General features: G+C 36.3%; 14 protein-coding genes and 7 long non-coding RNA genes across 27 annotated transcripts; 9 read left to right on the top strand and 12 right to left on the bottom strand.

Annotated features, from left to right (window-relative positions):
* Positions 1-36,331: 36,331 nt before the first annotated feature.
* On the bottom strand, positions 36,332-40,861 carry LOC123872074. The gene is made up of 3 exons (XM_045916205.1): positions 38,525-40,861; positions 36,471-38,483; positions 36,332-36,403 (listed from the first exon to the last, which is right to left on the bottom strand). Exons 1-3 carry the CDS (start codon positions 40,859-40,861, stop codon positions 36,332-36,334), a joined length of 4,422 nt encoding a protein of 1,473 aa, XP_045772161.1.
* A 63,113-nt stretch (positions 40,862-103,974) lies between these two features.
* On the top strand, positions 103,975-121,059 carry LOC123872188 (endo-1,4-beta-xylanase C). Its single transcript, XM_045916360.1, has 6 exons — positions 103,975-104,206; positions 112,151-112,218; positions 116,611-116,745; positions 117,325-118,008; positions 118,135-118,246; positions 120,883-121,059. Exons 2-6 carry the CDS (start codon positions 112,158-112,160, stop codon positions 120,941-120,943), a joined length of 1,053 nt encoding a protein of 350 aa, XP_045772316.1. The 5' UTR covers positions 103,975-104,206; positions 112,151-112,157; the 3' UTR covers positions 120,944-121,059.
* A 596-nt stretch (positions 121,060-121,655) lies between these two features.
* LOC123872187 (lysophospholipid acyltransferase 7-like) lies at positions 121,656-129,099 on the bottom strand. Its single transcript, XM_045916358.1, has 7 exons — positions 128,769-129,099; positions 127,765-128,081; positions 126,970-127,121; positions 126,377-126,588; positions 125,935-126,108; positions 125,358-125,496; positions 121,656-124,915 (listed from the first exon to the last, which is right to left on the bottom strand). Exons 1-7 carry the CDS (start codon positions 128,996-128,998, stop codon positions 124,673-124,675), a joined length of 1,467 nt encoding a protein of 488 aa, XP_045772314.1. The 5' UTR covers positions 128,999-129,099; the 3' UTR covers positions 121,656-124,672.
* Positions 129,100-129,735: 636 nt separating this feature from the next.
* Positions 129,736-139,071, top strand: LOC123871663 (RAD50-interacting protein 1). Its single transcript, XM_045915573.1, has 14 exons — positions 129,736-130,068; positions 130,503-130,744; positions 131,119-131,274; positions 131,869-132,041; positions 132,571-132,785; positions 133,185-133,431; positions 134,007-134,184; positions 134,599-134,788; positions 135,051-135,216; positions 135,476-135,597; positions 135,987-136,168; positions 136,850-137,024; positions 137,831-137,958; positions 138,589-139,071. Exons 1-14 carry the CDS (start codon positions 129,913-129,915, stop codon positions 138,797-138,799), a joined length of 2,541 nt encoding a protein of 846 aa, XP_045771529.1. The 5' UTR covers positions 129,736-129,912; the 3' UTR covers positions 138,800-139,071.
* A 10,828-nt stretch (positions 139,072-149,899) lies between these two features.
* On the bottom strand, positions 149,900-201,487 carry LOC123871745 (putative inorganic phosphate cotransporter). Of its 2 annotated transcripts, none has more exons than XM_045915684.1 (8): positions 201,015-201,487; positions 157,301-157,485; positions 154,703-154,942; positions 154,169-154,378; positions 153,809-153,973; positions 152,958-153,174; positions 151,464-151,702; positions 149,900-151,032 (listed from the first exon to the last, which is right to left on the bottom strand). In XM_045915684.1, the coding sequence occupies exons 1-8, from the start codon at positions 201,148-201,150 to the stop codon at positions 150,847-150,849; spliced, it is 1,578 nt and encodes a 525-aa protein (XP_045771640.1). In that variant the 5' UTR covers positions 201,151-201,487; the 3' UTR covers positions 149,900-150,846. The 2 variants fall into 2 exon arrangements, with proteins under 2 accessions (XP_045771640.1, XP_045771641.1); XM_045915685.1 differs by lacking the exon at positions 201,015-201,487 and adding an exon at positions 183,318-183,571.
* A 5,344-nt stretch (positions 201,488-206,831) lies between these two features.
* On the top strand, positions 206,832-225,650 carry LOC123872073. Its single transcript, XM_045916204.1, has 21 exons — positions 206,832-207,219; positions 207,297-207,463; positions 209,161-209,323; positions 209,413-209,605; positions 210,140-210,312; positions 210,888-211,126; positions 211,504-211,603; positions 211,969-212,156; positions 212,683-212,790; positions 214,274-214,440; positions 214,781-215,028; positions 216,272-216,432; positions 216,776-216,938; positions 217,656-217,854; positions 220,112-220,290; positions 221,722-221,960; positions 222,491-222,584; positions 223,189-223,376; positions 223,625-223,732; positions 224,481-224,647; positions 225,275-225,650. Exons 1-21 carry the CDS (start codon positions 207,072-207,074, stop codon positions 225,501-225,503), a joined length of 3,621 nt encoding a protein of 1,206 aa, XP_045772160.1. The 5' UTR covers positions 206,832-207,071; the 3' UTR covers positions 225,504-225,650.
* Positions 223,959-262,511, bottom strand: LOC123871747 (26S proteasome non-ATPase regulatory subunit 12). 4 transcript variants are annotated; one of them, XR_006797333.1, is made up of 13 exons: positions 262,368-262,511; positions 262,186-262,259; positions 261,989-262,105; positions 261,311-261,423; positions 260,459-260,646; positions 259,933-260,123; positions 259,266-259,489; positions 258,466-258,622; positions 257,495-257,658; positions 255,620-255,815; positions 249,705-249,711; positions 239,129-239,135; positions 223,959-223,971 (listed from the first exon to the last, which is right to left on the bottom strand). XR_006797333.1 is itself a non-coding variant. In XM_045915689.1 (10 exons), exons 2-10 carry the CDS (start codon positions 262,243-262,245, stop codon positions 255,677-255,679), a joined length of 1,353 nt encoding a protein of 450 aa, XP_045771645.1. In that variant the 5' UTR covers positions 262,246-262,279; positions 262,364-262,511; the 3' UTR covers positions 255,170-255,676. The 4 variants fall into 4 exon arrangements, 3 of the variants coding, with proteins under 3 accessions (XP_045771645.1, XP_045771644.1, XP_045771643.1); XM_045915689.1 differs by lacking the exons at positions 223,959-223,971; positions 239,129-239,135; positions 249,705-249,711 and having other exon boundaries at positions 255,170-255,815; positions 262,186-262,279; positions 262,364-262,511; XM_045915688.1 differs by lacking the exons at positions 223,959-223,971; positions 239,129-239,135; positions 249,705-249,711 and having other exon boundaries at positions 255,170-255,815; positions 262,364-262,511.
* On the top strand, positions 228,446-245,992 carry LOC123871757 (inositol polyphosphate 5-phosphatase E-like). Its single transcript, XM_045915705.1, has 14 exons — positions 228,446-228,601; positions 229,535-229,665; positions 230,971-231,100; positions 231,699-231,837; positions 232,538-233,200; positions 233,511-233,630; positions 234,002-234,130; positions 234,602-234,759; positions 235,529-235,801; positions 236,344-236,444; positions 237,055-237,180; positions 238,129-238,246; positions 238,608-238,746; positions 239,210-245,992. The coding sequence occupies exons 1-14, from the start codon at positions 228,547-228,549 to the stop codon at positions 239,322-239,324; spliced, it is 2,397 nt and encodes a 798-aa protein (XP_045771661.1). The 5' UTR covers positions 228,446-228,546; the 3' UTR covers positions 239,325-245,992.
* Positions 246,766-253,735, bottom strand: LOC123871748. The gene is made up of 9 exons (XM_045915691.1): positions 253,323-253,735; positions 252,605-252,727; positions 251,454-251,561; positions 250,589-250,743; positions 249,443-249,604; positions 248,632-248,738; positions 247,707-247,818; positions 247,245-247,375; positions 246,766-246,943 (listed from the first exon to the last, which is right to left on the bottom strand). The coding sequence occupies exons 1-9, from the start codon at positions 253,464-253,466 to the stop codon at positions 246,768-246,770; spliced, it is 1,218 nt and encodes a 405-aa protein (XP_045771647.1). The 5' UTR covers positions 253,467-253,735; the 3' UTR covers positions 246,766-246,767.
* A 2,587-nt stretch (positions 262,512-265,098) lies between the features above and the next one.
* Positions 265,099-283,310, top strand: LOC123871740 (meiosis regulator and mRNA stability factor 1). Of its 2 annotated transcripts, XM_045915677.1 has the most exons (17): positions 265,099-265,492; positions 265,874-266,034; positions 266,398-266,541; positions 266,956-267,116; positions 268,384-268,501; positions 270,292-270,479; positions 275,436-275,592; positions 276,322-276,469; positions 277,388-277,581; positions 278,411-278,994; positions 279,332-279,501; positions 280,077-280,212; positions 280,731-280,836; positions 281,032-282,061; positions 282,382-282,554; positions 282,659-282,755; positions 283,060-283,310. In XM_045915677.1, exons 1-17 carry the CDS (start codon positions 265,345-265,347, stop codon positions 283,095-283,097), a joined length of 3,753 nt encoding a protein of 1,250 aa, XP_045771633.1. In that variant the 5' UTR covers positions 265,099-265,344; the 3' UTR covers positions 283,098-283,310. The 2 variants fall into 2 exon arrangements, with proteins under 2 accessions (XP_045771633.1, XP_045771634.1); XM_045915678.1 differs by lacking the exons at positions 265,099-265,492; positions 265,874-266,034; positions 266,398-266,541; positions 266,956-267,116 and adding an exon at positions 269,545-269,571 and having other exon boundaries at positions 268,397-268,501.
* A 455-nt stretch (positions 283,311-283,765) lies between these two features.
* Positions 283,766-288,454, bottom strand: LOC123871765. Its single transcript, XR_006797341.1, has 3 exons — positions 288,443-288,454; positions 283,854-287,966; positions 283,766-283,821 (listed from the first exon to the last, which is right to left on the bottom strand). It is a non-coding gene; the product is annotated as an uncharacterized LOC123871765 (long non-coding RNA).
* LOC123871763 lies at positions 286,397-290,944 on the top strand. Its single transcript, XR_006797339.1, has 3 exons — positions 286,397-286,481; positions 286,805-286,807; positions 290,933-290,944. It is a non-coding gene; the product is annotated as an uncharacterized LOC123871763 (long non-coding RNA).
* On the bottom strand, positions 289,154-291,713 carry LOC123871754 (NADH dehydrogenase [ubiquinone] 1 beta subcomplex subunit 10). Its single transcript, XM_045915702.1, has 4 exons — positions 291,522-291,713; positions 291,315-291,450; positions 290,769-290,908; positions 289,154-289,348 (listed from the first exon to the last, which is right to left on the bottom strand). The coding sequence occupies exons 1-4, from the start codon at positions 291,613-291,615 to the stop codon at positions 289,242-289,244; spliced, it is 477 nt and encodes a 158-aa protein (XP_045771658.1). The 5' UTR covers positions 291,616-291,713; the 3' UTR covers positions 289,154-289,241.
* A 1,153-nt stretch (positions 291,714-292,866) lies between these two features.
* Positions 292,867-294,500, bottom strand: LOC123871760. The gene is made up of 3 exons (XR_006797336.1): positions 294,337-294,500; positions 294,019-294,087; positions 292,867-293,160 (listed from the first exon to the last, which is right to left on the bottom strand). It is a non-coding gene; the product is annotated as an uncharacterized LOC123871760 (long non-coding RNA).
* A 2,432-nt stretch (positions 294,501-296,932) lies between these two features.
* LOC123871746 (galactan beta-1,4-galactosyltransferase GALS1-like) lies at positions 296,933-386,143 on the top strand. Its single transcript, XM_045915686.1, has 8 exons — positions 296,933-297,733; positions 311,066-311,166; positions 361,332-361,485; positions 374,286-374,471; positions 376,643-376,866; positions 377,791-378,007; positions 378,962-379,165; positions 379,747-386,143. The coding sequence occupies exons 1-8, from the start codon at positions 297,560-297,562 to the stop codon at positions 379,882-379,884; spliced, it is 1,398 nt and encodes a 465-aa protein (XP_045771642.1). The 5' UTR covers positions 296,933-297,559; the 3' UTR covers positions 379,885-386,143.
* Positions 386,144-464,099: 77,956 nt separating this feature from the next.
* LOC123871762 lies at positions 464,100-466,101 on the top strand. The gene is made up of 3 exons (XR_006797338.1): positions 464,100-464,861; positions 465,356-465,569; positions 465,826-466,101. It is a non-coding gene; the product is annotated as an uncharacterized LOC123871762 (long non-coding RNA).
* A 3,748-nt stretch (positions 466,102-469,849) lies between these two features.
* Positions 469,850-475,811, bottom strand: LOC123871764. Its single transcript, XR_006797340.1, has 2 exons — positions 475,782-475,811; positions 469,850-469,911 (listed from the first exon to the last, which is right to left on the bottom strand). It is a non-coding gene; the product is annotated as an uncharacterized LOC123871764 (long non-coding RNA).
* A 40,094-nt stretch (positions 475,812-515,905) lies between these two features.
* On the bottom strand, positions 515,906-517,146 carry LOC123871759. The gene is made up of 2 exons (XR_006797335.1): positions 516,866-517,146; positions 515,906-516,175 (listed from the first exon to the last, which is right to left on the bottom strand). It is a non-coding gene; the product is annotated as an uncharacterized LOC123871759 (long non-coding RNA).
* A 5,773-nt stretch (positions 517,147-522,919) lies between these two features.
* Positions 522,920-531,632, top strand: LOC123871749 (aldo-keto reductase AKR2E4-like). Of its 2 annotated transcripts, XM_045915692.1 has the most exons (7): positions 522,920-523,052; positions 523,334-523,429; positions 523,975-524,157; positions 526,089-526,205; positions 528,187-528,354; positions 529,456-529,653; positions 531,214-531,632. In XM_045915692.1, the coding sequence occupies exons 1-7, from the start codon at positions 522,993-522,995 to the stop codon at positions 531,451-531,453; spliced, it is 1,062 nt and encodes a 353-aa protein (XP_045771648.1). In that variant the 5' UTR covers positions 522,920-522,992; the 3' UTR covers positions 531,454-531,632. The 2 variants fall into 2 exon arrangements, with proteins under 2 accessions (XP_045771648.1, XP_045771649.1); XM_045915693.1 differs by lacking the exon at positions 522,920-523,052 and having other exon boundaries at positions 523,350-523,437.
* Positions 531,633-555,163: 23,531 nt separating this feature from the next.
* Positions 555,164-571,469, bottom strand: LOC123871766. Its single transcript, XR_006797342.1, has 3 exons — positions 571,374-571,469; positions 564,780-564,782; positions 555,164-555,173 (listed from the first exon to the last, which is right to left on the bottom strand). It is a non-coding gene; the product is annotated as an uncharacterized LOC123871766 (long non-coding RNA).
* On the bottom strand, positions 555,387-557,928 carry LOC123871755 (kunitz-type serine protease inhibitor-like). The gene is made up of 3 exons (XM_045915703.1): positions 557,723-557,928; positions 556,611-556,677; positions 555,387-555,575 (listed from the first exon to the last, which is right to left on the bottom strand). Exons 1-3 carry the CDS (start codon positions 557,847-557,849, stop codon positions 555,464-555,466), a joined length of 306 nt encoding a protein of 101 aa, XP_045771659.1. The 5' UTR covers positions 557,850-557,928; the 3' UTR covers positions 555,387-555,463.
* Positions 571,470-576,716: the final 5,247 nt, after the last annotated feature.

The following is a 576,716-nucleotide window of genomic DNA, read 5'->3' as shown; positions in this document are numbered from 1 at the left end:
CCAGTGTGCTGGACCTCTCATTCTGAATAGAGACTCGTGCTCAGTAGAAGGCTAGGTAGGGTAATGGGTTTAATAATTATGATAATAGCGATGACACTTCACTAGTCATCTTCAGGGTGATAAACTCACGCTCATTTTTTAGCACTTCTAGTTTGTTGTTATTTTTATTAATTTCCATATTTATATTTATAAGGAAAATCTGACTATATGCAGCTAATAGCTGAGATTTTGCATGTAGGTTTTTTCCACTGTTTTCTCTATTATCTACATTATAATTCGAGGTAGATAATTCAAAAATTCCATTCAAACGAAGCGGGAGGCAAGTCAGTTAGTTAATAAAGAATCAAAGAGGAAATCCCGTTTGTTTTTCGTATAACCAAATGTTAACGATTCCCACAAACAACCGTCGATCATGGTTAGCTTGAATATGTCGCGTCGATCCACCGATCAGTCTAAATGTGGAGGCGTTTTGTGTTTGCCTCGTAAATAATTCAACAGTATCAACGCAGTGGTGGGTGGTATCGCTCTCATATTTTACCAGATTTTGTTGTGCCGAATTCATAAATTGCTTTGCATATGTGTCTACTCTCTATTAGAGATACAATAGCTTGCTTGTACTGCAGAAAATTCTCGAATAATAATCAATGAAAAGTTAAGCGGGGTCTCTCCGTCACTTGCTCCATACAAACGTAGTTCCAATTTCATTTGAATATGAAGCAACCAAAGCTCATGAAATTTTTCAGACATATTCTTGAAACTAATATATATCTATGCCTGTGGTTTTCCAGATTTCTGTCAAAATATTCGGTTTCAAAGTTACGCGGTCTTAAAAATTCTCATACAAATCTTCGAGCCCCTGTAATTTTAAAACTAAGTACATATTTTTAGAAAAATTTAAAACACCACAGGCACAGTTATTAGTTTCTAGAATATGTTTGCAAAATTTCATGGACTTGGAACTACGATTGTATAAAGTAAGTGACGGAGAGAGCCCTGTTTTAAGCCGTAACGACACGTGGGGTGAGCATTCAAAGTTAAGCTCCACTCGCTTGGTCAAGCTTTCAAGGGGCAGTTTGATGAATGATATTTCGCAAGTAGCACACCATTAAAAATAAATTTACTCCTCTTATACTTGACCCAGGAAAACTCAGCAAATCACGCAGTATTATCGATGAAATAATATAAAGGCATATCACAGCTACAACAATATACTCGTAGGTAGGTTGGTTGACCAAGATTATAATATTGAATGACAATGTGATGGTACGTGAATCGTCTCTGTTTAATATTTGGTGATTGGCTATAATGAGGAAATTATTATAAATAAAACGGCTAAACTCAGGGACACCTTTAGCATTTGGAGTTATATGTTAATACACGTAATGCCAAGTATATGGCAGGCACAATACGTCGGGTGGACAATGTAGACGTCCCCAATCAAACTACCAGACTTTCGCGGTTTAAAAGAAGAACTTTATCTTATAGAATTATTATTTTGACTCATTCTACTCTCTCAAGAGAAAAACCTGAGGAGGAAAAAAAAAGTTTAATTTATACGTTCTGGCTTGAATGAAAGGTCGGTTGATACATGTATATGCCGATTCGGCCATCTTCTACTGACCAGAGCTCCTTCTAGCACGGGGGGATCCCTGCGCCGGTATTCGGCATTTAAACATTTTTATTGGGGCTGCAGTCAACTTCCCTTGTTTCGCTGCGAAGCGTTTTCAATTGCCTAGGTACGGAAACCTAGGTTCTTTTCAATGAGCTCTGGGCTCGCCCCTTACCATGGTATATTTTGGTATATATATTCATTTGTTATATTATGTCTAAATTGGCCAATTTAGAGGTCGGGAAGTCGCTGCTTATAAGACATGGCGTGTATTGGTGTGCCGGAACTCTGCCGCCAGGAGCCACCTAATCGACCGTGTGCCTTTTTTTTAATTAAATCCGACTTTATAAGTCATGGATATCAAATTAATAATTCTCCCGAATTATGCTTTCGAATGTCCCTAGGTTTTACCAGAATACAGTGTCGTCGCTCGATCTCCCAAAACCTCGGCGTAACAATGACACACAAAAAAAAAGGTTTATACCTGCCCTTTTTTTTTTTGTCCGCTCGCAGCCATCGATGCTCGCTGCCTCTCGTACATTTCTTGAAATGATTATTAACCGCGATGGCACCGTGGTTAAGTCATTTCTCTATCTACTAGAAGGTCAGGGTTCGAAACTTTGGCAACTATTCCTAAATCTTTCGTAGTTGTATACATTACAATTAATTTAAAACATCACTTGTTTAGTGCAGAGAATAACATCGTGAGGAAAACTACAAGTCTGAGAGTTCTCTATGAAGTCCGCGCTCAGTAGTGAGCCGGTGAAAGCTGTCCATGTTGATGAAGACTATGTTGATACCGCGGTAGCTAGTAGTTTATTAGTACACCACCTTATTTTAGCTATTGAGTGATTTTTCTACCAAATCAATAATTGTAACGACAAGAGTCATTCCATCAGACTGCATTAGACTGCTAATTCAATTCTAATCCCTATTTAATGCTGAATAAGAGCTAGTATTATAAATAGGTGCACTGCTGAAAAAAAACCTAACCTAATTTTTACTTAATAATAGGAAATTGTGATTGGTAAATAGGTCATATGAGAAAATCTTAATATTGGAGCTCAAGTTAGTTCGATACATGGTTTCTTTGTATCTTTGGCTTTGTTAATATTACAATACGATAGTCTAGCCTCCAAACAAATTGAATCTCCATTATTAAATGTCTAGGAAAATGTATCTAAATATAGCAAATAAAAGATGATAGTTATACCCAAGTGCATTTATTTCTGGTAAATAATTGTTTATTTACTCATACAGTTGAGTATTTAGAAAAAAAGAAGAGAAACTGAATTTATTATTTAGACTGGAAATTAAGTAACTTTATTACATTAATTAATTCCCGGCCGAATATTTGCTTCCTAAGCCATACTAATTATTGAAAGGGAAAAGCAAATATTCAAACAAAAAAACCCTTTCGGCTTTATATAATATTATGTACATCATTTTATCTAAAATACACACATGCCCACATAATCAATAGAGATATTATCTATAATTCTTACTTCTATAATAAAGTAAATTTTAAGAACACACATTACACAGTTTTATACAATCAATCTAGATATATTCAGATCCCAGCTCCGCAGTTAGTTATTTCGTCTCAATTAAACACTTTGGTTTAAGAAGTTTAATTTTATGTTCAAACGTGGAGTTAACTCATTGTGCGGTCTAGAGTATAGATACGATTTTTATAGCCTCGTATTCATAATTTAAGGATTATGTAAATCATTACAAACAAAATTTCTAGAACCCACCTCTGCTAAAACCAAGTTGTGGATCCCCGATTTACGTCATATAAAATACAAAGTGTGTAATACATTATCTGGATTCATTTCTAATTAAATCAATCAATTAATTTAATTAACTAGGGTTGTGGAGCTGATTTCAAAATAATCTAGTCAAAATAATACAAAATATAATACGTCACCCAATATCAGCTTCTGTCGGCTCAAAACACACACTGATTAATTAAGATTTTACACTATCAAATTTTACTAGTTACTAATTTTAACAATACTAAAATTATTGTTTCAATTTTACAATTTTTCTTTTCTCAAAACTTTAATTTTGAAATATCGAAATTAATGTCGAAATAATCTCGAATAGAGTGATGAGTCTCGAAGGCTGAGGGCCCGAATGAATCCTTCTCGACGACTGTCCTTTTGCTAATATCGTCTCCCTTCTCTACCTTTCGACTTTCTCCCTCTTCCTGTAACAGAAAAACACACGAGAGCATCTGATTCGTCTTTTGATTGTCTCCTGCGCACCCCTGAATTTTTATTGGTGGACAGAAGAAATGGTGTTTCAAAGTTCCGCCTTTTGACACACCTCGGTGTTCCTGAATGGTCCGATTTTGGCTTCACAATTATTTCTCATGTTCCCATGGTGTTTTTTTTTACTTTCGCGCAATCTGGTTGCAATATATGGCATTGTTTATTACACTTACAAAGATTTCTAAGTTAAAATTGACGACTTTATCAAATTTATGACCGACCCTAACGCAATTTTAAAAACTTAAGCTAATTTATTGTTTGTTTATGGATAGGCTCAAAGAAATTTTGTTTTAAGACGTATTTCTCAGTATTTAATTTATTTCATTTCTTTATTTTTTTGTTCTACCATTCTTTTAACATTTAGAGTGATTTATCTCTCAAGCCGTTTGCTTTCTAAAAGCAAAACTTAAAGTAACGGCCATAAAAAAATCTATGATGAATAGGTATGACTATCTCAACAAGTGTAAATTAAAAATTTATAACACCCCCGACAAGTGAAGATTACAGTAACCAGAAAAGAGCTGATAACTTTCAAACGGCTGAACCGATTTTCTTGGATTATAGCTAAGAACACTCTCGATTAAGCCACCTTTCAAACAAAAAAAAACTAAATTAAAATCGGTTCATTCGTTTAGGCGCTACGATGCCACAGACAGATACACACGTCAAACTTATAACACCCCTCTTTTTGGGTCGGGGGTTTAAAGTATAAGTTAACATGCCTTTCAACGATAGTGTTAACTTAATTACTTACTGCACAGTGTAAAGTGGCTGTAAATAATTACAATTTTTTATTATTATAATACGTTTTCCATAATCTCTCTAGTTGAGCTTTTATGCAGTTTAAATAAAATATACTTATTAGTATGATTGCAAATAATGATCATCCTTTGCCAAGCGCTCCTTAGAATTCTATGTTCATAAATATGGAAAAATTTGTTAAATTATTACAAATTGTACAAGCAGGTGCAACTTATTTGCGAGTTACTTTGTCCCAAAGTATCAATAACTTAGGGTCGGACAAAAGCGCCCGGGATTCTGATAACGTTAGAAGGTTTATAACCCGCCTAAATAAAGTTAATAGCACCCTAGAACTTTTTCGTTGTACCCTTAGAGCCATTACGTAGTGTTAGGATACGATTTATTCTGCGTTTATAGAGTAACGTGTACGAGAAGGCTTCCGCTTTACAATGTCCCGGTATCAACTTGATGTAGGACAATTTACCGTCTTGATAGGAATCCGGAGGTACAGAGTTTATGGATTCGTGTTGAGAACTTAGATTGTTAAACTAAACCTCGAGAGAGGTTACATAACGGTTATTATAGTTTCTTATAATTACAGTGAATAAAAGGTTAATTTACTTAAGGCGATGGTGAACGCATGCTGAATTAAAAAACCGGCCAAGTGCGTATTTTTTCCGACATTTTGTACGATAAATCAAAAACTATTATGCATTAAATAAATAAAAATCTGTTTTAGAATGTACAAGTAAAGCCCTTTCATAATATTATGATACCCCATTCGGTATAGATAATATCTCACTTTGAAAATTAAAGACATTTTAATTTTTTTTTTAATGGTGTAACCATAAATTCACGGTTTTCAGATTTATTCCTCTACTTGTGCTATGAAAGATTTACCTACCTGCCAAATATCATGATTCTAGATCAACGGGAAGTACCCATAGGTTTTTTTGCAGTCAGTTTTCTGCAAGGTGCAATTTTTATACACATTCATGCTGTCGCAACTCCGCACCCTGAAGCCTTTGTATGTAACCTTTGACTTATTATCAATTAATGTATTCCACACAGAGTGTTGACGATTATCTTCCGCCTCCCGCTTTGTTGTGTTAGGCGTGGATTATAACAAAACAAACATTAATCTCGGTTTACTTTGCAGAATTTTTAATAATGCTTTGTTACAATAGGACCGAGTAATTTGATTATGTTATAATGTACTTTGTATTAACATAATATTTGTGCTCTTAATTTTAGCATAAATCCCCGGTTAAAGGGTGGAAAATCTGAATTTAATAAGTTTGTAAACTCATACCCCAGTCATTATTAGAGTTTATCTAAAAATTAAACTAAATTACTTTTTTTAAGTGAAAACTGTTTTGGGCGCACTAGGCAATTTTGGGATGGGTAAGAACTTCAAAGTCGCGTCATCACCAACATGCTAATGTTGCTAGTGCTCTGAGTGTCAACAGATGTACCTAAAAACTTTTTACTGATATTTACGAATTATGAAATTTTAATTTTTGATACTTACTACAGTAATTAATTTGAAATCCTAAAAAAGACCATTTTTATTTCGCCGTAGTTTTAAGTTTCCACTTATTTCGGCAGACCCCCTCTAATTACTTACAATTTTTTTTCTTATACTTTTATCTTCTAACTTTATACTTACTTATCTTTCTTTTTCTTATTTTTTTCTTTTCCTTTATTATTTTCAAACTATTGTATTTTCACTCTTTATGCCTTAAGTGCACGTAGTCAGCATTCCTTATAGCGTTAATAGCACAATGTGGCATTTTAGAAGAGGGGCTAATATATGAAGCACAATTCAGTTGGCAGCTTGCCCTTAATGAGAGTTTAACTTGCCAGCCTTAGTTGCCCATGCTTGTTCACCTCCTTGCACTTATGTAATTGGTCTTCATATACGTAAGTATATACCTACGAGCTACTCGATACAAACTAAGTAAAGGCATTAACAGACACCAATTTAACACAGGCTTATGCATGCAGTATAGGATAAAATAAAACTCATTATATGTTAATTAATTATTATTATTTATTACATTAACAAGTGCCTGTAGCAAAACAAACTTTACAACTAAGTAAATGTCGAATAGAAAAGTTTTCTCCACGAAAAATTATACCTATAAATAGTGCTGGTAAAAAAGAAAATAGTAATTGTTAAGTATATCTATTTTATAGCCAATTAATTTAAAACAAAACTAAGTAATAAATTATTGAGTTTTATGTTAAATTAGTTATTTATGGCCACAGACGGTGTTCCGTTTAATCGCCACAACGATGCCGGGTTAAAAAACAAACAACAAAAAAAAAACAACCACTTAAGTAATATAAAATTATTCTTGGTGAACATTCATTATTAAAGCTTAATACGCCTATTAATATTATAGTGAAAGACTGAAAGCACACGAGTCACGAGGTTCAATTTATAATTTTTAAACCAGTAATTTATTAATGGATTTTCCGCGATTATGGACGGATCATTGTTTAACTACGATATTATTCTACTCTTTACGTAATAATATTGAATTAAACTGAGAGCATTTATTATCATTATTTTATTAGCCTTTATTAGCAACCTTGTTTCTCTTCTTCCCGACCTTCTCCCACGCTACGTGGGGTGTTCATACATGTATGACTGCTTCCTCTAACTTCTGTCATCCGTCCAGACCTAAAAAAACCCCCACTTAACCCCCGACCTAAAAAAAGGAGTGTTATAAGATTGACGTGTGTATCTGTGTATCTATCTGTGGCATCGTAGTTCCTAAACGAATTAACCGATTTTAATTTAGTTTTTTGGTTTGAAAGGTGGCTTAATCAAGAGTGTTCTTAGCTATAATCGAAGAAAATCGGTTCAGCCGTTTGAAAGTTATCAGCTCTTTTCTATGTAGTTACTCATCAGCAAGAATATTACATTGTAAAATGGAGTCCCCTTACTGAGACGTGTTACATGGAAATTCATTCACGTCTTTAGATAACAAATTAAGCGTGGATTGTTAGTAATTGTGTGGGGAGCAGATTAAGCCGAGACCTATTAAGGCGTCATTCCACCGTAACTGTTCCATCTTCTAACCGAGTTTCTAATTTATTTTAATTAATATTTTATAATATTAATTCTCCTGGAATTCATTTGTGCGCTCCAGAAGGCATAATTAGAGTAAATATGTAATTACGGTTTAATCACGTGTGTACCTATTATATTCTAGTAAGTATTTATATTATATTTATATTCCTTGCATTCTTATAATTATGGCGCTAGAACTTTACCGTCTTTACTGTAGAGATGAGTTGACAAAATTGCAGGTTCTATACGTGATTATTTTTAACCCCTCCAAAAAGAGGGGTCTTATAAGTTACGTGTGTATCTGTCTGTGGCATCGTACTGAACCGATTTCAATTTTGTTTTTTTTTTATTTGAAAGGTGGCTTGATCGAGAGTGTTTTTAGCTATAATCCAAGAAAATCGGTTTAACCGTTTGAAAGTTATCGGCTCTTTTCTAGTTACTGTAACCTTCACTTGTCGGGGGTGTTATAAATTTTTAATTTACACTTGTTCTCAAGGAATTTACTCCGTAAAGCACCTTACCGAATTTGGATGATAAAATTAATAGACTAATGATTACAGGTAATCGTATACCATAAGACAAATTTCAAGAAGAACACGCAACCCAATTTTTATAATATTATGATATTTATAATTATTAACACATAATTTTTAAAATGTCTTTTCAAGAAAAAGATTCAGCAGCAATGGGCGCATCGAAGAAATCCTGATAACGACACTTACCTCTGTTTACGCGTTTTTCCACCCGATAATGACTTCACTCACATTTTTCATTAGGTACTAAAGTAGTATTCACCTCAATTTTTGGCTTCAGTGTTTCTTGCGCGTACGCAGGATGAGTCCGTAGTAGGCGAGGACCACTGCCAACTCTTCAAATGCCAAAGTTGGAGCTACTGGCTCGCCGCTAGTCACACTAATATTATAAAGGCGAAAGTTTGTATGTGTGTGTGTGTGTATGTTTGTTACTCCTTCACGCAAAAACTACTGGACGGATTTGGCTGAAATTCGGAATAGAGATAGATTATACCCTGGATTAGCACATAGGCTACTTTTTATCCCATAAAATCAAAGAGTTCCCACGGGAATTTAAAAAAAACCTACATCCACGCGAACGTAGTCGGAGGCATCAGCTAGTTTATAATATAAAATGTGGTGAGTGATAGGCTTGCGCAAGCTACAAGCCTGGAGTTATTATCAATTAATGTATTCCACTGAGAGCGTCGGCGATTATGTTGCGTCTACCCACTTTGTTGTATTAAGCAGGGATTTAGTGCGTAAATAATTATCGCGTTGTGATTCTGTTACAATTTAAATACTAGGTATAACTAAGCTTTAGGCGCTCAAGCTTCGCACCCATATTATAATGAATATGTTACACACATCCTTTCCCCTGAATTGTAGAGTAATTTATAGGTAGGTGAGTATTCTAATTAACCAAATTGAAATCCATTCAAATGTTTACAAGTATATAATGTTTACCTATATAATAATATAATGTATAGGTATACGAATAACACAGATACATGACCACTGACCAGACTCCAAAGTTTTTATTTTCGAAAAGAGTGTCTTTTGTTCTCTATTCATACATTTTGAAGTGTAATAAGAACTATTAAACTGGTAACTGGGGTTCCGAGATCCTTATGCATACAATTCGACTAAAAGAACGAGATTTCAACTCATAGATTTTTACAGTTATTATCAGAGTTTAATAACAATAACCGGGACCGACGCTCTAACATGCTCCCCGAGCCACAGAGGAAACGAAAAGGCCACATTCGTACCTCTAAAATCGGTGAGAAAGAAATTAAATCAGTGAAAAAGTGAGAAAGAAATAGATCACAAAAATACTTTTGCATAATACGGAATGATATTATAAATGCGAAAGTGTGTTTGTTTGTTGGTTTATTGGTTTGTCCTTCAATCACGCTGCAACGGAGCAACGGATCGGTATAATTTTTTGCATGGGTAGGTATAGTTAAAGACCTGGAGAGTGCATAGGCTACTTTTTATTCCGGAAAACCAAAGAGTTCTCGTGTGATTATAAAATACTAAATCCACGCGGACAAAGTTGCGGGCGTCAGCCGTCAGCTAGTCACATCACACTAATATTATAAAGGCGAAAGTTTGTATGTGTTGTGTGTGTGTGTTTATGTATGTTTGTTACTCCTTCACGCAAAAACTACTGAACGGATTTAGCTGAAATTTGGAATGAAGATAGATAATATCCTGGATTAGCACATAGGCTACTTTTTATCCCGGAAAATCAAAGAGTTCCCACGGGATTTCGAAAAACCTTAATCCACGCGGGCGAAGTCGCGGGCATCGGCTAGTATTTTATAAAGGCAAAAGAATAATTTCATCAAAACACGGAATCCATAGACTCGTAGCGGTCATGAATGAAAAATTACGCCCGAGGGGGAGACGGTGAAAGGTGAAACCCAAGCTCGACCGATCCGAATAATTTTACCTTTGTAATAAAAGGGCATTTCACTTTTTGTTGGATAAGTGATTTCAAAAGGTATTTTTCAGGATTGTCAATAAAGTAGCTTCTACTCGTGGGTTCGCCCATCATCATCATCATCAGCCTGTGGACGTCCACTTTTGGACATAGGCCTTCCCTATAGCCAACACCACACCCGGTCCTCAGCCTTCCTCATCCAACCACTTCCCGCCAGCCGCTTTATATCGTCGGTCCATCGTGCCGGAAGGCGTCCCACACTACGCTTGCTTAAACGCGGTCTCCACTCAAGGACTTTCCGGCTCCATCTTATCTGCCATCGGCTCACGTTTACGTAGGTATTTGTATTGAATTGTAACTTACGGGTACAGGTACCTACTTTACGGGTTGTAGAGAGTCAATTTTGATCACAATGGAATGTCTCTAATTTTCTAAATGAGGAAGTTTCATCTCCATCGGTATAGTAGCAAAAATAAGCTAACAGACAGGCAGACAGGCACACTTTAGCATTTTTGTGTATGGATTTTGGCAATCATCACAACACCCACAGCTAGACAGTCTCTCCACGGTCTTCCACCATGGCGCCTTGCAACTTGTTTTGGAAATATAATATTAAGATATTGCATTAATACGTATACCATTTTAGTCTGGCCTTAAAGAAAAGCCTCAGATTCTGTCAGGATAAGTTAAAGGCATCCATGCTATTACAGTAAAATGAATATGCCTCCATATTTTACTCCCCATAAAACTAGATAGGCGCTCGGGGTTATTTCATTCAGGCTCTACCTTAGAATGTACTGTCGACTATTACTCATGGTTGTGTTGCACAGTTTGAAATACAAACGTTTGGGAGTTTCTATTAGGCTGAGCCCTAAGTTTGACTAACAATTGCCAAGGTATTTTAAAAGAATAATAGCATGTTTTGTACCTCAACGAATGACTCAGAAACGGAACAACGAAATTAGTGCAAAATCGTAACCAAGAACGACGTTTCTGATCAGTAAAATCGCTCGTACAGTATCCGCTACGGTGTAGCATGAATCCCCTTTTCAACTAAGCAGTGTGTAAAACTTCTGAAAATTGAATCATACTAACATTATAAATGCGAAAGTGTTTTTTTTTTGTTGGTTTGTCCTTTAATCACGTCGCAACTGAACAACGGTAGAATACGAATTGACGTGATATTTGCACGGAAATAATAATACTTGAAGAGTGGCATAGGCTAGTTTTCATTCCGGACAATTAATAAATCCCAATCCCACGGGATTTTATGAGCCCCGCGAACAAAGTCGCTGACATCATCTAACACTCTATAAAGTCATATATTATTTTACAATGTTATTGCATCATAGCATAACAATAAATAATCCCAAGAAAGGATAAATAAGAAAGAGGATCCACCAACCAATTACTTAGTACCTAATATCTTTGAAGCGAAATAACACGGTAACAGTGGTCTATCGATCAACCGTCTGGACATACGCGGCTGTTCGTTAATTATGGTTCGTTACAATCCCGTGAAATATGAGCTCGTAGCGATATCATACACGTAGTTGATACGTGGTGCATTATTTACGAGCCCACACAAAGCAATCCTCTGATCACTTTTAATGCTAATCGCTGAATCAGTGCGACAGAACCTTGACTAGGTGATTTTTTAATGTTCGAATTAATAGGGCTCCGTCATTAGTGAAACAAGGAACCTTTTTGTCATGTTCGTCTGTCTGCCAGACCATCTGTCCGTCTGTCTGTATGTATTACAGCCATTTAAAAAATATATAAAAGCTATAAGGTTGAAATCATTGTATCTAGAGAGCCATATTTAATTCTAATATTGAAAAAAGGAATTTTAGCGGTACAGGGTTTCCTGAACAGGAAAACTTTAGTTTGACAAAAATTCATCTTAACCAGGCTCTGAAAAATTGAATTGCTTAAAAGCACATATTTGATATCTCCAAAAAGTTAGAAGTGCGTACCCGGCATCGAATCCCAATAGGAAGTCGAAGTCTTAGCCAGGCTCTGACCACTTAACAAGTACTTAAGGATTAAAAAATAATGAACCTTGTTAACAAAACGAAGCTTATAATGAGTCTCATGTTGCGACAAAATATAAGTTGAGTTAGTGAAAATAATATCCATGACGAATTTCTCTTTAGACAATTTAACGCGTGAAGTAACCTCAAGGTTGAGAACAAGCGATACCGTAAACAGCTATAATGAAGATGGCGTCAACAGGGAGCTTCAAAGAAAATTGGATAAAGGTGCCAACTGCCGGAAGTCCCTCGTTTCCTTGCATTTTGTTGTCGCCCACTCTTTAGACTTCAAATTTTCCTTCTACGTCTCATGACCGTCTTATCCGTATATGATATCCTTAATCCCGCGCCCTTTTCTATTACGGAAAAAGTAAATATGAATTTTCTCGACAACAACAATAGGTCCGTATAAAAACAAGCAGGTGTACTATACATAATATACATATAGTATTCTTACTGTTTTTGTATTGTATTCGTACTTCTTTAAAGATAAAACCAGGTGTCACTTTTGCCCTCTACATCTGCTAAGAAAGGATTTTTGAAAATTCAACCCTAAGGGGGTAAAATTATTGAATTAAAGTGATTAAAATATTGCACAACATTATGTCCTTCCTCACTGAAAGGCCAGCTTATTTGATCGCCCAGTGAATAGCGTGCTATAAGTCGGATGAAGACGTAGCCTTTCATAGTATAGCTTTCCCAGCATCCCCTCCGGTCACGCCGAGGTGTGAAAAATAATAACCAGGGAGCTGGTGATAGAAAATATTATCAAACTTTTACTTAAATTTGATAAAATTATGGTCCAAATGCATTAGCTCTGCGCTGCGCGACGCAGTGCGACGTGGCAGCGCCTTACTCCATATAAGCTCATTGCCATGCAGATTCACGCCGCGTCGCTCATGTGCGCTTTGCTCCATACAACTGATAAAACTATATTTGTAGCGCCGCGTCGCGTCGCGCAGCGCAGCTCAATCCGTTTGGACCTTAAATGTGAAATTTTATTTCCTTAAATGAATTTTTGGCATACCTACTGCTATTACTTCACTATTCTTAAATCATTTGCTCCGTCTGGTATGTTGCCATGACAGGGCTTCGAGAAATTTTCCAAAGATATATATTGATGCTAAATGTAGTTAACGAGTAGGTAGGTAGTTATTGTTTGATAGCTCAGCAATACATACTCTGGCTTAAAGAAAAAGATAAGAACTTGAAAACTTTACTCGTAGGTACCTATTCCTCAAAAATACGAGCTGATTATAATACTAAAAGAAAATTGCCACCAACTCCCTACCTATAATATTTCGCTGGTAATGCTCTATTGGAAATAAATTTTCCTCCTCCTTTTATACTGGATAGAGGAAGACTCAGAAATTCAACGGCAAAATAACGTGGTGGTACATTGACTTTATTTTTCCTGAAGATAACTTCAGGAAAACTTTAGAATGTTGAAATAAGTTTTACAGAGAAGCCAGTCAATTTTTATCTTTAGCTAATATTTTAACATTGAAATAATATGTTTTTAGATAAATTAAAATAAATTAAATTTTTAAATTGATTATTATTAAAAATATTACTTACAATAAAACTTAAAGTTAGCCTTACTGTACAAATCATGCCCGCATGGAATGGTGCCAAGAATATTAACTGCATTTCCATACTAGACAGCCAGGTTGATCCTTTGCGGGAAAAATGAGCCAGCCCTTCTATCACCAGATGAGCTATTAGGCGCGGTGAAATAATTAAATTAATTCAAAATCTTGCATGTTTCTGTCAAAGAAAGACAACAACAAATACATGAACAGTAACAGAACAAACTAACAAGCCAACAGTAATCATCTCTCACAATGAAAGGACTTTGGCCATAGTCCTTCGAGAACATAACAGAGAACTCTCAGGCGTGCGGGTTTCCTTACGATATTTTCCTTCACCGTTAAAGCAAGTCATATAATATTCTATATAATAGTCTATAATATTAGCCTATAATATAGATTTAAGAATCATTTTAGCTTATTCTGTGCCTTAAAACGCACATGATTCCCAAATATTAAAAGTGCAGGCTCGAGATTGAACCCCGGACACCCTGAAAATTAATAGTCTTATGTATTACTCACTAGGCTATCACCACTTACTACCGCAGCCGCTACCAACAGTAGTGCGAGATCCTTATTCTAAGATAGGTTAAAGGATGTACGCCATTTGTATAAACTTAGTTCCCACGTGCCACAACCAATAAAATGCAATAAGTGCACTGCATCGTACCGGAATGCGTCGTTTGACTTTATTGCTTCGCTAGTAACACATAAGAAATTGTAATAAAATATCAATGCATGAAAATAATATACTCCTCGTGGAAAGTTCTCAAAAGTTTTTGACGACCTTCCTGTGCTCAGTGGTAGGTGACCTTATCAGGGAAAGGTCCCGGGATCAATTCCCGGCAGGGAAAATTTGGAATTTTATAATTTCTGAATTGCCTCTGGTCTGGTCTGGTGGGACGCTACGACCCTACCGGCAAAGCCGTGCTGCCAAGCGATTTACTCTTCCGATACGATGCCAAATCGGTATGGGTTTAATAAAAACTGCTACTTATATACCCTTTCCAGGTTAGCCCGCTACCATCTTAGACTGCATCATCACTTACCATCAGGTGAGATTGCAGTCAAAGGCTAAATTTTATATGAATTAAAAAATAAGGTTCCTCATTATCATGCCAATTTTTCAACAGTCAAATTAGTCAACTAAGCTCATCTCCGCTTCGCTCCGCTTAGGTCTAGTATCCACTAGAGCGGAGATGGGTGGAGATGTATTTAACAGACCAATCAGATTATTGTTGATGACGAGATATTTTTTTCACGTCATCTAACAGTATCTTAATATGAGTAATCTTAATATTCTTAATATGATTGGTCTGCTAAACACATCTCCGCCCAACTTCGCTCTGGTGGATACCAGGCATTAGTTTACAGACACCCGAGCAGGTTTACAAATAATAATTTGAAAACCGCTTTATTCAAAACATGCTTTTGGCTTTTACGTACGAAAATAGAAAGCTTTTAATCAGGAAATCCGAGAACAGTATTTATCGAATAGTGTTTTGCAGGTATTTTGTAATATCAAGCCACCTACGCGTTTTTAGGTGTAATTATCTTTACAATCTACACCAAAATACAAGTTTACGGATAACCATGCTTATTTTACTGAATATTATGGTGGGCGTTAGTAAAATTTTCTATTGTTTGTGGGTATTATGGGAAAACAATAGGTACTTGATGCTTGGTCGATCTCGTAATTTTATATCTGTTGACTAACAATGTATCCGGGTAGTTATATGATAATATTTATATTATTTTAAAGTTTGAAGCTTTCAGATTTTTCAGTTTATAATAATTTTATGTTAATACAATTATTCCAAATGGAGTCTTCTACTTTAATTTTACCAAAAAAAAACAGATGTTCTGCTTGAAGACATTGGCATAAATACCGACTGCAATGGTTTCATAAATGCAGACTGTTTACCACATTTTTTTCCATAAAACCTACTTCCAAAATCTAAATCCGCTACAAAATATATAAATATTTTTTTGTTGCCACACGTATCTTGAAGCCGCCAAGAGTTAGGTAGTTTCTTTTTTAATATTCGAGCATAATGGGTTGCACAAATCAGTTAATAAAATTTTTACCCTCATCCTTAATCAATGAAGGTATGGATATTGGATAACAATTTATTTACACCACTTAGCACTTTATTGAAGGTTAAAATTTAACAATCACCGTTTACCTTAATTACCTGTTATACAACTGGACCTAAGTACAACCGAATTAGCACCAATATAAGCCCAATTTTTGAGAGCGAGAAACAAGTATTACAAAATGTTATCCTTCTATCACTTCAGTGGACTAAAAAGCTTTTAAGGCTTGTTGACTTGATTCGACATTGACGAAATGCCGCGAAAACTTATATCGCCTCAATCCATTTTAGTCCGACATTAGGGTAAGTCTCAAAAGCCCTATTAGGAAAATTGCCTTCTTTATCGCGTTGTGGTTCGTGAAGCTCATCTCTCGACCTTGGATTGATTTCCCGAAACATCGTTTTTTTTCACTATTTATAGTAGGTCTACTCATAAATGCGAAGAGAGACGTATGGCCTAGTTGAGACAACGCAATGTCGACCCAGGTCGGTAACTATAGTACGCGACAGGTCGAGATGGCAATCGATCGGGACATGAGGCGCACCAGCACGTCACCCGCACTGTCCCGCGCTGGGTTAGCGCGTAGGCTGTGCGTGGCGCAGATGAGTGACCGAATGCCATTTCGTTCTAGTCTCCGTGCCTTGGAGAGAACATCGAAACGTCGGTCCCGGTTATTATCTTTAAAATCTGAAAATAACTATAAACCTAAGTTTAAATTAACATTAGAGTACAAATCTCATTCTGTTAGTCCGAGAACCCACCTCACCGCAAGAGACCTACGTATAATAGTGGACGTCTATCGATTGATAATGATCATGATATTACATATAATTAAAGTGGTTTCAGCAAAAAATGTTCAACATAATATAACATTTACAGCCTATTATTATACCTACAGAAAACGGGGTAAATATCCGTAAAAGTAACACAAATCTCCATCAGCGTAAACAAGACAGCATCAAAAAAGTCGTTAATGTTGTTCACTCGATTTGACATCGAAGAGACATCGCGGAAACTCATATCGCTCACAAGTGGAGCATCCATTTGTGTCTGACGTTAGGATAATCCTTGCAAGTCCTTTTTAGGAAATTGCCTCCTTTATCGCGCTTGCGGTTGCCATGGCTTGCGGTCCGATTCATCTCGTTACGTTCGTCTTTTATGTGACTACCTTTTACAAAGCAATCATTTAGTAGAACTCTAAAAGATCTTTCTATCGCAGCGTTATAATACGAATATGTCATAATTGCTTGAAATTTCAAAAGCTTAAATCATTTGAATTATCGTGAGTGGTCGTTTTTCATGGATGTACTTATACTGAATTACACTCATACTAAAATTATTTAATGTCGTTGTCATTTATTAAGATCGTTGAAGGCATTGAAGGCCTATGATTAAGGCTCAAAGCACACTGTGTCAGACTTGTAGTGACGTGAAGCGTTATTAAATTTATCTAAAGCTTTATCGGCTTTCGGTAAATTGTGCTTTGTGGTCAGTGGCTTGATGAGCGCATCAGCCGCCTATCTTACACTCATGTAAAAAAGGTGTTCTGAGAAAGATACATTAAAATAGTATTTGTCAATAAGCATAGCCGTCTGAATTAAAAATTCTATTGTAAAGGTAAATTGAAATCATGAACAGATTCTACTTGTTCTTAACAATATTAAATAAGATTAATGATCCACAAAATAAGCCGTTTCACCGGCGTAGGGTCCATATTTCACGAACAATATTGTTCGGACATCCGCGCAGTGGCCCGTAATTTATATCGGCTATCTCTCCTCGGTTTAGTATATTTATTTTAAGAAAGAATACCTAAACTTAAACTAACTTTAGGCTGATATAAATCTGGATATATCGAGTACATGTACTCGTGATAAAGTTGATTTGTGTTGCACCGAGGTAGGTACAAATAAAGTATACCTATGTATCAAGTAAACATTGTGTTTAAAGTCCGGTTTAAGCTGACTTTGGTGCACATTGGCTTCTATTGACTAAGCATCTAGTGTATCAATGGCAGCCAAATGCATCTAAAGAAGCTCTATCTTCTCTATGGCAGCTATAAAATGTACAAATATTTCTCAACCGATAAAAGCCTGTTAAAAATTAGACAATCAGATACTGTACAAAAGCAATCGTTCAGGTGATACACGTCACCAAAAAATTTCACTATACTTTATTTCGTCTAAAATAACTAAGTATACTTTAGTACAGATAGATTTTAATAGACTTTGTTTCGGTCAGCATTATTTTCTGACTTCAAAAACAAGATAAACAAGATTATGCTCCGTCTGGCTACCGAGAGAGATAGATAAAGCAACACGGCACTAATCCTTTGCAACTTACAATTAATCCCGTTCAGAGACTTGGACTTACTCCGACTCAAGTTGTCAAAACACAGATTATTAGATCTGATGTCTCATAATAAAAGTTAAGTTCTTTTAAAAACGTTTTTTTTTGTATTTATCAAAGCAAACTAACTATCAACAAACGACTGGAAGTTATTTTTATCCGCATTCTGATTAAGCTGCCAAAAATAAGTCAGTCGTGTTGGGTAGCATCTCACTAATGTTATAAACGCGAAGTTTGCATGTATGGATGTTTGCTACTCTTTCACGCAAAAACTATCGGACGGATTTGGCTAAAAGGAATGGAGATAGATTATATCCTGGATTAACACTGGCTACTTTTTATCCCGAAAAATCAATGAGTTCCCACGAGATTTTAAAAAAAACCTATATCCGAACGAAGTCGCGGGCATCAGCTAGTTTAATCTAATTTTGCCGCACTGATAAAAACCATAACTGATTGCGTTGAGATGAAAATTCATTTTTAGTTAAGTTACGCTTGCCCATCTTTTTTTATGGTAGGTATAACTATTAGAAGCACAAAAGCAAAAAAAAAAAGTGTAAATTAAAATTTTATAACACCCCCGACAAATGAAGGTTAATAGTATCTAAAAAGCTGATAACTTTCAAACGGCTGAACCGGTTTTCTTGGATTATAGCTAAGAACATCGATCAAGCCACCTTTCAAACAAAAAAAAACTAAATTAAAATCGGTTCTTTAGTTTAGGAGCTAAGATGCCACAGACAGATACACAGATACACAGATAAACAGATACACAGATACACACGTCAAACTTAGAACACTCCTCTTTTTGGGTCGGGGGTTAAAAATGATTACAAATAGCTATGATGAATTTCTCTAGTTCCTCAAGCAAATTAACTTACGTATTCCGTTTCGCAAAACACCGAAAAAGAAAAGAAATACGCTTGACATAGATACATAGCGGTCACGGATGAAAAATCACACCCAAGGGACAGACTGTGAAAGGTGAAACCAACTCCGACTAGACCAATATTTTACCTTACGTTTTTAACAAGGTATTTCACTCAATCTTTTTCACACCTCGGGAGAAAGTAATATCTTAATAAACCTATCTCCTTGGGTACTTTAGAATTTTCAAAGAGAAAAATAACATTTTACGTGAAATATTTCAGCGTGGTTGTGTTTTAAAAGCCGAAATTGTACTTTTTATTAAATTACCTTCAATAAATAAATTAATAATTTTATATCATTTCTGATAATTTAAATTAATTTATAAAAATAAACTAACAATAGTTTAAGAAACCCGCCAATTTTTAGGGAGGAAAAATACGTGCGGAAATTTGACCAAGCATGATAAATTGAAATAGTGTTAGAAGAGCACTTATTTGCGCGAAAACGCCAAGGAATTTCGTGCGCACGTTATTCCGCTAGCGGAAATTCTCTTCCGCGTTTTGGCCAAGAAGATGTGTTGCTTTCTTATAATATTTCAATACTAGCTGATGCCCACATCTTATTCCACGTGGATTTAGGACTTCTAAAAATAGCGAGGGAATTCTGCGATTTAAATAATAATAACAGGATAAAACGTTTATGTTTCCGTCTCCAGGATATAAACTATCTATGTGCCAAATATCAAGATTAGTTCTGTGATTGTGCAATGAAAAGATAACAGTCAGACAGACACACTTTTGCATTTAAATATTAGTTTGGATGTCACATTGGTAAATTATTTGACGATTCAAAAGCACTTGTAAAAGTTTATTTGAAAAAAAATCTATTCTATTCTATTCTATTGCAGCTGAATTCCTTGCGTTGTTCCGCGATCGGATTCTACTAAGTACTAGAATTGAAGTTTAGGTACTTCATGGAACTGCACTTCTTTACTAACGCTACTGGACTGAAGCGAATTTTCGTTAGATTTGTCCCTAGTTTTAGCCAGATATATTAATAGAGTATTTGTAGAGTAGTAGTAGAGTCGGTACTCAATGAAAATGGACATCGAAATTGCTAGACTGAACAGCATTGTGTCCACTCAACGAATGTGGATGCCTTCGCGCTTCACAAATCCTTTGTCACGAGATTGTGCTAGCAAAATCAGCCAATGGAAAGGGACATCGAAAAAACGAGTTGGGGTCTACTAACCAGAAACTCGTTAGCTCGAAAATAGACAGTAGATATTTAGGTATTATTATTGCCCAGTTACATACAGCGTAACTAGCAAGTACAGATTCCTTCGAGACAGAGAATAAGGATAATGTTTATACTGTTTTCGCGGTATGCGAATATTTTGTCTGGCAACAAAAGATTCAAACATCACAATCCTGTTTTGGGCTGTCGTGTAAAAGTAAAAAATGTTTCTAAAAGCATCTACTCAACTTTCTCCTTACTTTTTCTACGACTTGCTGACGTTATTAGATACAAGTTACCCAGAAAGAAAGTTAAGAAAAGAACACTTTTGATCGAAAATCTTGTTCGTATCACGACTTCGGAAGTATGTACATTGCATTCACTACTTATTATTACGAAACGAAAATCTAAATAGTCTTAGATCCCATTGCAAAATATCTTGATTCTATACATGGTGTAGGCACTTACCTATATTCAAATGAAATGAGTTAATGAAATTATCATGCAGTGCTATCTTGGGCTGAAAATAGAAAATGCTAAAAAGAGAAAATACACCATAAAAATTGCAATAAACATATTATTATAAGTTGCCCAAAGCGATGGTTCTCGAGACATATTTTTCTAACATCACACAAGTGGGTGTCACATGCGGGGTCAACCCTTGTCATACAGACAACGTTCAATATAAAAGTAAGTGGGTTCTGCTTTTTATGTGTCCATTAAATGTTATCGGGGTCTCTATAACTTACAAAATGGGTTAGTTAATGTCATAATTTAATTGAGTTAAAATTCGTACCTACATCTTTTGCATGATTTAATTTTTAAATTGTATTTATCTATGAAAATCACCTAAAGGGATATTGCGATTCCGGGTAGATTACTTACCTACCCATTTCATAAATGTGAAATTGTGTTTGTTTGCTGGTTTGTCCTACAATCACAAACGAATCGACGTGTTTCTTTTTCATGGATATAGTTGAAGACGTGGAGATTGACATAGGCTAATTTCTATACTGGAAAATTAAAAGAGTTCCCACGGGGTTTTTATAAACCTTTTACGCGGATGATGCTCGGGCTAGTAAGACTAGCTACGGACTAGTGTCTTAAAATTTAAAGCGGCCTTTAAAACAAAGGAATAGAGAACTGATATTAAAATCATATCAGTTCGGCTATTATACTGTATAAACCACGGTCTCTTATAATATTAAAGATATATAGAAAGGTAGGTATTTTAGATAGATTTCTCCTTCATCAATCATACCTATATCTTGTGAAAAAATGCTAAGTTTCCTTTGTAGGAAGTAATGTTCGGCACTACCCAACCGATTTTGAATATTCCTTCACCAGTAGAAAACTACATTATTCCTGAATGAGATGCGTTATATTTTATTTTCAAAAAAATTAGGGGTCAGTTCGAAAATTTTAACAAGCTTTTGCTGCGAAGTACTAGTAGTGCGGGTCACTAGTAAAATGTTAAACTAAAGCTTATCTTGAAATTGATCAACTGTTCACGTATAAAACTTAACAAAGTCGATCCAAGGTCGAGTCGCAAACCGCGTTCACCGAGACCGCGATAAAGAGGGCAATTTTCCAAATAGGGTTTGTGAAGATTATCCTGATGTCAGACAAAAATGGATTGCCACTCACGAATGATATAAATTTCCGGAGAATTTTGTTTAATCACTACCCATTATTATAAATGTGAAACTGTTTATTTGTTTGTCCTTCAACGGTGGTGCAAGTGCTATACAGATCAGTGTGATTTTTGGCATGGTTATAATTAAAGGCCTAGAGTAATATAGCTACTTTTACCCCGAAAATCAAATAGTTTCCACGGAATCTTGAGAAACCTAAATCCACGAAGATGATAAAATCGTGGGCATCAGTTACTGATTAGATAAATGAGCATTATAAAAACATCAGCATCGTCTGATTAGTCTTTTGTACCTTATATTCGTGCCATTTTTCAAAATTCAAATCTTTCAGTATTTATCTTTTTGGAAAACCGTTCAACGAATAGGGTAACAGAGTCTATATAATAACAGGGTCTTGAGACATGACATGAGTACATAAAATTTCTTATGAATCTCGATTCGAAAAGAAAACGAAATAAGTGGAATAAATGCAATAAAAGTTAGTTAAAGCGGACGCGACTGCACTTTTAAGTTAGCGATGAGAGTTTAACTCGATTCTGGAGAGAATTTTCATAGTTTCATACGTTGAGATAAATGCCTTGGAGATGCAGACCTAAAATCTGGTGTCATAAAAGTCATACGACTTCTTATTCTTTAGGCTTTAGGTACCAACACACGCTGGCCAAGTGCAGCAATTTGTATGCAAAAAAGTGCATCCACCTCTACAAAGACGTAATGGGCCGAAGTAATGAATACCTACCTATAAGTGAAATTAATATATTAAGTTTTTCGCACGACTTTATGGACAAAGATTATGGTTTTTTAAAAGTGAACCTAAATGCAAAATCATATTTTGTAGTAGGTAATTTGCAAGATACCATAAAAATAACCATATTATTGACAAAAACAAAATAGGTACAGTGCCAATTGCTGATGAAAAAGCACGACTAGGTTCTTTGACATTAGTCTAGTTGAAGCACCTCCATGACATACATACATGACACCTCTATGGCTTCAAGACTTCACCCTCCTACAATTACGCTATCTGAATAGTTTGAATAAAAGTAATACAATTATACTACAGAAAAGTATGGCCATACTTGAATGTTCGGGAATTGTATTAACAGTTAAAACTTAACAGCATAGACATGCCAGAACCAAACTGGTTTGACCGCTACGCGTCTGTTACAATTGCAATTTGCATTTATTTTCTCTTCAAAAAAATCAAGAAAAAATTACTTCCACATCTATTTGAAATCCCAGCAACAATATTCGATACTTGCTATGATAATATACTTATCTCACTGTTTACTTATGAGTGCCCTTAATGAAATTGATCAATTTATTATTTTAACCAGGCATATCTGTGAAAACAGAGTCATATCTAAGTCTGTGCCACATCCTCGGAAGTTAAACGTGGTACGTGGTACTCTATATTAAAAGTTACAATTCCATTTCCTAAACGTTAAAAGGATTTTTAAAGCAAAATTACTACTGCCTGAATTTGATTGAAAATTGTTGTCAAAGGGAAATATCCTGAATACAACATGCTGAAACGCTGAAACATTTTTATAGGACCCGACTGGAGTCCGCCCTTATAGTCAAAAAGTTGCGCAAATACTCGAAACGTGATGGAACGAAAGACAAAACAAAGACTTCAACATTTTGGATTTCTATACTACTAATATAATACTATTGGTTTATTACTATACACATCTCCTCTCCTCTCCGTTTAGGTGGATACCGGGTCTAAGAATCAAGCGCTGAGTTTTCTTTCACTGTCAAAACCTTGTCAAAACTAACCAATTTAAACACTGTCAAAATAATAGGTAAACAAAAGAAAACTTACACATTGTTACCGGGCAATCTCCTAGGTGGCCAGACGACATCAAACGAGTCGCAAGGAGCCGCCGGATTCAGGTGATGTAAGACTGTGGCGTGACAAGAGGCAAGTGGGTGCCTATCGGTTGATAATGACAATGATGATGAATCTCCTAGCCTTTGGTTTGGTGCTTCTAAAAACCTAAAACTAAAGAAAAAACAATTTTCCATAGATATTTCATATGGTCAGTTTAACAGTGAAAGGCACTCCTAAATTAAAGCTTGGCTGGGAATGAAGTGAAAATGATTTGGAACAAAAAACAATTAACTCGGTCGTGACTTAAATAGCTAATTGTAAAAATCAAATCAAAAATCAAATCATCATTTATTTGCTCAAATGTAGGTAGCATAGATTTTACAATTTATTTTAGTGTCACTACACTTGCCATGTAATGGCGTGCAAATATTTTACATAAGCAATGTAAACTACACTAAATAGTTTAAATGTACATTGAATATGCTCAAAATACCTTACACCTTACAGTCATACTTAGGTAGGTATACATATACATAGTCATAAAAAGGTCTGATTTCACAACACCATCATTACTGTTAAATAAAATATAATTTAGAGCTCTTAAAATTAAAATGTAAATAATTTAATAAATCATGTATTATCTATGTAAAATGTCAACAAAAAAGTCACAAGAGTATACAATTAACATACTTAATAATTGATTAATAGACTAGTTCCTCATAATAAATCATTTAGTGTTGAAGAATTCATTTAAACTGTAGAAACACTCATTTAAATTAATTAAAGGAATTATGAGTTTATTTGGATACCTTGTGTTGAAAACCTTCTGGCTTTTTTTTGTGTAGAAATCAGACTTATTTTTTTGAACAAATAGGCTTATCTCATAAATGTATTATCATAATTATCCTAGTCATAACAATTTCTTTTTTGCATGGAGTTACAATATCATAATCATAAATCAATAATAATAAAAAATCATAAATCAATCAGTAACAATAAAAAATCATAAATCATAAATCAATAATAATAATATGTCAGATCTTACAGCTATCTAAAAAATCTTTAACGCTATAAAAACATTGGTCAATTAAATAATCAAATAACTTTATCCTAAACTTCGACATTGGTAAATTTTTTATGTTATCAGATAACTTATTATATAGGGTGACAGCCATACAATATGAATTACGAGAGCATATCGCTAGTCTTTGTCGTGGTATTTCCAATTTAAATTTTTGTCGCCGGCTTTCGTTGTCAGGCTTCCTATCAAATAGATGCTCATGTTTCTTTACAAATAGACATGTCTCAAATATATATAGACATGGCAAAGGTAATATCTTTTTCTTTTTAAATAAAGGCCGACATGGAGCTATTATATCCGCACCACACAGTGATCTGATACATTTTTTTTGTACTCTGAAAGCATTTATAATATCGACAGAGTTACCCCATAGTATTAGTCCGTAACGCAGTATAGATGCAACATAGCCATGGTATGCAGTTGTGGCTGCTTCTTCAGAGATTGTATTTCGTAGACGATATAGTGCAAATACGAACCTATTAAGTTTTTTACACGTAATATGTATATGTTCTTTCCAGTTACAATATTTATCTATTGTAATCCCCAGAAAAGTTGCCGACGGCACGACATTTATTTTTTCATTATTATAGTTGATGCTAAGGTTAAGGGATGAGCTATTATAGGTCTGGAATTCCACTACTTTTGTTTTATTTAAGTTAACGCAAAGGTTATTCATGTCAAGCCATTGAATAATTTTGTTTAGAGCAATATTGATGTCTTGTTCAAGTTCATTTTTTATTTTACTTTCAACTATTAAGGTAATATCGTCAGCAAAAAGGATTGTATCATTATTAACCGTGTCTGGTAAGTCATTGATATAGAGCAAAAACAGCAGTGGACCCAGGATACTACCCTGGGGAACTCCGGATTTAACCTCTTTATATAGTGATCTATGAGTAGATTTTTGTTTATTTTTTACTGTCGTAATCTCAACACATTGCTGACGACTATGGAGATAGCTCTTTAGCCAGTCGTAGCCTTTGCCTCGTATACCGTATTTAAATAGTTTTTCGAGAAGAATCTCATGGCTGACGCAGTCAAAAGCTTTGGACATATCCAATAGTATTGCGGCAACTGAACATTTTTTGTTGAAGGCACCATTTACCTTTTTAATTAAATCAAAGCATGCTAATGTAGTTGAGCGCTTTTTTTGGAATCCGTACTGGTTCGTTTTCAGAATATTATTTTTATCAATAAAGTTGTTTATTTTTATATGCATTACTTTTTCAAGAATTTTTGAAATAATTGGTATAAGGGTTATAGGTCGGTAATTATTCATTTCATTTTTAGCACCCTTTTTATGTATAGGTTTAACAATAGAATACTTTAATTTTTCAGGAAAGGTACCATCTTGAAAAGACATATTTATTATGTGGCATAATGGCCCTGTTATTGTTGCTGCACAAGCTTTTACAATCTTCGTTGTAATGTTATCATAGCCTGTAGAATTAGTATTTTTAAGATTTTTAATCACTTTATACAGGTCATATTCAATGATAGGCGTTAAGAACAAGGTATTAGTGTTAAGTGGTATGTTTTTTGTAGAATTGTAAATATTTGTGGCTTGTTTATACTTAGTTATATTAATAAAGTAATCGTTGAATTTTTCTGCAATGGTGTATGGATCATTATGGACGTCAGAGTTAATTCTTATTTCATTGATGTCATTTGATTTATTGTTGCAATTAAAGTTATTCTTAATTAATGTCCATGATGCTTTACATGTATTCTTAGCTCTTTTAATGTATCCTAAACTCTCTATTTTTTGTGACCTAAAAATACAGTGTTTTAATATTTTTGCATACCTGGTGTATTTTCTTAGATTTGATTGTTTATTAGTTTTTGAATATATGTAATTTAAATAGAGATTTCTTTTCTTAATACAACACTTTTTAATACCTTTTGTTAACCAACTTGTTCTTATTCCTTTTTTTACTGTTTTAACTAGAATATGTGGAAAACATAGATCATAGAATAGCGTGAAGATTTCATGAAACTTGTTAAATGCTGCATTAGTTTCCATCTCATCGTATACTTCGCTAAAGGATAGAGATGCAATGTATTTGCAAAATTTATCAATATTTTCGCGACTATAGTCTCTCTTGCTCTCAAACCAGAAGGTGTTATTTTTAAGTTTATTTGCTGTAAACTTACAACCAATGCTTTGCGCGGTGTCGTGATCCGAGAGAGCTAATTGGTGTGTCCGCGGGGTGATTTTACTATCTTCAATGTTACTTATGATAAGATCCAGGCAGCTATTTAGTCTAGTTGGTGTAGTGATGTGATTTTTCATGTTATAGTTATCCAGAATGGACGTTAATTCAATACTATATTGATTTGTTTTTAAAATATCAATGTTTAGGTCTCCACAAAGTATTACCTTCTTATTTTTTTGTTTAGTAATTTTTTGTAGCAAGATATTTAGGCTATTAAAGAAATTGTCTACTTTAGAATTAGGTGTTCTATATACACATATGACTATTAAATTATATATAGGGATATCAATACCACAACATTCAAACTCATGTTGTTTACACATATTGCACACAAAAGTTTCCAACAAATGAATAAAGTTTAAGATTCGTGGCTTTGTTTGAATTTACCTACTTATTTAACTTTTCACTAACAATAACCTTACTTTACTGGTTAAAATTGTGGAAATATATATTTTATACATTTAAAAAACAATGATTTCGACTACCTACCCGCAATAAGGTGATAGGTAAGGTGAAGGTCTTATAAGTTGGATTTCGAAGGTCCAGTTCGACCCTCAGCAATTGGTAGAGGTGCCTACCTATCAGTAAACCTACCTATTTACCTAAACCAGTAATATAATACATCATCATCATCATGATCAACCCATCACCGGCTCACTACAGAGCACGGGTCTGCTCTCAGAGTGAGAAGTGTTTTGGTCTTAATCTACCACGCTGGCCAAGTGCGGATATGTAGACTTCACATAACTTCGAGAACATTATGGAGAATCTCAGGCATATTGTAGTCATAGTCATAGTCATTTATTCTTGATAATATACATTATACGTCAATCCAGTAATTCAAAATATTTTTTATGATAAAATGTCACCATATTTTTTCTTAAAAATATAGAATAAAATACAATAATACATATTAATAATCAATTGTGTCTTCATGTACATGTTTACCTATATACCACCAGTATATTTTACCTACCAGCCTTTCAAATGCTGATTATTACCAGTATGGGTTTAATTAAATTTTAATACCAACCCTTTTAAAAAGCCTGCTTAAATAGCATTGTCACTAACCAGAAGTTAAGATTGCTGTTAAGGCAACGAACGTCACTTAAAAAGTCGTCATCTAATTAAAAAAATATTTCTAGATTACAAAAACAACCTATGAAATTGATACCAAAAATGCCGCGTTCGTTCTTCTAATACAGACTAAAAAGGCAGCTTCCAAGAAATTATCAGCTTAACTTTTGCAAGAAGGTTTTACAACATTCAAGCTAAAAATTTGTGCTTATTATGGAGCCTTGAGGCTAGATTATGATTTTAATGAAGTACCACTTTATAACACAAAACGAAGTACTTTATACTGACAAAAGTTTTACGGCTTTTATATTTTGTATGGCATCAATTTAAGCGCAAACATTTGCCCGAGACTGCGTTTGCTTGGATTAAGTTTCAAACAATCCCGTGAGAACTCTTTGTCTTCTCGGAATAAAAGTAGGTATATCCTATATCCGTTACCAGAGGCTCTTGTAGGAAAGAGGCGGAACAGCTATTTTTTCTCTATGGCATACATATAATACTTAATGAAAGATTTTGAAAAGAAATACGTTTAGTTACGCAAGTACGTGCCAAATTTTGTCAAACCGATGAACCGTAATATGAGAAACAAACAGACAACTTTAACATTTTTTATATTATTAAAAATAGGTACTTATCCCACGTAAAAATATTCCAATGGGCTGCTATTTTACATTTTCTTTTTTGGGGAAAATTTCAAATGTCCAATTCATACACAAAATGGTTCTCTCAACCATATAAACGCAACAGTCTGTTTTATAGTCATTCAATATGGGATTTTCGGTTGACGGCTCGTCTGTTCGTCACAGCTGACTGTTTGCGTTGTCACGTAGCTGGCATATTGAATTTATGGTGTGAATATTTATAATGGACAAGCAGGGGCTCTCAACTTCATTCGAATAAAACAGTGGTGAAATTGAGATGCTAGCAAGTTGATTTTTTGTACTCCAAGCTACAATAGCCCTTACGTACAACAGCTAATAAAAAAGTTCGCACAATAAGTGAAAAATAAAAAAACTTCCAATATTTTTTTATTTAATAACCATACTACATAATTATCTAATAATATAAAGGTTAATGAAAACCAAAATAAAAAGTTTTAAAGAAAAACAAAATTATGAATCAATCTATATACTAATAAATAAAATTGGAGTGTCTGTCTGTAATTTCGAAATAACTACCTCATATTAAGCTCATATGGTTATTTGAACGATACCAACACTGAATCACACGTTTTTAAAATTTTAGTCTGTCTGTCTGTCTGTCTGTCTGTCTGTCTATCTGTCTGTCTGTCTGTCTGTTTGAAAAGGCTAATCTTGGGAACGGCTGAACCGATTTTGACGGGATTTTCACAGACAAGTAGAGAATTGACCAGGGAGTAAAATAGGCTACTTTTTTAACCGACTTTCAAAAAGGGAGTTGTGTTTTTCTACCTATGTACACCGAAATCTCCGAGATTTCTGAACCAATTTGCGTCATTTCTTTTTTAATCGATAGAGGAACTTTGCGACATTGTTTCATAAAAAATTTGGAGTCCAACTCCTCAATCCTGATGCTGCAGGGGATCTGACCAATCCACGCGGGTGAAGCTGCGGGCATCAGCTAGTTTTAATAATAAAATTATAGATACTACCTTCATCTTACTATATGAGTAGGTATCTTTAAGTATACTTAATAAACATAAATGACTACTTAATTTGGAGAATATACGGGCAACAGTAAAACTTATACGTATGCAATAAAATTGGTGTAACTATCTAGAGTTGGCATTCGCTTAGAACTTCGAACTTCTGAACTTAAACAAGACTGCCTTCACCTACATAAGGTGAATTTGATTTGATGAAAACCTTGAGCTTATTATATAATATATACCTATATTTTTTTAAATAATTATCCATTCAATCCAAAAAAAAATATTTCATATACAGAATAGTTCTCTCATCCGTATAATTACAAAAGTCAGTTTTGTAGTTATTCAGTATGGGGTTTTTATAATTTTCCGTACGCAACAGTACCAAAAAATCTACGTCAAAACAAGGTCAAAACAAATCATCCATGCATATGCGTTCATTGTCTTGTGGTGCAGTTTCTGTCACGTGTTTTTTTCCCAGGCTTTTAACTGTCTTGGAATGTGATGGGAAAAATCGAAATGCATACTGTTTATCGAGGAAGGACTGTTGATTATGGTGAGAACCCTTGAAAACTAATCTAAGTCTAGAATTCCGGTCATTGAGACAAACTCAACAAATTTATCTCAATGAGCGTGATTCAATGTTTCTAGTTGTACTGGTTAGATATTATTCAAACTTAAATAATATACTACTACCTATATTATGCTCTTGCTTGGCATTACATTACATATTATTATCCCTGATTCCGGTTGTTTATAAACTTATTGAGGCTTTTGGTTGCGTTGGCAAGTTATCGACTCACAAAATGGTGGCAATCAATCTGCATACTCGAACATACTAGAGTACATGACCCACTTTTATTGTTTATGCTCCTTTTCTGTTTTCATAGAACAGCGAAAAAGCAATTCGGGTTTTCGGCAAAAATCCCATGTAATCAAATGAATGCTTTCCAACTGTTGCATTTGTATCCAAATGCGCTGTTTCAGGAACAAAGCCCCACTGTAAATGAGTGCTTGCAGACAAAAATGAAAACCCAAAATAATTCAGGCTGCGCAGAATTTAAAAACACGATGTTATAGAAAACTAGCTGACACCCGCGACTTCGTCCGCGTGAATTTAGGTTTTTCGAAATCCCGTGGGAACTCTGTGGTTTTCCGGGATAAAAAGTAGCCTATGTGCTAATTCAGGATATTATCTATCTCCACTCCGAATTTCAGCCAAATCCGTCCAGTAGTTTTTGCGTGAAGGAGTAACAAACATACACACACACACACACACACACACATACAAACTTTCGCCTTTATAATATTAGTGTGATATCTACAAATCTACAACCATATTTTTAAGGACCGTACTAATATGACACTGTAAAAGATCTAGTATAAAAAAGGTTGTATTCCACGTTTTCCTGTATATTCATTACTTTTGAACATCAAAGGTTTTCAGTATAGTGTTTATCTATCATTTAAAACGTTTTACGAGGAAGGTTTGCACTTAGTATTTGCAGGTAATGCTAACTGTTGTATAATCAACGAGTACGAAGTCGCGAGCAAGAACTTAATAAAAATGCAAGCTTCAATTCTTTTTGAAGTTAACTGGGACCACATCCTGCAGATGTAAGTAGGTACACAAGCCTTTGACTGTGACATAAAGATTGATGTTAAAATATAGTCTGCATTATTATAAGGGTGGATTTATTTTAGATAGGGAGCGTGTCCTATCCGGGAGCAAATATTTACGGATAATAACAGTCTTCTATATCTATGTACAAGAATTAAACTTGACTGACTGACTGACTAGTCTATCAACGCACAGCCTGAATCGCTGGGATGGAAGAAATTAATTTTTTTTTACAGTTGAATCTAATGATAACCTTTTATCATTAAGTTACGAGAAAGTGTTGTCGCACTGAAAAATAATGAATGTACTAGGGCTACAGCTGGCTACGGCACGACGTAGGCGGCGTAGCGGGCCTACGCTGAAACTACGCCGCCCGAGGCTCCAGCCGGGCTGTGCCTCCGACAGAATTTCCATCATTATCGCCTAGTTACACAGGCATGGTATAACTACCATAAGATGATAATAGATCCTACAGACAAAGTTAAAACTAAAACCCGACTGCGATCGTCTTAATAAACGCTGAAATATTATAGTAAAATAGTTTTTCTGTCGCTTGGTATATTTTAATGTTGTAGTAAATTTATATTTATGAACTCAGAATTTTCTCCTCTTTCATTTGACACCCCACTCGATACAATAGCAAAAAAAACTTTTTGGAGACCCCCACTTTTTTCATGTAGCATCCGTTAGGTCAATTTTTTATTACATACTAGCTGATACCCGCGACTTCGTTCGCGTGGATATAGGTTTTTTAAAATTCCCGTGGGAACTCTTTGATTTTCCGGGATAAAAAGTAGCCTATGTGCTAATCCAGGGTATAATCTATCTCCATTCTAAATTTCAGCCCAATCCGTCCAGTAGTTTTTGCGTGAAAGAGTAACAAACATACACACACACACACACACACACACACACATACAAACTTTCTCCTTTATAATATTAGTGTGATTACGACACTTTTACGACAAATCGATTGACACCTCATCCATCAAAATCGGTCCAGTAGTTCGGCGTAGGCGCTACGGTGGAACACATAGAATGTGGATACAAACATACACACATACATAGACTGCTAAAATCATAACCTTTTGGCTTTGTCGCAGTCGGGTAAAAAAGCAGTGATTACAGAAGCCTAGTAGTTAAGACGCTGGCCTTCTATTCGGCAGGTCGGGGTTCGATCCCGGGCACACACTTCTAGGTTTTAAGAGTTGTGTACGTTTTTTTAAGCTATTAAATATGACTTGGTTTAACGGTGAAGGAAAACATCCTGAGGAAACCTGCATGCCTGAGAACTCTCAATAATGTTCTCAAAGGCGTGTGAAGTCAGCCAATCAGCACTGAGCCAGCGTTATGGTCTAATGGCCTATGACCTAATCTCTTCTCATTCTGAAGTCTCAGTAGTGGGCCAGCGATGAGTTCATGATGACGATGACCAATATTTGACCTTCCTCGCTCAGGCACGGACCCGGTATAAAATTAATCCACCCTAAATCATGCCTTAATGTGCCAAGAATTGTTGAAAGTTGACGCTTTCATTTCCTAAAGATCCATTACCAAGCAATATCGAAGAAGCCAAAGTTTGCCTCATCAAAGTTGAATTAAATGTCCCGAATTATTTATGATGTTTTATTTATGACTTTTGTTGTTGGAACGTGAAGTTTTATGAGACTTTGTTGCGAAATGTTTCCAATGAAATATATTATGAATTTTCACCGAACTGTATTAAATATCAAATATCATTGGCTACATTATAAACTTTTTCTTTGTCCTAGTACATTCCCGGAATCAAAACAGAGCCTGCTTTATTATTCTTTTTTTATACTTAGTTTAGTTTTTTTATATTTAGCGATTTTCATTGAACTCCGCATCGTTTATGAGAACTCTAGCGCACTCCCAGCGCTATCATACAAACGTAATTTGATTCTCATATTTTGAATATTCGCCAATCATAATCAATAAAATTTTGTAGACATATTTTAAAAGCTACATAAGCTCAAAGATTTACATATAAATGTTTGAGCTGGTGAATTAGATAATGCCCGCGAAAAGTAACAGACAAATATATTATTTCTTTCGCGGCAGTTATAATATTAGTATGGATAAGTATGGATTTAATACAGTTTTACATTTCAATATTTTCCGTCTAGTAATTAAAATAATACTCTTATTCTCTAATCACACTAATATTATAAAGGAGAAAGTTTGTATGTGTGTGTGTGTGTGTGTGTGTGTATGTTTGTTACTCCTTCACGCAAAAACTACTGGACGGATTGGGCTGAAATTTAGAATGGAGATAGATTATACCCTGGATTAGCACATAGGCTACTCTTTATCCCGGAAAATCAAAGAGTTCCCACGGGAATTTTAAAAACCTACATCCACGCGAACGAAGTCGCGGGTATCAGCTAGTCTTTAATTAAAAGTGACGAAAGCTCGAAAAGAAAGCTTTGTTAAAAGCATTCCCTGAAACACAATACGCTGAAATATTTTTATGGGACAACAAAAGGTCGATCTAAGTGTTAAAACGTGTAATGGTCGCTCGTTTTAGTCTATTTTCTCTGAAATGTACTAAGACACTAATTCACATTTTCTGTCTAATTGTGTTCAATCTTCAATTTAATCAGTTCTTTATTTGCATAAACTCCACTTCAAATTAAAATGATTATTATTATTCGAAATTTTGAGCAAAATATGTAACAAAGTGACAGTATTCAAAGTGTAAATATTAGAATCCGGTACCTTATTAATTGTTAAAATCCAAAACGTCTCGTAGTCTATACTAATATTATAAAGAGGAAACCTTTGTATTTTTGTATGTTTGTATTGAATAGGCTCAAAAACTACTGGACCGATTTCAAAATTTCTTTTACCATTACTTAGAGGGATTCTTCCGAATCCGTATAGGCTATTTATCCCGGAAAATAGAAAAAATAAATGTCCACCCGTGCGAAGCCGGGGCGGGTCGCTAGTGATAATATAAAGTAGGTAAGTAACTATCACTAAGTAAGTTATAAAGAACTTATGAATAATGCTCTCACAAAAAAATATTTGAATGGTTCGGTTGGTCGATTAATATATTCTTGGGATAAATTAACTAATCCACAATTTTTAAAAATCATTTATAGTCGATAGTAAAGAATCTTTTAGCTAAGCAAGTTAAAACAAATTAGCAATCTGCATCTGTGTGTCAATTGTTTCCAACGTGATTTTCATTTAAAACATTTCACGAGGAAAACTATAATATAAATATACCAAAACCATATTATTTACATATGAAAATTAGTGTTTTTGTCTGATCGTTGCCTATACGTTCAGGATTGAGTTGAAACTTTGTTGTTAGGACTTCCAGAAAAGTTTCTGATATATCAACGTACCTACATTAAATGGTGCGTAAGTTCCATACCTATAGCAAGTTGCAATGCATGCCTGGCATAATATGTAGGGGTATTAGCTAGTCCTGATATAATAGGTGAGTTGAAAGCATGTCAGCTTGTCTTACAATTTAAAAAAACTTGATTAGCAAATGACCTTTTTCTATCTTTTTTTTTTTTTTTTTTTTTTTTTTTTTTTTTTTTTTTTTTTTTTTTTTTTTTTTTTTTTTTGTTGACGGGGGGGAAATCTTCACAAGATACCCGACCTCTTTGAGGAGAGATCGGGTTATGTGGGATTTGTACCCACTAAAACCCCCTCGATGGCCATCCTCAGCGCATATTAAGAGGCTCCGGGAACTCTTACGAACGTGCGCCGGTGCCTCCCCTGCGCGACGCCCAGTGGGCTCATCCTGAAAGATGCACTCCCCTGGCCTCGTGCACTTTGCATGTAGCCACGACAGCTTGCGCCATAGCAAGCGGTCGTCCTTCCAGGGTCGCCAGCCAGAGCTCCGCTCCAGCCACTAGCGGCCCGGTCCCAGCGCCTGGGACTACTGAATGGGACGATCAGGGCGTTGATCAGCGCCGCCCTGATGTCTCCGCCTCCGAGAAGGATCGGCTCGCTCGCGGTCCCGCTCTGCGGCCTCCTTCTTACACATTACTACTTCACAGAAGGAGACCACTGCCCTCCATGCTTCACTGTCCTCCAGCATTGCCGCTATGACAGCAGGTGGTGACAGGTCTCTCCCAACGTAGCTGACCAGGATGCGCCGCTCAGGTTCCCAGGCAGGGCACTCTTCGAGCGTGTGCTGTGCGGAGTCCCGGACCTCCCCACAGTGATGACACCGCGGTGTCTCCTCGCGACCGATCCGACACAGGTACTCGCCGAAACAACCATGTCCGGTAAGTACCTGTGTCAGTCTGAATGTTAAGCTGCCATGTTTTCTCCCCAGCCAGGCTTCGAAGTTTGGTAAAATAGCCCCGACAACGCGTTGACGTGCGTTCCTATCCTCTTCCAAGCGTATACGCCAATTTACTAAGGCTTGTCGGTGCGCTTGCCGTCGCAGGGTACCAGTGTCCGGCCCGTCTGCAGTCCTCTGTAAGACTGCGCGGGTCTGGGTGTACACCCTCGCATCCATGTCCGCCAGTATATCCAGAGGTGGAAAGCGAGCCAGTAGAGTAGCCGCCTCAAAGGATATGGTGCGGTATCCACGCGCAACCCTTATAGCCATCTTTCGCTGTACGCTATTAAGTTTCGCTCTGAGACGCTTTACACCAGAGAGCCTATGCGACCATACCGGCGCCCCATAGAGAGCTATCGATCGGACGACCTCAGCGTAAAGTCGGCGAACTCCTTCTTGTGGTCCCCCGAGATTAGGCAGCAGACCATGCATTGCTCCAGCTACTTTCTGAATTTTAGAGACTAAGCGCTCGAAATGTTCCTCAAATCCCCATCGGCCGTCCAAGGTAAGACCCAGATATTTGAGGTATTGCCCTACCTGGACATCTACGTCACCCACTCGAATCGATGAGCTGGGTGGTTCCAGTCGCCTAGGAAGCCCATGGAACCATAGTGCCTCTGTTTTATGAGGCGCTATCTTTAGTCCAAGCTCGTGGATTTTGGCCACTACGCAGGCCACGCCTACCTCTGCGAGCCTTGATGTCTCCTCGAATGTGTTGCCTTCAGCTAACACCATAGTGTCATCGGCGTAGCAGACTAGGGTGATACCAGAGGGGACAGTGACACGAAGAACTGCGTCGTAGGCCAGGTTCCACAGAAGTGGTCCTAATACGGAACCCTGTGGAACACCACAGTTTACTTCTCTCCTGTGCATGCGACCATTCCGCCCTGTGTAAGTGATTGATCTGTCGCTTAGGTACGCCCCAACTATGTTGCGCAGGTATACGGGAATGTTATGGTGAGTTAGCGCATTCCTTATAGTAGCCCAAGGAAGTGAGTTGAAGGCATTGACAATATCTAAGCTCACCGCTAATGCCACCCCACCCCTGCTAAGGGCCCGTTCCGAAGAGGCGCGTACGCAAAGGATCGCATCGACTGTTGATCGGCCCTGCCGGAAACCAAACTGACTTTCGGACAAGTCGGGGCCCACATGTGATAGATGATCGCTGAGACGGGCAGCTATAATCCGCTCGAACAGCTTACCTGCTTCGTCCAAGAGACATATGGGTCGGTAAGCTGATGGGGACTCCATGGGTCTACCTTCCTTTTTAAGGAGAACTAGCCGCGCTTCCTTCCACCCGGATGGGAATATGCCTGATTGAAGACAACTGTTGAATAGGTGTCTCAACCTATATTCTAAAACCTCCAAAGCTAACACCCAGGCGCGGCCTGGTATGCCATCTGGCCCAGGTGCGGTATTACAAGTTGCGAGACGCCTAACCGCTCGCTTTAGTTCCTCTTCCGAGACATCTAGTTCATCTGACCAGGCTTCTTGCGGTGCCGCGATGGTGGTGGGGCTGTTTTGGGATCTAGGAAAAAGAACATCGACTATTCGCTCTACCAAATTTGGCTCAAGAGTTTCGGTCAGTGGAGGGACCCATGGTCTGAGTTTGCCCAGTACCATTTTGTATGGGCGTCCCCATGGGTCCCTATCCAGCCCTTCGAGCAGCTCTCTCCAGCTCCGCGCTTTAGCGTTTGCAATTGCGATCTGGAGCAGTTTTGTAGCTTCCCGGTAAGTGGAGTAGGCAGTTGCGATTGCTTCAGCTGTAGATCTCCGTCTTCTTCTGGCCCTAGTATATTGGCGTCTGGACCTTAGACATGTCCTGCGCAGTTGTGCAATGTCTTCGGACCACCAATAAACCGCCCGATTTTTGGCCTGCCGACATCTTGGCATCGATGTATTGCATATCCGTGTCATAGTTTCCCGAAACCAGGACGCCTCCTCTTCCGGATCGGATAAGACACCATGAATTCGTTCTGGCCAGGCTTCGACGCAGGCAGCTGCAACTAATAAATCGCGGTCTAGCTTTTTAAGGGCCCAACGTTGCGATTGGCTGCTATTTTGTTGCTCGATGATGCCAGAAGTTCCCGCTGAGACTACAAAAACTATGTGTCGGTGATCTGACAGTGTGACCACTTCTTCTGCAACCCGCCATCCTGACACCATACGTGATGCAGGAGGGGTCGCCCATGTAAGATCCACGATCGACTCCCCCTGCCACCGCACACAAGTGCTTGTCGAGCCCTGATTTAAAAGACGAAGGTCAAGTTCCGCCGCCCACTCTTGGATGATATCACCCCTTCGATCATCACGCTTGTCCCCCCAGACCCTTGAGTGCGCGTTGAAGTCACCCAGTATTATCAAAGGGCGGGGCAAGCATCTGCGGATACAGGCAGCCAACTCGTCTAGGTATGCTTCATAGACGGTAATACCGGAGTTGGGAGAAATGTAGCAGCCCAGCACTGCCAGGGGACCCCATTCTACAGCGACGTAACCTGATCCTCTCTCCAGAATGGAACAAGGCGGATCGCTTTGCCTTCCCGCCCAGTATATCGCGACGGCGTCCCCAACGCTACCAAACCAGCGAGGATGGTTGGGGACTTTGTAGGGCTCAGCCACCACAGCTAAGGCAACAGACCACTCAGCCAGACTTTGCAACAACAAGTCCTGTGCAGCCCGGCAGTGGTTCAAGTTGCCCTGAAGGACCCTTAGCTGCGCGTATTTTGCGCTTTTTTAACCTTCTCTGCTGGCTCATTGGCCAGCTGATCAATTTCACTTGGTCTATGAGACACGAAAGGTTCTTTGAGTCTCCCTTTAGTTCTCGCCTTCTTAGGGGGGTTACATTTATCGCCCCCTAATCTATGGTCTGCTGGCCGACCAAGATCCGCACATACTGGGCATTTTGGCACTTTCGATTTACATTCGCGGGCCTTGTGTCCCGATTCCCCGCAACTATAGCAACACAGGCTTCTGTCCACGGTGTTCGAGCATTGCTTCCGGACATGCCCAAATTCTAGGCAACGAAAGCATTGTAACTGCCTAGGTGCCAAGACTCGCACTCTTGCACTGACCCATCCTATCCGCAGATGCTTTTCTATAGCAAGTTTGCGAACAACCGTCAGTGGGCATCGGACCCAGACTGTACCCAACCTGGAGGCGCTATACTGAATCTCACCCACCTTCACTTGCTCTTCAGGGCATTCTCCAGCCTCAGCTATAGCCACTGCAACGTCCTGTTTTGCGATGGATTCATCCAGGTCCATTACCCTTATCTCTCCCGTTTTGACTGGCCGTGCAATTCTAACACCCATGTCGGCGAGAGCCGTCCTAAGTTGTTCTGCTAGAGCGTCAGCCTTTTTGGCACTGTCGGGTCCGGGAATTTCAAGAACAAGACCCCCTGTAATAGCCTTTTTTTGACGTACCTGCAATATTCCGCACTCCGCTAAACTTACCCGCTGCTTGGCAGTTGCCATAGCAGTAGCGTAGTTGACTGTAGCACCTTCAGTCAGAGTGATAGTGACCGCCGCGGTTTTAGGGACAGGAGGTGTCTTTGCTGTCTTCTTCGCCTGCCCTGAAGCAGTAGCTGAACCTGCTGTGGCACCTGTGTCTTTCTTCGAAGCGGACGTTCTTGTTTTTCGCCCCACAACTTTAGCCCAAGTGGCAGTAGCTAGTTGCTCTGGCTCCAAACATCCTGGTGCGTCCAAAGTTGCCTCCGACCGAGTGTCGCTAACCAGTTGTGGTCTTTGAGTATCTTCCTTTTGCTTTTTCTTCGATCTCTTGCTTGTCTTACCTTTTGACTGTACCATCCCCGTTGTTTTTTCTAGCTTTTGTCCCAAAGTTGATCTAGCGTCTTGTTGAGGCATAATTTCTGCTCTAAACTCTGCCAGTTTTTCATCCATTAGAGCAGAAATACGTTGCACTAGTGGATCTTTGTCCTTCCTTGATTTCCCAGTTTGTTGGGCCCATCCTTCTGCCCCCGTGCCCCTTTGGCGGAGACAATTTACCTCCACTGTCAAACTTGTCAATTCAGCTTTAAGGCTGGCAAGTTCTGAGCGGAGCTCCCCATTTTCTTTCCTTAGCTTCTCCACGTCTAAGTTGGAGCTTCTTTGTGCCAGCTCTGATGCCGCCGCCATCGCAGAGCGAGCAGCCAGACGAATGTTTTGTGCATGAGCACCCCTCAAGTTGCGAGAACTATCTGCAACTTTTTCAATAGTTGAGATAGACTCAAAGATACGAGTCATTATGTCAACAGACGTGCAGTCCTTCAGCTCGTTCTGAATGCTCTCGACAGTAGGCAGATCTTTTTTTGTCTTCATACTTGGCGTAGCCTCATAGGGGTCAAGTGCATGATCATCCTCCACCGCAGTTTTCTTTGCCTTTCCCGGCTTACACAAGTAAGGCTGTCGCCTTTTTCGCGTTCCTGAAGCAGTTGATGCGGTCGACGCGAGTGAGCAGTCAGAAACGTCCGCTTCGCTCTCTTTTTCCGAGGGACGCGCAAAAACGCACGGTCGTTCAGTTTCCTTCCCTAAGGGACGCGCAAAAAAGCACGTCTCTGCCTTTCCGCGCAGGCCTTCTAAACTTCTCGTGTTATTTTCATTGGCTCCTAGTGAGCCTTTTCTTTCACGTCCTTCAGTTGGTTGCACCATTTTCCATGTGTTTGTGTCAGTCTGTTGGTCTTCTGTAGATGTTGTTTCTTTTGCTAGTATAGTGCTCATATCAGTGTCCTGGCTAGTGTTCTGGGTTGGTGGTGACCTCTGAACGGCTCCCCCCCGGGTGAAAGGATTTATCTTGTCGTTCTCTATAGAACAATTCTCTTCGGCTGCAGTATTCACACCACGATATGGTGAGGCTACTGCTGCTGTTGTAGGTGTGTGTGTAGGTTTGTATGTGTGCGTTTGAGTATATTTGACGCTAGGCGAACCGTTGCCCCCCCCAGAATACGAGGGGCGGCCTGAAGCCCTGATTATGGTCGGTTGCGACGGCATATCCAAAGCTCCAGGGAGGGATTCTCCAGCACTGCTTGCAGCGCTGGTACCCTCCTGGGGTAGTTTCTTTTTTTGATCCGCTTTATTCATGTTTTGCACTTTTCCTTTTAATCCCTCCTCCCCTCCAAGAGTGCGACCTTTTTCTATCTGACGTCAAAACACTTAGAAATGAAGAGTTGATAAAGTTTTCGTGAAGGGCAAAGGTAATTCTGGAAGGATCCATTGAGTTTGTTTACTTTGTATCTGAGGAGCTTACTCAACACAGTTAACTCGACGATAGATATTAATTAATGAATGGAGCTATTAAATACAAAGTTATAAGTTACCTTCAAAACTTATAACAACCAATTCGAGTAGGTTTGTGGCAATTTCAGTATTCGACTAGCTCGTCTTTGAGACTTCATAGAGTTTTGAAGATTGTGAACATTGTAAACAAAGTAGCAAGGTTAAAGACTCAATAATAGTATTAACAGACTAGCAACAATTTTAATTTAACTAATTATAAGTATTTCGATTAATATTAATAAGTAACACGTAGTTTAGAACAATTATGTATAATTAATTATTATACAAAATAGTAATTAAATGTATTTCAATGTTATAGAAGTCAAGTTATCAAGTAGGTACTTTGTAGTAGTGAAAGAGTGCCACAGAAATTTTTGTCCCGCGAAAGAGTTCGCACAGGATTATTGAACAACCTAAATCTAGGTGGATAAACTAGTGAAAATCGTCTACATAGTAATACCTTGCATCCCGGAAACGGACATTTTAAGCTACTTTTTATCTTGGAAATTATAAAAGTTCCCACAGGATTTACATAAAATCTAAATCCGTATGAAGTCGCGGACATCATTTATTGCTTTATATTACTTTTGCCATCAGCTCCTTATCAAAAAAATGAAAATGACTTAGTACGAAATTCGTAACTAGTTTCTGAATCTTAATGAAACCACTGTGTTCGATTCAAATAACCTTCACGAGCGAAATTGGAAAAAGATAAAAGTAATTTCCAAAGGCAGGAGAGTATTACTTTACAAATTTATTCAGAGCAATCTAAATTTTAAATGAGAGTTCATCAAAGTTCTCACATTAAAATACCACATACATAATGTGCTTACCTAAAACGTAAGCTTGTAACTTGAAGGCACTTGGGGGTATTGTACATTGTACATAATATAATTGACCCCAGTGCCATCAAATATCATAAAATGGTACTTGTAGATGGCTAATACTCCATAAAACATATTACACATATAGGTGAGGTGGGGTTTCTCCCTAGCGCTTACCAAACAAACCAGATTTGATTCTTAATCTTGGAATCTTTGAGCCCATGTATCCACCTAACTTTGAACACAAATGATGAAATAAAATAGATGATGCCCGCGATTTCTTCTGTGTGGATTTAGCTTTTTTCTATCTCCTTTTATTTTCATTTTTCAGGGAATTCTTTATTTTTCCAGGACATAAAGTTACGTAAATTTCTTTACGTTGAATGGGTCATGAAAAGCTAGCAAGGTATGGATTACAACAGATAAGAGTTAGATAATATGATTTCAATCTTTATTCTACTCATTTTCACAGCTATCTATCTTCGTTATTATACCAAAACATCCTATTTAAAGACGCTCGAATGAAAAAGGCGTCCCAAGATTTAGGTCTGCAATTGATGTTAGCCACAAGCGCGATAAGAGGGACAATTTCCTAAATAGGGATTGTGAGGATTTCTTTCAGTTCGACAAAAAATGGATTGCCACTCGTTGAGCATTATTACATTCCACGCCGCTTAGCATCCACAGTTTACTTTACAAATATTGTTGGTTATTGTTTGTTGACTATTCTCGTTTTCCAATAGATAGAGCGTGATAAAGTTTACTTTATAGCACACAGTGTAACAAGTGGTAAAGAATACTGGATTCGATTTTGAAATAAATGAAATGAAATATTTATTTCACCTAAGACTTCTGCATGTTATGATAATACCAGAATTACCCGCGACTTCATTTGCGTGGATTTAGTCGTTTCAAAAATTCCGTGGGAACTCTTTAACTTTCCGTGATAAAAAGTAGCCTATAACCGTCTCCAGATACAAGCTATCTACTCTCTACTCTTAACTCTACTTTCCAGGATAAAGTTCCAGGATAGGTGGATTGGAAATTATCCGGATCTAGTCAATAAAATTACGTTTAACTCATACAATATCTTTTGTTTTGATTTCATCACGGAGAATTTCATTTGGATAACTCTAAATGATTATCTAAATGAAGATTTACATGACCAAAAAGTTTTTCAAAATACAATTACGGAAGTTCTCCCAGGGGTAGCAGTAATCACATTGTGGGGGGAAGTGCAAGGGGAAAATTGTCTTTGCCGCTGTAACGAGGTCGAGATTTGGACCTTACCATTTTAAACATTATTACTTACTTACTACATTATTAAACTCAAACTCAAACTCAAAACCATTGATTCAGAGTAGGAACTATTGTACTCCTTTTAATGGTCAGAAATCAGAATTGTTAGATTTGTAAGATGATATAGTGGTGATGATTACGTAAACCTAAAACTAAAGCTACTAGGTTTCCAAACGCGGCCAGGTCTTACTTATTAGTTACTTAGCAACTTATTAAGCTTTAGTTTATTCTGTAGGAGAACCAAAGCCACCGACATAGCTCAACGACATATTAATAGATAACAGGTACATACCAAGAATAATATTAGAATTTAAATTGATTTTTATTTATTTAATAAATAATAAATAAGAAATGGATTGCCACTCTTATTATTATTAATTAATTATTAATTATTATTAGAATTAATTAATAATTAAAATTATTATTTGCTGATATTTCACATTTGTGGTCACAACGGAACCGCAGAGATGCGAGAGATGAAGTTCGAGCTGTCATGGGCAGTACCCATCTAACGACTTTCTTGTTCTTTTCGCTGAAACTTCACGAGCTGTCCGGCAAAAAACACTCACAACGTCAATATACTTTGGACGTCGTACGATGCTGTCCAGGTTAGCATAATAATTGTTGAGGTAGTCAACGAATTAGCCAGCTAAAGTGGCAGAATACTCTCGATCTAAACTTCGTGAATAGGTCCTTGCTGATTGTGAATTAATAAGTATTGTATGTTTCAAGTTTCTTATTTCCCGAGGAACGCAGGTTCGGTATAGACTTCGTGGTTCAACATTAGGTTACAACTTCACGAGTCTGATACTGCCGGGATATTATAATCGATTTACAGGCGTCATCCTCATAAACTGTGAGATCAATAGATCCATCAATTATTATTATAAGAGAGTGATATAGTGGGTAAAACAAAACTATATTGGTTCTTCTAACTGGAGTTCTTTTCATTTTCGAGAATAGAACACTAAAAATGTTAGGTAGAAATGGTAGGGGCTTCATCTGTATACGACGCGGCGGTACAGAACACCTGCAATTTCAGATAATAGCTTCTTTTTTGTTATTTATGCCATTCTTCGCTTTCAGGATTTCACGTCTGATGTTTACCGAGAATTTATCACCCACCCGTTTAACTTCAATCGGTTGCGAAAGTACTTGATCGAAAATCGGTAATCGTTTAGCTATTTTTTTCTTCGTATCTCATTTTTGTTCCCAAGATAAATCAAGTAGGTAATATATCAAGCCATCTTCTTCTGCACAGAGCAATGTGTAAAGGATGGCATTACTTTGGTTAAGACAATTAAAATTTTGGTGTACCTACATCAAGATAACCGTAAAGAGTGTTGAGAGTGGCGAGACTTGCGACAATGTAAGTACCTACTCCAAGCACTTTAAACAAAAGCGGTCACGGGATGAGTGACCAACTTATTATAACCAAAATTAATGTTTAACCTTAGAGTCAAAGTCGTATTCTTTGTCTAGTCACTGTAGAGTCTAAGAGCCCAGCGCAAATACTATCCCAAGATTTGATCATTGAAAGTGGGTTTTGGCAAACACATCTTTGAGGCATTCTTCTTTTAACATAGATTACACCCAATATTTGTTTAAAATATTTTGTTATATTGCGAGATAGGCAGGCGCTTGACCACTATCATCAATGATAAGGTCAAGGCTGGAGTTTGCCTAGAAGATTAGCCTAGCCTTTTCAGTATGTGCTTTACAATATTATGTGTAAATATAATCGGTCTAGCAGAAGTATTCAGTTCCAAAGGTGCGGATTACACTAGCACCCTACATACCTACCGCAACTCCCCTTTAAAAGGCTATTGAAATGCGCTGAACCAGATAAAAACCGGAGCCAGAGCAACGGCTATGTTCTCGGTTCGTATCCATTCTCATTAATATTTTGTTTTTAATTAACTGTATCTCTTTTTGTTTTTTTTTAACAGCTGTTGGTATTAATCAAGCTTTTAATGGCTCCAGTACACAATGACCTAATTCTTTCGGCAAGTGTTTAAATGTTCTTTCAGATATCATCAAGTTTAGGTATATGAAAACCCAACAAAGTTTCAAAGCCGACCAGCACTGACCACAAGAACCAACGTACGCGCCTCTTTATAAAAATGACTCTGTTGGTATACGTTCGCCGAATGCATTGGTCAAGTGGTTAGATTTTTTTATACTTACTTATCAAATAAAAATAAGAAAGAAACACATAATATAATACATTAAAAGGCCATCAGTTCCAATAGGAAATTATGAGACAAACTCAAAGTTGACCTCACAATATTATCCTAAATTAAATCTTTATGAGCAGCTAATGTTTCTATGATTACAAGCGCACGCAATCTTTAATTATTCTAAACATTAAAATAATTTGAATATTTTTTTGAATACTTGCCACGTTCTTAAAACGGACTAAAAATTATAAAATAATTGGAGTTAGCTATCAGAATTTTTGTAAGATTTAAAACAAAAAGCCTTGGAACTGAAAATTTTAACAGACGTACCCTTAATCACTTTATAAAGGGAACCTCTGTGCAAATTTTCGAACAATTACTTTGTAATACAATAATTGCATTATAATATAGAAAAGAATAAGGCTGGATTTTTCTTAATTCCTTGAGAATAAAGTCGCGGGTGGTCGCTAGTTTTAAAACATGATTATAAATTAGAATACTTAGATGTTTTCGTTTTCTGCACTTTGCCGTGTATACTGAGTATATTCAGCAATTCATTACTCTATTTAATTAGTGATCCATTGCTCTACCAATCCAGTAAAGTGCAATAGCAATCGCTCGGTCAGCTAAAGTACGCTAGTTTGATAAAGCCCTCGGTTACGTTCAATCAAGACCGATCTCTTATTCATGACTGCAAGAGAATGGATCTCAATTAAGATCACGATTTGCTGTACAAGATATCGTTTTCTGATAGATTTCCTACTTCATTTACTTATTTAGATAATTGATGTAAGTAATACTTACATATTCGTCAACCTAGCGTTAAGTTTGACTGGTAGGGATCGCTATTTAGCGATAAGACTGCCTTATTGTACCTACATTTTAAGTTTTATTTGGTATAACCTGTCATGTGTGTTTTGTGGTGCAATAAAGTAGGTATATACTTATACATACATACATACATATTCATCATCCTCATCACTAACCCATCGCTGCTCACTACTGCGAACTGGTCTCGTCTCAGGATGGGAAGGTTTTGGCTATGGAGGCAAGTTCGGAGTGCCAGACTTCACACATTTTGAGAACATTATGAAGAAATCTCAAGCATGCAGGTTTCCTCACGATGCAGATCTTTTCTTCACCAAAGAGTCTTCGTTAAAGCAAATACAACGCACGTAGCTCCGAAGAGTTAGAGGTGAGTAACTGAAATCGAACCCTGGAACCCTCATTACGATGCTAACGTCTCAACCAGTCTGTTATCATCGCCTTTTTCGCTAGTTATACCTACATTTTAATACTGAATGAAACCTGCGACTTAGTCCACGTACATTTAGATTTTTAAAAGTCTCGTGGGAACTCCTTGATTTTAAAAGCCTATGTCATTCTCCAGGTCTCTACTGTATGCATGTAAAATCACGTCGTTACGTTTGGTTCATTGCAGCGTGATTGAAAGTCAAACCAACAAACAAAAACACTTTCGCATGTTTAATATATCTACCTGTATAGTTTGATGGTCTATCTTTGAACGCGTGGATTAAGATTTTTATACCTTAACCCAGTAGGAAACCTTATCTGTAGTTGAGCCTAGTTAACAGATAGGCATAGAGACTTGCATTTATAATGTTATGTATAGTATGGATATATTCCATACCTTAGTCTGTTACATAATTCATTGGGATCTACGTCGTGGATTATGTTATGAATAATGTTATTTACTTTCTCTTTACGCGAAGCTGGTTTATCATCACATATTCCATACAGTGGGATAAATCCAAGCTATTGCTTTGATATATCGTAAAATATATTTCTTGTTCGAACAGTTATGATTTTCAAATACTTGCTAAACGTGAAGTTAGGTATTTGTAGGGTTCCATACCTTTTCCATACCTCAAAAAAAGAGACCCTAGGATCACTTCGTTGTCTATCTGTATACCTATCAGTTGTATCTGTCAATTTGGGGGAATCAAAGGCTACTTATGGGTACTTCTCGTTGACCTAAAATCATGAGGCACGTATAGCAATGTCTTATAGCATAAGTAAAGAAAATAATCCGAACACCGTATATTTGTGGTTACATCACAAAAAAATAAGTGTCCATCGTGGACAATATAATTAAGTAGTTTATTAAATTAAGATGGCGCTGTCCATCATTAACTTGTATAAATTTTTATTAAGTAGATAATATACCGAGTTGAGATTGTCGCACCCAAATTTTTCACAACGTATTTATACCATAATCACCAGGACAACATTATTAATTAATCATAGTATTGATATAATATAATGACGGTGTACCTTTCTAAAGTCTAAACACATTATATTATAAGTGCAACTGGGTACTCTGTCCCTCAGTGGGTAGGCGACGAAGTTTTCGAGAAATTACATTAGCAACAAAGGGACTGAAGCATTTTAGCTTAATGGCCGACCCGTGACGCGTCCCTTGCCACCACTTAACTGAATCGTCACTTTAAAAATCCTTCTAAATTTCGTTAGTATTAAACTAATTGCTGCTTTAATGATTTAAAAATACCGTAAATGTGTTTCTCTGCTTGTTTTAGGGACTTCACCATCTTCATCATGTCAACCCATCGCCGGGCCACTACTGAGCACCAAACCCCCTCTTAGAATGAGAAAAATTTAGGCTAAAATTTGCTACGTCAAGCTGTTGCTTGGCCAAGGGCGAATAGGCAGACTTCACACATCTCTGGGAGCATTCCTCACGCTTTCTCACGCACGTTTCCTCACGCTGTTATTCTTCACGATTAGAGCAAGTAATATTGCGTGGCTTTAATGAAATTGCCATACCCTTTCCAAGCTATCCCGCTTCCATCATAGACTGCATCATCACATACCATCAGGTGGGATTGCAATCTAGAGTTAACTTAAATCAGAATTTAAAAAAATACTAGTTTTTCCTAACCTAGTATATTATTTATTTGTTCAAAAATAAAACAGCAATACTTACAGAGAAAAAAGCAAGATACGAACGCCAGCCTTTATCGCTTAGTAGCGATTTCTGCTAGGCAACCATAGAAAAATTCTTCTTTCCTTCATTAAGAAAGGTCTTCTTCGACAAAAATACAACTCGAGCCTCTAAATTTCAACGTGCTGTTGTATTATTTATCGTGTAAACAACGTTTCTGGCTAATTTTTTATGCTTACTTCAAACACGGACCAAGAAATAAATAAGAAAAGGCAAATCTTGACAAATTGTGGCAGCCGCAAAAAAGCGAAACCATTTAAGATGAAAAAGGCTTTGCGGAAGAGATATGTTTGCGTTTCATTATGAGACGTAGGATAGCATCAATTTCTGCTGTACCATTAATCTTTGAGCCCATGACATCTGTTAACGAAGTGTGAAAAGCAAATGAAGACAAGTTTGCGTATACTTTCCATCGTGCTACCACAATTTTAGGATATCATTTGTTATGCTGTGGTATTACTCTAGAACCAAAATGGATTTCAATAAAATTATATTAACAGATTGTTTAATAGGTGACCTATTTCGCGTAAACGCATTCATGCATTCTAAGGCTACCAAGCATGTACAAAATTATAATTCATTGCTTTCTCTAAAATGATGAAAGCTGCCAATGAATGAATTATACTTTAAGTTCAGCATAAGCTAAGCTATAAAAATGAAGTATTCCTTTTGGCAGGTTTCATACAAACTCCTTAGTAGGTAGGTACGCATCCTGACATCTGTATCCTTGCTGATGGAAATGTGAATTACAACAAAAGTAGACATACCTACTTTGAATCAGAATGTTCTGGCTAGAAATTTCTATTCGCATACATTTTTCTCTTCAATTTATTATTACTGCCTAAGATCAAAACTGCGATAGGTACTTTTTTCCGACGCAACCATGCTGTGTTTGCGTGGTGAGAATAGTGCCCGAATGAACCATCTTCCGAAGCGAATTGCTTTGCCAGTAGGTATTATTATATTTTGTCGATGCGACGTCTCGCCGCAGTTATGTTTTGTCCCCTAAGTAAGTATATAACATCCTGAAAAAACAAATAAGCAACTTGTACAAAGCAAGTCGATAATTTTATTCATGCAAAACAGCAGCCACTGGCTCGAATTTGAATTCTTCACTTCACTTGACACAGCACAGAGCTCGACGACACCGACTTACTTGTTTATTGGCTCGCTTGAGGACTGTCCTGCATCGGGGAGTTTTCTCAAAAACCGATTGGAAGAGAAAATAGAATTCCTAGAAGAGCTGTAGTCCCTCTGCTAGTTGCTAACAGTACGTGACTAGAATGTTGGCAAAGTCTTAGAACTATTTTTTGTTACCTGCTATAGAACTGCGATTGCTATGTCTTAATAGTTTGGTTTAAAGAATACCGTACTATTTACATCCACCAGCTTTACTAAAATCTTTGCCGAGATGGTAATTGTTTTCAGATTCCGATTGTCGTGCCGTAATACTCTTATTCCAAGTCCACAACACGGTAAGTAGTATAAGTAAGTCTTAGCATAATACCGGCTGCATAAGCCACCAATTTAATTTTTTTTAAGTTAATGTTTCATTTGTAGCAGGTTGCATTGTCGCATGTTGTTGCTTTGCCTTAAAATCACCTTAAGGAATGTACATATGCCGGTAGGGTGGTAATTAGTTACTACACTTTACAAATTATTATTAACAAAAGGATGCCCGCGACTTCGTCCGCATGGATTTAGATTTTTATAGATCCCGTGGAAACTGTTTGATTTTCCGGGATAAAAAGTTTCCTATTTCGATTACAGGGACGCAAGCTACTTCGGTACCAAATTTCATACAAATCGGTTAAGTGGATGGGTCTTTAAGCATTCCGCGTGAACTTTTTGATTTTCCGGGATAAAAAGTAGCCTATGTCAGAATCGGTTACACTGTTGGGCCGTGAAAAGGTGGCAGACAGACAGACAGACTTATTATAGGGGCAAAGCGTACACTACTGATTTAAAGAAGTTTAAATAAAAAGTTTTGGACGATGTAAAATCTGGAGAGCGTATTACTGAAGAACAGATAGAAACGAAACTTTATGCAAATAAAGTGCAACTAACTCAAAGCAAATAGGAGAGCAGCGGAAACAAGCGTAGTGTTCAATTAGATTACTTTATATTCTTATTCGGTGCAGTACTTTGCCGAAATTTCATATGTCTGTTTATTATTCCAACCAAGTCTTCACAGACTAGCAGCACCTACCAGTATCAATTTACACTCACGCCTTTGTCACTTAACCTCCAGACATGCACTTAACCTTCACAACCCTTTAAGGTTAACTAATAACATCTGGCAAGCTTGTGTAATGAGCTAAGGGTTCTAGTGAGCGAGTCCGAAAATTATAGACGAAGTAGTAACCAACGAACTAAATAATAACATTATATTGCCTACATTCTGGTTATTTCTTGTAGAGTAATAATTATATATATTAGTTTAGTTTAGCAATTAATTAGAGATAAGTGAATTAAATTGATAGATCTAAATACAATGGTTCTTTTTCTACAGAAAGCATTATGAAGGGATCACTATACCTATGTACCTACATATTTTAGACCAGTTATTTTAGCTGCGGCCGAAGCCTCCCACCAATCCAGACATGGAAAAACTTTTTTTTTAATCTTTATTTTTAGCCAGGGTTTTACCACGTCACTGGCATGAAATTCATCTACATATTTCAAAGTTTCGTCACTTCGAACCAGGGATATATTTTATAAGTGGTAAGTTCTGGGTTCGGCCCCAAGTTCCGGTGCACGCTACTGTGCCTGGGAGGTCTTTAATAAAGAAAAAATGTTCGTCATGTTTGTCACCTGTCCCAGATCTTATATAGATTCAAGGTAAACATGAGGTACTTTTTGAATTTATTAAGTCCAGCCCATAGAGACATACAATTTTCGCTCCGCTCAAAGACTGACAAAACGTTGGAGCGAGAGGTAGTCAGATTAGACCCACTGCCGCGAGCGAAAGCGAGATAGCGAAACAAGATGCCAATAAGTCATTGTTTACGTGAGAAACGGGCCGTAAGAGTTCAGCCTGTTCCAAGTCGAGGTGTTTTTTTGCATTTACTAAATAATTTTAAGATTAAAACGTAAAATCTATGTCTTGCCACCATGGTGTCTTGTTCAGTGAGCGAATGTGACGTTACAAGACGTTATAATCCGCGTAAATACACGTTTCACAGGTAATTACTGATTATTTATACTAATTGTTTATAATCATTATTTCATCATTTGTTGTTTGAAAATTAGGCAAAATAGCTATTGGAAGATTAGATGATTGGTTTCCCTTAAGACTTATCATCAAATTACATTGCTAAATGAAGAATTTTTGGATACTTTGTGTAAAATTTAAAAACGTTTGTTTACGATAGGGATTGACAAAGTAATGACGTCACAAGTATCGATAGTCGATAATCGTGTCTACCGGTAGGTTTGATGTGATAGGTTTCATGTGATGTATGTAAAATACAATATAAAACACTAGGTACTTTCCAATAAAAGAAAAGAACGAAATAAATATTTTCACTAATTTTTATTTTATTTAGCGTGACTTAGATTTCATATACAGGGTTAAGGGTAACCCGTACATTACTGTATTTAAGTGCTTATCGGGGAGGTCATTAGCTATGAATTGAGCGCCATATATACTATTCATTTTTATTAACTTGTCACTTAGACATTATATCAGAGTGTTATTGTAATTAATCAAATTAAATTCACTTGCACCCTTTAAAAAAATAAAGGTGGAAAACCAACAAATTCCGGTAATTTATATGAAAATCCCAAAAATTGCTCTATTTCTCAAAAAAAGATTTTTTTAAAACGTCTTTTAATAGTTTTCTATCGAAAAAATGTTATATGGGGTTAAAATAACTATAAATATCTCAGAATTCATTAATAAATTATTTATATAAAATATTAAAGTCATTTCATTAATAAATAATAATCTGTTACCTAGCTTTAGCTTTGTTACTATTTGTGTATTTGAAATGTATTTGATTTTTTAAGATTATAAGATGCTTTTTACTTCACTTCGTTAAACTAACTCATTAGTGTCCTATGATTTCGCCAGTAAGACTATCGATAATACAAATGCTAAAGTCAGGACATCTCTATTTCACGCACACATTTACGTTTCATTTTTTGTAACACCGTTAATCTGTCACTGTTGGTCTTGTAAGTCTTTGGTCCAGCCGCACACCAAACATATATTACTGATAATTATTGTTACGCCCAATTTAACCATTGCTTTTTGAGATTTTTGTTGTATGATTTTAAAAAGCGAATAGAGTTAAGGGTTTGAATGAAACACAGCCAACGATCTCTATGTTCTAACCATAGTTTGTTATAATTTTTCTTCTTGTTTAGATCTCTCCTAAAAAGTATGTCTGAGTCCTGGGTTTTCAAGCTTTAAACCGTGACACTTTAGGTACGCTAATGTGCCAAAGTTGTATGGAGAGTCTCCATACAATTTTGTCACGATTAGCGTCTCCATTGGAGAGTCGCCGAACCAAACCAAATAATATGCCTTCTATACATTTACCTACTATAGAACTAAATCAACTACGTGCCATAGTGTGCCGAGTCGAATGCTTGTCATACAAAATATATCAGTCGATGCGTTTCGGCTCGATACGGTGCATCTTAGATGGACGTCAGGCTTTAGATTTAGGTACGCCAACGCAAATGTCACCCATACTTAACTTAAAAAAGGCCTCTGGTGTGCGGCTCCCCTTATAGAATGCTCCCTAAGCATACGAGTTTTCCATTTCTTGTTTGCACAGTACTCTGTATCTGATCTGTAAAGGGAATTCACGCGTTCTCAGCATATTTACCCTCGTCTTTGCCTTTTTCTTTTGAGAATCTCAGCTTTCTAAAGACAATGCCTTATCTATTGGTGCCTAGAGAGTCTTTGAAGTGTTGCCATTTTATTCTTGTTTTACAAATATTCTTTTGTTTACTTTTGCTTTTAAGAAAAGTCTCATCGCATAATCTTTATAGGATTTCTTAACTTTTTGTTGTTTGCTTGTTTTATATTATTTTTAACTGACTTCTTGTTTTGCTAATTTTGTTACTCAACCTACTTTTATCAGTTTTAAAAAGTCTTGCCATGTAAAGTAAAATTTAGGTTAAAAAAACCCCATATAGTTTTTTATATTTATTTTCAACGGTTACCTTACAGACTTCACCCTCTGATAACCAATTGGCAATTTCTCGTACCTACTTATAATATAAAGCAATACCGCGACTGACTGACTGACAGACCACGCTAAGTTTACACCAGCGGAACTAAAATTGGGATGACATATGTATCTTGAGTAGGGTGCTGATATCTATGGGTGGAAAGGAAAGATTTTGAGAAACAATTACGGGTCCTTTAAAAAACGTAAATCCACACGGACGAAGTCGCAACAATAAGCAAGTCTACCAAGTGTAAGATCTCGTCTCGGGTTGCAATTACACATCTCTAACCAAAAATATTATCAGCAAAATTGATTTTCGTGTTGTTTTTAAATAAACAAGTAGGTAACATAGAGAAGACAACAATGATAAACTTTTTTACATAAACTGTAACATTATAACCTTGTTTACCTATTCCATCATCGAAGCAAAGAAAATTGCCTTGCTTTTAGAAAATAAGCACTTAAGACGTATTCAATTACATTGCATTATCGACGCGAGGTATATAAACACAGGTTAACACACCCTTTTGCTTTTAAATATTTTCTGAGGGTGCGTCCAGATGATTAAAACACTAGAAGATGCCCGCGGCTTCGCCCGCGTGGATTTCGGTTTTTTTAAAATCCCGTAAGAACTCTTTGAATTTCCGGGATAAAAAGTAGCCTGTGCTAATCCAGGATATTATCTATCTCCATTCCAAATTTCAGCCAAATTCATTCAGTAGTTATTGCGTGAAAGAATAACAAACAAACACACACACACACACACACACACACACACACACACAAACTTTCGTCTTTATAATATTAGTGTGATGTTATATAACTTTTATTGTATACCTTACATGTCCACAATCTACCACTTATCAAACTGGGTAATACGAGTATAAACACGGGTAAACACACGTCGCGTGCAGAGGCCCTTGAATAAGAACTCCGGACGGATCTCAAACTACTCTAGCATACTACCTATGACAAATAAGTGAATTTTAGCTAGTCATCCATTTAAGTATATTTATAAAGGCTAAACACAACCCTTTTTTTGTTGTAAGGCTAACTTTTTCTAAATATATAATCCAATAACGTAACATTTTATAAAATGTAACGTAATAGCGCATAATATTGGCTAACATTGTAATATAACACGACGTCTGCACTTCTAAATGTACCTAATGTTATATAGTCTGGAATTATACTTGGGGGACTCATACAAACGCAATCTCAGCACATGAGTAGATCAGCAGCTACGCGTGATGCAACTAAACGGAAGGACATCACGGGTCACCCAAAACGCAAGTAGGTACTACTCGGTGAAGCTAAGTTTGCACTTCGCGTCGATAACGTCACCCTGACGCTTAGGTACGGTATGCGAACCGTACTGACGGGATAAGACGACCGCGGGGAGGTGAGCGGGGAAGTGGGAGACGCACCACATTCCAGCGAGGTGCAAACTTAGCGCGACGCTTTGTCAAGATATACAAGGATTTGAGCAAGTCATACTGCGCCTGGAAAAACGCAGTGCCTACGCTACGTTCATCATTTAAAGTGGTGTAAACAGCGAAAGCCATCATATTTATGAGGGTTCCGTAGTCGGAGGGTGCCAACCGGACCTATTTCTAAGCCTCCGCTGTCCGTCCATCCATCCATCCGTCTGTGTGTCTGTCTGCCTGTCTGCCTGTCTGTCAGCGGGCTGTATACCATGAACCATAATAGGTAGAGAGTTGAAATAAACAAAAAATAATAAAAATTACTAAATAGCCACATAAGTATACATAATATTGTAAGATGGTATTCGTGTACGAGTTTGACTCGCACTTGACCGGTTTTATTTTCTTATATTACAATTTCTCAGCGCATCGCTACCGCGTCGTGTGTATTGAAGCCTTTAGTATCAAGTGTCAGGACATTGTAAGCCACTTGCAGCCTTTGCTGTGCACTTAGTTGGAATAAAATAGCTCTTTAGACGCAGTGCACACCGGCTGAGTGGAGTGCAGCCGAGGCACGACGTCTTTCTTGATAACAACTCAAACTAAGCTTTATTTACTTTGGCATTACGGTGGCGACGCGCGACGCTTCTTTTGAATCTCATCCGTCTTGTAGTATAGACCGTACCAATTATTAACCTCCGGCCCAAAAAGAGGGGTGTTATAAGTTTGACGTGTGTATCTGTGTGTCTGTGCATCTGTCTGTGGCATTGTAGCTCCTATTCTAAGTTCTTAGCTATAATCCAAGAAAACCGATTCAGCCGTTTGAAAGTTATCAGCTCTTTTCTAGTTACTATAACCTTCACTTGTTGGGGGTGTAATAAATTTTTAATTTACACTTGCAACCGTAAGTCAATGCAGTTAAAGCGAGTTTTAAGTTATTATCAAAACGACTTGACTCCACTTCACTCTATCTGTATACGTTGGGCCTTAGTAGGTATTTTAATATTGAAGTTATTTCTTTATAATATTTTTCTTTAGTAAACATAATAAAAAAGGTATGAGCTTTGTTTACGTACTGCTTTATTAGTTTTTAATTTCTATAGATTGAATATAATTTTGTTGAGTAAGAGCAAACATACATATTACTTTTTTAGAGGTCAGGGGATTTAAAATAAAATAAATTAGGTAATGTATATTTTCTGAGGCCTGCTAGACCCGGTCCAATCATGTTTAAGGCAATAAAAATTCCTAACAGTATACAAATGGTCGGAAAATGTAGTTAATGGTGTAAGTAATTAAGGAAAAATCGACACGACTGAGTAAAAGTCCCGGAAGTAGGGTGGGGGAAGTATTTTAGGGTGGATATTCGTTTTTTGCGATTTGCGTTACACTATTCATACCATCGAAATTTAACATAAAAGTTATACCTAGATAATAAAAAAATCTAAAACTTTTTATGAGACTGAACTTAAACCTGTGCAGTGGGTAATTTATCGATGTGTTTATCACAGTGAGGGACCGGGATGTCTTGTCTGGCCAGAGTTCTAGGTATCAGTCCATATTTCAATTTGATTTCTTTTCCTAAAAAAAATATACCTGATAGATTTCTAGTTTAACGAATAGTTTCGCTTTCTAGGTTTCGAAAACTCTAGATAAACCATAAGGAAGCTTCCATCTAGGTATTCTATACTAATAAATAAAGGCTATTTATTCTACTGCTATACATACACTATAAATTATTTTAATCATACCTGAGTTAAATAGTTATGTTTTATGATTAAAACCCATGATATACACTCTAATGATCCTGCTTTTGAACAAAAGAAAAGCTAATTAAATTTCCCATCGGATACACGTTTACATATTTCCAACATCCTCATTACGAGCGGTCAAGGAGCGACTCGGAACACGTGTGAAAATAGAAATTAATTCAAAACGAACGTGCAACTCGAGCTCGTCTAGAGCTGATCTTGAAATACACTAGCGACTTGTCTCATGACAAAAAGTTTTGAAAATTTTTGTATGAGCACACACACATTTTTGACCAGACACAATACAACTCAGAATCAAAAAAATTCTTTATTTAAACTTTGTACTATTTTTTTTATGAAAAGTTGATTAGTAATGCATTTTAGCGTAAACTAAAGGCATCACTTCGTGAAGACTACTACCACGTAGTATTTCACGCAAGACAACTTGTGCGAATTATTACTTAATTTTATATGTCAGGACTCTGCCCAGGCGGTTTGAAAGTAGATCCTATTGAGAATCAGCAGTTTTCAGTTTAAAAAGCAAAATTTTTCATGTACAAAATATATGTAGCTACAATGTGACTATTACACTACTTTTGGGCTGCTGTTTATTCATTTAATCAATAAATCAAATCAAGACAATAAATCAAAGGTGCTTGCTTTTAATTTCGTTGCAATTTTGTCACTAAGAAAGTCTTTACCTATACTTACAGTAATAACCTTGACTTAACAATAACACTAGAATTCATAGTCAAGATATGGGCTTCCTTAAAGGACAATTCAAAAGACATGTGTCATGGTGTCATATTCAACCTTGATGCAATGCATTAAGGTTGTGTATGACACTATACAATGTCGTCTGAATCGTGCTCTAAAGATATCTTGACTATGAATTCCGGTGTTAAGTTGCCTTCAAACTACGGAAATATAATATAATATATAAATATCGCTCACCCTACTTTTAAATGTCACTGTAATATAATATTACATCTAAGTGTGAACAGTGACATTTAAAAGTAGGGTGAGCGATATTTATATATTATATTATATTTCCGTAGTTTGAAATCAACTTCAATGTTGATTAGCCAAGTAAATTAGTCAAGAGAGATATAAAACAAAAGAATTATGCTGTAGCAGCAATAAGCATATTATGTGTGCGGAATCGTGGTATGAGGTACAAGTTATGAAACAAGTCCCCAGTGTGATCTTACACTTTGTAAATTAGCACTCGCAACACGTCCCTCGCCGTCGCCGAACAAAACGCCGCAAACCTTCTAATTGCAGTCATTATGGATCTCTTCCCTCTTTAATAACAGTCATTATATAGTAGCTTGGGATATTTGATGCTGTCTATTGGCAGAAGGTATATTGTTTCGCAACTTTCCATGTCTTAAAATTATATTAAAAACTCAACTTAAAGCCTTACAGCTTAACTCAGCTTCAATTTTTCCATACAAACCTTTCAAGCTTAGAACACTTCTTTAGTGATTTTTTCTTTCATCTTGTGTTGCTCTTATCATTACCTTCGTCATCAAACCACAACTGAATCACTACTGAGAACGGACCTATCCTCTCCGAATCTGAAGAGCTTGACTATGGTTTGACCATAATCTCTCACGCTGGCCAAGTGACTTTACACAGCTTTGAGAACATTATAGAGAACTCTCAAGCATGCAACTTTCATAACGATGTTTCCTTTGCCGTTAAAGCAAATAGGTACATATTTTTGTTTAAAATAATGCTGTGTTTTAACTTATAACTTCAAAATGACTAGGTTCGTTTCTAATCTCTCTGCGTAATAATCTTCATTGCTAAGGGTACCCTTCGAATAATGATAAGGTTTTCTTTATTAATATGGTGACCTCACAAATCGTTCCCCAAACTATTTATAAACTTTAATACCTAGATAGTACTATTTATAGTAACAATTTAAAGACATTATCGGTAAAATTAACTACCGAATTCGTACCATTAAACTAACGTTTGAGTTTTGTTGGTCTGGCTAAAACAGTGTCTAAAATTTAAGCACCTGGACAATGAATATTCATAGAATCCACCCCGCAATCGGGTTTCCGATCGCTCCTTAACACACCCTGTTATTGTGGCCAACAAAGTGCGTTTGTTAGTTTGGGGAAAACTGCCGGATAATTTGTACACAATTAGCCTCATCAAGATAGACCTCATTGCTGCTCAACCTTAATAAAGAATATTAAGTAGATGTAATCTATGTCCATTATTTATTGTACCTATTGAGATTTTATCATATAGATACTACTTTAGGTAAGGTGTAGCATAGAGTCACAATCGACGGAAGTCGCAGACCGTATCAGTAAAAAATATTAAGTAGGTATCCCGGGCAACATAGCATAATTTTAAACGAAAAAAATATGTATTTGCTTTAACGGCGAGGGAAAACATCGTGACGAAACCTGTATGTCTGAGAGTTCTCCATAATGTCCTCAAAGATAGGTATGCGAAGTCTGCCAATCCACACTTAGCCAGCGTGGTAGTCTATGGTCAACCCCTTCTCAATCTAAAAGGCGACCTGCGTTCAGTAGTGAGCTGGCTATGGGTTGATCATGATGATTATGGATTTTTGAAATTCTGGACACCATTAAGATCTATTCTACTCGCACGTATCGTATTATCAGCATCTCCTTAGTTCTATGTAACCTTAGTGAACATTATTTATACAGTTATTTAATTAGGGGTACCAACAATTTGATAGTACTCTCACCTACCTAAGTACTAACTATTATTTATGTTAACGATGTAGTATGTACTGCTCCTTCATAAATTCATTTCGTGTAAGTATAACATTTAATTTAGAATTTCTCACAGGGATTCACGGGCATAGAACACGTTATTCGTGTGATGAAAATATAGCGTTAAAATTATTATTATAGCTCTGGAACAAAAGATTTATGAACACTTTTCTCTAAATATGTTTTCAAGATATTTTATTTATCTTCTATTTGATTACTGGACTTTTAAATCGTATTTACCTACCTAGTAGGTACCTACATTCTAAACTACAATTTATGATTTCAAATCAAACAAAGTGCTAAAATTGACATTGATAAATTAATTGTTATCTACGTCTGTCGGCTAGCTCTTCACGACCCATCCGTTTAACCGATTTCGGCTTAATTTGGTAGGTAGGTACAGCATTGCATACATCCCGGATACGAACAAAATCGAGGTACTTTTCATTCCGAACAATTAAAGAGTTCCCGCGAGGTTTTAACAATCAAAATCCACGCGAACGAAGTCGCGGGTACCAAATAGTATGTATACCATAATTTATTACTGAAAAAATCTAAAAAATATCTACCCATACTTCAATAATTCTAGTCGTGTGCGTCGTGCGTGTCCTCCTTAATTTAATTATTTCATTATTATTAAATAATAATAATTTCAGACTAAATTCGTCGCGCTACAACTACAGTATAAGTTTACGTAGGTAACAATAAACAGAAGAGGAAGGAAAACCGATTCAAAACTGCAACTTCTTAGCCTTCTTAGTTGAAAACTGGTTGAAAACAAAATAATAAAAATCTCTTTTGAGCTGAATCGTTTGATACAATAAAGTGAATCCAATAATTCAGCTCTTCACCGCCCCTTAGAGAGAGGAAGGAGGAAGCTCTGGATGGGTAAAAACGTCTATAATTCAGTTTGCTCCGTTGATCGTACTTTGTGACTGCGGTTGCACGTTAAATCGATTTAGAAGAAAGTAATATCTGTGGATGAGATTCTACACTTTGGTACGGTATAACTTTTACTTCTTACACTATCCACTCCACACTTACAATATAAAAATGCGAAAGAATGTTTGATTGTTATCTATCCTTTCAAGGATGATATAAAAGCTTAATTTGCTATAATCCGCCAAACCAAATTTATTTTGCGGAAAAATTGGTTTGGCGGATTATAGCAAATTAAGCTTTTATATCATCCTTGTATATCATGGACTTCTACAAAATATCCTTTCTTCAATATGAGCTGATCGACCGATCGATCTCGGAAAAATTGGATTAATAGGTTCAACACATTATAATCTAAAACGTAGAGAAAGAGAAAACTAATATCAACAATACATTTAAGTATAAAGATTAGCTGTTTATTTAAGTTTAAGTTTGATGCCCCAACTACTGAACTGATTTCATGAAAAGGCAATAATTAAATATCTAATAAATCATAATATAATGATTATTACTTAATAAATGATGGCTGCTACTTCGTCTGTCTGAGGTTACGTTTTTATAAATCCCGTGGACCGTGAAAAGGTAGCAGACAGACAGATACATAGTATTGTCATTGTCATAATATTTTGTCAATAAGTAATTACTTTGAATAGATAGATAGATCACAATTACACCTGTAAGTTTTACTCACGTAAGTAAGTAGCTTACATAATTGACAACAAAACTAAGGTAAATGACACATTTAAGTCGTAATTTCAATTAATCATGAAAGCTAAGAGTAAAACTTACAGGTGTAATTGCAGCCTTATGCCATAAAGTCTACATAAAGTAAAATAACAATATTTTGTGTATCAATTAATAGAAATACTCTCTTATAAAGTTATTAAAATTCAGCTACATAGCCCCTAGCATTGGAATTCATTAAGTGAGAGCCTGCTGTATCCATGTGTTACGCAGTCGGCAACCGGATGAAAGCCACTAATCCATTTAGCTTTCATACGAGCATGGAAACAGGAAATGTAATAGAAAAATGTAAAAGAAACAGTATCAAAGCCGTAGTTATGTAATTTTAAAATATTTGGAAGTGATACTGAATAGGGGTTGAACGCCGTGGTTCAAAATACGTTTTCCAACTATAAAAGATTATGTATTTAGCAAAATATTGTGTACGTGTTTTCAGTTATTAAACCCCGACCCAAAAAGAGGGGTGTTACAAGTTTGACGTGTGTATCTGTGTATCTGTCTGTGGCATCGTAGCTTCTAAACTTATGAACCGATTTAAATTTAGTTTTTTTTTGTTTGAAAGGTGGCTTGATCGAGAGTGTTCTTAGCTATAATCCAAGAAAATCGGTTCAGCCTTTTGAAAGTTATCAGCTCTTTTCTAGTTACTATAACCTTCACTTGTCGGGGGTGTTATAAATTTTTAATTTACATTTGTTTTTTATAATTGATTTTATAAGATGATCCCCACAACTTCATACGCGTGGAAGAATCCCGTGGGAACTTTTATATTTTCCGGGATAAATAGTAGCCAGTGACCTTGCCCGGGCTGCAAGCTATCTTTGTGCTGAATTTTATCAAAATTCGGTTAAACGGATGGTCCGTAAACAGACAGACAACCAGATGCACTTTTGAATACGATAATGGATATTATGCGAAAAAATTTAACAGTTTTTAAGGATAATAGTCGGATTTCATTTTAAAATAGGTAGGTATCTAGTCAGTAGGTAACTATGTAGGATCTTAGAGATAAATAGAAAAATGAATGCAATAGGTAATTTCATTCATTTGAAATGCAGCAAACTCTGAATTTGCGCTGCTCTCATGTGTTAGTGTAAAGTTTCTGATATGCCCTAACATGCTCGCTCGCTTATTCAAAGGCGAAGCGTTTTCCTCAAAAACCGACACCAAAGGGGAAATAAAAGTCTTCTCAAGTTCTTGTAGCGTTATATTTCCACTTTGTAACTCCGGTTTTCCGTTACCGTGGCTGTGAAGGTAACGTGCCTTGAGAGTTGCTTTAGTTTTGGAGTCATATTGTATAAATTCTGTTGCCTAGTTTATTCCTTAGTGATATTAAAAGACAGCAGTTAAATATTTAAAAACATACATGCAATATCTGTGTTAGTATTTTTTAAGAGTGATTGATACTCTTAAACTAATAAGATACATTTTAAGTAATAAGATAAATAGATAATATTTGTAAGTGTGGCCGTTCTAGGCACAGAGGAATGTAATAGGTAGGTACAACGAGAGGTAAATCTCCGAAACTACTTATTCGATTTCAAAAAATTCTGGTACTGATTGATAGTTTCATTATTCCAGAGTACAATATTTTATATATGCTTTAGATAAATTAAATCAAACGGAGTCATTGGCAAGTGCTAGTAGGTAATATTATAAAGAGGTTTTTGTTAGTCTGATGTAGGAGATAATCTTCAAAATTAAAGTTCCAATTCTAGAAATTCTTTCAGTATTATAGACAGCTCATCCACATTATCGCTGGGATATATTATGTGCACTAATTCCCGGGTAAAAGCTAGTTTAAAATATATGAAGAGAATTTTATATTCTTTTAATACCTTGTACATTCGCTTCATCAGCTGATGAAGCGAATGTACAATCTATATCTAAGTATGTATACCTATTACATATAAAAGTGTAAATTAAAAATTTATGACACCCCCGTAACAACAACACAAGTAAAGGTTACAGTAACTAGAAAAGAGCTGATAACTTTCAAACGGCTAAACCGATTTTCTTGGATTATAGCTAAGAACACTGTCGATCAAGCCACCTTTCAAAGAAAAAAAACTAAATTAGTTAACGTTAGTTTAGGAGCTACGATGCCACAGATACACACGTCAAACTTATAACACCTCTCTTTTTGGGTCGGGGGTTAAAAAGGAGACACTGACTGATTGGCATCTCAACGCGTATAGCACTTGATTTACACGTTCAATAAATACACTCAGGGATCAGATCGTATTTTAAAATTATTATCTGCTACATTCAAAATAGTCATTATAATGTAGTACAAAATCTAGTACAAGTCAAAACACTAATCCGAGTGCAATGTAAATAAAGCTGCAAGCCGTGCGCTGTGAAATTGGTGAACAAAGTTCAGAACCGGTGCGCGGTGTTAAGCTCTATCCTCATGAGAAATTAACTGTTCCATTAGTTTTAATTCACTCGACGCCCGCGCGGTATGGTTCATTATTTTCGCTATTTACGGAAAAAGTAAGTAAAATATTGCCACGAGGACACTCCCCATTACAGCAAACATTTATTTTGATAGAGCAGTTTACATTAGCACCATTTTATACTGTGAGAAGTCCCTGGTTGTATTCTCGATTGATAGGAATTTATAATTGCTGGTCAGGTGGGCGGCCATGGCTGTTGTAAGTTACCTGGCACTCTCGGAAATATCGTGTTGTCAAGTGATTTGACGTTCCGGAACGATGCTACCTAGAAACCGACCGAGTTTATGAGGGGTCTCTCCGTCACTCACTCCATACAAACGTAGTTCGTCTCTCATTGGAATACTAACCAATCATACTCACTGGAATTTTGTAGAAACGTTCCGGGAACTAATTATCTAACGCGGTCTTAAAATTTAACATACAAATCTTTGAGCCCCTGTAATTTTAAAACTATAACATATTTTTAGAAAAATCTAAAACACCACAGCACAGATATTAGTTTCTAGAATATGTCTGCAAAATTTCATGGACTTTGGTTGCCTAATATTCAAATGAAATTGGGACTACGATTGTATGGAGTAAGTGACGCAGAGAGCCCTGTTAATAAATATCCTTGGGGATTTTATTTTTTTCTTGTCATCACAAGTAAAAGTAACAGTTATTAGTTTAGGTAATTGTTAATTTTTGCAATAAAAGGGAACGAAATAGCTGCCACCGGCATGTTTTACTCTCTAAAGCAAATATTTAAGATTTTCTAGTTTTAATACGTCATTTTGAATGCGGCATTCACTAAGCTAGTCACTGCATTCATTTAAATTCAACGGGTACCTACAGTTCTCTACGGTAATAATGATTTCAATTCGTCTTGTATTCAAAGTTTCAGAACCAGCTCTGAGCTCTCAGCAAAGTCGCTCTGTGAAAAACGTTTTGATCAAGACGTGCTATGTAATCGTTTTCTATTACGAATCTGAACGTTCTATTGGGAGTTTTAAGCTGTTCCCCTCTCTGTTATGTAAGTTTTATTTTAAGGGAAGTGCTTGCTGTAATTTTTGAGGACGAAGCGTGGCAAACGTCACACTGAATGCGCGCGTATCCGTGTAGGATTCGTAATATAAAAATCGTTTTACGCCAGAGCAACACAGTCCGACATTGAGGCATACCACAAAGCTGCATTCTATAGTAATTTAAAATTTAGCAAGAATCGTCGGCCGACTATTGCACCTAAAATTTCAATTCAACAAAACGATGTTGCCTTGGCATTTTTATGCCACTACTACTATTTAGACTACTGCATTTAAGTTTTGATTCATACGTTCATACGTTGCTACTCTAGTGTAAAATGGTTGTATACTTATTGAAAATCCTATATACATACGTGCACATTCCATATGACGCTTTGTCCCTCGCAAAGTTTGGCAAGCATTGCATTCAACGTTTGGAAATCAATATTTTGCAAATTCTATTTTCCAGCCAATTCAATTCTTGGCTGGTATGGATTAAAAACACCACACCGATAACATTTACCCAGTACCCGCGTTGACAGCTGTTTTTCCACCAGAGATGTGCAAGGTAACTAAGTGCTGTGCGAGCAATGTGGACACCTTCGTGCCTATTCACCCATCAGAACTTTTAGGAACCGCGCTGGACACGTTTTGTCGCGCGTTGTGTATGTTTCAAGCCTAAACCATTCAAATACAATCACATAATATCACACAGTCTGCGTAATAATAAGGTACCTAATCAAAAAGTAATGGAAGGAAAATAAGTTATTTCCTTGTGTTAACATTTTGTTCCAGCCTCATTACCAAAGAGCTGAGAATCTTAACTAGTCGTACGCCGATATACACGAGTGCTGCCTCGCCTTGTTTATGAGCCAGGCTTATTGTGCGTAGGAACTTAATGAAAAGGAAACACTGGCAAAATTACACAGTACACGCCAGAATGAGCTGCCGGTCTGCCATCAACTGTGCAACATTGGTTGCTAAGATTGTCGAATATACCTATTGGCGATGTCGGACCAAAAGCTCAGGAGTTTATTTTGTACGTCGCAAAGCCGTAGGTATGGATTTTTTATATTTACTACTCTGGATTCCAACCTTTTTGAGCTTCTTGATATCTTAATTTTGTCTTTATTTTGTTTATAGCGCACAAGTGTATGCGCAAACAGAGGTGTAAACTGCAAACTCTATTCCCTTACTCTCATAGCCTAATGAGATGGTAATCCGATACCAATGGAGAGAGATGAGACGCAAAACCCACGGCAAATTACTACTATAAATTTGTTAATTAAAAGACTATTTAGCTAAGAAAAACTTAAAAGTATTTCTGTCCGCAGAAATTAATTTGAATGCACATACATAATTCCCGAAAGTAATTTCACATAATAAACAAGAAAAATTACTGCTTGTTTCCTTCGTACCTTTTTCTGAATTAACATGTTATAAGTGCCGTAATATGTTAATTCGCAAGTGGAAGGGTCCACGTGACATGAAATAACTCGTGTTTGTAGAGGCTGTGGAAAAACATTGTGAAAAGTCGACTCGGTTTATTTTAGAGCACATAATATTTGTTAAAAAGACAAATTTTTGAGTGAACATTACTGGCTTACCTTTAAAAATGAAAGAAATATATTTTTCATAATAAAGTATGTCAACACTTTCCATAGAAGATCACTTGCTAAGAAAAATATCTAAACGCCATATAACAATACATTGTAGCCTGATTTTTCAATCGCCAGTTAAATGACGAATAGAAATATTCCTAGCCTTGTGCTTGGTTGCAATCAAAATTGCTAGCAAGTGATGTTGCAGCCTAAAATGGAGCGCGCTTGCTTATAAGATGCCTATTCTTGACTTGAAGGTACTCCATATCGTATCATACTACATTTTGATAACTAATTTTAAGCACCATAACCAGAATTCTGTTTATTTCATAATTATTTTGCAAAATCAGGACAAACATAAACAAATCACGACATTATGATCTCCTCCCTCGCTTTCACACATGCGGTATTGTTCTGTTTAGTCGTCTGCGTCGACCGACTGTTATAAGTTTCTCTTACTGTCTATGAAGTTTCTCATACTGTGGTAAAAAATATAGATACACTTTACTTCACGGTTGTGTTTTCACAGACTATCTACTACAAAATTGAACTACCACTGCGCCTAATGGAAAAGCCTCCGCAGGTAGTGCACATCAAAATGAAAATGTATCGCCTTTTAGCGTCACACGGATTTTCGGATAAAAGCGCCTTTTTCCCGCCCTCGACTATACACGTAACCTAATTAGAACCGAACCAAGCTGTTGCCATTCGTGTTTTTCAGTTTTCACTGCAGGTTAGAGTAATGTAGGGTAATTGCACGGTTTATGATTCTTAGGCTGCCATTCCACTAGGCATGTGTGATGTGCAATACGTAGAGGTATTTGAAGCCTAACCATTTCGCTTCTTTTCACAGCATTTTTTTAAATAATCAGTTACAAATTAGCCCTTGACTGCAATCTCATCTGGTGGTAAGTGATGATGCAGTCTAGATGGGAGCGGGCTAACCTGGAAGGGGAATGGCAGTTTTTATTTTATATTATTTTAAATGAAATATGATTTTATTATTTTAAATGAAATATGGGAAAAAGAGATCAAAGCTATTGAATTGCTTAATAAGTAATCATGCACTATAGCTAATTCTGTTGTACATAATCTCTACACTTAACTAAATTAACTGCTATAATAAATAGCATTATCGTTCTCCACGGCAAGTATTCTAAAAGGGGTAACGGTAAAATAAATTACCTATAGTAAAAGATTGTTTAAATTGTGGCTAATTGTTATACACAATATCTAAATTGAACTTAATTGTCAGTTATTTTATTGCCATCCCTTTTATATTGCTCCCTGCCGAAAAGATTGGCATTAGATTTAGACCTGTGAATTTAATTTTGTTTAGAGATTTTGTACAACAGAATTAGCCTCATTACCGTTTTCTTTTATTTTACTAGACAAATCCTTTTTTTTTTTTTCATTTTCCAAAACGATTAGGTAACGAAAGGTATTTCGATAATACTGCTTTCTTTAGTTTTGAAATAAAAGAAATGGAATGGGCGTAGTCAAAGACAAGTATGATAATAAAATAGCAGGGAATACAGATGTAATAAATAACATTATTCATAACATAAACCGAACGATGGATCACAATGAATTATGTAGTAGTCCCACAATATAAGTTGTTTGCCAAATATTGCTTGACGTATTACTTCGTATTAACATACGTGAGAAATTGAAAAGGAAAAAATTAACATCGATATGGGTTTCTTTTGGATTGAATTATGAAGGTCATTCAAAACTTTGTAAATAACTTTTCACTGAAGGGTATCCGTGGGAACTAAGATTTTCATCAAAGTATTCATTGTTAAAGTTACTCAGTGTAGCTAATTAATAAAAAAAGATTTGCGTGTAAATCATTGAACTCCGTTTAACTTTAAAACTACATATTTTTACAGGAATCCGGTAAGCTACAAACACAAAAATATGAGCTTCTAAAGCATATCTGCAAATTTCATTGAATTTATAAGAATCAAACTTCGTTTACATGGGACGCGTACGGAAGGGCTCGAGGTGAACTCCTCGTACTTACATCACACTAATATTATAAAGGCGAAAGTTTGTATGTGTGTGTGTGTATGTGTGTGTGTGTGTGTGTGTATGTTTGTTACTCCTTCACGCAAAAACCACTGGACGGATTTGGCTGAAATTTGGAATGGAGATAGATAATATCCTGGATTAGCACATAGGCTACTTTTTATCCCGAAAAATCAAAGAGTTCCCACGGGATTTCGAAAAAACCTAAATCCACGCGGACGAAGTCGTGGGCGTCAGCTAGTCTCCAATGAATACGATTGCAGTGAAATAACGAGAACTCTAAATTGCTGGCCAAATGAAGCAAGCACTCGTAACACAATTACGACCAGTAAAATTATACATGAGCAAACGAACATCGCTTCCAGCTACATAATGAAATGTAAGGAAAGCCTTTGGGGAATCCAAAATTTAAACAATAGGTACTGTAGCATAAATACTTACTAAATGGACTCAGTTCTGATCTGGTGGAAGGTTTCGGCAGTAGCTAATTACTGCAAATATGTCTCGCCAATCGGTTCAGAGTTCTAATACAGTGCCACGCAAAACCAGAATAAGAACATACCAAACCTTTTTAACCCCCGACCCAAAAAGAGGGGTGTTATAAGTTTGATGTGTGTATCTGTGTATCTGTCTGTGGCATCGTAGCTCCTAAACTAATAAACCGATTTTAAATTAGTTTTTTTTTTGTTTGACAGGTGGCTTGATCGAGAGTGTTCTTACTCGTATAATCCAAGAAAATCGGTTCAGCCGTCTGAAAGTTATCAGCTCTTTTCCAGTTACTGTAACCTTCACTTGTCGGGGGTGTTATAAATTTTTAATTTACACTTGTTCCATTAAGTAGCTCGCTTCCATCTGTTAAAAATGGTGCATCTTTACAGTTACTACACAACCGCAGTCAGTACAGGTAAACTTGTTGCCAACATCCTTTTCTTTGTAGGAACAGTTTTTCTTCGTAGATTTCCTTTAAATAGTGGACGTATTTGAATAATAACGTTCATCCGAGAATCCTGTTTAGTGATCCAGCAATAAACCAATCTCGTCTTCTTAAAAGAAGAAAGATCCAGTCATATTGGTACATAATATTTCAATATGTATTCACACGAGCGTCCCGTTTTTGAGGTTAGGGCGCGTACACTCTATCCCATGAAAACCAGGGTACAAAATGCTGTATTTGAACACAAGTTTTGCCGGAACCAGTAAAAAGTCTGTCCTACAAAACTGGACTGCCTTGACAACGGCTCCTGAATCATAATCCAACAAGTGTAAATTAAATATTTATAACACCCCCGACAAGTGAAGGTGACAGTAACTAGAAAAGAGCTGATAACTTTTAAACGGCTGAACCGATTTTCTTGGATTATAGCTAAGAACACTTTCGATAAAGCCGCCTTTCAAACAAAAAAACTAAATTAAAATCGGTTCATTAGTTTAGGAGCCACGATGCCACAGACAGATACACAGATACACACGTCAAGCTTATAACACCCCTCGGGTCGGGGGTTAAAATTATTAGCTTCTAGAGCATGTCAACTTTCATCGAATTTATAAGAATCAAACTTCGTTTACATGGGACGCGAGGTTAACTTCTCGTACTTAAATCTCCAATGAATATGATTGCAGTGAAATAACGAGAACTCTAAATTGCTGGCCAAATGAAGCAAGCACTCGTAACACAATTACGACCAGTAAAATTATACATGAGCAAACGAACATCGCTTCCGGCTACATAATGAAATGTAAGGAAAGCCTTTGGGGAATCCAAAATTTAAACAATACTGTAGCATAAATATTTACTAAATGGACTCAGTTCTGATCTGGTGGAAGGCTTCGGCAGTAGCTAATTACCTACTGCAAATATGTCTCGCCAATCGGTTCAGAGTTCTAATAGAGTGCCACGCAAAACCAGAATAAGAATATACCAAACCTTTTTAACCCCCGACCCAAAAAGAGGGGTGTTATAAGCTTGATGTGTATATCTGTGTATCTGTGTATCTGTCTGTGGCATCGTAGCTCCTAAACTAATAAACTGATTTTAAATTAGTTTTTTTTGTTTGACAGGTGGCTTGATCGAGTGTGTTCTTAGCTATAATCCAAGAAAATTGGTTCAGCCGTCTGAAAGTTATCAGCTCTTTTCCAGTTACTGTAACCTTCACTTGTCGGGGGTGTTATAAATTTTTAATTTACACTTGTTCCATTAAGTAGCTCACTTTCATCTGTTAAAAATGGATGCATCTTTACAGTTACTACACAACCGCAGTCAGTACAGGTAAACTTGTTACTATGCCAACATCCTCTTCTTTGCAGGAACAGTTTTTCTTCGATTTTCTTTAAGTAGTGGACGTATTTGAATACTAACGTTCATCCGAGAATCCTATTTAGTGATCCAGCAATAAACCAATCTCGTCGTCCCACAAGAAGAAAGATCCAGTCATAGTAGTACATAATATCTCAATATGTATTCACACGAGCGTCCCGTTTTTGAGGTTAGGGCGCGTACACTCTATCCCGTGAAAACCAGGGTACAAAATACTGTATTTGAACACAAGTTTTGCCGGAACCAGTAAAAAGTCTGTCCTACAAAACTGGGCTGCCTTGACAACGGCTCCTAAATCATAATCGAACAAGTGTAAATTAAATATTTATAACACCCCCGACAAGTGAACGTGACAGTAACTAGAAAAGAGCTGATAACTTTTAAACGGCTGAACTGATTTTCTTGGATTATAGCTAAGAACACTCTCGATAAAGCCGCCTTTCAAACAAAAAAAAACTAAATTAATATCGGTTCATTACTTTAGGAGCCACGATGCCACAGATAGATACACAGATACACACGTTCAACTTATAACACCCCTCTTTTTGGGTCGGGGGTTAATAAAACAAGCTTAGAATCAGAATCTATTTGAAAAACAGTGCTGGCAATCTCTGTTTACTTAATTCACTACACATCAGCATACAATAGGGCACTGATCAAACTGTATCACTTCTTGTTGCCAACATTAACAGATCCGGTTAGGGAAGCAATCGGAAACCCGACGATAGAGCGGTTGTATGAATATTCATTGTCCAGATGTTCAAATCCCGGAACGAGGCGATCTCGTATCAAGTCCCATAGAAGTGCTCTGATACCTGCAAATCATTAAACTGGATAAGATAAGGTACCTATTTTAATATCTATTGGATTGGAATGTTCCATTCAGGCTAACCATCTAGTAAGTGATTTACTCCATATTTATTCACTGCTCTTTCATTGAAAAACGTTCACGCTTGCATATTATACCTAAGCTGCTCTTTAGAAACATAGAAAATTCCGGAAAATCGAATGATTCCCCGGGATTTTTAAAAAACTAAAGCCACACGGACAAAGTCGCGAGCATCAGCTAGTAATAAATAAAAATGTGTAGATATCATTAGGAAAGATTTTTATTTGAAGTCGAATAAAGACGTTTTTTTTCTGTTCGATGTTGTAGCGATCAGAATGCCTGTGAGTGTATGCACGTCTGATAGAGTTAAATACAAGTTGGAGCAAGTTCCTCATTTGAAATCTCCTAGAGCTTTTGGGTCTTAGTTCAAAGTAATCCTTAACTGCATCATGTAGAGTGGCGCTCAAAGACAGCCAATGAACTCTATTTGTGTACCTACCTACGAACTTTTAGTAAATAGCATTAGTAGATGCAAGTTTTTTCCTTACTATGTACCTACGTTTTTCTGAAAACGTATAAACGTTTTTCTGAAAAATTCTTTTTTCTAAAATTATTATTTATTAGACTTATTTACTAGATTAGATTTATTTACTACTTCGCCCGCGTGGAGTTTGGTTTTTTTAAATCCCGTAGGAACTCTTCAATTTTCCGGGATAAAAAGTGGCCTATGTCCTTCCCCAGGATGTATCCCAAGTCTGTACCAAATTTCATTAAAATCGGTTCAGTGGTTGGGCCGTGAAAGCGTAGCAGACAGACAGACAGACAGACAGACAGAAAGACAGATAGACAGACAGACAGACAGACAGACAGAAAGACAGACAGACAGACACACTTTTGCATTTATAATATTAATATATGGAATATATATGGATATATGGAAGTATGGATAGTACTAGGTAGTTAGATTTGCTCTTAGCAGCGATCATGCCTGAGGAAAAAATGAAATAGTTTTTTTAAAACTACAGTGTTGTTAAGTACTTATACCTACTTACGAAAGTTTTGTTTTGTAATAATTTAGCAAAATTAACATAATCTATATTAAAATAAATACGAAAATTCGTCTGTTTGTCTGTTACCATTCAAGGCCCATCTGTTTAACAGATTTGCATCTCGAAAGCGAGCATAGCTACTTTTTGTCCCGCAAAATCCAAGAGTTTCCATGGAATTCCCAAAAACCTAAATCCACACGGATGAAGCCACCGGCGTCATCCAGTGAAATAATATTGTAGTGACCAATTTTGTAAATCCTTTGAAACTTAATTGTTTTTTTTTGGTCAAAGTCCCACTTGATTATGAAAAAATGTTTTTCCTTCGTTAAAACTTAACTAAGTAGATAACTACTAGGTAGATAAGCGCTAAATTCTTTTACCACGTTTTTCATCTTTAACTAGACACGGTGTAAAAGCAGTGAGCTAGTAATACCTGCATAATGGTATTTTGTTCCTCAATAATGCAACATAATTGGATTCGGTTTATGCGCTTACTTCCCCGGGAAAGTGTAGGATGCAATTTTCTTACGGGAAAACTTTAACACCGTGTTCAGTTAAGGAAACGTTTATTGCTATATTTACGGACTTAGTCAAAGTTTTTTTTAAAGAATAGCTATTGGTAGATAGAATATTGTAGCTAATACCTATAAAGAGACATTGGCGAAGTGCATTGTGCTGGGTTGGCACTACAAAAAGCCACCAATCAAGTGAAGAAGAAAAAGAGACAGAAAATATTAAAGCTAATATATCCGAACCAGTGCTGCGTGGTGGCAGATTAATTTCATAGTACACTGGGAAAAGTTTATTCTAATAAAAATCTATCTATTTCTTTTTATATTGAAGTACTCATTTTATAAACTTGATTAAAAAGTACTCTAGCTGACAACAGAACCACGCTAATCGGTACCTACCTACCTACAGAAGTTTGTGAGAAAACAGTAAGAAGATTAAAAAAAAATTGCAATTAAAATACTATTATGGTGTAAATCGTCGTCTTAGAGTGAAAACCTCGGGAATGCATTTTTGCTCAAATTTATTTTATTGCGTTTCTAGAAAGAAAACCTCGCAACGCACATCCTGATCTGACTAATTTGTTCATTCGATACTCGTAACGCCATCTATGACATTAAATGAGAAACTCGTAAATACTCGCTTCTAACTAAGAGTCTACGGAGCCTACGTCCGTTCCCGCCTGACGTACGCGGCCCCAGCCTGGTATGGCCTCTGCCCCGCATACCAGAAGAAGAGACTCCAGGTCCAGCAGAACAGATGCCTGCGCCTTATCGTAGGAGCTCCGAGGTACGTCCGTAATGACGTAATTCACAGGGACACCCGGACACCGACCGTGGAGGAGTATGTCCACCATCTCGCAACCGCTATGTTCGCTCGCGCGGATACAAGTGCATGCCAACACCTCCACGGAATAGCCCCACTACAAACAAGACCACCGGGCGGGCGTCCACTGCCCCGTGAGCTTCTACGTCCCGTATCAATGGTGCCTCCCAACGTAGGCATCGGTGGCGACGAAGACGAAGACGCATCGGACACGACACCCCAACCACCGGACATGATAACCCACCCACCGGATATGGCACTACCAAGAGAGAGAGCCGATAGAGAGAATTCAGATGCCTCAAGGCCGACGCCGAATTCAGGCGCGACCTCAGCCCTTTAGAAAGGGCTGAAATTAATAATCCAGGTAGCAAAGAACCTGTGAGGACACGCCCGGGCAAGGAGGCTCGGCCTCGAGGCCCGTACCCCGATAAACGTTAGTTTATCGAGAAGACACCACACACACTGTCAGTTTGGCGTGAAAACCTTGGAACGAACGTTTCGTTTCATATTTAAAAATTGCTTACTTGAGTTTATCTTGCTGTTGCTGTATAATTTAGTGTTTTAATTAATAAAAAAACATAATAGATGCCATACGAAAATTTTACAGCACGCAGTTTTTTCTTCCTCCTGAAAAGTTACTTCTTTTACACTTACGAGGTTTTTACTCTAAGCCGTCGAAATGTAGCCACCTATTTAGGTAGGTTCCTACCTGTTAACAAAATATGCTTTGAAATCTTTAAACAAAGCTGAGGACAGTTCATCCAAAATAGATTAAGACAAAAAGGAGAAAGGCGTCTTTAGGTAAATATGCAAAGGGCACACTTGAACTCCCTTTACGGATCAGAATTACATAGAGCACAAACATGACACAGAAAACTTGGGACCTCTCTGAGAGCTCTTTTAAAATACCCCATGTGGATCTTAAGCAAACATAATGTTGAGTATGAGTACATTTCGTTTACTTAGGATCTTCTCGGGGTTAGTGTCATGAAATTGAAGTACGTACCTATATTATAACATATTGTGTATTCATATATAATATTGTATAATAAATACAATTATTTGACTCGCAGTGCGACAGCGCCTTGCCGTAAGCGATAGGAGTAGAAAAAGTTAAAATATTGAAAGGTTTCAATAAAAGTTCATAACAAGCGAAGTATCTTGAAATGATTTTATTAAATGTATTACAAAGCAAAATGCCGTGGAGCGCGAAGTACAAGCTACAACAACGTATTGTGTCGCCCGTCTGCTTCGACGATTCGCCTAGATTGCGCCGTTTACAATAGCAGCGACGCGGAAGAATTTAACCCGATCTTATTTGTTATCCTCTATTGTGTCCATTCAGCTTCTGGAAGCTACAATTTGAAGAATATTTTTATATACCTACCTACCTTTTAAAGTAAAATTTTAAACCGTTAGTTCAAAATTTGAGTCAAGGACCCACCTACGACGCGGCATTGACTCCAAGTGGCCTTCTTACGCAACGTTCGTTGACCTCTAGCTTCAGTCAGATGTTTTAATTGCAATATATATTACAGTGTGAAATTTTAAAAAATACAGGATTTTTTCATTTATTTTCTTCGCTTTTTTTTGTGGTATCATAATATCAGTAATCATCAGTACTATCACCTGTCTTCGTTTTTGCTAGCGTTTTCTGGTTACATGTATAACTTTAGAGTCCTACTTACTTTCTTTAGAGTAGGTAAGTTCAACTAATTTATACTACACTAGCTGACGCCCACGACTTCGTCCGCGTGGATTTAGGTTTTTCGAAATCCCGTGAGAACTCTTTGATTTTCCGGGATAAAAAGTAGCCTATGTGCTAATCCAGGATACTATCTATCCCGATTCCGAATTTCAGCCAAATCCGTCCAGTGGTGTTTGGGTGAAGGAGTAACAAACATACACACACACACACACACATACAAACTTTCGCTTTTATAATATTAGTGTGATACTCTCATTCAGAATGGCACCCTCGTACACACGTCAAGTTTTGAAGCGGATAAAGTTACAAGGCAATGCAGTAATTTTATTTGTGCGCAGCGCAGTCGAGGAACAGAATTTGAATTCGTCACTCTGCTTGACATGCCACGAGACACGCCTGCAGGTCTAACTTGCTGACAAGTTCATTCAAAGAGGGCTTTAGCTCTTCATGCAAAAGGAACTCTATCCGAATTGCACCTTTTTTCTTTCGTTTCAGTAGATTTTAGAGTTCCGTGCTTTAAAATAAAAATACCTTATAGAATCTTTATAGAACCACTTCGTTATCTGTCGGTCTGTGTGTCAAGACTGTCGGAATGCGTGTAGGTATCAATTTGAAATCAGTAGGTATCTTATGCAAATTAGTAGGTATGCATCTTTCGCATGATAAGTGTGGATGCACCTATCTAATATGTACGGCATGTTTAGTTGGTATAATATTACTTACTATCATGTACCAATATTAATTACTAGGTACATATTATTAGTAATAGGTCTCATGTAATTTTGCTACAAGTTTAGCAAACTTTGACCTCGCCCAGTCCCATATTAGAGACTGCTCAAGGAACGGTCGCAACAGCGGAAATGGCCAGCGAGCCCCGCAAATATGCTTCTTGTCGTGAGCAGTTTGTTGTTTAAACTCTACAGTCTACATCTATAGAGATAAGCGTTGTAACACTATAGATCTGTACAAAGTACCACTGTAACAATACAGAGCGCGTATACCTACTGTAGCCCTAGAGCCTAGGGTCAAGGGCCTAAGGCAATATGGCAGACCGTAACCAGCAGTGGTGCCAGATTCTATGAACAAGATCCCGAAAAGGTACAAAAAGCTTTAAAAAGACACAACGCTGCTACGACGCTGACGTAAAAAAAAACGTAAGAAAAAATCTTAACTATGCTCAGTATTCTATGATATCACTAGATTTGCTTAGTGAAATGGTCTAATTTTTCAATGCAGCTATACATACGTAGGTATATACATATAATAATTCTTATGCTCTTCAAAGTTACTGCAAACTTACCTACATAATTACTGGATTATTTTAAGTATGTGCAAATCTAACAAGATCGCAGTCTCAAGTTAGGTAGGTACGATGCAGTATATTGACATTCTGTTCGCACGGCTGCACCCCGCATAATACCGAGCGTATGACCTGGAGCAATCTCGTATATTACACGAAGCGAAGCTTTGCACCTTCACAGAATGTTCATATCGGGATTTTTATCTTTTTTTTTACGATTCAGGTGACAGTTATCACGATCGCAAATATCTGCACTTGTTACTAAATTCGAAAACTGTTTGTTTCTTACTTCTTTACAACTCAACTACATCTGATTTAACACGCTTTATTCTTACTTTCCTTAGAAGAATATTGGATACGTTTTTTTGTGCTGAAAAAAAAATGGGTTTTCAAAAATTAATTCCCAAGCCAAAGCTAATTTTTGATACACCGTAGGTATCCCAGAGGAAACTATGATGGATTTTTAGAAGGCATTATAATATCAGTGTATAAGCTGTGATAGCCTAGTGGTTAGAATGTCCGCCTCCTAATCGGAGGTCGGGGGTTGTAACTCTAACTTTTCAGTTATGTGCGTTTTAAGCAATTAACGGTGAAGGAAAACATCGTGAGGAAACCTGCATGACTGAGAGTTCTCCATGTTCTCAAAAATGTGTGAAGTCTGCCAATCCGCATTAGGCCAGCGTGGCAGACTATGGCCTAAACCCTTCTCATTCTGAAATGAGACCCGTACTCAGTAGTGGGCGGAAATGGGTTGATTACGATGATGATGATGATAATATCAGTAGTTCCTCAAATTATTTATGACCCTGTATTGTTTTTAAATTATTTTGGACTATACACGTTTATAAAACCTTACTTAGTTGTCTAGCTTGTGCTAGTTCTTTCTCAATCACAATTTGTTATTTTCTATGTGCCTATGCATTAGTAAATCGTTCTTCCGATTGAATTGAATATAAATAATAATTGTTATTGGGCCTTAGGAGCTGACTTAAAAAGTAGATACAGGCTATTTCAACTGAATTTAAAACTAGCATGTTTTAGGGTATTTTCAAATAACATTTTCATCTTGCATCAGACGAATCGCAAATTGCAATGTGAAATCGGATATCCGGTTGAAATTTGATAAGCAAAATATTATGATAGTATCTACCTTTGCAAGTGACATTCGATTTATTATGTGATTTAAGGAATATTTAATATGCATTTAATATGTGGATATTTTGAACTTTTATTATGGGCGGATGCATTTTCTGATAAAATTACGTTTTATGACTATTAGCTTGGTTTGACGACCTAGCATTTACGGGAGGATAATGAGACATACAACCGGGTCTCACCATCACTTTCTGCTTACGAGATCGTAGTTAAGAGTTATAACTTGTCATCTAAAAAAAATCTCTTATTGTAGTAAACTATGTTGCTTACGGTACGAATAATATGTCACCTAGAGTCTAATTGAAACTTTTTGTTCTAAACCATTGATTTATAATTGCCCTCTCTACCAAGAGAATCACAAATATGGACATATACAAGTACATTAGATAAGGTGTGCCATACAAAATGACAGTAATTTATGTCGCGATTCAAAGCGTCCCGTTGAGCGTACCCAAAAATTAAATTGTCATTTTTGTCAAATCGTCTTCGTGTTGACACCATGCAGACAAATGTCTCATCGCTAATATTTAGTTCTAAGTTCGCATGACGCTGACTGACTTGATTATCGCCATTTTGACGTTGATAGCAGCCTATCAATGTCAAAATGGCGATAATCAAGTTCGTGTGCCTCAGACACAGGTTGACAATAGCAAGTCCAGCGTACCTACTTCTAGTAGTTGAGGTACATCCTTGTAATACATCTACTCATGTGGTTGAGGTCACTGTAGAGAGTACATAAATAGTCCGTAAAGATGAAAGAGGTCAAAGATAAGGGCGATAATTTACAACTCGAGTGGTTTATAGAGGAAGGCAATAATATGATGATATTAGGCAGGCTTCAAATCTACCTTATTATCTTAAATATTTTTTGTTGACGTATGTAAATAAACAGGGTAAAATTAACTGCCCCTTTTATAATAATATGTTAATTTGCACGAGAAAGGGTCTGCGTGACACATAAAATAACTGGTGTTTGCTGTTCATGTAAGAAGTACGGTCTGGCAAAAACACTTCGTAAGCATTTTACAGTTTATGTATAACAAAGTCATATTTCAAGCTAAAAATTATAGGCAGTTAAGTACTTATAAAATATTTTAGTGTGTGTTAATTTCTTCTACTTTCTTCTTCTCATTTCACTCTGGGCAAAGTAGTGTGAAGAGTCTCTTTTTATCTTTTACTGCCGCTCCAGCGATCTCGAGCTAGAGTCTTTTACTGACGGGATAAAGTGAGCTCTCGGAGATACTTAGATATACGTTCACCTTTACGTCCACATCTACTTACCATGCTCCAACATCTATATTTTCTGTCAAGCAATCAAAGAAAAAGATCCTATAAGGGTTCCGTTTTTCCTTTTGAGGTACGGAACCTTGAAAATGTAGAACAAGGAGAACTGAAGCAGCGGAAAATAATTATTATTTCCAAATATTTTTTTTCTTTTTAACCGACTTCTTTTTTACAATTATTATTCAAAAGTTCCTACTAACGATCGTTAAACTCTACTTCGATAAAATTTACAATATATTCTTGATTAAAGTAAAGAAAACATAAGTGAAACAAAAAACTTTGTTTTGTTTTAATAAAAAACAGTTCGGCCTCCACAACATAAGTATTTTACAACTTTCTTTGGAACGGCTAAACTTTTCTAGAAAATTCCCAGACCGAAGCACTCGTAGTTACAACTACAAGTCTAGCAAGTTTCATTATGTTGGCCATTCTAGGTAGTTCAATTTAAAGTAATGATCAAGTTAGGTAACTTGAAAAAACAAGGTCAGAATAAACTAACAAGAAAATCTTCGAAGGAAGAGTGAACAGGCAGGTACCTTTTAGGCAGGCGCATGCCACCTTAGGCTGCATCATCACCTACCATCTGATTTAGTGTAAGGAATTTAGTCTATAAAACCTGTGTGTGTTCAAAGCTATTAGAAAATAATTTTAAACATCGAGTAAGAAATCATTAAGTAAGTATCATTGTAAGAGTCCGTCCGTCCGTCCGTCCGTCGTGTCTGTCAAGAAACCTATAGGGTACTTCTTAGGTAGGTAGGTCTTGTATATAGCACAAGTACAGACATAAATCTGAAAACCGCGAATTTGTGGTTACATCATTAAATAAAAAATGTGTTTCAATTTTCAAAATAAGATAACTATTCCAAGTGGGGTATCATATGAAAGGGCTTTACCTAAATCAGATTTTTATTTATTTTTATGTAAAATAGTTTTTGATTTATCGTGCAAAATGTTGAAAAAATACCCGAGCACGGAACCCTCAGTGCGCGAGTCTGACTCGCACTTGGCCCCTTTTTTTGTAAAAAAAAATCTATCTTGTATAATTTAAAATTAAAATTTGTAAAATATAAAATGATCAATCGCTAAAATAATAAATCGCTATTTTGTCAATAGAAAATTAAAGAAAATCTCCAGTTTGGTTGCAATAATAATAATTTATTTCAAGTCCAAAAACTATCATTTCAGGATTTATCATTTTACTTAACGCCTACTCTATATAAAGTTCTTAAAGTACTATAAAAATGCAATATTGCTGTTATTTGTGCTCAGCTCTGTATAAGGTTCGAAAATACCACGTTTTTTGGCTGGCAAAAGTTTGAGTCCTCTTAAACCCCATGTTTCCCAAACCCAATCCTTTCATCCTCTGTTGTCTTTTAAGTGATTTAAATCACAGTTTACTGGATCAGAAACCTACGATAGTGCTACGAACATTAAAAGCATTGATTTATATCCTAACTCAGAACATTGTCGCCATCTGTTGCTGGTGTAACCTTCCAAAGCAGTTAATTATAAAAGTGGACCGGTCTCGCTACGATTTATTACAATAGAAATATAACACTTCCACAGCGTGTTCAGTTAGAATTTATTCCTCTTTGTACATTTTGGACCGTGGCAACAATTTCTGTTGTAACCAAACTAAAGTAGACTGAAAGTAGTAGATTTCTTGTGATATAATATCTATTGTACAGAAATAAACTTTATTTTAGTTGTTTTTATAAGTTCATATCGTATTATTATATTGAGTTTATTAGTTTTACCAACAGCACATAACTTCTACATCTATTACCTACAATTTCAAAAAAATACTTAGACAACATGATAAGCTAACTACATAATATATCTAGGTAAACACCGCAAACCAGGTAAGAATGTATTCGAATTAGGTAAAAACTTGTCAAGGTACACAAGGAACAAATTATTTTGTTGTAATCTATTAAACTAGACAATCTGTAGGTACTTGGTACAACATGCAGCTTCAATAAGCACCGCCCGCCCTTCCGGTACTACTCAATAGCTGCAGGAAGAGCAAGCAACCAAGCAAGCAATGCCTACCTACCTATTTTTTAATGTTTATTTACATTTCTATTGTGTAATAAGTAATAATAATTTTATGCATCACAATTTTATAGTTCACGAACAAGGAGAAATATCTTACAGGAATTTCTGAAACATGTTAGGACCGTCATTGTAAATATGTAGAATAAAGGACTTCAAGAATATCCCGTCTCAAGCCATAAAGCTCCTTTGCATGAGGTATAAAGTTCGCAATATTTGATCATCTTGGACATTATACGTTACATTATATTCAAAAATTTAACTATAATATAGCCTAATACTTATTCGTAGCTAAGTAAAAGTAGATAAGACCTTATCTAATTTTAGAAAGCTTTTACGATTTTATTATTAAATTAGACTAAAGTCCAAAGCGGCCAGCCATCGAGATAGCCACGTTTGGACGTCTTATATTTTTGTTTTCATGGGTACGTTTCCACTCTTTTGCTTTGACTTTAAAATGTTTAATATATTTTTAAATTATTAGTTACTAGTTCATGCCAGCAACATCGTTCCCGTGGATATAGGTTTTGAAAAATCCCGTGGGAACTCATTGATTTTCTGGGATGAAAAGTATCCTATGTGACAATCCAGGGTGTAATCTATCTCCAATTCAAACAGCCAAATCTGTCAAGTAGTTTTTCCATGAAAGAGTAACAAACATCCATATATACATACAAACTTTCGCGATTATAATATCTATAGTAGGATTAAGTAAAGCCTTAGTATAGCACTGTTTACAGAATATAACTATGAAGTCTAAATGACTTAGAATTATTAGACGTTTTCTCGTGCAGTTAATCGAGATAAAGCAGAGAGCAATTCCCAAGCAGGCTTGAATAAGTGATTGCAGTTGATTGAACGCTACCGAGAGCTTTGTCAAACACATAGTGCATTAGCTGATGGCCCTTTTGCTGCTCCACGCTGCTGATTGGAAGTGTTTTGAATTGCTTATTAAAGACTCATGTTATATATCTTATGGAGCACATACAGGTTGTAACAAGAACGCCTGCATAAACGAAGACAGATGATAGTACAGATACTTAAAAAAACTATTTAAATAATCCTGTATTTCTTAAAAGTTTACAATATATTGCAAATAAAACATCTGACTGACGCTAGAGGTCAGCGAGCGATCCGTAAATAGGTAACTCGAAGTCACTGCCGCGTCGTAGATGGGGCATAGACCCGAGATTTGCACGCTATACAATGCGGGTTTGCAAAATACAAAATTACTAAAACTACAAGATAAGGCAAATGTTTATTGGCATTGGATTGTGTTAAGGTAGTATAATAATAACACTAAGTTTTTGCTAGTATTTTGGTCACACCCTGTATAACGATAGATGATGATCAGGTAGATAGAGGAACTTGATGACTTATGACATGACAGTAGAATTTGGCTTCATGCGCTTTATCTTAACGAGTTCTTTAACAGGGCTCTCTCCGTCACTTGTTTCATACAATCGTAGTTCCAATTTCATTTGAATATTAAGCAACCAAAGTCCATGAAATTTTGCAGACATATTCTAGAAACTAATATCTGTGTCTGTGGTGTTTTAGATTTTTCTAAAAATATGTAGTTTTAAAATTACAGGGGCTCAAACATTTGTATGAAAATTTTTAAGACTGCGTAACTTTGAAACCGAATATTTTAACAGAAATCTGGAAAACCACAGACATAGATATTAGTTTCTAGAATATGTCTGCAAAATTTCATGGACTTTGGTTGCTTAATATTCAAATGAAATTGGAACTACGTTTGTATGAAACGAGTGACGGAGAGAGCCCTCTTAAAAACATAATGGGAAGAGCCTGATGATAGATATGAATGGTGGGAACCACAGATGAGGGAATCCCTTATCTGTGTTGGTAACGGAAACCTATTGAAAGAATAATCGACATCGAGAGGATAGCCATACTTACATTTTTTTTAATTACGTTTTTTACTTATTAAGTGACTTAGTTTCATTGATAAATAATAAATGGTCTTCACTAAGTGCAAACCAATCATTTATCTATGCTTAATTTATAAAATCAGTTAGGATACAAAAATGTCACTTGTACAGTTTTACGACGTAGATATTGGTTGTAGGTATAGCTACTATTGAGCTTACCTACTAGACTACAGGCCCATGTTCAAAAATGGATGGGTCATATGAACCACCAGGTGACGTATACAGCACGATATAAGAGCATAAAATAATAAGATTCAGCACTATGCCGTCACTTGTAAGCTGTCCAACAGAATGCTGGTGAGAATTCAAAAGTGAAGGTAGAGTGAGTACATTTTGGTCATAATATATTTTTGTACGGCATTTTTACCATCGATAGATCCATGAAAAATAATAAGAAAGCGCGCAGTGCCGTAAAAAAATGGTGCGCCACAAAGTCAGTAATTTTTTTGATTTTCTGACCTTTTCCGGGGTAAATTTGGTCATTTAATTCTGTACGGCACTAGTTTCATACTGTTTCAATACAGCCTCTAATCCATTATTCCGCAACGCCGTACAAAAATCATGCGACAAGGGGGAAAAATTGAGGGTAGCAACCCCCTCTCTTTCCGTGGTCCGGGGGATGATTTGAAACAACATAAAATTAATTTATTTTGAAAGTGTTTTATGCATAGATAATATTTTTTTACATGCCGTACATTTTCGTTGGTCCAAAGGTTTGTAGGGGATGTGGATATTATATACACACCCGTTCACTTCAGTTAGACGGCATAGTGATTTTATCATATTATCAATTGTTCTCTTCAAAAATATGTTAATGCCGTACAGTATCAGATGGCCATAAAGTACTACACCCTTAAAATGGTAGCGTCATTTTCATCAGCCTAAAAGATATGGTCTGCATTAAAATGTACGGCATATTTTTTTCCTAATTTATTTATCTTAATACTATTTAAAACAAGGGAAAAGCGTAGAAAATTGCTATATTTTATTAATCTATGAATATTTAAACTTTTGCAATAATTTGAAAAATTTCAGTTTTTGTATTTCTCTATAATTTTTTTTAGAACAGTTTCTTTTGAACGGCAATACTATACAACAATAGTATTTTACACTATCATGTTAAAAAAAAAGTTGCCGTACAGAGTCAAATGATTTTACAGCTTTAAAAATCAAGTATACCATGAAATTAAGATAATTATTGATACACATTCAAATGAACACTAATTTTTTTACGGCATTATTTTTAATAGTACTTTTGAGTGCTAGATAATGTTTTGGAACCAAAGCCGTACTTTTTCAAATCACCCCCCGGACCACGGAAAGAGAGGGGGTTGCTACCCTCAATTTTTTCCCCTTGTCACATGATTTTTGTACGGCGTTGCGGAATAATGGATTAGAGGCTGTATTGAAACAGTATGAAACTAGTGCCGTACAGAATTAAATGACCAAATTTACCCCGGAAAAGGTCAGAAAATCAAAAAATTTACTGACTTTGTGGCGCACCATTTTTTTACGGCACTGCGCGCTTTCTTATTATTTTTCATGGATCTATCGATGGTAAAAATGCCGTACAAAAATATATGACCAAAATGTACTCACTCTACCTGCACTTTTGAATTCTCACCAGCACTCTGTTGGACAGCTTACAAGTGACGGCATAGTGCTGAATCTTATTATTTTATGCTCTTATATCGTCCTGTATACGTCACCTGGTGGTTCATATGACCCACCCATTTTTGAACATGGGCCTGTAGTCTATACTCATCGTGCGCGGAAAATGGATTGAGTATAAGCTCCCAGCTTCAGTAATAAGGTACCTGAATAATCTAAGAAGCCAAAGCCATCTGGCCTATATTATTTCCAATATTAAATATCCCCCAGGCATCTCAAACTGAACTGTATTGCCCTGCCTGTATATGTATGCGAGTATTAAAACGCAAGAACTTTGATGAACTCCCATTTAAATTTTAGATTGCTCTGAATAAATTTGCAAAGTAATATCCCTTCCGCGTTTTAGAACTTCCTTTTATCTTTTTCCAACTGCAAAGGTTCTTTGGTTCGGTCACAGAGGTTTCATTAAGATTCTCAAACTAGTTTGAAACTTCGCACTTAAAGGCGTGTCTTTTATACCTTAGCCTAGCTTACCCACTACTTGAAATGTCATAATATTCTAAGAGGAAATCAACTCTACACCTACTTATTAAAAAAACTGATTAACTGACTAACATACTACTTATTATCAACATACACCTCAAAACATTGGGGTCTATAAACTTTAACCTCTATAAAGACCGTGGGGTCTCTATCGATTTTGGGAAATGCTAGCCTTTATCTGCGCAGATGAATTTGCACCGTCCACTGCTAACATGGCCTTTCTTAAAGAGCGCCGCCACATCTGGACTCCAACGTTCTTCATCAAGCTACGTCCCTCCACCCTCTTTATCCACTGCTAACATTGGCCTCTCCCAAAGAGCGCCACCACATCCGGTCCCCAGCATTCCTCATCCAGCTATTTCCCGGCATCCTCTTTATATCGTCAGTCCACCTTGCTGGAAAGCGCCCCACTATGCTTGCTAATGTTCGCAGTCTCCACTCATATAACTTTCCGGGTCCAATAGCGATCGCTCTTACTGCACACTACCACTTCAACGTGCTAATAGTTTGGGTTATTTCAGCTCAGCGCTCTTCATTCCGAATCCTTCAGAAAAACTCCTAACATAGCCCTGTCTCCATAGCTTACTGAGCGACTTTACATTGGTGGATCAAGCTCTTTGTCATAGTCTACATTACGGCGCCATAAGTAAGGAGGGGAAGAACACAGTGATTAAAGACTTTGATCTTCAGGCGCTGAGGTGTTGACGATAAGAAGACTGTCTAACTTAATATTTCCTATATTGCTCAACCCAAGAGTAATTAAACCTAAGCCGTATCATAGATAATACCTAGGATGAAATTCGACCCTATGTGTGGCTCGAGCTTGATAAATTACAATTCGCGACACGTTCCATGGCGTCCACGAACAAAACGTCTCTTAATTGCAGTCATTATGGAACTCTTTTACTCCTTAATAACTGCAATTATTCAGTAGACCAGTGATTATAGATTAGAGCAAAGTAGGGAGTCGTAATGCGACCTCTAAAAGTGTAAGGTCCTACTTTTGTCTCAGTTCTCAGTCTCTTTCATCATTGCTGAGGGCCGTGACTCCTATTTCCAAAAAATCTAAATTATTTGTTTCATGTAGGGCGTAGGTAGGTACTTACTCTCTTGGTCAAGAAACCCGAGGAATATTATGTAGGTACGGTGGCGCGCCACTTTGACGGCACTCACTTATCATAAATAAATAAAAGGAAAAGCTGACTGACTGACTGACTGATCTATCTATGATCAACGCACAGCTCAAACTAACGGACTGGACGGATTGGGCTGAAAGACATGCATATAGCTATTAGGTATAATATGACGTAGACATCCGCTAATGATCAAGGAAAAATAGGGCTACTTTAGCGCTATCTGCGTCAAAGCAACATTTGGCGCCTGCCAGTGACGTCGAAGCCTCAACGTTTTGTTGGAATCGCGAACTGCAAAAACGTCATTAGTTTAGTACGGAATTATGCTTGTGTACCTGGAAAAGAAAATATTAAGTACTATAGGATGCCCGCGACTTCGTCCGCGTGGATTTAGGTTTCTTAAGATCCCGTGGGAACTGTTTCATTTTCTGGGATAAAAAGTTGCCTATGTCAATTACAGGGAAGTAAGCTATCTGTCTGTCTGCTGAAAAGGTAGCAGACAGACAGACAGACACACTTTCGCATTTATAATATTAGTATGGATTCTATGTTTGTATACTATGCGTATTCGTACGTCTGTTCTATAATAATCGGTTTTCCGATCTCTAACAAGCTCTATTATTGTTAGCAATAATGAATGTTTTGTATTTCCAGGAAATCTCAAATTTTGTTACCAATTAAGAGGATTTAAACAGCCTTATTGATGACTCTGGCATTATATTACGCTTTTACAAAATTGAATTGAAATGTGCTTCGGAAATCAAAGATTTTCGCTTTTCCATAATAAGTATAATATTAAGTACATATATACATACAAAATTGTCTGTATTTCTGACTGAATATCTGTCTACGTGTCTTTAAGTCACCTTTTCGTGCTTCCTATAAGATTAAGTGTTCCTATAAGATAAGATGTTTGGCGCAGATAAATTTTTACTGCTGAAAAAAAAATTGTGACCCACGGGTAAAAAGAAAAAGCATTGCACACGGACGAAGTCGCGAGCAATGGGCTAATAATTTTTTTCAAAAAAACTAATATTGAAACTTTAATAACCCAATGAACCTTTTTGTTTATTTCGACTTCTAAGTGAAAAGACCCGACGGAGTTGGCAAAGTTCGCGAAGGGCAAAGGTAATTTCAAGAGGGCGATATTGAGTTAGTTTTCTTTGTCAGAGAAGTTTGTTTAGGACAGCCGAACCGACACTCGATAATATCCAGATATTAACTAAACACAAACTGAAGTGTGTGCTTAAATTACTTATCCATAATAGAAACCTACGTACTATCTACTTAATGTATTGAACTTTTTCTTCGTTCTAAGACTAGTAGGTATTATTACCTGTTTATTGCTAGCTTTTTTTGTACCATACTTCAAAAAGTATTCTAATTCCACCTCTGATAATTATGAATATTTAGAGAAAAGGAAAAACCAAAAGACCACGAAATCAGTCACAAACAGATGAAATAAATACTAATTAAATATACGTTTACTAAAAAGCAGAGATTTCGAGAGGTCGTGGGTTCGATCCCGGGCACGCAACTTTTCGGAGTAATGTGGCTTTTTTTATTTAAAATATACCACTTTCTTCATCGGTGACGGAAAATGTCGTGACGAAACCTACGGGTGCTTCATAATGTCCTAAAGTCTGCCAATCACTTGCCAGCGTGGTGGACTAAGGCCAAATACTTCTCTCTCTGAGCGGAGACCCGTGCTCAGTAGTGCGCTGGCAATGGATTGATGATGATCACGACACGTTTACTTTCTACGTTACTCGAAATAAGTAGGTATTTTTTTTGTAAATCAAGCTTTTTTGAGCTTATTTATAAAACCTACAGTACACGTGTATCGAGAGGAAAAAGAAAAACAGTGTTCGTTTCGTATCTTTACCTTTTACAAATCCGAGAGGAACTAAACTCTAGAGGACGGTATATTTTTATTTCGATGCGTTTCAAACAGTCTGGCGTATGTTTTTCCGATAGGCACCGCCCGCCCGGGCTTGTACTGTTTGTAGGTATGTACCTACGCCTAAAACAGTTGGGTAGAAAAATATATTTTTATCTTTTGTTATATCATTTTAGCAAAAGTTACCTCCGAAATAACTTACGCTATAGTGATGAGAATTGAGATATTGTTTTCAAATCCTATTACTTAAGCATATCAAATGAACCAGATTTAGTTATTTTTTCAATCCCGTGGGAACTCTTTGATTTTCCAGGATAAAAAGTAGCCTATATCACTCTCAGGTCTTTCACTACATCTACGCAAAAATTTTCACCGATCCATTGCGCCGTTGCGGTGTGATTGAAGGACAAACCAGCCAATCTTTCGCATATAAGAATTGATGGGTAGTGATAATAATTACTGATTTTCTGTTTGCTTTTACTATGAGTGGAAGCATTGTTTCTGTGAAATTAAAGACAAACCAGTCAAACAGGCGTAGGTATAATTGAATTAAGATCAACCAATCATCAAAAATCCACAGATTTCCTAAGAAAAAGATGACAAATGCTCATTTTTTTTTTCGTTTATTTATGGTCAGGAAACCTTATAGGCCCAGGGCGCCAAATCTTACAGAAGGTAGGTACCTAAGCCTCTGAGGGAACACAAGAACCGTAGTTGGGTTAAAATGAAAAGCCCAGGAGGCAACAGGACCACAAGCATAATAATTATACTTTCACTTAAAAAGAGTGGATCCTTACTTTTCATTGTTTCGAATAAGCTGATAATATTTTACCAGCTTTATTCAAGTTAAAATCATAATGTTGTAATCATTATCTTTACAAAAATTACAAACTTCATAAAAGAGAAGGTTAAAATAAAAATTCAATAAGGATTTTCTTCAAAGATTTTTATTTAATTTATTTACCAATGCCTCGTTTCCGTGGAACTCTCGGAAGTTAAATCTGATTACATTGTAACGACTTAGCATTAAAACTTTTTGAGGTTAAAAAGTAAATTATCGTTGGGCACAGTCTCGCTGAAAGTGCGAAGTTGATAATCTGATTTGTTGCCTAAAAGAGGGCTGAAAAATGGCCGCATCTCCAACTTACGTTATCTTCTTGTGTGACATATTATAGGTAGACATAGACGATTCAAAAGAAATAACTAAATTATTTATACAATTATTTATACACATAATTTCTTGAAGTTTATTAGATAATCTCATTAATTTAGTCTAACAGTCCTCTCTGATTTAGATTATACTTTTATTTAGTACATGAATGTATATTAAAATATTAGGTACCTACTTAAGTACCTATCACTCTTTAAATAGTCCGTGAATTATATATAGAGGAGATTTCTTCAAAGAGTTTATCTAAAACACTTTTTCCGTGGACAGATAAATGACTAAGCGAAATAAATGAGGATACTGGGTGCTAATGTAAGGAACCTTTGAAGAACGTGGTCTGCAAGGTTTCATATCAAATCGGAGTTTAAGATAACACTTAGTTTTAGATCGGATTGAAACTTCCTAGAGAAAAATGATGACCTTCGGTCGTAGCTAGCTAACATTCAACACTGCCACTCCATATAAATATGACATGAATAAACTAAAATTAGGTACTGATGGTTCATGTTTCATATTATGTCAACCGATAGACATGGCCCACTACTCGACATAGGTAATTAATTGTAGGGACTTTTACACGCCACGGTCTTGGGCCGCCTGAATACAGTGGCTCGCTTACCGGTGCCATTCTAACACATTAGGACCGAATTCTATCGGTTTTTCGAACTATGTGCCATACCCGTTGCCACATTAGCTTCGCAACCCGTTAAGCTATCGGTCATTCTGGTTCTCCTATGGATCTCTTCATTTCTGAGTACTGATTTTTCCGCGCCGCCTTTGCAGTAGAACTCTATTATTTATTAGAACTACGAAATAGCGGTGGTCGTCTCGGCTGAAATGCATGGAAAGCTCAGTAAGTTAAGTTTTAGGTAAATATTTAGGTATTTAAGTTTAATTTATTATAAATTAGTATTTATATTTCATCCGTATCCATCCTATGTACTGTGTTTGCGCCTAGCTTATAGTCCCAAATAAAAGTTTATTTATTTATTTTATTTAATAAGCGGTCAATCCTTTCTCAACGGAACAAATCCCTTCTCTTGCGGAAGATATTAAGGAATTCTAAAAGTATTCAAAACTGTATGACTATTTTCTACATTTTATTTCTGAGTGTTGTACTTATCTTCTGAATAGGTACTTATGTTAGCTGTACCTATTCATTTTTTCGCTGCGAATACTCATTTGGAATCGGGTTTTGTTCTCGAAACACCGCATTTGACTACAAATGCAACAGTTGGAAAGCGTTCATTTCTCTACGTGGGATTTTCGCAGGAACAACAGATTGGTTTTTTCGCTATTCTGTCGAATAGAAATAAAACACCTTTAGTACTGCACTGTAGCAAATTGTACATTGTACAACATTGATTTTGAAATTCGTTTTAGCATCGAGGATTTGTTTTTTCTTCTACGGGCAGTATTCCAACCGAACGTTCGATACGTACATTCTGCAGATATGACACTTAGATATTATTTATTTATTTAATGTATTAACATAATTCTTACAACTAGTTACATTATATTCTTAGCGTCCTTAAGTCTTGGCGACTTGTCTGGGCGCTGATTGAGAGGTCCCGGTTTTAATTCTCGGCAGATGCAACTAAGATGAATTCGAAATTAGCTCTGGTTTAGACCGTTGGAAGATATTGGTAGTAGCTAGTTACCACTGACAAAGACGCCAATCGATTATTATGCGTTCTAAGTACGATGCCCCTTGGAAACCAATCAGGGATATAAGTTCCTTCCAACTTAGGCCGCTTTCACCTTAATATCATTATTAAGGTGACAGCGGCCTAAGTTGGAAGGAACTTATTATCCTCCTGTAGGTACTTATATTGCAGTCCTCTTAGCCAGGTGAGGTCACAGTCAATGGCTATATATGATCATCAATTAAAGAAAAAAATATTTCTTTGTTCATCTTCTTACCGCTTTGGAGTCACACGACGCTAGGGCATTGGGTACCAAGATTTAAGTTAAGCAACACAAAATGAATTTATGTAGCAGCAACACCTGTTGTGAACGTAAACTACGAACAAGACTGTGTACAGCTTTAATGAAAACGAACAATCGAAGTATGAACTCATTTAATTCCCTGAATTTTGAAACAATGGCAAAATTCAAATTTACTTACACAGAAAACACACAATAGAAAATCTGGATGTTATTAACGCCACTAGAACTAGGATATTTCTTCAATTTACCTTCAACAACAATTTATCTACATTTACGTTCAGTGGGTTGTAACTCTAACCTAAAATGAAATACTAAAAAATGTGAAGCATCGTTTTCCTAATGTTTAGTGCAAAAAAGATAGCTAGCACCACACAAATTATAGTATGTACATAGTCCAGAGATTGTGTATAGCCATATTAGCACTATGTGTCCATTGGCTTCAGTTGCAAATCGAAAATCATACCACCAAGCGTTTTAGCGTTCCATTACGGTAAGTGGTCTCTGAAACCCGCTCGAAAACTAGGTTCTGAGGTCCAAGCAGTACTCCAATAAAAAATTGTTCGTAGTAGCTTAGGAAAAGGACAGTTTTCTGCCAAAACAAAGCACGAGAGGACTACACGACACATGTCCATTTCGTTGCATGCCTATCGTACCCAGCGAAGGCATGTTCCATTAGGTTCTGCGTTGCGCCGGTAGTTCAATTTAAAATAGCAAACGAGTTACGTGAGAATGTGAACAAGGGATACCGAAAAGTTTGCTATTTCCTCTTGCATCGTAAAAGAAATTGAAGTTTGAAGTTCAGGAGCAGTAATCGCTCCAGTTTAACAAGTATCTACCTACATTGTGTTTACTTAGAATCTTTCTGAATGGTAAGTAGATAGTCTACCGAGATACCTGAATAGATATCTGATATCTGTATATCTATACAAATACATCTATATGGATCTATACGGGATATTAGGTACCTGAAGAAAACCCCTAGCAATGGGTAATCAATCTTCAGCAATGAGGAAATACGATGCCAAACGATAGTCTTATTTTGATATCCCATACGAACAATCTATGGTTATCCTTATCGTATCTATAAGTACAACGCAACCTCACACGGCCATGCCAAGATTAATAGACTTTGCATTTTAACCTCTGCGCCACAAAAACTTTCACTTTTCAAAAAATTCGAACTTTTCCACAAAAGTAAACGTCGCGTCGGCTAGTTATGAAAATGTATGACAGCAAAAAGCGTCTAAGTTTGGCTTCAAAGCAATACTTCACTTAACTTTTTCACGGAAGTAGCAGAAATAATTAACGGTTGCGAGCGTCGAGTAAATTAAAAGTAATGGAACAGTTAGGTAATTTCTCATGAGGATAAAACTTCGCATCGCCTCTGAACTCTACCATACTGATTTTTTTGTGCATTTGTGTTCAACTTGGACACACATTATACTTATTTTGATTTTAGTACAGTCAAAGTGACCCTCGACTTAGCGGGACCCTGCAGTGTTATGCATGTTTGGAAGTAAGTAGGTAAATTATTTATTTCTTTATATGATGTATATACTCATAGTAGAATTTCTAGATGTGATGTGTATAATAGTAGTGTTGGAATAGGGCCTCCCTTTCTTCCTTCCATTTATTTCGCTCTATAGATAGTTGGGGCCAGACCTTCAATTCCATATCATTCAGTATTAGGTATCAGGTACGAATAGGTCCACCTAATTCTATATGAAGCCGGATTCAGTTATATAGTTTATGATTTTTTCAATAAGTTTGGTCTGGTGGACGGCTTGGGTGCCTACGTACCGCCGTGCGGTTTGGCGTACTGGTACGATGCCGCTAAGAAACCGTTAAAGAGTAGATAAGTATGGGTTTCGAAAACGTGTGCCATACGTCTTCTTATAGTTCAGCACGCTGTCGTTTAGACTGTATCGACATGGCATCGCCACTCACCATTAAATGTGAGATCGCATTCAAGCAATAACTTCACAATGGATATAAAAACATCTAAATGATGACAAAAATTTATATAAACAGTATCATAAAAGTGCAACCGCAAAGGCAGTAAACCTAGGTAAGTAGATATATTCTGCGAAGTAAGTAAACTGAATTATGGTCATCTAGGTATAGCTCAGTCTCCCTAGAGAAGCCGCAAAGTGTTTGAGTTATAGAACTAACTTATTTTATAGAACGATTTCATCTAAAGTAGATTTGTACTGATTTTCCCAGTAGATTTTTCTTGCGCTTCTTTGAGCCGTTTTAACTTTCAACATTTACTGTTACATTAATTGAACTAGTTGGGTTTTACACAACTTTAAATAGCTAAATCGTGCAATTACTTATTTCGTATTTCTTAAGTAAGTACTCGCAAGAATGTCGGTACCTCTTCAACTACTTGGTAAACGTTGAAAGCTTTATTTAAAATTCTGTACCGCAAATAAGAATATTCTGTGAGTTTTCTTTTATATATTTTACTTACTTACATAAGGTTTTTTAATAATATCTTTAAAGTTCTTTCTACTGTTTATCTTTAGTCCTCGACGTAACCAAGGGGCATAGAAGTCAAATAAAAAGACTTAAAAGCCTGGAGAGAACCGCCACTTTTTATCGCGAAAAATCAAAGAGTTCCCGAGGGATTTTTAGTAAGTAATCAAAATCCACTCGGAAGAAATCGCGGGCATCAGCTAGTCATAAAATAAAATACGATGTTTGGTGGAACATGATTTTTCTAATCCCAGTTTATTTTGTAGGCTGCCGGCAGCGAGGTTTTTGTACCGGGTAATTTGAGGGTGTTTCCTTTTCATTAAGTTGCTACGCACAATACTGCCAGTGCTGCCAGCCCATCGTAAACACGTCCGACTCTCACACGTCAATGGAGGCGAAAGAAGATAGGTGAAAATAAAACTCTTACCTAGCAGAATTTACATGAGGATATGCCCCATCAAATTGCTATAATTGTATGGTTGGTTAGGACTAATTAATGTAGTAGGTAGATAGGTACCTATAATAATAAAAGTAGTTAAAATAATACCCAAGCAATAATTATTTTTTGCTTAACAGGGCTCTCTCGGTCACTCGTTTCATACAATCGTAGTTCCAATTTCATTTGAATATTAAGCAACCAAAGTCCATGAAATTTTGCAGACATATTCTAGAAACTAATATCTGTGTCTGTGGTGTTTTAGATTTTTCTAAAAATATGTAGTTTTAAAATTACAGGGGCTCAAAGATTTGTATGAAAACTTTTAAGACGGCGTAACTTTGAAACCGAATATTTTAACAGAAATCTGGAAAACCAAAGACATATATATTAGTTTCTAGAATATGTCTGCAAAATTTCATGGACTTTGGTTGCTTAATATTCAAATGAAATTGGAACTACGATTGTATGAAACGAGTGACGGAGAGAGCCCTCTTAAGTAGATAAGTTTAAAAGTTAGTCATCACCTGTCAAGGATGTTCAATAAATTTCACTCATAATATTACCTTGCTTAATTATCTTTAAATTAAAAACAGGGCTTTTATGTTTTCTTTAGAAGAAAAGGTTAGTACTTTTGGAGCGAGCTTTTCATTTTGATGCAACCTGTCTGGCAGAGCCTGCTTCCATTAGGCGTCGCCGCCGGTAGTTCAATTTAAAAATAGTGCTGCTACTAAAGTGACAAAGAAAAAAATATTAACAGAAAACTTTAACTGAAACTAAAAAAAAACGCTGCAAATTTTTAACCGTCTGCGGCGAATCTAAAAAGGAACGTTAAGTTTTTAACCTGTGTGTATTTCTGTTCCTTTGTCTTCCTTTGTCCGGTTGTGGGTAATTGCTAAACGGCACAACCGATTTTGCTAAATGATTTGTCTTGATGGCGCGAGTGCCATGGGTAGGTACCTACTACAATTGTTGAAAAATCCAAATGGCGAATTTTATGTGCTGGCTGAAAAAAATGTTTTTCCAAGACTCTGGAGTGGAGTATCAAAATAAAGGGACAATTATTTTTAAGATTTAAATAAAATATAATCACAGAAGCGATACAACGCAGTGTCTGTGCCACTGTAGAAGTTACTGAGGCGCATAGAGAACACAATCCGCTCGCGGTTCGCGCTTAGTGAAATATCAATAGACATCATTCGAAAATGAATCTTACCCTGCTACACTAGAGTCTAAATTCGCACTGCCAAAGTTAAATTAGGTTTTGCTTGATCAGTATTTTCATCCAGATTGAATTCGTAAACGCACTTCAGAATGCTGACTGTCACATGAGTTGTTATGTACATTGCAACAAATTATTAAACTAATTTTTTTCAAATGTTTGTGATTTTGGTACTCCTTTTTTGGGTTCTTTCTTTACCAAATTATATAATTCTACTCCTAACTACGACTAAGTCCATACATCGCCGGAGGAGTAACAGGGTCCCTTTGCCATCCTGCGGGTACGGAAACCTAAATTAAATTAATTCATCGAATTAATTTAATTTAGGAATTAGTTCATCGATGTAAGCAATTGTCAACTATTACAGATAATCATACACAGTGATCACAAAACAAGCAGGATTGGAGCAGCAACTCTTGGAGGTTGGACAATAATTCAGCCAACGGTAGAAGTAATAATTATGATGGTCTTCTACCGTTGGTTGAAGGGCAATCGTGCTTTCGGGCCTCGAGGCGGTGCTGCCTCCTTACCCGAGTATGGGTTAGGCTATAAATGTGCATATAGTAGTCTAATCTGAAGTTACAGCATGACGATTTGCGCAGGATCATCACACTTAATATCAGTGAGGCGAAAGTTTGTATGTGTGTATGTTTGTTACTCTTTCACACAAAAACTACTGGACGGATTTGGCTGGGACCGGAGATAAGTTATATTTATCCCGGAAAATCAATGAGTTCCCACGGGATTTTTAGAACACCTACCTGTATATACACACGAACAAAGTCGCGGGCATCAGCTAGTGATTAAATACTTCCACAAGCTCAGTTGAAATCTGTTTTTGTACAATGCACAGTCATAATGCTTCGTGTTCAGATTGGACTGCCTACCTTGTTTTGTGCGCAAGTAACTTTTCACCGCAACGTGTCACACGCGGCTTTTTTTTCACCCACGCCTTTTTTTTCACCCGCGGCTTTTCTTCACCCGCGGGTTTTTTTCACCCGCTGTTTTTTCCACCCGCGGCTACTCGAAATTGTGACATGACGTACCTATTTCGTACAGTAGTACAAATAGTATGCAAGCGTATGCGCGCATTATGTGTGGAGTTTCCGTTGCACTCTAAGATGTCTACAAATATATACATATGAAGGTTATTGTTTCAAAAGCTACGAAGGTATTTTGTTACCTACTTATCTCGTTGAGCACGTGTAAACTTTACATAGTTTCCTTTGTACAAACGTGAAATGAAAAACTTTCATACACTAACGGAGAGCTTTGTAAATAAATATTCCATTCTATTTACTTACCTTCCTTGGATCTACATTCTACGTAAGCTAAGCATCACTCCAAGACAACAAACACTTTGTAAAGACACCTAAGTACCTACCTACTTGCTAACAGTTATGCTACGATATGCTATGATGCCATGTCATTCGCGAAAAAAATATAATTATTAATTATTATTATTAGCTAGGTATTTATCTTTGTACCTACCCACTATACTATTAACTATAGGCTTAAAATAAGAACAGTAGGTACTGTACTGTATAAGTTAATCTATGTAGGTACCTAATAAATAGACAAATTCCATTCCATCAGCCTGTAAGCGTCCACTGCTGGACATAGGCCTTTCCAAGAGCGCGCCACCAAACACGGTCCTCCGCCTTCCTCAACCTCATCCACCCTAAACACTGCTACCTATAATTATATCAATCCGGAACGAGGAAATTCGCAGGAGAACAAAAGCGATTGACATAGCTCAAAGGATTAGTAAGCTGAAGTGGCAATGGGCAGGCCATGCCATGTCTATCGCAGAACCGACGGCTGTTGGGGCAGACGTGTTCTGGAGTGGAGACCGCGTACCGGTAAGCGCAGTGTGGGACGACCTCCTGGATCGATGACCTGAATAGACAAATAGTATATGTGCAATATAGTTGGTGTTTTACAACAACATAAATGAATTCCTAGATACTGTAAAAAACCGCACTTGCAAATTAATTTTTAGAATAAAAAAAATATAAACCCAAAACATGATATTAGTTATATTTTTATTTTAAATAAATAAATTAAAGTGTACTCAATCCAGATCAGATCGAGAACAGCCCACTAACATCAATAATATTCTATTGTTTTCATGGTATTCATGTTCTGTTTTGTGGGAATGCATATCAAACGAATTAGTCTTCGTTTAATTTTTAATTTATTTTTGCAGGAGATTGATTTTTTACTAATTAATATTTGTGCAATTATTTTCATTGAAACGTCGATTCACAACATAATGATTGAGACGTTTCTAAAGTTACCCGTGTGGTTGCCCTACCCGTGGCTTCTGTACCTGGTGTGTACAGCACCTTATGTCATCATAATCCAATGTCAGCGTCAAATGTAAATGTCAATTGTCATTTGTCAACTTTTTGTTTTATCTTGTCAGAAAGTGTTGCCAGAAAGGTACGAAATGTACGAAATTCATACTTTTTGTTCATAATATTCGTGCCTTCGTATCTGTCTTCGATTTTTATCTTTTCCAAAGAGTCTTAAAATATGATTGTTTTGTCATTTATGTATGACTTTTTTATACTTACTTTAACTTGCTTGACAAAACAAATCTTACTTTAGATTCACAGTTCAAAATTCAGCAATCACAACCTTTTTCTTGATGTTTTTACGTTTTTATTATCTAGAAACGAAAATCGTCGCTAGATACGTGAGTCTTGTTTAAAAAAATCATACCTTTTCATAGACTTTTTATAGGATTTACGGTACATCATCTGGCAGCACTAGTGTCTTGTCAATGTCAACTCAAAAGTTGTCAGTTGTCACTCTACAAAGTTGTGGTTATGATTGCTTCTATTATGTACTTGTTATATTGAGGAACAAAATTATTGATAAAAGCTAGGTAGTGCAGTGGTTTCTTAGGCCACAAATCTGACCTTGTGAAAAACCATTAAACACAGAAGAAGGATACCTACAGTTTTGTTAAATCTTTGGCTATAAGGTGAGTAAATTTGCTTTCCCCTTTGATTTATCGTTCAGCTTTCAATATAATCCTTATAAGGATAAATAATTCTAAATTTCTGTTAGATAGGTACTCAAATTTTGCCAGTTTATTAACGTTTTTCTCATATAAAGTTCATACGAACTAGTACAGTATCAAAGCACTTTTAAACCTATTGGTACCTTAATGTAGGCAATATTTTATAGAGGTAGTTTATCCGTTTTCACAGAAAGATTATGACCTTAGAATGACGCATGTTGATGTAATTTTTTCCCTATAAATAACTAACTTCCTTTATGAATTGAAACAAACAATCACAGAAATTCTCACTTACATTATTAAATAAGTCACTAGGTATTTACTTACTTAAGTTTTTACTTCTTTAAACCAAGGAACAATATTATAAAGGTCATATTATTTAGTTGATTCAACACAAGGACGTTAGGTACAGTAACACCTTAAAAGTTAACTTGAGACAGAAATTAGTCACTAAAGAAGTGTGGATAATTCATAGATGTTATAAAATACATTTTCAACAAATAATATAACATATCAAGGTTTGAACTTCAAAACAGCTATTCATTGGGCTTGTTAAACAAAGTATTGTTTAACAATAAGGAGGAGGTTTTAATCTTGATTCCATTAATTTGGGATCTGTATTAACAACTTATTTACATGTTAAATTTGTGGCTGAAATTATGGTAGGTATATTCTCACATAAGTAGCGAAAAAAGTAAAAATTATTCAATTAAGTAACTTAAATACTTATATTTCTACAAGAATTTATACAATTAATTTATACAATTTTATTTATACTTATATTTCTACAAGAATTATTTGATGATTGTCAATTGTAATGTGTTTATCATTACTTTAATGTGTTTTCTGCAATTGCATGTTACCAACTAACGCATGGAAACTTTGATCTACAAAAATTTCAAATTCACCTTTATACCACCTAGACATCGGAACTTGAAAGTTCATGGTTCTTGTTTCCGCACCATTTCTCCATCAATTCTCACCTCAGTACACTTTCTTTCTTCTCTCTGGGCTGGTTTCTGAACTTAAACGTTTCCACCTGTTGTGTGTATTGTCCCTCCGCGTTGAAGTCTTCTCTCCACACATCCAAGCTCGCTCCAGAAGCCGAGTAGGCCACCCAGGTTGTCGAGGGCCTCATGAAGTGAGGTTGGGGATCCCAAATGGCGCTCTCGTTGGTCTGCCTCGCCCGTGCACTCTAGGAGCATGTGCGTCGGTGTTTCATCGACCTCCATGCAGGCTGTACACAGAGGACTGTTGGTGAAGCCTATAAGGAAAAGGTGTTTCTTTAGTGGGCTATGTCCTGTTATGGACCGAACACCTTCCTAAGTTTACCTCTGTCCCTCCTGTTACCTCTCGAGATTTCTGTCTAAACTCTATTCACAGAAAGAAGTTAGTATAGCTAATCTCTCTCTATTACGTAATCCCATACAAATGATAGAGGCAAAAATCTCGATGGGCGCTTGAGTCACCATTTTGACCACCCATTTTGAGTCACCAACCAACCAATCACAAAAAAAACTATGTTTTCTTATTGAATTTCGAATTTTTTTGAAAACAATTTTTAATGTTTTTTTGAAAAATATTTCGAATGTTTTTTGAAAACAATTTCGAATATTTTTTTAAAACAATTTCGAAATTTTTTGAAAACATGTATGTGATTGGTCGGCGACTTAAAATATTAGTTAATGCCTTCGGACTGTATGAAGTACATCAAGGCTGTACTAATAGCTTGCTGTTTCCTGAAATTTAGTTTTAAGAAAACTCAGAATAATTTGTCTCGTAATTTGCAAGCATTCTCATATAACTACAGAGCCACATTATGTATGTATGTAGTATGTACTCATATATCACAAAATACATCAGAGTACGCGGACGGCGTATTACCGGTGATAAAAACGTCTAGCTATGTGAGGGAATACTTCCTTTTCCAGTGTAGTTAAAGCCCAGTGCCTGATACAATTATGGCAGCACGCCAACAACAGCTTGCTAATATCGTCGTAGACGTGGAGTCAAATAAATATAAGTCACGTTTCACCAAAATGGTCAAAATACTCTACAGTCTACACAGTAGAACGAGACTACGTACGATATCTGAGGCAATGCGGATATGTTATGGAACGATGTACCTACTATTTACCTAATAGCGCAATCCAGTAAAAATTTTGCTACAATATCGACAGTTGTTGCGAGTATGATCATATGATCAATCCATTGCTGGCACACTCTCACGGAATACTGAGCAATGAGCATTGGCCCTCCTCTCAGAAATAAAAGGGCTTTGGTCATATTCCACCACGCTCGCCCAGCGCGGACTTCACATACCTTTGAGAACATTATGGAGAACTCTCAGGCACGCAAGTATTGAAATATTATTATTTATAATACGCGACCCAAAAAGAGGTGTGTTATAAGTTTGACGTGTGACTGTGTATCTGTCTGTGGCATCGTAGCTCCTAAACTAATGAACCGATTTTAATTTCGTTTTTTGTTTGAAAGGTGGCTAAATCGAGAGTGTTCTTAGCTATAATCCAAGAAAATCGGTTCAGCCGTTTGAAAGTTATCAGCTCTTTCCTAGTTACTGTAACCTTCACTTGTCGGGGGTGTTATAAATTTTTAATTTACACTTGTCTCTAATGTTTCTCTAATAAAGTGCTTATTGAGTCAAATTCATCACTGAAACAACCAAGTACAAAATCAACATTAACTAAACAGTAAATATCTCCCTAGTTCTTTTACTGACATTGTTTACACAGCATTTGTAGTCCACATATTTTGTGCTAAAGTTCAGCATTTTAAAAACCTTTGAAAACCGCGAGAATGTCAGTAAAAACTTCTCCACTGCAATAAATTTGCGGATAAAAATGGACGAAAAAGTTAAACCAGAAACTACTTTTTTATATAGTGTTGCCAACGTATCTTCCTCACTTCCCTCATATTTTATTCAAAATCCAATAGAAATAGTAGTAAACCGTATAATTTTTCTGTCTGAATCTCTTCCGCGCCGTTTTGTCAAGCTGTCTCAAAGTCTGAAACAAATTGAACGAGTATTTATCCGGTTTACTCATGGTTTACTCTATATCCTCCAAGGCTCTTTTTAACAGACTTCAAAAAAGGAGGTCATGTATTAGATTCGTATGAATGTATATGTGTGTCCGCTATTATCTCAAAGACCAATACACCGTTTTTGATAATGTTTTCACTATCATAATTTACATACTTACATTGAATTTTAGAAAAATATAAAAAAAAATATTCGACACCTTAATACTATAATATATTCGATACCTTAATTACCTTCGACAGTTAATTTAGAAATTAAAGTTTTATTGTTTACTAGAGGATGCCCGCGGCTTCGCCTGCCTGGATTTCGGTTTTTTAAATCCCGCAGGAACTCTTTAATTTTCTGGGATAAAAAGTAGCCTATGTCCTTCCCCGGGATGTACCCCATGTCTGTACCAAATTTCATCAAAATCGGTTCAGCGGTTGGGTCGTGAAAACGTAACAGACAGACAGACAGACACACTTTCGCATTTATAATATTATATTATGGATTATAAAATATACTCAGTTTTATAAAGTCCTGCTGCCTACTCTCCTAAAGTCCTAACATTATCCGAGACGACGACATTTCATGTGACGTGACCTCAATAAAATTATATCGCACTCAATTTTGTTCGCCAATAACAATATCAAAACAACAAACATGGGTCGAAAGTGGATAACTATAGTGTTCCGTGTCGTATTAAATCTGATAATGAGCCTCGATAGCTCAACGGTTGAGGAACGGACTGAATTTCGAAAAGTCGGAGGTTCAAATCCCACCCATTGCGCTATTGTCGTACATACTCCTAGTACAAGCTTTACGCTTAGTTGTCGAAGCTCATCGTCTGTCTGCTAGCTTTTCACGGCACATCCGTTCAGCCGATTTTGACTAAAGTTACAAAGATAATTTTAAACCAAACCAAACCAAACCGGAACTCGGAAAACCAAAGAGTTCCCATGGGATTATTAAAGTCCCATCCGTTTGACTAAGTTTGGTAGAGATAGTCGATCACAGAAAAGAACATAGGCAATTTTTTATCCTGGAAAATCTAAGAGTTCCTATGGGATTTTTAAAAAAAACCCTCTATCTACGCGGGCGAAGCCGAGGACGTCATCTGATGAAAATATAAATAGAAAAATTAAATAGTACTAATAAATTTCATGTACCTATGTCTAGGTCAATTTATTTCCCGAATAAATGTTTTCAACAAAAACTAGATCATTGAAATTTAGTTATAAGACCGAAATGGTACAAAATAAACAAGCAAACGACATAAAAGATGAACTGATTTCCTACAATAACGCTTTGTTTGGTTCATGGATGACCGTTTTCAAGGATGTTTACGTCAACATTCAGCAGAATGCCTCCAAGAACCGGTTTTTTGCGTTGTTTTATAATTGCGATAATAATATCTCGGAATTAGGTCTGTATTTATGTAAACAAACTGTATACGTTACTAGGTATATTCTTTGGGTCTTATAAAGTTCTGCTTTCCGAACGCGATGGTAGTCTTGTCGTACCTACCTAGCGTAATACTTATCACACTGATATTATAAAGGAGAAAGTTTGTATGTGTGTGTGTGTGTGTGTGTGTGTGTGTGTGTGTGTGTGTATGTTTGTTACTCCTTCACGCAAAAACTACTGGACGGATTGGGCTGAAATTCAGAATGAAGATAGATTATACCCTGGATTAGCACATAGGCTACTTTTTATCCCGGAAAATCAAAGAGTTCCGACGGAAATTTAAAAAAACCTACATCCACGCGAACGAAGTCGCAGGCATCAGCTAGCTGCTAGTGTATTATAAACGTCACAAATTGACCTAGGTAGGTACATGAAATAAAATAGGTGAGATATTAATTATTACCTATTTGAATTTGAATCCGAGGTGACGAGGAGCAAAGCAAAATGTAGGATCGTCTGATATGACTTGTGATTGCATATCTTAGGGGTTGAATTTTCAAAAATCCTTTCATAGCGGACGTCTACGTCATAATAGCTATTTGCATGCCGGGGATCTGTCCTGTGGTTTGAGCTGTACGTTGATAGATCAGTCAGTCAGTCAGTCAGTAAGCTTTTCCTTTTATATTTTTTATATATGGAAATACCAAATTAGATTCCGCAGCATTATTGTGCGTAATGAACTATTTCTTAAGTGTATGATCTCATTTGCAAATTAACCCGTGTACATATGAGCTTATCAACCAAGTCTTCGTAAACAGAGAATATCACAACTACAAGTTTCGCAGTAGTCATTAGTTAATCAAAAGTAAATAACTGCTGTTATCTATTATAGTTGTATAATAAATGACCAACATGTTTTAGTCTTGGGCTGGACGTCCTTCACTTTGAACGTAGCGATGTTAGTTTATTAACGTTCAAAAGCAAATTCAAGCAAATTAAACAGTTTTTCTACCGTGTGAATAGTGAAAACAAGTGCGTTCGTTGGTTCATTCTTATCCGTAAGGTAAGATAAAGCATCCTTCTTTATAGACCTAAATGTAACATGGCCATTGTCCAATTTAACTGTTATCACTTGCTCGTTTTTGATTTCTAAAATCTAAAGCTCATATGTATACAGTTTGGATGCATTAGACTCATTGGCGACTAGAGCTGGTCAATTCTAAACTCCAAAGCTTAGAGTATGGGCGTGGCCTGGCCTGTCTTATTTGCAAGAATAGGATATTATAGGTAGGTACTTTGGTTTGTGATATGGAACTATTTGATCTAGTTCCCCCTTGCCATTTTACTATCAGCATCGTAAAGGTATGCACCCCCGTAGGCCCTAGTACCTACATAGTTGAAATTCCACGAACTCACAAGAAGCGACTCGCTTCCTTGTTTCTAATATGCACTGCTAGAATATGAAATGACTTTGCCGCTTCGGTGGGGTATTAAATGAAATGGCTTTACGTGTACATTAAACAGATTTTTATTTATTTTCATGCATAGTAGTTTTTGAATGAATGAATGAATGAATATACTTTTATTATACACCACAAAATTAGTACAGAAAAACACATAAAAACCTCAACAAAATATAGGTACAATTTGGCGGCCTTATCGCTATCGCTACCTAGCGAATAGCGATCTCTTCCAGGCAACCAAAATGATTTTGATGATGTTTTTGATTTATTTATCGTACAAAATGTTGAAAAAACACAAATGTAGTACGGAACCCTCAATGCGCGAGTCTGACTCGCACTTAGCCGGTTTTATTTATAACACGAAAGACAAATACTAGTTTAATAGAAAAACTGCAGTCAGTTTTAATCGCCGGTATCATAGTTTTAAAGATTACAATCACGACGCACGTCTCGCTCGGGCTGTGGAAAAATGTAAGTCTAGTAGGTATAAAAAAAGTCTATATTTATCACCACACTAGCCCATGGTGTGTATTTAATCCAGTTAGCTATTTTTGTCGCAAACGTACTGTACGGATTTATGGCCCTATTGTAGCGGTGGAGAAAATCTCGATCGATACCTTTTATACAGACGTAAAAATTCACGTGATAAATCTCCAAACAATCCGCGGTAAATACAGGACATTGACACATCAAGAGGCATAGTGGATGCGAAATACGAGGGTGACAGATGGCCGTTAACAGGCCAGTTACTGCTTGAAGTGATATATGAGCTGCGAAGTGGCTCTGTGCCTCTGCCACTTCAGTTCTGTCGCACCGCGCCTGCAAAAAGATAAAAAGGATACCGAAATACGTTTCACAAGTGGTCTGTCGGAAATGGATAGAAATCCAGCCACCATAGCTTTTTATGTCGGGCAATATATCCGTTATCGATATCCAATTTCTGCTCTATGACGTGTAATGTCCTTCGGTTTAATTTTTGCCTCCCTGGGTCTGATTTGTTGAGCTCAGTGACTGGACTTCTGTAATGTTATTCGGAAATTACCTATATTTCAAAGTTCAAAATATTACGGTTGACTCATATAGAATTTTTCAAGCTCTTTTGTATCACAGATTAATTGGTAGTAGTTAGTAGTCATTACAAGGCACCTTCAAAGCAAGAGTGAAGCATTTTCTGTCGTAGCGCTTTGCATCTTACTTACTTTATGATTTAAATAGAGAGAAATCTATGAATATAATATATTCATAGATTTCTCTATTCATTATTATATTCATAGATAGAGAAATCTATGAATATAATATATTCATAGATTTCTCATTTTTATGTATATCATATTGTATTCATTATTTATTTTGTACTAGCTGAAGCCCGCGACTTCGTCCGCGTGGATTGAGGTTTTTCGATAACCCGTGGGAACTCTTTGATTTTCCGGGATAAAAAGTAGCTTATGTGCTAATCCAGGATATTATCTATCTCCATTCCAAATTTCAGCCAAATCCGCCCAGTAGTTTTTGCGTGAAGGAGTAACAAACATACGTACACACACACACACACAAACTATTAGTGTGATGCGATAGTGTGATAAATAATAATGATTAGGTATGCCTAATATAGACTCTCTAGACAATTATGTAGACACATGACTAGGCCTCAGTAGTTTTTAGGGTTCCGTACCTCAAAAGGAAAATAAGGAACCCTTGTAGGATCATTTTGTTGTCTGTGTATTGTCAAAAGGAGTACTTCACGTTGAGCTAGAATCATGTTTGACAGGAAGGTAGGTCTTTATGGCACTAATAAAGGGGGAAATCCGAAAACCGTGAATTCGAGCTTGCATCATCAAAATAGAATCTAGAATCAGTGAAGATCAGATGAATTCTAAACCCTAAGTCCTAACTCCTAACAAGCGCTACAGTAACACTGCTTCGCAGAAACTAGGTAAGGTAACTCTGTTTATGAACAGTATCAAGACTCAGCGACCTGTCTTATTTAGACTAAATTAAACAGAGCGTCCTTTGCTAATTAGCAGAGTGCGCCACGTTAATGAGGTTGAGTTGGCTTTTATTTAGTTACTTTAGTCAGTGAGAAGCTATTACTGTGTAAGTAAGTACTATCCCACAGAATGATCCCAACTTGACTGAGTTACGATCATAGAATTATTAATTACTAGAAGATGCCCGCGGCTTCGCCCGCGTGGATTTCGGTTTTTTAATATCCCGTAGGAACTCTTCGATTTTCCGGGATAAAAAGTAGCCTATGTGCTAATCCAGGATATTATCTATCTTCATTCCAAATTTCAGCCAAATCCATTCAGTAGTTATTGCGTGAAAGAGTAACAAACACACACACACACACACACACACACACACACACACACACACACACACACACACACACACACACACACACACACACACACACACACACACACACACACACACAAACTTTCATTTCACATTAGTGTGAAAAGTCTATGATTACGATATTTACGAGAGGCAACAGCTGGGATTTTTGTCATTCAGTAAATTGACTCTGAACCTGCTTTTCCTCTGTCTGTCAATATTAGTGCTATATTTACTATGTAACGCAAATCATGATTTATACAATCATTAAGTAATTATTACAAGAGTAAAAGAGATACTTAGATGAATGAATGAAATGAATTTTTATTTATCAGTTGATTCAACACAGCATACATTAAAACAAAAAGTGCTTATTAAAATCTATCTTTACTTAATCAGCGTCTAAAATGTGTTGTGTCGACCAACGAAAGAGCCCTTTGTCATCAAGAAGAACTCGCACGAATTTATTGGACTCCCTCGGTTGGTCTCACCATTTATTTTTCTGGTCATCAAAAAATTACTTAAAGGCCTCATATATACAAGAGCTTTTTAACATCCGTTAAATAAAGGTTCAAATAGAACAAATGCATTCCCAAGTACCTAAGTATCTGTTCACACGTCAACGCTTTTTTGACGTGCACTTTGTACCTATTTATTTTTAGCGCAACGCCGGGTTTTAACGCAACGCTTTTTTAACGCTTCTGCGGAATTAGGGCTTAATATTCACATCATATCCCAGTATGTATACCTACATATACCTACTTAGTTTCAGGAGAAAAATAAACATAATTTGTCTTCTTAAGTGTCACGTTATAAATGACTGCGGCGTGTAGTGGCTTAAGTTGCCAAGATTTTCACCGCTTGGCTGACGTTAACTTAATAGTTTGCGACTTTTCTGATTTATAATGATGTTCTTTGGGCATCGGACCCCAAAATATATCATCAGTGCTTCGTATTTACAAAAACTCCGAGTGACCTCTGGCATTATCTCACCCTCGCCGTCCCCAGCCTAGCCCTCTGAAACTGTTGTGATTTAGTTCCTATTTTAAGTAGCCAGCTAGTTTTAGGTGCAGTATTTTTCCTACTGATCTAGCCTAGGTGTAGTTACTTAGTGAACTACTACTATCAGATTTTTAGCAAAATATGCTGACTTGACCCGGTTGCCTACTAACAAACTAGTACCTGTACACAACCAATGCGCTTAACCGATTTTGATGATAATGAAGATAGCTTGTGCAGAGAGAAAGAGAGACAGACTGGCTACTTTTTATCCCGGAAAATCAAAAAATTCCCACGGGATTATTTGAAAAACCTAAATCCCTAAGTTACTTGCTACTAAATCTAAATATATAAAGAGTAGGTAAGCTGACTGACTGACTTACCTATCAAACTACTGGACAGATCGGGCTGTTTGGCTATTGTGACGTAGACAGACACCCCCTAAGAAAGGATTTTTGAAAATTTAATTTCTAAGGGGTAAAATAGGGGTTTTAAATTTGTGTAGTCCACGCGGACGAAGTCGTGGATATAAGCTAGTATAGGTATCATAAAGTTAAGAGACTAGTTTAAAGATGTACTAGCATCTAGATGAAATACGTAAGCACTCGTGCATGCGTCGAGTTGTTCCGTCTTTTGTATTCCGGTGTAACTTTGTTTGACAATTTCCCCATTGTTACACTCCTGCAGTACTCTCTAGCTTCTAAACATTCATCACGTGACAAAGGCGGTGCTTCTAAGACAGCTGCCTCGAGCACTATTTATTGTATTGCATAGAAAGCTTTTGTAATAGTTGATAATTAATATGCCGACCTAAACAAAGCCGCAAATAGACCTTTGCCCAATAGACGATCATTAATCATCATCACCAGAAACGATACGGTCTACGACACACTGAAGGGTAGACGCCTTATGCAACTTTCATTCTCAGACAAAGAATCAAGGTGGACTTGACATAAAAAAACCTTATCGATAAGTAAGTAAAGAATAGTGTCGAAAGTAGATACGGGCCTGTACATTTTTGCGTTCTAGCTAGTAAGTGCAGTGGAGAACCCTATCAAAACACTATTGATTGGCCAGAAGTCATAAGTCCAATATTGGCAAAAATGATGTTAATAAAATAGTAAAAAGTATTCGCAATAAACTATAAAAATACTCGCAAACAAATAATACTTGTAAACAGAAAAAAATATTTTACAAACAAAGAACTTTTCTGCCACGCGTTTGTTTTCGAAATCCAGTTCCCAATATTCGCTCTGCTGTATTGTTATGAACCGACTAAATAAATAAACAAAATAGGTATGAAGTTATCGGAAATAAAAAAATATTTGTTGAATTATAGCGGCAACAGAAATACAATCCGTGAAAATATCAATTCTCTACCTATTACGGTTCATGAGATACAGCCCGCTGACAGACTGATAGACGGGCAGTCGGATAGCGGAGGCTTAGTACTTAATAGGGTCCCTTTGGCAATCATAACGCACGGAACCATAAAATACCCCTAAAGGTTTTAACTCTATTTGGGGTTAACAAAATAGGAAATTAAATAGATAAATAAATTTTTAATCAATTAAACTTTTACAAGTAGGTACGTTTGAATCGTCAAATGCATCTACCACTGGTTCGGAATGCCTTTCTCTTTCAATTACTCTTGAGCATAAAATAAAAAACTTTTGTCATGGCAAAAAATCCTAATATTCCCTAAATAAGAGAAAATGTCAATAGTCGTAAACAAAATCCGAGTTTGTAAATATTCACCAAGTATCTAATAAAGAAAGTACCTACTTACAAACAAATGCTCGAATATATTAATTTTCCTCGAAATCCAAGTCTAATGTTTACTGACCCCAGGAAAATATGTCGCAAATCATTGATTAAACTACCTCTAGTAGTTTGTCGGAATTCAATAGAGAAAATAAGGGCCATAATCCACACAACATTTTACTTCTCGACCCCTAGTTAGTAACAAGGTTAAAGGGAATAGTTTCGAGGAGAATTGCTTTGGGAGTGTTGCTAGGTGTTCTAAAGTTTGGAGACGAAAGGTACTCATGGAAAATGTTGTACACCTTTAGTTGTCGAGTAAAGGTGATCGTATACCACGATACGACCCACAAGAGGCGACGAGGCGCACGCAAAGAATTTTTCAATTCTTAACATACTTGTGTTAGCAGTAAAATTCGGCCGCATTGGGTGCATCAAAGAAATGATGCATCCAATATATTTCAATTTTTTGACATAAAAAATATTTTCCCGCAGAAATTACTCTATTTTAATATTCAAAAATTCAAAAATATTTGTCGTTTACGCCTTGTGACTTAATCGCCTTCCGTACAGCGTTTATAATAATTAACCATATTAAAAATAAATAAAAATCTGGATTTTTATTTAATTACACTGAATTAATTAATTTAATTAATGAATTCTAGCCCCATACACTACCGCTATACTAAACGTCACATTTTATCACTACAGTCCAAGACTATTCTGAAAACTGTGCTTACGCCTTCTGAAGACCACTTGTAGTGAAGTCGCTCACATGTTCACTAAATATTATTTTTTTAATCCTTTATTTATAGGCTTTTACATTTATGCATGTCAGCCTAGTTGTACCCTATCTTATCCTACAATTCTATCTATATATACGATTCCATCTTATCCTACAAGCCTATCCTACATACAAATTCCACAAGTTACTTAGGTACCCTGTAACCATCTAAACAGATTGCAAGCTCCGTCAGAATTTGGATTAGCTAATAAGCTATTAAAGACACCAACTTGCAATCTGTTCAAATTTAACAATTCAACCAGTTGAAAACCTGCCTCTCATACACCTGCGATTCTTGCAGCGGTGTGCGATCTCCTTTATAAAGTACTTGTGTACTCAACTGGTGTAACTTTGTTTACTTCATTCGTCAATGTTACTCGTACTTTGAAGTACGGATATTAGCCAAGTTACAAAAGAACATTTGTTTCAACGCTGTCAGCTCTCTCTATTTGTTTCATTCCAATAAGGTACCTATTTAGAACGAAAATAAAATTAAGTAAAAAGTGCTGAAAAGACTTCACAAAACGCAACGCGAGAATCAAAAATAATACTTATTTTAAAAATAAGTCAATTTAAAATCTAAACGTTTTAATTAACGATAAATCAACTTTCTTACGCATAGTGGCGCCCAACGAGGTACATAATTAGGTATTTTGGAAAAAATGCAATAAACGATTAAGCAATACTGGATGAGAGACCAATGGGGTGTGGTTATAATAAAAACCGGCCAAGTGCGAGTCAGACTCGCGCACTGAGGGTTCCATACTCGGTATTTTTCCAACATTTTGCACAAAAAACCAAAAACTATATAAAAATAATACATAAAAATAAATAAATATCCCTTTTAGAATGTACAGGTAAAGCCCTTTCATATGATACCCCACTTAGTATAGTTATCTTACTTGAAATTGAAACACATTTTAATTTTTTTTAAATGATGTAACCACAAATTCGTGGTTTTTAGATTTATTCCTGTGCTTGTGCTATAAGACCTGCCTACCTACCAAATTTCATGATTCTAGGTCAACGCAAAGTACCCTATAAGGTTTCTTGACAGACACGACGAACGGACGGACGGACAGACAGACAGACAACAAAGTGATCCTATAAGGGTTCCGTTTTTCCTTTTGAGGTACGGAACCCTAAAAACTGTCATACCCCTCCCAGGTTAGCCCACTTTCATCGTAGACTGCATCATCACTTACCACCGGGTGAGATTTCAGTCAAGGGCTGACTTGTATCAGAATTAAAAACATCTGGACTAGGTGAATCGGACCGTAACATCTAGGGTTGGTGTTTTGAAAGTCGCGTAGGAACTCTTTTATTTTCTAGGATATACCTAAGTATGAAATATCCCATCTCCAGGATGTGAGTTATCTCTGTCCGTCAAAATCAGTTCAGCGTCTTAGCCGTAAAAAAAAGATTCTGACGAATTGAGAACCTCCTCCTTTTTTCGAAGTCGGTTAAAAATAGTAACATACGTACAGATAGAAAGATAGACTTTCGCACTTACTTTAGCAAGTATGGAATATGGCTTTTATAAAACCAAAAAAAAATATATATGAAGTGTGAACGAGTTACTCTTAACATAAGTCTGGAGAGCAAACATAATAAAAATACTTACTTAAAGTTGACATAGTTGTAAAGTGCACTTTATTTTCAGATTAAGTATGGACTGGAGGACAGCATTAGTGTTCATTGCGGTGCTGTTTCACGCTGACGGGTTCTCAAGTAAGTTTATATTTTTATGCTAAACATCAAACGTAAAGTTCATTTTGCTCGACTGTCAAAAAAATACCTTCAGGGTTCATGGAAGTATGTTTCTTTATTCCATCATAACTATAAATACCTGAACGCAGATTTGGATGCATGAGGTGTCGTTAGAATCCTCACATCATCCGGAGTGACACTGGCTATATTTTTTTAAAAGTCTATATGACTTTGTTATTGATTCAGTCTGCTATCTAGAAATTAAAAAAATATAGGTAAATATTCGTAGGCAATATGCATAACTTTTTTACCTAGCAGTAGTTACAGAAACGAATCCGTTTTTTTTTCTAAAAAAAAAACTAAACTATCAGTAAGTAACTCAAGAAACGGGCCATTTCCGCCCATAGGTGATATAAAAGGTAACATAGCATTGACCTTCTCTACAACCTCTCAATGGACTTGAAGAATCAGAATCGTGACGTTTTACCGAGCATCCTGTATAGTTGACACATTTTCTAAAAACTACAGCTAAAAGTTAAAAGTTGTTCTAAAGTTCCTATATGTAAAATAAAAAATAAACATAGATACTTTTACGGTAGTGAGACCTATTCCAAAAAAGGCGAGGCCCTGAGGTACAGCAAAACTATGTAGCCATAGATTTTGTTTGTTTTGAGTTTGCCAACAAAATATGGCTGGCTACATAATTATGGCTTAGGTAGTGTTATAAAATGAAAGAATACCTAGGTATATAAAGATCGCCTCAAATATTTCCTGTTATTAGATGTCTCGGTTTGCGGCGTAGAACGAGATGCTCGCATACGACCTCTGACTGTGACCTTCGCGTTTAAATAGACTAATGCTCCCACAATCAATCGAGTCTCCTATTCGTTGACAATAAAATAATAATCTTTCTTCATATTCTTTAGTAGAGCCAGTCTATAGAAAAACGTAATAACGTGAAAGAATTTTCGTATTTGTTACCAAATATTCCAGATACAGCAAATCCATTAAATAAGAACCACTAATTATACTATATATAGCTCGATTACCACTCACTCACTGACTCATTGACATAATTGTTCTCCTAGAAAGAGAAGGAAAATGATATAGTGATGTAGGGGAGTTGTGTTCGGTTTCGGGAACCCTCTGGGGAAAAATTATGACATTTCAGAAAAACAAGATGGCGGCCGACGTGATTTTTGCAGCTCCGTTGTTTTTCAACCGATTTCGTTGAATTTTGCAATCTTTGAAGAAAATAGTAAACGATTAATGGGAAATGTGGAAAAAGTTGGAAAAACAAGATGGCGGTTGAGCCGTAGCGTTTTAAAATTTTTGATTTTTCGACCCCGAACCGCGGCGCCACAGATCCGAAACGGGGTAATCGAGGATAACTATTTTTTCGTGTTTCGCCCACGATTATCCTGTATTTTGACAGAACGGGAGTGGTTTTACAAAATTCAAGATGGCGGCTGTCATGGCGGCCATTATGTTAGAGGTACGAAAAATCGCAATTTTAAAAGTTAAATATCTCAAAGTTGGCAACATTGGAGCGATTCGGCTTCTATGAAGCGATTGTACGTATAAGCTTGGGGTATAGATTGGTGGGAAAAAATTACCACATTTTTTAGGGAAATTTCAAGATTTTCGGGAAAATGTAAAAAATCGAAATACGCACTTTTAGCAAAATCCGAGTATGAGCGATTACGCGTTTTGCTTGTGCAAATGACATTTAGGTATTTTTGTCGCCAGAGACTGGCAACACTGGAATTTATCAAAGAAAATGTGATTTTCGACATGGTCTTTTTCAAGGAATCCTCTTTCGCGTGGGTGCGAGCGAGAGGAGAGATTGAAACGTCATCGGGAGTGGTATATCCTGTAGTTAATAGGAAAATTATGAAACCGTGTAAAATCTTTCTGTGAAAAGAGTTGGCGGCCATTTTGTATTTTTTTTAATTTTTCGAAATTTTGATCACGTTTTTGAGGCAGTTGGCAACATTTTGGAAAGTCAATATGTATGAATCGATTGTGTATCTCGGCTGGCAGTATCGAGATGTGCAACCGGTGTTGCCACTTTTGGGGAGATTTTCGAGATTTTCAACTAAGAAACTCCTGTAAAATTTTGTATGAAAAATTTTTTTTTCACTGATGGTGTCGTATAGAAAACAAAAACTTAGTAAGCCAAAATTATGGAGAGAGCTGATGATTGAGGGTTTCGGAGACGGGTGGAGGGCCTGCTTAAGGTGTTGAAGATAGGTGGGGGGTGCTCGAGCAAATGTCATTCATGACGTCATCCAATTGCCAAAAAGCCGGAAAAAAATTCAAAATGGCGAAAAAAAGATGGCCGCCATACAAATTTCGCCGGTGTCCAGCTCGGAGGGTATAAAAGATGGAAGTGTGGCTTCTTCGCAAAAGATGATCAAAATCCGAAGGTCTACTCGAAGAATAGAAAAAAAAATCAAAATGGCGGAATTTATTTTCCCATACATTTTGTATGGCGAATATTGAATGTCTCACTCTCCTAGAAAGAGACGGAAAACGATACGATAATGTAGGCGAGATGTGTTTGGGTGGGGGAGACGAGTAGGGAAAAATTATGACATTTCAGAAAAACAAGATGGCGACCGACGTGATTTTTGCAACTCTTTTGTTTTCCAACCGATTTCGTTGAAACTCGCAATCTTTGAAGAATGTAGTAAACGATTAATAGAAAAAGTGGAATTTTTTGGAAAAACAAGATGGCCGCCATACAAATTTCGGCGGTGTCTATCTCGGAGTCTATAAAAGATGGAAGAGTGGTTTCTTGGCAAACGATGATCAGGGTCCGAAGGTCTACTCGATGAAACAAACTTTGCATGCTCGCGGACCACTTTAGTGGTCCGCGCACCCACGCACCTACTAAATTATTATCCTAATTTACAAAAAATAATATGGATGTCGTGTTCAGGGTTTTCCAGGGTGCTGATTTTGATAATGACATTTATTTTCAAATCCAAGATGGCGGACTTACTTTTTCTACAAAAAATAGAAATGCCTGTCATTTTATGGGTTTTTTCGGGGTGAATTGTGTATCTTAATAAATCAATTTGGTTTTATATAATAAAGTTAACCTTACCACGTCACGCGAGCTGCTTTAGCAGCTCGCGCACCGACCAAAAACTAGTTAAATATAATATAGGTAACATAGGTAACGGAAAATCAGCTTTCGAACTGTGGTTATAGAAGACTGTTGAGAATTTCTTGGATACAACTATGAACAACGTGTCAAGAATGCAACTAAACTACAAAGCAAATCAAAGATCCTGAAATCCTTAAAAAACCGTAAAAGTGCGGAATTCGAGTATTTTGGGTTTACTACTATTGTGATGGGTTTCCGAGATCTTTCCGCATACAACTCGACTGAGAACGACTCTTAGGTTTTACAGTTATTATCAGGATAGATGTTAGTGGTAATAACTGGGACCTGCCGCTTAACGTGCTCTCCGAGGCAGGGAAGAAACGAAAAGGCCAAAGTCGGTCACCCATCCAGTTATCGTCTTGAGTCAACGTTGCTTAAGAATCGTAATCGATTGAATGCCAGTTGCCACAACTAGGCCACACGTCTGTCGTCGTCGTCACGCTATCTATCACAATATTATTATAACCGCTGAAGGAAAAAGCGCTTTAGATCCATTACGTAGCTCGGCACGTAGGAAGATTTCCGCAGGATAATCTTACCCGTCAAATCCATTACGTAATGTGTACATAAACCAACCATCATGCTCCTCCCGTACAACAAAACAATGAGTTATGATTCGACCTTATGGCGCTTTTTATATCCTTTTATTGCCCCTAAAGTTGCGCACGCCGAGTCGCAAATTCAGTTCGTACCCACATTTCCTACTTACGTTTCCTGCACTCTCTCTTAAAACATTTTCATGAGCGAAGCTTCTTATTTTTATTGATACAAATTTTATGGGCGGTAATAATTCTTTACACTACGTACTTACTCATATTTCAATTTTATTTCCGTAATTTTAGTAATTTACTTACTTATATAGATGAGTTCCTGAGAAAATGTACAATTTCAAGTCTCAGGTCCGTAAAAATACTTAAATAACATTAAATAAACTTTAAGTTCAGACTATTGAGCCCATATCTTTATAATTAATTAGCTATATTAGTCACATTCACACTAATATTATAAAGGCGAAAGTTTGTGTGTTTGTGTGTACGTTTGTTACTCTTTCACGCAATAACTACTGAGCTGGTTTTGCTGAAATTACGAATGGAGATAGATTATACCCTGGATTAGGCTACTTTTATCCCGGAAAATCAAAGAATTTTCACGGGATTTTTAGAAACCTATATCCACGCGAACGAAGTCGCGGGCATCAGCTAGTTATAAATATTCCTCATATAATTTTCTGTTTACAGAATATGGTCGAACATGCAAGGACATTGGGTGCCTCAATAGCGAAGTGTGCGTGCTAGCCGAGGACCAATGCTCATACGGGCAATCGTCGAACTGTGGCACTTATCCTACATGCAAGAAAAAGTCGCAAGTTCAAGGTACTATCACAGAATACTTAATTGTACCCTCTATGCAGTGTCGGCTTTAATCGATTACTTAAATCGATTCATTTTAGCCGGATCAAACTGATTTAACTTAAACTTAATCGCGATTAGGTTTAGCCACGATTAATTGAATCCGATTTAAATTAATCGAATTAACTAATCGAATAAAAACGTAATAATAACCTACCCTGACCTAACCGTTATCGCGATTAATAAATTTACCATTAAAACAAGAAAAAAATTACATGGTTGTCCTAGCGTAATTGCGTGATGCACAATGATAACGATTAAAATTAAAAATCTTAATCGTGAAAATGTCGATTACGATTAATTAATTTTACTTTTTTAACGGTAATCAGATTAGCTTTTTGCCAGCATTGCTCCCAGGTATCAGATATCAGGTGGATCATCCACGAAGACGTTTAAATAAATAGAGACTCTTATTATGTTGCAACAATAAAGTAAATTTCAGCTCGCCCAGCGCTGTGGCCTGAGCCTAAAGAAAACTTTTCTCGTGATTAAGACAGAAAAGGTCGATTATATCAAAACTAAATAATAAGTTGTCCTTTTCAGGGTCACACTCGGAACCAGCGCAACCATCCGTCCCTAAACCAATACCACAATCTCCCACCAGAAACTTTGATTCGCCACCAAACTACCCCGCACCTGCACCGCCATCAAATACCCATGGCTCTCCGTACGGCGGAAACTCACCATATGACAACTCGCCTTATGGTGGCGGTAGTTCATCCCATGGTGGCAACTCTCCTTATGGTGGGAACACTTACAATGGAGGCAGCTCCCCTTACGGCGGCAATTCTCCGTATGGCGGCAGCAACCCTGGAGGCTCACCTTATGGCGGCAGCAATCCTGGAGGTTCACCTTACGGCGGTAGCAATCATGGAGGTTCGCCTTATGGCGGTAGCAATCATGGAGGTTCACCGTACGGCGGTTCACCATACGGTGGTTCATCCCCTTACGGAGGGTCCTCCAACATAGGCTCAAATCCCTACAGCCCAAGCTCAGGCAGCGGTGGAAAAGGTGCCCTGGACAGCATACTCAACACTTTGGGCAAATACGCTGGTGGTGGTGGCTCAAACACAGGAGGCTCCAGTCCTTTCGGCTCAAGCTCAAACACCGGTGGAAAAGGCCCGTTGGACAGTATATTAGGAACGTTAAACAACTTTGGCGGCCAACCTGGCGGTAGTACGCAAGGCGGCGGCGCGGGATTGTCGAACATCTTTGGCAACATACTCGGTAATTTATCCAAAAATGGTGGAGGTTTGAGCGGATTATTTAACACTAGACCTATAATGGAGAATCCGAATTACAACTCCTACAGCTCTAATTCTAGGAGTTCTTATCACTAAATTTATCCATCAGGGAATCAGCCCACCGGTCAACAGCCAAACCAGAATAGAATTATAAGGCCGAATTATGCTCAGCATAATTTTGCCACTACGAGGCGGCCGGCGACCTATGGATGGAATGTTAGGTAAATGCCTTAACTAACATTTACGGCTGATACAAACACAACGTGCGACGGCAACTGCACTATAGGTTGTCGCACTAAATGCGCGAGTACGAGAGTATAAGTCTCGTGCCAATAAAGAAACGAATCGAAACGAAGCGCGTTAATCACTCCGTCTCACTCATACACTTACGCAGATATAGTGTGTAAGTAAGAGAGAATGATTAACTCCGCCATTATCCTTTCGTCTATTTATTTGTACAAGTTATACGATTTGGAATACAAGGAAATGTATGAAGCACGTCGCAATGCAGCGCATAACTAAAACGGCGCGCGTTCGCATTGTAACACCTTCGTACAGATCCTTGTATTAAATGTACGAGCCACAGTGTACGTATTTCGTCGCACGTTGTGTTTCAGGGTTATTGGTGTGGCTTGGTGTAATATGATTCTTCGCATGACCACTGCTGGTGTAAAAGGCACTTTATTTTTTATTTTATGATTGTATATAAAAATTGTATAGATTGTATAAATTAACAGATTTATGATTTGCTTTTAGGCAGAGGTTTCACAATATAGTTGATTCGCATTACAGGGCTTTAATCAGTGAATTATAATTTTATTGATTTTTAGCATATGGGTCCATGTTATGTGAATCAGTTCTAAGATTTATTATTTCTGGCTTCTATTGATTTATACTTGCATAAGCTTTGTTTTTATTTTCACATATAACTATTTTTAAGGAAAAATGTAATAAAAATACTAATTTTCAATTATTTAATCTAATGTTAAGTATAATAACTTCTAAACGACTAATAGAACTAATACTGGAAATACTCCATTCTATTATTTGCATAATATAACTATGTGAATAAACATCAAAATATTGTAACAGAACTATTTTTGATACATATTAATTATCCATTAAGGACTACTTTTTGCTTGTATGGTAAAACTTAGACGTCTTTTAAATTAGGTAATGCTTGCATGAATTTGTTTTAACGCAAGATTTAACGAGCGATTTCGGTTATTTTTTTTTAGTTTCAGAATCTCAGACACGAATAAAAAATGTTTTTAGATTTTTATGTAGGTATTGCTAATGCTTTATTTTTTCCAAAAAGTTGAGTTCCTTGTATGATATGCAACTAAAATTGCCAAATTTGATGCTATTGAAACTAATTATATTGATTAGTCATTAATGTTGTATTTCTATAAGTAATAAATATCTAATAATAACTAATTATTACTAGGTAATTAAGTACCTACGAGGCGTTTACAAGGAAACTTAAGAGGGGTCTCTCCGTCACTCGTTCCATACAAACGTAGTTCCAATTTCATTTGAATATCAAGCAACCAAAAACCATGCAGACATTCTAGAAACTAATATCTATGCCTGTGGTTTTCCAGATTTCTGTTAAAAAATCCGGTTTTAAAAGTTACGCAGTCTTAAAATTCACATACAAATCTTTGAGTCCCTGTAATTTTAAAACTATATATTTTTAGAAAAATCTAAAACACCACAGGCACAGATATTAGTTTCTAGAATATGTCTGCAAAATTTCATGGACTTTGGTTGCTTAATATTCAAATGAAATTGGAACTACGATTGTATGGAGTAAGTGACGGAGAGAGCCCTGTTAATTCCTAATGTAACTCTACTCAGTAAAATAATACTCACATTAGATTTTTCTACAATTTATTAAAAATACAGTTCAATCGCCAGTTCTTTTTTTTTTATAAATGTATACGGAATTGTTGATATTAGTGGTACCCGTGGGTGGGTTCAGACATTCAGTAAATTAAAGGAAATGTCTAGATAGCCACAAGCGGTCCTTTGCACAAGGACATTAATAATGATTATGTTAAATTAATGTTGTCACTTTTTAGCAATCACGCTATGCTCTTGCCAAAAAGTGACAGCATTAGAAAAACTAATTTTAATGCATTTAGAGCACAAGGCTCTTTTGGCACTTGAGTGAGGGCGCTGTTGTAGCTTTTTTTTTCTCTCTCTTCGGCTTTACAAAGATTAGCCAATGTCAAGTTTGTAGTTATTTGTAACACGTTAGTTAAAATATACAAGTATGGACCACGTCTGTGCCCGCACTCGCCGACATACGCACGGCACCCCTTTAGAGCGCTTTCCAGTCAGTTTTGACAAAAAAAAACATTCCAAAAAGGCAGAGCACGCCCGCCAGCTAACACCAACACAGACGAAGTCCTGTTGTAGCTTTATGTTTATGCCGAAATAGCGAACTATCAATAAGTGCACTTCTCAAGATGGCGGCTTAGTTCCGATTTTGGCCACGCGCCAGAAGAGCCTTGTCGGACTGTAAAGTTTGAATTATTTAACATAATTATGTCATCTAAAAGCAGCCCCTTTCTTGTCTATGAATTCCAGTGTAGGTAAATCAAGTCAGGTATAACGTAGTGATTACATACTCTTTGAATCAAGTAATTACTGTCCTTGGGCCTGAGCGTATTATTTAATAACGTTGTCGCATTTAAAAATCAGAAAGTAATTTTATCACGCATATTTCAATATTTACTGACCGTCTGACCCTTGCCTAGGCGATAATTTTCTGTGGGTTGAATAAAGCTAATTTTTTGCCATTTTATATTATCATAAGGCTTCGATACAAAGATAATGTTTCTCATTTCAGCGTCACAGTGATTTTGTCGTACCTGACTCACCTATACATCAAGAACGTGATAAATACATAACGAGATTAATGTAATTGTATTTCTTATAATAAGGTACGCTTTAACGTGGTTACTATTTTTGTTTGTTAACATTTAATATTCATTTTTATAATAAAATTATATGTTTATAAAGTTCATTGTGTTTTATTGTTTGATATTTTGTCGACTTGTCGATACTAAAACCACAGAATACTTTATAGTACCTTCCAGGTACAAAAAGATCGCCCTGCAAAGACGCTTAAATAAACGCGTTTTACCTACCAATAAAACACTTATTAATTTGTTTACCTTACTCGATGCTCAATAGGCATACAGTAGATACCTATTGGAGTCCGCCTTAATATATCTATCTCCCTTTATCATATAGCGCTGTTCCTTTCCGACCCCACAACCGGCCGAGGCGAGCGATCGTCTCGACGAGGGGGCCGCGCTTGCCATTTTATTCATTGGCGGATACTATTTACTAAAACCACAGAATACCTACTTTATAGTATCTTCCAGGTACAAGAAGTTTGTTGAGTGCAATTCAACTCGCACAGCGCTACGGTTTAAAATTTAATAAATCTCTATCCCGTTATCTCTTAACTTCTCTCAAGAGTTACGCAGAAGCGTTTCGCCGTAGGATTTCTCGGGTTACGTAACCAAGTGAACCCAGCCTGCTAAAACGAAATGTGAAAGAATAATGCAATTTCTCTAGGGGTCGGTCAGAGGTTATTCAAATAATACAGACACATGCCATTAAAAACATTTATTTTATCAGATCGTTACAAATCGAGTATCGACAATAATAATTAAGATTCAAAAACCGATTAGGTACACAATATTTTTAAGGGTCCTCGTAGGCACGTCAAATCTGGACGCACTGATCTAAATTAATAACAGCATGTTCCCTTTCCGACCTTTAATAAGGTGGAACCGATAACGCGATAATGAAACGTACGTCCAAATTGAGTGCCGTTTCTGGGTTGTTCCTGTCGTACATTTCAGCAGGTAGCTAAAATAGGTCTTAAAGATAACACTGGCAAATTTTTTTTGATGGAAACGCGACTAAGGGCTAATTCATACCGAACCGGCAGCGACGCGACGAGGGCGGCCGACTCTGCCGCGTGACCTTTTAGAGCTTGTCAAGCGATACTGGTCTTTAAACTATTTAGATAAAGTTTAAAACTCTTTCACATGAAAGTGCTCGCCGCGCCGCTGCCGTTCCAGTGTAAATCAGCCCTAAGTAATGAAATTGCGATGGATGTTCGTGAAACCTACCAATCATAGCTTTGCTTCTTAATACTTTTCTACCAGAGCTCGGTTAGAAAATGTAGCGTTACTATTGGTGGGTCTCACACACACTCCTCACTCTATGCCTCCCGATTCTCGAGATACCTATGTGAAAAGCTTTGAGTTATGAGGAATAAGTTAGACGTCTTCGTCTCAATCCTAAAAAATCAATCAATAAATGCGCAAATAGAATGTATATAAGAACTTCAATGAGTGCCAAAAATCTAAATAATTGGTCGCAACATAAGTCATAATAAAAAGGAATGAATACGAATTGTTTAGAACAATAATTACCTACCTCAACACTAATTTCCCATCATAGAATTACCCGTACAAATCTAAAATCTACAGTCCATTAGTCATATTGTTCTACTTACACTTAGTACATTTATTCTTCTTTTAATTTTGTCATAAATAGGTATAAATAAAATTCAGGCAAGGATTCAATGTCATATCAATAACGGTCGAAATGAATAATAATAAAATCAATCATATGTGTATTCCGTCGATAAGTTACTTAGAAACGTTGTTTTTGTCAAATCTTGTATAGTCCGTACTAAATGACTTCTCACATAATTATATGGCCTTTTGTCAGTTAACAACATAGCTAAGCAATTTATCGACAGATTACGGATAGATTGCCTATTAATTTCGGTAGTTAGAAATGAGCAAGTGCAATAACGCGCGATTATATTAAGATCGGTATATTACATGATACACCTGTAAGTTTTACTCTCGTAAGTACTCAAATTTACTAATGTAAACACTCGTATATTAATAAATTATTATTTCTATTAGTTTTGTAGTCAATTAATCAAGTAAGCTACTTAATAATTATAATATTCCCCTTTCCTCTCCAACTAAGCGTCAGGCTTGTGCTAGGAGTAGGTACGACAATAGTGCAACGGGCGGGGTTTGAACCGTCGACCTTTCGGTTTTCAGTCCGCTCCTTTACCGGTTGAGCTATTGAGGCTCTATGCAGGCTCTATAGTTGAAACAAGTATAAAATTAGATAATACATATATCAATTACATATTTATTTCATTTCATACATCATTATCAGTCCCATGTCCCGTAATGATAAAAAATAATTGAGCACACCAGCCTTTTCTTAGCAGTTTTTTTTCCTAATCTACCCTAATCCATTCGGGGCTAATTTTTCAATCGTTTTAAACCTATATCACTAATAACAAATATTGTCTATACTTTCCTTTTTGGTCGCTTTCTTTAGACTCACTACGCACGGTCGACCAGTCGCCCGGCAACTTGGTTGACGGTGACCGTTAGAATCTCTAATTTATATAGATTAGAGATTCTAACGGTGGCCGTCGACTGAGTTTCTGGGCGACTAGTCGACCGTGCGTAATGGGTTTTATAACTCAAGGTCGTGGCCAATCAATCAAACAGCCTGTTTGTGTCCACAGCTGGACATAGGCTTTCCCAAGAGCGCGCCACCACACACGATCCTCTGCCTTCCTCATCCACCCACTTCCCGCTATCCTCTTAGTATGTCCAGCGGGTCGGAGGTCGTCCCACGCTGCGCTTGCTGATACGCGGTCTCCACTCCAGAACACGTCTGCCCACTGCCACTTCAGGTCATGTCCATAAGAGCCTTATGCCTCCCGCGCACTGGGAGACTATGGTTTATAGCGGTCACTGCTCATCTCACTTGATCAAGAAAGCGAAGTAGCGTCGCAACTAAGTTTTAATTTAGTATCAATCGAAACTGAGTTAACTGTATTTGCTTGTTTACTCCTTTTTGAATTGCAAAAAAATATATGAATATACAACATTATGAAAAATAAGCCCTTATTTTTTTACTGTTCCCTTTCCCATTTAAATATCCGTCACCACAATCCTCTTAAATAATAGTACTCTTTCATTAATTTTAATATAATAGAAACTAAATAAAAAATTGTAAACCTAAAAAATAATTCATAAACGTTTTTACTATCGTACTTGTTATGTACCAACAAAAATGCCTATTAGCTTAGTTATAAAATAACCTAATTAATAAATATGTAAATAAATTAATCTTACGACTGATTTCAAATTGAATAAAAATTAGTTGTTGAACAAAATATGTTACATACAATACTTTTAAGTCACATCGAAAAATGGAGAAACTGGCGAACGAATTTTCTTGCTTATTTTGAGCTCTTAAAGTACACCAGAAATTGCATCACCGAAGTATTTTATGTAAAATAAAAAGAACAAAATACTTAAATACCTTTTCTTGTGTGGGTTGATGCTATTTCTAAGTTTTTAAATTTCTGCTAGTATTTATCCAAGTCTTCTTTCGATCGCCAGCTTCTGATATAACTGTACGGTTTTTGTAATTTTTTTAATTTACTGTTTTATAAAACATCTTAATTGACGAAGACTACCTTCTGTATTATTTACAATAATACAGTCAAAGGTTTTAAGATTATTTTTTAAAATCATCCAAAGGTCATGTAATTCTAAAAACTAGTTTTTTCACTGAGCTTTAACTTCAGTACTATCACCCGTTTTCGATATTCTAGGATTCAACATATTTCGTACCTTTTTCAGTATCAATCCAAGTATCAAAAACGCAAGCCAAACTCCGTACCAGTAGTGGTACATTGAGGAGTAGTAGATCCAAATACGGTCAAAGGTTAATAGAAGGAACGCCGCCGCTTGGTACGATTCCGAATGTGATCGTAGAAACCACATGATAAAGCCAATGATTTTCTTTTTCTGCAAAAGAAAAGAACAAAATGCTTAGAAAATATATTTCCCTTGACTAGGATCTTACCTTATGGAAAGTCTAACATGGAAACTTGGATTGCAGTTCTCATCCAATCTTAATCAGTTTCTACGCTGCAGCGTACCAGGACGCTAAATCGCTTTGCGACAATACTTACCTGCTCTCCTGATTTCTAGATTTAAATAAAAGCCTCGACCACTACCGACGAGACTCGCCAAAATCGGTTCTCATCATCATCAACTTAAGTGTCCTCAGAATAACCCTGATTGGGTTATGGTAATGTAAATAGCCAACTTAATAAAATAAAACTTTGAAATCGCAGACATAATTTCATCTTATATTTTATTTGTATAGATACATTTTTAGGGTTGAAATAAACTACCTTCAGCCGACCTCGACCTCACAATAATATGGAAACAAGTTAGAACTTACAATTCCTGTAGCATCCTTGTAGTAGAGCTTGAAGTAAATATCCTCGGCCATTAAGTAGAACGGGCAGAAGTAGATGCAGAAGAAATATCCGGCGTGGAAACCGTGCCATATGACTGATACAAACAATGCTGCATGGATTCTAGAATTAAAAGGAACAGTTTAAAATAACTTTGCACAAAAATCCCTAAATTTTATTTGGATTTTATGTGGCTGGTTTTAGTAGGTAAGGCATCACCTTTTCCCTATATCTCAAAGAGTTTGTTAAGTTGTCTGTCCTAACACTGAAATCTTAATCATCAGTTTGCGATAATCGCAATTGGCTTTTCGATTGTCAAATAGGAATCACAACTAATTAGTTTATTGATTTTTCTTTTAATCATGCGGAAATGGAGCAACAAATCAATCAAATTTTTTCGTGGACAAAAAAAAGGACTGCTACGGGTTTTTCAAAAACCTAAGTCCACGCGAATAAAGATGTGGGCATCATATTATTATCATGCAGTAAGTAATATATTAAAAGGACTCATCAAAATATCGTGAAAATGCTAAGGCAAAGAAAAATAAAGTGTGTACTAACTTCAAAGCAGTAACAGGGAATCTCTTGTACACCACCATAGCGACCCAATACTGCACAGCCTTGTTCCACACTTTCATGGAATCTCGCAATGTTACCACTGTTTCACATCCCCACACGTCCATACATTCAATGGTTTTGAAGTCATACTGTGCTGTTCTAGCCTCTTCTTCAGACCTGAAACCAGAGGTATTTGACTACATTAATATTGTATGAATACAGCTATATATAAACAAGAATACAGCAGGTGGACTAATAGTGACCGTGCATTGTCAATCCATTGCAATGGGTAAGCAATGGTGTAGAAACTAAAGGAGTATGGGTTTAAAGACAAACTACCATACCTCTTCCAAGTTAGCCCGCTTCAATCTTAGACTGCATCATCACTTACCACCAGGCAATATTGCAGTCAAGGGCTAACTTGTATCTGAATAAAAAAAATTACATCTGTTTCAACTTCAAATAGCCAACAGTGGGGCCATGTCCGGATCTATTCTTCCCCTGCACCGGGTAAGCGCCGAGGCCTGCGGACGTGCACACACTCTCTGCAAGCGTCATGCCTGAGTAGATACGTTGTCGAAAGGCGGCAAATAACACCCATGGATACATCATTCTGTACAGGAAATGTCGGTTGTTGTGATCTTCCGTAAGAATGTACTGAAAAGAGAAAAAAAAAATTATGGTCTGCTATCTATAGTTTTTAATGTATTACAATTTTACATTTACCTATAGCTGAAATCAATTCCAAGTGCAGGTTGAACTCCACTCAAGTGGAAAGGGTTCTTGAGAGAATTGAGAGATTTATATTATTTTAAGACCATGGACTATGGACTGCTTAGTCCAAAAGGTTTTCCTTTTATCTATATATAAATAACTATTCTATGTATTTTTTAGGTTCTCTAGTTTTGGATAGATTTAGTTTAATTATGTATATGTTGGGTAACAAAAATTCATATATATACTACGTACCTACCTTAATTGAGAAAATATCTAAAATATGATTATTAATTAAGTATGATGTCTAGAAAAAAAACTTACGTCAAGAGGCCATACATTTGAGAGAGCCAAATAAAGTGAAATATACAATGGCACAATTTTCAAAGTATTGATTGTAAAGCCAAAACAATCCACATATTTGCTGTATGGCAATCTGAAGTAATCATCAAAGGTACGATATCTGTAATATGGACCTGGAAAAATTAAGTTAGAAAAAAATAAGTTTCTTAATTTAAGTAAAGTTGTTTTTTTAACCAAGTTATATAGATATTACATAGTTTATAGAATATATATCATAAGGAGGTAAAATTTATGGTTTGTATGTAGGGAGTTATTTTTGGAACTAATGTTTCTGTTCCAAAAACTTCCAATACAATAAACCAGCTATAACTATATATTATAGGCTATAAATTATAGTGGAAAAATGTTGTTTCTATAGGTCATGCGGACGACGTCGCCGGCAATTTTTAGATCCACTTGAAGTTGCCAACATACAGTTTGATTTTCATGATAAAATTCTTGCAAAATCAGTTCAGTCAATTATTGTTTGTCCATGTCAATTATTGTTGTTTTGCAACTGTGGCCAAAATATAAATCCTCTTTACTCCCTACCCTACAGGAATTTCGAAAATCCAACCTTATTCTTTGTCTACATTATGAAGGATAAGTACCTCTGTGCAAATTTTCAGCTTTCTAGGTTATAGGGTTTGGGCTATTGAAAACCACTTGATTGATTTCAACAAAATTAAAATCACAAGCCAAGAATCCAGGTTGGTTATTCAATTGAAAATCTTTGTAACAGACTCTGTTTTATGCTCACAAGTTTAAATTAAGTACCTGTTAACAATCCTATGTAATTAAAGCAATAATGGAACAGGTCAATGAACTCAGGATTTATCAACTCCACAAAATCATCATCTTTGAGAGGTTTCTCTTCAGATTCCTTCTCTGCAACCTTCTGTTCCACTTTCTTGGCCTTCGCCATGGCTAACCAAGAGCCGTTCATTTCAAAAGCGACACCAACCACTCTTAAGACTATGATCATTTCAATAAGATTTGTTTGTCCAGATGAACCTTTTAAACCAAATTTATTGGATAATCGGAAGAAGAATAGATATCCAAACATGAAGAAGAATGTAAAGACATGGCATGATCTGCAAAAAAAGACAGAGTGTAATTTAATCACAAGACAGAATAAGGTCAAGCCTCCATGTGATTTTTATGAATGCACTGTTTTAAAAATTACAAAGAAGCTCTTAATTTAACATTTCTAAATTATGAAAACTATATGAGCATATTTTGATTTCATACAACTGCGGCTGTTATTTTACTTAACTCTGGTAGTATTTTACAATTTGAATACTTGCACTGTGAACTGAATTTATTCAAGTTTCTATCTTTCAATAGCAGAACCGATCCCTAGACTATACCTTTAAACTGAACTGATCTGGATGAAATTTGGCACAGAGATAGCTAACATACTACAATGTGGAAATGGACATAGGAAAATTTTTATCCTAAAAAATTGAAAATTTAAAAAACATAAAATTCATTGAGATTAAATCACTATCATTATCTAATTATTAGTACAACCCATGACTTAATAAAGCAAACATGCAAAGCTTAATGAAGCAAGCATAATCAGTAAAACAAACAAGTTTCTAATTATTAACATTGTCTGAGAAATACTATGACTACTACTACAATTATTTTCATCATGGTTCACATTATACTGACTGGTATATAGTGATCTGTGCTATGTACTCAAATAATTAGTTAGGTAGGTAACTAAATTAACTGTGCATGATCAATGATCAGCTTATGGATGTTTATGTACTTACTTAATCGGTGTCGACTTAATCGCAATTATACCAGACAGAGCCGATAATATGGGATGTGCTGCGCTGTATCCCGAGACGATAATTATTAAAACAATGCCCAAAATAGAGCCGGCCCATTTCTTTGAATCTACTGTGCTTAGCTTTCTGTAATAAGGTCCGATAAACACACTGAATAATAGCAAAGATAAGTATATGATGTCGTTTTTATTCTTTGCAATGAACGACCACATTTTAGATAAATTAAGTCGTTCTATTACTAACAATTTCGAATATTATTTGCTTCCAAAATATTGTTTTTTGTTTGGAGTGTTTATAAATATTTTGACATTTGTGTGATTGATGATTGAATTGATATGATTGATCATAGATAGAACTTTTTGTCTATGATTATTAATAGTATCCTCATGACGACAGGTTATTGCTTTAATGGCGGGTCCACATGCTTGCGAACTTGCGACAAACTTACAGCAAGCGTGTTCAGCAATCATTATTAACAAACTATGAACTTATTGTTTCATAAGGCAGTGTTTACAAAGCATGGTTATTAGTTACCTCTTTGATTAGATACTTCAGAATATAATATATCAAATCAATGAGTTACCTACCATCTACTCACTATCTCTTTAAGTATGCTCTGTATTATTAATAATGCGACTCATGCTATCCCAACCATAAAGTTTTTTTTTTTCTCGTCTGGCTTTCCAAAGATTAGCTAGGACTTCGTCTGCACTTCGTCTGTGTAGGTGTTAGCTGGCAGGCGTGCTCTGCCTTTTTGGAGTGTTTTTTTTGTTGTTAAAACCGACTGGAAAGCACTCTAAGGGGTGCCGTGCGTATGTCGGCGAGCGCGAGCGCCGGCACAGATGGGATCCATACTTGTATAGTTTAACTAACTTGTTACAAATAACTACAAACTTGACATTGGCTAATCTTTGTAAAGCCAGACGAGAGAGGAAAAAAAATTACTCTGACAACAGCTGGCTGCCTTGTGGATTTGTCATTTGATTGTGATTTGTTGATTTCTTTTCATAAAAATCTGAATAAATCATCCACAATTATTAAAGTGCATACTAGATTGAATTCTACCTTAATACTAAAATGACCTCACTGCTTTGAATTACACTCGCTAATTAAAAAAGATTCCAAGATGCATATAATGCACGAGTCTAATTTGAAAGATGAAATAAAGAAAGAAATAATCCAAAACCTTAACTTAAGAATCGGTAGTGATATTAACAATCTATCTGGTGCTTATGAATTAGAAACTGAACTGCTACGTAAGAGGAAGAAGTTACAAAGTATCGTAAGTTGTTACCTACTTCAATTTCATTAAGGACTTTTAGTGTGCAGTAGCTATAATAATTTTAAGCTAAAATTTAATACTGATAGAAGTGTAAGGCTGCGTTTTCACCAGAGATGTGCAAAGATGTGTAGCCTAATAGTTAAAGCGTCAGTCTTCAATTCAGGAGGTTGGGGGTCTGATCTCTGGAAATCTAATGTTCTTAAATGTGTGCGAAATCAACCATCTCCACTTCACCAGCGTGGTAGACTATGGCTAAATCTATCTCATTTTGAGAGGAGACCCATGCTCAGTAGTGGACTGTGGATGAGTAGGTCATGATGATTGTCTAAAATGAAAGTCGAAATTTCATTTAAACTCCCCTAATCAACAAAAAAATTGTGACTACTGCATGCAATCTTTTTTATATATACATTATACAATTATATTTCTTTTAGTTACATGCATCAAGTGATGAAGTACCAACAAAACTGTCCTCGGCAATTAAAAAAGCTGAGTTAAACTCTAAACAGATAGACAGCATCAGGGAGAAAAGGGCTGTGTTAAAGAAAAAAGTTGAAACCTTTCTAGCTAAAACAGAACCATTGACAAAAGAGCTGGATAAAAGGTTCAAAGCTATTGGTCGACTGGAAGAGGTGGTTGCATATTTTAAATTGTACACAAGGATAGAAGAATTAAGGTTTGTAAAATTAATATTTCACATATAATCTAAATTCATACTCATATTATAAATGCAAAAGTTTGTCTGTCTGTCTGCCAGCTTTTCACAGCCAATTGTTTTGACCATTATTGTCAAAATTTAGTCCAGAGATAGCTTGCATCTCAGAAACATCTTAAATTTGCACACATTGTTAAGCAAAACTATCTAAAACGATGCTTAAATTTAATCCAAAGTTTGTGATTTCAACACTTGCAAGTCATTTGCAAGCATAACTGCCTAATACTGTTCTAAAATTGAGTCATAGTTGTCAAATCATCATCATTCAGTCAGCTGAATTATTGAACCAATAGCTTGTTTTTCAATAATAAAATAATGTTGACCTGTTTTTCCAGTACTGAAATGAAACAATGCAAGGATGATGAGCCACTAGTGATATTGTATGGTGAGATGAAGGAAATGTGCAATAAGTATCAGAAAGCTCACCAGGGTGCTTACATAAAGGAGTATACACACTATTGGCACAATGTGCTAAAGGACCATCTTACAAAGTATGTGCTCTATTCTATTTAGTATTTTGATATTATTGATATTCTATTATATATAAAACACACTTCATAGTAAATCATGCTTTTAGGGTTCTGTACCCAAAGGTTGCTAATGTAACCCTATCACTAAGCCTCTGTAGTCCATCCATCCATCCATTTGTCTGTTAGTGGGCTGTATCTTGTGAACCATAATAGTTGAAATTTTCACAGAATGTGTATTTCTATTGCTGCTACAAGAGCTAACAATAAAAATTTCAAAATGGCTGCCATGAAAATAAAAAAAATTGAAAGTGCTTACTTGTATGATAGTATGGATGAGTGTGTGTACAAGTCCGACACACACCTGACAGATTTTTTAATTCTATGACAAGTTAGTTCTTGGTAGTACCTCACTTGATGGAAAGTGTTTAGTCTATGTTGGAAGTAGTACTAACCAGCATTATTTTATAAATATTAAAAGCTTTAGGCTTAAAATTTGGCTTTTTGAAAATATGGATAAATTTGTGGACACACTATACTTACGCTATGAATAACGACAGCATGGCATAGCATAGCAGCGCCACGCGTCACACACATTCAAATCATGCTTATTTGCAGACATTATGAAGATGTACTTAAACTAATAAAATGGCCATTGTCATCTGCTGCTGACAATTCGCAGTTGCCGAAGGAAGTATTAAATAAATTCTCTAATCTGACAAGATATCTGCTCCTCATACAAGAGCCAAGGGATTTAACGGCTGCTTCTGTCTCTGTAGACTTTATTCAAGGTATGAGAATTTAAATAGTAAGTTGGCTTGAAAGCTGTAACTATGGCCTAAACTCTTCTCTCAAGACAGGCAATGTAATGGTTGAAATGATGATGGTGTATCAGCTTTGCATTCTCGCAAGATAGTGATACATACATGATGATAGAAAATTGATATAGGTGCATAATATCGCTAATTCTATTGTACAAGTTCTCTACACTAAACTAAATTGACAGTTCAAAATCTAGTGTGATCCTTTTCCACAGAAAACATTATGAAAAGGAAGGCAATACATTAAGAACTGTAATTTTAGTTCAAAGATTGTATACAACAGAATTAGAAATATTGTATTATTTTACTTTTCGAAATTGAATAAGTGCATAAGCATTACAAAATTTATCTAAAACCAAATAATACTTGAAAACTAAATGAGTTTAACTGTTCTTATACATGTGGACCTAAGAATATTAGCGGTCATTTATTTAAGTATATAAAATGTATAACTCCATCAGTATTGTAGTTTGTTGCACCTTAAGCTTCGTATTTGTAGGACAAGACCCATGCCTCCCAGTGCGAGTTTTGTTAAGGCCTTTGAAAAAGCGATTCGCCTTTCACTTCACTGGACCACGTCAGACGGCAAGAATCGATCGCCCAGAGTGGTTCCTCACTCAAACCCTGACTTGGATAAAGGATCATCAGGAGTTTGTCAAGAACAATGTGCAACCAATCGCCGAAAAACTTCAAATTAAAGATGTCAATGCAGTGGTTAGTGTTCTTTGTAACCCCCAACCCAAAAAGAGGGGTGTTATAAGTTTGACGTGTGTATCTGTGTATCTATCTGTGGCATCGTATTTTCTAAACGAATGAACCGATTTTAATTTAGTTACTTTGTTTGAAAGGTGGCTTGATAGAGAGTGTTCTTAGCTATAATCCAAGAAAATGGGTTCAGCGGTTTGAAAGTTATCAGCTCTTTTCTAGTTACTGTAACCTTCACTTGTCGGGGGTGTTATAAATTTTTAATTTACACTTGTTAAACTATGAAATAATAATTAATTAGACTTATTATAATGGGTATGATGCCTATGGCAAAAATAAATTATTTTACAGAACAGTCCTAGGTCCGGAATTCTCGTTGCCAGTTTTTTAACGAATTATTATTTTTAGGATGAATTCAATGCTGGATTGATAGCATTAGCAGCTGAAAGGCTTCACACAGTATTAGCTATATACCATACACAAGGCGCAAAGGGGGAAATGGGTGATGTAGACGCGGCGTTTGCGCACGCCGTGGACGAAACCTTGGGTTTCCATAGAGAGTTGACGGCTATCAGTGGCACTGAAACCAACAGCGTCATATCTGTACTGACTAAAGCTGAGACCTTTGTTCGTTGGTTGGCTGTAGAAAAGAAATGTAAGTGAACCATAGTTTAGTGTTAACTTGATAATTTTTTTATTAAACTAAAAATTTCTTTAAGGGCGTTGGATGATATTGGGATGAGTAAAAACAGCAAGGTCGCGTCACCGACATGCTAATGTTTATACAAAATACAAAAAAAATACAAAAATATTTATTTCGGTAAAATAAATTTACATAGGACATAGAAATAATGCTCGGAGTGCCGATAAATGTGAAAATTAGAGGACTCGCGGACTATTCAGGGATCTTTTATGAGAGAGAGAGAAATAAGAGCGATAGAAAGAGGCGTTTATGAAATATTAGGCGGCACCGCTATGTGCACTTTATTGTGTCGTAATAAGAGTATTTATTTTTTGTGGAGTGATTGGACTTAATTATCAAGTATTAAATACCTAATAAAAGTATTAAATATTCGGTGCTGCTACCTCAAATATCATAACAGAAATTCTAATAGCTATTTTTTTTAACACTACCTGCAACTCTAAAACCTGGGACCTCACTATCCACAACTGAATAAACTATCTGGATCTATATCTACATGTATTTTATTTACCTCACGTATTTTCTAGATGCTCTAGCAAAAATGGACGAAACGCTAGGTAATGAGCAGTGGATCGAAGCGGTTGCGTCGGGGGTGGGTGCGGCCGTCGGCTCAGTGGTGTGGGTCCCGCGCGGAGCGGACTGGTTCATAGCCCTGCTCAAAACTATAGAGGACAGATATGCCATGTTACCACAACCTGGACATAGGTAAGTTTATTTATTAATTATTTGTACCAAAAAGTTAGAATAGAATAGATTTTTATTCAAATAAACTTATTACAAGTGCCTTTGAATCGTCAAAATAATCTACCACTGGTTCAGAAGGCCCTTCCTACCGAGAAGAACGAGCAAGAAACTCGGTGATTTCTTTTTTTAAGTGTTCACTTTACAATAATATACCATACTGCACTGTACTGTGCTATACAAGCAATTGCAGCCCCGCGCATTGCTGGAGCGAGTCAAATCCATGCTAATTTCTCATTTACATAATCTTCGATTGTCGATATGCTCGTAGAGTTGGAGTTCCACTCAAATTATTTTCTCCATTTCAAAACTCCCAAAATACAGTAAAGAATTGATTAAACTACACATAATTTTCTAAAAACTCTTTGTTTTCTGCAGGCTACAATTCCTAGAACTACAACTAGAACTCATAGAGGAATGGCGTATTCGTTTGACTCAGTTGCTGAACGCGGCTACATCAACGCTGAAAACCGAGTCATTCCTTGTGCCGGGGCCACATCCTCTCATCGCAATCATCAATGCGGGTCATCATACAAGAACTGTGCTGTTACAGTGGGCACATTCACTGGTAAGTGGTAAGGAGCCCTCGCCGCATTCTCAGTATCCACTGGTCTGCGAAAATTAATAGCATCAATATTTTGCAACATTGCAAGGAATTGTCAATAGTTGTTTATCAGAATCTGCTTTGGCTCAGTAGCTTTTATTTTCAGAAGAAATATAATAGATGGGACACTAATTGTTCAAAAATTCCAGGTTCTTTTGAGAGAAAGCTGTATCATTTCAATTTTCTTCCTGGTATAATTTTTCCTCTACTTCTCTGTTTGATAAAGCACTATCTCCAACTGCACTACTACCGGCGTCAATTCCAACACTTTACGCATCAGCAACACAAGGATGAGAGAAAGAATGGGATAGAAGAGGACGAAACCGAATCTTCCTCCAGCTCGGATAGTGATGACACCACGGAGGATACCACAAGACACGGATATAGAGAAGGTATATTCCACTTATTTCTTTTGTTCCATTTTTCTAATTAGTAATATGTGGGCTAGATACAGAATGGGATGCTTACATCCGCTTATAACGCTAACTGTACCTTCTGAAATATTTTGAAATCCCTTAATCAGTTCAAAAGTCAACATGTAAAAAAAATTTGAACCAAGTCAGTTTTTTTTTTAAATTATCGTCAGAAAAGGGAATGTTTAAGAAGTCTGCTTTTGACACATCGATTCAAGTATCTTGTATTATTTACCAGCCGAAGAGGATGTGGATGAAAGCATCTCCTTGAATGAAGTTGAAGAAAGTGCTAAGAAACTGGCCTTAAAAGAAGTGACGAAGAGAAATTCTATGGTGTTGGAGCTAAGCCAATTGGAAATTGTAAGTCAGAACCGTAACATTTGAAGCTGAAATTTTATGTAGATTTAGGGGATTTTTCTTAATTCTAAGGAAGCATCTTTAGAAACACGCACAGGATTAATTATTGTGGATCAAAGCAGTTTGACTTCTAAATCATACTTCTCTGATTAACTGGCTCAACATATGCCATTAAGCACACCAACTAAGCCAAATGGCATAACTCAATATTTGGCTTAGTCGGTGACGAATTTTCGACGCCTAAACGTAACGAAGCGACGTTTAGTTGAGAAAATTCTTGTGCTTTACTAGATTTAGATTTGTCAGACAACCCCAAATTTTGAGAGTGGACCATTGGTCAGTAGTAGGTTGGTTTAGTTAATGATTATGATCAGACTGTCCCTTTGTTCTAGTTAACCCCAATAGCAAACCTAGCGGTAGCAGAGCCTTTAGCAGAGGAAGATGCGGAGGAAGGAGGCGTATTCGGAGACGCACCGGCCTTGCAAGCGCACCTGAGAGACTCGGCCATCGCTGCGCTTGTGGAACACATTCTGCTCGAGTTCAAGGCCACTATACGCGATTATAAGAAGCAGAAGTGAGTTATTTAAAGCTATTAGATTACTCCTATCACTAGTCTGGAAGTAGCAGAGCCTTTAGTAAGCGAAGGAAGCATGTTCGAAGACTCGCCCGGCTTGCGCGCTTGAGGAACTTGGGTTTATCTGCGTTTATGAATCGCATTCTGCTCGAGTTCAAGGGCACTATACGCGAAGAAGCAGAAGTGAGTTATTTTAATCCATTAGATTACTCATATCACCAATCTAGCAGTAGAAGAGACCTTAGATGAGGAAGATGGCGTGTTTGGGGGCGAACGTGCCTTAGAGGTTATCCTATGCGACCTAAATAAATAGATCAGGTAACAAACGTGTAAAATTGAACTCTCTATTATTCATTAAATGTCTTCAAACTCTCGCACATACCTATTTTTGCTTGACTGAGATTTCACAAAACACTAGTGATAAATAACAATGTCGCGACTGTTTCTACAACAATCATAGAGGTTCTGGTATTTTAGGATTTAACTAATTTTTACAGCACATAATATAGAACCTCAAACATTAACATTTTTTGAAAAATATAGCATCAGCAAAATGTAGAGTAAGTTTTAATCATGAATAATGTTGCAAGATTTTATACAAACGTAGATATACCTAACTCCACAGAAATATTTAAAATGTGGCAAGGACTGCACAAGAACTTAAAATACATGTTTTTGCAGATGGCATTCTATGCCAACAATAGAACAAGTGGCATTAAGTGTCTCCTCGCCATTGTGTGGACCCCTGTCTTCCTTATGTGCAAGATTATCTTGCGCCTCCTCCACTCTGGCGCCGCGACTTGCCGTGAACCTTAGGACCAGACTCGCTGCTCACGTCGATGATTATATCTTTGAGGTAAGACATTCACTAAGCCGCGTAGAAAATTCTTCTTACAGGAAAGGTGACTGCGCTGGTCAATCCTGGGCATCAAAGTTTTGAAACATCGGCGCAAGTTTTAAAACATTGCCTGTCGTTAGTGTTCTACAAGATATATTTCAGAGAGTGTGTCTACATTGTCAAAATCCCACAGACTTACGAAGCGATTTGCTTCCTCGTTTCTAACACGCACTACAAGAATATAGAATGAATATTAGTACCTCTCAAAAGCAGGCGCACTCCACCTTGGGCAGCATTATCTCCTGTATGATGTGATTGCAATCAAGTGCAAGTTAAAAAAAACAGCCTCGTTGGTTAGCTCATTCGACCAGGCCAAAAAAACCATTAGGATTTCTGTCAAAAAATGTTAATTCGGGAGAGCCCGAATAAAGTTAGTTATTATATTCGAATAAAGTTATTCGAATAACCAAATATGAGTAAACAACCGTGTAATCTAGGCTGTTTTTGATCAAAATCAAAGGAGCAACTTTTGTGTCTGCAACTTCTGTACATAGTAGGTAGTGTCGAGGCGTCGACATCCCTGACAGGCGTCAAATGGTGGTCAAATGTTAGTGCATTTGACGCAGGTAGCCCTAATATAGTCCTATTTTTGTGTGAATTCATGTCACCAATAGCCCTAATATTTGTCATTATCGTCGATTCAGAATCAAACCGAGAGTTCCATCACTCTAGTTCACTCTGGTACTATTATGTGTTCTGTAGCGCGACAAACTTTTAATTTACTTCCCCAAATGATTCCTTTACAATGAATTGTATTACTTTAGGAAGTGGTACTAGAGAGCTGGTTCAACACGGGCGGCACTATACAGTTCACGCACGACGTGAGAAGGAACCTCGTGCCAGCATTCGCGCCGCCCAACAAATTCTCCTCGTCTCTCAACCAATTGCCCAAGTAAGTTATTTTTGACTAATACATTTTTTTTAACTTTGGAAAGCGAAGTGAGTGTAAGCTCTTTTTGCCTGACAGCATTGCTAGTACTAATGGTTAAAATATAGACAGATTTCCGAAGTCACTTAAAAATCGACTAAGTGCCACATAAATTCGATTATTATCGTAGCGATAACAGCAGGAATGTTATTTCTAGGGTTCCGTACCTCAAAAGGAAAAACGGAACCCTTATAGGATCACTTTGTTGTCCGTCTGTCCATCTGTCGTATCTGTAAAGAAAACCTATAGGGTACTTCCCGTTGACAAAGAATCATGAAATTTGCCAGGTAGATAGGTCTTATACAACAAGTACAGGAATAAATCTGAAAACCGCGAATTTGTGGTTACATCATTAAAAAAAAATGTGTTTCAATTTTCAAAGTAAGATAATTACTATACCAAGTGGGGTATCATATGAAAGGGCTTTATCTGTACATTCCAAAACAGATTTTTATTTATTTTTAGGCACAATTTAGTTATTGATTTATCGTGTAAAATATTGGAAAAAATACCCGAGTACGGAACCCTCAGTGCGCGAGTCTGACTCACACTTGGCCGGCTTTTTTTTATAATAGTCAATATTCGTGTCACCAGGCTACTCGAGGCGTGTAAACTCCTTAACATGGACTATGACGACGCGCGTCGCCTCCGCTCCTTATTAATCAAACAACCCAAGGACGCGGCGGGTGTTCTCAGCAACACCAACATAGACTACATCGAACCCAACCAAGCGATCAGGATCCTTAACCAAAGGACCGACCTCAGTGATGCGTCATCACCTTCATCCGTGATGGAGCTATTCTGAAGCTTCGAAGGGGGAGGCGTCTAAATGCGGAAAGACCATGGCACTTGAGCGTGTAGGCTGGACTATACCTAATCTGCTTTATTGGGAAGGAATAAGTTGTACTAAAAACTTGCTTGGTTTTATATTATTATATTAAAAAATTAAAAATCAATGTGTGAAGGTCCATTGGTCTAAATAAAACACAGAATTTTGGCCCATGAGTTTACATAGCCAATGATATAAAGGACAAGATATGGTCGTCCGAACAAAAAAAATTCACGGTTTAATCACTACTCCTTATTTATTTTAGCACCGAGGAATCGATGCCATTTTGTTTGTTCAATGACCGGGTTCATACGATGTCTATGCATAAAACATATTGCTTCGGCAGGAGTCCGATCCTGCAATACGCAGTCCGACATGTTTCATACAAAATCAAAGCCACAAGCAAAAACATCCCACGTTGTTTTTATTGTGGAGAACATGTTTTTGTTTGTTGAAAATGTGCACAGAACATGAACAATTTTTTGAAAAAACTTAATGTACCTAGATTTTAATGACTGCTAATCAATTTTTATCATTTATTTTGTCAAAAATATTTGTCATTGCTTTTTTAGCATTATTATTTAGCAAGCAAATTCATTTATTTTTTTAGGGATAAATCCTGCAAGCTTTTAATAAAACTTTATTCCTTTTACCATTCATACCTATAAATTTTGCGATGCCTAAAATAATATGATGAAAAAGCATTATTTTTTTCTTGTAACAGTATCGTAGTCTAGCTTTTGATCTTTTATTTTTATTAATGATTATCATGCACATGCTACATAGTAGATATTTCGCGTTTTCTCATTACTCACTCTTAAAAACCTGTAATGTCGGAATGTAAATTCTATAGGCTAGGTTTCTTGCAAAGACCTCCAAGAAAACCAGGGCCCTGGTTATAATTCGATTATAAAACTAATAGTCTAATACCACAGAGACTACGGTCCTTGTATTCCAATATTAATTCCAAAAATATTATTAAAGTTACAGTTCATGCATTTCATGAGTGCGCGTGGCTCATATCACGGTGCTTTCGCTTCGAACAAAACTATGGAAGTATGAACTGATATAGTTCGTACATCAACCGATAGGGAGCGCCAACAATATTTGTAGTGGCAATACCGAAGATTTTTTTATGCTGGCATCCCTTTTCTCTAGAGTCGTTACATGTTTCATTTCACGCAGCTTTGTCGTTAATAAAAGACAGAAAATGATATCTATTAAGTAGACAATTTTGACTGTAAAAATTATTACATTTAAAAATTATTAAATTTTTTAATAAATAAAGTTAGTTATTACTATTTTTAATAATTACCTTATAATTTGAATTTAATGCATGTTAACTTGTTACGTTTCGTTTCACTAGTGGTCATTGTTAAATGACACGTCTTGTCACTCGATTTAAAAAAAAAATCATTCGTTATTCGTCTGTTGGAGAAATTAGTGTGTTTTTAATGCGTTTATGTTTATTTTTATGTTGTTTATATGACCTGTTTTCTATTGTTGACCCACGCTATCTTTTTTGGACTCTGATTCTCATTTCGATTTGGTTACTTTCGACGATGCCGCTTGATAGAAAATGCTGTGTACCGAACTGCAGCAACACACGTAAGTAAAATATTTTTCACAACTATTACAATTTCATGTTATTTTACTAAGTATAATACGATTACATATGAAGTGAATGTTAGTGGTAGTTTATGGCAGAGACTTTAGGGACCGAAGTCGAAACAAGTATTCTAGAAATATTATAAGAAATGCATACAATTTGTGCCCATAAAATGTGAAGCATGACACGGGGGCCTATCGGCTAAAAATATATCAATCATTAAAGGACAGCATCAATGTTAAAACATGGTTTTTGACCAATCCCATTGGCTAAATACCATGTTTTGACATTGATGCTGTCCTTTAATGATTGATACATTTTTAGCCGATAGGCCCCCTGTTTATCAAACATTATAAACCTTGCATTACAAAAGTTCTGTCTCGTTTTGTACGAAAAAGCCATAAATGCCTTTGTAGCTTGTAACTTGTTACGAAAAAATTTAAGAGCTTCTGTTAACTAAATCTATGCAACATAAAAAGATTTATAACATTAGAGTTGTGTTTATTTTCTTATTTCTCGACAAAAACTTCGTGCAAGTAACAAAATCAATGAATGGCATGAATGATTCACTGCTATGTTCTTTTTCTCTAAAAGATCTCATATAAAACAGTACCATAGGTTAGGTATTAACATGGGTCTTCAATAAACCATCTATGTTTGCCAAATTATAGATCTGCAGAAAAGATGGTTAAATTTCTAATCATAATTCATAAAACTAATAAAATAGGTTTTACAAGAGGTTATTTAAATTTGCAATATGTCTTTGAAAAAAGTTTTATTTTTAAACATTGACTTAAATAACAAGTAATTCTACCATACCTTCTATTTTACCGACAGATAATGCGGTAGATTTAATTTGTGAGCTTGTAGACTTGTAACGTTTGATAAACAGGGCACTGGTGTAAGTTATGTTTTTTATATATTGGTATAAAATACTCAATAGTGGTAGTAGTAGTCATTGTTTGTTATAGGATTGGATGGAACAATATTACATCGTTTTCCTAATCCTGAAAAAGACCCCGACCGATTTCGTACTTGGCTGTATGCAATTGGTGGAGATATATTAGCACTGGACAACAAGACCATTCATAAATATGGAAGAATATGTCATCATCATTTTCAAGCTTGATTTCATACTGCTAGCAATAGACTATGTGCCAATGCAACACCAACCCTGAATCTACCAGGTTAGTATATTTTTGTAATTATTTACTGTTCCTTCAAATAAACTTTGTTTCTAAAAAACAACATTTGTGATTTCTATTGTGTAACATAATGTTTAAAAAAATTAAATAGCGTTATGATTTTTGGTAGTAACGGACTATTATCATACTTTGTTACAGGATTCTTAATTAAACGTAGGGAACCCCAACAAGAAGTTGGCAACATCAATGTTGAAATCATAAGTCAGTCGGACAAAGCTGAAGACATAAATCAGAGCAAACCATCAATTTCTAACAGTAAGCATCATATTAATGTAACATACAATTTTACATGGTGCACATATCAATGCATTAGCAGTTTACACTAATATTATAAATGTGAAAGTGTCTGTCTGTCTGTCTGTCTGCTAGCTTTTCACATCCTAACAGTTTAACAGATTTGAAGAAATGAATCAGAGTTAGCTAACATACCAGGGACTGACATTACTTTTTATCCTGGAAAATCAGAGTTCCCACATTATTCTTAATGGACCATCTGTTTAACCAGTTTATATAAAACTTTGCACAGAGATAGCTTGCGTCCCGGAAATTGTTAAAGGCAACTTTTTATCCCGGAAAATCAAAGAGTTCTAACAAGTTTTTTAAAAACCTAAATCCATGCAGACAAAGTTTGTTTACGACAAATTATTTGTAGCTATCAATTTGAAATAAATGTATTTATGACTATTTTTTATTATTCCAGTCGGTAGAAAGCCCCTGCAAGAAATTGGCAACATAAATGTTGAAATAGTTGGTCAATCGGATAAAGCTGAAGACATAAATCTGAGCAATCCATCATCTTCTGATAGTGAGTACATGTACATTGTGTTTTCTTTCTAGTACTCTTGCAATACTAGAGACTTAAGAGATATAGTTCTCGAACAGAACTCATTTATTAAAGTAAATTAGTATTCATTTTGCATAAGCTCACTGATATTGAAATGTAAAAAATACAGTTATTGACAAGTGCTATGATGTAAATCTTTAACTTTTCAAAGTTATGTAAGTACATGGGTTTTAAGTAATTAAATATTACTCGCTTTAGCGGTGGAGGAAAACATTGTGAGGAAACCTGCATGTCTGAGTTTTCTGTCATGTTTTCATGAGTGTGTGAAGTTTGACAATCTGCCCTTGGCCAGCGTGGTGGACTATTGCCTGAACCCTACTCATTTTGAGAGGAGAACTGCGCTCAGTAGTGGACTGGCTATGGGTTGATCATGACTAATATTACTAATTCGGAAATGTCTGCTTGTCTGTCTGTTACCTTTACATGGCTTAACTGCTGAACCAATCTTAACGAAAATTGACAAATAGATTGCTTTGAACTTGGAAATGGACACAGGCAGACTTACACATACTTTTATCTCTGAACATCATAGAGTTCCCACAAGATGTTGAAAAATCCAAACTTTGCAGTTGTAGGCATCAGCTAGTATAAATAATATTCTCACTTATACTCTTTTAAAAGTGACTTTTTTTCTGTTTCTTACAGATTTATTCACAAAGAAGAAATATGGTAAAGAAAAAATCCACCAGCCTGTCTTCAAAGGTACATTAATAGTTAAATTACAATATCACACTTCACACTAATATTATAAAGGCGAAAGTTTGTATGTGTGTTTGTGTGTGTGTGTATGTTTGTTACTCCTTCACTCAAAAACCACTGGACGGATTTGGCTGAAATTCAGAATGAAGATAGATAATATCTTGGATTAGCACATGGGCTACTTTTTATCCCGGAAAATCAAAGAGTTCCCACGGGATTTCGAAAAACCTAAATCCACGCGGACGAAGTCGCCGGCGTCAGCTAGTTAATAATATATTTTCTCTTACTAATACATCATCATCATCATCACCATGATCAACCCATAGCCAGCTAACTACAGAGCACGGGTCTGCTCTCAATTTGAGAAGGTTATGGCCAAAATCCACCACGCTGGCCAAGTGCAGATTGGCAGACTTCATATACATTTGAGAACATTATGGAGAAATCTTAGGCATGCAGGTTTCCTCACGATGTTTTCCTTAACCGTTAAAACGAGTGATATTTAATTTGTTACAATGCACATATCTCTGAAAGTTATAGGTGCATGCCCAGAATCGAATCCCCAACCTCTGATTAAGAGTCATCATAACCACTAGGCTGTGACAGCTTGGATACATATTGTGCATTAATTAATATTTATTCAATTTACAGGTTCTGTAAAACGTGGACTACCACAATGCAAAGAAATATCTTTCCTTAAGGAAAAAATTAAGAAAATGCAAAAAACCAAAGATAACTATGCAACAAAATTGAAGAAAGCACTTAAATTAACAGAAAATTCTACATTTTTAAAAGTTACGAGTAATTTTACAACTGCTGCCATGGTGTTTTTCATGATGCAGATTAATCTTGCTAATAAAGGAAAATTTGGAAGAAGATACACCAAAGAAGAAAAAATATTGTCATTAGCATTTTATAAAATGGGACCAAGAGCATACAGATGGTTTAGAAGCTTTTTAGTTTTACCTGCTCCTGTAACTTTAAGTCGCATGATTTCTAGTGCAAACTTGAAACCAGGCATAAATGAAAGCATATTTTCCCATTTAAAAAAACGAGCTTCAAAAATGTCAGAAACAGAAAAATTATGTGTGTTACTTTTTGATGAGATGGCACTCACACCTCATTTCGATTATAATAGAAAAAAAGATTTAATTAGAGGTTATGTAGATAATGGAATAAAAGCAGCAAACAAAATCGCGGACCATGCATTAGTTTTCATGATAAGAGGTATCCAAAAAAATTATAAGCAGCCACTGGCTTACACGTTTTGCAGCGGAAGCACATCTAAACTAGAATTAAAAAATCAAATCAAAGCTATTATAAGCAAAGTGCAATCTACTGGATTAAAAGTTGTAGCAACCATTTGTGATCAGGGATCCTCAAATGTTAGTGCCATCAAAGAACTTGTGAATGAAACAAAAAGTTTATATTTAAAAAATAACAGAGAACTAAAACAAAACATTTTTATAATCAATGATCAAGAAATTGTCCCTCTTTTTGATGTTCCACACATGCTCAAAGGTATCAGGAATAATATGCTGACTAAAAATGTTTTATATAAAATAAATAATACTCTATGTACTGGGAAATGGGATCACATTATAAGATTATATGAAGAAAATCCGGAATACAAAGGGTTGAAATTTTTGCCAAAACTTACAGATAACCATGTCATACCTGCTAAAATAAAAAAAATGAAGGTGAAATGTGCGACTCAGGTGTTTAGCGCATCTGTTGCCAAGTGTATGGGATATTTTGCAGGTGAGGAATGGTTAACTTCTTTTTGAACCATTCAACTAATTTGTTTAAAATTATGATTAATAACTGTTTATAATAATAGAGATTGATTGTATAGAACTTTACGTATAGCAAATTGCCTTTGCTTGCCTTCACTGCTCTATCTGTATGCGCCATAATAGAAACAAGTTTCATAGCCGGTGTCCCAGATATATTTCATTATTAGAATATTAATATTTGCAACATTTTACATAGATATTTTTATTTACTTTGTTACAGATAAAAAAATAATACCTGAAGAGAGTAGGGAAACTGCGGACTTAATTAAGTTTTTTGATGAACTTTTCGACTCGATGAATGGAAGTTTTGGAAACTCAGTAAAAAATCCAGGGAAACTATTGCTTGGGCCCGTGACTCATTCATCCAGTCATCAAGAAACTTGGACAAAAGCAAAAGAAGTCTTGAAATCTATGAAATTTGTAGATAGGAATGGGAAAAGTTGCAGTGTCCCATCTATAAATAATTGGATCTGGACAATCGAAAATGTTATTTATTTGAAAGAGAAGTTGCTCAAGGATCACTGTTTGAGGGCCTTTTGGATGAGGCATTTCAATCAAGATCCTTTGGAGAACTTTTTTGGCTCTATTCGAAGCCACGGCGTACGAAATATAAATCCGACGTGTGCTGGCTTCGAAATTGCCTTTGCTGCTGTGCTGATTAATAATCTATCCAGCCACTCCAAAGGGTCCAATTGTGAAGCAGATTCTGCCAAAAAAATGTTGTTCAACTCCTTAAAAAAAATCTTTTTTAGAGCCAAGGTAACCTCAAACAGTGATCCAGTTGAAATTGAATATGATGAAATAATAAACGACCATATCTTGATTGGCATACAAAAAAAAAAGGCGGATGATAAAATTTTCGATGTTTTAAAATATGTAACTGGGTATGTAATAAAAAAAGCTAGGACGAATGTGTTCAAAAATTGTAAAGTTTGTATGAATAATCTATACAGCAATGACCATAATAATTTTGAATTTATAAAAAGTAAAGAAAGAATTAAAGGCAAACATGTTCTTACATATCCAGCCATAAAAGCTGTAGAGATGTTTTCTAACATTCAGGATGTAGTTACGTATATATTTAAAAAAAAAAAGTAACATGTATAACATAAAAAATTATATCAAAACATTAATACTTGTCCAGTGCAATTTCGATTTTATAACAATATGTAAACAACATGGTACTCAATTGTCTGATTATATAATAGATGTATCTTGCAACTTATTCCTTTATAGCTGGTGTAAAAATACTAATCGCATTTTAAGTGGCGCGAAGAAGGATTTCAATGAAGATGATTATATCCAAAATTGTGCCTTACAATATTATAATAAAAGAAAAAAATGAATCATTTATATTTTATTTTCTATACCATACTGCTTTGACACATGTTTAACTCTTTCAGCTATGTTAGTTATAACAAGATACAAGTTAATTAATTATTATACATTTAGTATATTAAAATATATTAATATCTTGTAATTTAACTAACAATGAAAGAGTTAAACTTGTGTCAAAATATTCCCTGATTTTTTTAAATACAATGGGCAAGGGGCTATACCTATAGATATTGACAGTGATAGCTATAGGTATATATACGAGAAAATTAGTTCGTACATCAATCGCTTGGAGCGCTGACTTCCATACTACGCCTAATTCTTGGGAGCGATAACTCTATACCCTAATATAATCCTACTCTATGGCTCATATGCTTGTGTTTAAGAGGATCGTCTAGTTGTAAATTTTCATACATAGAGCGACAACGTTTTTTTCCCCGTAAATGTAGTTCAACTTTCATAATTTTTAGAAATGTAGATATAATGAAGAACCATGCTCATACGTTTTAATTTTAAAGAAATATTGCTTATGTTAAAAGGTACTACTATACTAAATTTGGAAAAATATATAACTAGACTATCCTCTTAAGTCGTATCGGTATAAGTAAACTAATGTGTGCGTTTGTGAGGGCTTGGTTGGTTGGTGCGACAGGCATGCACACTCACGCAATGCCCATCTATACGACATAACCATAAGTAAAGTTCACGCGCGCTCATGAATTGCAAGAACTATACCTAATTTTTCATCAAATATATAAACCAAATACTTTTCCTTTCAAAGTCTTATAAAAAATGAACGAGTAGTATCGCTCGTGTGCGTGGCATTTGAAGTGTACGCCTTCTCCTTAAGTAATAATATACTTATTTAGTGAAATATAATTTGTAGATACATAAATGTATAATTGTATAATTTATATTATTTATTGAATTCTGTATCGTTGGTGTCAGTAGTAATTAGTATGTTGTACAATTTTGTGTAATTGATGTTTCTGTGTGTATTCTTTTAATATTGTGAATTTTCAATGCTATAAATTTTTAAAACAATGTTCATTGTCAGTGTTTTATTAAATTCACTTAAACAGTGAAATAAGTATTCGTTAAAACATAGGGTTAACTATGTTTTTACCTTATGATTTGAAAGTACATAATAATAACGCGTGGTTTTTATAGAAATCATAATATCATCTTTTCAGAAGTTGTATTTTTTCCACAAGTCTATATATCAGTTTCATTAAGCCACTTATTAAATATCATGTTATATATGTTATTGTTATATTGAAATTTCAAAATGCATAATTTAGTCATACATTATTATTTATTGGATATTGTATAATTAATGCTGGTATAATATATAATATATATAATACAACAATGTATTTATTTAAGCGTCTGTTCTACTCAAGTGCTCAACTACGAATTTTTAAATATCTTAGAAACTTATGCTGTCTGAAAGTTGTGTTGATTTATTTATAGTAACATTTTTTTTTATTTAAAATATTTAAGGTACGCCACACTCAAATAATTATGTGTTGTGGCGGATTTTTTCCAAATTTTAGGCTGGGTCTGTTCTTAAACCACTGTTGCTAATTCTATGCTTAAAAATGTAAAATTATAATAGTATTATAAGATAACATAAAAATATTTGTTTTGCAGCATTGCAACGCTCTGTGAGCATATTATTTGGTTTGGTAATATGTTATTTTTATATCTACCTTCTAAAACTGAATTGATTTGATCGCTGAATTACCTGCACTTATATTTTTAAAAGCGCCTATGGATAATTAAAATGAAATACATAAATAAGTTTACTTCATATTTTTATTTAACAATTAAGTAATACCATTAATATTATTGTACAAAATTAACCTAATATCTCAGATGTTATACACACATATAAATAGCTTACAATTCAGATTCATAACGATTGAGAATAACAATACTTCAAAGTACCACTAATGAAGGAATTATAGTACGAGAGACCCACGGTAAAAAAAAACTACGGTAATGGCTTAATACTTTACTAAATAGTGATAAGTGAATCATGATCATTTGACTGGCTGCCTTTTCAAAAGCTGTACACCAAAAAATTATTAAACAAGTGTAAAGTAAAAATTTATAACACCCCCGACAAGTGAAGGTTACAGTAACTAGAAAAGAGCTGATAACTTTCAAACGGCTGAACCGATTTTCTTGAATTACAGCTAAGAACACTCTCGATCAAGCCACCTTTCAAACAAAAAAAAAAACTAAATTAAAATCGGTTCATTAGTTTAGGAGCTACGATGCCACAGACAGATACACATGTCAAACTTCTAACACCCCTCTTTTTGGGTCGGGGGTTAATAAAATACAATTTTTTGAACTTAAATATTATTTTTGACACCAAATGCTTCAGTTGAATCAGGGTTCAATAAAACTGAATAACATTTCTTACCTTCTTTTACCGTCGTCTCTAGGCCTAATTATTAAATAATGTTATAACTACACATATAGATCTACCGAATGGCACAAAATGCACATTATGAAACGTATCCAAAATAACACTTATTTACAGTTTGTTCACAGCCTTTCATTAATTTTTCACAATAAAATTCTATGTGAACAAATAAATATATGTTTTTTATTATATTATGTCCCGATGAAAAATGAAAAATACTGCAAGATATTTTCAGTTCGAATTTTTTTTCAGTTGGTGCCGGGAAAAAAGAGCTCAACGCGATCGAGGGACGGCGTTTGCGCATAATTTCAGTTTGCTTAGTATGAGATTTTACCAATATCGCTCGCCAAATCTCACTAACCTTTAATAGAATTAGAAAAAAGTCCTTGCATCAAAGTCAAAAATTAATACTACCAATTTAATTGCACATATAGTTTTCACACTACAGTCAGCGGCGTACATGTATGGATTTTGAGATTTAAAATAACGATCCGTTTTACTTTAAAGAAAATTCGACGCTCGAAATTTTATCAACGTTGATGAGATGTAAAATTTCATACTAAGGACGTTGTTATGTCATATCACAGGTTGACAGTTGAACCAATGTGCGGCATTATAGACATCTCTGCCGGCGCGCCTAGCTTCGTACCACCAAATAGATCGATAATAATTCATCCATCGCGAACTCTTTTTCGTGACTTCAATTGTATGAAAAAAGTTTTGAACAATTGTTCGCACTTTGTATGTCTAAAGCGTCTTTAAAGTAGGACTAACGCGTTCAGCGTATTGAAAGACATGATACACGCCCTTGAGATACAGTTTCTTAGGAGAGCGGTGCCGCTTCCTCTTTGTTTTGAAAACTCTTCAGCATCGAAGACTGCCATTAAGTATGCAAATGGCGCCACCGCTATTTGACGTTACGTTTTGAAACGCCACTCTCTCGACGGTAAATTACGGACGCTATGTCATATGTGGGCGGTAGGTACCGCCTGTCAAGAAAACCGTAGCTTTACCTACACTTCTGAGGCTGAGATCTATAGAGCGAACTTTGACTTTGCTTAGACTTAAGACACTGTTAAAACGAGACAGCGTTATACCGCTGGCATAAATTGTCTCGTTTTAACTGAATTGTCGTACCGTTGTCGTATTAGTTTACAAATTGCAAAACACCAAATTAATTATTTGAATTTCGCGGGCAGGCCGGTCTCATGACCCTTAAGTCAAAGTACGCTTTATAGATTTCAACCTTAGCGTAGGTATACGTACCAACGGCTTTTTTAATTTTATACTATACACTTTATATTTTACTCTACAACGTTTTATTATTCGTTTTTCTTATTACTACTCATAATCATATTCCTAGTATCGACAGGTCGTAGTCGTAAAACACCTGTCTAAATATTTTCTCTCTGTAACATTTGTTCTCTGACTCATTTGACACATCCTTCATTATTCTAAATATACAATACATTGTGATATGTACCTACGTGTGTATTTATCAATTTTCTTCGTCCATAACTCCTTATCATATCACCAGGATATGCTATTAAACTATTACTTATTATTATCACATTGCACTGGCTGAGGATTCAATGAATCGCCAATATTGGATTATATACTTCAGACTTAAATTAATTTAAATATTTCGAAATAATTCAATTTTTGTACTTTCTATTTCTACACAATTTTATTCGACATGCTTAGTCGAATCGGAATCAAAATTTTCCTCACAGTTTCACTTTTTTTTTAATCCGTTCTTGTTACATTAACTAGATACTTTCGTTAGATATTGTGGCTAATTTTGCTAAATCTAGTGCTATTCTTCTTATGCTTTCCGGAGTGAGCATTATGAAAGGGATAGCAATACGTCTAGACGTGGAGATTGTGTGCAACAGAATTAGCCACATTCTTTGCAATGGGTTCCTGCAGTTGGAACATTTCCGTAATCGTTTTCATCACTCAATTGACATAAGAAATCGATTGAATATCGATAACAGCGTCTGCTATCGTTTCACAACCTGTTCTTTTCAGCGTCAATGTTAGTCAATCCTGTTTCCCAATAACTGGTATTCGGATTGCATTCAACTAATTGTCTTTATTACAATTTAATTTCACTTTGCACTGTTTGGTTCGTCGCGGCTTCAATCTCTTGCTTCTTCGGGTCTTGCGCTGAGGAGTTCCACCACTGCTCGTCACCAGAAGCCCATGCGACAAATACTAAGTTGGTCACGATGAAAACGGCCAGCGTGATCCAGAACACCAATCGCCATTGTGTGAGTGTGCTCTGTGGGAAAGGAAATTTTATTACTCTCTCTCTCTCTCTCTTTCACTTATTTTTTTTCTTCTACCCTATGAATGTAGACCAGTCATGTATAGTGTTTCCACTAGCTATAGCTATATCACTATTAATAGTAGTGTCCGGGTTTTTTTTTTTAATTGTGAGTTTATTTCAGATTTTGTATTCAGTAAAGTAGAGGTACCTATTGTGAAAGAGAAACTTCAAAGAACTTTATCATCGCGTGATGGGGCTAAATAGAAATACTTACCTACTCGTCCAATATTAGGTACCTACTCGTAAATACCTCACCGGGTGGCCGGAAGTGGTTGGATAAGTAGGCTGATGACCTACCTACCGAGTCTGGTAGTACTTATTGGGAAAGAAAGATCTATGTCTAGCGGTGGAAATCCAAAGCCCTAATGATCATGATTACTTACATCAGGAGTCAGCAGTCCAACAAGATAGGGTGCGATGATGCCAGTGATCGCACCAATTCCGTTTACAATCGCCATAATCGTCCCCGCGTAGTTGCTGGTCAAATCCAAGGCGTTTACTTTCATGCCAGGGTAGAAAGCACCCATGAGTCCCATGGATGCCGTGAAGAGAATCACAACGGCTTCCGTATTACATCCTGAGTATGATGCTAGAATCATGCAGATGCCTGGTCCAACGGATGCTGAAAGTATAATTAAAAGTTAGATTTTCATTTGAGCATCTGATCTGTAGGTAGGTACCTAATATTGCTTTGCCTGATGTGTGAGTATGATGGGCTGATTAGGTCGCTCCCAAAGATCATTTTTTAAAATTATATACACTTGTTTTTTAACTATATAGGCTTGCGCACCAAACAGGACATAATGCAAAGGTGGAACAGAGCGCGCCTGCCCAAAAGTCTATTCACTCTTCTTTTGAAGGTACCTAGCTCTATAGGTGGGTAGGTGGTACAATTTGCTCTAAAGTAATGTCAATACACCGTGAAAGCAATCCAGAAAGAGTTGAAAGAATCAGTAAAATATATCCAAAAACGATCCCAAGGAGTTAGATTACCACACTCGATGACTTAGATGCTGATGGTAGGTCGGTACATCCGGTAAGTTAACTACGCTTTTGCAACGCTTAATAATGTGGTTAGCTAAAACCAGTCTCTATCGTGATCGTGTGTAAAATCTTTAAAGGTCTAAGTATTCGAGCTTGCAAAACCAAACGACATTTCACTTTTGCAAGCAACGGACGTGCATTCTAATTATCGACCTTGCAATGTCAATTAGCTCAATCTGCCGGAACACATCACAATACCTCGGCTTAAGTATTATGACACGCTTTCTCAAACGGCTAACGATTAGTATTCTTTGGGCCCTCGCGGATCTTAATCATATAACTACATGCCTACAGCTGCAGTGGTTAAGCGAAATCTGATGTCCTCATCAAGCGAGCTTTTACCGAATTCTATTATTCTATTCTTATGCAAATAAATTATATGAATGTTTCTAATATAAATCTTGGATTGACAGCGTTCTATCTTAAGTTCCTTTTCTTAGACAAGTCAATTCATTACGTTCGATCGAGATTAATCTTTTATATTTTCTAAACTTGCGAGCAAGGTTAGGATTCTGGGCCAGTTACAATAGTTTGTAGTACCTCTGCCGTCATAAGATGAAAGGCCGTAACTAATTAATATTTTTGTCAAAATTAAGTTAAGTATGAATAACCGGCCCGGATCCTTCCCTTGACTTGTCAAGCGCGAGTCGGACTCGTACATGAATCGTCTCAAAATTGTATTTGCCAGGTGTTGTTTCAGTGTAGTATTTAATCAGGATAATTATCTCTGGCTAAAACTACTCTTCAAAGTTTTCAATTTTCCCTCGCTTTCCTAGGCAATCGTTCACATTCACACATTATTGATTATAGCAATTAAGTAGGTAGATACTTACCGATAGTCGTAAATGTCTTCCTCGAATTGGTAACGGTCATCCATTTCCTTTTAACAATCTTGTCGCATAACCAACCGAAGATGATAGAGCTTATCCACATAACGGCGTAAGGCAACGCAGCAAGCGTACCAGTCCTGTGTATGTCGAATTTTAGCACACCAGTCATGTATTTCGGAAGATCTGTGACCATAGTGAAGTATCCGTAATCGTGACCGATCTGTGAAGAATATGTTTACCTGCTCAATTAAGTGAAAAATGATATATTTACAGACTAGGTAGGTAAGTATGTGAATTTTCAAGGAATCCTGACTAAAAATATCCGTAACATTGATTTGTGTGAGGTCCGCAATCTTGAACCGTAATTTATTGACAGTGTTCATGGATAAGTAATCACGCAAATATTGAAGTAGGTATTCAGTTGAAATTCGTTTTTCCTGTTGGTTACTATCTGCCGGATACATAAATTGAATAAAGTAAAATATTTCATAGGGCCTCGTTCTAATATGGTTACGCCTAATAGAATCGATGTTTGTACCTACTTAGTATATAATATTATTATTGTCACTATCATTTAACATCGGCTTGCCTACAATTGCCTAATTTAAGTATACTTATAAAGTCTTTCGAGTTTCAGTAATATTCCGATATTATATTTTTTTAATAAGTAAGTAGGTACTTAGTAGGCAGGCATTGCAATTCGCTCAATTTTGCAATTTTAGTCTGATTTCAAAACATTACTTAAAATCAACTTTCTATATGAATGTTTAAGGTAAACTTTACGATTTTAAGGTCTGCCTTTTTGGATCATTAAAACAGTTTTGGACTAAGATAATAGTTTCTTTTTTACATACCTGTGCGCAAACTAGAGCCCACAAGGGGACGGACATGAAAATTGCTTTCCATGGAATGGCTGAAGGTTGGCTGTTGTGATGCCTGCCGAGAGCTTCTTCCAAGTACTTCTTTTCTTTGTCCGAAATATAGGGATGTGATTCGGGGTCATTGTAACACAGCAACGCCTGGAAAATAAAAATGGATTTAACAGTCAATTTGCGATCGTCTAACTTAATTTTAATTGCATTTCACTGAAAGCAAAGTCAAAAAGTTTTACAATAGTGTAACATTTCTGCATGGCTTGGTAAAGCTCAGATTCTGAAAATCTTATTAGATATTATTGAGCGTAAAATACTGCGTATCTTAAAATACCTACTCACCCATAAAATAAACCACAGGATCCCGATGCTACCGAAGAGATAAAACACCGATTGCCATTCACCGGTCTCTTTGATAACAAGTCCTGAGAAATACGTCCCAGCAATGTTCCCAATTTGGGCACCTCCGAACACCAGCGATCCCATTCGTCCTCGCTCTGACACAGGGGCCCATCGAGCTAACATCGCGTTCAGGGCAGGAAATGTTGTACCCTAAAGAAATTTTAAGGACTTAGTTTAGTAATAAATTCGTCGTATTAACCAAGTTCGACTTAAATGATATTATGTTTAGCTATTGCCATTTTCTATCTGTACTCCACATACCAAAGGATAGATATAATCGCTTAAAATCAGTTTCCTTTGTCGATTTAGCGGACCTTAAGGGATTTTTTTCTTTTCCTTAAATAGGTGAACCTAATTAAATAATCACTGATGGTGGGCATCAATTTATGGAAGAAAGTTATCAATCGACATCATTTAAAGTAGTATTTGAATGGGCATTTGGAAAAATACGGAAAATGTATAATAATAATTTACCTCGCCCAAGCCTTCAAGAACTCGAAGTATGATAAGTCCTGTAGCGCCTCCCATGTTCACCGCCCATGGAGTCAGCAGCGTGAACACAGCAGTACTGAGCACGCCGAAGCCGAGGGAGTACTTCCCACCGAATCTTTCAGCCAACATGCCACCAGGCAAATGCGTTACTATGTAACCATAGTAAAATGCGCTGAGTATTATGCCTTGAGTTTCTTCGTCCCAATTGTATCCAGTTATTTCCTGTTAACAAATATATTTTTTTAACCACAATTTAAAACTAGACCCCTGCCTCATTTGAATGGTAGGTAAATATCAGATGGCTGGAAGTTAGATAACTTTTAAAAGGATGAAAACATTGACCATCAGGAGAGGTTTCCAGCAATAGTGGTGAGAGGGTATCGAAGTCGTCGACAATCTGTTCACAAAAATACATCATAGGATTCTACAGATAGGGTCTACCTGTGTTTTAAAATCATCATCTGCATCAATGTATGCCGTGTTACTTGCGCTGATTGCTATAAAATAACCCGAAGATAAAATCTGTGTAAATTTTGAAAAATTGATTGCAAAGTGGCACAGGTGCATCAGACGGAGGCATAACGGAGGTCTTCAAAAATTAGTTACCTACCTGGCAATTAATATTTTCGAGCTCGCATTAATATGATTGATGGTGCATTGTGATATCTGTATGGTTAGCTAAACTGTCTTGTCTATGATTCATCTTTTTATTCAATTTGGGTTCTATTGTCGATGTGCTACTACAATAAAACTGCCCATTAGATGGATGTGTTCAATTGTAGGTAGGTACATGATGGGCATCACATGTCAAGAATCTTGAAATTACTTACCCTTTTCTGTTTTTCCTAACTCCGTCAGAGCGAGGGTAGAGTGGAAGTCAATGGCAAGTTTTAGGCGTTTTCAATCTAAACTAATCTGAAGTGACCCACCACCTGCTCCAAACTCAATAGGTACAATCGAATAATAGGTATTTTTACTTACTTTAAAGGCTTTTCTGAAAGTGTACAGGTTAACCTCAATTAAGTAACCTTAAGGGCCTCAATAGCTCAACGGTTAGAGTGGACTGAATTCCGAAAGATCGGCGCGGGTGGTTCAAACCCCAGCCGTTGCACTAAATTGTCGTAGGTACCTACTTCTAGCACAAACTTTACGCTTAGATGAAGGGGAAAGGGGAATATCAATTGGCATGGCTAATATTTTTATTAAAAATAATACGAATTCCGGCCTACCTATTTCTGGATTTTGTTCTTCACCTTGCCTTTGTTTAATCAGGTATCTAGTATCTACATATTTAAAAAAGAACTTGTTAACTTCATGCTTAAAATAGATTGGCTCGCTGATCGTCTTTTTAATTAACTTTGAAATTAAAATAAAACAATTGAAACCGTGAAAGATTTTTAAATTGAACCGTTTTTATTATTCGCGTAAAGTGCGATTGATGATTGAGATTGCGATACTTTGTTTCGGTAAAGGATTAGTCACAGCGATCTTTTGCGGTCAAGGTCAAGTTGTGGCTTCCACTTTCAGATCAAATTGTTATTCGGCCGCATAGGTTTATGACCGCAAACTTGACCGCAAAACAAAGAGATCAAAACAAAACACGCGCTACATACGTACTCTAGATAGGTATATTGTGAAAGAGAACGTTTATATACTAAACGCAATAAAATTGCTTGCAGTTTTATTGCATTCTGACCTAACATTTTGATGTCTTAAAATCGTATCTAGATATCTACATGATATCCGTTCATTTGTACTATCTCTCGTAGAGTCTCGTAGTCTGGTGGCTGGTGCCCCGAACGTTTGTGTCCCACTGACATTTCGTCAAAGTAGAGGAAACATAAAATTTTATTCTGTCTTTAACCACAAGCAAAATCTTTTTTTTTTTAAATTAAGTAACACGATAACGAAGCAAGCTTTGCTAGTTTTGAAAATACTCTATGTCTAAGTTCATAGTGCATGAACGCCGTACTTATACCACTTACCTTCAACGTATTGCCGTAGTGTATCATCTTTAACCATGCCACCATCTTCGAGCCATGGTGACATGGATGAATCCATGTCACCATGGCTCGAACCATCTTCGTAGGTTTAAATGGCCGGTACCGCCTCACTATCTAGCTGTGTGGTATCTAGTTATATTCATAGAGTAAAGAATCATCTTGCTATGTATCTGTCTGCATGTGATATGTGCTATGTATCTTTAATTTCATCTACGTCACCAGGGTACGAGCCGTCTTCGTAGGCCGATGTCGCCGTGTGCTTCCTTATCATCTTTATGTTGGCTATGTTCATAGAGTATACCTACTTACCTAAGGAATTTTGCACACCTCGCTAACATCAGTCATTTCATCGATGTCACCAGGGTACGAACCGCCTTCGTATACCGATGTCTGTGCATGCCGCCTTATCATCTGTGTGTGATTCATAGAGAAAGAAATATAACACACCCTGCTGTCATCTACAACTTCATCAACGTCACCATGTCACGAGCCAATTTTGTAGGCCGATGTCACCGTGTGCTGCCTTATCATCTTTATGATGGCTATATGCATACAGTACCTAAGGAATTTTACACACCTTGCTTTCATCTGTCACTTCATCTACGTCACCAGGGCACGAGCCGACTTCGTAGGCCGAAGTCGCTGCGTGCCGCCTCACCATCTGTGTAATGGCTATGTTGAGGCACACACGCATCGTGTACGCGTTCGCTACGGCCAGGAAACCCATGATGGCCATCACCCATCGTTGCGGTATCACGAATACTGTTGAAAAAGAAAAAAAATATCACCAAGTAGTAAGTACTTTAGTACTTAAATATAATAAATACCAAGTAAGGTTGAGGTCGGTTAGGTAAGATTTCTCTCCCTGATAATTAGAATGAAAGTAAGATTTATTAATATTTCTTTTTAAATGATAGAAAATGCAACAGTCTAGCAACAGTATACTTTACGTAACTATATTATTAAAATAATTGCATCCTACATAATATTATGATTGCCAGCATTCGGCACTAAATAAAATCTAAAAGTGCAATTTTATAACACAGATACCTAGGTCCATTAATATTATTCCGTCAGAAGATCGATTGAAAATCTGTAATTATTACTATAATAATAATTACATAATATGTATTCAAATACCTACATCGGCGAAGCAACTACCCAGTTGGTTTAATGTGTTTTTACCTATCTAGTGATTTAAATTGAATTAAAAGATATCTTAATAATACCTATCTATAAAACAAATAGAACAATAATTAATTTTTATTATTTAGATAGAAGTTTGAAGACTTCTGGTTTTTATTTTTTATTCAGATACAAGTTAGCCCTTCAGTATTGAGGTGTAGACCGTGCGATACGGTCGCATCTGGTTGCATCGAGTGAGTTATTTCACTGTGATATTCGAAACCGGTTTGGCGGCTAGGTGCAGCGTGCTTTATGCACAAGCGGGTGTTCTAGCCGCCGTATTGAGTGAATGTAATATGCGTTACATTAAAAATGGCGAGCGCAGAATTGCATTCGGAAGCCGAAGCTGAGATGAACGACGAGTCGGAACGTATTAATGAAGACTTACCAGAGACGGACGGTTGGGAAGACTACAGGAGTTATGAGCAAAATAACGCGCGTAAGAAGAGACAACGGGAGACGGATGAAGAAGAATCGTGGACAGTGTATTCAAGGAATAAAAAACGAAATCGTAGACGAGTGTCGAAGGAAGAAGAAGAAGAAAAAGATAAAATTGAAGTATGTATAACTTGTAAAGATAAAATTCCCAAAAAAATAGAATTAGCGAGATGCCTTAAAGAAGAAAATATTACCAATATATATAAAGTCAAATATGTCTCACCTTACAAAATTTTTGTATTATTTGATGATGAAAACAGTGCTGAAAAATTAGTCACATCAAAGGTATTTCAAGAGAAGGGTTGGAAATGTTATAAATCGCAGGAGGTTTCTCTGTCATACGGCACCATAAGAGATATTGAAGTGGATGTTGATATAAAAGATATACAAACTAGTATTACGTCCGACATAGAAGTGGTCTCGATTAAAAGGCTGTTCCGAAGAGAAAGTGAAACATCTGATTGGGCTGAAAGTGAAACTATACGTCTTGGATTTAAAGGTTCCTCCTTACCACCATATATCTATATATATGGCATGAAAGTGAAGGTCGAACGCTACATATTTCAAGTCACGCAGTGTAGTAAGTGTTGGAGATATGGACACACTAAAAAATTCTGTCCGTCAAAAAAAATAGTCTGCCCTAAATGTACCGGCAATCATGATAACTGCGAGACTACCCATTTTAAATGTGTGAACTGCTTGGGGAGACATACAGCATTTTTGCGGACCTGTCCTGTGTATTGTAAAGAAAGACGTATAAGAGAGTTAATGGCCGAGTTCAATTGTACTTATAAACGAGCAAGTACTATTTATGTACCCCCTTCCTCAGTGCCATCCAAAATATCCATAGACGAGGATAATTTTCCTGCATTTACGACCCGAGAGGAACCAACCAAGCAACAAGAGACAAACCAACCAAAGCAGAATTCCAAAACATATGCAGAAGCTACGAAACCCACTTCAGGACCTAACAAATCCTCGAAATCTAATAGGCATAAAAGTGACAAAACCAATGCAAACACCGAATCGCGACAAAAGAAAAGATATCAGTCACGTAACACCATGGACTGGGATATGTCTTCAGATTCAGAGATATATACCCAAGAGATGCCCCACACTGCAAATACTACACAAGGAGATAGTCGCTCTAATAACAAAAGGAATGACCCGTCGCGATCATTTAAGCTATTAGTAGAAAAATTAAGAGACATCATATTTATGCGCAGTGTGACATTGAAAGACAAAATGATGCAGGCTTGTGAAGTAATATGGGAATGGACGGCTACATGGTTCAAGGATATAATTTCGGAATTACCAATACTAAAGAATATCTTCGCCTATGGGTAGAATAAAACTTAACATTATACAGTGGAATTGTAGAAGTTTGAAACCCAAATTGATTGAATTTGAACAACTGTTATTGCAAGAAAAAATACACATTGCCGTTCTCAGCGAAACATGGCTATCAACAAATATGGACATCAGGATAGCAGGCTACAATATCTATCGAAAAGACAGGGGTGATGGTTATGGAGGAGTTGCAATAATCACACATAAATCTATTAGTTCTCAGGTATGCCAGACTAGTTTAAATAATACAGAAATTGAATTTCTCCATGTCAAAATTCATAATTGTGAAAGTGTTGAAAATATTTGTGCCATATATTGTGCCCCATCAACAAGAACATCGCAAACCGATTGGGATGAACTGTTTTCATTAAATAGCCATAGAACTTTATTACTGGGTGACTTCAACGGACACCACTCGAACTGGTCAAACAAGATAGATTGTAGGGGAGCACAAATTTTTGAATCCCTTATTGAAAGTAGCTTTATAACACTTAACAATAGCAGTAAACCAACTAGAATAACATTAGTAAATGGGAATCTACAACAATCCTCCCCTGATCTATCCTTGTTATCGTCAGATATTGCGTTAAATTTCGAGTGGCAAACCACTAACGAATTACTAGGAAGTGATCATGTAGCTATTAAGTTGTCATTTAATTACTGTTTACCGGTTAATAATTTTATTAAAAAAAGGAATTTTAAAAATGCGAATTGGAAGTCTTATAGTTCAGAGTTAGAATCTTTATTAGCTGATTTAGTTATGCCATCAGAATTACAATATGCTTATAATCTATTTTTGGACTGTTTAAATAAAGCAGCTGATAAATACATCCCATATATTAAAATTAATCTGAGTCCAAATAATAATTTTGCGCCTAAGCCATACTGGAATATGATTGTCTCAAAATCTATTGCTGAACGTAGATTGGCGCTCGTAAATTTCAGAGCAAGCCCCACGCCAAATAATTTAGATACATTACAAAACAAAATTTCAACAGCCCAAAGAGTAATACGTAATTCTAAATCAAAATCATGGCAAAATTTTTGCGATTCAATTAGTGAAGTATCTTCAATAAATGAAATGTGGTTCCGCATGAAATGGTTAAAAGGACGATATTCAAAAAAAAATTTTATTGATAGAGACTGTGCTAATAATCTTCTTCGAAGTCTTACGCCTGACTATGTTGTAAACAAGCGTCCAAAGTTTTACTCGAACAACTCACATCTAGAAACCCCGATCTCTAGACAGGAGCTGGAGGTGGCCATAAAATCTAAAGATACTGCCCCGGGGTCAGATATGATTTCATATTCGATGATCAAAAACTTACCAGAACGTGGCAAAGACTGGTTGCTACGATTATATAATATGTGTCTAGAACATGGATCTGTTCCACAACAATGGCAAGAAATTAGTGTCCAACCAATCCCCAAACCAGGTCAAAATCAACAACCACAGGTAACATTACGACCTATTTCTTTAATATCTTGTATATGCAAAGTATTTCACTCGATTTTAAATACAAGACTTGAATGGTATTTTGAGAAATCTAACGTATTTTCTGCATACACGAGTGGCTTCAGGAAAGCGCGCTCGTGTCTAGATAACTTAAGTCAGCTAGTTATTGATATTGAAACCAATTTAGGCCGAAAGACTCCCACGGTTTGTTGCTTTATAGACATAGTGAGTGCATACAATAACGTAGATGTTGACAGCCTTCTGTACTCACTGGATTGCTACGGTATTGGATCGAAATTGTGTGGATATCTATGGAACTATTTGAATTATAGAACCATGAACGTAATAGGTGTAGACAAAATAAATGTAAGCAGACATTGTAGTCGTGGATTAGCCCAAGGAGACCCCCTATCTCCGTTATTGTTTAATGTAGTGACAGCACACATTTGTAAAAAAATTCATAATGTCTCGATTTCCCAATATGCTGATGACTTCGTGTTGTATGCGGCGAATAAAAATTTGGCTATGGCGGGAAATAAATTACAAGTTGCATTGGATTCATTTGGGATGTTAGTTCAAAATTTGGGCCTCGACGTTTCGCCGTATAAGAGTAAAATATGCATTTTTAACAGAAGTCATATTGGGAAATCGATCAATCTCAGAATTGGAAACCATCCTATGGAGGTTGTTGAGAATGTGAAATATCTAGGGCTGTGGTTGGATCGAAAACTAAAATGGAGTAAAAACATCAACGAAGTTAAACAAAAAGTTTTAAAGTTTTTAAATATATTTAAAGTGTTGGTTGGGCCTGGTTGGGGTATTCATCCTAAATGGTTGAGGAAAATATATATTTCTCTTATAAGGAGTAGACTTGACTATGCCAGTTTTTTATTTGATAACAGCGCACGATCACATTTGGCCAAATTAGACGTAATTCAAAACCAAGCTATGAGAGTTATTGGAGGATTTGTGAAAACCACCCCCATACATGTCATGGAAAGTGAATTATGCTTACCACCATTGACTGTACGTAGACAATATTTAGGTGGAAAGTTTTGGTTTAAAGCAGAGTCATCCAAAGAAAATAAAGTAATTGCCCTACTTAGCAGATGTGCAGCTGATTATCAAACTGCCTATTGGAGAAGTAAGAAAAAACCCCTATTAGTTTCAATACACTTAGAATATAAAGATATCTTCATACACTCCAGTACACAGTTAGAAATGTTTTCATTAAATACATGGATGTCTCAAATTAATGTTTCACAAAATGTAATTTCAATACTACCAGAAGTTCATAAAGCTAAACGTTTATATAACTCTGTTGACCTTAGGTTAAAGTGCGCTGAACATCTAAATTCTAAATACCCTGATTTTTATAAAATATTTACTGATGCATCAATTGATAATGACAGTATTGGCGTTGCTTTTTACGACCCACAGACAGAGACCAATATTAAATTAAAGATAAGCTCGAGAATATCCATTATGCACGCGGAACTGATTGGTATAGCCGAAGCTATGGCTTACATTCAGACGATAAATTATGATAAGTTTGTAATACTCTCGGATGCGAAAAGTGCATTGCAACATCTGGCTCGGTGTACCTCATCTATACGAGGAACACCGATAGCCTATACTATATTAGATCTCTTACAAAAATTAAAACAAAACCGAAATATAATATTACAATGGATTCCGTCACATATTGGTATTTCTGGCAACGAACGGGTTGACTCTTATGCAAAGCAAGCCTGTAATGACGGAATCGAAATGAGCATTGCGCCGTATTATACAGAATACATATACGTGGTCAAAAAACGTTGCAAACAGATTTGGCATGAATACTTTGATCAAAGGTCCAAACAAAAAGGAATTTGGTACAAGACGATCCAACCTCAGCCCTGTGATATATCTTGGATGTACGACTGTAATAAATTGTGCCGGCAGGACTTAGTAATCTCGTACAGACTTCGCTCCGGACACATTCCGTTAAACAAATTTGCATTTTTACTAAAAAAAGTATCTTCACCTTTTTGCCCAGACTGCCCAGGTGCAAGGGAAGACGTTTACCATATATTGACGGAATGTATCCGAAGTGAAGTGCCGGACAGGACGTTGGGACACGTCAATATTATTTTGACAAACCCAACGTCCGATGCAGCAAAAGATTTGTATAGGATGGTCCGTAAAAATTTAAGACGTAGAGTAAATAGATAATAGTATGTAGATATAGTTTTAAGTGTTAGAATAATATTAGTTAGAATAATGTTAGTTAGTGTTAGAATAAGATAATAGGGACCTACCAGAGCCACATGGTCACACTGGTGACCCAGCTCTCTAAATGGGAAAAAAAAAAAAAAAAAAAAAAAAAAAAAAGTTAGCCCTTGACTTCAAATCTCACCTGGTGGTAAGTGATGATGGAAGCGGGCAAACCTAGAAGGGGTATGGCAGGTTTATAATATACGGTATCGTACCGGAAGGCTAACTCGCTTGGTGGCACGGCTTTGCTGGTAGGGTGGTAACTAGCCTTGGCCGAAGCCTCCCACCATCGAGGTACCTAGTCGTTATAGGCAGGTATTATATTTTATTTATTGGAAATCTACTTGATGTTTTCTATCTACTCGTGAGTCGTGGGCTAAGAGGGCTTTCTTATTTATACATCTCAGTAAATATTTAAATAACTAGGTAACACATTAAGTAACTAAGCACATAGAGGAAAGCTAAAGGCATACAGGAACTGCTTTCACAGTTTTAGTAAAACCATAAAACACATATTAGTACCCGAAGTTAAATTCGTTATGTTATTAGGTATGCACTAGATGATGCCCGCTATTTCGTCTGCGTGGATTTAGATTTTTTTGGAATCTCAAGAGAACTCTTCGATTTTCCGGGATAAGCCTTAGGAACTATGTCCGTTTCCAAAATGCATCTCTTGTACCGAATTTTTTACGAATGTGCCTTTAAGAATCCCGTGGAATTTCCTTGAATACAGCCTAAGTCCGTCCCCGGGTGCAAGTTACCTATCTCTGTAGAACCAAACGTCAAAATCGGTGAAACGTATGGGGCGTGAAAGGTACCGGACAAAGACTGAGACTCACATCAACATATAATAAGTATTAGTATGGACGTGAGGATTCATCTCTGATATTCCTCAATGAATTGTGTTATCTTGACAGAAATCTAGAATATTAGCGCTTGCGCTGATACACGACGCACGTTCGCACCATTTGTGTAAAGAGCATTCGCAACATGCATATTTATTGTCGTACCTAATGTTAATACATTTATACGAACACGAGCTAAGTTCCGTCTTCCTCTTAAAACAAATACAAGACAAATCTAACGCATACCTATAAATTAACAACTTCCTTTGCCAGTTTGCGTATTAGTAGGTCCATGGCCAGTTCATCATTTTTAAGGTTTCATACTTCAAAAGGAAAAAGGAACATTTATAGGATCATTTCTGTCTGTCTGTCCGTCTGGTGTGCCTGTCAAGAAAAACTATAGGGTACCTACTTCCCGCTGACCTAGATTCTAGAATCATGAAATTTGGCAAGTAGGTAGACCTTATAGGTCTTATAGCACAAGTAAAAGGGAAAATCTGAAAACCGTGAATTTGTGGTTACATGATACATCACAATAAATATTAAAATGTGTTTATGAACCAATAAAATTAGTACCTAGGTACCTTATAGTTATTAGTTATGCATTGACTAACTAATTATATTATTATTTAGGTACAGGAAGTATTTATAGCTCCTTGGGTAAAATGGATGGGTTTATGGGTCCGTGGGGTAAATTAATGGAGTCCAATCAGCACTGACTCTACTGTATCAGCATTTCTTCAATGCGACCCTTCCAGCCCAATCTTGCTACAGACTTTATTTTAAAACACACGAGTATCAGATGGTAGAATTACCTATTGTTATGTAACAAGTTACAGCAGTTGTAACAGTTTGGAGCATTGCTATTGATTTTAGTTTCGTTGGCGAACTGAAACAATGGCTAATAATGGCATAAGTCTCTCTGTAACGTTTTATACTATGTAAGACGTAAGTATAACAAAATGTTCGTAAACTGAAAACGGTTAGGCTAATAAAGCTTAATTATCACCTGCCTGATCTTATAATGGTGTTAGGAAACAAATACCCACTTACAAGCGAGGTGTGTGAAATCCGCATTTGGCTAGTGTGCAGTGGACTACGACTAGCAGTGAGCTGGGGATTGGTTGTGATTGGGATGATGAGATGATACCCGCAACTTCGTCTACGTGGGTCGAGGTTTTTTTTAAATCTTGTGGGAACTCTTTAATTTTCCGGGATAAAAAATGAATAAAAAAAGGTAAATGTAGCCTATGTCCTAGTGCCCCGGGATATAGATTCTAGGTACCTAAGCCAACAGGTCTATATCTTCCATCAAAATCGGTTAATGGGTGAGCCGTGAAAATCTAGCACACAGACACAGATAGGTTTTTAAAAATCCTAAGGGATCTCTTTAATTTTCCGGGATAAAAGTACCCTATGTCCTATAGTGCCTCGGGATGTAGATTGTGGGTATGAACCTAAGCCAATAGCTCCATATCTTTCATCAAAATCGATTAGTGGATGAGCTGTGTAAATCTAGTACACAGATAGATAGACAGATATTCGCAAGATCTTAAATTCTCAATCACATAAAACAAGTAGGTAGGTAGATATGTATAATACCCGTAAGTAGGTTGATAGCTCCTCATCATAATAACTCGGTTTGTTATTATCTTCCGTTATATTCTAACAATAAAAGTTTATTATCAATTCGTAAGAGCAGTAACATAAAGGTTGCAAATTAACGAGATCGGATGCATCAGAGCTCACAGAAGGCCTAAGGAAAAGTACAAACTTTAGACATAGGTACCTACGCCGGAAAAAATAAGTACTTTATTAGCAAAGGGGCTGATGCGTGCTGATGCTTTTCTGGATATTTATTTATTTCACAACTTTGTAATTCTTCAATCACTGCGTTTTATTTCGAAAAAACAATGTATAACATCCAGTTTCCTTATTAAGTTTCCGGTTAATACGAAACCCATCACGAAGATAATAAGGAATTTAGCAAAGAAAAACCTCGTCCATGTCACAAATAATTACTGAGATCGGTTGGACAATAGCGAATAAGGCAGAGCGAAGGTACCTACTTACAGGGTGGCTATAAATTTTGTACTTAGTGATTTTTTTGTAAATCAAGTCTTCATCGTAGTCTCAAACGATGGACATCATCACTAGAAGTTTTTCGCAATCCATAGCTACATAATAAGATTTAATCTTTAAAAAAGAATATCTGTTTTAAAGCTTGTCTTAGGGGAAGTCTACTTATATAAGTAGGTAAGGTACCTATAGCAAAAAATGTACGTTTAAGACGGACCTTAGAAAAATCCTTGCTATTTCCGACATTACAAGGGCAGACATTCAAAAAATTATTAGTATTTTTATTAGATATAATATTTAGGAACAAACTCACTACTCGTAATTCATCAAATTAATAAAAATAACTTTTGTGGGAGTTGTTAAAAGGCAGTTTTGTAAACAACTGCAATTTCCTTTGATTAATTATATAATTATTTTCGGATCACCCTGTACAATTTAATTGTTAGCAAGTCCCCTATGACGTACGGTGTGCACTGTAGCATGTCAAGGCTGGGAGCGTTGCAGATATTGTCAAATCAATTGATCAAACACCCAATGGAATGACAGAGTTTTTATACATACTCATTGTAGTACAAAATTGTTGAAACACAATGTGAATGATCGGAGGTAACTAGTAACTACCGTAAAGCTCTCGAGGCTAGTAATAATTACCTATTCAAGTATTGTTGCTAATTATTATAATTACCTACTAAGAAGTTGCGTACATTACGTAAGTATGGATTGTATTGTGTATTGAATGGTACAGTCAAATCTTTTAGGATTAAAATTGTTGTTTGATTTCTTTATCGATCACAGTTTTGTTCTTGACCTGTCCGTATATTTGTTAATCGGATCTTGGCTGTTGGTACCTACCTATCCTACTTAACTATCGAACCGCAGCAAAAGTAATAAGCCGAAATCTGAATCATCATCATCATCAACCCATCGCCAGCTCACTACTGAGCACACCTCTCCTGTAAGAATGAGAAGGGCTTCGGCCAATATCTACCACGCTGGCTGACTAAATGAGGGTTAGGAACTTCACACAACTTTGAGAAAATCATGAAGAGTTCTCAGGCATTGCTTCACCGTTAAAGCAAGTAATTAATTTCCCGAAGAGTTAGAGGTCCGGAATCGAACCCTGATCCCCCGGATAGTAGACTGACGTTTTAACCTCTAGGTTTAATTAAGGATATCACCGCTTCTGAAGTCTTCATACAATATTGTTATGATTATTTAATTTGTAGGTAGGTCAAATAATATATGTAGACTTGTAGAGGGTAATCAGGAAGCAGGGATCGAGTGTGTGGAGTTTCTGCACATTCTAATTCCTCGGCACCTTCTTAATAGTCATCCTCGGATATTAGGGATCTCTTATTAAGAAAAGGAGGGCCTACATCGTTTTTTAGATTGACCATACCCATAGAGATAATTTATTACAAATCTTTGACCATACCGAAAATCGATCATAGCAACATAGGTATGTACTAATTCCTTTCACTCAAGAAAATAATGGTTTTAATCCGAACAATAGGCCTTTTATTTCACGGCCGTCATTTGTCATTGGAAGACCACAGAAATGGACGTAATATTTCCGTTTCATTAGGTACGTAGGTACTGCTTTGGAATATTAAGACAGTCGCGCCCGTTAAAATTCCCGTTGAGGAGAATCGAATTGTGGCTATGGTGTCTGAATGGTGGGGCAAAAGTTTAGGACACTCTGACTGGTTCCACTATCTTGTTTCATGTTTGGTTCTAGAAGTACCTACTTAACTGTCAGAAAAATCGTCGGTAGTGGAAGAAGTTGTGGTTGTCCGGGGCTATAGTAGTCCTTAGGTAGGATCCCTTTAAATTAAAAATCATTCTCAGTTTCCATCTAGGGGTTTCAGTCAAGCATCTCTCAGAAGTTAAAAACGCAATTTTTTTGCATCGCCATTGCGAACATAATATTTTGTACTTTCTAATTACTTGCTAGGTACATTTGAATTTGATATTTGGCTAACAGATATAAGAATTTAAATTGAAGAGAATTAAAAATTAAATAAGTTAAGTTAAATAAAATTCTCACCTAAGTAGATAATAGTTTAAAATAAATGAAAAATTAGAATTAGGTTCCTACATAATGCGTAAAATGTTACTATGTAGGTATAAAAATCTCAGTTTAAATAGTGAACAGTAGGTATGTGCTTTTAAGAAATAAACATCATTAAACCGAACTATAAGTTCATAATTTTAGGCTATAGGTACTTAATCGTCCATAACTCTACCACCACTGTTGCGGAATGCTGTTCCTTATATGAGTATCCCGACATTCCAAGAAGACGGGCTACCCTACACTCGGTCCGCCCGAATCATCAGTGTCGTTCGCCCATAATGATACACCACAAAAAAGTCGCAATGTGGAGAAACCGGGCACACTCCCGCCGACTTGATTACCTAAATTGGCATTGTTATTGAGAAACTCGTTAGAAGTGTTAGTTTTTGTCGATGTCCCCGCAGATTTCTATTGAACCGCGGTTGCATTCCGGCGTCGTACGATCCCGTCGGCCAATGGCGGTGCGGAACCAGTTGCCATCGGTAGACAGGCTGGCGTTCATTTTGCACCATTAAGCCTTGGACACATACAAAGCGCGACAGGGACTGCAAGCGGCAGGACATCACACTGGACTTCCACGTGCGTGATCCACGCGTAGATACGCGTGTACCTTTTTTTGTTAACCAGGGGAAAATTCCTTAAGATACTCGAAATCCTAGGCAAGACGTGCTTTGGCAGGATTTTTACCTACTAAAACCCTTTTAGGTGACCAAGCGACAACAATTTTTTTTTTATTCACAATCTACGCGAACTACAGTGTGAACATTTTCATACAGTTCTTTCAAGCTCTACCAGCCGTGTTGGATACGTACTTATTACGTGGACTCGCGCGGTGTGTGTGTTCACGTCTTTAGGAGTAAAAAATCTCACAAGTGACTAGCGGTATGTCGCTTGACAAAAAGTTGATATACGACATGTATGCACCTTCATGTTTCCCATACAAAATGTATGCGATTATTATGCAGAGATTAACGACGGTAGGCATCCGCGCAGTGTTCTTTTTGAGGGTTCTATGCCTCAAAAGTTAAAACGGAACCCTTATTGGATCACTTTGTTGTCTGTCTCTCTGTCCGTCTATCGTGTCTGTCAAGAAAACCTATAAGGTACCTAGGAAGGTACTTCTCGTTACTACCCGTACGAGAATCATGAAAGGCAGGTAGGTAGGTCAAGCACAAGTAAAAGAAAAATTCCGAAAACCGTGAACTTGTGGTTACATCAAAAAAAAATATTAAAATGTGTTCATGAGTAATTATTAGTATTTTCAATTTTTAAAGTCAGACAACTATACCAAGCGGGTATTACATGAAAGGGCTGTAGGTACACTCTAAAACAGATATTTATTTATTTTTATCCATAAAAGTTTTTGATTTATCGTGCAAAATGTCAGAAAAAATACTCGAGTACAAAACCCTCGATGCGCGAGTCTGACTATCACTCGGCCGGTTTTTTTTTTACTTATAGATATTATTCTGTGGATAGTTTTATTGAACTTTTTTCGAGCAAAATATACCTACTTACCTACTCAAATTTAAATCATCGAAATATAAATTTTTTGTAAGTAAATTAATTTATTGACTTCAGTAAAAATGTTAGCTCAGGTGTAGGCACACGGCGAACTCTATGAAGTTATGAATTTCAAGTTTGTTTGATCAGCCGTAGTGTAGAGAATAGAGCACGAAATGAGACCTTTTGTCGTTTTACAAATAAGTAAGTATTAAAATTAAAAGTACTTAGCAGTGTATTTATGCATTGCCGGCAATTGTGTAGGTACGTAGATGCTAGCAATTTAATAAGATGCAGAAAATAATTTAATTGAACCTACGTGGAAAAATTCAGTTTGCTAAAATCCCAGAAGTCTACGGTTTCGTACCTGGAGAAGCAAAATTTTACGCTATTTTTCATTTCGAATCTATAGTTTATATTTATTTTGTAACAAAATATATAGTATACATTACCTATTATTGTACTAATTTTAATGAAATATATAGTAAATTGCCTTACTTTATGTACTTTCTCCCTGGTCTACAATTAAAGAAATGCATGCCATCTACAGATGCCATCGTTACGTAGTAATGCGTAGATAGAATTAGAAATATTTACGTGGGAATCTAGCTTTTCCTTGTCATGTTGTATTAATTTATGGGTAATTTTCGCTATACATCGATGGTAATAGCCATAGTTCATAATATAATTATGTCTGTGGTAACTGATAATAGCGCGATGTATGATGAAACCAAACCACACCAAACTATGTAGACGATGTAGGCACGTGTGGATAATTAATGGACTTAACGCTGACTTCATTATGTAGGTACGTCAACGTGCGTAGATACGTCTACATAATTAGAACCTACAAGATTAACATAAGATACCTAAGTACCTACCCAACATAGAGTGGCCGGTAATGAGTGGCGGGAAGACGACGCGTGGCGTGGACTTATGATTCCTATCTAGAATATAGACCAAGTAACACAATTATGGCGTTATTTATGTCGCAGGTATATTGTCAAAGCCGTGATATTACAATCTCACTAGTGATATTATAACTAAACGGTAGATTGTCAATCGACTTCATTTCTTGCAATTTAAGGTTCTAATTTTAGTGTCATTATAATGTCACAGGGTCACTGCAGTGATATTGTAAGGCAATGATATTTTGACAATTTTGCTGGTCGTTAGATTATGAAGCCACCTCTGATTGGTCTGTTTCCGATATCGAAAACGATGGTTGAAAAGGAATTGACCAATCAGAACGCTTAACGTCTCCCACTGCCAACTTCACTCTTATACTTACCTAGATTTTTATAATGTCACTATAAAGACCCCGTGACATTAGGATGTCACAAAATCAGGCTGATAAAATGCAAGAAATGAAGTCGATTGACAATCTACCGTTTAATTACAATATCACTAGTGAGATTGTAATATCACGGCTTTAACAATATACCTGCGACATTTACTCAAACACTTCACAAGGCACATATAGCTACGAGGGCGCCATATCAGAAGTTAACGTGGTTAAACTTGTGGCTATATGGGATACCAACTTTACTTTTTAGTAGGTAGGTACACTGACGTATTCGCAAAAGCCATTGATGCCATTGATGTTTCGCTGCCACATGCGAAAACGTTGGTGAACTAACGCTGTTATTACACTGACGCATTTCTGTCCTTCCCGCTTCCATATAAATCTTGCCTCAAGACGTCACCAAATACCTAACCATTAGGCTAATTGTGTTGGTACTTAAATACCAGTACAGTTTGTAGGTAGGCATATACGTAGAACATAATTTTGGTAATATTGGGTATTGTTAAGCTAGTGCCCTTCACTGTAAGGCTTCGATTTGCCAAGCTATCATATAATTTTAAACCCATTTGAATCATGTGAGGCCTTCGCAAGTAAGCGGTGGGTAGGTAAACTTAAAACTAAAAATAAACAGAAGCAAGAGCAAAAGAAACCAAAAGTAGGACCTTATAACCAGTTCTAATAAGCTTAAGTGATAGGTATTGTGATTGTGGCAATGTGGAATGATGATCATAAAAATAATACCCGGCTGGAATAATGTTGTGACTTGTGGCCTATTTCTCAGACGCGTTTGAAACCCTACGAATATTTTAATTTTAAGAAATAATAATTACATAATAAAAACTAATTAATTAGATACGTAAAGCATCCAAGTAATCATCACTATTACATCATTATTTACAAATTTAAAATTATTTATTGATGATCAAAAAGTGTACAATGGTAACTACCCAATTAAAAACATTATTGAGTTTGAGTTCGAGTTAGAATGAAAAGAATGTCGGTGCAAACTTAGCTAACGTTTGCTGGAGACTGGATAGCCGTCGCGCGTCGAGCAGGCTGCCTGTCCCTTTCACCTTAATAATGCATTAAATCAGTTCGCGTCATGTTTATGACTGTGTAGGCGACACAAAATGATAGATTTTCCCAAAGACACTACGAGAGAGGAAAGTTAATCAATCCCTTTATTGCTGTCAGCGTGGCCAACTATGATAATAGGGATTATGTTCTGTGACAATGATTTAACAGTGGTGGTAAGTGATAATGCAGTTTAAGATGCAAGCGTCCCAACTTAGAAGAGTTATTATGTTTTCCCATATGTACCTCTAATCGGTTTCTACGTACATACGTAGATATACGTAGTTGCATGGAAATTGTTATAATTTTATTTCGTCAATATACTTCAGCATTGTGTTTATCAGATCAAAGTAGTATGGGTACGTGTCGTCAATCGTCATTATATACAAACACCCTGTATAGTGTATATTTTTACCTAAGTATGGTCTAGATCTAGACTCTAGAGGCTATAGAACCAACTAATCATAATAAATATCTGAATCTTCTCATTTTAATTGTGTTAACTTAAAATTATTTATTTTCGCGCACTGAACTCCAAGGCGCTTCAAAATATTTGACAAATCATGCTTTGAGTTTTTCAACGTTTTTCCGTTTTTTTTCTGCATATCGCACACCCAGAACAACACTGCACTAAGTCTAAATAGCTCATTTTTCAGAATCGACGAAAAACTGTTATCTCATGTTATGTGACAGTTATTGCGAATGTCCTGCACATTGCATGTAAGGAATCCAATGCGTATCAGCATTATCAAGTTCAGTTGATTGTAAACGCATTAATAATGCAAAACAATGCATTTTTTGACTTAATTCACTGTTGTGGAATGACTGAGCGAAATAAAACATAATTATTTTGAGTTACGTCCTTTTTACTGATTGATTCTGAAATAATGCACTATTATTCTACTGTTTATTTATTGAAATTCAATAAACAATAACGAACCATTTGTTTTGTTTTTAGGAATATACCAATTAATAATGATATAAAAGACAACATTTTACTAAAATCAGTAGGTACTTATATTTTGAACATAAACTAGTACTCGTTTTGGACCCTTATAACATGTAAATCACAAAAAAAACCAAAAAAAAAAAACCTTCAATAATCTTCTGTTAATCAAAAAATAAAAAATATTAATGGCAAAGTTGGTTGGATACAAAACAATTATAAGTAACACAAACTGTTATAAATTAAAAATAAATAAACAACAGATACATAAACCAAAAACTGTTTAAAATTTTATGAACAAAACAAAATTTATGAAATCAGTCACACTATTTTTTATTTCAGAGTCTATTTTGCGGTGATTACCATGCTTCCCACGTGCATCAGATTCCATAAAACCACCATCTGTTTTCTTTGAAAGGGCCGTCTTAATATACCTGTCACAAATGCTCAGCGTAGCCCTAAAAAACTCTTTACATACCTTAATCATGTGTTATCTTTTTCAAGATAGTAAGACAATTCAAAGCCCTCAATTTTTGAGAAGTGATGTACCTATATTTCGGTTTGATTTCTTGTGTATGCCTTACTATGAATTCTCTTTGCCTCTCCAATTCACCCAGCTGCCAAAACTGTTTGAAAATGTCTTGTCTTACCATCTCGTCTATTTTAGTTTTACAATTCAACCTGCATTTGTCGCCACAAGGTGGACGAATTTGACGCCCAGCGATCAGTTTTGCAGGATTTGTTAAAGAAACATACTCTTTTCCTGTATTCCGTAATGCCTTAGCACTCTTGGACTTCCAGCCAGCAGGGTTTCGTATTCTCTTTCTACTTATCTTGGGGTAGCTCACTGATGGAGCAGTGTCACTGGCAGAAAAAGTTGAGGGTGCGTTTATCGGAGTAGCATTGGAATTCCCTTGAATATTTGCTGTAGATGGACCCGGTCTATTGGATTCATTATCAGATGAACTACTTGAGCTGCTGGAGCTTTACGATGATGAGCTTGAGTCTGACAAGGAGCTCGAGGAAGAAGAAGAGGGATCTCCTAGGGATTACAAGAGGCCGAGATATTTCTTTAACAGGTACTACAAAAGTAGGATCCGTATCCGGATCATCTATAAAATCTTCTTCATCGCTATGATCAGATAAAATAGAAACGGGTACCTCCCTATCTGATGCTTTATCGGCTGATGCTGCCTTCGCTGACGTCCTCATCGGTTGATGCGGCAACGGTTGTATTTTCGACATCCTTTTCCACGCTGCTTTGTTGAACAGGTCCGGTTTCTTCTGTAGTTGCTTCCATTGCCATTTTAAGTAACAGGAGACCACGACCTCTCATCATTTGCCAAATAACAATAACAAATTTAATTAATTCAACAATAGTGCATTATCTCAAACAAAATTAATTATCTTTTTGTAAATAAAGAACAACACAAATTGTAAATATATTTCTTTTAATTTACAATGTAAGTAACAATTATAAGTATAAAAAAATATTTATAATGATTTTTTAACAAAATTAGGGCATAATTTATATCTACCATCAATAGTGCATTATTTAACTGATTTTCACCTTTTGCGAACAATACGCACGCTTAATAAAAAAGAGATGTAACTCAAAATTTGTGAGTTTGGAGATAATCTGATACAATGCGAGATCATTGCGTAAAGATTAGGTAGAATTTGACAGCCGTGCTGTTACGATTAAAATGAGCGAGATGCGAGATCGTCGCTCTCTTTTTTTTTAACAGGCACAAACAAGTCGGTTCTAAAACACTGTAAGAATCAGTGTTCCACCGAAAGTGATTCAAGCAGGAGCGGCTTTCGTTTGGTGTAATAATAAATATTTCTGTTTTTGAATAAAAGGTAGGCTATTTTTCATTTCATTATTTTATAATAGAGAGTGTTTTTTTGTGATAATTCTTTCTTCAAGAAAACAATTTCAATAATGGAGCGATATATTTCGAGTTCCTTTTGTTTTGTTTTAAAACTGAGCTACAATATACTGAGTTAACCTGTAAACATTCAGTTTAGTTTTAAAAATTACACCCTTGTGACTGAAGTAATATAGTTAGCATCACTTTACGATTAAAAATGATAAAATCTTTGAACTAGCGTTAAGGTTTACTTCTTTTTATTATTTAGAATGATGTTAAAATAACTGAAGACATTCACGTTAATTCTCTCTTTTAGTAAATTTCATAAGTATAATTGTGTGTTGTAAGTAAACATTATTTTTTGTAAATTTAGATAATGACGTCTTGGAGAGCAAGGAGAATCCTGGGCTTGATTACACCAACTGAAATTCAGTCTAAGAATGAAGAATTTGAGCGCGTTGAACGAAAGAATGAAGAAACCATGGTAAATACCCACTTTAAACTGCCTACAAAAACATCTCTATTAAACGTGGTGTGATATTATTTACTTAGTAGTTTAGGCCTTGCTATTTTCAATCAAATTGTAGTTAAAAGTTTATTTTGATATTTCAGACAAAAGAAGTTGAAAATAACCAAGAAAATATGTCACCACCAGAACCTAACATTCATGAAGTACAAAAATTGGCATCGACACAGGGTTTGCTGTCAGCTGTAAAAAAAACCGTAAGCCTTGTACCCGATTATAACAGCGATACTACCTTAAGTGAAAACGAAAATGCAGGTGAAAACGATCATACTCAGCTTAGTGATCTCGCCTCTAAAAATTTATCACCCTTGGAAAATCCAAACAAGCGATCATCATCCTCCAGTTCATCGTCTTCCAGATCATCGTCCACGAGTGCTGCTTCGAATTGTTCAAGCTCATCTTCATCAAGCTCTTCGGACTCGAATAGTTTGTTAAGACCTAAACACGATACTGGTCTTCAAAAAGATGCTTCAAAATGTGAGGAAAAACAGTCATCACTTCCCAGTTCACCAAACGAAACAGTACCTGAAGGCTATCTAAGAGAGACCAGAAGTAAGAAAAGTATTAATTACAATATTTCTCCTGTATACACCGATCAAAGTGACATTGATCTCAGTGATGATGATCCCACGGTAGATTTTAATAAGGTGCTAAATAAACCTACCAAAAAGAAAAACTTGCTATTTGAACAACCAAATTCTTTTTCTTGTTCTGACTCTGACTGTAGTACAGAAAAAAATCATCGTAGAGGCCGCAAGCGTACACGAAATATTAATAGATGGCAACAACAAAGATCAAAACGACTAAGAAATAAAGGTGAATCATACGTCTCGATGTCAAAAACTCGTAAAACGGTTCCTGCTCGCTTTATAAAAGATACATGCACCGACAAATGTAGATTGAAATGTGCAAAAAATATTGATGATGATGGTAGATACAAGTTATTTTCTGATTTTTGGAATCTAGGTAATTTAACCACACAGAGGGCTTATATTCGAACATGTATGGTGGATGTGACTCCAAAATACAAATACACAAATTCTGAGCATCCCAGGCGCCCAAACAAAGCCTTTTATTTTATTATAAATGATAAAAGAGTGAGAGTTTGTAAGACATTTTTTAAAAATACACTGGCTGTCTCCGAACGAATGATTTATACAGTACAACAAAAAATGAATGAAGGTTTCACGATGAATGAGTTACGAGGGAAACACAGTAACCATAAAAAATTAAATCCAGAATTATTAGAAGACATAAGAAAACATATTGATATGATTCCAAAAATTGAATCTCATTATGTAAGGGCTTCGACATCCAAACAGTACATTGGCGGAGATAAAACAATAAAAGATTTATATAATGACTTTGTAGTTCAGCAAACAGAAACTAATAGGGACATAGGTAATTATATAGCGTATTATAAAATTTTCACAAATGAATTTAATTTAGGATTTTTCGAACCCAAAAAAGATCAATGCGACTTATGCATATCGTATAATAATTCGAATGATGGGCTAAAACAAGATTTGGAAGAAAAATATCTGAAGCATTTGGAAGAGAAGACTTTGTGTCGTTCTGAAAAACAAACTGATCGTCAAAATATAACCAAAGATACTAAAGTCGTAATTTATGATTTAGAAGCTGTACTGCAATGTCCAAGAGGGAATTCATCAGCATTTTATTATAAGTCGAAGTTAAACAGCTACAATTTTACTTTAACAGAATTATTAGCAAGCGGAGAAAAAAAAGCATATGAAAACGTTCACTGTTATTTCTGGACTGAGGTTGATGCTAAGAGAGGCGCAAATGAAATAGGGTCGTGTATATGGGAATATTTAAAAAATGTATGTGCGAACGATGCAGAACCAAAAAATATTATATTTTACTCAGATAATTGCTGTGGGCAGAATAAAAATAAATATATCGCAACATTGTATATGTATGCTGTACATTATTTAAATATAGCCAGTATAACACATAAATTTCTAATAAGAGGCCATACACAAAATGAAGCGGACAGTGTTCATAGCTTAATAGAAAAAGAAATTAAGAAAAATTTGAAATCAGGTCCTATTTATAGTCCTGATCAATATGTAGCATTGATCAGAAATGCAAAAAAAAGTAAACCAGCATTAAATGTGCATGAATTAACATTTGAATCTTTTCTGGACTTAAAAGCTCTTCAAGAAAAATGGGGATACAATTTTAATATTGATAAAGATGGAAGAAATGTAAACTGGAATGAGATTAAGGTTTTAAAAATGGTGAAATCGGAACCATTGAGCTTCTATTATAAAACGTCATACACCGATACTACTCTTAAAGAAGTTAACATTAGAAATAAAAGGAAAAAAATGACTCCAATATCAGAGGTGTGCTTAAGTAACGCTTATAGTCAAAAACAACAACTAAGTAGTAATAAAAAAAAAGATTTAAAAGAGTTGATTACAAAGGGGTTGATTCCTTCCTTTTATGCTCATTTTTATAATTCAGTAATGTAATGGAATATAATATTTCCTTTTATTATGCATCTTATTTTAAAAATGTTTACTTTTGCTAAAGAAATTAACTTTTGCTAAAGAAGTTTATTCTGTATCCTTACCATCATTGATATTAGACAATAATTATTTTGTTTTTGTGAGACATAGAGGCTGATTTTGCTATAGTATTAGTAAAACACTGAAACTAAAAGATATTATTATAATTTTTATTTATGTTTATTTTTAATAAATAAGTATACTTTTTGTTTATGTTTCAGTTAGATTATTATTCTTGTTTTTTGATTATTAAGTGTTTCTATAGACTGATTATTCAAGTAAAAATAATAAATATGAATATCTCTTTAATTTTGACAAAAATTCTTTGTTTTTTAGATCCCATGACAATATTTTGTCTGTCTTTTGAAAAAAATTAAAATTGCAAATTAATAAAAAAATTGTTTTATTTTAAACAATGAGACGATTTTCATGTTCAGTTTTATCAAAATAATGATACATTATGACATAAAAATTACATCAACACAATTGAATAAAAATAAAACGAATTATTATGTAATATTTTCAAAACTATAATTTTGCTTTAAAACTAAAGGGAATTTTTGCAACTTACTACATACTAAATCCTTAAAAATGTTGTAAAAATTTTAGCATAAACAGACTGAACTCATTAAGTTTTTTTTTGACATCAAATTTATCTCACTATAAAAGGTTTTAGCATAATACTTTATATTATTTCTCAAAGCTCATAGTTTAACCTAAGAGTATCAGCAGTTAAAGTCATGGATATCTTAATAACTATTCGTAAATTATCAATCAAAGACTTCGAGAGAGTAGTGCAAAACTTTAATCGCTTATTCCCACAAGTTGTGATTTTTGAATTATATCTTTTTTTTATTAAGCGTGCGAATACAGAACCATTTTGAAATAATACAAAAAATCTAACATACCTTCGTCAACAACAGAGTACTATTTCGAAATAGTATCAAACACGTTGTATAAGCACAGTCACCAACACTGAATTAAAACTAAATGATTCGGAGTATTTTTTATAACACATTCAACAACACCGTATTATCACAAAATAATTCACTGTTGCGTAAAGGATCTGCGTGCTGTTCACTAGGCGGACAAGTTGCAACTCGAAATAGTTTTGTGTTCGCGGTAAGGCTCTGGCTGCGCGTCTTCACCAATAGAGAGTTAGCGTGCCATCTGTTGGACATTTTTGTAAATATAAATACGCCTGTCTTCGTGGTATACGCGGCAAATTTTCGGCTATTCAATTATATTTACAAGTCGATTTTGAGATTTTTCGACATAATACAGTGTTGTTCTGGGTGTGCGATATCTTGGAGTCACTAATGCATGCCGGCGGGTGGCGAACTCCTTGCTAATGGCAACAAAAAACGCCAAAATAAAATAAAAGTAGATATGTAGTACCTACCAACCGAACGAAAATACTATAAAAATTCGCAACAATGTGTAGAGCGTGTAAATTAATTGCTGGCTTGTTGTGAAACCGGTTTTCAGTATAGATTTTACCTATATACTTAATCTCCATCTTTTTAAAAAAAATATTACAATAAAACTTAAAGCTAGCCTTATCTAATTACTATCTTATCTTATATCTATCTCTATATTGATAATTTTTTTATATTTAAAATAAGGAATGCTTAGCAAGTCTGCTTTTGACAAAGCGAAAAACCTTAGTGTTTGGCTGAAACACTAAGTAACAAATTGTTACACCCTGAAAACAGTAGGTAGTAAGGTACGTACACTCATTTTTTCTGGCAGTCGTCGTGTAAAAAGATCGCGATTGATTGGTTTGGAATCCTTCACGCGGAGTTTATTTATATTTCATTCATTCTATTGCGAAAACAATGATTGCTGTGTCATAATATATCACATTTCTTATGCATATTACCTAGTTGTGAAGCGTGAACGATCTATTCTCATGCGGAAATTATAGAAACAGTGCATTCCAATACAATATTTCCATTGGCAGGTATGTTGCATTGTAGGTACTTTATAAAATAATCCTTCATAATTCAATAGGCAAGTACTTATTTCATTATATCTTAAATCATTTACTTACCAAGAATCATATTATAAGGTTCTAATCATTGATATAAGAGGCATCTATGTAGAAATTTTGCCTTCATTCAAATCATCCTATTTGATACCTTATAAAAATATTGGAGCTAAGTCTATAGGTACGTACTACGTAGAGAGCGGTACTCCACACTTTAAGACCAAGTGTCCACTAGCAATAAAAATTGCAAAAGTCCCATTTCGGAAGCTATTATTCAATGGAAAATCTTGCTGCGATTGACTTGCTGCGAGTGTTTAACAGGGCTCTCTCCGTCACTTACTCCATACAACCGTAGTCCCAATTTCATTTGAATATTAAGCAACCAAAGTTCATGAAATGCAGACATATTCTAGAAACTATAATACCTGTGCCTGTGGTGTTTTAGATTTTTCTAAAAATATATAGTTTTAAAATTACAGGGGCTCAAAGATCAGATAAAGAAGTATGTGAATTTTTAAGACCGCGTAACTTTGAAACCGAATATTTTAACGGAAATCTGGAAAACCACAGGCATAGAGATATTATTCCCGGAACGTTTCCACAAAATTTCAATAAGTATGATTGGTTAGTATTCCAATGAGAGACGAACTACGTTTGTATGAAGCGAGTGACGGAGAGACTCCTTTAAAAAAATTCAGATGACCTGCAAGTTAGTTTCATTGCTAAGTAGTAGACGCTTGGCATAACAGATTGGAAACAACTGAAGCCGACAACTTTCGCAACTTGGCCTTCCCGCGTTTTTATCTTCATGTTTTATTTTAATTTTATCTACTCACTTACTTAATAATATTGCCAAGTTTCAGCATGCGACCTCATTCACGATTCAGATAGATTTACCTACCTATTTCTAAATCTATTATTTACCTTGATTGATAAAAGCAAGAGTTACTTGCTTTGTGGGATTTCATGGGCAAACTATTCAAGCAAGCAACTGACGGTCTAATGACATCGATGGATAATTTAGGCATAATACTTGTTATGGCACAATATGATTAGTAAACTTTGAATGATACCTAAAACAAGACTCTTCTTATTTTAGGTCCTAGGTCAGTACATTCGCACTGTAGTTACTTAAATTCATAAAAACGCAATAAGCATACCGTATTATTATAGTTATTTTTTTCAATTTAAATTAAATTAATTTTCAACTTAAATTTCTTTTACTGGTCGCTTAAAAGATTACTGTTGTCTATTCCATGGTATTGTTAAGGAATTTACAATTAGACAAATGTAAATTAAAAATTTATAGCACCCTCGACAAGTGAAGGTTACAGTAACTAGAAAAGAGCTGATAACTTTCAAACGCCTGAACCGATTTTCTGGGATTATAGCTAAGAACACTCTTGATCAAGCCGCCTCTTAAACAAAAAACAAAACTAAATTAAAATCGGTTCATTAGTTTAGGAGCTACGATGCCACAGACAGATACATAGATACATACGTCAAACTTATAACACCCCTCTTTTTGGGTTGGGGGTTAAAAATGCACTTTGATGAGTAAGTAGGTTGGAAACCTGTTTGTCAAAGTAAAATTCTTCACTCGTAGGTACGATAATTTGAGTTAATTTAAAGTTTAAGTAGGTATAAGTATTTACTTATTTTAATAAATAATTTCAACAGGTTTATAAATTAGTTTCAAGTAAGTAATTATTTAATAACCATGTTCGTGAGTGCACATTCTTAAAACGATTTCGTTAGGAATGTTATTTAATTTATTTTATAAAAGGTAGAAAAAACAGTAATATTTTTATATTATTATGAATTATGCAAAAAACCATCAAAAAACTGAATTATGTAGAGCTGTTGTCTGCAAATTTTTAGGGTTCCGTACCTCAAAAGAAAAAACGGAACCCTTATAGGATCACTTTGTTGTCTATGTGTCTGTCTGTCTGTCCATCTGTCGTGTCTGTCAAGAAACCCTATAGGGTACTTCCTGATGATCTAGAATCATGAAATTTGGCAGGTAGGTAGGCCTTATTGCACAAGTAAAGGTAAAAAGTAAAGGTAAGGGTAAAGTATACATCACATTAAACAAATGTGTTACATGTGTTCATGAACAAATAACGGTAATATAACTATTAAGTAAGACAACTAAATACCAAGTGGATTATCATAATATGAAAGAGATTTATCTGTATACTTTTTGATTTATCGTGCAAAATGTCGGAAAAAACACCCAAGTAATGAACCCTCGGTGCGCGAGTCTGACTCGCGGTCCGGTTTTTTTATTTAAACGAATTTCAGTATAGTTATTTAGGTATGTATGTGAATGTTATGAATTATGATGATTCAGAAACGTAGATAGGTATACCTAATAAACCACTTAACGTATTTTATAATTATTATTTGTTTTCAGATAAGCTCTAGTTTGACATGAGCGGCTCCGGAACAGGTGTTAAAATACCAGTAAGAGATCTAAGGTCCAGCAATGGACGTCCATCAGTGGGTAAAAGACTATAGCGACAACGGCAACTATATTATCATAAACTGGATGATGTCCGCGACTTCGTCACCGTGGATTTGGGTTTTAAAATTCCCGTGGGAACTCTTTGATTTTCCGAGATAAAAAGTTGCCTATGTCAGTTTCCGGGATGCAAGCTACCTTAGTACCAAATTTCACATAAATCGGTTAAACGGATGGGCCTTTAAATATTTCGTGGGAAATCTTTGATTTTCCAGGATTAAAAGTAGCCTATGTCCTTCCCCGGGATGTAAGCTAACTCTGTACCAAACATCAAAATCGGTTAAACTGTTGGGCTGTGAAAAGCTAACAGACAGACAGACAGAGACATTTCATAATTTATAATATTATATTAAGTATGGATGGATAAACAACCGTTTAATCCAAGTAATATATGCACATTAACAATATTTGTGACCCACTAAACTGCTTGGATCCATCACCAGGTGAAACTCTTGGTACTGCAGCTTTTTACGTAGCAGCAGCAACCCTGATGCCTATCATGCGGCATTCCCTTCTATTCATTTTTCACTGGATAAGGACTCCGTTGGTGCCGGCCCAAACCCTAAAAACGTCTAGCAAAAATCACTCCGCATAATATCTCGTGCTAAAAATTCACTTAAGTACTCACATTTCGATAAAATTAACTGCCAGCCGGTCAACATTTTGAAAAACAATATTGTTCACCACCAAATGAAAATCACTAAAAGTCTGTAAAGTTCTCAACAACAATATTTATAATGTCCTATATTTATTTACGAATTTACGTACAAAAATCACAAGCTTTCATTTACATCAACTTTTCATCTGTTTCGATCGTAAAAACGTAAACTATAAAAGTTAGCGAAATGCGCGCCCGCATCGAACGCGCGAGTTTAAGCGGCGCGGCGCAGGCTTTGAATCAAGCGGCCGCGCGCTCTACTCGCCTCTATATAGCCTGCCTGCATTCTCAGACTGCATCAATTACCGGGATAACATTTTAAACGACTTCGTTTTAACTAGATAAAGTTCCAAATTAAAACCCGTCTCTACAAAAATCCGCACCACCCATCATCCTTGTAGAAAGCGAGTATCTGGGACTCACTGATCGCCAGGATACACGGCACAGGCTAAAACCGTCAAGTGCGAGTCGGGCCTCGCTTGTTTAGCGTTCCGTACATAATTATGAACATCGTATTTTGGGTGTATGAAACATTATTTATTTTCCGAGCTAGAACATTGCGATAAACCATGTTCTAAAACTGACAACTTTCACGGTCCCTCATTTCCTTGTTTTTAAGATTTAAAAAAAATCAAAAATATATTCGTACTCTACTCAAAGGGCTCTATACAATGATACCTCACATGCTAGGGTAAGAAAAAATATTTTTTCAGCTCCTTTTTCATATCGTATGGGAAAATCGCCCCCTCGAAAATAATTCAATTAAATTATTTTCGAGGGGGCCCTCGTCGAAAATAATTTAACTGAATTTTTAATTCAATATTTGGTTTTGGGTCAACGTTCTACACCAAATACCAAAATTTCAGGTTTTTAGGTTTGAAACTCATTTAGTCTACAAGCTAGAGACCTGTGACATGCTTTCGGACTGACAGAGAGCAGAGTGACATTAATAGGGCTCCGTTTTTACGCTTTGGGTACGGAACCCTAATAAAACCTCAGCGGCACAGTCCGCGTCATGAATGATGTAGGTTTAAGATCCTACATCGGATGCAACTGGGACGCCCCGGTGTTGAACCGGTACAGGTTTGCACCTGATAACTCAAGCGGTAAAAGGTGAACGTCTCCATCTTCTTCTTCTTCTGCTTCTTCTTCTTCTCTGGAGAGAGTGAGCGTCATAGCGTCCAGTTCTTCTTTCACTCCACAAACTCCTTGGTTATAACTTATACCTAATACACATGCAGACTGCGAAAATCATATAAGTACCTAAATTAAACATTACATTGCAATAAATACAAACTTATATGATTGTTATGTCACTGACACACTTCCGGGGCGGTTATTAATGGAACCAGTTTTATTTGTAACACGACGGTCAAGTTTAACATGCAGAACTACTTTTTTTGACAGCAAAGAAACTATTTTTAAACCCCCGACCCAAAAAAGAGGGGTGTTATAAGTTTGACGTGTGTATCTGTGGCATCGTAGCTCCTAAACTAATAAACCGATTTTAATTTAGGTTCTCAGCTATAATCCAAGAAAATCGGTTCAGCCGTTTGAAAGTTATCAGCTCTTTTCTAGTATGCTGAAAAGCCCCTGCATAGCCTTGATAGTTTCTACGTTAGCGCTTGTTTACTTCTGTGCTTTATACTTTTCTTCGTCAAAAATTCATAGTTACCTACCTACCAAGATTTTTGTATAACCGGTTTCATTATTTTCAGATTTGCTGGAGCGTATATTATTGAGAGGTCGTCACCAGGTCCGTCGTATGATCGACGCTAACCTATTGTTACATTGGAACTTATTGTTATTAAAAAATGCTATTGCTATGCTATTAAATGCTATTAAAAATGCACTTTTTTGTATGATGCGTTTTCTTTATTTACCCTGAACATCCTCAAATTGTTCATTTTCCCGCATAAAATCATAACATTTCCTTAATCCACAAGGAAGGACAGTTTCAGAATGAAAGACTACTGGTTCTGAATCACTTATACGTTTAGTTTAGCTATAAATTCTTATCTATTTAAAGAAAAAGAGGAAACTGGACTTGCAAAACCAACTTCTGTGCGTTTGTTCTGTCTAAAGTCACGACCCCGAAGATAGGTGGAACTTGGAGTCAAAAATTCCGCTCTAATCTATACATCTATACATATACATCTATACATATAATAATATTGTAGAAAAGTGGTGTCTGTAGAATGGAAATATATAAAAAAAAAGTAGCAGGGGTTGTTATTATATCGATGCCGAACCCGAAATTGTAATTAATTTTTTTTTTGTCTGTTTGTCTGTTTGTCTGTGTGTTTGTGCACGCTAATATCAGAAACGGCTTATTCCATTTAGATACGGTTTTCACTACTATATTATAGTAAGCTTCACTTAACATTTAGTGTTTATTTCATGTCAATCGGTTCATAAATAAAAAAGTTATGTCAATTTAAAGAATCACGGCGAACATTTTTAACGTACAGAGTATATGCTGCCCGAAAAGTCACTATTCCACGCGAACGAAGTCGCGGGTACAGCTAGTTACTAATATCATAATAGAGAGAGATTCGCAAGTCCTAGAATGGTGCTGCATGGAAATCGCCCTGGAAGTGGAATTTTGGAGCCATGGGACTTCAACACATATCTATAGGTATCTACTAACCTGATTAAATCATTCAAAAGATAACTTCCGACTTTTAGTCACCTATCGCTTATTTAATTTACTTACTAGTAAATGCACGATTAGTTTAGATTAGATTAGAGAGTTGTTCAAAATATGATTTAGCACCACTATGCAGTTTTGATTTGTGTGACAGCTGTCGAACTACGTCTAGTAGGTTACTAAGACTACATTGGACTAACTAAAACCAAGTAGGTGTAAGTAAGTACATATTATTACGTGTGAACCCTAAGATGACCACAGGTAAGGTCATAGAACCTACGTTAAAAATCTGTTACGCAGAAAATATTGAGTCTTTAGAAAAAAGCAAATGATTAAGTAACTTTAGCTCATAAGAAACGGAGAAAGACGGGAGACATAAAGAGGGCGTTAGGGGTTCAGGGAATATTCTGAGAAGTTGTTTGACTCCACCGTTCCTTTTCTATTACTGCACCGCACATCTTTGAAAGTAATTTCGTCCTCAATACCTAAATGTCTGGTGTACTTCCAACAGTCGTTGCTCATTGACATAATATGGTTATGGTAGATTTTTTGCCACGCGTATTCAAATTGTGAAACCAACTCCCTTCGGCGAGTTTCTTTAGATTTCAACATGGAGTTATTCAAGGGGTGGCTCAACAAATTTCTGAAAAGCTGGCAACAATGGGTTACTTGTCACGGCGGCTCCTCAGGGATTGCAAATGTTCGTGGGCGGCGGTGGCAGTTTACATCACGTAAACCGACTGCTCGTTTGCTCGCTGTAGATTTGTGGGCATTCCAATCACACTAATATTATAAAGGCGAAAGTTTGTATGTGTGTGTGTGTGTGTGTGTGTATGTTTGTTACTCCTTCACGCAAAAACTACTGCACGGATTTGGCTGAAATTTGAAACGGAGATAGATAATATTCTGGATTAGCACATAGGCTACTATTTATCCCGGAAAATCAAAGAGTTCCCGCGGGATTTCGAAAAACCTAAATCCACGCGGGCGAAGTCGCGGGCATCGGCTAGTTAAATATGAAATTAATTTAAATTTAATAGACTGATCTGAGTACCCCTGGTCAAAACAAATTAACCCTTACTCAATCGAAAATTAATTTAACGTAGACTAATGGTTAGTCCACCTTTTATTCGATCAATTAATAGGTACCTACCTCTTATTGGTTATTAATAGTTATAGATTCTGAACCCTTTCCGCAGTAACATGTACCTACCTACTTAGTTTATGACTTACTAGATGATGCCCGCGACTTCGTCCGCGTGGATTTAGGTTTTTAGAAACCCCGTGGGAACTCTTTGATTTTCCGGGATAAAAAGTAGCCTATGTGCTAATCCTGGATATTATCTATCTCCATTCCAATTTTCAGCCAAATTCGTCCAGTAGTTTTTGCGTGAAGGAGTAACAAACATACACACACACACACACACACACACACACACATACAAACTTTCGCCTTTATAATATTAGTGTGATGTGCGTCTCCAGAATGTAAACTGTATCTCTGTGCAAAGGTATAATATACGGACAGACAAATACTTCATTTACACTTTGAACATAATTACAGTACTTTGCTACTAAATTGAGCTATTTATGGACAAATTACAGAATAAGAAAATATGGAGAAATTGAAACATACGGGTGTATGAAGCTGGGTGATTTTAACCCCCGACCCAAAAAGAGGGATGTTATAAGTTTGACGTGTGTATCTGTGTATCTGGTTGTGGCATCGTAGCTCCTAAACTAATGAAACGATTTTAATTTAGTTTTTTTGTTTGAAAGGTGGCTTGATCGAGAGTGTTCTTAGCTATAATCCAAGAAAATCGGTTCAGCCGTTTGAAAGTTATCAGCTCTTTTCTAGTTACTGTAACCTTCACTTGTCGGGGGTGTTATAAATTTTTAATTTACACTTGTAATAAAAGAAACTAATAAATCAAAGCGCGAAGCTCGCCCGACTTCAACATTGCAGATACAAAATTTTTTTTTTTACTTTGTAGTTTGCGTAGTTTGTAGGTTTTGGAAGTCGGATTTTCGGTCATGTGGGTAATATTCCACTCGTTTATTATCGTCTGTGATCAGGTAAACGGTGAATCGGACGGGTGGCATTTATTATTTGTTATGTAAATGACTAAATATTATTGTTAAATTCGATAAAAGCAAAATACGAATAACTTACTTAAATACTTTACTTATTCTTTTATTTCTTTTATTGTCAAATGGAAATGACCCCTTGTGGATGTAAAAGAACAATACTATTGAGAAAATATCGCCAATTTATGTTTATGTTTGTAAGTGTAAGGGTAAAATGTAATACTTACCTATCTAATTATACCTACCTTACCTAGAGATCTCATTCTTCTCGCTAAAGTTTAGCGAGAATTCCCGAAGCCCCTCAGTATAAAGCTTTATGCTGATGGGCTTCGGGAATTCTAAAGAAAGTGCGATGGTGCCTCGCTTGAGAGATGCCCATTGGGTTTGAGGGTAAAAGATCTTACGAATATTTCTTTGAGGCTAGACAGCCTGTGCCACGGCAAACCATCATCTTCTCCCAGGGTAGCTGGAAGAAATACAAGAAGCAATGAAAAGTCAAAACTTCAGGGCTTTGATCTCTTGAGGAACAGCCCGCTCCTTAAATCCGTTAAAACGTAAGGATTCCTATAAAAGAATAAGGAAGGATATTGAGCTTATGTAGAGATTGCGGACCAATCGCAAGCAAGATAATATTTAATGTGCTCTACAGAAAAGGTGCCTAATAATATTTACTCCCGTCAAATTAGTTTCGTCTAAGCTTTTTTGTGTCAATTTCAATGTTCATTCATGGGTTTAATAGACACGTTTTGACTCAGGAAATCGTTACTTATAGTGGAAGGACGAATGTCTGGCGTTCTAAACGACGTTTATTTTGCCCTTTTGAGGAAATGAAGTTATTTAAAAAAAATAAGAAGTACAGATAAAAGCACGTTAATGCAGGTATACTAAATACTAGTCAAGTCATAAGTTCAATGTCCTCTTTTCTTAAATTCGGTTTTTAAATCAAGGTTATCGAGTTAGAGATCGTTGTTTGCATGGGACTTGTAAATTTTTTTACATGTGTAAATTAAAAATTTATAACACCCCCGACAACTGAAGGTTACAATAGCTAGAAAAGAGCTGATAACTTTCAAACGGCTGAACCAATTTTGTTGGATTATAGCTAAGAACTCTCTCGATCAAGCCACCTAACAAACAAAAAAAAAACCAAATTAAAATCGGTTCATTAATTAGTTTAGGAGCTACGATGCCACAAACAGATACACACGTCAAACTTATAACACCCCTCTTTTTGGGTCGGGGGTTAATAAAATAATAATAATCTATTTCAGTTCTTTTTCAGTTTCAGTAATCAATTGAAGGCAGTAACAAGTGTAAATTAAAAATTTATAACACCCCCGACAAGTGAAGGTTACAGTAACTAGAAAAGACCGAAAAGACCTGATAACTTTCAAACGGCTGAACCGATTTCCTTGGACTATTCCGCGCCTACGATCCAAAGTATCTGAGTTTTCCACATCATTTTCAAATAAATAATTATGTATGTAGGCAACGTCCATGTTGACAGCTTGACATTTGTCAATAGACATAATATTATGAACCTAACGGTTATCTAACCTTCTTTTCTACAAGAAAAGTATCTGTGTGTATTTGTGTATCTGTGTATCTGTCTGTGGCATCGTAGCGCCTAAACGAATGAACCGATTTTAATTTAGTTTTTTTTGTTTGAAAGGTGGCTTGATCGAGAGTGTTCTTAGCTATAATCTAAAAAAATTGGTTCAGCCGTTTAAGAGTTATCAGCTCTTTTCTAGTTTTCTTGTAGAAAAGAAGGTTAGATAACCGTTAGGTTCATAATATTACCTATGTCAATAGACAAATGTCAAGCTGTCAAGATGGACGTTGGCTAAATACATAATTATTTATTTGAAAATGATGTTTTGGAAAACTCAAATACTTTGGATCGTCGGGGGTGTTATAAATTTTTAATTTACACATGTTATTGATAACAGTCATATCCGCAGCCAATTTTATTGGCATGTTTTATTATACCTACTGTTTATAAGGAATATTCCTTGAAAAATAAAAAATACATTTTATTGCTAAATCCTTCTATTGACAGTTCGCCAATGATAAATACATAATATTAGGTAGATGTATCTGTACCTATTTACTGATTCGTAGAAATAAGATAATCGGTACTTGACCAGCTGGGACACTATGACCAAAAGCTTAGGTCATAGTCTACCATGCTGGCCAAGTACATGGGTGTCCTCTCAGAATGAGAAAGGCTTAGCCCTTCTAATTCTAAGAGCAGCCACCTACCCAGTAATGGACCTTTTAGAATTTTTTACTAAGTTAGTATTTATTTTCCAAGAATCTTTTCAATTTTTTTAATAAAATGAAAGAAAATGTTAAAGTAGGTACCTATTTATGGAAAAAAATTACCGTCGGTAATCTGAAAATTTAATTTCTAGGAGGTACTTCCTAGAAAATAAGGTCTCGTAAAGATCTTATTTGTACAAGAGATTGATTGTGCAAATTAGGATATTTTTTTCCATAAATAACATTTTCTGTCTGTTGTAAAATGGTATCGTGTCTTGACCTTGCTAAATACTGCGAATTCGTTAGCACTTAGTTATAGGTTCGAATTTTCTCACAATTCATTACGTCCTGTCTTAAATAAATAATCTGAACATAATATTTTGGGAAGCCATTAAGTGCCTACAAAATAAATATTAGTGAACCGGCCAAATAAGTAAGTAAAGACCGGTAGTTATAAGCTTTTACAAAAAAAAAAATCTTCTCTTGAAAAACCGGCCAAGTACGACTCGGACTCGCGCACCGAGGGTTCCGTACTCTGGTATTTTTTTCGACAAATCAAAAACTATTATGCATAAAAATAAATAATAATCAGTTTTAGAATGTATACATAAAGCCCTTTCATACATGATGCCCCATTTGCTATAGTTATCTTACTTTGAAAATTATTTTTTTAACACATCGCACACCCAGAACAACACTGCACTAAGTCTAAATAGCTCATTTTTCAGAATCGACGAAAAACCGTTATCTCATGTTATGTGACAGTTATTGCGAATGTCCTGCACATTGCATGTAAGGAATCCAATGCGTATCAGCATTATCAAGTTCAGTTGATTGTAAACGCATTAATAATGCAAAATAATGCATTTTTTGACTTAATTCACTGTTGTGGAATGACTGAGCGAAATAAAACAAAATTATTTTGAGTTACGTCCTTTTTACTGATTGATTCTGAAATAATGCACTATTATTCTACTGTTTATTTATTGAAATTCAATAAACAATAACGAACCATTTGTTTTGTTTTTAGGAATATACCAATTAATAATGAAATAAAAGACAATATTTTACTAAAATCAGTAGGTACTTATATTTTGAACATAAACTAGTACTCGTTTTGGACCCTTATAACATGTAAATCACAAAAAAAAACCAAAAAAAAAATCTTCAATAATCTTCTGTTAATCAAAAAATAAGAAATATTAATGGCAAAGTTGGTTGGATACAAAACAATCATAAGTAACACAAACTGTTATAAATTAAAAATAAATAAACAACAGTTACATAAAATAAAAACTGTTTAAAATTTTATGAACAAAACAAAATTTATGAAATCAGTCACACTATTTTTTATTTCAGAGTCTATTTTGCGGTGATTACCATGCTTCCCACGTGCATCAGATTCCATAAAACCACCATCTGTTTTCTTTGAAAGGGCCGTCTTAATATACCTGTCACAAATGCTCAGCGTAGCCCTAAAAAACTCTTTACATACCCTAATCCTGTGTTATCTTTTTCAAGATAGTAAGACGAATTCAAAGCCCTCAATTTTTGAGAAGTGATGTACCTATATTTCGGTTTGATTTCTTGTGTATGCCTTACTATGAATTCTCTTTGCCTCTCCAATTCACCCAGCTGCCAAAACTGTTTGAAAATGTCTTGTCTTACCATCTCATCTATTTTAGTTTTACAATTCAACCTGCATTTGTCGCCACAAGGTGGACGGATTTGACGCCCAGCGATCAGTTTTGCAGGATTTGTTAAAGAAACATACTCTTTTCCTGTATTCCGTAATGCCTTAGCAATCTTGGACTTCCAGCCAGCAGGGTTTCGTATTCTCTTTCTACTTATCTTGGGGTAGCTCACTGATGGAGCAAATGGTGTCACTGGCAGAAAAAGTTGAGGGTGCGTTTGTCGGAGTAGCATTGGAATTCCCTTGAATATTTGCTGTAGATGGACCCGGTCTATTGGATTCATTATCAGATGAACTACTTGAGCTGCTGGAGCTTGACGATGATGAGCTTGAGTCTGACGAGGAGCTCGAGGAAGAAGAAGAGGGATCTCCTAGGGATTACAAGAGGCCGAGATATTTCTTTAACAGGTACTACAAAAGTAGGATCCGTGTCCGAATCATCTATAAAATCTTCTTCATCGCTATGATCAGATAAAATAGAAACGGGTACCTCCCTATCTGATGCTTTATCGGCTGATGCTGCCTTCGCTGACGTCTCATCGGTTGATGCGGCAACGGTTGTATTTTCGATATCCTTTTCCACGCTGCTTTGTTGAACAGGTCCGGTTTCTTCTGTAGTTGCTTCCATTGCCATTTTAAGTAACAGGAGACCACGACCTCTCATCATTTGCCAAATAACAATAACAAATTTAATTAATTCAACAATAGTGCATTATCTCAAACAAAATTATTAATCTTTTTGTAAATAAAGAATAACACAAATTGTAAATATATTTCTTTTAATTTACAATGTAAGTAACAATCATAAGTATAAAAAAATATTTATAATGATTTTTTAACAAAATTAGAGCATAATTTATATCTACCATCAATAGTGCATTATTTAACTGATTTTCACCTTTTGCGAACAATACAGAACCATTTTGAAATAATACAAAAAATCTAACATACCTTCGTCAACAACAGAGTACTATTTCGAAATAGTATCAAACACGTTGTATAAGCACAATCACCAACACTGAATTAAAACTAAATGATTCGGAGTATTTTTTATAACACATTCAACAACACCGTATTATCACAAAATAATTCACTGTTGCGTAAAGGATCTGCGTGCTGTTCCCTAGACGGACAAGTTGCAACTCGAAATAGTTTTGTGTTCGCGGTAAGACTCTGGCTGCGCGTCTTCACCAATAGAGAGTTAGCGTGCCATCTGTTGGACATTTTTGTAAATATAAATACGCCTGTCTTCGTGGTATACGCGGCAAATTTTCGGCTATTCAATTATATTTACAAGTCGATTTTGAGATTTTTCGACATAATACAGTGTTGTTCTGGGTGTGCGACATTTTAATTATTTTTAATTATGTAAAAACAAATTTACGGTTTTCAGATTTATTCCTTTACTTGTGCTTGTGATTCTAGGTCAGCGGGAAATACCCTATAGGTTTTCTTGACAGACACGACGGACGGACGGACGGACAGAAAGACAGACAGACAACAAAGTGATCCTATAATGGTTCCGTTTTTCATTTTGACGTACGGAACCCTAAAAATCTCCATAACGTTATGTGTATAGTGCTTCGTCAGAAACTGAAATGAATTTGTTTCACGTAGGACCATCGATGTAAGTATACAAAAACATAATGAAAAACATGCAAAAACTGCATAGGCTTGTCACGTGTAAAAAATTGGGTTAATCTCTAAACGTAATTCACTCCAAACTCGGTATCTAGTTCCGTTTAGGGTTAGTCAACTGTCAATGAGAAACATTCTCGTTACGCCCAGCACATCGATGAATTTCAAGTATTTAGAACGAACCGATTAGTCTTAGTCGTTTAGCATTCCTGCTTATATGAGATTACATTATTCTTAATGTCTGTTTCAACTTTTAATAGAAAGTAACAAACAGGTGACGAAATAGGTAATTATTGACAATTGACGGTCGGTCCTCCGTAAGTAAAAACTCCAAGGAGTTAGGCGCAATGCACACCGGCATAGTGCATCGGAACCGCGGCGCTGTCTTTATTTTGATATTCAACTACTTGAATAAAATTATCATAATAATATTAGGTAGCACTTTGTTAAATGAGCACAATAAAACTACTACCTATATCTATATGATTATTATTGATGATATACCTTATTCCTAAGTATCTAGTAACAGTTCAGTCGTATGTTATCAATGTTAACCTACATTCGAACTAACCTATAGACTTCGAATGATAACTTTAGATAGGTAGACCGTACTACCTAATTACAACATAATTCCATTTATTAGTACCAGCATAAATGCAAATAATGACAAATCATGAAAAATATATTCTCTACAGCGAGTAAAGCCTCTCAGAAACCTATGATTTACCATTTTGAGTCATCAACCAATCACAATCGAAACTATGTTTTTATTGAATTTCAAATGTTTTGTGGTAAACCATTTAGAACTTAATTTCGAATGTTTTTTGATTAAGTTTTTTGTCTCTATCATTTGTATAGGATAACGTAACAGAGAGAGCGTTATACCAACTTCTTTCCGTGGATAGAGTATAGTACAGGCGCGGCGCACCATGCGGCGTCTCATCAGCTGGCTTCTCACACGTGTGTACGGTTACAGTATCCTGTGGTACCCTGCATTGTATGAGTACATCGACCTTTAGAAAGAGATAGCGGTTTCATAAAACCTTGTCTCTGTCGTTGAGACCGACAAAACGTCACATAGGAATGAGTGACAGAGACAACGCTCTACGAAGCCAAAAACTCTTTCTAAAGGTCGATGTTCAATATTTCTTGCCTACTACAGCTATACGGCCCGCACGCCTCACGAGGAGCCGCTAGGACGCGCCCACACTCCGCAAGACCCACGCGGCCGAGCCTCAAAGCCTATCAGGCTTTTAAAGATCGCGCGCTGGAAAGTCCCTTACTTAAAGTTTTAACCACGACGTCATTCCTCTCTGCCAGTGGGCGTTGCGCCTTACACTTAACAACTTATCGATAACAATCATAATAATTTATTACTATCGAAATCGGTTCAATGTTTTCATCTTGTAGCAAGTAGCAAGTGTAAGCTGCCATTACCTGCAACAAGTTAGTACCTACATACTACATTCCATCTTGACTATCTATCTCTCTATCTATTTATCTATCAAGTAAGTATCAAGTGAGATCGCAGTCTAGTACAAGCCTGTCAGCAATAAAAAAGGTACGTAGGTAATTGGTAGACACCCAATTACTATAATATCTAGTTCTACTACCGGTTGCATATAAAGGTGATCGCACATTTTATAGAGCCAAGTCATTGGAACCGTACGCGGCAGACGCGACACTTTTTAACCGACTTCGAAAAAAGGAGGAGGTTCTCAATACATCGGAATCTTTTTTTTTTAATGTATGTTCCCCGATTATTCAAAGACCCCTGGACCGATTTGGATTCTTTTTTTTTGTTTCAAAGGGTTATATTGTGCAGGTGGTCCCATATTTTGGTGAAGATCTGATGAATATCTACGGAGATGGAGAACAGAACTCCTCAATGGATAAGAGCAAATTGCTCGCGATCAGTGTAATAGCTTAGTAAACAGTAGGGTTTTTACTAGACATAGCATATTATAGTACAGTGGGGCCACTAAAGATTGTGAAATAAAAAAAAATTCAAAAGAAAAATAAAACCGACTTCAAAAACCATAAACACTAAAAAGTTAAAAATAATTTTTGTTTAGCTACACGTGTAATATACCCAGGTATGAAGTCGGGCGAGCTTCACACTTGGATTTCTAATTTTGTTTTATTATGCTCGCTCTTTTATGCTTTATCTTAAATAGAATATTTCATACACCCAAAATAATTATGTACGGAACCCTAAAAGAGCGAGGCCCGACTTGCACTTGGCCTATTTTTAAAATTTAATGGGTATTTTGACAAGATAAGAAAACTGATTAATTAACATATAAGTACACGTACAGGAACATACTTAATTACTTAATTCTATAACCTCCCGCGGCCAAAATATTTGCATTGTATTCCGTGCGTGCGCCTCATGCGGCGTAGACCGTATGCCTTGCTGCTGTTATCAGCGATCGCCTTAATGACGAGGTGCGGCAGACTATATGGCTACTTTGAAACTGTGTGCCTACTTAGGTAGATATATGGCAAGTTTCGACATAACTTAGGTATAACATATCACACTAATCACACTTCACACTAATATTTAAATTATAAAGGCAAGAAGTTTGAACTGCTAAACGGATTTGGCTGGAATTCTGAATGGGGATAGATTATACCCTGGATTAACACATAGGCTACTTTGTATCCCGGAAAAATCAAAGAGTTCCTACGGGATTTTGATAAACCTAAATCCACGCGGACGAAGTCGCGGGTGTTAACTAATATCCAATGTATCCTGTGACCTGAGACCGGAAAACGCCAGCTCTCGTTCAGGTCCTGAAACTCAAGAGCTGGCGCTTATTTAGCTTAGCTCAACGGCTAAGCCTGACAATACAGAGAAACGCCATTGTCTTGTGGACTAGGTCCAATAGGTAACAGTAGCTGATGAGACGATTAGACGAGTACAAAAATTCCAATTTCACGCAAGCCATTAAAACAGAGCAATCACGTTATATGTTATGGTTCCCGTTTTTACCTAGGCAATTAATGGTTCTCCTAGTTAAGATTTCCATAATCACTAGGCGCGGCAGACTGTCTGGCTACTTTACTGCTTACCAGTAGGACAGGTTCTTGACGACTAGGCTGTAATTTTCCGAGATGTGATCCAATGTATAATTGCCAAGTAAGTATCGCTCGCTGTGACAACTTGATGAACTTTACCTAAGACGTTATTTGACTTACTGCATATGAAAATATATGATTACGAAAGTAAATAAGTCAATAATTGTTTTTACATTCTTTTACAATAAGTAGGTAGGTTCTTATAACTAGGTAGATAGAATCAACTCTAGAAACTGTAGTGATCTTTTTAAAGCTAGTTGGTACTCGTAAGTACCTACTACGTATAGATATTGTTTTAGGGCTTTTAACTAAAAATTTAATTTTGAAAAAATGATGCAAAATATTTCGTCCAAATTGTAGGAAATGATTTTTTTTTTACAAATTGGTTGGGATTCCTAAGGCAATAAGTTGCATAACTTAATGTTCTAAATCTAACGTTACCATGGACCATGAAGATGAACAAAATATTGTTACATTGTGAGTACAAGCTGCTAATCTATTATGCAGTTTAATGTGCACAACTTGAATGCAGCTCACAAAAGAACACTAAAATATAAAAACACAATAACTTGCCTGACAATAGTTAAGACCTATTACCTATCCAGTTATTGTACCTGCGATTCCAAGTGAAAAACGAATTTTTCCGTGTTCTAAAATTATTAAATTAAATAAGAAAACCGTCGTCCCTCGCCATGGTCTGCATAAAATTGCAAAAAGGAGGCCACGATTATTTTATACTGATCCTTTTGTCAGGATTTTTTTCTAATAAATGATTTGTAGAAAAATATGCATTTTACTTGCACGTGAACTCATTGTCTTCAAGGGTACCGATTTAGCTAAATAAAATGCAACATAGTAATAAAATACCTAACAAGGCATTGTGTACTTACTAAATAATTATTATTATATGTAAGTATACTTAGTATACTTATTAGCATCTTCATTTTTTGATCTTTTCAACGAAAATTCATGTATATGCATACGGTGAAAGTATTCAGAATCTAAAGGGAAATAAATGGATGCCCACCAAAATCATAATAATTTTGACTAGACTTTCAATCTAAATAATCATGCAGACTAATAATATTAGGGCGATATTGTGGTGAATGTGTGCAGAGTCCTTTAATAAACTTTAATATAAAACCTATACCAATCATAAGTGTGTCTGTCTGCCTGCTTTATTTTCACGGACCATCCGTTTAACCCATTTTGATGGTAAGGTATAGAGATAGCTTGCATACCGGGCCGGATAGTAAGTTACTTTTTTCCCGGGAAATCGCATAGTTCCCACGGGATTTTTAACCTAAATTCACGCGGACAAAGTCGGGGGCATCATGTTGTAATTTTATTATTACTTTAGGCTCTACCCTACTATCATATGCGGAACTGCCATACATCACCGGAACTCATATTAACTCGTAAGTTTAAAAGACAAAAAGCAATACTAATCGATCATAATCTTAGACCAATTTTGATACAATCTGTGAGATTATGTCATTCTTGTATATTTCCATAGGAAAGGTCTTAGAAACTTTCAGTTGTCATTTTATCTCAAGCTACCGGTACCATTATGAAATTGCATTGATTAGCAATTATTAACATTTACATAGCGATTTACTTGTTCTATCTACAACTTGGCCCAAGTTAATTATTGTTATCAGACTCGTTAAAATTTGCTTGTTTAACCTTTAACTTTTCGATTAGGTTACCTATCTGTATGAAAAAATCTTCTTTATCGTTTTTAACTTAGTTAGAGATCCTGAGGCTATGGAGTCTTAATGCTAAAAAAATTGACGATACATTTCGGTTAGCGTCATCTAGTAACAGAAGGACTGGCTTATTTTTGCGCAAAGAAATTTATATTATTTACTTTTTATTAATATTTCATTAATTTTTTTTTAATTTTTATTATTTGTTGTTATACCCCACAGAACACTATAGTAGGAAAATTTCAATTTTCTCTAACCATTACGGTTCATGAGATACACCTAACCTGCTGACAGACGGATGGATGGGCGTACAGAGGAGGCTTGGTAATAGATCCAGTTGGCACCTTTCGGGTACGGAATCCTAACAATATACCTACCTGGTAAGTATGTGTTCTAGGTTGGAAAATAAATGAAAAGTTTAAACATACAAGTACGGGTCGTACCTACTCCGTGCAGTGGAAGTTTTGCGTGGCCTACTTTTCCTCAATATCATGCTAGTAAGTATGTATCTACTTGGTATTTAGTTAAAAGGTACACATCAGCGTCATAATATCATCATGGAGGTTAGGTAGGTACCTCCCTACCTTGTTTACGTTAATTCCTTGAAACAAATAATTTCGAATAAGTTATTAGTAAGGTACATTCTTTACTACTTGTTTACTACACATTAGTACGTGGAAGTACTTATCTAGTAGGTCTAGGTCCAGATAGGTTTCCATTCTATAAAACTTTTATTATTATGTACCTATCTATCCGGCTACGACGAAGCTAAGATAGAGTAGTAGGTTTATCAAACCTATTTAGGTTTAGACTTTATAGATTATCAACTGCAGCATCGGGCCCCGAGTTTTATAAAGGGGTCCTAGGTTTCGACTAAAGGGTTTAGCAAATCATAAGCTATGACGGCATGACAAATCCACTATAATGGCGGATATATTAAAAAAATACATCAAGAAAAAGATTTTTTTAAAAACCTTTTACCTTTAAGATACCTACTTAGCAGAGTTTCAGTTCTTGTACCTACTCTGTTGTGTAAAATTTTCAATTAGCCATCTGCGGCTGAAATCGAGAATCCCAGAGTATATTGTATAATATGGTAGAGCAGCATGCCCGGAATCTACCAACAGATTTCCTCACTATAACCCTCCCGACTAAAAAAATATGTGTGTCGATTTGTAAATAATACAGATCTACTACAAGATCTACTACTTATAAATTATTAATTCAATAAGCACAGCATAAGTTTTACATAAAATTCAATCGCAACTTTCATTTAGGAAGAACAAAACTAGCATAAACGCTTGTGTTAATTATATTTTATACAGTTAGGTATCATTATTTTTATTGTTGTTGTAAACATTAAAGATCAAATCCATTAGGATTAAGAAATAGCAATTACTTACTGATATCGATTTATGTAAGTACTACTAGATGATGCTCGCGGCTTCGTCCACGTGGGTTTCAAGAATTCAGTCCCACGGGATTTTTAAATAACCTAATTATTTAAAAATCCTGTGGGATTGAATTTTTAGAATTCAATCTCACGGGATTTTTAAATAACCTTATAATTTAAAAATCCCGTGGGATTGAATTCTTCGATTAGTGGAATGAATTCTATTTTATTCCACAAATCAAAGAGTTTTAGAAAATCTTTGAATGCAGTTTTGTTTCTTTTTAAAATAAGAGTATGTTTCAGATTTAACGTAGTTTCCTGCCAGGGCCCATAATTTTTTCCACCCTGTATATTCGTTGGTTTGTCTTGACGAGTTGACAAGGTGATCAATGGAGCCTTCAAGGTCTGATGTTAGAAGAGGAAGGGAGCCATCCATACATTTTACTTGTCCGGCTGATTTCTATTAGGAATTTACACTTTTACTTAGCTTTTACCTATCTAATTGGTGCCTAATTAGTAATTAGGTATTATGAAAAAGTGGAAAACAGTTAAGTACCTACAGCTATCTACTTACCTATTAACTATTGTTCAGCTTTTAATATTTACGCTGGACATAAAAGTCTGAAAAACTGTAAACAACAATAAACGTTTTTCAATCCACTTATGTGAATAAATACCTAGTTGTGAAAAATAAGGAAAAATATCAGACTTTCCTTATGTACCTGCGAAAAAATCTCAATCGTTATGATTCACATCATTCGTATTTCCAAAAGGTAAGCAGTTCGAAGATCCGTTTTAAGTGTAAATAAGTGCTTTGTGATCAAAATTCAGTCCAAATATTTGATTAGGTATGGCATATACAAGAAATGTTTTATGTTTAGTTTATTTACACGCAGATCTTGGCAGTAGGTAGGTATTACCATGGTCCTTGCTTAAATTAGCATCCTGCAATAAAATAATATATAAATCTAAAAAAAAAAACATTTGATATGTATAATATAAAATGCAGTGATTACATCCTTCTCATGATAGGTAAATAGGTAGGCAGTTATCAAGATTTAACTCTCTTCATTTTGAAATATCTTTGGCGGAAGCTTTGCGTGTAAATCATTAGTTATATCTAATAATTACAATATAGTAAGAGATTACTTACAAGATATCAAGTCCTCGGGAATGTTTTTGGGACGCCCCAGCAGCGGTGTCCATTCAGAAGTAGATGCACCATAATTTTTGCCATATGAACTTTCTATAGAACTACTAGCTAATATTATTCTTTCAATACAATTCATCGCAATCACAAAACGCGCACGGTTATCGTCGAAGTATAACACTCCACTTTTTAGTTAAAATCTAAGAATTATTTTTTCATACACTTAGATACTTAGATTAATAAAAGTAGCAAACTTAATTTTAATAATAAAATTAATTAAATAAAGTTACAATATCAACAGGTCCCACTATCAACTAGTGGTGAACCGAACTGGACAATATCAGGGACATTGTAATTAATTTATTAAATTAACGATGTACTAACTGATAAACTAAGGGACTTATTATTTAGGTTGCCAACAAGATATTTACAGTAGCTTCACGGAAAACTACCTTTGTTTGTACACAAAACATGACACAGTTACTTATGAAATTATCGAGTATTTTAACAGGACTCTCTCCGTCACTTACTCCATACAATCGTAGTTCCAATTTCATTTGAATATTAAGCAACCAAAGTTCATGAAATTTTGCAGACATATTCTAGAAACTAATAGGTATCTGTGCCTGTGGTGTTTTAGATTTTTCTAAAAATATGTAGTTTTAAAATTGTAGGGGCTTAAAGATTTGTATGTAAATTTTTGAGACCGCGTAACTTTGAAACCGAATATTTTAACAGAATTCTGGAAAACCACAGGCATAGATATTAGTTTCTAGAATATGTCTGCAAAATTTCATGGACTTTGGTTGCTTTATATTCAAATGAAATTGGAACTACGTTTGTATGGAGCGAGTGACGGAGAGACCCCTTTTAAATCATTAGTGACTAAAAACTATTTGCTTACGTCTAGTGTTATGTGTACTTTGAAGAGATTACTGAATGGAAATATTTCTTTGCTTTCTAATTACTTATAATTAGTTACTACAAAATAGGACTGTAACTCATTGCTATTCTTAATTCTTTTTACGTAAGTTTTATATCGATATTATTCCGTATTTACAAAGAAAATAGCTTTCTGAGGAAAGTTGCCAGGTAGCAATCCGTTCATATATAACAAATGTCTTTAACAGAGCTCTCTCCGTCACTTACTCCATACAATCGTAGTTCCCATTTCATTTGAATATTAAGCAACCAAAGTCCATGAAATTTTGCAGACATAGTCTAGAAACTAATATCTGTGTCTGTGGTATTTTAGATTTTTCTAAAAATATGTAGTTTTAAAATTACAGGGGCTCAAAGATTTGTATTTTTCTTTAAAAAAAGGCCCAACTTTGTGCTCGTTTTTCTAGACAACGAAGCAATTTAATGAAATTTGGAAAAACCACAGACCTAGAAAATTTAATGAATATTATGTAGTAAAAAAATTATCGTTATATATTTTATATTGTTATAATTATGTGGGAACTACGAAAACCAGAAATTACACCCAGAAATCTTGAAAATTTCGTGCTGTCTCGATTTGTGCAAGCGGGGTGGTGAAGTGCGGGGGACGACACGTGAAACTGACAGAAACTGACAGTCTAAACACACGGGCCACATTTAGACTGCACCCAACTCCAAACTTGTCGATAGGTCTAACTAAATACACTGGTACATTTCAACTTGCGTTAGACGTATGCGTTACCTACCGTTATGCGTAGACGTTGCCTGTAGATAAAAATATGTCTCATGTTTGCTGGCAATAGCGCATGCATCAAACCCTGCAAGTTGCAACTCTCTTGCAACCTATTCCTCACGCAATACGCACAGCTTTAATATTATAATTTTTGACAATGTATACTATATGTAATGCCATATCACAGGTCACTCTCTGATTTATTGCTAACAATTTACTTCCAAATGCAAAGAAATCTAAGTGTGTTGAATTCACACTGCCCAATACCAGGACCTTAAATGACATAAATTCATTGATAAATAATCATATGTTGAAAATAAAGGAGAACCCCGTGTTTCTCGGTATAATGTTAGATGCAAAGCTTCTATGGAACACCCACATATCAACACTTGATGGTAAACTCAGCTCTGCTGCTTACACTGTTAGAAAAATTCGACAGGTACTGACGTGGAAACTGCAAAAATTGTATATTTTGCTTATTTTCACTGTATTATGTCTTACGGACTCTTGCTATGAGATAAAGCGGTAGATATTGAGAAAAAAATGTATTACAGAAAAGGACAGGACGTGCAATTTATAATTTAAAACCGCGCGCTGCCATACAATAAAAATATAAGCAAATAAGTACCTTATCTATTATATTATAGTAGCTTCTAAATATATTTACAACTAGCTAATGCCCGCAGCTTCGCTCGCGTGGATTTAGGTTTTTAAAAATCCCGATCCTTTCATTTCCCAGAACAAAAGTTGCCTCTCCGTAATAGCCCGTCCCCGGGATGCAACTTGTTTCTGTATCACGTAAGAATATTTAAACGGATGATCCTTTTCAAATCCCGAGGGATCACCAGGATTTAGGAATGCAATTTCTTACAGCATCAGGGTTGAGGTCAACGACAAAGTGTTTACTTGGTATAGATACCTTCAATATCAATTAATAATCGACACTTTTTAAATCCCATTAGCTTTAGTAGTCAGGTCCCCTGCAACATCAGGGTTGAGGAGTTGGAATCCAAATTTTTTATTGAACAATGTCGCAAACTTTCTTTATCGATTAAAAAAACTACCCAAAATTACGCAGTTAGGTTACCTGCCAAATTTCATGGTTTTGAGTCAACCGGAAGTACCCTAGAGGTTTTCTTGACACACACGACAGACAGAGAGATAGACAACAAAGTGATCCTATAAGAGTTCCGTTTTTCATTTTGAGGTACGAAACCCTAGAAAACGTAGGATCGGCATTCCGAACCAGTGGTAAATTTTTCTGACCATCCAAAAACACTTTGAAGTTTACCTAAAAGTTTACAGGAATAAAAATTTATCATTGTATTCCATTCCATTTCATTCTATTCCATTCTGTTCAAAGATAAATAGATAATAAAAATATTTGTCACCGAAACAATAATTTACGATACATCGACCAATATCAATTTTACTGATGACAATCTGACTATTACCAAAGTGAACGACTACTATAATATCTATTATATATGACTAACATAATATGTATTATAAATTGTGTGCCGTTTGCATTCTCACTAGGTTCTCATTAAGTTTGTTTTATTTGGTTAAACTTTCTGGCATTTATATTGTTATGACGTTTAATTGGCAAACAGTCTGTTTATTGGCTGAAACTCAAAAATTCAGCCAATCACAACAAAGAAAATATTGTAATAATGATTGATGCAGCTTTCTGTAATTGAAAACAAAATATTTGACATTAACTTGAATGTGACAGTGTTTTCCGAATAGGGTTGCCAGAGGCCCCGTATTTTACTGGTTACCCCGTATTTCAGGATACAGAAACCTGTAATTATGAAAATAAAATACGGGGCAAATAAAACTAAATATTTTTAGGGTTCCGTAACTCAAAAGCAAAAAAGAACTCTTATAGGATCACTTCGTTGTCTGTCAGTCTATCAGTCTTTCCGTCTGTCCGTCTGTCCATCTGTCCTTCTATCCGTCTGTCATGTGTTCATGAACAAATATTAGTATTTTCAATTTTCAAAGTAAGATAACTACATATATCAAGTGGGTTATCATATGAAAGGGCTTTACCTGTTCATTCTAAAACAGATTTTTATTTATTTTTATGCATATTTTTTTAATGCATAACAGTTTTTGATTTCTCGAGTAAAATGTCGGAAAAAATACCCGAATACGGAACCCTCGGTGCGTGGGTCTGACTCGCACTTGGCCGGTTTTTTACAAATTCAGCAGGAGCTGGCTGGCGAAATCAAACACTGACGTTATGTCCAGTAGAAAGAATATTTTCCTTTTGCGGCAATGCGTAGCCGAAACCCACTCGATATTGATCATGGTCGTAGCCAAGGCGGCGGGGCTTGGTTTGAGGATGTAAGCCTTTTTTTATACAAGTTAGCCCGTGACTTTAATCTTTTCTAGTGGTAAGTGATGATGCAGTCTAATTTCTTGGCCGTTAGGGCCATACTAACCATATAACTAGCCATGACCGAAGCCTCCCACCAGACCAGAAATTTCGAAATGGCGACTGCGCCTGGGAAGCCGTCAAAAACCTAAGCCTAAAATAATACTTACACTATTTCTTGCATTTGCTTACCAATTTTTTTTTGGAAATATATCAAACATTTCGCGCTCACTTCACTCGCGCTTTGAATTTCTATTACTTGGTGTAAACCCCGCAATTTCGTTTGCATGAATTTAGATTTTTAAAAATTCCGTGGGGGATTTTCCGGGCTAAAAAGCCGCCTAAAAAAAATGTCTGGGATGCAAGTTTCCTCTGAATAGTAAGTACCAAAATTTTGGTAAAGAAGATGGGCCGTGAAAGGTTAACAAATAGATAGGCAAATAGATATACTGTCGTATTCGTAATATTAGTATGGATAGGAAGCTTTAAAAATAAAATCTTGCTATGGCTACACTCGTTTCCCTTTCATTTTAATTTTTTCTGTATTGAACCAAAAACACTTACGCTCACTGCGCTCGCGCTTTTTTATTGTTGTATTTTATCTCACTGTCAAATTGAAAGGCAAAATTCCACTAACCAGGTAATTAGCCCATAAAGTTGAGCGAATGTTTTTTTCCTCATGACAGGATTCAGTTCCGGCCCTAATAAAACCTCTCCCGCAATCGATTCCTGGCTACGGCCATAGTATTGATACTGTGAAGGTGGAATTACAAATTAAATGTAATTTTAAGTTGAAATGAGAAGATTGTATGCATGAAATGTATAACATTTTGCTTTACAACACTAAGAGTTTTTAAAAGCTATTTAAATAAATAAATCTTTTATTTAAAACCACATTGCAAACACAGTTCACCAATCAAGATACGGCAACATACAGAGAAAAAATACAAAACTTATAAATAAACTGAAATATCTAAATAGGCTTTCCATGCATTTCAGAGAGAAACACCGCCTATATATATATTCTTCAAATACTTCAAAATTTCAAATTTCTTCAAATCTAAACCCCGTATTTTTGATGGTGGTAGCCTGTAAATCAAAAAGAGCCAGGTGGCAACACTACTTCGACCTAGACAGAATGAAAAATTGTTTTCATTACTCGGTATGCCTACTGCCATAGTGTGACAGAAAGTGTGACGGTAGTTGTGACCTCTGATTGGCCGACTCTCTTTCACTATTTGCTAAAATTGATGATTGCAACAACAATTTTTTCTTTTTTGTAATCGAAAACAGAACACGGACGTCAAACAGGTTGACTAATTGCAATCATTTCTGACCGGCTAACATTGTTCCGCTAGTGGCTCAAACTCACTGTCGCAGCAAGAACATGGTAAATTCAGCCAATCACAGCAATTTGAAATTTGGTTATCACAAATGTACCGATCTAGGAACCGAGAATGCACGAACCAGGGCAGATAGAGATAAGAACAATAATATCATACGTAGGAAATCGACGGGGGATCGTTGGCAAGGATAGCCTTAACCTAGTGGAATTTTTCCGAATCATAAATATTGATAAGTCATTAACAAGTATTGATTTAGAATCTTTAACTAACTGTACAGTACAGTAGGTACAGATTACACACTTAGGTACGTACTTAAGATAATAAATTAGATAAAGATTGTTACTTTAACTATCAGTCTTGTTACATCCTATTTCTTCCATCATCTCTTGCTTCAATATTATTCTCAAAACATTGCTTGAGAACATTTTACATTTTTATTGCTAATAAAAAAGACAGAAAATTGCAAATCGAATCGAACGTGATCGACGCTGATACATAATGTAGTACCTGTCATTGAAACCTTCAAAAGAATGGCTTCCGAAAATTGGCCAATTTGCTGTTCAAACTTATTTTCACGAATAAAAGATGATTTATAGTCTTGTTACTTTGCCAATTTTGAATTTCATTTTCTCGTTAACCTGAATCCAGTTCTCGCAATGGAGAAAGCAGGTCTTGTTGCTTTTTTCTTATTTTTACGTGTCGTCTCTTCAGAGATTGCCATAGAAGCAAACTTGGCCGCAGAAATTATAAGATCTTTAGAAAAACTGTCGTCTGTTATTGTAGCTGTAACTTGCTGGTCATCCTGTAAGAAACATGATAGGGAATGGATAGTAAATCAATCACATTAGACATCGATTCTACTTTATTATTTTTCTTCGCAGACGAAAAAGTGCAACTGTATTCGGTCTTGGCAGGAAAAAATGTGTCTCAACAAAATGTAGTAGAGTTTGTAGATCCAGGCGATATGCCCCAAAATTTAAATGATAAACAGCACCTCATGTTTTTAGCTGACCTTAGCTGTCCTGATGCTTTAAATTCATTGCAAATGGTATTTATTTCAAATTAATTATTTTCAATTTTAATTAGGTACTTATAGACTACAGGCCCATGTTTAAAAATGGGTGGGTCATATGAACCACCAGGTGACGTATACAGGACGATATAAGAGCATAAAATAATAAGTTTCAGCACTATGCCGTCACTTGTAAGCTGTCCAACAGAGTGCTGGTGAGAATTGAAAAGTGCAGGTAGAGTGAGTACATTTTGGTCATATATTTTTGTACGGCATTTTTACCATCGATAGATCCATGAAAAATAATAAGAAAGCGCGCAGTGCCGTAAAAAAATGGTGCGCCACAAAGTCAGTAAATGTTTTGATTTTCTGACAATTTCCGGGGTAAGTTTGGTCATTTAATTCTGTACGGCACTAGTTTCATACTGTTTCAATACAACCTCTAATCCATTATTCCGCAACGCCGTACAAAAATCATGCGACAAGGGGAAAAAATTGAGGGTAGCAACCCCCTCTCTTTCCGTGGTCCGGGGGGTGATTTGAGAAAGTACGGCTTTGGTTCCAAAACATTATCTAGCACTCAAAAGTACTATTAAAAATAATGCCGTAAAAAAATTAGTGTTCATTTGAATGTGTATCAATAATTATCTTAATTTCATGGTATACTTAATTTTTAAAGCTGTAAAATCATTTGACTCTGTACGGCAACTTTTTTTTTAACATGATAGTGTAAAATACTATTGTTATATAGTATTGCCGTTCAAAAGAAACTGTTCTAAAAAAAATTATAGATAAATACAAAAACTGAAATTTTTCAAATTATTGCAAAAGTTTAAATATTCATAGATTAATAAAATATAGCAATTTTCTACGCTTTTCCCTTGTTTTAAATAGTATTAAGATAAATAAATTAGGAAAAAATTATGCCGTACATTTTAATGCAGACCATATCTTTTAGGCTGATGAAAATGACGCTACCATTTTAAGGGTAGTACTTTATGGCCATCTGATACTGTACGGCATTAACATATTTTTGAAGAGAACAATTGATAATATGATAAAATCACTATGCCGTCTAACTGAAGTGAACGGGTGTGTATATAATATCCACATCCCCTACAAACCTTTGGACCAACGAAAATGTACGGCATGTAAAAAAATATTATCTATGCATAAAACACTTTCAAAATAAATTAATTTTATGTTGTTTCAAATCACCCCCCGGACCACGGAAAGAGAGGGGGTTGCTACCCTCAATTTTTTCCCCTTGTCGCATGATTTTTGTACGGCGTTGCGGAATAATGGATTAGAGGCTGTATTGAAACAGTATGAAACTAGTGCCGTACAGAATTAAATGACCAAATTTACCCCGGAAATTGTCAGAAAATCAAAACATTTACTGACTTTGTGGCGCACCATTTTTTTACGGCACTGCGCGCTTTCTTATTATTTTTCATGGATCTATCGATGGTAAAAATGCCGTACAAAAATATATGACCAAAATGTACTCACTCTACCTGCACTTTTCAATTCTCACCAGCACTCTGTTGGACAGCTTACAAGTGACGGCATAGTGCTGAAACTTATTATTTTATGCTCTTATATCGTCCTGTATACGTCACCTGGTGGTTCATATGACCCACCCATTTTTAAACATGGGCCTGTAGTCTATTACCTATTTTTATTAAACACCTTATAAGTAGATATTGAATTTTTTCAAAACCAAATTACAGTACAGTGAAGAAAAAATGTTTGCAGCTCCTTTTCGTTGGATACTGATTGGTCTTAATGCAATCGATTCTGAAAAAAATGTACTGAAAAATGTTGATTTTTTAGTTGATTCACAAGTTCTTATCCTACAACAGTTGAATAATTTATCCTACGAATTGTATTATGGTAAGTTTGTTTAGTAAGTAGATAGTATAATTATGTAATGTGTATAAAGTTATGTTTTTCAAAGTTTAATTATTATTTATTACTTACAGTTTACAAAATCGGACCAGAAAGGTCTTTGAAAAAAGAGCTTTTCGGCGTCTGGAGCAAAAGCCATGGTTTCCAAAAATCAAAAAACTTGTCGAAAATTACCGCTCTTCGAAGAATTAATTTGGAAAGCTATGAAATCAAGATTTGTTACGTTTTAACCGATAACGATAGTATTAATCATTTGACTGATGAAGTGTAAGAATTTTTATTCAAACTAGTACCTACCTACTTAGCTATTTTAGCGATCCTTGCCTTCAGACTCTGGTCTCATGGTCAATAGACATGAATCTTTTTATAAATACCGTGTGAAAATTTATCCACATCGCACGCGTCAAGGCTAGGGTACCAACTAACTAGATAGCAAGAGCTGGCGCTTATTTGACCGAAAGTCTCAAGTGGAATAGGACACGAATGAAATTCATATTCTATTTTACTCATGTCAAATAGGTGCAGGTACGAGTGTCGTGTATATTTCCCTACTGTTTTTATTTTTTGTAATACCCAGATTATTTTTGTGATTATTCTATTTATTTGGCATTTTATTTATTACAAATGGAATAATTAAAACTGAACAATCACCGAAAATCCTGTAGACAAAATTAAAGTAGAGGACTTCAATTTATATTATAGTTTTAAGGTTTTTAGTTTTAGGTTCATTGTTTTAATAAAATAAATATTCAACGTCTCATTTAATTATTATTAATATTAATGAATAAGAGTTTTAAATAGGAATGATCACATAGACACAATAACAAAGGTAAACTTCCCAACTACGAATCAGCTGCTGGATTTCCTGAACGCTGGTAGAAAGTATCTCTACACAGAGACCTGGGGCTACCGTCGCAATAACTCCTGGAATGGCATGACTGGCTACTTGGTAAGAGAAGAAGTCGAGATCGGAGGTAAATAATGAAATATTACTGCATTAAACACTCTGCATTTCTATATTCAGAGGTCAGTGGTTCGGTGATTCGATCCCGGAACTTCAACCTTGTCAGAATTAGGTGCGGTTTTAGCAATTAAATATCCGGAGCCTTAGGTTAAAGGTCCGGACGAAGACATATTATAATTATGTTCTGAATCTGTGCCTAACAAGACACCTATGTCCAGATATAGGCAGATGTGGTCTGTTGATTGAGACAATAAAATCGCTGTTTCAATTGCGGCATTCAAAAAAAACCTATATTGTATTTCTGGAGGTCTACTTTCTTACATTGATCAACCCATTTCCGCCCCACTACTGAGTATTTGTCTCCTCTCAGAATGAGACGAGTTTAGGCCATAGTCTGCCACGCTGGCCCTTTTTTGACCCACACCTTTGAACATGGAGAACTCTCAGGCATGCAGGTTTCCTCACGATGTTTTCCTTCACCGTTAAAGCAAGTGATATTTAATTGCTTAACACTTACATTGATGCTTCTAAAAATACATAAGTAGTCTTGTAAATTATTAACGAAGTTGCGCGTTACTATTTCAGGATCACCAATGTTTCTTACCTTTGAACGGTTATCCGTAGTGGAATACATTTCAAGTCCGACACCTACTCGCTCTAAATTCGTATTTCAACAACCAAAACTTTCATATGAAAACAATTTATTCTTATTGTCTTTCAAAGTGTCCTTATGGGTCGGTTCTGGTGTTCTGTTACTATTGATTTATTTGGTACTCTGTATCGTTGCTTTTTGGGAATGGAGACGTACAAGGCGTTGTAATTCGGTAAGATTTTTTTGTTTACCAGCTCGTAATGTTCGTTATGTTCTGCTTGAATGTATTTTATGGATAATTCAAAATTCAAAGTATTTTTATTCAATTAAATTTTTACAAGTGCTTTTGAACCGTCAAAATAATCTACCACTGGTTCGGAATGCCATTCCTACCGAGAAGAACCAGCAAGAAACTCGGCGGTTGCTCTTTCCAAGTACCTATTCAATATACAATAATGTGCCATACTGTATATAATATTTACTAAATTTTATGTAGTCGCATTGCTTTTATTTAGTATATTTTATCGAAGATGTTCTTTTGTTCATATTTTGGTAGAAATATTATTAAATACCTCAATATTTAAACAAAGTAATTTATCATCTTTGCAGCGTATAGAAGATGCTGGCATTTTGAGACCTAACGTAATTGATGTGGGGTTGTTTGTGTTCGGAACAGCATGTCAACAAGGGAGCACTGTTGAACTTAAAGGTATACCTACTAAAACAAAAAATGCATGTCTTACTTCTGAAACTTTAACTTTACCGAAATGGGGGCCGAAGTTAAAATCAGCTTCGGGCTTCATTCTCAAACAAGATTTGTTGTTGTAATAAGATTTTAGTGAAATATTATAATATTAGAATATTATAATATCCGGGTGACAGAAGGGCTGGCTCATTTTTTGCGCAACGGATCAGCCTGGCTGTCCGACGCGGAAATGCGGCCAATATTCTTGGCACCATTCCACGCGGGCATGATTTGTATAGTAATTAGATAAGGCTAGCTCTAAGTTTTATTGTAATATTTTCATTAAAAAAAAAAACCATTTTTAACAATTTATCTTTCTTACTATCCAGGGTCCTTAGGACGCATGGTGCTAATCTTTCTGTTCGTGACGGTAACATTTTTATACACGTCATACGCTGCCAATATAGTAGCTCTTCTACAGTCAAGCTCGTCTCAAATCCGAACACTAGACGACTTGTTGCACTCCAGGATCAAGTTTGGAGTACACGATACTGTGTACAATAGATATTATTTTTCGGTAAATCTTTAACTTTTCATTTATTTTACTAGCAAGGGTCCTGGACCTACCTATGTCACATTTTCCCGTTGTTTTTACCCGACTACGGCAATGCCAAAAGGAAGGGTTATGATTTTAGCAGTCTATGTATGTATGTGTGTGTGTATATGTGTATGTTTGTATCCAGATTTTGTGTGTTCCACCGTAGCGCCTAAACTACTGGACCGATTTTGATGAATGAGGTGTCAATCGATTCGTCGTAAAGGTCCGGGTGACATAAGCTATATTTAATATGAAAAAAATTGACCTAACGTTACACCAAAAAAAGTGGGGGTCTCTAAAGTTTTTTTTTTGCTATATTATCGAGTGGGGTGTCAAATGAAAGAGGAGAAAAATCTGAGTTCATAAATATAAATGTATTAAAACATTAAAATATACCAAGAGACAGAAAAACTATTTTACTATAATATTTCAGCGTTTATTAAGACGATCGCAGTCGGGTTTTAGTTTTCAACTTCATCTTGTGAGAATAAATATTTGGTTTCAGACAGAAACGGAACCAGTGCGACGAGCTATTTATGAAACCAAAGTGGCTCCTCCTGGTACGACACCACGGTTCATGAGTATGGAAAGAGGAGTCCAGGAAATTAAAAAGGTTTACTATAAAAAAAGCATTTTTTACTCAATACTAGGTATATTATGTCCGACGATGTTATCAATTTTATCTAGATAACTATCGATCAATCTATGATACGCATTGATTGATAGCTAGGTATTTATATCACGAACATTTTATATTGAAGCTCGATTGAAGAGAATAGGTAAAACTTTTTTATACCTTTTTTCACTCTACTTCAACATGTTCTTTTTCGATGTCGTTTTGCTCTACGTGATCAAATAGAAAGGAGAAGATATGTAGAAGAGTCAGAATACCCGACACAGCTTATCGGCCTGAGAAGCAGATAGGCGGGGCATAGTTCTAAGAACCTATATTGGGATCACAAGGTGCTGAGATGGCGATCTTGTGGAAAACACAACGCTGGCAGACCCCCCCATTAGGTGGAAAACAAGTAACGACGTCAAACGAGTCGGAGGGAGCCGCTGCATCCTGGCGGCGCAACACCGCAGTGCATATGAAAGTTGTCATTCCTATTGTTGAATCGAAACAAGTCCCTACATTTTGAAGACGCTAAACAGTGCATGACGATGGTGACGGCAAGGACCACCTCCTGATACCTACCCATTATTAACTATTTGGCGCAATCAGCATAAATGTAGGCTTGTATATTTGTAACTTATGATTTTCCTGTCCAGTGAAGTACCATACCATAGATAATTTGACAAAGCAAGTAGGTGTTAACCTGTACAAACTGCCAGTTGGCCATTCCCAAAAACTTGTTTTGTAAATTATGATTTAATGTAAGAGGAATGTATTATAACGGTTTTCCTCAAGTAACTACCTTAGTACTTATTAATATGACCTAGTTTTTAGATTTGAAAGGATACCTACATAATTATGTAATTTTGTTCTCTATGCAATCTGAATTAGACATAATATTATTTTAGTTATTTATTTATCCGGTATTGCAAGACCACATTTACCTACCCCTCGGCTTGGCTAAAGTATAAGTTATTTATTTTAAGCGTAAACTTAAGTACCTACTAAGAATTAGAGTTGACAAAAAACCTTTTCTTTAAAAAACTATAACTAATTAATTAATTATAATTTAATTAATTAATTAGTGGCGTGTGGAAGGAAGGCCCTGCAAGAGACCTGTTCAGCAGTGGACGTCTATCGGTTGATAATGATGCTGATGATAATGAGATAATCTTCTAAGTACCTAGTTATTAGCTATACTTTATCCCAGAGGTGACTTAGGATTTCTTTAAATTGAACGCCTAAGAAAATTTTAATCTGGTAATGGGTATATTTTCGGTTATATTCAAATGCCATTACTTTTGCGATTTTGATCATTCTATGTATATTGTATATCCTATAGTTTAAAAAAAAGATATTTCAATCAATCAGCCTGCTTCCGTCAACTGCAGCTGGACACAAGATCCGCCGCAAACCCACTTCCACCCTCTTCCCGCTGCCTCAATAGCAATAGTTAATTTGCGTCATTTATTTTGTTCAGGGACTTTTCGCTTTTCACATGGAAACTGGCGTGGGGTACAAGTTTGTAGGAAAATATTTTGAAGAAGGGGAAAAGTGTGGCCTTAAAGAGATACAATATTTGCGTGTTATCGACCCATGGCTCGCTGTAAGGAAAAACACGCCCTTTATGGAAATGTTTAAAATTGGGTAAGTCTAGCACACTGTATAACCGACCTGACAAACTGCCGCTAGCCATATCCATACTATCCATATCCATACTAATATTATAAATGCGTAATTGTGTCTGTCTGTCTGTCCATCTGCTAGTTTTTCACGGCCCAACAGTTTAACCGATTCCCTGTCCTGTGGGAATTTCGAAAAATCGGGGCTTATTCCTAGTCTACATTATAGAAAGAACCTGTATGCAAAATTTCAGCTTTCTAGGTCCAAAAGTTTGAGTCGGGTGTAATTGGTGGTGAAGAATAAATCAGTGAGTCCTATGTATGTCTTTTTATACCATTTAGATTTGTATGTAAATTGTTCACAGGACAAAACGTCTGCAAGAACATGGGTTACAGCAACGGGAAAATCATCTGCTTTACGAAAAACGACCTAAATGCTCAGGGAGACAGGCTAATTTCGTTTCCGTGAGCATGGTCGACTGCTATCCAGCTTTCTTGGTGCTATCCTATGGAGCCTTAATAGCTTTGATTATAGCTTTGTTAGAAATAATACACTATAGACGATATCAAATAGAAGATATGATGCTAAATCGAGGAGCAATGCGTCGTCATACTCTTATTTAATTTTCAGCACTTTTCAGTCATATCTAAGTGAAATTTTTTGTCGGTAGTAGCTGTAGATACTCTACTGTTTAGTTTATGGTCTAAAAACTCAAAAAAATATTAATTTTTTGACAAAGAAAACATAAAAATCATAAAGTAGAGCTAATAAGTAAATCAAAAAGAAAATAATGTTAAGTAGGTCCTTATTCGCACGAGCGTTAAAATAGCGTTGCGTTAAAACCCGGCGTTGCGCTGACAATACAAAGTGCGCGTTAAAAAAGCGTTGACGTGTGAACAGATACTTGGGAATGCATTTGTTCTATATGAACGCTTTTTGAACGGACATTAAAAAAGCTCTCGTGCGAATCTAAAATTATACAATTGCTTCAAAGTTTTTCGTTTCTTTATTTTACCCTTTTTTACCTCGAATTAGGTTAGCCTGTAATGATAGTTTTAAATTGTATGATAAAATAAGTACTTAAATAAATAAACTTAAAATTAAAAGAAGTTAGTTTCGCAACGAGTTTCTCACTTTAAAGTCTAGTAATTAAGTAGACTGTTGATTACACGTATTCTCTTGTCTACCACTAAAACCATACGATTAGCAAGAATCGCGTAAACACAAAGACCGCCTGTATGATTAGCAAATGAATAGGTTAAAACTAGCATTTACCGTGTAAAAGCCTATGAATCGATAAAACAGATAGGGGTTTAAATATCCATTGCTCTTGCAAACATGCCACTATGTTAAAAAACTAAATGAAGGTACATATTTCTTCAATTTTTAAAATGACGATGGACATCTTTATAATTTTTGTAGCGGCTACCGGATTTGTACGAGTAAATGCTCAGGATTTTGATTATGAAGTCCAAATGATAAATGATGTTGTAAATTCGTACGATCGACCAACTAATGTTCTTGTTTTTGATTGTTGGAAAGCACGTAAGATTTCCGATTTTTCTCTATTAAAAGATTCATATTAAACCCTAGAAGTAAATGGTTCAAGAACCCAGGACCGCCAGACGTTACCTACCTACTTATTTTCTGAGAAACAAATATTTACTCTTACTTAGTTATACTCGCACCTACGCTATTTTTGTTATGCACTCAATTTCATGATAATGTTGCTACCTAATTCTTATCTTGTCATAGCAGACGTCTAACAAAAACGATACAAAATCGTAGGTATGTTACCATTTCAACTATAGTAGTAAATAGAATATTAATTTAAGCAATATTTTACTTTTTGAAGCAAAGAAGATGGAGCTCGTTACTAAATTGGCTGATGTGCGATCACCGAAAAGTATTCAATTCGTTCAAAATATTGAAAACTTAGAGAATGCAGCTGAAACAAAAGATTTGATGATCATAGCCGATTTGAATTGTTCCACCACGAAGAGTTTTATAAATAAGGTAATCTAAACTCATGGAATTAGGACGTACAGTAAAATTAGTAGCTAGTATTAACCAACAAATACCACTGACCAAGTGAATCAAGAATACCTCTTTCTTGTAAAAAAAAATCTGTCTCGTCAGGTGGACACTGTGTTGTAAAAAAATACTTACGAAAATATAACAAGCTTAAAATAAGCATGTTTTCTTAAATAAAAAATGCGTGAATCAAATAAAACAGACCAAACTTAGCAAGTTTTTAAGATATTAATGGGTACTACAATTTTATTTATTTATTATTAAGCTTAAGTACCTAATTATATTTTTTATTTTATTAAGTAATTTGATGCTGTTCTGTATCCAGGCAAATGCTACAAGAAAGTTTCGCAAGCCGTACCGTTGGTTATGTATTGATAAAAATCCCGGCAAGAATAACATTCCAACTGATTTGGATGATCTCAATATTTTACTTGATTCCGAAGTTATTTTAGCTCAAAAGGAAGGCAGCCATTTTGTCATGAATTTGGGTAGGTACCTATCATCGACTTGGCTAAGTGCTCGAATGTAAATATGCAAATACATTAACAATATTTGTTTAAGTAAAGTCATGACAACTGAATTATGCTTCGTGGTGCTTATAGGTTCAAAGTGTGAACTTTACGGCTTTTACTAAATATTTAAAGAAAGGTACAAGTAGTTAAACGTGGCTCATAGACATTTTTTCTCAAATTGACGTGAACAAAGCATATAAGTATAAAGCAATGTGGTTTTTTTAATAAATTATACATAGTCGTTAATTTAGGGATAAAAAATTCGTTTCTTAGTTAAGTACAACTTAGGGCGGTTTTTATATCGCCAAATTATACTTTGCCTACACATTTTCAAAGATTTCCAATATAAAAATATTTGAATCACGATTGAAAAATATTGGTATTATTTAAGTAGGTAAAAAATAAAATCATAATAATCTACCTACCTACCTAATAATATATTTTTTTACGGTTTTAGTATTATCATGCCATAACACTTCCTGCATTTACAAACTATTGAAAGTGCCTAATATCTATTATAAAAAGTTTTATTCATAAATCGTTTAATATAAATTTTATGTTCAAGCTTCACTACCTATATACATACCTTAAATTAATTCTAAACATAAGGAAGTGATGTGAAAGTATAGGTTTCTATATACACAAAGAACTTCTAAGCCTACTTCTATTCTATAACTTATCTACTTTTTGTAGTTTACAAATTAAAACCCAAATCGTATGACTGGAAATTAGAAAGCTTTGGTACATGGATGTCTACTGGATTAAATATATCGAAAAATATGGGCACTCCAATAACTATCAGACGAAAAAATTTAGAAGGGATGCCCATAGGTATATCTGTGGTTGTAACCTCAGAAGATACACAAAAAGATGCCTTGACATTTAATCTCAAGTAAGTACCTACGCAAGGAACAATATATGTAAATCTGTATAGTGCAACCACCCATTCTCCCGATACTGCTATTATACCTACATGCAGGACAAGCAACCAATATGCACCACCATCGTAATATCACGGAAACTCTCCAAAACACATGTTTCACTCCAACACTGTAGCATCCTTAGAAGATGTAGATTTACAATGCAAAATCACAATAGACCTTTTATCATACCCTCAACCCCAAAATGTCCATATAACACTTATGCAGTAATATTTACAGCCTACAAGCATGTAAAGTTTAAAAGTAAGGCGCCTGATATTAATTTAGCACATCTGAAACTATACTTTCCTGCTAACCATACAGTTGTTTTTTTCGCAACTTCCCTAATGGTTTTGTCGAAGCCCAGGATTTACCCATCTACCTGGATTTACTCATCTATCTATACTCAGGCAAGTTTATAATAAAACAGTATACCTAATCATATTATAATAAATAGCGAAATAGTTATTGCATATTACACTGGCCGATATATAAAAGATAAATACATAAAGTGCCAGTTAAATGATGTAAAAGTACCAGGTTTGCCAAAAACTTATAGAACAAGATCCCAGAACTACCAGGCCTTAATTATTTTCTGAGACACAAAATGTGTGGAATAGAGAAGTGTTAGTGTGTAATATTAATTACTAACTTGCGCATAATCTTCTAACTTGTGCCATGGGCCAATTTATAGGTATCAGCTGCTAAACGTACCTGTGTAAAACATTACTCACTTTTTTATCTGTTTTACGGAAGATTGTTAATAATAATATTAGTGTTCAACACACTTTCCGTCGACGGTAATTTCCGCCAGACGCTTTGAAGCTCGCAAAAAAATAACATAGGTATATAATCTTACTTATAGTCTCAATATACATAACATAACATACCAATCTTCACTTAGACTTTAAGAAAAGTGAACAACATTTTTACGTACCTTTGGAAATTAATAGCAAGCAATTAATATGCGTACGTTAAACGTATTCGCTAACACTACTGTATCACACGCATTTCGTATCTTAGAAAATAAGTAGGTACCGTCTGGTAGCACTGGGATCTTTAAGTGCCTACTATTTCGACTAATAGAGTAGGAAATTTCAGTAAGTATCGAATGAACTAGAAGCCGTAGGCAACGTTACCGTACCTATTTACCTATTTAATCATTTTTAGGGTTCCGTACCTCAAAAGGAAAAACGGAACCCTTATAGGATGGATCACTTTGTTGTCTGTCTGTCTGTCTGTCCGTCCGTCCGTCGTGTCTGTCAAGAAAACCTATAGGGTATACATCCCGTTGAGCCAGAATCATAAAATTGGCAGGTAGGTAGGTCTTATAGCACAAGTAAAGGAATAAATCTGATAACCGTGAATTTGTGGTTACATCATTAAAAAAAATTAAAATGAGTTTACTGTTTATAATATTTTCAAAGTAAGATAACTATACCAAGTGGGGTATCATATTATGATGGAGCTTTGCTTGTACATTCTAAAGCCGATTTCTATTTATTTCTATGCATGATAGTTTTTGATTTATCGTCCAAAATGACGGAAAAAATACCCAAGTGCGGAACCCTCGGTGCGCGAGTCTGACTCGTACTTGGCGGGTTTTTAAATAGAAAATCTGAATTCATAATTTGAACCAAGGATTGATATGCCAAGAGATATCTTCCCCGTAAGCAAATTCACCTTGATAAAATAATTCATTAAAATAATTACCTATTACGCTTGGTTTCACTAGCTTAAACACTACTTACACAACATCAAAGATAAGGTGTTTCTAGGTAGTTAAGTAAATATTTGCTATTGACTTCATCCACGTGGGAACGGAAGTATAGGCAATGACCGTCCAGTAATTGCGCTATATCAATCTGATAATATTATTTATTATTATTATTTGTAAAATTTACTTATATTTGAATTGTAAAAGTTCATAGTCTTCTTTTCTAAATTACCTATTATGTACATAACACAAATAGTCACACTAATATTATAAAGGCGAAAGTTTGTGTGTGTGTGTGCGTGTATATTTGTTACTCCTTCACGCAAAAACTACTAGACGGATTTGGCTGAAATTTGGAATGGAGATAGATAATATCCTGGATTAGCACATAGGCCACATTTTATCCCGGAAAATCAAAGAGTTCCCACGGGATTTCAAAAACCTAAATCCACGCGGGCGAAGTCACGGGCATCGGCTAGGATGCCATAAAATCAACAGTTTATTTAATACAGGTTGAACGTACTTCACGTGGACTTTGTATCAAAATCCAGCATCCGACAAGTGAATCCACTGTTTGACTTTATGAATGCTACACGGGTTCTAGTGTTCACCGAAACTTGGGGTTATGCCGTGAACGGTACTTATAATGGCATGATTGGAGACTTGCTCAAAGGAGATGCAGAATTAGCTGGTACGTGCCAAGTTATTCAGTTTTTCAGATATCTGGAAAACCTACGCGCGTGGTTCCAGTTGCAAACAGACTATTACTGCGCAGGCTGCTCATTTCAGTAAACTACCTACTGTCATGCACCCAAGTAAGTGTTTTAAGGAAACTCCGTCCCTAACCGAAGATAAAAGTTTGTGTCAATGTCCGTAATTTTTTTAAAGTTATACCTATCTATGAAAATGAGTAGCTATTTGGGCTTTTGGTAAAATATGAGGTAAAGAATTTTTGGGAATTCTGCCCTCTCAGCGATTTTCAAAAATTCCACTGAAGCCTTCCTACTAAAATATACTTAGTAGGTATATGTATAAAGAGAAGTAAAGAGAGTCGGGAGAACTTTATTTTAAATCCTGAAGTTTACAAAGTGAATAATCTGAAATACCTATATTTAGAATTGATAGAAGTTAATGGAAATATTACCTATAGCTACCCACAGGAAAACTAAAACGATCTAACTAGCAGAATTTATAACCACAATAATAATTAGCTAAAACAAAGGTTTCAGCACTAGCAATAATAAAATAATTGCTAGTGCTGAAACTAGAAGGGTTCCGTGTTAAAAAGGTTCCTAAGGGAATCCTTATAGTTTCATCCAGTCTGTATGTCCGTCTGTGATAAAGTTGAAGTTTTGCTATAGAAATCTGTAGAAAAGCGAAAATAATGGTATCTTCCTCGTTGAATAAGTACTTATTAGAGGATTCTTTTTTCAGTTTTGGAAAAAACTATTGTTTACGAAACAAATGTCCTTTGTTTCTAATAATTTTATTCTTATTTTTAGTTTAGGATAAGACATAATTATGAACATCTACGGAACCCTACTTTATACCTAGACGTATCTACTTGACTAGTTTTTATTCTGATACTTTTCCGCATTATATAGCCTATGCAGAAATAAGTTATTAGCAGACCCAATTATTTTTTATAATTGTCCATTTTACTATTGTAACTGCCGTATCGAATAAAATACATAAATAACTAGGAAGTACGAATTTTGTACTATTAATGCAAAATCCATTAGGTAATAAATTTAGTAAATATCCACGATATCCACTTAATTTTTAGCCTACTGGAACAAAGCCAAAAGGAAGGGTTATGATTTTAGCAGTCTATGTATGTTTGTAGGTACATATATATACACATACGTACGTTTGTATCCAAATTCTGTGTGTTCCACCGCAGTGCCTATATTTGATTCGAAAAAAATTTACCTAACGGACCGGATGTTACATAAAAAAAAGTGGAGGTCTCCAAATTTTTTATTGCATCGAATGGGATGTCAAATGAATCAGCGATCGCAGTCGGGTTTAACTTTAAACTTTTTATTAATTCGCTTTCTGGTCGGTCTGTTTGTTTGTTTGTCTGTTCAGTACAAATTTTCCTACTTATTTTTCTTTACAGGCACAGTCATATTTTTTACAAAACCAAGACTGAAAGTTCTGGAGTACTTATCGTGCCCATCTAATGCCATGGTTATGTTTGTGTTTCGGCAGCCATCCCTATCTTATCAGAATAATTTGTTCGTCTTGCCGTTTAATCCAAAAGTTTGGCTTTGCATCTTCGGAGTGGTCATTTTAATGCTGTTCATTATTTATATGAATGCCCGATGGGAAAGTATTAAACTAGGCAACAATGATAGCGTAAGTAAACAAAACCAAGTACAAAATTGGTAATTATGATATCCAATGATATCATAATTTTCATACAATTCAATTTTTTTTTTGAAATAGCCCTTTTACTAGGCCGTTGAACAGGTACTTAATAAGTTTTAATAACCAAGTTAAAATTTAAAAACCTCCGACACAAAAAGCTTTATAAGAAAACTAGAAAAGAGCTGATAACTTTCAAACGGCTGAACTGATTTTCTTCAATTATAGCTAAGAACATTCTCGATCAATCCATCTTTCAAACAAAAAAAAAACTAAATTAAAATCGGTCCATTCGTTTAGGAGCTACGATGCCACAGACAGATACACACGTCAAACTTATAACATCCCTCTTTTTGGTCGGGGGTTAAAAACAGGTCAGTATATAGCTGCCTAATATTATATACCAGTGATACAGTGTAATAATTTTACTCGTATTAACGTAAGTACCTATAACATTTTAACTACTTGTCTGTATTTTAGGTACTTGTCTGTCTTGTGTAGTCACTTATCAACTTTTACAGCTTGACAAAACTTGTTTAACACCAAATACTGGTGAAATAGCAATGATGATTATCGGGGCGATCACTCAACAAGGAACCTACACTGAATTTAAAGGTAAATAATAATTATTCTATTCTACTAAATAGGTACTTAAGTAGGTATATAAGTCATCATACTTTTCTCCCAAATTCATTCCTTGCTTAAAAGTCGTCTATCTACCGATGAAAGTTCCGTCAAAATCGGTTCAGCCGTTCGAAGAGCAGCCTGGATGAAGACTGAGACAAAATAATCAAAATAAAGCATGCAAAGTTTCAATTTTAAACTGGAGGTAAAACAGCTAAGCAGTGATAAGTCAGTCAGATTAGGTTTTTTTTACACAGATAAGTAAATGGAATACAAGTGTAAATTAAAAATTTATAACACCCCCGACAAATGAAGGTTACAGTAACTAGAAAAGAGCTGATAACTTTCAAACGGCTGAACCGATTTTCTTGGATTATAGCTAAGAACACTCTCGATCAAGCCACCTTTCAAACAAAAAAAAACTAAATTAAAATCGGTTCATTAGTTTAGGAGCTACGATGCCACAGACAGATACACAGATACACAGACACACAGATACACACGTCAAACTTATAACACCCCTATTTTTGGGTCGGGGGTTAAAAATAGTAACGATTAGTGCCAACTTAGTGTTTAAGAATTTTAAATTATTCAGGAACACTAGGACGCATAGTAATGTTCCTTGTGCTGATGCTATTCGTATTCCTGTATACGTCGTATTCTGCGAACATCGTCGCCTTGCTGCAGTCCACCTCCAACGAGATCAAGACGTTGACAGATCTACTCAACTCAAAAATGGAACTGGGAGTTGAGGATACAGCATATAACAGGCACTTTTTTTCCGTAAGTTTTTGAAGCGAACCGAATTGCACGTTTGAAATGAGAACCTTATTTACAAACAGTCAAACGAATGAACAAACGTGGCACCTTCTGGTTTCTTGGCTTGACGGGCATTGGGCAAGTTAGAGTATGAATTGAATACTTATCCACTTGCTTGATAAAAATCACGATTGGTCCCCTTGTTCCTACCCGAGTCGAAATTAAAGCCACTTTACAGGCCATCTCTACCTCTGTAAACTCTTTACTTTCAGACAGCTACTGAGCCAGTAAGAAGAGCTATCTATGAAAAGAAAATAGCACCCAAAGGTTCTAAGCCAAATTTTATGAATTTAGAAGACGGAGTCAAGAAAATGCAAAAGGTAAATTAACCATTAAGCTCATAGATACTCAACTGGTTTGCTATGAATGTTAAGAGGGCTCTCTCCGTCACTCGTTTCATACAATCGTAGTTCCAATTTCATTTGAATATTAAGCAACCAAAGTCCATAAAATTTTGCAGACATATTCTAGAAACTAATATCTATGTCTGTGGTTTTCCAGATTTCTGTTAAAATATTCGGTTTGAGAGTTACGCGGTCTTAAAATTTTTCATACAAATCTTTAAGCCCCTGTAATTTTAAAACTACATATTTTTAGAAAATCTAAAACACCACAGACACAGATATTAGTCCGCAAAATTTCATGGACTGAAGTTGTTTAATATTCAAATGAAATTGGAACTACGATTGTATGAAACGAGTGACGGAGAGAGCCCTGTTAATACTGCGCAGAACTGACGAATAGACCATGGAGCGAACCCATAGCCCTTTGGTTTCTACACGGCATCGCACCGGAACGCTAAATCGCTTGGCAGAACGGCTTTGCCAGTAGGGTCGTAACTAGCCACGGCCGAATCCTCCCACCAGACCAGACCAAAGATTTTAGAAATTGTAAAATTCCAAACTCCTGCCGCGAATCAAACGTGGGACCTCCCTCTAAGATCACAGCGCTACCACTGTGCCTGGGAGGTCGTCAAGGAGCTCTAGTGGTTAACCGTGAGAGGCGTAAAAGATATTAATGACTAATCCAATAGGTAAACTTCTAATTTACTTAGGTATTATTTTGCAGGAACCCTTTGCATTTAACATGTACGGTGCCAGTGGCTACAGATTCGTTGAAAAATATTTCTTGGAGCACGAGAAGTGTGGGCTCCAAGAGATCCAGTACTTACAAGAGAACAAACCCTGGTTGACTTGTAAGAAGAACTCTCCGTTCAAGGAAATATATAAGATCGGGTAATTCTTTTTACTACTACCCCTACCATACCCCTTCCAGGTTAGCCCGCTTCCATCTTAGACTGGATTAACACTTACCACCAAGTGAGATTGCAGTCAAGGGCTAACTTGTATCTGAATTTAAAAAAAACCTTGGTCTTGGTATTTCATACGTCTCTCCCATTAGTGCAGGTGCAAAATTGCATCCTGAATTTCGCCATGCATTGAAATAGTACCTATGTAGGTACCTTACTTATAAGTAAATCACTCACTATTCGAAAGTGTTGAAGATATGTTATCAAGGATTCACCATTATTTTCTCTCTTCTGGTTTTACTCAAATTAGCAATATCAAGTTTGTAGTTATTTACAAGTTAGGGAAACTATATACCTAACTAAGTATGGCAACATTTTTACATCCAGTTCTAGACGAAATGCTTGGCAGATTCTATAATGTGTCTAAATAAGTTAGTAAGATAGTAAGTATAAGTGTCTTAGAAGTAAGTGTCGGGTTGGGGTCTCCTGCGAAATAATGGCGTCACAAACTTATTGATTTATTTTGGAAGACATTTAACCAGAGCCTTGTTTCGATGCCTACATCTTAGGTATACAGGAGATCTTCCGTCTGAAAGTTATAGAATACTTCCAGGTTAACTAGAAATCATGAACACGGGCTAATCGACCGCGTCAACCGGATGATATTCACTAAGAAGCCGCCGTGCATAGCACACGGCGGTGTATTCGACTCCGTCACCATAACAGATTTCTACCCCGCACTACTGATTTTGATCTACGGGATGATCCTCGCCGTGGTGTTGATGATCGTCGAGATATTACATTTTCATCGCTGCAGACGGCTAGTTCCAGGAACAGTTTAAAAATTAAATAATACTAAATCTATACCTAACTATTAGGTAGGTACTTTACTAATATTTACAAGAGGTAAAATTTGTGAGTTGGTATTTAGGGGTGATCTCCGGAACTAACGATCCGATTCTGCAAATTCATTCACTGATTGATAGCTACATTATACTAACATACTCTTCTCAATGAATAGGTATGCCTGAATGCCTGCTATCTTTAGATTAATCGTGATAGTTGAATTAGTCAGGCATGTAGGTATACCTACTGACCAAAACGTCACGACTTCATTAATCATATTTACCTGTGAATACCGCTCACAATAACGTTAAAAGCTCACGTTACAAAAACATGTACCTACTACCTACCTAAGTATATTATCACGAATATAATATGTAAGTACTAGGTAGGCATGTAGGTGTAGCTTCTAGGAACAAGAAATGTAACTACCATACTAAATTGATGTTGGCAATAGGTAAAAATTTTCAAAAGAAAAATAAAACCGACTTCAAAAACCAAAAACACTAAAAAGTAGAAAATAATTTTTGTTTAGCTACACATGTAATGTACCTAGGTATGAAGTCGAGCGAGCATATTAAAACAAAATTAGAAATCCAAGAGTGAAGCTCGCCCGACTTCATACCTAGGTACATTACATGTGTAGCTAAACAAAAATTATTTTCTACTTTTTAGTGTTTTTGGTTTTTGAAGTCGGTTTTATTTTTCTTTTGAAAATTTTTTATTTCACAATTTTTAGTGGCCCCACTGTACTATAATATGCTATGCCCAGTTAAAACCCTACTGTTTACTAAGCTATTACAGTGATCGCGAGCAATTTGCTCTTATCCATTGAGGAGTTCTGTTCTCCATCTCCGAAGATATTCATCGGATCTTCACCAAATTTATATGGGACCACCTGCACAGTATACCCTTTCAAACAAAAAAAAAATTTTCCAAATCGGTCCAGGGGTCTTTGAATAATCGGGGAACATACATAAAAAATATAAAAAAAAAATAAAAAAAAAAAAAAAAAAAAAAAAAGATCCCGACGAATTGAGAACCTCCTCCTTTTTTGGAAGTCGGTTAAAAAGCTGTGTTTAATCAAAGTGGTAATGTTGTGTTGTGTGGTCTCGCCCAGCGCTGCAGCCAAGCAGTCTGTAATTAAGAGGGTATTTTCACATAACAGATAATAGATAATAATATATCCCTATGAACAAAGTAACCTAAGTCAAAGTCAAAGTCAAAATCATTTATTCAAAGTAGTTACAATTGTACTTCTTTTGATGGTCGGAATTGGTTTTGTACGATATACTGGTGATAATTAATTACGTAACTTAAAACTATGGCTACAATGGTTCCAAACGCGCCCCAGTCTGAGAAGAGCCTAACCTAGGAAATCATTTTTTTGATTGTCTCATGATTGCCCAGGCGACAGAAAATATTAAAACAACGGTCTATTAAATAATTTTTGATACTTAGGCTGAGATCTATAGAGCGCACTTTGAGTTTGCTCAGACTTAAGACTTTGTAAAACGAGACAGCGTTCTACCGCTGGCAAAAATCTGTCTCGTTTTAACTGAAACCAATGTCAAAGTGCGCTGTATAGATTTCAACCTTAGAGCATATTATTATCTAAACTAAAGATTGAATTTGGTGATACCCAGAGAGAGCACGTCTGGTCAAGACAAAATAATTAGGTGCAGGCCTACCCATAATGTAGCTATCTACTTACAAGAACAACCTTATTTTGCTATAACCCACTAACCCGCTCGCCTTCCCGCTACTACAAAAATGTAGGACTTCGCAACCAAAGAGCCATTGACTCATTGAACTTCTATAGAGCGCACTTTGACTTTGCTTAGACTTAAGTTTCAGTTAAAACGAGACAGATTTATAGCAGTGGTATAACGCTGTCTCGTTTTACAAAGTCTTAAGTCTGAGCAAAGTCCAAGTGCGCTCTATAGATCTCAGCCTTAGGATCCATCTAATGCGAGAACACCTGATATATTCCGTTAGCAAGACAAGTTGTCTGGAGGTAATTGCTCGGCAATCGATTACGCACAGATGGTTGACGTGGGCGCGGGTGTCGGTGAAACGGCTATTAAGATACCCGCCGGACACTGCCCCTGGACTGGACTGGACTGCGACTTGCTACCGGTACTGAGAACTGGAGGGCTAGCACGGAAGTTGTGATCATCATTACGACTCTCGCAATTACTTTGATTGGCTGAATTTATGGTTTTATTACGAATAGCTACAACCCGTAGCTACCTAGGTAGAATTAGATATATTATTGTTACTTACCTACCTGTTGTGCTTTCAGTTAACTACCTACTTAGGTATGTAAATATATGTTTCTTTCTTTTCTGAAACCTATAATGGAGTGGCCCCACTACGCAAATGTATCGAGTTTGAGCAAATCCTCTAGTGTAGCCACCACATTCGAGATTGTCAACTATACGATTGTCGCCGGACCCAACAACGAATGTTTGCAGAAGATTTGCCGAATTTTCGCCAATGTGGCCACAGGATTACGGAGTTAATAAGTAGGTAGGTAATATAGTATATTATATATATATAATTACTTTTTTATGTTTATTAGTATATATATAAATCTTTGTCAAAAAAATCCTTGCGACTTGGTACTATCCAACCTCCTTCCTAGAACTTCTCCTTTCAGCAAAGGTTGCCTGGTAGAGATTGCTCCAAGCAATAAGGCCGCCTTTGCACACAATTGTTTTCTTTCTGTTTTCTTCTTACTGTATTGTTATCCTTATATGTGTTTTTGTGTGCAATAAAGAGTTTCTATCTATCTATCTATCTATCTATAGGTACCTACCTAGGAATTTTTGTCGGAGCACTCTGTGTGTGTTTATTTACAGAGATTATTATAGCCAATTGGCACTGTGATTCACTAAACTTATTAGCGTAATCAATAATTTGATAAGATATAGATTTTAGTGACAGTCTTAGATAATAAACGAACGCATTCATATTGTATTCATATATTCCGTGATAGGTGTACCAACTTATTAATTGTTAATGTGAAATGCAAAGAAAATGTATACGAAAATATTGTTCCTGCTATTAGTTTGTGTTGTTGGACAATCTGCAGGTAGGTTTAATTTTAAGAAATTTAAGTAACTGGATAGTATAGAATTAATATCTGCCTAGATGTATACCTAATTAGATAGCCCTTCCTATAGGTACTCATAGTTGGTCCTCGTCGTAAGTAGGTACCTAACTACCACTGAATGCGGAGAATTGCTCTACTTAATTTCCGTTTAGATATCACTCTCTATTAATTATTATTATACTTTATTTTATTATTATTATACCTAATAAGTAATCATTAATAGGTTATTATTATTGTTGTCTCCAACATAATTTTCCTGTAACTGCACTGGTAGTATGTAGATACTCGTGAGATATGTTAGAAATGGCTATGGGCGACTGAAATAAATTTTATATAGCGCTATTCTTTGTTAATTTGATTTGGACATCTTAGACTTTATATACCTACCTACATTTTAAACCGAACCCTTAGACTCAGTTATGTTATGTACTCAGCACTATATAGTCCAGACTGTAGCCAACAGGATTGGTCTTAGAGGCTTACCAGGGGTTCATTCCCAATTAAGTAGCTTTAATACGTCTAATATTTTAACTTTATCATCATCCTTGTGAAAATAAATAGCGTATTCCTGAAACCGAAACAAGTAAGTTTTCGAGCAGCATATATAGGAATTATAGTCTTCTGAAGTTGGTCTAAAGTAGTGTCATCTAAACCCATCGCCAGCCCTGTACTGGGCATAGATTTCCACTCATAATGAGAGGAATTCAGGCCATAGTTCACCACGCTGGTCAAGTACAGATTGGCAGACTTCACACACTTTTGAGGACGTTATAAATTGACTGAACGATTTTTCAAACTTCATCCATGATCCACATACATCCATAGAGCTATAAAAGATTTATATAATTACCTACCAATATCATTAAAATGCTATGTCGAAGAAGAAAAATGCTAATCTTATGCACTGTATAGGCACATTCCGATGTTACGCATGCGGGTTCTCGTCAGTCGACACCGACACATCCTGCTTGGTGATAACGAACACTACACGGAGAGTGGACTGTCGATACAAATATTGCACAATCATGCGACAGGAGTTTGTCGTAAGTTTTTTTGTTATGTACTTAATTTGAATTAAAATATTAGCTGTCAGAGGACAGGTGGGTAATACTTAAGTCTTGATTCATGAAGTACAAGGAACGAAAATCCCAAAACCACTCGACGCACTCGACGGATTTCTGTGGTGCTGCGTAGTGTTAGTGCGTATTGTTTGCTTGGTGGCTGGCTTTTCCTGCATGTTTAGCAGTGGGAGGGCGGTCGGTGCATATCACATGCTGCATGTTAGCTGCTGTCTCGACCCTCAGCAATAAGCAATATAACACAATGATCGCTATGTGGCATACTTTATAGGCAGGTACTTACCTACTTCGTGTGTAGAATTTAGATAAGTTCCATTTAACTTTTACTGATATTGTAGGAAATCCTACATTTTTCTTTCCTTTAGCTGTAGCTAATAGATAATTCATCCAAGTAGATAAGTAAGTAGGTAAGTAGGTACACGTATGCTTGGAAAATTTTGCCTCATTAACATTGTACGTAGCACCTAAGTGTATCTGCCGACTTTTCTTGTGAGCGCCCAGCGAAAGCTTAGCTGTTGCGCATTTGCTACCAATGTGGAAAAGTGTTACCCTTTTCTCTTTAGGCGACATTCATTTAATTTATTGCCCCACTACCGTAAACCGCGAATCCAAAAAGGAAACTGTAAGAAGCTATCTTTATTGTAGTTTTTAGGGTTCCATATCCAAAGCCTAAAAGCTGTTTGTCTGTCTGTCTGCCCGCTTGTCACAAATCTCTAGCTCGTAGACTAAATGCGTTAAAAACCTGAAAAGGTAGGTACTTATTTAATGTAGTTACGTTGACACAACACCAAAATACCAATTAATTAATTTCATTTCACTAAGTGATAGGATAGAGGTTAATTTCACCAAGGAAACAAATCGCTTCGTCTATACAGCTAACACAATAATGTCGCGTGGTATACCTAGTTACACTATTCCTGTCATGAAAGTTGAAACTAGCCTAAACGTTCCTAAAAGCCTGGATCTAAACGGGTACCTACTACCTACATACTCGTATACGTGTTCCGATCGATTATATTAAAATAAGTTTTACTTTACGCGTGCCGGGCATAGAGGCATAAATGCACTGACTACCCTAATCGAAAGAGTTCAATGATCATTTTTAGAGTTCCGTACCCGAAGGGTGTATATTTTGGAAAATAAAATTTCAGGATACCGAGTAGGTAGGTAGTAGTAGGTAGGTATCTAACCGCCAAAGTTTTTAGGAATTAGCTACGGAACTCTACCTGCGTGTTCGATAAAACGCACTTGACCAGTTTTAATTCGTAGGACCCCTCTGGCGTCGTGGCCAGTTTCATCCGTGGTTGTGAAGATGTACCAGATTACCTCAACCATGATGTGACGGACACTACATTTCGAACATATTATCGAGCTTGCACTAACGATCTCTGTAATATTGGTAAGTATACTACTAACTAACTAAAATAGGTATTTTATAGTAAACTAGCTGATGCCCGCGACTTCGTGCGCGTGGTTTTAGGTTTTTTTTAAAATCACATGAGACTTTTAAAAAACCTTGCTTTGCTTTCCCAGGATGAAAAGTTCCCAAGTTGGGACGCAAGCTACCTCTGTACCAATAAATCGTACCTATCTCAAAAGGAGAAACGGAACCCGGAGGAGGGTTCCGTTTCTCCTTACGTATCTCTTTGTTGTCTGTCTGCATGTCTGTCTATCTGTCCGTCTGTCCGTCTGCCGTGTCTGTCCAGAAAACCTATAGGGTGCTTCCCGTTGGCCCAGAATCATGAAATTTGACATGTTGGTTTGGTACCTAGGTCTTATAGCACAAGTAAAGTAAAAAATTCGAAAACCGCGAATTTGTGGTTACATCTTTAAAAAATAAAACGTGTTTCAATTTTCAAAGTAAGATAACTATACCAAGTGGGGTATCATAATATGAAAGGGATTTATCGTGCAAAATATCGGAAAAATACCCGAACCCTAGGTGCGCGGGTCTGACTCGCACTTGGCCGGTTTTTAAGCTTAGGTATGGTTTACAGGTGACGGCATACAATCAGTGGTAGGAGGGAATTTGTCGCCAAATCCACCGTTCACAGGGCTAAATCTACTTGTACCAGGGACCCGTTCTGGCAGCGCCACTTCAAGACAGACTAATTTGCTTTTGTTACTGGCTGCCATGTGTAAAATTTACGCCCTAATATAACTTTATTGACTCAAAAATGCGTTTGTCTTCCATTGCAATCTGTCTACGAGGACTAAGCTAATGAACAATCCTACAAAATTGGTACTTACTCTAGATAACGGGTAAGCACATATTGTTTAGTGTATTTAGGTAACTACCTACCACGATTAATTTGATGAGTTTTACTTGTCGATCTACCTACAATTTTACATTCTCGTTAAACCACGAAATGAGTCTAAAATCATGAAAATCATTAATGGATAATAGTAGTTGCTGGTCTCTAGGTTTGTTTGTAGACAGCCTAATGACGCCTTTATGTATGTTAAACGTCTTGCCAGAGTGAATAATTACCTACCTACTGTGGTCCGCTCTAGTCTTATAATCATATCTCTATGGCTCTTGTGACTTGTCCACAACTAGTTGCCTGTTGCCATAGTAACGGATTTAATGCAAACAAAAACAATACATTCATGTTTACACGTAGTTAGTTTTTATTATAATTTAAAATTTTAAAATGAAAGGATCCATATCAATATAGTTTAGATCAATATCAAGAGAGTGATTATTGAACGTATCTCTGCCCAGCTGATGTCAATTTGATTTTGGCAGATGACAAAATGACACAAAGGAATATTGTAGGTTATGTTGTCTATATTTAGTAAAAATGTAATTAGTAACTTAAATTAGTCATTAAAGTGGTTTTAAACCAAACATGACAACGTCACCCACCAGAACCAAGCAAAAATTATCCCTACGGAAACGTTTGTTCGTGAAGAAATCTCCCAAAGTTGGCTGCTATGTCGATACGGATTCCAATGAAGAATTTGGCCAGTCCCACTCACGTCCTATGTCCCCAGCTGATCCTTTTATAGCACAAAGTGCACACTATTCCGAGGCATGTGTGGATAACAGTCATCATCGCCAGAATTCAAATAGTGAACATGTTAGTGATAGTTCCAATCGAAACTATAACGACGATGAAAACAACCCTAAATGTTGTAAAACATTCTTCAGAAGATCTCGACCGAAAAGTTTAATGGAACCTCAATCTTCTAAAGAAGATTCAGTGTCAAGGCCAAGTAGTCCAGTGAATAATTCCAGTAACAATAGTTTAAGCGATCACACAGTGTCTCAAACAAAAAGTGAGGAGATCCCTAAAGTAACTGTAAATTTCCCTAAAAGTGTTGAGACGAAAAAGTATTTCGAACATTCAGGTTCATTTGAAGGTATTAAACCAAAGAGTAAGTTATTTGTTAAGAGGCTGTCTGCAGATCATTTGATAACCAATGATACAAAACCCTTGTACCGCTCATCCTCTCCAGAGAGTGATAGAAGCAGTTCATTAGACCGAAAACGAAGGTATGAAGTTTTTATTTAAAGATTATAGCTATTAAATATGCAAATGAATACAAGGTTGTAGCATATTAATATCATTTCTTTAGTTACCAATTCAAATTCTTCAATTCGTCCTTCTGCTCTCTCGCTACATCTCTCACATTAATTGCTCTCTTACTCAAATCATGATGTCATCAGGATCAGGGTCACTTCACAGCTATATTGATGATTCTGTAATCTAATCCTATACAATGTTCCCATGCATAATATGCTACAACCTCAAACTACATGTCATGTAATGTTAATGTCCATGTATACCATGTCATTCAATTAGGAGCAAGTCTACAATCACTCGGTCAGCTTCTCGCGCGGGGAGCACTGACAGCTTGGCTCGCAATTCCCTGCTTGCTGCACAGGTGCTGAGGCTTATACCCACACAGGAGGCAAGGCAGAGGTATGGTCAACTATACCCTGTTCAAATTTACTTATTTTAATTGGAACTGGACTGTATTGAGTGCATAAATTCTTTTGTTTTCAATACATTATCATACATTAACTGGAAATTGAATACTGATCAAAATTCAAAATTATCCTATCAACTAAGATTTAAGCAACCTTTGCTTTGGAGCATTGCTTTTGTGTCATGTTAGCTATTAACCAGTTAACTGAAATATGTTTCTTTACATATACTAAATGTAATTAAAATGTATTAAAAACTTTTAATGACTAACCAAACTAAAAAACTATTTAGGAATCATATTATGTACTTAATACCTTATTAATACATAATTTATGTGTAAATTCCAAAATGAATCCTTCTTTCAGGAACTATTTGTATGGAAGGTTGGCATCACATTCACTGTTAGGTGCAGCAGAATTGGAACATGTTTTCCCTGATCGAGAAGTGAGAATATTCATTGGTACATGGAATATGAATGGACAAGCACCACCAAGGTATATTTCTAACTCAACCAATTTTTTAATTAATATTTTACAGCTTTTTGGACAGAGAATGAAAGTATAGATAATATTGCTTCTTTACTTTTCTATTTCTTGGTGTCTAATTTGCATACTCTTAAAAACAAATAAATTATCTTATTCTACTTAAAACTAATGGCTAATTTTGGAGTAAAATGTCCCATATAACCAAAGTGTTTGACTTGCTTATGAAGAACATCAAACCACTAATGGTCTAACTAAATAAATTAATAAACTGCAAGCTGTATGTAATAATCTATCAATAAGTTCCTATTTAGCAACATTATTAAAGAACAGATTGAGAAAGACCATACAGTTTTCAACAAATGACAATGTCGCTAAGTAACAGCGATAGATCGATAGATTACAGATAGATTGATTACTCATTTTGGCCATAAAAGAATAAAAACTCAAAATAAAAATTAATTGTTAATTTGTTATTTTAAGGGAGCTGGCGGATTTTATTTTTCCCAATCAAGTGGAACATGTTCCAGACATTTTCGCCATTGGCACGCAAGAGTCATACTCTGAAAGGACTGAATGGGAAATAACAATACAAGAGGTTTTGGGTCCATCACATTTACTACTACATTCTTATTACTTAGGTAATAATAATCTTTTACTATATACATATATACTCATATAAAAATCCATTTCCACATGTAGGAACATCACTTGAGAACATCTTGACCAATTTGGCTGGTTTTTTTCCATTTTGTTAGTAATAAATAATTATTGGTAATAAGGCTTGTATGATATAAAATTTTAGGAAAATCCATTGGAAATGTCAGTATTTGGCATATTTTTTTTAATAAAATCTCAGTTTTCTTTCTGTTTGTTTCTATTGATTGTTCTACAAAAGATTTCTAATTTCATTATTATTTAATGCCTTGATTACAGAACAATGATATCACAACACCTAATTGTTATGTGGAAGTCATAGAATGAGAGTAAACTGTTGGTATTATGATGTAATGTTTGTCTTATAAGCTTATATCAAATAAATTTTCAAGGATAAGTTGTCCACTAGAGATGGTAATTTATTGTGTTGTTAGAAGGATTTTCCTGCATTTTATGATGGCGTCACTAGCCATATTATAAATTGTGAAAGTGTGATTGTTTAGTCATCAATCACACTACAATTTTTTTAGCATGGATAATAGATATCATTAAAGACTTAAAGAGTGACATCTCGGAAAATCAAAGAGTTCCCAGGATTTTTCAAAATCTAAATTCACGCGCATGTCTTTGCGGGCCTCGAATAGTTTTTTAATGAAAGTATCTGCGAAAAAGAAAAGAGTTATAGGTAGTACTTAATGTTTAAAAAAAGGCTGTTATGTGACCTATATCTGTAATTTGTCTAATTTGTTCCAGGTACAATTCACTTAACAATTTTCATACGAAGGGATCTTATTTGGTTCTGTTCGTTGCCAGAAGATGCAAGTCTGTCTGTCCGTCCGGGAACTGCGTTTCGAACTAAAGGGGCCGTGGCAATATCCTTCGCGTTGTTTGGTTCTACGTTTCTATTTGTTACTGCCCATTTGACCGCTCATCAAGAGAAAGTTAAGGAGAGACTGTCAGATATTAAAAGGATAATACGGTCTATTGATTTGCCGAAAAATTTGCCGTGCAGGCATAGAAGTAAAGGTTGGTTCATCTTAATAAATTTTTATTTTATTGTAAGTTAGCAATTGATTGGTTTATTGGTCGCAGGGAAATGGTTGCAAGGATATCCTGATATCCCAAGAAAGTTCGTGGTATCCTCATTGCCTTGCGACATACATACATTGCGATATACATTGCAGATCAAAAGCTTTAAAGTCAGTCTTATAAAACTGAGATAAGTTTGATCAAAATCGAACAAATTTACATGTATGAAGTCGGGCGAGTTTCACTCTTAGATTTCTAGTTTCCTTTATTATGCTCGCCCGACTTCATACATCATACATGCAGAGAAACAAAAATTATTTTTTACTTTGTAGTGGTTTTGGAAATCGGTTTTTTGTTATCTAAATTTTTGCAAATCGGTCCAGAAACCAAGAAAAACTCAGTGTACATACATCAAAAAAAAAACGCGCTGAATTGAGAACCACCTCCTTTTTGGAAGTCGGTTAAAATAACCCTCCTTTGGGTTTTGCCGCACTTGGGTAATAAACATTATTTGTTTCATCGACATATTTTCCTTTTAGATGTCACAAGCAATTTCGACTATGTGTTCTGGTGTGGTGACCTCAACTTTAGATTAGGTGAACCAAGGGCAGCCGTTTTAAGATGGATAGAACAAACAAAAGTAAGGAAAGTCAAGTTCTTTAATTCTTCTCATAAAAAAACTATTTATCGCCATATTTTAGTCTTAACTGATAGAGATCCACAGCTAAAAATAAGTCTATTTAATGCTCCGCCACTCTAACAGGATGTTTCCTGCTAGATTTCCTGTTCCGACGATTAACGGGTTAATGTGGCCCCACATGTAAGGATGTTTGAATTTCACGGTCTTCTGTCTCTTATATGCAGCGGCTCCCTCCACCTCGTTTAGAACGCACGTAACTACGAAAAGTTAGAGGTGCGTGCACAGGATCGAACCCCGGACCCTCGACGTTTTAACCACTAGGCTACCTTAGACTAGTATAGTGCCCGGCAAACAACTTGGACCTGAAGCAGGGAGAAAGTTGGCGAATCTGTGAAACGAAAGTCGACGTATCAACCAATCGCGTGCACTCGCGCCGACTGATCAACCAATCGCGTGCACCCGCCATTCGCCAGCCAATCGCGACATTGCTCAAGTTGTTTGTCGGGCACTATAATATTGATATATCCAGCAGGTGGACAAACAAATAAACGTTATTAACTTTACTTAATTAATTACTACTTCAATTAATTACCTTTTATTTTGTTTCCAGTTTCCTTTACCAGCACATTTACCTCATGGGCTTCTTCACGCAGACCAACTAACCGTAGTTCTGGAAGACGGAGCCGCTTTCCGGGATTTCCGAGAAGCGCCCATAACTTTCCCTCCTACTTACAAGGTAAGGTTTAATGCGGAAGGATCTGAGAACCCACCGTATCACGTCTTCCTCATATGAACTCACGGACACGTACGAAGCGATTTGCCTCCTCGTTTCTTATTCGAGCTGCTAGGATATGGAACACTGTTCCGGCATCCTCCACTTTTAATGTTGGTATCTCTATATCCTCCATACTCAAGTCAAGAGTAAATAAGCATCTTGTAGGCAACCTGCAATGCTGCATCTTAGGCTGAAGGTCTGATTGCAGCCAAACACTAGTCTGTAAATAAATAAATAAACTCCTATCTTTATGTGAGAGGAATCGCGATCCTCAGCAATAAGGAATACGACTATAAAGAAAAGGTAAGCTTTTAAAGTGACTGTGCACTGCATCTGATCCAATGTAGTGTTTGTTTCTTACGATTCTTCTTTATCTTTTTGTGTTCGTGTCTTCAAACCCCTCGTAAGAATGCTGATTTACTGTAGCCAAGAGAATCGAAGCTAGGAAAATATTAATCAAAAAACTTGCAATAAGTTCACATCTCCGCTCTGCCCAATTAGATATAGCTTCAGCAATGCGGAGATTATATTCGAACCGCGGAATGTATGCAGAGCTGGGTAAAGAAGCAAATTTGCATGTGGCGGAGTACTGCTGTGTTCAGAGAAAGGGGGTTTTGTACGCTTCCGCAATTCCACTCCACTCCGCTTGAATGGACAGGCACCCTAAATAAATATGAATAGAAAGATTTTTATATTATTCAAATAAATTCAAGTGCTTTTGAATCGTCAAAAGAATCTACAACTGGTACTGGTGTTGGTGATAACATTGTTTGCGTTGCCACTTCAGCTATCATAGAGTGGCGGTAACATAACGGAATCATATATTTATTGAACTAACAGTCTCATTTACATTATTCATATTTACTTATCAATAACAATATTATTTACTTAACAAATGATTATTTTCAGTACGATCCAGGAAGTCAACAGTTTGATACGTCCAGTAAACAGAGAGCGCCGGCGTATACAGATCGAATACTGTACAAGGCTAGATCTATGGGCGCCAATTCGACGTCTGCATTTGCAGGTAAACACACTGTCTGACTGGCAATATTCAATTTTCAAAAACTATATAAACTCACGCACCTTCGCACGCATGCACGCACACACACACACACACACACACACACACACACACACACACACACACACACACACACACACACACACACACAACTACACCAATTGAGATGTCAACGCAATTTGCAATCCAGTGTTTAACAAATAGTCAAATCAGTATCTTTTTATCAAACGTCAAAACACGCGCTTCGTATACGAGCTTCTATAAAATACCACAATGATCTGATGTGCTTTTTTAATTCAATCGATAATTTACCTATTATATGACTCTTGTATTGCTCTCTCTCTCTACTCGCAAATTACTCTAGGGCTAAGGCGAATGACCAGCGCACCCACTCCATCGGGTCTGAAGTGCATCGCGTACAACTCAGTGCAGTCCGTGGTGACGAGCGACCACAAGCCGGTTTGGGCGTTGTTCTCTGCTGCGCTACGCCCTGGCACCGATATGTAAGTTACACCTACCTTTGATTCTTCTCGATTCTTCGATTTTTAACTTAATGAATCAAAAGTTGAAGCTATCAATTAATCCGTTTTTCTGTCCCAAACTTTGCCATTTATATTATTTGTGTGATCATGAGGCGTCGACGCATAAAGTATCTTCAAAGGGGTTTTCTGTCAAGAAATTCTCAGTAGCAGAACGTGAGAAGTATTGGCGGTGTTATATGGTACACCCCTATGAGTGAAATAATTTTCTCTTTATAGTCGTATTCCTCATTGCTGAGGGTCGTGACCCCTTTCCATTAATCCTGTAATGGTAGGAGTTATCTTGGGATAATAACGCGGTGAGTTCCAAGATCCTTCCACATGTGAAAGAATAGAGAATGCAAACTTGTGCACTATAATATCTATCTTCTAGTACCTAATTAGCTAGTCTTCGCTGACATTAAGACGGCCATTGTGAAAATTCCAGCGTCCCCCTGGCGGCTGGTTTGTTCAACAGAGAAGTTTACTTGGAAGGGATCAAACGACGACGTGCGCTTCTCGACCACGCGCCCGGCACATCAGCTGTGTGTAGCGTACAATAATACCACTAAATATTATGAGTATTATGTTTACATTGTTTATTTCCAATTGAAAAAATATACAATTCAGTATTATGAACCAATAAAGTTAATCAAATACGAAAGCCACATGCGCCAGACATCCACTTTTTCAAAGTAAAATGTCTTTAGGCGCTTACATTATACTCTTTCCACGGAAAGAAGGTAGTATAGCGCTCTCTCTGTTACGTAATCCCATATAAATGACAGAGACAAACATCTTAGGCGTTGACCATTTTGAGTCACCAGCCAATCACAAACGAAACTTTGTTTTCGAAGGTTTTGTGAAATACCTCAGATCTCATTTTGTCTATGAAATTACGCAACAGAGAGAGCGCTATCTTAACTTCTCTCCGTGGATAAAGTACAGTATAGAACCTTTCATACGATTAAAAGTGCTTACATTTTATACCAGTACAAACACACGGTATGAATAGTTCTATATTCAAAGTATGCGCCATTACGTATTCCGTAAGATTTATTATGCAAAAAAAATATGGAATCCGTATGAACAAAGTCATGGGTACAAGGGGCATGTATGGATGTGGCGAGTGGTCCATTTGTGCATACCATATTAGAAACTCATCGCATATTGTAAATTCATGGTGATAATAACCAAAAAATGCAGTATTTTAAAATACTAAAACTAATTTAACTCAAAAATACATAGTACTTAAAGTAACCTGAGTTATAAATATCATTCATTGTACGTTTTAAAATGTTTCATTACTACCCTCTTTTTCTTTGAAAGGGTAATAAAGGTAAGTTTTAGTCATATAGTCATTCCCGAAAAGAATAATGTTTATTTTTTACTTATTTATTATTATTATAGATAATAATTTTATGTATTTTTACACCAAAGAATTTATTTTTGTTAGGAAGTTATTTACAATTTGAAGATTGATTATTATTTTGTTATATTTTATTTTTAACATATTAGTGTTTTGTTGTGAATAAAATTGTAACTAAATTGATGTTATAGCGAAATGGCATAAGCCGGGATTTTTTTTATTCACTACATAAGCAAGCACTTGACCACAATCACACCTGATGGAAAGTGATGATGTGGTCAAGATGGGACGCGTTTACCTAGAAGGGGCCTATATTCACTCTTGTTTTAAAGATACTCGGATTGTAATTGATAGGAAACACAGATCGCGAAAGAGTATTCCAAACCTTAGCCATGCGTATGAGTTAGCCAACTTACCGCTTAGGTTCTATTGGGTAATATTATCAAATGCTCAGTATTCTATGATATTACTGGATTTGTTTATTGAAATAGTATAATTGAGTTGTAGTTTTAACATCTCCCGGCATTAGTATATGCCTAAGGGAGTTGGTCAACTCGCGGCTTGTGCCATTTTGCTGCGACATTGACAGTGCTGCATACCATCTTTTTCTAAAGAAAACATTATGAAAAGGAAAGCACTTTTAATTTTAGTCATTGCAGTCTTGTTTTAGTGCATTTTAGTTTTGTTTTTGCAAAAAATAACTTAAATCAATTGAAGTCATTTTTTTTTAAATCAATTTTAGTTGAATTTTGTGTGGTCCATAGAAAAAGTTACTTATAGTTGCGTTTTTCTATTAGTTACTTTGAAGTAGTACCAGCTATTTTTTTGTAAACTATTAAATATAAATAAAATTGTTAAGAAAATCTATGAAAACGACAAGTCTAGTCAAAACCTGAGTGTTTTAATTAAACAAACAGTATTCAAGTTACTTATAATATTATATAGTTATTTAATTTTAAACCGATCATTAGATGTAAGTAATCAATTTTATTTATTGTACGTATGTATATTTGCATAACCACATTGAAACCTTTTCTTCACTAACCTGTATGGACTTTTAGGTAATCATTAAGGGGACTTAGGTTAAATATTGGGACCAATGTCTGATCCAACATTGGCTATCCACTTACGTGTTTAGGATTATGAAATATCGAAGTTTTGTGCCAACGTTGGTTACCTGCTCGCTTGAATCTAGCTTGTATCTTTGATATTCCATCATTACTATTTACGCACAATATCCTGTTTTAGTTTCATTTAATTTAGTACAAGATTTTTTACTTAGTTTTATATGAATAAAATAGGTCACATAGCTAATGAACTAATGAATAGTTTTTAGTGTAAACTGTATTATTTACTAGTACAATGCATTTTATATAATAATTACACATATATTTCCCTCATTAAATGTAGGTACTTAATGTATATTGATAATTTTTTGTTGCAAACGCTGGCCATACACGATCAAGTTTACCGGTCAAGTTTGCAGCGGACTTGAAGCAGCGTCTAGTACAGTGCCCAGCTAAAAAGTAGCTCATTGACGCGATTGGCTGACGAATGGCGGGAACACGCGATTGGTTGATCAGACGGAGCGGCTGCACGCGATTGGTTGATACGTCGACTCTTGATTCCTGGATTCGTCAACTTTCTCCCACTACACTGCTTCAGATCCAAGTTGTTTGCCGGGCATTATAAACTTGACCGTGTATCGCTATCAGTGTGCATGATGTCATGCACACTTGACGGTGTGTGGCTATCACTTGACTAGACGCTGCTTCAAGTCCAGCGTTTTTAAAAAATTTAACTAATTTGGGTTGTGTTAAATTATTGCGAAAATATTGTTGTGAGCTTAGTTAACATTAATCTGTAAGTAAATAGCAGAAAGTTCTGTCCAGACTATGTAACATGTTATATAATTTTTGTGAAATAACACGTCCACATTGAAATAACATTATAAGTCCGTTGTGATTCACGTAGTAAAGTAATTAGCGATGTCATATTGAATTATTAGATATGAAATGTTATATTCTATTTTCGTGTAAACCTTAACTTTAGAATTTGAAAGGTATGTCTGCATTACATTGGATTATTTATTACTTTTTATTCATACATATAAATTAAAGCTTGTTAGATTTTTACCTATTAGTTTTCAATTTAATATCAAAAGTTCAATTTTTAAACATCTTCGTTTATCTAAGTAGGTAAATGTTATTGCTTAATCTTTAGCTTATGAAACATAGAAAAGACATATTGCTTTTATTATCTTTAAGATAATAATTTGATAAAAAATTACACACGGGACGTATTGTAGAGCTTATAAAAAATATTTACTTAATTAGATTTTAAAATTAAATTTTACAAAGATTTCTCAGTATGAAAATATAAATTGCGATGATATTAGTCAATGATCTCCAATTCAATCTGAATTTTAATCTCCATTGCCACCAACGTTTACTTAACGAACGATTTAGCTTGACGAAGTAACAGAATAGGTATTGGAAAAAGTTATACGAAAAAGTGCGAACGAACTTATGCAATATGCACTAGTGCATTAAACTATAGAGCTAACACGAAAGTTGTGATTATTACATAGCGACAATTGCAATTGTTGTAATTGACTGAACTCACGGCATTCTTGCTGCTACTGTACGTTCTAGCCAATAATGTGTGCCAGCCATGTATGTAGGCATGGTGATTGCCATTGTCATGTGGCTGTAAATCTTTGAGGCAATTTTTAAAATTCCTAAACCTTACACTGTTTCTACTATTATTACTGTAAAGAAAGAAAATGAATTTATTCAATGGTTGTGTCACAAACAAACAACACAATTGTACTTAATTTATATGTTTATCTGTGACACCACCTTGAATTGGTGTACAGCTCAGCCTTCTGACGTGCATCATATGCGCAAATGCATATACGATGCAGGGCGCTGATTGTCAGCTGTGAGTTGAGACCCGGGTAGTTGTAAAGTTGTATTTCTAAAGCTGCCTTACTACGGTAAACCGTCTTGAGAAATGTTAACATTTCAATTTTAGGTGCTGTGATCGATGTTTGAACCTAGTCAATCACTACGTAAATATTACGATATGAAGTGACGTGGTAGAGTAGATAGTAGTGCGGGTAGTGACTTATGACGTCATTAAAAGTAAAATGTATGAAGGTGCAGACAAATTAGTGTTGTAGTGTACTTAAATGCAATCGACCTCGATGACCGATTAATCGGAATGCAACGCAAGAGTCAGTGCGTTAAGGTACCTACGGATTTACTCGATTTTTGACGATCGACATGTGTGATGAAACAAAATCGAGTAAACGTGTAAGCAACAGACGATCGATATCGTATTTTTTGCCGATCAATTTACGTAATATATGTACGTGTTCTTACAAATACATGTTTATTAAATCCTCCGATCGCTTTCTGTTGCGTCACGACATACCACAGCATTGTGATGTGGTTTACGCCTTTAAGTAGGGAAAAAATCATGGATTTAGGTTCCATGATGACGGCAAAGTTATAAAAACTTATTTATCAATATATTATTTATCTGTGAATTTATTGTGTTGGTTTTATTTATCAATAACACCTTTACATGGAGATACCATGGTAATAGTACCTTTACATGGTAATAGTATTATTTATCAATAACACCTGTACATGGAGATATAAGGTACATACTTTTCAGTTTTCTTCCAGGCTTCTGAGAACTCTAATTATTGATTTAAGTATTCTCGTCCATAATTAACTCAATCTTACGAGATTCCTTACATTTATAATACCGGTATTGTTGAAATATTTCTAACTAATATTAATTAGAGACCTCTAAAACATGGAATTGTTACTGAAATAGTGTCAATTGTTAAAACCGATACTGTACTTAAATAAACGCACATACTAGTTAGTCAAAACCCTTACATAATTACATGTAATTAAAAATAAACTATAGTTAAACTAAGATTATTATCAAACATCAGTATTTAATGTTCAAGTACCTATATATATTGTTTTTAAACTATATACATCACATCTCACTTTTTTCACATTCACATTACATCATTCTTCACCTTTGTCACATCTTACTTTATATTATGTACTTAGTACCTACTAATATTGAAGGCTAGTAAGCTATGGCGAAATTACATTCATAGGACCCCGTACCTCATGTTAAAGTACCCGAAACACGAAGAAGCTTTATGCTGGCATTTGTTTCACCAAAATTCCGGGTAGTTTAAAATATATGCCACCGTTTTAGTAGTAGTTTATAAGCTTACATCAATAAAACCATAGACTCAATTACTGTCTTATTCTAGACAATCAGCCAAACAATTTTTGACTAATAAGTGCTATGATGCTTGTAATTACTAGTACCTATAGGTATATATTTCATTATACAGACGTAGTAAGCCAGATTGTCTTCCAGAAATATTGTAACAGTATCTTTAAGAAATATTTGCTATAATTTTATTGATAAAATGATAATATGAAACAGATGACACACTTACACGGTTTTTGATTTTTAGTGTCATTTGTAGAAATACGTCACTTGTTAATGGTATCAAAAGCCTACCTTTAGCCACCAAACAAGAAACGAAGAAGAGAGCTACCTTTTGTTATCTGTTATTATTACAATTATAGCAAAAATATGGACTGTTTATAATATACAATGTCGGTAAAAGCCTCAAGTCGACGTTTCAATCAAATTATGGAGCTCCACTCCGTAACTGTTATATCCTTGTGCCTTTTACCTTCATCCGCAAGTAATGTACATCGTAAAACTATTTTTATTAGTAAATAAACGATTCATTAGAATAGTCGTATTTTAAAAGGTAAAAGAGCAAAATTAACTTCTAAGAAAGTTCTTATCATGTTTAATTATGTAAAGGTGCTTACATATTACAGATGTTATATAACATTTGTAATATAAAAATTTATGAAAAATATTAAAATTACCTCATACAGAGTGTGTTTTTAACTGTATGAGGTAATTTTAATATTTTTTGTTATACAACAATACCTTGATATTACTGAATTTGTCATATTGGGGTGAAAGCGACTATTGCAACAAAATGTAATATTTCTGTTAGAATAATCGTGTGGGAGCCCCTAAAGTATTTTTCAATGAATTACTTATGGATCCTTATCAGTTTGAGGCTTAAGCTTTGAGGCTATATTTTAAGTTATTGTTTTATTATTTTCTGTTACCTTTTTTTAAATTATTTAAGCACAATTTTTAAAAAATCGTACTTAATTAGGCATAATTCGATTATGGATTATCAATTTATTAAACTAGTTTCATAGTAAGTAATTGAATTTTTTGTAAAAGACATTTTGCTATCAGTACTAAAGAACATGATTACGATTAGTTAGCTGTTATAGAGAGAATATACTGTAGTCCTGTATTTTTACTATTTTACGATATTAATGAACTAGATACTTAAATGAAAGCTTTATTAAATAACGGTATGATCAAAACTAAGATCAGATTATTTTAGTCTTAAAGTGTTATTTACCTGTAGAAGGTAGATGGTTTCCTGAATGTTGTGTCCACACCAAGTGCATATAAGCATTTGTCCTTATGGGATAATCTTGTGCTACAAATGCGCGGTAAGTGTGGCCGTGCCTCGTGGTTGTTACGGTGCACGTTGCCTCTGTCGAACAACCTCGAGGCACATCACACCAACCGAGTATTTGTACGCTTGATGTGGAGAAGCTCAATAATTTTTATTCCCGTACAATTGTCCTATATGTTTCAAAATTAGTTGATCTACACAAGAATGTATTTTAGCTTCAGTTACTTGTAATATAACATAATGTCGAACTGACGCCATAACTCGCTAGTCCATGTATAGATAATAGCATAAATTAAAATACCTGTTGTGTTATAAAGTGTAACGCTAAATATACTTAATATTTCTCGCTAAGTGATTGTTTCATTTAAACCACCACCTTGAAATGAAATTTATACGCACTTTGCAAACTCATTCGGTTGTATTTTTAAGGATGCGTACTGATCAGGGGCATATACATGTTATATAACATTAGTACTGACCCAAGGAACATTCGCTTTTATGACACTCATCACTACAACAATGTTAGAGCTGTATCATTATTATTACAAAAGTTCGCAATATAATGCTCGGTTTGACGCAGTCACCGATGTCTTGAATCCGCGCTGTTACATTACAAGCGAATGTTCCTATTCAGTATACATCATTATGTACAAGTAAAGAACCATAGAATTTATACAACTGAAATATTTTAAAATTTAGAAACGTGTTTTTGCCGAACTTTGCCTTTTAACTGTGGAGAGTTCACTCTGGTACAACATTTCTGAATGGTAAGGCAATTTAACTCTAGAAATATGCGGCTACATTCAGGTTAACGTCAATGCCCAACAACGCCATAATTATCGCGATAATTAACGGGTTAAACTCAGGGGCAACACTTGAACAGTCTAATGCCAATTGAATTGAGGTTAAAATCGTCTAACGCTAAACGGCATTGTGAATACCGTTGTACGTTGATCGTGGCTACATCTACGTTTAACGGAAAACGCCGTTGCACATCGCGTTGTGGCCGAGACATAAGAATATGCTTAAAAAAGAAAATCTCTTTAAACAAAATAAAACATCTTACTATCAACCAAATAGTTTATTCAACGTATTGTTATAATGCCATTCAACACAAGCTTTCCCCTTTACACTGTTTATTTCAACATCGCACCATCGTTCATAGAACTTTGCTTCTCTATCTTTTCCGATATAGAACAACTCTTCTTCGTTCACGCTCACTCGTATCGCGTATGACTGACCTCCTAAAAAATATAAATAAATATTATTATAAACTTTTTATCAGCATGGTCTCTTATACAAATTTGTATTCTAAGTTCCTAGTAACCCTACGTATAACTTTAAAGATAACGCGAGTTTAGCTAACGTGGCAAGCGCACTGATTTAAGTATCAGCTTATCTATAGGTAGAGCGCACTTTGACTTTGCTTAGACTAAGTTTCAGTTAAAACGAGACAGATTTATGCCAGCGGTATAACGCTGTCTCGTTTTAACAGTGTCTACAGAACCTACTATAATATAAATATTATAAAAGAAAAATCCTTGCCTGCTTCGAAAATAAATCCGTAATTTTTAGGAAGTATTTGATTCTCAGCGTGCTGGTATAGGCGGAAGTCGGAATAATCCACTGGCGCTACCGTCTGGTCAGACTTTCGGCATACGTACCCGATGGTCAAACTGAAAGTGAGTAAGTACCATGTAAGTATAATGTGGATGATGCCTAGGTCAAAATAAATTATTTCTTAGATTTATCAATTACAAGTTAGCTCTAGACTGCAATCTCACCTGGTGGTAAGTGATGATGCAGACTAAAATGGAAGCTTGCTTGCTCGGAAGGAGCAGCGTTCCGATATGATGCCGCGTAGAAACTAAAGGGGTATGGGTTTAACATAAACTGCCATTAGCCATACCTTTTCTAAGTTAGCCCGCTTCCATCTTAGATTGCATTATCACTTAGATGATAGGTCTCCCCAAGTGGCCTTGTAATCGAAATAAAAAATAAACTTACTGAGATAATATAGACGGCTGTGAAACAGTACCAACAGCCATACAATCGCCGTTGTTTAAAAATATAAAGTGGTACACGTAGCGATGGAAATTACGCCATTCGCGAAATGGTCCTGCAAAAAACAACCTTGGTTTTGAAATTACTAGGCACCAAGTAAAACATTAAAGCTGTGATAGCCTAGTGGTTAGGACGTCCGCCTCCTAATCGGAGGCCGGGGGTTTGATCCCGGACACGTATCTATAACTTTCCAAAATTATGTGCGTTTTAAGAAATTAAAATAAAGGTATCACTTGCTTTAATGATTAAGGAAAACCTCGTGAGGCAACCTGCATGCCTATGAGTTCTTTTTGATGTACTCAGGTGTGTGAAGTCTGCCAATCTGCACTTGGCCAGCGTGGTAGACCTTTCTGTGGACCTTTTCACTCTGAGAGGAGACCCGTTCTCTGTAGTGAGCCGGTCGGCGATGGGTTGATTATGATGATCATGAAGTAGGTAATTATATTTACACATTCCTAATCAAGGACATTTGAGTAGGTATATTATATCTAATTTGAAAGCAGATATCGCATAAGAAATGAAGAGATCCGTCGGAGAACAGTGTAACCGACATATCTCAATGGTTGTGAAGCTGTAGTGGCAATGGGCAGGGCATATAGTTCGAAAAACCGACAGATGAGACGTTGAGGTTCCAAGGTGCTAGTATGGCGACTTCAAGGTGCTAGATGGCGAAAGCGTAGCTTTGAGAGACCCCCACTAGGTGGACCGATGACATTAGACAAGTTGCAGGGAGCCGCTGGATTCAGGCGGCGTAAGACTTTGACGTGTGGAAATCCCTACAAGAGACCTACAAGTATGTCGGTTGATGATGATGATGATAGTGTTTCATATACTTCAATGAAATAGGAAAAATAAAAAAAAAGGTTACCGAAGCTGCGATCCCGAACACAAGGCATATTTAGTTCGAAGGATTTGCCATCTATTGACACCGTTCCCGCGATGTATCCCATTTGCTCATAGTGTGTTTGATGCAATCTAAAAAATGAAATTTATTCGTATATCATTAAACAATTTTTGGTGTGGATTCAGGTACCTAGGTATTAGTTTATGTCAAATTACCTCACTTCAAGAAATAATACAGTTTTTCGAGACTTTGGGTATCTAAACCATTAGGTACCCAGCCCATACCCGTATTGAAAATACAAAAGTGTGTTTGTTTATTGGTTTGTCCTCCAATCACGTCGCAACGGAGCAACGGATCAGTATAGTACCTACTCTATAAATTCAGAGAATAAATTGAACCTTAACACTATTTGTTTAAAAGCTAAAGTCTGTTGAAAGAGTTGTTACTTGTTAATGCTGGCGCCCTCGGCGGTAACAACTTTCTTGCTTTCTTTGTTTCTTTATTTCTTGCGTTACTTTGGTTTGGTAACAACAACTACATAGGTAGGTACGTTATCAAGCAATTTAAATTAAATCCTTAAAAATCCATCTAAATAATGCAACGCAAATGCCCAACTCTAGGTGTCCTCTAGTCTCCCGTTAGGTACTTTTTAAAGCACGACCGCTGAACAGACCTTGATAAAATACTTATAGCTTACGTGTGGCTTGCTAATTAGATATATGTAGTATAGTAGATAAGTTTAGCGCGTGGGCTGTGCGGGTGTCTCCACTCCGATTGCCATCTCGACCTGTCGCGTCCTATAGGTACCTTTAAAATATAAAATGAAGTAGCATACTTTTTAACCAATTTGAAGTAGTCTCTCGACCAGGGTTCTCTTGCCATATCGTCCGCAACGCTTCGAGGCGACATCTGCGAGTTATATTCAAACGGCGCCCATTGCGCACTCCACGTCAAGTCCGCTTCGACTTTAACCGTTTTATTCGAGTTGCTTTTGGGCCTGAGAAGGATTTAAATTTTAAATATTGTATATCAAATCTTTGGAAAGAGCAACCGCCGAGATCTTGTTGGTTCTTCTCGGTAGAAAAGTCATTCCGAACCAGTTTACTAGTCTTGACGATTTAAAAGTACTTACTTGTAAAAGTCTTCAAAATATTTTGAATTTTTTATTGCCTAGTCTGGACGCTATTTCAAATTCATGTCATTAAGTACCAACAATAGCCACCTTCCACGTACAATAGCAAAACTATAATAATAATAGCCACGGAACATGTACCTACTCGATACCACTCGATACAAAGTCATTACTCTGCAAAGAACCTTGCGACTCTTGTTACGACGCGAGTGTGCAATTAATTATTCATACAGCGCTGTGGCCTAAAATTTGATTACGTCTCTCTTTCTCAGCGCATAAACTTATTATCTTTCTCTCAATAAGATGAAGTTTCGTCGAAGGGGTGCTCCATCGTACGTACTTAAAAATTGTCAGTAACTAAAGGCAACGCATACCTAACTGAGTAGGTTCCTGCGGTAGTGGAGCGGTGCGGGAGGGGTGTGATGACGTGACGCGAGAGCTCTGTGATTCGTCAACTTGTGACAACTGATACCACTCCCGCACATAGAGATATAACTCCCGCACCACTCCACTACCGAAGGAGCCTCCTCAATTATGCTCTTACCCATAATTTATATCATGTGGTATTATAACAATATCTCAGAATAATGTTCTGATTTAAAAAAAAATTGGTTGTCTGTAAAATCGGTTTAATTACGATAGTTGAACGTGACAACAAAGGCCGATTGTGCTTCTTTGTCGCTCGTTCCGCGCTCTCGCTTGCACTTCAAGCCTTACATGGAACGACTCATGCACACAGAGCGAGGTAACGCCGCATGAGTCATGTTTTTTCGTGCGTGCAGCCGGCTCTATCGAATTATAAGACGTTGTCACGTCAAAAAAATAGATACTCGCAAAAAAAAAACTCACTTCATTTCCCCGTTGTAACGTAAAGTCCAAGCCCGCATGGGTATAAAATTAGTTATATTAATGCCTTTTACACAGTGTCCTTCGCCGTCATCTTCTGACTTCTGGAGATATGTGTCTGGAAGACTTGGTGATAGGAAAAGATCTTCACCTTTGATCTGAAACAGGATTATTAAGTATTTAGTTTTGCACAAGAAATCTTGTGATAAACAGAAATAAAAAAACCAGCCTAGTGCGAGTCGGACTCGCGCACCGAGGGTTCCGTACTCGAGTAATATTTCCGACACAAAAACTGTTAGGCATAAAAATAAATAAAAATTTGTTTTATAATATAGGTACAGGTAAAGCCCTTTCATATGATACCCAACTTGGTATAGTTATCTTACTTTGAAAACACATTTTAATTTTTTTTTAATGATGTAACCACAAATTAGCGGTTTTCAAATTTATTCCTGTACTTGTGCTATAAGACCTACCTGCCAAATTTCATGATTCTGGGTCAACGGGAAGTACCCTATCAGTTTTCTTGACAGACACGACGGACGGACAGACAGACAGACAGACAACAAAGTGATCCTATAAGGGTTCCCGTTTTTGCTTTTGAGGTATGGAACCCTAAAAAAACAAAAAAAAAGTTTTAGAGGTATGCTATAATAAAAATAAATAAAAAAATCTACCTAGTAGGGGGTACTCTGCCAAGTCTACGTTTTCCAGTGCGAAATTGCCATTCTAGCATCTTGGGACTCCAATGCCTTTCGGTTGTTCGAACTGTGTGCCGCGCCCGTTGCCACTTCAGCGCCGCAACCCATTGTAATCTTCAGTAGTAAATAGTAAAAATACTTAACAATTACCTATTATTTAAACTAACCTTTAGATATAGAAAAGAATCACAGACACGGTTAGGTCTTCGCGCTAATCCACATATAATTGCATCACCACTTTTGGACATTCCATTAAAGTAAACTCCATCTACAGCCTGTAAATAAAAGTAAAACCGGTCAAAGGGCTCCAGTTATCCCTATCGTACCTACAAGAAATCTCAAACCAGTATATATAATAAAAATTTGCAAGTTAATGACGGACAGCGCCATCTTGATGTCATTTAGTAAACTAACTTGGTTTACTTTGTAACACGTCACCCTGGTAATAACAAACCTGGTACTCACTCTGTTCGGAGCACCAGAGACGCCGCCTACAGGTCCAGCAAAACAAGTGCCTGCGCCTAATCGTGGAAGCTCCGAGGTACGTGAGGAATGACGTCATCCATCGCGACCTCAAGACGCCCACCGTGGAGGAGTAGGTACGTCCGCACACTCGCGCGGCGCATGTTTGCGCGCGCGGACAACGGACCGTACGAACACCTCCACGGCATCGCTCCACTCATCCCTCGACCGCCGACCGGGCGTCAACTACCTCGTGAGCTCCTGCGATCGCCATCCCCGGCGCGGCACGCAGCCGACCCAAGCGACGACGATAACGACGACGCGAGATCCACCGGACTTGACTCCGTCTCCGCGCTCGACAGCGAACTCAACGCCGTCGCGCGGAGACCAGCCCCGGACTGACACATCACACATCACACCGGATATACAAAGAAGTCCACTAAGGCCATAAGCCAAGATGGCGGGCCCTAGCCGGTGAAATCCCGGCTAAAAGTTCGTCACCAGGGTACAAAGTTGCCCTGCGCCTCACCCGGGTAAGGAGGCCATGCCTCGAGGCCCGTACCCCCGCTTGGCCATTCCGACCAAACGGAGAGACCCGCTCGTAACACAAATCATTTAGCTTTTTTCCTACCTAACCAGAAATTCAAGGTTTTTGGATTTTTTTCTCTACTTGTGCTATAAGACCACGACAGACAGACATACGTACATCATATGGCCCGCTGAGTGACTGTGGGCTTTCTTAAGAGGACCATAAATTTAGGTACCTACTCGGCAGAACACGGAGGCCGCAAGGTCATAGGATCTTCTCTAAAAAAGCAAATTAATACTTACCATTAAATGTAGGAGATATACCTACCTTACTGTGAGCTCCAAGGTCGTATAACTTTTCTAACTGGATGTCATGTTCTTGGACATGAGCTATACCGTCAGGACTATATTCCAATTCAATAGCTAGAAGCCTCTTCAAATAAGTAATAAGCTAGAAAAAATATTTAATTAGGTATAGGTAGGTATGTTAATATCTCTATATCACTCGCCGGCACAGCTTTGGCTATCACCAGATCTTATGTAATGACCTGAGTCAATTTACAAGTCTTATAAATTCCGAATTGACGCAATCGGTAAATCTAGAGACCTTCGCTTATTAGTTTTGAGATTGGCATACTTAGCTCAGACTTAAGTCAGTGTTAAAACGAGACAGATTTATGTAGAGATATAAAACTGTCTCGTTTACGCTGTTTTTAGTATGAGCAGTCAGACGACAGACAGACAGACAACGAAGTGATCCTATAAGGGTTCCTTTAGAGATACGGAACCCTAAAAACACAATGGTAGGTAGTTACCTACTTGTGAGCGCAATTAAATTTTAGAGCATTTGCATTTTACCTAGTTACCTAATTTAATTAAGAACTGTCAAACCTCGTGACTTGGCGCCTATTGTGTAGAGTGCACTAGAAGCAATATTGACAAGAAAAAGATGCTCGTGCCCTCAGAATAAACAGGGGCACTTCTAAAATCAATGCTCATAGAAAAACAACAGAATTAACGCTAGTGTTTAAAAATATTGAACTTACCTGTCTCAGCTTTAGATAAATATACATAAACAAGAATTTAAACCAATAGGTTTTGTTCCGTTGCTGATAAATACCAAAAACAGGCGGTTCATGCTTTTTGTTTATAAATCGATACAATGAAACTATAACCACTGATCCTATCATTTTTCTTTTAGTCTAAAGTGCCCACAAAAACTGCTTTTAATTGTGACACATTAATGATAATTAGGTACCTAATAGGCCTATACGACTCGTATGCCTAATTTTAAAACATTTACCTATACAGATTATCTTATCAGTCTGTCGATTGCTTGACTCGATTTCGTGATGGCCAATTTTTTTTTATCATAACAATTAACTTGCTTGCAAGTTGTCAGTTGATAGGTCGCATGAAATGATAAAGGTAGTTAGACATCGAAAACAATAAGAGTATTTTAACACTAACCAACCCGAGCCGAAGTACGGAAAGTCGCAGGTCCCAACTTCATAGTTACAAGAGCCAAGACTTTTCACTTTGTAAACGCGGATCGTGGATGATTTTCTTTTTACGTAAACACATGAAGGCTCTAACACACTACTATGTGTGACACGACAGAACACGATATACATCATTATTCCCATATTATTTATTAGTATAGATTATAGATGCGTTTGTTTGTTGGTTAGTCCTTCAATCATGCCGCAACGGAGCATTTGATTTAAGTGATTTTTGCATGGAATATATTAGTTAAAGACCTAGAGAGTGATATAGGCTATGTTTCATCCCGGAGAATCAAAGGGGTCCCACGAAAATATAAAAATCTAAATTCAGGCGGAGTCACGGAAATCATAATAGTTTTAAATGAAGACGTGCATACTATTGCCTTTCAGAATGTGCTTGCAATGCGAAGTCGCGCCTCAATGCGATTCCCATGTACCTATATTCGCACAATGCGTTGTGCGTTATCGTAAAATATTACGATGTACCTAATATCGCCACCACATGTGAGTGTGGTTTTACAGTGACGCTTTCACCAGCGCGGTTGGTAAGCGTCGCGGGCCAAGAGCTTTGCGTCTCTTGGATCGTTACATAGTCGCGCGGATGGTCCGCGCTGACGGCTATTCGGCCACCGCGCTTAGGCTGGTTTTACAGTGACGCTTACCACCCGCGCGGGCGGTAAGCGTCACTGTAAAACCAGCGTCACTGTAAACTTAAAGGGCCAACGGTCGATCGTCGCATCAGTTGCGATGCGACACACTTCACCACAGTAATGTGTCTATAGCTCGATTATGACCGAGTGAGGAAAATTTAAATGAGATAGCCAAAGGAATATTATAATTAAATTATATTTATACTCTTAAATCATTCAAATACAGTTTTACAACATTAAAAATAAAAAAGGGTGACGAGATGAGAGGTTTAAAGTTTAAAAATACAAGTACTTCATCAAATTATTTTATTCATAAGTCTGTTCAGACAGACCACGCCACGACAGCACAGCGACAAATAGTAAGTTACATTGTCATGGTACGATGCGGCCGGCGGTTGCTATGCGGTCAGCTCAATTGGTATCAGTAGAAATATACCTATGGCGAGCGCCGGCCTATAAAGTTGTGATAGCCTAGTGGTTAGAACGTCCGGCTCCAAATCGGAAGTCGAGGGTTCGATCCCGGGCATGCACCTCTAACTTTTCAGTTATGTGCATTTTAAGCAATTAAATATCACTTGATTTAACGGTGAAGGAAAACATCGTGAGGAAACCTGCATACCTGAGAGTTCTTCATGTACCTACTAAAAGGTGTGTGTAGTCTGCCAATCCGCATTGGGCCAGCGTGGCAGACTATGGGCCTGAACCCTTCTCACTCTGAGAAGAGACCCGTGCTCAGTAGTGGGCCGGCAATGGGTTGATTATGATGAGCGGCGGCGCGCCCACTAGGAGGCTCTCCATGTATATCTTGTAAGAGAGATACAAGCTAACGCGATACTTAATGTTTCTTAAATTTTAGGACGCTACGCTGTACGAGCTGAATTGCACTTTATTGAGTCTGAACAAAGATTGCTATTTATTTAAAGGTCCTTGCGAAGTTATCATTCTGTATCGGGAAATTTCTATTATAATTATTATTCTGTGATACGAGTGCTGCGGGAAAGTGGTGAGAAACGAATTACGCGTTTTCATACTTTTCACGACGACCTTCAGCCCGCTGGACCGATGACCTGAAGGTGGCTGCGAGTGGGTAGATGAGGAAGGCGGAGGACCGTGTTTGGTGGCGCGCTCTTGGAAAGGCCTATGTCCAGCAGTGGACGCATACAGGCTGATGGAATCGAAAAAAAAAACAATTTTCGTCGCTGTGGTGCGGATGTGGCACGTCTGAAATGATCCTAAATAGTAAATCTATTCGACAGTCGCTAGCAAATGTTTGTGGACGCATTCCTCTTTGTTGATGAGGTGTGTTGTTTTGTTGACGAGTTGCATCAATGTGTTCAGGTTGCGCGACCATTCATTCAACCGGTCTGAAGAGTCCATGTTCAATCTGCAAATAATAAGTTCATTTCAGCACCTTTAAGCAAGTTGAATTTTACGTCAGTTAATTTTATTTTGTAGAATAATTCATTTTCATGGTTTTGTATCTCAAAATGTAAAAAGGAACCCTTATAGGATCACTTCGTTGTCTGTCTGTCTGTCGTGTCTGTCAAGAAAACCTATAGGGTACTTTCCGTTGATCTACAATTATGAAATTTAGCAGGTATGTATAGGTCTTATAGCAAAAATAAAAGGAAAAAATCCGAAAACCATGAATTTGTGGTTACATCACATAAAACATAATTCATGAACAAATAATAATTAGTGTTTTCAATTTTCAAAGTAAAATAACTATACCAAGTGGTGTATCATATGAAATAGGGATTGCAATGCTGGATCCGCAATCCAGCAATCCAGCTGGATCCAGCACGTTTTTGGTGCTTGCTGGATCCAACATCTGACGCTGGATCCAGCGGTGCGGATCCGCAATCAGCTAAAAATAAGAAACTAACTTTCTTTTCGCACAAAAACCATTGAATGTCTTTCAGAAAAGTAAAAAAATAACTATAACATAATTGATTGGATTCTCAAGTCTGTAATTATATTATAACTTGAACTTCTTTTAAGATTTCATAAGTATTCTTGGCACCATTCCACGCGGGCATGATTTGTATAGTAATTAGATAAGGCTAGCTTTAAGTTTTATTGTAATATTTTCAATAAAAAAAAAAGTAGTAATTGGGATAGGCTACGCAACTTTGTTTCGAAAATTATTGAGACTGGGAAACTGAGAGCCATACAAAGTTAGTTAAATAGGTACCTAAATGAATAAGAAAAAGCTATTGTTGAGTGTATGGTGAACCAGTGCTGGTATTATACACTACAGCTTCATAAGATCTGGCCGGATGATTACGACCTATCTCTTTTGTCAACAATTGCAAACCGCGATGGAAACTAGCCGTTAAACAAGTGATACTGGTCAATTGCTCTAGCCCACTGCTGTTTCAGGATAGCGCTAGACCTCATACTTCACGTCAAGCGGTTTAGCTATGATTGGAAACACCCACCATACTCCCCGAAATTTGCTCCAATAATCACTTTTTTCAGAATTTAGACAATTTCTTGGCAGAAAAAATATTCAATTTCGATTCAGTCCAAAGATTCTTATCGCCTTCAAAGATTTTATTGACTCTCGCAATTTTTTCAGTAATGGAATCAATGAATTAGCTATAAAATGGCGAAAGCGTATAGATAATGAATGGTACTATCTAAATTATCATTTAAAAAAACCATTTTTCTTTTTTTCTATATATAAAACGCTTTTTTCACAGGTAAGGACCTCCTATTATAACTACAAAAAATATAGGTAGTTAGTTATTAAAGTTTCTACAGTTAAAACATTAAAAAATTGCATTTCTTTGAAAAATTGATAGATGCTGGATCCGCGCTGGATCCAGCTGGATTTGCTTCGATCCAGCAAAAATCCAGCTGGATTGAAAATGCCGCTGGATTGCAATCCCTAATATGAAAGGGCTTTACAAAGAACTTTTACTTTACTTAATAAAGAGTTTTTGATTTATCGTGCAAAGTGTCGAAAATCCGAACCCTCGGTGCGCGAGTCAGACTCGCACTTGGCCGGTTTTTACGAAGTATGTTGATTATTTAACCCAAACTCAGCGCATATCGTACCTGAAGTGCACCACACCAGCGGGGCGGTCGATCTTGGCGCGCACCACTGCGCTGACGACGAGTTGGCTCAACGCTTCTTCCGTCTCCGTCACGCTGAGCCCGAGCAGCTCGCTCATGCGCTGCAGAGTGATGCGGGTGTAGTATATCGACATTATGCGGATGTTCTGTGAACAACATATAAATATGTAGTTTCGGGCGTATACCCAGGCAGGTGTTGGATTGGAACCTATAAAGCCAAAAAAATCATGGATAGCCAAAGCAAACTTGACGGTGCAAGGTACAATTTTAGATGAGGCAAAAAAGATTAGCCTTACTTGGATTACCTGAAGCATAAGGTGTCCAATAGATCAGCTTGGAGAAGTGTTGTGTATACCTTTGCTCCAAAGGTGAGGCACATGATTTAACCATAAAAAAGACGAAGGGACAGCATCACAAAGTTAAACTACCTTTGTTTGCAACTAGCTAACATGCTTCAAGTTTGCTAGGGTAGAAACTAAAGAAGTCTTTTTTGATGAATTCTTACATATAAAAACTCTACATGCATTCTTATGAGCAGCATTCATATGTTAAGGGGCACCTAATACCCAGTGTCTTCTCAAATTGGGTATGATCAGACCTTTATTGTAGACCCACTTTGATATGGGTATCAAACAAAAGATGCCAATGAGTTCCACCTACATATAATTCAAATCTCACCAAAAGGAACCAATAGCTTAATTTGCTATAATCCGCTAAACCAGACAAATCTGTATGGTGCAACATGCAGCGTGCAATATATGTGGTGGTGGTACGTATTGCTTGCTTGGTGGCTGGCTTTTCATGCATATTTAGCAGTGGGAGGGCGGGCGGTGCATATGGCACCATACAGATTTGACTGATTAAGCGGATTATAGCAAATTAAGCTTTTGGTTCCTTGTATATCATGGACTCCGTAAAATAGCGCCTGTTTCAACATTTCAAATCTCACTTACATGTTCAACCACTCTGTTCTTAAGGTCGTTCCAGCGTTCCTGCCCTTTCTCATCAGTGGGATTGAAGAAGGGAGTCAGTCTCAACATCTTCTCATATGTGGAGCAGAGGGTACTCCATCTTATGATCTCTGGGTTGATGAATAGACCTAATAATTGCCTGTAAATTAAGTGTTTTCTTTACTGAACAACAAACTGATTTGACATACATTTTTTGAAAAAAAAAAAAAGATTCTGACGTATCGAGAACCTCCTCCTTTTTTCGAAGTTGGTTAAAAATTGATATGGGTCTGTTTTTAACTGACTTCAAAACCTTTGTTGAAGTACTCTTTACAGTAAATAATATGACATAAATATACAATCTTAGAAAACATTTTAGTACAAGGAATGGGTGTCATCTTGAAGGTTTCTTGGGGTGCCAGGTTCTTTATTTGAAAATGGAGGCCATTTTCAAATCCAAATTTGCAGGCGGCGGAATACACACCCCTGCCGTCGCGCGTCCCTTTGTACCACCAAATATAATGATAAATCACCTACTACTAACTCATGGTCAGTTTTTTTACCCATATGACTTTTTTAGATTTTTTTTCAATTTACAGACTAAGCGCTTGGCTGTAATCAGACCTGCTAGCAAGTGATGATTCAGCCTAAGATGGAGCCCTTCCACTTCTAAGTTAGCCCGCTTCCATCTTAGGCTGCATCATCACCTACCACCAGAAGAGATTGCAGTCAAGGGCTAACTTATATCTGATTAATAAAAAAACTGAACTATGTTAAATACAATTATTTTTTATCAGACTTACTTGTACTCAGGCAATTTATCCAAATCCTTATCCTCATTCAGTCTGTGCGTCATATCAGCCTGCTCATTGTCATATGGAGCCAGGATGAGGAACACTACACTGCCAATGAGAGCATCTGAGCCACCGAGTGGCCCGAGCGCTCTAAAGTGACGGCAGACTGATAGGTACTGGCCATTGTGTTGGTCCACTGCTATCATTAGCCTGTAGAACTTTTCTTTCAGTTCCTAAAAGTAATAAGTTGCATGTAAGAAACATGTATTATAGTCCAAAAAAATACATATTGGTTTGTCCTTCAATCACAGCCAATCAAGCAGTTGATCTATGTGATTTTTTTGTATGAAAAAAATAATTAAAGACCCTTGGGACACGAGACTAGTGCTAGTCACTTTTGGATGTGTATTGTATAAAAAGTATGTGGACTACGTACATAATATTAAACAAAATTGTATATTTGTGTGTATAACAGTTTTTATAATATAATGTGTACAACATGTACAATAGACATGTAAATAGAACATGGGGTGGGTCCTGACAGTAATTAAAACGTTGTAAACAGAAGGAGGTACAAAAACTGCTTCTTTCCTTAAAAACATTTTTCCATGAAAATTACTCAATGTTTTTCATAGAAAGAAAGCTCTTTTTTCAGAAATTTTTCAAACAAACTTACTTTTGTATCGTCATCTTCAAAGAATTTCGTGTTGATTTTCTTGGATATAATCTGAGTACGAACATAGTCTTTGATGGCCAAACATAGTCTCATTTGCTCCAAAATCAATTCCACTTTCTCCCTTTTGTCCATGGAACCATATGTTTCTACTTGTAACTCTTGAATGATCTTTGCTGCTTCCGCAACATTATCTAAAATTTTATTTATTTATATTAGTTACTTTAATGCTTCTTTATTATACTTTCTTGACATATTGAATTCATTCTTGAATCTGCTATATTGGATTTATTTTTGCGGTCATGTCCCATAATATACATATAATAATTCTGAACACTATGCCAACAATTCCTTGTTTATCAAAATCTAATGAGAAGTTTGTTAACTATGAGGAAACTGATAAACATACACATTACACACATAATACAACACTTACCTTCCTGTAATCAGGTAATTAAAATAAATGTACCAATAGAGCCTAACAAGATTTATTTATCCTATATTAAACCAAATAATTGTGTTATATTACCTTCCTCTTCCCGAATTTTAGCCAAGATATGTGTGAGCCTCGCTCTTTCTACTTCAACATAAATTTTACCCTCTGTAATAGTTCTTAGAGTCTCGATTAGCTTGATTTTAGTTTCTTTGTCTGGTGTCTTGTCTACATAAGTGCAACACTCTTGCACCATTTTTACAACAGCCTGCTTCAATTGTGACCTATACATAAATGGATTACATCAAAGTGCTATAGGATAGAAAGAAAAATTATTATAGGTTTAAAAATAAAGTTATATGATTTGGGTTTAGAGAATACAATCCTGAATTACAGTGGGATCTTGTGGATTAGTGTGCCTGTGCATTAATACTGTTTCATGTGTCACTTGCCACAAAGAGCAACAATTTGCCAACAATTCTTTGCTAAACTGTACTTCCAAGCATTGTGGCAGAACAAACATTTTCTGCTACTGCTTACCTGACATGGTCAGGAGTCACCTGCCAGATGACATTTATATGTTGCTTTTCGGGCAGTTTTCTTTGATTTATGAATTTCAATTTGATAAAGAATTTGATTTACAAGGGGTTTGATTGGAAGCAGTCACAACTCATAACTTTCAGCAATGAGGAATATGGTGCAAAGAAAGAGTATTACAACTAGTACAAGCATATTATGTGCACATTTAGTATAACACCTAGCCATACAGTTGCCCTCACAGGCTCCATATTATAAAATATGTAAGATGCCAAGAAGTCTTTTGCCCAGCACTTTCTTATTCTTAGAGCGGCAGAATGTATGATGAGCAGTGGCACGCTTTTTATATGAACATTTCATTTTTTTACATAAAGCAATGACAATATAGATTAACAACAATGTATTAAATACCTTCTTTTGGAGAGAAGTACAATATGATCATTGAGAGATGACCAGTTTTTAGCTTCATAGCAAATCTGTACTATGGCGACCAAAATTCTTGCAGTCGATGTCATGTCTGCACCCTAAAAAAAAAGTTAAGATATGACAAAGAAATATAGTTAGTGCTAAATATAGTACTATGTATGCCATTTTGACAAGCTTCCCCAATTTTTGAATTAAAATCTTGCACTTTAAAGAAAAATGTCAGTCTTTCAGTCATTTTAGACTGAGATCTGTAGAATATACTTTGACTTTGTTCTAATTTAAGTTTCAGTTAAAATAAGACATTTATCTCTCTGATGAGCAGTCTCATTTTAACACTATGTAACGTCTGTTAAAAAAAGTCAGTTAGTGCTCCAAGTAGAGACAAAAACCTCCAGAACTCAGAAGAAAAGTTTGTGGGGGTTGAAGAGGTAAATGAAAACAAGTCCCAGTCCTTTTTTAAAGTATGATGTGTTCAAGACAATAACAATTGCAAGGTATGGAGTTACAGTATAAGCTAGTGTTACACACTACACAGACAATACTGGGTAAAGTTGTTAGTACACTAAGCTAGCTACACTACAAAGCTCATTTGGTTCCAAATGACCCATACAATAGTCGCTTTCGACGAATGCATCAAATGTCAATAGCTAACAATAAACTTACTGTTCTTGTTTGTTTTTCTAGTGCCAGTAGCTGGTCAATAGCTTCTTGAACCTTGCCACTGGCTGCCCATGACTTCCATAGCGGGATTTTCTCATCACAAGTGGCGCTGTAGTCCACCTGTTACAAGTAAAATAGAAGGTTGCCTTAGGATGTCATTTAGGTTACTTTATAAAATATTTTTTGGTAAGTTTACTTACTTCCATTTTTACTATTTTTCCACTGGCGTCCAAGGACCCAATATCACCGTTTGTGGTCATTTTGATTGTTGGATCTAAAATAAACAAGTTTATGCTATAAACTTAAGCTATAGAAGCCGATCATTAGATAGATTAGATATAAAATGCACCGTAATGTGTGACAACCTTTTATACGTACTTACTGATCTGTCTTCAAAGCACCTATACAACGATAAATTTTAGCTAAAGAATTCAATCTTTAGGAAATAAGAAAACACAGTTTCTTTACAAAAAAGGCAAATTCAACAAAATGAACAAATGCAAGCTCACTTAAAGTGACAGCAGATAGCAAGCAGTGTTGCCAGTGGCAGATAGTCAATTGTAACACGAGACATCTCAAAATGTAACATTTTCACGAGAAAAGTAACATTTCCTTATTTTTCGTGGAAAATAAAAGTAATAAGGTACACAGGTTAATATGGCACTTTATTATACAAAAATTTAAACAGTTTTCTTGTCCCATTAGTTAGTTAAGCTTAAAAAGAATCGTAATAATAATTGTTGATTGAATAAATTGACTGCTAATCCTGAAAAAGAAAAACAAATCAATATGTAAAATAATAATATACCAACGGATTTAGAAATGTCTTTGAATAGCTATAACTTATTTTGTTAATCAATTTGTAATAGTTACAAGTGTAAATTAAAAATTTATATCACCCCAACAAGTGAAGGTTACATTAACTAGAAAAGAGCTGATAACTTTCAAACGGCTGAACCGATTTTCTTTGATTATAGCTAAGAACACTCTCCATCAAGCCACCTTTCAAACAAAAAAACTAAATTAAAATCGGTTCATTAGTTTGAGAGCTACGATGCCATACACAGATACACAGATACACACGTCAAACTTATAACACCCCTCTTTTTGGATCGGGGGTTAAAAAGATTAAAATCGTCTTATATCGGGCGATCTGGCAACACAGGACTGTTTGAGTTTGAGAGGCTACGCACTAGGTGGACTTTGTCTGTGTAGCGTTTGATGGCGCGCGTGTGGTGCCTTTTTGGAACGTTTTTTTTTTTGTTAAAAGTGGCTGGTTTTTGTGTTTCACTGGCGTTTTTGGTGCTAGAACCATGATGGAACTGACTGGGAAGCGCTCTAAAGGGGCGCCGTGTGTATGTCGGCGAGCGCCGGCACAGACGAAGTCCTTACTTATATAGTTTCCCTAACTTGAAAATATCTACAAACTTGACATAAGCTAATCTTTGTAAAGCCAGACGAGAGAATAAAAAAAAACGCACTAGGTAGGTACGCAGTGAAGAAAATTACGCGGGAATTTCAAATTCGTTTTGTTAACTGAACAATACTAGTTAGGCCGGTAGCTACCTAACTACTTACCTTGGTCTCAGCAAAGAGATCGATAGATTCGATAGCAAAACTCAAATTTTAGGTTACGCCGGCCGGTATCTATCTACTCAGCTCGCTGTCATTCCTGTAAAGAAAACCGAAGTTACCTACAACAATAACTAAGTAGTAAATAGCTAAATGAACTTCTGGAAACTAATGTGACTTAATAATAAGATGACAGTCAATATAAAAACGAACTGCTTTCAGTTGCAAATACTATGACTTTGTTTTTGCATTACTGATTCCCTAATTAGTTAACTACTTACTTATTTACTTAAAACTACATTGTATACCACATTTACTTACCAAGCAAGTAGTGTTAGCAACACATATACACAGTCGATAAGGATAACGAACAAACCAATCACTTTCGAATTTTGACGAAATAAAGATACAATTTTTTTTGTACTTATATACCTACAATATCACTACCCCGCAAGGAATAACTTTCTTTTTTTTTCTTTAAATCTGGCTTTACTCTGATTAGCCAATGTCAAGTTTGGGATATTTTCAAGTTATTGAATTTATACAAGTATGGACTCCGTTTGCGCCGGCGCCCGCCGACATACGCGCGGCGCCCCTTTGGAGCGCTTCCCAGTCAGTTCCACCACCAAAAAACACCAACTAACACAAAAACCAGCCACTCTTAACAAAAAAAAAAAAACACTCCAAATAAGCACAGCACGCGCGCCAGCAAACGCCATCACAGACAAAGTCCACGAATAACTTTATTATCCAAAACAAAGTTGAGTCACAGAGTAAAACAAACAACACATTTTTTTAATCACAGAGCAATTACAAAACAAAGTGAACTTAGACCAATAACTTAGAGAAAGTGAAATAAACTAACTATGAAACTAACACATGGGCCAACTGTTTTGGATGCGTTCCGTTTCACGATTATTTTTGGTTTGCTGGGAAAAATTTGAATATTTTTATGAAGTCCTAAAAGTAACGTAAAGTAACATTTTGAGTCGTGTAACATGGAGGAAACATGAGGGGGTCAAAAGTAACGTAAAATGTTACAAAAGTAACATTCTGGCAACGCTGATAGCAAGCCAAGATAGATGGAATGAAAGGGAATGATAGATGACTGTATGTCATGCATGACAGATGACAGTTCAACAAGCATAGAGTAAAAAATTACAGAGAGCACAAATCTATGTGGTGCAGATTACAGATAATAGATATGAATTTTCCTAGCAACAATTTATTTTATGTTTTCTACAGAATGACACCACAAACTTCATACCTAGTTAATTTTTTTTATTTTATAACAGGGCATTGTTTATTTAATGTCTTGTAACCATTAGATTGATGCTTATTGGTCCCCATAAAGAAGAAAATATTATTCATCCATGTTGGTAATTTAAAAAAAAAGAGACATTTTCTAATTGTGTAGAAAAAATTCGCTTTTTTTCTAATTATTATTATCGAGGTCTGTATAGTCTGTATATGATGTTATTTTTAATCTGTCTTTTATTTTTTAAACTAGGCTGTTGCTTCGATTTCACCTTGTTTACCTCTGTGATTTTATTCGTCTGTTGTAATCTATAGGAAATGGCGTAGCAAAGTGTTAATTTGTTTTTACATTTTGTATATATAAATTGTTTTATTAGACGCAAATCCATACGATTTAAGCAATTTATGTCTTATTCTAAGTATTTCTCATGTTTTTGTGCCTAGTGTACTTATTATTAATGTGGGCACAAATAGCCTAATTTTGGTTGTGGCTTTGTTCTTCTAAGGACAAATTTTGTATTAATTTAAGTATGGCTATGAGTGTAATGAGTTCGACGAAGAGTTTGGTGGATTTCGTTCCGTTCAAGGAATCGCGAAGCCGTTCCGTTCAAGGCCTTGCTAGCAACGTTCGTAGTCCTTCCATGAAAATACCGTTGCCTCCTCGTTTGTGGATCACAGGTCAGTAATATTATGCAACGAACATATTGTGTCCTAAATGTGCCTAAATTTACTTCCTTTTGGTTATTTTTAAAAATCCCGTTAATATAAGCTGATCCGACTTTGAATAGAAGATATTTCCATTCATCCACACTGAAATGATTACCTATAATGACAATAAGAATTTTCATTATAATAGGCTATTTGAATTGATAACAGCACTCGAAAAACTTGATGAAATATTTGCATACATTGCAACTGATATTATTGAAACATGTTATTGGCAATCCACATTTGCCGAGTGACATATAACAAACCTCTTTCCACACACGAATTTGTGGCCATTACTTAGTAGTTGCTAAAATAAAAATCCCAGTCATTTTTTGTGTGTCTTTTTTCTAGATTTTGAAGATGAATCTTCTGACGAAATGTGTGGTAGTGTGAGAGACGATGGTGCTGTGCCCGTGGAGAGGCCAAGAGTGAGATCTCGGTTCCGTCACCACAAGCAGCGTGCCAATGCATCTGTACCTATTGGAATTTTCTGGGATATAGAAAATTGTCAGGTGAGGAGATCAAACAAAAATGATTTTAATAAATGGAGGAATTTTTCCTGTCAATCACCACTGCAGTCATTGCACTTTATTATTGTAGTTAGCTTATTAACACAGATTTTGTTCTCTTTAAATAAATTATTAAAAAAATTAATCAAATTGTAAATATATTTTTATGGTCATTTTACATACATGGTATGGTAACTTGTAAGTTGACGCATTCCTAAAAACAGTCAAGGATTACTAACTAATGGTGCCCAAGTTGTAAAGGTTTTAAGATTTTTTAAACTTGTTGATAGGCTCTGAGTTATATAAAAAAAGTGTATTTCGATTCGAAGAACCTAATGGTTTTAAGTTCATAAATGTTTCTCCAAGGTACCCCGTGGTTGTTCAGCAATAGATGTAGTAGCTGCGATTCGAGCTAAATTTCTGACAGGGAGGAGAGAGGCGGACTTTGTTGTTGTGTGTGATGTGAGAAAGGAAACTCCTCATAGACTACAGGAACTCAATGATGCTCAAGTAAGTTATGTTCCTTGGACCTATTTATGAACCTCTTCAGAAACAGCATACATTGTAGTAATGCTAGATTACTTACAAAGAAAGTACTTAATAATTAGTAACATTTCTTTGATTTCTTATTATTTGTTAAGATGTACAGTGTACATATTTAGACTTATTGTTTAGTTAAGGAATTATTATTTATTCAATTTTGATCAAGTGGAATCATGTTGCGACTAATGTTTAAGCTGTTTTTCCTGTCTTTGTACAAGTAGTATAAATAAAACTTATGTATTGTTTCCGCAAGGCCTATTTTAAACCCTGTATAGACATTAAACAGCTTCCTGTACTGTCTTGTATCAGCTGTGAAAATGAAATAAACTTTTCCATATTTTGTAATATAAAATTATGGATAACAGTGATACCTTTCAACAGGTTAATTTAATACATGTGTGTGGAACACAAAAGAATGCAGCAGACGAGAAGTTGAGGCAATGCATGAGAAGGTTTGGGGAGCTCCACACCACTCCCGCAGCTTTACTTTTGATCTCAGGAGACATTAACTTTGCTGCAGACCTCAGTGACTTTAGACATAGGTACGTTTTAAATGATATGCGATAAAATCATTTAACCACAATCATATTGTATACAAGATAATGCCTGCAATTCTGTCCACGTGGATTTGCATTTACAAATCCTTGTAGAAAAATTAACCTTTCACTCTCTAGATCTTACTTTATGTTAATTCAAAATTCACGTCGACCTGTTGTTCCATTGTGGCGTGATTGAAAGACAGACGACAAACAAACACATTTGCATTTATAATATTAATAGTGATTAATCTATGTATTTCTGGCCAATATTCATGTCATCATACATCACATTGCCTATAAGGCCCAGCCCTTCCATTAACTCTCAGTACAATGGATGGCCATTAATACTTCAATGTGGAGAAAGTACATCTCTGCTAAATTATCAAGTTGTTGATGAGAAAATTACAAATAATTTCTAATCATTGTTTATAATATTCAGTTAAACATTTTACCTATAGCATAATGCAACCTTGTTTTCTTAGAAGTGATTGAACTTTTATCACAATGCATCAATGTTATCAATTTATCATTAATTACCAACCTTAAATGCAATGTATAAACTCGTTTTTTTTTTTTTAATTCTAATCATAATATTATTATAAAGATTAGGTAATACACTTGTAAGAATTAATTTAAAAAATCTTTCTTGCAATCATTTGTGCTTTTATGACATAGATAATCAAGTTAAATTAAGTTTACTACATGAATTTGGTTTTCGTATTTATTTACATAACAAAATATTTAAATAACCGATTTTTAAGTTCTTATCACAATAATACAGATTGTGGCCTTGCCCATATACTTATCTTGGTTTGTACTTGAACAAGATTTATGATCATGTCACTTTACCACAAACATTGATGTTAAACATCATTTATATACTTATTTATTTAAACTAAATAAGCATGCACTTGACTACAATCACACCAAATAGTAGGTGATAAATAATACATCCTAAGGTGGAGCGCACCCACCTAGAAGGTGCTTATTCACTCATTTCCACATTTCAATATATTTATTTACATATATTTTATGTAGTCTGTTTTTCTTTTGCTTACTTGAAAGGTAAACAAATCTTAAACAGGTACCGAAGCCATGTGTAATACAAGTGGAAAAAATAAACCTTTTAATGTTTTAAGCGCCAGGCATAGCGTGTCGCTTAAACGTTTCTTCGAGTAGCACCTGGTTTTTTGTTTACCTTTTAAGTAAACTAAGGAAAAATGGATATAGTTTATATTATATATTGATAGAAAGTTGTATTACTCATCAGGAAAAACATGGAAGTGATATTGGTGCATAAACAGAACACCTCATCTGCCTTAAAAGCGTGTGCCTCAAATCATTGTTCTTATAATGACCTGATAGCGCATGTACCGAGGAATCCCAAGGTATTAAAGCACACACACAAACATACACTCTTCTCAAGATATAACTTGGTCCAAGAATATTTAGGCAATTTTGAGCTTTTAGATAAATGCTGAAAGTTTCTGGTTCTTCAATAAAATAAACTTGTTATTCACATCTATCTAAATATATTAATTATATGCCACATACAAAAATGCCACAGTTATAGAAATGCGCATAAGTAGATTCAGATTATAGTCCAGTATATAGTTCAATATAGGCCAGCAGTATATTGAATTTTAATCACGGGCGAATAAAGGACGGTTTCGCAATTCGACACATACAAGCACGTAGGTTCCGATTCCGATCTATAAAAAAGGTATTAATGTATTACCGCGTTTAGAATAGAATAGAATAGAATAGAATAGAATAGATTTTTATTCAAGTAGACTTTTGAACAAGACAAGTGACAAGTGCTTTTGAATCGTCAAAATAATTTACCATTGGTTCGGAATGCCGTTCCTACCGAGAAGAACCAGCAAGAAACTCGGCGGTTGCTCTTTTCAATTCTTCAATTTACAATAATATTCCATACTATAGAAGCAATTGCAGCCCCGCGCATTGCTGGAGAGAGTCAAATCCATGCTTTTTTATCATTTGCATAATCTTCGATCGTATAATATGCTTTTTCCAGGAGCATACTTTTAATGGATTTTTTAACTTTTCCAAAGGCAAGTCTAATATTGACTGTCGAATTTTATTATAAAATATTTGATTTGCATTATTCTTTTTTTAATCAAATAACGAGTTTTTAGCTTTAGAAGTCTGACATGTAGATTGTGATGTACATTCATCGAAACCGTTATTTATTTATCAGTGAGACGTGACGTCATCACAAATCTAACATGGCTGAAATAACATACCAGTATGCAAAGAAAAATATGGTTTGGTGTTCAGGTTCATATCAGCTTATGCCCATGAGACTACTTGTATTTAAATGATTAACACTTTTTTATTGAGTCTCTAAGATCAAGAACAAAATAGCCTTGTTAGAAATATTATCGTTAACGATTTTCTCTTTCTAAAGGTCTTTCCTTATAAATGACATATTATGGTGAGTAAAGATTAGATAAGTTTTAGATTTAATCAAATTTTTTGTAAACCCTTAGTCACCAATTTAAATCTATATAGGTAGATCTTTACATATTATTATATTAAATAAGCATTAAAATAACTAATTAAATCAAAATTATTAAAATGAAAACACGTCAATGCATTGTCTCTCTGGATGCATATTATATTCGGCGTTTAGATTTTTGCTTTTAAATTGGATTTCAATAATATCAAAAAGATGTACTTTGGAGCTAAGTGTCTAATAGCCATAAGTCTGCATTAGTTTTAATTCTCATTTCCATACTTTTTACTAAATATTTTTTGTTTCACAATAATTTGTATGTAAATATCTAAAATCCGCCTCATCTTTACACACCATAGTTTTTATTTTAAAAATCTGTACTTTTTTGTTCCTACCTACTGCTATTTTGCTTCCTAAAATGTCAGATCTTAGAAACTCAATAAAAAAAGAATGCATTCTGTATTTACTATTTCTTTCTTCAGTGTTTCTTTAAATCAACCTCATCAAAGTCATTTTGCACTACAAATTGGACCTAGTTCTGATTCCCATAATGGCCAAAATTAATGCTCAATCTATCTTTAACTTGTTGATAAGTTACCTAGCAATGCTGTTATTTGTCAAAAAGTAGCAGTAGCAGTCGATATAGACGGTAATGAACAATGAAAATAATTGTAATCTGAGTGCTGCTGTGATAAATAGGTCAGTCAAACTGAAGAAGAAGAAGAACCGACCTGCGAGATGGAAGTATTAAACTTGCCAATAGACCAGACCCCGGAGAGAGTGACCCGTCGTCTCCGTAGACTATCCGACAACTGTGGGGGCAAAGTGCTGCGAGTGACGGCTTCTACGGCCATGCTGCGGTTCCCTACACCTGACCACGCTTCTAGGTAAGTCTCTATAGACATACTAGGGATTATGCCTACTAGTCTACAGGCGACGAGAACCAGGCTATAGTCCACTAAATCCATACTTATCCATACTAATATTATAAATGCGAAAGTGTGTCTGTCTTTCTGTCTGTCTGCTACGTTTTCACGGCCCAACCGCTGAACCAATTTTAATGAAAGGTACAGACTTGGGATACATCCCGGGGAAGGACAGGCTACTTTTTATCCCGGAAAATCAAAGAGTTCCTACGGGATTTAGAAAACCGAAATCCACGCGGGCGGAGCCGCGGGCATCCTCTAGTTAAATATAGGACGAGCGATGAAAAAACTGAAATTTGCTTGAGATTGCATTTTTAAGAAGTACCTATTGGACTAATCCAGTTTTGTTTAAAAACGCACCTTTCGAGGCTATTTTAACACCACTTCAAGTCTGTTTTCATTAAAAATAATAAGAGGTATTTACGTAACTGGATCCTGCAATTAAAAGGAGTACTGGAATTATAAACAAGGACTAGTCCACTTATGTTCGCCAGCTCCTCAAGTACACTTACATATGAATCATAATATTGTTATTCTAAACAAAATGAGGGTGTTAGTACCTAAACCAAACGAGTAGATAATAGATATCTACTCATGTGACCTAAACAGTGAAAGTTGCATCGGTAGCAAGAACAACAGCGCATCGAAATCTGTTGACGTAAATTTTTTTCGCTTGCTGTGTTGCTAATGGGACGGTTCTTGCAATTGTTTATGAATCAAATTGTAGGTAAAATGATTTATGGTATTGTAAATATTATAAGTATACTTTATATACTAGATGACGCCCGCGCTTTCAGGATTTAGGTTTTTAAAAAAATCTGTAAGTACTCTTATTTTGGATCAGGATGTAAAGTAGCCTATGGCCATTCCCGGGATGCAAGCTATACCTGTACTGAATTTCGTCAAAATCGGTTAAAGAGGTTAAGGAGGTGAACCAGGTTGTCCCAGCAACATTATGATTGCATCATATTTTCAAAAGTTTAAAATTTATCAAATGAAATGATCAAAGAAAATTCATTTAAGACACAAAATGAGAAGCATGTCAGCGTTTTTGGATCGAATTACTTTCCATTTAAAATGTAATAATATATAGGTACTCGTACGTAACATAAACCATTACGTGATATTTTACGAAACAAAGTCATTGTATAAACATTTGTCATCATAAAGCTGATTGTAATCTTTTTGATACTCTTAACATTATTAGGTTTATAATTAAACGTGAGTTTATAGTTAATATTGGACATAAACTTATGTTTTACTATAACTATGTACTTATCAAGTTTATTAATTTATCATTAAATAAAAATTAAAATAATAATATAATAATTGATTATAATCTTCATACGTTACAAAGAAACTCGTTCCATTCGTTCTTCCGAACGATTTGACGATGACGTGACTAGTTGGCGTTGGTTTTCATTGAGGTCAATGACCTGAGTTGAAAAAGCTGATGTATCGTTCATTAATTATTACGTTAAAAAGGGTAGGTGATCTGGTTGAAATTTTTATTATTATGCTGAGTCCAGACTGGGTGTAATAGTTCGTAACAACTATCAGCATACAATCTTGATAATTTCTCTCACCGGTTGTGAACACCAAGCGCGGCAGGCATATTTGAACATTGTGATTTGGTGTTTGTAGTGATCTACAACTTAATGTTTGCAAAGATAAAAGTTGATTTTCCATATTTCATTTACAAAGTCTACAACACATTTTAACATAATTTTCTCTACTTATATAGACTAATATAAATATTTACTTCTGAAAATATAATATTCCTCATAAAATGTAAATGATAGTAAAAACTAAAAACCCCCATTGAAAACCACCTAGAAGTTCTGAAATCATTTGAGTGAATCTACATAGAAAACGCGCATTGCGACTTTTTGCGATTAACAGTCTAAATTAAGCTTAAATAACTATATTTAGGCAACGGTTGATGTTATTAAAAAAAAAATGTATGGTTTTATTCGTCAAAATATAACAACAACGATAAATAACGTAACGATTAACAAAAACATATTTATTAATCGGATATCTTTTGATTAGAATTTTGACCGATAGTGATGTAACACGAGTTTGGAGCTATACCTACCTACCTTTCTCAAAAGTTGATAATAACAAGAATTGTATCATTTATTTAACTTTTTTCACTATCTGAAATTACTAATCAGTCAAGACATCCTTCTCGCATATTGTAGACCCAGCATTATTTTTCGTTAGAATATTTTTTATTCCTACCCTCAAGTTTTATAACATTTTCGTAGACGTGAATCACACATACTCGTTATATAAACGGCCATTACGTTGTTAGGCACATGCAAGAACACAGTGTAATTAATTTAGGTTATTTTAGCTTAGCTTTAATACCCATGTACATATGTATTTTGTAGCTTTGAAAGCAATTAATGTAGAATCAGTGTAAAAACAGCATAAAATGCTATCTTTTGGGTACGTATTTCTTTTTTTTCGTATACCTAATGTAATTTTTGTGTACGTGACTTGAACCATAAAAATTAAGAAATGAGTAGATGTCGAAGGTTTCCGCGCGTGTTTTGTGTACTATTTAAAGAGAAACGTAGAGAATTGTTAATAAAGTGGTCAATATGCTAAAAATATAGTTTGCAATAGCTTCATCACATTAACTTTCACTCTGCAATGTATACCTTTTCTGTAGCTGTATATTAAGTATTATAATTACATTTTCCTGGTATTTTTATGGTATAATGTTTACAGTCCCAACTGCAAACACAGCAAAAATGATTGAATCTGGTTAGATACGAAATCGCCGGTTGGTTAGATTGCGTGTCAGATTAGGTGACGTGTCAATTCCTTACTATTGTTCTTTTGTTTCGCTAGTTTACTAAAGAAATAAAAGGAATCGGATGTATTTGAGTACAAGCTACGATAGTTCACGATATTTATGAAACTTGTAACAAAACCTCGAGGCTTCGCCTGTAAATGTAGGGTATAAAACGAAGGTGTGTGACGTGATGGCGCGCGGCGTGGCAAAAAGTTTTAAATATTATAAATTACTAGATGATGCCCGCGACGTCGTCCGCGTGGTTTAAAATTTATTAAAAATCAATTAATCCCATTGATTTTCCGGGATAAAAAGTTGCTATATCAATTTCCGGGATGCAAGCTACTTACCTCTGTACCAAACTTATAAATCGGTTAAGTGCATGGGCCTTTAAGAATCCCGTAAAAACTCTTTGACTTTTCGGGATAAAAGTAGCCTATGTCCGTTCCCGGGATGTAAGCTAACTCTGTACCTACCTAATTTCATTAAAATCGGTTAAACTGTTGGGCCGTGAAAAACTAGCAGACAGACAGATAGACACACTTTCGCATTTATAATATTAGTATGGCTTGTATGGATAATATTTTTAAATATTAGATTCCACGTCACCCTTAGTGCTCAAATACCTAATATTTGACAGATGTCGATTCAGGTACAAACCGAGAGCTCCCTCAATCTAGGTACCACTTCTTATCTCACTACTCACCTGGTAAAAGTAAATAAATATTCTTTTCAAGTATTTTCATAGATTTTTCTTCTCAGACATTTTAATATAAATATTTTGAATCCACGCATTTCATTCGAAGTGTGCAGTTATGAAACTAAATTACCTACAACCGTTTTAAAAGCATGACGTCATTGGCCACACCCTCTTTTCTTTTGTTAATTGGCCGTTAATAGAAAATTCAAGCAATTATTGTTTCTTATGTAGCCATTTGTATTTGATTCTCGCTTTTACAGTTTGCTGATTGGTTTTTGCTCAATTAATGTTTCACTACAACGAATTGGTTTACACAGCTCACTGAGTTTTAGTGAAGGTGAAGTTCTTTGGTGGTCACTGAACCGTTAATGAGACTTACTCTATGCCCGTTAGATGTTTTTTAGGGTTCCGTACCTCAAAAGGAAAAACGGAACCCTTATAGGATCACTTTGTTGTCTGTCTGTCTGTTTGTCTGTCTGTCTGTCAAGAAACCTATAGGGTACTTCCCGTTGACCTAGAAACATAAAATTTGGTAGGTAGGTAAGTCTTATAGCACAAGTACAAAAATAAATTTGAAAACCGCGAATTTGTGGTTACATCATTAAAAAAAATTAAAATGTGTTTCAATTTTCAAAATAAGATAACTATACCAAGTGGGGTACCAAGATTTTTATTTATTTTTATGTATAATAGTTTTTGATTTATAGTGCAAAAAGTTGGAAAAAATACCCGAGTACGGAACCCTCAGTGCGCGAGTCCGACTCGCACTTGGCCGGTTTTTTTTATAAAAAAATTCCGTGCGGTAGGCTAGTTCGTAGTTTTTAGGGTAGTTTTTCAAATTAATTACTTGACATAGGCAACTTTTTATCCCGGAAAATCAAACAGTTCCCACAGGATCTTTAAAAACCTAACTCCACGCGAACGAAGTCGTGAGCATCCTCTAGTTTATAATATACAAGCTTGTGCCCGCGACTCCATCCCAGTGGACTGCACAAAGTTAACAAGTCCCTATTTTACCACCCTGAATTTTCAAAAGTCCTTTCTTAAAGGATGTCTACGTCATAATAGTCAGCTGCATGCTAAATTTCAGCCTGATCCATCCAGTACTTTGATCTGTGCGTTGATAGATTCCTCTCTCTCTCTCTCTCTGCGCTATCTCTATTCAAGTCCCTTACGTGTTGGGCTTATGTCCCTGCACAAGCTTCAACCTTCTCTAGTGTAGGGTGGCAGATTACATTTGTCCCACATTGTTTTAAGTTCATTTATTAATTAAGATGACAGGTTATATCTCGATAAGGTACTCGTACCTTAATGCTTCCTAGGCGGGACCAATTCCATCATACAACCGGATAACTTTATTAGCTACTAAAATACTACCAACTGTAAACTCATGTGAATTTGTTTGTCGCAGAGCTTTAAAACGTATGGAGGGCGAGGATGTGTTCGGGCGGAAGATAGGCACGCGGTTCGCGCGCAGCACGCTCCAGCCGACCTACTCGAGCGACGAGGGCTACAGCACGGCGCCGCAGCAGCGACCGCCGCCCCAGTTCGTGCCTCCGCAAGTGCAGGTACGTCCGTCTATCCGTTCGTTTGTCTGTCTGTCTGTCAGCGGGCTGTATCTCGTAAACCCTAAGACATGGTATCCTCCCGAAGAGGAGAGATGTGTACAGTCAACCAATCAGATTTTTAAAAGATAACGTGATAATTTTTTCGCGTCATCTAATATTAATTCTGATTGGTCGACTGAAGACATCTTCCTCTCCTCTCCGCTTAGGTGGATACCGAGCCTAATAGGTAGAGAGTTGATCATAGAATATGTATTTCTGTTGAAGCTATACTTAGTTCAACAAATAATATCAATTTCAACATGACCACCATGAAAATTAACAAAAATTAAAAAAAGTGTATTTTCTTGTACTATGGTACGGGAACCCTTTACATGCGATTCCGACTCGCGCTTAACCATTTTTCGTTTTTGCTTATAAAGTTGCTGGAGAGTCAATGTGTTGCTACTGTTCTGGCTCTTCTCAGACTTGGGCGCGTTTGGAACCCTCGTAGCTTTAGTTTTAAGTTTACGTTATAAATTACCACCACTATATTATCTTACATATCTAACAATTCTGGCGATCAAAAGGCGTACAATCGTACCTGCTTTGAATAAATGATTTCGAGTTTGTTTTGTTACATTTTGACATAAGAGACCTGGGTTAGGAATTAAAGCCAGGATTTCTACGTCAAATTTCTAACAAGATGTTCAGCAAAGCATAATATTAATTATTATTATTGACACTGTTCAGTCGCTGGCGGCCGCTGCGTCGAGCGTGGTGCGCAGAGCGTCCAGCGAGTGGGCGCTGGCGCTGCAGCAGCTGCCCACGCCCAGTGCGCCGCCCATGGACTTCTGCCCACCGCCCGCGCCCATGCCGCGCAAGATCCGAGGCACGCATGGTAACTTACTCCACTCTTTCTACTCTACTTCCAAATCCATACTAATATTATAAATGCGAAAGCCACGTACCGGTAAGCGCAGTGTGGGACGACCTCCTGCCCTGGACTGATGACCTGAAGAATGTGGCGGGGAGCGGGTGGATGAGGAAGGCGGAGGACCGTGTTTGGTGGCGCGCTCTTGGAAAGTCCAGCCGTGGGCGCATACAGGCTGATGGATTGGATTGGATTGGAAAGTGTGTCTGTCTGTCTGCTAGCTTTTCACGGCCCAACAGTTTAACCGATTTTGATGAGATTTGGTACAGGACAGACTACTTTTAATCCCGGAAAATCAAAGAGTTCCTACGGGGTTAAAGGCCCATCTGTTTAACAGATTTATATTAAATTTAGTACAGAGGTAGCTTTTTTTTTTTAAAGAATATTAGCCATGTTAAATGACTAATATTCCCCTTTCCTCTCCAACTAAGCGTCAGGCTTGTGCTAGGAGTAGGTACGACAATAGTGCAACGGGCGGGGTTTGAACCGTCGACCTTTCGGTTTTCAGTCCACTCCTTTACCGGTTGAGCTATTGAGGCTCTAAGCTTGAAGCTGAGCTTGCATCCCGGTAACTGATATAGGCAAGTTTTTATTCCGAAAAATCATAAAGTTCCTACAGGATGTTGGGATTTTCAGTCGACCAATCAAATTCATAATAGATGACGCGAAAAATTATCATGTCATCTTTTAAAAATCTCATTAGTTGACTGTACACATCTCTCCTGTCCGCTTAGGTACATACCTGGCCTAACATTAGCCCATAAGAGTGAGATGTGGGGAGGCCAGCATATCATGTATTTTATAGAGGTTGTTACAAGAAACCTAAAAAAGTCACCAAAAAGCTCAATTTGGCAGCAAATAATATGATATTTTACTTTGTTTTAGGTTCAAGCTTGGATGGTTCAGGATGCTCGTCAAGTAATAGTGGCGATGACAGTCGTAGAGACTTGAACCAGAGCCGCGCTGGCTCTCCTTGGAACTCTTCCGTCAGCTTCAGCGAGCAGAGCGAGGGAGAGGGAGAGTCCCCTACCGAGCTTACCGTGACCAACTTACCGTCTTATGAACCGCAAGTTCTAAAGGTATTGTGCTCTTTGTTTCTATAAAGATTCTATTAAAGCATTGTAAAGGAAAAGTCTTTGGTTAGCTTCATTATCCATGGCAAGGGACTAAGGGAGAAGGGGAGTCCCCTACCAAGCTTACCGTTTTGTTAACCGCAAATTCTACAGGTATTGTTCTCTTGGTTTCTTTAAAGGTTGTATAAAAGCTTTGTATGGTTACTTAGAAACTCTCTACTTACATACTCAGCTTTAGTGAACAGACTGAGCCAAGAGTCACCTACTCACTAACTATTGTTAACCTGCGTTTGCTTTCTCTTTCTATTTAGGTTATTTTTTGCACTTAGATGTTCTGTTACAATAGGGTCTGCTGCAGTGTACATCGAAGGGTTGAGACGACAAGGCCTTTAGAAATATTATTCTTCCATTTTCATATGTTTGTATGACTTAAACCTTATGTCTTTCCAGAAGAACATAAACAAGGCCGCTAAACTTGTGCAGTATATGGGTAAAACGGGATTAATGTTAGTTTAAACAGAGTCTAAAGTTTACTGTAAGATTAGCTTTTACTCGCGACTTTGTCACCTAATAGTGTCACATTTTGTGACATGTTAACTATTTATTTATTTAGAAGACAATATTACACACACACAATATTACAGAAAAAGAACTTAAGAAACTATATAAAGGATGCAAGGGTGGCCTTATTGCTAGGGCAATTTCTTATAATAGGCTATCTATCTGCATGCCACAGCCCAATCCGCCCAGTAGTTTGAGTTGTGTGTTGATAGATCAGTCATTCAAGGGACAAGTGTGTCTTTTTGCTGTTATTCATCAAGAGTTTCTTTTACAGGACCTACTGTTAAAACTCTTCAATCAATACGTCCGAGTGACCCAAGTCTCCATTTGGACAGCGGGCGACGGGCCTCTAGCAACCGTAGTTCTGCGATCCGAATGGGACGCGCGGCTTCTTATAGCCCGTCTACACAAACGCAGACTAGAAAACCGCTGGGGGCGGCTGAGGCTGGAACTATCTTTAGGGAGACCATCCCCTGCCCCAAATCTAGACGTTTTGCGTGTGCGTCTACGTGCCATCCTACTCGACCAAAAGAACTATTCGTTGCCCCTACTAAGATTACGTGATGCTTACGCCAGTAGGTATTGCTGTGCGTTAACTACTTCCGACTTAGCCAGGCTTAAAGATACAGTAGTAATTCATGAAGCGCTCGGTCGTATGGTGCAGTTGGTAGATCTCAGGCCGCTTACGAATTTGGAATCTGAGGAGACTCCGTGGAAGTGTCATATTCATGCAGTGTTGGGTTCGGGGCATGAGGACGGTAGTAAGATCCTGCAGCCTGTGTACATGAAGTTGAATATCCTGGCCATGAATACACAGATGTTGCTGGAGGCTCATGGAGGAATTGTGCCGTTGTTGAGGTAAGCTACCTGAAAAATGCTTCTTATTTGATTATTATTTTTAAATTAATGGTCACATACATAATAATAATAAAATTAACCATCGAAGCAAACTCGTTTCATTGAGTTCACTATAAAAAAGCGGCGGTGAAGCCAAAAAGAAGGGTTATGTGTTTAGCAGTCTATGTTTGTATTTAGATTCTGTGTGTTCCACCATAGCGCCTAAACTACTGGATCGATTTTGATGAATGAAGTATCAATTGATTCGTTGTAAAAGTCCGAGTGACATAGGTCATAACGGATGTTACATCTAAAAAGTGGGGGTTTATCTTGTCTTTAAAATAGTGAAACTTTGTAGTTTCGTGGAGTGTTACGAGGCGATGTTCCCACCCCTGACGGCTGACTGTCGGTACGGCGTCACTCTGGAGCTGCTTCTGCGCAGCATCCCGTTCGTGCAGGTGAAGGACAGCCCCTCCAGACACCTCACATGGGGCCCGCCCCGACTTGAATCCCCCACCTACAGCTTGAGTGAGTACCATCCTCCTAATATATAAAACCGTCATCCATGCTAATATTATAAAATGCGAACGTGTGTCTGTCTGTCTGTCTGCTAGGTTTTCACGTCCCAACAGTTTACCCAATTTTGATAAAAGGTACAGAGTTAGCTTACATCCTGGGCACCTACATAGGACTTTTTATCCTCAAAATCAAAGAGTTCTCTCAGGATTTTTTAAAAACCACGCGGATGAAGTCGCGGGCATCAGCTTGTAATATATAAAACAAAAAATGTTTCTACCTACGTCCACTACAGACTTTGAAACCATCCAACCGATGTGCCCCAAACCGGTTTCATTAGAAAGGCAATAATGCGAAGATGGTTTTAGACCACTAAAACAGTGCATTGGGCACTTTCTTTTTTAAGTGTAGTAGCGCACGACTCTAACAATCCTCTGTATACTGTAAAAAGTTTATATGAGGATGGCGAAAAACTGGATGGATGATCTATTGATTGTTATGACTTGTGAGTCAGTAAAACATTTTTTTTTTCTTTATTTATTTTTAGGAACTTTTATACAATGAGTAGTTAATGTACTTGTTCGTAGGTGAATCGTCCCGTTCGAGCGGAGACCGCGACCGTCCGCGCACTGCGCCGGTGCTGGAACCCATGCTGGCGCTGTTCGAGCGAGAGCTCATCGACTTGCTGCGTAAGACGCCCCGCTGTTGCATCTCATTCAGCAAGTGAGTGTTCTGTGTAAACCGTGTCTGAAACTACACTTAGATGAATCATGCCGTTTCGAGCAGAGACTGCGACCTTCCAAAAAAAGTGCAATTTCTAATAAAACGACAAGTTTTTGGAAGCCGAACTGCGGACATTATTCACGAGCAGGAAAAAGGGGTGAAACATGTTAACCATAGACAATGATAATATTATAGAAATATCTTAGTCTATGACACAATACTTGATATTTACAGCATTAGATGTTAATTTGATGTAATAATTAACAATGTAATGTTACCTAACCATTCCAATTGTCATTGGCTAAATTTATGTTATTCTTGTTGCGACGATACATTGTAGCCAATAATAAGCGAGTGTCAACCAATCAGAGGTGATTGCGGTCATCATTTATTGTACAGCCGACTCTCGTTAGTTGGAAATTCAAGGGACTCTTAAAATATTACGAATTATCGAGTGTTTGAAATATCAAATGGTTCGAAAATTTTTGAGAGAAAATAATGCTACATAATTCTTTCAGGCTTATACCTGCTTTCCATCACCATTTCGGTCGGCAGTGCAGAGTTGCTGATTATGGTTTCACTAAACTACCGGATCTACTTGCTGCTCTCAGCAACTCTATTGTGGTAAGTGTGCGTTATGTGAAATACTGAAACATGTAAATGAAGTTACGTCAAAAAGATCCGCCTTCTGACGTCTCCGAGCTATTTGAAGGGATTTGCTTAAGATTGGATCAGTTAGAATGCGTGGTCATATAATCAAAATCCGTCGAAACAACTAATTAATTTTGGCGTGAGGATTAAAGTAATTTTTTTTTTCAGGTACTCGGTTCTGGATCATATCGCGTGGTTACAATTTCCGCGGCGGCGCAAAGCAAACGTTGGACGTCTGACCTTATCAAAATATTAAACCACCAGCCAGGCGGGACCATCAACGTCCAGCAAATACCAGAGTTATATCAGACCACTATCGGAAGACCTTTCAACACAATCGATTACGGTGTTTGCACTATTGAGGAGTTGTTGGAAAAAGTCGCTCCCGAGAGCGTGGATATAGCTCCCGATGGCACTATAAGATTACCCCGGAAGGTACCAACGCTGGAAGATGTCGCTCACACGAAACAGTTCGCCAAAGAAGCGGTAGAATTACTTTGCTATACTCCCAATTTGAGAATGGAATTCTCGCGTTTCGTGCCCGCTTATCACGCCCACTACAACAGGCAGCTGCGCGTGTCTAACTACGGCTGTACGAAGCTGTTGGAATTGTTCGATTTGATCGCGGATACGGTGATGGTGTACTGCGATCCGTCCGGTGAACGCATAGTGCGTGTGGCCCCGTTGACTGCTCAGGCGATAATGGCGCGGCGTCTGAAAGCGCTAGTGCCGCTGGAAATGGCGGATCTGTCGACTGCGTATGCAGCGCAGTTCGGGGCGCCTCCTCTACCCGATACGTTAGACGTATCGACGCTTGAAGCGCTGGTGTACGCTGCAGGAGGCGTGGTGGAGGGAGGTACCGTCTTCTCGGCGGATGACTTGTCCCAATGGGCGAGTTCGGCGTTGGCCGCGTGTGCGGTTCTATCGTCCGATCGCAGCATCGCACGCAGTTCTACAGAAGAATACTTTGTGACTGCGTTCCATACTGTGTACGGCGCCGATCCGAATTTGAAGGTGTTAACGGAGCTCGGTGTTCTAGAAACGTTTGGCCAGCACGTCCGCTTGACTGCACCGTGGCGCACAGTGTGGCGCCTTGCCTTGATAGTCGCCGACCGCTCGATGTCGCTTCCTGACACGGAAATCTTCATCGAGTATTCCAATCGCTACGGTCCCTCGTTCCCCAACTCTGAAACAGAAGGTAAGTTGTAACACACAAGTCTTATTTCTCAGGCAGTTTTTAATTAAACTAGAATTAGTTCAACTTCACTATGTGATTTACAAAATAAAGAAAGTTTCTAATGAGTGGCCATAGGACAACTTTTCAATTTTTATTTTTAACAGTATAAAATCATTTGTTTTTATATAGTTAGCAATATTGTCACGTTGGCTAGTGTAGCAGTACATTTTTAGTGAAGGTCACTTTGTAAATACATGCCATTACAAAATTAAGTCTTGTGCCCACTTCTTCCCCCATGTGCTATATCAACTTAAAGTTTATACCCTTATGTATATTACCAGGTGCTCAAGCAGTGTCGACCTTCCTTCGCCAGTACAGCTCTGTGTTCGCGGAAGACGGCTCTAATACATGGCGGCTGGCTCGCTGGGTGAAGATGCCCCCCAAACGAGACATCGCGCCCGTCAAGGTTACTTTCGCGGACTATTCTGTCTACGATACTCCGCCCGGACAGAAGGTAAGATTATTGCTCTCTGCTCAGTCGTGGCCCGGCGATGGGTTGTGATGATGGTGATCCTCTTGACTTTGACCAATCGTTTATATTATTTTTGTCTTTCCTAGGGTTCCCGCGTATTTGATTCGCCAAAGAAAAATATTTGGTGTTCTCCGCCTGCCAGCGCCTTGCCGGCACCGACGGCTCTGCTCAGCGATCCTAAACGTAAGTATCTATTCAGGATTTACAAGGCATGAAACCCACGGCCAAAGGGTCATCTTCATCATCATCGTGTCCTCATCAAAACGAAGCTTGAAGGGTTCCGTACCTTAAAAGGAAAAACGGAACGCTTTGTTGTCTGTCTGACGAGTCTGTCATGAAAACCTGTAGGGTACTTCCTGTTGACCTAGAAGTATTTTTTTTTATTTACTAGCTTTTTTATCATATTTTAATTATATTATACTTAATTTACTATATTTTTTTACTGGCTTATAATTATTGTATTTATATTTTCCAACCTTGTCGCCAGGTCGCACGCGTTTGGCTGCACAGTTCGACGCAGCGTAAAAGTTCCACCAATTTGCAAAGCATTCCAACAAATAATGAGATTGCATGTGTTCCAATCCAAAGTTGTCAAAGAACAAGATGATAATATTATGAAGTCGCAACGAATTTCTACAACCCGACTATGTAAGTGTCCTATAAATGTGATGTCTATAACAATAATGTTTTAGAACGTGTATATTTTTTGTGTGTTTTATTAATTAGAAGTAAGAAAATCTTATTGCGTTCGTGAAATGTTATCAAGTGCAAAAATGTACGGCACGTATGATTGTTTAACGGAGTGCGTTTTAGTTAGAGCTGGTAACTTAATAGACCCTGTAAGTTTTCAAGTTAAAAAACGTGACACCGGAGTTACGTGAATGTGTCGAAATTGTATGTCAAATTACTAATGTCTGACGGAATCAGGTCTATTGCTGGCTAAAGCTGGTTAATCATTAATCAGCTATTGCCATAACTTTCGGTCGAACCCGAAACTGAAGACTACCCTAAGAAAATCAGATAACAATTCAAAATTAGTTAAAAGTGAACAAATTTTTTTTTGAGTTTATATTTTGTTCACTCTTGTCTTGTTAAACTTGTCATAAATAATAACATTTCGAAATAAATAATATAGGTGACAATTTGCTTCTTCCATTGCGTTTTCGCGCCAAAACTTCGACCGGTGGTCGAAGCCGAAGGTTTGGCCGAAGGTTCAGTCGCACACTACAAATAACTAGGAGCGCCGTCCCTAATAGAACCCTAATTATTACCTTAATCTACATATTATAACCTTAACGAAAACTTCACGTTAGTTAACTTGAAAAGTTACACTTATAGGGTCTCAAAACGTGCCAAACATCTAGTTCACTCTAAACATGAGTTCACCAAAAGTCTCATAATTTTGTTTGATACGTATTTGCGTAAGAATCGAGAGCTGTCAACTCATACAAAACTGTCATGTTGACAGCGCTGATTGCTTGTCAATATGATAGTTTTGTTATCATAGTATAATGTACATATATTGTGTAGGTTATCAAATACTAACATTAACCTAACTATTATTCCGCGTACTGGATTTTTTTTATAGTAGTAGTTCTAGCAATCTTATTGGTGGGTTTCACACACATTCTTTGCTACGCATCCGCGCACATCCTTAGTGAAAAGACAGCTATAAAGTGGTCCTTTTTTGTCGCAATAATTGTGTAAAGTTATTATCCTTAGCACATTTATTAAAGTTTTCGGTTTTATTTAAGATGTTCGATTGGATCTTAGATTTTACCGTAGTAGGTAGGTTTACAGAGTGAACTAGAGATTAGGTGTGAATAGGTTTAAAATATTATGATGATTGGTTATGTGAAATATGCAATAACTTTATTCTATGTATTTTTTACCTACTAAGTTACTCAATACCTACTATTTTTTTTACTTTATTCGTTTATTTCTTGGAGGTTGGCTAAAATTTACGACTTGTCTGCCTAGATTCTATCCAATCTTTGTTTTATCTCATGACTATTTAATTTAGTATATAATATTTTACAAATTAAAAAATGTAGCAAGATAATTTATAATATAGAAATATGTTTTATTTTATATTGATATCATGTAAAAAAAATATAAAGTGACTGTCATTATTTTAATTAAGCAATCTTTTTAAGTTATAGTAGTAACTTGTAACGTTATTGGTCGGACAGACTTGTATACTACATATCAGAATTTGGAGTAAAGACATGCAGATATTGTTGATGATAAATGCGCGCTTGTAACATTTTCCGAATGCTCACTTAAAAGTACAATAATAATAATAAATGTTAATTTTTTTTAGAATTTTATCCCTTGATATTTGATCTCTTTATTGTGCAGCCAGCATCTGATAATAATATTTTATGCTTATGATTGAACTGTAACTTGTAAGTAATTTGATGTTTGAGTAACTTGTTTCACATAATATATTTGATGCTGACTGTGCGAGCACATAATATTAAGTAAGTATAGACGATTCAAGTAAAAATGTCTTAGTTGGTAAACAAACATTTGAATAAAATTTACATGGTTAATTGACAACTTTTATTACATTTGTGAAAAAACGATTTGAGAAAAAGCATTTAGAATTCAGAATATTATGTCTGTGCACAACGTAAGACATTCGTATTTTAATCGATTTAAAGTACATTAATTTGGCTTAGCGTGACTTAGTTTTTAAACAATGTAGTAGTTTACAGTAAGAATCTTTCAAGTGTCACCATTTCGAATTTATTATTTTTAGACAGCATTTTATTTTAGATTTATTTTCTGCTTTCATGAACGTGAATATAGAATAAATAATAATGAGAATTCTTACGACGATCCATCATAAACAATGTAAGAGTCAATTATAGATGTTCAAATGTTTTATAAAAGTATTAAATAGTAATATTGCGTTATAGAATAATATGCTTGTGCCTGAAGTGCAATTTTTGTTTTTATTTTAGAATTTTGGACACTTATTTTTCGGTAAATTTCGTCGTTCCACATTGATAGCCTGGTACATGATTAGAAATATTTTTGTAACATATTTTTTAGGATAAACTGAAACATTTAGTAAATGTTAATCTGTGGCGGCAAGTCTAACATTTGTTTCTAACGACTGCCGTTGCATTTATGTTACGTAGTACTTCTAGTTCTTATACAAAATGGTCAAAATCCGAGACAAGAGACAGGTGGACTAACTTAGCGTCTAAAGCAGTCTTTTTTGTGCTCATCACACATCCTACGTGTACATACTGAAGTATGTGATCTGATTAAATATACGTCCAAATACAAATTCAAAATGACCCCGACTCTTGTCTCTTGCTCGGAAGTTATAAAGAGTGAGCAAGAGGCAAATAAAATCAAGTGATCTTTATTGAACTTGTTTATACGTAAGAGATTATCGTGCTATTCGTTGATAACGTAGGTAATCTTAAAGGGCGTCGATGCTATTTGCCTTCCGTTCGGCATTTAAAATATAGAGTGAGCGAGATGTAAATAGAATTGACGTAAACTACGCGACATTGAACTGTATTTTCACGTGTATAAATTATATAAAATATAACACCTACTTTATATAGAATCAATATACTATATTTCTTAAAGAGACAACATATTAAAGCTAGCTGCCTAAGCATACTGTACTTTCTATTATTCGCCGTCTTTAATCTGTAGTCTTCTTAAGAAATATGTATATGCAACAGCTTTAACTTAAATGATAGTTTAATTTTATTATTAGAAGACTTTTATAGATGAGTAATAAATGTGAAAAAATATCACTGCATATTTTTTTACAAATAACTTAGATATAATGTCATATGATGCATTCTGCTAAATAAAACAAATTATCATGGTTCTGCTGTATAGGTAGGTGCACGTACTGCAGTGATTTAAAAATAAAAGGTAACTTTGATATTTGAGCGTCAAAACTCAATAAGGTCAGAGTAAAATGGACTTACAAGAGTCTTGATTTGAAGTCGAAAATTCATATGAACGATTTTAATTTTGAAAAGATTCCGCTGGTTGTATGAACTTGAGCTTTAAAACAAGATTTTTAAAGTTCATTTTACTGTGATGCCAAAGTGTTTCGACATTCGAATAATTCTATCAACGTTGATAAAAGGCTTTAGACTCTGAGCTGTCATTGAAAGAGAATAAAACTCATGAAAATTAATCTATGATATAAATTATTGTTATATCTATTGGAATCGCAAATGTTTCTAGAGTAAGTAAATGTGCAATCCTTTATCATGATATCAATATAATTATATTATGTGATCTATAAGTACCAAACTATTATAATATACTTAAGTACTTCAATAATTATTATTTATTATATAAATAAAAAAATCGCAATCTTACAATTTTATGTATATTATGTACATATCTAAATAAATTGGTACAAAATCTTATATGCACGTTTATTTACAAGTTTTATAATGTTTACCTATTGAATTATTATTAATAATAATAATTATATTAGCGATATTGATGTGGAACCCCGAATTTTTCGCTGTCTAGACACTTCCTTATTATTTTACGTATTTTTATTTTGTTGCAACCGCTTTATGTAAGCAGGCCCTTGCATTATGTATTCAAATGTATTATTTTAATGCATAATTTATTTTTATCATTGTATTTATTTATTATATGAACACTGCCAGTCTGCATTTGAAATTAAACTCAGGAAAGCACCTGTCCAGTAACTATAAAAATCGTTTAAATAACCTAAATTAAGATAAAACGCATAAGTAATTTTGTAATTGTTCTGCTGCAGATTTATATTTATGTAACTTTTTACCTTGATGACTAAATTATGATATTTAAACATTATTTATTTTAATGAAATTCAATTTGAAATACACATAACATTGAAGGTATAAGTAAGTGATTGCACTAAATTGGTGCCACATATGCACTGTATAACAGCTTTATCATAAGTTTAGTCAAAATTAATATGCATTGCTTTTCTTGCTATCTTGCCTTGTAAACATTTGCCCTGCATTCAAAATTTTACTGATATCGCTGAATACATTGTATATGTGGGACCTAAAATTTTACCAAAACTTGCAGAATTGAATTTCGCAAGACTGTAGCAGATAAGTACTTTTAAGCCAACATTGTTTTTACTTTTGTGACCAATAAAGTTTTAAATTTTTAAGGGTAAGGTAGACTAAGATATCCAAGTACAGTAAGTGAAGATGTTAGTCGTTATTTTCTACGTCTTCGTCATTCTGTGATCGCATAATTATTTCTTGTTAGTTTCCAACTAGTGAATCTGTGCGGAAAAATTGTATCTCGTCGTAAATGCATGAAAATGAAAGTAGTGTTGGAAAATAAATGTTATTTTTTGAGAAAAAATTGTTTTATTTGCTGGCAACATTTGATCTTTTTTACCCCCGACCCAAACAGAGGGGTGCTATAGGTTTTAAGTGTGTATCTGTCTGTGGCATCGTAGCTCCTAAACTAATGAACCGATTTTTAATTAGTTTTTTTTTTTTTGAAAGGTGGGCTTGATCGAGAGTGTTCTTAGCTATAATCCAAGAAAATCGGTTCAGCCGTTTGAAAGTTATCAGCTCTGTTCTAGTTACTGACCTTCACTAATTGTCGGGGGTATTATAAATTTTTAATTTACACTTGTATTATTCAGATACAAGCCTCAGAAAAGAACCCAGAAGTTAGCTCTTGACTGCCATATAACCCGTTGGTAAGTACTAAGTAATGATGCAGTCTAAGATGGAAGCAGGCTAACCTGGAAGGGGTATGGCAGTTTTTTATTAAAACACATACCCCTTGGTTTTTATACGGCATCATACCGGCGCGCTAAATCGCTTGGCAGCATTGTAGGGTGGTAACTAGCTAACGTAACTTTGCATCTTATGGTAAGGCATAATACTTAGGACCATGATAGTTAAGTTAAACTAGGACCTGCGCAGATAAGGGCTTTTACTATGGTGTTTCACTACTATTTATCCATTGTATGCGCTTTGTGATGCAGTTCTTAGTGATCCATTTTTGTCCCGCCCTCATATTGTCTTTCTATTATTCACAAGTAGGTAGGTGTTAGAATATGGTAGAGGTCAATAGCCATGGTAGATAGTTGTTAAAAACTTTGGTGATCATTATTTCTTAAACAATTTTTTTTTTCGAAAACTGTATGAAAGATAAGAAACGTAATGATTTCAAAATACCTGTTTAACATGGTAATTTACTCATGAGGTCAAACAAAATTATTATCAGGCACCTCGAAAGACCTGTTTATCAAAATTTTAATATGCCTATGTACCTACATGATGACAGGTCATCTGTGTGGTAAATTTTGAATTTTACAGCTCGGTTTATTTTTAAAATGGTTGACACAAACAGATGTACTGGATTTAACCACAAGGTTTCCTTGTACCTCTGAGAACATGTTTGACTAATCTATTAACGCACAGCTCAAACTACTGGACCAATTGGGCTGACAAGCAGATAGTTATTAAGATATGGAAATCTGCCAAGAAAGGATTTTTGAAAATGCTATTCCTAAGGGGATAAAATGCTAGTTAGATAAATAATAAGTCCAAAAACAAATATACACTAGAATTTCTTTTATTGCATTGACATTTATACATAATCTACTTATACTCGTATATTACAAACTGATAAACTTAGTAGTGCATTTCACTTGGTCTGGTCCGACAGGGGGCCGTTACGTCTTTCCCATACCATGCGATGTTTCTGTTTCATATAGGCTTTCCTTGCATCTGCATACGCGCCAAGATCTCCATCTGAAATTATTTCAATTTTTTTTCTTGTTAAGTAAGAATATTAGCCATGTTAAATGACTAATATTCCCCTTTCCTCTCCAACTAAGCGTCAGGCTTGTGCTAGGAGTAGGTACGACAATAGTGCAACGGGCGGGGTTTGAACCGTCAACCTTTCGGTTTTCAGTCCACTCCTTTACCGGTTGAGCTATTGATGCTCTTATCTATACTAATAAATAAAATTGGAGTGTCTGTCTGTAATTTCGAAATAACTACCGCATATTAAGGTCATATGGTTATTTGAACGATACTATAACTGAATCACACGTTTTTAAAATTTTTGTTTGTCTGTCTGTCTGTCTGTTTGAAAAGGCTAATCTTGGGAACGGCTAAACCGATTTTGACGGGATTTTCACAGACAAGTAGAGAATTGACCAGGGAGTAACATAGGCTACTTTTTAACCGACTTTCAGAAAGGGAGTTGTGTTTTTCTACCTATGTACACCGAAATCTCCGAGATTTCTGAACCGATTTGCGTCATTTTTTTTTTAATCGATAGAGGAACTTTGCGACATTGTTTCTGGGATCGTTGGGATCTGACCAATCCACGCGGGCGAAGCTGCGGGCATCAGCTAGTTCAATTAATAAATTGCCTGTCCAAAATTTAAATCAAGCTGTATTCTTAAGGTAACACTTATGTTTTTTTGAATTGAAACTTCTCTATTTGACTAGGAACAACTGCACAGTATGGATTATTATGAAAATTATCATAATTGATGGAAGTAATGATGACTATATTATGATGTCACCTAAACCAGTGGTTTTTTATGCGCCTTAGATGGCGCCAACGCCTTCCAAGTTTCTTCTTGAATGTTAACATAATTACTTTTTTCTGTCTTTTATTTTTTAATCAGGCTTATTCCACATAGGCCAACTTGAAAGTTTCTTCAGGGGCTTGGAAAGCAAATACTGAGCAAGTCAGAAACTCAGAAGTTACTTCTTGATTTTGTTCAAACTTCAGTGCCCAGTTTTTAAAATTCAGTGGACTATCATGATTCAATTAAAGAATTTACTAACTAACAATTTAATATTAGAATGATTGTTATTTTCAGGGGTACAATCTATGAATAAAGCCAAAATTCTATTATCTAATTCTGGGTTATAAATAATATAACTATACTATAGGTATATTATTTATAGCCCATTGAATTTATAGCCTTTTTGTTTAATTAATCAACATATATAAATAAATATAAATATATATATATAACTTTGAAATGTAAATATTTTTCTTTAACTTAAAAGAAATAACTAAAGTTTAGAGGATTTAAAGCACCCAGGGAACATTTTTCTTGAGTTATTACAATTTGTTCAGATTTTAAATCTGCCATAAAAAACTAGTTTAATATTGTCAGAGATCCTATTGGTAAAAGAAAAGACTTACACTTGATAAACCAAGCTTCCTCAGCATCCTTGTATTTGTCCCACAGTGGTTTACAGACAGATAATTGGTCTGGTCTTTCATACATCATACAATCTTCATATCTCATACGAAGAATATTCAGGATCTCTGAATCTACAGCCCTGTACACACAAACAAAATAATAGATAAAAAGTATTTTAAAATGAAAAACTCAATTTGTTCTTAGAATAAATGTTTTTTTTTAAATTCCATTACAAGTTAGCCCTTGACTGCAATCGCACCCTGATAGTGATGATGCAGTCTTATTTATACTCACTCATGGCAATCAACACTACATATTAATTAAGCATGTACATATTATGGGATGATATATACCTGATAGGTACCTATTAGACAAAAAAACTAAATTAAAATCGGTTCATTCGTTTAGGCGCTACGAGGCCACAGACCCACATACACAGACACACATACACAGATACACACGTCAAACTTATAACACCCCTCTTTTTGGGTCGGGTGTTAAAAATGATAAATTGTGGTAAACAGTAAACAGAATAAAGCATTAACCTATCACGCTTGAACTGAGAGTTGGCTTCGAAGTCGCATAAGACATCGTCGCTGTAGCATTGGTCGATGGTCGGAACACGGCGAAACTTCTGGTGGTACCACGGGTATTTCTTCTGGTTTGGTTCAACGATCTTCTCTGTAGCAAAGTTTAATAACATTAGCGACAGACTTACATAACACACGTCACATTGAACACACGAAACCTACCTCGGAACCATGTTACAGGTGCATCTATGGTATTGTAAACTGCACTCGCGAATGCTCTAAATAAATTGTCGTCTGGTGGTCCCCCTTGAACCATTTTGTTATAAAAGGAATCCGCAGTTCTTTCAGCGAAAGGGGACTTTTATAAAGATTTTGACATTTTTCCACTAAGAATTGATGACATTAGCAATGACATTGACCAAAGAGTATGTAAAAAAAAAAAAAAAAAAAAAAAAAAAAAAAAAAAAAAAAAAAAAAAAAAAAAAAAAAAAAAGAGTATGTAATCACTTGACATTGACAACAATGTGTTCGTCCAAGAACATGGTACAGTCCGGATATAGTCCGAAAATATAAACTTGGTTATAACATTAGGTTGGGACTTCGTCTGCGTTGGTGTTAGCTGGCGGGCGTGCTCTGCCTTTTTGGAGGGTTTTTTTTTGTTAAAACTGACTGGAAAGCGCTATAAGGGGATGCCGTGCGTGTGTCGGCGAGCGCCGGCACAGACTGGGTCCATACTTGTACAGTTTTCCTAACTTGTTACAAATAACTACAACCTTGACATTGGCTAATCTTTGTAAAGCCAGACGAGAGAGAAAAAAAAACATTAGGTTATTATTACAGTAGAAATGGGTAACACCTTGGATGAAGGATTAAATGGATAGGCACTAACTTCAAAATGCGTGTCAATTATTTTTGTGTGCGCACGTCATTTTGTCACTGTGTGCACCATCTAGAGTTGGGACGGCGAATTTGGGTATATCGATATTACATCAAAATTAATTTTCTATGTTACTACGACTGACCACGTGCAATATATACTCCATACTAATATTATAAATACGAAAGTGTATCTCAGTCTGTCAGTTAGCTTTTCACGGCCCAGCAGCTTAACCGATTTTAATGAAAGGTACAGAGTTACCTTGGGAGCGGACATAGGCTACTTTTATCCCCGAAAAATCAAAGAGTTCCCATGGGATTCTTAAAGCCCATCCGTTGTACCGATTTATATGAAATTTGATACATTACCTATGTTATATGTATAAAAAGCTGCTTACGTCCTGGAAATTGACGTAAGCAACTTTTTACCCCAGAAAATTAAAGATTTCCCATGGGATTTTTAAAAACCTATAAATTCACGCGAACGGTTATTATATATTCAGTAAAAACAAGAGTAAAATGAAACACTTTTCAAATAATTCAAATCAATTTATTAGTATTATTACTATATTTAACGTAGGCATATTTTATATTATGTTACTTTTTGTGGCGGAAAGTTTCTCACAGTAGGTATTGAATATTAATTATTAATTCACAATCTTCTGTAAAACATACTTACTTATATTATATCTACACTCAGACTTTAAGAAAAGTGAGTAATGTTATACATATGTACCTTTAGCAGGCAGCAGCTGATACTTATAAATTGGCCGTTTCTCAGAAAATAAGTACATAAATACAGTCTGGCGCTTCCGGGATCTTGCTTTATTATAAAATAAAAAGCCAAGTAAAAGTCAAGAATTCTAGGTCAACAAAATTATAGAGAGCTGGACGTAGAAAACTGACTGAGGAAAATGCTCAAAACCTTCGTTTTTGTTTCATTACTAGCCAGCTCTCGAAGTTTGTTTCGTTCGTCCTTTATAACCTGAAATTAAATGAATTAATGTATGTCTTGCTGTTACCTAGTCAAAAATGCATAATTCTTTATGATGATAATAAAATTTAAAAAAATATCAGTAAAACAATTAGGTAATTTTTAATTTTAGAAATTATTAAAACTCACTTGTACCTCAAACCTTAAAATTAAGTATATATTATAACATAATATCTACTAAGGTTTTTTTCCATAATAATTACTGTCTCTCTTTGCTGTACCTATTCTACTCCCTTTACAACCTCTCGCACTGCCAAGGGTCACAGGTAGAGATCTCTTAAAGAGATAAGTGCTTCCCTGTCCACTTTACACAAATACTAGCTGATACCTGCGACTTCGTTCGCGTGGATGTAGGTTTTTTAAAATTCCCGTGGGAACCCTTTGATTTTCCGGGATAAAAGGTAGCCTATGTGCTAATCCAGGGTATAATCTATCTCCATTCTAAATTTCAGCCCAATGCGTCCAGTAGTTTTGGCGTGAAAGAGTAACAAACATACACACACACACACACACACACACACACACACACACACACATACAAACTTTCGCCTTTATAATATTAGTGGGATACTTGTACAAATAAAAAAATTAATAAATTAATTAATTGTTAGAGTCTTTTTTGTTTAACTATTGTCAAATAAAGAAAAGTGTAACATTACTACATATTTATTTGTAGATAAGTACCTACATACAATTTGAAAGAGCTTAGTGCTTACTGGTTGATGGTATTGACTATTGAGGATATCTTTCAAATATAGTTGGTATTGCATCTGATTTCAATTTATTTATTTTTAAACCAGAAACCTAACAAGACTCTTCCAAATGTTTGGAGCATAGACGAGAATATACCTTTCACTTCCAGATTTTCGTTTTATTGTCCAAATCCACGCAGTTCTAATTTCAGGACATTTTAGAAATCTACAAAAGTAAGCAAATGTTATTTATACGATAAAAGACAAATTTGATTTTATCGATAAAGTGTGTACACATCACTACAAATGATGTTTAAAATAATTCATAAATTAAAATTAAATTGCGCTGTAAAACGTGATTTTGGTCAGTATTACACGAGATAATTACACTTATAACATGTAAATCTTTAATTTTTAGCGATTTTCGGAATAAAAGTCGCGGTTGGTATCGATGAAATAGTTATTAAAGACTTACCTATGAAAAGGCAATTCAGGAACTTGGACGCCTTCTTTCTTATATCTAGAGGTACAAAACACAGCGTCACACATTTGGTTTTTAGTTTTTATCTTAATTTTAACCCAGACTTTTATGATTTTTAAAATTTTATAAAAACGCTGCATCAAATCCCAATGTTTTGTCTCCAAATGCTGACAACTACTGTCACCAGTTACACATACAGTGCGTTGTTGCCAGACTTATATGAGCTATCGCTTTTACCCGAACGGAGGTTCCCTGAAATAGACGGAGATAACAATATCTAGTTGACAAATGGATGTACAAGAGCGGCAACAACCTATGACTACCTCTAATGGGTAACACAGATATAACAGTTGAAGTTTTAAGGATACCTATATATTACCAGTGCTCTTAGCACCGTCAGCTATTTAATCATTAATGTGATTTTATTATATTTATTTATTCTATTTCGGTACACGATCATTACAGCAAGTTCACAAAGCGCTTAAATTAAAAATAATACCTACATAGTCTTTTTCTGGCCTTAAGATAATTACGACCTCGGTGTAGGGGAAGCGGAAGGTCCCGGGTTCGATTACCAACAGGGGCAGTTTCAGAATTTGTAATTTCTAGAAACGTCACTGGTCTGAATATCTGGTGGAATGTTACGGCCGTGGCTAGTTGACCCCCTATCAGCAAAGCCATGTCGCCAAGCGATTCAGCGTTTCGGTACGATGCAGTGTAGAAACCGAACTATGGTTATGGGCTTAATAAAACTGCCAACTTCTTTCCAAGTTAGCCTACTACCACTCTAGACTGCATATCACTTACCACCAGATGAGATCGCAGTCAAGGGTCAACTTGTACTTACCTAATCGAATAAAACAGACACATCTGATCAGCTGATGCTCCCTCGCAATTAGCTAAATTATACAATAATTGCTTCTGCAGCAAAAAATGATTAGCATAAAATCAGCCAATTACAATAATTATTGAGATACACAATTTCCGTGTTAGCCTGAAAAAACCTATATGGTTCAAATGCATTTGCGCTGCGGTGCGCGACGCGGCAGCGCCTTGTTCCATATTATTACCGTCGCTCAAGTGTGCTTTGCTCCATAAAAAAAAATTGGTTGTCTGTAAAGTCGGTTTACTGACGATAGTTGAACGTGACAACAAAGGCCGATTGTGCTTCTTTGTCGCTCGTTCCGCGCTCTCGCTTGCACTTCAAGCCTTACATGGAACGCCTCAGAGCGAGGTAACGCCGCATGAGTCATGTTTTTTCGTGCGTGCAGCCGGCTCTATCGAATTATAAGACGTCGTCACGTCAAAAACTCATACCTATAAACTATAATATTTGCCGCAAATCGCAGCGCAGCTCAACTGCGTTAACACCTTTATTCTTCTCTAGGCTCCGAGCTAGCTCTATGCCAAACATCAAAATCGGTTTAACGATGGGCTGGTGAATGCTAGTAGACACACAGACGGACAGAGAGACAGACAAATTTTCTTATAAAGGTATCATAAATTATCACTATAAATTCGCAAAGAATCCCTTAAATTCCTCGACGTCGCTGCACTAAGTGTTATAAATTTTTCACTTTCCCGCATTTTCCGCCTTCGCTCCGGTCACGTGCTAGAACGCTCGGAGAATTGCGACGCTTACCTACTTTTAAATTTTATTAATGGCTGCATAATAATGTATTACATACTTAGGTACCTGCGTTTATTTCACATCATTCCTTTCTTATATTAATAAAATTATTATATAGGGTGGAAGCGATATGGTGCGTAAAGGTCTTATATAAATAAATAATAATATGTCGGTACCTGTAGCCATGTAGGTGCCTAAGGAAACCTTATCATCATCTGAATCTCAACCTGATACCGGTCCACCATTGAGCACGCGCCTCTTCAGAATTCAGAATTAGTATATTATATATGTGTAAAACAATGATGTAGACTTTAAATTATTTCATATTATACATATTATTTTCAGAAATTGATTTTTATTCCGGAAAAACAAAGAGTTCCCGCCGGATTTTTAAAAATCTAAATCAACGTAAACGTAGAGTAGGTACCTACTTATTAGGTATTTAAGTAAGTACTTCTTGAAATTCATGAGCAAAAGTTTTAGCAAGAACTGCGAGTAAGTTGGATTGGATAAGTTATTGCATGATTAATAGACATTGTAATTTAAGTAAATACGAGTATGTAATTAAAAAAATAAATGTGACGGAAATGATTTCCGAACATTACGGTGTTAAAGGGATTAACAAACATTATCTCGGTATTAAGCTATTTTGGGAAATGTGGTACGGCTTTGTCCGTTGACCTACTTTAAATTTTCACAATAGCATTGAGTTATAATATGTAAGTTATTACCTATGTACTTCATAAGAACTATCAACCAACAGTTTAATATGATGTATGGAATATACTTTCAATAAGATTAAATATAGTAGCAGGTGTCGTGTAAATGTTTCAATCAAGTATAGAGATTTTCCATTCGGGAAAGCTGTGGAGCTTTCCGCCGTCAATGAAAGGCATTGAACGGGGGCGGGCGGCGCGCATGCGTGTTAGAACCAACTTCGGTTGGGTTGCTAGCTCATATAATAGGGGGATTTAGCAGTATACGGTCACGAAATCTTTTGTTATTGTCTTGATCTTGACTTTTCGACTCTAGTACCCTGTTATGTACCGCCAAAACTATGTTTTGTAGTAAAAACTATAATTCGAATACGCGATTTTGATATGCGTCATTTTCCTGTATTAAAATTCGGTTGTGAGTTGTGTTTTCTTGATTAAAACTTTTGGAAAAGCTTTATTTTATGAAAATGTTATTGATTTACGTTACAAATGTCTTGCAATTAAAATTGAGCACCTGTTGCGAACGAGGCGCGAGCGCGAGCTTACTAACGAAAGCCTAGTTTCTTTGTTGTCGTGAATCAAAACAAAGGAGTTCTCATGCGAGAATATAGGCGCTTGCAGTGCTTGCAACCCAAATAATCAAACCGGTTGAACTGTCAGTGGGTTGTGCGTTGTGCGTCAGTGTGTAGGAGCGGACGGGAGCGTGGTGTCGTGCTCGGACTGAGGAAGGCCGCCGGGCGCCGGGCGCCGAGCGTCGCGAGTCGCGGGCCTAGTGACCGTCGACCGAGTGTGATTCAGTATCAGTAGTGCGTCGCCCGCGGCTACGGTCGGCCTTCGCCGGTCGCGCTGATGCAAGTCCGGTGCCGGCACGATGCGGTGGCGCGCGCGAGCGGCGCCTTCCCGCGCCAAGGAGCGCGCCAACCTCAGCTTCTTCATATTCATCATGTTCTTCGCGGTGTTCGGCGTCATAGTGCTCACTGAGCTGCTGCTGCTCGAGAGACCCACGCCTGGCTCCACGAGATCTCGGTACAGCGACGACCTACAGGTAGATATCAATTATTAGGTCGCTGCTTAGGAATTAGGAAGCTTGTTTTTGTTATTTTTTCTACTGCCTATCTTTTTAGTTGGGTCACAAAGAAAACCCGATTTCCATCTATAGAGGAAAATAGTTTTCTTTATGATGAAAACCAACGAAATTATGCACCAACCCTATATTATAATAAGTATATTGTGACCCATAAAATATAAAACCGAGTAAATACAACCTATACAGTTGTGTACACTAACATCGATCTTTGCGAATTACGAGTATTTGCACTGGTTTGTGGGTAGGCGCTCGTTATTATTTTACGCGGTATTTTGGGTTAGGTACTTACTTTGGCTATTAAACTACTGGGTAGATACAACTCGAGCAAACCAAGCCAATCCCCTGATTTTGGAAAAATGCATCAGGCAGATAAGTTTCACCTTTGTTCACTTTAAGTACCTATATAATTTTTAGCTGTTCAAAGGGAGAACGCTGCCAGTATCTGAGGAACCTTGCCTAAAGTGTCTCCTTTTAATAATATACTAGCTGACGCCCGCGACTTCGTCTGCGTGGATTTAGGTTTTTCGAAATCCCGTGGGAACTCTTTGGTTTTCCGGGATAAAAAGGAGCCTATGTGCTAATCCAGGATATTATCTATCTCCACTCCGAATTTCAGGCAAATCCGTCCAGTAGTTTTTGCGTGAAGGAGTAACAAACACACACACACACACACACACACACACACACACACACACACACACACACACACACACACACACACACACACACACACACACACACATACAAACTTTCGCCTTTATAATATTAGTGTGATTTTAGTTATTATAGGTATTATATTTTTAAGGTTTTTAGTTTTAAGTTCATTGTTTTAATAGGTAGGTATATTTATACCATGCATTTTTAACTTCTAACTTCACTTGTCAACATCTACCTCAATTTTACTCTATTAATTGATGTAGGACCTAACTGAGACTTCTTTCTGAGAGCCTTAATTTCTCCTGAATACATGACTTGTACGGTTTAGAAAATATCTCATAGCGTGACGAGCTACAGGTAGGGTTGTATTTAAGAAACTTCTATATCATGAAACTTCTTGCTAAATAATATAATCCGCAATAGTAAGTTCATTAGTTATTTCGCATATCTTGGTGTTGTTGCTACGAGACGCTCTACGATGTTGCATATGGTAGGTAATAAAAAAATTAGTAATATTTCAATAATTAAGGGTGAATTAAATCCCATGAATCCCGTAACTAGTCATGTCGTTAGATTTTCGCAGGATTTATGTCTATATTTTAACACAAGCTTTTCATTAATTGGAGAGGAAGAAGGATTTTTTTTGGCTCATCCCAGTTTCGCACGGTTAGTATGGAATTTCTAGGATTCTATAGTAATTAATAGAAATTTAGGACGTCTGTCCGTCCGGCCGTGTTAACAGCTATTTTATGCAGAAACTATTATAAACCTAACTATTATAAAGTTGAAAGGCAGAGTTAAAAAAATGTAATACCTATCGCTTTGACATTATTGATAACTGATACAAGATGATCATAATATATGTAGTATGGGGCAGGTTGACTTTATACTAAACATGCTATGTATAGTATACTTACCTAAGTATAAAATTTATAACACCCCCGACAAGTGAAGGTTACAGTCACTAGAAAAGAGCTGATAACTTTCAAACGGCTGAACCGATTTTCTTGAACTATAGCTAAGAACACTCTCGATCAAGGCACCTTTCAAACAAAAAAACTAAATAAGATTCGGTTCATTAGTTTAGGAGCTACGATGCCACAGACGGATACACAGATACACACGTCAAACTTACCCTCTTTTTGGGTCGGGGTTTAAAAATACATCGAAATCGTTTTTATTCCCGGCTAGTTCGAATAAAGTTTTAAAGACCAAATTTTTCGACAAATAAAGCTATTTATTGGTTTGATTAGTTACATAGATAGGTACGTCATGACCTCATGAATCATCATCCAAAAATAGTTGATCTGCAGCTGCTGGTCGGAATGGGTGGGTGTTATGGTGTTAGGTAATGGATTTAGTGTCGTGAGTGATTAGCATATTTTATATACGACTAATAGTAATCAGTAGCTTTATTATCATTGTGTTATTGTGTCAATTTATTATAAAAACCATAGAATGGTAAAAATCGTCTAATACTTCTGTCGCCACGTGATGGACTGATCAAAAGTGCTTTAATAAGTCTGGCAAGGGATTACCACGACATTTGTCCGACAATACATGACGTGATTTCTATTTCTAATACTATTCCGAAGAAAATATTAAAAATTAGACTACTAGCCGATGCCCGCGACTTCGCCTGCGTGGATTTAGGGTTTTTGTAATCTCGTGGGAACTCTTTGATTTTTCGGGATAAAAAGTAGCCTATGTGCTAATCCAGGATGTTAACTATCTCCATTCTAAATTTCAGCCAAATCTGTCCGGTAGTTTTTGCGTGAAGGAGTAACAAACATACACACACACACATACAAACTTTCGCCTTTATAATATTAGTGTGATACTTTGACGTAAGATTTTTTTATACCCTTGTTACCTGGTATCTCCCAAAGCCACCATGATCAAACTTCATAGTTGCTGGTCGTTCCTCCCTGTAGGTATTGGGGACAATAGGTATGTATATAAACTTTTAGCTTTTATAAAATAACGAAGGTCTGGCCCTCGCTGGCTCCTAGTCCTTGATAATTATCGTAGGCCGATGTCGTAAGCTAAGAAGAATAATTTTAGCACAAGTTTCTTGTTTGTGACTGAATTTCAGCATCTTTTCGAAACATCCTTTCTTTAGAATACAAAGTAGGTTCAAAGTCTAAACAAAGACAGAAAATGTAAATTAGACACTCGCAAGTAAAGATAATAATTGTTTGAATAATATTCCTATTTCCATATCTCCAGAGGAAAAATAGGTAAGTACCTACACTTTCGAAGTAGTGTATAATATAAGGTTTATTTTTTACTAAGTAGATCATGCCTGAAATAAATTCATAATTAAGTAGTATATATATTTATGATGAAAAGATCGGATAAGCACGTAAATATCTATGAAAAAAAGAAGTGATAATAACTGGTAGGCTAAGAAGTTATCCTCTTATTTAGGAAGTTCTGGGTTTGATTCCGGGTAGTAGATACTACCCGGAATACGCGCGCGTAGGTAGATACCTACCTACGCGCCTTTGACGTTTCGGACTTTCGGTGTTAGTAAATAACGGATGAAGGAAGATATCTTGAGAAAACTTGTATGCTAGAGTGTTATCCAAAATCTCAATGGTGTATGAAGTCTGTCTTTCTGCAATGTGGGCGGCGACGTGGTGGACTAATAGCCTAATCATTTCTCATTCGTTTTCAGTAGTGGACCGGTGATGGGATGATAATGATAATCAGGTACTTATACTAGTAAAATTAATACTAAATAAAAAAATAAAAATAAAATAAAATAAATACTAAATAGGCATATAGGTTGATGATGATTACCTACCCTACCTAAGTAGCTAGGTCATGTAGATGTAAGCTTATTAAAAAAATTATACCTAGTAGTACATAAGTAGAATGTTTAATATTAAACTCTTAATAAGTTTGTTGCAGGTAAAGTTTAGTTTAAAAAAAAAACAACTTCATCAAAAATCATAATAAATTAATGAGTTCAGTTCAATAGGAGTTTAATAAATTGATGGCACACTGATGCCGTAAATTCCGTACTGTGATCTTCAATCCAAAAAAACGGCCAAATGCGAGTCTGACTCGCGCACCGAGGGTTCCGTACTCGGGTATTTTTCCCAACATTTTGCACGATAAATCAAAAAGTGTTATGCATAAAAATAAATAAAAATCTTTTTTAGAATGTACAGGTAACGCCTTTTCAAATGATACCCCACTTGGAATTATCTTACTTTGAAAATTGAAAATACTACTTAATTGTTATTATTTGTTCATAAAAATTTTTTTTCTAATGTAATGTAATTTAACTGCAAATTCACGGTTTTCAGATTTTTTCTTTTCCTTGTGCTCTAAGACCTACCAACCTGCCAAATTTCACGATTCTAGGTAAACGGGAAGTACCCTATAGGTTTTCTCGATAGACACGACATACGGACAGACGGATAGACAGACAACGAAGTGATCCTATAATAAGGGTTCCTTTTTCCTTTTGAGGTACGGAACCCTAAAAATGGTTTCAATTCCATTCAATATGCCAATGGGCAAGGAACTGCTAAGGGTCATTGTCCCCGTGTGTGTGGAATCTGCCGAGTTCATTGGCTGCCTGTTGGTTATTCCGTCTCGCTTTATAGGCACCCATGATATTTACCTTGATTTTATAGAAATCGAATCAGTCAATTATATATTTTGTCTATTTGAAACATTCGAACTAATATTATCTATAAAATTAGGTATATCATAATTTAATAGCTTGTACCTTATACCTACTATAGATTAATTGAATATTCAAAACTCATGTAAAAAAATAATATATTATACTTACCTACTAGCTTCTATAACGGACGCAAGCTAATTCCTTCACATTACTTTTATGTAAGTTAATTACTTTGATGTAATAATGCTAAAAATATTAATTAGGTACACTTTGAAATCCATGAGAAAAGCGATAGACGATGCGGCGGAGCTTTATGTAAGTTATTCTAACTTTGTATGGTCACCTAACGGTTACATAAATTATTATTATTACTAAGTACTTATACAAAGAACGCAAACTGAATAGCTGATAACACCGCCTGGCCAACATATTGTGGTTTGCAAAGCTAAAAATATCTAACTGCCGCGTTGAAATTACTTTTCGACTCTAATAAAAATATTGCCGGATGCTTCAATAAACGTAATAACTCGGGTCGTTTAGGTCATTCAGATTTTTGATTGGTTTGTTAAACGGTTTCAAAAGTCACACATACTTAAACTCATAGCAGCTTAGAATATTTTACAATAGGTGTGTTTTCTAGCAATAAAACTAAATAAACCCCTATAAAGCCCTATGGGTTAACTATATGGTATTGTATTTGTTTGTTGTTGCGGTATGAAAAATAGCCTCTTCATCAGTTGTGTCTTTGCAAAATTATCTTGATGTATGAATCCGTTGCTGCGTGGTGAGGAAGAAATGCAAAACCTAACATACAAAATAGGTAACCTTCTTTAGCATAATGTCGTTCATTCGCGTGAATTTATGTTTTTTTTTTAATTCTGTGCGAAGTCTTTGAATGTCTAGGATGAAAAGTACCTTATGTCCGTCCTTACCTTAGGAGTCAAGATTGGTTCAGTGGTAGAGCCGTGAAAAGATAACTGGCAGACAGGATAGCTCCTTTTTCATAGGATCAACCCTGAAAATAATTTAATTAAAATTGTGATTCAATACTTGGTTTGGGTCAACGTTCTACACCAAATACTGAAACAGCTGTGTAACTCTTTTCGTCTACGAGCTAGAGACTTGTGACAGGCGGATAGACAGACGGGCAGACAGACGGGCGGAAAGTCAGAGAGACAGGCAGAGTACCCTATGGGCAGTGGCGTGCAAGTCATAGAAGCATACAAGCACTGCTTACCCTTTTGAAATGGCTCAATGCTTTATACTTATTATATATAAATAATCTGCGCGTGAATGGATATTATTTAACCAATGCCTACCTTTGCCTTAATCCCTATGCACGCCACTGCCTATGGGTACGGAACCCTAAATCGGACACTGGACGGGGAGAGTCGAACCCCTCCGGGGGCCGTTCATTCGACTAGTTGGTCGGGCACACTCCGACTATCACATGAATTCACCCGCCTAGCATTTATGTTTAGTGTGGACATAGATTGATTAGGGATTTGAGAGCATAGTATGCATCGCTGCCTATTAAAAAGGATTTCAAAAACCTCAAAGTATAAGCTCTATAGAAAAGCTCCAGTATAAAAGTTCACTAACTCTGGTTGAACACGTGTGTCGGTGCCCTTTACGTTCTAAGTCGAGTCAATCAAGACGAATGAGAGGTTCTTTGCGTTGACGACTAACGCCCCTGACGGTGAAAAGGTGCTGGCTAATGAGATTCGACCCTCACTATTGACATTTTTACCCCGGCTCGATGGCGAAATACGGCGGCCCGGTATTGTATTGAATATGAGGTTTCAGTAAGGTTGATAGGTAGGTACTTAATACCCTGTATTAATAAGTAGAAATCGAGCAAAAAAAGAAGACAGGCGATGTTTACTGATAAGATACCATAAAAAGTATATTTAAAGAAAATCGATAGAAAAATTGATTAAAACAGTTTTCGATTAACATTAAAAATTTAGTTATTTGGAACAGTTTTCAGACTTTTTTTTATCGATGAAATATTGTACTTATGCACTCATCTTTTTAATTCATGGCGAATTCAGATTAGGATACACCCAAAAAGCGCGAATTGAGATTTATACTGACCTAAATAGATTTTCAAATATAAAAAGCTTCTAAAAGTTGCAAAATTTCGCATAATATGGACGAGTTTAAGATTAATAAGGAGCTAAACTTAAGAAGTTTAGGTTCTTATTAATCTCGCATCTTTCATACCTACTACTAAATACTGTGCCTATCTAAGATATAAGGGTCTCCGTAGCCGTGTCCGAAATCAATTTACAGGAGTTATTAACACTTTCGTCACAGTGAAAATTATAGCAGGAATAATTGGACGATAATAACAGGCATGTAGGTACCTATTATAACGAAATCCGTGAAGGCGAAAAAGCAACAAGTTTTATTATTAAAAACCGTATTTATTTATAACTAGCTGATGCCCGCAGCTTCGCCCGCGTGGATTGGTCAGATCCCCTGCAGCATCAGGATTGAGGAGTTGGAATCCAAATTTTTTATGAAACAATGTCGCAAAGTTCCTCTATCGATTAAAAAAATACATACATAGACTGCTAAAATCATAACCCTTCCTTTCGGCTTTGCCGTAGTCGGGTAAAAATTACGCAAATCGGTTCAGAAATCTCAGAGATTTCGGTGTACATAGGTAGAAAAACACAACTCCCTTTTTGAAAGTCGGTTAAAAAAGTAGCCTATGTTACACCCTGGTCAATCCTCTACTTGTCTGTGAAAATCCCGTCAAAATCGGTTCAGCCGTTCCAAAGATTAGCCTTTTCAAACAGACAGACAGACAGACAGACAGACAAAAATTTTAAAAACGTGTGATTCAGCTAAGGTATCGTTCAAATAACCCTATGAGCTTAATATAAGGTAGTTATTTCGAAATTACAGACAGACACTCCAATTTTATTTATTAGTATAGATTCTGTGTTGAAAACTGTATGGTCGTAAGTCGTAACTTATAGGTAAGTAGGTATAGCTGGTAAATTGACCAGCAAAGTGTTTGAATACGACTTACGTTTTACGTATCTATTTCATTCTTTTTATTATTTAGCTACACACGGAGCTTTAAACAGGATAATAGAAATGGTATAATATTATGATGTCGCTAATTACTAAATTATACTATGTTGTACACAATCTCTTAACTAAATTGACAGGTCCATTCCAGTATCCACGGAAAGAAGTTACTGTGGTATAGTGCTCTCTCTGTTACGTAATCCCATACAAATGATAGAGGTAAAAATCTCAATGGGTGCTAGCCATTTTGAATTACTGGTCAATAACAAACGAAACTTTGTTTTCTAATTGAATTCCGAATGTTTTTTTACGCCATGTAATATGAACGCAACCTGTCTATGGAAGATATCATGGCACTCCACCGATATTATATTTAAAATATTCATATTTGTCCACGACGCACATTTTGTCACGGTCGTGTGCACGTGCAGTATTAATTATACTCACTCAGACTAACTATGTCATAAACATAGCACATTTAACAAAGCCTCAATAGCTCAACCGGTAAAGGAGTGGACTGAAAGCCGAAAGGTCGACGGTTCAAACCCCGCCCGTTGCACTAATTGTCGTACCTACTCCTAGCACAAGCCTGACGTTTAGTTGGAGAGGACAGGGGAATATTAGTCATTTAACATGGCTAATATTCTTTAAAAAAAAAAAAAACACCTAGTATTATTAGTTTCAGTTCCTTATTATCCTAAGTTAATCTCCGCCAGTATGAGATTAATGGTAATAGGTAAGTGTCACCGCCCGCATAAATGAGGATCATGACGCAGAGAGATTTTCATATCCTTCTTGACTGTTATCACTATATTATTATCAGGGGGCACGGCAGTGCCCCCGCCAAGACGAGCCAAACGGCGGCCGGGGCGCTACGTACCTTTTTCTCGAAGTGTTTCGCCGTATTTTCGACCCGTCATAACTTCGGTCTGGATGACGCTAGAAAGCTGAAATTTTCAGTATAAGGTGTCCTCAGCAAATTTACTAAATATACTAAATATCAAATATCTAGCTTTTATGGTTACAGATTTATTGATACCTAAAATACGCCGATTTCGTCCCTCACTGATGATCATCAAAACCTCTACTCAAAACCTCTAAGGTACTTCCCGAAGTCCTAGAAGACTGAAATTTGGTATGTAGACTAGAAATTGACTACAAACTACAGGAAAATTAAGAAATTGGAAATGCCCCCCCCTCTACGCCTCTTACGGGTGAAGCAAATCTGTAAAATCTGTCGCTAGAAAGCTGATATTTTCAGGATAAGATGTCCTGGGCAGATTTATTAAACGCATTGAGTATCAATTGTCTAGCTTTTATAGTTTCAGATTTATTGACAGTCAAAACTTCTAGTCTGTAATTCTAGGGTACTTCCCGAAGTCCTAGAAGACTGAAATTTGGTGTGTACACTAGAAATTGCATACAAACTACAGGAAAATTAAGAAATTTAAAAATTTCCCCCTCCACTCCCACGTATGGGGGAAGCAAATTATTTGTAAAGTCTATCGCTAGAATGCTGATATTTTCAGGATAATATGTCCTTGACAGACTTATCAAACGTGCCAAGTATCAATTGTCTACCTGTTATGGTTTCAGATTTATTGCCATTCAAAACCCCTCTAGTCAAAAGTTCTAAAATACTTCCCTAAGTCCTAGAAGACTGAAATTTGGTATGTAGGCTAGGGATTTCATTAAAACAACAGGAAAATAAACTTTTCCCAGTCTGTACATTTAAAAAATGTGTTTCCTGAAGTCCTAAAAGACTGAAATTTGATATATCTGCTTTAAAATTGAGTTGCAAGATTCCACCCAAACAAACATAGTTACATACATTGCAAGAATAAAAGCTTTTAAAAAAAGAGGTAACGATAGAGAGCGGGCCATGAAAATGATGTAGGTACCTACAAAAAATAGATCCAAAAAAAAAAATCTAGGGCACCTGCCAAAAAGAAATGAAATCCCACCAAAAACATTTCATGTAAAATGTTGCCAAGACTCACAAGTTCATAATGCTTTCACTGTTAAAAAGTGATGAGATCTCTAGTAGAGCCAAGCCCCTAGCTGAGCTTAGAATTGCGCTGCCCATGGGACCTATCCCAAGTCCAAAGTATATAGCTCTTAAATGCTCTTGAGTATATCACATTTATAACAATAAAGAACAAATAACTCTACTTACAAGCTCTGATTTTACAAACCCTAAATCTTGATTAAAAAAGTACGGCTTGGCCGTTTAATGTTCGTGAAAGCATTACATGGCATAACATATTATATTAAGGTCATAAGGAATAGTTTGTTCGACAATTACTAATTTTTATTATACTTCATGATTGTCGCACAAGCTATTCCGGGCTTAAATGTCATATCAGATAAAAGTACCACGAACATTAAACGGCCAAGCCGTCCTTTTTTAACCAAGATTTAGGGTTTGTAAAATCAGAGCTTGTAAGTAGAGTTATTTGTTCTTTATTGTTATAAATGTGATATACTCAAGAGCATTTAAGAGCTATATACTTTGGACTTGGGATAGGTCCCATGGGCAGCGCAATTCTAAGCTCAGCTAGGGGCTTGGCTCTACTAGAGATCTCATCACTTTTTAACAGTGAAAGCATTATGAACTTGTGAGTCTTGGCAACATTTTACATGAAATGTTTTTGGTGGGATTTTAATTAATTGATTATTTATATGATTTTATTACCTAAACGAGCGGTAAAAATATACCTACTTCGCAAAACTACAAGTGTACCTAAATTAAAAATTTCTAACACTCCCGACAAGTGAAGGTTACAGTAACTAGAAAAGAGCTGATAATTTTCAAACGGCTGAACCGATTTTCTTGGATTATAGCTAAGAACACTCTCGATCATGCCACCTTTCAAACAAAAAAACTAAATTAAGATCGGTTCATTAGTTTAGGAGCTACGATGCCACAGACAGATACACAGAATATAGATACACACGTCAAACTTATAAAACCCCTTTTTTTTTGGGTCGGGGGTTAAAAATAGTTATTGAACGTAAAAAAGTATTATCTTTGTGTCTTTAATTTTTCACAACGGATATTTTATTTGGAAGCTCCATCCTTAATATTAGAAGAATGAGAGTAGTTTGTTTTTATTAGTTCAGCCTGCCATATGCTGCCCTTCGTGTCACAAACTAATGTTATCGTTTCAGAAGGGAAAGGTTTTAATATTATAGAATTTTTAACGACCGTTTAGAATTTAGATACACAACCGTCGCCAAGGACGCAAAATTTCAATTATCGTATCTTAAATGCAACCAGCGTTGATAATTTTTTTTTAACCTGAGTTATACGTAGGTACGGTACGTTTATATGCATACGTGCATTCGTGCCTGAGTCTATATTGTGATGTTCACAAAAAATCACACACTATGCATGTCACTACGAATGTATATATAAGCTCCACTAGCACAATGTTAAAAAGTTCCCTTATTTACCGACCTATTTTATGTGTTGGTTAAAAAAACAGTGCTTTATAAAATAAATAGCCAGCTATTTGTGCCCGACAATACAAAAGCGTCCACTTGTGACGGTAGTTTATAAAACTCCCGGTTGATGGCTGGTTAACGTCACTCGCAGAATTTCAATTTAGAGCCGTGGGCCTCCACACTTTCATTTTCTCGTTTTACTGCAGAATGGCTGATAAGAATGGTCTAATTTACACGAATACGGAAGAGTTAAAAGTTTAGCAGTAGGTAGGTAAATAAGTAATTATTGCACGTGGAGTTTAGGAGGGTGTGGCCTGGTTTTGACAACGCATATCAATCAATTGCGATTGTTAAGCAATGTCGATCCAAGTCGGTACTGGATGGGTGACCGACTTTGACCATTTCGTTCCCTCCGTGCCTTGGAGACCACGTTAAGCGTCGGTCTCAGTTATTATAAGTAACATCTGATAATAACTGTACTTAAATAATTAACTTAAGAGTCGAAATCTCGTTCTGTTAGTTGAGTTGTATGCCAAAGGATCTAGGAACCCTCCCCATTCTTATCCCAAGAGAACTCCTACCATAATGATTAATGGAAAGGGGTCACAACCCTCAGCAATGGGAATACCGTCTACGACTATAAAGAGAAAAATATTGCATGTGTTTTTTGTGAGTTTTTCGATTCCCTCATAAATTGTCTTTAGTTTCGCCGTACCTAAGTAGTTTATAAGATTAACAAATCCAATATAATATGGCGGATATGAAAAAATCTACTATACGCACATCAGCAAAAGAATGTATCAATGAATCGAAAGATCAAGTTTCATCTTTGGTATTAAAGTATTTAATTTATGCAGAGTGATTATTTTGGGTGCGGTCATTCTGTACCTACTAATTATAGTAGATGGAAATGTGAATCGTCTGTCTGTGGTAATATTTTTAAGCGAAATGTAGTCGTGTTTTGGTTTTTTTCGACTTTATCTTGTTCGTTTTACTGCAGAATGCCTAATAAGAAACGTCTATTTTTTCACCTCTATTTTTAGCTGCACGCTGAAATTAGAACGCTGGGATGTCCGATGTCTATGCAGTTTGTTTTTATGCACGTTATGCTTTCCAGCATTTAGGAGCTTTTCCAAATATTTTACAAAGGTAAAACTTCGGAATTCCAACCTAACTTGCTTAATGCTGTAATTTCTGTTTTTTGGAATTTATAATATTTTTAAAGTGAAATATAAATTCTTTTTATTAATTTTTGCTAAGAAGATACTTGTCGGAGTTCAAAATAGCCTAAACCTTAATTCAAAATAATAGTGCGCATAATATTAGAAACTTTTAAGAGGAGTGTTTTTTGAGGGATCTACATACTATATCTACATTCAAACGGAGTTGGTATTGAGAATTTCCATATATTCCATGTAGAACTTTTCACCACACCCGGCGCCCATCCTTTTAGTAGATAGGTAGCTTGCATCCGGGAGACGGATATAGGCTACTTTTTAGTCCGGAAAATCAAAGGGTTCCTACATTGTTTTTAAAAAAACCTAAATTCACGCGGATAACGTCGCGGACATTTATTATTATAATAATTAATATTTATTATTATAATATTTGTTTCTAAAACGTATATCTTTTCATTGAGTTTTATTACTGATTAATATTCAAATGAGAACCAAAAGTTCGTACGCAGAGCGCGTTGAAGAGCGCGTTACGAAATTTCTTTAAAATAGCAAAGCTCAAACTTAGTCTTTGTTTTTATTTGTTACTTTCAAGAAAAGCTGTGCCGAGCTTAAATATTGAGGATAATTTTTCAGTAAACCGCAACACGGAAAAGCCATTAAGTAATTTGTTAAAGCCAGGGTTATTTGCTTGTCCACTGTTTAAAGCGTGGTAAAAATTTTGTATTTTTCCGGTCAAAAGTTTATTTAAAAATAAATTGGCTTGGCTTGTCATTGTCCTAATTGCTACTGTTGACCCTGTAAAAAAACACCTCTGTTATTGCTGCAAAAGCTTTTTTTATTGCTAAACAGCCACTGTCCGCGGCTACGCCTCCGTGGATTCAAAAAATCCAGTGTTATTCCTTGTCTACTTTATAAAAGTCTCTGTGCAGGGTTTTAGATTTTTAATTTAAATTTCCATCGATGAACCAATTAGTGAGTAAGAACTTTTTTAAATTAATGGGTTATTCTATTTAGTTTTTAAACCTATTTATATTAATAAAAAAGAAAACACTGAATGATTATATCAACGTGCAGCTCAAATCGATGTTGTACTCTTCTGTGGTTCTTGGTTCTTTATGAAGTAAAAAGGCACACTAAGAAAGGATTTTGACTGACTGACATAGTAACTATAAATGTACTGTACAACTTGGACCCCCACTAAAATAAAGGTCCTATTTCTTATGTTGGGAGAAAAAACTATACTACGAATTAAAGTCCTACCCGCTACAACAGCGGAGACCAATTCTTAGTCTAAGGTGCTATGTGTATTTTGTTTTGCAGGGCTGGGAAGGTCGGACGGAGACTGGAGGCGAAGGCGCGGAGCCTCCGCCCCCGGCGCACGCGCCTCTCGATGCCGTGTGGCAGCCTGTGGCAGGCACTAGGTGAGTCTATTATCTATAGACCTAGGTTTCCAAATTATCTGCTTTTGGGGAAAGTTAACTTTCAAAGAACCAAATAGGCACAAGGAACCAAAAGCATAATTCGCTGAAACCAACAAATTTGTATGGCGCAAAATCAGCACGTGGTATGCTCCACCCGCCCTCCCACTTCTAATCATGCAGGAAAAGCCAGCCACAAAGCAAGCAACACTACACAAATCCCCCAAAACACACTCAACGCATTTTTCCCTCCGCTTTCAATATGGGTACATTCAAGTCAAGAATAAATAGGCATCTACTAGGCCAACGCGCTCCATTACTTGCCGGCAGGTCGATTGCAACCAAGCGCTAGTCTTTACCATACTAATATTATAAATGCGAAAGTGCGTCTGTCTATCTGCCTGTCTGTCACGCGAGCGAAGCCGTGGGTAACAGCTAGTTAAAAATAATTTAATTATTTAGGTTCCTTATAATTTACAGCGATTTACTAATTTTTTGCGCGACAATCCTCAATGCTGAAGGTCATGACCGCTTTTATTTAATCATATCCCGCATATTATTGTCAAGCTTCATTTACGCCAGAGCTATGGAGTGTAGCGTTGCGGAATGTTACAGGCCCGCATGGTACAATCGTTTAAAATGTGAGCAAGACTCGTTAGACTGAATGTCGTAAGTACCATGATATTCAAATTCTGCAGCATGATGCCTCGGCATAAAATAGTCGAATGCTGTGTAAGGCGCACTCGGTCTGCGCTGACCCTTAGTTTGTTTTAGAGCTTGTGTACAACCCAATGCGCACTATTGCTACTAAATATTCCACGAAATGTGTATTCACCCAATACGGCAGGAAGACACGCGAGAAGTGCCTTTTAATTTGTTACAAAAAATGTGAGTGACGTTAACATCATCGGGTGAACCATGAAAGCACTTCTTCTGACGTCATTTGCATTTTCATCTGTCACATTTCAGTTTATTTTACATCTAACGTATGCCTTTGACGGCTCTTACACCTCCTTCATGTCTTGTGGGTTGTCTTTTTGTATGCTATCATCTTAAATAACTTAATCGAGAACAGTTATAATAAAAACAAATAAACCGAAGCAAAGATAAAGAGCAAAAATGAAAGTTACGAAAGTTATTTTTATTAAACGCATCCAGTAAATCGGGATGCGCTAGGTTTTGCCATAAACCGTCGACAAACTGTTTTGGCGCAAAGCCAGCGATTCCACGCTGTCTTCTCTACTCGCCTTCTGCTTATTTTCGAAATTCGCTTAAAATATAGAGCTGTTCGGGGTTATGAGTCGGGCACGGGCTTAGGTGAGCGAAACAAAGCTTTGTTAGGAATATATCACTCCTTTAACAATGGAGTGACCTCAAATAATATGAATTTAGAATCTGAGCACTATACACAATAGCATTTTACTTTAAAATTATTGTGTATTAACTGATGCTCGCGACTTCGTCCGGGTTTCTAAATATCCGGTAGGAACTCTTTGGTTTTTGGGATAGAAAGTAGCCTAGTCTAGTGACTATCCAGGTCTTTAACAGCTATACCCATGCAAGAAATCCCTTCGATCCATTGCTCTGTTGTGACGTGATTGAAGGACCATCAATTGCACAAGAAACAATACTTTTTAATTTTTAACCCCCGACCCAAAAAGAGGGGTGTTATAAGTTTGACGTGTGTATCTGTGTATCTGTCTGTGGCATCGTAGCGCCTAAACGAATGAACCGATTTTAATTTAGTTTTTTTTGTTTGGAAGGTGGCTTGATCGAGTGTTCTTAGCTATAATCCAAAAAAATTGGTTCAGCCGTTTAAATGTTATCAGCTCTTTTCTAGGTTCTTGTGACCTTCACTTGTCGGGGGTGTTATAAATTTTTAATTTACACTTGTATATTTTAATGTTACAGTGGCATAGAAATACACATTTAGTAAAAAAATCAACTCTTCCTATTACGGTTTACGAGTTACAGCCGGTTTACAGACAGATAGACGGACTAAGGGAGGGACGGATAGACAGCGGAGGCTTAGGAATAGGGTTCCGTTGGCACCTTTCGGGCACAGAACCCCAAAAGTAGAACATCAAGTAAAAGATTTATGCAACTGACTCCTGGAACTGGAAGAAATACGCCTGAATGCGAATGAAAAACGAACTAAACGGAGTTTTTCTTTAAGCGTTTCCTTATAAGTAACTGCTATTTAAAAATAACTAGGCGTCCTCATTACCGGGACGTTTAAAATTTCATAAAGGCGGCAGACTAACATGGACTAATGACAAAAGCCTCTTTCGCGCCGCGTTTTGCTTTAAGTTTTTTCTTTTGACTCTCCAACTGTTTACCGCATTTGAATTCCTTGAGTATTTTGTGTTATTCTGGTTAGTATCAAAACGTTTTAGCCTAATTATTAGGCCAGGGTAAAACAAGCGGAAATTCGCGCGGGAATTCCGTTACTATTTGACATACTGAAATATTAGGGGAAATCTATAAGGTTCTACGCGTTTCCCCGCTCGGGAACGCCGAATTCCATTTTTTCCCTGAACTAAAACTTATCAGTTATCGCCCACCAGCGAAGTTATGTTGCGGCTGTAGCTAGTCTACGATCACCTTTATAATAATTACTATCGAGACTTCTTGTTACGTATGTAGTCTGTGTTATCAAACACCTTACCTACTGTGTTTTTAACTAAATTAATTTTTATGTCTTCTTCTGCGTCGATTAAGGTCTGAAAAATCACATAGAAATTCTGTGATTTTCTGGGATAAACAGTAGCCTATGTCCATCTCTGTGTGCAAGCTATCTCTGTAACCAATGGGCCGTGAAAAGATAGGGGATATACATACATACAGACAGACAGCTGATATTATACTTTCGTAGTTATATTAGGATGGATTTGACGCTCTACAGAAAGAAGGTCAGCCCCATCGTTCTCGGAGCTAAAATTAGAAGCTTATTTACCAAGCTTTGACATTTTTTTTATAACAATTTGCTCACTACAATCTTCTGGTATCCCAATTAAATTGCGAAAAATGATTTGAATTTTCTCTCATAACATTTCCTTTTGCAAAAATAATTGGGCGCGATTCTATTGAAAAAGCAACAACGTTTATCTCATTGGCGAGATATTTTAAATTTCATAAAAGCGGTGGTTAGTAAATGGCGATAAAACCTCTTTTTTCATTTCCCTTTCTGCTTTAAGTTTCCTTTTACAATTTGCTAACAGCTTCCTGCGTTTGTATTCTGGTTGAAGTGTATTTACTTAACGTCTCTTTTATTTGAAACTGAACTAGGTATTGGAAATGCACTTAGTACTCTTGAACTCAATTATTCATTGTTAAAAAGCTTAAGAGCAGACTGTAATATAAATTTGCATTTATTTTATTATCGAAGCATGGACTTGACCTATTTATTCCTTCAAGTATCGAAGTCAAACTACAAGTAAGCCCATTCGCATATCATGGGATATCGTGGTAGATTGAGTACAATCTATTAGATTCGAGTATCATAACTTAGCAATGGAAGGAATGGAACCTGCCAAAAGACGTGCTAAAAAGAATTTTTGATCGAATTATTGAAAAATTGTGATTTTTTGCGTGAATAGTAAAACTTAAAAGTATGTATCAAAAACATCTTACTGACAGACAAGTCCTTATTAAACTTGTAAAAGTTTATTTGAATAAAATCTATTCTATCTATTCTATTCTAAAGGTGTGAATATATTGTATAGACGTGCCGTATTCATAAGTTTTCTTTGTAAATCAATTTTCATATTTATTCCCAATGTTAACAAATGACAGAAAAGCTCTGGGAATAGTGAACAGGACGCAAATGCAGGAAGCAGTTAGCAAATTGAAAAAGAAAACTTAAAGCGAAAGCGGCGTGAAAAAGAGCTTTTTTCGCCATTACTCCTTGTTAGGTTGCTTTTATGAAATTTTATACCTCCCTGTAAAGCGATAAACGTTCGTTTTTCAAGTCAACAAGCAGCTGGTTATTTAAATTACGGCTTTTTAATTAGGTAGAAGTATTTCAATTTATTTTATCGTGTAATTTGTACTTGTAATGCATACATTTTGAGTAACAGGTTAAATTTCGGTATAAAAAATCGATACCTATGCGGTGTATTTGAATATGCATACGAGTTCTGATATTATCATTTAGAAAATTTCACGAGGAACGATAATATTAAATAATAGTTTTTGACCGCATCTTCGTCCGCGTGATACAATAATAAATTATAGCATATAAGTACCTACTTACTACTGTGCGATAAAGTACTTAGCTAGTTACATCAGTAAAATAATCATTAGTTTCGTAGATTACCCTTAGAAAGATATTAAGTGTAGATTTTAACATAACACATTCATACATATATATTATGTCTATGGTGTGGGTAAGCACAAACGGTGCGAAGACGGGCGGGTGGGTTAGCTACTTAGCTTAGGTAGTAGGCGATATTTTGATATATTATAGTCAATATACCATATTATGGTAATACCATGTAATACGCTGTCCATATTGCGTTTTTCCATAGTAGGATTTTTAAAGCGTTAGGTATAGGTAACACCAATAGAATTATATACCAAAGTAGGTAGATTTTACGATATCAATAGATTGTAAGTGAGTTCTTTGAAAGTTATTGAAGCGAATATCGAAGTGTTTCGCAAATAAAAGCAATTCGCAAATAAAAATTCGGCCGAATTCTCAGTTCTCACATTGGATCATGAAATCCGTTCTGAATGATTGACGTAACAATGGTTCATTCAGGAATATTTACAATACATAGTAGATACTACATTGTGGTTCAATAAAGAAAATGAGTCACAGTCGGTTATTGTAATAAAACATCAATAGAATTTAATTCATTATGACTAAAATCAATATATTATTAAGTAAGTAGCTTGATTTCTATGTTTTCAAACTAACTTAACTAGCGAGCCTTATATTACGTAAGTACCTGGTCTGGTCTGGTGAAAGGTTTCGGCCGTGGCTAGTTACCACCCTACTGGCAAAGCCGTGCCGCCAAGCGATTTAGTGCAGAAACCAAAGCAGTATGAGTTTACGAAAACTGCCATATCTCTTTCAGGTTGACCCGCTTCCATCTTAGACTGCATCATCACTTACCACCATAGGTGAAATTGCAGTCAAGGGCTAACTTGTATGTATGTGAATAATTAAAAAAACCTTGATGTTGATGACTGAGAACCAACGGTTATCTGATTTATCAACTTTATGTACTTACTAGGTTATGCCCGCGACGTCGTCCGCGTGGACGACACAAATTTCGAACCTCTATTTTATCCCCTTAAAGTGCCCGTGCACTTGAACTGAACTGCAACTGAACCACGCGTCGCGGCAGCGCCTAGCACGATATTCTCTCCAGCCGCGACGCGCGGCAGTGACGCGCTACGCGGTACGCGCGTCGCGGCTGGAGAGAATATCGTGCGGGGCGCTGCCGCGACGCGCAGTTCAGCTGTAGTTCAGTTCGAGTGCGTGGGCAAATTTAGAGATTAAATTTTTATGAATCCTTTCTTATGTGATATCTACGTTATAATAGCTATCTGCATGCCTTTCAGCCCGATCCGTCTATAGTAGTTGGAGCTGTGCGTTGATAGTTATCGTTATCAGTCGGTCAGTCATTCAGATTACCATTTGTATATTTCGATTTTGGTGAACAATGGTTCACCAAATGTTCGGTTTGGTGGTGGATAATTTATGGTGAACAGTACTATTTTCGCGTTCTTGATTATCAATTTTGAAAAGGCATGATTTAAAATTTTAATTTAGGAATGTAGGTAGTTGGAAATTATTCAGTTAGGTAAAAATAAACTGGATTGGACATGGAAAATGAAATGCAATAAAAATATATTCTGCTTTAAAATATGCTAGAAAGTGGAATAATATCTACATAATATTGTTTTTCACTAGCTGATGCCTGCAACTTCATCCGCGTGGATTTGGAAGTTTAAAAATTTCGGGATTTTCCGGGATAAAAAGTAACCTAGGTCACTCTCCACTTTTAACAATATTCTATAAAAAATCACGTATATCCGTTTCGGCATGATTGAAGGAAAAATTAGCAAACTAACAATCAAACACATTTTCGCATTTATGGGATTGTTATTCGTAGATAAGGTAGGTACTGATATTCTAAGGATATGAATTAATTCAGACCCCTCTGAGGTTTCTGATTATGCCTTGGCACGTAGATATCCTCTGGAACCCTCAAAAACTTTTTGAAACAAAAATTCAACAAGCTGTAGGTATCTTGGGTTCTCAAGTGGATCGATTTTGATCAAAGTCGTTGTATGATAACCTCTTCTTCTGATTCTAAGGTTGAGTTCTATGTATAGAGCACACTATGTATTTGTTCAGACTTAAGACATTGTTAAAGCAAGTCACCGTTATAAGAATAGGCTAGGATTATGTAGTACATAATCCTAGTAAGTAGGTATCGCCGCACAATTTTGTTTCGTTTTAACGGAAACTTAAGTCTGGGCAAAGTAAGGTCTATAGATCTTAGCTAATAAATAGGAATGTTTTCAAACTGCACAAGTTTCATCTCAATAGGTTCAGTGATTTTTGTCTGTCAAATAAATTGACAGACATCCTATTCGTCTTATAAGAGAATATTATTTTAGTTTTTGTATGGATATTGGATATGGAACAGGTTTTCGAATCTGAATACAAAATGTCTTATTTTTATTTAATTCATGAATTTTATTCATGACGACCCTTTCCGAATTGAGGTTTTCTGTTTATGCATCAGGGCGATCGTTGAAACACCAACCACACTCTACGACCTTTTGTTTCATTATGAAAGCTGAAATAATAAAGCCTGATATCTTTCAAACAAATTTAAAAACCTTTATAGCTCAATGGTTATCGCAGCGGACTGAAATCCGAAAGGTCGTCGGTTCAAACCCCACCCATTGTTGTACTACCTCTCGTAGCAGTTTTACGCTTGGAAAGGAAAGGGGAATAGGGAAATATTAGATGTACTAAACATTACTAATATTCTTAAAAAAAACACATCAGGCGTCCTTTATTAAAACCAGGCATCAGTTAAATTATAGCCAAAGATATTAGGCAAAGCTCATTCTATTTTAAAAAGTGAAGCCAAAATCGTACGCTTGAGTGTTATAGGTATGAGGGTGGTCCAATTTAGTGAGTGGTCCAATATACCCTACTTTCCCCTATGCGTAACGAATAACGACACAGACTACATAGATTTCTATGTGTTTTTTCTGTATATAAGTATTTGTGGTGTAGGTACAAGTAAAATATATTCATTCATTCAGTCATTAATTAATTCATTAATTCATTCATGAGAACCACTATAAGTATCGTAGTATCGCGAGAGGCACTCAAAAAGTCCGAAAACTGAATTATTTCATGAATTACTTATGTGTACGATAACGGGCACTCAGAAAATTGTCACGGGACTTCCCAACATTTTGGAATTAAGTTACGAGGCCATTTCCAGAATTCAAATGATACAAATTGAATGCAATGTGGAATTGCTATTTTGTCTTTAAATTGGGTTACCTTATGTGAATTTACTAACGTATCTATAAATTTTAGGGTTATGAATATGCATGGGTAGTTAAAATATGACCGGCAGCCTCAATGCCTGGATTTAGGTCTTTAATAATCCCGCGGGAACTCTTTGATTTTAGGCCTAAAAGTAGCCTGTCACTCTTCATGTCCTAACTATTATACCTACCTACCCATACAAAAACTTACGTTGGTCCGTTGCTCCAAAGAAATAAAGAAAGGAATCCGTTGTAATTGAAGGACACACTAACAAAGCAATAAACCCAAACAAAAACACGTTGGCATTTATAATATGGGTATAATATGACTAATGATAACACGCCAATATTTTTGCATGTGCTGTGAAAGAATAAGAATAAGACTCACAGCCTGTGAGTCTATTCTTTTCCAGACCATAGCGGCTATTTTGATCGCTGCGCTGCGCTGCTGATCATATTTTAACGTGCCCGCCCGCGTTTCGACCCTTTTCTAATGCTGATCAATGATCATTGACCATAGGTATAACATGACCGTAGTCGAGTCAGCTTGCGTTCTATGCGCAACTCATCGTCTGCAAACAGTCATACAGTACGTGTGATATATTTTGTCGCTGTATATATTTTGTCGCTGTGGTGTGTGGCATGCCTGAAAGGACCCTTAAGTAGCTCGCCGAGAAAGAAAGAACTTACCTGATTATGCATTGAAGCGTAGTCTCTGAGACACCTTCTAACTTCAAAGGCCTTTGATGATGTCATGTTCTGAAGATACTCCCAAGGTGGTTGTTTGTTGTGTTTTACGATTCTGTATTAGCGACAGTGAAAAGGATGAATGATTACTGAAAATAGTAAAGACAACAAGTAGGTACAAGAGACAAGGTAGGTTAGTGCATGTATCAATTTAAAATGAAAATATCTCAAAAAGCTCTAAACGAATTTTATTCAAGTTTTCACGAGAAGCTTGTATGAAACTTGAATAAAATCCGTTTTAACGGATTTCTTTAAAAGCATCTTGTTTTGTATCTACCTATATCACAGTACCGTCATGCCAAAATATATCGAGAACATTTTTCAGGCTTATTTGGTGACTAGCTGATACCCGCGACTTCGTTCGCGTGGATGTAGGTTTTTAAAATTTCCGTGGGAACTCTTTGATTTTCCGGGATAAAAAGTAGCCTATGTGCTAATCCAGGGTATAACCTATCTCCATTCTCAGCCCAATCCGTCCAGTAGTTTTTGCGTGAAGGAGTAACAAACATACACACACACACACACACACACACACACACACACACACACACACACACACATACAAACTTTCTCCTTTATAATATTAGTGTGATTGCTTGTGATTATTAACTAAATAATTGTAAAATTCAGTAAGGGTTTTTGCTTCAGAGCTTTGAGCTTTGAACATAAGTTTATGTAATATTTTATGATTTTCTCATACAACTTATCTTTTATGATTTTCACATAACTTATCTTTTGGATTGGTACATTTTGGCAAAACTGGGTCTGTGCATTGTTGTTAGCACTATTAGTATTCTGTCCCATTCAACCTCCCATTATTTTACTTAAGCCACACACACAAATGATTTTTGAAATAATTATGTTGTTAGGCCTCAGGAAACTAACGATAAATTATGTAAGTATTTTTGGATTCTTTGTTTTGTAGAAATTATTACCATGAACCATACTGTTGAATTATGATCTAGTTTCCACATCATAACCCAACAGGTAGGTATATTATGTCAGGTTCAGCAAGTTTAATCCCCCCGGTCGGTCGTATAATACGGTATCATAGTTTGCTGAGGTCAAACTATTCATACTCGTAGCATGAGTTTAATAGTTTTTGTTTAGCCGGGATTTCAGTTGCAGTCAGCTAAGCTAATTCTGCAGGTCAAAATGTGAATGTGCGCATTTTAAAAATAATTTTGGTAAGGATTTCTAGTATGAATGATTTAGTTTGCTCATGTATCTAATTAGACTTATAGTAGACACGAAAAAGTCCATTTGTTTCTTTGATAATTTTAACAGTTAGACTGCTAATTCGTTCTTGTTAGGACCTTGGAACTGATAGTGAAATCTTACCCTCTATTGTTATAATCAACCAATAGCCGGCTCACTACTGAGCACAAGTCTTCTCTCAGATGAGAATGGTTTAGTATTGCCTACCACACCGCTGCTGGCCAAGTTGGTATATTTCACTTACTTTCGAGAACATTATAATTTATAGCGAACTCTCAGACATGCAGGTTAACCCACGATGTTTTTCTTCCCCTTAAGGCAAAATGATACTTAATTGCTTAAAACGCACATAACTCAGAAAAAAGAGATGCGTGCCGAGGATCGAACCTCGGACCCTCGTGTAGGAGGCCGATGTCCTAACCACTGGGCCATCACTAATATTAAATGACGAGTAGGTTTATTTTCGAGGCGATAGAAAAGTTTAAAAAATTAATAAATACCACGTAGACAAAATCGAGGTCAACAGCTAGAAAATTAATAATTAATTATATCAGGGACGCGTGACCTAGTTGCAACAGGGTACTTATATGTATAACGTAATATACGGTATACCGCCAACGTTGGGTAAACAACGACTATCCAAATCCTAAGTTAATAATCATATAATAATACAATAGAGTCGAAATCCTGTACTTTTAAGCGCAACGCTCACAGACGGAGTGGAGGGTGCCGAGGCGCGGTTTCTTTTTTTTGTCAACTTGAACTCAGCTTCTTCTTTATAATTGTTAACCGATCGACATCCACTGCTCGAAATAGATCTCTTATAGGGACTTTCACACGCCACAGTCTTGCGCCGCCTGAATCCAGTGGTTCCCCGTGACTTGTTTGATGTCATCTATCTACCTAATGGGGGGTAGTAGTAGTGCCTGCCAACGCTGCCTTTGGATGTCAATGTATCAATTTTACGAACTATGTGCCATTTTACATTCGTAACCCGTTAGCTATGTCGGTTTCTGATTCTTCTACCGATCTTCTCATTCCTGATTTGATCACGTAGAGACACTCCAGGCATAGCTCTCTCCATCGCGGTAAAAAAAATTGCCCACTAAGTGACACTGAGCTTTCTTATGAGGCCCATAATTAGCGACCATATCTCAAATACATGTCATCATTGGCAACACGCACTGTATAAAGATTTTGGTCTTCAAGCATTGAGGAATTTGGATGAGAAGACATCTCGAACTAAGCTTATTAACTTTGAAACTGTTGTAATAAAACTCGTACAGCCGTTTATCAGTCATCACTCGGCGCATCACGTCTGTATCTACTCGTTGCCACTCGCCATGCTGCGCTACGAACCAACTCTACTCGCCACCACTCCCCACGCCTCTGCTCCACACGCTGCCACTCAGCGTGCTCTGTCTGCGTTGGCCCTTACTCGAGTCACATAATAATGCAAAGATAAATTCATTACCTTACCCTATGAAACAGATTCATCTGATTATATCCTGAGGCGTACAAACTAATATCATATTCCTCGCAAGCACCCTGAAACGCCTTTAATGATGTATCGCTCATGTTACGAAACATATCCCACGGGCTGTTTGAATTTCATCACACTCAGAATTCAAATTAGATGCATGTGGCACATGTCTCAAGTGTTCATGACAAATTAGGTTACCCGTAGGCACGCCTCTTGTTTTTACCCTACTATGGGAAGGTATAGAGTTTATTTATTATATGTTTTATTTGTTTGTTGGTTAATCATATCGGTTCCCTCGTAGTTGCTAAACTAATCAATAGATTTTGATACACGAGTATGAGGTCGTCTTTCGTTCCAAAACGAAACGCTAAGACGAAGACTCTCAGTCGAAGTCACTCATCAGCTATTGGGTTTGGCAATATGGTGGATATGATAAACAAAATAAACTTAGAGAATTTATCTTATTCTACATTTCATGCGGGAAATTATATTTTATTGCCATGAATTGTGAAATGTATGCATGCTTTACACCGAAGCAACAACGTGCTATAATGTAGCATGCTGCAGCAGTTTATTTGATAAAGAGCAATATCATGCTGTAACATTGGAATAAATAGGTATACGAATGTCCTAATTCCATAATTTTTTTTCATTCAGATACAAGTTAGCCCTTGACTGCAATCTCACCTGGTGATAAGTGAAATGACCATAGGATTCAAGGTGTTGCTCAGCCGCACGATTTTTGCAATAAAGTGCGTTCATGTGCGTTATTATACCTTATAACCATGTGACTCTATGGCATACCACAACGTCGCACTATGTTGTTCTGGCATAAATAAAGCTTTCTTGTCGTATGAAATTCTTATCAAACCCTTGCCACTATCACACTTCACACTAATATTATAAAGGCGAAAGTTTGTATGTGTGTGTGTGTGTATGTTACTCCTTCACGCAAAAACTACTAGACGGATTTGGCTGAAATTGAGAATGGAGATAGATAATATCCTGGATTAGCACATAGGCTACTTTTATCCCGGAAAATCAAAGAGTTCCCGCGGGATTTCAAAAAACCTAAATCCACGCGGGTGAAGTCGCGGGCATCGGCTATTTATAATTATAGAGTTAGGTATGTTTTCTGTGAAGTAGTTGGACGTAAATAAATCGCTATAGTCAACGTCCTCAGCCCGACGCGATTGCCTGTTGCTTCTATAATTGGATTTGAAGTGCCTGAATGTGGACTATGGGTAACGAATGAAAAATGGTGTAGCGAATTCCGTAATTTAATGGAATTCTTTATAATAAATTGTGCAATCAAATTGATTATGTTATGTTATGTTATGTTTAATGTTGATCCAATGGAAATAGGTTAACACCATAACGACTAACTTTCTCACTTGTTTATCATTGTTTACTACCTAGGTTTATAGAATCACACTATCACACTAATATTATAAAGGCGAAAGTTTGTGTGTATGTGTGTGTGTGTGTGTATGTTTGTTCACGCAAAAACCACTGGACGGATATGGCTGAAATTCGGAATGGAAATTTAGGATAGATTATACCCTGGATTAGCACATAGGCTACTTATTATCCCGGAAAATCAAAGCATTACCACGGGATTTTGAAAAATCTAAATCCACGAGGACGAAGTCGCGGCCGTCAGCTAGTTTTTGATATAATTTTGTTTAAAAAGTACCTAAAGTTAATAAATACTTAATGCAATTAAAATAGATCGTCGTAGTTTATACTGTCGGCATTGTTTCAGCTTTCCGGCGTGACATACCAGAATTTCTCGCTGATGTTATAGCAGTAGGTTTAATTTGTAATATTTAACTAGTCACAAAATATGACGTCCTTTTTATTTTAATGGGAGGAGTGTGTGGTGATGATTTTGTTAGGTGCATCAAGCAAAGTCACTGAATCAATTTTGATGTAACTTTCGCAGTTCAAAAGCATACAGCTACCTAATATTTCCAATACAAGTGAAATACCTACCCCTCTAACTTTGAACAAATTCAGTTCAATAGAACTCGAGATGTGTGCTGACATCACCTATTTGAAATTACCTACTTACTAGGTGGTTTTGGATAGAATTTATTCTTGGCACGGCAATGTGGGATTCAAGTTTCAACTCAATTCAAAAGTCCACGGACATACTACCTACCTACTTAGGTACAATCGTGAAAATGTATGGTTTGAAAAGTTTGCCCACCGGAGATTGAACTCTCATAGATTGTCTTTTATATTAGGTCCTACTAGCTTATGCCCGCGACTTCGTCCGCGTGGACTACATAAATTTCAAGGCCTTATTTTACCCCTTTAGGGGTTGAATTTTAAAAAAAACCTTTCTTAGTGGATGTCTACGTCTGCCAAGCAGCTTCTGTGAGTGGTTTGAGCTGTGCGTTGATAGATCAGTCAGTCAGTCAGTCAGCTTTTCAATTAATAATAATTATTATTTATTTATATTGAATCAAACTGTATTTCTAGCTAAGACGTCACAAAACACAATATAGGGGAAATTCCACCCTTTTCTTAGTTTGGACGCATTAATAAGTATAAGGTATACTTTGAAATACGCGTAGATATATCTTGCTATTCGCGTGTTTAATACCTGAATTTCAGCGGTGGTAAACGTTTAAAATTTAAGTTTACACTGTACAATAACTTATAAAAGGCTGTAATTTCAGCGAAAGCGCCTACACTAAATCGGGAGCCATTAAGTATTGCCATTAACCCGCCGACGAACTGTTTTGGCGAAAAGCCAGCGACCGTGCCAGCGGTACGGCGCGGTTGTCTTTGGGCACACTTGTCTTGTGATTATTTTCGAAATTCGCTCAAAATGTTACGACATAGTGGGAAAGTTTTAATGGCGTTCATGTTTCAGTCAAAAGTCAATAAATAGGTAAGTAAGTATTTTGTTTTAATTTTTGGTGTTTTGGTGCCATTGCAATTGTTATCACTACATCACACTACATCACTACCTACCCATATTCGTGGCGTGCGCTGCGTAAGCAAAAAGCGTTGGCATCAATTAGGACGTGCGAAACTGGGGCGGGACGTTATTATAATACTAGCTGATACCCGGGACTTCATCCACGTGGATTTAAGTTTTTAAATATCCTTTCAACTATCTCTATGCCAAAAATCAAGTCGATTGGTTGCTTAGTTAGGGAGTGAAGGAAGGAAAAATGTACAAACAAACAAACTTTCGCATTTATATTTATAGTTACAGTTTTATTACAAGTATCTATAGATTGTGTTAACATTGTGACGTGTTGTCAGCATTTTGGACTTTGTTTACCCGCCCTTGTTTTCCTGCTCTGTAAATGTACGTATTAGTGATAGTAGCTAAAAATAAGAGTGTCAAAAGTTCCATCAGTCCCCTGATAATGGCCACGGTGACAGGTTCTCAAAGACAAAGGGAATTGGAGTGACGGGTTGAGAGGTATTGTTGAGACTCTCGGCTCTAGAGCCCTTGTCTACCTACTGCTTGAGTGAGTCTTTATTAGGAACTTATGTATCATCAATGTGTATCTGTGTCATCAATATGATAATATTTAGTACATATTACATACTATCTAACTTATCTTAGTTTTAGTTTCTAAGCATTATTATTATGAAGGAAAAGAACAGATAATTCGATTTCATATGATCTGTTGCGAGGAGGCTATCTTAAAAAAAAATGTATGAAATATGGGTGTTTTACCGGTTCTTATTTCAGTCTCCCTCCGAGACTAACGAACGGTTAATGAATACCTTCAGTGTTAAGATATCGTGAACTGGATAATTAGATGTTATCCAGTTAGTTAGATAGTAATCGAACTCTTGATTTGATAGTGATGTTTTAGATTAAATCTCTCGATAAAACCTCTACGCGTTGCATTGTGACCTGTGTCCTCGGGCATGTTTTGCGAGGACATTCTAATTAATTATTCTTTAAAAATATTTTACTAATAACTGCTTTTCTGAGTGATGCTTACATTACCAACAAAAGTAAGATTTCATCTAAGTCGGAATATAACTTAGTAAGGTACTTAAATTTATTTACACATCATTTGTTGGGATATTTGGTATTGTGAGCTAACTGCTAACACGTGCGTTCAGGTTATTCGACGCTATGGCTATTTTTTTAGAATCCCACTGAACAACATGTAAATAATATATTATGTACATTCATAGCCTAATGATTAGTAGGTATGACGTAGTTTGAGATATTGTAGGCTCGTCGGCGTACTCAATATTTCACCACGTAGCGTCTCGAAGTCCCCCGCCTTGAATATTTCAATGCTACCTGCATATGACTCGTACGATGGAATATCGTCACCGCTACGGAAAAGCTCACATACATGCATGTTTTATTATTGTGAGACTATGCAGCAGCTTTGTATGATATCGTGACGAATGGATCTTTAAGACATGATTCCACAGTTTTTTTTTCACGTTTCAAAGGCGTAGCTAAGCTTAATAGTGAGATGGTATGTAAATTGAGTTTAAAACCCTACTAAGTATTAGCTCAGCTTAATTATTAAGGTAGTAAAAGGTAGAAGGTGCCTCTGCCTACGTCTGGACTCGAAACTAAACCTAAAGCGCTAAAGCGCCGAATATTTTAAATGCGATAATTTGTTCGTCTGTCTGTCCTTCTGCTATGTTTACACGGCCCATTTTGATATTTAGTAAAGAGAGAGCTTGCATCCTGGGAACTGAAATACGCTAGGTACTTTTGTTCCGGAAAATCAAAAAGTTACCGCGGGACTTTTAAAAACCTTAATGCACGGAAGGTTTCCGATAAAATAGTTTGATTGCTTTCATTATTTCTTTTTAGAGTAAAGTAGATGTGTTTATTTGCATAGCATTAAAATGTTGGCTGCTTTGTAGTCGCTTCAGAGTTTCGAGACTCGTCTCAAATATTTCAGGAGGACAACACCTGTATACAAATGGAATATTAGTGCCACTACGGAGAAACGCAATAAAGCTCGCGAACGTGTGTAAAATGTAGGTACTTAGGTACTTAGGTATTATTTTGGTGATGTTGTTAGACGATGCGGGAAACGCCTTGACAAACCTATTACATTCCATTCTAAACAGCCAAATCCTTCCAGTAGTTTTCGCGTAAAGAGTTACAAACACACAGACCAACATACACACACACATACACACAAACTTTCGCCTTTATAATACATATTAGTGTGAAGTGTGATTAGTGTGATAGTGTGAACTGTGATGTATGTTATTAGTACGGGCAGGCATGTTTGCATGTGTAAAAGAAAAATTTACCAGTTTGTTCAAATTGGATTGCTGGAATTTAATTTGAACATGTGAGAAATAAGCTAAAATTAGGGAGGAAGAGTTACGTGTTCCATAATGAACATTGCCGGGCCAAATTCTCGCGTTCATATTTTGTGAACTAATTTCGGCACTCGGAGATTGTAGGGTTAATTCTTTTAATTAAATAAGTAGGAACACAGGGATTAACTTTTAAACTCTCTGTAAAGCCGACAGAGCTGAAAGGTTTTGAACAAAATTTCTAATTATTTTAGAATAATCCGTAATCCTACTAGATGATACCAGCGACTTTATTTGGCTAGTTTTGGATTTTTAAGAATCCCAGGAAATTCTTTGATTTCCAAGATCAAAAGTAACCTATAAGCCTTATAGTATAAGGTAATATTTATAGTAAGCTTTCTCTGTGCCATGTCTTGTTAAAATCAATTCAGCGGCTGAGCCTAAAAAAGATAAAAGACACACAGATACAGAGTATAACAAATACTGTAGAAATTGATATAGCTTATTTTTATAGTTGTGAAATCGATTGTTGATATTATGTCCATCCGAAATTATACTTAAAAAGTAAAAATATTCTAAAATAAAATATTGTGCCAAATAGAAGAACCTAGTTATTCGTAAAATAGTTATAGCATTTTGCGCTCGTGAAAATTCAACTTTTCAACTTTTTGAGTTTCAACTTTTAAGTCCTGTCTTAAATATTTCAAAGCGATGCCAGTCATGCATTCCGCGATGGAATATTGCCACCATCTCCACAGAAAAGATCACGTACATGTTTTATTGTGACACGTCACTCGACATGAAGTCTTGCTGATCACGAAATATAAACTTAGCATACCTACCAGAAAACTGTATTTTTGTATATGCGTATGTACTGTAAGCTATTGGCAATAGGAGATGTCACTAGATGGATATAATTAAGGATTTGTAGATAAACCCTCTCATATTACTCAGGCTCCCTACCGACTTGACTCACAGGAGTCAGTCAGCGCTTGACTGCAATCTCACCTGGTGGTAAGTGATGATTCAGTCTAAGATGGAAGCAGGCTAACCTGAAAAAGCTATGGCAGTTTTCATTAAACCCATACTCCTTTGTTTTCTACACGGCATCGTACCAGAACGCTAAATCGCTTGGCGGTACGGCTTTGCCGGTACGGTGGTAACTAGCCACGGTCGAAGCCACCCACCAGACCAGAAATTTAGAAATTATATAATCCCAAACCCCTGCCGGGAATCGAACCCGGGACCTCCTATTAATAAGACCACAACGCTTACCACTGCGCCTGTGAGGCCGTGGCCATATTATGCGCGCTCCGGTCGCTACTAGGCTAGCGTTTCTCCATAAGTTAAATCAATTAACAAGTGTAAATTAAAAATTTATAACACCCCCAACAAATGAAGGTTAATAACTAGAAAAGAGCTGATAACTTTCAAACGGCTGAACCGATTTTCTTGGATTATAGCTAAGAACATTCTCGATCAAGCCACCTTTCAAACAAAAATAAAATAAAATCGGTTCATTAGTTAAGGAGCGATGATGCCACAGACAGATACACAGATACACACGTCAAACTTATAACACCCCTCTTTTTAGGTCGGGGGTCAAAAAGAATTGTGATCTCTTCGTTTACTCATTTAACAGAAGATTTCATCTAGTACGTGCACACTGAACTAGAAGTCTGGAATTTAATTTAAATTCACGAGCCACCCGCCGTAGTTAAGCGAGGGCGAAAAGTTTTCTTCTGTAATGAATATCGTTGGTTGAACTTTTCGAGGTCACATTTTCTGTAATTTAGTACTCGGAGCTCGTAAGGCTATACCTTACAAAGAGTTTTTGTTAATCAAACGTCTCCTGATGAAATTTGTTTGATGGTGGAATTTAAATGCGGATCAGTTGTCAGTTATTCGATCTAGCTGTCGAAAAATATTTATTTACCTACTTTACATATAGTTTTCGATACTATTCTGTGAGTAGACGCCTTTGATCTCGTGGTAACGACCACCTTTTAATTTTAAGACTATGGCTATTTGACAAATCGCAAAAACGCTGTACTTTGAAGTAAATTGTTTATTTTTCTAAAGCATTAACAGCTATTAAATACATGCAATTAAAAACTTCAGTTTGTGAAGATTATAAGGGCCTCTTTTAATTTAGTATACATTATCCCAATAAAAAAAAAAAACAAGTTGAAAACATTGCTGTTCGCAACTTGTTCTGTAAAAATTTTCTTTAACATCTTGATACTTTGAAGCCAACCTCCAGAAAATGATATGTTTAGGTTTAGCAATCAATTCGAACTGTTAGTTTTATACTAAATGTTTTTCATTTCTTAAATAATCTAAAACTAACCAAAAAACTTCCTGTGCTATTTATTTTCTTGCAGGCGCTCTATGGAATTCAGTGTCCACTGGACTGTCATGACGGGCGGACTGCGCGCGTCATTTCGTCGCAAAATATTATTTAAAATGAATTTAAGCTTATTATTTTTGAATGAAAGTTGTGTTTATAATCGTTGAAAAATAAAATAGGGATTTTTTCATTTCTAAATGAAGCCTGCTTATATACTAAAATTTATTCTAAAGTCACGGTTTTACCAGGTAAATACTCGGAGGTTGTCATAGATTATGATGACAGATAGTAAGTGTTCTAAATAGGTATTATACCTATGTTTTTTAGGAGATAGCGCGCCTCGTTCCGGGTGCCGTGTTCCGAAATGGATTTCGTAGTAGTGCAAGTTTGGTGCAAGCCCCACATGACGGAGGGGTATGCGTCAGGCATTTCCTGTGTACAAAAAAGACCTATATTTCGGATCCATTTTTCATCACTGACATCATGCACTATTCAAAGACTGGTCTTCAAGCATTGAGGAATTTTGGACGAGAGACATCTCGAAGGTTCCCGAAGGCTGCCTAACTGAGTTAGATTTGTCGGCTAGCTAGCTTTTTTTGAAATTGGACCTACTTAGCTGGATTGTGTGTTAGAGATTTCTTATGAGATATTATATGTACATAATAATATAACCATCATAAGAAAGCTCAGATTCATGCTGCGGGCAATGGGGAGAGCCTAAAGGTTGGAACGCCATTTCGGCGGCCGTGTTTCCTGCCATATATACCTTAGATACCTGCAAGCCAAGAGTGAATAGGCATCTTCTAGGTAAGCGTGCTCCAACTTGGACCTCATCATTGCTTTCTTTAAAGCATGATTGTCGTCAAGCGCAAGCGCAAAGATTCAGGCGGCGCAAACCCGTAGCATGTGGAAGACCCTATTAAAGACTTATGTTCACTGTGGACGTCTGTCGGTTGATGTTGATGATTATGTCTTTAGTGCAAGTAGTTCAGTAGTTTCAGAGTTTATCGATAACAAACAAACAAACCTTTCCTCTTCATAATATGTACTTAGTAGCGCAAACTTGGAAAAAATCTCGTGGAAACTCTTTGATTTTCCGAGATAAATGTCATTTTACCTGGCAGCCCTAATCAATTTTATCACTGATAATAATAACTAATTCATAACCGTTAAACCTAAGAGTCAAAATCTCGTTTTTCTAGTCGAGTTCCGTAGGCTCTTTGAACTCACCGCATCCCAAGAAAACCTACCATTAGATGTAGGAATAATGGAAAGAGGTCACAACCCTCAGCAATAAAGAATACGATGCGGAGAGAGATGTCACTCTCAAGGTCTTTAAATGTATCCATGCAAAAAACCACGTCGACTGGTTGCTCCGTTGCAGCGTGATTGAATATTAAACCAACAAACACACTTTCGCATTTGAAATATGGCCAATGATTATAAGAAACAGTTTAAATCTCTCTCTGCTCTCTGAGAGACGTTAGGCAAAGTGAACACGAATTATGACACTTCTGTGTTCTTATACAAGCTTAGGTCTCTCAATTTTGTCAATTAATGTCAAATTTCTTTCTCAGATCAAAACCTAGTAAGTGGTTTAAATTCAAGAGAAGTTTAGGAACACACCTTTGAGAACATGGAAAACTTGCAGGTATGCAGGTTTCCTCACGATGTTTTCCTTCGCCGTTAAAGCAAGTGATATTAAATTGCTTAAAACGCACATAACTGAAAAGTTAGTAGTGCGTGATTCCAGGATCGAAGCCCCGACCTTCGATTAGGAGGCGGACGTTCTAACCACTAGGCTATGACAGTTTTTAAATTAAAGGGGTTTAAATATTTTAGTGTGAAGACTGGCCTACACATTTATTCATAACATGTGCATCATTTTCTTTTTTAGGGTTCCGTACCTCAAAATGAAAAACGGAGCTCTTAAAGGATCACTTTGTTGTCTGTCCATTTGTCCGTCCGTCCGTCAAGAAAACCTATACAGTACTTCCCGTTGATCTAGAATCACGAAATTTGTTCTCGGATTTATTCCTTTACTTGGGCTATGAGAGTTGAGACCTATCTACCTGCCCATAATTCTAGGTTAACGGGAAATACCCTATCGGTTTTCTTGACAGACACGACAGACGGACAGACGGACAGAAAGACAGACAACAAAGTGATCCTGTAAGGGTCCCGTGTTTCCTTTTGAGATATGGAACCCTAAAAACATTATGTAAGTATGCAAAGTATTTCCCTTGCAAACCATATTTAACAGTTGACATGTAGAGGTCAGAACTCCTTTTGACTTTTCCTATCTTACTTTTAAGTTTTAATGCATTATTAAGTATTTACTGTTTTGACATGGTATTTAGATAATGGGTGATATTTATTTTATTTAATCTAATTCCTTTGAAAAACTTAGTAAGGCGCATTAATCTATAAAAAACCTAGCCAGTTCATAGACTTACTATGTTTTAAAATGGTCAAAGCGACTTACTAGCTTTTAATTTTACTTTAATGTGGGTGTCCTTACAATACAACGGGACATACTATGAAAGTTAGGCTTATGACATTAAACGATTTTCGGAAAAATGACATTTACTTTGTTTTGATATGGGGCGGTCGATATAATTAGGTACTAGGGTAAAGGCTCAAGTAAATGAACAGATTGGACGTTTTTACATGTATTAAGAGCTGGAATAAAAAACCGGCTGATATACCTTTTTTAAATATTTTCTTACAAATTCTTACACTTTTTTCAATTTCAATTTCAAAACCGTGTTCCGTTCAAACCGTTCAAAAGTGCGTGTGCGTCCATGTGTGTGTGTGTGAGTGTGTGTGAGTATATTATACTTGTCTGTATGTTTGTACAAGTGTTTGTGAGTGTGGTATTGCGTTGTATAACCACATGAGTAGCGAACAGAGTCAAAGCTTCATACAAGCGCGCTACGATAGGTACACTACTACAAGCTTGAGGCGCGTGTGTGCGTGAGCACAGGCGCTACGTCGCGTACGGAGAGAAATCGGTTTATACCGGCTCGGCCTGTGCTCAAGCTCAGGGGCTGCAGTACACGTCGCGCGTCGTGTTTTCATTTAATTTAATGTTAATGATAATAATTTAAATAGTGTTTAAAATCTATTTTCTTGAACTGTCATAGATTTTGTTCAAAATCAATATCTGAGGATCCCTAGGATCACAAAACAGGAAATTGTTACCAAAACTTAAAACAGTTGGCACCATTTTGTAATTCTTTGTTAATTGACCGATTTCGTTCAAAATCGATATTTAGAGCTCCCTGGGATCACAAAATAAGAAACTGTTACCAAAATTTAAAAAAGTCGACGCCATTTTGAAATTCTTTGTTAATTGACCGATTTCGTTCAAAATCGATATTTAGAGCTCCCTGGCATCACAAAACAGGAAACTGTTACCAAAATTTAAAAAAGTCGACGCCATTTTGAAATTCTTTGTTAATTGACCGATTTCGTTCAAAATCGATATTTAGAGCTCCCTGGCATCACAAAAAAGGAAACTGTTACCAAAATTTAAAAAAGTCGACGCCATTTTGAAATTCTTTGTTAATTGACCGATTTCGTTCAAAATCGATATTTAGAGCTCCCTGGCATCACAAAAAAGGAAACTGTTACCAAAATTTAAAAAAGTCGACGCCATTTTGAAATTCTTTGTTAATTGACCGATTTCGTTCAAAATCGATATTTAGAGCTCCCTGGGATCACAAAATAAGAAACTGTTACCAAAATTTAAAAAAGTCGACGCCATTTTGAAATTCTTTGTTAATTGACCGATTTCGTTCAAAATCGATATTTAGAGCTCCCTGGCATCACAAAACAGGAAACTGTTACCAAAATTTAAAAAAGTCGACGCCATTTTGAAATTCTTTGTTAATTGACCGATTTCGTTCAAAATCGATATTTAGAGCTCCCTGGCATCACAAAAAAGGAAACTGTTACCAAAATTTAAAAAAGTCGACGCCATTTTGAAATTCTTTGTTAATTGACCGATTTCGTTCAAAATCGATATTTAGAGCTCCCTGGCATCACAAAAAAGGAAACTGTTACCAAAATTTAAAAAAGTCGACGCCATTTTGAAATTCTTTATTAATTGACCGATTTCGTTCAAAATCGATATTTAGAGCTCCCTGGGATCACAAAATAAGAAACTGTTACCAAAATTTAAAAAAGTCGACGCCATTTTGAAATTCTTTGTTAATTGACCGATGTCGTTCAAAATCGATATTTAGAGCTCCCTGGGATCACAAAAAAGGAAACTGTTACCAAAATTTAAAAAAGTCGACGCCATTTTGAAATTCTTTGTTAATTGACCGATTTCGTTCAAAATCGATATTTAGAGCTCCCTGGGATCACAAAATAAGAAACTGTTACCAAAATTTAAAAAATTCGATGCCATTTTGAAATTCTTTGTTAATTGACCGATGTCGTTCAAAATCGATATTTAGAGCTCCCTGGGATCACAAAAAAGGAAACTGTTACCAAAATTTAAAAAAGTCGACGCCATTTTGAAATTCTTTGTTAATTGACCGATTTCGTTCAAAATCGATATTTAGAGCTCCCTGGGATCACAAAATAAGAAACTGTTACCAAAATTTAAAAAATTCGACGCCATTTTGAAATTCTTTGTTAATTGACCGATTTCGTTCAAAATCGATATTTAGAGCTCCCTGGCATCACAAAAAAGGAAACTGTTACCAAAATTTAAAAAAGTCGACGCCATTTTGAAATTCTTTGTTAATTGACCGATTTCGTTCAAAATCGATATTTAGAGCTCCCTGGCATCACAAAAAAGGAAACTGTTACCAAAATTTAAAAAATATTTTTAACCGACTTCAAAAAAAGGAAGAGGTTCTGAATTCCTCGGTATCTTTTTTTTTTTAACGTATGTTCCCCGATTACTCAAAGACGCCTGGACCGATTTGGATTTTTTTTTTGTTTGATAGGGTATACTTCGCAGGTGGTCCCATATAAATTTGATGAAGATCTGATGAATATCTTCCGAGATGGAGAACGGAACTCCTCAATGGATAAGAGCAAATTGCTCGCGATCAGTGTACCCTAACCCTACTGTTTACTAAGATATTAATCTTAGTAAACAGTAGGCATTAACTGGGTATGGCATATTATAGTACAGTGGGGCCACTAAAAATTGTGAAATAAAAAATTTTCAAAAGAAAAATAAAACCGACTTCAAAAACCACAATCACTAAAATTATTTTTACTTTTTAGTGTTTGTGGTTTTTGAAGTCGGTTTAATTTTTCTTTAGATTTTTTTTAAAATATTTATTCTGGTATTCTTCTTTCTTGGATAAGGATCCCTCTTGGGTATCCCCATTTCTCTCTGTCTTTGGTACTATCAAGCTAATTTTCTCTCGCGATTTGCACAATAGCATTAGACCAACGCGTCTTCGGTCTACCTATTTTTCTTTTGCCTGCTGGACCTGGCCAAGGGGAGATTTTTCCTGTCCTTCTTTCATCTGTAAAAATCGATACAATATGACCATTTGCATTTCAGTTTTAGGGCATGTCTCAAGGTGTCTGTAGGCTTTGTCTTTTTTCTTATGTCTTCAATTCTCACTTTGAATATTTTTTCCTTAAGTTATGCTCCTTGCCATCGCCCTTTAGCAAGTCACTATTATTCTTTTTATATTCTTTGTCTGGACCCATGTTTGGCTGGCATAGGTGAGGCATGGCAGGATGCATGTATCTGTAACGGATCTTTTAAGATGTACTGGGTAAGCTCCTTTCATTCTTTCCTTTTGTGCCCAGTACTTGTTCGAACTGATGTTAATCCGTCTGTCTACTTCCTCTTCTGCACTTGTAACGCTGAATGAGACTTGTTTTTTAAGATACATTTAGGAGCATAGGTATTGTAGTTCCAATACTTAATTGTATTTATTTGCCTGCTACTATAAATATGGCGGCTGATTGAATGAGGCCGATTGTTGTACCTCTGCGAAACTGTTCAAAAATAGTAAACTGAAGTAAGTAAGTACTACTTACAAAATTATGTCGCTTTTCATTGATAAATATGGATTTCGAAAATTTGACCACATTTCCAAATTTCGCGATATATAAAGTGGCTTCCGATTCCGAATCATTTCACTGGCATACAAAATTCAACTTTTTTGTTTTATTAGGTTTTGAAACTGTTTCTTACTAATTTGACGTCGCTGATTTCAGATCTACTTTAATTTTTTACACAGCAGCTCTAGTTTTTGAGATACAGGTACCCCCATATTTTGCACTATACTCACACTTTGTATGTTCACACTTTATTAAGATCACACAAGTAATTTTCAAAATTTATCGAGGTGTTAACATCAAGAAGAACATCTGCAAGTTATTCCAATCATTTTTGTACCATTTGGTGGCGAGTACGTATTAAAGAATGTCGTGCAAGTGTGTCTAACTTTGTAAAACAAGCATACTCGGGCTACTTTGAGAACCCATTAGCAGCTAACAGCAAGGCCTGGACTCCAAATTTTTATATGTGGAAGCTGTATTTCCTCATTGCGTTTATGAGCAAATAAGAATAGACCCTACTTTTACTAAAAAAAGTATTATAATTTGGCGCGAACCATCTAAACACCATGATGATTATTATTTCTGCATTGTGAATATAACCAGAAGAAACAGCAAAAAAATTGTTCCAAGCGACTCTATTGTAACTTGCAGTCTACAATTAGACCGATTCTGACTTCTGGTGATAAATCTGTACCTCAGCCCCAACCCAGTACCTCCAATCTACTTCAAGAACTTTCAGAAGGTAGTGACGATGTAGTGACTTTTACATCTCAACTTAGACTATTCAATCAAAATGATTTGGACCACTTAATGAGAGATCTTAGATTGTCTAAAAAGCATCAGAACATGTGGCTTCTCGGCTCAAAGGAACAAATCTGATAACATGTGTTACGGTATATTGTTCTCACTACTCTCAAAACATTCAGCAGCTGATGTTGCACTTCCAGCGACTTGGGTGCAACATGGGCATTAAGTTTTTCTCTATTATACAGAAAGGGCTCTATTATACATTCTAAAACAGGTTTTATTTATTATTATTATGTAAAATAGTTTTTGATTTATCGCGCAAAATGTAGAAAAAAATATACAATAAGTCAAAAACTGTGAAAATCTGACAATTTTTTTTGAATTCCAAGCCGAAAATATATTTAAGAATTTATTTATTAATAGGAATCGAGAGTTTATGCACTAGATAGAGTTCGTTCATTCACTGAAATTCCCAGTTCATTTACTGGCAATTTATCCTTTTGTTAAATAAAATAAGTTATAATAATTAATACCACGCATTTTATTTGATTTTTTGATATTTAAATAATTTAAGAGTGTATACCTACTGTGTACAGACACACAAAATATAAAAATTATATATAGAACGATTCTCATATACCTTAATTTTAGGTCAATGTCAGGGTAGTCCTTATTTGTTCATTTACTGGATCGTTTACCCTCCTACGTCAAAATACTAAAAGTCCGCGTAAATTTCGCAGATTGAAATGTCTGCTTGATTAATTGTCAATAGAGGGTCATGACATGTCAAAATTGCTAGTTTGAAGGTGAAATCGTCTATGTCATTCGCATTGGTTTTCCTCTTAACATACGAGTAGCTCCCTAACTACGTAGGGCAGTTCGGGTCGCTCCTTCGCCCCACACATGTATGGCAACGCACTTATTGCTAGTCGAACCTCTGTAACTATCTTTATTCTATGCCTTAGACTGTAGTAGTATTAGACCTGCCTATGAAGGGTAATCGAGCATAATTGACCCGTTTTGCGGACATGAACCAAAATATTTTTAAATCGAAGATAATAATATTGTAACCTTTCTGTAGGTATATTATATAAATATTTGGTTCAAAATCGATGAGGGAAAAAGTTACTAAAAATTAAAAAGAATATATAATAAATCAATAGGTTTTTCTTTGAATTTTTACTTGATTCTACGATACGAGAGCTATGTCAGTGTAGATCAGAGCCGTATTTGAATACATACCCAAGTTAATAATTCACTTGTGTCCGCCGTCGCGGGCATGGTTTCCATACTTGAGTGCCCGTTTACCTTTGACTAAAAGCTTATCACAGAACCATAGAATACTGACTATAACAGAATGAAGAAACTCATTAAGCTTATTCTATGTCCTGTGGTTTTCATAATCGTGGTCTAACAAAGTTATTAGTGAAAATACATAATTTTGCAATTTCAGAGGAAGTTTAGAAATGAGAATTTCTTAAAGTTTCCTAAATCAGTTTTCTGTTTTAAGACGTTATACCTAATTGTGCCCTTTTTAAGGCATATCCGTGTGTTTACTGTGGAAAACTGAAGAACCGTAACATTTTACAATCTATTTTGACTAACAGGAAGCCTGTTAAAACAATCAGTTTTAATGTATTCAACGGCAACTATCGCGCCAATTAAATCACCAGGCGGCCCACTATCCTATAAGGGGGAAGCAATAAATTGCAATTTGTTTCAATTATTTTCGTTGGATGGCCCTCGTGGCTGGTGTAAATCCAGTATCGAGATAGATTGTGACCCAATTTCATCTACGATCGGTTATTGATTAAAGCCCTATAAAGCTGATCATAGATTGCAGCAGAAGCTGTATAATCCACAAAAGCAGCAAAGGGCGCTTGCGATCATTAATTATCCTATATACGGGAAACAATTGATAATTTAATGTATCATGTCTACTTATAATTATAAATAGCTATAATGTAACCTACGTCTGGTCTTTTGGTGTCTTTCCGACAACTTTTGAAGCTGTTTGGGATTTCTTATAGAAGTGAACTTTTGGGCGCAACGAATCGCGATGCGAACTGCGGGCGCGTCGCAATAGTCCAGGCATTGTGGTCGGACATACACCGACAAAATATAGCTTACGTAAATAAATAAATAAATAAAAATATTTTTTATTCAATTTTTACGTACTTTTGAATCGTCAAATGCATCTACCACTGGTTCGGAATGCCTTTCCTACGTCACGTGAGCCGCAATCCGATGCAATAAAATGCAATTTATTTCAATTATTTTGTTCGAATGGCTCTACTGTATGTCGGTGCAAATTCAGTATTGAGATAGATTGTGACCCAGTTTCTGGGATTGGCTATTGATCAAAGCCCTATAAATTGTGAATTGTAAAGTGCTGTGCACACTGTCATTAAAAATGAATAAAGCTTCCCGAATACCGGAAGATTTCCTCCCGGAGCTTGAACTATACAATGGATGGTAAAAAATTCACGCGAGCGAAGGCGATGTAAAGGTTGAAAAAAATAAAATAAAGTTATAAAAACAGACACAAAGTGTGATGACAGCGTAGCACGATGGAAACTGTACGATTTCTAATGGGTCAATGTTATATCTAACCCAATATTTGCATAACAAATAGATAGACAGATGAAATCTTTATTGTACACAAAAACATGGAAAGGAACACAATACAAAAGGAAGAAACAGAAAAAAACAATTGTGTGCAAAGGCGGCCTTATTGCTAAGAGCAATCTCCACCAGGCAACCTTTGAAAGAAGAAGCTATAGAATAGAGTCAGCGCGCATCAGATTTCGAATTCTCGGCTACATTAGACCTAATCTAGTGCATTATGAATTAATTTTAATTAGTACTATAAGAATTTATTTGAAGCAATAAGTTATTTCTTTTACTTATATTAGGATGTATTGTGTTTGAAAACGTCATCGCGCGTGTTCGTCGCGATATATTTATAATAATAATTACAACACGGTCATTACTTATTATTAAAAGGGTTAACTTTTTACGATTCACACGAAAAACAATGTTAAAAACACAACTTTTTAGTATTTAACGATTGCGTGTTAAATAGCTAGCTCGCGTGTTATATTATGTGTGTCACTTTGGTTTGTGTTCTTTTTTGCAATTTATCGTTGCTCGCTGCAATAAAGGTTCCTTATCACCGGGATTTGTAGCGCCCGAGTAGGCAGGGCTTGTGCTTTTATTAGTCACTTGCGCTTTGGACCGCGAAGGCACTACTTTGTGTGTTCGAGCTTGTGCCTTGTAGATGCTTGGGCAGTTTTAACATCAATAAAGGTATTTTTAACCCCCGACCCAAAAAGAGGGGTGTTATAAGTTTGACGTGTGTATCTGTGTATCTGTGTATCTGTCTGTGGCATCGTAGCTCCTAAACTATTGAACCGATTTTAATTTAGTTTTTTTGTTTGAAAGGTGGCTTGATCGAGAGTGTTCATAGCTATAATCCAAGAAAATCAGTTCAGCGGTTTAAAAGTTATCAGCTCTTTTCTAGTTACTGCAACCTTCACTTGTCGGGGGTGTTATAAATTTTTAATTTACACTTGTTAAAAGGTTTTATTAGGTTGCTTTGTTCTTATGTTTTCACTTTGTCGAAATTGGTAACTGATTTGTCGGCTACTTCCAAACTGTCCCATTGAGTTGAAAGCAGACACGTATGGCTTGGGTAGATGGTTATACTTAACAGTCAGTCAACGAAGACGTCTATATAGATCTATACTGCGGGAACGAGACAAAAGACTTATTAGTTATACCAATCAGCAGAATTCGGCAGAAAAAACTTCAATTAATGTATTTATTAGCTAGTAAGTCTATTGGTTGGTGGATCACTGTGACTCTGACTCGTCCGCAAACATCAAAGGCCGTCGTCTCAGTAGATGTATTGTATTTACGCTGGGGTAATACAATGGTGCAATGTGTTTGAAGGCTTTTAAGCTGAGAAAACACTATGACATTAGTCGCAAGAGTCGCACGTGCTAACCGCAAAACGATTTTACTACTGATCCTGGATTTCATGCAAGCACTCTAGTCTCTACTCTGGCGAGTCTTGCATACCTAATATGCGATCAGCTTACGCGGTAAAAGCTTTCAATTCAACGTTTTGTAGTTGTATGATCTCTAGAATATTTTATTAACTTATTGACTCGCCCCAGTTCAATGTTTATGTATAATTCAGCTTGATTGCCCGACGCCTAATGCATAAGTTAACTACAGTCCATTAGCTCTAATATTGCCTGTCGGACATAATATCAACCTCAATACAAAAATGTTGCATGTAAGTCTGGAAAAACTTTTCTATTTTTTGTTCACTAAGGCACACGCTTGGACACAATCACACCTGATGGGAAGTGATGATGACTTTCTTACTAAGAATGGGTTTTCCAGATTTCAAACCAGGCGAAGCCAGGCCAAATTAGCTAGTACTTTCATATTATTATCATAAAATTTTCATTTTTTCAAGCTACATAAGTGCTACGTAATCCCTTTTCCCTTAATTTCCCAACCTATGACCTCGTTACTTCATCGATGCTTTTATATTAATTGATGTCCAAGGCCCATTGCTTTTCCGATACATTGTTATTATGTAAAATTTTCAGTGTTGGTTGGCAAATTGGAAAATAAAAGCTATTGATTGCTTTTACTTTTATGGGTAATATATTTATGACAACAACAAAAAACATCGTAATTGATAAATACAATAAATAATTCTTATTAAGGTACCTGACTGCAGTAGACCTTACTTATATTTTCTTATATTACGAGTATATCACTACCCGTATTATAAATGCGAAAGTGCGTTTGTTTTTTGGTTTGTCCTTCAATCACGCTGCAACGGACTGACCTTATTTTTTATAATTGTAGTTTAAGACCGAGAGAGTGGCATGGCTACTTTTATCTCGGAAAACTAAAGAATTTCCATGGGATTTTTGAAAATCTAAATCCACGCGGATCAAGTCGCGGGCATCGTCTTGTATCCTACTGTAAAAAGAAAATCCTAATTCCTTAACTGACACATCAAAGCCCAGCCCAAAAATCTAAAAATATGCAAGGTTTATTTACCTCCAAAAAGCGAAATTAAGAAGATACAGGGTTCCCGCTATGGATTCTCGAATACAAAAGATTGCGTGTATTGGTGTGCCTCATTTGTGTTGTTCTTTTCTACACTACTAGTCTAGACTTCCATGAGACACACAATTTAAACAAAAAGACTAAAATGTGCGTCTCCCGACAATACAAATACAAAACTCACATTCGTAAAAGAAAAACCAGACAGCTGAATAGTTCCCGCGAAAAAATGTTTTTTTTTTTTAGTCGCTTCATAAATAACAGGCAACGATCACAGCCGATACAGCCTAAAAAACGAACGTACAAAAAGTGATCGATGATGTGTTGCATTTAGAAATGAACCAACGAATGAAACAAATGAAAAATATTCGAAATTCAAAATGGTCCAACAGGGTCGTTGGTTTGTCGCCGAAGCGCAGGAACACTATTTGAAATAATAATATTCTAAATTTTTTTTTTTATGAATAACTTAACATTCGAAATTCAATTTATTTATGGTTGACACGGATTCAGAAGTGCACAAGCATAACATTTTATTTTATTTTTATTTTATCTAGCTACCTATGTTCAAAAAACATATATATGTCGGCGGTACCGACTTTTAGCTGTCAACACTTTGCTCACTGAGCATTACGTCATCTCCCCACTGTCGTCGTTGGACTATAAAATCAGACACGCTGTGCGTAGCGGGGCATTATTCGTCCGGTTGTTGCCGAGGACACTTCTCAGTAGGCATAGTCTGTCGTACTGTAGAATTGTGGTTACCTAAAGTGGTACTGTTGGTTAGACGAGTTGATATTGTGGTGATTAGGTTAGATGGTCGGTTTGGGACCGGTGTAGGAGTGGAGGAGCCGGTCTAGGTAGGTTAGGTTAGGTTTACCTAGTTACGCTGGAAGTTGTCACGTGCGGTATGTGAGAGTTATCATGGTTTTAGTCGAAGGTTGTTCAATATCACTTGACAGTCCAAGAATATCGTTAGTACGCCCACGAAAGCTCGTTTAATCTAAAGGTTGCTATCCTGACGTATCCGCTTAGTTATTATCCAGGTTTACTAGTGGTTAGATCTTGCTTCAATCTTAATAATCATAAGAAGCGCCTACAAAGTAATAAAAAAGTGAAAAATATGCCCACGATAACCTGATAACACCCTCGGCCCCTCCGTTATCAGAAGTGGGATGCCCTAGGGCTCCATAGATCGAGGTGATTAAGCTACCCTCTGTGCTGAAAATAATACCGAGAGGACAGAGGTGTCTTACGTGTTCGATCATTTTAAAATGATTTGTTACCGATTGCAAATACCACCTTTCACTACCGATATTACCTCGCGGAACATATTGCAACAGGAATTGAAGGTGTTTTTCTATTTTGAAACGTAAACAAAGCAATATCGAACCACCGTCGTCTTGTGGGAATAACCGATTTAAATCTACAACGTGGAAAGTTTTTCGACCTAATTTAGACCAGAGTTTTCAATCAAGTTTCAATCAAGATTTTCCGGGATAAAGAGTGGCCTATGTGCTGATCCGGGATATTGTCTGTCTCCATTCCGAATTTCGGCCGAGTCCGCCCAGTGGTTTTTGCGTGAAGGAGTAGCGAACATACACGCACACATACAAGCTTTCGTCTTTATGATAATGGTGTGATCGAGTCGGTTTTCGTCACTCGATGGAGGTGGCATGAGTTACTACTTCTAGTAACGACTACCGTCACTCGATGGAGGTGGCATGAGTTGCTACTTTTAGTAACGACTACCGTCACTCGATGGAGGTGGCAAGAGTTATTACTTCTGGTAATGACTACCGTCACTCGATGGAGGTGGCATGAGTTACTACTTTTAGTAACGACTACCGTCACTCGATGGAGGTGACATGAGTTACTACTTCTAGTAACGACTATCGTCACTCGATATAGGTGGCATGATTACCGTCACTCGATGGAGGTGGCAAGAGTTATTACTTCTGGTAATGACTACCGTCACTCGATGGAGGTGGCATGAGTTACTACTTTTAGTAACGACTACCGTCACTCGATGGAGGTGGCATGAGTTACTACTTCTAGTAACGACTACCGTCACTCGATGGAGGTGGCATGAGTTACTTTCGCTCGATTTAGGTGATAGTAACGACAAATTTATCGTCACTCGATTTAGGTGGCATGAGTTACTATTGCTCGATTTAGGCAATATTAACGACAAGTTTATCGTCACCCGATTTAGGTGGCATGAGTTGCTATCGCTCGATTTAGGTGATAGCAACGACTAGTTTATCGTCACCCGATTTGGGTGGCATGAGTTACTATCGCTCGATTTAGGTGATAGTAACGACAAGTTTATCGTCACTCGATTTAGGTGGCATGAGTTACTATTGCTCGATTTAGGCAATAGTAACGACAAGTTTATCTAGTTTATCGTCACTCGATTTAGGTGATAGTTTTGCTGACTAAGACACGTGACACTATTCACTAATGAGATAGAGTTGATTTCTTATCCAACCATGCTGTAGAGAATTAAAGAAAATTTCGTATTGTAGCTGTAGCAGTATGATGTCAACAATGAACTCTTTCACTAAAAGTTAATCAGGAAAAGCCGAGCCTTTGATTGTAGCAAGTTGTCTCTTTTACACGAGCATCACACAGGGACGTGTGACGTGTCAGTTCTGGCCGTATCAGAGACCAACATTATAGTGGCCATTATTTAAAGCACCATCTGTTATGAAATGATTGTACTGCTGAATTGTAGAGCGAAATCTGTTTGCGAACTCAGGTTCGTTCAGCGTGGTACTGAGGACGACAGTTACAGTTAACCACATATCCTTAACAACAACCAAAAAAAAAAAAAAAAAAATTTTTTTTAAGTTCAGTTAGACGCCACCGAGTTTCTTGCTGGTTCTTCTCGCTAGGTTGTGGCATTCCGAACCAGTGGTAAATTCATTTTGAATAATGTTTAGATCATGATTGATTAAGAGTTGCAATAGCAATTGCGCTCTAATCATATGAACTGTAGTTTAGAATCGGTTATTTCGCGTCGCGACATGTCAGTAGATAGGTTCTTGTAATTAGGTTTTGGTTCTTCTCGCAGTGTTAGCCTATGTTTTAGACAGATGATCAGTTGAAAGTGATTTCTTAACCTAGGTTGGTTGTGTCAACTTCCTAAGTGTTGAGATGTGATGAATTAGTCAAGCCAAAGAGCCCTAGAAAAAGCCGTGATGGTCAGAATCATAACCAATAACATTGTACGTTAATTATTGTAATGTTTCTGGTTTACGGAGGTTTAGTGACTGAGAGGACATTGATGTCCAGGTTTAGAATAAGAAAGATGTTCATTGACAGTTAACTGCTAGCCAGGATGGACGAGCGGTATAGTGATTTGTGGTTATGGTTTTGTCCTCACATGCTTTGTGACATTTAGCGTACGAGGACGTACGCCGGTCAGAATGGCCGTGTCGGCGGTACCGACTTTTAGCTGTCAACACTTTGCTCACTGAGCATTACGTCATCTCCCCACTGTCGTCGTTGGACTATAAAATCAGACACGCTGTGCGTAGCGGGGCATTATTCGTCCGGTTGTTGCCGAGGACACTTCTCAGTAGGCATAGTCTGTCGTACTGTAGAATTGTGGTTACCTAAAGTGGTACTGTTGGTTAGACGAGTTGATATTGTGGTGATTAGGTTAGATGGTCGGTTTGGGACCGGTGTAGGGGTGGAGGAGCCGGTCTAGGTAGGTTAGGTTAGGTTTACCTAGTTACGCTGGAAGTTGTCACGTGCGGTATGTGAGAGTTATCATGGTTTTAGTCGAAGGTTGTTCAATATCACTTGACAGTCCAAGAATATCGTTAGTACGCCCACGAAAGCTCGTTTAATCTAAAGGTTGCTATCCTGACGTATCCGCTTAGTTATTATCCAGGTTTACTAGTGGTTAGATCTTGCTTCAATCTTAATAATCATAAGAAGCGCCTACAAAGTAATAAAAAAGTGAAAAATATGCCCACGATAACCTGATAACACCCTCGGCCCCTCCGTTATATAAGTATTTACTTAACTGGTTCTTTTTTACTTATTTTAGATAAGATAAATAAATCGCAGAAACTTTCTCGGAGAAATTCGTAAGCAACGTGTCACGTGATTTGCCCGGGCGGCGCTTTAAACCTTGTAAGTCAGGTTTTTCATGTTTTCCACTCGTGTCATAATTTTCTTTGTCAGTTAGCGGTAACAAGATGCTATGAGCCGCGTACGGCGTATTAGCACAAAGTATATATTCTACTGCGTAGTGTGCGTACTGTGCGCCTCTTACGCAGTTCAGCGAGAAGCTACCTGTTTTTACCTTTTCTTCAAGATAAGGAAATATCTACCGATTTCTTAGGTTAATTATTGTATTTAAATGCGAATACATAAAACGAAATGTTTTTTCTATGCCCGAGCTCGGAAGTATAAGTAAGTAGGGTCGTTGTGGCAACAGTGGGTCGCCCATTTTTCACAGTAATATTGCTCCGAAAATAAGCAAGCTATTGATGTCAAACTCTAATGGAATTGAGGTAGGCTAGTTAGCTTACTTTGATCAAAAAGTTATCTACATAAGTCTGACGGTTTTTGAAATAAATATATTTTTTTTTTTAATGGGAATTGACCCAGTGTGTCCTATGGGGAGTACACAGTGAGTCAGCCCTAGGGACACAGTGGGTCAGGAGGGTATTTTGATATAATATATATTTTGATTCTATAGGAATGACCTCTTTAAGTGTTTATAAAAAAATTATTAATTTGTAAAATAAATCAGCAATAAAACAAAATGGAAATCTCAAACAAAATAATGAATTCTTTATTTTTTTTATTGCCTACCAACTCTATGAATCACAATTATTGAGATCTTAGTAACTTGATATTTTTTATGAACTTCGACATAATATAAAATCAATCTCAACTAACGGATATCAATTTGGGAAAAGTCAACATTGAAATAGTAGTAAGACTGTTGGCGTAAGGTGCTTCCTCCTACACAAGGCTTAGGCAATATAAGTTTTACATCACACTCCTTAACGTATGACAAATCAGGATTACTTGGCATGTGGAACTGATATTTGCGATTTACACGGAGGAAGCTCACGTAATATTCTAAGTTTTCATTACGGTCTTGCAAAACTTTTCCTACAAAATAAATACTTTTCCTCTTAGTTGAAAAACGAACGAGAACGTAATCTTCCTCCTTCAGAACTCGAGGCAAGACATTGAGCTGTAATTTTTGATCAGTTAGAATTTCAATTTCGTCTTCAACTTCGTCTTCCTCGCACCAATCGGAGTCTTCGTCGTCAAGAGAAAAGTTTTCAGCGTCATCTTCTGATTCACTCAGCAAGATTTTTCTAACTGCTTTTTTATTTGGTTTATTTGTATTGTTTTGCTTGGGTAATTTTCTTTTTTTGATTTCCGATCTTTGTAGTCTAATATTTTCCTTCTCCGGTGTATCCGTGGCGATTAAGCTGCGACCAGGTTTTCTTCTTCTTCTTATGTTTGCCCTTGGCATAGCTTTGAGGGGTTGTCTAAACTGACTTGGGCTGACAAAACCACCTGATAATAGCGATGTATCTTTAGACTTAGAACACTGAGGCTTGGGTGGTTCTTGGGGTTGTTCTCTCTGTGACTCTAGAGGTTCTTGTCGTGAGTCATGCTCTGGCTCTTGCTGAAAAGTTGGAGAATTTACTGATGGCCCAAGGAGTGTTTCCTTTTCTAGAATTGTCGGACTATTTTGCTCAATTTCGCTGATATCTTGAAATGATACGTTAAGTGAATTTTGGGGGACATTAGGATTGGGACGATCAGTCACAGCGCTCGGTAAAAAGTCTTCTTCTGTGAAAACATTCCTATCAAAAGGATGGATCCCGGTCTTTTTAAAGGCATTAATAATATTTGTTGGCGTCATGGTTCTGATAAATGCGGTCCCTATCAGCTCAGCTAAATCATATATTGTTACACCTTTTCCTGGATTGTTTAGCAGCCATGATTCCATAGCGGCGTTGTAGTAGCTTTTAAATGGAGAATAAATGCCCACATCCAAAGGTTGCAGCTTTGCTGACGTATGAGGGTGTAGTGTCAATATTGTCACACCGTTTTCCTTTGCTATATCTAAGGCTTCAATGCACAAATGCGACTCGTGGTTATCCATAATTAATATTGAAGGGTTTTCTATAGAGCTCGATGTGTTTTTGATGAAGTGTTTGATTGTGTCGACAAATAACTCGCTATTCATCCAACCAGATGGTGTAGCTAGCCCTAATGTTCCAGGGGGAGCACCTTTAATCATGTGATCCTTATAGTTTTTCCTTGGGAAAATAAGTACCGGTGGCAAAGCTTGACCAGCTGCACTGATAATGCAGCAAGTTGTTACTAGGGTGCCTTTTTCGCCACTTGTTACTTTCCCGATATTCTTACCTTTAGGACCTATTACTTTTTGGGGTTTCTGCACTGTAACCGTTGCCGTCTCATCAAGATTGTACACTCTGGTACCATCAGCAAATGCAGAATGTCTTTTATAAACTTCTTGTAGATTATCGAAAAAGACCTTCACGGTTTCCTTATTAAAAGCTGTTGCTCTAGCCAGACTGCAAGCTTCCGGTTTGCGTAAAGAAAGTTCATTATGACGCTTGCGAAAAGATTTTAACCAGTCGATACCTGCCATCTGGTTAACAATCCATGACTGTGGTATTTTAATTTTGTTTATAACAGCCATTTCATATGCAACTTTTCGACAATCTTTTGTTGTTAGGCCGTAAAACATAAGAGCGCAGTTTTTATAATATTCAGTAAGTGCTTGTTCTTGCTCATCCGTAAAAACTCTATTAACATCATAATTCGGAACAAGCTTTACATTTTCTGTACTTTTGGATGCTTTTACTTTGACTGCATAACGTTGTAGCGTTGAAAATGGAATTCTTTTATCCCTTGCTACAGCACGTATCTTTTTTCCTGACTCAATTTCTTGAAGCGCTTCCTTCATTTGTTCTTTTGTGTGATTACCAATTTTTCTACTTATCGGGCGTTTTTTTGGCATTCTGTAAAATAAAAATAGCTATTGTAGTCATCTGGCCGATTGTATTTAGAGACGCCTGGTGATAGGTACACAGTGGGTCGACTCACTGTGCCCCCCTTAGAAACGACCCACTGTGTACCACTCATAACATTTTAATTTTATGACGCAATAAGAAAAACTTTAACTGTGCTGGCAATCTCTATTTATTGTCAAATGAGACCTTAATAAATACTTATTACGTACAAATAATAACTAAGTAGATAAAATTAATAACTACAAGAGAAGAAAACAACAAAACTTACGTGATTTTTTTACTTTTGTAGTCTTAAAACACAAATTAACGTGTATGTCGTACACCACACTTCCGAACGGCGCACCGACTAGCGTGAAGCGAGTCACGTCTGAACGCGAATCTACTGTGAAAGAGATGCAGCTATTGTCCTACTCTTTTTGCCCAATATGGTGCCGACTCAGTGTGCCCACTTGACCCACTGTTGCCACAACGACCCTACCTAGTCCTGTGATACACGGTACACGGCTTCAAAGGATTTTGTTCCATATTTTTCAAAGCAATATTCTTAGGCCGGATAAATGTTTAGGCTTTATTTTACTGCTACGTAGCTTACAACAAATATAAATGTTCGGGATATGGGATATTTTTTGCATGGCTGGAGCGCAAAGTAGGTACATATACCTAACAACACATTTAGCTTTTTTATTCATTGTAGTTTTAATATAAATAGCTCTTACTCACATTAATTTTTTAAAGTGGCATATTTTTTTAAGGATATAAACTATGTTCAAAGGCAGGTTTTAGGTTTCTTTACAATCTTCTTAAAACTAACTATACTTGTACATACTACGAAGTATTGGCAGTTTGCAGTACTAATCATCAATTCAAACCTCTCTTTATAACAAAAGATATTGGAGACATGAGTCAAGTGGTATTGTAGAGTCTCAGTTTTAGAGCCCTTGTAAATCTACGCCTAGAGTGATCCATCGGGTAGCCAATATTGTACATGTCAATACATGGCTCTTGCAGACCCTTTACCATGTTGACCGTAGTCGATCTTGTACATCAAGCTCCCGTCCAATACGGATTGCTGCCAAGAACAACTTCGTGAGATATTTCTCGCTTCCTATGGGTGCTCTATACGTTTTCCTATAGGAGGAGGCTACGTTTATGCATAAGTGCAAGGCAAGTGATAATATACATAAAGGCATTCCCGCAGCTTCATGGCAGAGCCTATAAACACCGCTATCTTAAAGCTTGGAAGTTCAAGATAGTTTTCTTGACAGATATAACAGACAGACAGACAACAATGTGGTGCTATAAATGTTCCGTTTTTTATTTTGCGGTACGGAACCCTGAAAAGGAACCCTTATAGGATCACTTTATTGTCTGTCTGTCCGGAAAATCTATAGAGTACTTGCCGTTGACCTGGAATCATAAAATTTGGCAGGTTGGTAGGTTTTGTAGCACAATTAAAGGAAAAAATCTGAAAACTGTGAACTTGTGGTTACATCACAAAAAATTAAGAAGTTATTTCATGTATGATGGTACGGAACTCTTAGGGAACGAGTCCGATTCGCTCTTGAGCGGGTTTTCAACCCTGAATGTATCCCTTCCGCTCAACCGTGGTAAGGTGAAAAAGATACTGTTATGATATAAAAAGAAACAAGTACGTACCTAGGTAGGTGAAAACGAAATGTTTTAATGAACCCCGACAATGGCACTCATAACGCCAAAGCTTATGTTTTATCTCAGGAAACTCCGCGTCTAATGATGTGTCGCTCATGTTACAGAACAGATTCCCCAGGCTGTTGGAATTTAATTAAACCCTCGGGTTGTATTAAACGTGCGAGGATCATGTCGTATTGCTCTTCAGATGTAGAGCACTTGAGAGAAGGATCAGATGCGGATCGCGACAATTTCAAGGATCACACAGATCTTATCTCGGATGTAGGTTACGGGAAGTAATATGTTTTATTTATATTTGATTAATTTGCCAAATATTCGTTCTCACCAAAATGTAACTAACAAGATGAAGCCCGCGAATTCATTCGCACGGATTTAGATTTCTTTTAAATAGTAAGTTTTAGTATTTTTATTTCATCCGTATCCATCCAATGTACTGTGTTTGCGCCTAGCTTATAGTCCCAAATAAAAGGATATTTATTTTTATTTATTTATTTAAATAATTCCTTTGTTTCACCGATATCAAAGTAGCCTATATAATTATTTTCGTATCTGAAATGTATATCTCAATACCACACATTGACAAAATCGCTTAGGAGGAACCATTGAGTAATTAAGTTCAGACATAAGTAATTCAATGAGAGGAGCGGTCGTGAAAAGGCAACAGACCATAATATACCTAAAATACCGACATTCATACACACTATCGCAATTATAATAGTATGGATTACAATATTAGTATAGATTGGTTTACAAGAAGCTGGTATCGTGATTACACTAGTGTTTTCTAATTAAATAAACTGGCCCAATTTCAGTCGAACATCAAACTTATATTGCTTCTAACTTCGTCTTGGGGTTTCAATGGCATTAATTTACAGCGAACTCCAATTCACTCTAAACTTATTAATTCAAACAGAACTCTTAACCTAAATGAATCTCAAGAATAACATCGCAAGCTTTTATCTAATTGCTTAAAAAGCCATAAAATTATCGAATCGATTCAGTGGATTTGAAAAATTATTATTATTGTCCACTTTACTTTTAAGCATCGAGGAAAGACACTCGCTTTAAGAGGGCTCTGTCCGTCACTCGTTTCATACAATCGTAGTTCCAATTTCATTTAAATATTAAGCAATCAAAGTCCATGAAATTTTGCAGACATATTCTAGAAACTAATATCTATGTCTGTGGTTTTCCAGATTTCTGTTAAAATATTCGGTTTCAAAGTTACGCGGTCTTAATTTACATACAAATCTTTGAGCCCCTGTAATTTTAAAACTACATATTTCTAGAAAAATCTAAAACACCACAGACACAGATATTACTTTCTAGAATATGTCTGCAAAATTTCATGGACTTTGGTTGCTTAATATTCAAATGAAATTGGAACTACAATTGTATGAAACGAGTGACGGAGAGAGCCCTTTTAAGTAATTGAAATCGATACTAACGATCGCGGACTGAAATAATTTAAAAGTAAAACGATGTTTTTGCATTGGTCTTTGCACACGAGGTCTTTAAATGTTTAACAGATTTCATCCTCAACGTTTATTTCTAGTTTATAAGATCCCTAACACTTCACTTACAGCACAGACAGCACTTTTACAAACTTCGAGATGGCAAGCGGGGTATGAGATACCCGCACGTCACCCGCGCTATCCCGCACCGGGTAAGCGCGGGGGTTCTGCGGGTGTGCGGGGCGTCCCCGCCCTGATTGCCATCTCGACCTGTCGCGTACTATAGTTCAAACTTAATTTAATTTTGTAGATAGGTAGGTACCTTCTAGAAACTAATATGCGCGTACTGTGTCTTGCTAGAGTTCTATAAAACATCTGGTTTTAAAGTTACATGGGCTTACTTTTTTTGTACGGAGATCCTAGATCCCTTGTAACTTTGAAACTAAAAATAGTTTTACGAAAATGTAATAAAACAAAATTGTGTCTGTCCCTCTGTTAACTTTTTACTGCCCATCCGCTTAAAACCAATTTTAACGAAAGGCACACAGATACATAGGACGTAGGTACTTAGTTTGCATACTAGAGATACAACACGGACATAGGATACAATTTATTTCTGAAAATCATAGAGAATACAATAAAAGCTGAAATAGTGGGAATCCTAATCTAGTAGTCAATAAATCACAAGTGTAAATTAAAAATTTATAACCCCCCCGACAGTTACTAGAAAAGATCTGATAACTTTCAAACGGCTGAACCGATTTTCTTGGATTATAGCTAAGAACACTCTAGATCAAGCCACCTTTCAAACAAAATAAACTAAATTAAAATCGGTTCATTAGTTTAGGAGCTACGATGCCACAGACAGATACACAGATACACAGCTACACACGTCAAACTTATAACACCCCTCTTTTTGGGTCGGGGGTTAATAAAATACAGTCACGAAAATATTTTGTTTGCAATTATTATTAATATTCATTGAAAATATAATATACCTAGGATATAAATTATATTGCGCTTTTTGAATTTTGTAATACATAAGTAGGTTTATCGTCCATAGAGTTAACATCGCAGACCTCTACAATAGCATACGTGTCTTTAATTACTGTTATAACTCAAATAAAGTACAAACTAAGTACGTAGTTCAAACAATTGCTAGATACACAAAGTTCCACAGGGATATTTCGCAGAAAGGCAATATATTCTCCCTTTCAGTTTGAAAACAGGTATAGAGCAGATAACGTGAATTCCCTCGAGGCCTAAAGATACCTACCATACATCACGTGTGAACACATAATCCAAAGCTTACACGGATGAAATAATTCAATAGGTAAACCCTACGCGGCCTATATTTTTAAAACTGTTCAAGTGCGTAGCTCAGAGTCAGAACATACATAATTTTATAGGTATAGTCAGATTGCATCGAAAAATTCTGAGTTATAATATGTACCTACCTACTACAACATTACAATATAGGTAGGTAAGTAGGTACCAAGTGACAGAAAAACAATAGAGAAAAATGAAATGACTTTTCTATAATATTTCAGCGTTTATTAAGACAATCGTTGTCGGGTTTTAGTTTTTTTCTATTGATGTACTTAGATGTCGATTTTTTCTATAAGCAAGATGGCGGTTTTCACTTCACTAAGCATCTATTTAGTGTGAAATCCTGCCCCATATTGCGCGCCCGTATCCTTATACGATATCTACTGGACTGTAAAATGGTTTCCCGGGGATGTTAATAAAAGAATAGTGTTATAGAAAACGTAGCCTGTCTGCTGCAATAAATATAGATAGTTAATGATTCATTTTTATATTTTTTCCTTGTTGAAACTAAGATCAACGCGTTTGTTCAATTTATCATGCAAATACAAATAAAAATAGAAAGATTTTTTGTTCAAATACTTAAACTATTATGTGTTTTTAAGTAGTTTTAAAACGTCAAAAAATCGTTCACCTGCACTAGCTCGGATTGTATTGTTAAAAGTACCACAATGTGTGGAGTCCCGCACAATATTTTACCTAGAAGCTGCTTCTACGTATTTACTTAGTACCTAATCTCATAAAGCCTAATAGAATCCTGGATAGGTTGGTTTAACGTACACAGTTTTAAGTAAATAGGACAATTTAGCCCGAACTAAACGTCGACGTTTAATATAAATCACAGGATGATACCCAGCTCAATGAAATTAAAGGTCTCTATCACCAACGTCTGAATCTCATTAGACGTTCATTAATTCCGGCCCGCTTTGAAGTCCGACGACGTAATAAAATGGCTGGAGGTGGAAAAAACACTTTAACGGAAAAGAAAGCTAAAGAAAATAATTAAATTTAAATCGTTCTCTATCTATGTACGACTCTGTTTGTACATGACTTTATTATAATTTAAATTAAGTTTTATTTTATTAATGTAAAAAAGCTGTGATAGCCTAGTGGTTAGAAAGAACGTCCTAATCGGAAGTCGAGGGTTCGATCCCGGCCACGCACCTCTAACTTTTCAGTTATGTGCGTTTTAAGCAATTAAATATCACTTGCTTTAACAGTGAAGGAAAAAATCGTGAGGAAACCTGCATGCCTGAGAGTTCTCCATGTTCTCAAAGGTGTGTGAAGTCTGCCAATCCGCATTGGGCCAGCGTGGCAGACTATGGCCTAAACCTTCTCACTCTGAGAAGAGACCCGTGCTCAGTAGTGGGCCGGCAATGGGTTGATCATGTTATTAATGTAAGACTATTTATTTAGTATTTGTAGGAAAAAATCCCAATTATCATATTCACGCATACCACCTACTTACGAGTATCACAATACCCACGGTCTCTTCTGCTTGGCGAAACACATAGGACTAAATTCCGCGCACGGATTACTTGGCTGCCATAACTTCTTATAACAATCTCAGAAACTGTCAAACTTTCTTTGCTTTCAAAAAGTTCACGAAAAGAGAAAATAATTGTCGCTTGTCCTTGTCCAACCCGAGTAGAACCCGAAAGTTCTGCCACATGTTCTACTGTTGCTTGACAACAATCATTAACCCCCGACCCAAAAAGAGGGGTGTTATAAGTTTGACATGTGTATCTGTGTATCTGTCTGTGGCATCGTAGCTCTTAAACGAATGGACTGATTTTAATTTAGTTTTGTTTTTGAAAGGTGGCTTGATCGAGAGTGTTCTTAGCTATAATCGAAGAAAATCGGTTCAGCCGTTTGAAAGTTATCTGCTCTTTTCTAGTTTTCTTATATAGGTTTTCGTGTCGGGGGTTTTTTAAATTTTAAGTTATATTGTTTCTCATTTTCAACTCGTTCTGGTCATTACTTAAGCTCTTATGACATGTAAACATGCAAGCCCATTGCAAAGTTTTATCTCCAAGCTGTGGTGAAATTATAAATATGATCTATGCCGAATTGCAGAAGTTGTTATAACCAGCAAATGGTTTCACGCCTTCATGAGCGAGGAGTTCGCAAAATATAATACGAGTATGTTGTGTGCAACATACTCGTATTAATCGTGAAAGGATTGCCCTCATGCTCCAATGATAGTGCTACTGCCGAACAGTCCAAATATCACTAATTGCTTTTCTCACCATAAGCACCCTAGAAATCTTGTTTAGGTACACCCATTTTTGATCCACTTTAGTAACTAGATATAAATTCATATTATTAAAATTTGACTTAACTAACAAAGCGTATAAATTTAAAGAACTTGTGTACTATTTATTAGATCATTTTGATTTACTACTCTACTTTTGTGTTACGTATATGCAACAAAACATACCTAGGTACCTACTTATCGTAGCATCGCAAACAAACGCTGTTTGGAGCCCTCAAGCAAACTACACAGTCACAACAGGTTTATTAGACCGTTTAGTGAAATTGCGAGCACGCTTCCAAAATGGGCGCAGATGGCCTAATATTAAATACGAATTATGCAAATTGCAAATGTTCGGCGACAACACGAACGCCGCGCGGTCCCACTAATGAACGAAAACCGTCTCCTAATTGGGTTACGCTTCTAAACCCACCTACTAGGTACGTACTTGTGAACCCTTTACATTACCCGGGTGTTATGGGTGAAAATCACAAAATTCAGAATACACAGATAGGTATTTATAGAAGTAGGTATTTGTCGGAGCGTAGAAGACTGGGAAAGAGTGAGATTCTAAAAACAGGCATAAGTAATATCATTTGCATAACTTTGTATGCTGTAGAGATAATTGCTTTTGCATTTAATATAAAATCATATTTATACATAGAATCTACACAATGAGACCAATTTTTTTGATATAGTGCGTAAACAAGTGTAAATAAAAAATTTATAACACCCCCGACAAGTGAAGGTTACAGTAACTAGAAAAGAGCTGATAACTTTCAAACGGTTGAACCGATTTTCTTGGATTATAGCTAAGAACACTCTCGATCAAGCCACCTTTCAAACAAAAAAAAAAAACTAAATTAAAATCGGTTAATTAGTTTAGGAGCTACGATGTCACAGACAGATATACAGATACACGGATACACAGATACCTACACACGTCCAACTTATAACACTCCTCGTTTGGGTCGGGGGTTAAAAATGGCGCGTGAGAAGTCCTTTTGTACGGACTTTAGTAAACTCGATACATTTATTTTAAGATTACTTTTCCACATAGATTAAGGAACTTTTCCATAACTTGTAAGTATTTATTTGTCAAATCCGCCATTTTGGATTTGTCACAACGAACTGTCTTGTGATACTCGGTACGCTCGAAGTTTAGCAACTACGAAAGAATTAATCGACCACAAACACACACTTTTAACTTCTAAAGACTATTTTATACCTTGCATAGTCTGGTAAAAGTAATTTCCAACACTATTCGAATATTCACTAAAGGGAGAGTTGATAACAATTCTGCAGCTTTTTAAGCTTCGTAGCCGACTTAATAACTTGCGAAACATTACGGGGGGAGTTAATGCCGTGCTTAAAAAGGCATCGGGAGCTTCAAATAACCTCATACTTCGACCCAAAAACTTTCAATATTAAAGGCTGAATTTCACGACATATTTTATAGATAAGCTCAAGCTTTTTTTTATTATTTTAACACTGTTCAAAAAGAAGTTTTATAAAAATCGTGACCGTTATTAAGTGCTCAACTTCTGAACTACCTACTCAGCGCCTGGGAAGAATACTTTTTCTTTATAAAGTTCAGAGCATACCTACTTTGCTTAAGTATACTTAAAAGCTTTTTGAAACTTAAAATGTGTTCATTGGTGATGAATCTGCTACTTAGCAAGTCGGCACTCGTCTCTGTTAGGACCAGAAACTACTAGTCCAAGTACATGATTCATATAAGAATGATACTTAGTAATTGCGTGAGTGACAGATTTCTTGGTCAAAGTTTCATCTAAATTAATGATGATGTATTAGGCAACATTACTATCTACCACCGTATTATACCTATTTCAAATCAAAAAATATTTTTGTGTTGCGGTGTGACAAGTTGATTTGATGATAACTTTGTTCACCGATGTTTCGATGTTCGTGTGAAACAATGTAGGAACAGTTACAACGGAAATGAAAATAGTTTGTATGGGTTATTGTGTTTTTTACATTTGCGTGTTGGGTTTCGACCGTTATATTCAAGTAAATATAAAATAATCAAACACTCAGTCACTATCCTAGAGTTTTGTCGACTAACTTAAACTTTCGTTGAAGCAGGGACGCAGTGTAAAAACAACATGAATGTCGTTTTACAATGCATCCCTGCAGGAAAACTTTCTTTTGAAGTTTTTTAAAACAAAATTTTCCCGGTTTCAGATCAGATGCCATTACAGACCGAATTTACATTATGTATTTACTTTCATGCAAGTTGTGATTAATGAATATCACGCCACTACTTTTAAGACGCACGAAAGTGACTCGTAGCTGCCGTAGACAGCTACGGCCTACGAGTAACATTCATTAGACGATTCAAAAGCACTTGTAAAGTTTATTTGGTTTATTTGGTTAGTAGCTGTAGTATAAGATCGTCAGTTAGTAGTTCTAGTAGTAGTATCACACAGGCGCTAGTAGCTAATGGGCGGCCAGCCTTAAGTAGCATCAGTAGCGAGATAAGAAAAAGGTCTTAACAATTGGTCTTAACATTGTCTGCACTGTACTGGACACATGCCAGAAAAGTGTGGTTTTAATAAATCATGTGTCGTAAAGAAAAACTTATGATTCTAAATAAGGCAATAGGCGGCCCGTTGACATTTTAGGGGAGACATTACATAAGGGCGGGGGAAAATAGTATAGAATTTTGATGGTGCTTGGTAGGTGGCTAGGGAGAGACTGGCTGAGATCTATATAAACCACTCTTTGCCTTTGCTCAGTCTTAGGACACTGTTAAAACGAGACATCGTTATATTGCTGACATAAATCCATCTTGTTTTAACTGAAACTTAAGTTTGAGTAGGCACGCTATATAGATTTCAGCCTTAGATCTAAACAGCTCTTACGCTGATACCGGTTGCATACTCGCTGTACTGTACATATACTCTTGCGTAGCGTTCTGGTGCGGTGCCATACTATAACTGATTACGGATATGGGTTTAATAAAAACTGCTATACATTATAATCATCATCATTATCAACCAATAGACTCCACTACTGGACAAAACTCTCTTGAAGGGACTTTCACAAACCAAGGTCTTGCGCCGCTGAATCCAGCGGCTCCCTGCGACTCGTTTGATGTCATCTATCCACCTAGTGGGAAGCCTTCCAACCTGCGCCTTCCAGGGCGAGGTTGCTATTCTAGCACCTTGGGAGTCACAATTGGTCTATCAGTTTTTCGAATTAAGTCCCTTGCCTATTGCCACTTTAGCATCACATATTGTACAACATAGCCACTGCTATACAAATTACTAGCGACGTACGTATCAACATCAACGTAGGAGGAAAGTGGAAACAGACCTAATCTCACTGCGTAGGTGTATAATAAAGGCCTACAAAATGCCACACTGTTTTTCAGCCCTTATGTAATACGATACTTCAAAGAAAAAGTGGGTAACGGGTGTGATTCCTGAGACGAATGTAATATGAAAATACGCAGTTCTTTTTTTTTAAATCAACGTCAAAGTTACTCAAATTCATATAATATATTCATTCATATCGATACTTCCTTACTAATATTATAAATGCGAAAGTGTGTCTGTCTGTCTGTAATTTTCCTTATCACGGCTCAATAATCGCTTGAATCGATCTTATAAATAAATAAATAGAACAAACAGCGCCCATCGCTTCCTATAGATTGTCTTTATTCTTTGAGGCCAAGTATCAATCAACACAAACACTAAGTATATTAAAATTTACATAACCTAGTTATGGGATATGCCACTAAATTTCACCAATGGCACTGTAGGTATCCTGGCCCCAAAACCCATGAAGGCACTCGTTTTCACCGCGAACTGGCATACTCTTCGAACGTAGCTACCATAGTTTTTGAGCCACGTAAGCCATCGCATAAGCTCCGGCTATACGCTCTAATTCACCTTAGAGTTTACTTGCACAAGCCAGTTTGCGCAGTTAAGTGCTTGCGTGTGGTCGGCAAGACGGTTTTCCGCGCAGTTCCAAAAGCTGTTTAAGATTGGACTGTGCAGTTCTCGGTCTCGCCAGTGCAGTTTTAACTACGCAGGCAAGACGGAGCGTGTAGCCGGAGCTAAAATTTCACCCTATCCATTATTACTAAAGCTAACCTCGATATCCTGCCTGAAGTTAGCCTCGATAGCTCAACGGTTGAGGAGCGGCCTGGATTCCTAAAGGTTGGCGGTTCAAACCCCACCCGTTGCATTATTGTCGTACCCACTTTTGGCACAAGCTTTACGCTCACTCGGAGGAAACGGGGAGTATGAGTCATGTCAGTATGGGGAATAATATTAGCCATTATGGCTAATATTCTTTAGAAAAAAACCATAGCATATTGGAAAACCATGCTAAGGCCTATTGAACGGCTAAAATTGAGCGGTAATATCTACGTTTCCTGTAACATTTTTCATAGAGACGTCTTTTCAGAAGTAACGAACAATTTCCCAGCGCACGTTGTTAGGAGTACTTTTCCATTTCCTGTTACGCCGTTTGGCCGAAGTTCTATGTATCCGGGGAAATGGGGTGGTTATACGGACGTACGAACCGTGAAATGAGCTAATCTAACTATTTCAGATTGATCGATGACACGTACACCCTCTACAAACTCTGTTTCAGCGCTTTTAATTAACCCCCGACCCATAAAGAGGGGTGTTAAAAGTTTGACGTGTGTATCTGTGTATCTATGTATCCGTGCATCTGTCTGTGGCATCGTAGCTCCTAAACTAATGAACCGATTTTAATTTATTTTTTTTGTTTGAAAGGTGGCTTGATCGTGAGTGTTCTTAGCTATAATCAAAGAAAATCGGTTCAGCCGTTTGAAAGTTATCAGCTCTTTTCTAGTTACTGTAACCTTCACTTGTCGGGGGTGTTATAAATTTTTAATTTACACTTGTAATTGTAAAAATCTTCTTCTTAATGTCTTCTAAGGAATTAATTTCAGGGTTTGACAGTTTTTGTATTAATCTGTGCATACGTGAAATTTTTTCCTCGGATAAAAGTTATTTGACGATTGAAAAATCAACCCTAAATAATAAAAATAATTTTTAATTTTCTTACTCAGTGAATGAATTGGTCTCACTGACTGACTCTTCAACGCCTAGCTCAAACCGTTGGACCTAGGAAGTAGGAATTTTGGCACAAAATTGCCTTTTATAATGTAGACAAAGAATATGGCAGGATTTTTCCAAATTCTTTTCAGGTATTATAAAATCAAAAGTGATTATAATGATAGCGAATTATAGAAAACTTTGTAAGCCTCGTAAGCCTATAAATAACTTTTTTATTAAATAAGAAAGCAGGGTTTTCACTCAACTTGATTGTATTTGTTTTGACTTCCCGAGTTTTATAATATTTTTTCCAGCGACCAGCTGCGGCAACTAAGTAACTAACATTGTTTTGAACTTGATGAATTGCCTTGCATTTTTAATTTTAATCCATCGACAATGGCCAAAGCTGTTTGTTACAAAATGGTTATTATTTTGTGTTCTCCTGTAAATGTAAACAACTTACTTTTCACCTATTTCTAAATAGATTGCATTATAGATTTTATTAGGTTAGATAAACTCTGATGACAATATGAACCTACAACAGCTACAATCATAAATTATAGAACAGTCAGCAACGAAGCTAGGTTTGCACCCGTCCATAGTCGCTTGTATTGGCGGGTGTAAGCATAACTTTGTTGCTGACTGTACTATCAAATTGATGTGATGCGTGTTTACAAAATAATATGCTTCTTCATCTCGTTACTAACCGACTCCCAAAAAAGGAGGAGGTTCTCAATTCGTCGGAATCTTTTTTTGTATGGCAAGCTTTAGGATAGTTAATTTATAAATGCGAGCTAGGTGATAATAGGCTAGTATTATAGTGAGGATATAATGTTAAATGTATCTATTATTTGTTCCAGGTTTAGATTCTACGTGTACTCGGCATACGTGGAGCGACGCACGGTTGCTGCGGTGCGGGTGATCGCAGCCACGAAAACGCGCGGCGCGGATCCCGTAATGTGTCGCTTGTGGTTGGCGGATAACCGCACCATCTCGCTCAAGGCCAGGGTCAAGGTAATAACATAGATTTTTTAATACTAATACTAGCTGATGCCCGCGACTTCGTCCGCGTGGATTTAGGTTTAGGTAGGAACTCTGATTTTTCGGGGAAAAAGTAGCCTAGGTATAATATTTTTGTCAGGTAAATTTTGAAAAAATACAAAAAATACTTCTTTTTTTACAGGAAAAAATATAAGAAGTCTATCATCTTAAAATGTGCAAATATCTCAACATTGTGTGAACATATTTACATCGTACCTACGACACCCTCTCCAGACATGTTCAACTCGCACTTGTCCATCTTTTTAAAGTTTAGAACAAGTTAATTGTTCTTGATAACTTTACTCTCAGCAAGGATGCCTTTCAAAAGGAATATCAAGTTTCATGAATCTTTATGAAGTATCTCCGTAGGTAAACCTATCTACCAAAGCTGTGTAGAAGTTGCAAATTACTTTGACTATCTTGAGTTGCGGCTTCAACTTACCGGCTAAGCTAAACTAGTTAACAAGGGACTCTCCATCACTCGCTCCATACATACGTAATTTGATTTTCATTTGAATATTAATCCATCAAACTCGATGTCATTTTGAAGACACTTTCTAGAAACACCTTTGCCTGTTAGTTTGCCAGATTTCCTTAAAAATAATAAGTTTTAGTTACACGGGCTATAACGCGCCGTGCGAGACCAGTCGCGGCACGGCGAGAGCGGGGCATCGCGCGGGGAAGTGGGAGGAGGGATTGTGTTCGAGCCAGGTGCCATGTTAATGCGCACGAGTTATATGTCGCTTTTTATATATTTAGGGCTGATACTTTAATCGACGAATAGGTTTGAAGTTTTGACAGATTTCCTATACAAAAACTGTCAAATCTTGGAGTTTATTCGTCAGATAATAATTATTTTACGCATAAAAATCGGCGCTACTTTTTGTATGTATAAAATCTTGAGAACATGTAACTTTGAAATTGATTATTTTAATGGAAATCTGGAGAACCATAGACATAGATACAGATTAGTTCCTAGAACGTCTACAAAATTTAATTGTGTTTGATTGGTTAGTAGGGAGTTAGGCACCTATTCAAATGCAGGCCAAACTACTTTTGTATGGAGCGAGTAACGCAGAGATTCCTCTTAATAAATTAAGTCATGGGCGGAACTTAGTAATAGCGTTGCTGTACAAACTGACAAAATGATTAAATATTAAAACATCCGTTGCAGCTTTGATGGATTGAAATTATAAATTCAAGGAATTTATTTCTAGTTTGAAAGTTTACGTGAAATCTACTTAGCTCGAAGCTTCTAAGTAAATATTAAAGTCTTGAAAATAAATTAGGTAGTGCTATTTATTGAAAGACTGTATTGAAATTCGAGCAATTTTCTCTAATTTTGCTTTCGAGTCTTTTTTCGCACTTACCCATCCATTGTACGTAAGAAAATTGCAATTTCCTGTGAAGGTTTACTGCCATTTAAATTGAATTTGCAATATTATTCATTTAATCTTCTTCCTGACCTTATCTCACGCTACGTGGGCTCAGCCGGCATGTTCACTTCTTCCACTCTCTTCTGTCATCCGTCAACGTGATACGTTCCACCCCTTTCATACGCAAATCCCCTTTCACACAATCCATCCACCTTTTCTTTGGTCGACCTGTGATGGTACGGTGTGATCGTCTATACTAGTGGTTAAGATTAGGCATTATGAAGAGATAAATAAGAAATAAACTCAGCTGAATTATAGAAACACCTAGGTATTTAAAGTCATGAGTTATTTACAAGTAATTAATTGGTACAGTACGTTGGGTGAACACGTAGACTTCTCGACCAGCTAACAGGTTTACACGGATTGAATTATAAAAAATTAATGTAAAATTTCAACTCCTCAAAATAGATATAATGAGTGGAGAGATTTGCTAATTTAGAACGTCCTGTTAGTGTGGAAAATCAGTTGATACGTGTATTTGCCTTATTTAGGCCATCGGTTTGAGACCAACCGGCATTCCTCAAGCACGGGGGGAGCCCTACACTGAAATCTCAGTCTTTTAGCATTGTTATCGGGGCACAGCACTTGGACTCTCCTATTTCGCTGCGAAGCGTTTTCAATTTGCCTAGGTACGGAAACCTAGGTTCTTTTCAATGAGCTCTGGGCTCGCCCCAAAACCATGGTATTTTTGTATATTTATATATTTGTTTGATTGATTGTCAATAAATTGGCCAATTTATTAGTTCGGAGAGTCCAGCTGTATAAAGACATGACGTGTTTGCTTTGTGCCGGAATCTCGCTGCTGGTACGTCACCAATCAACCATGTACCATATAATATCAAGCAAAGGAATTACAAAGTACAGCAAAACTAGTATTTTTATCTATTCAAAAACTCGGTGATTCACAAATTCAGCTGGCGTCGGTTTTAACAGATAATGTTACCTAAAATGCTGTTTGGGAAAGATCGGTACACAATAAAAAAAAAGGTACCTACCTGCCTCGCCATCTGTCCTCCGGAGGCAGCGTGTATTCCATTGTCTCGTTCAGGGTATTTTAGTAGGTAGATGAAATTTAGCTGTTACTCGAAAGTATCCTCGACAAGGTCCCTTTAAGGTGTCTTTAGCCTGGGATTCGAACCCAGCCAACCCTATTATCTTTAGTAGTGGAGAGCATTCTTGGTATATTAGTACTAATCGTTTTGTGATAATAAAAGTATAAGGAAAAACCATCGTGAGAATTTCACATAATGGTATAAAATACCATATGATGAAGGTAAACTTGATCGAGAGTTCTCTATGAAGTCCGCGCTCAGTAGTGAGCCGGTGAAAGCTGTTCATGTTGATGAAGACGATGTTTATACCGCGGTAGCTAGTAGTTTATAGCACACCACCTTATTTTAGCTATTGAGTAATTTTTCTACCAAATCTATAATTGTAACGACAAGTGTCATTCCATCAGACTGCATTAGACTGCTAATTCAATTTTATTCCCTATTTAATGCTGAATAAGAGCTAGTATTATAAATAGGTGCACTGCTGAAAAAAAAACCTAACCTAATTTTTACTTAATAATAGGAATTGTGATTGGTAAATAGGTCATATGAGAAAATCTTAATATTGGAGCTCAAGTTAGTTCGATACATGGTTTCTTCGTATCTTTGGCTTTGTTAATATTACAATACGATAGTCTAGCCTCCAAACAAATTGAATCTCCATTATTAAATGTCTAGGAAAATGTATCTAAATATAGCAAATAAAAGATGATAGTTATACCCAAGTGCATTTATTTCTGGTAAATAATTGTTTATTTACTCATACAGTTGAGTATTTAGAAAAAAAGAAGAGAAACTGAATTTATTATTTAGACTGGGAATTAAGTAACTTTATTACATTAATTAATTCCCGGCCGAATATTTGCTTCCTAAGCCATACTAATTATTGAAAGGGAAAAGCAAATATTCAAACAAAAAAACCCTTTCGGCTTTATATAATATTATGTACACCATTTTATCTAAAATACACACATGCCCACATAATCAATAGAGATATTATCTATAATTCTTACTTCTATAATAAAGTAAATTTTAAGGACACACATTATGCGTAAATTATAATATATTCATTATTTATTCTAGATATATTTGAATCCTAGTTCCACAAAGAGAAATGTCCCATTTCTATAATTTTGGATGCAAATCTAATAGTTATACACAATATTGTAACACCTCCTAATATCCAAATAATAATATCATCTCTAATTTAGTTTGTAAAATAATTCTTTACTCAAGATTTTTGGAACTGATTTTCAAATAATCTAGTTTAAAATTAAATGTAAATTAGTACATCACCATATATCAGCTTCTGCTGGCCCGGATACACACTATTTTATTCTATTTATAATTTTTCTATTATTAACTATACAATTGCAATATATTTCTACACTTTAATATTCACTGTTAGGCTCTACTGCACGTTGAGCCAGACCTCAATCGAATGTTCTCTCCCGGTCCCCCAGTGTAGCCTTAAAACGTCCACACGGATATCTTTTGTTCACGCCCATGATCTGAAATGAAAAAAAACCCAGCGAAATTTCGGTTTCTGATTGGTTCACTCTTGCGCACAGAATTACCCTGGCTGATGGCTAATTGGCTGAAAATAAAATGTATTTCGAACATCCCTTAATGGGCCGTACCTTTTGCTTTCTCACGCTCTTGCCTTGCCTAGACCACTCGCATAACACGTGATTACAATTTTGTACACTTGTAGAGATTTCTAAGTTAAAATTTACGACTTTTATCTAATTTATGACCGACCCTAACGCAATTTAGCTTTAGAGCAATTTATTTTGCCCTTTTGTTTTTTATACTTCCTTTCCTACAATTACTCAGAATCTTAACTAATTTATTTCTTTTCGTGCGAGATTTTTTGTTTTTAAGAGCAAGGCTTCAAATTTCCGACAGTCATAAAACCGTATGACGGATGGCAAGGCCATCTCACGCTCCCCCAAAATAGATTTTTAATACACGTAGCTCCTTTTGTCCCTGCAGCTGTGCTAGTCGTTTCAAAATCTATTTTTCCCCTTATCTGTATTAGAACGCTAGTATCTGACCTCCTACGCCTATCTATTATACCCTCGGGCATGACCATAGCTATTTAACTCAGGTATCTCTTTGTTTAGTGTACCCCAAACTACCTGTTTTCTGTCCCTTTTAATACTCTAGTTTTACCTATCTTTCTATTTATCTACATAGTACCTAAACAAATGAATGGCATTGTAGTTACCCTTAACTTTACCAGTATGAACGTCTATTAATGTATATACATTATTATATGGAACTGCCCCTATTATGTACGGTCCTTCATATAAGCGCATGAATTTTTTTGTCAACTTTTTATCCGCATCTGACTTCGTAAAAGTCTTAAGTTTCACTAAATCTCCGATTTCGAATTGTATTAACTTATGATTTTTGTTATAATGTAATTGCCTACTTTCGGCCGCCTTATCTATGTTTTGTCGTGCCTGCTGTCGAATCTGTTCTAACGGTTCACCCTGTAAGTCTGCCCTCACCGATGAGTCAGTGTTGAAATCAGTCGATAGCAGAGTACGCTTTCCATATATAATCTCGTTTGGCGAATATCCCGTTGTAGTATGTATTACCTGATTATAACAATCTTCTATATCCGATAATAGATCTACCCATGAACGATGCGATTTGTCGCAATACGTCCTGAATAATCTACCTAACTCTTTATTAACCCTCTCTGTCGAATTTGGCCGCGGATTTCTAACAGATGTGTGCGTTAATTCGATACCTAGTTGGCGAATACCTAACTCGAAAACTTTTGAAGTAAAATTCGCGCCTCTGTCTGAACATAATGTCTTAATTGTGACCTGCTTATGAAACTTTTTTACACAAGTTAAAGTAGCCTTCCCACTAGCCTGGCGTAGTGGGTATAGTCTGATTAACTTACTATAAGCATCTTGCATTACGAATATGTATTTAAAACCAAATCGTCCTGCCGGTAAAGGTCCAAAAATATCGCAAAAAACTCTCTCCCCTATTTCCTTCGCTATTACAGTTTTTATCGGCCCCGTGTGCGTTTCCAAAGCATGCTTTGACTTTTGACATGCCTCGCAAGCTCTTACAACACGACCTATTATACGAGACATATTTGGGAAATAATATTGACGTTTCATCAGAGCATAAACCTTGTATCGCCCGAAATGACCTACTTCTTCATGTATGCTAACTATCAAATCCCTTAGTATGTTCTCGGGAACATATAACCTTAAGATATCCCCTTTTATGTCTCTTCTATAAAGAATCCCTTCTTTAAGCACGTAGTACTTTGATTCAGAAGTGTCTGCTGTTTGCACGCGTCTAATTATCTCACTAACAGTCTTGTCGCGACTTTGATAACTACCTATCTCTCTCCATCGCTCCCGCACTAATCGTCCTAATGATGTTTTAAATAGATTCATTTCAGGCCCCGTGGCCTTGTTAGTTAATACATCAGTGGTCCCCTTTAAGTGTCGAGACAATACGTCTGCTACAATGTTTAGTTTACCTTTCACATGTTCGACTGTGTAATTAAATCGCCCTATATAATGTACCCAACGTATCATCCTAGCGCTCAATAGTTTGCACGTCTGCAAGAAAATCAGACTTTTATGATCAGTCCTAATGACTAAATTCGCTCCTCTCAAATATGTTTCAAACTTTGACAAACTGAAAATGATGGCCCATAGTTCTTGTTCAGTAACTGTCCATTTGCGTTCTGTCTCTGTCAATGCTTTACTACAGAACCCTAATATTTGTTCTTCACCAGCTTCATCCAATTGATAGACATAACCCGAAACCCCCAAATTACTGCTATCGGTTTGTAAATAATAAGTTCCCTTAGGATCTGGGTGTACAAGAAGTATCGTGTCTATAAACAATTTCTTGACCCTTTCAAAACAATCGTTAATTTCCTCTGTCCATGACCATTTCGTATTTTGTTTTAATAGGTCACACAGTGGTTTAACCTCTTCGCTATATTTTGAAATAAATCTTCTGAAATAATTTATTAATCCCAGAAATCCTCGTAATTGTTTTATAGTCCGAGGTATAGGGAAGTCTAATATGGCTTTAACCCGTTCAGGATCCATACGTACCCCGTTAGTATTTACTATGTGTCCTAACAACTTTACCTCTACACATAAGAACCGACACTTCTCTAACCTTCCAGTTAAACCTGCGGTTTCTAATTTATCTAACACTCGATCTAAATGTTCTAAGTGTAACTTTATGTCCCCCGTAGTGAATATGACTATGTCGTCTAAATAGTTTACGCAAAACTCTCGTACTCCTACTAGGATATAATCCATTGCTCTCGAAAACCCTGCTACAGAAGTCTTTAATCCTTGAGGTAAAACATTATAAGTATACGTCTTCCCCATGAACGAGAACCCAGTATACTTCCTAGAATCTTTATGCAAAGGTATTTGAAAATAGGCATTATTCAAATCAATTAAACTGATATAATTTACTCCATGAAAGGATTGTAAAATCTCAGATGTGAGTGGAGGCGCGCCCGCGTCACCTACCATTTTCTTATTCAACTCTCGTGCGTCCAATAAGAGTCTTATTGACCCATCTCGCTTCTTAGTGAAAGTGAGAGGACTACAGTAAGGAGTCGCTTCCTGTCTGATCACGCCTAGTTTTTCTAACTCTTCTAATTCGGTTTTTACCTGTTCTCTATACGCCAAAGGTACCGGATAACTGTGTTTTACAAAAGGTGTTTCGTCTAATAGCTCAATAACGTGTACGTACTTGTTTGTCAAACCTAAACCTTCCGTAAATACCTTACAGTGTTTGTTTAACACAGGTAGTAATAATTCCTTTTGTTCATTACTTAAGTTCGCGTCATCTAATTTTAATCCCTTAAATTTCTCATTATCTAAATTCATGTCTGATACACTTTGTTCCACTGGCCTAGAGTTTTGATTTAATATTAAATTAATCGTGGCTGCGTTCGTCTCTCCCCCTAACCTTTCGATTTTGCAGTCCGAATTCAGCCTAACACAAGACCTAACGCCCATATGTTCAATAGTCAAAGTGTGTTCACCATTACAGTTCACTATTCCTTTTACCCGCTCTAACCAATCGTATCCTAGTATCAATGACCTAGGAAGACGTCGCATAACTAGTACAGGTGCTTCAACTAAAGTACTACCTAACTGAAACTCTATTAGCACTAACCGATTTGTGCTTTCACTTCGCGATCCAAACGCGCCTTGTATTTGAATTGCTGGAATAGCGATCTCTGGCAATGTCCCATGTTCTCTTAGAATAGAGTCGTACAATTCCCTAGTTATTCCACTAATCTGACTTCCCGTATCTATGAGTGCACTCATACTCCTTCCATACAGTCTAACACATACTTCAGGTAACCTAGGTAAAGAATAATCAACACTCACATCGGTTTGTTCATCTAATTCATGAAACATTGTGTACACATTCAAACCTCTCCTCATACAAGTTTCACAAGTCACGCCTAACTCATTACACTCTGTTACATTTTCAAACTGGTTTTCCAATAAGATTCCTATACTCCTAATTTCAAATTGACTACTATACTCGTTATAATCAACGCCGCCTCTTAATAACCGCTTAAGTCCCTTATCTCCGGTCCCCAAACTCTGTCCTGGCTTCCATCCACTATTAATTAAGATTCTATAGACTACACCTGTCCCTTCGTGATCTGAGGTCTTTCTGACGCCCGTGCCACACAAGACTAACTGACTTGACCTCGTTTGTGTTGGGCATTCTAGTTTTTTTGATGAACCCTCCCCCACATTCTTAGACACAGTAAGATTCTCGCCCTCTTTCACGAACGTGATAGCCGGCCTAATTTGTTTAGATTCGGATACCGTAGGCCTGTTAAAGTTAACCCTAGAACCTAATCGACCACGATAGCCGCGTCCCCTCGTCGAATTTCCCCTAGCTCTCCAACTTCTTGTTGACATTGTTGCTACAATAGGTCGTCTCGATGATGACTCATTGTATCGTCTACCTCTGTAATTATTACTAACAGTACCTCTCGTAATTTGCCTAGGTTTTTCAACAATATTTTGCTCTATGTTTCGAAGAAATTTCGCTCCGTTCATGATGTTAACTTCTTCTGTTCTAGTAAACCATAATCGCTGTATATCTATAGCATAATGTCGCATAATAGAATTGACCAAATCTCTCTCACTAAACGCAATAGTTAATGACTGCATTGATTCTGCTTGCTCAGCAAAATGTTCGGACATCGACATTCCCGAATCGCTTGAATATACCGCATTAATCAATTTATATCTTATAGATTCCTGAATTTGTTCGGTCCAATAATTTCGTCTAAAATCAATCTCGAAGTCAGCGAACGTAGTCCAGCCCTTCGAATACAAGTCCATAACCTTCCGAGCATGCCCCGAGATGCAACCTAACGCTATATCTATTTCGCGATCTAATCCATTTACCGCCCTTATATATTTCTTTAATCGTTTAAGAAAAACGATGGGGTTAGTGAATGGTTTTCCGTCGAAATTTGGTTTAGTTACTGACGGCTGTACAACATATAAATTCCGGGTCTCAGATAATGTACTTGTGCTCGCGGTTTCAAGATTCGACCCCTGCCTATCAGATTTTTCATTTTCATTAATCCCGTTCGACTCGTGTGAAGAGACGCTCGCGATTTCATTTGAACCGGTATTTGAATTTAACTGATGTAATTTTGCTTCGAACTCGGTGATTTTTTTCAAAATCAACTCTAATGTAGCATTCCCTAAGGTCGTTGTTTGCTCGCTCGATTCTACGGTACTAACATCGCTTTGCCCCGCACCTACTTGCTTTGTTCTACGTCCCTTCCTACCTGAAGACATCTTTTTTTTTTTTTCAATTTGACCCTATTTCTTTTACCTACCCAGGTGCCAACTTAAATTTTATTTAAATAACTTTCATAAGTCGCGAAGCCGTATTTTTAATACTAATATATTACTGATACTAATTGCAATCACATGTTTGGGTCTGCTTCGATTATATGTATTCTCAGAGTTTGAAAAAAATTAAGTCTGAGAAATAAGCAAGGAATAATAGCTCGATCTCTGTAGTATCTTCTGAAAACCTGTAAATTTTACATTTATAAGACATACAGCTTATTTCTGCTCTCCTGCTCCCCCTATACATAAATAAATGTAAATGTACAACATATAAATATAAAACAACATGCAGTGTGTCCTTAAAACTTATAATTTATAAATAGCAATGTAAGTTTATAAATTTTTCTCTCTCAAATACCCAATCACAATTTCTACGTTGTGTTATTTTTATGTTAATGTAAATCTAGTCATATCGTTATTTCGAATACGTACATAGATCCTTGGTCACTCGGCATCAAATTTCTGTGATGGTACGGTGTGATCGTCTATACTAGTGGTTAAGATTAGGCATTATGAAGAGATAAATAAGAAATAAACTCAGCTGAATTATAGAAACACCTAGGTATTTAAAGTCATGAGTTATTTACAAGTAATTAATTGGTACAGTACGTTGGGTGAACACGTAGACTTCTCGACCAGCTAACAGGTTTACACGGATTGAATTATAAAAAATTAATGTAAAATTTCAACTCCTCAAAATAGATATAATGAGTGGAGAGATTTGCTAATTTAGAACGTCCTGTTAGTGTGGAAAATCAGTTGATACGTGTATTTGCCTTATTTAGGCCATCGGTTTGAGACCAACCGGCATTCCTCAAGCACGGGGGGAGCCCTACACTGAAATCTCAGTCTTTTAGCATTGTTATCGGGGCACAGCACTTGGACTCTCCTATTTCGCTGCGAAGCGTTTTCAATTTGCCTAGGTACGGAAACCTAGGTTCTTTTCAATGAGCTCTGGGCTCGCCCCAAAACCATGGTATTTTTGTATATTTATATATTTGTTTGATTGATTGTCAATAAATTGGCCAATTTATTAGTTCGGAGAGTCCAGCTGTATAAAGACATGACGTGTTTGCTTTGTGCCGGAATCTCGCTGCTGGTACGTCACCAATCAACCATGTACCATATAATATCAAGCAAAGGAATTACAAAGTACAGCAAAACTAGTATTTTTATCTATTCAAAAACTCGGTGATTCACAAATTCAGCTGGCGTCGGTTTTAACAGATAATGTTACCTAAAATGCTGTTTGGGAAAGATCGGTACACAATAAAAAAAAAGGTACCTACCTGCCTCGCCATCTGTCCTCCGGAGGCAGCGTGTATTCCATTGTCTCGTTCAGGGTATTTTAGTAGGTAGATGAAATTTAGCTGTTACTCGAAAGTATCCTCGACAAGGTCCCTTTAAGGTGTCTTTAGCCTGGGATTCGAACCCAGCCAACCCTATTATCTTTAGTAGTGGAGAGCATTCTTGGTATATTAGTACTAATCGTTTTGTGATAATAAAAGTATAAGGAAAAACCATCGTGAGAATTTCACATAATGGTATAAAATACCATATGATGAAGGTAAACTTGATCGAGAGTTCTCTATGAAGTCCGCGCTCAGTAGTGAGCCGGTGAAAGCTGTTCATGTTGATGAAGACGATGTTTATACCGCGGTAGCTAGTAGTTTATAGCACACCACCTTATTTTAGCTATTGAGTAATTTTTCTACCAAATCTATAATTGTAACGACAAGTGTCATTCCATCAGACTGCATTAGACTGCTAATTCAATTTTATTCCCTATTTAATGCTGAATAAGAGCTAGTATTATAAATAGGTGCACTGCTGAAAAAAAAACCTAACCTAATTTTTACTTAATAATAGGAATTGTGATTGGTAAATAGGTCATATGAGAAAATCTTAATATTGGAGCTCAAGTTAGTTCGATACATGGTTTCTTCGTATCTTTGGCTTTGTTAATATTACAATACGATAGTCTAGCCTCCAAACAAATTGAATCTCCATTATTAAATGTCTAGGAAAATGTATCTAAATATAGCAAATAAAAGATGATAGTTATACCCAAGTGCATTTATTTCTGGTAAATAATTGTTTATTTACTCATACAGTTGAGTATTTAGAAAAAAAGAAGAGAAACTGAATTTATTATTTAGACTGGGAATTAAGTAACTTTATTACATTAATTAATTCCCGGCCGAATATTTGCTTCCTAAGCCATACTAATTATTGAAAGGGAAAAGCAAATATTCAAACAAAAAAACCCTTTCGGCTTTATATAATATTATGTACACCATTTTATCTAAAATACACACATGCCCACATAATCAATAGAGATATTATCTATAATTCTTACTTCTATAATAAAGTAAATTTTAAGGACACACATTATGCGTAAATTATAATATATTCATTATTTATTCTAGATATATTTGAATCCTAGTTCCACAAAGAGAAATGTCCCATTTCTATAATTTTGGATGCAAATCTAATAGTTATACACAATATTGTAACACCTCCTAATATCCAAATAATAATATCATCTCTAATTTAGTTTGTAAAATAATTCTTTACTCAAGATTTTTGGAACTGATTTTCAAATAATCTAGTTTAAAATTAAATGTAAATTAGTACATCACCATATATCAGCTTCTGCTGGCCCGGATACACACTATTTTATTCTATTTATAATTTTTCTATTATTAACTATACAATTGCAATATATTTCTACACTTTAATATTCACTGTTAGGCTCTACTGCACGTTGAGCCAGACCTCAATCGAATGTTCTCTCCCGGTCCCCCAGTGTAGCCTTAAAACGTCCACACGGATATCTTTTGTTCACGCCCATGATCTGAAATGAAAAAAAACCCAGCGAAATTTCGGTTTCTGATTGGTTCACTCTTGCGCACAGAATTACCCTGGCTGATGGCTAATTGGCTGAAAATAAAATGTATTTCGAACATCCCTTAATGGGCCGTACCTTTTGCTTTCTCACGCTCTTGCCTTGCCTAGACCACTCGCATAACACGTGATTACAATTTTGTACACTTGTAGAGATTTCTAAGTTAAAATTTACGACTTTTATCTAATTTATGACCGACCCTAACGCAATTTAGCTTTAGAGCAATTTATTTTGCCCTTTTGTTTTTTATACTTCCTTTCCTACAATTACTCAGAATCTTAACTAATTTATTTCTTTTCGTGCGAGATTTTTGTTTTTAAGAGCAAGGCTTCAAATTTCCGACAGTCATAAAACCGTATGACGGATGGCAAGGCCATCTCAGACCTCTCCTCTTTTTTCTTTCCACATGCATATTTAACATTCTTCTAGTAATATTATTGATTTAATATTTTCAATTTTCCAGCCTATCCGTGAAAACTGGAACCTGAAATACAGTGCAACGTACGTGCTATGCCTTCTAAGGGACTCAGGAGTGAAGCCGCAGGACACCGTGGGTGCTTCTCTGTCGATAGTCGCGAGTGCAGCTCCGAACAGACCGCCCACCAACCTGCTTACAATACGTGATACTGAACCCAAAAGTGGCATTGAGGTGAAAAAAATCTTCTGACTTAGCTTTATTCCTCAAAGGGAAAAACTGAACCTTTCTAAGATCACTTTGCTGTCTGTCTGTCCGTCGGTCCTTCTATCCGCCTTTCCGCCTGTCCGTCTGACCGTCTGTATATCTGTCCGTCTGTCGTGTCTGTCAAGAAAATCTATAGGGTACTTCCCGTTGACCTAGAATAATGAAGTTTAGCTGGTAGGTAGGTCTTATAGCACAAGTAAAAGGAAAAATCCGACAACAGTGAATTTGTGGTTACATCACAAAAAAAAATTAAAATGTAAAAAATCAAAGTAAGATAACTTGGTGTACCAAGCGGGGTGTCATATTATGATAGGGCTTTACCTGTACATTCTGAAACAGATTTTTATTTATTTTTATGCTTAATGATTTTTGATTTATCGTGCATGATGAGGAAAAAATACCCAAGTACGGAACCCTCGGTGCGCGAGTCTGACTTGCGCTTGGCCGGGTTTTTTACTTAACTCTAAATGTGTTTAGGTATCTGTAATCGAGATAGAAAAGTATCTAGTTAACAGCTTCTTCACTGAAAAGTAGAACTGCAGACAATATAAACAAAATGGTTTATTATACCTTCTATGTCGTTCATAATACCTTCGCCCCACAATTGCCTGTGTTTCACAAAGCGTGATAATAACAGTAATTAGTGCACGTTCTACCTGACCGTCCGTCATGTCAGGGAATATTTAAAAACGTTAAATGAGCTATGTCTAGGGGTAATTATTATAGATTGGACGTATTTTACGCGCGTTACTTGTTTTCACAGGCTAGTATAAGAATATACCTACTGTGCTCAACAATTGAAATTAAAAGGGCTTGTGTATGATTTTCTAAGCTAAGCTGTGATAGTCTACTGATTAAGACGTCCGCTCGTAATCAGAGGGCAGGGGTTCGATCCCGGGCACGCACCTCTAACTTTTCCGAGCTATGCTTGTTTTAAGAAATTAAATATCACTTGCTTTTACGGTGAAGGAAAATATCTTGAAAAAACCTGCATGCCTGAGAGTTCTCCATAATGTTCTTAAAGGTGTGTGAAGTCTACCAATCTGCATTTGGACTAGAATCACGTTACTCTGAGAAGACACCCGTGCTCTGTAGTGAGCCGGCGATGGGACGATGATGTTGTATGATTCACAAAACCCCTCATTTCTAACCTGATCTTGGCTTTGGTAATTGGTAATAATGATTTCCTATACAAATAAAGATAACATTTCATTATAATATACATAGGTACTATTTATTATTTAACACTAGCTGATGCCCGCGGGAATTCTTTGATTTTCCGGGATAAAAAGTAGCCTATGTGTTAATCTAGGGTATAATCTATCTCCATTCCAAATTTCAGCTAGATAAGTCCAGTAGTTTTTGCGTGATGGAGTTTCTCATTTCACATTTAGGATATTAGGATTAGGATTACCTATGTATTATGATGTAATATGTAGCTGTTCGGATAACTGACCATATGTTTAAATTCTACGCAAATAATACACGTATATTAATTTTGTATACAAGTGTAATTTCTTTGGTCCGTCCGGCACTACTGTCATAAAAGAAAGAAACAGTACATTTAGTGTGGTCAAATAATACCTTTGTTCATATGAGATTGACACATTGGCAGGTGTCGCTAAGTTTACGTTTACGAGCGTGTAAAAACGCCTTTAGTTATAGGCGCGGAATATATGCCGTACCTATAAACGCATTAATTAGACCGTTCGTACATGCGTTGTTTTCTATATGAGCACACCTATGCGTTGGTGCTTTGTTGCATTCTTCATGTATTCATCAATATAGGTAGCGGAAATTCTTTGTTGCACTGTATGTTCAATGTTGCATTAGTATGATAGCCATCTGTCACTACTAAACAGCTAGACTCAACTAATCTCGGCCGCGATTAAAATAAAAGATCTTATTCAAATTCGGTGGGGTACTTCCCGTTGACCTAGAATCATGGGCAGGTAGGTAGGTCTTATAGCACAAGTAAAGGAGAAAATCCGAATCCATGAATTTGTGGTTACATCACAAAAAATAAAATTAAAATGAACCAATAATAATAATAATTAGTATTTTCAATTTTCAAAGTAACTATACTTTTCTGTATTTTTTGCGGAATCTCCATTCATAATATTTCTCTCTATTTCCAGGAAACCCTGCATGTGTGCGTGAAACCGTTCCACTTCTCATACTCACGAGACGAATGGCTAATAGAATGGTTCGAGCTGAACCGTCTGCTGGGCGCCAGTCACTTCTACATGTACAACGAGTCGCTGAGCGTGCAAGTGGCGTGCTTGCTGGAACACTACAGGAAACAGGGCCTCGTCACTCTGCTGCCTTGGAAACTGCCCATCGTCACCAAAGTGGAGATCAGGTTAGAACTGATGGGTTTTGGGAAGCTTACATCATCATCATCATCATCTCAATCAATCGCCGGCCCGTTACTGAACACGGGTCTTTTCTTAGAATGAGAAGGGTTTTGGTCATAGTCTACCAAGCTGGTCACGTGCACCCGCACTGGCTGTGTGGCTGGTGGCAGACTTCGCTCCCCTTAGAGAACATTATGACGAACTCGACTTTTATACATGGCATAATTATTATTGTATTGTATAATTAGATTTGACAAATCTTTGAAGAGAGCAACCGCCGAGTTTCTGGCTGGTTGTTCTCGGTAGGAAAGGCATTCCGAACCAGTGGTGGTGGCTTTTGACGATTCAAAAAAACTTGTAAAAGTCTAATTGAATAAAAATATTTTGAATTTTGAATTTTTTTTTTGAACTCTCATGCATGCAGGTTTCTTAACGATGTTTTCATACACCGTTAGAGTAAATGATGTTTTATATTTGATCGGTTAAGCAAATAACTCCGAAAAATTCGAGGTGCGCCGTTTTCCAGATCGCCTGAACAAGAGGCCGAAGTCTTCAGCACAAGGCTATCACCACTGGCACCAGACATAATATTAGATACTATTTACTTATTTGAGAGACGTGTGGTCTAGGTAGGCTAGCAACGTTGACCTAAGTCGGTAGATGGATGGGCGATCAACTTTTTTTGTAACAACAACCTTCTTCGCGAGCTTCTGGCTTTACGTTTTCCAAAAATATTCCTATTAGGAATAGGACAGACAAGACTGTACAAGAACTCTTTTATTTTGCGGGATAATAAATACTATTCTATGTTCGTTTCGTCAAAATCAGTTAAACAAGGCAATATAACAGATATACAGACCTATTTCCATTTTTTAATATTAGTATGAGATTCATACTTATAATGAAAGTCTAATATAATCTCGTTTCAGGACAGAAGGCCAGTTCGCTGCATTCAACGACTGCCTGTACCGATCAATGGCAACTGCAGGCTGGCTTCTTGTCATTGACGTAGATGAGATCATCCTACCGCGGCGAGAACGAACGCTCACTGCGCTCTTAACGGCAATGCGGGCATCGTATAACCCGCAGTCAAAAGCACCATCTGCGTTTCTTTTTCGGAACGCCTTCTTTTATCTGCGATGGGAGGTAAGTTAAGGAATCTGTGTAGAATCTAGGTAAACTATAGGGCATCGCACGTTGGGTCCTTGTGACCTTCACGTAATAGTCCACGCAATTATCCTAATGTGGCCAGAACGAACGCTCACTGCGCTCTTGATCACAATCTGGGCATCGTTCAACCAGCAGTCCAAAATATCATCATTTCTTTTTCGGAACGCCTTTATTTATCTGCGATGGGAGGTAAATTAAGGAATCTATGTAGAATCTAGTAAACTATAGGGCACGTTGGGTCAGTTAATTTCACGCAATTAAACGAACGCTCACTGTGCTCTTGACGACAATGCGGGCATCGCAAAACTGCATTCTTGTTGAGGTGAGTACTAAGTAACTCCCATCACCGAAAAATAAAGGCATTTGAATGGTTTGGACTATGTTTCTATCCAATATTAATTTTAAATGAGTGAACCTTTGCGATTTTAATATTTGTGATCTTGTGATTGTATCTGCTACGAACCTTAAATTTCCATTTTTGTATTAGTGTGAAAATGAGAAGCGTAAGTTAAGTGTATTTCATGTCATACAGGAAAAACTTAATTTGATAATAACCGCTAAACCAAACAAATCTGTATGGTGCTACATGCTGCATGCGATATGCACCGCCCGCCCTCCCACTGCAAAACATGCAGGAAACACCACCAAGCAAGCAATATCATTAGACACGCAGCACCATAATATAAATCCCAAAACCACTCGACGCACGTTTCGCCCCGACACCGGTGCATCCTTAGGAGATGTAGATCTTACAATGCCCAATTGCAAAGTATTTGCAATTGGACATTGCAAAGTATTTGTAATTGGGCACCATACAGATTTGTTTGGCTTAGCGGATTATAGCAAATTAAGCTTTTGGTTCCTTGTATATTATTATGGACTTCTGCGAGATAACGCCTGCTTCTATACAATATTTTATGTCAATTTCAGGATGATCCTGAAGCCCCAGCGCCATTAGTGACATCGCGTAAAACAAGAAGATGGGCGGCGCCCCACGCGCTCAAGAATCGCAGCAAGTACGCGTTAAGGCCACACGACGCCGTCGAGCTGGGGAACCACTTTGTATGGGAACTGGCGCCCGGGGCCACTTCAGTAGGCGTTCCCACCGACAGAGCACTGTTACATCACTATAGGGTACGTATTTTGCAACCCAGTCTAATAGTTCTATGCATACAAACTGCAATGTAAGTTTTTCTTGATTTCGGGTTCCATACCTCAAAGGAAAAACGGAATCCTTATAGGATCACTTTGTTGTCTGTCTGCCTATCTGTCTGTCTGTCTGTCCGTCTGTCCGTCGTGTCTGTCAAGAAAACCTATACGGTACTTCCCGGTGACCTAGAATCACGAACTTTGGTAGGTAGGTGGGTCTTATAGCATAAGTAAAGGAATAAATCCGGAAACAGAGAAATTGTGGTTACATCACAAAAAACAAAAATAATAACGTTCACGAAAAAATTAATCTACTACATCACAGATAGATAACTTGCTGTGTTGCACATAAAAATATTAAAATATCTTATACGATGGTACGGAACCCTTCGTATGTGAGTCCGACTCGCACTTGACCAGTTTTTATTGTATTCTGGGAGAAAAGTACCTCGTTTAGTTTAAATTCACTTAGGAAGTCGGTTTCGTTCCAATATTCGGCCGACAATTGTTTTATTTACGGCATGGACAGTAGTTAAGTCAATTAAAATAATTATGGCCAATTTCAGATCGCGTGCGAATATGGTGGTATGCAGTGCCTCACAGTGCCATCAACAGTGGACCGCACAGCGCATCGATGGGCCGAAGAATTGATGCAAAGGGTTTCTTCTGAGAAGGAGCAGCTAGCTAGAGAATGTCCCGCCTAAACCAATATCCATATAGGTCGTTCCACAATACAAACAATTTGTCAGTGTATGTATGTCATATAAAAATCAAATAAACCAGATTTAGGATGAAAAAAATATGATCTAAGTACTTTTATCAGTTTGATACACCATAACTCCTAATTCCATCGCAAGTGCGCCAGCAATAACATCAGTTTGTAACGATAGGCGCGCTGTACCGTGAAGTCAGTGATATAAGATATCACTGACAATATAGGTACAGTGCGCTTCCTAAGGGTTTCAGAAAAAAAAAACAAATATCCAGAATCTGTTTCGCCCAAACTAACATACACAGGTCATTACTCCACAATGCAAACAAATTCTGACTTTTACTGTAGGTATATCATATTAAAAATCTACTAGATCAGATTAGCTGGGAAAGAACCGACTTTACGATCTTTTCTTACCAATTCGACGCACCATAGCTATTATATCCACTGCAGGTGCGCCGGCTGACGTTATAAGCACACTGTACCTGTCAGTAAGTGATATCCAAGTGATATCTTACAGCAGACATTACGCAAGTCTTGTTTTTACCAGCTCATACCTATAAGTCATGGCTATCAGCCGCGTCCGGGGCATTGAACATAGTTGGCATACCTACAAGTCCGCCATTTTGAAAAAATCTCTATCACTCTTTATAGATTCTATCAAAATTTTATCCACTGATACCTATGTTTATCTTTATTAAATATTTTACATTATGTTATTTTGATAATATACATTTTTGATTTGTTTGCCTATTCTTATACGCTATTATTACCATGTATTATTATTTACGCTTTTTTTTGTTTTTCAGATTAGTTATGTAGCTGTATTGGTTGTATTTTAAAAATGTATCAGTGCCCATTTGTTTGATAATACATAAGTAAGTACCTATTGGTCCTACTTATAATTTATTTTCTTGCAAAGTACTATTATTATACTTTTTAAAGTTTTTACCTACCTTTGAATATTTTTATAGGTGACCATGACTATCTTACAATTAAGTCTCAATATGTTAAAAGATTGGGATGTTATTATCTACCTAACCCAAACTATCATATTTATGGCATACTAAATTAAAACCATGTCGTCACTCGTCGAGGAATTCATATAAAAATTACAAATTACAACAAGTAAAAAAGTAAAAGTTGTAAAATTCTAATTGAGTAAAAATATTTTGATTTTTTTTTTTGAACAGTATAGTGCCCCAATATCATACCATTAAATCTTAGAGGACCACTGAACTCAACATATATAGGTACTTAACATAATATTTTATAAAAATAATATCCGTAAGTACATAAAATTGTTAGATAAATGAAGTGAAATATTCTGTAAAAATAATAATTAAGGTTCAAGATTAGATATTTTGTTAAATTGCTCAAATAATTTGACATAATCAGTATTATTGTAAATCGGCTGGGTCGGATCATTAATAGATTTTCATATTATGAAGATTTCAATAAAGATTTTAATTTTTCATGGTTTTTTAAATATTTTTTTCTAAATTTGAGTAGGTATATACTACCTAATTCTCTTCGTAAAGGTAGCAAGTTTCTTAAATAGGTAAGTATATTTCTTATTCTCTATATTGTCTACAATAAAGATATTATTATAAATCTTATGTTACGTCTTATCTTATCTTATCTTATGTACCTTTACGTTTTTACTTTTGAGTACGCAACCTAACTTAAACAATATGACGTACCTAAGCGATAATTTGAAACTTTATTACTGATCCGAAATAATTGTACAACGTTATTTTTTGTTAGTGAAAAAATTTGAAAATTGGTAGTTCATTTTGATATTAACTAGCCTAATCGATTGTAATAACAAATAATTATTATTTTTAACGATTTTACATTTTATCCAAAATGTAGGTACCTAGTTTTGTGATGTACAATAAAAGTATACCTATTCATTCATTAATTCATACCTACTTATTAAAATTTCATCAAGTTCTTATCAGTTCAATCTCATTTTTTTTGAAAATAAATACTACCGTTATTACATGTTTATTTAAAAAAAAATATTACATCTGTTTCGGATTGTCTATTACCTAAGTACCTACGTAACAAAATTTAACGTTGTATACCTATCTATGTAAAAAATATCTATTTTATTAAATCTGGTTTAATACTATCTCGATAAGATATTTGTTAAAAAAAAAATAGATGTAAAATATAAATACGGCCAAAATGAATAAAGCCCTGATAATAATAAAAATTAAATTTAAGAATTGTTAAGATTTGGCTGCATCTTGTGTGTGATTCTAGCACGCGATATTTATTTGTATAAAAGCTGTAGGTGTTATTGAGAAGAAAGGATAAGAAGAGATATATAGAAGTAGTTCATATGTATGGATCTCTATGTGAGAGATCAAAAAGGTTTTTGTTCTGTTGCTACTATTTGTGAAGAATCAAATGGAAAAATTATTGTAAGATCTTCAATAAAAAATGTCGAGTTTGTCAATTTTAAATGACGCGCCCCACTACGTATATCTAATTGGGTGGGGAGGGGAAAGTGGAAATCGTCTCATATTTCTCAAAATTAATCTATGTCTATTTGTTATGCGTTTAAACATCATTCATTTGATTAAGTTGAAAGTCATCATATTGTTGACACTTGCATAAACTTGTAGTACCCTCATAGGGGGGCTATCGGCTAAAAATATATCAATCAAGCATCAATATCAAAACATGGTATTTAGCCAATGGGATTGGTAAAAAACCATGTTTGCACATCAATGCTGTCCTTTAATGATTGATATATTTTTAGCCGATAGGGGGGCTGACCTTCGTTATTTTATAAAAGCTGAAAAGTTTATCTGCGCATTGCCCCCAACCCAGGGAGGGACGATCAGCGACTAGGTATGAAACTTGGATCATCGTTGCTTTAGCAGATAACAGGTACCTAACAAAGGTATATGAAAACTTTCGGCAAAGTTATTTTAACTTAAATTAAGTATGGATGCGTTCACTTTTCAGTAGGCAACCAAAGGTAGCAAAAAAAGGTAGGGTAAGTTTATGGAATTTGGTTAATACGTGTATTAAGTATGTTTTCTTCAAATACGTTTCATTTGGCTAATTATTAACAGATGGGTAAAGCCAGTTGCAGACCGAAAACTAAGCTATGCCAAAGCTAAACTAAGCAAGCTAGGCTAAGCTAAGCTAGAAATAAATGGCGTGCATACCAAGAGCTAAGCCAAAGCTCAGTCAGTGTTGCGAAGTTTAATTAGATAAAGACAAAGGACACTGGACAGCATTGGCGTAGGATGTGCGAAGGGCGGGCGGAGAAGGCGGGAGGGGCTTAGCTTAGCTCGTGTAGCTGCACATCGGCATACACAACTAACTTAGCTTCGCATATTTTAGTTAGCTTACATAGCTTAGTTTGCATAGTTTGCGGTCTGCACACAAGTATGGAAAACTGCGTCAGCTATACGAGCTAAGCTAAACTAACTTAGCTCTTGGTCTGCGACCTGAGTAAAGGTCGTTTTCGTTTAAGGCCTCATTCGCACGAGAGCTTTTTTAACATCCGTTAAAAAAGCGTTCAAATAGAACAAATGCATTCCCAAGTACCCTGTTCACACGTCAACGCTTTTTTAACGCGCACTTTGTATTGTCAGCGCAACGCCGGGTTTTATCGCTCGTGCGAATTAGGGCTCCTCTCGTATCTTGTACCCGTACCTACCTAATAGTCAATTTTTATTTTGACAGTCAAGTGTCAACTTTAATAGGAATTGTTTTAGGCTAGGAACCAAGAATGTAGCGTAATTGTGCTAAAATGTTGGTGGAGCGCCATATCTGCTGCTAATGTTACTCGCGTTGCTAAATAGAAGGTTGATATTTGTATTTATTAAGTGTATAATAAAAAAAGTCATAATCATTGTTTTAAAGATACTTGTATATAAAAAATGCATTTATGTTGTACAATGTAAATATTATTGTACCTTATACCAGTATAATACCAAATTATTTAGCAAAATTATAAGTTTCGATCATACTTATTTTTATATTCGCTGATTTCCTGTTTTACAAAATTGTTTTTTTTTTTTGATTATTGCATTTCAAAGACTTTATAAATAAATAGACGTTTCGGATAATATCAAACGTAACGTTAATAATACTTAATTTGGAAAGTAAAATCATTAATTACTAAATTATTATTAAAACAAAGACTTAAGTAATTTAAGAATTATAATGAGTGACGGTAAGTTACTAGTGGCACCATAGTTTTTGGGGACAGTATCTAATTGCCGCCTTCTTTTTATATATTTTATCGCAGTTTAGTTATTAATCAAAATTTCTTGTACTTTTACATAACTTTGAATTTTTCACTTTATGTAAAAACAGATTTTAGGCTAAAGTCATATTAGCGCAGTGTCAAAGTTTTTTTTTTTTATGTTAGCAATCTGTTTTGTAAAGTTACTGCAATCTCACCTGCAATTTAAGTTAAAGTTCAGTTTAATCGAAAGTTTAGAAAATCTCGTCATTGCGCATTGACTCAGTCTTAAACCTTAGTTTCCTCCTGAAATTGACTGATAGCAAAAATCAAATAATTTATATTAGTTCGCGATTGAGATACGATATAGATACGATATTTTGATATTTTTTAAGGTTTGAGTTGTGTATGAAAAAGACAAACGAGATTTTTAAATATTAAATTTTGAAATCTCATATTTACGAGTACAATTTAGCATTTAATAAATATAATAATTGATATGGATATTAGGTACATGTAAATTATTTAGAGCCATATGAAATCATGAAACATTTTTTTTATTTCTTCCATATAAAATCATACCGTTACCTATGTGATTTCAACAATGTAACCCAAATATCAGGATTTTTACGCGTCGACAGGTCGACGCGTAAATCGGTGTGGGGACGCCCCCGCACACCCGCACAGCTCCGCGCTAACTCGGTGCGGGATAGAGCGGTGAAGTGCGGGTGTGCGGGTATCCCCCTGCCTCATACCCCACTAGCCATTTCGACATGTCGCTTACACCCTCAGCCTAATACAGTAACTACTGGTGTAAATACGTTTTTAACGAAGTCGTTTACTACTTAAATATAAGCTGTTTGAATCTCAGATGTTCTTTCTGACCAGTTGAAAATGATGTATTAAATGGAAGGATTTTTGTACAACAAAATTTTTGAAAACGTGCAGGCTGTGCAGTCTAGGAATCGACGCTCAAATATGAAAAAATTTAAATCAAAACAAATACCACTCATATTACTAAGTGATTATATTATTTTATTATACTTAATATTAATATTTTATAAGCATTATTATTTACCTATAATATACATATAATTGGTAAATAATATTATTTTCTGTATGTATAAGGAATACAAATATTTTCTTCGCCTCGGTTGGTTACATTATAATATTTTTATTATAATTTTGAACTAGTTATTTAAAGATATGTAATTTAAGAGCTAAACAGTGTTTGGGAAACTTTAGAGTTTTAGATATTTAGAGAATTCCTAACAGCATTAAAAATGTCTATGAAATTAACATTTTAAGTTCCTTTAAACTTGATATTATTATACTTGTGATTTGATATTGTATAAATATTATATAAATATTACAATATTTAATATACTTACCTTTATTATAATGCTGTTAGTGTCTCAACTCTAAAGTATGATTAAAGCAATATGAGTAACCCGTCGGAAATAATATAAAAAAAATATGCATTTTTTTAGTTCGATATCAGTACCTAAATAAATTCATTGTCAAAACTGTGATATTTTATAATACTAACCATTAAAATTAATAATATTATAATCAAAATTATAATTTATTATTGTTGCATTATTGTTGGTTCTAATTATTCTAAACATCCTTCGTAAAGGCTTTACCACAATAATTAATAAAGAGACAAGCCACATTGGTGGAGTAGAAGTGACGTAAAGTGTCAATTTTGAACAGATTTATCTGCTAATTTATGTATAATTTGTGTCATATAAATATTATATTTGTAAAAATATAAACCTACTACATAATATAATATTTGGATCATATATTTGGAGAGTAGTACCTAAGTATCACAATTTTTGTATAATTTTGTCTACCATTTCCGACGGGTTATACTTGTCGATTTTAGTGGCAAAAGTATTTTGTGTCTATATATTTTTTATCTGTGATGACTATTTTAGAGATGAGGGTTGTACCTATTTGTTTCAGAGGTTATTTGTTAGTGGGATGTTTAAACTGGTCTTTTTGTAAAATAAAAAAATATTGACTTGAATATGTTGTTTTTTATTAATAATTGCAAACCTTTTATCATTCAGTGTTATTAGACTGTAGTATATAATTTCATATACGTACTACGGATTTTTCAGATAAGAACTTCAACATTTGACTGATTCTGGTGAAACCTTCTATTAGGACCGGCGCACATATGGCGGAGCGCAGCGCAGAGCATTTTTCACAGTCAAAATATTATCGACATTGTCCTCATTGAAATAATCAATTGTGCATCCGTGCGGATACTCGCGCATCCGCGCGCAGTCTCGCGCTTGCTCGCGCATTCTCTGGTAGGAATTAGCATAATGTGTCACGCGATTAGAAAACTTCACGGGCATGTTTGTGTGCTGCGCTCCGCCAAATGTGCGCCGGCCCTTACACTATATCTAGTAAACAATAAAGATTAAAACCGCTACATCGATCAGGATCATGTAAAGTCGATTTATAAAATCTTTAATTCTTTAACGCTTATTTTAGGGCTCTCGCGACTCTGCTCTATTCTGCCGGTGTGCGTTTCTCCTTAGACTGCATTATGATTTATCTACCACCATGTAAGGTATACTTAGGTACATAATAAAATAATAAAACCGAGCAGTAGGCAGCTCTATTTCTGAAATACTATAAAATATTTAGTTGGAAGACCAAAAATGGGCCATTCTGGCCATTTTCACTTTAAATAACATTTAATCGCAATTTATTAGGGTGGCCATATATTTCAGTAGTATCACAAATCATATTACGATAACGGGCGAAGTGGTCATGCGGCGGCCGGCGTGACTAATGTTGCCAATTAACTGGGAAATCGGGCTGGAAGTCGTCCCTTGCTGCCATAGATGTAAATAACAACGATACACATTTGCCTATGAATTTTACTTTAGAAATGTGCTTTGTAAGTATGTACTTGCCTACATTACAGAAACGCACAGTTTCAGTTCCATTGTACCAGTAGCTACTTACACATTAAAAAAATTAAATATGTTAGGCTCATATTTTGAGCCTCAATAGCTCAACCGGTAAAGGAGTGGACTGAAAACCGAAAGGTCGACGGTTCAAACCCCGCCCGTTGCACTATTGTCGTACCTACTCCTAGCACAAGCCTGACGCTTAGTTGGAGAGGAAAGGGGAATATTAGTCATTTAACATGGCTAATATTCTTTTAAAAAAAAAATTTTTTTTTGATCACGTGACCCAAGAAATATAAGTTTATGGCGGCGCGTCCTTCGACCTTCGACGTCCTATCTGTTACGAAAGATAGAGATAAGAGCTTACTAAGAGCTTACTGGATAGAAAGAGAAACGTTTATCAAATTTTAGGTCGCAGCGCTATGCGAACTGACTTGCAATTTTTCGAGTCGATATTATTTAAACGTCGTTGGAGAGTGATCCTTCGGTCCTGGAGGGTTCTATAAGTATTCTGACATATTGTGTTGATAAGAGGTATTTAGAAGTTTCTTATTTATACTATAGAGAAATTTCATTTTGGTAGGGGAAAATGGAAGTTGAGGTTCCAAAGTGCAAGAATGGTGGTTCCGTATCAATAGATCCTATAGAACCTTCCTAGATTACCAGATGATATCAACTTGACTGATGATTTGCAGGGAGTTGCTGGAAACAAGCAGCACGTGGTTATAGGATGATAAGCCCCCGTTAACTGAATCTCTATCGTTTAAGAAAATAATATGATTTTTTTACTGCGTAAAAATTTACACACGGCATATACAAGTTACAATAAAGTAAAATAATTGTCATTTTTTTATAGTAAGGGCCCTAAGTGCTACATTTTCTTAAATTTTATATTAAAGTATGTTACGTATGTACGGACATTTTTCTGGCAAGGCTGTTGTTATCTTGGACTATGTATATCAACACTTACTTGGTGTTTACTTTTTCGCCACCGGATTATACATAAATATTTGTGGTTCGGTGTCACCGATGTGTGTTATTTATTTGCTAAGGAGAGCGTATAAACTTTTGGGTCCAGCGGGCCTCGTATCATACGAGTATGTTTGCAGTGTTAAATATGAAACACATATAAATGCACATCATTTACAATACTATGCACTTATTACATCATATTCAGAGCTAAAGCAGATGAACGATTTTCTAATCCAACAACGGTTGGCTTTAGACGGTGAGAAGAGAGTTCGCTTTGAGACCTTCACTGAAAAATTCTGTAAAATTAGCACACAGTATGAGTATAACGAAATTATGACGACTATTGTGAGTTTAATAAGTAACTACTCTGCAGTTATAGTCGACAAAATACAAATAAATATATCTGTTATAGTTGGGTAATATAAATTGATGCTTAGTGAGAAAAAATTTACACAAAAAAATACCTTGTTATTCTAATAATTACTTTTTCGATTAAGACGGTAAAAGTTTTTTATTAACATAACTACAGAACCTTTTATGCGTTGAAATGTACTTGACTAAGTAGTTTTCTATTGGTAAATCGGTAAAGAAAAGTCTATTAAGTATTTGAATAGCTGAATAAAATGGATTTAAATAAATTTCTGAACACCCATGTCCATCAATTAGTTCGGATAACCGACACTGTACATTCTATTGTATGTATATCGTGCTGGAAAAATTGGTATGTTTTATTTTAAACCCCCGACCCAAAAAGAGGGGTGTTATAAGTTTGACGTGTGTATCTGTGTATCTGTCTGTGGCATCGTAGCTCCTAAACTAATGAACCGATTTTAATGTGGTTTTGTTTGTTTGAAATGTGGCTTGATCGAGTGTTCTTAGCTATAATCCAAGAAAATCGGTTCAGCCGTTTGAAAGTTATCAGCTTTTTTCTAGTTACTGTAACCTTCACTTGTCGGGGGTGTTATAAATTTTTAATTTACACTTGTAAAATTGTTTGATTTGTTTTGTTAGCGATACAAACCATTTATATTTCATTCTTTCAAAATAAAATCGGACAATTGAGATTAGAATCTTCGCCAAAGTTGTGGCAGGTAAGCAGGTACCTACTTATTTCTTTCCATTTCCGCTTGTTTAATCGGAAAAATAACAAAAACGCTTTCGGCGAAAATATTTTTAATAGGTATCTTCACGCAACAGTACTCAGATTTCAGAGAATATGTTCAATAGCAATTTATTCGGTAGAAGCAACGAATTTCATTAATTTAGTGGATTTAGCTCAAGTAGTATTAGGTATTAGTAGTAGGTAGTGTTCTGTGGTAGAGACAGTAAGTTTGACAGATAGTAAGGGTCCTATTAATTCTCGGTAGGTAGTAGATACTTCTTATTGGACGAAATAACTTTTTCAGCAGACATTAGGTATTATTTTAAGAGCCAGTCTAACAACTGCCAGATAAACGTTATCGAACAAAAAAATTGACTGACCTAACTTAACTGATAAAAAAATTGACCCACTTATATTTCAAAACAGCCATAATGTCTATTTTGAAATTTTTAATCTCTTTTGAAACAACAAACTTGTTAAAGTGACTACCTTCGATCAGTGCGGACCAGTACCTATGCATTCTAAGTACCTATAGAAAAGAATCACGCGTACGCAGTTAGGTACCTACCTACCAACTATTTTCAAAAAGCAAATTAGTTTACATATTATGTTCGCTTATTCCCGTACATACTCATCTCTCAACTCTTTCATTCCTTGCACCTATTCAATAATAGGTTTTGGCGGAAGCTGTACGAAATCTCCCTTACAATCTCTCAGCATGTTATCCATATTTTACAATGTAAACAAACGCAAGCGATACATTATATTACATAACCTTTCTAAATAAAGGAACAATTCCTTCATTCCGCATTGTTGGCTCTGTGTCGACTCATTTATATTTCTGCAGAAATGAATGACGTGTTTATCAAAGAAAAACGTTTTATGAAAACATTTTACAAGCGGAGTCTCTTTCAAAATATTTCTCTTCAAACGATGAGAAGTGCCGTTTCGGGGAAACTGACAATAAGGCAAAATCCGTGAAAAATATTTGGATAATATGTTATACTCCGGAATGGGAGGCGGACCTTCTCATTCAGTAGTGGACAGATTTCCAAAAAAGACCTAAATACATGCCTAGAAGTAGTAATAGTGCCTTAAACTCCGTTTATAACTAGATACGGTTTGTACCAGTAGGCTCGTAATTGCTCCAGCGTCAGTGACACTTGTGAATGGATGGAGCGGACAATTCACGGCGTGAAAAATCTCGAGACATTCCGTTAATTAGTTTTCTAGATTTATGGCTAGTAACTCTTTGGAATCCATAGTATGAATAACTAGCTCCAAAACCTATTTATAACCCGCCTACGCCCGCCACTTCGTCCGCGTGGACTACACAAACAACTAATAATAATTTACACCTTTAAGGGTTGTATTTTTGAAAATCCTTTCCTAGCGAATATCTACAAGATAATAGCTATCTGCATGCCAAATTTTAAACCGATCCGTTTAGTAGTTTGAGCTGTGCGTTGATAGATCAGTCAGTCAGTAAGTTTTTCCTTTTATATAGGTAATTAGATTTGTAACATCAGTTTCACTAGTAGGTAAATCTCGAATGCTCTATAGCAGCCTGAGAGTTCTCCATAATGTTAAAGATGCGTTAAGTCTGCTAATCGGCACTTGGCCAGCATGGTGGACTTTTGAAATCTTTCTCATTCTGAGAAGATACCTATTCTCAGTAGTGGGCCGGCTATGGATTGAGATGATGATGATACCTGATTGGGTCTACCGACAATGCGCGTTCTGGTGCTGGGTCACCATTTCTGAAACTCAAGACCGCAAAGTCAAGGAGTTTTTTGAACAAGGTGCCAGGCGTGCCTCTTCAACTTTTCAACATGTTGAGCTTTGTCACTCCTGTCTACTCCTCATTTCTGATATGATCACTTAGGTGAGTATTTGAACTTGTATATTGTCAAATCATTATCATATCAGTCGGCGGACGTGTGGAAAGGTGGATACTTACAAGCAGCCTGATACACAAATTCAAAGTCGCACAGCGAGCTATGGAGAGGGTTATTGTAGGCGTTTTCCTGAAGACTAAGATCCGGAACGAGGAAAACTGTACCGCCGCAGTGGATACTCCTGTACCCACTCCACTGATACTTAGCTGAAGTAGCAGTGGGCAGGCTATGCTTGTCGTAGGGGAGATGATCGTTGAAGCCGAAAAACAGTAGAGTGGAGACCGCGTACAAGTAATCATTTGAGACGGCCCCTGAAACATAAATTATAATATTTATAATGAAAGTATTTCATCATTTATATAGGCATGTTAATTTACTTAACATAACATGTACTAGTAAATTGTAACAATGCACATTAATTAGGATAATTGCTTTAGGGTATATCCACACATTGAATACTAATTTGCCATCAAAGACGTGATGTAAACATGTTTGTTTGAGAAATTCGGATTAAGGGAACGTTTATATTCCTAAGTACAGTCCGCAGAAAAGTCCTATTATATATTTGATTTATCAGACTGTTTTAGATCTAAATTGGATCAGTTGTATCAACCAGTAGAGTAATTATTCCCAGAGATAAGTAATAGAGAGAAAAGAAAAGATAATAATTTTTCTCGTAACTAAAGATATTAGGTAGGTATCTAACTAAGATAACTAAGTAAATACTTTATAAAATTATAAACAAGCGTGAATTAAAAATTTATGACACCCCCGACAAGTGAAGGTTACAGTAATAACTAGAAAAGAGCTGATAACTTTCAAATGGCTGAATCGATTTTCATGAATTATAGCTCAAAACACTCTCGATTAAGCCACCTTTCAAACAAAAAAATTAAATTAAAATCGTTTCATTAGTTTAGGAGCTACGATGCCACAGACAGATACACAGATACACACGTAAAACTTATAACACCCCTCTTTTTGGGTCGGGGGTTAAAAAATAATGATATGATTGAATGATGAATGAGAATAAGGACCTAATCATCATTATATTTTTAATGATATAGGTATAATTAATATTAAGTACCATAAATTGACAAAAATATTTAGATTTTTTAAAGGAATAAATCTTAGGTGCTCTAGCAAGCTAAATCCTCAGCTAATAACAAATCATATACATGGAACGGCACCAAGAATTCTAGCCGCATTTCCTCACTGAATCGCTAAGCTCGCATAAATTTGATGCTGACTGTACACGTGGATACATTGTGCACCTATTTCAACAACGCTAAATTACGACATGGATAGAGTATACAATAAAATACGTCATGTTTATACAGTAAAGCGTAGAAGCTCATAATATTTTAAAGGGTAGGTACAGAGGGATATATTTATATATCAGACCGATATATAGAGGGATATTATTAGGTAAGTTAGGACTTAGTAGGTGATTATGAACCTACATTACATTTTTATCATAACATTTAAACATCTATCTAAATATACAAGTGTAAATTAAAAATTTATGACACCCCCGACAAGAAAAGGTTACAGTAACTAGAAACGAGCTGATAACTTTCAAACGGCTGAACCGATTTTCTTGATTATACCTAAGAATACTCTCGATCAAGCCAAGCCACCTTTCAACAAAAAAAAACTAAATTAAAATCGGTTCATTGGAGCTACAATGCCACAGACAGATACACAGATACACACGTCAAACTTATAACACCCCTCTTTTTGGGTCGGGGGTTAATAAAACGAATAGGTGACTGACTGATCTATCAACGGACAGCTCAAATTACTGGATGGACCGGGCTGCAAGCTAGCTATTAATATGACGTAGACATCCACTACGAAAGGATTTTTGAAAATTCAACCCCTAAGGGGGTAAAATAGGGGTTAATATTTGTGTAGTCCACGCGGACAAATACGCGGGAATAGAATAGAATAGAATAGAATAGAATAAAATTTATTCGTTGAAACCGACACATAAACATAGTATTACAAATAAAGACGCTTATACAAAACTAAAAATAAAAAATAAAAATAAAAAATATAAACCCTAAAATATAAAATTTAAAATATAAAACTTAAAAACTAACTTAACTTAAACAGTATATTATGTATGTATTATGTGTCGTGCCAACGAAAGGGCCCGAACTCAGCTTGATGTTGTGGATACACAATGTACCCACAACGCTGGTATTCTGTTCGGGCCCAAACGAGGGAAGTTCTGGTAAGTCTTTGTGGTTAATTCTATTAACTGTTAATTCAAATTAAAGTGAAAATAAAACACAAGTGAAAATAAAAAATAAAAAAATTGTGATCCTTAAGGTTGAAAGCTATTTGTGAATAAAATAAAATAAAATAAAGGTCTTTCAGATTGACTTTCTTTTGCAGAATAAGCTAGTTTGTTATATTTATCAAAATAACTATCAGGTTGTCTTCAAAGAACGAGGAGATTCTTAATTCGACCTGTAATAGGTCTGTTGTATATTAATTTATTTGTTGATGTTGCTGATTAGATTAGACACTAATCTGGAACTGCTACTCTGAAACGCTATCTTTAACCGCTCCTATACCTAATTACGCGTTTATTATGGAAAATGCCTATCTATATAATATTGCATCGATGTGATTAATATATGTCGCTAAAACTGTTTGCTAAAAATCTTAAATGATTGATGGTACGTAATTTAATTACATAGGTATCTGTATAGGTCTACCCTGAGAGACCTAATTTAAAGTCTCGGAGTCTGTAAATCAACTGTAAACACATTTGTTTGTCTGACCCAGCTTTCGTTAAAATCTAGAACAAATTTAATTAGTGGCGACACACTTTATTGGGTCGTTTGCGGATGCTTTTCGTAATGGTACTCATGTAAGCTTCAATATAGTAAAAGAGCAAAATTTAGCCTAATGCGCCAACTATATCTAAAAATGCTGAACAGATTTCATTAAAATTTTCAGCAATATATTAACTAAACATCGTCTCTCAGAGACAATCCTATTCGTATTGAACATACCTACCCGTATAATTATAAGCCCGACTTTTGTTTATGAGTTTATTTCTTTGTACTTAAACTGATTTGAGAGGGCAACAGCAGGAAACACTATCGAAAGAAGGAAGGTACATACTTACATATTATGGAACACAAAAGGTTCCAAAAAACCGAATTCAACCATACAGTCGCGGGCACATTAATATTTAATTATAACTAAATAGGTACCTATAATTTTACAATTATGTTGACAAAATTTTTGATGGTCTGCTGAGCTTAAACGTTTTATTTTAGTGATTGGTTAAGTACCAGGAATATTACGTCTTGGTCTAAATTAGTATAAATGTATTTTGCATACCTAATTATAATTTACGACTATAGAGTTACGAGAGCGATAGATTATAATATTATACATAAATTAATAATAATTTGTAATCTAAGGCATGTACAGAGCGGCCGTTTTAAGTTTTCTTTTTTGACATCTATCTGAGAGCCTGGTGCACTTCGACGAACCGTTGTGCCAGATCCTTTTTTCCACGCATATGCAAACTGTGGAATCAACTCTCATCGGCGGTGTTCCCACTAGATTACAACGTGGAGTTATTCAAGGGACGGACCAACAAATTCCTAAAAGGCCGGCAACGCATCGGCGGTACCTCTGGCGCTGCAAATGTTCAACCACTTAACATCAGTTGACCCGCCTGCTCGTTTGCTCTGATTTTATTATTAACAGGGCTCTCTCCGTCACTCGTTTCCACTCGTTTCATACAATCGTAGTTCCAATTTCATTTGAATATTAAGCAACCAAAGTCCATGAAATTTTGCAGACATAATCTAGAAACTAATATCTGTGTCTGTGGTGTTTTAGATTTTTCTAAAAATACGTAGTTTTAAAATTACAGGGGCTCCAAGATTTGTATGAAATTTTTTAAGTCCGCGTAACTTTGAAACCGAATATTTTAACAGAAATCTGGAAAACCACAGACATAGATATTAGTTTCTAGACTATGTCTGCAAAATTTCATGGACTTTGGTTGCTTAGTATTCAAATGAAATTGGAACTACGATTGTATGAAACGAGTGGAAACGAGTGACGGAGAGAGCCCTCTTAAAAAAAACATAAACAATAAGGTGTGCGAGAGGGCACACATTAATAGTTCAATTGACTAGTAAACAATTAAATACCAGACTACATACATGGTGACATTGTAATAGGTAGGTACCTACTGCTTGTCAATCTTTTCTCGGACCTCTCGGACGGATCTTTTGTACGATAAAAATCGTATAATTTGGCTAAGGACGAAATTTACCTCATGGCGCAGCATGCCTTAGATTGATTCAGGATGTGGTTTAAGGATTTGTTAGTCTTGTGGATACAAAGTCTTATAATATAATCGGTTTGTATTGAAATTGATCGTCTTGGTTTCTGAATCCTTCGCACTGATGTTAAATGATCGGTAGCTCGAATTCAGATGTACTAGTGGGTACTCAATCTAAATATACTTGTAATAGGTCGTTTCCACATCAATCATATTAGTTGAACAAGACCTCTGTCTAGTTAGACCACAATAGATCTTCCAATAGGACCTCTAGTAATGATACCATTTATTATAATCTGAGATACTGGTATTGAATAAGCTTCTCTAAACATTTCTACGGGCTATCACCTACGACGTAGCATCGTAGCCATTGAAGATCGTAGCACGACTTTCATGTTTAGTTGTGGGGATAAGGACATAATTTTAGACGAGTGAATTTTACCTGAGACCGATTTTATCAACAACAGCTAATTTTATACAGTGAGAAGCTGTTTTCAATTTTATATCGTCTCAACAGATTGTCCGCATTAGCGCAATTTTCACTAGCATCGATTTTTACTCTCCGTCAAAAATCGTGGTTTTCACTTGTATCGATTTTTACTCTCCGGCAAAAATCGTTTCAAGTCACCAATAGTTTATCGCAGTTTTGTATTGTATTGACTTTTGTAGAACAGTTTTTCGATCATCATGATCATCATCATCGCGTGACCTCTTCGAAACGAAGTTTGGCGGTCTCCATCCGCATAGCTTTTCTAGCTAAAGCCGCCTCTTTTAACTTTGAGTATGCGATTTTCCGCATTTTACTTTCACTTACTTACGTTGGACTTTTAACGTCTTTGAAGAGATACAACTCAGTAGTTACTCTAATATCTCCTATGCTTTTTTATCTGTTCTGCAGAAGTCAAATAGCAATCGCTTAGTTTTTCACTGGTTGGGGAAAATATTAAACAATCTCAATACCTGGAAAGGTCTCGGTTTACAAGTAGATCGGAAAATATGTTTAAAATATATTTTCTTTCACAGGGTTCACTTTACTTGGGGTCTAGGTACTTGTTAGAATAATAATGTCTTGCGTTTACATCTAGAAAGAACAATACCTAGATAAAAAAAGAACAAAAATATTTTTTTCTAGACTGTTTAACGTTCATACATATTTAAACGGGGTAAGTTGTAATTTACATACATTCCATCTTTCCAACCCCGGTTTTCTCTTTGTGAGAGAGACGTATTCAAGATTCAGGATGTCTTTTGTCGTCATTGTCTGCTCTATTCTCAAGACAGTAGTAAGTCTTGTCTGTTGGAATATTAACGAGAGACACTGGACATCACTTAGACGGCCCTTCATACATATATCTCCTAAGTATAGTAAGTATACCTATATTAAAGATAGATAGTAGGTAAAAACAAAGCTTTATTAGCTCAACAGGTTCTTTTTGACTCTGATTATGTGTAAATTTGAGGTAATTAGGTACATTAGTAAATTGGAAAGTTATAAAGATCCTGACGAACGGATGGAAAGACAGATAGTCGGACAAAACGCAAACTCAATGACTCGGAGACCTCACTTCGCTCAACATTTTTTACATAACTTATATTCTTTAGGATTGGAAAATTCGCTGAACCAGGAATATCTGATTTTTCTTTAATATAAAATAATAAAATATTTATTCGGTGGGTAAAGGCAATTTTAAACATGGCGTACATAAATCTTATACCTACCACATAAATAAACAACCCGCGTTTCAGAATTTCCTCATACCAATCAATCAATTCTAAGCTTAAAAAGCAATTTGACGCTCGCGAATCCGCAGGAAAAGCTCTTAATTATAAAAAGCTCACGCTATACCTACTGTACACCTATTTGCTTGATGTTACTAATGCTTGTTATCAATATTGATCACAAATATTATTTATGATGGCGTTATATCCTATTACATTGAAGTTTTAGTAGGTATGTTACACTTGTAAATCCACCCTCGAAAGTTGGATCACGTTCAACAAACGTTTGCCAAACGCACACAGGGACATTGTGCTAATAGATAGACAAACACATTGAAAGCTAACTTGTAATTAATTTTATGTAAATTATCCTTGTATGTGTACAGACAACAGAGTAGAAACACAAAGCCTGATACAAAGTGATCTGAGAACAAGGAAGGATGAATGAGTGAAATAGGATGAATGTTAGGTATTCTTGTACTTAGATAGAAATAAACGAGTGAAACAATGCGACGCGAAGGAAACAGTACGGCGGAACATGACTCTGAAAGCGCGTGCACATGACGTGTTTGGTTTTTTATGAAAGAATGTGTTCAAAGCATATTATGCAGCCCGCGTAAATGGAAGCACAGCTCTTAAGCACGCGTGGTACAATGTCAAGTCTTCATACCATATATTAGACACCATTTTACTAGGTGGTCTATGGTTTTGCTATTGAAACAAATACCTACAATCCCTGGAACTGTTTTAAAGAATCTGGTTAATTATATACCTAAGCTTCGCACGAGAGCTTTTTTAACGTCGGTTAAAAAAGCGTTCAAAATAGAACAAATGCATTCCCTTGGGAACAGACACTTGTATCTGTTCACATGTCAACGCTTTTTTAACGCGCACTTTGTATTGTCAGCGCAAAGTCGGGTTTTAACGCAACGCTTTTTTAACGCTCGTGCGAATTAGGGTTAAGTATTATTTTCACAAAAATGTTATATACTACCTACTTACCTACTTAGTTCACAATTTTAATAGAGTTTTAAAAGAGACCCACGACATTGTAGTATATAAAACTAAAAACTACACTAGTTTTCGATACACTTTGTACTTTTCCAGTTTGGTCTGTATTCCAGCTAAGCCAATAGTTCAAACGAACGGACTAAAATTACAACGCAATAGATTTGCTGGACTTCATTCGACCGCGTTAAATTGGATTGGTTAAAAATTGGTTTTTAGATCGATTGACTAGTACACGGACTAGCGGATTACGATTGTGATAGAAACGGCGACTTGTTATCTAGGAGTATCCAGTTGGTTAGAGTTTGAAAATAAGCAAGAAAATTGCTATTTTGATTACCTTAAGAAACGAAAAGTTTTTAGTAAACGCGCTGTGAATTAGTTAGCCTCATAATAACAATTATAAATTAAAGTTTGGATGTTTGTAACTTACTCCTTCACACCTCGGTGACTCAACTGCAGAATTTCTTGACGATAACGATAACCATGAATTCGTTTTTTTTACACGATCGGGGGGCTGGTTTAGCTAACATTTGGAATCCTGACCACTACGCAATACGCACAGCACAAGCAAGCAATACGTTCCACTACCACCACTTACTTACACTTAGTCACCTTGCTCTATAAATCTCAACCCAGAGTGTTGTGGCACGCTTGACTATATTATGCTATATCCCCATGCTTTCCTAACAGCTGCCTTCGTCGTGTAAGGGAACATCCACTGCTGCATAAGTTTACAAGCTTCAAAAAGGATCCCATAAAGTAATTAACGCAGCCTTCTTGTATTAACGCGGCCATTTTAAGTTCTCCAAGAGCCGCGGGTTTGGAGCTCGTGTTTAAGTGTCTAATTAACTGTAAATTACAACCGGAATGAGGCACTTGGCCCAAAATTAAGTTTAAATGTCGAAACCCCCTAAACGTAGAGGAATTACTGGGAAATGAATTGACCTATTTTGTATTTTGATTGCTGTATTGTGCTCGAAGAAATAATAAAATGTTTAACGAAAAAACTGTTTATTCAAAAGATACTTAATTTAGCACCTAGATAATGACTGCGTGGATGTAGGTTTTTAACCCCCGACCCAAAAGGAGTGGTGTTATAAGTTTGACGTGTGTATTTCTGTATCTGTCTGTGGCATCGTAGCTCCTAAACCAATGAACCGATTTTAATTTAGTTTTTTTGTTTGAAAGGTGGCTTGATCGAGAGTATTCTTAGCTATAATCCAAGAAAATTGGTTAAGCCGTTTGAAAGTTATCAGTTCTTTTCTAGTTACTGTAAGCTTCACTTGTCGGGGGTGTTACAAATTTTTAATCTACATTAACTTGTTAAAAATTTTAAACGAACTCGTATAGTTTTTTTTTTTTTTTGAGATAAAAGTAGTCTATGTCCGTGTCGGTAATACAAGCTATTTATCGGTTTACCTTTCATCTAAATCAGTTAACCAAATATTTACAACATACAACGCAAAATCTACAATTCTAAAATTCACAACACAATTCTGTGGATTAAGTTCCACAATAAAATCACAATAGTCAATAGCATTCTTTGAAAATTTTGTGTGAAAACTCGTCCAGGCATCCGGATAAATAACGTTAGCAAGGCAAAACGGGGGATTATAACTGGTGTATCTAACGTTACATAGGGATTTAGGTTTTACCCATCGTTTTTATTTTTTGGGGCAGTTTTCCGAATTCGGATTTCAGTACTGAGTCAATCAGTAGACAATTACGCATGAGATATTACAGTTGGGGTGTGCACAATTTGTAGAAATAATACGTTTATTTCTCTGCTGCTGTTGTTAGTGTTATGTCTTGGGTCTTGGATCCGATATAATGGTCGCTAACTATGAATCAATCAGTGGGACGGCGAGAGCATGCTTGGAGTTCTCTACGTGATCAAATCTGAAATGAGGAAATCCGTAGGAGTAACGAGTAACTGAGCTTCCCTTCCAGCATCATTTTCCTCCTCTTTTTTTTTTTTTTTTTTATTCACTTAAAAAAGCGCGCTTGACCACAATCACAGCTGATGGAAAGTGATGATGTGGTCTAAGATGGGACGCGTTTACCTAGAAGGTGCCTATTCACTCTTGTTTTAAAGATACCCGGATTGTAATTGGTAGGAAACACAGATCGTGGAAGAGTATTCCAAACCTTAGCCATGCGTATGAGGAATGATTTTTAATATCATACCTTCAAGTCAATAGGCATCTTCTAGGCAAGCGCGTTCCATCTTAGGTTGCATCATCACTTGCCAGCTGCTGGTCTTGTTGCAGCCAAGCGCATAAATTAACCAGTGTAAACTAAAAATTTATAACACCCCCCACAAGTGAAGGTTACAATAACTACAAAGAGCTGATAACTTTCAAACGGCTGAACCGATTTTCTTGGATTATAGCTAACAACACTCTCGATCAAGCCACCTTTCAAACAAAAAAAACTAAATTAAAATCGGTTCATTAGTTTAGGAGCTACGGTGCCACAGACAGATACACAGATACACAAGTCAAACTTATAACACCCCTCTTATTGGGTGGGGGGTTAAAAAAAGAATCTAATATATTTTTTGGTCTAAGTCTTGTTGGGTGGTCTAGCCACTAGACCGACTAAAAACAGGCACTCAATTTGAAGTTTTTAAATATTTTGTCAGCTCTAAAATGTAAAAAAAAACCCATGCTATGTCCACAAACTGAATGTCGGAGTAATGGGGCGCAATAAAATGTAAGAGGCGTGGAATAACGACAGACGTGCGCGCGTGACCTGTTACCCCAAGCTACCAGATTGCTCAACTAAACACGAATCCTTATTTTGGCTTATTTGTAGCGGGGACGCAAATGAAGCCCCATTTTTTTACACACCGGGGTAGGTATATGATATTATACCGTTATAGCATTTTTTTTATAACTACCCACATCATAAATGCCAAAGTGTGTTTGTCTATTGGTTTATCCTTCAATCACGTCGCCGTCGCAAAGGAGCAACGCATTTTTTTTTAATTTAGTTTTTTTGTTTGAAAGGTGGCTTGATCGAGTGTTCTTAGCTTTATAGCTAAGAACACTCGATTCTTGGATTATTCCAAGAAAATCGGTTAAGCCGTTTGAAAGTTATCAGTTCTTTTCTAGTTACTGTAACCTTCACTTGTCAGGGATGTTATCAATTTTTAATCTACACTAAACTTGTTAAAAACTCTAAACGAACTCGTATATTGTTTTTTTGACATAAAAGTAGTCTATGTCCGTCTCGGTAATACAAGCTATTTATCGGTTTACCTTTCATCTAAATCAGTTAACCAAATATTTACAACATACAACGTAAAATCTACAATTCTAAAATTCACAACACAATTCTGTGGATTAAGTTCCACAATAAAATCACAATAGTCAATAGCATTCTTTGGAAATTTTGTATGAAAACTCGTCCAGGCATCCGGATAAATAACGTTAGCACGGCAAAACGGGGGATTATAACTGGTGTATCTAACGTTACATAGGGATTTCGGTTTTACCCATCGTTTTTATTTTTTGGGGCAGTTTTCCGAATTCGGATTTCAGTACTGAGTCAATCAGTAGACAATTACGCATGAGATATTACAGTTGGGGTGTGCACAATTTGTTGAAATAATACGTTTATTTCTCTGCTGCTGTTGTTAGTGTTATGTCTTGGGTCTTGGATCCGATATAATGGTCGCTAACTATGAGTCATTCAGTGCGAGACAGCGCGAGCATGCTTGGAGTTCTCTACGTGATCAAATCTGAAATGAGGAAATCCGTAGGAGTAACGAGTAACTGAGCTTCCCTTCCAGCATCATTTTCCTCCTCTTTTTTTTTTTAATTCACTATAGGTAAGCGCTTGACCACAATCACACCTGATGGAAAGTGATGATGTGGTCTAAGATGGGACGCGTTTACCTAGAAGGTGCCTATTCACTCTTGTTTTAAAGATACCCGGATTGTAATTGGTAGGAAACACAGATCGTGGAAGAGTATTCCAAACCTTAGCCATGCGTATGAGGAATGATTTTTAATATCATACCTTCAAGTCAATAGGCATCTTCTAGGCAAGCGCGTTCCATCTTAGGTTGCATCATCACTTGCCAGCTGGTCTCGTTGCAGCCAAGCGCATAAATTAACAAGTGTAAATTAAAAATTTATAACACCCCCCACAAGTGAAGGTTACAATAACTACAAAGAGGTGATAACTTTTAAACGGCTGAACCGATTTTCTTGGATTATAGCTCTCTACAACTCACTCTCGATCAAGTCACCTTTCAAACAAAAAAAACTAAATTAAAATCGGTTCATTAATTTAGGAGCTACGATGCCACAGATCGATACACAGATACACAATTCAAACTTATAACCCCCCCCCCCCCCTCTTATTGGGTCGGGGGTTAAAAAAAGAATCTAATATACATATTTTTCGGTTTTAGTCTTGTTGGGTGGTCTAGCCACTAGACCGACTAAAAACAGGCAGTCAATTTGAAGTTTTTAAATATTTTGTCAGCTCTAAAATGTAAAAAAACCCATGCTATGTCCACTAACTGAATGTCGGAGTAATGGGGCGCAATAAAATGTAAGAGGCGTGGAATAACGACAGACGTGCGCGCGTGACCTGTTACCCCAAGCTACCAGATTGCTCAACTAAACACGAATCCTTATTTTGGCTTATTTGTAGCGGGGACGCAAATGAAGCCCCATTTTTTACGCACCGGGGTACATCGTTATAGCATTTCTTTATAACTACCCACATCATAAATGCCAAAGGGTGTTTGTCTATTGGTTTATCCTTCAATCACGTCGCCACGGTAATATTATCTGTACAGTATTCTAACTCGGCCGTATCTTTGAAATAAATACCTACAGCTGCGCGGTACGTAAACATGCGGTAGGGCTGCCTCCGGATTCGTGGTCTGTGGGGCTGCCCGCCGCCAGCATTTTAATTTTTGCCTACTTTGTGTTTCTATCTAGTTTTGTGATTGTAAATATACTTTTTTATATAAAAAAATAAAATACTTTGTGAATTGCATAGGAAATGTCCAATAAAAATGCGTGTTGTTTTTTGATTGGTAGATTTAATTAAAAAACCATGTTTATGATTGAATAACAAATCGGTCTTATACATTTGAGACCGAAAAATATTTGCGCCTCGACTGAGACGTAGGAAATTAAATTACGAATTATTAAATTTTAAAGTTTAAAAAATCCGCATTCTAGTATAAAGTTTTTAATTAAAAATTGTTTTGGGAAACATGGACAAGATGAAGAAAAAGGAATATCTTTTACTTGGTTATAGACGTTATAGATAGACTAGTTTTTGCTCGGTGCGCGAGCTGCTAAAGCAGCTCACGTGACGTGGTTGGGTTAACTTTATTATACTAAACCAAATTTATTTATTAAGATACACGATTCACCTCAAAAAACCCACAAAACGACACCCATATCAATTTTTTTCTTAAAAAGTGCATGTCCACCATCTTGGATTTGAAAATGGATATTGTTATCAAAACCAGCACACTGGAAAACTCTGAAAACGACATCCATATCATTTTTTGTAAAAACGGGGTAGTTGAGGTTAATAAAGTAGGGTGCGTGGGTGCGCGGACCACTAAAGTGGTCCGCGAGCATGCAGAGATTGTTTCGCAATTAGACCTTCAGATCCCGATCATTTTTTGCCAAGAAACCACTCTTCCATCTTTTATAGCCTCCGAGATAGACACCGACGAAATTTGTACGGCGGCCATCTTATTTTTCCAAAATTTTCCACTTTTTTTATTAATCGTTTACTACATTCTTCAAAGATTGCGAGTTTCAACGAAATCGGTTGGAAAACAAAAGAGTTGCAAAAATCATATAGGCCGCCATCTTGTTTTTCTGAAATGTCATAATTTTCCCCTACTCATATCGCGCATCCGAACCTATCTCCCATACATCAATGTATCGTTTTCTGTCTCTTTCTAGGAGAATGAGACATTCAATATTCGCCATACAAAATGTATGGAAAAATAAATTCCGCCATTTTGAATTTTTTTTTTTGTTCATCGAGTAGACCTTCAGATCCTGATCCTCTTTTGCCAAGAAACCACACTTCCATCTTTTATACCCTCCGAGCTGGACACCGGCGAAATATGTATGGCGGCCATCTTTTCTTCGCCATTTTGAATTTTTTTTCAGCTTTTTGGCAATTGGATGACGTCATGAATGACATTTGCTCGAGCACCCCCCACCTATCTTCAATACCTTAAGCGGGCCCTTCACCCGTCTCCGATATCCTCAATCATCAGCTCTCTCCATAATTTTGGCTTGCTAAGTTTTTGTTTTCTATACAACACCATCAGTGAAAAAAAAATTTTTCATACAAAATTTTACAGGAGTTTCTTAGTTGAAAATCTCGTAAATCTCCCCAAAAGTGGCAACACTGTTTCTATATTTCGATATTGCCGGCTGAGTCACACAATCGATTCATACATATTGACTTTCCAAAATGTTGCCAACTGCCTCAAAAACGTGATCAAAATTTCGAAAAATTAAAAAAAATACAAAATGGCCGCCAACTCGTTTCACAGAAAGATTTTACACGGTTTCATAATTTTCCTATTAACTACAGAATATACCGCTCCCGATAACTTTTCAATATTTCCTCTCGCTCGCACCCACGCGAAAGGGGATACCGTGAAAAAGACCGTGTCGAAAATCACTTTTACTTTGATAAATTCCAGTGTTGCCAGTCTCCGGTGACAAAAATACCCAAATGTCATTTGTACGAGCAAAACACGTAATCACTCATACTCGGATTTTGCTAAAAGTGCGTATTTCGATTTTTTACAATTTCCCGAAAATCTTGAAATTTCCCTTAAAATGGGGTAATTTTTTCCCACCGATCTATACCTCGAGTCTATACGTACAACCGCTTCATAGAAGCCGAATCAATCCGATGTTGCCAACTTTGAGATATTTAACTTTTAAAATTGCGTTTTTTCGTACCTCGAACAAAACGGCCGCCACGACAGCCGCCATCTTGAATTTTTTGAAACCACTCGCGTTATGTCAAAATACAGGATAATCGTGGGCGAAATCAAAAAAAAAAATTATCCTCGATTACCCCGTTTCGGATCTGTGGCGCCGCGGTTCGGGGTCGAAAAATCAAAATTTTCAAAACGCTACGGCTCGGCCGCCATCTTGTTTTTACAATTTTTTCCACATTTTTTGTTAACCATTTACTACATTCTTTAATAGTTGCGAGTTTGAACGGAATCCCTTAAAAAATAAAGGAGCCGCAAAAATCACGGCGGCTGCCATCTTGTTTTTCCGAAATGTCATAATTTTTCCCCAGTCGACTCCCCCACCCAAACACATCTCCCCTACATTATTATATCATTTTCCTTCTCTTTCTAGGAGAACAATTATGTCAATGAGTGAGTGAGTGGTAATTGAGCTATATATAGTATAATAATAACTAGTGTTTTGCTCGGTGCGCGAGCTGCTAAAGCAGCTCGCGTGACGTGGTTGGGTTGACAAGTATTAAAACGATAGTGTTTATTAAGATACAAAATTAACCGCGAAAACACAATAAAACGACACCCATATCGATTTTTTTCTTAAAAAATGCATGTCCGCCATCTTGGATTTCAAAATAAATGTCGTTATCAAAATGAGCAACCTGGAAAACTCTGAAAACGACATCCATATCATTTTTTCTAAAAACGGGGTAGTTGAGGTTAATAAAGTAGGGTGCGTGGGTGCGCGGACCACTAAAGTGGTCCGCGAGCATGCAGAGTTTGTTCCACCGAGTAGACCTTCGGACCCTGATCATCTTTTGCCAAGAAACCACTCTTCCATCTTTTATATTCTCCGAGATAGACACCGACGAAATTTGTACGGCGGCCATCTTGTTTTTCCAAAATTTTCCACTTTTCCTATTAATCGTTTACTACATTCTTTAAAGATTGCGAGTTTGAACGAAATCGGTTGGAAAACAAAAGAGTTGCAAAAATCATATAGGCCGCCATCTTGTTTTTCTGAAATGTCATAATTTTTCCCTACTCATATCGCGCACCAAAACATATCTCCCGTACATTATCGTATCGTTATCCGTCTCTTTCTAGGAGAATGAGACATTCAATATTCGCCATACAAAATGTATGTAAAAATAAATTCCGCCATTTTGAATTTTTTTTCTATTCATCGAGTAGACCTTCGGACCCTGATCATCTCTTGCCAAGAAACCACACTTCCATCTTTTATACCCTCCGAGCTGGACACCGGCGAAATTTGTATGGCGGCCATCTTTTCTTCGCCATTTTGAATTTTTTTTAAGCTTTTTGGCAATTGGATGACGTCATGAATGACATTTGCTCGAGCACCCCCCACCTATCTTCAATACCTTAAGCGGGCCCTCCACCCGTCTCCGAAACCCTCAATCATCAGCTCTCTCCATAATTTTGGCTTACTAACTTTTTGTTTTCTATACGACACCATCAGTGAAAAAAAAATTTTTCATATTAAGATACATAATTCACCCCGAAAAAACCCATAAAATGACAGGCATTTCTATTTTTGTAGAAAATGTAAGTCCGCCATCTTGGATTTGAAAATAAATGTCATTATCAAAATCAGCACCCTGGAAAACCCTGAAAACGACATCCATATTATTTTTTGTAGATTAGGATAATAATTTAGTAGGGTGCGTGGGTGCGCGGACCACTAAAGTGGTCCGCGAGCATGCAGAGTTTGTTCCACCGAGTAGATCTTCGGACCCTTATCATCTTTTGCCAAGAAACCACTCTTCCATCTTTTATATTCTCCGAGATAGACACCGACGAAATTTGTACGGCGGCCATCTTGTTTTTCCAAAATTTTCCACTTTTTCTATTAATCGTTTACTACATTCTTTAAATATTGCGAGTTTGAACGAAATCGGTTGGAAAACAAAAGAGTTGCAAAAATCATATAGGCCGCCATCTTGTTTTTCTGAAATGTCATAATTTTTCCCTACTCATATCGCGCACCAAAACATATCTCCCGTACATTATCGTATCGTTATCCGTCTCTTTCTAGGAGAATGAGACATTCAATATTCGCCATACAAAATGTATGTAAAAATAAATTCCGCCATTTTGATTTTTTTTCTATTCATCGAGTAGACCTTTGGATCCTGATCCTCTTTTGCCAAGAAACCGCACCTCCATCTTTTATACCCTCCGAGCTGGACGCCGGCGAAATTTGTATGGCGGCCATCTTTTTTTCACCATTTTGAATTTTTTTTCAGCTTTTTGGCAATTGGATGACGTCATGAATGACATTTGCTCGAGCACTCCCCACCTATCTTCAATACCTTAAGCGGACCCTTCACCCGTCTCCGAAATCCTCAATCATCAGCTCTCTCCATAATTTTGGCTTACTAACTTTTTGTTTTATATACGACAACATTAGTGAAAAAAAAATTTTTCATACAAAATTTTACAGGAGTTTCTTAGTTGAAAATCTCGAAAATCTCCCCAAAAGTGGCAACACCGGTTGCATATCTCCATACTGCCAGCCGAGATACACAATCGATTCATACATACTGACTTTCCAAAATGTTGCCAACTGCCTCAAAAACGTGATCAAAATTTCGAAAAATTAAAAAAAATACAAAATGGCCGCCAACTCGTTTCACAGAAAGATTTTACACGGTTTCATAATTTTCCTATTAACTACAGGATATACCGGTCCCGATGACGTTTCAATCTTTCCTCTCGCTCGCACCCACGCGAAAGGGGATATCGTGAAAAAGACCGTGTCGAAAATCACTTTTACTTTGATAAATTCCAGTGTTGCCAGTCGCCGGTGACAAAAATACCCAAATGTCATTTGTACGAGCAAAACACGTAATCGCTCATACTCGGATTTTGCTAAAAGTGCGTATTTCGATTTTTTACAATTTCCCGAAAATCTCGAAATTTCCCGAAAAATAGGGTAATTTTTTTCCTCCAATCTATACCTCGAGCCTATACGTACAATAGCTTGATAGAAACCGAATCGCTCCGATGTTGCCAACTTTGAGATATTTAACTTTTAAAATTGCGTTTTTTCGTACCTCGAACAAAACGGCCGCCACGACAGCCGCCATCTTGAATTTTTAAAAACCACTTTCATTCCGTCAAAATTCAGGATAATCGTAGACGAAACCAGAAAAAAATTATTAGTTTCAATTTCCCGTTTCGGATCTGTGGCGCCGCGGTTAGGGGTCGAAAAATGAAAATTTTGAAAACGCTCCAGCTCGGCCGCCATCTTGTTTTTTCAATTTTTTCGACATTTTCCATTAATCGTTTACTACTTTCTTCAAATATTGCAAAATTCAACGAAATCGGTTGGAAAACAACGGAGCTGCAAAAATCACGTCGGCCGCCATCTTGTTTTTCCGAAATGTCATAATTTTTCCCCAGTCGAATCCCCCACCCGAACACATTTCCCCTACATCATTATATCATTTTCCGTCTCTTTCTAGGAGAACAATTATGTCAATGAGTCAGTGAGTGAGTGAGTGGTAATCGAGCTATATATAGTATAATAACTAGTGTTTTGCTCGGTGCGCGAGCTGCTAAAGCAGCTCGCGTGACGTGGTTAGGTTTATGAGTTGTATTAAACCGATTTTTTTTATATACGATACACAAATTACCCCGAAAACCCCATAAAAGACACCTATATCAATTTTTTTCTTAAAAAGTGCACGCCCGCCATTTTGGAATTCAAAATAAATGTCGTTATCAAAATCAGCACCCTGGAAAACTCTGAAAACGACATCCATATCAATTTTTGTAAAAACGGGGTAGTTGAGGTTAATTAAGTAGGGTGCGTGGGTGCGCGGACCACTAAAGTGGTCCGCGAGCATGCAGAGTTTGTTCCAACGAGTAGACCTTCGGACCCTGATCATCTTTTGCCAAGAAACCACTCTTCCATCTTTTATAGCCTCCGAGATAGACACCGACGAAATTTGTACGGCGGCCATCTTGTTTTTCCAAAATTTTCCACTTTTCCTATTAATCGCTTACTACATTCTTCAAAGATTGCGAGTTTCAACGAAATCGGTCGGAAAACAAAAGAGTTGCAAAAATCACGTCGGCCGCCATCTTGTTTTTCTGAAATGTCATAATTTTTCCCTACTCATATCGCGCATCCGAACATATCTCCCAAACATCAATGTATCGTTTTCCGTCTCTTTCTAGGAGAATGAGACATTCATAATCGCCATACAAAATGTATGGAAAAATAAATTCCGCCATTTTGAATTTTTTTTCTATTCATCGAGTAGACCTTCGGATCTTGATTCTCTTTTGCCAAGAAACCACACTTCCATCTTTTATACCCTCCGAGCTGGACACCGGTGAAATTTGTATGGCGGCCATCTTTTCTTCGCCATTTTGAATTTTTTTTCAGCTTTTTGGCAATTGGATGACGTCATGAATGACATTTGCTCGAGCACCCCCCACCTATCTTCAATACCTTAAGCGGACCCTTCACCCGTCTCCGATATCCTCAATCATCAGCTTTCTCCATAATTTTGGCTTACTAAGTTTTTGTTTTCTATATAACACCATCAGTGAAAAAAAAAATTTTCATACAAAATTTTACAGGAGTTTCTTAGTTGAAAATCTCGAAAATCTCCCCAAAACTGGCAACACCGGTTGCATATCTCCATACTGCCAGCCGAGATACACCATCGATTCATACATACTGACTTTCCAAAATGTTGCCAACTGCCTCAAAAACGTGATCAAAATTTCGAAAAATTAAAAAAAATACAAAATGGCCGCCAACTCGTTTCACAGAAAGATTTTACACGGTTTCATAATTTTCCTATTAACTACAGGATATACCGCGCCCGATGACGTTTCAATCTTTCCTCTCGCTCGCACCCACGCGAAAGGGGATACCGTGAAAAAGACCGTGTCGAAAATCACTTTTACTTTGATAAATTCCAGTGTTGCCAGTCTCCGGTGACAAAAATACCCAAATGTCATTTGTACGAGCAAAACACGTAATCACTCATACTCGGATTTTGCTAAAAGTGCGTATTTCGATTTTTTACAATTTCCCGAAAATCTTGAAATTTCCCTAAAAATGGGGTAATTTTTTCCCACCGATCTATACCTCGAGCCTATACGTACAACCGCTTCATAGAAGCCGAATCGCTCCGATGTTGCCAACTTTGAGATATTTAACTTTTAAAATTGCGTTTTTTCGTACCTCGAACAAAACGGCCGCCATGACAGCCGCCATCTTGAATTTTTAAAAACCACTCCCGTTCTGTCAAAATACAGAATAATCGTGGGCGAAACCAGAAAAAATAATTATCCTCGATTACCCCGTCTCGGATCTGTGGCGCCGCGGTTCGGGGTCGAAAAATCAAAATTTTCAAAACGCTGCGGCTCGGCCGCCATCTTGTTTTTCAAATTTTTTCTACATTTTCTATTAACCGTTTACTACTTTCTTTAAAGATTGCAAAACTCAACGAAATCGGTTGGAAAACAACGGAGCTGCAAAAATCACCTCGGCCGCCATCTTGTTTTTCCGAAATGTCATAATTTTTCCCCAGAGGGTTCCCCAAACCGAACACAATTCCCCTACATCATTATATCATTTTCCGTCTCTTTCTAGGAGAACAATTATGTCAATGAGTCAGTCAGTGAGTCAGTGGTAATCGAGCTATATATAGTATAACTAGTGTTTTGCTCGGTGCGCGAGCTGCTAAAGCAGCTCGCGTGACGTGGTTAGGTTGATAAGTATTAAAACGAATTTGTTTATTAAGATACAAAATTCACCCCAAAAACACCATAAAAGGACACCCATATCGAATTTTTTCTTAAAAAATGCATGTCCGCCATCTTGGATTTCAAAATAAATGTCGTTATCATAATCAGCACCCTGGAAAACCCTGAAAACGACATCCATATCATTTTTTGTAAAAACGGGGTAGTTGAGGTTAATAAAGTAGGGTGCGTGGGTGCGCGGACCACTAAAGTGGTCCGCGAGCATGCAGAGTTTGTTCCACCGAGTAGACCTTCGGACCCTGATCATCTTTTTCCAAGAAACCACTCTTCCATCTTTTATAGCCTCCGAGATAGACACAGACGAAATTTGTACGGCGGCCATCTTGTTTTTCCAAAATTTTCCACTTTTTCTATTAATCGTTTACTACATTCTTCAAGGATTGCAAGTTTCAACGAAATCGGTTGGAAAACAAAAGAGTTGCAAAAATCATATAGGCCGCCATCTTGTTTTTCTGAAATGTCATAATTTTTCCCGACTCCCATCCCGCACCCGAACATATCTTCCAAACATCATCGTATCGTTTCTTGTCTTTTTCTAGGAGAATGAGGCATTCAATATTCGCCATACAAAATGTATGGAAAATTAAATTCCGCCATTTTGAATTTTTTTTCTATTCATCGAGTAAACCTTTGGATCCTGATCCTCTTTTGCCAAGAAACCGCACCTCCATCTTTTATACCCTCCGAGCTGGACGCCGGCGAAATTTGTATGGCGGCCATCTTTTTTTCGCCATTTTGAATTTTTTTCCAGCTTTTTGGCAATTGGATGGCGTCATGAATGACATTTGCTCGAGCACCCCCCACCTATCTTCAATACCTTAAGCGGGCCCTCCACCCGTCTCCGAAACCCTCAATCATCAGCTCTCTCCAAAATTTTGGCTTACTAACTTTTTGTTTTCTATACGACACCATCAGCGAAAAAAAAAATTTTCATACAAAATTTTACAGGAGTTTTCTAGTTGAAAATCTCGAAAATCTCCCCAAATGTGGCAACACCGGTTGCATATCTCCATACTGCCAGCCGAGATACACAGTCGATTCATACATATTGACTTTCCAAAATGTTGCCAACTGCCTCAAAAACGTGATCAAAACTTCGAAAAATTCAAAAAATTACAAAATGGCCGCCAACTCGTTTTGCAGAAATAAATTACATCGTTGTACAACTTTTCCAATAACTACAGGATATACCGCTCCCGATAACGTTTCAATCTCTCCTCTCGCTCGCACCCACGCGAAACGATCGCCCCTGGAAAAAGACCACGTCGAAAATCACTTTTTCTTTGATAAATTCCAGTGTTGCCAGTCTCCGGTGACAAAAACACCCAAATGTCATTGTTACGAGCAAAACACATAATCGCTCATACTCGGATTTTGCTAAAAGTGCGTATTTCGATTTTTTACAATTTCCCGAAAATCTTGAAATTTCCCCAAAAAATGGGGTAATTTTTTTCCTCCAATCTATAACTCGAGCCTATACGTACAATTGCTTCATAGAAGCCAAATCGCTCCGATTTTGCCAACTTTGAGATATTTAACTTTTAAAATTGCGTTTTTTCGTACCTCTAACATAATGGCCGCCACGACAGCCGCCATCTTGAATTTTTAAAAACCACTCCCATTTCGTCAAAATTAAGGATAATCATAGACGAAACCAGAAAAAAATTATTAGTTTCAATTTCCCGTTTCGGATCTGTGGCGCCGCGGTTCGGGGTCGAAAATTCAAAATTTTGAAAACGCTACGACTCGGCCGCCATCTTGTTTTTCCAATTTTTTTGACATTTCCCATTAAACGTTTACTATTTTCTTCAAAGATTGCAAAATTCAACGAAATCGGTTGGAAAACAACGGAGCTGCAAAAATCACGTCGGCCGCCATCTTGTTTTTCTAAAATGTCATAATTTTTCCCCAGAGGGTTCCCGAATTCAAACACATCTCCCCTACATCATTATATCATTTTCCTTCTCTTTCTAGGAGAACAATTATGTCAATGAGTGAGTCAGTGAGTCAGTGAGTGGTAATCGAGCTATATATAGTATAACTAGTATTTTGCTCGGTGCGCGAGCTGCTAAAGCAGCTCGCGTGACGTGGTAAGATTATTATTATATTAAACCAAATTTATTTATTAAGATACACAATTCACCCCGAAAAACCCATAAAATGACACCCATTTCTATTTTTTGTAGAAAATATAAGTCCGCCATCTTGGATTTCAAAATAAATGTCATCATCAAAATTAGCACCCTGGATAACCCTGAAAAAGACACCCATATTATTTTTTGTAAAAACGGGATAGGAAAAAGACAATAATTTAGTAGGGTGCGTGGGTGCGCGGACCACTAAAGTGGTCCGCGAGCATGCAGAGTTTGTTCCACCGAGTAGACCTTCGGACCCTGATCATCTTTTGCCAAGAAACCACTCTTCCATCTTTTATAGCCTCCGAGACAGACACCGACGAAATTTGTACGGCGGCCATCTTGTTTTTCCAAAATTTTTCACTTTTCCTATTAATCGTTTACTACATTCTTCTAAGATTGCGAGTTTCAACGAAATCGGTTGGAAAACAAAAGAGATGCAAAAATCATGTCGGTCGCCATCTTGTTTTTCTGAAATGTCATAATTTTTCCCCACTCGCTTCCTCCACCCAAACACATCTCCTCTACATTATTGTATCGTATTCCGTCTCTTTGTAGGAGAATGAGACATTCAATATTCGCCATACATTTTCTACAGGAAAAAAATTCCGCCATTTTGATTTTTTTTTCTAATCATCGAGTAGACCTTTGGATCCTGATCACCTTTTGCCAAGAAACCACACTTTCATCTTTTATACCCTCCGAGCTGGACACCGGCGAAATTTGTATGGCGGCCATCTTTTCTTCGCCATTTTGAAATTTTTTTCAGCTTTTTGGCATTTGGATGACGTCATGAATGACATTTGGTCGAGCACCCCCCACCTATCTTCAATACCTTGAGCGGACCCTTCACCCGTCTCCGACATCCTCGATCATCAGCTCTTTCCAAATTTTTCCTCGATTTTTTTTTGTTTTCTATACGAAACCATCAGTGAAAAAAAAAAATTTTCATACAAAATTTTACAGGAGGAGTTTTTGGGGAAAATCTCGAAAATCTCCCCATATGTGGCAACACTGTTTACATATTTCGATACTGCTGGTTGAGTCACACACTCGATTGATACATATCGACTTTCTAAAATGTTGCCAACTGCCTCAAAAACGTGATCAAAATTTCGGAAAATTTGAAGAAAATACATAATGGCCACCAACTTTTTTTGCAGAAGCAAATTCGATAATGTTACAACTTTCCCATTAACTACAGGATATACCGCTTCCAATGACGTTTCAATCTCTTATCTCGCTTGCACCCACGCAAAATGATCGTCCCTGAAAAAAGACCACGTCGAAAATCACTCTTTCTTTGATAAATTCCAGTGTTGTCAGTCTCCGGCGACAAAAATACCCAAATGTCATTTGTACAATCAAAACACATAATCGCTCATACTCGGATTTTGCGAAAAGTCCGTATTTCGATTTTTTACAATTTCCCGAAAATCTTGAAATTTCCCTAAAAATGGGGTAATTTTTTTCCTCCGATTTATACCTCGAGCCTATACATACAATCGCTTGATAAAAGCCGAATCGCTCCGATGTTGCCAACTTTGAGATATTTAACTTTTAAAATTGCCTTTTTTCGTACCTCGAAAAAAACGGCCGCCATGACAGTCGCCATCTTGAATTTTTAAAAACCACTCCCGTTCTATCAAAATACAGGATAATCGTGGGCGAAACCAGAAAAAATAATTATCCTCGATTACCCCGTTTCGGATCTGTGGCGCCGCGGTTCGGGGTCGAAAAATGAAAATTTTGAAAACTCTCCAGCTCGGCCGCCATTTTGTTTTTCCAATTTTTTCTACCTTTTCTATTAACCGTTTACTACTTTCCTAAATAATTGCGCGTTTAAACAAAATCGGTTGGAAAACAAAAGAGCTGCAAAAATCACGTCAGCCGCCATCTTGTTTTTCCGAAATGTCATAATTTTTCCCCAGTCATCTCCCTCACTCGAACACGTCATCTCTCCTACATCACTATATCATTTTCCGTCTCTTTCTAGGAGAACAATTATGTCAATGAGTGAGTGAGTGAGTGGTAATTGAGCTATATATAGTACTAGTTTTTGCTCGGTGCGCGAGCTGCTAAAGCAGCTCACGTGACGTGGTAAGGTAAACTTTATTATATAAAACCAAATTGATTTATTAAGATACATAATTCACCCCGAAAAACCACATAAAATGACAGGCATTTGTATTTTTTGTAGAAAATGTAAGTCCGCCATCTTGGATTTGAAAATAAATGTCATTATCAAAATCAGCACCCTGGAAAACCCTGAAAACGATATCCATATTATTTTTTGTAAATTAGGATAATAATTTAGTAGGGTGCGTGGGTGCGCGGACCACTAAAGTGGTCCGCGAGCATGCAGAGTTTGTTTCACCGAGTAGACCTTCGGACCCTGATCATCTTTTGCCAAGAAACCACTCTTCCATCTTTTATAGCCTCCGAGATAGACACTGACGAAATTTGTACGGCGGCCATCTTGTTTTTCCAAAATTTTCCACTTTTTCTATTAATCGTTTACTACATTCTTCAAAGATTGCGAGTTTCAACGAAATCGGTTGGAAAACAAAAGAGTCACAAAAATCATATAGGCCGCCATCTTGTTTTTCTGAAATGTCATAATTTTTCCCTACTCGCCTCCCCCACCCGAACACATCTCCCCTACATTTTCGTATCGTTTTCCGTCTCTTTCTAGGAGAATGAGACATTCAATATTCGCCATACAAAATGTATGGGAAAATATATTCCGCCATTTTGAATTTTTTTTCTATTCATCGAGTAGACCTTTGGATCCTGATCCTCTTTTGCCACGAAACCGCACCTCCATCTTTTATACCCTCCGAGCTGGACGCCGGCGAAATTTGTATGGCGGCCATCTTTTCTTCGCCATTTTGAATTTTTTTTCAGCTTTTTGGCAATTGGATGATGTCATGAATGACATTTGGTCGAGCACCCCTCACCTATCTTCAATACCTTGAGCGAACCCTTCACCCGTCTCCGACATCCTCAATCATCAGCTCTCTCCATAATTTTGGCTTACTAAGTTTTTGTTTTCTATACGACACCATCAGTGAAAAAAAAATTTTTCATACAAAATTTTACAGGAGTTTCTTAGTTGAAAATCTCGAAAATCTCCCCAAAAGTGGCAACACCGGTTGCATATCTCCATACTGCCAGCCGAGATACACAATCGGTTCATACATATTGACTTTCCAAAATGTTGCCAACTGCCTCAAAAACGTGATCAAAATTTCGAAAAATTAAAAAAAATACAAAATGGCCGCCAATTCGTTTTACACAAATAAATTACATCGTTGTATAACTTTTCCAATAACTACAGGATATATCGCTCCCGATGACGTTGCAATCTCTCCTCTCGCTCGCACCCACGCGAAACGATCGCCCCTGAAAAAACACCACGTCGAAAATCACTTTTTCTTTGATAAATTCCAGTGTTGCCAGTCTTCGGCAAAAAAAATACCCAAATGTCATTTGTACGAGCAAAACACGTAATAGCTCATACTCAAATTTTTCAAAAAGCCCATATTTCGATTTTTTACAATTTCCCGAAAATCTTGAAATTTCCCCAAAAAATGGGGTAATTTTTTTCCTCCAATCTATACCTCGAGCCTATACGTACAATCGCTTCATAGAAGCCGAATCGCTCCGATGTTGCCAACTTTGGGATATTTAACTTTTAAAATTGCGTTTTTTCGTACCTCTAACATAACGGCCGCCATGACAGCCGCCATCTTGAATTTTTAAAAACCACTCCCGTTCTGTCAAAATACAGGATAATCGTGGGCGAAACCAGAAAAAATAATTATCCTCAATTACCCCGTTTCGGATCTGTGGCGCCGCGGTTCGGGGTCGAAAAATCAAAATTTTGAAAACGCTACGGTTCGGCCGCCATCTTGTTTTTTCAATTTTTTCGACATTTCCCATTAATCGTTTACTACTTTCTTTAAACTTTACAAAATTCGACAAAATCGGTTGAAAAACAACGGAGCTGCAAAAATCACGTCGGCCGCCATCTTGTTTTTCTGGAATGTCATAATTTTTCCCCAAAGGGTTCCCGAAACCAAACACAACTCCCCTACATCATTATGTCATTTTCCGTCTCCTTCTAGGAGAACAATTATGTCAATGAGTGAGTCAGTCAGTGGTAATCGAGCTATATATAGTAGTAGTACTAGTGTTTTGCTCGGTGCGCGAGCTGCTAAAGCAGCTCTCGTGACGTGGTTAGGTTAACTTTATTATATAAAAACAAATTTATTTATTAAGATACACAATTCACCCCGAAAATCCCATAAAATGACACCCATTTCTAATTTTTGTAGAAAATGTAAGTCCGCCATCTTGCATTTTAAAATAAATGTCGTTATCAAAATCAGCGAAAACGACATCCATATTATTTTTTGTAGATTAGGATTATAATTTAGTAGGGTGCGTGGGTGCGCGGACCACTAAAGTGGTCCGCGAGCATGCAGAGTTTGTTCCACCGAGTAGACCTTCGGACCCTGATCATCTTTTGCCAAGAAACCACTCTTCCATCTTTTATAGCCTCCGAGATAGACATCGACGAAATTTATACGGCGGCCATCTTGTTTTTCCAAAATTTTCCACTTTTCCTATTAATCGTTTACTACATTCTTCAAAGATTGCGAGTTTCAACGAAATCAGTTGGAAAACAAAAGAGTTGCAAAAATCACGTCGGCCGCCATCTTGTTTTTCAGAAATGTCATAATTTTTCCCTACTCGCCTCCCCCACCCGAACACATCTCCTCTACATTATCGTATCATTTTCCGTCTCTTTCTAGGAGAATGAGGCATTCAATATTCGCCATACAAAATGTATGGAAAAAAAAATTCCGCCATTTTGGATTTTTTTTCTATTCATCGAGTAGACCTTCGGATCCTGATCATCTCTTGCCAAAAAACCACACTTCCATCTTTTATACCCTCCGAGCTGGACACCGGCGAAATTTGTATGGCGGCCATCTTTTCTTCGCCATTTTGAATTTTTTTTCAGCTTTTTGGCAATTGGATGACGTCATGAATGACATTTGGTCGAGCACCCCCCACCTATCTTCAATACCTTGAGCGGACCCTTCACCCGTCTCCGACATCCTCGATCATCAGCTATTTCCAAATTTTTCCTCGATTTTTTTTTTGTTTTCTATACGAAACCATCAGTGAAAAAAAAAAATTTCATACAAAATTTTACAGGAGGAGTTTTTGGGGAAAATCTCGAAAATCTCCCCAAATGTGGCAACACTGTTTACATATTTCGATACTGCTGGTTGAGTCACACAATCGATTGATACATGTCGACTTTCCAAAATGTTGCCAACTGCCTCAAAAACGTGGTCAAAATTTCGAAAAATAAAAAAAAATACAAAATGGCCGCCAACTCGTTTCACAGAAAGATTTTACACGGTTTCATAATTTTCCTATTAACTACAGGATATACCGCGCCCGATGACGTTTCAATCTTTCCTCTCGCTCGCACCCACGCGAAAGGGGATACCGTGAAAAAGACCGTGTCGAAAATCACTTTTACTTTGATAAATTCCAGTGTTGCCAGTCTCCGGCAACAAAAATACCCAAATGTCATTTGTACGAGCAAAACACGTAATCGCTCATACTCGGATTTTTCAAAAAGCCCGTATTTCGATTTTTTACAATTTCCCGAAAATCTTGAAATTTCCCCAAAAAATGGGGTAATTTTTTTCCTCCAATCTATACCTCGAGCCTATACGTACAATCGCTTGATAGAAGCCGAATCGCTCCGATGTCGCCAACTTTGAGATATTTAACTTTTAAAATTGCGTTTTTTCATACCTCTAACATAACGGCCGCCATGACAGCCGCCATCTTGAATTTTTAAAAATCACTCCCATTCTGTCAAAATACAGGATACTTGTGGGCGAAACACGAAAAAATAATTATCCTCGACTACCCCGTCTCGGATCTGTGGCGCCGCGGTTAGGGATCGAAAAATGAAAATTTTGAAAACGCTCCAGCTCGGCCGCCATCTTGTTTTTACAATTTTTTCTACCTTTTCTATTAACCGTTTACTACTTTCCTAAATAGTTGCGAGTTTAAACAAAATCGGTTGGAAAACAACGGAGCTGCAAAAATCACGTCGGCTGCCATCTTGTTTTTCCGAAAAGTCATAATTTTTCCCCAGAGGGTTCCCGAATCCGAACACATCTCCCCTACATCACTATATCATTTTCCTTCTCTTTCTAGGAGAACAATTATGTCAATGAGTGAGTCAGTGAGTGGTAATCGAGCTATATATAGTATAATAATAACTAGTGTTTTGCTCGGTGCGCGAGCTGCTAAAGCAGCTCTCGTGACGTGGTTAGGTTAACTTTATTATATAAAAACAAATTTATTTATTAAGATACACAATTTACCCCGAAAATCCCATAAAATGACACCCATTTCTATTTTTTGTAGAAAATGTAAGTCCGCCATCTTGCATTTTAAAATAAATGTCGTTATCAAAACCAGCAACCTGGAAAACTCTGAAAACGACATCCATATATTTTTTTGTAAAAACGGGGTAGTTGAGGATAATAGGGTAGGGTGCGTGGGTGCGCGGACCACTAAAGTGGTCCGCGAGCATGCAGAGTTTTTTTCACCGAGTAGACCTGATCATCTTTTGCCAAGAAACCACTCTTCCATCTTTTATACTTTCCGAGATAGACACCGACGAAGTTTGTATGGCGGCCATCTTGTTTTTCCAAATTTTTCCACTTTTTCTATTAATCGTTTACTACATTCTTCAAAGATTGCGAGTTTCAACGAAATCGGTTGGAAAACAAAAGAGTTGCAAAAATCATATAGGCCGCCATCTTGTTTTTCTGAAATGTCATAATTTTCCCCTACTCGCCTTCCCCACCCGAACACATCTCCCCTACATTATTGTATCGTTTTCCGTCTCTTTCTAGGAGAATGAAACATTCAATATTCGCCATACATTTTCTATGGGAATAAAAATTCCGCCATTTTGAATTTTTTTTCTACTCAACGAATAGATCTTCGGATTCTCTTCATCTTGTGCCATGAAACCACACTTCCATCTTTTATACCCTCCGAGCTGGACCCCGGCGAAATTTGTATGGCGGCCATCTTTTCTTCGCCATTTTGAATTTTTTTTCAGCTTTTTGGCAATTGGATGACGTCATGAATGACATTTGCTCGAGCACCCCCCACCTATCTTCAATACCTTAAGCGGGCCCTCCACCCGTCTCCGAAACCCTCAATCATCAGCTCTCTCCATAATTTTGGCTTACTAAGTTTTTGTTCTCTATACGACACCATCAGTGAAAAAAAAATTTTTCATACAAAATTTTACAGGAGTTTCTTAGTCTCGAATCTCGAAAATCTCCCCAAAAGTGGCAACACCGGTTGCATATCTCCATACTGCCAGCCGAGATACACAATCGATTCATACATATTGACTTTCCAAAATGTTGCCAACTGCCTCAAAAACGTGATCAAAATTTCGAAAAATTAAAAAAAATACAAAATGGCCGCCAGCTCGTTTCACAGAAAGATTTTACACGGTTTCATAATTTTCCTATTAACTACAGGATATACCGCTCCCGATGACGTTTCAATCTTGCCTCTCGCTCGCACCCACGCGAAAGGGGATACCGTGAAAAAGACCGTGTCGAAAATCACTTTTACTTTGATAAATTCCAGTGTTGCCAGTCTCTGGTAACAAAAGTACCTAAATGTCATTTGCACGAGCAAAACACATAATCGCTCATACTCGGATTTTGCGAAAAGTCCGTATTTCGATTTTTTACAATTTCCCGAAAATCTTGAAATTTCCCTAAAAATGGGGTAATTTTTTTCCTCCAATCTATACCTCGAGCCTATACGTACAATCGCTTCATGGAAACCAAAACGGTCCGATGTTGCCAACTTTGAGATATTTAACTTTTAAAATTGCGTTTTTTCGTACCTCTAACATAATGACCGCCACGACAGCCGCCATCTTGAATTTTTAAAAATTACTCCCATTTTGTCAAAATAGAGGATAATCGTCGGCGAAACCAAAAAAAAATATTATCCTCGATTACCCCGTCTCGGATCTGTGGCGCCGCGGTTCGGGGTCGAAAAATCAAAATTTTCAAAACGCTGCGGCTCGGCCGCCATCTTGTTTTTCCAATTTTTTCTACATTTTCTATTAACCGTTTACTACTTTCTTCAAAGTTTGCAAAATTCAACGAAATCGGTTGGAAAACAACGGAGGTGCAAAAATCACATCGGCCGCCATCTTGTTTTTCCGAAATGTCATAATTTTTCCCCAGAGGGTTCCCGAATCCGAACACATCTCCCCTACATCATTATATCATTTTCTGTCTCCTTCTAGGAGAACAATTATGTCAATGAGTCAGTGAGTCAGTGAGTGGTAATCGAGCTATATATAGTATAACTAGTGTTTTGCTCGGTGCGCGAGCTGCTAAAGCAGCTCGCGTGACGTGGTTAGGTTTATGAGTTATATTAAACCGATTTGTTTATTAAGATACACAATTCACCACAAAAACCCACAAAACGACACCCATATCAATTTTTTTCTTAAAAAGTGCATGTCCGCCATATTGGATTTCAAAATAAATGTCTTTATCGAAATCAGCACCCTGGAAAACTCTGAAAACGACATCCATATCAATTTTTGTAAAAACGGGGTAGTTGAGGTTAATAAAGTAGGGTGCGTGGGTGCGCGGACCACTAAAGTGGTCCGCGAGCATGCAGAGTTTGTTCCACCGAGTAGACCTTCGGACCCTGATCATCTTTTGCCACGAAACCACTCTTCCATCTATTATAGCCTCCGAGATAGACACCGACGAAATTTGTACGGCGGCCATTTTGTTTTTCCAAAATTTTCCACTTTTTCTATTAATCGTTTAGTACATTCTTCAAAGATTGCGAGTTTCAACGAAATCGGTTGGAAAACAAAAGAGTTGCAAAAATCACGTCGGTCGCCATCTTGTTTTTCTGAAATTTCATAATTTTCCCCTACTCATATCGCGCATCCGAACATATCTCCCAAATATCAATGTATCGTTTTCCGTCTCTTTCTAGGAGAATGAGACATTCATAATCGCCATACAAAATGTATGGAAAAATAAATTCCGCCATTTTGAATTTTTTTTCTATTCATCGAGTAGACCTTCGGATCTTGATTCTCTTTTGCCAAGAAACCACACTTCCATCTATTATACCCTCCGAGCTGGACACCGGTGAAATTTGTATGGCGGCCATCTTTTCTTCGCCATTTTGAATTTTTTTTCAGCTTTTTGGCAATTGGATGACGTCATGAATGACATTTGCTCGAGCACCCCCCACCTATCTTCAATACCTTAAGCGGACCCTTCACCCGTCTCCGATATCCTCAATCATCAGCTTTCTCCATAATTTTGGCTTACTAAGTTTTTGTTTTCTATATAACACCATCAGTGAAAAAAAAAATTTTCATACAAAATTTTACAGGAGTTTCTTAGTTGAAAATCTCGAAAATCTCCCCAAAACTGGCAACACCGGTTGCATATCTCCATACTGCCAGCCGAGATACACAATCGATTCATACATACTGACTTTCCAAAATGTTGCCAACTGCCTCAAAAACGTGATCAAAATTTCGAAAAATTAAAAAAAATACAAAATGGCCGCCAACTCGTTTCACAGAAAGATTTTACACGGTTTCATAATTTTCCTATTAACTACAGGATATACCGCGCCCGATGACGTTTCAATCTTTCCTCTCGCTCGTACCCACGCGAAAGGGGATACCGTGAAAAAGACCGTGTCGAAAATCACTTTTACTTTGATAAATTCCAGTGTTGCCAGTCTCCGGTGACAAAAATACCCAAATGTCATTTGTACGAGCAAAACACGTAATCACTCATACTCGGATTTTGCTAAAAGTGCGTATTTCGATTTTTTACAATTTCCCGAAAATCTTGAAATTTCCCTAAAAATGGGGTAATTTTTTCCCACCGATCTATACCTCGAGCCTATACGTACAACCGCTTCATAGAAGCCGAATCGCTCCGATGTTGCCAACTTTGAGATATTTAACTTTTAAAATTGCGTTTTTTCGTACCTCGAACAAAACGGCCGCCATGACAGCCGCCATCTTGAATTTTTAAAAACCACTCCCGTTCTGTCAAAATACAGGATAATCGTGGGAGAACCCAAGAAAAATAATTATCCTCGATTACCCCGTTTCGGATCTGTGGCGCCGCGGTTTGGGGTCGAAAAATGAAAATTTTGAAAACGCTACGGCTCGGCCGCCATCTTGTTTTTCCAATTTTTTCTACCTTTTCTATTAACCGTTTACTACTTTCCTAAATAGTTGCGAGTTTAAACAAAATCGGTTGGAAAACAACGGAGCTGCAAAAATCACGTCGGCCGCCATCTTGTTTTTCCGAAATGTCATAATTTTTCCCCAGAGGGTTCCCGAATCCGAACACAACTCCCCCACATCACTATATCATTTTCCTTCTCTTTCTAGGAGAACAATTATGTCAATGAGTGAGTCAGTGAGTGGTAATCGAGCTATATATAGTATAATAACTAGTGTTTTGCTCGGTGCGCGAGCTGCTAAAGCAGCTCGCGTGACGTGGTTATGTTGACTTTATTATATTTAACCAAATTTATTTATTAAGATACACAATTCACCACAAAAACACATAAAACCCACACCCATATCAATTTTTTCTTAAAAAGTGCATGTCCACCAGCTTGGATCTAAAAATGAATGTCATTATCAAAATCAGCACCCTGGAAAACTCTGAAAACGACATCCATATCATTTTTTGTAAAAACGGGGTAGTTGAGGTTAATAAAGTAGGGTGCGTGGGTGCGCGGACCACTAAAGTGGTCCGCGAGCATGTAGAGTTTGTTTCACTGAGTAGACCTCCGGATCCTGATCATATTTTGCCAAGAAACCACTCTTCCATCTTTTATAGCCTCCGAGATAGACACCGACGAAATTTGTACGGCGGCCATCTTGTTTTTCCAAAATTTTCCACTTTTTCTATTAATCATTTACTACTTTCTTCAAAGATTGCGAGTTTGAACGAAATCGGTTGGAAAACAAAAGAGTTGCAAAAATCATATAGGCCGCCATCTTGTTTTTCTGAAATGTCATAATTTTTCCCTACTCATATCGCGCACCAAAACATATCTCCCGAATATCATTGTATCGTTTTCTCTCTCTTTCTACGAGAATGAGACATTCAATATTCGCCATACAAAATGTATGGGAAAATAAATTCCGCCATTTTGAATTTTTTTTCTATTCATCGAGTAGACCTTTGGATCCTGATCCTCTTTTGCCAAGAAACCGCACCTCCATCTTTTATACCCTCCGAGCTGGACGCCGGCGAAATTTGTATGGCGGCCATCTTTTCTTCGCCATTTTGAATTTTTTTTCAGCTTTTTGGCAATTGGATGATGTCATGAATGACATTTGGTGGAGCACCCCCCACCTATCTTCAATACCTTGAGCGGACCCTTCACCCGTCTCCGACATCCTCGATCATCAGCTATTTCCAAATTTTTCCTCGATTTTTTTTTTATTTTCTATACGAAACCATCAGTGGAAAAAAAATTTTCATACAAAATTTTACAGGAGGAGTTTTTGGGGAAAATTTCGAAAAACTCCCCAAATGTGGCAACACCGTTTACATATTTCGATACTGCTGGTTGAGTCACACAATCGATTGATACATGTCGACTTTCCAAAATGTTGCCAACTGCTTCAAAAACGTGGTCAAAATTTCGAAAAATTAAAAAAAATACAAAATGGCCGCCAACTCGTTTCACAGAAAGATTTTACACTGTTTCATAATTTTCCTATTAACTACAGGATATACCGCGCCCGATGACGTTTCAATCTCTCATCTCGCTCGCACCCACGCGAAAGGGGATACCGTGAAAAAGACCGTGTCGAAAATCACTTTTTCTTTGATAAATTCCAGTGTTGCCAGTCTCCGGCGACAAAAATACCGAAATGTCATTTGTATGATCAAAACACATAATCGCTCATACTCGGATTTTGCGAAAAGTCCGTATTTCGATTTTTTTCAATTTCCCGAAAATCTTGAAATTTCCCCAAAAAATGGGGTAATTTTTTTCCTCCAATCTATACCTCGAGCCTATACGTACAATCGCTTCATAGAAGCCGAATCGCTCCGATGTTGTCAACTGTGGGATATTTAACTTTTAAAATTGCGTTTTTTCGTACCTCTAACATAATGGCCGCCACGACAGCCGCCATCTTGAATTTTTAAAAACTACCCCCATTCCGTCAAAATTAAGGATAATCGTGGGCGAAACCAGAAAAAAATTATAAGTTTCAATTTCCCGTTTCGGATCTGTGGCGCCGCGGTTAGGGATCGAAAAATGAAAATTTTGAAAACGCTCCAGCTCGGCCGCCATTTTGTTTTTCCAATTTTTTCTACCTTTTCTATTAACCGTTTACTACTTTCCTAAATAGTTGCGAGTTTAAACAAAATCGGTTGTAAAACAACGGAGCTGCAAAAATCACGTCGGCCGCCATCTTGTTTTTCTCAAATGTCATAATTTTTCCCCAGAGGGTTCCCGAATCCAATCACAACTCCCCCACATCATTATATCATTTTCCGTCTCCTTCTAGGAGAACAATTATGTCAATGAGTCAGTGAGTCAGTGAGTGGTAATTGAGCTATATATAGTATAACTAGTGTTTTGCTCGGTGCTCGAGCTGCTAAAGCAGCTCTCGTGACGTGGTTAGGTTGATAAGTGTTAAAACGAATTGATTTATTAAGATACAAAATTCACCCCGAAAACACCATAAAACGACACCCACATCGATTTTTTTCTTAAAAAATGTATGTCCGCCATCTTGGATTACAAAATAAATGTCATTATGAAAATCAGCACCGTGGAAAACTCTGAAAACGACATCCATATCATTTTTTGTAAAAAACGGGGTAGTTGAGGTTAATAAAGTAGGGTGCGTGGGTGCGCGGACCACTAAAGTGGTCCGCGAGCATGCAGAGTTTATTCCACCGAATAGACCTTCGGACCCTGATCATCTTTTGCCAAGAAACCACTCTTCCATCTTTTATAGCCTCCGAGATAGACACCGACGAAATTTGTACGGCGGCCATCTTGTTTTTCCAAAATTTTCCACTTTTTCTATTAATCGTTTACTACATTCTTCAAAGATTGCGAGTTTCAACGAAATCGGTGGGAAAACAAAAGAGTTGCAAAAATCACGTCGGTCGCCATCTTGTTTTTCTGAAATGTCATAATTTTTCCCTACTCGCCTCCCCCACCCGAACACATCTCCCCTACATTATCGTATCGTTATCCGTCTCTTTCTAGGAGAATGAGGCATTCAATATTCGCCATACAAAATGTATGGAAAAATAAATTCCGCCATTTTGATTTTTTTTTCTATTCATCGAGTAAACCTTTGGATCCTGATCCTCTTTTGCCAAGAAACCGCACCTCCATCTTTTATACCCTCCGAGCTGGACGCCGGCGAAATTTGTATGGCGGCCATCTTTTCTTCGCCATTTTGAATTTTTTTTCAGCTTTTTGGCAATTGGATGACGTCATGAATGACATTTGGTCGAGCACCCCCCACCTATCTTCAATACCTTGAGCGGACCCTTCACCCGTCTCCGACATCCTCGATCATCAGATATTTCCAAATTTTTCCTCGATTTTTTTTTTGTTTTCTATACGAAACCATCAGTGGAAAAAAAAATTTTCATACAAAATTTTACAGGAGGAGTTTTTGGGGAGAATCTCGAAAATCTCCCCAAATGTGGCAACACTGTTTACATATTTTGATACTGCTAGTTGAGTCACACAATCGATTGATACATGTCGACTTTCCAAAATGTTGCCAACTGCCTCAAAAACGTGGTCAAAATTTCGGAAAATTTAAAGAAAATACAAAATGGCCGTCAACTTTTTTTGCAGAAGCAAATTACATAGTTTTATAATTTTTCCATTAACTGCAGGATATACCGCTCCCGATGACGTTTCAATCTCTCATCTCGCTTGCACCCACGCGAAATGATCGTCCCTGAAAAAAGACCCCGTGGAAAATCACTTTTTCCGCCATTTTGAATTTTTTTTCTATTCCTCGAGTAGACCTTCAGACCCTGATCATCTCTTGCTAAGAAACCTCACTTCTATCTTTTATACCCTCCGAGCTGGACACCGGCGAAATTTGTATGGCGGCCATCTTTTCTTCGCCATTTTGAATTTTTTTTCAGCTTTTTGGCAATTGGATGACGTCATAAATGACATTTGGTCGAGCACCCCCCACCTATCTTCAATACCTTGAGCGGACCCTTCACCCGTCTCCGACATCCTCGATCATCAGCTATTTCCAAATTTTTCCTCGATTTTTTTTTTGTTTTCTATACGAAACCATCAATGAAAAAAAAATTTTTCATACAAAATTTTACAGGAGGAGTTTTTGGGGAGAATCTCGAAAATCTCCCCAAATGTGGCAACACTGTTTACACATTTCGATACTGCTGGTTGAGTCACACAATCGATTGATACATATCGACTTTCCAAAATGTTGCCAACTGCCTCAAAAACGTGATCAAAATTTCGGAAAATTTGAAGAAAATACAAAATGGCCACCAACTCTTTTTGCAGAAGCAAATTAGATAATTTTACAAATTTCCTATTAACTACAGGATATACCGCTCCCGATGACGTTTCAATCTCTCCTCGCGCTCGCACCCACGCGAAATGATCGTCCCTGAAAAAAGACAATGTCGAAAATCACTTTTGCTTCGATAAATTCCAGTGTTGCCAGTCCTCGGCGACAAAAATACCCAAATGTCATTTGCACGAGCAAAACACGTAATCGCTCATACTCAAATTTTGCTAAAAGTGCGTATTTCGATTTTTTACAATTTCCCGAAAATCTTGAAATTTCCCCAAAAAATGGGGTAATTTTTTTCCTCCAATCTATACCTCGAGCCTATACGTACAATCGCTTCATAGAAGCCGAATCGCTCCGATGTTGCCAACTTTGGGATATTCAACTTTTAAAATTGCGTTTTTTCGTACCTCGAACAAAACGACCGCCATGACAGCCGCCATCTTGAATTTTTAAAAACCACTCCCGTTTTGTCAAAATACAGGATAATCGTGGGCGAACCACGAAAAAATAATTATCCTCGACTACCCCGTTTCGGATCTGTGGCGCCGCGGTTCGGGGTCGAAAATTCAAAATTTTCAAAACGCTACGGCTCGGCCGCCATCTTGATTTTTCAATTTTTTTCACATTTTCTGTTAACCGTTTACTACATTCTTTAATAGTTGCGAATTTGAACGGAGTCCCTTAAAAAACAAAGGAGCTGCAAAAATCACGTCGGCCGCCATCTTGTTTTTCCGAAATGTCATAATTTTTCCCCAGTCGAATCCCGCATCCGAACACATTTCCCCTACATCATTATATCATTTTCCGTCTCTTTCTAGGAGAACAATTATGTCAATGAGTCAGTGAGTGGTAATTGAGCTATATATAGTATAACTAGTGTTTCGCTCGGTGCGCGAGCTGCTAAAGCAGCTCGCGTGACGTGGTTAGGTTAATAAGTATTAAAACGAATTTATTTATTAAGATACAAAATTCACCCCAAAAACACCATAAAAGGACACCCATATCGAATTTTTTCTTAAAAAATGCATGTCCGCCATCTTGGATTTGAAAATGAATGTCGTTATCAAAACCAGCACCCTGGAAAACTCTGAAATCGACATCCATATCATTTTTTGTAAAAACGGGGTAGTTGAGGTTAATAAAGTAGGGTGCGTGGGTGCGCGGACCACTAAAGTGGTCCGCGAGCATGCAGTGTTTGTTTCACCGAGTAGACCTTCGGATCCTGATCATCTTTTGCCGAGAAACCAGTCTTCCATCTTTTATACCCTCCGAGATAGACACCGACGAAGTTTGTGTGGCGGCCATCTTGTTTTTCCAAATTTTTCCACTATTTCCATTAATCGTTTACTACTTTCTTCCAAGATTGCGAGTTTCAACGAAATCGGTCGAAAACCAATAGAGTTGCAAAAATCATATAGGCCGCCATCTTGTTTTTCTGAAATATCATAATTTTCCCCTACTCATATCGCGCATCCGAACATATCTCCCATACATCAATGTATCGTTTTCTGTCTCTTTCTAGGAGAATGAGGCATTCAATATTCGCCATACAAAATGTATGGAAAAAAAAAATTCCGCCATTTTGGATTTTTTTTCTAATCATCGAGTAGACCTTTGGATCCTGATCCTCTTTTGCCAAGAAACCGCACCTCCATCTTTTATACCCTCCGAGCTGGACACCAGCGAAATTTGTATGGCGGCCATCTTTTCTTCGCCATTTTGAATTTTTTTTCAGCTTTTTGGCAATTGGATGACGTCATGAATGACATTTGCTCGAGCACCCCCCGCCTATCTTCAATACCTTAAGCGGGCCCTCCACCCGTCTCCGAAACCCTCAATCATCAGCTCTCTCCATAATTTTGGCTTACTAAGTTTTTGTTCTCTATACGACACCATCAGTGGAAAAAAAAATTTTCATACAAAATTTTACAGGAGTTTCTTAGTTGAAAATCTCGAAAATCTCCCCAAAAGTGGCAACACCGGTTGCATATCTCCATACTGCCAGCCGAGATACACAATCGATTCATACATATTGACTTTCCAAAATGTTGCCAACTGCCTCAAAAACGTGATCAAAATTTCGAAAAATTAAAAAAAATACAAAATGGCCGCCAACTCTTTTCACAGAAAGATTTTACACGGTTTCATAATTTTCCTATTAACTACAGGATATACCACTCCCGATGACGTTTCAATCTCTCCTCTCGCTCGCACCCACGCGAAAGAGGATTCCTTGAAAAAGACCATGTCGAAAATCACATTTTCTTTGATAAATTCCAGTGTTGCCAGTCTCCGGCGACAAAAATACCCAAATGTCATTTGTACGAGCAAAACACATAATCGCTCATACTCGGATTTTGCACAAAGTCCTTATTTCGTTTTTTTACAATTTCCCGAAAATCTTGAAATTTCCCTAAAAATGGGGTAATTTTTTCCCACCGATCTATACCTCAAGTCCATACGTACAATCGCTTCATAGAAACCGAGTCGCTCCGATGTTGTCAACTTTGAGATATTTGAATTTTAAAATTGCGATTTTTTGTACGTCTAACTTAACGGCCGCCATGACAGCCGCCATCTTGAATTTTTAAAAACCACTCCCGTTCTGTCAAAATTCAGGATCATTGTGAGCGAATCAAGAAAAAAATAATTATTATCGATTTCCCGTTTCGGATCTGTGGCGCCGCGGTTCGGGGTCGAAAAATCAAAATTTTCAAAACGCTGCGGCTCGGCCGCCATCTTGTTTTTCCAATTTTTTCTACATTTTCTATTAACCGTTTACTACTTTCTTTAAAGATTGCAAAACTCAACGAAATCGGTTGGAAAACAACGGAGCTGCAAAAATCACCTCGGCCGCCATCTTGTTTTTCTGAAATGTCATAATTTTTCCCCAGAGGGTTCCCGAAACCGAACACATCTCCCCTGCATCATTATATCATTTTCCGTCTCTTTCTAGGAGAACAATTATGTCAATGAGTGAGTGAGTGAGTGAGTGGTAATTGAGCTATATATAGTATAACTAGTATTTGCTCGGTGCGCGAGCTGCTAAAGCAGCTCGCGTGACGTGGTAAGATTAACTTTATTATATTAAACCAAATTTATTTATTAAGAGACACAATTCACCCCGAAAACCCCCATAAAATGACAGGCATTTCTATTTTTTGTAGAAAATGTAAGTCCGCCATCTTGGATTTCAAAATAAATGTCATTATCAAAATCAGCACCCTGGAAAACCCTGAAAACGACATCCATATCATTTTTTGTAAAAACGGGGTGGTTGAGGTTAATAAAGTAGGTTGCGTGGGTGCGCGGACCACTAAAGTGGTCCGCGAGCATGCGGGGTTTGTTCCACCGAGTAGACCTTCGGACTCTGATCATCTTTTGCCAAGAAACCACTCTTCCATCTTTTATAGCCTCCGAGATAGACACCGACGAAATTTGTACGGCGGCCATCTTGTTTTTCCAAAATTTTCCACTTTTTCTATTAATCGTTTACTACATTCTTCAAAGATTGTGAGTTTCAACGAAATCGGTTGGAAAACAAAAGAGTTGCAAAAATCACGTCGGTCGCCATCTTGTTTTTCTGAAATGTCATAATTTTTCCCTACTCGCCTCCCCCACCCGAACACATCTCCCCTACATTATCGTATCGTTTTCCGTCTCTTTCTAGGAGAATGAGACATTCAATATTCGCCATACAAAATGTATGGGAAAAAAAAATCCGCCATTTTGAATTTTTTTTCTATTCATCGAGTAGACCTTCGGATCCTGATCACCTTTTGCCACGAAACCGCACCTCCATCTTTTATACCCTCCGAGCTGGACGCCGGCGAAATTTGTATGGCGGCCATCTTTTCTTCGCCATTTTGAATTTTTTTTCAGCTTTTTGGCAATTGGATGACGTCATGAATGACATTTGGTCGAGCACCCCCTACCTATCTTCAATACCTTGAGCGGACCCTTCACCCGTCTCCGACATCCTCGATCATCAGATATTTCCAAATTTTTCCTCGATTTTTTTTTTGTTTTCTATACGAAACCATCAGTGAAAAAAAATAATTTCATACAAAATTTTACAGGAGGAGATTTTGGGGAAAATCTCGAAAATCTCCCCAAAAGTGGCAACACTGTTTACATATTTCGATACTGCTGGTTGAGTCACACAATCGATTGATATATGTCGACTTTCCAAAATGTTGCCAACTGCCTCAAAAACGTGGTCAAAATTTCGAAAAATAAAAAAAAATACAAAATGGCCGCCAACTCGTTTCACAGAAAAATTTTACACGGTTTCATAATTTTCCTATTAACTACAGGATATACCGCTACCGATGACGTTTCAATCTTTCCTCTCGCTCGCACCCACGCGAAAGGGGATACCGTGAAAAAGACCGTGTCGAAAATCACTTTTTCTTTGATAAATTCCAGTGTTGCCAGTCTCCGGCGACAAAATTACCCAAATGTCATTTGTACGAGCAAAACACGTAATCGCTCATACTCGGATTTTGCTAAAAGTGCGTATTTCGATTTTTTACAATTTCCCGAAAATCTTGAAATTTCCCTAAAAGTGGGGTAATTTTTTTCCTCCAATCTATACCCCGAGTCTATACGTACAATCGCTTCATAGAAACCGAATCGCTCCGATGTTGCCAACTTTGAGATATTTAACTTTTAAAATTGCGTTTTTTCGTACCTCGAACAAAACGGCCTCCATGACAGCCGCCATCTTGAATTTTTAAAAACCACTCCCGTTCTGTCAAAATACAGGATAATCGTGGGCGAAACCAGAAAAAATAATTATCCTCGATTACCCCGTTTCGGATCTGTGGCGCCGCGGTTCGGGGTCGAAAAATCTAAAATTTTAAAACGCTACGGCTCGGCCGCCATCTTGTTTTTCCAATTTTTTCCACATTTTTTGTTAACCGTTTACTACATTCTTTAATAGTTGCGAATTTGAACGGAGTCCCTTAAAAAACAAAGGAGCTGCAAAAATCACACCGGCCGCCATCTTGTTTTTCCGAAATGTCATAATTTTTCCCCAGAGGGTTCCCGAAACCGAACACAACTCCCCTACATCACTATATCATTTTCCGTCTCCTTCTAGGAGAACAATTATGTCAATGAGTCAGTGAGTCAGTGAGTGGTAATCGAGCTATATATAGTATAATATAATAAACTAGTGTTTCGTTTGGTGCGCGAGCTGCTAAAGCAGCTCGCGTGACGTGGTTGGGTTTACAAGTAGTAGGTATAGACTTTATTGTATTAAACTGAATTTTAATGCACCTTTAATTGATTTGCATTCCTTTGTAATGCTTTGCCGTAGTATTAGGTATATTTTAATCATCTTTAAAAAAGGAGGTTCTCAATGAGAAACTGTTTTTGAATTATTGTGATAACAAAATAAATAATTTGAATTGAATCTATACTAATAAATAAAATTGGAGTGTCTATCTGTAATTTCGAAATAACTACCACATTTTAAGGTCATATGGTTATTTGAACGATACCATAACTGAATCACATATTTTTAAAATTTTTGTCTGTCTGTCTGTCTGTCTGTTTGAAAAGGCTAATCTTCGGAACGGCTGAACCGATTTTAACGGGATTTTCACTTACAAGTAGAGGATTGACCAGGATGTAACATAGGTTACTTTTTAACTGACTTTCAAGAAGGGAGTTGTGTTTTTTTATCTATGTACACCGAAATCTCCGAAATTTCTGAACCGATTTGCGTTATTTCTTTTTTATGCGATATTGTTTCATACAAAATTTGGATTCTAACTCCTCACTCCTAATGCTGCAGGGGATCTGACCAATCCACGCGGGCGAAGTTGCGGGCATCAGCTAGTTGATGGATAATAACTTATTTAATTCTACTTTATTATGTGGATAAAATGTATAGTCTTTTATATGTATGTAGTTAGATTAGATATATGTATATTATAACTAAAAAAAAATGTCTGTGGTCCTCAAAAGGGCTGTGTTACTGAGTTCGAGAACTTCAGTAGTTAGATACATCGTCAAGGCAAGCTATAGATTGCAGCATCGACGCGGTCGGTGTAGTTGCTCTTCCTCATCCTCAATATAGTTTCTCCTATATATGACTGACTGGAAATTTTTGCCAATCTGTAATAGGAAGAATTAAAGACATCTATATTTATAATAGATAAATATAATTTAAGTGTTTGCTTGTAATTTCGAAATGACTACCTCATATTAAGCTCATATGGTTATTTGGATTGTACCATAACTGAATCACACGTTTTTAAAATTTTTGTTTGTCTGTCTGTTTGAATGGGCTAATCTTTGGAACAGCTGAACCGCTTTTGACGGGACTTTCATAAACAAGTAGAGGATTAATCAGGGAGTAACATAGGCTACTTTTTAACTGACTTTCAAAAAAGGAGTTGTGTTTTTCTATTTATGTAAATCGTTTTGATATTTCTGAACCGATTTGTTTATTTTTTTTATCGATAGAGGAGCTTTGTGACATTGTCCTATATTTTTTTTTGGATTCCAATTTCTCAATTTTGATGCTGTAAGGAATTACACTCCTAAATCCTGGTGATCCCACGGGATTTTTATAGGGTCATTCGTTTACATGTTTTACGAAAGAAATATCTTGCATCCCTGGGACGGGCTATTACGGAAAGACTACTTTTGTCCTGAAAAATCAAAGTTCCCACGGGATTTTAAAAACCTAAATCGCCTGCATTTAGGTTTTTAGGGGAAGCTGTGGGAATTAGCTAGTTATCACACTAATATTATAAAGGAGAAAGTTTGTATGTGTGTGTGTGCGTGTGTGTGTGTGTATGTTTGTTACTTCTTCACGCAAAAACTACTGGACGGATTGGGCTGAAATTTAGAATGGAGATAGATTATACTCTGGATTAGCACATAGGCTACTTTTACCCCGGAAAATCAAAGAGTTTCCACGGGATTTTTAAAAAACTACATCCACGCGAACGAAGTCGTGGGCATCAGCTAGTATAATATAACACAAAATACATTTGAACGTCACCAAATGTGTTAATGATAAATAGAAAAAGATATATATTGAATGTTACAATGTTTAATGAAACAAAAGTATGTTTATTGATATATATTTTTAAATGGAATAAATGTTTTGTTATTCAAGCCATACAATATATGAAGACTTTATATAATAGTTAGACATTAATTTTGATTAAATATAAAGATGAGTTAAATTTTATAATGCCAGTACCTCGTTAGTAAGGGCGTATATACGTAGAAAGCTGGCAACTTGCACTGATCCACGCAGCTAGTCAGCGTTGGTCCGCTTATAGGTTGGTGCAGGTTGTCGGTTACGACTTTCTATATTTTGTGACAAACCAACGACTATAAACTTTTATAAGCGTGAACGCGAATTGTAAGTTACAACTTACGTTAATTAGTGGTGATTACTTGTGCTGGTAGCCAGTTTTCTATATGTATAAGCCCACAGCAGGGAGCACCGCGGGCAGGTGAGGTTGGCAAATGACATCGGAGTAGTCAACAATTAATGGATCGGTAATAGATACTGACTTATCCGAGCGTCTTTTACTCCCCATCTAACTACAAGCTGACTACTGAACTAAGCAAGCCAAATGCTAAGATAACTAATAAAAGCACTACTTAAATACGATCGATAATACTAAAAAGTGTACCTGTGACAAGGATGTAGAGTGTTTATGAAATAGTAAAAAAAAAATGTCAGTTTGTCAGTTAGTAATAGTTTAACTAAGTAAATCAACAAATTCTGTTTACAGCCTACAGTAATAATTACAGGATAAATATAACATATATTTATAATAAATAAAAATACCATAATAATAACATGTATGTATGTATATAATTTATAAAAATTATTACACGTTAAATAAAACATACATAGTATACATATAAAACTCACAATATAAAAAATATTTATAAATTATTAATTAATATAGGTATAAAAATTAAAAGTAACAGCCAACTACAAATGCTATGTATATAAAAAAAAAATTATACATTAAATAAAATATACATAGCAAACAATATATAAAATAGTGAAGTTTGTCTGTGAGTTAAAAGTTACAATTTATAAAGATAACAGCAAATTATAAATAAATTATGAAATATACATACAAAACAATAAAGTGTAAAAGAAAACTATTTACGATCTACTAAAATAATAACAAGTTAATAATTAAGCAACTACTATTAAACTACTACTAATACTAAAATAACAACAAGTAAATAATAAAACAATTTAATTAAATTTAATAATAAGTAAATAAAAAAATAAAATAAAAACAATTTGGAAAAATAATCTATACTATTATAAATGTGAAAGTGTGTCGCTTGGTTTGTCTGTCTGTCTGATAACTTTTTAAAGCAACAGTTTAATCGCTTTTGATGAAATTTGGTACAGAGTTACCTTACATTCTGGGGATGAACACAGGTTACTTTTAATTCCAGAAAATTAAAGGGTTTCCACGGGATTCTTAAAAGCCCATCTGTTTATCTGATTTATATGAAATTTGGCACAGAGGTAGCTTGCGTTCCAGAAAATGAGATGGGCAAATTTTAATACCGGGAAATTCAAGAATTCCCATTGGATTAAAAAAAACATCTATGCGGACGAAGTCGTAGGCATCATCTAGTTACAATTAAAATACAAAACATGCAAAACAGTCAGTCAGTCTCTTAATAAAAGTCACTACTTAAATACAATTACATGTCCTCTATTGTGAGTGGTTGATGTGTGAAAGGAAAAAAAAGTTTGAATATGCATCAATTGCTTAATAAAATACTTTGACCTGAGTATATGAAGTGTGTGTAAATGCTGAAGGTATAGATGAGGGCATTTTACAGAAATTTATTATAGCGTATGTATGTTGAATATGTAAATGAAAATATTCATCAATCATTATGTGTTGTCAATATTATTAATGTTTGCAATGCAAGAAACTGTGAACTCCTTTGAATCGGAACTGATGAGGATAGAACTGCTGTAAAGGGATCCGAAAGATAACAGAAGGCTGTGTACAGTGTGGATGAGTGATTGTCCAGTGAGAACGCGTGGTCAGTACTTTGCAGGACGCAACAGACCGGGAAATGAGAAAGATGAGTTAAAGTGACGGGGAACTTACCATTTTTGAACTCAGGATTTGCAAATGTGAATGTGATTTTGTATTCAAGAGCAACTACTTATAGACTTGGAGCCGAGAAGGTTATTCCATGTAACTTCAGGCGCCAATAGACAAAGTTATTTCCTACTTTGAGATCTCCCTAAATGTAGCTTTTAGGGAAATAATTTTTAAACCTGTAATTAATTAATATTCATGTCCCTTAATTATAAGCCCCAGTTCAATCTTGCTTTATGCCATCAAAGAAATCGCAAAACTCCGCGAACTCAACCAAAGTAATCTAACGTTAGTTTAGCTTACTTTGGTAAAATTGAATGACTTGTCTTTTCGTTATGATCATATAAACTTCAGTAGACAAGCTATTATCTCATAGTTCTAGAAGACAACTCACCGTTATTTCCTAAATTTTCCATCGAGTTGACTGTTGCCTTTCATACTTTTTTGTTAATTCATATACACGGCGAAAATGATAATATAATATATATATTTTTTTGTGATTTGTATGGTGAGTGATATTAATTTTAAAGTAAAAAAATATTATAATATCTTGCCCCTTGTGTGGTGCGTTTTAAAGGTAAATAGGTGCATCTTTTAAATTTTCAATTAAGAAAATAGAAGAGCACTGTGTCTTCGTAATTTGTATGGTGAAACATATATTTTATTTTAAGGTAAAATATTACAATATTTTGTCCGTGTGTGGTGTGTTTTAAAGGTTAAGAGGTGCATCTTTTAAATTTTCAATTAAGAAAATATAAGAGCACTGTGTCTTCGTAATTTGTATGGTGAGAGATACATTTTATTTTAAGGTAAAATATTATAATATTTTGTCCATGTGTGGTGCGTTTTAAAGGTAAAGAGGTGCATCTTTTAAATTTTCAATTAAGAAAATAAAAGAGCACTGTGTCTTCGTAATTTGTATGGTGAGAGATAAATTTTATTTTAAGGTAAAACATTATAATATCTTGCCCGTGTGTCGTGCGTTTTAAAGGTAAAGAGGTGCATCTTTTAAATTTTCAATTAAGAAAATAGAAGAGCACTGTGTCTTCGTAATTTGTATGGTGAGAGATATATTTTATTTTAAGGTAAAATATTATAATATCTTGTCCGTGTGTGGTGCGTTTTAAAGGTAAAGAGGTGCATCTTTTAAATTTTCAATTAAGAAAATAGAAGAGCACTGTGTCTTCGTAATTTGTATGGTGAGAGATATATTTTATTTTAAGGTAAAACATTATAATATCTTGCCCGTGTGTGGTGCGTGTTAAAGGTAAAGAGGTGCATCTTTTAAATTTTCAATTAAGAAAATAGAAGAGCACTGTGTCTTCGTAATTTGTATGGTGAGAGATACATTTTATTTTAAGGTAAAATATTATAATATTTTGTCCGTGTGTGGTGCGTTTTAAAGGTAAAGAGGTGCATCTTTTAAATTTTCAATTAAGAAAATAGAAGCGCACTGTGTCTTCGTAATTTGTATGGTGAGAGATATATTTTATTTTAAGGTAAAACATTATAATATCTTGCCCGTATGTGGTGCGTGTTAAAGGTAAAGAGGTGCATCTTTTAAATTTTCAATTAAGAAAATAGAAGAGCACTGTGTCTTTGTAAGTTGTATGGTGAAACATATATTTTATTTTAAGGTAAAACATTATAATATCTTGCCCGTGTGTGGTGCGTGTTAAAGGTAAAGAGGTGCATCTTTTAAATTTTCAATTAAGAAAATAGAAGAGCACTGTGTCTTCGTAATTTGTATGGTGAGAGATACATTTTATTTTAAGGTAAAATATTATAATATTTTGTCCGTGTGTGGTGCGTTTTAAAGGTAAAGAGGTGCATCTTTTAAATTTTCAATTAAGAAAATAGAAGCGCACTGTGTCTTCGTAATTTGTATGGTGAGAGATATATTTTATTTTAAGGTAAAACATTATAATATCTTGCCCGTATGTGGTGCGTGTTAAAGGTAAAGAGGTGCATCTTTTAAATTTTCAATTAAGAAAATAGAAGAGCACTGTGTCTTTGTAAGTTGTATGGTGAAACATATATTTTATTTTAAGGTAAAATATTATAATATTTTGTTCGTGTGTGGTGTGTTTTAAAGGTAAAGAGGTGCATCTTTTAAATTTTCAATTAAGAAAATAGAAGAGCACTGTGTCTTCGTAATTTGTATGGTGAGAGATATATTTTATTTTAAGGTAAAATATTATAATATTTTGTCCATGTGTGGTGCGTTTTAAAGGTGAAGAGGTGCATCTTTTAAATTTTCAATTAAGAAAATAGAAGAGCACTGTGTCTTCGTAATTTGTATGGTGAGAGATACATTTTATTTTAAGGTAAAATATTATAATATTTTGTCCGTGTGTGGTGTGTTTTAAAGGTAAAGAGGTGCATCTTTTAAATTTTCAATTAAGAAAATAGAAGAGCACTGTGTCTTTGTAAGTTGTATGGTGAAACATATATTTTATTTTAAGGTAAAATATTATAATATCTTGCCCGTGTGTGGTGCGTTTTAAAGGTAAAGAGGTGCATCTTTTAAATTTTCAATTAAGAAAATAGAAGAGCACTGTGTCTTCGTAATTTGTATGGTGAGAGATACATTTTATTTTAAGGTAAAATATTATAATATCTTGCCCATGTGTGGTGCGTTTTAAAGGTAAAGAGGTGCATCTTTTAAATTTTCAATTAAGAAAATAGAAGAGCACTGTGTCTTCGTAATTTGTATGGTGAGAGATACATTTTATTTTAAGGTAAAATATTATAATATTTTGTCCATGTGTGGTGCGTTTTAAAGGTAAAGAGGTGCATCTTTTAAATTTTCAATTAAGAAAATAGAAGAGCACTGTGTCTTCGTAATTTGTATGGTGAGAGATAGATTTTATTTTAAGGTAAAACATTATAATATCTTGCCCGTGTGTGGTGCGTTTTAAAGGTAAAGAGGTGCATCTTTTAAATTTTCAATTAAGAAAATAGAAGAGCACTGTGTCTTCGTAATTTGTATGGTGAGAGATACATTTTATTTTAAGGTAAAATATTATAATATCTTGCCCATGTGTGGTGCGTTTTAAAGGTAAAGAGGTGCATCTTTTAAATTTTCAATTAAGAAAATAGAAGAGCACTGTGTCTTCGTAATTTGTATGGTGAGAGATACATTTTATTTTAAGGTAAAATATTATAATATTTTGTCCATGTGTGGTGCGTTTTAAAGGTAAAGAGGTGCATCTTTTAAATTTTCAATTAAGAAAATAGAAGAGCACTGTGTCTTCGTAATTTGTATGGTGAGAGATAGATTTTATTTTAAGGTAAAACATTATAATATCTTGCCCGTGTGTGGTGCGTTTTAAAGGTAAAGAGGTGCATCTTTTAAATTTTCAATTAAGAAAATAGAAGAGCACTGTGTCTTCGTAATTTGTATGGTGAGAGATATATTTTATTTTAAGGTAAAATATTATAATATTTTGTCCGTGTGTGGTGTGTTTTAAAGGTAAAGAGGTGCATCTTTTAAATTTTCAATTAAGAAAATAGAAGAGCACTGTGTCTTCGTAATTTGTATGGTGAGAGATACATTTTATTTTAAGGTAAAATATTATAATATCTTGCCCATGTGTGGTGCGTTTTAAAGGTAAAGAGGTGCATCTTTTAAATTTTCAATTAAGAAAATAGAAGAGCACTGTGTCTTCGTAATTTGTATGGTGAGAGATATATTTTATTTTAAGGTAAAATATTATAATATTTTGTCCGTGTGTGGTGCGTTTTAAAGGTAAAGAGGTGCATCTTTTAAATTTTCAATTAAGAAAATAGAAGAGCACTGTGTCTTCGTAATTTGTATGGTGAGAGATACATTTTATTTTAAGGTAAAATATTATAATATTTTGTCCATGTGTGGTGCGTTTTAAAGGTAAAGAGGTGCATCTTTTAAATTTTCAATTAAGAAAATAGAAGATCACTGTGTCTTCGTAATTTGTATGGTGAGAGATAGATTTTATTTTAAGGTAAAACATTATAATATCTTGCCCGTGTGTGGTGCGTTTTAAAGGTAAAGAGGTGCATCTTTTAAATTTTCAATTAAGAAAATAGAAGAGCACTGTGTCTTCGTAATTTGTATGGTGAGAGATACATTTTATTTTAAGGTAAAATATTATAATATCTTGCCCATGTGTGGTGCGTTTTAAAGGTAAAGAGGTGCATCTTTTAAATTTTCAATTAAGAAAATAGAAGAGCACTGTGTCTTCGTAATTTGTATGGTGAGAGATACATTTTATTTTAAGGTAAAATATTATAATATTTTGTCCATGTGTGGTGCGTTTTAAAGGTAAAGAGGTGCATCTTTTAAATTTTCAATTAAGAAAATAGAAGAGCACTGTGTCTTCGTAATTTGTATGGTGAGAGATAGATTTTATTTTAAGGTAAAACATTATAATATCTTGCCCGTGTGTGGTGCGTTTTAAAGGTAAAGAGGTGCATCTTTTAAATTTTCAATTAAGAAAATAGAAGAGCACTGTGTCTTCGTAATTTGTATGGTGAGAGATACATTTTATTTTAAGGTAAAATATTATAATATTTTGTCCGTGTGTGGTGTGTTTTAAAGGTAAAGAGGTGCATCTTTTAAATTTTCAATTAAGAAAATAGAAGAGCACTGTGTCTTCGTAATTTGTATGGTGAGAGATATATTTTATTTTAAGGTAAAATATTATAATATTTTGTCCATGTGTGGTGCGTTTTAAAGGTGAAGAGGTGCATCTTTTAAATTTTCAATTAAGAAAATAGAAGAGCACTGTGTCTTCGTAATTTGTATGGTGAGAGATACATTTTATTTTAAGGTAAAATATTATAATATTTTGTCCGTGTGTGGTGCGTTTTAAAGGTAAAGAGGTGCATCTTTTAAATTTTCAATTAAGAAAATAGAAGAGCACTGTGTCATCGTAATTTATATGGTGAGAGATATATTTTATAAAATATTATAATATCTTGCCCATGTGTGGTGCGTTTTAAGGTAAAGAGGTACATCTTTTAAATTTTCAATTAAGAAAATAGAAGAGCACTGTGTCTTCGTAAGTTGTATGGTGAGAGATATATTTTATTTTAAGGTAAAATATTATAATATCTTGCCCATGTGTGGTGCGTTTTAAAGGTAAAGAGGTGCATCTTTTAAATTTTCAATTAAGAAAATAGAAGAGCACTGTGTCTTCGTAATTTGTATGGTGAGAGATACATTTTATTTTAAGGTAAAATATTATAATATTTTGTCCGTGTGTGGTGCGTTTTAAAGGTAAAGAGGTGCATCTTTTAAATTTTCAATTAAGAAAATAGAAGAGCACTGTGTCTTCGTAATTTGTATGGTGAGAGATATATTTTATTTTAAGGTAAAATATTATAATATTTTGTCCATGTGTGGTGCGTTTTAAAGGTGAAGAGGTGCATCTTTTAAATTTTCAATTAAGAAAATAGAAGAGCACTGTGTCTTCGTAATTTGTATGGTGAGAGATACATTTTATTTTAAGGTAAAATATTATAATATTTTGTCCGTGTGTGGTGCGTTTTAAAGGTAAAGAGGTGCATCTTTTAAATTTTCAATTAAGAAAATAGAAGAGCACTGTGTCATCGTAATTTATATGGTGAGAGATATATTTTATAAAATATTATAATATCTTGCCCATGTGTGGTGCGTTTTAAGGTAAAGAGGTACATCTTTTAAATTTTCAATTAAGAAAATAGAAGAGCACTGTGTCTTCGTAAGTTGTATGGTGAGAGATATATTTTATTTTAAGGTAAAATATTATAATATCTTGCCCATGTGTGGTGCGTTTTAAAGGTAAAGAGGTGCATCTTTTAAATTTTCAATTAAGAAAATAGAAGAGCACTGTGTCTTCGTAATTTGTATGGTAAGAGATATATTTTATTTTAAGGTAAAACATTATAATATCTTGCCCGTGTGTGGTGCGTTTTAAAGGTAAAGAGGTGCATCTTTTAAATTTTCAATTAAGAAAATAGAAGAGCACTGTGTCTTCGTAATTTGTATGGTGAGAGATACATTTTATTTTAAGGTAAAATATTATAATATTTTGTCCATGTGTGGTGCGTTTTAAAGGTGAAGAGGTGCATCTTTTAAATTTTCAATTAAGAAAATAGAAGAGCACTGTGTCTTCGTAATTTGTATGGTGAGAGATACATTTTATTTTAAGGTAAAATATTATAATATTTTGTCCGTGTGTGGTGCGTTTTAAAGGTAAAGAGGTGCATCTTTTAAATTTTCAATTAAGAAAATAGAAGAGCACTGTGTCATCGTAATTTATATGGTGAGAGATATATTTTATAAAATATTATAATATCTTGCCCATGTGTGGTGCGTTTTAAGGTAAAGAGGTACATCTTTTAAATTTTCAATTAAGAAAATAGAAGAGCACTGTGTCTTCGTAAGTTGTATGGTGAGAGATATATTTTATTTTAAGGTAAAATATTATAATATCTTGCCCATGTGTGGTGCGTTTTAAAGGTAAAGAGGTGCATCTTTTAAATTTTCAATTAAGAAAATAGAAGAGCACTGTGTCTTCGTAATTTGTATGGTAAGAGATATATTTTATTTTAAGGTAAAACATTATAATATCTTGCCCGTGTGTGGTGCGTTTTAAAGGTAAAGAGGTGCATCTTTTAAATTTTCAATTAAGAAAATAGAAGAGCACTGTGTCTTCGTAATTTGTATGGTGAGAGATACATTTTATTTTAAGGTAAAATATTATAATATTTTGTCCGTGTGTGGTGCGTTTTAAAGGTAAAGAGGTGCATCTTTTAAATTTTCAATTAAGAAAATAGAAGAGCACTGTGTCTTCGTAATTTGTATGGTGAGAGATACATTTTATTTTAAGGTAAAATATTATAATATTTTGTCCATGTGTGGTGCGTTTTAAAGGTAAAGAGGTGCATCTTTTAAATTTTCAATTAAGAAAATAGAAGAGCACTGTGTCTTCGTAATTTGTATGGTGAGAGATACATTTTATTTTAAGGTAAAACATTATAATATCTTGCCCGTGTGTGGTGCGTTTTAAAGGTAAAGAGGTGCATCTTTTAAATTTTCAATTAAGAAAATAGAAGAGCACTGTGTCTTCGTAATTTGTATGGTGAGAGATACATTTTATTTTAAGTTAAAATATTATAATATCTTGCCCATGTGTGGTGCGTTTTAAAGGTAAAGAGGTGCATCTTTTAAATTTTCAATTAAGAAAATAGAAGAGCACTGTGTCTTCGTAATTTGTATGGTGAGAGATACATTTTATTTTAAGGTAAAATATTATAATATTTTGTCCATGTGTGGTGCGTTTTAAAGGTAAAGAGGTGCATCTTTTAAATTTTCAATTAAGAAAATAGAAGAGCACTGTGTCTTCGTAATTTGTATGGTGAGAGATAGATTTTATTTTAAGGTAAAACATTATAATATCTTGCCCGTGTGTGGTGCGTTTTAAAGGTAAAGAGGTGCATCTTTTAAATTTTCAATTAAGAAAATAGAAGAGCACTGTGTCTTCGTAATTTGTATGGTGAGAGATACATTTTATTTTAAGGTAAAATATTATAATATCTTGCCCATGTGTGGTGCGTTTTAAAGGTAAAGAGGTGCATCTTTTAAATTTTCAATTAAGAAAATAGAAGAGCACTGTGTCATCGTAATTTATATGGTGAGAGATATATTTTATAAAATATTATAATATTTTGCCCATATATGGTGCGTTTTAAGGTAAAGAGGTGCATCTTTTAAATTTTCAATTAAGAAAATAGAAGAGCACTGTGTCTTCGTAATTTGTATGGTGAGAGATATATTTTATTTTAAGGTAAAACATTATAATATCTTGCCCGTGTGTGGTGCGTGTTAAAGGTAAAGAGGTGCATCTTTTAAATTTTCAATTAAGAAAATAGAAGAGCACTGTGTCTTCGTAATTTGTATGGTGAGAGATACATTTTATTTTAAGGTAAAATATTATAATATTTTGTCCGTGTGTGGTGCGTTTTAAAGGTAAAGAGGTGCATCTTTTAAATTTTCATTTAAGAAAATAGAAGAGCACTGTGTCTTCGTAATTTGTATGGTGAGAGATACATTTTATTTTAAGGTAAAATATTATAATTTTTGTCCATGTGTGGTGCGTTTTAAAGGTAAAGAAGTGCATCTTTTAAATTTTCAATTAAGAAAATAGAAGAGCACTGTGTCTTCGTAATTTGTATGGTGAGAGATACATTTTATTTTAAGGTAAAATATTATAATATTTTGTCCGTGTGTGGTGCGTTTTAAAGGTAAAGAGGTGCATCTTTTAAATTTTCAATTAAGAAAATAGAAGAGCACTATGTCTTCGTAATTTGTATGGTGAGAGATACATTTTATTTTAAGGTAAAATAAATATCTTGCCCGTGTGTGGTGTGTTGTAAAGGTAAATAGGTGCATCTTTTAAATTTTCAATTAAAAAAGTAGAAGAGCACTGTGTCTTCGTCATTTGTATGGTGAGTGATATATATTTTAAGGTAAAATATTATAATATCTTGTCCTGTGAGATGTGCTTTAAAGGTAAATAGGTGTTTTTTTTTAATTATTACACTGATATATAAAATAAATAAAAACGTAACTCACATTGCATAACTTAATTCAAAGTCATCGGAGTAGTTTAAAAGTTAAAAGTGAAACATGATATAAAAATATGAAAGTATTAAAATAACTATGCATTCCAATGAATCATCACACATGGCGAAAATGATAATATAATATATATATTTTCTTCGCGATTTGTATGGAGAGCGATATTCATCTTAAGATAAAATATTATAGCATTTTCCTCGTGTGTAACGCGTTTTAAAGGCAAATAGGATAGTATTTACATCTAATCTATTTTTAATGAAGAAAATAATAGAGTACTACTATAGAACAAAAATGTAATTCATATTGTTTAGCTTCATTTAAAGTCATAGGAGCAGTATAAAAGTTAATAAAACTGTATGAAGGAAAGCAAATAAAATTTAATATACATAGGATATTAAAAATTTGAAATTAAAACATTTTGAAACATATAATATTATTTTTAAATACAAAGAATTGTTTGTGTAGCAGGTTTTATGTGAGTTTTTTTTTTCACAAATTTTTTTATCAGTTTTTTTAATATAATTTTTTTTTCTTTTTTAAGGAATGTTTTTTTTTGGGTTTTAAGTATTATTTTTTTTGTGTTTTTTAATTGTTCATTTTCTATGTTTTTTTTTGTGAGTATTGTTTTTGTTGTTCATATAGACTTTTTTAAACCTGCTTTACATAAATGATTTTTTATTATACAATGTGATTAATGTATATCTTAAAATTACTTATTAATATTTTTTAACGAACATAAAATTTTATTATATTGCGTAAAATTTATTTTTAGTACACATAAGTTCAGAATATACAGTATGTTTTTTTAACTGGGACATTATGAAGAAATCCAAAATGAAAGGAGATACAGGGAAACTGTCTAAAGAAACTGCAGTTCTTTTTTTGTTAAAATAATTTTGGTATGTTCAATTTTTTGGTCCATAAAAATCAATGAAATTGACAAAATATTGTTTGATTGACATAATTTTATGTAAGGGTCATTTCATTGTATTGAAAAAATAAAAATATATATTTATAAGTATTATATGGATTTGCTAAATTATTGAAACTTACATGTTTTTACAGTACTTAATCATATTCTAAAAGTATTATACTAAATTATAGATACTTATGCTAATAAAGTTTTTTCCGTAGATCTTCATCCCAGTGATTCTTCAACCTGCGTGACCAGTCATTCATAGCAATCACCAAACGAAGTTCATATCAACATAGGTTGTTGCTTTGATTAAAAATTTTCTTATTGATGTAAGAGTTATATAAAGTAAGATAAGGCTTGGAGCTGATCCATTCATTTTAACATCTTTCTTATAAAAACATACTTCGGTTTAGCCTCAGTACAACACTTATACCACGAGTGAGGATGAAAATTGGTTTCGTAGAATACAGTTTTTATCTTTTTCGACTGTTGTTGGTATCTTATTATATTGTTTATTGTAGCTTTCTATATGGGCTGATGAATATATATACAGACGAATTTCGAGATATATTTTCTTTTAAATTTCATGTTCATTAAATGCGTATTTAAATGATGTTTTTCTTTGACAAGTTTAACATCAATAGCATTTTTATGGTGGTTCTTATTAAAAGGGTGAACAATTTCTGCTTATGGAATTTCATTGAATTTGTGTATTAACAACTTCTATTTCTGCAGGAGAATTAGTTGAGCGAGAAAAGCCACTTCTTTTTCTTTTTTCTATGCTTGAATCTTTATTATATCGTTTGGTAGAACGATAAATAAACTGTTGGTTTTTTCAAATTCTTCAATGTAGCTTTCTATATGGGCTGATGAATATATATACAGACGAATTTCGAGATATATTTTCTTTTAAATTTCATGTTCATTAAATGCTTATTTCAATGATGTTTTTCTTTGACAAGTTTAACATCAATAGCCTTTTTATGGTGGTTCTTATTAAAAGGGTGAACAATTTCTGCTTATGGAATTTCTTTGAATTTGTGTATTAACAACTTCTATTTCTGCAGGAGAATTAGTTGAGCGAAAAAAGTCACTTCTTTTTCTTTTTTCTATGCTTGAATCTTTATTATATCGTTTGGTAGAACGATAAATGAACTGTGGTTTTTTCAAATTCTTCAATATGTTGAAATCTTCAATTGGCTTTAACCATATTGATGCAATGGAATAATTATATTATTATTGTCTTTTTAAAGCATTAAATCTACTTTTAAATATAAAATTTCAATGAAAAACTAATCTATTTAGTATCTGATGCAAAATTTCCATTTAATAAAGAATAAATGTTTAAAATACAACAGTAGTATTATAATTTCATAAATTGTAATTACTATTATCAATATATTTTGCCCTTATTTTCTACGTTATTCAGTCAGAACGTTATATGGAATAAACTTCAACTGAATAAAAAGAACTTCATTGTCGGTTTTACAACGTATGGTAACTATTCGGTTATTGTTTATGGAATAATGTTAACAATTTGAAAATATAAAACCGATAATTAGCCTTCTTTCACAATAATGTTACAAATAATAATTTTTTAGAATATAAAATAATGAGAACTTGCATTCTTATTATTTTATATTTTGTCTTAGTAACTAATATTTAGTATCATACAATAATTTATTTGTAATTTTAATTTCTAAATTTAATAAATTTCATATTGAATAAATTGTATACATAATAGAAGATATGTTATAGAAAATGTCACAATTACAATCAATTTATTAAAATTTATATATTATTTGCATAAATAGGGTGTAATCAGAACGCTAGCAAATATGAAGACAGATGATAGTACCAATGATTACTAATAAGATACTATTAAAAAAACTACGAAAAAAAAATTAAAAATCCTGTATTTTTAAAATGTGTGTGTTTACAATACATTACAAATGAAACATTTAACTGACGCTAGAGATCAATGAATGTTCTGTAAATAGGTCACTCGAAGTCAAAGCCGTGTCGTAGGTGGGACATTGATCCGAGTTTTGGTCGCTATATAATGTGGGTTTGAAAAATACAAAATCAACAAAACTATAAGGCAAATGGTTATTGGTATTGGATTCTGTTAAGGTAGCATTATAATAATGCGTTTTTGTTAGCGTTTTTGTTTATAGCCTGTATATTATATTATAAAAAAGAAAAAAAATTGGTTAAAAGAGTGATATCTATCGGTGAGATGCATATGATAGATGAATTAATTAATTAAGTATGAAAGGCAACAGTCAACTTGATGGAAAATTTAGGAAAAAGCGGTGAGATGACTTCTAGAACTATGAGATAATAGCTTGTCTACTGAAGTTTATTTATGATCAAAGCGAAAATACAGGTCATTCAATTTTACCAAAGTAACCTAAACTAACGTTAGGTTACTTTGGTTGAGTTCGCGGACATTTGTGATTTCTTTGATGGCATAAAGCAAGATTGAACTGAGGCTTATGACTGAGGGACATGAATATTAATTAATTACAGGTTTGAAAATTATCTCCTTAAAAGCTACATTTATAGACTATTGGCCCATGTCCACAAAAAATATGGGTCATATGAACCATCAGGTGACGTATATAGGACGATATAAGAGCATAAAATAATAAGATTCAGCACTATGCCGTTACTTGTAAGCTGTCCAACTGAGTGCTGGTGAGAATTCAAAAGTGCAGGTAGAGTGAGTACATTTTGGTCATATATTTTTGTATGGTATTTTTACTATTGATAGATTCATGAAAAATAATAAGAAAGCTCGTAGTGTCGTAAAAAAATGATGCGCCACAAAGTCGGTATTTTTTTTTATTTTCTGACAATTTACAGGGTAAATTTGGGCATTTCATTTTGGACGGCATTAGTTTTATACTGTTTCAATACAGCTTCTAATCTATTATTCTGCAACGCTGTCCAAAAGTTACGCGACAAGGGGAAAAAATCGAGGATTGCAACCCCCTCTCTTTCCGTGATCCGGGGGGTGATTTGAAACAACATAAAATTAATTTATTTTGAAAGTATTAGAATACATACCTGCATAGATAATATTTTTTTTATATGTCATATATTTTCGTTGGTCCAAAGGTTTGTAGGGTTTGTGGATATTATATACACACCCTTTAACGTCAATTAGACGTTATAATGATTTTATCATATTATCAATTGTTCTCTTCAAAAATATGTTAATGCCGTACAGTATCAGATGGCCATAAAGTATTGCACCCTTAAAATGGTAGCGTTATTTTCATTAGCCTAAAAGATATTGTCTGCATTAAAATGTACGACATAATTTTTTTCAAATTTATTTATCTTACTACTATTTAAAACAAGGGAAAAGTGTAGAAAATTGCTATATTTTATTAATCTATGAATATTTAAACTTTTGCAATAATTTAAAAAAAAAAACAGTTTTTGTATTTCTCTATATTTTTTTTAGAACAGTTTCTTTTGAAGGGCAATACTATAAAACAATAGTATTTTACAATATCATGTTAAAAAAGAAGTTGCTCTACAGAGTCAAATGAATTTACAGCTTTAAAAATCAAGTATACCATGAAATTAAGATAATTATCGATAAACATTCAAATGAACAATAATTTTTTGACGCCATTTTTTTTAATAGTACTTTTGAGTGCTAGATAATGTTTTGGAACCAAAGTCGTACTTTTTCAAATCTAAACAAAAATATGGCCAAAATGTACTCACTCTACCGGCATTTTTGAATTCTCACCAGCACTCGGACAGCTTACAAGAGACGGCATAGTGCTGAATCTTATTATTGTATGTTCTTATATCGTCTTATATACGTCACCTGGTGGTTCATATGACCCATAATTTTTGTGGACATGGGCCAATAGTCTATTAGGGAGAATTCAAAGTGGGAAATAACTTTGTCTATTGGCCCCCGAAGTTACATGGAATAAACTTCTCGGCTCCAAGTCTATAAGTAGTTACTCTTGAATACAACATCACATTCGCGTTTGCGAATCCTGAGTTCAAAAATGGTAAGTTCCCCGTCACTTTAACTCATCTTCCTCATTTCCCGGTCTGCTGCGTCCTGCAAAGTACTGACTACGCGTTCTTACTGGACAATCACTCATCCACACTGTACACAGTCTTCTATCATCTTTCGGATCCCTTTACAACAATTCTATCCTCATCAGTTCCGATTCAAAGAAGTTCACAAGTTAGTTGCATTGCAAATATTAATAATATTGTTTAACACAAAGATTAACGAATATTGTTATTCCCATACCCAACATGTGCTATGATAAATTTCAGTACTGTCCTCACTATATTGTCCATCATTTACAAACAGATCATAAATACACAAGCAAAGTAATTTACTTCAGTAATTGACTCAATTTCAAATCTTTAATTTCATTTCGGTGAATAGTAACACAGTGCATGTGTGTAAATGTAAACTATAAACTAACTACTTATGCAAAAAATAAAATATAAAAAACGCGCAATATAGTTGCTATTTCAACATGATTTTGATTTTATAACTAAATTTAAAAAATATAATATAATCATGATTCTTGATTTGCCATCTGACGTGGTGAACAATTTTCAGAAAGCTGTCTGTATTTACAATAACGGCGGATAAACTACATTATTTGCGAGCGGGTTGCCGTTTATAACGCGTTCTTCATTTACAAGTATTTTGATATTTTGTCGATGTTGAGCGCGGCTAAGAGCGACGTAAAGTTGGCCGTGACTGAAAACATCGGAACGCAAGTCTACCCCAACACGGCATATTGTTTGACCCTGAGATTTGTGAATAGTCATTGCGTAACAAACTTGTAATGGAAATTGACGGCGGCACATTTCGATAGGGCTACCTGGCTCGACGGGCGCTTTAAAAATAATTCTTGGTATTAAATAATCATCGGATAGTCCTGGCTTGCGAACGGTTATTAGGCGAGGAGACGTATTTACTACAATGACTTTGGTCCCGTTCACTAATTTATCGGAAAAATTTAAATTTCGTATAATCATGCACACACATCCTACTTTTAAAGTTAAATCATGTTCCGGTATTCCTTTTGGCTGCATTCGGTTTAAAGCGTCGACACCTAAAAAGATTTGGTCCGCGTTGTCACTTACTACTTCATCTATCGAGTAAAAATGCAAAGGGTCTTCAGGTAAAAGTTCTAATATTTTAGCATTAATTTCGTATACGCTTGCATTATGAGTTGATAATATAGCCCTGTGAACGCAAACATCAGGTTCAGATAATATGACATTTGGATAAACAAAATCAATCAAATCATCTAATTTAGAAACAAATGAAATCATTGAGAGATTTACTAAATTTTCAACAGTTCGGTTTGTATGCAAAGTTACAGAAGTTAATTGATTTGATCCCAATTTTAGTAAAAATTCAGAAAATTCGGAGTCATCTCTACATCTTTGTGATGTTACCAAAGAGAATGTTTTTAATTTTTGCCAAATAGGTGATGATTTAACTGATGCATTGAAAACGTCCGAATTGTGTTTTGCGTCAACTACTACTGGTGGAATTTGGCGGTAATCACCTGCAAAAATAATAATTTTTCCGCCAAAAATTTTGTCGATTTTTGTTAGATCGCGTAAAGATCGTTCTAATAAATGAATTAGCCATTTGTGAGCCATCGGAGCTTCGTCAAAAATTATTAGATTTGCATTGAGTATTAGTTCTGCCCTTTGCGAACCGTTTGTAATATTCCAATACCCAAGATCGTCTACAAGATTTAGAGGAAACCGGAACATGCTATGTGCGGTTGTACCATTTTCATGATTTTGCGCGGCGATACCCGACGATGCAGTGCATAAAACAATACCGTTTAAATTACCCCTAACATGTGCAGTAATAACGTTTAAAAGTAAGGTTTTACCGGTGCCGCCGGGGCCGTCAATGAAAATTGCGCTGTTATGGTTTTCCCGAAAGTTTTGATTGGTTACCAGTTTATTTACATACTCTAATACTTCATTTTGTTCTGGTGATAATTTAGGTAACCAATCATTCACAAAGTCTTTCAAAACATTCCTGTTATATTCTGTTTGCTCGCGCCCTAACTCGGTCGTTTCGTCGGCGACGTCTGGCAAACCCTGCTCGATTAGACACGTACCGTGTCTTCTCAAAAGACGATCGATTATTACGAGGCATGAATGATACGCGCGGTCAATATCATCGGGTTGACGATGGATGAAATCTTCACTGATTTGATCGCGGAATTTTGACCAGAGAGACGCGACTGGAATACCGTTCACAGCTAAAAGAACGAAAAAGTTACGCAGACGCGGTCCAGTGAAAAAAGCACAAGCCTCAGTCATAGCTTTTTCGTACTCAGCTTCATCGTTCGCGAGCCCGACCGTTTTGGCAGCTTCCTGGAACGTCATGCAATCTGGACCACCCAAATTTAAAAGGTCTCTGTAACTACGACATGGATATGAAGCTAATAAAAGACGCAAATAAAATTGTTCACCTCTATTTGGTGCAACGAAAAATAATCGCGCCACGAGTTCGCCTCTTTGTCGCTGGGTTACGAACCGGTTATTTGAAGTTTCTAAAATTTCGACGTTTTTAGTTCGGGGACGTGTGGCGTGAATAATATATTTTTCGTAAAAGTCTTGGTACGTTAAATTGTCAAAATTTAACCCAGCAGGTCGATTAAAATATGTTATCAAATCTGACGTCGTTCTATTTGCAGCTTCCGTTTCAGCCCCGGGTTTGAAATAAACGTATTGTTGCCCTTCCAGATGAACAGCGAGTTGTTTTATATTCGGTTCGCGGCAAACCAAATCAAATTCTAAAATACGCCACGTCGCTTCGCAGGAACCTAGATATCTTTTCGTGACGTAGTTTTCAATTTCGTCATTTCTATTTTCATCCAAAACAACTGCTACGCGAGAATGATCAGCGCCTTTTGTAATATATTTAAACAAGTATTTTACGACGGCAGTAGCTGTTGACACTTCGACATTAAGATGACAATCGTATTTAAGGAGTAAGGCGGCGTTGTATGGAACTACCCACCGATCATTGATTTTAATCTTTCTACCTCTGTATGTTATTTCGGCTTCGTTTTTACTATTGCGTTTTAAATTGACGAAGCCTCTATCATCACAGAAGGTAGTGTTTGTTTCACATTTTGGAAAAAATTTTGAGCATTTTTTTTTTTCATCATTCCAACAAGGAAGATCAGTTCTATTAGAAGGGCCACAAGGACCGTGGATCATGTGGTCAAGTACAGCTTTGCGCAACCTCCCTTCGGCTTCAGACGGATTAGGTATATCAGCCCTGACAAATTTGTCAATATCGGTATTATGAACCGGGCCTCCGCCTTCAACTCGGAAACAAATATGCGCATGAGGTAGGCCTCTTTTCTGAAACTCAATGACGTACATGAGATATACAAAGTTTCCGAACCATTTTCCGGAACGGATATCTTTAATTAATTGTGTTAATTTTAAATTAAAAACTCTGGCACAAATTAATGGGTTAGCTTTTTGTCCTGAAGGGACTGACTGTTTAATTTCAACCCAATTCGGATTACAAGTAATTGTAATAAAATAAGAAGGTTGTCCTAATCTATTCACTAAAGCGATGGAATCCAGATACTTTAATTTCATGTATCTGGGGCTCCCAGTAAAACTATACGGGAGATATATTTTTCCAGGGACAACACCACCTTCGCCTTGAATAGTTTCGTCATTATTTAATGCTTCAATTTCATGAAGAGGCGCTGATCTTAAAGCAGAATCGGAATTTTTAGTCTGCATATTGCTAATATAGCGTAAGCGTTCATCAGAAATCCTATTAAACATATCTATAATCCACTCCTCTGAGAGACGATTAAATTCCGAAAATCGCGATTCTGAAAGTAGTAAGCATCTAATGTACTTTAATTGTGTCAGCTTACTGCCTTTGTTGTCTAATTTATTTGGGTACCAACCGGGGTTACCATATGGATACAGTAAAGGATATTGAAAACTTTCATAACACGGATGTAAAATATCAACTGTGTGGGGGCTACGGTGGCCTTCTTTCCAAATAGCGATACAATGAGGAGTGAATTGTTCTACTTCTGTTCTAATAATGGCGGCCACTTCCCTGCCTAACGGCAAATCTCCTAGGATATTTCCATGCGAGCTACGTGACGTTTGTTCAAAAATAATGTGAGCATTTTCGGATGTTTCGCGATTTAACCGTTTGAAACATTCAATGTATGGATTAACATTGTGCATAAAATTTGTTATTGAACGAATCACTTGCATATCTAGATTTAGATTTTGGGCTTGTCGTTCGCGAGTTTCATTATCGTCGTGCACATACATTCCGATAGGATTAGTACTGTCCGAATAACCTAAATCAAATACTCTGTGATAAATACGACCTTGAATTTTTAAAAATGTTATTCCGGTGTTAGGTTGCTGATATCCATGAGAAACGCCTAACGCAGAGAAAGCGAATAAGTTATTGTAAGCGCGCGGTCTATTTAAAAACGATGTATGGCTATAAAATTCCTCGGTAAGGTGTTCTAAATTTTGGACATTGTAGGCGCCTTGTCCGCAGCACCATTTTGTGCGAGTTTTCTCTTCAAAAAAGAGTCGAGTTTGACAGATTGAACACACGTATATATCAGGACCTAACAGTGACGAATTTCTCAACGAAAACAATTTAATTAAATTAAGTTCTTCATCGCGTTTTTGGGCAATTAAATTTAATCTTCGTAATTCAGGCTCAACGTTTCTGTTTGTTGTATTATACTGTTGAACGGAAGCTTTATTTATTTCCGGATTATTTATAGAGTAATTTTTCACAGCTTTGCGATTTATTTCTGGTTTTTTAGTGTTATATATTTTAACGGCCTTTTGGTGTATTTCGGGGTTTTTTTCTGTGTAAATTTTCACGGCTTTGCGATTTATTTCTGGTTTTTTAGTGTTATATATTTTAACGGCCTTTTGATGTATTTGTGGTTTTTTAGTCGTATAAATTTTGACTGCGGTTCTATTTGTTGCTGGGTTGTTTTTGTTATACTTTTTTGATGCATCTAAATGCGCATTTTGTTTGGTTGTTTTACGTCCCCGTTGTTGTTTTTTAGATCTACCGATTTGTTTTTTGCAATCAACACTTTCAATTTTGTTTAAAACGACAACTGGGTTCATTTTTAATTTAACGTCATTTAATTTCTCAACTGTCAATTTTTTCGCGGGTTTCCGTTGTTCTTTTTTAGGTCTACCGACTTGTTTTTTGCAATCAACATTTTCAATTTTGTTTAAAACAACAACTGGGTTCATATTTAATTTTATGTCATTTATTTTGTCAACTGTAATTTTTTTCGCGAGTATCTCGGTTGACGCCTTTCGTTTAAGAGATTTGGAAATATTAATTTTATGCGTATCTAATTTTTCTAGAACTACGACTGGTTTTAAAACTGTAAATTTAGGGTGATTAAGCATTGACTCTAACTGTCTTGTATGTAAATTTTCAGTAAAATCGGATAGATTTTGTACGCGGATTTTATTGATCTGATATTGATCATTTGAGTACGAGTAACTTTTAATTATTAATATAGCCAATGCTTCTACATTTTCTGAACAAAAAAGCCGTGCGACGTTCAAATTTTCGACGTTGTTTCTTTTGTTTGTCTCGTCTACTCCGTGGCTGTTAAATAAGTAATAATTGCCGTTTTGACGCCAAAACGACATTGTTTTTAATTGGCCTGTTATCAAATAATTATCCGTGGCGTCAATGTGAGTTTCGTTAAAAATCTCATCAGTTAAAAGGTTTTTTAACGTAAGTATCGAATTTCTAACGTTTAAATTATTTCCATTTATTGGAAATAAACTATTTGCAACCCAATTGTTGCTTATGTGAGCCAAAAAATTTCCGACGCGGATATCAGAAGGCAAATCTGATTCAGGATCTAAGTAAATGCTTTGAAATCTATTTGTATTCTTCAAATCGTCAATGATGCGCGCGTACAGTTCATCTCCGCAACGTAAAATTAAATCAATTTCATTGGAGGTAAAATTGAGTCTCCTTTTGAGACTTGAATAAATGGCCGCATATGTTGAGATAGCAACACATTGCGCGTTGACCATTCTGCCAGTTGATGAATCATAACGCAATTGTGCCTGATGCATCGAACCTATAAATTAAAATAAATGTTGTGATGCATGCAATTACTACAAAGGTGTATTGCGTGAATGGTAATAATTTTCATATTTTATTTATGATAGGAAGCCACAGGTTTTGAAATTTTGTCGTCATAAATGTGAGATGTTTACATAGTATATAAAATAAAATCGATTCCCGCTGTCTGTATTTATGTAAGCGTAAATCCTTTAAATTACACAACAAATTTTAATACGGTTTTCACAAATAAATGCAATTATTCAAGAAGAAGTTTCAAATGTATGTTGTTTTGTATTAATTTGTTGAAATATGACGATAAAAGCTGGGACACACCAAACGCGTATGCAGCACGTAAGCGTAGACGTAGCGCGTACCATGACGTTGTAATGTATGGAACTGTATGAGATATGACATACCGCTTGCGTGACGTGAACGTTTGCGTAGACGTAATGCGTGCTGTCATGTCTATGGATTCACGCGCGTCACTACGCGCGTGGTCACGTGTACGTGCTTGGTGTGAATCGGCCTTAATTGTTCAAAATAAAATATTTAAAAAACTGACTTCCAAAACTACTGCGAAGAAAAAATATTTTTTACACGTGTATGTATGTATGAAGTCGGGCTAGCTTCATGCTTAGATTTTTAATTTCTTTTATTATGCTCGCCCGACTTTATACATCTATACTGATATTATAAAGAGGAAACCTTTGTATTTTTGTATGTTTGTACTGAATAGGCTCAAAAACTACTGGACCGATTTCAAATTTTTTTTACCATTACTTAGAGGGATTCTTCCGAATCCGTATAGGCTATATTTTATCCCGGAAAATAGATAGGATTTTTCGTGGTAGTGTCCACCCATGCGAAGCCGGGGCGGGTCGCTAGTACAATAATATAACACGTGTAGAAACAAAAATTATTTTTATAATTTGTAGTTGTTTTGAAAGTCGGTTCTTTTACATATTTTTTATTTTAATCTTTTTAATGTAAGTAGTCATTGTTTGGCACCTTAACCCCAAATATACATGGCTTAGGAGTTCAGTACCTTGCAGCATCAGGATTGAAGAGTTGGAACTTGGAATTCAATAAGTAAGTCTATGCTCCGCATTTACACTATTATTTCATCAGGAATAGTTCCTGATTTTCATTGGTTTAGGAGTGCTATATCTTGTATCATCAAGTTTGACGGACTTCGAGTGTAGTCATGAAGCTGTTGTTTGATAACTAAAATATCAGTTTACCGTCAGATATTCCCGAATCCTCACGGTTTAAGAGTTCAGTATCTTGCAGTATAAGGATTGATGAGTTGGGAACTTAAAATAATATTGCACTATCCGTAATTTTTGAATTACTATAGTTTAGGAGTACTGAATCCTGCATTATCAGGGTTGAGGAGTTGGAACTTGGAGTCCAAGCATCAAGTCGTTTTCTGGTGCCTACAATATTAATTCACTATGAGTGCTTCCTGAATTTTGATAACTTAGGCGGGAAGTAATCTTGCAGCATCAGAATTAAGGAGTTGGATCCAGAATTTTTATGGGATCACTACGGAACTTCTACTGTTCATTTTTTTTTTAAATTGCAAAACTGTCAAGAAACTTTGAGAAAATTTGTGTACCTTTCTTTTTGGAATACGGTTAAAAATGTCGAAAGAACTGAGAGTAGAAATAAACTAATATTATAAACAGAAAAAATTTGATTGTTTATTTGTAACGGATAAACTGAAAATTCAAACGATTTTTGAAAAAATGGGCAAGTGCGAATCAGACTCACAGGGTTCCATAATCGGATATTTTTCCGACATTTTGTACGATAAATCAAAAATTATTATTCAAAAAATATATAAAAATTTGTTTTAGAATGTACACGTAAAGCCCTTTCATATAATATTCCACTTGGTATAGTTTATCTTAATTTGAAAGTACTAAGTGTTTGTTTATGAATACATCAAAAATAAATAGTCAAAAATTCACGGTTTTCAGATTTTTCTTTTATTTTTGGCATAAGACCTACTTACTTGTCAAATTTCATGATTCTAGGTCAATGGGAGGCACCCTATAGATTTTCTTGACAGACACGATAGACGGACTGATAAACAGATAACAAAGTGATCCTATAAAGCTCATTTCAAACTACGGCATCCAATATATTAGACTACTGGCCCATGCCCAAAAAATTTATGGGTCATATGAACCACCAGGTGACGTATATAGGACGATATAAGAGCATAAAATAATAAGATTCAGCACTATGCCGTCACTTGTAAGATGTCCAACTGAGTGCTGGTGAGAATTTAAAAGTGCAGGTAGAGTGAGTACATTTTGGTCATATATTTTTGTACGGCATTTTCACCATCGATAAATCCATGAAAAATAATAAGAAAGCGCGTAGGGCCGTAAAAAAATGATGCGCCACAAAGTCTGTAAATTTTTTGATTTTCTGACAATTCCCAGGGTAAATTTGGTTATTTCATTCTGTACGGCATTAGTTTCATACTGTTTCAATACAGCTTCTAATCCATTATTCCGCAACGCTGTACAAAAATTATGCGACAAGGGGAAAAAATCGGGGGTTGCAACCCTCTTTCTTTCCGTGGTCCGAGGGGTGATTAACCGGGGGGGATCCGCAACGCCGTACAAAAATCATGCGACGATTTTTGTACGAAAAAAATCGTCGCATGATACTTCTTCACGCAAAAACTACTGGACGGATTTGGTTGAAATTTGGAATGGAGATAGATAATATCCTGGACACAGGCTACTTTTTATCCCGGAAAATCGAAGAGATCTCACGGGGTTTCGAAAAACCTAAATCCACGTAGGCGAAGTCGTGGGCATCGGTTAGTTGCCCATAAGTGGAGTTATATAAGAGTTATAGAATGTAAGAAATAACATGTATAATTTAAATGTGTAATTCTATGGGCGGTTCTAAAGCAAATAAAATAATATATTGATTTTGATAGAAATCGGTCCAATAAAACAAACAAAAACAAAATGGCCGTCTTTTTTTTCGATTTTGATAAAAGATTTTTCTTGTATGATCATAAGGAGCTCTAAATATCGATTTTAAAAGAAACCGGTCCAATAACAAAAAAAAAAAAACAAAATAGATGTCATTTTTTTTGATTTTGACAAAAGTTTTCTCTTTTAAGGTCACATAGAACGCTAAACATCGATTTTGAAAGAAATTGGTCCAATAACAAAAAAAAAAAGTAGTTGGCATTTTTTCTGATTTTGATAAAAGTTTCCTCTTGTACGATCACTGGGAACCCTAGACATCGATTTTTAAAGAAACTGGTCTAACAATAAAAAAAAACAAAAAGCTACAATTTTTTCTGATTTTAACAAAAGTTTTTTCTTTTAAGATCACAGGGAACGCTAAATACCGATTTTGAAAGAAATCGGTCCAATAACAAAAAAAAAAAAACAAAATATTTGGCATTTTTTTTTGATTTTGATAAAAGTTTTCTCTTGTACGGGAACCCTAGATATCGATTTTTAAACAAACCGGTCCAACAACAAAAAAAAAACTACTTTTTTTTTATTTTGACAAAAGTTTTCTCTTTTAGGATCACAGGGAACTCTAAATATTGTTATTTTATGGTATAGTTATTTTATTTTGAAAATTAAAATACATTTTAATTTGTTTTTTAATGAGGTAACCACAAATTTGCAGTTTTCAGATTTATTCCTGTACTTGTGTTATAAGACCTACTTATCTAACGAATTTCATGATTCTAGGTAACGGAAAGTACCCTATAGGTTTCTTGACAGATAGACCGATAGATAGACAGATAGATAGACAGACAGATAGACAGACAGACAGATAGATAGACGGATAGATAGACAGACAGATAGACAGACAGACAGACAGACAACAAAGTGATCCTATAAGGGTTCCGTTTTTCCTTTGGAGGTATGGAACCCTAAAAACTGGCCAAGAGCGAATCAGACTTCTGCACTGAGGATTCCATACTTAGGTATTTATAAATCAAAAACTATTATGTATAAAAATTAAAAAAATCAGTTTTAGAATATACAAGTAAAGTTCTTTCATATGATACCCTTCTTAGTATAGTCATCTTAATTTGAAAATTAAAACACATTAATTTTTTTTTTGTCATGTAATTTATAATTAATATAATGTAAAATATGATTTTTCCATTTACTTGTGCTATAAGACTTACCTACCTACAAAATTTTATGATTGTAGATCAATGGGAAGTATTCTACAGGTTTTCTTGACAGATACAACAGACAGACAGATGGATAAATATACAGACAGACAGACAACAAAGTTTCCTTTTCACTGTAGTTATGGTAACTCTAATCTGTTAGTTTAAAATTTTGTATAGGTATAGCAGTATGTAACTCTGCAAAATTAAATGTTAACATTTTTCTTCTTTTTTCATTATTTAGCAGGGTGGGACTAAAGAAAAAAAAAGGGGGAGGTTTAATTTAGAGTAAGTGTCTGAATTCCTTAAACTTGATGATGCAAGGTACATTACTCCTAAACAACATAGATTTAGGAATTCATCCTGGTGAAATAATATTGTAAATGCTGAACATATTCTTTGTTATTGAATTTCAAGTTCCAACTCTTCAATCCTAATGCTGCAAGTTATTAAACTTCTAAACTGTATGGATTTGTAATGTTTTGCTGATAAATAGATATTTTAGGTGTACCAAGTAATGACTACTTCGACTACTACAACACTAAAAAGATTAAAATTAAAAAATATTTATTAAAAAAAACCCCGACTTCCACTGTTCACTGCTGAGCATAGATCTCCACTCGGAATGAGAAAGGGTTTGGTCACAGTTCAGCACAGTGGCCAAGTGTGGATTGGCAGACTTCACACATATCACTACACTATAATATATTAAAGAAACATTGGTAATTTTAGAGGTTATTCATGTGATTATTGTAAATAAAATCATTTTTTTGCGCTTACATGCAAACGCTGGCCGAACCCTAGGAGATAGATCAAAACAATTTAGGTAGTTCAATATTGTACACCTTAAAAAGGTCTACAAAAAGTCTGCGATGGTATATGTGTATCTCTTAGAAATAATCCACAATCATCATTTTTTATCCTTTACTTTTTACAAAAAATAAGTGTTTATTTATGAAGCAGTTTTATGCAATATAGTATTAATCTTCATCCAATCTCTAAGTAACCTCTAAAAAACATCTTTGTATTGTTTAATGACAAACAAGCTGTGAACATCACACTAATTGTATATAAAGATATTTTGTTGTATATTTAGTATCAGCATTGCACCCATTCGAAGCCAGAGTGAGTTGTTAGGATCTAATGTAAGGAAAATTCTTATGTATGTAGACTTCCTCACAATGTTTTCATTAAAAGAAAAATACCTAAGTAATATTTAATTGCTTAACAAACTTACTTAACTTACTCCATAAAGTTAGAGGTGCATGTCTGGGGTTGAACTTACCTCTCAAATAAGAGGCGGACGTTTTAACTTTTAACCATTAAGATATCATGGCTCTAAGTATATTATTATTATATTATTATTCTGTGAGTAGTGTTAAGATTTAAATGATTTATACAAGTATTGTTTTATTATTTCATATTATACAAGTATTATCTATTTCAGTAGTATTTCATAGTAAAGTAGATATGACTTCAAATTCAAATTCAGAATATTTTTATTCAATTATACATTTCAAAGTGCTTTTGAATCATCAAAACTCAAAATAATCTGTGAATGTGTTTAATTACATATAAGTTACAAGGAACCAAAAGCTTAGTTTGCTATAATCGGCTAAACCAGACAGATTTATATGGTACCACGCAACACCATACAGATTCCAAAACCATTCGACGTACGTTTCGTCCTGACACGGGAGCATAGCATGAGCATCTTCAGATGTAAACCTTAAAATGTCTGAATGCAAAGTTAATAAGTTATTTAATTAGATACCTTTTACAATGGCCATAGTCGCCGTCGCACTTACGGATTGGATGGTTTTGTTAACCGGTTTCTTTACTGACGAATTTTGCATTTTTTATAAAAATGAAATCTTCACCAACCACAAAAATTTTTAAATAAAGGACGCTATCTAGAGACGGGAACTTTCCTACTTAAAATCGATTAATCGAAAAATCGATCAAAAACTTCCGCTAGAAAATCGAGATTTAATTTGTTACGTTAACAGTCATAAAGGGAATTGTTAGCTAGGCATGAATAGAATTTATACAAAAAAACCCGGCCAAGTGCGAGTTGGTTTCGTGCACCGAGGGTTCCGTACTTGAGTATTTTTTTCAACATTTTGCACGATAAATCAAAAATTATAATGCATAAAAATAAATAAAAATCTTTTTTAGAATGTACAGGTAAAGTCCTTTCATATGATACCCCATTTGGTATAGTTAGTTATCTTACTTTGAAAATTTAAATATTAATATTTAAATTTAAAATTTAATTACAAATTCGTGATTTTCGGATTTATTTCTTTACTTGTATAAGATCTATTTGCCAAATGTCATGATTCTAGGTCAACGGAAAGTACCCTATAGGTTTTTTGACAGACACGACGGACGGACGGATAGACAGACAGACAGACAACAAAGTGATCCTATAAGGGTTCCGTTTTTCCTTTTGAGTGAAAAACGATTTTCCTAAAAACGATTATATCAAAAACTATCGTAAAACAAATCATGATTATTTGCGATTTTCAGTTGTCACACTAATATTATAAAGGCGAAAGTTTGTATGTGTGTGTGTGTGTGTGTGTGTGTGTGTATGTTTGTTACTCCTTCACGCAAAAACTACTGAACGGATTTGGCTGAAATTTGGAATGGAGATAGATAATATCCTGGATTAGCACATAGGCTACTTTTTATCCCGGAAAACCAATGAGTTCCCACGGGATTTCGAAAAACCTAAATCCACGCGGACGAAGTCGCGGGCGTCAGCTAGTATCAGTATAAACTGATAAAAGTTTTAGTTTTTAAGTATTTTAATCCATTAATTATTTAGTTCCGGTTTATTTCTGGTTGGTGATTTTTAATTATATGTATCGTTGCCAGCTTAAAAAAACAATTATTTATTAACAAATCATCGATTCAAAAATATCTTTACATTGAATTTAAAATAAAGAAACAGTTTTATTTTGAATTTTTAATTAAATAACACGTTTTAACTTGTGCATAGTATTTTCTAAGTTATATGAAATCTGCGAAACCGCACTTGCTCAGCGTAACGGACTATGGTTAAACTCTTCTCATTCTGAGAAAAGAGCCGTGCTCAATAATGAGCTGGTGACGAGTTGGTCATGATTTTTAGATTTCGCGCTTGTTTTTACATTTATTCCTTTATTTGGGCTATGAGACCTACCTATCTGCCAAATTTCATGGTTATAGGTCAACGGGAAGTACCCTATAGGTTTCTTGACAGACAGACAGACAGACAACAAAGTGATTCTATAAGGCTTTCATTTTTCTTTTTGAAGTACGGAACCCTGAAAATGAGAACTTATACGTCATTTTAGCTCTAGGTGTCAACTATCATGTCAAAACTTTTTTGTTAATACAAATTAGCCAATGTTAACCAGATTAAAATAAAATATTATAACGTAAATGCAGTATAAAACAGCATTATAATATATTTATTGATGGGTTAGCAAACAACGCTAACTTAAAATAACTTTATTTAGATAATTCGATTAGTTTTCGATTCTGAACGAACTATCGATGTATACAGTCCCTCACATTCATTCATTTTTATTTTTAGTCTGTGGTCGCAATATCATTTCTGCACAACACTTAAGAAATTAAAGAATGCGAAACGTCAAAATTAGCATTTTAGTTTTCTCTGTGGATCTAAATTTTTGTTTTCATCTAGTTTTTATTAAAAAAAATTGATAAAATCATGGATAAATTGAATGAATGTTATGTTTATAATTTACTTAAGATGTTGTTCGTGGACCGCAAGGCGTTTGTGCGTATTTTTAACTGTTTTATCATCTGAAGAAGTGTTAACGAAGTTACGTGTTGGCGAAAAGGTGTGTTTGTTTATGTTTTGGATCAATTCATGAATTCAATCGGAACGGACTTTTTTATTTCGACTGCTATTAATAATGGAACATCGATAACGCTATTTACGAAGATCCTGGTATTCCTACTGGTAGTAGGTAATCGAAGTTTTACTATTGACCATGAATTGAATACGAAACCCATGAATCCCTCTGAATTGAGATGTGTTAATTGTGGCATCAATGTAAATCAAAGGAGTAGGCATAGTAGCCTTGAATTAATAGAGATTATGTTAGTAATATAACACTGGATTGCACCTCAAGTGGTAAGTGTACAGTGCAGCTATTTCTATTTTACACAAATGTTTATTTAGGATAAAGTCGCAGTTACGTCGCTGAATAAGTTGTGAATGAATACATGGTTATTGTCAGGGGATGATACCTACTAACATTTTCAATTGAAGGCAAATGCATATTATACGTGTGTAGTAACATCGACTTCATCAGACTAATATTATAAAGGCGAAAGTTTGTATGTGTGTGTGTGTGTGTGTGTGTATGTTTGTTACTCCTTCACGCAAAAACTACTGGACGGATTTGGCTGGAATTTGGATTGAAGATAGATAATATCCTGGATTAGCACATAGGCTACTTTTTATCCCGGAAAATCAAACAGTTCCCACAGGATTTCTAAAAACCTTAATCCACGCGGGCGAAGTCGCGGGCATCAGCTAGTTATTCATATTTCATAATAAAGATAGTAGGTACCTACTTAGTTTATTCTTATTTTTTTAGTGTGACAAAATTTCGTTGTTAACAGGTGACTGAGACCACCAGTGTGCCTTTTTTGCTGGACTCCTAGTCACTCCAATGGGACTAATGATGATTAACCTACTAATGATGGTCACCGTTGTCGTCTTTGTATTAGCTGTGGATGCTCTTTGATGAGAACAAGATCTCACAGGCTACGTACTGACCTAAAACGGGAAATATGCATATAAATCATAATAATAGAGATGATTATGCCATAACAGGTAGATATATTATTATATTTAGTATTAATTAAAAAGTAAACAAATGTTTATTATATTTGGGCATTTATGTGAGCTATGGCCAAACCTTATCTTATTCTGAGAAGAGACATGCTCAGTAAGCAGCCATAAGGTTGAGAGGATTCATTTAATATAGTTAAAAAGCCTAACTTCATTCTGTTATCATAATAAATAAATACTTACTTTTATTTTTGTACATTACATGATATGGTATTCTAAGCTTATCTGTTTATTTTAGCTGCATGGATCTGATGAAATCTGCCACCCCTGTTGACAAAGAAGTGATCGATTGAGAGCACATGCTCTTGAATCACTTCAACAGTTACTTACCAGTTATTGTTTTACCGAACTGGAAAAGAAGATTAGATACCCAAGGCCATTATTTTTTTCTAGACTAACTCACTGGAAAGATTATTATTAGATAAGATAAGCCTTTATGAACTGAATTAAATTACATTAATGCTATGTACATAATATTATATTTCAAACAAATAAATAATATTTTAGTTTTTGACACTGGTGTTTTATTTGTTTTTCTTTTTCTCTTTATTTAGTGTGCCCATGGGATAGGCCTCCTCCAGGGTTCTCCATGTCTATCGTTGGTTTTTCTTCGCCATGTATTTCCTTATGTTCCGTATGTCAACCTCCCATTTCGTGACAAGGATGACTTCTTTTTCTCGTTCTTGGGTACGATTCTGTAACTGCTTTTGTCCACTTATTTCTCTTGTCTCTCATAAAGTGCTCTGTTCATTTTCACTTCAGTTTTTAAATGATGACTGACAAATCTCTCACTTTTGTTCTGTTTCTAATAGTAGAGAGCCTGTTTTGTTTTAATTTGAAGCATACTTCTCTATACTATTTTGACAAATCCTAAGCTAAGGTTTTTATCAGTTAGACTCTGTCTGGCAACCATAAGTCAGACATGGAAGGATGCATATGTTGAGTACTTTGATTTTTTTAGATATGGGAATATCTTTGTTTTTCATAATTTCCTTTAGAGCCCAGTATTTTTTCCATGTATTGCATAATTTAACTCCTGTTTAATTTTTTTGATGTTTGATCTGTTGGTGATATTGTTTGTTCTAGATATCTTAGATATGTATTCATCAATATATTCCAGTATATTTGATCTTAGCAAGATCTTAGTTTGATAGTTTCTTTTTGGGAGTTTGTCATACCTAATCTTGGTTTAGTTTTTATTCATGGATAACCTATCCTTTTCACTTTCTGTGTCTTATTTTTTTATCCATAATCTGGAGCGATTGTGCATTATTTGATAATAGGATCAGGTCATCAGCAAACCTTAGGTGATTCAGTTTTTCTCCATTTATGTTTAAACTATAGTTGCCCCAAATAAATCTGGATATAATTATTTTCAAGTACTTTCGAGAAAAGCTTTGATGATAATGGGTTCTCCTTGTTTCATGCTTTTTAGAATCCTAAACTTTCTTCCCGGCTGCTCAAGTTGTATTATTTTTGCCGTATTGTTTTTGTATATTTCTTTTATGATTTGTATGTATTTTTTGGCAATACCTTGTTCTAATAGAATTGTTCACATATCTTGTTGTATTTTATTGAGTCAAATTTGTTGTAATCTATAAAGGTTATATAAAATGGTATACCTACTATACCTACTCGACCTACTCATTATACTTTTCTACCATCTATAAGACATGAATATGATCAATGGTTGAGTATTCAATGTGGAAACCTTGTTCTCTTGGCTGATTTTTATCAAGATTATTGGATTTTTGTAAAGACTTTATAGATATATATTAGATAGATGTAAGACTTATAGGTGAATTTATAGTTATTAATTTGGTCTCTACATACTTTTTTATGAATTAGAATTATTTTTGTTTGTGTCCACTGTATTGGAACTTTTTCCGTATTTAAAATTTTCTTAAAAAGTGTGGCGAGGAGAGAAGTAAGAACATCTGGTAGGTACCTACCTAGTACCTTTAAGAAGCTTGTTTGTTATGCCATCGTCTCCTGGGGATTTGTCATTTTTAGGGTTCCGCACCTCAAACAGAAAAACGGAACCTTTATATGATCACTTTGTTGTTTGTCCATCTGTCTGTCCGTCTGTCCGTTCGTCGTGTCTGTCGAGAAACCTATAGGGTACTTCCCATTGACCTAGAATCATGAAATTTGGCAGGTAGGTAGGTCTGATTTCACAAGTAAAGGAATAAATCTGAAAACTGTGTGTTTCAATTTTCAAAGTAAGAACTATACCAAGTGGGGTAGGTATTATATGAAAGGGCTTTAGCTGTACATTCTAAAACAGATTCTTATTTATTTTTATGTACTTATAGTAGTTTTTGAGCTATTGTGCAAAATGTTGGAAAAAACCCCGAGTATGGAACCCTTAGTGCGCGAGTTTAACTCGCACTTGGCCGGTTTTTTGAGATAGGATAGCTCGTGTCACTTCACTTTTCAGTATAGGTAGGTACATGGGATGCTTTTTTCATTCTGTTTGTCATAGTTTAGTTCTATTTCTTCAGTCTCGTCCTCTACCTTTCTCATCTTGCCACCCTTTTTATATCGGTTCATCTTGCACGAGGGTACAGAACGCAACGCCATGACTCATTCATGACTACGAATGGAATGAAACCTTGGAAACCTTTTAGAAATAATTACTTACCTATTTAAATTGGTTTATTAAATCAAAAGATATATTATAATATTATGTAATCTAGTAAGTTCGTTTAAATAATTTAAAATTATTGATAATAGCTGATGCCCGCAGCTTCGCCCGCGTGGATTGGTCAGATCCCCTGCAGCATCAGGATTGAGGAGTTGGACTCCAAATTTTTTATGAAACAATGTCGCAAAGTTCCTCTATCGATTAAAAAAGAAATGACGCAAATCGGTTCAGAAATCTCGGAGATTTCAGTGTACATAGGTAGAAAAACACAACTCCCTTTTTGAAAGTCGGTTAAAAAAGTAGCCTATTTTACGCCCTGGTCAATCCTCTACTTGCCTGTGAAAGTCCCGTCAAAATCGGTTCAGCCGTTCCAAAGATTAGCCTTTTCAAACAGACAGACAGACAGACAGACAGACAAAAATTTTAAAAACGTGTGATTCAGTTATGGTATCGTTCAAATAACCATATGAGCTTAATATGAGGTAGTTATTTCGAAATTACAGACAGACACTCCAATTTTATTTATTATAGTATAGAGTAGGTATAGATTAGTATAGATGATGATTGATTAGGTCCTTTTATTCTCCGAGAAACATAGGACTGCAAGGTTTTTGTCTTGGATTACTTACTCTCACATCTATAAGTACTAATATTATAAATGTGAAAGTGTGTCTGTTTGTCTGTCAGTCTGCTACCTTTTCACGACCCAATAGTTTAACAGATTCGGACGAAATTGGGTATAGATTTACCTTATATCCCGTGGATGGACATAGACTACTTTTTGTCCTGAAAAATCAAAGAGGTCGCACGGGATTTCTAAAGATCCATCCAAGAAAAAATAGGAGATTTATTGGAACTAAGTAAAATACGAAACGTCACTTTACTGCATCTAATTAAATATTTTTTTCGGCCCTGGATATCACTCCTTTAATGTCATAATTAAAAATTAAAAAAACCGGTTAGGTGTGAATCAGACTTGCGCACCGAGGGTTCCGTACTCGGGTATTTTTTCGGACATTTTATACGATAAATTAAAAATTATTATGCATAAAAATAAATAAAAATCTGTTTTAAAATGTACAGGTAAAGCCCTTTTATATGATACCCCACTTGGTATAGTTATATTACTTTGAAAATTGATTTTTTTTTAATGTACCTACCACTAATTTACGGTTTTCAGATTTATTCTTTTACTTATGCTACGAGTACCCTATAGATTTTCTTGAGAGACACGATGGACGGACGGAGGGACGGACGGACGGACGGACAGACAGACAGACGGATAGACAACAAAATGATTCTATAAGGGTTCCGTTTTTCCTTTTGAGGTACGGAACTCTAAAAAAACAGCCTGGTATAGACTGTAGAGTAACTGTTATATGCAGTGAAAATTGACGCTTCAAAATGTAATTTTTATTTGATCAGTGACATTTTCTATGGAAAAATAAATTCCGCCATTTTGATTTTTTTTTCTATTCATCGAGTAGACCTTCAGATCCTGATCATCTTTTGATAAGAAACCAGTCTTCGATCTTTTAAACCCTTCGAAGGGGGCAACGACGAAATGGCGGCTATCTTTTTTTCGCTATTTTGTTTGTTGTTTTTTTTCAGCTCACTGCCAATCGGATGACGTTTTGAGTAACATTTGCTCGAGCACCCCTCACCTATCTTAAATACCTTAAGCGTGCCCTCTCTCCATATTTTTCACCGAAAGATTTTTTTTTTCTATACGGAACCATTATTGAAAAAAAACAAATTTCATACAATATTTTACAGAAGGAAATTTTGGAGAAAATCTCGAAAATCACCCCAAAATGTGGCAACTCTGTTTGCATATTTCGATACTGTCAGCTGAGTCACACAATTGATTCATACATGTCGACCTTCCAAAATGTTGCCTACTGCCTCAAAAACATGATCAAAATTTCAAAAAATTCTAAAAAAAATTCAAAATTTCTGTATTAAACTGAATTTATTTATTAAGAAACACAATTCACCCTGGAAACCCCATAAAACAATACCCATATATTTTCTTTTTGCTGTAAAAAGTGCATGTCCGCCATGTTGGATTCCAAAATGAATTTTAGTAAGATGCGTGGGTGAGCGAACCACTAAAGTGATCCACGAGCATGCAGAATTTGTTTCACCGAGTAAACCTTCGGATCCTAATCATCAATGAGACATTTAATCTTCGCCATACATTTTCTACGGGAAACTAAATCCCGCCATTTTGAATGTTTTTTTCTATTCATCGAGTAGACCTTCGAATCCTGATCTTCTTTTGCCAAGAAACTACTCTTTCATCTTTTATACCCTCCGAGATGGACACCGACGAAATTTGTGCGGCCGCCATCTTGTTTTTCCGATTTTTTCCACTTTTTCTATTAATCGTTTATTACTTTCTTCAAATGTTGCGAAGTTCAACAAAATCGGTTGGAAAACAAAAGAGTTGCAAAAATCACGTCAACCGCCATCTTGTTTTTCTGAAATGTCATAATTTTTCCCAACTCCTATCCTGCACCCAAACATATCTCCCGAACACCATCGTATCGTTTTCTGTCTCTTTCTAAGAGAATGAGACGTTCAATATTTGCCGTACAAAATGTATGGAAAAATAAATTCCGCCATTTTGATTTTTTTTTCTATTCATCGATTAGACCTTCGGACCCTGATCATCTTTTGCCAAGAAACCACTCTTCCATCTTTTATAGCCTCCGAGATAGACACCGACGAAATTTGTACGGCGGCCATTTTGTTTTTCCAAAATTTTCCACTTTTTCTATTAATCGTTTAGTACATTCTTCAAAGATTGCGAGTTTCAACGAAATCGGTTGGAAAACAAAAGAGTTGCAAAAATCACGTCGGTCGCCATCTTGTTTTTCTGAAATGTCATAATTTTTCCCTACTCGCCTCCCCCACCCGAACACATCTCCCCTACATTATCGTATCGTTTTCCGTCTCTTTCTAGGAGAATGAGTCATTCAATATTCGCCATACAAAATGTATGGGAAAATAAATTCCGCCATTTTGATTTTTTTTTCTATTCATCGATTAGACCTTTGGATCCTGATCCTCTTTTGCCAAGAAACCGCACCTCCATCTTTTATACCCTCCGAGCTGGACGCCGGCGAAATTTGTATGGCGGCCATCTTTTCTTCGCCATTTTGAATTTTTTTTCAGCTTTTTGGCAATTGGATGATGTCATGAATGACATTTGGTCGAGCACCCCCCACCTATCTTCAATACCTTGAGCGGACCCTTCACCCGTCTCCGACATCCTCGATCATCAGCTATTTCCAAATTTTTCCTCGATTTTTTTTTTGTTTCCTATACGAAACCATCAGTGAAAAAAAAAAATTTCATACAAAATTTTACAGGAGGAGTTTTTGGGGAAAATCTCGAAAATCTCCCCAAATGTGGCAACACTGTGTACATATTTCGATACTGCTGGTTGAGTCACACAATCGATTGATACATGTTGACTTTCCAAAATGTTGCCAACTGCCTCAAAAACGTGGTCAAAATTTCGAAAAATAAAAAAAAATACAAAATGGCCGCCAACTCGTTTCACAGAAAGATTTTACACGGTTTCATAATTTTCCTATTAACTACAGGATATACCGCGCCCGATGACGTTTCAATCTTTCCTCTCGCTCGCACCCACGCGAAAGGGGATACCGTGAAAAAGACCGTGTCGAAAATCACTTTTACTTTGATAAATTCCAGTGTTGCCAGTCTCCGGCGACAAAAATACCCAAATGTCATTTGTACGAGCAAAACACATAATCGCTCATACTCGGATTTTGCGAAAAGTCCGTATTTCGATTTTTTACATTTTCCCCAAAATCTTGAAATTTCCCGAAAAATGGGGTAATTTTTCCCCACCAATCTATACCTCAAGTTCATACGTACAATCGCTTCATAGAAGCTGAACCGCTCCGATGTTGCCAACTTTGAGATATTTAACTTTTAAAATTGCGTTTTTTCATACCTCTAACATAACGGCCACCATGACAGCCGCCATCTTGAATTTTTAAAAATCACTCCCGTTCTGTCAAAATACAGGATAATCGTGGGCGAAACACGAAAAAATAATTATCCTCGACTGCCCCGTCTCGGATCTGTGGCGCCGCGGTTCCGGGTCGAAAAATGAAAATTTTGAAAACGCTCCGGCTCGGCCGCCATCTTGTTTTTCCAATTTTTTCCACATTTTCTGTTAATCGTTTACTACTTTCTTCAAAGTTTGCAAAATTCAACAAAATCGTTTGGAAAACAACGGAGCTGCAAAAATCACGTCGGCCGCCATCTTGTTTTTCTAAAATGTCATAATTTTTCCCCAGAGGGTTCCCGAATCCGAACACATCTCCCCTACATCATTATATCATTTTCTGTCTCCTTCTAGGAGAACAATTATGTCAATGAGTCAGTGAGTCAGTGAGTGGTAATCGAGCTATATATAGTATAAAATAATAATAAACTAGTGTTTTGCTCGGTGCGCGAGCTGCTAAAGCAGCTCACGTGACGTGGTTATGTTAAATTTATTATATTTAACCAAATTTATTTATTAAAGATACACAATTCACCACAAAAACCCACAAAACGACACCCATATCAATTTTTTTCTTAAAAAGTGCATGTCCGCCATCTTGGATTTCAAAATAAATGTCGTTATCAAAATCAGCACGCCGGAAAACTCTGAAAACGACATCCATATCATATTTTGTAAAAACGGGGTAGTTGAGGTTAATAAAGTAGGGTGCGTGGGTGCGCGGACCACTAAAGTGGTCCGCGAGCATGCAGAGTTTGTTCCACCGAGTAGACCTTCGGATCCTGATCATCTTTTGTCGAGAAACCAGTCTTCCATCTTTTATACCCTCCGAGATAGACACCGACGAAGTTTGTGTGGCGGCCATCTTGTTTTTCCAAATTTTTCCACTATTTCCATTAATCGTTTACTACTTTCTTCCAAGATTGCGAGTTTCAACGAAATCGGTCGAAAAACAATAGAGTTGCAAAAATCATATAGGCCGCCATCTTGTTTTTCTGAAATATCATAATTTTCCCCTACTCATATCGCGCATCCGAACATATCTCCCATACATCAATGTATCGTTTTCTGTCTCTTTCTAGGAGAATGAGGCATTCAATATTCGCCATACAAAATGTATGGAAAAAAAAATTCCGCCATTTTGGATTTTTTTTCTATTCATCGAGTAGACCTTGGGATCCTGATCATCTCTTGCCAAGAAACCTCACTTCTATCTTTTATACCCTCCGAGCTGGACACCAGCGAAATTTGTATGGCGGCCATCTTTTCTTCGCCATTTTGAATTTTTTTTCAGCTTTTTGGCAATTGGATGACGTCATGAATGACATTTGCTCGAGCACCCCCCACCTATCTTCAATACCTTAAGCGGGCCCTCCACCCGTCTCCGAAACCCTCAATCATCAGCTCTCTCCATAATTTTGGCTTACTAACTTTTTGTTTTCTATACGACACCATCAGTGAAAAAAAAAATTTTCATACAAAATTTTACAGGAGTTTCTTAGTTGAAAATCTCGAAAATCTCCCCAAAACTGGCAACACCGGTTGCATATCTCTATACTGCCAGCCGAGATACACAATCGATTCATACATTCTGACTTTCCAAAATGTTGCCAACTGCCTCAAAAACTTGATCAAAATTTCGAAAAGTTAAAAAAAATACAAAATGGCCGCCAGCTCGTTTCACAGAAAGATTTTACACGGTTTCATAATTTTCCTATTAACTACAGGATATACCGCTCCCGATGACGTTTCAATCTTGCCTCTCGCTCGCACCCACGCGAAAGGGGATACCGTGAAAAAGACCGTGTCGAAAATCACTTTTTCTTTGATGAATTCCAGTGTTGCCAGTCTCCGGCGACGAAAATACCCAAATGTCATTTTTACGAGCAAAACACGTAATCGCTCATACTCGAATTTTGCTAAAAGTGCGTATTTCGATTTTTTACAATTTCCCGAAAATCTTGAAATTTCCCTAAAAATGGGGTAATTTTTTCCCACCAATCTATACCCCGAGTCTATACGTACAACCGCTTCATAGAAGCCGAATCGCTCCGATGTTGCCAACTTTGAGATATTTAACTTTTAAAATTGCGATTTTGCGTACCTCTAACATAACGGCCGCCACGACAGGCGCCATCTTGAATTTTTAAAAACCACTCCCGTTCTGTCAAAATACAGGATAATCGTAGGCGAATCACGAAAAAATAATTATCCTCGACTACCCCGTTTTGGATCTGTGGCGCCGCGGTTCGGGGTCGAAAAATGAAAATTTTCAAAACGCTGCGGCTCGGCCGCCATCTTGTTTTTCCAATTTTTTTCACATTTTCTGTTAACCGTTTACTACATTCTATAATAGTTGCGAGTTTGAACGGAGTCCCTTAAAAAACAAAGGAGCTGCAAAAATTACGACGGCCGCCATCTTGTTTTTCTAAAATGTCATAATTTTTCCCCAGAGGGTTTCCGAATCCGAACACATCTCCCCTACATCACTATATCATTTTCCGTCTCTTTCTAGGAGAACAATTATGTCAATGAGTCAGTGAGTGGTAATCGAGCTATATATAGTATAACTAGTGTTTTGCTCAGTGCGCGAGCTGCTAAAGCAGCTCGCGTGACGTGGTTGGGTTAACTTTATTATACTAAACCAAATTTATTTATTAAGATACACAATTCACCCCAAAAAACCCACAAAACGACACCCATATAAATTTTTTCTTAAAAAGTGCATGTCCGCCATCTTGGATTTTAAAATAAATGTCGTTATCAAAATTAGCACCCTGGAAAACCCTGAAAACGACATCCATATTATTTTTTGTAAAAACGGGGTAGTTAGGGTTAATAAAGTAGGGTGCGTGGGTGCGCGGACCACTTAAGTGGTCCGCGAGCATGCAGAGATTATTTCACCGATAGACATTTAGATCCTGATCATCTTTTGCCAATAAACCACTCTTCCATCTTTTATAGCCTCCGAGATAGACACCGACGAAATTTGTACGGCGGCCATCTTGTTTTTCCAAAAAATTCCACTTTTTCTATCAATCGTTTACTACTTTCTTCAAAGATTGTGAGTTTCAACGAAATCGGTTGGAAAACAAAAGAGTTGCAAAAATCACGTCGGTCGCCATCTTGTTTTTCTGAAATGTCATAATTTTTCACTACTTGCTTCCACCAGCCAAACACATCTGTCCTACATTATCGTATCGTTTTCCGTCTCTTTCTAGGAGAATGAGACATTCAATATTCGCCATACATTTTCTATGGGGAAAAAAAATCCGCCATTTTGAATTTTTTTTCTATTCATCGAGTAGACCTTCGGACCCTGATCATCTCTTGCCAAGAAATCACACTTCCATCTTTTATACCCTCCGAGCTGGACACCGGCGAAATTTGTATGGCGGCCATCTTTTCTTCGCCATTTTGAATTTTTTTCCAGCTTTTTGGCAATTGGATGACGTCATGAATGACATTTGCTCGAGCACCCCCCGCCTATCTTCAATACCTTAAGCGGGCCCTTCACCCGTCTCCGAAACCCTCAATCATCAGCTCTCTCCATAATTTTGGCTTACTAAGTTTTTGTTTTCTATCTGATGCCATCAGTAAAAAAAAAAATTTTCATACAAAATTTTACAGGAGTTTCTTAGTTGAAAATCTCGAAAATCTCTCCAAAAGTGGCAACACCGATTGCATATCTCCATACTGCCAGCCGAGATACACAATCGATTCATACATACTGACTTTCCAAAATGTTGCCAACTGCCTCAAAAACGTGGTCAAAATATCGAAAAATAAAAAAAAATACAAAATGGCCGCCAACTCGTTTCACAGAAAGATTTTACACGGTTTCATAATTTTCCTATTAACTACAGGATATACCGCGCCCGATGACGTTTCAATCTTTCCTCTCGCTCGCACCCACACGAAAGGGGATACCGTGAAAAAGACCGTGTCGAAAATCACTTTTACTTTGATAAATTCTAGTGTTGCCAGTCTCCGGTGACAAAAATACCCAAATGTCATTTGTACGAGCAAAACACGTAATCACTCATACTCGGATTTTGCTAAAAGTGCGTATTTCGATTTTTTACAATTTCCCGAAAATCTTGAAATTTCCCTAAAAATGGGGTAATTTTTTTCCTCCAATCTATACCTCGAGCCTATACGTATAATCGCTTGATAGAAGCCGAATCGCTCCGATGTTGCCAACTTTGAGATATTTAACTTTTAAAATTGCGTTTTTTCGTACCTCGAACAAAACGGCCGCCATGACAGTCGCCATCTTGAATTTTTAAAAACCACTCCCGTTCTGTCAAAATACAGGATAATCATGGGCGAAACAAAAAAAAATAATTATCCTCGATCACCCCGTATCGGATCTGTGGCGCCGCGGTTCGGGGTCGAAAAATCAAAAATTTTAAAACGCTACGGCTCGGCCGCCATCTTGTTTTTCCAATTTTTTTCACATATTCTCTTAACCGTTTACTACATTCTTTGATAATTGCGAGTTTGAACGGAGTCCCTTAAAAAACAAAGGAGCTGCAAAAATCACATCAGCCGCCATCTTGTTTTTCCGAAATGTCATAATTTTTCCCCAGAGGGTTTTGGAAACCAAACACAACTCCCCTACATCATTATATCATTTTCCGTCTCCTTCTAGGAGAACAATTATGTCAATGAGTCAGTGAGTGGTAATCGAGCTATATATAGTACTAGTTTTTGCTCGGTTCGCGAGCTGCTAAAGCAGCTCACGTGACGTGGTAAGGTTAACTTTATTATATAAAACCAAATTGATTTATTAAGATACATAATTCACCCCGAAAAACCCCATAAAATGACACGCATTTCTATTTTTTGTAGAAAATGTAAGTCTGCCATCTTGGATTTGAAAATAAATGTCATTATCAAAATCAGCACCCTGGAAAACCCTGAAAATGACATCCATATTATTTTTTGTAGATTAGGATAATAATTTAGTAGGGTGCGTGGGTGCGCGGACCACTAAAGTGGTCCGCGAGCATGCAGAGTTTGTTCCACCGAGTAGACCTTCCGATCCTGATCATCTTTTGCCAAAAAACCATTCTTCTATCTTTTATACCTTCCGAGATGGACACCGACGAAATTTGTATGGCGGCCATCTTGTTTTTCCAAAATTTTCCACTTTTTCTATTAATCGTTTGGTACTTTCTTCAAAGATTGTGAGTTTCAGCGAAATCGGTTGGAAAACAAAAGTGTTGCAAAAATCACGTCAGCCGCCATCTTGTTTTTCTTAAATGTCATAATTTTTCCCTACTCATATCGTGCACTTGAACATATCTCCCGAACATCATCGTATCGTTTCTTGTCTCTTTCTAGGAGAATGAAGCATTCAATATTCGCCATACAAAATGTATGGAAAAATAAATTCCGCCATTTTGATTTTTTTTCTATTCATCGAGTAGACCTTCGGATCCTGATCATCTTCTTCCAAGAAACCCCACTTCCATCTATTATACCCTTAGAGCTGGACACCAGCGAAATTTGTATGGCGGCCATCTTTTCTTCGCCATTTTGAATTTTTTTTCAGCTTTTTGGCAATTGGATGACATCATGAATGACATTTGCTCGAGCACCCCCCACCTATCTTCAATACCTTAAGCGGGCCCTTCACGTGTCTCCGATATCCTCAATCATCAGCTCTCTCCATAATTTTGGCTTACTAAGTTTTTGTTTTCTATATAACACCATCAGTGAAAAAAAAATTTTTCATACAAAATTTTACAGGAGTTTCTTAGTCGAAAATCTCGAAAATCTCCCCAAAAGTGGCAACACCGGTTGCATATCTCGATACTGCCAGCCGAGATACACAATCGATTCATACATATTGACTTTCCAAAATGTTGCCAACTGCCTCAAAAACGTGGTCAAAATTTCGAAAAATTAAAAAAAATACAAAATGGCCGCCAACTCGTTTTACAGAAATAAATTACATCGTTGTACAACTTTTCCAATAACTACAGGATATACCGCTCCCGATGACGTTGCAATCTCTCCTCTCGCTCGCACCCACGCGAAACGATCGCCCCTGAAAAAACACCACGTCGAAAATCACTTTTTTTTTGATAAATTCCAGTGTTGCCAGTCTTTGGCCACAAAAATACCCAAATGTCATTTGTATGAGCAAAACACGTAATCGCTCATACTCAGATTTTTCAAAAAGCCCGTATTTCGATTTTTTACAATTTCGCGAAAATCTTGAATTTTCCCCAAAAAATAGGGTAATTTTTTTCCTCCAATCTATACCTCGAGCCTATACGTACAATCGCTTGATAGAAGCCGAATCGCTCCGATGTTGCCAACTTTGAGATATTTAACTTTTAAAATTGCGTTTTTTCGTACCTCTAACATAATGGCCGCCACGACAGCCGCCATCTTGAATTTTTAAAAACCACTCCCATTCCGTCAAAATTCAGGATAATCGTAGACGAAACCAGAAAAAAATTATTAGTTTCAATTTCCCGTTTTGGATCTGTGGCGTCGCGGTTCGAGGTCGAAAAATCAAAAATTTTAAAACGCTACGGCTCGGCCGCCATTTTGTTTTTCCAATTTTTTCTACATTTTCTGTTAACCGTTTAATACATTCTTTAATAGTTGTGAGTTTGAACGGAGTCCCTTAAAAAACAAAAGAGCTGCAAAAATCACGTCGGCCGCCATCTTGTTTTTCCGAAATGTCATAATTTTTCCCCAGTCGACTCCCCCACCCGAACACATTTCCCCTACATCATTATATCATTTTCCTTCTCTTTCTAGGAGAACAATTATGTCAATGAGTCAGTGGTAATCGAGCTATATATAGTATAACTAGTGTTTTGCTCGGTGCGCGAGCTGCTAAAGCAGCTCACGTGACGTGGTTAGGTTTATGAGTTGTATTAAACCGATTTTTTTTATTAAGATACACAAATTACCCCGAAAACCCCATAAAACGACACCTATATCAATTTTTTTCTTAAAAAGTGCACGCTCGCCATCTTGGATTTCAAAATAAATGTCGTTATCAAAATCAGCACCCTAGAAAACTCTGAAAAAGACATCCATATCATTTTTTGTAAAAACGGGGTAGTTGAGGTTAATAAAGTAGGGTGCGTGGGTGCGCGGACCACTAAAGTGGTCCGCGAGCATGCAGAGTTTGTTTCACCGAGTAGACCTTCGGATCCTGATCATCTTTTGCCAAGAAACCACTCTTCCATCTTTTATAGCCTCCGAGATAGACACCGACGAAATTTGTACGGCGGCCATCTTGTTTTTTCAAAATTTTCTAGTGTTTTGCTCGGTGCGCGAGCTGCTAAAGCAGCTCGCGTGACGTGGTTATGTTGACTTTATTATATTTAACCAAATTTATTTATTAAGATACACAATTCACCACAAAAACACATAAAACCCACACCCATATCAATTTTTTCTTAAAAAGTGCATGTCCACCATCTTGGATTTCAAAATAAATGTCGTTATCAAAATCAGCCCCTGGAAAACTCTGAAAACGACATCCATATCATTTTTTGTAAAAACGGGGTAGTTGAGGGTAATAAAGTAGGGTGCGTGGGTGCGCGGACCACTAAAGTGGTCCGCGAGCATGCAGAGTTTGTTCCACCGAGTAGACCTTCGGACCCTGATCATCTTTTGCCAAGAAACCATTCTTCCATCTTTTATAGCCTCCGAGATAGACACCGACGAAATTTGTACGGCGGCCATCTTGTTTTTCCAAAATTTTCCACTTTTTCTATTAATCGTTTACTACATTCTTCAAAGATTGCGAGTTTCAACGAAATCGGTTGGAAAACAAAAGAGTTGCAAAAATCATATAGGCCGCCATCTTGTTTTTCTGAAATGTCATAATTTTTCCCTTCTCATATCGCGCTTCAAAACATATCTCCCCTACATTATCGTATCGTTTTCCGTCTCTTTCTAGGAGAATGAGACATTCAATATTCGCCATACAAAATGTATGGGAAAATAAATTCCGCCATTTTGAATTTTTTTTCTATTCATCAAGTAGACCTTTGGATCCTGATCCTCTTTTGCCAAGAAACCACACCTCCATCTTTTATACCCTCCGAGCTGGACGCCGGCGAAATTTGTATGGCGGCCATCTTTTCTTCGCCATTTTGAATTTTTTTTCAGCTTTTTGGCAATTGGATGATGTCATGAATGACATTTGGTCGAGCACCCCCCACCTATCTTCAATACCTTAAGCGGGCCCTCCATCCGTCTCCGAAACCCTCAATCATCAGCTCTCTCCATAATTTTGGCTTACTAAGTTTTTGTTCTCTATACGACACCATCAGTGAAAAAAAAAATTTTCATACAAAATTTTACAGGAGTTTCTTAGTTGAAATTCTCGAAAATCTCCCCAAAAGTGGCAACACCGGTTGCATATCTCCATACTGCCAGCAGAGATACACAATCGATTCATACATATTGACTTTCCAAAATGTTGCCAACTGCCTCAAAAACGTGATCAAAATTTCGAAAAATTAAAAAAAATACAAAATGGCCGCCAACTCGTTTCACAGAAAGATTTTACACGGTTTCATAATTTTCCTATTAACTGCAGGATATACCGCTCCCGATGACGTTTCAATCTCTCATCTCGCTCGCACCCAGGCGAACCGATCGCCCCTAAAAAAGACCATGTCGAAAATCACTTTTTCTTTGATAAATTCCAGTGTTGCCAGTCTCCGGCGACAAAAGTACCCAAATGTCATTTGTACGAGCAAAACACGTAATCACTCATACTCGGATTTTGCTAAAAGTGCGTATTTCGATTTTTTACAATTTCCCGAAAATCTTGAAATTTCCCTAAAAATGGGGTAATTTTTTCCCACCGATCTATACCTCGAGCCTATACGTACAATCGTTTCATAGAAGCCGAATCGCTCCGATGTTGCCAACTTTGGGATATTTAACTTTTAAAATTGCGTTTTTTCGTACCTCTAACATAACGGCCGCCATGACAGCCGCCATCTTGAATTTTTAAAAACCACTCCCGTTTTGTCAAAATTCAGGATCATTGTGAGCAAAACAAGTAAAAAATTATTATTTTCGATTTCGCGTTTCGGATCTGTGGCGCCGCGGTTCGGGATCGAAAAATCAAAATTTTGAAAACGCTACGGTTCGGCCGCCATCTTGTTTTTTCAATTTTTTCGACATTTCCCATTAATCGTTTAATATTTTCTTCAAAGATTGCAAAATTCAACGAAATCGGTTGGAAAACAACGGAGCTGCAAAAATCTCGTCGGCCGCCATCTTGTTTTTCCGAAAAGTCATAATTTTTCCCCAGAGGGTTCCCGAAACCGAACACAACTCCCCTACATCATTATAACATTTTCCGTCTCTTTCTAGGAGAACAATTATGTCAATGAGTGAGTCAGTCAGTGAGTGGTAATCGAGCTATATATAGTATAATAACTAGTGTTTTGCTCGGTGCGCGAGCTGCTAAAGCAGCTCGCGTGACGTGGTTAGGTTTTATTTTATTATATTTAACCAAATTTATTTATTAAGATACATAATTCACCCCGAAAACCCCATGAAACGACACCCATTTCTATTTTTTTGTAGAAAATGTAAGTCCGCCATCTTGAATTTGAAAATGAATGTCATCATCAAAATCAGCACCCTGGAAAACCAACAACGACATCCATTTCATTTTTTGTAAAAAACGGGGTAGTTGAGGTTAATAAAGTAGGGTGCGTGGGTGCGCGGACCACTAAAGTGGTCCGCGAGCATGCAGAGTTTGTTCCACCGTGTAGACCTTCGGACCCTGATCATCTCTTGCCAAGAAAACACTCTTCCATCTTTTATAGCCTCCGAGATAGACACCGACGAAATTTGTACGGCGGCCATCTTGTTTTTCCAAAATTTTCCACTTTTTCTATTAATCGTTTACTACATTCTTTAAAGATTGCGAGTTTCAACGAAATCGGTTGGAAAACAAAAGAGTTGCAAAAATCACGTCGGCCGCCATCTTGTTTTTCTGAAATGTCATAATTTTTCCCTACTCATATTGCACACCCAAGCATATCTCTCATACATCAATGTATCGTTTGCCGTCTCTTTCTAGGAGAATGAGACATTCAATATTCGCCATACAAAATGTATGGAAAAAAAAAATCCGCCATTTTGAATTTTTTTTCTATTCATCGAGTAGACCTTCGGACCCTGATTATCTCTTGCCAAGAAACCACACTTCCATCTTTTATACCCTTCGAGCTGGACACCGGCGAAATTTGTATGGCGGCCATCTTTTTTTCGCCATTTTGAATTTTTTTTCAGCTTTTTGGCAATTGGATGACGTCGTGAATGACATTTGGTCGAGCACCCCCCACCTATCTTCAATACCTTGAGCGGACCCTTCACCCGTCTCCGACATCCTCGATCATCAGCTATTTCCAAATTTTTCCTCGATTTTTTTTTTGTTTTCTATACGAAACCCTCAGTGGAAAAAAAAAATTTCATACAAAATTTTACAGGAGGAGTTTTTGGGGAGAATCTCGAAAATCTCCCCAAATGTGGCAACACTGTGTACATATTTCGATACTGCTGGTTGAGTCACACAATCGATTGACACATGTCGACTTTCCAAAATGTTGCCAACTGCCTCAAAAACGTGGTCAAAATTTCGAAAAATAAAAAAAAATACAAAATGGCCGCCAACTCGTTTCACAGAAAGATTTTACACGGTTTCATAATTTTCCTATTAACTACAGGATATACCGCTTCCGATGACGTTTCAATCTTGCCTCTCGCTCGCACCCACGCGAAAGGGGATACCGTGAAAAAGACCGTGTCGAAAATCACTTTTACTTTGATAAATTCCAGTGTTGCCAGTCTCTGGTGACAAAAGTACCTAAATGTCATTTGCACGAGCAAAACACATAATCGCTCATACTCGGATTTTGCTAAAAGTGCGTATTTCGATTTTTTACAATTTCCCGAAAATCTTGAAATTTCCCTAAAAGTGGGGTATTTTTTTTCCTCCAATCTATACTTCGAGCCTATACGTACAATCGCTTGATAGAAGCTAAATCGCTCCGATGTTGCCAACTTTGGGATATTTAACTTTTAAAATTGCGTTTTTTCGTACCTCGAACAAAACAGCCGCCATGACAGCCGCCATCTTGAATTTTTAAAAACCACTCCCTTTCTGTCAAAATACAGGATAATCGTGGGCGAAATAGGAAAAAATAATTATCCTCGACTACCCCGCCTTGGATCTGTGGCGCCGCGGTTCGGGGTCGAAAAATCAAAATTTTGAAAACGCTACGGTTCGGCCGCCATCTTGTTTTTTCAATTTTTTCGACATTTCCCAGTAATCGTTTACTACTTTCTTCAAAGTTTGCAAAATTCGACGAAATCGGTTGGAAAACAACGGAGCTGCAAAAATCACGTCGGCCGCCATCTTGTTTTTCCGAAATGTCATAATTTTTCCCCAGTCGACTTCCCCACCCGAACACATTTCCCCTACATCATTATATCATTTTCCTTCTCTTTCTAGGAGAACAATTATGTCAATGAGTGAGTCAGTGGTAATTGAGCTATATATAGTATAATAGCCATTTTGAATTTTTTTTCTATTCATCGAGTAGACCTTCGGACCCTGATTATCTCTTGCCAAGAAACCACACTTCCATCTTTTATACCCTTCGAGCTGGACACCGGCGAAATTTGTATGGCGGCCATCTTTTTTTCGCCATTTTGAATTTTTTTTCAGCTTTTTGGCAATTGGATGACGTCGTGAATGACATTTGGTCGAGCACCCCCCACCTATCTTCAATACCTTGAGCGGACCCTTCACCCGTCTCCGACATCCTCGATCATCAGCTATTTCCAAATTTTTCCTCGATTTTTTTTTTGTTTTCTATACGAAACCCTCAGTGGAAAAAAAAAATTTCATACAAAATTTTACAGGAGGAGTTTTTGGGGAGAATCTCGAAAATCTCCCCAAATGTGGCAACACTGTGTACATATTTCGATACTGCTGGTTGAGTCACACAATCGATTGACACATGTCGACTTTCCAAAATGTTGCCAACTGCCTCAAAAACGTGGTCAAAATTTCGAAAAATAAAAAAAAATACAAAATGGCCGCCAACTCGTTTCACAGAAAGATTTTACACGGTTTCATAATTTTCCTATTAACTACAGGATATACCGCTTCCGATGACGTTTCAATCTTGCCTCTCGCTCGCACCCACGCGAAAGGGGATACCGTGAAAAAGACCGTGTCGAAAATCACTTTTACTTTGATAAATTCCAGTGTTGCCAGTCTCTGGTGACAAAAGTACCTAAATGTCATTTGCACGAGCAAAACACATAATCGCTCATACTCGGATTTTGCTAAAAGTGCGTATTTCGATTTTTTACAATTTCCCGAAAATCTTGAAATTTCCCTAAAAGTGGGGTATTTTTTTTCCTCCAATCTATACTTCGAGCCTATACGTACAATCGCTTGATAGAAGCTAAATCGCTCCGATGTTGCCAACTTTGGGATATTTAACTTTTAAAATTGCGTTTTTTCGTACCTCGAACAAAACAGCCGCCATGACAGCCGCCATCTTGAATTTTTAAAAACCACTCCCTTTCTGTCAAAATACAGGATAATCGTGGGCGAAATAGGAAAAAATAATTATCCTCGACTACCCCGCCTTGGATCTGTGGCGCCGCGGTTCGGGGTCGAAAAATCAAAATTTTGAAAACGCTACGGTTCGGCCGCCATCTTGTTTTTTCAATTTTTTCGACATTTCCCAGTAATCGTTTACTACTTTCTTCAAAGTTTGCAAAATTCGACGAAATCGGTTGGAAAACAACGGAGCTGCAAAAATCACGTCGGCCGCCATCTTGTTTTTCCGAAATGTCATAATTTTTCCCCAGTCGACTTCCCCACCCGAACACATTTCCCCTACATCATTATATCATTTTCCTTCTCTTTCTAGGAGAACAATTATGTCAATGAGTGAGTCAGTGGTAATTGAGCTATATATAGTATAATAACTAGTGTTTTGCTCGGTGCGCGAGCTGCTAAAGCAGCTCGCGTGACGTGGGTATGTTAACTTTATTATATTTAATAACCCAATTTATTTATTAAGATATACAATTCATCACAAAAACCCACAAAACGACACCCATATCAATTTTTTTCTTAAAAAGTGCATGTCCGCCATCTTGGATTTCAAAATAAATGTCGTTATCAAAATCAGCACGCTAGAAAACTCTGAAAACGACATCCATATCATTTTTTGTAAAAACGGGGTAGTTGAGGTTAATAAAGTAGGTGCGTGGGTGCGCGGACCACTAAAGTGGTCCGCGAGCATGCAGAGTTTGTTCCACCGAGTAGACCTTCGGATCCTGATCACCTTTTGCCAAGAAACCACTCTTCCATCTTTTATAGCCTCCGAGATAGACAACGACGAAATTTGTACGGCGGCCATCTTGTTTTTCCAATATTTTCCACTTTTTTTATTGATCGTTTACTACTTTCTTCAAAGGTTGCGAGTTTCAACGAAATCGGTTGGAAAACAAAAGAGTTGCAAAAATCACGTCGGTCGCCATCTTGTTTTTCTGAAATGTCATAATTTTTCCCTACTCGCCTCCCCCACCCAAACACATCTCTTCTACATTATTGTATCGTTTTCCGTCTCTTTCTAGGAGAATGAGACATTCAATATTCGCCATACAAAATGTATGGAAAATTAAATTCCGCCATTTTGAATTTTTTTTCTGTTCATCGAGTAGACCTTTGGATCCTGATCCTCTTTTGCCAAGAAACCACACTTCCATTTTTAATACCCTCCGAGCTGGAGACCGGCAAAATTTGTATGGCGGCCATTTTTTCTTCGCCATTTTGAATTTTTTTTCAGCTTTTTGGCAATTGGATGACGTCATGAATGACATTTGGTCGAGCACCCCCCACCTATCTTCAATACCTTGAGCGGACCCTTCACCCGTCTCCGACATCCTCGATCATCAGCTATTTCCAAATTTTTCCTCGATTTTTTTTTTGTTTTCTATATGAAACCATCAGTGAAAAAAAATAATTTCATACAAAATTTTACAGGAGGAGTTTTTGGGGAAAATCTCGAAAATTTCCCCAAATGTGGCAACACTGTTTACATATTTCGATACTGCTGGTTGAGTCACACAATCGATTGATACATGTCGACTTTCCAAAATGTTGCCAACTGCCACAAAAACATGATCAAAATATCGGAAAATTTAAAGAAAATACAAAATGGCCACCAACTCTTTTTGCAGAAGCAAATTAGATAATTTTACAACTTTCCCATTAACTACAGGATATACCGCTCCCGATAACGTTTCAATCTCTCATCTCGCTCGCATCCACGCGAAATGATCGTCCCTGAAAAAGACAATGTCGAAAATCACTTTTGCTTCGATAAATTCCAGTGTTGCCAGTCCTTGGTGACGAAAATACTCAAATGTCATTTGTACGAGCAAAACACGTAATCGTTCATACTCGGATTTTGCAAAAAGTCCGTATTTCAATTTTTTACATTTTCCCAAAAACCTTGAAATTTCCCGAAAAATGGGGTAATTTTTCCCCACCAATCTATACCTCGAGTCTATGCGTACAACCGCTTCATAGAAGCCGAATCGCTCCGATGTCGCCAACTTTGAGATATTTAACTTTTAAAATTGCGATTTTTCGTACCTCTAACATAATGGCCGCCATGACAGCCGCCATCTTGAATTTTTAAAAACTACTCCCGTTCTGTCAAAATTCAGGATAATCCTAGACGAAACCAGAAAAAAATAATTATTATCAATTTCCCGTTTCGGATCTGTGGCGCCGCGGTTCGGGGTCGAAAATTCAAAATTTTCAAAACGCTACGGGTCGGCCGCCATCTTGTTTTTTCAATTTTTTCGACATTTCCCATTAATCGTTTACTATTTTCTTCAAATATTGCAAAATTCAATGAAATCGGTTGGAAAACAACAGAGCTGCAAAAATCACCTCAGCCGCCATCTTGTTTTTCTGAAATGTCATAATTTTTCCCCAGAGGGTTCCCGAATCCGAACACATCTTCCCTACATCATTATATCATTTTCCGTCTCTTTCTAGGAGAACAATTATGTCAATGAGTCAGTCAGTCAGTGGTAATTGAGCTATATATAGTATAATAACTAGTGTTTTGCTCGGTGCGCGAGCTGCTAAAGCAGCTCTCGTGACGTGGTTAGGTTAACTTTATTATATAAAAACAAATTTATTTATTAAGATACACAATTTACCCCGAAAATCCCATAAAATGACACCCATTTCTATTTTTTGTAGAAAATGTAAGTCCGCCATCTTGCATTTTAAAATAAATGTCGTTATCAAAACCAGCAACCTGGAAAACTCTGAAAACGACATCCATATATTTTTTTGTAAAAACGGGGTAGTTGAGGATAATAGGGTAGGGTGCGTGGGTGCGCGGACCACTAAAGTGGTCCGCGAGCATGCAGAGTTTTTTTCACCGAGTAGACCTGATCATCTTTTGCCAAGAAACCACTCTTCCATCTTTTATACTTTCCGAGATAGACACCGACGAAGTTTGTATGGCGGCCATCTTGTTTTTCCAAATTTTTCCACTTTTTCTATTAATCGTTTACTACATTCTTCAAAGATTGCGAGTTTCAACGAAATCGGTTGGAAAACAAAAGAGTTGCAAAAATCATATAGGCCGCCATCTTGTTTTTCTGAAATGTCATAATTTTCCCCTACTCGCCTTCCCCACCCGAACACATCTCCCCTACATTATTGTATCGTTTTCCGTCTCTTTCTAGGAGAATGAAACATTCAATATTCGCCATACATTTTCTATGGGAATAAAAATTCCGCCATTTTGAATTTTTTTTCTACTCAACGAATAGATCTTCGGATTCTCTTCATCTTGTGCCATGAAACCACACTTCCATCTTTTATACCCTCCGAGCTGGACCCCGGCGAAATTTGTATGGCGGCCATCTTTTCTTCGCCATTTTGAATTTTTTTTCAGCTTTTTGGCAATTGGATGACGTCATGAATGACATTTGCTCGAGCACCCCCCACCTATCTTCAATACCTTAAGCGGGCCCTCCACCCGTCTCCGAAACCCTCAATCATCAGCTCTCTCCATAATTTTGGCTTACTAAGTTTTTGTTCTCTATACGACACCATCAGTGAAAAAAAAATTTTTCATACAAAATTTTACAGGAGTTTCTTAGTCTCGAATCTCGAAAATCTCCCCAAAAGTGGCAACACCGGTTGCATATCTCCATACTGCCAGCCGAGATACACAATCGATTCATACATATTGACTTTCCAAAATGTTGCCAACTGCCTCAAAAACGTGATCAAAATTTCGAAAAATTAAAAAAAATACAAAATGGCCGCCAGCTCGTTTCACAGAAAGATTTTACACGGTTTCATAATTTTCCTATTAACTACAGGATATACCGCTCCCGATGACGTTTCAATCTTGCCTCTCGCTCGCACCCACGCGAAAGGGGATACCGTGAAAAAGACCGTGTCGAAAATCACTTTTACTTTGATAAATTCCAGTGTTGCCAGTCTCTGGTAACAAAAGTACCTAAATGTCATTTGCACGAGCAAAACACATAATCGCTCATACTCGGATTTTGCGAAAAGTCCGTATTTCGATTTTTTACAATTTCCCGAAAATCTTGAAATTTCCCTAAAAATGGGGTAATTTTTTTCCTCCAATCTATACCTCGAGCCTATACGTACAATCGCTTCATGGAAACCAAAACGGTCCGATGTTGCCAACTTTGAGATATTTAACTTTTAAAATTGCGTTTTTTCGTACCTCTAACATAATGACCGCCACGACAGCCGCCATCTTGAATTTTTAAAAATTACTCCCATTTTGTCAAAATAGAGGATAATCGTCGGCGAAACCAAAAAAAAATATTATCCTCGATTACCCCGTCTCGGATCTGTGGCGCCGCGGTTCGGGGTCGAAAAATCAAAATTTTCAAAACGCTGCGGCTCGGCCGCCATCTTGTTTTTCCAATTTTTTCTACATTTTCTATTAACCGTTTACTACTTTCTTTAAAGATTGCAAAACTCAACGAAATCGGTTGGAAAACAACGGAGCTGCAAAAATCATCTCGGCCGCCATCTTGTTTTTCTGAAATGTCATAATTTTTCCCCAGAGGGTTCCCGAAACCGAACACAATTCCCCTACATCATTATATCATTTTCCGTCTCTTTCTAGGAGAACAATTATGTCAATGAGTCAGTCAGTGAGTCAGTGGTAATCGAGCTATATATAGTACTAGTGTTTTGCTCGGTGCGCGAGCTGCTAAAGCAGCTCGCGTGACGTGGTTATGTTAACTTTATTATATTTAACCAAATTTATTTATTAAGATACACAATTCACCACAAAACGACACCCATATCAATTTTTTTCTTAAAAAGTGCATGTCCGCCATCTTGGATTTCAAAATAAATGTCGTTATCAAAATCAGCGCCCTGGAAAACTCCGAAAACGACATCCATATCATTTTTTGTAAAAATGGGGTAGTTGAGGTTAATAAAGTAGGGTGCGTGGGTGCGCGGACCACTAAAGTGGTCCGCGAGCATGCAGAGTTTGTTTCACCGAGTAGACCTTCGGACCCTGATCATCTTTTGCCAAGAAACCATTCTTCCATCTTTTATAGCCTCCGAGATAGACACCGACGAAATTTGTACGGCGGCCATCTTGTTTTTCCAAAATTTTCCACTTTTTCTATTAATCGTTTACTACATTCTTCAAAGATTGCGAGTTTCAACGAAATCGGTTGGAAAACAAAAGAGTCACAAAAATCATATAGGCCGCCATCTTGTTTTTCTGAAATGTCATAATTTTCCCCTACTCATATCACGCATTTAAACATATCTCCCATACATCAATGTATCGTTTTCTGTCTCTTTCTAGGAGAATGTGACATTCAATATTCGCCATACATTTTCTATGGGGAAAAAAAATCCGCCATTTTGAATTTTTTTTCTATTCATCGAGTAGACCTTCGGACCCTGATCATCTCTTGCCAAGAAACCACACTTCCATCTTTTATACCCTCCGAGCTGGACACCGGCGAAATTTGTATGGCGGCCATCTTTTCTTCGCCATTTTGAATTTTTTTTCAGCTTTTTGGCAATTGGATGACGTCATGAATGACATTTGGTCGAGCACCCCCCACCTATCTTCAATACCTTGAGCGGACCCTTCACCCGTCTCCGACATCCTCGATCATCAGCTATTTCCAAATTTTTCCTCGATTTTTTTTTTGTTTTCTATACGAAACCATCAGTGAAAAAAAAATTTTTCATACAAAATTTTACAGGAGGAGTTTTTGGGGAGAATCTCGAAAATCTCCCCAAATGTGGCAACACTGTTCACATATTTCGATACTGCTGGTTGAGTCACACAATCGATTCATACTTGTCGACTTTCCAAAATGTTGCCAACTGCCTCAAAAACGTGATCAAAATTTCGAAAAATTAAAAAAAATACAAAATGGCCGCCAACTCGTTTCACAGAAAGATTTTACACGGTTTCATAATTTTCCTATTAACTACAGGATGTACCGCTCCCGATGACGTTTCAATCTTTCCTCTCGCTTGCACCCACGCGAAAGGGGATACCGTGAATAAGACCGTGTCGAAAATCACTTTTACTTTGATAAATTCCATACATTATCGTATCGTTATCCGTCTCTTTCTAGGAGAATGAGGCATTCAATATTCGCCATACAAAATGTATGGAAAAATAAATTCCGCCATTTTGATTTTTTTTTCTATTCATCGAGTAAACCTTTGGATCCTGATCCTCTTTTGCCAAGAAACCGCACCTCCATCTTTTATACCCTCCGAGCTGGACGCCGGCGAAATTTGTATGGCGGCCATCTTTTCTTCGCCATTTTGAATTTTTTTTCAGCTTTTTGGCAATTGGATGATGTCATGAATGACATTTGGTCGAGCACCCCCCACCTATCTTCAATACCTTGAGCGGACCCTTCACCCGTCTCCGACATCCTCGATCATCAGCTATTTCCAAATTTTTCCTCGATTTTTTTTTTGTTTTCTATACGAAACCATCAGTGGAAAAAAAAATTTCATACAAAATTTTACAGGAGGAGTTTTTGGGGAGAATCTCGAAAATCTCCCCAAATGTGGCAACACTGTTTACATATTTCGATACTGCTGGTTGAGTCACACAATCGATTCATACATACTGACTTTCCAAAATGTTGCCAACTGCCTCAAAAACGTGGTCAAAATTTCGAAAAATAAAAAAAAATACAAAATGGCCGCCAACTCGTTTCACAGAAAGATTTTACACGGTTTCATAATTTTCCTATTAACTACAGGATATACCGCGCCCGATGACGTTTCAATCTTTCCTCTCGCTCGCACCCACGCGAAAGGGGATACCGTGAAAAAGACCGTGTCGAAAATCACTTTTACTTTGATAAATTCCAGTGTTGCCAGTCTCCGGCAACAAAAATACCCAAATGTCATTTGTACGAGCAAAACACGTAATCGCTCATACTCGGATTTTTCAAAAAGCCCGTATTTCGATTTTTTACAATTTCCCGAAAATCTTGAAATTTCCCTGAAAAATGGGGTAATTTTTTTCCTCCAATCTATACCTCGAGCCTATACGTACAATCGCTTCATAGAAGCCGAATCGCTCCGATGTTGCCAACTTTGAGATATTTAACTTTTAAAATTGCGTTTTTTCATACCTCTAACATAACGGCCGCCATGACAGCCGCCATCTTGAATTTTTAAAAATCACTCCCATTCTGTCAAAATACAGGATAATTGTGGGCGAAACACGAAAAAATAATTATCCTCGACTACCCCGTCTCGGATCTGTGGCGCCGCGGTTCGGGGTCGAAAAATCAAAATTTTCAAAACGCTGCGGCTCGGCCGCCATCTTGTTTTTCCAATTTTTTCTACATTTTCTATTAACCGTTTACTACTTTCTTCAAAGTTTGCAAAATTCAACGAAATCGGTTGGAAAACAACGGAGGTGCAAAAATCACATCGGCCGCCATCTTGTTTTTCTGAAATGTCATAATTTTTCCCCAGAGGGTTCCCGAATCCAAACACAACTCCCCTACATCATTATATCATTTTCCGTCTCTTTCTAGGAGAACAATTATGTCAATGAGTCAGTGAGTCAGTGAGTGGTAATCGAGCTATATATAGTATAATAACTAGCTTTTGCTCGGTGCGCGAGCTGCTAAAGCAGCTCGCGTGACGTGGTAAGGTTAACTTTTATTATATAAAACCAAATTGATTTATTAAGATAATTCACCCCGAAAAACCCCATAAAACGACAGGCATTTCTATTTTTTGTAGAAAATGTAAGTCCGCCATCTTGGATTTAAAAATAAATGTCGTTATCAAAATCAGCACCCTGGAAAACTCTGAAAACGACATCCATATTATTTTTTGTAGATTAGGATAATAATTTAGTAGGGTGCGTGGGTGCGCGGACCACTAAAGTGGTCCGTGAGCATGCAGAGTTTGTTCCAACGAGTAGACCTTCGGACCTTGATTATCTTTTGCCAAGAAACCACTCTTCCATCTTTTATAGCCTCCGAGATAGACAACGACGAAATTTGTACGGCGGCCATCTTGTTTATCCAAAATTTTCCACTTTTTCTATTAATCGTTTACTACTTTCTTCAAAGGTTGCGAGTTTCAACGAAATCGGTTGGAAAACAAAAGAGTTGCAAAAATCACGTCGGTCGCCATCTTGTTTTTCTGAAATGTCATAATTTTTCCCTTCTCGCCTCCCCCACCCGAACACATCTCCCCTACATTATCGTATCGTTTTCCGTCTCTTTCTAGGAGAATGAGACATTCAATATTCGCCATACAAAATGTATGGGAAAATAAATTCCGCCATTTTGAATTTTTTTTCTATTCATCGAGTAGACCTTCGGATCCTGATCCTCTTTTGCCACGAAACCGCACCTCCATCTTTTATACTCTCCGAGCTGGACGCCGGCGAAATTTGTATGGCGGCCATCTTTTCTTCGCCATTTTGAATTTTTTTTCAGCTTTTTGGCAATTGGATGATGTCATGAATGACATTTGGTCGAGCACCTTCCACCTATCTTCAATACCTTGAGCGGACCCTTCACCCGTCTCCGACATCCTCGATCATCAGCTATTTCCAAATTTTTCCTCGATTTTTTTTTTGTTTTCTATACGAAACCATCAGTGAAAAAAAAAAATTTCATACAAAATTTTACAGGAGGAGTTTTTGGGGAAAATCTCGAAAATCTCCCCAAATGTGGCAACACTGTTTACATATTTCGATACTGCTGGTTGAGTCACACAATCGATTGATACATGTCGACTTTCCAAAATGTTGCCAACTGCCTCAAAAACGTGATCAAAATTTCGGAAAATTTAAGGAAAATACAAAATGGCCACCAACTCTTTTTGCAGAAGCATATTAAATAATTTTACAACTTTCCCATTAACTACAGGATATACCGCTCCCGATAACGTTTCAATCTCTCATCTCGCTCGCACCCATGCGAACCTATCGTCCCTGAAAAAAGACCATGTCGAAAATCACTTTTTCTTTGATGAATTCCAGTGTTGCCAGTCTCCGGCGACAAAAATACCCAAATGTCATTTGTACCAGCAAAACACATAATTGCTCATACTCGGATTTTGCACAAAATCCTTATTTCGATTTTTTACAATTTCCTGAAAATCTTGAAATTTCCCTAAAAATGGGGTAACTTTTTCCCACCGATATATACCTCGAGTCTATACGTACAACCGCTTCATAGAAGCCAAACCGCTCCGATGTTGCCAACTTTGAGATATTCGAATTTTAAAATTGCGTTTTTTCGTACCTCGAACAAAACGGCCGCCATGACAGCCGCCATCTTGAATTTTTAAAAACCACTCCCTTTCTGTCAAAATACAGGATAATCGTGGGCGAAATAGGAAAAAATAATTATCCTCGACTACCCCGTCTTGGATCTGTGGCGCCGCGGTTAGGGGTCGAAAATTCAAAATTTTGAAAACGCTACGGCTCGGCCGCCATCTTGTTTTTCCAATTTTTTATACATTTTCTGTTAACCGTTTACTACATTCTTCAATAGTTGCGAGTCAGAACGGAGTCCCTTAAAAAACAACGGAGCTGCAAAAATCACGGCGGCCGCCATCTTGTTTTTCTGAAATGTCATAATTTTTCCCCAGAGGGTTCCCGAATCTAAACACATCTCCCCTACATCACTATATCATTTTCCTTCTCTTTCTAGGAGAACAATTATGTCAATGAGTGAGTCAGTGAGTGGTAATCGAGCTATATATAGTATAACTAGCTTTTGCTCGGTGCGCGAGCTGCTAAAGCAGCTCGCGTGACGTGGTAAGGTTAACTTTATTATATAAAACCAAATTGATTTATTAAGATACATAATTCACCCCAAAAACCCCCATAAAATGACAGCATTTCTATTTTTTGTAGAAAATGTAAGTCCGCCATCTTGGATTTGAAAATAAATGTCATTATCAAAATCAGCACCCTGAAAAACCCTGAAAACGATATCCATATTATTTTTTGTAAATTAGGATAATAATTTAGTAGGGTGCGTGGATGCGCGGACCACTAAAGTGGTCCGCGAGCATGCAGAGTTTGTTTCACCGAGTAGACCTTCGGACCCTGATCATCTTTTGCCAAGAAACCACTCTTCCATCTTTTATAGCCTCCGAGATAGACACCGACGAAATTTGTACGGCGGCCATCTTGTTTTTCCAAAATTTTCCACTTTTTCTATTAATCGTTTACTACATTCTTTAAAGATTGCAAGTTTCAACGAAATCGGTTGGAAAACAAAAGAGTTGCAAAAATCATATAGGCCGCCATCTTGTTTTTCTCAAATGTCATAATTTTTCCCTACTCGCTTCCACCAGCCAAACACATCTCCCCTACATTATCGTATCGTTTTCCGTCTCTTTCTAGGAGAATGAGGCATTCAATATTCGCCATACAAAATGTATGGGAAAATAAATTCCGCCATTTTGAATTTTTTTTCTATTCATCGATTAGACCTTTGGATCCTGATCCTCTTTTGCCAAGAAACCGCACCTCCATCTTTTATACCCTCCGAGCTGGACGCCGGCGAAATTTGTATGGCGGCCATCTTTTTTTCACCATTTTGAATTTTTTTTCAGCTTTTTGGCAATTGGATGACGTCATGAATGACATTTGCTCGAGCACCCCCCACCTATCTTCAATACCTTAAGCGGACCCTTCACCCGTCTCCGAAATCCTCAATCATCAGCTGTCTCCATAATTTTGGCTTACTAAGTTTTTGTTTTCTATACGATACCATCAGTGAAAAAAAAATTTTTCATACAAAATTTTACAGGAGTTTCTTAGTCTCGAATCTCGAAAATCTCCCCAAAAGTGGCAACACCGGTTGCATATCTCTATACTGCCAGCCGAGATACACAATTGATTCATACATATTGACTTTCCAAAATGTTGCCAACTGCCTCAAAAACGTGATCAAAATTTCGGAAAATTTAAAGAATTTACAAAATGGCCACCAACTCTTTTTGAAGAAGCAAATTAGATAATTTTACAACTTTCCCATTAACTACAGGATATACCGCTCCCGATGACATTTCAATCTCTCCTCTCGCTCGCACCCACGCGAAATGATCGTCCCTGAAAAAAGACAATGTCGAAAATCACTTTTTCTTTGATAAATTCCAGTGTTGTCAGTCACCGGTGACAAAAATACCCAAATGTCATTTGTACGAGCAAAACACGTAACCGCTCATACTCGGATTTTGCTAAAAGTGCGTATTTCGATTTTTTACAATTTCCCGAAAATCTTGAAATTTCCCCAAAAAATGGGGTAATTTTTTTCCTTCAATCTATACCTCGAGCTTTTACGTACAATCGTTTCATAGAAGCCGAATCGCTCCGATGTTGCCAACTTTGGGATATTTAACTTTTAAAATTGCGTTTTTTCGTACCTCTAACATAACGGCCGCCATGACAGCCGCCATCTTGAATTTTTAAAAACTACTCCCGTTCTGTCAAAAAACAGGATAATCGTGGGCGAAACCAGAAAAAATAATTATCCTCGATTACCCCGTTTCGGATCTGTGGCGCCGCGGTTCGGGGTCGAAAAATCAAAATTTTGAAAACGCTACGGCTCGGCCGCCATCTTGTTTTTCCAATTTTTTCCACATTTTCTGTTAACCGTTTATTACATTCTTTAATAGTTGCAAGTTTGAACGGATTCCCTTAAAAAACAAAGGAGCTGCAAAAATCACCTCGGCCGCCATCTTGTTTTTCTGAAATGTCATAATTTTTCCCCAGAGGACTTCCCCACCCGAACACATCTCCCCTACATCATTATATCATTTTCCTTCTCTTTCTAGGAGAACAATTATGTCAATGAGTCAGTGGTAATTGAGCTATATATAGTATAATATAATAACTAGTGTTTTGCTCGGTGCGCGAGCTGCTAAAGCAGCTCGCGTGACGTGGTTAGGATTTACTATATTGTATTAAACCGATTTTTTTTATTAAGATACACAAATTACCCCGAAAACCCCATAAAACGACACCTATATCAACTTGATTCTTAGAAAGTGCATGTCCGCCATCTTGGATTTCAAAATAAATGTCGTTATCAAAATCAGCACCCTGGGAAACTCTGAAAACGACATCCATATCATTTTTTATAAAAACGGGGTAGTTGAGGTTAATAAAGTAGGGTGCGTGGGTGCGCGGACCACTAAAGTGGTCCGCGAGCATGCAGAGTTTGTTCCACCGAGTAGACCTTCGGACCCTGATCATCTTTTGCCAAGAAACCACTCTTCCATCTTTTAAAGCCTCCGAGATAGACACCGACGAAATTTGTACGGCGGCCATCTTGTTTTTCCAAAATTTTCCACTTTTTCTATTAATCGTTTAGTACATTCTTCAAATATTGCAAGTTTCAACGAAATCGGTTGGAAAACAAAAGAGTTGCAAAAATCACGTCGGTCGCCATCTTGTTTTTCTGAAATTTCATACATTTCCCCTATTCATATCGCGCATCCGAACATATCTCCCATACATCAATGTATCGTTTTCCGTCTCTTTCTAGGAGAATGAGACATTCATAATCGCCATACAAAATGTATGGAAAAATAAATTCCGCCATTTTGAATTTTTTTTCTATTCATCGAGTAGACCTTTGGATCCTGATTCTCTTTTGCCAAGAAACCACACTTCCATCTTTTATACCCTCCGAGCTGGACACTGGCGAAATTTGTATGGCGGCCATCTTTTCTTCGCCATTTTGAATTTTTTTTCAGCTTTTTGGCAATTGGATGACGTCATGAATGACATTTGCTCGAGCACCCCCCACCTATCTTCCATACCTTAAGCGGGCCCTCCACCCGTCGCCGACATCCTCAATCATCAGCTATTTCCAAATTTTTCCTCGATTTTTTTTTTGTTTTCTATACGAAACCGTCAGTGAAAAAAAAAATTTTCATACAAAATTTTACAGGAGGAGTTTTTGGGGAAAATCTTGAAAATTTCCCCAAATGTGGCAACACTATTTATATATTTCGATATTGCCGGTTGAGTCAAGCAATCGATTGATACATGTCAACTTTCCACAATGTTGCCAACTGCCTCAAAAACGTGATCAAAATTTCGGAAAATTTAAAGAAAATACAAAATGGCCGTCAACTTTTTTTGCAGAAGCAAATTACATAGTTTTACAATTTTTCCATTAACTGCAGGATATACCGCTCCCGATGACGTTTCAATCTCTCATCTCGCTTGCACCCACGCGAAATGATCGTCCCTGAAAAAAGACCCCGTCGAAAATCACTTTTTCCGCCATTTTGAATTTTTTTTCTATTCATCGAGTAGACCTTTGGATCCTGATCCTCTTTTGCCAAGAAACCGCACCTCCATCTTTTATACCTTCCGAGCTAGACGCCGGCGAAATTTGTATGGCGGCCATCTTTTCTTCGCCATTTTGAATTTTTTTTCAGCTTTTTGGCAATTGGATGACGTCATGAATGACATTTGGTCGAGCACCCCCCACCTATCTTCAATACCTTGAGCGGACCCTTCACCCGTCTCCGACATCCTCGATCATCAGCTATTTCCAAATTTTTCCTCGATTTTTTTTTTGTTTTCTATAAGAAACCATCAGTGAAAAAAAAAAAATTAATACAAAATTTTACAGGAGGAGTTTTTGGGGAAAATCTCGAAAATCTCCCCAAATGTGGCAACACTGTTTACATATTTCGATACTGCTGGTTGAGTCACACAATCGATTGATACATGTCGACTTTCCAAAATGTTGCCAACTGCCTCAAAAACGTGATCAAAATTTCGGAAAATTTGAAGAAAATACAAAATGGCCACCAACTCTTTTTGCAGAAGCAAATTAGATAATTTTACAACTTTCCTATTAACTACAGGATATACCGCTCCCGTTGACGTTTCAATCTCTCCTCTCGTTCGCACCCACGCGAAATGATCGTCCCTGAAAAAAGACAATGTCGAAAATCACTTTTTTTTGATAAATTCCAGTGTTGCCAGTCTCCGGCGACAAAAATACCCAAATCTCATTTGTACGAGCAAAACACATAATCGCTCATACTCGGATTTTGCGAAAAGTCCGTATTTCGATTTTTTACAATTTCCCGAAAATCTTGAAATTTCCCTAAAAATGGGGTAATTTTTCCCCTCCAATCTATACCTCGAGCCTATACGTACAATCGTTTCATAGAAGCCAAATCGCTCCGATGTTGCCAACTTTGGGATATTTAACTTTTAAAATTGCGTTTTTTCGTACCTCTAACATAACGGCCGCCATGACAGCCGCCATCTTGAATTTTTAAAAACCACTACCGTTTTGTCAAAATACAGGATAATCATGGGCGAAACCAGAAAAAATAATTATCCTCGATTACCCCGTTTCGGATCTGTGGCGCCGCGGTTCGGGGTCGAAAAATCAAAATTTTGAAAACGCTACGGCTCGGCCGCCATCTTGTTTTTCCAATTTTTTTCACATTTTCTATTAACCGTTTACTACTTTCTTTAAAGATTGTAAAATTCAATGAAATCGGTTGGAAAACAACGGAGCTGCAAAAATCACGTCGGCCGCCATCTTGTTTTTCTGAAATGTCATAATTTTTCCCCAGAGGGTTCCCGAAACCGAACACAACTCCCCCACATCACTATATCATTTTCCTTCTCTTTCTAGGAGAACAATTATGTCAATGAGTGAGTCAGTGAGTGGTAATCGAGCTATATATAGTATAACTAGTGTTTTGCTCGGTGCGCGAGCTGCTAAAGCAGCTCGCGTGACGTGGTAATGTTTAGCTTTATTGTATTAAACCGAATCGAATTATTAAGATGCAAAATTCACCGCGAAAATACCATAAAACGACACCCATATCGATTTTTTTCTTAAAAAAGGCATGTCCGCCATCTTGGATTTCAAAATAAATGTCTTTATCAAAATCAGCACCCTGGAAAACTCTGAAAACGACATCCATATCATTTTTTGTAAAAACGGGGTAGTTGAGGGTAATAAAGTAGGGTGCGTGGGTGCGCGGACCACTAAAGTGGTCCGCGAGCATGCAGAGTTTGTTCCACCGAGTAGACCTTCGGACCCTGATCATCTTTTGCCAAGAAACCACTCTTCCATCTTTTATAGCCTCCGAGATAGACACCGACGAAATTTGTACGGCGGCCATCTTGTTTTTCCAAAATTTTCCACTTTTTCTATTAATCGTTTACTACATTCTTCAAAGATTGCGAGTTTCAACGAAATCGGTTGGAAAACAAAAGAGTTGCAAAAATCATATAGGCCGCCATTTTGTTTTTCTGAAATGTCATAATTTTTCCCTACTCATATCGCGCTTCAAAACATATCTCCCCTACATTATCGTATCGTTTTCCGTCTCTTTCTAGGAGAATGAGACATTCAATATTCGCCATACATTTTCTATGGGAAAATAAATTCCGCCATTTTGAATTTTTTTTCTATTCATCAAGTAGACCTTCGGACCCTGATCATCTCATGCCAAGAAACCGCACCTCCATCTTTTATACCCTCCGAGCTGGACGCCGGCGAAATTTGTATGGCGGCCATCTTTTTTTCGCCATTTTGAATTTTTTTTCAGCTTTTTGGCAATTGGATGACGTCATGAATGACATTTGCTCGAGCACCTCCCACCTATCTTCAATACCTTAAGCGGGCCCTCCACCCGTCTCCGAAACCCTCAATCATCAGCTCTCTCCATAATTTTGGCTTACTAACTTCTTGTTTTCTATACGACATCATCAGTGAAAAAAAAAATTTTCATACAAAATTTTACAGGAGTTTATTAGTTGAAAATCTCGAAAATCTCCCCAAAAGTGGCAACACCGGTTGCATATCTCCATACTGCCAGCCGAGATACACAATCGATTCATACATATCGACTTTCCAAAATGTTGCCAACTGCCTCAAAAACGTGGTCAAAATTTCGAAAAATAAAAAAAAATACAAAATGGCCGCCAACTCGTTTCACAGAAAGATTTTACACGGTTTCATAATTTTCCTATTAACTACAGGATATACCGCGCCCGATGACGTTTCAATCTTTCCTCTCGCTCGCACCCACGCGAAAGGGGATACCGTGAAAAAGACCGTGTCGAAAATCACTTTTACTTTGATAAATTCCAGTGTTGCCAGTCTCCGGTGACAAAAATACCCAAATGTCATTTGTACGAGCAAAACACGTAATCACTCATACTCGGATTTTGCTAAAAGTGCGTATTTCGATTTTTTACAATTTCCCGAAAATCTTGAAATTTCCCTAAAAATGGGGTAATTTTTTCCCACCGATCTATACCTCGAGCCTATACGTACAACCGCTTCATAGAAGCCGAATCGCTCCGATGTTGCCAACTTTGAGATATTTAACTTTTAAAATTGCGTTTTTTCGTACCTCGAACAAAACGGCCGCCATGACAGCCGCCATCTTGAATTTTTAAAAACCACTCCCGTTCTGTCAAAATACAGGATAATTGTGGGCGAAACACGAAAAAATAATTATCCTCGATTACCCCGTCTCGGATCTGTGGCTCCGCGGTTCGGGGTCGAAAAATCAAAAATTTTAAAACACTACGGCTCGGCCGCCATCTTGTTTTTCCAATTTTTTCCACATTTTCTGTTAACCGTTTACTACATTCTTCAATAGTTGCGAGTTTGAACGGAGTCCCTTAAAAAACAAAGGAGCTGCAAAAATCACGTCGGCCGCCATCTTGTTTTTCCGAAATGTCATAATTTTTCCTCAGAAGGTTCCCGAAACCGAACACAACTCCCCTACATCATTATATCATTTTCCGTCTCTTTCTAAGAGAACAATTATGTCAATGAGTCAGTCAGTGAGTCAGTGGTAATCGAGCTATATATAGTATAACTAGCTTTTGCTCGGTGCGCGAGCTGCTAAAGCAGCTCGCGTGACGTGGTAAGGTTAACTTTATTATAGAAAACCAAATTGATTTATTAAGATACATAATTCACCCCGAAAAAACCCATAAAATGACAGGCATTTCTATTTTTTGTAGAAAATGTAAGTCCGCCATCTTGGATTTGAAAATAAATGTCATTATCAAAATCAGCACCCTGGAAAATCCTGAAAACGACATCCATATTATTTTTTGTAGATTAGGATTATAATTTAGTAGGGTGCGTGGGTGCGCGGACCACTAAAGTGGTCCGCGAGCATGCAGAGTTTGTTCCACTGAGTAGACCTTCGGACCCTGATCATCTTTTGTCAAGAAACCACTCTTCCATCTTTTATAGCCTCCGAGATAGACACCGACGAAATTTGTACGGCGGCCATTTTGTTTTTCCAAAAAATTCCACTTTTTCTAATAATCGTTTACTACATTCTTCAAAGATTGCGAGTTTCAACGAAATCGGTTGGAAAACAAAAGAGTTTTAAAAATCACGTCGGCCGCCATCTTGTTTTTCTGAAATGTCAAAATTTTTGTCAACTCTCATCTCGCCCCCGAACATATCTTCCAAACATCATATTATCGTTTTCTGTCTCTTTCTAGGAGAATGAGGCATTCAATATTCGCCATACAAAATGTATGGGAAAATAAATTCCGCCATTTTGAATTTTTTTTCTATTCTTCGAGTAGACCTTCGGATTTTGATCATCTTTTGCGAAGAAGCCACACTTCCATCTTTTATACCCTCCGAGCTGGACACCGGCGAAATTTGTATGGCGGCCATCTTTTTTTCGCCATTTTGAATTTTTTTCCGGCTTTTTGGCAATTGGATGACGTCATGAATGACATTTGCTCGAGCACCCCCCACCTATCTTCAATACCTTAAGCGGGCCCTCCACCCGTCTCCGAAACCCTCAACCATCAGCTCTCTCCATAATTTTGGCTTACTAACTTTTTGTTTTCTATACGACACCATCAGTGAAAAAAAAATTTTTCATACAAAATTTTACAGGAGTTTCTTAGTTGAGAATCTCGAAAATCTCCCCAAAAGTGGCAACACCGGTTGCATATCTTCATACTGCCAGCCGAGATACACAATCGGTTCATACATATTGACTTTCCAAAATGTTGCCAACTGCCTCAAAAACGTGATCAAAATTTCGAAAAATTAAAAAAAATACAAAATGGCCGCCAACTCGTTTTACAGAAATAAATTACATCGTTGTACAACTTTTCCAATAACTACAGGATATACCGCTCCCGATGACGTTTCAATCTCTCCTCTCGCTCACACCCACGCGAAACGATCGGCCCTGAAAAAACACCACGTCGAAAATCACTTTTTCTTTGATAAATTCCAGTGTTGCCAGTCTCCGGCGACAAAAATACCCAAATGTCATTTGTACGAGCAAAACACATAATCGCTCATACTCAGATTTTTGAAAAAGCCCGTATTTCGATTTTTTACAATTTCCCGAAAATCTTGAAATTTCCCCAAAAAATGGGGTAATTTTTTTCCTCCAGTCTATACCTCGAGCCTATACGTACAATCGCTTCATAGAAGCCGAATCGCTCCGATGTTGCCAACTTTGGGATATTTAACTTTTAAAATTGCGTTTTTTCGTACCTCTAACATAACGGCCGCCATGACAGCCGCCATCTTGAATTTTTAAAAACCACTCCCGTTTTGTCAAAATACAGGATAATCGTGGGCGAAACCAGACAAAAAAATTATCCTCGATTACCCCGTTTCGGATCTGTGGCACCGCGGTTCGGGGTCGAAAAATCAGAATTTTGAAAACGCTACGGCTCGGCCGCCATCTTGTTTTTCCAATTTTTTCCACATTTCCCATTAATCATTTACTATTTTCTTCAAAGTTTGCAAAATTCAACAAAATCGGTTGGAAAACAACGGAGCTGCAAAAATCACGTCGGCCGCCATCTTGTTTTTCCGAAATGTCATAATTTTTCCCCAGTCGACTCCCCCACCCGAACACATTTCCCCAACATCATTATATCATTTTCCTTCTCTTTCTAGGAGAACAATTATGTCAATGAGTCAGTGGTAATTGAGCTATATATAGTATAATAACTAGTGTTTTGCTCGGTGCGCGAGCTGCTAAAGCAGCTCGCGTGACGTGTTAATGTTTAGCTTTATTGTATTAAACCGAATCGAGTTATTAAGATACAAAATTCACCGCGAAAACACCATAAAACGACACCCATATCGATTTTTTTCTTAAAAAATGTATGTCCGCCATCTTGGATTTCAAAATAAATGTCGTTATCAAAATGACCATCCTGGAAAACTCTGAAAACGACATCCATATCATTTTTTGTAAAAACGGGGTACTTGAGGTTAATAAAGTAGGGTGCGTGGGTGCGCGGACCACTAAAGTGGTCCGCGAGCATGCAGAGTTTGTTCCACCGAGTAGACCTTCGGACTCTGATTATCTTTTGCCAAGAAACCACTCTTCCATCTTTTATAGCCTCCGAGATAGACACCGACGAAATTTGTACGGCGGCCATCTTGTTTTTCCAAAATTTTCCACTTTTTCTATTAATCGTTTACTACATTCTTCAAAGATTGCGAGTTTAAACGAAATCGGCTGGAAAACAAAAGAGTTGCAAAAATCACGTCGGTCGCCATCTTTCATCATAATTTTTCCCTACTCGCCCGCCCCACCCGAACACATCTCCCCTACATTATCTTATCGTTATCCGTCTCTTTCTAGGAGAATGAGACATTCAATATTCGCCATACAAAATGTATGTAAAAATAAATTCCGCCATTTTGAATTTTTTTTCTATTCATCGAGTAGACCTTCGGACCCTGATCATCTCTTGCCAAGAAACCACACTTCCATCTTTTATACCCTCCGAGCTGGACACCGGCGAAATTTGTATGGCGGCCATCTTTTCTTCGCCATTTTGAATTTTTTTCCAGCTTTTTGGCAATTACATGACGTCATGAATGACATTTGCTCGAGCACCCCCCACCTATCTTCAATACCTTAAGCGGGCCCTTCACCCGTTTCCGATATCCTCAATCATCAGCTCTCTCCATAATTTTGGCTTACTAAGTTTTTGTTTTCTATCTGACACCATCAGTGAAAAAAAATATTTTCATACAAAATTTTACAGGAGTTTTTTAGTTGAAAATCTCGAAAATCTCCCCTAAAGTGGCAACACCGGTTGCATATCTCCATACTGCAAGCCGAGATACACAATCGATTCATACATACTGACTTTCCAAAATGTTGCCAACTGCCTCAAAAACGTGGTCAAAATTTCAAAAAATTCAAAAAAATACAAAATGGCCGCCAACTCGTTTTACAGAGATAAATTACAACGTTGTACAACTTTTCCAATAACTACAGGATATACCGCTTTCGATGACGTTGCAATCTCTCCTCTCGCTCGCACCCACGTGAAACGATCGCCCCTGAAAAAACACCACGTCGAAAATCACTTTTTCTTGATAAAATCCAGTGTTGCCAGTCTTCGGCGACAAAAGTACCCAAATGTCATTTGTACGAGCAAAACACGTAATCGCTCATACTCGGATTTTTCAAAAAGCCCGTATTTCGATTTTTTACAATTTCCCGAAAATCTTGAAATTTCCCCAAAAATGGGGTAATTTTTTTCCTCCAATCTATACCTCGAGCCTATACGTACAATCGCTTGATAGAAGCCGAATCGCTCCGATGTTGCCAACTTTGAGAAATTTAACTTTTAAAATTGCGTTTTTTCATACCTCTAACATAACGGCCGCCATGACTGCCGCCATCTTGAATTTTTAAAAATCACTCCCATTCTGTCAAAATACAGGATAATTGTGGGCGAAACACGAAAAAATAATTATCCTCGACTACCCCGTCTCGGATCTGTGGCGCCGCGGTTCGGGGTCGAAAAATCAAAATTTTCAAAACACTGCGGCTCGGCCGCCATCTTGTTTTTCCAATTTTTTCTACATTTTCTGTTAACCGTTTACTACTTTCTTCAAAGTTTGCAAAATTCAACGAAATCGGTTGGAAAACAACGGAGGTGCAAAAATCACATCGGCCGCCATCTTGTTTTTCTGAAATGTCATAATTTTTCCCCAGAGGGTTCCCGAATCCGAACACAACTCCCCTACATCATTATATCATTTTCCGTCTCTTTCTAGGAGAACAATTATGTCAATGAGTCAGTCAGTCAGTGAGTGGTAATCGAGCTATATATAGTATATAACTAGTGTTTTGCTCGGTGCGCGAGCTGCTAAAGCAGCTCGCGTGACGTGGTTATGTTAATTTTTTTGTATTAAACCGAATTTATTTATTGAGATAGACAATCCACCCCGAAAAACCCATGAAACGACACCCATGTAAATTTTTTCTTAAAAAGTGCATGTCCACCACCTTGGATCTAAAAATGAATGTCATTATCAAAATCAGCACCCTGGAAAACCCTGAAAACGATATCCATATTATTTTTTGTAAATTAGGATAATAATTTAGTAGGGTGCGTGGGTGCGCGGACCACTAAAGTGGTCCGCGAGCATGCAGAGTTTGTTTCACCGAGTAGACCTTCGGACCCTGATCATCTTTTGCCAAGAAACCACTCGTCCATCTTTTATAGCCTCCGAGATAGACACCGACGAAATTTGTACGGCGGCCATCTTGTTTTTCCAAAATTTTCCACTTTTTCTATTAATCGCTTGCTACATTCTTTAAAGATTGCGAGTTTCAACGAAATCGGTTGGAAAACAAAAGAGTTGCAAAAATCACGTCGGACGCCATCTTGTTTTTCTGAAATGTCATAATTATTCCCTACTCGCCTCCCCCACCCGAACACATCTCCCCTACATTATCGTATCGTTTTCCGTCTCTTTCTAGGAGAATGAGACATTCAATATTCGCCATACAAAATGTATGGGAAAATAAATTCCGCCATTTTAAATTTTTTTTCTATTCATCGAGTAGACCTTTGGATCCTGATCCTCATTTGCCAAGAAACCGCACCTCCATCTTTAATACCCTCCGAGCTGGACGCCGGCGAAATTTGTATGGCGGCCATCTTTTCTTCGCCATTTTGAATTTTTTTTCAGCTTTTTGGCAATTGGATGATGTCATGAATGACATTTGGTCGAGCACCCCCCACCTATCTTCAATACCTTGAGCGGACCCTTCACCCGTCTCCGACATCCTCGATCATCAGCTATTTCCAAATTTTTCCTCGATTTTTTTTTTGTTTTCTATACGAAACCATCAGTGAAAAAAAAAATTCATACAAAATTTTACAGGAGGAGTTTTTGGGGAAAATCTCGAAAATCTCCCCAAATGTGGCAACACTGTTTACATATTTCGATACTGCTGGTCGAGTCACACAATCGATTGATACATGTCGACTTTCCAAAATGTTGCCAACTGCCTCAAAAACGTGATCAAAATTTCGGAAAATTTAAGGAAAATACAAAATGGCCACCAACTCTTTTTGCAGAAGCAAATTAGATAATTTTACAACTTTCCCATTAACTAAAGGATATACCGCTCCCGATACCGTTTCAATCTCTCATCTCGCTCGCACCCACGCGAACCTATCGTCCCTGAAAAAAGACCATGTCGAAAATCACTTTTTCTTTGATGAATTCCAGTGTTGCCAGTCTCCGGCGACAAAAATACCCAAATGTCATTTGTACAAGCAAAACACATAATCGCTCATACTCGGATTTTGCACAAAGTCCTTATTTCGATTTTTTACAATTTCCCGAAAATCTTGAAATTTCCCTAAAAATGGGGTAATTTTTTCCCACCGATCTATACCTCAAGTCTATACGTACAACCGCTTCATAGAAACCAAAACGGTCCGACGTCGTCGACTGGGAGAAATTTTAATTTTAAAATTGCGATTTTTCGTACCTCTAACTTAACGGCCGCCATGACAGCCGCCATCTTGAATTTTTAAAAACCACTCCTGTTTTGTCAAAATACAGGATGATCGTGGGCGAAACACGAAAAAATAATTATCCTCGACTTCTCCGTCTTGGATCAGTGGCGCCGCGGTTAGGGATCGAAAAATGAAAATTTTGAAAACTCTCCAGCTCGGCCGCCATCTTGTTTTTTCAATTTTTTCGACATTTCCCATTAATCGTTTACTATTTTCTTCAAAGATTGCAAAATTCAACGAAATCGGTTGGAAAACAACGGAGCTGCAAAAATCACGTCGGCCGCCATCTTGTTTTTCCGAAAAGTCATAATTTTTCCCCAGAGGGTTCCCGAATCCGAACACATCTCCCCTACATCATTATATCATTTTCCTTCTCTTTCTAGGAGAACAATTATGTCAATGAGTGAGTCAGTGAGTGGTAATCGAGCTATATATAGTATAACTAGTGTTTTGCTCGGTGCGCGAGCTGCTAAAGCAGCTCGCGTGACGTGGTTAGGTTTTACTATATTGTATTAAACCTATTTTTTTTATTATGATACACAAATTACCCCAAAAAACCCCATAAAACGACACCTATATCAATTTGATTCTTAGAAAGTGCATGTCCGCCATCATGGATTTTAAAATAAATGTCGTTATCAAAATTAGCACCCTGGAAAACTCTGAAAACGACATCCATATCATTTTTTGTAATAACGGGGTAGTTGAGGCTAATAAAGTAGGGTGCGTGGGTGCGCGGACCACTAAAGTGGTCCGCGAGCATGCAGAGTTTGTTCCACCGAGTAGACCTTCGGACCCTGATCATCTTTTGCCAAGAAACCACTCTTCCATCTTTTATAGACTCTGAGATAGACACCGACGAAATTTGTACGGCGGCCATCTTGTTTTTCCAAAATTTTCCACTTTTTCTATTAATCGTTTAGTACATTCTTCAAAGATTGCGAGTTTCAACGAAATCGGTTGGAAAACAAAAGAGTTGCAAAAATCACGTCGGTCGCCATCTTGTTTTTCTGAAATGTCATAATTTTCCCCTACTCATATCGCGCATCCAAACATATCTCTAACACATCAATGTATCGTTTTCTGTCTCTTTCTAGGAGAATGAGACATTCAATATTCGCCATACAAAATGTATGGAAAATTAAATTCCGCCATTTTGAATTTTTTTTCTACTCATCGAGTAGACCTTCGGATCCTGATCCTCTTTTGCCAAGAAACCACACTTCCATCTTTGATACCCTCCGAGCTGGAGACCGGCAAAATTTGTATGGCGGCCATTTTTTCTTCGCCATTTTGAATTTTTTTTCAGCTTTTTGGCAATTGGATGACGTCATGAATGACATTTGGTCGAGCACCCCCCACCTATCTTCAATACCTTGAGCGGACCCTTCACCCGTCTCCGACATCCTCGATCATCAGCTATTTCCAAATTTTTCCTCGATTTTTTTTTTGTTTTCTATACGAAACCATCAGTGAAAAAAAAAATTTCATACAAAATTTTACAGGAGGAGTTTTTGGGGAAAATCTCGAAAATTTCCCCAAATGTGGCAACACTGTTTACATATTTCGATACTGCTGGTTGAGCCACACAATCGATTGATACATGTCGACTTTCCAAAATGTTGCCAACTGCCTCAAAAACGTGATCAAAATTTCGAAAAATTAAAAAAAATACAAAATGGCCGCCAACTCGTTTCACAGAAAGATTTTACACGGTTTCATAATTTTCCTATTAACTACAGGATATACCGCTTCCGATGACGTTTCAATCTTGCCTCTCGCTCGCACCCACGCGAAAGGGGATACCGTGAAAAAGACCGTGTCGAAAATCACTTTTACTTTGATAAATTCCAGTGTTGCCAGTCTCTGGTAACAAAAGTACCTAAATGTCATTTGCACGAGCAAAACACATAATCGCTCATACTCGGATTTTGCTAAAAGTGCGTATTTCGATTTTTTACAATTTCCCGAAAATCTTGAAATTTCCCTAAAAATGGGGTAATTTTTTTCCTGCAAACTATACCTCGAGCCTGTACGTACAATCGTTTCATAGAAGCCGAATCGCTCTGATGTTGCCAACTTTGAGATATTCGAATTTTAAAATTGCGTTTTTTCGTACCTCTAACATAACGGCCGCCATGACAGCCGCCATCTTGAATTTTTAAATATCACTCCCATTCTGTCAAAATACAGGATAATTGTGGGCGAAACACGAAAAAATAATTATCCTCGACTACCCCGTCTCGGATCTGTGGCGCCGCGGTTCGGGGTCGAAAAATCAAAATTTTCAAAACGCTGCGGCTCGGCCGCCATCTTGTTTTTCCAATTTTTTCTAAATTTTCTATTAACCGTTTACTACTTTCTTCAAAGTTTGCAAAATTCAACGAAATCGGTTGGAAAACAACGGAGCTGCAAAAATCACCTCAGCCGCCATCTTGTTTTTCCGAAATGTCATAATTTTTCCCCAGAGGGTTCCCGAATCCGACCACATCTCCCCTACATCATTATATCATTTTCCGTCTCCTTCTAGGAGAACAATTATGTCAATGAGTCAGTGAGTCAGTGAGTGGTAATCGAGCTATATATAGTATAATAACTAGTGTTTTGCTCGGTGCGCGAGCTGCTAAAGCAGCTCGCGTGACGTGGTTGGGTTAACTTTATTATACTAAACCAAATTTATTTATTAAGATACACGATTCACCTCAAAAAACCCACAAAACGACACCCATATCAATTTTTTTCTTAAAAAGTGCATGTCCGCCATCTTGGATTTGAAAATGAATGTTGTTATCAAAACCAGCACACTGGAAAACTCTGAAAACGACATTCATATCATTTTTTGTAAAAACGGGGTAGTTGAGGTTAATAAAGTAGGGTGCGTGGGTGCGCGGACCACTAAAGTGGTCCGCGAGCATGCAGAGATTGTTTCGCAATTAGACCTTCAGATCCTGATCATTTTTTGCCAAGAAACCACTCTTCCATCTTTTATATTCTCCGAGATAGACACCGACGAAATTTGTACGGCGGCCATCTTGTTTTTCCAAAATTTTCCACTTTTTCTATTAATCGTTTACTACATTCTTTAAAGATTGCGAGTTTGAACGAAATCGGTTGGAAAACAAAAGAGTTGCAAAAATCATATAGGCCGCCATCTTGTTTTTCTGAAATGTCATAATTTTTCCCTACTCATATCGCGCACCAAAACATATCTCCCCTACATTATCGTATCGTTATCCGTCTCTTTCTAGGAGAATGAGACATTCAATATTCGCCATACAAAATGTATGGAAAATTAAATTCCGCCATTTTGATTTTTTTTTCTATTCATCGAGTAGACCTTTAGATCCTGATCCTCTTTTGCCGTGAAACCGCACCTCCATCTTTTATACCCTCCGAGCTGGACGCCGGCGAAATTTGTATGGCGGCCATCTTTTTTTCGCCATTTTGAATTTTTTTTCAGCTTTTTGGCAATTGAATGACGTCATGAATGACATTTGCTCGAGCACCCCCCACCTATCTTCAATACCTTAAGCGGACCCTTCACCCGTCTCCGAAATCCTCAATCATCAGCTGTCTCCATAATTTTGGCTTACTGATTTTTTGTTTTCTATACGACACCATCAGTGAAAAAAAAATTTTTCATACAAAATTTTACAGGAGTTTCTTAGTTGAAAATCTCGAAAATCTCCCCAAAAGTGGCAACACCGGTTGCATATCTCCATACTGCCAGCCGAGATACACAATCGATTCATACATATTGACTTTCCAAAATGTTGCCAACTGCCTCAAAAACGTGATCAAAATTTCGAAAAATTCAAAAAATTACAAAATGGCCGCCAACTCGTTTTGCAGAAATAAACTACATCGTTGTACAACTTTTCCAATAACTACAGGATATACCGCTCCCGATGACGTTTCAATCTCTCCCCTCGCTCGCACCTACGCGAAACGATCGCCCCTAAAAAAAGACCACGTCGAAAATCACTTTTTCTTTGATAAATTCCAGTGTTGCCAGTCTCCGGCGACAAAAATACCCAAATGTCATTTGTACAATCAAAACACGTAATCGCTCATACTCGGATTTTGCGAAAAGTCCGTATTTCGATTTTTTACAATTTCCCGAAAATCTTGAAATTTCCTTAAAAATGGGGTAATTTTTTTCCTCCAATCTATACCTCAAGCTTATACGTACAATCGCTTCATAGAAACCGAATCGCTCCGATGTTGCCAACTTTGAGATATTTAACTTTTAAAATTGCGTTTTTCCGTACCTCGAACAAAACGGCCGCCATGACAGCCGCCATCTTGAATTTTTAAAAACCACTCCCGTTCTGTCAAAATTAAGGATAATCGTGGGCGAAACCAAAAAAAATAATTATCCTCGATTACCCCGTCTTGGATCTGTGGCGCCGCGGTTCGGGGTCGAAAAATGAAAATTTTCAAAACGCTACGGCTCGGCCGCCATCTTGTTTTTCCAATTTTTTCGACATTTCCCATTAATCGTTTACTATTTTCTTCAAAGATTGCAAAATTCGATGAAATCGGTTGGAAAACAACGGAGCTGCAAAAATCACCTCGGCCGCCATCTTGTTTTTCTGAAATGTCATAATTTTTCCCCAGAGGGTTCCCGAAACCGAACACAATTCCCCCACATCATTATATCATTTTCCGTCTCCTTCTAGGAGAACAATTATGTCAATGAGTGAGTCAGTGAGTCAGTGAGTGGTAATCGAGCTATATATAGTATAATAATAATAATAATACCTGCAGCTACTTTACAATTTATGTATTTGGTTTTAATTGAAGTTCGGAATATTTTCTCCATTTTTTCTATATATTCCACAAAATCATCGCTGGGTACAATCAAAAAAGTTTGCGAATTAATCTTATTGCAGTCCCGGTAACTTAAATACCGACATTCGGAGCTGAAATTGTGGCTTCTTTGATCGGGTTTCACATACAACGAAAAAATCGCGCGTTTATTGTTATTAAAACAAAACACCGCCCGTTCGTCACTGCGGCACAGTCGCGACTATCTGCATGTCGAGCGCCTGCCGACATCGAGGTGCGTAGGTATAGCTCGCGTTTCGTCCGTTTGTATGAAGTTGGAATACTGATACATAATATTACCGTGACGTCGCCGTCGCAAAGGAGCAACGCATTTTTGCATAGGTATAGTTAAAAGACCTGGACAGTGACATAGGCTACATTTTATCCAGGAAAATCATACAGTTCCCACGTGATTTTTAAAGGCCTAAGATCACGCGGATGAAGTCGCGGGCATCAACCAGTATAAGTAATATTACTAGCTGATAACTGAGTAAGACTTGCACACAAAGGATTCCATACCACCGCAGAAGAAATACCACTTTTTAATTTTTTTTAATTTTCATGGTGGCCATTTTGCAATTTTTATTATTTTTATTATAGTGGCAATAGAAATACATATTATAGTCAATACAGCCGAGATACAGCTCGCTTATAGACAGACGAACGAACGGACAGAGAGCGGAGGCAGTGATAGGGTCCCGTTGGCACCATTCGATTACGGAACCCTAAAAATGCAGTTATTCCCTCCAGCTATAAATTAAGATACGCACTTGTAAATGTACAGTACTAACATTACGGTACCTTCACACTGCTTTAAAACACTGTTGCGGTTTGGCGCGGCCGTCGCTAATTCCCACTTCCAAGCTAATAGCACATTAGACGGGCTACCTCAGCTCGTTTATAAATATTTGAACCTCTAGTGTTGCTCGGGGAAAGGATTTTTTATTTACAAATAACGAGATTTTACTGGGCAGGGTTTTTTTCTTTGAATCTCATTTGCATTACTCAGAGAGAGGAAATAAAACATGAAACTACAAAATATAAGAAGTAGATACCTGTAGCTAGAATAGATAGACCTAATGTATCATTTTTATATAGGTACTTACTACTTACTCATGTCTGCCTTCGCACGGGTGGCCATAGGTGCCCATTAATGATTAGTAACAATCATTCTTCCACACTAATATTAGAAATGTGGAAGTGTGTCTGTATGTCTATCTATCTGTAAAGTTTCTCAATTACTTTTTCACGGCTCAACCACTCAGCCAATTTTTATGAATACCACAGAGGTAGCATGCACTCTGAAGAAGGACACAGTATAACCTCTATTCTGGAAAATCAAAGAATTCCAGGGGGATTTTTAGGAAATGTAAATCGATGCGGACCAAGTCAGGGGCATCACAATAATATTATGATGCAAACTTTTTCACTATACACTATAATATTATTTACATACTTACTATAATTAATTAAGTATTTTTAATATACTCAGTGAAGACTTGAATAAAACTTTCGTTCAACACTTTTGGGATTAAAGGCCGATTCACACCAAGCACGTACACGTGACACGTGCGTAGTGACGCGCGTAAACCCCTAACACACCGGGTTACGCATAGTACATCCACGCTTTACGCAAGCGGTGTGCCATGTTTCATACAGTTCCATACATTACAACGCAATGGTACGCGCTACGTCTACTCTTACGCAGCTTGTGTGAACGAGCTATAAAGCTTTCGAACAGACACGCAGTGGGTTGAAATTGTACCTACTTACGAGTAGGTAATGATTTTATGCATAACATCGAGCCTGAATAAAACTCTTGCCTCAAGGCAATATTCGGCTGAACGTGTTGTGTTTGTGTGTGGTGGATTACAATTTGGAAATTGGACACTTGTTGCATATTGTTAAAATTAATTGGACAAATTAAATAAAATGTCCTTCACAATTTTTATTAAGGTTCCACAGTAAAACAAGGAATCCTTATATAGTTTCCCGTCCATCTGTATTGAGATGTCAGTCAGTCAGTTATTTTCCGTTTTTACATAAATATGCAGAAATAATATTTAACACATTCACATTCAAAGCAGACGGAATCGCATGTGTATAATGTTTTAATATAATGCTGATATTTGAATAATATGAAATCACTAGGTAACAAAGATATTATATCAATAGGGACAGAATTCAAAACAACCAATAACACAATAACAATCTAATTTATGTACCAATTTAACATATCGTTAGGATAATAAAGCAATTATAATTTAAATTAGTATGGGCAGCCGTACCTTTCTATTGCCTTCGGGAATAAGTCCATAATATATATAGATTAAAGGTAGATGAATACTACAACTAAATAATATACAAATACGTTTTTAAAGTAAACACAAATCACAGGACACTTTTCATTTCCTGGTCGTAATATTTTAGAAACTAAATTAGGGCCCGAATTTAAGTGGTTTTGGTCCTTTTGGATAAAGGAAAATAAATCTTCATTTTGGGTGTTTGTTACCTAATAGATGCCAGTTATCTCTTTACTAAAGGTCAAAATTTATGAAAACCTAACAAACACCCTTTCGTATAATATTAAGTATGAATTGACCATAGATTAATGCGTATCAGGATAAACGTAGATATACTGACTGATACAGGTTTGAATACAAAAGGAATCAAGTATTCAGCTCGAAAATATTGCTTGATACAATGCGTTAACACAAAAAGCCATTTTTATGAATTTTTTAATACGAGCTCATACATCGGAGGTTCTCATAAATCAGACACCGCCACGCTCTTTGAATTTCATGCGGATGATGTACCGTGTCTGTGACAATGCCAGCCGCGAATGGCAATATATTTTTTATTTTTCATTAAAGAACGGTTTGTTAAGCACTTAGACAGTAAAAGAGGGTTTTGGTTTATTAACAAACGGTCAAGTGCTAGACGGACTTCACTGAAGGTCCCACGCCTTGGAAAAATGCCTGTTTTTTTTGTTTGTTTAAATGACTTTTAATTGCAAATGTTTATGTGATATAACTACAAATTAATGATGTCGTAATATTTTCCTTGTGCTGTGAGACCTTTATTTTTGTCGAATTTCATGATAGTGGGACAACAGGAAGAATCCGAAGAATCCTACAGGTACTTAAGACAAATAATAATAAAGAATTATTTACTAGTTACTACTACTTATAAAAAGTAAAGACATTAATTATATTATAGTCTGCAAAAAAGTAAAGACATTAATTATATTAACAGAATTCACATCTTCACAGACATTGGTAAATTACTGTAATTTCCTTTAATTTATGAATAAACTTTTAGAAACTTACGTGGATCAAAATTTTTATTTTGTTTTATTTTATACAATCATTTAAATAATGGTTATTTGAGAGTATTCTCAATAGTTTTGTTCAAACAATTGAATGAGGCTATTTGAAAGATTTTCCAGTTGCAGTGAAGAAACTAGCAACAAGGGCTGTAATAGTGAAGCCCTGGGCGATAATTCGGATCTGCATCATTTGTTGAGAGAGCCTGCTTCGGCCTTTGCGAAAGCTCCACAAGCCGATTGCCAATGCAGTTATTGTCGCGAAGCAACCTGTAACAAGATTTTAAATCTCTATAATATAATCAATGACGAACAAGCTACAAGCCTAAATAATTTTTAAATACATATCAAAACACACAGTGCACAGTATACAAGTACTGAGTGAACATATATATCACAAATTTCGTCACTGGCAGATAGCGAATTTTTACGCTCTGAACGGTAAGCCACGGTTACAGTTCAAAGCGTAAAAATTATTTAGAAATTTCCTTGAAGTGTAGGTAAAAAAGATTATCATAAAAATTATAAAAATCTACAAGCCTTCGTCGTCTTCAACCAATAAAGGCCGATTTCACACCAATTGCGTACACGTGACACGTGCGTAGTGACACGCGTAAATCCCTAAAACACACCTGGTTACGCATACATCTACGCTTTACGCAAGCGGTGTGCCATGTTTCATACAGATCCATACATTACAACGCAATGGTACGCTTCTTCACGCTTACGCAACGCTTACGCAGCCTGAAGTCTACAGCTGGACATAGATCTCTTGCAAGGACGACCACACGCTACAATCTTGCACCGCGTAATTCCAGCGGTTCCCTACGACTCGTTTGGTGTTACATAATGGGAAATCTACCAACGATGCGCTTTCTGGAGAGAGGTCGCCATTCCAGGGACCTTGAGATTCCAAGGTTGATAGTACAATAACTTGATAAGAAGCAGTTAACTAAGTACCTAAAGGCACAAGCAGGTTGTCTTTAAAATGATTGGGCACAACATGATGGGTACGTGTCTGTATCATTTCATTGCGCAGTTTTTCTGAATCTTCAGTTTTGGAAGGCTCTTCATTTGCCATTATCAGTTTAATCAAAATAACTGTTAGAAAAATATTAGAATTGAAGCTTAATGGAGCTTTAAATTATTTATTTAATAAATGACATGTTCAAGAAATCAATTATGATTTCTTGAACATGACAGACATAACAATGACGGAATTATTTGAAGTTCTCTGTCTAATGCTGTCGTTCGTTTGGTTCGTTTCTTGTTTCATCTGAAAAAAACCATAAAAAACGAAGTAATATAAGTCTATGGAAAAAAGTATAAAATATCGGCTCCTATGTCATAGCTTGAAAAGACGATCAAAGTAATTTTCATTTCTCTGTATTTCTATATGTCAATGATTACATGCAACGATGATAGGCTGTTTCGGCATAGCGATCAAAAGGGCTCCTGCTAGCAATGTTGCTAGCAATGGGGCCATTAGAAATTCGGTCAGAATAATGGCACGAAACCTGATGGATTGATGCTGGTTTCATGGTTATGGGATACTAATGTAGGACACAATATTTTCAGTTAAAAATCTATGGTGCCGTTTCTTTTCATTGTTAAACAACGAAATGACAAGCACTTATTTAACCACTTATAATCTCATGGACGTATACATACTCTTATAATTTAAATTTATTTGTAGTAGGTAGATTTATGCTTCTCTAAAAATATTTAGGTATTTACAACAGCAGATTATTTCATTTTATATTTCTTTGAAATGCTTTAATTTTACACATTATCTGGATGCTGGGAACATTTAGCTCGCAGCGCAGTCGTCGCCTTCTCCTTTTTAAAATATCGTCTTTCCAGTTTATTCGCATAACTATCTCAAAAATTTAACAGATGCAAAGCTCGAGCACAATTTTAGATGCGCAGAATCTGTGAAATCTGAGACAGGTATTTGGTTAAGCGTATTTCGCCCAACGGGCCCAGTCGAATGGAAATTGCATGTATCGATATCTCATGCATTTGAAATATGTTTAAATTGTAAATAAAAATGTTTCATATTTTAAATTATTATCTTACGTTTGCTTTATGGTATATTTATTTTCCAACTTGGCGTTATTCCCTTAGGTAAAGTTCCGCTAAAGTTACAGGTCATTCTTGCTCAGTCACTTTGCTCAATCTTTTAGATGGTTGATATTTATATTATGCATCTATTTTTTATCAATTTAAACATCTTTTTTTCTAAATAAGAAAGAATTTTTTTCAAAGAATAAAAATACAGGATACACTTTAAAACAACGGGGATCTATTAACCTATCCTTGCCATATTAACACGAGGTTTCATCAATACAATTTATTTCACCACTAGCTAATGCCTGCTTCTTCGTCCGCATTGATTTAGGTTTTTCAAATCTCATGGGAATCCTTTAATTTTCCAGAATAAAAGTAGCCAATGACACGCTGAGGTCACAGTGATCCGTTGTTCCTTTGTGGCGTAAATGAAGGACAAAGCAATAGACAAACTCACATTCGCATTTATATATGAGTAGGTGCGAGGGGTCTCTCCGTCACTCGCTTCATACAAACGTAGTTCCAATTTCATTTGAATATTAAGCAACCAAAGTCCATGAAATTTTGCAGACATATTCTAGAAACTAATATCTATGTTTGTGGTTTTCCAGATTTCTGTTAAAATATTCAATTTCAAAGTTACGCGGTCTGAAAAATTTACAAACAAATCTTTGAGCCCATGTAATTTTAAAACTACATATTTTTAGAAAAATCTAAAACACCACAGACACAGATATTAGTTTCTATAATATTATGTCTGCATTTCATGAACTTTGGTTGCTTAATATTCAAATGAAATTGGAACTACGATTGTATGAAGCGAGTGACGGAGAGAGTCCTGTTAACATGGCCATGTTCAAACTTCAAACCTATCGATCTGTTAAAATAGGAATATCGTAATGGTAGATAAACAGCGCATAGAATTTATTCGAATATACCTAGTTATAGAATCACCTAAATCCTAGTATCAGAGTTAAGTGCGGTCGGATATCTAGAATTTGGCAATAACTGTTTCTCAATTGAATGATCTTTGTGTGCCTAGATGATATCTAGGTATCTGATGCGGCTTCCATCTTGTATACAAAGACTCAGTATATATATCAGATTTAATTGTTACATTTTCGAGATGGTTTTAAACGATAGGATTATTTGAATCTTCAGTTGAAGTCGAAATTCAACGTATCTACTTGTACAAAGCGATTTGCTTTGACCAAAACAAACAACATTTTTTGGGGGTTTTTTCACGGTTTATTTCGATGTTCTAGATCGGAAAAGAAATCCCTATTTCATATACCTACTCACCAAAATTAATTTATGTACCGAACCGGTTTTTTATATTGCTCTCTACTCTAACGATAGTTTTTAATGATGTAGAGTCAGTAAAATCGTTATTAAAGTATCTTTTCTCGCTGAACTTTGCTGTATAAAGTTTGAAAGTTTGAACTCCAAGATAAAGCTGAGCGCGCAAAGTTTACGACAACTTTTAATATGGCGTTATCTTTAAGTGACAGCAAAGTCACGATCGTTTGAAAATGCAACTTACTTTTTATAAGTTAGGTAATAGAAAGTACGGGAAAATGCTCAATAAGGTAAACTGATTTTCTGATGACTACCTAGTGTCTTTTAGTAGTCTTTCCATGTGCTCTGGAAAACACTGGAAAATGCAATACACTTCAGCCCGTACCTACCTACTAATTGACATAATTAATGATAAATCGTCCGGCGTCCTGCTAGCAGGACTTTCGGTGCTGCCGGTAGGACGCAACTTTCTTTGTGTTTATTACGTAAACGGTCCTGCTGGCAGGATTTTTAACTGTACAAGTAGATTATCTGTCTCTTTCTGCTTCTAGGAGTGTTTGTCTCATCGTCGTACTATTAGTGTGAGCGAGACAGCCGCAATGTTTAGACGTGGCGACCGCGTGCGTTCGCTCGCGTCACACTACGACGCGCCGGGAATTTTCTGGTCAACTTACGCCGTCCTGCCAGCAGTCGGCGTACTGCCAGAAGGACACACGTGACAATTCAAAGAAATTGAAGGCCTGCTAGCAGGACTCTGAAAGTCCTTCCAGAAGAGCTTCTAGAAGGACATTTTTTTGGACGATTTATGGTTAAATGCGAAAGTGTATCCATCTGTCTACTAGCTTTTCACGGTCAATCTGTTTAACAGGTTTGGAGAAATTTTGATACAGAAATAGCTTGTATCCCGGGACTTTTGGTCCCGCAAAATAAAAAAAACAATGGGATATTTAAAAATCTGAATTTAACACCAAAGAAGTTGCGAGCATCATTCATTTGGCAGTTGGCACTGAGATAGCTTGCATCCGGGAAAATCAAAGAGTCAGTCAGTATCCGTCATTAATCCGGCCTAGTGCAGATTGGCCGACTTATTCGCATAAGTATCTCAAAAATATAACGGAAGAAAAGCTCATATTATACGCCTCTATTAATTTTATTCTGTACTCTAGTAATAGAAGCTATTAAATGCTCCATCTAACTGTAAAGACTATACCAGGAACAGCTTACGTTGGAGAAATGTATAAGAGGAAAAAATATTTTCATTCTGCTCTTAATATCGGCATTTTATAAGGAGCTTGGAAACCATTACGGAACGAATAGGTGTATTTTTCTGAAGTATTTTTAAAATGGAGGTTCATTTTAATCGGATCGAAAAAATTAATTGCATAACAACAACAAAAACATACAAAAAATGGTGTTGACTTCTTAGGGCTGACGCATACAGAGGAAATGAAGGAAACTCGCCGTAGCTCTTAAGAAAATTGCCCACGACTTTTTCTGCTTTAAGTATATGTAGTAGCGATACATTCACAAAAAGGTCGCCATACAGCTGTTGCAATGCGTCGCTGGCCCATACAGCCGGTTTGCCCAAGATTCTACTCGTATATCACTACTGACGCGATTTAGAATCACGTTTCAAGATACGAGCGGCTGAATCTCGGGACAAAAAATAGCCTATATCCTGTCCCGGGATGTAAGCTGTCTCTTTACAAAATTTCGTCAAAATTGGTTCAGCAGATAGGCCTTGAAAAGCTAGCAGACTAGCAGACAGACAGACAGATAGACAAACACACTTTCACATTCATAATAATATCAATACGAAAGTATGGACAGTACAACAGCATTAATATATTGAGGTCGAGAATATTGTAATATTGAATGAAATACAATCTATAATAATTATAATTATAATAAGTGATTGTATGTTGTCACAAGAACACACATGGGAAGACACTGCTCTAGTCCTAGAACACAGTTTAAAAAATAATAATTAAATACTATAGTGTGCAAAAGAGATTATTAATACAAAAATAACAACACATAAACAAAATTAACTACAAACAACGGATAGTTTGAACATATTTAATGGTAGCAGAGTAGCGGTTTCTTGTTTTAAATTGCACTCATTACACTGCAACTAATTACGTCGGACGCTGCAACGAAATTAATCGGTACTCTCTGTGGTGCTGTAAAGTGTGATAGTGTACTCTAAATAAATGTGAGGCGTTTCAACGCAAATAGTACAAAAAATAGCCAGCGGAACTAAAGGGAATATTCTCAAGGTTCCCTAAGACAAGATACGATTCCAGGCAGGGGCAGTTTCGGAATTTAAAATTTCTAGAAACAATTGTCACTGGTCTGGTTCACCACCATCCTACCTTTAGGCACTTTAGGGTAGTGGTTATCACCCTAAAGGCAAATGCCGAGGGTAAAAAAAGGAACTTGAAAAGTTACAGGTATTTACGTATTTAATTTACGTATTTAATCGGAGGTCGGGGGTTCGATCCCGGGCACGCACTTGTAACTTTTCGGAGCTATGTGCGTTTTAGGTAATTGAATAACACTCGCTTAAAGATGAAGGAAAACACCGTGAGGAAACCTGCATGCTTGAGAGTTATCCATAATGTTCTCAAAGATGTGTGAAATCTGCCAGTCCGCACTTGGCCAGCGTGTTAGACTATGGCCAAAACCCTTCTCACTCTGAGAGGAGACCTGTGCTCTGTAGTGAGCCGGTGATGGGTTGATCATGATGATGATGATGATTAACATATTTCACACTAATATTATAAAGGCGAAAGTTTGTATGTGTGTGTGTGTGTATGTTTGTTACTCCTTCACGCAAAAACTACTGGACGGATTGGGTTGAAATTTGGAATGGAAATAGATAATATCCTGGATTAGCACATAGGCTACTTTTTATCCCGGAAAATCAAGGAGTTCCCACGGGATTTCGAAAAACCTAAATCCACGCGGGCGAAGTCGCGGGCATCGGCTAGTATTACAAAAATGTTAAATACCTATCTGGTTATCGGTTCAGGTCAAAGTTTTTTGGCCAGAGCAATCACTCATTGTTGATTCATTCATAAGAATTATAATATAATAGTTGGCAATGAGCTAATATCATTATTATGTTATTGTTACTACTTACGAGTACCTACTGTAAGGCGAATTTAAATTGTATTTTCAGGGCTCATTCAAAAGTAGGAATCTCCTAGTTTCGTCTAGTCCAAAATCCAAATGTCTATCCACCTGTAATTCGTTTTTTTATAAGCATGACTGTGGAATCCTTTATGGGTGTTTTGACGCTTTTTTTAATAGTTCATTTTCTCTATAAATTATTGCAGTAAATAGTTAATCCATTTATATTATGAGAGGTCTACAAGATTGGACTGTTCTAGGGTTTTAGAAAAACTGCTGACCCTAAACCTACCCACTGTCTGGTCCTTTTATTGTCGCTTTAAATTATGTCGCACAATCATCAATTTTTTTTTAAAGAGTCAATTAATATAAAATAATTATTTTCATGCAGGTCTATTTTAGAGGCACTCTGGAAAAGACCACTCTGTATTTTCAGATTTTTGCATCGAAATGAATGATGGGATGATTCGCCTTAAGTGATTGTAATAAATACTATACTCACTCACTACTCAATCAGTAGACTGAAGATATTTATGTTTTAATCGTTATAATAAGTCAGTGTATGTTTTAAGTATCAGTAAAGATGGACGTGTTTGGACATTGGAAATACTTGCTTCAGCTTATTATAATGGAACAAGTACTGGTAAGTTTTAGGTATATGTTTTTAATGATCGCTAAGTTTAAATATTTTTTATTATTATTTATACCTACCATTGTTTTATATTTTGTTTGTATAATGCTTTAAGTATATTGAACTATAATGTTATATTAAAATTGCCGTACAATTTTATGGAATTATACAATTCATAGTTTTATGATTAATACTCCTATTGCATTAATAAAATTCTTATCTAGGTATCCTTTATGGAATTATACGAGGTATTTTTCCGTAATTACCCAAGTTGTGACCTTTATATTTTATAGGTGCCAGTAAACGCCAGTACTTTGACATTTACTCTAAATGATGGCAATGAAATACCGGCCATTGCTTTGGGGACCAGTTTGGGACATACACCAGATGTAAGTAGGTACATAGCCTTTTATGTATGACACTATATACTATATACTATAAATAAATATCAATTGCCGCATGTATGAAAGATTATCACTTGAGAATGCCCGATTTGGCAGATTTTTTTGTGTTCGTTAGGCCAAGATTTGAATTAGATTTTTTTTTGAAAATTCTACCGGAAAATTCGAAAATTTACATGGTATTTTGCCTTTACTTTAAATCCATATATAGATTCTCTTAACAAACAAAACTCCCTATTTAAGAAAATGCCCGGTCCTTAAGATTTCCTTAAAAAGAGTAGGTATCTAGCTACCTAACAATATAGATTTCATACTTTGATCCAAATCGAAAACTGAAATCCAAATAGAAGCTGAATTGAATAACTCTGGAAAAAGCTAACTTTCAGTACAAAATATCAAAGTTCAGTTTTCAAAATACGGCTGATAGTTTTCCATCATCGCTTGGCTGCATATTCAAAATAGAATTCATTCTATCAAATAATTCTATTTCGGACATGTTGTCCTATAAACATAATACATTATGTTACAAACAGGGAACAAGAATGTTGGCAGTGAACCACTCGGTAGCCCGGGCGGTACAATGGGCACTAGAGGCCGGATATAGGCATATAGACACTGCCGCTCTATACCGCATTGAAGACGAAGTAGGCCTCGGTGTTCGTGACTATTTGAGGGACAATAATGCCGATAGAAGGGACGTGTACATCACTACTAAGGTAAATACCCCTTCACCATACAATTGCCATATGTCAGCAGATATAAATTTATTATTGCCGTGCACTATCAAATGATCACACTGGTTGAGTAACTTTGACCCCAGACGCTATAACTAGATAATATTATGTGGCCGACTTTGGTTATCCGAATTTAACTTTTTCGTATCTTCTGTCTCTGTGAGCACATTCAGTGGTCATCGATCTAATAATAACTATTAAATCTGAGTCCAAATCTCTTTCTCTTAATCATGTCGTATGTTAAAGGATCCGGGAATACATAATTTTCCAAATATATAAAACTATAGGTACCTACCTACCATTATGCCTATGAATAATGGAAAGGGGTTACGACCCTCAACCATGAGGAATACGATGCAGAGAGAATGCATAATTGTGGGTTTTATTCTTGGTGTACAGCAGGCCTTCAGACTTCCCTAAACTACTTCTTTTACATAAATTAATGTGAACCGAATGTTACAAAACGCTATCTATTATTTTCGTCGAATTATTATAGCTCCAATTTAATTCGATTTCGTTTTGTTATTACAATAGACCAACAATTATTGTTCTTGAATTAGTTCTTATCTGAATTGCTAATTTTTTTCTGTACCAAAAAACAAACTTATCTACAAAATAATTAAAATGAATGTAGCTATTAAAACTTAAATGCTCATTTAGATTTAATTATATCTCTGTATGCAGCTTGCGAATTACGGAAAGGATTTTAAAGAAGTTTTCGTTGCGGCAAAGATTAGTCTCGGATGTAAAATGAGGTATGTTTTATTAAGCTGCAATCTCGGAGCGAGGAAGTCTAAGGAATGTCCGTAGTCATTGTAACTACGAGCGCGCTCGCATAATACATTACACAATTTTGTTCTATTTTTATAAGGCGTATTTTTCCGCAACACCTCTCAGGTTATCAAATATTGATACTGTCGTTCCGTGTTGTTTTTTAACCCCCGATTCAAAAAGAGGGGTGTTATAAGTTTGACGTGTGTATCTGTGTGTCTGTGTATCTGTGTGTCTGGGTATCTGTGTATCTGTCTGTGGCATCGTAGCTCCTAAACTAATGAACCGATTTTAATTTAGTTTTTTTTGTTTGAAAGGTGGCATGATCGAGAGTGTTCTTAGCTATAATCCAAGAAAATCGGTTCAGCCGTTTGAGAGTTATCAGCTCTTTTCTAGTTACTGTAACCTTCACTTGTCGGGGGTGTTAGAAATTTTTAATTTACACTTGTATTGTATTAAAATTGTTGTTTTTTTTTTTTTTTTTTTATTCACTATAGGTAAGCGCTTTCCGTAAATTGGTATGAGTAGGTACCTATATCACTTCTAAATTAATTGGGGATAGGTAGTTATGTTAAGCTTAATATACCTACTAATATTATTGATAAGATTTTTAAAAAGTTCCCCTTCCGCAAATAAGCGGAAAGCTTGGCTAGGAGTGGGTACGACAATAGTGCAACGGATGGGGTTTGAACCGCCGACCGTTTAGAATTCAGTCCGCTTCTTAACCACTTAGCTATTGAGGCTCTAATATTAGATAGATAGATGTTAGTCACACTAATATTATAAAGGAGAAAGTTTGTATGTGTGTGTGTGTGTGTGTGTGTGTGTGTGTGTGTGTGTGTGTGTGTGTGTGTGTGTGTGTGTGTGTGTGTGTGTGTGTGTGTGTGTGTGTGTGTGTGTGTGTGTGTATGTATGTTTGTTACTCCTTCACGCAAAAACTACTGGACGGATTGGGCTGAAATTTAGAATGGAGATAAATAATTATACCCTGGATTAGCACATAGGCTTCTTTTTATCCCGGAAAATCAAAGAGTTCCCACGGGAATTTTAAGAAACCTACATCCACGCGAACGAAGTCGCGGGCATCAGCTAGTATAATAATAAATGGATGCTTTATGAAATTGTTATATTTTTTTATACAGTTGTGGAACGATTCTCATGAAAGAAGTGAGGTTATTCCAGCGTTAAAAAAGTCACTACAAGAGCTACAGATGGATTACGTGGACTTGTATCTGATGCATTATCCAATGGCATATACGGTGAGTTCAAATCTAAATACCTATAAAAGGCGACTGACTGATTGACTGATCTATGAACAGCAGAGCACAGCTCAAACTACTGGACGGATCGGGCTGGGCATGCAGATAGGTATTATGACGTACATATCTATTAAGAAAGATTTTTTTTAAAATTCAACCCCTAAGGGGAAAAATAGGGGTTGGGAATTTGTGTAATCCATGCGGATGAAGTCACAGGCATAAGCTACTCTACCTATGTAATTTGCTTATACATTCTGGAAACACTAAAAGGTTAAAATTGTTTAAATACCCAACACGATTTTAACTTTTTAACCCCCGACCCAAAAAGAGGGGTGTTATAAGTTTGACGTGGGTATCTGTGTATCTGTCTGTGGCATCGTAGCTCCTAAATTATTAATGAACCGATTTTAATTTGGTTTTTTTGTTTGAAAGGTGGCTTGATCGAGAGTGTTCTTGGCTATAATCCAAGAAAATCAATTTAGCCGTTTGAAAGTTATCAGCTCTTTTCTAGTTACTGTAATACTAGTCACTTGCCGGGGGTGTTATCAATTTTTAATTTACAGTTGTTATTCTTAGTTTTCTTAAATAGAATCCATAGGTGAATATTGATCATTTAACTGAGGCATCAATTTGATTTGGGCAACCAAGGAAGTTAAACAAAATAAAATTATTATGAACTTATTTTTGAGACAGTAATTTCATCGAATCTTGAACAACATAAAAGATTATAACTACTGGACTGGAGCACTAATTAAAGTCTTCTATAATTACAATCACTTTGTCGATTCAAGTATGTGACTTATTTCAAGGCGAACATGTTGGCAAGATTCATAAATGTTTCTCATCGTTTATTCCACGGTGTACTTACATTAATTTTGCTGTCTTTTATAAGTAAAATAGAACAAGTGTAAATTAAAAATTTTCAACACCCCCGACAAGTGAAGGTTACAGTAACTAGAAAAGAGCTGATAACTTTCAAACAGCTGAACGGATTTTCTTGGACTATTCCGCGCCTACGATCCAAAGTATCTGAGTTTTCCAAAACATCATTTTCAAATAAGTAATTATGTATATCTAGGCAACGTCCATCTTGACAGCTTGACATTTGTCAATTGACACTTGAATATTATGAACCTAAGGGTTATCTAACCTTCTTTTCTACAAGAAAACTAGAAAAGAGCTGATAACTTTTAAACGGCTGAACCAATTTTTTTGGATTATAGCTAAGAACACTCTCGATCAAGCCACCTTTCAAACAAAAAAAAAAGTAAATTAAAATCGGTTCATTCGTTTAGGCGCTACGATGCCACAGACAGATACACAGATACACAGACACACAGATACACACGTCAAACTTATAACACCCCTCTTTTTGGGTCGGGGGTTAACAAAGGAACTTACAATAATATATCAAGTCATCTGAAAATTATTGTAATTCTAAGGGTTTCGTACCTCAAAAGGAAAAAAGGATCCCTTATTGGATCACTTCTTTGTCTATCTATTGTGTCTGTCAATTAGGTGGAATCAAAACCTATAAGGTACTCTTATCTTTATAGGTTCTATAAATCTTAAAGCACAAGTAAAGGAAAACATCCGAAATCCGTGAGTTTGTGGTTACATCACCAGGAAAAAAATTAAAATGTGGTCACCAACAAGTATTTAGTTTACTAAATCACATCTTAGATGGAGCTACCTGTAATTAACTCGCAGTGTTCCACATTCAAATGTTTTATCTTGTACGTGAACTTTACGGAACTCTCGTGTGCGAGTCCAACTCGCACTTGGGAGGTTTTTTCTTTTTCAAAACAGCAACCACTAAGGTTACAGGCAATATAAACCATAAAGGCATAACCGGTAAGGCATAATAAACCCTCTAATTCTGAGAGGAGACCAGTGCTCAAAAGTGAACCGATGATAGGTTGATAATGATGATCATTTAAACGCCGGTGGATAGTAAAATTTTACAATGCTTCGATTTCAGAAAGACGGTCAAATAAGTGACACAGATTACTTGGAGACGTGGAAAGGGATGGAGGATGCCAAAGACCAGAATCTCACGAGATCAATAGGAGTTTCCAACTTCAATATAACACAAATACAGAGGCTGTGGGACAACTGTAGGATCAAACCAGCCGTTAACCAAATCGAGGTAAGTTCAGAGATGCCCTTTGAAACTCAAGACCATTGAAACTCAAGTGATTAGTTCAATGGAAAATTTTGTTTCCCGAATTCCCAAATCGCATGCCTATTAGGTACTTATAGTAAACACGGCTTAGAAATAACATATTATAATTATACCAAAAGCTTCAATTTTTTAAAAATTTATATTAGGTACATTAGACTTATTTATAGGCACAATTAAGTGTTTGATCGCAATGTAATGATAAAATGACAATGCAGTGTAAAATGAAAACGTGACAATCTGTGGAGTTAATCAATTAAGAACCTCCTTCTTTTTCAAGTCGGGTAATATATAGGCTATCATCATCATCTTCCACAATTAGCTCGTACCAGTTTTTTCGCAGTAGGTGTTCTATAGGAACACCCAACCCAGTGTTTGACAACTAGTCAAATCCTTGTAGAGTATCTTTCTATCAAACGTCAAAACTCGCGCTTAGCATGAGAGCTTCTATGAAATACTAGCATGTGACGTCACAATGATCTGACGTGCTTTTTTAGTTTAATTGATAATTTAAAATTGTAATTACACTTAAAACTAACAAAAGACGTGGATTTTACGTATTCTATTTAATAATCACTAAGAAGGAATTTATTTTTGACATAGGCAAATATGTACTTGCCAGTAGGTACTTATGTATTTACAAACTAATAAGAAATCCGAGGTGAATAGGGAACGCTTAAATATACTTAAGTACTGATAGCCTAGTGGTTAAGATGTTAGCCTTCTATTCGAAATGTCAAGGGTTCGATCCCGGGCACGCATCTGTAACTTTTCAGAGTTAACTATAAGCGTTTTAAGCAATTATATCGCTTCCTTTAGCGGTGAATATCGTGAAGAAACTTGCATGCCTGAGTTTTCCATCATGTTTTCAAAGGTGTGTGAAGACTGACGATCCGACTGGGTCAGCATGGCGGACTATGGCCTGAACCCTTCTCATTCTGAGAAGAGACCCGTGTTCAGTAGTGAGGCGGTGATGGGATGATGAATATTTAAATTGCAAGACACACTTCAGTTCACTATTACAGATAGGTTTATAACAGAATTTTTCATTTCATTCTTGATTCTTAGGTAAATCCAACAATAACTCAAGACGAACTGATAAACTGGAGTAAAGAACATGGGGTAGTCATAATGGCATACACCCCCTTCGGAAGTATTCTGGGGCGGAAGAGCGATGCTCCTCCACCGAGAGCTGATCATCCATACCTGGTGTCTTTGGCCAATAAATACAATAAGACTGTGCCTCAAATACTATTGAGATATTTGGTGAGTATTAAACTTGTACTGACTTTTATAACAATACTTTAATCTAAATATATATTATAAAAGGACAAATGTAAATTAAAAATTTATAACACCCCCGACAAGTGAAGGTTACAGTTACTAAAAAAGAGCTGACAACTTTCAAACGGCTGAACTGATTTTCTTGGATTATAGCTAAGAACACTCTCGATCCCACCTTTCAAACAAAAAAAACTAAATTAAAATCGGTTCATTAGTTTAGGAGCTACGATGCCACAGACAGATACACAGATACACACGTCAAACTTATAATACCCCTCTTTTTGGGTCGGGGGTTAGAAAGATGACTGATTGATCTATAAACGCACTGCTCAAACTACTGGACGGATCAGGCTGAAATTCGGCATAAAAATTGATTTACCTTTAGGTCAAAACGTCTAATAAGGTGATTTTTTGTACTGCACACACGCTAAATTACGGGTTTCTGTGTGCACAGGTGCCTTTTAAAACTGAACAAAATGACATCAAAATCAAAAATTGAAAAAAATTACATAGCGGGTTTTGTTTTAAACCCGTTTCCACCAATGCTAAAGGTGTGTGGAGCATTGAAAATTATTGGTTAATATACACACATCCATAGCAACGTAGCATACTACAATATCTCTGGTGAAAAAGCGCCCTAGAATACAAGTTTAAGTCACGTTCAAGGTCACCTTTCAACCTTCGCAACGTAAGAGCTCTTGTTGACCTTTGACCGTTTACTAAAGCCTATTCTCTAAATACCGCAAGAACGTCTCGCCAATAACTCAATATTGATTAGACACAATCAATTTGTCAGTCTTGTTTGGGATTTATGTAACCGCCTTGTTCATTTGAATTGAGTCAGAAAGATACCTAACTTGCACTTAAATTTAAGAATTTGGAACTTTTGAATTTTAGGTTAGGTAGTTTATTTTAGGAATGTATAGTTGTCGTCACGAGAGTTCTAACCTTGAACCTGTCATCATCGTCGTGCACTGTGTTAGGTCTATGGTACTATGTTGCTCTATAAGGGCTATACTACAGAATAATATAATTGTACTATATACGGCCTATACAGGGTGTTTGGTAATTAGTATATAATGACGACACGTACCCATGCTACTTTGATCTGATAAACACAATGCTGAAGTAAAATGACGAAATAAAATTATAAAAATTTCCATACAAAATTTTAATTTTTTTTATGTCCAAGTTTTCATGGCCCTAACGTGCCCTAACTCACTGAAATCGTTGGCCTTGACCTATCTAAAGATGGCCAACGATCTCAGTGAGTTAGGGCACGTTAGAGTCATGAAAACTTTTACATATTTTTTTTTTAAATTTTGTATGGAATTTTTTATAATTTTATTTCGTCATTATACTTCAGCATTGTATGTATCAGATCAAAGTAGCATGGGTACGTGTCGTCTTTATATACTAATTACCAAACACCCTGTATATCCACATCAGCGCACTGGTGCAGCACGGTACGCCACCCTTTTATATGTAGGGATATCAATAACTAAGGATATCAGAATTAAAATGAACTTGCATTTTTCACAGTTGGATCGTCATCTTGTCGCCGTTCCGAAGTCTACAAATAAGGATCGGATCAGACAGAACGTAGACATAGCAGACTTTTCACTGACATCTGCTGAAGTTGACGAGCTATCGAAATTTAATAGTAATTACCGACTCCGAACACCCGTCAAGTGGTATCCTCACCCGCATTTCCCATTTGAGAAAAAGAACCTTACAGATGCTGAAATAGAGGACATTATCGCGCATAGCAAGGAAGATTAAAGATGCGAAAAAATAATTTTGAGGCAGACTTTCATTATTATAAGAATATGCCGGATAAAAGGATTTCTACGACTCGAGGATTAAATGCGAAGATCCAATAAGACGCGTTTCTTAGAATTCCACGAATTATTCTCTTAATATTCATATAAATTTATGATAATAAAATAATAAAGGTATTTGCTTGTAAGCGTTTTTCTTATAACCATCCCCAAATGTTAGAGTTTCGAGGGAAACTGGAAGAAGATTCTGTCAGATAGATGCTTTACTTTACTATTCAAGAGTATACGTAATCGGGTTCGTAACTGACTATATTTAAATGAAAACTTAGTCAAATTAAAAGTAATAAAAGATAATCTATTAAAATTAATCCTCAATTAGTGTAAGACTTACACGGACATTCATAGGCAAAGGCAAATTTTCTATCCCTGAAAGTAACAGAGTTCGCAAGGGATTTCAAAAACTCTAAATCCACGCGGACAAAGCCGCGGGCATCATCTAGTGATATATGTACAAATGGTATTCAGGCGGTTTCAGAGACTAGTAACTACTAACTACTCCAGGAGTTACTAAAACGCACCATCCCATACGTTTATTAAGACAGGTATTCAATCTAAGTTCAGCGGTTTAGGACTGGCGTTGATAAATCAGTCCGGCTGGTTGTGGCAACGTATACAGATACTAACTATTACCAGCGGCTTCGCTCGCGGGGCTCAAGAGAAAAATAATTCAGGTTTTGTTACAATATTTCAGAGGTCGCTAAATTGTATCTGCCAATATTTTTGTTGTACCTAAATTTTGTGGTGTACAATATAATTATATTCATACATTCATTCATATTTTTGACGAAATGGTTACTTTTTGTGATTTTCACCCAAAATTTACGTTACAGCTTTATTGAACGACAGACGCATCAAGAATTGCATACCCATATAATTTTCCAGATCCTCAGCTATGCTAATGTAAAAAAGCCGGCCAAGTGCTAGTCAGAGTCACGTACTGAGGGTTCCGTACCCGGGTATTTTTTCCAACATTTTGCACGATAAATCAAATACTATTATACATAAAAATAAATAAAAATCTGTTTTTGAATGTCTACGTAAAGCCCTTTCATAATTTATGATACCCCATTTGGTATAGTTATCTTACTTTGAAAATTGAAACATATTTTAATTTTTTTTTCTGTGAGATGTAACCACAAATTCACGGTTTTTAGATTTATTCCTTTACTTGTGCTATAAGACCTACCTATTTGCCAAATTTCATGATTCTAAGTCAACGGGAAATATCCTATAGGTTTCTTAACAGACACCATGGACGGACGGACGGACAGACAGACAGACAGATAGACAGACTTCAAGTCTGTCTATCTGTTTTTCAGTTTTTCCTTTTGAGGTACGGAACCCTAAAAATGACGTCAATTCGTGCATAAAAAACCTAATTATCAGTTATATAGGCGTATCGTCCTTATCGTACTAAAGTATAATATGCTCTGTACATACATTTTACAGTAACAACATACAATGGTAAACAATATGCAACGAGCGAGCTTGCCGCTATCCAGCCTCAGCTAGATGGTCAGCTAGATGGTTGACTCTCGCTTACACTGCACTGCGTTCGTTTCTACGGATGTGCTGGCATATTCTTTAGACGGTCGATCGTCACCACGACCTAGTGTGTACATCGCTCTGATTTGGATCTTTAATATGGTCGAAATTGGATATATTCTCGGCTTCGAAAAGTGAAATTGAGATTTAGTTCGCAAACCCTAATGCAAGTAAAACTTCGGTTACTTCAGACCGAGTAAGTATTCTGGGATTCGAATTGGATGCAGTGTAACAGCCTTACAGTGATGAAAATGCACGTACATGTTACATAGATATAAATGTAATATTTATTCCTTTCGGATACGGATTGGATACAATTAAGTTTTCAGGTCGCCTTTCCTTACCCTCTAAGGAGCTTTGGGACCATGTTGCCTTTTTAATCTCCTTAGCATTATGTAATTGAATTCTTTCTATCACGAGTATAAAGGAAATGCCGCTTTTATCTCAGCTTTAAGGCTTTGGATGATCTAATTAGTTCCAACAAGCTTTGTATTTATTTTGTTCGGAGAATATCGGGGTAGCTTTAGCTGGCGGCTTTTGTGTCCGCTTCCTAGCTTAATGTCTTCTAGGTAGCATGCTCCTGACATTTAAACAAGGTTCTATGATTTAAACAGACTCTTATAAATTAAATTGCATATCTAATGAATTCCTGTGCAAAAAGACGGGTGGTTTTAATTTGTTTTATTGATAATGATTTACTACTAGTACACGTTATATTCAGAAAACTCAATGGGAGGGGCTTTTTACTTAGGTATTAAGGAACAAGCGAACTGGAGTACCGTACTTTCTATGATGAAGCTCTAATTTCATTACATTATGGCACGGTAAACCGTGATTATGGTGAGGACCGACGCCCGGCGGGTGGCACAAAGACCAAATATTTTTTTGAATAAAAATCAATTGTGTATGTAATCATTATGCCTGTTTTTTTTGCAAATAATGTGTTTTACTACTAACTTTGTTTCCTATTGAGAACAAGGTCAGGAATAAAAGTTTTTTTTTGCATCATTGTTACCGACCCGTCACTACGCACTGCACCTCTTTCTCTGTCGGTCTACATTGACATATCTACTTCAATATATATATTTATTATGACTACATATCTATGATTATGACGAGATCTATAATCCTAACCTAAAATCTTTTAACACACATATTATGTGATCAGCAGGGCGATTCAGAATTATTCGATTCGGTAAGTTATCGTACGATACGATACGAATCGAGTATTCTGAATAAAATAATATAATATTATGTGTTAAAGGTTTGTAAATATTAGATAGGTAAAAAGTGTTTAATATTTCTATTAAGTACTATCTTTTTAATGATCTATTCGCTTCAATTGTATATATTCCATTATTGAATCACAACATCATAATGAAGTGCACTCAGTTGAATAAATTCACACGAATGAACACGCCGTTTTTATAATATTTAATCCCGCTACAAACAGATTCTTTATATCTAGAACTCCCGTCTTGTGTAATTTTGATAATAGTAGGTATGTAGAAAAATATGTAAGTTATCTAAGACTAGTAGCAGAATTAAAAAACATTCAAATTAGTCAATTTGAAATTATAAATGTAATCATGAATGAACATTGAAGACAGTTTAGGCGGATAGACGAAATCAAATGAGTCGCAGGAAGCCGCTGGATTCAGGCAGCGCAAGACCGTGGGGTGTGGACCCTACAAGGTTATCTATGTCCAGCTGTGGGCGTCTATCGGTTGACGATGACGATGATGATCAGACTGGACATAAATACATCAATCAATCAGCCTGTTTGCATCCACTGCTGGTCATAGGCCTTCCAAGAGCGCGCCACCACACACGATCCTCCGCCTTCCTCATCTACCCATTTCCCGCTATTCTCTTAAGTCCAGCGGGTCGGAGGTCTTTTTTTTATTCACTATAGGCAAGCGCTTGACCACAATCACACCTGATGGAAAGTGATGATGTGGTCTAAGATGGGACGCGTTTAGGTACCTAGGTCATCGCACACTGAGCTTGCTGATCTCCACTCCAGAACACGCCTGCCCCAGCGGACATAAATACATACAGCCTCCAATTGAAAAAAGACAAGCTCCTCTTTTTGAAAGTCCGTAAAAATAACCATTAAAGGATATTTTAAGGATATTTTGATCAAGCTTCACGAGTATGTCAGTTACAGTTTAATAACGCGGAACAAGTGGCTGTTGCAAAAAAAGGCCAAAAGGATGGTGCGGAACGGGCTCGGTTTTCAATATTTTATACAATGGACACTGGACAGGCGGGGCGTGCGAGCGTCCGGCGAATATATTCAGAATTTAGTTGACGTCATTACGCCTGAATCGGAATGTTGGGAGCTTTCGACAATATTAGAGTTTATGCTTTTAAAAATGTATTTTTACTGTTGATGCTGTGAAAATAGACAAGTATTTATTCAGCGATACGTTTTAGAGTTGAAATGGTAATGGATTGATACACAGTTTGGAAATTGGAGTAGATGTTGGGGTCCCTGTAATAGTACGTGGGTCCAAATCAAACTAATATTAGATGACGATCAATGCGCTAAAATGGCGTGGGAAACCCCTCGCCAGGTAAACAGACGATAATAAAAAATGTAGTAGGTACTTAATCGTCACTAATAATAAATGCCATGTGTGTTTGTTTGTTGTGTCTTGGTTTGTCCTTCCATCACGCGGTACGGAGCAAACACGGATAGGTAGGTAGGTATATACTTAGTGAACTTCGTACCACCCATTAGATGTTATGTACAATAGTAGTATCACACTCAGTCAAATGTGTCGATATCTTGTATTTGGCAATAACCGTTTCGCTATCGAATGCCTTTCTGTAGATGATATCTGTCCGTTGCAGCTTCCGCTATAAGCATAATATTGCGTCTAAACATGGTATACCTGTCTACTTGGTATTCTAGAGTAAAATCTGTACAAAGCAAAGACTCAGAGCAAAAATGGCTGTATATTGTAGTACGGGTAGTTACGCACTAGCCATCCTATTGTAAAGTAAGTAACGTTAGCTTCGTAATGTTTTTACAAATAAATAAGCAATAATATCCATCCATCCATACTTCCATACTATCCATCCATCCATAATCCATATCCATACTCCATACTTAATATTATTAAAAGTGTGCCTGTCTGTAGGTCTGCTAACTTTTACGATCCAAAAGTTCAACCAATTTTGATGGGTACAGAGTTAGCTTACATTCCGGGAAAGGATATAGGCTACTTTTATCCCGGAAAATCAAAGAGTTCCCACGGGATTTTTAAAGGCTCATCCATTTAACCGATTTATTGACATGCAGATTTTTATCCTGGATAATCAAAGAGTTCCTATGGGATTTTTGTTCCCACGGGATTTTTAAAAAAACCTAAATCCACACGGACGAATTCGCGGGCATCATCTGGTTAGTAATAAACTAGTTTATAGGTCACGGGTGGTCACAGCCTAGCAAAGCTCTAGGAGTGTAATCGCAAGTGACAGCCTAAGCTGGGTTGTATTTATGCAGTTAATTCGCTGCAAGCCTACTTGCAGGTTGAAGCTCACAAAATATGTGAGATTATGGAAACGCAAGATCTCCACTTGCTAAGTACTTAAGCTGTATGAAGTGTGTACCTTCCTAAGCCAGTGAAATAAGGCTCTTGGCACGTATCTATTATATTATCTTAATCTAATATAAAAGAAAAGCTGACTGAGTGACTGATCTAACAACGTCAGAGATTATATTTTAACCACGCACAGCTCAAACTACTGAACAGATCGGGATGAAAGGCATGCAGATAGGTATAATGTAATGACGTAGACATGTAGGTAAAACCTAGTGATGTTATAAATATATATATGAAAGTTTGGATTTTTTTACGCGTGTAAGGTTTGTAACTAACAACATTTAACAGGGCTCTCTCCGTCACTTGCTTCCACTCGCTTCATACAATCGTAGTTCCAATTTCATTTGAATATTAAGCAACCAAAGTTCATGAAATTTTGCAGACATATTCTAGAAACCAATATCTGTGTCTGTGGTGATTTAGATTTTTCTGAAAATATGTAGTTTTAAAATTACAGGGGCTCAAAGATTTGTATGTAAATTTTTAAGACCGCGTAACTTTGAAACCGAATATTTTAACAGAAATCTGGAAAACCACAGACATAGATATTAGTTTATAGAATATGTCTGCAAAATTTCATGGACTTTGGTTGCTTAATATTCAAATGAAATTAGAACTACGATTGTATGAAACGAGTAGAAGCGAGTGACGGAGAGAGCCCTCTTAATATATTATTCTACTTTGTACTCGCACTAAAAACAAAACAATTGCAAGATCTTGAAAAGAGCAACAGAGTATAAAGCGTAAATCACGCTGAAGCGAAATCTTAGTATTTGTAAAATCTGAGACAGGTATTTGCTGGAGCGCGCTACGTCCAACGGCGATGCATTTGAAAACCAGTCGGACGGAAATCTAGAGCTCTATTGATATTGTGCATTTGAAACTTGTATAAAAATTTTAGAAAACATTTTTTATTTTATTTTTGCTGCCCGTGGTCTAGTTTGTATGGATGATATTTTATCTTGATTGTGATCTAGTCGGTATGGATGACAATAATAATTTAGGTAGACCGTGATATTGTTTGTATGGATGACATTAGCTTGACCGTGATCAAATCTCATCTGCATGGATGTAGCTTGTACGTGATGGCATCTGTATAGATGACATTTTTTTTCTCGACTATGAGTGACTTCATCAGCAGCTCAATCAGAATCAGTGCGACATTTCTCATGGCTTTGTCACCTTCAAAGCGTTGCAAAGGCCGCGAGAGAAATTATATGTCGTAACTAGCCGATGCCCGCGACTTCGCCCGCGTGGATTTAGGTTTTTCGAAATCCCGTGAGAACTTTTTGATTTTCCGGGATAAAAAGTAGCCTATGTGCTAATCCAGGATATTATCTATCACCATTCCAATTTTCAGCCAAATCCGTCCAGTAGTTTTTGCGTGAAGGAGTAACAAACATACACACACACACACACACACACACACACACACACACACACATACAAACTTTCGCCTTTATAATATTAGTGTGATGATTGGTCAGTCGTACAGATCAGCTGTGACGATCAATCACCTCTGATTGGCCGAGACTCTCTCATTATTGGCTAAAATGCCTTGTTGCAGCAAGAATACCTACCATATTCAGCCAATCAATTGTTTTACAAGCCAAAATAGAGGAATATAATTTATCAATAACTTTAAAATTGTTTACATGCATTGTTATAAATTATCTGGTAAAATAAGAGATTATAATTTATAATTTCCAGTTCCTGCAATTAGGCGTACAATACATAGAGTGTATAATATCCCTCAACAAAAAACAGGTTTCGCTCAAAAATTCATAAATTATCTAGGACCGAAACTATACAACACAATAAGCAAAAAGATAATGCTAAAAGATTTTACAAGTAATAAATTGAAAACGCAATTAATAAAGTATCTTAATGTTCTAAATTATAACGAAACAGAGGATCTTCTGATTAAAATAGTATGATATTAGTAGTAGTAGTATGACAAACTGCAAACATAAACAACACACAATGCACAATCACACGCAAACACACAAACACACACACGCATACTCCACATATACACACATGCACACATACATACATACCACAAAATTCACGTAAGCGCACACGCACGAAAACCTATAGGCTTAATATTTACTAACAATAACATTACATTACATTACATTACTAATATTTATTACTAGTGATGCAGGATAAGAACTCGGTCTCTAAAAACTCGTAACTCAATGTACGCACAAAGGAGTGACAGGCAGTTGGATTGCATGATACCTCACAACAATGCCGCGTGTACGTAACTACAATCACTACCTACCCTCCATTAAAATATATTATTAAGACTTTTTATTTTTATTGGTACACTATGATTGATTATAACGCTGTTGTATTGGTACGGTTTTGCATGTCCGACCATCAGCGCACCATATTAACACATTTAAATTAAGTTCTTAGGAACGGGAGAAGTCAACCCACTGTAATACAGTGTTTACTAGCACAGGGGTTGTCAAACCTATATTTTAAGAACTAAGAATGAATAAATGATATTATTAATTATTATGAACGCGCTCGAACATATACCAGAAGTCGTACCTACCTAATAAGATACTACTTACTTCTAGAAGCCTTATAGGGCACTTTTAGAACTTACATAGGATTTTGTGTATTTTCAAGTAACTTCCAGCGAATCGAAACAAGACTAGTAGCTTGTGGAGGAAAAGGGTCTTAAATTAAAATAAATAGCAATGGATTTTTTTCTACTCTTCGTTATTGAAAATTATATCTCTTAAATTTTATTATTGAAAAAACTACTACCCAGTTCATGTTTTCATAATATCTTATATTATTTTCAATAGACAAACCCCTTTTTGATTACATCACTTTGTTTTGTTAACGAGTTCAAAGGATTTCTTTGAACTTTCCTTTTCAAAGCATTTCTACGCGTTTGCTTTTAATATCGATGTTCATAAAATAAAAATATTATGTTTTTCCAAACCAAATAAAGATGCTTTACGCAAAATAAATAAAAACATCGCCCTTTAAAATTAGCATTCTGTTAAAACCCCATGAAATTCATTTTTAACCCCCGACCCAAAATAGGGGTGTTATAAGTTTGACGTGTATATCTGTGTATCTATGTATCTGTCTGTGGCATCGTAGCTCCTAAACTAATGAACCGATTTTTATTTTGTTTTTTTTTTGTTTTAAAGGTGGCTTGATCTAGAGTGTTCTCAGCTATTATCCAAGAAAATCAGTTCAGCTGTTTGAAAGTTAACAGCTCTTTTCTAGTCACTGTAACCTTCACTTGTCGGGGGTGTTATAAATTTTTAATTTACACTTGTTAGAATACTGATGTAGTAATGTGAAAGCCCAAAATGGTTATAAAGGCAGCCTGGCTATTCGGAAACGCACCTTTACATTTCGAAACGGTTCTGTAACGGTAAAGGAAAACGTAGTGCGAAAACCTGCTTGCTTGAGAGTTCCATAATGTTCTCAATTAAAGGTTACTACGACGCCCCTCGCGCAGTGGTAAGCGCTGTGGTCGTATTAGTGGGAGGTCCCGGGTTCGATTTCCGGCAGGGGTTGGAAATTTCAATCCAAATTTCTGGTCTGGTCTAGTGGGAGGCTTCGGTGGTGGCTAGTTACTACCCTACTCGCAAAGCCGTGCCGCCAACCGATTTAGCGTTCCAGCCGTTTAGCGTGTAGAAACCAAAGGAGTATGGTTTTAATGAAAACTGCCATACCCTTTCCAGGTTAGCCCGCTTCCATAGACTGCATCATCATGTGAGATTGCAGTCAAGGGCTAAACTTGTATCTGAATAAAAAAAGCTAGTAATTAATATACAAGCTAGCTACTCTAGCTAGCTAGACCCAGTGGAGTTATATGAGTATTTTGTACAGCGTGACTCGTTAAGGCTCTGTTTTAATTGCTCTAGTCGCCGCGAAGCGTAAAAACTTCGCCTACATTTCTTTATGTATAATTGAGGCGGTATCTCTTCGCGCAGTGATGGAGTGGCCTTGGCGGAATAATGCAAGCTCTCTCCGTCTCTGAAACAACAAGATATGACGGCTTTGCGTTTTTAAAAACATTTTTTTGCAACTGCGACATCGTATTTCATGGGTACTTGGATTGTGTGAATCATTCATTGTTGGAGATAAAACTAAATGTAAATTTTTTGAGTTATGTTTTCGCTTTTTCTTTTAAACAAGAGACTGATTAAAAACTGGCATAAATATTTAGAAGGACCGATGTAACTAAATAGAAGTAAGAATTTCTAAAGCCTAAAAATTCCTTTTGCGACTAAATTCAATTTGTACAGAATTATTGTCTGTATTTTATTTTGGCTCTTTTGTTGTTTTTTATATAATTCTTTAGTTCTTTGTGAGACTTTTATTTGTTATTTCACTTAACTCGTTGGAAAAGTCCAACTGAAAATTTCTTGCTACGTAAAACCACATAATTACGTCCTTGATTAGAGAGTAGTGTTCGAGCTCCAAATGACGTTTAAATTAGTAGCTTCTGTGCTAACATAATAGCTTCACGCCGTGTTATACTTACTTGAAAATATAGTATACAATACCTGTATTCAACATGCTACCGATGGTGTTAAGATCTAACGCATTTTAACATGCAAGCATGAAGGGAAATCGTTGAAATAAGTTTGGGTTTTAATTGTAAGTTTTTTTTAATTACGAGTAATGAAGTAAAAATGTTTTGTTTTGTGTGAAAATAAACTGTAGAAAACCGGCCAAGTGCCAGTTGGATTTGCACACGAAGAGTTCCGTACCATCGTATATGAAAGAATACTTTTTGTGATGTAACCATACATTTCATAGTTTTCGGATTTCCACCTTTACTTGTGCTATAAGACATTGTGCTGAAAGAGTTGTACCTAAGAGGCGTATTTTGTCACTACTGGAAATGCTAGTGACGTCAGCAGTAAGGAGCGTGCCGTAAAAATGCAGCAGCAAAGGTCAAGTCAGTGGCGACATCTTCAGATATCATCAGCATTACTTTGATGCCGCCGAATCTTGCTGCTATTGTCACAGACATTTTCAGTATTGTAAAATGTGGTACGGTCATCTTTATAATATAGAAAGCAACCCGTGCGCGTGTCCACTGGAGATAGAATGTATGACAAGTGCCACCGGGCGTATTGAGGATACTTGTCAACAAGCCCCCGTCGATTTCCTACGTATGATATTATTGTTCTTATCTCTATCTGCCCTGGTTCGTGCATTCTCGGTTCCTAGATCGGTACATTTGTGATATCCAATTCAAATTGCTGTGATTGGCTGAATTTACCATGGTCTTGCTGCGACAGTGAGTTTGAGCCACTAGCGGAACAATGTTAGCCGGTCAGAAATGATTGCAATTAGTTAACCTGTTTGACGTCCGTGTTCTGTTTTCGATTACAAAAAAGCAAAAATTGTTGTTGCAATCATCAATTTTAGCAAATAGTGAAAGAGAGTCGGCCAATCAGAGGTCACAACTACCGCCACACTTTCTGTCAAACTTTGGCAGTAGGCCTGCCGAGTAATGAAAACAAATTTTTCATTCTGTCTAGGTGTAGGGTAGGTGTAGGGTTGCCACCTGCCTCTTTTAGATTTACAGGCTACCACCATCAAAAATACGGGGTTTAGATTTGTTTACGGGAGACATTGTTTCTTATATATTGTTGTATTATTGTATTGTTTATTATTGTATTTGAAGAAATAGGCGGTGGTTCTCTCTGAAAGCTTATTTAGATATTTCAGTTTATTTGTATGTTTTGTATTTTTTCTCTGTATGTTGCCGGGTCTTGATCGGTGAACTGTGTTTGCAATGTGGTTTTAAATAAAAGATAATTTATTTATTTCAATAGCTTTTAAAAACTCTTCATTTTGTAAAACAAAATGCATGTTAACTTAAAATTACATTTAACTTGTAATTCCACCTTCAAAGTATCAATACCATGGCCGTAGCCAGGAATTGATTTCGGGAGAGGTTTTATCAGGGCCGGAACTGAATCCTGTCATGAGGAAAAATACGTTCGCTCAACTTTATGGGCTAATTACCTGGTTAGTTGAATTTCGCCTTTCAATTTGATAGTGGAATAAAATACAACAATGAAAAAGCGCAGCGCAGTGAGCGTAAGTGTTTTTGGTTCAATACAGAAAAAAATAAGTGAAAGGGAAACGAGTTTAGCCATAGCAAGATACTTCTTTACCAAAATTTTGATACTTACTATTCAGAGGTAACTTGCACCCCAGAAACGAACATAAGCTTTTTATCCCGGAAAATCCCCCACGGAATTTTTAAAAACCTAAATTCATGCAGACGAAATTGCGGGGCATACACCAAGTAATACAAATTCAAAACGCGAGTGAAGCGAGCGCGAAATGTTTGATATATTTCCAAAAAAAATTGGTAAGCAAATGCAAGAAATAGTGTAAGTATTATTTTAGGTTTAGGTTTTTGACGGTCTCCCAGACGCAGTGGCCATTTCTAAATTTCTGGTCTGGTGGGAGGCTTGGGTCATGGCTAGTTATTTGGTTAGTATGGCCCTACCGGCCAAGAAATTAGACTGCACTATTACCACTAGGAGAGATTAAAGTCAAGGGCTAACTTGTATAAAAAAAGGCTTAGATCCTAAAACCAACCTCCGCCTCTTTGGCTACGGCCATGATCAAAATCGAGTGGGTTTCGGCTACGCAGGTATTATTCTACGCATTGTCGCACAAGGAAAATATGTATTCTTTCTACTGGACATAACGTCAGCGTTTGGTTTCGCAAGCCAGCCCGGCTGAATTTGTAAAAAACTGGCCAAGTGCGAGTCAGACTCACGCACCGAGGGTTCCGTATTCGGGTATTTTTTTTCGACATTTTACACAAGAAATCAAAACTGTTATGCATTAAAAAAAATATGCATAAAAATAAATAAAAATCTGTCTTAGAATGTACTGGTAAAGTCCTTTCATATAATAACCCACTTGATTTAATATTTAGTTACTTTGAAAATTGAAAATACTAATATTTGTTCATGAACACATGACAGACGAAGAGACGGACAGACGGACAGATGGACAGACAGACAGACGGACAGACGGAAAGACAGACAGACGGACAGACAGACAGACAGCGAATTGATCCTATTTCCTTTTTGCTTTTGAGGTACGGAACCCTAAAAATATTTAGTTTTATTTGCCTCATATTTTATTTTCATAATTACGGGTTTCTGTATCCTGAAATACCAACCAGTAACCAGCAAAATACGGGGCCTCTGGCAACCCTACTCGGAAATCACTGTCACATTCAAGTTAATGTCAAATATTTTGTTTTCGATTACAGAAAGCTGCATCAATCATTATTAAAATATTTTATTTGTTGTGATTGGCTGAATTTTTGAGTTTCAGCCAATAAACAGACTGTTTGCCAATTAAACGTCATAACAATATAAATGCCAGAAAGTTTAACCAAATAAAACAAACTTAATGAGAACTTAGTGAGAATGCAAACGGCACACAATTTATAATACATATTATGTTAGTCGTATATAATAGATATTATAGTAGTCGTTCACTTTGGTAATAGTCAGATTGTCATCAGTAAAATTGATATTGGTTGATGTATCGTAAATTAGGTATTGTTTCGGTGACAAATATTTTTATAATCTATTTATCTTTGAACAGAATGAAATGGAATGGAATACAATGATTAATTTTTATTCCTGTAAACTTTTAGGTAAACTTCAAAGTGTTTTTGAATGGTCAGAAAAATTTACCACTGGTTCGGAATGCCGTTCCTACGTTTCTAGGGTTTCGTACCTCAAAACGAAAAACAGAACTCTTATAGGATCACTTTGTTGTCTATCTCTCTGTCTGTCGAGTGTGTCAAGAAAACCTCTAGGGTACTTCCCGTTGACTCAAAACCATGAAATTTGGCAGGTAACCTAACTGCGTAATTTTGGCTAGTTTTTTTAATCGATAAAGAAAGTTTGCGACATTGTTCAATAAAAAATTTGGATTCCAACTCCTCAATCCTGATGTTGCAGGGGACCTGACTACTAAAGCTAATGGGATTTAAAAAGTGTTGATTATTAATTGATATTGAAGGTATCTATACCAAGTAAATACTTTGTCGTTGACCTCAACCCTGATGCTGTAAGAAATTGCATTCCTAAATCCTGGTGATCCCTCGGGATTTGAAAAGGATCATCCGTTTAAATGTTCTTACGTGATACAGAAACAAGTTGCATCCCGGGGACGGGCTATTACGGAGAGGCAACTTTTGTTCTGGGAAATGAAAGGATCGGGATTTTCAAAAACCTAAATCCACGCGAGCAAAGCTGTGGGCATTAGCTAGTTGTAAATATATTTAAAAGCTACTATAAGATAATAAATAAGGTACTTATTTCCTTATATTTTTATTGTATGGCAGCGCGCGGTTTTAAATTATAAATTGCACGTCCTGTCCTTTTCTGTAATACATTTTTTTCTCAATATCTATCGCTTTATCTCATAGCAAGAGTCCGTAAGACATAATACAGTGAATATAGGCAAAATATACAATTTTTGCAGTTTCCACGTCAGTACCTGTCGAATTTTTCGAACAGTGTAAGCAGCAGAGTTGAGTTTACCATCAAGTGTTGATATGTGGGTGTTCCATAGAAGCTTTGCATCTAACATTATACCGAGAAACACGGGGTTCTCCTTTATTTTCAACATATGATTATTAATCAATGAATTTATGTCATTTAAGGTCCTGGTATTGGGCAGTGTGAATTGAACACACTTAGATTTCTTTGCATTTGGAATTGATTTGGAAGTAAATTGTTAGCAATAAATCAGAGAGTGACCTGTGGTATGGCATTACATATAGTATACATTGTCAAAAATTATAATATTAAAGCTGTGCGTATTGCGTGAGGAATAGGTTGCAAGAGAGTTGCAACTTGCAGGGTTTGATGCATGCGCTATTGCCAGCAAACATGAGACATATTTTTATCTACAGGCAACGTCTGAGTAGGTAACGCATACGTCTAACGCAAGTTGAAATGTACCAGTGTATTTAGTTAGACCTATCGACAAGTTTAGAGTCGGGTGTAGTTTAAATGTGGCCCGTGTGTTTAGACTGTCAGTTTCTGTCAGTTTCACGTGTCGTCCCCCGCACCTCACCACCCCTCTTGCAGAAATCGAGACAGCACAAAATTTTCAAGATTTCTGGGTGTAATTTCTGGTTTTCGTAGTTCCAACATAATTATAACAATATAAAATATATAACGATAATTTTTTTACTGCATGATATTCATTAAATTTTCTAGGTCTGTGGTTTTTCCAAATTTCATTAAATTGCTTCGTTGTCTAGAAAAACGAGCACAAAGTTGGGCCTTTTTTTAAAGAAAAATACAAATCTTTGAACCCCTGTAATTTTAAAACTACATATTTTTAGAAAAATCTAAAACACCACAGACACAGATATTAGTTTCTAGACTATGTCTGCAAAATTTCATGGACTTTGGTTGCTTAATATTCAAATGAAATGGGAACTACGATTGTATGGAGTAAGTGACGGAGAGAGCTCTGTTAACCTGAGATTTTAATCCTGCATGATGTTCCGGTGTGGTTTGTATATTTATTACAATACTAGCTGTGCCCGCGACTTCGTTCGCGTGGAATAGTGACCGCGCTTTATATAGCCACGCACGCTCAGGCGCGAGGCGTGTAGTACGTACTCTGTACGTTAAAAATGTTCGCCGTGATTTTTAAATTGACATAACTTTTTTATTTATGAACCGATTGACATGAAATAAACATTAAATTTTAAGTGAAGCTTACTACAATATATTAGTGAAAACCGTATCTAAATCGAATAAGCCGTTTCTGATATAAGCGTGCACAAACACACAGACAAACAGACAAAAAAAAAATTAATTACAATTTCGGGTTCGGCATCGATATAATAACAATCCCTGCTACTTTTTTTTATATATTTCCATTGTACAGACACCACTTTTCTACAATTTTATTATATGTATAGATTTTCTACAATTTTATTATATGTATAGATTATGAACTTGTATAGAGCTAGTAAATGTTTGGAGTTGCGGGTATAATCTTGGCTGTGCGGCCGCCCGTTTCCTCGCTCCTGTAGGGAAAGCTAAGAGCGCGTAATAACTGTTATTGTACAAAATACTCTCGTTATTGCGCCACCACAAGACCTGAATAGGTGATTTCGGACAATGGCTCCCAAATTGTATGCAAATTTCTGAAGTGTTTTGTTAGAAGGTAGGTATGTAGTAGAGATGTAACGAGGACAAGTCTTAACTTAAATGTATATGAGTACCTACAAAAGTGGCAAAATGCCTACTTACAGATTAGGCATAATTAAAAATTCCTATTAAGTGATATTAAAATAAATTGATAATAATAATAACTTAAATACTTACTTAAGTTTAAAAAACCCCCGACTCATAAACCTCTATAAGAAAACTAGAAAAGAGCTGATAACTTTCAAACGGCTGAACCGATATTCTTCGATTATAGCTAAGAACACGATTAATCCACCTTCCAAACAAAAAAAAAAAAAATTAAAATCGGTCCATTCGTTTAGGAGCTACGATGCCACAGACAGATACACTCGTCAAACTTATAACACCCCTCTTTTTGGGTCGGAGTTTAATAAATAGAACTCAATTCTATGCAATGCCAGTAATAAGAATTACAATGAAATAACCGAATCAAATTATGACATGTAAGGAATAATAAAAACTTTTTTTTTCATAAAGTTAAAACGCGGATGGACATTGCAGGCTTAGTGTAATAAGGTCCAGTTGGTTCCCTTCGGGTAGGTACGGAACCCTGAAAAGGTAGTAAAAAACGAATTTGCAATTGTACGTAGGTAATAATCTAAGCTTGTAGTTTAATATTAGGGAAGTAGGTACCAGCGTAGAATATTAATTAAAGCGGTAGTTTGATGCAACAGACACTTTGCGAATCTGCAAATCAAAGAGCTTGCAAACTTGTTTAACCATGCTGAGTTAGTCTGCTTTAACAAGGATCCTCTATGCATAAATAAGTCCTTCAAGATAGGTACCTACCTAGGCTATTCACATTATCACTTGGTTATACCTTTGAGGTAATATGTAAGAACGTGTAGACTTCAAATATTTGCAGTGAGCCTCATATTATGAGGATATTTCTATAACTACGTATGGTAGTTACAAGAGAAAAGATTTAATTTTAAAAGTTTTAATTTTAAAAGAGTTTTAATTTTAAGTAAGACGCGTAGGTACTTACAGTTGCAGAAAAGCTTGCTGTTTACAATCTCTATTATTGGTATTGGCTTTTATGCGATTCTTGCTGCAATGAATCTAGTAATATCAGTCTAGTAAGAAAGAATCGGCCAATCAGATATGATTGCGATTGTCACATTGTAGCTGTCAAACTATAGCCATAGCCAGTTAAAAAGAACCAGTAACATTCCTAATCACCTCTAGGGGTTGAGTGGGGTAAAATGTATACAATGTGATGATCGGAATAAAGTCTGATTGGCTGATACCTTCTTACTATAAGCTGCAATGCTGCAAAATCAGCCAACCACTACAACTTCACTATAACAATGTGATAATCACAACTTTCGTGCTAAAACGACTGTTAAAGAACGCCAGTTTTTGCGGAACATTGTTGCTCTAATAATTCGATAACTCTCTGTGTCGTACATGCATAATGGAATATTCCGACGAATGCTAAAAAGGTGTTCTATTTTTACAAGAAAATTTGCTTTTGAATCACAATTTTCCATCCAATTTCACTTCAATCAGCGTTCCCGTGTGTGTTGTACGCTCATATTTCCCGGCTTAGTTACCCGTAAAATATTCTTTGTGTTTGTATGTTTGGAAATTGTGAAAGAAACAGAAAATTGAGCAGCCATCGGGGCTGTTTTTATGCAATCTCTCTGCGTGTGTAAGCATTTCCTTTGCAACTCCTTTGTTAGGTCTGTTCACACAGAAATATCCGAATGTAACGAACGATAGCGAAATAGATCCAACGGAATTTCAAAGCAGAGATTAATTTCTGGCTTGGTTATGTCAGAGTCTTCTTTTATGATGAAAGATGAATTATCTTCTGTTATATCTATCACCATTCGTTCCAACCCTCCAAAATGCATCTTTTTAGGTAAGCTTTAAAGGTACTAGACGCCATTTCACGCGGAACATAAATGGCAATACATTTTCGCTTGCATTTAAGAAATTGCACGTCCAACTTTGATCCACTAAAAGCCTTCTGCATGTATTAAAAGGGAGAGCTTATCCGTCTGCAGTGGAAACCTTTAAGTACGAATGAGGCAACTCAATCTGCCTGGAGGCGCTATCTCATATTTGTGGACATACTGAGTATAAGGCCATGAGGTATCAAAGGGCATCCTTTCGAAGCGAAGCTGTATTCAGTAGATATCATACTAGGTACGCACTGTTCAGGCACTGTTCGCTCGTTAAATTTACTTTAACCCAAGCTCACACAGCTGTAAAAAATTATCATGTAAGGTGACCCTGTTAATCCATATCCTAGGTATGTAGGCTGACAGAGTGGCATCCTAACAAAAAATATTAAAAAAATGTTTCGCCAATAATGTATATAAAAGAAGAAACTGAAATACCAATATACCTACAGGTTAAACTGCTGGATCTGGAAACTTAGATTTTGCATCTAGATTTTCTCTACAGTATATTTCAGCCGAACTAAGCTGTGGTAGGTCACCCAAAAGATTCATAAAAGATAGCAACTACTTTGATATACATAATTTTTTTATGTTCAATTTGATCATCTGATCATTGGTTCAGTCGGATTGACTGTTGCAGTAAGACTGGTTCCGTTCTGAAGAACGATTACGTCGGTCTGAGATGGAAACGCTTAAATAACTTATAGCGTTGAGAAGGTTTCTTGTGTCGTTAAAGTTCTTTTACTGACGTCTTATGTACCTTAAACCTGTGTTACTATAGTACTTAAATGCTGTATAGCTGCTACAAGTTTCTTGTGTTACATTTTGGAAGTAATTTCACTAAGGATTTTGTTTGAAACTTTACTTATTGTAAAACATTGAAATGACTGCATGGGGCTAGTGTTTTGAGAGCTACTCTAAGCTGGCAGGCTAGCACAGTTTCTTCAATTTACGGTGTCTTAAAAATGACAGCCAAAATTAATTCCATCCTCCATATTTTGTAAGCTAAAACTAAGCTGGAATAGTGACCCAAAAAAAGATTTTGTTTTACGATACTAGAAGCTGAGGTCACCAGATGTAACTCATCCCTGTTCTTTACCTCTTTAAGCCAATCGGCTCTTCAAGCAAGGTCATCGCACGATATGTCCATCCAGATGGATATCCTGAGAGGTCAGACAGGGCGTTCCTAGCAATTTATTTATTACTATGATCGCCATATTCTGATAAGTTCAGTGTTATGTCTTCAGAATATTTTGCTATAGGTATGTACTCTCTAAATAAGTATTGAGGCTCTCGTTTTATTTTTATGGTTCCCTATACCTCAAAAGGAAAATAGGAACCCTCATAGAATCACTTTGTTGTCACTCTGTCTGTCCGTCTGCCTGTCGTGTATGTCACGGATTAACAGGGCTCTCTCCGTCACTCGCTTCATACAATCGTAGTTCCAATTTCATTTGAATATTAAGCAACCAAAGTCCATGAAATTTTGCAGACATATCCTAGAAACTAATATCTGTGTCTGTGCTGTTTTAGATTTTTCTAAAAATATGTAGTTTTCAAATTACAGGGGCTCAAAGATTTGTATGTAAATTTTTAAGACTGCGTTACTTTGAAACCGAATATTTTAACAGAAATCTGGAAAACCACAGATATAGATATCAGTTTCTAGAATATGTCTGCAAAATTTCATGTACTTTGGTTGCTTATTATTCAAATGAAATTGGAACTACGTTTGTATGAAGCGAGTGACGGAGAGACCCCTCTTAATGAAATTAATTAATAAAAATTAATTTACAAAATCACATATTTGTTGACGCATTCCAGCATTAACTTGCAATGATTTACATAAAAGTGTTAGATATATCTTGTACGACGATACGGAACCATAAGTGTGCGAGGCCGACTCACACTTGACCGGTTTTTGATATATTCGACAAATTTGGAGATGTCATGACGACTTATTACCGTGTGTTTCACGTCCATACCAAATAACAGATTTACGTTGAATAGGTCAACTAGAGTTCCTAAATAAATAAGGATAGCTGTCCACTCGGATGGAAGGGAGGCTTTACATTATGTTATATTGAGTTCATGCAATTCGTTGATGCTGCATTCAAGTACGGTGCCCACCCGCAGTCTGCGGTTTTGCTGTAGGCTAACCACTTCGTTCATTTACCTTGTATCATAGTGAATTAGACTATTATTCTAGTACTACCTGTAGACTACTATATATATTTGTATCAGGAATATACGCAAAATGACAGATTTATTTATTTTCTCCACATTACTTGCATACACAATTTACAACATGTAGATTTAAAAAAAATTGGTTAAAGTGCTATACCTATACAATAATGGGTTACACTGACATTTATTTCCTAGATATTTGGTAATGAAATATTTTATACTGATTTCATACATGGCTTTTACACATGTCTGTAATACATTTGGCCAGTCTTAGTAATAATAATATACCAGGTAAACCCATCCAAGCGACGCCGGGGCGAACCGCCTAGTAGAATAATTTAACGTGGGTCAAAAAACCAGACTAAGTTAAACGTTATTGCTATAAATAGCAATATTGAGAGTAGGTATAACGTGGGCAAAAAAACAGGCATTTCGAAGAAACCCTTTGAACTTGTTGTCGAAATAAACAGCAAAGTATTGGGCAACAGAAAATGTTACGCAGAAAATTCTTTTAAAAAATATAGCTTAGGTATACCAGCAAGTTTTTAATTTATTTTATTATGGAGAATATACCTAGTGTGCAACCAAATTAGCATGATTGTTCAGCTAGTTTTTGTCTCAATTCCTATTAGCATTTAGTCCTTCCCATTTAATTAAACGGCTCTTGTGCTCAAAAGCAGTTCAAAGATCCAAAATAAACATGTTTACGGACCGTTTCTGAAAACACTTTGAAACTCTAGGTCTCCGAGGCGAGATTGAATTGGCCGTACCGTTACTTTTAACTTTACATAGCCACGTGCATTTTGATGAAAGTTGCACGTTTTTTACATGGTGAAAATTGACTCAATCTGAAGTTAAAAGTTTGATTATTTATTTAATTATTATTGAAGTGAAAACTTCATCTAAGTTCGTTGGACAATAATTTTAATATAGGTAAAGCCTTCAACTTCACCAACATGCTAAAATGAGCTTTTAAAAATTTTCCTTAACGTAAACTTTTAAGCCACAATTTTTAACGGAAGTCTCATTGTATGTTTTCAGTAGTGGGACGACCTCCGAACAGCTCCTAATTTTTTTCATAGATTTAAGTTTTCATGATTATCGTCAGTCCTCACTGACTGTTAAGTTTTATTTTTACATTTTTTTAGTTTATACTCCTTACAAACTAATAATTGAATTAAGAATGGAATGGAATGGTTATGAATTTGAGAGTTAATTTTAGGTGAGTTCGAAAGGGTTCGTGATTGATTTGTCAGTTCATTAACCGACTTCCAAAAAAGGAGGAGGATCTCAATTCGTCGGAATCTTTTTTTTTTAAGTGTAGGTATGTTCCCCGATCACTCAAAGACCCCTGGACCAATTTGTTACTTAGTACTAAGGACAAAATGTTGGTACAGGTTTGGAAATTGGAACAGAAATAGTTTATTTCATAAAAATTGATTAAAGGGTTTGAAAGAATGCTCCTGTAATTTATTTATTCTATCTTCTCAGGCACAAGTGTAAATTAAAAACTTATAACACCCCCGACAAGTGAAGGTTACAGTAACTAGAAAAGAGCTGATATCTTTCAAACGGCTGAACCGATTTTCTTGGATTACAGCTAAGACCACTCTCGATCAAGCCACCTTTCAAAACGAAAAAACTAAATTAAAATCGGTTCATTACTTTAGGAGCTACGATGCCACAGATACACACGTCAAACTTATGACACCCCTCTTTTTGGGTTGGGGGTTAAGAATAATAGACAACTTGGATGCTTGGATTGGTGAGCTATGAAATATTTTTCCTCAAACTTACCTACAGTTCTAAAATACTCAGAACGAATCCGATACATGCGCCTCAGCAACAAATTACGACTATGTTCGAAAGCTTTATGGATAAGCTCGTAGGAATTGGCCAGAAATGCTCTGAATTTAGAAAGGGATATCTGGCTATTTTACATATCTAAGCGAGTTCCTGCTTACAACCGCACTATATTTTGGAATCGAGCGGAGGAGTCCTAATGTATTGCTCTCCAGAGAGGACGATAAATTGGACACATGAACACATTCGTTTGTTGCACTATATCTTATGTTTTGTTGTTTATTGTTCAAACAGACATTTGCAAAGTACAGCTGCTGTTGTTCTTGAGGCTTTTTATATTTAGCGTTAACTTTTACTACGAAATAATTTTGAGAAATTCCAACAAGATCGTTAAACAAGTGTAAATTAAAAATTTATAACACCCCCGACAAGTGAAGGTTACAATAACTAGAAAAGAGCTGATAACTTTCAAACGGCTGAACCGATTATCTTGGATTATAATTACGAACACTCAAACCTTTCAAACAAAAAAAAACTAAATTAAAATCGGTTGATTAGTTAAGGAGCTACGATGCCATAGACAGATATATAACACCCCTCTTTTTGGGTCTGGGGTTAAAAATCTAAATACACGCGAACGTAGGTATTTGTATTTGACAAACCATATCAACAAAAGCACTTTATTACATGAACTAAGTATACTTAATGATTTCTGAATTATATTAATATCTGATTATACCTTTACTTATTCAATTTGTTTAGAAGTATTCATATTAATAATATTATGTCGACCTAATCGGCATACCTATTAAACGTATTCACGCATGGAAGCCTTTATAGAATCATTGTTCCATTCCAATATAATTAATCATGTAATGATACACACGTTTAATTATTAATACAAAGGTACAATATGAACACTGAACACAAAATATTTTATTGTATCTATCGTCATACTTAGTGGTACAAAATATATAGGTATGCCAAAAGCAATACCATCTGGGCTGATTCTGTATGATGTTCATATTGTCGTATCAATTATACTAAACTTCAAGACTCCATAATTCTCTTTTTTAACCCCCGACCCAAAAAGAGGGGTGTTATAAGTTTGACGTGTGTATCTGTGTATCTGTCTGTGACATCGTAGCGCCTAAACGAATGAACCGATTATAACTTAGTTTTTTTTGTTTGAAAGGTGGCTTGATCGAGAGTGTTATTAGCTATCATCTAAGAAAATTGGTTCAGCCGTTTGAAAGTTATCAGCTTTTTTCTAATTACTGTAACCTTCACTTGTCGGGGGTGTTTTAAATTTTTAATTTACACTTGTTAATATATAAGCTTTCAATTTCTTTTACAACTCCGTCACTTACTCCATACAATCGTAGTTCCCATTTCATTTGAATACTAAGCAACCAAAGTCCATGAAATTTTGCAGTCATATTCTAGAAACTAATATCTGTGCCTGTGGTGTTTTAGATTTTTTTAAACATGTAGTTTTAAAATTACAGGGGCTCAAAGATTTGTATGTGAAGTTTTAAGACCGCGTAACCTTGAAACCGAATATTTTAACGGAAATCTGGAAAACCACAGGCATAGTTTCTAGAGTATGTCTGCAAAATTTCATGGACTTTGGATGCATAATATTCAAATGAAATTGGAACTACGTTTGTATGGAGCGAGTGACGGAGAGACCCCTCTTAAGAAACCCAGAATTAACATCAAATAATTTCATTCCTTCTATAATATTTTTCTCTTTTCTCTTTTCTCTTTTATATTTACAAATACCAAATGACTGTTATTAAATTGTCTTTCAACATCTGTGGAATGTTTGCAATGCTGTGTAAATATACCCGAATTAAAAATACTCGGCACATTTCCACCAAAAGCATTTATATTATCACACCGATCAAACGGGCGGCAACAAACTTGCATTCTTGGCGAGGAATCTAATCTCCTTCCCCTTTTGTTTTGATCCTTGTTTTGGTCTCGTTGTGGTTGTCTGGGCATTAATGCCGTAGAATAAACTTTCTCGGTTTTCAATTTATGCCGAAACATTTGATGTTTTAAGATCTTTGAATAAGTTTAGTGGAAAATTAAACACAAATTGTCGAATAAATAAAATGTTGCCCTTTCGACGCGTGAATAAATATTTTGCACCGTGTTTGTACTTTGTACCCATGTATGTTACTTCTTCGTCTTAGGTTAGGCGACCGCGCGTCGGGCGCCTTGCATTTTGCTTGAGATACCTTATGGAGCAATTTTATACTTGAAAAACGTATGCAACTGTGTACTAACTATTTAAAGTTCGTGTTGCTTGAAGCCGAGTTGCTTGTATGACATTTCCTGACTATGCATTCGCCTTCACTTTCAGCACCGCATATCCAGAGTATTAATTTTCAATTCTGATAAATTCACACATTATAATATTCGCCCAGGGCAGTGAAAGTCATAACTTACAGTGTTTTTATTTTGTAAAATAAAATTAATGTAAGGATAATAATTATTGGTATCAAAATTTTTTTCGACTCAACCCTGGCTAGCTATTTAAAAAAAATATAGTTAAAAGGTAATTTTATTAAATTTGCAACCATTTTATTTGTGTTGTAGTATTACTAGGTAGGTTTTGCTAGTCTCTAGTAGCAAGTCATCACACACTGATCGTTTGTCAAAAATCTGTTTTCATTTCCACCGCAGCCACTCCAAAGGAACAGGTCGCAGCGACCTTCTGAAGCATTGTAGTAAAATCTGAAAGAGGAATTGTTAGGAAGGTTAATAATATTTTGATATAATTTCGCACGCCATTCTTGGCAGAATATGTGGATGATATTAGACAGTCCTACTCGTATGTAAATAATAATATTATGTTCCATACTACCATAATCTGCAAAAAAATGATTATGATTATGAAAAATCGGTCAAGTGCGAGTTGGACTCACACACGAAGGATTCCGTACCGCCGTAGAAGAAATAAGATTTCTTTTTAAGTTTCATGGTGGCCATTTCTTTTTTGAAATTTTTATTGTTTGTTCTTTTTTTTAAAGTGGCAATAGAAATGTACATTCCGTGAAAATTTCAATTCTCAACCTACTGCGGTTCACGAGATATAGCCCGCTGACAGACAGACGGACGCGACCGACTGACGGAAAGCGGACTACTAAAATAACCTAACCAGTGATAAATCACCAATATTATATTGGATAAAGTTGGTGTACATACCTACTAAACCCTACAATGCGGGTTTGAAAAATACTAAATCACTAAAACTACAACATAAGGCATTGGCGTTGGATTGTGTAATGGTATAGTATCATAATATCATTATGTTTTTGCTAGCGTTCTGGTCACATCCTGTATATAAAACATAAAAATTGCTTCTACCTATGTCCGTTACACACTTAACAAGTGTAAATTAAAAATTTATAACACCCCCGACAAGTGAAGGTTACAGTAACTAGAAAAGAGCTGATAACTTTCAAACGGCTGAACTGATTTTTTTGGATTATAGCTAAGAACACTCTCGATCAAGCCACCTCTCAAACAAAAAAAAAACTAAATAAAAATCGGTTCATTTGTTTAGGCGCTGCGACGCCACAGACAGATACACAGATACACACGTCAAACTTATAACACCCCTCTTTTTGGGTAGGAGGTTAAAAACCATCCAACCGATGTGGTTTCAATAGAAATCAATAATGCGAAGACGACAAAAAAGAAATAGGGATTTTTAGAGCATTAGCACATTTGTTAGGTTTTAAACAGGGTTTAACTATTTTGACTCACCTCGGATATCTATAGATGCATACCCCCTGATCAGGACGAAGGTAGCAAAAATAAGGTCTACGTCTACCTAAAATTATAAAAATGAATAAAATAATCTGTTTATAATTATTTTTATGGGGGAAAATCTTTGATTTTCTGGGACAAAAGTACCATAGTATGTTTATTTCCTGGCCCTTAACAGTATTCAATATTCATGCAAAAAAAACGCCGATCCGTTGCTCCGTTGTGGTGTGATAGACGAACAAACCAATAAACTAACAAACAAACACACTTTCGTATTTTACAATAATATATAATAGTTAATGATAAGGTATGATGTGATGTACAGAAATCGTCCAGTAACAGTTTTATTATAACAGTATTCTAGATTCTATTACCAGATGCTTTTGACGAAACAGCAGACAGTTCTTTGGGTGCGCTTCTGGATATTCTGCGCTCTTGGTCGTGAGTTTTAGGTAACGTTAGAACAAGGAAACGTGAAAAATTAATTAAATTAACTATAAATTAATGATTTACTTAAAATTGATTTTAATTACTTAATTAAATTAAATTGATAGCTTATTATTTAGGTACTGGTCAGTTCAAAATAAATCGTTAGGTACCTAATTATATAGTGTGTGAACTAGTGAGGGGCGTGAACGAATACCAATCGATTGCCATTGTTAAGCAACGTCGATCCAAGTCGGTAACTGGATGGGTGACCGACTTTGGAGGCCCGAATTAGGCCTTTTCATTTCCTCCGTGCTTCAGTGAGCACGGTAAGCCGTCGCACTTGTTCCGATTAATATCACTAACAGCTGTAACATCTAAGAGTCAAAATCTCGTTCACTTAGTACGCGAGTCTGACGCACACTTGTCCGGTTTTTGTATAGAAAATCTGTCAATACGTCAAAATTCCTCATACAAAAGTTATTGAACGGTTAAAAAATCGGCCCTTAGTCGAGTTGTAAGTATCTATGCGGAATGATCTGGGGGAATCTCACGCATTATACTATCTTAAAAAACTCTACCATTATAATTAATAGATTAATGCAAACGGAGTTACGACCCGCAGCAATGAGAAATATGACTTTAGAAACATGAAGATCAAGCTATTTTGTGTAAACCCTTACCTATCGATAGATGTTCACCGTCTCTTCCTAAACCATCATCCCCAGGCAAAAAGGGTTCTTCAAATTGTCCTTTGGCTTGATAGACCAAAACTATCAGCATGAAAATATATTGCCAAAGAGCTCCCATCTTAGTAGTGTAAGTTCGAAAACTAAAATTGAAACTATTGAAATAATTTTATGGCCCTGAATTTATACTGAGATTTTTGTACGGTCTACCTAATATTTATTTTAATTGTTTCATATTTATAGTTTTTCAACCGTCATTTGTTTCGGTTTATTTGTAAAATATTTACTTTTAATTATAAGGCAAGATAAGTTTAAAAACCGGTCAATTCGCACACGAAGAGTTCCGTACCATCATCCAAGAAATATCTAGGTATAATTGACTTTGTTTTCGTGATGTACCTACTTAAACACTTTACGTTTTTGCGGATTTTTCCTTTTTAACCCCCGACCCAAAAAGAGAGGTGTTATAAGTTTGACGTGTGTATCTGTGTATCGGTCTGTGGCATCGTAGCGCCTAAACGAACGAACCGATTTTAAGTTAGTTTTTTTTTGTTGGCTTAATCGAGTGTTCTTAGCTATAATCCAAAAAAATTGGTTCAGCCGTTTAAAAGTTATCAGCTCTTTTCTAGTTCTCTTCTAACCGTCAGGTTTATAATATTATGTCAATGGACAAATGTCAAGCTGTCAAGATGGACGTTGCCTAGTTACATAATTATTTATTTGAAAATGATCGTAGGCGCGGAATAGCTGTAATCCAAAAAAAATCGGTTCAGCCGCTTGCAGCCGTTTGAAAGTTATCAGCTCTTTTCTAGTTAAGCTGTAACTTTCACTTGTCGGGGGAGTTATACATTTTAAATTTACACTTGTACTCGTACCTCTGTGCTCGTACTGCTAAGTATAAGACATACTTGCCAAATTTCATGATTCTGGGTCAACGGGATGTACCCGTTATAGTTTTGATTCTTCTGACGGGTTTGGACAGATAAACAGACAAACAGGCAGACAAGTGAGCATACAGACAGACAACGGAATTATCCTATAAGGCTTGCTTTTTCTCTCTAGAGATATGGAACCCTAAAAATTATTTAAATGACCGTAAATATTTTAATCATAGTCATATCACTATTTTATTATTGAGTTACAGGATATCGTCAACAGTATTTCGATGTTGGTAATAATATTATACTACAAGTGTAAAGTAAAAATTTATAACATCCCCGACAAGTGAAGGTTACAGTAACTAGAAAAGAGCTGATAGCTTTCAAACGGCTGAACCAATTTTCTTGGATTTTAGCTAAGAACACTCTCGATCAAGTCACCCTTCAAACAAAAAAACTAAATTAAAATCGGTTTATTAGTTTAGGAGCTACGATGCCACAGACAGATACACAGATGCACAGATACACACGTCAAACTTATAACACCCCTCTTTTTGGCTCGGGGGTTAAAAATGTACAACATAAAAAAATCCCAACGAGACCAAAGCAAAGTTCCTACCCTGATAACAATAACATTAAAATTTTATTTACCTTACAGAATCGCGGTATAGTTTCAGAACACGTATAATATACAATTAAGTTTTCAAGACTGTACCCCTTTAGCCCCTGAGGGTCTTATGGGTGCCGTTGTTCCTGTTTTAATAAGTAATTGAATTCTTTCAACCACAATAAGATATAAAGAAAATACTGTACCTTTTATTTCAAGCTCTGAGACTTGCGGGCAAACTAATTACTTTCAACTAAGCTTGTGATTAATTTCATTTGATTGTATTTAACAACGTTCTGCCCACTTGTTTCATCTATTCTTTTCTATTCTAAAACAAAAACATGAGAATTTCTTTGTTGTTTCTTCTTATTTTTGTGAAAAAAGGTTTAGTTGTACTTATTGGTCACTTGGGCCTACATGTTTTTCCTTGTTGTAGGATTCCGTAACTCAAAAGGAAAAAGAACCATTATAGGATCACTTTGTTGTCTGTCTGTCTGTCTATGTCGTCTCTGTTAGAAAAGGGAACCAAAACCATATAGGGTAGGTACTTACCGTTGAACTAGAATCATGAGAGGCAGGAAGGTAGGTCTTATAGAACAAGTAAAGAAAAAATTTGAAAACCGTAGAGAAAAAATATTAAAATATTCACGAAAAAAGATTTAATTTACTAAATCACATGTAGATGGCGCTGTCAGTCATTAACTTGCAGTGTTACAAATAAAAGTGTTTCGTACGATGGTCCGGAACTTGTAGTGTGCGACTGTGCACTTGATCGATTTTTTAATTAATTACCCGAAAATGACGCCGAAACAACTAAAACCCCTTAAAAACTATACAAAATAAAATATGTTGGCAGTTTGGTACATGGGACTTTTTCATTAAGTCAATGAACAAAAGGATCGTTTGACGATACCCATATCAGTCAGAGCTTAATAACGTGTAACTTGTGAAATGTTGCCAATAAAAAAGGTCAAAGGAATGGTGCAGAGCCCGCTTGATTTTCAATATTTCAGCATAGACAGGTAGAGAGGGCGTTGATGCTCGTCCGATGTATTAACCTGAATTTATTTGGCAGTTTTATCGCTGATGTATGGTAATATTATGTGTGAATCGGGAAAATAAATTTAGAGTTAGGCTACAATTAGACCATGTGCCCCTCTAGAACTAGGTACATAATATAGCTTAATATAGGAATAAGTACTTTGACTGTGTGAAATATTATTATGTGGACGCGTAACTATACTTAGCAGAGGGTCACCTTTGCATTTTTAAGCGTCCTTAATCTTAGAATCTATTACATTAAACACCAGAATATATAAAAATAATATAGTTCAAATACCTACGATACGTTGGTAAGTATCTAACTATAATTAGATGTTTAGTTAACAAGTTTATCTAGATACTTAGGTATCACTTTCGCGCAACTTATCCCGCGGGAAATTATCACATTCCTACGGCCAACACAAAAGACACCGTGTAAAGCGCGGTTGTCCAGGTACTAAGCAATAAATAATGTATTAACATTTACTGATAATATTTCTTCCAACCTCTACATTGCGACTCAGGACCAAAATGATAGGTTACAATACTTGGTACTGTAATGGAACATAAACGCTACTGATAACAATAATGTAATTTAACTTTTTCTTATCTATGGTCACGTATAGTGCCCTACTCTACTTCGAAAATTGCATCCAATCCAAATATTGATGAGTTCAAAGCAAAACAGCTGACAAGTACTTATAGCAAGGCCGTATTACTTACTATTTGAAACGATTGTAGTCAAGCGTAAACCTATATTATTATAGCCAAAAAAGTCTTAACAATATTATCTCTGTAATCTGCTTAGATACATTATATTTTTCCAGTCTTACAATAGTCAATGTCTCTAGGCAATGTTTGAGTCTCAATAAATAAAAATGTACTAAAGTCAAGTGTACCGTGTGAAATGTTCATAATAAAAAAGGTCAAAGAGAATGGCGCAGGGTAGCTGGTTTTCAATATTTCAGAGTAGGTAGGTAAAGGTGCGCGCTTGGTGAATTTGTACTGAATTCATTCGACAGTTTCAACCAAAATTACAACACGATCTTTGGTTGAATGGGTCTAAGCCTCAAGTTACGTTGTTGCTTTGACCATCTTCTTCACTTTCTAGGATCCATCTAAAACTAGCTCACTGCCTAGTTGTTTTCATACGAAATTAGTTTGTTTCTAGAATGTGTCAATCGAAATGGCTGAGTGAATCGCTCCGCAACAGATACTTACTTACTAAATATGCACGGCGAAAAAAAAAGTGCTCCGTTTTCCTAAATAAATAAGTCTAGTCGATTTACTTAACCTTGGCTCTAAAACCACTAAAATTTCACTGTGTACCTACCTACCTATAATATCATTGGTACTAAATATTATATCGCATGTGAATTGTTTAGGTAGAGTCAACGAGCGCCCACATAATAACCTCTATAGTGAAATATTGAATAGCAATCCCTACATTCGCCATCCCTTTGACCTTTTCTAATAGCATTTCACTTGTTGTAGTTATGGACAAATATATTTATCTCTTATAAAATACATTTACCTATGTACCTATGTAAAACATATTCTCATATGTTACAGCCCTTATTAAAATATTATACATTGCATAAATACAATGAAAAAAGTGTCTATAAGCAATTTTATTGTAATCAGTCTGTATTAGTGAGGGACTATTGTAAAACACGAACCAAACACAATCCATCTTATTGAGAAAAAATATTAGTATTTGATTTTATCAGCATAAAGTTTTGTATTCAAGGTCACAGTCTTATTCATACAAACGCACTCGATCGACCTACGCAACCGACATCAGAGTAGCAGGAATTCCGGATGAAAAAAGAGCACAAAAGGCCCTGGATGTTAAAGTTATGTGAGTAAAAGAGTATAGCTTGTATTGCACTCCAAGAGACTTATTAAATCGCTCCAGATATTGCCATATCGAATGCACTCAACATCGACCCCGATCCAAGTATTACGCTGAAGTGTGTGCGGATAACTGGAATTTGGCAATAACCGTTTCGCAACTGAATGCACTCTGTGTAGATGATATCTGTCGGTTGCAGCTTCCATATTATATGCGCCTATAAAGGCTGTTTTAGACCGAAGCAACAACATGCGACAATACGGCATGCTACAAATGAAAATATTAATTTTGCGGCCAGCATGCGGCACTCTATTTTATGCCTAGACAACATCATTTTGTAGAATCGTATTTTACGGTACGACAGTCTGCCAACGATTCTTGCTATGTTTTAAAGCTTTTTATATTTGCTATATAAAATATTGAACCATTGTCCATGACACTGTGGCATGCCGCATTGTTGTACCATGTTGCTCTAGCTTAAATGAAGCTTACTAGAGACTGCACACTCACAGAAGACGAAAGAGGCACATGCTTTATTGAAATTGCGAGTAACGTCAGTAGCATCGGGAACACTGTAAAAAAATTGAGCAGATGTCATCATTTACACAGACGCAGCAGAATTTTGCTGACGTCACTTTTCGACAAATTTTCAATAGGTCTCCTACGGTCATGGTGCCTCTTGCCTGATGATAAAACAGTACTCTTGAACGAGACTACTATGTATCTATACCTACTATATACGGATTACGGACATCGTTCTATTGAACTTTATTACCTTCGAAAGTGGTGCTTGTAAGTGCAGAGGGTGTTTAACTTCGATAAAATTAATGTCCCGGTGTTTTTGCAGAACTCTATACTCCAGTTTAGTGTTGCAAAAACTAAAAGTACTTGCAAGATTAATAGTGAATTTATTTTGCGATTAAATTATTTGAATATGAGACTTCAAGCATTATTGTTAAGGTCATGTTGACTGAAGAGAGCTATGCTCAGAATTTCTTTAAGTACCTGTATAATATATGATCAAATAAAAAAGAAAGAAGCGATCCGTAGACGAATCATAATAATCTAAATAGCCCGATGGGTCGCGAAACTTAAGTGGCAATGGGTGGGGCACATGTTCCATGAACCGATAGAAAAAGTTGGGGTCCCAAAGAAAGCACAGCGTTCGCAGACCACCTAATACTAAGTATTAGGTGTGTGGCAACGAAATAAAAGTTATTAAGTACCTTCCCGTAGTTGCTTTTGTTATGCATTTCAGTAAATATGAAAATTGTCGAGCTTCAATTGATATTTCCAACAACCTGTACAACAATTACAGGGGAATGAAGGGAGCGTGATATAGATTGACATTAGAATATGGCGCGTAGTGCCTGTAATAAATCATTGTCTAACTAACAGGTTTCGCGCATTAATCGGATTTCTCATTATACTACATACTCGTATATCAAGGTCTTCCGGCGGAAGATTTCAGTTACTTCCCTCGTTAAGGTGGCATTCCACCGTGAGTGATTTCACTCGAAACTATTCATCTTGATTAGCGTACGTACTCGTACCTATCTATTAGTTGTGTGCGATTTTACATATATATCATGGCAAGTTACAGGTAAATTCTATTTTCCGATAAGCAATCTGCGAAAGAACTGGGAGATCCTAATATAAATTAAAACATTAAATTATACAACGTTATTCACGCCATAATAAACTTGAAATATCATTTACTAATAACAATGTCATAATTAAATGTAATTCTCAAAACCGTTACGGACGCGGTTCCAAGTTAAAAATGCAAATGAAACTACAAATAAGGCGGACTGGCAGTTGTAATCACAGAATAGCATTGTACACCCCTAATTGCTTCCCAGGAACGAAATGCTAATGGGCGGCATTTATACCGACCACTTTGTTAACTTGTCAATCCTACGCTTTTTCCTACTTTTATCTGAAAACGAATTGCAGAAAATACAAGTTGCCTGTTAAACCTTTACAGACATTGCCGACTTTGTACCCAACTTACGTTCCAACTTCCGACCTGATAATAATACGCGATACGTAATTAATTTAACAGGAAAGAAAAAAGGTTTAATATGGAATAGGATAGTTAACCACTTTGTTAACTTATCAATCGTACGCTTTTTCGTGCTTTTATCTGAAAACGAATTGCGAAAAATACAAGTTGCTGTTATACCTTTACAGACATTGCCGACTTTGTACCCAACTTACGTGCCAACTTCCAACCTGATAATAACAGAGGAGAGCAAAAAGTTTGATATGGAATAGGAAAGTGAACCACTTTGTTGACTTGTCTATCCTGTGCTTTTCCGTATTTTTATTTCAAAATTAATAACAGAAAATATATTGGGTTGCCAAATTTTCACAATAAAAAACATCATATCACACTAATCACACTAATATTATAAAGGCGAAAGTTTGTATGTGTGTGTGTGTGTGTGTGTGTGTGTGTGTGTATGTTTGTTACTCCTTCACGCAAAAACTACAGGACGGATTTGGCTGAAATTTGGAATGAAGATAGATAATATCTTGGATTAGCACATAGGCTACTTTTTATCCCGGAAAATCAAAGAGTTCCCACGGGATTTCGAAAAAACTAAATCCACGCGGGCGAAGTCGCGGGCATCGGCTAGTGACTTAATAAACTTATAGCGTAAGCACAAGCTGAATATTCGAAATCGATATTATTAGGACGAAACTGTATCAGGTGATACATTTTCGTCGTAATGAAAATTGGTGCGCACTATTAATGAAATAACTATCGTATCTCTTCTCTATCTCTTCTCTCTTCCGGTAGTAGATCTTCCAACCATAGACTATGTTAAATATAGCATACTGCAGTCGTGAATGTAACTTGTATCGGTTACGAAGTTGGCTAAGTGTGTAGAGGCTTTTATATGCGCTAACGCTTTGACGTAATGGCTGTACAGTGTACCTATACCCATACTAATGAGAAAGGACCTTGCAAATTAAAAATAAAAACAAAATGGCTTTTAATATTTCCTATCCTGTGGAAAATTAATCCCTTAACTCAATTATATTAAGCCGAATTGAAATATAGTAAGCCTCGTGAGAATTTTTGTTAGTTAGAGTTGGTATACAACAATAATTACTAAAGTGTAGGTAATCTACAACGCCAAAAATTTATTTTACTACCCTTAGGTTTTCTATTTACACTTATACTTATAGACCTACATTACATTTATTATGTAAGTCCATAAAATCTGAGTCTCAGTTAAGGGAGTCTCTCCGTCACTCGCTCCATACAAACGTAGTTCCAATTTCATTTGAATATTAAGCAACCAAAGTCAATGAAATTTTGCAGACATATTCTAGAAACTAATATCTATGCCTGTGGTTTTCCAGATTTCTGTTAAAATATTCCTGCCATGTTAAATTTTGATTTACTGGAAGTTAACAAAAGTGATGAATTAATATTGTGTAGAATTTTTGCAATTTATATAACCAAAATAATAATTTATAATGTCGAAATATAAAAATTCTGTAACTAACCATGTCAACAACGCGCGCAGTCGAAACTTGTTAAAAGAAGAGGGAAATTCAAAGGGAATTTCTCTGCGAATAGAAAATAGACTGGAGTATGTACACACTGGGTGACTGCAAACTACTAACGGCAAAAAAGATGGCCAAGTATCTTCTTGACACGGTATTACAAAGTTTCAATAGATGGATACAAAAAAGTATAACTCTCCTATTACCTACTCAAATGCCCACTTTAACACTGGAATTCATAGTCAAGTTAGGGCTTCTTTAGGGGATCACTCAGACGTTATGTGTCATATTCAGCTTCAATGCAATGTATTGATGTAGTTAGTCAGTCTCTAAACTTGATGACCTGGCCCGGCTACAGATGGATATACTTTCTAAGTATGGGTCTAGAGGGTCTATTTTATACAAACTCTAAACTCTTTCTTGACCAAGTCGTTAATTAAAGCTGTAATACAACATTTATGTATTTCAATTCAATAAAAATTAATGTAATTCAATATTTAAGGAAGAAATACAGAAATCACTAAAGCTTGAGGCCTCAACTGATATCATTCTCGTTGTACTACAAGATTCGTCGTTGCCCCTTTTGCAGATCTAGGGGCAGTGAACCATCTCCTTAATTTGATTCTAGTTTTTCTAGTACACGATTTAGCGATCCAACTCGTTCTCTAGTTAAACCAATTTAGAGTTTTACCTTAATTTAATTTAGCGGAATGGTTACCATAAATCTAGATTAGCACTTTCCTCAATCTAACTAACAAATCGTACCATTGATTATTTACAAATATTTTTGTAATTGAAATCTCAGACGTTCTATTTAGTTAAGAAGTCCTACTGTCTCGTAAAATCTGAACTAGGTAGAATAATTTATAAAATTACTAGAGGATGCCCGCGACTTCGTCCGCGTGGATTTAGGTTTTTAAAGATCCAGTGGGAACTGTTTGATTTTCCGGGATAAAATGCCTATGTTAATGACAGGGACGCAAGCTACCTCGGTACCAAATTTCATACAAACCGGTTAAGTGGATGGGTTTTTATGAATCCCGTGGGAACTCCTTGATTTTCCGGGTTAAAAAGTAACCTATGTCCGTCCCCGGAATATAACCTAACCTTGTATGAAATTTCGTCAGAATCGGTTAAGCTGTTGGGCCGTGAAAAGGTAGCAGACAGACAAACAGACACACTTTCGCATTTATAATATTAGAATGGATTCTTATCTCAATACACTACCTACCCATTTTGTAACAATACACCAATTAACCAGAAATTATGTTCGTATAAAATGAAGGTCTATCGTTAGAAATTCAAGACGAGTGACTCTCTCCATTATAAATGATATATTTTCAAGTGATTTGAGAACAAAAATAAATCTACGGGCTACGTTCCAATTTATTCAGTGACTGTGACGGTGACGTCTCACGGTGCGAGATATTGCGAGTCACGCTCGAATTCGAACCGAAGCGATCTACTGTTGATGTTTTTAACCCCCAACCCAAAAAGAGGGGTGTTATAAGTTTGACGTGTGTATCTATCTGTGTATCTGTCTGTGGTATCATAGCTCCTAAATGAAACGATTTTAATTTAGTTATTTTGTTTGAAAGGTGGCTTGATCGAGAGTGTTCTTAGCTATAATCCAAGAAAATCGGCTCAGCCGTTTGAAAGTTATCAGTTCTTTTCTAGTTATTGTAACCTTCCCTTGTCGGGGGTATTATAAATTTTTAATTTACACTTCATGTAATACTAGCTTTTTCACGCAACTTCGTGACACCTGCGTGAATCTAAGTATTTTAAAGATCCGAGAGATTGAGAAATTGGATTTTATTAAAATCCTTCTTAGTGACGCTAAAGAAAAAACCTTTACATGTGAAATCTTCTGTTTCCAGATCTAACGGTTTAAACTTTACGTGTAATACATAAAAATCACTTTTCCTTTTGAATAGAACGATAGATGTATGAACGTTTCCAACGAATTTGCACCGGACATAACCTGAAAGACGACTAATGTGTTTGATTTTATGACATCGGTATATTATGCGTGACTTGATGTGACATAATGTGGTTCGCACTATCGCGTACCGTGATAAGGCAGCATTGTAAGAATTGTCCAAAATAAAATTTTATGGTTTTATTTCAGCTCATTATGTTTGAATACCGCTGTACTATAATATACAGATGGACCGAAACAAGCCTGCGTAATTGCTTTACGTATTGAAATTGCGTGACTAATTTTGGTAAAAGGAAAATTTTATGCTTTCAATAATAATTAAAATAAAATAATGGAAACAGCATTTATATTTATATTTTAGTTGCTTGGTGACGATTTAAATATTCATAGTTATTCTCGTCTCACTGAGGCTCGGTAACTGTATTATTATAATATTTTACTGATAAACGGCCTTCAATGGAGATAAGCCAACGCAGGAGAAATCATACCTACTGCACTGCAAATCACTCTCTATTCCTTCACTCTCATATCGATCTATGGGACTGCAATCCAGCACGAGTGGAAATCAGATGCAGGTGCTGGTGCTTTCCGAATCCATCTTTCAAAACTATGTTTCATTTTGAAGACAAAATATACATACTTGCGTGTCTAGTTTGTCACGTATTTCTACTCTGTTGATTAGATATTTTTAATAAAAACAAAGACATCGTAAAAACGCGACTGTTTCACAATAAGGGGCCCTAAACCCATAAAAAGTTATTTTTCGTCTGCTAGGTAAGTATACATTGGATTTTATTTACAATTTAATTTCCCATTATGTTTCGGGCGAGCGTTTCTTAAATAAAAGCACGTTAATTGATCTTTTCAATTCTGTTCAGACTTGTTATTATACTACATTTTTTTCTTAGAACATTTAAATTTTTTTTTTATCAGATGGGTTGGCGTTACTCAATAATCAATATTAGGGTGGGTCTTTAGGTATTATTTCTGCGTTTCAAATTACAATACATATAAGTTTTGCGATTATAAATGATATCAGTACAAAAAGCTACAAGTAAGGACAAAATTAATACTTCCATCGAATGTCACGTTTTATGAAAAGTGTTTGGGTGATCAGTGTTCAGGATACAAAAAGAATTTTCCCGAACACGGGAGCTCGAGCAATGATTTTGTAGACCCCAAAAACCTTTTTACGCCTCCGTGTACATCGAAGCCGTTTTCGATTGCATCATAATGATATTATTTATGGGCTCAGGGTATTGTATGTATTGTATCGGTCGGAAATATTTGAAGTTATGTATCTATATACTAGCTGATGCCCGCGACTTCATTCGCGTGGATAAAGGTTTTTAAAAAATGCCGTGGGGGCTCATTGATTTTCCGGGATGAAAGAATTCTGTGTGTTAATCCAGGGATAGTATATATCCATTCCAAATTTCAGCTAAATCCATCCAGTAGTTTTACGTGAGAGTAACAAACTTTCGCCTTTATAATATAAGTGTGATATGAGAGTGACTGACCGTTCTAGCAACGCACAGCTCAAATTACGAATGGACCGAGCTGAAATTTGCCGTGCAAAACAAAAACATACCTACCTAATAATCAATAATAATGTTATACATGTAAAAGCATCTGTCATTCTGTCTACTAGCATTTCACGGCCCAATCTTCTTAGTTAAATATGACGAAATCTGGTCCAAAGGTAGTTTGAATCCGAGGATGGACATAGTAGGAACTTTTCATCCCGGAAAATCAGGCTTTGATAAAATCTAAACCAACGCGGATGAAGTCGCGAGCATCATCTAGTATTTTATACTCGTAATGTGAAATTTAATTTTAATTTCGACTGTTCACCTAAATCTGCCCTGCTTCCCCCTAAGTATTAGCCTTGAATATAATTGGGAAAAATTCTTCCGTATTCGGTTATGAAATTTTGCTTTTGGAGATCCAAATTTTCCATTCAGTTTGACTCCAATTAACGCCTTTCATATGTGAGGTACGTACCTACACATTTTCTGCCTGTAATTAATATTATCATCATACCAAAGGAAAAAAAACAATGTCCAGTGACCCAAGTCTATTTTCTTGAATTTTCAACTTCGGGAATAATTTTCATTTTAATTTTTCTATTTAAAACTAAAACTGAAATGCGAAAATGTCTGTCTATCTGACAGCTAGCTTTATACGTCCCATCCGTTAAATGATTGTGTCAAAAAGTGCAGATATATCTTGCATTCCGGGGGAGGATATAAGCTATTATTTGTCCCGGAAAATTGAAGAGTTCCCACGGGATCCTTGAAGGACGAAGTCACTGGCATCACTTAGTATTTTTTTAACGAATATTAGCCAAGTTTATTATGCTGACTAATATTCCCCTTTTCCCTTCAATTAAGCGTAAAGCTTGTGCTAGCAGTAGGTACGACAATAGTGCAACGGGTGGGGTTTGAACCGGCGACCTTTCGGTTTTCAGTCCGCTCCTTTAACCGTTGAGCTATCGAGGCTCTAATAACATATTATAATGTTTTCATTATTTATAGCAATAAAACTGCCACAAAATACTATACTGGGTATTAAATTAACTGACAGTTTTAATTAAACTTTTGGTTAACTGGTTACACTGCCACTGATAGGGATTTAAAATAAATTTTTATTACTAGGTATAGCTGAAAATACTTGAAATGAAATATCAATTTTAATATTATCTCTTCCGAAATAAAAATAACGGAAAAGTCCGCAACGTTTTATACAGTACACAGCCAATTTCCAGCTACCAATTATATTTCATTGATATGGGACTTAACTACGAGTAAAATACAAAACACGTCAATTTGGTAAGAAGTGAGTCTGTTGAGAGATCTCCTGATCTCCTGAGATCTTATGAATTTATAACATCCACACAATCCTAATTGAGTCAATTAACGTTTGATTGTCACTGAATAAGAGATAATATGTTTGCTAAAGCTTGAAAAGCTTTCTTTGATTATCTTGTAAAATATTACCAGTTATGTTGGTTTCTTGAAATTTCCTGAACCTACTCTTATATATCTAGGTAGGCTCGAGATGAGATTTTGTGGTTCATCGTCATCATCATCATAATTAACCCATCGCTGGCTCATTACTGAGCACGGGTCTGCTCCCGGATTGTTAACGATTTAGGCCACAGTCTGCCACACTGGCTTAATACGGATAGGCAGAATATTATGGAGAAATTCGGAAGAATGCAGGTTTCCTCACGATATTTTCCTTCACCGTTAAATCAATATATAATTGCTTTTTTACATATAATAAATAATTAATTGCGTAAAACTAAGTACTAAATAACTAAGTTAAGTAAGATGAGTTGGTCCCGGAATCAAACCCCCAACCTATCGAATTTAAAGAATGATAACAGTCATGTTAAATTCATGAATATTCCTAAACACATATTTATTTCTAGTTGCAATGAGATTTTGTGGTTAATTATGAAATTGTAGGATCGACGCAGTGGACGATTTTCACACTACTAGACACCCTAATGGCTAATTGTGCCAAATCTTTATGTAACCAAATATTAAGTTTATTGTAATATTTTAAATGTACCTACCTACCTTTTTTTGGTAAGATTTTGATTATATGTTTTCGGCCATAGTACAACTATAATTTCCCAAATCTATGATCAACTTAGGGCCGATTTTTCAAAGGTCAAATAACTTTTATCTGAGGAATAAATATGACGAAATTTCTGAGTTGGAAGTTATTTGACGATTAAAAAATCGGCCTTTGACAATAAAATGTAATCCGCTTTGCACTAATTATGCTACTTATAGTTCAGTCAATTTGTAAATTGCCCTCCGAAAAAAGACCTACCGTAATTTGACATAATGAATCGTTAGGGGGGCATGTCAAGAGGTCACAGGAAAAATAAAAAGGTCGCGCTGATTGCTGATTTTGAGAAATTCAAAAAATGAATAAAAAAAAATTGAAATGCTTTTTTCTTGGAAACTATTGGTTTTAGGAAAAAGTCATACCTAGAATCGACAGCGTAATTTTATTTTACTGAGCATAATAATTAAAAGTTATTGCCCTTTACCCTTGCTACGTTGGTTAGAAACTCTCATATCAACGTGCGGTGTTCTTTGTGTCTCATATTTAATTAAATCCTGTTTGAATTGCTAGGATTTCGTTTCGCCTCCTCGTTCGCTAATGATGTGAGGAAACACCACAAAGGTAATCTGGTAATATGGTTCTTCGCGAGATCTTCTGAATTTATAATGTAAGCACAACTGTCAGTATTCATTAACATTTAATTATTTTCGCACGTCTGCTCGTAATGTTTAAGGATTCTGGATTATCAAACATTATATTTTATGTTCCGAGTATTTCAAAACATTAAATTCAATTTATGGAGTTTATACAGATATCTACGTTTTATAACCAGATTAGCCTATATTCGTTTTTGAGATGCCCGTACCAAATGCCACAAGTGTAAATTAAAAATTTATAACACCCCCGACAAGTGAAGGTTACGGTAACTAGAAAAGAATTGATAACTTTCAAACGGCCGAACCGATTTACTTGGATTATAGCTAAGAACACTCTCGATCAAGCCACCTTTCAAACAAAAAAACTAAATTAAAATCGGTTCATTAGTTTAGGAGCTACGATGCCACAGACAGATACACAGATACACATGTCAAACTTATAGCACCCCTCTTTTTGGGTCGGGGGTTAAAAATCGCTTAAACAGATGGGCCGTAAAACAGGTAACAGGTAAACAGAAAGACAGACACGCTTTGTATGTATAATGTTATGATGGTGCACATATATTAACTCCTTTGCCTTAGCGAAGAAAATCGGTATTCAGAAATGTAATAACGTGTAACAATAGTCCATTTTGAGGACGTCAGAAATTCAATATTCAACAGCTTAGCAATATATTTCAATAATCCTATTTTCGGAACAGTTTTGTACGCTATTTTTTCTATACTATAGAAAACAATAAACTCAAATTGACTGCTGCAACTCGGAAACATTTACGGGAATATTTCCAAACACAAAACTATCCGGGAATATGCAGATCCTCGTCGATATTACAAATAGTTGGTGAACTGAATGAGCAAAACTGAAGTCTCGATTACTACTGGACCCGAAAATATTTGACCGGGTGGTCTCAGAAATGGTAAAGATTTCTGAGAAGAACGCAAACGTGGCGCTTTGTAGGGTCTTGGACTGTAGTAATAAAATGATGTGATGTTTTTGTATAGCGGTAGTTATAGTAAAGAGAATAATTAAAGATGGAATCATGATTTTTATTTATTTCTAGCATAATTAATTAATTATTTACGTCACGCCGCGTTGTACCGAAAGCGGTTAATGACGTCACAAGGCGTGAACGACAAATATTTTCCAATTTTTAGGGTTCCGTACCTCAAAAGGAAAAACGGAACTCTGTCTGTCTGTATATATGTCCGTCCCGTCGCTACGACCGTCCCTCCATCCGTCTGTCCGACTGTCCGTCCGCCCGCCCGCCCAAAGCCCGCCCGATGGTACAATAGTTTGAGAAATAAGTAGTAGTATAAATAGTTTTACAAATGAAGCTTAAATATTTTATGATGTTTAATCAAAGCACCTTTTATACATTTCATTATTCCGCCACATTTACCATTTAATTCTAAATTTATCATACTCTGGCTTCAAAAGCATTCATTAGAGTTGAGTTTTGGGGGCTTTACTTTGACAATGATGAATTTTGAGACACGAATGCGTTGAACTTTACATTTGGGATATCTTAGTATGTGAGACTCGTAATTCCTCCCTTGTAAGTTGGATCACGTTCAACAAATATTTGGTGGAAGCACACAAAGACATTGTCGCTAATAGAGGTACAAACACATTGAAATTGATCAATCAATCATTATAATGATCCTGAAATAAGAGTAGGTATATTCATTAATTCATCCACTCACCAGTTTAGCTCACGCATCATCATAAAATATAAATGACGTCATGAAAATCTAATATGGTAGATATACAAATAAAATAAACAATGAAAAATTAGACAAAAATATTTATTAATCTTAATATCTAAAAAGTAGGTGAGATCATTTAAATTGTAAACGATGTTCCACGATAAATCAATTTCTGGATATCGTCATTATTTTATTTACTGATGCTGGACACGAGTCTCTTAAAGGTATTTCCACTCGCCATGGTTTTTCTGTAACTTGTGTCCATCTAAAAGAAAGGAGGTTTCCAACACAGCAAATTCCGGTGCGTGGTCGTCATACTCGCATCTTAGTAGGCGTACCCTAACGTATTTTGGTCCTCAGAGTTATGTGCTCTTCTTATAGCCTTTATCTTCTCATTTCTAATTCGATTACGTAGACAAACTCCAAACATACTGTTTCCATCAACCGCTAAGTGACTTTTAGCTATCTTATCAGGATTATGATTTCAGCTGTCTTTTTTTAAATTTATCCATAGGTACTAATCCATACTAATATTATAAATGCGAAAGTGTGTCTGTCTGTCTGTCTGTCTGTCTGTCTGTCTGCAACGTTTTCACGGCCCAACCGCTGAACCGATTTTGATGAAATTTGGTACAGACATGGGCTACATCCCGGGGAAGGACTTAGGCTACTTTTTATCCCGGAAAATCAAAGAGTTCCTGCGGGATTTAAAAAACCGAAATCCAGGCGGGCGAAGCCGCGGGCATCCTCTAGTAATATTATAAATGCGAAAGTGTATCTGTCTGTCTCTCTGTATGCTACCTTTTCACGGCCCAACAGTTTAACCGATTCTGACAAAATTTGATACAGAGTTAGCGTATATCCCGGGGACGGACATAGGCTACTTTTTATCCCGGAAAATTAAACAGTTCCCGCGGGATTCCTAAAGACCCATCCACTAAACTGATTTGTATGATATTGGGTACCGAGGTAGCTTGCGTCCCTGTAATTGACATTGACAACTTTTTATCCCGGAAAATCAAACAGTTCCCACGGGATCTTTGAAAACCTAAATCCACGCGGAAGAAGTCGCGGGCATCCTCTAGTTTATTCATATAAATTCTACAACGTTCTTAACATTACTAACTCTACAAACTGGTGGGCCAGTTTGTTGTGAGAGTCTCAGTCACTGGCTTCAAGATATACCTAGTTTCACATTTCTGTGATCAAAAATTGTCGCGTCATCAGTTTTAGATACAAAAAAAAGGAAAACCAATAGAAGGCAACGAACCGTAAAAAGCTAGATAACTAGATCGGGCTCACAACAGTTTTAATTTACGAATTGTCTGGAGTCTTTTTTTCGCGCTGTGAATTTTTCGCTCCATTCATCAGTCGAGTGTCGCAGCTTCCAGAGCAATTACCGATCGTTCGCTACATTGGATTTACCGTTAAATTAGATGCTTCAAACATTGTTGCAAAGGTTTTTTTGGGAGTTTTTTATCTTCTTCCATACCTATATACTTAGTACCTATATGCCCAGAGATAGCAAAATATAGAATAGAATAGATTTTATTCAAATAAACTTTTAAAATTGCTTTTGAATCGTCAAATAATTTACCACTGCTTCGTAATGCCGTTCCTACCGAGAAGAACCAGCAAGAAACTCGGCGGTTGCTCTTTTCAATTAACAATAATATTCCATACTACAAGCAACTGCAGCCCCGCGCATGGCTGGAGCAAGTCAAATCCATGCTTTGCTAATGTGGATTTTTGGGGGATCTCAGTCAAAGTCGCATTTGCTTATCATCTGAATCACTTGAGTAGGTACTTTTTTTTAAAATTCATTATAGGCAAGCGCTTGACCACAATCTCACCTGATGGAAAGTGATGATGTGGCCTAAATTGGTATTGGCGGATTGTAATTAGTAGGAAACACAACTTACTTTTTGATGGTTAAATAGAAGACTTTTTAGATTGGATGGCCTAGACCTCGTAGCTTTAGTTAAAAGTTGACGAAATTAATAATCACCACTATCATCTAACAATTTCTGACCAGTACATTACCTGTTTTGAATAAATCGTTTGACTTTGACTCTTATCTAGCTCTACAATACTGGTGAAGTGCGTAATGGCAGACTTAATGTACCTTTTTGAGAACATTATTGGGAACTCTCAGGTTCCAATGTTTCCCTTTACCGTAAAAGCACGTATTAAGTATCTCTATCGTATTCACTATCTCTCGACGGTAGGGTCATATAAAGTTACTAGCTGATACCCGCGACTTCGTTCGCGTGGATGTAGATTCTTTTAAATTCCCATGGGAACTCTGATTTTCTGGGATAAAAAGTAGCCTATGTACTAATCCAGGTAATAATCTATCTTCATTCTAAATTTCAGCTCAATCCTTCCAGCAGTTTTTGCGTGAAGGAGTAACAAACACACACACACACGCACACACACACACACACACACACACACATACAAACTTTCTCCTTTATAATATTAGTGTGATTACTACGCGAAAAACCACTTACGAAGTTTTCTTATAAATTAAAGTTCCTAACACAACAGCATCGTTTTAATCCCTACAAGAGTTTAAGTAAAGTGACGTGGTAATTCAGGGTTGACTTGTAACAAATTAGGTGGAACGCCTACTAATCGGGTTCGTCGGGGCACCCAACCCGTCAACCTAGCCAGAGTTAAGCCGGGATTCGCAAAAAATAAATTGGGCGGGCGGAAAGATCAAACCCGATTTGGGATAACATATTATGTTGCATGAGTAAATTTGATGACTTAATTTGTGGTACAGGGGTTATTGGTTACAGCAGTTTTTTCAGTGAGTACACGCCGCTATCTTGTCCATTGAGATTTCAATTTTAAAGATAGGGCTGGGTAAGATGGGAGACCACTAACTTGAGCTTAAAATAACGCATTCGACGCTAGCTGATAACATAGTTTATAGTTCAAATCACTGAAATGGACACATACAAGTACGCCGGACTCTTCGAAGTGCCATAAAAAATGACAGCAATTTTTCTGCCGATTCTACGTGCCCAAAAAGCGTACTTAATCCGAATTAAAATTGATACTTTGTATCAAATGGTTTTCATTTTGACACTATGTTGATATATATGATGTTGTTGGTATATGACCAGACCAGGAATCAAACTTGGTATTTCTTGCTTTCGTGGCTAATTTTTTCTCTACTGTACCTGA

The sequence above is a fragment of the Maniola jurtina genome, chromosome 14, assembly GCF_905333055.1.
Source record: "Maniola jurtina chromosome 14, ilManJurt1.1, whole genome shotgun sequence".
NCBI lineage: Eukaryota > Metazoa > Arthropoda > Insecta > Lepidoptera > Nymphalidae > Maniola > Maniola jurtina.
The sequence above is the reverse complement of the archived record's forward strand: the minus strand, read 5'-3'. Positions and strand labels throughout refer to the sequence as shown.

Bases quoted from the DNA above. Each gene is read 5' to 3' on its own strand.
- LOC123871740 (XM_045915677.1), top strand. From the start codon at position 265,345: ATGGCTATGAGTGTAATGAGTTCGACGAAGAGTTTGGTGGATTTCGTT. The intron at 267,117-268,383 runs GTACGTTTTAAA...ATTACTCATCAG, and splicing joins CTCAGTGACTTTAGACATAG to GAAAAACATGGAAGTGATAT. The intron at 282,756-283,059 runs GTAAGTATCTAT...CCTTGTCGCCAG, and splicing joins TCTGCTCAGCGATCCTAAAC to GTCGCACGCGTTTGGCTGCA.
- LOC123872188 (XM_045916360.1), top strand. From the start codon at position 112,158: ATGGACTGGAGGACAGCATTAGTGTTCATTGCGGTGCTGTTTCACGCT. The intron at 112,219-116,610 runs GTAAGTTTATAT...TTCTGTTTACAG, and splicing joins TCACGCTGACGGGTTCTCAA to AATATGGTCGAACATGCAAG. The intron at 118,247-120,882 runs GTAAATGCCTTA...TTCTCATTTCAG, and splicing joins ACCTATGGATGGAATGTTAG to CGTCACAGTGATTTTGTCGT.
- LOC123871748 (XM_045915691.1), bottom strand. From the start codon at position 253,466: ATGATAGGATCAGTGGTTATAGTTTCATTGTATCGATTTATAAACAAA. The intron at 252,728-253,322 runs GTAAGTTCAATA...TATTTTTTCTAG, and splicing joins TTTATCTAAAGCTGAGACAG to CTTATTACTTATTTGAAGAG. The intron at 251,562-252,604 runs GTAGGTATATCT...TTTTATTTACAG, and splicing joins ACCTTGGAGCTCACAGTAAG to GCTGTAGATGGAGTTTACTT.
- LOC123871747 (XM_045915689.1), bottom strand. From the start codon at position 262,245: ATGACCACAAACGGTGATATTGGGTCCTTGGACGCCAGTGGAAAAATA. The intron at 260,647-261,310 runs GTATTTAATACA...ATTTATGTATAG, and splicing joins GTACTTCTCTCCAAAAGAAG to GTCACAATTGAAGCAGGCTG. The intron at 257,659-258,465 runs GTAAGTGAGATT...TGTTGTTCACAG, and splicing joins AGAACAGAGTGGTTGAACAT to AACATCCGCATAATGTCGAT.
- LOC123872187 (XM_045916358.1), bottom strand. From the start codon at position 128,998: ATGTGGTCGTTCATTGCAAAGAATAAAAACGACATCATATACTTATCT. The intron at 127,122-127,764 runs GTACTTAATTTA...TAATTTTTCCAG, and splicing joins TTACATAGGATTGTTAACAG to GTCCATATTACAGATATCGT. The intron at 126,109-126,376 runs GTAATTTTTTTT...CTCTGGTTTCAG, and splicing joins TATTTGAAGTTGAAACAGAT to GTCTGAAGAAGAGGCTAGAA.
- LOC123871757 (XM_045915705.1), top strand. From the start codon at position 228,547: ATGTATACGAAAATATTGTTCCTGCTATTAGTTTGTGTTGTTGGACAA. The intron at 231,101-231,698 runs GTAAGTATACTA...TATGGTTTACAG, and splicing joins TAACGATCTCTGTAATATTG to GTGACGGCATACAATCAGTG. The intron at 236,445-237,054 runs GTAAGGAAAGTC...TTTTGTTTCCAG, and splicing joins GATGGATAGAACAAACAAAA to TTTCCTTTACCAGCACATTT.
- LOC123871746 (XM_045915686.1), top strand. From the start codon at position 297,560: ATGCGGTGGCGCGCGCGAGCGGCGCCTTCCCGCGCCAAGGAGCGCGCC. The intron at 311,167-361,331 runs GTGAGTCTATTA...TATTTGTTCCAG, and splicing joins CAGCCTGTGGCAGGCACTAG to GTTTAGATTCTACGTGTACT. The intron at 374,472-376,642 runs GTGAAAAAAATC...CTCTATTTCCAG, and splicing joins AACCCAAAAGTGGCATTGAG to GAAACCCTGCATGTGTGCGT.
- LOC123872074 (XM_045916205.1), bottom strand. From the start codon at position 40,861: ATGAATAAAGCGGATCAAAAAAAGAAACTACCCCAGGAGGGTACCAGC. The intron at 38,484-38,524 runs GTTAAAAAAGCG...AGGGTCCTTCAG, and splicing joins CCAATGAGCCAGCAGAGAAG to GGCAACTTGAACCACTGCCG. The intron at 36,404-36,470 runs GTAGGCGTGGCC...CTCATAAAACAG, and splicing joins AGACATCAAGGCTCGCAGAG to AGGCACTATGGTTCCATGGG.
- LOC123872073 (XM_045916204.1), top strand. From the start codon at position 207,072: ATGGAGAAAGCAGGTCTTGTTGCTTTTTTCTTATTTTTACGTGTCGTC. The intron at 211,604-211,968 runs GTATACCTACTA...CTTACTATCCAG, and splicing joins GAGCACTGTTGAACTTAAAG to GGTCCTTAGGACGCATGGTG. The intron at 212,791-214,273 runs GTTTACTATAAA...TATTTTGTTCAG, and splicing joins GAGTCCAGGAAATTAAAAAG to GGACTTTTCGCTTTTCACAT.
- LOC123871663 (XM_045915573.1), top strand. From the start codon at position 129,913: ATGCATATAATGCACGAGTCTAATTTGAAAGATGAAATAAAGAAAGAA. The intron at 132,042-132,570 runs GTATGAGAATTT...TCGTATTTGTAG, and splicing joins CTCTGTAGACTTTATTCAAG to GACAAGACCCATGCCTCCCA. The intron at 134,789-135,050 runs GTAAGTGGTAAG...TGTTTGATAAAG, and splicing joins TACAGTGGGCACATTCACTG to CACTATCTCCAACTGCACTA.
- LOC123871755 (XM_045915703.1), bottom strand. From the start codon at position 557,849: ATGGGAGCTCTTTGGCAATATATTTTCATGCTGATAGTTTTGGTCTAT. The intron at 556,678-557,722 runs GTAAGGGTTTAC...TTATAATTTTAG, and splicing joins CGGTGAACATCTATCGATAG to GTAGACGTAGACCTTATTTT. The intron at 555,576-556,610 runs GTGAGTCAAAAT...TTCCTCTTTCAG, and splicing joins TGCATCTATAGATATCCGAG to ATTTTACTACAATGCTTCAG.
- LOC123871745 (XM_045915684.1), bottom strand. From the start codon at position 201,150: ATGAATTGTATTGAAAGAATAATATTAGCTAGTAGTTCTATAGAAAGT. The intron at 157,486-201,014 runs GTAAGTAATCTC...CTTTTTCAACAG, and splicing joins TCCCGAGGACTTGATATCTT to TATTCGTGATACCGCAACGA. The intron at 151,033-151,463 runs GTAAGTAATCAT...CCTTTCCCACAG, and splicing joins TTGGACTGCTGACTCCTGAT to AGCACACTCACACAATGGCG.
- LOC123871754 (XM_045915702.1), bottom strand. From the start codon at position 291,615: ATGGTTCAAGGGGGACCACCAGACGACAATTTATTTAGAGCATTCGCG. The intron at 291,451-291,521 runs GTAGGTTTCGTG...ACTTTGCTACAG, and splicing joins ACCTGTAACATGGTTCCGAG to AGAAGATCGTTGAACCAAAC. The intron at 290,909-291,314 runs GTTAATGCTTTA...TTGTGTGTACAG, and splicing joins TCTCAGTTCAAGCGTGATAG to GGCTGTAGATTCAGAGATCC.
- LOC123871749 (XM_045915692.1), top strand. From the start codon at position 522,993: ATGGACGTGTTTGGACATTGGAAATACTTGCTTCAGCTTATTATAATG. The intron at 523,053-523,333 runs GTAAGTTTTAGG...TATATTTTATAG, and splicing joins TTATAATGGAACAAGTACTG to GTGCCAGTAAACGCCAGTAC. The intron at 529,654-531,213 runs GTGAGTATTAAA...CATTTTTCACAG, and splicing joins AAATACTATTGAGATATTTG to TTGGATCGTCATCTTGTCGC.